The following is a 576,716-nucleotide window of genomic DNA, read 5'->3' as shown; positions in this document are numbered from 1 at the left end:
GAGGGACATGGTGCTGAAGCAGAAATCAGGAAAGGAAGAGAAAGAGGAAAGGGCCCTCGTCTACTCTCGAGAGTAAAGGATAAAGCCAACTGTTTCCCTCTTCTTCTCTATGCCTTATACTAGGGACAGAGAAGTGAGATTTGACCCAGAAGAGAGATCAGCATGTGTGTGTGAGCCAGGGGAGCAGGTGGCAGGGAGAGACAGCAGGAAAGCACCTCAAGGAGAAAATTGAGTATGCAGACCTGGAATTAAGACTCCATTTTTTATAGGAGGAATGTAGCAGGTAGGTGGAGTAGAGAGAGGCATATAGCCTAGGGCACGTGTCTATTGAGACACAGGAAAAATATTAACCTGCTAACCCTAGTAGGGAAACCCTGGTGGCATAGTGGTTACATGCTACGGCTGCTAACCAAAAGGTCAGCAGTTGGAATCCAACGGGCAGTCCTTGGAAACCCTAGGGGGCAGTTCCACTCTGCTCTATAGGGTAGTTAAGAGTCAGGATTGACGTGACAGCAATGGGTTTAACCCTAGTAGGGCGGTGGCAGTGTATAGGGAGAGGTAGCAAGCCCATTACCTTGCAATAGAACGCCTGTCACGGGGGGTAGAGTTGCTGTGCCATTGGGCCTGGGAGGCGGAGCTGAAGCCCAGGGCCTCCACCCAGAATCCAGACAGCATGACCAACACCCAGAGTCTGGTGGGTGGAGCCGTTGCACAGATGGTCTCAAAAAACAGAGGATTATTTTCAAGAGAGCTGATATAATTTGTTCTACTGAGTTTTGAACTTGCTTGGTGTCTGTTATTCTTTCTTTCCCTCCAGTTTCTCCCATTCACAATGGAAATGCCTAACTTGTGCCTGTTCCATCATTCTACTGTGGAAACAGGCAACCTGTAGCTTAGATTTCACAGTCTGACAGATGAAGAGGTATGTTGTCTCAGGATGGAATCACCCGTATTTGATTTACACGATTCAGAAGATGAGATTTTAGAGTTGATTTAAGACTTTGGGGATGACACGATGGGGTGAATGTGGTTTGCATGTGGCAATGATATGAATTTGGGGGGCTTAAAGAGTAGAACGTTATAGATTGAATTGTGGCCCCCCAAAATATATGTTGTAAATCCTAGCCTCTGGGGTTACAATCCTATTTGGGAATGTGTTGTCTTTGTTATGTGAATGAGGCAGGATTAGTGCAGGGTGTGTCTTGAGTCTATCTCTTTTGAGTATCAAAGAGATTAAACAAGCAAGTAAGAGAAGCAGAGATGGGTGAAGAGAGATGCCAAGCCACATGAAGTTCACTCACTGTGCATCTGTGTACAGCAGAGATTGGCAAACTATAGCCCCCAGGCCAAATCCAGGCAATGGACTGTTTTTGTATGGCCAATGAGCTAAGAATGATTTTTATTTATTTAAATAGAAGTTTTAAAAAATAAACCAGAGGCGGAGCCAAGATGGCGGACTAGGCAGACGCTAACTCGGATCCCTCTTACAACAAAGACACGGAAAAACAAGTGAATCGATCACATACATAACAATCTACGAACCCTGAACAACAAACACAGATTTAGAGACGGAGAACGAACTAATACGGGGAAGCAGCGATTGTTTTCAGAGCCTGGAGCCAGCGTACCAGTCAGGTACGGCACAAGCACAGAGAGCGGCTCCACACCCCTGAACTTACCCCGGGAGGGGGACCAGCCGGTTCCACGGGCGGCGTGGGACGCAGCTGGTAGGAGAAGTCCCTGGGAGGCAGTGACTGGTCTTGGAGCAGAAAGAGCAGTATCCGAGCCGGGGAACCGTCCCGCAAGGATTTGGACTGGACGCAGGTATGGCATAAACACGGAGAGTTGCTCCACCCCCCTGAACTAACCCTGGGAAGGGGACCAGCCGGGTCGCGCGGGCGGCGTGGAACGCAGCTGGTAGGAGAAGTCCCTGGGAGGCAGCGACTGGTATTGGAGCGGGGAGAACAGCGTCCCAGCCAGAACACTCGGTCATGGCACAAGCATGGGGACCTGCTCCACCCATCTGAACTAACCCGGGGAGGAGGCCCAACTGGTTCTCGGAGGCGGTACGACCACGTGGCTGGAGGGATGAGAAGTCCCCAGGAGGCAGCGACTGATTTTGGAGTCGAGAGTGCACCATCCCAGTAGGCGAGCCTTGACGCTGGGCGTGGGGCTGGAAGCGGAGGATCTGACCGTGACTCCAGCGGGCCAGACCCTGCCCGGGCAATCTCCACACCACCCATCTGAACTAACCCGGGGAGGAGGCCCAACTGGTTCTCGGAGGCGGCACGACCACGTGGCTGGAGGGACGAGAAGTCCCCGGGAGGCAGCGACTGATTTTGGAGTCGAGAGTGCACCGTCCCAGTAGGCGAGCCTTGATGCTGGGCGTGGGGCTGGAAGCGGAGGATCTGACCGTGACTCCAGCGGGCCAGACCCCCCCCGGGCAATCTCCACACAGCCAGCACACATAGGCGACGCGCCCCGCGGGAGTCTCAGATATAATAGTCATTCCAAGCAAGACAAGCAACTCTGGCTATATTCTGAGGTGTTACTCTCCTATCTCTCTCTTGCCTCCCCCACCCTCCCCAGGCGGCTTCATTAACATCTGAATAGCCTGAGCCAGAGGGAGAACTCTGATAGGGATCTGACTGCATTTTTTTTTAGTGGATTTTCTGGAAAAAGTTTCCCAGTGATGGCTCGGAGACAACAATCCATATCAAACCACTTAAAGAAGCAGACCATGACAGCTTCTCCAACCCCCCAAACAAAAGAATCAAAATCTTTCCCAAATGAAGATACAATCTTGGAATTATCAGATACAGAATATAAAAAACTAATTTACAGAATGCTTAATGATATCACAAATGAAATTAGGATAACTGCAGAAAAAGCCAAGGAACACACTGACAAAACTGTTGAAGAACTCAAAAAGATTATTCAAGAACATATTGGAAAAATTAATAAGTTGCAAGAATCCATAGAGAGACAACATGTAGAAATCCAAAAGATTAACAATAAAATAACAGAATTAGACAACGCACTAGGAAGTCAGAGGAGCAGACTCGAGCAATTAGAATGCAGACTGGGACATCTGGAGGACCAGGGAATCAACACCAACATAGCTGAAAAAAAATCAGAGAAAAGAATTAAAAAAAATGAAGAAACCCTAAGAATTATGTGGGACTCTATCAAGAACGATAACCTGTGGGTGATTGGAGTCCCAGAACAGGGAGGGGGGACAGAAAACACAGAGAAAATAGTTGAAGAACTCCTGACAGAAAACTTCCCTGACATTATGAAAGACGAAAGGATATCTATCCAAGATGCTCATCGAACCCCATTTAAGATTGATCCAAAAAGAAAAACACCAAGACATATTATCATCAAACTCACCAAAACCAAAGATAAACAGAAAATTTTAAAAGCAGCCAGGGAGAAAAGAAAGGTTTCCTTCAAGGGAGAATCAGTAAGAATATGTTCTGACTACTCAGCAGAAACCATGCAGGCAAGAAGGGAATGGGACCACATATACAGAACACTGAAGGAGAAAAACTGCCAGCCAAGGATCATATATCCAGCAAAACTCTCTCTGAAATATGAAGGCGAAATTAAGATATTTACAGACAAATACAAGTTTAGAGAATTTGCAAAAACCAAACCAAAGCTACAAGAAATACTAAAGGATATTGTTTGGTCAGAGGACCAATAATGTCAGATATCAGCACAACACAAGGTCACAAAACAGAACGTCCTGATATCAACTCAAATAGGGAAATCACAAAAACAAATTAAGATTAATTAAAAAAAAAATACACATAACAGGGAATCATGGAAGTCAATAGGTAAAAGATCACAATAATCAAAAAGAGGGACTAAATACAGGAGGCATTGAACTGCCATATGGAGAGTGATACAAGGCGATATAGAACAATACAAGTTAGGTTTTTACTTAGAAAAATAGGGGTAAATAATAAGGTAACCACAAAAAGGTATAACAACTCTATAACTCAAGATAAAAACCAAGAAAAACGTAACGACTCAACTAACATAAAGTCAAGCACTATGAAAATGAGGATCTCACAATTTACTAAGAAAAACGCCTCAGCACAAAAAAGTATGTGGAAAAATGAAATTGTCAACAACACACACAAAAAGGCATCAAAATGACAGCACTAAAAACTTATTTATCTATAATTACCCTGAATGTAAATGGACTAAATGCACCAATAAAGAGACAGAGAGTCACAGACTGGATAAAGAAACACGATCCATCTATATGCTGCCTACAAGAGACACACCTTAGACTTAGAGACACAAACAAACTAAAACTCAAAGGATGGAAAAAAATATATCAAGCAAACAATAAGCAAAAAAGAAGAGGAGTAGCAATATTAATTTCTGACAAAATAGACTTTAGACTTAAATCCACCACAAAGGATAAAGAAGGACACTATATAATGATAAAAGGGACAATTGATCAGGAAGACATAACCATATTAAATATTTATGCACCCAATGACAGGGCTGCAAGATACATAAATCAAATTTTAACAGAATTGAAAAGCGAGATAGATACCTCCACAATTATAGTAGGAGACTTCAACACACCACTTTCGGAGAAGGACAGGACATCCAGTAAGAAGCTCAACAGAGACACGGAAGATCTAATTACAACAATCAACCAACTTGACCTCATTGACTTATACAGAACTCTCCACCCAACTGCTGCAAAGTATACTTTTTTTTCTAGCGCACATGGAACATTCTCTAGAATAGACCACATATTAGGTCATAAAACAAACCTTTGCAGAGTCCAAAACATCGAAATATTACAAAGCATCTTCTCAGATCACAAGGCAATAAAACTAGAGATCAATAACAGAAAAACTAGGGAAAAGAAATCAAATACTTGGAAAATGAACAACACCCTTCTGAAAAAAGACTGGGTTATAGAAGACATCAAGGAGGGAATAAGGAAATTCATAGAAAGCAACGAGAATGAAAATACTTCCTATCAAAACCTCTGGGACACAGCAAAAGCAGTGCTCAGAGGCCAATTTATATCGATAAATGCACACATACAAAAAGAAGAAAGAGCCAAAATCAGAGAACTGTCCCTACAACTTGAACAAATAGAATCTGAGCAACAAAAGAATCCATCAGGCACCAGAAGAAAACAAATAATAAAAATTAAAGCTGAACTAAATGAATTAGAGAACAGAAAAACAATTGAAAGAATTAACAAAGCCAAAAGCTGGTTCTTTGAAAAAATTAACAAAATTGATAAACCCTTGGCTAGACTGACTAAAGAAATACAGGAAAGGAAACAAATAACCCGAATAAGAAACGAGAAGGACCATATCACAACAGAACCAAATGAAATTAAAAGAATCATTTCAGATTATTATGAAAAATTGTACTCTAACAAATTTGAAAACCTAGAAGAAACGGATGAATTCCTGGAAAAACACTACCTACCTAAACTAACACATTCAGAAGTAGAACAACTAAATAGACCCATAACAAAAAAAGAGATTGAAACGGTAATCAAAAAACTCCCAACAAAAAAAAGCCCTGGCCCGGACGGCTTCACTGCAGAGTTCTACCAAACTTTTAGAGAAGAGTTAACACCACTACTACTAAAGGTATTTCAAAGCATAGAAAATGACGGAATACTACCCAACTCATTCTATGAAGCCACCATCTCCCTGATACCAAAACCAGGTAAAGACATTACAAAAAAAGAAAATTATAGACCTATATCCCTCATGAACATTGATGCAAAAATCCTCAACAAAATTCTAGCCAATAGAATCCAACAACACATCAAAAAAATAATTCACCCTGATCAAGTGGGATTTATACCAGGTATGCAAGGCTGGTTTAATATCAGAAAAACCATTAATGTAATCCATCACATAAATAAAACAAAAGACAAAAACCACATGATCTTATCAATTGATGCAGAAAAGGCATTTGACAAAGTCCAACACCCATTCATGATAAAAACTCTTACCAAAATAGGAATTGAAGGAAAATTCCTCAACATAATAAAGGGCATCTATGAAAAGCCAACAGCCAATATCACTCTAAATGGAGAGAACCTGAAAGCATTTCCCTTGAGAACGGGAACCAGACAAGGATGCCCTTTATCACCGCTCTTATTCAACATCGTGTTGGAAGACTTAGCCAGGGCAATTAGGCTAGACAAAGAAATAAAAGGTATCCGGATTGGCAAGGAAGAAGTAAAGTTATCACTATTTGCAGATGACATGATTATATACACAGAAAACCCTAAGGAATCCTCCAGAAAACTACTGAAACTAATAGAAGAGTTTGGCAGAGTCTCAGGTTATAAAATAAACACACAAAAATCACTTGGATTCCTCTACATCAACAAAAAGAACACCGAAGAGGAAATAACCAAATCAATACCATTCACAGTAGCCCCCAAGAAGATAAGATACTTAGGAATAAATCTTACCAAAGATGTAAAAGACCTATACAAAGAAAACTACAAAGCTCTACTACAAGAAATTCAAAAGGACATAATTAAGTGGAAAAACATACCCTGCTCATGGATAGGAAGACTTAACATAGTAAAAATGTCTATTCTACCAAAAGCCATCTATACATTTAACGCACTTCCGATCCAAATTCCAATGTCATATTTTAAGGGGATAGAGAAACAAATCACCAATTTCATATGGAAGGGAAAGAAGCCCCGGATAAGCAAAGCACTACTGAAAAATAAGAAGAAAGTGGGAGGCCTCACCTTACCTGACTTCAGAACCTATTATACAGCCACAGTAGTCAAAACAGCCTGGTATTGGTACAACAACAGACACATAGACCAATGGAACAGAATTGAGAACCCAGACATAGATCCATCCACGTATGAGCAGCTGATATTTGACAAAGGACCAGTGTCAATTAACTGGGGAAAAGATAGCCTTTTTAACAAATGGTGCTGGCATAACTGGATATCCCTTTGCAAAAAAATGAAACAGGACCCATACCTCACACCATGCACAAAAACTAACTCCAAGTGGATCAAAGACCTAAACATAAAGACTAAAACGATAAGGATCATGGAAGAAAAAATTGGGAGAACCCTAGGAGCCCTAATACAAGGCATAAACAGAATACAAAACATTACCAAAAATGATGAAGAGAAACCCGATAACTGGGAGCTCCTAAAAATCAAACACCTATGCTCATCTAAAGACTTCTCCAAAAGAGTAAAAAGACCACCTACAGACTGGGAAAGAATTTTCAGCTATGACATCTCCGACCAGCGCCTGATCTCTAAAATCTACATGATTCTGTCAAAACTCAACCACAAAAAGACAAACAACCCAATCAAGAAGTGGGCAAAGGATATGAACACACATTTCACTAAGGAAGATATTCAGGCAGCCAACAGATACATGAGAAAATGCTCTCGATCATTAGCCATTAGAGAAATGCAAATTAAAACTACGATGAGATTCCATCTCACACCAGCAAGGCTGGCATTAATCCAAAAAACACAAAATAATAAATGTTGGAGAGGCTGCGGAGAGATTGGAACTCTTATACACTGCTGGTGGGAATGTAAAATGGTACAACCACTTTGGAAATCTATCTGGCGTTATCTTAAACAGTTAGAAATAGAACTACCATACAACCCAGAAATCCCACTCCTAGGAATATACCCTAGAGATACAAGAGCCTTCATACAAACAGATACATGCACACTCACGTTTATTGCAGCTCTGTTTACAATAGCAAAAAGTTGGAAGCACCCAAGGTGTCCATCAACGGATGAATGGGTAAATAAATTGTGGTATATTCACACAATGGAATACTATGCATCGATAAAGAACAGTGACGAATCTCTGAAACATTTCATAACATGGAGGAACCTGGAAGGCATTATGCTGAGCGAAATGAGTCAGAGGCAAAAGGACAAATATTGTATAAGACCACTATTATAAGATCTTGAGAAATAGTAAACCTGAGAAGAACACATACTTTTGTGGTTACGAGGGGGGGAGGGAGGGAGGGTGGGAGAGGGTTTTTTATTGATTAATCAGTAGATAAGAACTGCTTTAGGTGAAGGGAAAGACAACACTCGATACATGGAAGGTCAGCTCAATTGGACTGGACCAAAAGCAAGGAAGTTTCCGGGATAAAATGAATGCTTCAAAGGTCAGCGGAGCAAGGGCGGGGGTCTGAGGAACATGGTTTGCAGGGACTTCTAAGTCAATTGGCAAAATAATTCTATTATGAAATCATTCTGCATCCCACTTTGAAATGTGGCATCTGGGGTCTTAAATGCTAACAAGAGGCCATCTAAGATGCAACAATTGGTCTCAACCCACCTGGAGCAAAGGAAAATGAAGAACACCAAGGCCACACGACAACTAAGAGCCCAAGAGACAGAAAGGGCCACATGAACCAGAGACCTACATCATCCTGAGACCAGAAGAACTAGTTGGTGCCCGGCCACAATTGATGACTGCCCTGACAGGGAGCACAGCAGAGGACCCCTGAGGGAGCAGGAGATCAGTGGGATGCAGACCCCAAATTCTCATAAAAAGACCAAACTTAATGGTCTGACTGAGACTGGAGGAACCCCAGCGGCCATGCTCCCCAGACCTTCAGTTGACACAGGACAGGAACCATCCCCGAAGACAACTCATCAGACATGAAAGGGACTGGTCAGCGGGTGGGAGAGAGACGCTGATGAAGAGTGAGCTAATTATATCAGGTGGACACTTGAGATTGTGTTGGCAACTCTTGTCTGGAGGGGGGATGTGAGGATAGAGAGAGAGGGAAGCCGGCAAAAGTGTCAAGAAAGGAGAGACTGAAAGGGCTGACTCAAGAGGGGGAGAGCAAGTGGGAGTAGGGAGTGAGATGTATGTAAACTTATATGTGACAGACTGATTGGATTTGTAAACGTTCACTTGAAGCTTAATAAAAGTTATTTAAAAAAATAAATAAATAAAAAAAATAAATAAACCAACGACAAAGAAGAATATGTGACAAAGATCATATATGGTCCCTAAAAAAAACCCAAACCAGTTATCATCGAGTCCATTCCAACCCACGTTGACCTCATGTGTTTCAGAGTAGAACTGGGCTCCATCAGGCTTTCAGTGGCTGATTTTTCAGAAGTTCAGAAGTAGATCGCCAACCCTTTCTTCTGAGGTGCCTCCGGGTGGATTCAAACCACCAACCTTTCATTAGTAGCCAAGCCCTTAACTGTTTGCACTAACCAAGGATTCCTATGTGGTTCTTAAAAAGCCTAAAATATTTATTTTCTGGCCCTTACAGAAAAAGTTTGCTAAGCTCTGGTCCCTAGAGAACCAGGCTGTCTGGGTAGCTACAGAAGAGTATTAGGTTGGTTATCACATTGAGGGGTATTTCCATTTATGAAACTGTCTTGACGGCTTTGAGCAAAATTTCCCTCAAGGCTCAGGAAGGACCAGGCCCTCGCCTCTTAAGTTGTAGGGGCAGATCCCATTCCCTGGGAATCTGCTTCTCAGCATGGCCCTCCTGGGAACTTAAAAGTTATTCTGCTGTTCAATATTGGCCTTATAAATACCGTAGATACTCAGGGGATTTTTAAAAATTAAACTGTACTTTTAAGTTGAAAGACTAATATGTGCATGTGATTTTTTTTTTTTAAAGGATGAAGTTGAACAATGAAGAGAGTCTTCCTTCTACTTGAGACTCCCAATTCAAAAGGTTTTCTATCAAGAGTTCCTTGTGCACCAATGCCTGTGTTTGTGTGCGTGCCAAGTTTTATCACTGTTCTGCTTCTTGCTTTTATTTTTATTTTTAACTTAGTAATATAATAAGAAGATCTTTCCATACCAGCAAATATAAATCTGGATTATTTTTAATAACATCGTATTATTCCATTGACTGAATATACCACTTTGGAATTAACTATTGCCTTTTAAATAAAAGTTGTCTCCAGTGTTTGTCTATTACAAAACAGTACTGAATTGCTCATCCTTATATCTCTATATAAGTGAATGAAAGTACCTGGAGGATACATTCCTAGATGTGGAATTACAGAATTAAAGGGTACATGCATTTTATATTTTGAAACATATGGACAAATGGCCCTCCAAAAAAGTGTTGCACCAATTTATATTCTTCCAACAGTAAATGGGTGATCCTTTGCCCCCATATCCTGCTTAATATTGATGCTTATCTTTTTAAGTTTTTTTAAAAATAAATTTGGTAGGTAAAAGTGACCCATCCTTTTTGTTTAACTTGAAGATAAAATTATAAATGAAATCAAGCATCTTTTCATGTATCGTCAGCTACTGAGAGCTGGTTTAACCTAATGATTAAAGAGTGTGCGTTCTGGAGGCAGGCCACCTGGGCTCAAACCCTACGGCTATTACTTCCTAGCTGTGTTATTTGAGGCAATTTATTTAACTTTTCCATTCTTCAATCTCCAAGTTTTTAAGTGAGGATGAAGACAATAGTGTTTATCTCATAAAATTATTTGAATTGAGGTGCATAAAGCCCTTAGAACAGAAATATGAACTATTATCTTCTGTATTTATTTTTCTGGGATCTGCCAGTTCATGCTTTTGTCCATTGAGATACCAGAGATTTCCTTTCTATCACCAACTCATGTGTCATACACACACACTTTAGAATACAGGATCCGTAAGAAGAGGGGCTTTCTCTGTCTTGTATTCCTGCTGTATCTACAGAACAATGCCTGCAACTGTGTCTGATATATACCAAAACAAAACAAAACCTGCTGATGTCGAGTCAATTCTGACTCATATTTGCCAACGGAATGAACAATTCATTAGATCATTAAATATTAAGAAAGACCCTTTTACTATCAATATGTACTGCAAATATTTTTTCCTCACTGTGTCATATTTTTTTGTTTTGTTATTACTATTATTTTGCTATGTAAAAGTTCATATCATGTCTCCATGGTGAAGGATATCATACTTTAATTCATTTAAAATTTATTTTCCTATTTGGTATGAACGTGTCTGTCAGTTTCTCGTACTGTCGGGGCTTGTGTGTTGCTGTGATGCTGGAAGCTATGCCACCAGTATTCAGATACCAGCAGGGTCACCCATGGAGGACAGGTTTCGGCTGAGCTTCCAGACTAAGACAGACTGGGAAGAAGGGCATGGCAGTCTACTTAAAAAATTAGGCAGTGAAAACCTTATGAATAGCAGTGGAACATTGTCTGAATAGTGCTGGAAGATGAGCCCCCCCAGGCTGAAAGGCACTTAAAAGAAGACTGGGGAAGAGCTGCCTCCTCAAAGTAGAGTCAACCTTAATAGCGTGGATGGAGTAAAGCTTTGAGAACCTTCATTTGCTGATGTGGCATGACTCAAAATGAGAAGAAACAGCTGCAAACATCCATTAATAATCGGGACCTGGAATGTATGAAATATGAATCTAGGAAAATTGGAAATCATCAAAAATGAAATGGAACACATAAACATCGATATCCTAAGCATTAGTGAGCTGAAATGGACTGGTATTGGCCATTTTGAATCAGACAATCATATAGTCTACTATGCTGGGAATGACGACTCGAAGAGAAATGATGTTGCATTCATCGTCAAAAAGAACGTTTCAAGATCTATCCTGAGTTCAATGCTGTTGATGATAGAATAATATCCATACGCCTACAAGGAAGACCAGTTAATACGACTACTTTTCCAATTTACACACCAACCACTAGGGCCAAAGATGAAGAAATAGAAGATTTTTATCAGCTCCTGCAGTCTGAAATTGATGAAACATACAATCAAGATGCATTGATAATTACTGGTGATTAGAATGCGAAAGTTGGAAACAAAGAAGAAAGATCGGTAGTTGGAAAATATGGCCTTGGTGACAGGAACAATGCCGGAGATCGAATGATAGAATTTTTCAAGACCAACAACTTCTTCATTGCAAATACCTCCTTTCACCAACATAAACGGCAACGATACGTGTGGACTTCGCCAGATGGAACACACAGAAATCAAATTGACTACATCTGTGGAAAAAGATGATGGAAAAACTCAATATCATCAGGCAGAACAAGGCCAGGGGCCAACTGTGGAACAGACCATCAATTGCTCATATGCAAGTTCAAGCTGAAACTAAAGAAAATCAGAGCAAGGCCACGAGAGCCAAAATATGACCTTGAGCATATCCCACCTGAATTTAGAGACCATCTCAAGAAGAGATTTGATGCACTGAACACTAGTGACCGAAGACCAGACAAGTTATGGAATGACATCAAGGATATCATACATGAAGAAAGCAAGAGGTCATTGAAAAGACAGAAAAGAAAGAAAAGACCACGATGGATGTCAGAGGAGACTCCAAAACTTGCTCTTGAGCGTCGAGCAGCTAAAGCAAAAGGAAGAATTGATGAGGGAAAAGAACTGAACAGAAGATTTCAAAGGGCCTCTCGAGAAGACAAAGTATTATAATGACATGTGCAAAGAGTTGGAGATGGAAAACCAAAACGGAAGAACACTCTTGGCTTTTCTCAAGCTGAAAGAACTGAAGAAAAAATTCAAGCCTCAAGTTGTAGTAGTGAAGGATTCCATGGGGAAAATATTAAACGACACAGGAAGCATCAAAAGAAGATGGATGGAATACACAGAGTCATTATACCAAAAAGAATTAGTTGATATTCAACCATTTCAAGAGGTGGCATATGATCAGGAACCGATGGTACTGAAGGAAGAAGTCCAAGCTGCTCTGAAGGCATTGGCGAAAAACAAGGCTCCAGGAATTGATGGAATATCAATTGAGATGTTTCAACAAACAGATGCAGCGCTGGATGTGCTCACTCATCTATGCCAAGAAATATGGAAGACAGCTTCCTGGCCAACCAATTGGAAGAGATCCATATTTATGCCTATTCCCAAGAAGGGTGATCCAACCGGATGTGGAAATTATAGAACAATATCATTAATATCACATGCAAGCAAAATTCTGCTGAAGATCATACAAAAACGACTGCAGCAGTATATCGACAGGGAACTGCCGGAAATTCAGGCCGATTTCAGAAGAGGACGTGGAACCAGGGATACCATTGCTGATGTCAGATGGATCCTGGCTGAAAGCAGAGAATACCAGAAGGATGTTTACCTGTATTTTATTGACTATGCAAAGCCATTCGACTGTGTGGATCATAACAAACTATGGATAACACTGCGAAGAATGGGAATTCCAGAACACTTAATTGTGCTCCTGGGGAACCTTCACATAGGTCAAGAGGCAGTTGTTCGGACAGAACAAGGGGATACTGATTGGTTTAAAGTCAGGAAAGGCACATGTCAGGGTTGTATTCTTTCACCATACCTATTCAATCTGTATGCTGAACAGATAATATGAGAAACTGGACTATATGAAGAAGAACGGGGTATCAGGATTGGAGGAAGACTCATTAGCAACCTGCATTTGTAGATGACACAACCTTGCTTGCTGAAAGTGAAGAGAACTTGAAGCACTTACTAATGAAGATCAAAAGGCCACGGCCTTCAGTATGGATTACACCTCAACATAAAGAAAACAAAAATCCTCATAACTGGACTAATGAGCAACATCATGATAAACGGAGAAAAGATTGAAGTTGTCAAGGATTTCATTTTACTTGGCTCCACAATCAACAGCCATGGAAGCAGCAGTCAAGAAATCAAAAGACGCATTGTGTTGGGTAAATCTGCCACAAAGGACCTCTTCAAAGTGTCGAAGAGCAAAGATATCACCCTGAAGACTAAGGCGTGCCTGACCCAAGCCATGGTATTTTCAATCACATCATATTCATGTGAAAGCTGGACAATGAATAAGGAAAACCAAAGAAGAGTTGACGCCTTTGAATTGTGGTGTTGGCGAAGAATATTGAATATACCACAGACTGCCAAAAGAATGAACAAATCTGTCTTGGACGAAGTACGGCCAAAGTGCTCCTTAGAGGCAAGGATGGCGAGACTGCGTCTTACATACTTTGGACATGTTGTCAGGAGGGATGAGTCCCTGGAGAAGGACATCATGCTTGGCAGAGTACAGGGTCAGCGGAAAAGAGAAAGCCCCTCAACGAGGTGGATTGACACAGTGGCTGCAACAATGAGCTCAAGCATAACAACGATTTTAAGGATGGCGCAGGACCAGGCAGTGTTTCATTCTGTTGTGCGTAGGGCCGTTATGAGTCAGAACCAACTCGACGGCACCTAACAACAACAACAGTATGATATGAGGTAGGGATCCAAATGAGTTTTTCTGCCTTGGTTTGGGTTTAGGGACACCTGAATGCTGACTGGCACATGAAATTCCGCTATAAGCACGTTATGTCTTTATCTCATGGCTCTGGTCTATATTCCTGAAAGGTGGAGTGTCTTAATATTATGTGCTCTTGTACTTTGATATGAACACATTCATAAGCTATTCCTAAAGTAGATTTTTAAAAAATTGTGGAATAAAGGAAAAATTATGACCAAACTGGTGGGTATAGAGAGAGAAGACTCCATTAGAGAGCCAAATGTGCAGAAATAGAAAATTGGAAATTCTAAGAACCCATTTTATTTTGCAGTAATTGTATAACTGGTAATCAGGGCACACAGATTTAAGATACGCCCAATTTTGTTTTTCTTACGTAACACAGAGATGTCAGTTTTGGGCCTCTCTTCCCGTTGAGATATAAGGAAGATTGGACAGTCCAAAGCCCATCCAAATATTTTGGAGAATTCCTGGGAAGCCTTAAGTTCTTCTGTTTCCTCTGCCTCTTTGACTCCAGCTTGCCTGCTAATTGTCTGTGGGATGCCTTACATGAACTCCAGTGTAAACATAGCTCCCTTTTACTGTCACCACCCAATCACTAACAAAAATCCCTCACATCAAATATCTGTGGGCTTAGTGAAGTCTTTGGGGGGAAACTTTCTAGCACGCTGATGGCACCCTCTTTTTCTCCATTATAAACCCTAATATCCCTGCTCCTAAACCCTCTAATAGTTTGCAATTTTTCTCCTTCTGTTATGACAAACAGCACCCATCTCACCCCTCACCTCTGAAGACTTGCCCACCCAGCAGAGGAGAGAGGAGGGTTGTTTGTAACCCCACATAGAAGTTTTCCTAACAAAGACAATTTTCTTCACAAGTAGAAGTCTGTTTCCAGTTTTTAAGATCATAAAATATTCCCTACCTTGTTGCCTTTACATTACATTTTAACAGGTCTATTATTTCTCTCATCATCATACTAACTACCACCAAACACAGCTGTCCACAAGCATGCACTTCTCCATTTCTCCCTTATCTGTTATCAAACAACTAACAATCAATATTAAAACCAAGTATATTAAAATGAAGGTCCTTAGGTAGCACAAATTATTTGTGCTCAACTGCTAATGGTTTGAACCCACCCAGCAGCACTTTAGAAGAAGTTCTGGTGATCTGCGTCCACAAAGATTACAGCCAAGAAAACACCATGGAGCAGTTCTACTCTGTAATACATGGGCTCACCATGGGTTGGAATTGACTCAATGGCAGTGAGTTTGTTTTGGGGCAGGCTTTTGGTTTCCTTGGCAAATTCTCCTCAGAGGGCTCAGATACTGAGATCCTAAGAATTCAGCCTTTATTTTATTTCTTTGGAAGCTCTAATTTTTTGGGGGGGTGGGGGGGCAAGATCACTAAACGCCAACCTTCACCCAAGCCCAAGCTCTGAAAAGTCAGCATAGGTGTTTAAAATCTGAAAACTGAAAGTTTCTAACTGGTTACCATTATTATATTTATTTCTGATTGGCTCTTAACTGTGAAAACAAGGACGATCAAAAAAGAAAAGAAAAGAAAACTGCAGTGAACTCAAAGCTTTTTTTTTTTAAGAAATATAATCAGTTGGTTTCATTTTGTGCCCTCTGAGCAGAACCAGAGCTGCGGGCCCTGACAGAGGGAGAAAGTCATTAAGAAGCTAAGCATAATTAACCATTAGAATTCATTAGTGAAAACTATCAGGACGCTTTGCTAATTTTGCAGATTTAAAATTAGGCTTAATTTCTAGAAATAGGCACAGAGGGGAGGTTTCTGCTGGTAAGGCAGTTAGGGACATAGAAAAACTTCCCTGTGCTCTGTAGGACGATGATCAGGTCCTGGTTTGTTCTTCGCAAACCTTACTTGCTCCACAACTGTGAGGGGACCCATATTTCTCTCTATGGCATATAGTGCTCTTTGGAGAAAGAAGCTTGGGAAATAAGAGATGATCAACATTTAAGAGTTCATTTGTTCATTCATTCACTCATTTTTTCATACAGCAAATACTTACTGAGCACCTGCTAAGTGCCCAGGACTATTGTTGGTGTTGGGAATAGAGATGTGGGCAAGATAGACAAAAATCTCTATTTTCAGGAACTCAGTTCTACAGCAGAGGTCAGCAAAGTTTTTCTGTAAAGGGCCAGATAGTAAACATTTTAGGCTCTGCAGGCCAGACGGTGTCTGTCCCAACCACCCCATTCTGCTGTTGTAGTGAGAAAGTAGCCATAGAATATATATATATGTACGTGAATAGGTGTGGCTGCGTTCCAATAAAACTTTATTTATTTATACATTTCTGTTGTTTTAAGCCATCGAGTTTGTGGCAATTTCTTTTCTTTTAATTTTATTTTGTTGTTGTTGAGAATATGCACAGCAAAACATACACCAATACAACAGTTTCTACACGTACGATTCAGTGACATTGATTACATTCTTCGAGCTGCACAACAATTCTCACCCTCTTTTTTTTTTTTCTGAGTTGTTCCTCCCCCATTAACATAAACTCATTGCCCTCTGAGGTTCCTATTTAATCTTTCAGTTTTGTTGTCACTTTGATCCCACATATATAAAAAAAGATAGTTCTTAAAAGGCATAATGCTCAAGGCAGACTTTTTTTCACTACTTAAGCTAAACTATTGCTTTGTTTTAAGATGACTTACAGGATATTCTTGTTTTAAGTTTTAAAGATTATCTCAGCGCAATAGTTTCAGGGGTTCATCCAGCCCTGTTGACTCCAGAAAGTCTGGAGTCCGTGAGAATTTGAAATTCTGCTCTGCATTTTCTCCCTTGTGGTCAGGATTCTTCTATAGAATCTTAGATCAAAATGTCCAGTAATGGTAGCCAGGCACCATCCAGTTCTTCTGGTCTCATGGCAAAGGAGGCAGTTGTTCACATAGGCAATTAGCCATATATTCCATTTCCTCTTCCTACACCTGATTCTTCTTCTTCCTCTGTTGCTTCAGGAGAATAGAGACCAGTTGTTGTGCCTTGGGTAGCTGCTTGCAAGCTTTTAAGACCCCAGGTACTATGCAATGAACTAGGTGGTGGAACTGAAGCACTAAAGACATCATTAGGCCACTTGACTAGGATGTCCCATGAAACTGTGACCCTGAACCTCTAGACCAAGGAACCAAATCCCATGAGGTTTTTGGTTGTACAAAGCAGCCTCAGCTACTACTCATTTTTTTTTTTTTTTTAGTCATCGTTGTAAGTATACCTATCACACAAATTTTTCCAGTTCAAAGTTTTACAGGTGTACAACTGATTGATAGCAATTACAATAATCGGCTGCTCAACCTTAACCCTAATCAATGTGATTTCTCCATTACCATTAAACCTCCCTTCCCACCTGCCTCCTGACCCTGGTGACCACTAGTAAACTTTAGTCCATACATTTGCCTTTTCTGGTGTTTTTATATAAGTGAGGTCATATAATATTTATCTTTTTGTGACTGACTTATTTGACTCAGCATAATGTCTGCAGCCCCATTCATATTGTAGCATGTATCAAGACTTTGTTTCTTCTACTGGCTGAGTAGTATTCCATTGTATGTATGTACCACATTTTCTTTATCCATTCATCTGTGGTGGGCATTTAGGTTGTTTCCACCTTTTAACTATTGTGAATAGTGCTGCATTGAACATCGGTTTACAACTCTCTTTTTAAGTCTCTGCTTTCAAGTCTTTTGGGTATGTACCTAGGAGTGGAATTGCTGGGTCATATGGTAGGTCTATTATTAGTTTTTTGAGGAACTGTACACCGTTTTCCACAATGGCTGTACCAGTTTGCATTCCCACCGGGAATGGATAAGAGTTCCAGTTTCTCCACATCTTCACCAACGTTTGTTGTTTTCTGTGTTTATTTCTTATTTTATTTTATTTTTAATCTTAGTCATCCTAGTGGGAGTGAGGTAGTGTCTCATTGCGGTTTTAATTTGCATCTCTCTGATGGGTGATGACCCTGAGCAACATTTCATGTGTCTGGTGGCCATTTGAATGTCCTCTTTTGTGCAATGTCTATTCAAGCCCTTTGCCCATTTCATGATTCAGTTATTTGTCTTTTTGTTGCTAAATTGTCAAAGTTTTATGTATATTTTGGTTATTAGATTCTTATTGGATATATGGTTTCCAAACATATTCTCCCTGTCAGTAGCTTGTCTTTTCACTTTTTTGGTGAAGTCTTTTGATAAACAAAATTTTTTAATTTTTATGAGGTTCCAGTTATTTATTTGTCTTTTGCTGTTTGTGCTTTTGTTATTATATTAGATAATCCATTGTTAAAAGCTAGGCCCAACAACATTGTCCCTGCATTTTCTTCTAAGTGTTGTCTGGCTTTAGTTTGCACAGCAGGTCCTTAACCCATTTTGAATTTGTTTTTGTGTCTGGTGTGAGGCATGAATCCCGTTTAATTTTTCTGCATGTTGAAATCCAGTTTTCCCTACACCATTTATTGAAGAGATCCTTCTTTCCCCATCAAATGGACTTAGCAGCCTTGTCAAAAATCAGTTGACCTTAAATGTGTGAGTTTATTTATGAATTCTCAATTCTATGCCATTGGTCTATGTGTCTATTGTTGTACCAGTGCCAGGCTGTTTTGATTACTGTTGTTGTATAATACGTTTTAAAATCAGTAAATGTGAGTCTCCTACTTTGTTCTTCTCTTTCAACAATGTTTTAGCTATTCAGAGCCTCTCACCGTTCCACATAAAGTTGAGGATTGGTTTTTCCATTTTTATAAAGAAGGCTGTTGGAAATTTGATGGGTATTGCATTGCATCTAGAGACCACTTTGGGTAGTACTGACATCTTAACAGTATTAAGTCTTCCACTCCAAGAACACAGAACATCTATTTATTGCAGCTTTCTTTAATCTCTTTCAGCAGTGTTTATGATAAAATTTTATTTACAGAAATAGGTGGCTTGTTGAACAGGCCCATGGGCCATAGTTTGCTAAAACTTTTCTGGAGGTCCATGATCAAGTTGACCTTCCCTTTGCTTCCCCCGCCCCCGCCATTTTCTGAGTGCAGGTGTTAGTAGCATGCTGCACACCTACCTATTTATTTATTTATTTTTAGCCTCCTTCACTCTGCTTTTAGGGGCAAGAGTTCCTCCCGTTGGCAGTCCCTACTTCTCCCCATCAGATTTTATCGAGACTCACCCACTCGTGGTTTAGATACCCAAGTACCTATTAAGTGAGAACACCAGATGAATCCACCCATGTGTGACTAGCTGCTGGATCCCTTTCATCAGCCTCTGCCCATCTGTCAGAACATTCTAGGAGTGAGGCTATGGAGACTCCCCAGTGCTAGAGGAACTATTAGACCTTTTATCTGTTGCCTTTTGTCTACCAATCTGGACTTTCTCCAAGGACCTTGTCATGGATTGAATTGTGTCCCCCCAAAATATCTGTCAACTTGGTTAGGTCATGATTTCCAGTATTGTATGATTGCCTACCATTTTGTCATCTGATGTGATTTCCCTATGTGTTGTAAATCCTATCACTATGATGTAATGACATGGGTTAGTGGCAGTTATATTGATGAGATCTACAAGATTAGATAGTGTCTTAAGCCAATCTCTTTTGAGATATAAAAGACAGAAGCAAGCAGAGAGACATGGGGACCTCATACCACCAAGAAAGCAGGGCTGGGAGCAAAGCATGTCCTCTGGACCAGAGGTTCCTGCGCTGAGATGCTCCCAGACCAAGGGAAGACTAATGCATCATAAGGACCTTCCTTCAGAGCCAACAGAAAGAGAAAGCCTTCCCCCGGAGCCAGAGCCCTGAATTTGGACTTCTAGCATACCGGACTGTGAGAGAATAAATTTCTCTTTGTTAAAGCCATTCACTTGTGGTATTTCCATTAGAGCAGTACTAGGTGACTAAGACAGGCCTCAAATTGTTAAGGGACCACTAAGGGTTTGCTCCACCTAATGAGCAGTTCTAGGTTCTGGACCTAGTTTATATATCATTTGTCTAATTTGTTGCACTGCAATGAACCAGGAAAAAAATCAGCCATGTCCCAAAGAACATCAATAATTTTAACACAACTAAACCCGTTGTTGTTGAGTCAATTCTGACTCATGGCAACCTCATGTGTGTCAGAGTAGGACTCCTCCATGAAGATTTCTTGACTGTTATCTTTACAGAAGCAGGTCACCAAGGCTTTCTTCTGTGGTGCTGCTGGATGGGTTCACACTGCCAACTTTTCAGTTAGTAGTAGAGCACAAACTGACAGCGACCCTATAGAACAGAGTAGAACTGCCCCATAGAGTTCCCAAGGAGTGCCTTGTGGATTCAAACAGCCAATTTTTGGTTAGCAGCTATAGCACTTAACCACTATGCCACCAGCGTTTCCTTGCATTACCTAGGGACCTTTATTTTAATATACCTGGCTTTAACATTGATTGTTTTGTTGCTTTATAATAGATAAGGGAGAAAGAAAGAAGTATGTGCTTGTGGATGATCGTGTGTGGTAGCAATTGGAGTGGTGATGAGAGGAAATAATAATAGACAACAAGGAGGAGAACATTCAATGATCTTAGCAGTTGGCACCAGATTTCCACTTGAGCAGAAAATTGTCTATATTAGAAAAATTCCATATGCAATTAAAGGTGACCATTCTCTCTCCCCTTCCATGTGGGAAAAGTTTCAGAAGTAAGATGGGAGATGGGTGCTGCTTGTCATAGCAGAAGGAGAAAAATTGCAAACTCTTAGGTCGATCTAGTGAGAGGTGGTTTTTATCATTGTTGTTAGGTGCCATCCAGTTGGTTCCAACTCTTAGGGACCCCATATACAACAGAATGAAACCCTGTCTTTGATCTTCATCAGTAAATGTTTCAAGTTCTCTTCGCTTTCAACAAGCGAGGTTGTGTTATCTGCACATAGCAGGTTGTTAAGGAGTCTTCCTTCAATGCTGATGCCACATTCTTCTTCATATAGTCCAGCTTCTCAGATTATTTGCTCAGCAAACAAATTGAGTATGTATGCCAACTCGACGGCACATAACAACAACAACAACCACCTCTCACTAGATGGACCTAAGAGTTTGCAATTTTTCTCCTTCTTACTATGACAAGCAGCACCCATATCACCCCCCATCTCTGAAGCTTTTTTCTACCTAGAAGGGGAGAGAGGAGGGTCACATTTAACTGCGTGTAGAATTTTCCTAACGTAGATAATTTTCTACCCTAATGAAAATCTGGTGCCAACTGCTAATATCATGCCTCTTTTAGTCAATCTAGTGAGAGGTGGTTAGGGTTTAGGATTGAGTCTCTGCCTACAAGGAAGACCAATTAAAATGATTGTTATGAATTGAATTGTCCCCCCCCCCCAAAAAAAAATGTATGTTAACTTGGCTAGGCCATGATTCCCAGCATTGCGTGGTTGTCCACAATTTTGTGATGTGATTGTCTTGTGTGTTATAAATCCTAACCTCTATGATGCTAATGAGGCAGGATTAGAGGCAGTCATGTTAATGAGGCAGGGGTCAATCTACAGGATTAGGTTGTATCTTGAGTTAGTATTTTTTGAGATACAAAAGAGAGAATGAAGCAGAAGGAAGAGGAACCTTATGAGACCAAGGAAGAAGCATCGGGAGGGGAATGTGTCCTTTAGGCCAGGGGTCCCTGCACCAAAAATCTCCTAGACCAGGGCAAGATTAATGACAAGAACCTTCCCCCTAGAACTGACACAGACAGAAAACCTTCCACAGAAGCTGCCCACCTGAATTCAGACTTCTAGCCTCCTAGACTATGAGAGAATACGTTTCTGTATCTTAAAGCCATCCACTTGTGGTATTTCTGTTATAGCAGCATTAGATAGCTAAGACACATGACGTACTTTGAAAAGCCAGAAAACTCTGACAGTGAAACCAGAACAAACCAAACCTGTTGCCCTCGAGTTGGTTCTGACTCATAGGGACCCTCCCTATAAGACAGAGTAGGACTGTCTCATAGGGTTCAAGGAGTGGCTGGTAGATTCAAACTGCTGAACTTTTGGTTAACAGCCGTAGTGTGGAACCACTGTGCCACCAGGGCTCTGGTGACAGTAAAGCGGGTTATAGTTGCAGTGGGGTTTACATGAGGCACCCCACAGACAATGAGTGGACAAGCTGGAGATGAAGAGGCAGAGAAGTCCCTAAAACTGTTTGGGCCACCCAGGGACCTAAAACCTGCCCGACCTGTTGCCGTCAAGTCAATTCTGACTGTAGCAACCCTATATAGGACAGAGTAGAACTACCCATAGGATTTCTAAGCCTGTAAAAAAAAAAAAAAAAAAAAAATTTTTTTTTTAAATCTTTAAGGAAGCAGACGGCAACATCTTTCTCCTGAGGAGCGGCTGGTGCACTCAGAACCCTGGCCTTTTGGTTAGCAGCTAAGCGCTTTAACCACTGCACTACCAGGGCTCCCAAGGTACCAAAATTTCTAAAAACAAAAGGTATTCCACTCTTTCAAGCCTCCTGGTTGAGAGTGCATTGAAGGACTTTGTGATCCTTTCATTGGTCATTTCCCTCGGGTATTTCTTTCTTAAGGAAGGAGAGGCTGTGCTATGACTTACAATGCTTCCAGCTCTATAAGTGTGGTCACCTCTCCTTCCCTGAAAGCACTAGAAGTAAAAGAAAAGCACGCTTCCTGCCTCCCTGGATACTTGTAAATACACTGGTTTACATCATCTGGGGTGTTTAGTGAGAAGGTACAGGATGTTGGTTCCACTCATCATACAACCACTGTCCTCAACTTTGCATTTAATGTACAGTTTTTAAAATATATACTAAAGTGGACAATTAGGAGCCATGGTTGTGGTTGTTGTTAGGTTCTGTCAAGTAAGTTCCAACTCACAGCGACCCTACCTACAAAGCAATGAAACGCTGCCCAGTCCTGCGCCATCCTCACAGTCATTGCTATGTGTGAGCCAGTTGTTGCAGCCACCGTGTCAATTCATCTCATTGAGAGTCCTTCTTTTTTTCTCTGGCCCTCCACTTTACCAGTCATGATGTCCTTTTTCAGGGACTGGTCCCTCCTGATAACATGCACAAAGTACATGAAGCGAAGTCTTGCCATCCTCACTTCTAAGGAGCATTCTGGCTGTACTTCTTTCGAGACACATTTGTTCGTTTTTCTGTCAGTCCATGGTATATTCAGTATTCTTCACCAACATCATAATTCAAAGGCATAAATTTTTCTTTGTTCTTCCTTATTCATTGTCCAGCTTTCTCATGAATATGAGGCAATTGAAAATGCCACAGCTTGGGTCAGGCACATCTTAGTCCTCAAAGTGACATCTTTGCTTTTCAACACTATAAAGAGGTCTTTTGCAGCAGATTTGCCCAATACAATACATTGTTTGATTTCTTGACTGCTGCTTCCAAGGGTGTTGATTGTAGATCCTAGTAAAATGCAATCTTTGACTTCAATCTTTTCCCCACTTATTATGATGTTGCTTATTGGTCAAGTGTGAGGATTTTTGTTTTATGTTGAGGTGTAATCCATACAGAAGGTTGTAGTCTTTGATCTTCGTCAGTAAATGTTTCAAGTCCTCTTCATTTCAGCAAGCAAGGTTGTGTCATCTGCACATCGCAGTTTGTTAACAAGTCTTCCTCCAATCCTGATGTCACGTTCTTTTTCATATAGTCAGTTTCTCAGATTATTTGCTCAAAATACAAATTGAATAAGAGGATACAACCCTGGTACACACCTTTTACGATTTTAAGCTACTCAGTATCCTCTTTTCCTGTTCATATGACTGCCTCTTGGTCTACGTACAGGTTCCTCAGGAGCACAATTAAGTGTTCTTGAATTCCCATTCTTTCCAATGTTATCCATAATTTATTATGATCCACACAGTTGAATGGCTTTGCATAGTCAATAAAACACAGGTAAACATCTTTCTGGTATTCTCTGCTTTCAACCAGGATCCATCTGACATCAGCAATGATACCCCTCCTTCCAGGCTCTCTTCTGAATCTGGCTTGAATTTCTGGCAGTTCCTATGGATGTACTGGTACAAATGCTTTTGAATGATCTTCAGCAAAATTTTACTTGCGTGTGATATTAATGATATTGTTTGACAATTTCTTCATTCTATTAGATCACTTTTCTTTGGAATGGGCACAAATGTGGATCTCTTCCAGTGGGTTGGCCAGGTAGCTGTCTTCCAAATTCCTTGGCATAGATGAGTGAGCACTTCCAGTGTTGCCTCTGTTTGTTGAATGAAATGTCTCAATTGGTATTCTGTCAATTCCTGGAGCCCTGTTTTTCACCAATGCCTTCAGTGCAGCTGGGACTTCTTTCAGTACCATCGGTTCTTGATCATATGCTGCCTCTCAAAATGGTTGAACATTGACCAATTCTTTTTGGTACATTGACTCTGTGTATTTCTTTCATCTTCTTCTGATGCTTTCTGTTTCATTCAATAGTTTGCCCATAAAAACCCACTGCCATCGAGTTGATTCCAACTCATAGAGTACTTCAATATTGCAACTCGAGGCATGAATTCTTTCTTCATTTAATTCAGCTTAAGCAATACTGAGCGTGTTCTTCCCTTTTGGTTTTCTAGCTCCAGGTCTTTGCACATTTCATTATAATACTTCACTTTGTCTTCTCAAGCCACCCTTTGAAATCTTCTGTTCAGCTCTTTTATGTGATCATTTTTTCCATTCACTTTAGTCTACTTTCAAGACCAAGTTTCAGAGTTTCTTCTGACATCCATTTTGGTCTTTTCTCTCTTTCCTGTCTTTTCAATGACTTCTTGCTTTCTTCATGTATGATGTCCTTCATGTCATCCCACAATTCATCTGGTCTTTGTTCATTAGTGTTCAATCCATCAAATTTATTCCAAGATGGTCTGTTTGGATCTCATGGGCTTCTTTTAATTTTCATCAGCTTCAACTTGAACTTGCCTATGAGCAATTGGTTGTCTGTTCTGCAGTCTTTTTCTGATATTGAGCTTCTCCATCGTCTTTTCCCACAGATGCAGTCAATTTGATTCCCATGTATTCCATCTGGCGAGGTCCACGTATATAGTCACCCTTTGTGTTGTTGAGAAGAGGTATTTGCAGTGAAGAAGTTGTTGGTCTTGCAAAATTCTATCATGTGATCTCCAGCATTGTTCTATCACCAAGGCCATATTTTTCAACTACTGATCCTTCTTTGTTTCCAGCTTTTGCATTGCAGTCACCAGTAATTATCAGCGCATCTTGACTGCACGTTTGATCAATTTCAGACTGCAGAAGTTGGTAAAAGCCTTCAATTTTTTCATCCTTGGCATCAGTGGCTAGTGCATAAATTTGGATAGTAGTTATATTAACTGGTCTTCCTTGTACGCATATGGACAGGATTTATACTTATCAGAAACCAATTGTGAAATTGGGGAAAAGAAGGATACGACATTGGACTAAGAAAGAGATCTGCAATCTGTTCATTTTTTCGTCTATTTGAGGATTATATTTTGGCACATTCAATACTAGTGCAATATGAAATTAGAGCAACTCAGTCAGTGACTTTTCACGAATCACCAGGTTGGAAGGGGCACAAAGACTCTATGCTTTTACCGCTCCTAAAGAGCAAGGATTCCCTGGGTGGTACAAATGGTTAACACACCCACCCAGGTGCCAATCAAAAGGTAGGAGTTTCAAGAGGCATCTTGAAAGAAAGGCTTGGGTATTACTTCTGAAAAATCAGTCACTGAAAACCCTATGGAGTACAATTCTACTCTGGCACGCATGAGGTCGCTCTGAGTCAGGATCGACTCAATGGTAACTTGTTGGTAAAAAGTTAGCAAAGAAGGTAATACTTTAATTTCACCTGGTAGTGTCCTGGCAGAGTTTTTGTAACTGTTCTACTCCCCCAGTTTGCCTCTATGACAATATATATGTTAATTACCAATATCCTTAGGTATTCAGGACTGTACAACTTAAGCCCCTTTTAACACATGGGAGTGATGAGCCACACTGAAGCTATTGCAGCACTGCTGAAAAGTAAAGTTTAAAGAGTAAAACCACCTTTTGAGGTTAAGGTGTGCTTGAGATAGGCATTAATATATGCAAAAAGAGTGGTACCCTGGAAGGTATATAAAAATGTTCCCTAGTAGGGCCTGGTACACAGCAGGTGCTTAATAAATGTGTTTTTATTACTGCTACATTGTCAAAAATGAATTAGTATAGCTTTTAATCTTTTCCAAAGAGAAACATTATCATCAATGCCCACTGAAAATCTATCACAAATCCTACAGTAGATTTTTCATGCTGTCACAGCTAATTTCCCTACGTGCAAAACCCTCTTACACCATAGTTCCAATGAGCTGTTATTCTAGGTGACACTTTATTATTCCTTAATTTATTCTTTCAATTATTCATTAACACATATTTAGAAAGTTCCTGTTGTGTCTTAATCTCTGAGTACCCTATGGGGTCCTTAGTATACACTAAAAAAGGTTACCTATGTAAGACAATAGGAGCTTGGGTGGCTCTGTGGAAGAAAGGCCTGGCAAGCTGCTTTCTCAAAGATTACAGCCAAAAAATCCTATGTAGCTGTTCTACTCTGTAACACGTGGGGGGTTCTCTGTGAGTTGGGAGTTGACTTGATGGAAACTAACAACAGTATCAAACAATATCATTAATATCACATGTAAGTAAACTTTTGCTGAAGATCATTCAAAAGCAGCTACAGCAGTATGTCAACAGGGAGCTGCCAGAGATTCAGGCCGGATTCAGAAGAGGACATGGAAGTAGGAATATCATTGCTGACGTCAGATGGATCCGGGCTGAAAGCAGAGAACACCAGAAGTAGGCTTACCTGTGTTTTATTGACTATGCAAAGGCATTCAACTGTGTGGATCATAACAAATTATGGATGATATTTCAAAGAATGGGAATTCCAGAACACTTAATTGTGCTCGTGAGGAACCTGTACATAGATCAAGAGGGAGTCGTTCAAACAGAACAAGAGGATACTGCATGGTTTAAAATCAGGAAAAGTGTGTGTCTGGGTTGTATCCTTTCCCCATACTTATTCGATCTGTATGCTGAGAAAATAATCTGAGAAGCTGGGCTATAGGAAAAAGAATGGGGCACCAGGATTGAAGGAAGACTCATTAACAACCCGCATTTGCAGATGGCACAATCTTGCTGAAAGTGAAGAGGACTTGAAGCAGTTACTCATGCAGATCAAAGACCACAACCTTCAGTGTGGATTGGATTACACCTCTGTATAAAGAAAACAAAAATCCTCACAACTGGACCAATAAGCCAATGATAAACGGAGAAAAGATTGAAGTTGTCAAAGATTTCATTTTACTTGGATCCACAATCAACAGCCATGGAAGCAGAAGTCAAGAAATCAAAAGACACATTGCATTGGGCAAATCTGCTGCAAAAGACCTCTTCAAAATGTTGAAAAGGAAAGATGTCACCTTGAAGATGAAGGTGCACATGACCCAAGCCTTGGTATTTTCAATCACATCATATGCATATGAAAGCTGGACAGTGAATAAGGAAGACCGAAGAAGAATAGATGCCTTCAAATTGTGGTGCTAGCGAAGAATATTGAATATACTGTGGACTGCCAAAAGAACGAACAAATCTGTCTTGGACGAAGTACAACCAGAATGCTCCTTAGAAGCAAGGATGGTGAGATGGCGTCTTACATACTTTGGACATGTTATCAGGAGGGGTCAGTCACTGGAGAAGGGCATCATGCTTGGTAAAGTACAGGGTCAGTGGAAAAGAGGAAGACTCTCAACAAGATGGACTGACACAGTGGCTGCAGCGATGGCTCAAGCATAATGATTGTAAGAATGGTGCAGGTCCAGGCCGTGTTTTGTTCTGTGGTAGGTAGGGTCGCTATGGGTCTGAAACAACCTGATTTGACCTAACAGCAACAATAAAACAACAATATGTATAGACCGAAAAAAAAAAAATTGAATAGAAAGATTAGGATTAAGAATATTAAATAGAATATAGCTCTGTTTCATGTAAATTTGTATTATTAATTATGATACATCCACCTAGCTCTTTGCAGTCTATAGTATTGATTGATGACTATGTTTTAGGCATTTGAGCTATTGTTTTAATACATAATATCATTCTCAAAATACCTTGAGACTTATACTTATGGTCCCATTTTACACCTGAAGAAACTGAGGGAAGAAAAGAAGGCAATCAAAGGAAGACTATGAGGGGGTGGGGTGAGAAGACTGTGAGGGGCAGCAGAAGGGGAATAGAGGGGGTGAAAAGAAGAGGAAGGGCAAGAAGGAGAAAAGAGATGAAATGAACAGCCTAAAATATCTCCCTGCTGAAATGACAAAAGTCCGTGGCTGGATTTTTTCTACTTCACATTCAAAGAAAAATGTAAATTATCCTTCATTAATTTTCTATTTAGGGCATATTTACCATATTCCACATGAAAAGTATCATTCTGAGCAACAGCCTAACAACAGTGTCATTGTTTTGTGTCACTGAGTTGATTCTTGACTCATAGCGACCCTGTGTGACAGAGAAGAACTGCCCCATAGAGTTTTCTAGGCTCCAATCTTTACAGAAGCAGATCATCAGTTCTTTTTCCTGTGAGTCCACCGTGTCGGTTCGAACTGCCAACATTTTAGTTAGCGGTCAAGTGTTTAATTATTACAGGAACCTGGAATATTGACAAGCGCTCTAGAAAGAAAAAAAAAAAACTCTTTAGAAACTGATTTCTTAGAGAATTTACTTTCCTTATTGAGCTTGACTACTAATTGAAACTTTGGCAGTTTGAATCCACTCAGTGGCATCACGGAAGAAGGGCCTGGAGATCTGCTCCTATAAAGATTACAGCCAAGAAAACCCTATGGAGCACAGTTCTACTCTGTAACACATGGCATTGCCATGAATTGTAATCAATGGTGATGAATTTGTTTTGCTTTAATATGGTTTTAATACAACGCAGCATTTTGACCAGGGGTTTAGAACATATAATTTTGAGGAGAGATATAAAATCATTGTACAATGTGGACTTCATAACAACATTCAGTTCTCTGAGCAGATATGGGGAGCTGTGTGAACCGCAGTTTGCCATCTCCATGAGAGGCAGGATGGGATGGAAAGGATTTGAATTGCACGGAGAGGGGTTTTGTTTGTGTGTTAGGAGAGATTCCTGGCCATATGATGAAAGGTCACAGGGGAAACAGTTCAAGACTTAGAGACTTCTGTGTCCAAATCCTTGCCTCTAATTTTAGAGAAAAAAGAAGCCGAGATCTAGAGAGGTTAAGTCAGGTGTTAATATTTTTCTCCGGGGTTTGTCAAGAAAGCAGGTAGTAGGTCACCTTTGATGGTGCTGATTTGTATAAAGCTCCTTCAGGAGACAAGAGGAGTGACTGGAAGGGGCCTTGAGGATACTTGGTCCACTGGTCCACATGTGGGATTTTGAGATTCCTTCTGTGAATTAACCTCTTTATCTCTCCTAGGCTAGTTACTGATGGTGAACAAGAAGAGGGGAAAAAGGTGGGAGAAGAGAAGGGGAAAGAAGAACTAGAATTGATTATATTATTGAGCACTTATTAGAAGTGCAGGACTTTGATAAACAAAAGGTCCCTGGGCGACACAAGTGGCTTGCACTCAACTACTAACTGAAAGTTTGGAGGTTCAAACCCACCCAGCTCTGGGTAGAAGAAAGGCGTGGCGACCTACTTCTGTAAGGATTACCAAAAAAAACCAAACCTGTTGCTGTCAAGTTGATTTCTGACTCATAGGAAAACCCAACGGAACAGTTCTACTCTGTAACAATTGAGGTCGCCGTGAGTCAGAATTGACTTGATACAACAGGTGTGCTTTTTTGTTTTACTCTGATAAAAACTTTACGAGGACCATCTCTCTTAATCCTTATAACCACCAGTGAGGTAGATATGATAGTTGCCACCTACTGACAAGGAAGCAGAGACAGAGAAGTCAAGAAACTTACCCAAGTTCACACAACTGAGAAGTAGCAGAGCTGAGATTCAAACCCAGGCAGTCTAGTTCCAGAGCTTAAACACTAAAGAGAGAAAGAGAAATAAGGAGAGGGAGGAGAGATGGAGAATAGAGGAAAGGGAAAGACAGACTGAGTCATGGGAAGGGGAGGGAAAGGAAAGGAGAAAAACAGTAAGAGAGAAAGTGAAAGAAGAAAGAAAAAGAGAGAAACATTGGAGAGAAAAAGAGAGGAAACCAAGAGGGCTTCTGAGTGGTTGTAGTATAAGAGAAAGGCAGTCAGTTCTTAATCTCCTAACCTTTTGAGTGTCCTGACCAAGGCCTCATGTGTCGGTGGCTTGTCAGAGCCAAGACCAGTCTGTTTACAACTGGAAGCCTCCCAGCCTTGCTGGTGAAATTGCAATACTCATCTCCCTAGTGGAGCGGCATTATTAGACGCATGTCTATGAAAGGCTTCTGCGAGAGACTGGTATTTAATGCTGTGAAAGTCTAGAATTTAATGCATAAATTTAAATCCCCACCTTGCTCCCAGATTTTCATAAGCCATTGAATATCTCAGACTGGACAAGGTCATTATGTAGCTTCGTTTAAGAGCAGCCCTGTCTCACTGAAAGACACTCTATAGGGAATATGCTGCGGTCAGTGATGGAGAAGCCATAACTCCTTATGAAAATTCTTACAGAAGGCAGGTTTGAATTTGGATGGGATTCTGCTACTTTACTTAATAATTTTTTTTAATTCCATTGTGTCATTTATTTTCAAGCCTTTGGACGTATTGTTCACTCTCTGAGAACTCTTTTACTCCCTCAATTTCTGTTCATCTTTCCCTAGAGAAACTTTCCAGGGACCTGATCACCTTCTTCATTCTCCCAGACTTTGTGTTTTCCAAAATTATGGTAGCTAGGAGCACCTAAGTCATTGATGAATTATACAATGTCTGACAAGTCAATCTTCCAAACTTGACCATAATTTTTTTTAAGCTCTGACAGTGCCTATCAATCCAGGAACTAGACTGGCACAGATATACAGATAGAAGGTATAGTTTATTAATAATCTATTGGAAACTGGAATTGGGTTCCTTGTATTTGAAGTTCGAGGGGTAGAAATGGTTAATTGGATTTAGGATGTATGTTTTCCATCCTATTTTAACAGCAGCTGGGTCATGAAATGACTGCTGCCTAGAGCCATACTCTGCCTGGGGCAGCTCTAGGAAGGGCCATGCACAGGGACTTCATCTCAGTGGCAACCCAAGCCTGAGCAGAGCACAACTTACACACCGTAGTGGCAGCCGCGGAGAAGGACCTGCTTGGTTCAGTGGTAGCATTCTCACTTTGCATGTGGGAGACCTGGGTTCTATTCCCAGCCAATGCACCTTACGCATAGCTACCACCCATCTGCCAGTGGAGGCTTGTGTGTCGCTATGACGCTGAACATGTTTCAGCAGAGTTTCCGGACTAAGACAGACTGGGAAGAAAGGCCTGCAGGTCTACTTCTGCAAATGAGCCAATAAAACCCTGTGGATCACAATGGTCCAAGCCCCAACTAATCATGGGGGTGGTGCAGGACCAGGCAGCATTTCATTCCCTTGTGCATGGGGTTGCCATAAGTTGGAGCCAATTTGATGGCAGCTAACAAGAACAACAATAACAATATGCCAGACATGCGTATACTTCATCCCTAATCCGCATAACAACTCTTCAAAGTAGAAATAAACATACACAGTGAGAAATCTCAGATTCAAACCAAGGCTTGTCTCACCCCAAACCCATGCTCTTCTCATATATGGCAATGGCCACCATTTACTGAGGGCTTACTATAGGCAGGGAACTTCTCTAACAGCTTTACCTCCAATGCCTCATAGAGTCTCCCAATAGCATGGTGAAAGAGTGGGCATCAGCCAGGGTTCCAGGGAAAGAGAAACACTGGCCACACACATTTGCTACAGAGATCTTTCCTGGTGCAGTAGTGGAGCTGGCTGTGTGCACTAAGCAGTTTCTGTGTGACTGTTGTCTTTGTCTGACGCTGGCGCTTGAAGTCCACAGGGTAGGCGGGCAGGTGGGAAGAGAAGAGTGATGTACAGTGGGGGAGCAAAGGGACAAGCAGGGACCCACAAGCATGAGCTGGAGCCTTGGGTAATCCACAAGAATGGACTGGAATCAGTGTCAGTTCTCATTGCTTTTGTCCTTGATGGTATGTGTGTTCTTCAGAAGCCAGAAGTCTTCATCACCTCACCCAGGAGTCAGAGAAGCTGAAGGAGGATTCAGGTAAAGAAGGAACAGTTGCATGTTGTAAAACAGCGTGGGGACAGTGTCTGACCTCTTCCAACCCCACAAGAGGGAAGGAGAACAAAGATCAACAGCCCAAGGCTGATTCCTATGAGGCGGCAGTCAGACATGCCTACTCTTTCTGCCATCTTTACCAATTCTGACACCAATCATTCCTTCCACCGCACTCTCTACTTCTGTACTGTGTTCGATAATTCATTGCGATGGCCGTACTGAACTCACAGACCATACTCACTATTACGGTATTTATTAGGGAAGTAACAGTTACAATTTAGGCTCAGGGACACTCAAGATGTAGTTCTTCCATCAGGACAATCTCTTCCCAACCATGCTCGCAGGCACACCTCTCCCTGGCCCTAGGCCTCTGCCCAAAGGCACTTAGCTCTCTCTCTCTGTGGGCCTGGAAACCTACCTCAAAGTCTCCTGCAGCCAGGTCTCTGCTGCCAGGTCTTTCCTGCCACCTCATCGTCTTCAGGGTCACAGCTTGCTCTTTCTCTCTCTCTCTCTTGATCTCCTGTGTCCAGGAGCTTCTCAGCACAGGGATCCTGGGTCCAAAGGAGGTGCTGCTTTCTGCTCCTGGTTGTTCTTCCTTGGTGGTGGTAGAATCCTCCTCTCTGCTCTGAAATTGCCTCTCTTTTAAGGCAAAACTGACCAATCCCCTCGATGGACCACAATTACCCTATCACAAAGCCCTGCCCAATCATCTGGGTGGGAGTTACAAGATCTTAGCTAAAAAAGGCCACACAAAAGTAATGAGTTGCACCGCAAATGCCCAGCTGTGGTCTCGTGCCATTAAGGAAGCCTGTAGATAAGCAACAATGTGGGTGAGTTACAACATGGCAGCTGCAGCTACGGCCCTGCAATTTCTCACCCTAACAGGAAACAGAGAAGGATATTCTGGCCAGCTTGACACTTTACAGAGTCACCACCCAAACCCAGTGCCGTCGAGTCAATTTCAACTCATAGCAACCCTATGGGACGGAGTAGAACTGCCCCCGTAGAGTTTCCAAGGAACACCTGGTGGATTCAAACTGCCGACCCTTTGGTTAGCAGCAGTAGCACTTAACCACTATGCCACCAGGGTTTCCAGAGTCACCACAAGAGGGTTATTATTGTTTTCTTTCTATAACAGATAAGAAAATGGAGGCACAGATGGGTTAAGCAACACACCCAAGGTCACAGAGTTAGTACATCATTTAGTTAGGCCTTGGTGAAACAACTATATTGGCACCAAGAGGGTGTCTCTAGACCCTGGAGTGGTACCAGCACACATCTGAATGTCTCCCATGCCCTGGAAGACTGGAGCAGGTGGGTGTTGGTGAGAGACAGCTTGAGGGCCTGAGAGTCTTAATAAGTCGATTAAGGAGTCCAGAGTGTCTGTGGACCTGACAACTCCAGGCCACAGAGGCATCTTGGTGGCCTCTGATGATGCAGAGAGGCAGGGTGGGTCCCAAGACAAAGTGGAAGGGCAAGCAACTCCTCCGTTAGAAAGCCTCTGAGAACCGAAGATTTCCAGTCTGGATGCTGCAGACTTCTAGCTGAAGCTATTCCTTGGGAGGTGCAAATGGTTAACGTGCTTGGCTGCTAACCAAAAGGTCGGAAGTTTGAGTCTAGCCAGAGGCACTTCGAAGAAAACTCCTGGTAATGTACTTCCAAAAAGTCATCCATTGAAAACCCTATCGGGCACAGTTCTATTCTAACATACATGGGGCCACCATGAGGCAGAATTGACACATGAAGCAACTGGTTGGTTTTAATCTCAGATGTCACTCTAGGAGAAGTAAGGAGAGGAGAGGGTTCTGCATTGACTGGGTGTGTACTGAAACAGTCCCAACAAACGCATTGCCGTCGAATCAATTCCAATTCATAGTGGCCCTACAGGACAGAGTAGAACTACCCCATATGGTTTCCAAGGAGCACCTGATGGATTCAAACTGCTGACCTTTTGGTTAGCAGCCATAGCTCTTAACCAGTATACCACCAGGGTTTCCAAAAGAGACCCAGGGAACCTATAAGTTATGAATTTAAGCCACTAGTGTCAAGGCTAATTTCTTAGCAGAAATAATAGCATTAGCAGGAATAAAGACTGGGAGCTACTTTACCTTTCCTTATAGAGAAATACAGTTCTATTTGTGCACCACTGAGCTATGCAGTCTGTGTCTGAGAAAAAAGAGAGCTGCCCCAGTAAGTGGTTAAGAGCAGGGGCTATGGATAGAGGCGGACTGGTTCCATTTTCCCACACCTCTCACCCTTACTAACTGCAGGGCATGGGGCAAGCCATTCATTCCTTCTGTGCCTCCGGTTCATACTTAGGGAAATCAGGATAAAAATAGAACCTCTCTTGTTACAGTGAGAATTAAATGGAACATCCGTGTAAAGCACTTGGCACCATCAGGGAAAGCTGCTGCATTGCCCAGTGCTGGGAGGCTTGTTTCCACCATATTCTAGATGAGCTCTGCTCCCCAGGGAGTCCTCACACAGGGGCTGACAGATAGCCTCAAATAATGTCGACTATTATTATTATTTTTACAAGAATTATTACTCAGTTCAAGTTTGTCACTTCCTCGAGAAAGCTTTCCCTGATATACCACACAGCCTAGTTAAGGGCTTGTGAGCATCTGTGAGGCTCCCAGACCCTGCACCTTGTTTCTCTCAGCACATATTGCTTAGTGACTTGATTTGGTCTCACCCACTAAATTGTGAGTTCCTCAAAGGCAAAGTCTCTGATTTACTTGTCCTTACTGTGAGTGAATACAGCAGTTACATGAAGAGTGGGCAGATGAGGCCAGGGCTTCTGACTCTAGATCTAGTGACTTTTTAACCACACACTTCTGGGTTTTGAGAATGGTCAAGAAGTGGGCGCTGAGGCAGGCAGCCAGCTGGGACAAGGACCAAGAGCAGGGAGTACGTTAGTTTCCTATGGCTGCTGTTGAGAAATTACGTGTCAAATTACCACCACAAACTGGGCGGCTTAAAACAACAGAAATTTTTTCTCTCGCAGTTCTGGAAACTCCAAAATGAGTATCACTGGGGTGAAATCAAGGTGTTGGCAGGGCTGTGCTTCCTCTAGAGGCCCTAGGGGAGAAGACGCTCCTTGACTCTCCAGCTTCTGGCGGCTGCCGGCATCCCTGATCCTCATAACATACGGTCTTGGCTTGTGGTCATATCACTCCAGTCTTCAAGGCCAGCATCTTCAAATCTGTCTCTGCTGTCTTCACGTTGCCTTCTCTGTGTGTGCCAGATCTCCTCTGCCTCTCTCTTATAAGGACGCTCGTGCTTGTATTTAGAGCCCATCTAGATAATACAGGATATTTTCCCTAACCAAAGAGCTTTAATTTAATCATGTCTACAGAGACCGTTTTCCCAAATAATGTACCATTTATTGCAGGTTCCAAGGATTAGGGCCTGATATCTTCGGGGCCATTTTCTGTACAATGACATATACTTATTTTTTCTTTCCAATTTCCGTAGTTGGAGGAAGAGGTAGTAGCCCAATACACAGGACGTTTCTGGTATTATGGCGCCCTGGGCTCCTGGACAGAAAGACGGTGACTGTGGCTTTCCTCCCTGAGAAGCAGAGCTGTTTAATTCCAGTCAATCAAGCAACAGTCATTTACTGTGTATCTTTCATGTATGTGACTTCACTTGGATGTGTGCTGGAGATATGGAGATGAGTATAACAGGGTCCCCATCTTGAGAAAAAGTAGAAGATAAAACTCAGGCATACACATAGCTTCTATTCAGCAAGTACTTCATTAAATTCCCATGATTACCTTAAAGTCCAACCAAAAAGGAATTGAATCGAAAAAATGAAACCGGTACCAGGCAGCATTTCATTCTTTTGTACATAACGTCACTATGAGTTGGAACCATCTCGATGGTACTTAACAACAACCACCACCATTACAGATGCCACCAAAATGTCCCATTCCTCACAGGGAGGCTTGTGACCACTCTTGACAAGCCACTCAATGCAGTTTTTGACAATCTTTTGCAAGAAATGCAGGTGACAGTCCTCAGCTCTCCTTGGCTTTTTTTTTTTTTTTTTTTCTAAAATAGCTCTCAAAATAGTGCCTGCATAAGCCTGTGGGGACACGTCAATGCCTGGGTATTTCTGGGTCGATACTGAGTTAGAAAAGAGTAATAATTGATTTGGGGGTGAGTATTTCTATTATTTCAGTGTCCCGTTTGTAGCAGTCTCTATTATTTTCCTGTATGCTATTTTCCAAGTGAATTTAGAATTATATTGGAAAGTTCTTGGTGCATGTTAAAACCATTCTAGCATAGGTTTTACAGGTTGCATAGAACCCCATACGATGATGACTATTGCATGTAGATTTCAAACACCAAAGCACACTCCCAAATAAGCCCTTAATAGTATTCACTACGGAAGAGATTTTAGTATCGGTTGGGTGTGTTTTGGACTTAATCACAGGATTTTAGTTTCTAAAAATAACTTAATATGCCACAGTCCCTTATTACCTAACGTTGTCATTCCATTCCTGCTTCTCTTCCCTGAATTTCACCATTCAAGCTCTGCTGTCTATCAGAAGCTATACTAATTTGTACTCTCTCCTCTCTTACTCAACAACATTCTCCGATAAAGTCACCATGTTGAAGCAGGAGAATGCAGCTGTGCATTTTTAACATGAAAAGTCTGCCTGATAAATCTTACATGGATTAGTAAACAACTATCCATTGTGTGAGAACATTTTTCATTTTGGAGTTTGAAGCAACCAAATGGTATTTGTGAAGGTGAATGTCAAAACTTAAGATGCTGCTTGGAGACGAGTAGGACAGTTTTCCCCAGCCTCCCTGGCACAAAGAACAACCAGTGACAAAGACACTCTGATAGGCTTGGAAGTGGAAGGTGTCCAGCATATGATGTTCAACTTGTATTCTGTTAAAAAAAATCATCCAAAACTTAGGTATAAGGCAAAAGACGCTTATGTACCCTTTCAATGTCATGTTGAAGCACTGCCCGGCAAGTCTGTGGAAGGACCACTTGACTTTAAAGGGGCATGGAAGTTAGTTTGCACAATTATTTAGGGTCCAGACATTTTGAAATGCTGGGAAACTGATAGAGTATAATGATATTGTTTTCTGACTCAGAGACAAGATCACCGAAAGGTTATGGTTTTATTGCCTTGCGACACATTTACCAGTTAGTATCTAATTTAACAATCTTATTTTAGGACCCATTTATTTCCCTTCAACTATAAAAAAATCCCAATTTTTCAGGAGGAGATTTTTGCTTAGGGAACATTGGGCTTACGTTAAAGGTGGTGGAATCATTTGGAAAAATATAAAGGGAATGGTTGCACAACTTAAAGAATGTAATCAATATCATTGAATCGTACATGTAGAAATTGTTGAGTTGGCGTGTGTTTTGATATGTATATTTTCACCACAATTAAAAAAGGAAAAAAATTCCAATTGTTCATATTCCTCTCAACTGGATTTTGTCATCCTTCTGTTCCCTCATTAATGAGTCAAATAAAACTTCGACCCATGTTCACTATATGTTGTATGAAATTGTTTTTAACATTTTTGTATATTTTATTTTCATGCCTGTAACTACACTACTTATACTGAACTACGACTTGATAATGAAATCTGACACTGTTGTGAAAAGCTCAATCACATGGCATGTGTGTTTGTTAAGAACATTAATTATGTTCAATGTAAACACATAGACCATTGCCCTTCGGTCAGTTTGTTATAGTGTGTTGGCTTGTGTGTTGTTGTGATACTGGAAGCTACGCCAGCAGTATTTCAAATACCAGTAGAGTCACCCACGGTGGACAGGTTTCAGTGGAGCTTCCAGGCTAAGACAGACTAAGAAGAAAGGCCTGATAACCTACTTCTGAAAATCAGCATGTGAAAACGTTATGGATCACCACAGAATATTATACAATCTGCTTACTTTGAACATGTCATCAGGAGGGATCAGTCGCTGGAGGAGGACACTATGTTTGGTGAAACAGAGGGCCAGTGAAGGCGAGGAAGACCCTCATTGAGATGGATTGGCACGATTGCCACAACGGTAAATTCAAACACACTGGTGATCATGAGGATGACACAGGGCAAGACGACATTTTCTTCTGTTGTACATAAGGTCTCCTTGAGTCGGAGCTGACTTGAAGGCAACGATGTATTTAAGTGTCTAAACATTTAAAAGATGGCACATTTTTTGTATATCTGTTTTGGCATTTCTTTATTTTTAATGTATCAGGAGTCTCAAACAATGAAAGAGGGTGGCACTGGCTTCTTGAGTTCTGAGAACCCCTGGTTGATGATCATTTTCTGAAATATGTAAGCAAGCCAGTCCCTGTTGTTAAATTCTCAATGACATTTTGAAGAGTACTGAGCACTGAGAAACATTGTATGCTCCGCTCCCTTCTTTCCTGAAATAAGAAGGATTTCTCAAGGGGAAAGAAACCCTTCCCTTTGATTTTTTATGTCTCTCTTAAATTCCGGGTACAATTAACACCTGACATCAAAGTCACAGGCCCAAAGCATAACCTTCCTCAAAGAAATTTTAGAGAAAAATTACCTTTCAAAAATGCCCAGCTGCGGCCATGAAATTTTGGGAAGCTGGACAAAGGGAGAGGAGATCTGAAGCCCTGCCTTCCAGGGCAGCCCTTGAAGATATCTAACTGCGTGCCCTTGGCAGGAGCCCCTGGGTTTGTGCAGCGCACCACCCGTGGATCTGGGGCTCACAAGAATCACAAATTCAACATGTCCGAAGCTGAGCTCATGAGGTTCTCTTTCCTGTCTCCCCATCTGAACCAATTGGGCCTATTTTCTCATGACAAACCTTGGAGTCAGTCTAAAAGTATCCTCCTCTCCTACTGCAGTCTAATCAAGCTCCAATGATTCTCCCACACAGTATCTCTAGATTTCATCCCCACCTCCCCATCTCCATTGCCACCAGCCCAAAGTAAGACAGCATCATTGTTCTCCTGAATGGCTGCCATGGTTTCCTAACTGATCTCCTCACAACTCATAGGGTGCGGCACGCACAAATTTAGAACTTTTCATCAGCTCATTGTTGCCCTCAGAGTGAAGCCAGTCTGTAACTCGACCTATAAGGTCCTGAGTAAGTTGTGCCCACTTGTCTCTACAAGGTCATCCACCATTCTTTCCACCCTTTGTTCTCTTACCTCCAGCTGCAATGGCCATCTTTGACTACTCAGCCTGGTACTGCCCCAGGGCCTTTTCAAATGCTGTTTCCTCTGTTGAGAACACTCTCTTCTTTCTTTTCCCTGGTAGGGATGACTTCCCTGACCCTTAGGCTTGGTCAGAACCCCTTGTTACAAGTTCTCATTTCGTTCCACATTTCTGTCTCATACCACTTACCACGCTGGAATTGTAGTAGGATTTTATTATTTAAATATGCAATATACCATTAATATGTAAAAATATGTTGTTTTTATTCCCTTTCTTCCCCTTTGTGTGTATTTCTTGTGAACAAAAAAGAGTCATTTTAGTCCATCCATGATGCAGGAGTGACTCTTCCCAGGTCACAGCGATGATTCCCCTCCTCCTCCTCTCTACTCTTTTCCACAGCTTGCAATTATTCTAAAGACCAAGTACATCCTACACCTGGGAAAGGGGAACCATGTTTTCTATTAGAACTGGTGTGGTAGTGAAGCTAATAGGGGCTCAAACTTTTCCCGATAGGCCATGTTCTGTTGGAAGAGACATAGGGGTTTTGAGCTGAAAGATTAAAAGAATGAGGGCAGGAACTTAGGAAATATAGGGGCGGAATCAGGTTGATAAGAAAGAGAGGGTTCTGGACCTGAGGACTGATGAGTGGGATCCGATCCACAATAGTTGTCTGTGGGTGGACCTGTTGCCTAGGAGATACCTTCCAAGTGGACTAAGAGAATGGTCCCTGTGACAGCAGCATGTCAGCTAGGCAAGTGGTGATTCCACATCACCCACACTTAGACCACTCTCCATTCGCTCAGGAGGAGAGCTCCGAGGCATTTACAAACCTAAGGGAATCTCTGGAATCGGAACTGTGGGTTGAGAGGAGTTAGATTTCTTTAGAGAATCCCTGGCTTATCTGGAGGAATTGGTTCCTGGGTGGTGCAAACCATTAACGTGCTTGGCACATAACTGAAAGGTTGGACTTTGGAGTCCACCAAGAGGCACCTCAGAAGAAAGTCCTGAAGATCTACTTCTGAAAAATAAGCCATTGAAAACCCTATGGAGTGCAGGTCTACTCTGACACACATGGGGTTGCCATGAATTGGAATTGACTCAAGGCAACTGCAAATTGTATAATTTATTAATGATGCATTCAATACGTCTATGCCTTCCACTTTGACCCTAGTGGAATATAAGCTCCAAGAGAGCTAGGACTTACCTGTCCTGCTTACTACTATATCCACAGACTTCACACAGCATCTGGCATACCATGCTTATTGAATGTTCAAATGATACTCAGCTCATCACATGGAAAATGGGAACATTGGATCACTTCAGTGGTCCTTATGGTTCTTTTAGCCTCAGAAGCACCCCTGATTTTAAAAGAATGTAACTTTGAACCCCAATATGTACATCCATTAAAAAGGAGGGTGCTTTGGCTGAGTCAAGAGTGGGAATTTGGTTCTCAGCACTTCCCCTGACTTCCCTGCTCCATCCTGGAGGCATCCCCAGCTGGGCTCATTGGAGCATCACTCAAGAGCCCCTGGGCTGGATCATCTTCTATTAATGAACTTGCTCTTTAGTTGCACAAAGCATTCCAGTTTACAACATGGTTTCCCATGCATTATTTTCACTAAATAGCTGGCCTCAGAAGGCGTCCTGTACTTAAACTCTGAAATTAGTGTGGTTTGAAAAGTAAGTGAAGGACAATCATAAACTGTAATAGTCTTAAGGATGAGATTATCTCCTTGCTGCCTGAGGTCGGATTTACTGGCCTGGGAAACAGTACCTCAGCACCACGGGCTGAGCTCATGCTGACGTTACAAACAAGCTGGGAAAGCTTGTCCGTGGCTGGGGCCTGTCTGATGCCCTCCAGGTAGTCAGAGAAGTTTCACCTAGTCGATCCGTCCTTTTTTTTGGACAGGGATGCCTTCCCGGCTTCTTTGCTGAGCTAGTTAGTGCTTTAGGTGCCTTGCTTCATCTTACCTTCCTGGTCCTCTCTTATTTACGTCTCAAGAGTGAGTGTGGAAACCTCGTCCTGCCTGGTCTGGGCTCCATCTACGTCCTTCCTCACTGCATTAGTCAAGCCCACTGTCTGCCACGAGTGTATGTACCCCAGGCAAACATCCCCCTGCTCCACCAAGACCTGTCACCACTAGGCTCTCCTCTTCTTTCACTTACTAGTAATCACTGGCTTTCAGCAGTAGGGGAGTATCCCAGCTGAGTCTAGATGTCATTGTTTGTACCCCATTTCCTAACATCCTGGGGCCAGATTTTCAGCCTAATGCCAGCCCCAGGTGACAGACATGCAAGTTAGCTTAGATCTGCCGGCCTATGATCTGTAAGAAGTTAAGGGGGATTACAGCTAATCACTTGTTGCAGGAGAACAAGATCAGTGTTGAAAATATCACTCATAGCTTTCTGGTGGGCAATCTGGCCAACACTTTCTCCCCAAAACATAGCTGATGGAGAGTGATGCCTGGATGCCTCCATAGATGCGAAGAAGAGCCCCAAATTTCCCCTACTACAAGAGAAACCAGCATCCATGTCTTCATAGGAAAGATCATGGGTGTGACTTTAGATCTCAATTTAATATATGATGGAATCTTGAAAAATATCACCTGTGATTTCTTTTTAATGAAAAACAATTATGCTGCTCTATAGCTGTGCCAAGGAGCCTGGGGATTGCAACTGGTTTGTGATCAACTAACCTAAAGGTTAGTGGTTTGAACTCACCCAGTGGCTCCTCAGAAGAAAGGCTGGGCAATTTGATTCCTTAAAGATTACAGCCAAGAAAACCCTATGGAGCAGTTCTGCCCTGTCATACGCGGGGTCACCATGAGTCCAGGGCTTACTCGATAACAGATAACAGCAAAAACACAGCTGTGCCCTTGAAAATATCTCTGCCTGACAAAATATATAATTTGATTGAGCTTCATAAGAACAACATCTAAAGACCTTAATTCTTCTCACTGCAAACTATGACTTCTGGATTTTTTAAGCAAAGGGTACACTCTCTTCCCTACTGTTGCCTTTTCTTTAGTTGATGAGATAGGTTTCATTACTCCATTACATGAGTGGGGAAATTGAGGCTTGTGGCTGCTAAGTTGTGATGTCAAAAATTGAACTCAGATTTGCCAGTTTCCAAAGCACATGCTTTTTGCAATGTGTTAGAATAGACCACCTATAAAATCCTTTCTCTGCCAAGGTTCTATCAGGTTCTTTTTTTTTTCCCTCTCCCCTTATTTAAGTCCATGTACCTACTTCCCAACCCTCTCCCTACAAAACTTCCATATTAAACCACCATTTGTTTTCTCCTCCCATTCCTATGTTTATAGAGCCAACAACTGGCACGGAAAAAGGAAAATTGATTAGAGAGATGGTTGGGATGTAAACACAACAGTCCTTTTCTCCACAATTGTACTAGATATTAGAGGATCCCATGACGTTTTCAAACAAGCACCCTCATCTAAATTTGTTAGTTATAAAAACGATTTCCTCATTTCCTGAGGGAACATTACTCTTTTTGGAACTAATACTCTGTGGTAGGTTTCTTGTATCCTAATATCTCATTAAATTTGACACAAATGATTGAGAAAGTGCTATATTGCCTCTGCATTGGGAGACATGAACTTTTTAGTATCTATGAAGAACTGATAAGCTAAGCAAGTACCGGTGTAAACAGGGGACTTGCTTGACCTACTTTAAGGAACAAGTATTTAAAGAACTGCGGTATACGAGAGTTTATGTGTTAACACAGTGCTTCCCCACACATCTGTCATTCATATAACACGATCACAATTTTGCCATAACTGGAAACACATATACTGCTTCTGTTAATAGCTTTCTTTGAATCTCCTTTCTCAGTTTTTTACATAAATGAACGTATTTCTAAAGGAAACTTCTTAGTGCCAGATAAATGGAACACAAGTCTCAACGCACAAGTAACAGATTCCAGTAAACGTTAACTCAAAGAAAACTGCACAAGGTTATCCACCTCTGGTTAGACATTGGCTGCTGAAGGCTCCCAGCCTGAGACCTGCTTTCCTCTTTTATGTATTTATTCTTTTAGCAAGGGTTAGAAAAGTGTTAATCAAATAATAGCCCTGCACTGAGTTTTCCTCCTTTAGGGAATCAGAATGTATGAAGTGAATTGCAAATGGAACGACTTCCTTGCTACGTAATTCAATATTATTTAATCCGCTGTGCCCTTTTAACCCCAAATCGTCCTTCATACCACTGGCAGCACAAACCCCCTGAGCCTCACTCGTTCCCTTATTTACCCCCATTCTCATGAATTCTTCTCTTTGTATTTTATTTCTAGTGAATTTCCAAACTCTGGAGTCAAAAAACATCATCCCCTTAAAATATCCCACAATTCAGATTCCCACTGCTTTGCCTTGACCCTCAGAGACTTGCCCTCTCTTTCTAATCAGCCCAGCCTGTTTGACTACAAACAGCCTGAAGCCAAAGAAATTTACAAGCTTTGGTAGCTTTCCTGACACAATTCTGAATCCTGCTGCCCGTTTAGACATAAAGCAGGTTAATTCTCCACGCAACTGCCCTGCACTCCCACTCAGGAAAGAAATCCTTACCCGGTGGCATAATTACAATAATACCCAAAATCTCCAGAATGATTCTTTCCCTTGGGAAAGCTCTCTTATTTGTCTTAAAGGAGCTTGAGACCCTTCCAGGAGCCCTGGTGGCACAGTGGTTAAGAGCTTGGCTGCTAACCCAAAGGTTAGCAGTTCAAATCCACAAGCTGCTCTTTAGAAACCCTATGCGGCAGTTCAACTCTTATAGGGCTGCTATGAGTCAGAAGTGACTCGATGGCAATGAATTTTTGGTTTTTGGGACCCTTCCAAGGTCCTAGGTAGTGCAAATGGTTAGAGCTTGGCTGCTAAATGAAAGACTGGTGGTTCAAGCCACCCAACAACGCCACGGAAAAAAGGCCGGGAGTTCCTCTTCCGTAAAGATTATGGCCAAGACAAGCTATGGAGCTCATTTCCACTCTGACACACATGGTATCATATGAGTTGGAATTGACTTGACAGCAACCGGCTTGATTTGGTTTGGGGCCCCTCCTACCTGTGATGTCAGATTTCCCTCACACCCACTTGGACTTCAAATGAAGAACATAGCAGGAGCTCGTTGCTGGGCAGATCCCCGGGGGCGATATGGAGAGCAATGAATGATGATTTGGAGAGTGATGTATACGGATAGGTACAAAACAAGAATAAAAATAAGCATGCACATGCATGTGAAATTTTAATTTTTGCTACTCAGATGTGCTTCCTTATTTTCTGTAGCTATCTACTTTTTTTCTGAACCCCCAAATGTTGAGAAAGTAGGAAACTCAAACCTACCAATTAATGGATTTTTGATACCCCAGTCTCTTGCTGTGTATAAAGCTTCCACTCTCCCCTCCCAACCCCATTTAAGATTGTCTGTTTGGAGTAACTAGATCGTAGATTCCAAGTTTAACTCTCCCCTCCCTATTGTCTGGTGAAGGTATGACCAGAGCTCTGCCTGACAATAGGACAATGGAGAAGGTGTCCTGACCAGGAGGACAATGGGACAATGAAGAAGGTGGCCTGACCATGTGGACAATGGGACAATGGGGAAGGTGGCCTGACCAGGTAGACAATGGCACAATGGGGAAGGTGGCCTGACCAGGCAGACAATGGGACAACAGAGAAGATGGCCTGACCAGGTGGACAATGGGACAATGGGGGAGGTGGCCTGACCAGGTGGACAATGAGTCCATGGGGAAGGTGCCCTGACCAGGTGGACAATGGGACAATGGGGAAGGGTCCCAACCAGGTGCTGGATTTCTCCACTGGGCTCTGGGCGAGAAGGCTTGCGTCACTTATATCTCCACATGGGCTTGGTCCCTGGTATAGTCTCTGCTCAGAAGGGAGCTCCATGAGGACAGGAATTTGTGTCTGTTGGGCTCACTTCCTCGACACCTCTAACCATGACTGGCAAACAATCTGTAAGAACCATTTCTCAAATGAATGAATAGGTGTTATTCGTTCCTCCAGTTTTTTTGTCCTGCTGACCCTAGAGCCAGCACTGTCTTACACTAAGGTTCCAGCCTTAGCACCATACCAGCAGGCCTCTAGGTATCTCCCAATGTCTTGGGGATCCACACAAAAATTTTCCTCTTCCTCGCAAACTCTAACCTGGAACCATGTAGAAAAAAGGATTTTGGAGAACATATTTATTCTTTTCTCTTCTGTAATGCATAGCAGTGATGCCAAGTTGATGAGAGACGGCCCAGCTTTCATAGCTTAATAACTTAGGAAGCCTTTTGTTTCTTGGCCAAGACTTGTCTTTCTGCAGATTCAAAGATATGCAGATATGTGTTGAGGCCATCGATGATTCAGTAGTAGGATTTTTGCTTTCCATGTGGGAGACCCAGGTTAGATTCCCAGCCAACACACCTGAGGCACAGCCACCTCAGCCTGTCCGTGGAGGCTTGTATGTTACTATGATGATGAACAGGTTCCATTGGAGCTTCCATACTAAGACAGACTAGGAGGAGAGGCCTGATGGTCCCTTTGAAGGCTTTCATGTTGGTGGTGGTGGTTAAAAAATCCTATAGACCACAATGGTCTGATCCCCAGCCAATCATGGGGATGGGCCAGAATTTTGTAGCATTTTGTTCTGGTGTGTGTGGGGTCGCCATGAGTCAGGGGCCACCTCGATGGCAGCTGACAACAACAACTTTTGTATGCCAGAAGGAGAATATTGATCTTGACTTTCTAAGAGCCAGAATTATGTCTTCTTGCCCTCCCCAAGGCAAACATATGCCTCTAGCAGAACAGAATGTTGCATGTTGAAGGCAATGCAAGAAAGAAAAACATTATGTTTCAAAATGTGTTAACCAAAGACAAATCCATATATCTGGGTATACAATTTTCATGAACATAGAAACCAGTTTGGTTACCAAAGACTGGAGAGAGGAGGGCTGAGAGGGGCAGGACGATGTTTTTACTTTATTGTTATGTCTACTTTTATAGTTTGAATGGTTACACTGATCGCCGTTACTTCCAAAGTTAAACTATCAATACGGTGGAAAAGTTTTATTAGAGTAAAACTAATAAGATACACTGCTTGAGTCTTCTTTGGAGTTTTATGTGTCTATATGTTTAGGTGTTTGCTCTAAAGCAGTACATGTAGCCCTTATGTGCATCAGAATCACCGAAAAACTAAACCCATTGCCGTTGAGTTGATTTTGACTCATAGGAACCCTATAGGACAAAGCAGAACTGCTCCATAGGGTTTCCAAAGCTGTAAATCTTTACAGAAGTAGACTGTCATATCATTCCTCCACGGAGCAGCTGGTGGGTTTGAACCATTGACCTTTTGGTTAGCAGCTGAGTGCTTAACCACTGTACCACCAGGGCTCCTTATCAGAATCACCAGGGAACTTTAAAACACACCGATGCCAGGGCCCCACCCCAGACAAATTGAAAATGTTCCCTTGGGGTGGGCTTGGGCACCTGTAGATTTCCTAGTCCCCAGGTGGCCCTCATGCTCAGTGAGAAGCAAGAAGTCTGAATGTCAGTCATGGTGATGCACTGCCAAGAAACCCTCTTATGGGGCAAACCCTAGGGAAAAACCCTGAGATTGATCCCTGTGACTCATCTGTCCCTCCACATTTACCCTAAAAGCAGGGCAACAGGCACAGACTGGGGATCAAAATGTTGCCAGGATTGCTCAAGTACAATGAAAGTCATTAACTCTACAAACGTTTATTAAATACTTACTCTGTGTATTGGGGATGCACCCATGTTGAGGGTTCCTGTCCGAATCTAAGCTCAGGCAGTTTTGAGGATGTGGGCCTGTGTCTTGAGGTCTGATGCTTTGAAGAAGCTGGAGTCAGTTTGCAAGAGGTACCAAGGAGTCTTCTGGGAAGAGTTTTGAGGCACACAGATTTGGAGTGTGGGCTAGAGAGTTGGAGTGATTACACCACAATTCTGTCACTCCCCTTGTTCTTCAGCCCAACTGACGGTATGCAATAAAAATTGAGCCAAAAAATCCAAGAGAACAAACAAATCTGTAGTGGAAGAAGTACAACCAGAATGCTCCTTAGAAGCAAGGGTGGGGAGATTTCTTCTCACATACGTTGGACATGTTATCAGGAGAGATCAGTTACTGGAGAAGGACATTATGCTTGGTAAAGTAGAGGGTCAGCAAAAAAGAGGAAGACCCTCAACAAGATGCATTGACACAGTGGCTCCAACAATGGGCTCAAGCATAACGATTGTGAGGATGGCACAGGACCTGGCAGTTTTTCCTTCTGTTGTACATACAGTTGCTATGAGTCAGAACCAACTTGACGGCACCTAACAACAACAAGGAGTGGGATTGCTGGATTATATGGTATTACTATATCTAGCTTTTTAAGGAAGCACCATATCATTTTCCAAAATGGTTGTACCATTTTGCATTCCCGTCAGCAGTGCATAAGAGTTTCAGTCTCCCCACAGCCCCTCCAACATTTGTTAGTTTCTGTTTTTTTGATTCATGCCAGTAATGTTGGGGTGAGATAATATCTTATTATAGTTTTGATTTACATTTCTCTAATGGCTAGTATCATATCATCTGCAAATAGGGATAGTTTTTCTTCTTCCTTACCAATTTGGACGCGCTTTATCTCTTTTTCTTGCCTTCTTGCTCTAGCTAGAACTTCCAGCACAATGTTAAATAGGAGTGGTCATAAAGGGCATCCTTGTCTTGTACCTGTTCTCAGGGGGAATGTTATCAGCCTCTCTCCATTGAGAATGATGTTCCCTGTCAGTTTTGTATAGATGCCCTTTATTAGACTGAGGAATTTCCCTTCTATTCCTATTTTATTGAGAGTTTTTATCAGGATTGGGCGGTGGACTTTATCCAGTGCCTTTTCTGCATCAATTGAGATGATCATGTGGTTCTTTTATTTATGTGGTGGATTATGTTGATTAATTTTCTAATGTCGAACTATCCTTGTATACCTGGTAGGAATCCCACTTGATAGTGCTGTATTATTTTTTTTTATATGATACTGAATTTTGTTGAGAATTTTTGCATTTATATTCATGACTGATATTGGTCTATAATTTCCTTTTTTTTGTGGTGTCTTTGCTGGGTTTTGATATCAGGGTTATGCTGGCTTCATAGAATGAATTTGGAAGTATCCCTTCATTTTCTATGTTCTGAAATAGCTTGAGTAGTACTGATGTGAGCTCTTCTCTGAATGTTTTGTAGAATTCTCCAGTGAAGCCATCTGGGCCAGGACTTTTTTTTTTTTTAGTTTTTATTGTGCTTTAAGTGAAAGTTTACAAATTGAGTCAGTCTCTCATACAAAAATTTATATACACTTTGTTATATACTCCTAATTACTCTCCCCCTAATGAGACAGCACACTCCTTCTCTCCACTCTCTTTTCGTGTCCATTTGGCCAGCTTCTGACCCGCTCTGCTCTCTCATCGAAGCTCACTCTTCACCAGTATCATTTTGTATCCCATAGTCCAGTCCAATGGGTTAGGACTTTTTTTGTTCAGGATTTTTTTTTATTACCTTTTTAACCTCTTCTCTGGTTGTGGGTCTGTTCAGATTTTCAACATCATTTTGTGTTAGTTTGGGTAGGTAATGTGTTTCTAGAAATTTTTCCATTTCCTCTAGGTTTTCAAATTTGTTGGAGTGTAGTTTTTCATAGAACTCTGTTTTGATCCTTTTTTATTTCAGTTGGGTCTGTGGTAATGTCCCCCATTTCATTTCTTATTTGAGTTATTTGTGTCCTCTCTTGTTTTTCTTTTGTCAGTTTGGTCAATGGTTTGTTGATTTTGTTGATCCTTTCAAAGAACCAACTTTTGGTTTTGTTGATTCTTTTGCTTTTCTATTCTCTATTTCATTTATTTTTGCTAGACCTTTATTATTTCCTTTCTTCCAGTGGCTGTGGGCTTCTTTTGCTGCTCCCTTTCTATTTGTTAGTGTGTATAGATAACATTTTGACTTTGCCGCTTTCTTTTTTGATGTGCACATTTATTGCTATAAATTGACCTCTGAGCACTGCCTTCGCTGTGTCCCAAATGTTTTGGTATGATCTGCATCATCATTGTTATTGTCACTCTGCTTCCACAGACTCCAGTACATCCCAGTGACAGAAGACATGGGCATGCTAACTTGTAGCCACAGAGCACATATGAGACACTCCCTGGAAACATTCCAGAGATAAGCCCAACAAGCCAAGCCCATCTGTCAGGAATTTGAGGTGAGAGCAGAGGTAGAAAAATACTGTTAATTTTATCATTAGTGATTCAGTCTTGGACCAAAAAAAAAGGCACAAAATCCAATTGCATTCAGTCTAGTGAAGGAGACAGAAGTGTAACAGCACAGTGATATTCAAAGGGCTAAAACAGAGATAAATTAAGGACCTCTGGGAAAACAGGACTGACAGGCTGAGAATGTGAGGAAGGGCTTCACCGAGGAGATGATATGGAGTTGGCCCCTAGATAGGCCCACACTGATACGGAGTTTTGGTGGAAATTTTTTTGTCTCTGTCATAAGCCACTCTTCCCCAGGGATATCATGGAATCTTCAGACAGGGCCTGATGCCTTACAAGTTCATTGAATTGGTATATACCTCTGCATGCCCCTTGGTACTTTGGGGAATTCCTGCTTAGTGTGTTGTCTGAAAGCATATTTGTGATTTCATCTGAGAAAGACTTCCAGATACCAACTTGTACCAACAAGAAAAGAATTTGTCACCAACTACACTCTGAACATGAAATTCAAAGCCCAAATAATTTATGGAAGAAAACCGATGTTTCTTCTATCTTGTTTTTTTTTTTTTTTTTCATCCCCCAATGCTGCTGTGCCATTTCCTTCGGGGCGAGTATTTTCTGTTAGCAAGCCCGGGCCAATTTATGGGGCTTATGTTGTATTTTCTTCTGTGATGTTGAAAAGCAAATGAAGTAAATGAGATTGTGGTCAGAAAACCAGAGTCATTCCACTGTCTCATTTTTGTGAGCTCTGTAATCTTATATTTTATCTCCTTTGAAGGAAATTTCAGAACTAAAAGGAAAAACACAAAAATGTAACTAGTTACTTTTTGCCTCTCCTTTAGCATGTTCCGTGATTCTTATAACTAAAAAGAAACCAGAGCCCCTTTTGACAAGAAATATGTTTAAAATGTAGATCAATTTCAATAAAATTTAAGTATAGTTGAAACATATAAAGTATATATTTTTAAAGTATATTTAAAAGTGAATAAGTAGTAAAACAGGTTTATAAAATTTGAATTGTATTTTAAATGTTACATGTAACAAATAAGAGTTTTAATGTGATAGCAATGAAATTGTGCTCTTCATAAAAAAACTTTTAAGAATTTTAAAAAATATTAATTTATTGCATGAGATATATTTTACATAATTTGCTGTACTTAATTTATTGTATGAAAACAGAATGTGGTCTGAGAACAAGACATCAGATCAGAGTTGTATGACATCTCCTTTCACTCGTTTCTGTGTTTTTTGGTGAGTGTTTGCATAAACTCATCTGGGGTTAAAACAAAAGCTGAGCCTCTTATGGAAGCGGGATTCTATCCAAATGGCCTTTCTGGTCTCCAATGTAGGTCTTACTCCTGGTTTTCCCAGTCTTTCTCTGTTCTTAGGACAAGTTCTTGGGCAGTTGGAGATGACTGAGAGAGCAGACCTAAATGCTTTTTACTCACCTTGCTTCCTTTTCTTAGAAAGGCTTTGGTGTAGCTGGACTCTGGGTTCTGCCATGAGGCCAGAGGCTCTGCTTTCACTATTTCATTCCTCTTCCTGCAGGGCCCAGGGGACATCACTTGGGCTCTTCCGGTTCACAGACTTTCTCTCATCGTCCCTCATACCACATCACACTCTTTCCCTCAAGAATCTACGGATAGATCAATCAATCGATCGATCGGTAGATAGCTGCTGTCGAGTTAACTCTGACTCATGGCAACCTTATCTATAACAGAATGAAACACTGCCTGATCTTTGTCATCTTCGTCATCGCTGGCATGCTTGAGTCCATCGTTGCAGCTGTTGTGCTAATACATCTCAACAAGGTTCTCCCTGGCCCCCTCTGACCCTCTGCTTCACCAAACATGATATCCTCCTCTAGCAATTGATCCCTCCTCATGACATGTCCAAAGCAAGCAAGCTGGACGTTGTTTTGTGGTGATCCAAAGGGTTTTTCTTTGGCTAATTTTTAGAAGTAGATCATCACCAGGCCTTTCTTCCTAGCCTGTCTTAGTCTGGAAGCTCCTCTGAAACCTGCCCACCATGGGTGACCCTGTTGATATTTGACATACTGATGGCAGAGCTTCCACCATCACAGCAACAGGCAAACCACCACAGTATGACAAACTGACAGATGGGTGGTGGCAAGAATCTATAAGAAATGGTTAAAGGAAAGGAAAACACATAAATGGCATTAAAAAGGATAGGTTAGCTGGGCCCTCAGCCTAAAAGAAACAAGGGTGTGGGAATTTGCACCTAAGATTGAAAAATAGCCCCCATCATTTCTTCCAGTACTAGCTCATCAGACGAAGGCCTGCAGAAGCACTTGAAGGTGTGATAACATTTTTGCAGCTTGGTGGACCTGTCTGTGGGCTGACAAGTAGACTTAGTAATCACACTCCACTACTGAAATTTTTTGAGCAAAATTCTAACAGAAATGAATCTTTTTTAGAAAAGTCTTCTGAGGAAGCTCCAACATGGACAAGGAGGAAATTGAAAAGAGAGACAAAAAGAAATCCAATTTTAAATAATAGTTTTTTTTAATCAGAAGAGTGTGATGTGAGGAAAAATAAAAGCAGGTGAGGTCAGGTGCTCCTGGGTCTTGGGTTGAATTCTCACCTGCTTAAAGGAGGGAGCAGAGGTGCGGGGCCAGGTCAGAAGGTAGCCATTCTGATCTGCTGTGACATAGTATTGGATGACAGAACAGCAGTTATATGACTCACGGATTAGGGAGGTGGGTGGAGAAGGTTCCCAAGAGAAGTGATGATTAGTTCAGTAGGGAAGCCTCAAACTTTTCCTGTCTCATGCAGTCAAGTTACTCTTTGCCTCTAGAGTAAACATGGAACAGAAAAGTGTGAGTTAAAAACTTTGGGTCATAAAACCAGAAAGGTCTCTGAACACATGAAAGGAGGAACAGGCATTAATACTCCTGTGTACTTATCATCGGTAACAAAGCAAATTCAACTTACAAGATCCATATTGAAACTTACTGAGATGAAGTACTTAGAAGAGTACAGTGGAATTCGTTGCACAGTGTTCATTATTACTGTTATAAAATATGTAAAGCGACACTGATTTTACCTTTATTTAGTGTGTCATTTTCATTTTATTTCGTATACATGAAATAATACACACGGGGCTTCATTTGTGTTTCATAAACTTTTTGCCATCGTGCTGGTATTTCCATAGAATCATGAAATCTTCATCTATGAATTCTTTTACCTTGAGAGTTTCAAAGACACAAACCTTTAAAATTCCCTACAAGTCAGAATAAGGACAGTGGTGGTTCATTGGTAAAATTCTTGCCTCCCATGAGAGATACCCTGGTTCAATTCCCAGCCAGTGTACATCATGCATAGCCACCATCTCTGTCTGTCGGTGGAGGCTTGAGTGTTGCTATGATGCTGAACAGGTTTCAGTGGAATTTCCAGACTAAGATGCACTAGGAAGAAAGGCCTGGTGATCTAGTTCCAAAAATCAGCCAATGAAAAGCCTGTGGATCACAATGGCTCAATCCTGGAGTGCATGGGGTCTACACGAGTCAAGGGGCCTACTCTATGACAGCTAACAACAACAAGCCTGAAAGTCTTGATAGTGAAACCCAGATGTGCCACCTTCAGTCCTAGTTTTCTGGAGCTCAAGAGTGAAAATGCAAGCAAATCCAAGATAATCTCCTCTATGAATGCCCGACAGTCTCTCTAAGCAGAAAAAGCAAAGCCTATGGAGAAACTTCTTAAACAATTAATCAAGAACATTATGCCTGCTCTGGTCACTGAGACCCTTCTCTACACCCCCTATGTGGCTCACCTGCAATGCTTCTGAAGCTTCCTGGTGCTCCTGCTTGTGGGTATGTTCAGTTTTCTTCCTATAAGAAGGAAAAAGGAATCAACCAAATACAATTGAAAAGAGCAATGCAAAAAACTTTGGTCCTCGATCTTTAAATCTGGATACTAATCTCAGCCCTCCCACCTTATGACTGTGCACCCTTAGGAGAATTTCTTCATTTTCCTGTGCCTTAGGTTGTTTATCTTTAGAATGGAGAGGTGGGGCCAGTTCTATAGGATCCCCCCCTTACATGAAAAGGTTCTTTTAAAATATACATTTTCGTATTCTAGGATAGATGAAAAGAATGCATAGCTAACACACTTAGACTCACCACCTTTATAAAACAGCACATTACCAATACCCCCCAAGTCAAATTCCCCCATATTCTCTCTTATTTCAACCCACCCCTCCCCCTTGACAAGAAAAAAAAAATTATTTATTTTTTTAACCGCTATTCTGAACATAGTCGTTCCTTTTACTTTATGGTGTCTCTGCTGGCTTTGGTATCAGGGCCATTATGCTGGCTTCACAGAATGAATTTAGGAGTATTCCTTCTTTTTTCTGCTCTGAAATAGTTTGAGTAGTACTGCTGTGAGCTGTTATCTGAATGCTTGGTAGAAGTCTCCAGAGAAGCAATTCAGGCCAGAGTTTTTTTGGTTGGGAATTTTTTTTATTACCTTTCCAATTTCTTCTCTTGTTATGGGTCTGTTCAGATAGTCTACCTCAGTTTGTGTTAGTTAAGGTAAGGTAGTGTGTTTTCAGAAATTTGTCCATTTCCTCTAGGTTTTCAAATTTGTTGGAATTTTCTATTATGATTCTTTTTATTTCAGTTGGATCTGTTGTAATGTCCCCCATCTCATTTCTTATTTGGGTTGTTTGCTTCCTCTCCTGTTTTTCTTTTGTCAATTTGGCCAATGGTTTGTTGATTTTGTTGGTCTTTTCAAAGAACCAAGTGTTGGTTTTGTTGACTCTTTCTACTGGTTTTCTGTTACCTATTTCATTTATTTCTGCTCTGATCTTTGTTATTTTCTTTCTACTGGTGGGCTTCTTTCCGTATTCTCTTTCTATTTCTGTGAGTTGTATGCCTAACGATTTGATTTTGGCCCTTTCTTTTTTTGTGTGCTAGTGCCTTTATTGCTATAATTGACCCCTGAGCACTGCCTTTGCTGTGCCCCAAAGGTTTTGGTATGATGTGTTTTCATTCTCGTTTGGTTCTAGGAATTTTTTGATTCCCTCTTTGATTTCTTCTATTACCCTGTTGTTTTTAAGCAAGGCATTATTCAGTTTCGATGTATTTGATTTTTTTTTTTTCCCTTACTATGCCTGATATTGATTTCTATTTTCACAGCATTGTGATTGGAGAGAATGCTTTGTATTATTTCTATGTTTTGGATTTTATTAGGGTCCGGTTGTGGCCTAAAATGCGGTCTATTTGGAGAATGTTCCATGGATGTTGAAAAGAGCGTATACTTTGTTGCCGTTGGGTGGAGTGTTCCGTATATGTCCATGAGGTCAAGCTGGTTGATTGTGGCCTTTAGATCTTCTCTACCCTTGTTGAGTTTCTTTCTAGATATTCTGTCTTTTACTGAGAATGGTATGTTGAAGTCTCCTACTATTATTGTGGAATTATTTCTCTTTTTAGTGCTACTAGAGTTTGTTTTATGCATTTTTGAGCTGTGTCATTGGGTGAGTAGACATTTATTAATGTTACGTCTTCTTCGGGGGTTGTCTCTTTAATCATTATATAATGTCCTTCTTTGTCTTTTATGGTTGTTTTTGCCTTGAAGTCTATCTTATCTGAGATTAGTATTGTTACTCTTGTTCTTTTTTGGTCGCTGATTTCTGGATATATTTTTTCCATCCTTTAATTTTTAATATATTTATGTCTTTGTACCTAGCTGTGTCTCTCATAGACAGCATATTGATGGGTCTTGTTTTTTATCCATTCTCCAACTCTTTTTCTCTTTATAGGCCCATTTAAGCCATTTACATTTAGTGTGATTATCAATAGATAAGAGTTTATCACTGTCATTTTGTCACTTTTTTTTTGTGTGGTGCTGATGTTTCCTTTGTTCCTCTTACTTTCCTGTGCTGAACTCCTTTCCTTTGTGGATTTTTTTTTTTTCTTTTCTCTCATTATTGTAGATTTCATATTCACTAAATCCTGAGTTGTCCATTTCTGAAATTTTGTTGTTTATATTTCGGATTTCTAGTTGCTGTTTTTGTATGTTTTCTAATTGTTTATTTATTTTGGTGTCTTGTTCTTGTATTATTTTTCCTGAATCCTTCTATTGCTTTGTCTGCATTTTTCTTGATTTTGGCTATGTTTTTGTAGGTTTTGTTGGTGTCTTCCATGATTTTGCCTATTTTTTTCCCTTGGTTTTGACCGTGTTTTCCTTTATCTCTTTCCTAATCTTCTGGCAAGCCCTAAATATTAGTCTTTTGAATTCCATACCAGGTAGCTTCACTGACTTTTCTTCTACCAGAAGGTTATCTGATTCTTTATTTTGATCACCTGCTGGAGCCATCTTGTCCTGCTTTTTTTTTTTTTTTTTTTTTTACATATTTTGATATTGTTTGCTGTCTCTGAGACATTAAAGTATTATTTTCTTTATTTGTTGATTGTATGTTCATGTTTCTCATCCTGCTTTTTTGTTCTGTTTTGATGTCAAGTGGGTGGGTTGGGCATGTTTTGCTGCTTGCTCATCTGTGGGTATGGTAGCTTTCACCGCCTTGTCTGGGTGGGCAGGGCAGCAGCAGGCAAGGTGAGCCCACTTTGCTATACACTGGTTTGGAGAGACGGCTGATGGCAGACTGGGTGAGCACTATTGCCTCCTGCTGTTAGTCCAGCTGTGTGGGAGTGTTCACAGCCCCTTTCCAGGTAAGTGGTGGTGTTTAATGGGGAGCGTATGGGCTCGCTTCTTACCATTCATCAACTGGTCATGTGGTGGGAGGGGAGGGGTGTTGCTGGCTCGGTACAGTGGAAATCCTGAGAGCTGGGGATGAATAGCCACAGTGGCACAATGAGACCTGGCCGAAAGTGGGGAAAGGTGGTGTACGGGGCTAGGTGGGATGGAGGAAGAAAAGAAAAGAAAAGAGAGAAACAAAAAAAAGACAGTAGCTGGTGGCAGGGTAGGGCAGACCCAGGGGCCAATGGGAAGTGGGTGAAAGTGGAATACAGAGCTAGGTGAGAGGAAGAAAGGAAAGAAAGAAAGAAAGAAATAGGAAAAATTTAAATAAATCGTGGCATGGTGAGGACCAGTGGGTAGGGACAGGGTGGGTGTGAGGCAGTAATGGGCTGGTGGCTCTCTAGCCACAGTGGCATGGTTGGTGCCAATGGGAACGGGAGGAAAGTGATGTATGGAGCTAGGTAGGAGAAAGAAAGTAAAGGAAGAAAGAGAAAAGAAAAGAAAAGAAAAAAAAAAACACATGGCAGGAGGAGGCAGGGCAGGCCTGATGGGGGCAACAGGGGCGTTGTATTGTGGACCTGGGTGGTGGGGGCTGCCAGGATGGGGGAAGTTTGCTTCTATTCACCAGAAGTGTGAGGGATGGGGAAGTGTATTTCTCTGGTTACTGGGTGCTCTGTCTCCTGTTAGGAGCTCCGTGAAGTTGCCTTCACATACTCCCTGTCCAGGGTCTTTGCTGGCTGTATTTCAAAATGGCATGCTGTGTTAGTTGGCAAAGGACCTCCACTCGGTATCTCGCCTTGTTCTCTGTTTTCCATCAGTGTCTTCTTCCATTTGGTGTTTGATCCAGTTCTTTATTCCTTCATTTGATGCTATGGTTTCAGGGTTGATGTTTGTATCTGTTTTACTTAGTTTTTTCAGGTCTTTGTTGCAGAGGGATGGCATGGTGTTTCTGTCTAGGGCACCACATTGGAGCCACCTCCTCATTTTGTTTTACCTTTAATTATATATATATATATTTTTTATATATAATGAGAAAGCATTGGTATGATTCATCTAGTCCACAAATGTATACATTTGTAACCTTAAGCAGTATATAGTGCTGTTTTGTACATTTTAAACTATATGTATATAATCACAGTCAAGTCTATTTAACAAATGGCTTTTTTTTTGGTCAAAATTACATATGTGAGCCATATATACTGCAATCTACAGTTCTGTTTTAGTTGTTTTCTTTGTTGTAAAGGATCATATGAAGAATATACAAATTATATTTATTCTCCAGTTGCTTGACATTTAGATTGTTTTCCATTGCTTGCTATTACAAATATGAATTTTTTTTTTTTTATATATGACCATTTTACAAAGTTTTATTCTTAGGGGTGTTTACTTAGGAACAAAATTGCTGGGTTCCTTAGTTATCTAGTGCTGCTATAATAGAAATACCACAAGTGGATGGCTTTACCAAACAGAAATTTATTATCTCATAGTCTAGGAGGCTAGAAGTCTAAATTCAGGGTATCAGCTTTAGGGGAAGTCTTTCTCTCTTTTTTGGCTCTGGAAGAAGGTCTTTGTCATCAAACTTCCCCTAATCTAGGAGCTTCTCAGCATTGGGACCCTGGGTCCAAAGGACACGGTCTTCTCCTGCACTACTTTCTTAATGGTACGAGGTCCCCCTGTCGCTCTGCTCGCTTCTGTCTTTTATATCTCAAAAGAGATTGACTTATGACACAACCTAATCTTGTAGATTGAGTCCTGCCTCATTAACGTAACTCCCTTTAACTCTCATTACCTTCACAGAGGTAAGGTTTACAACACATAGGAAAATCACATCAGATCACAAAAAGATGGACAGCCACATATTACTGGGAATCATGGCCTAGCCTAGTTGACACACAATTTTAAAGGACACAATTCAATCCATAACACTGGGTGTCAAGTTGTATGTATGCTCAGATTTACTAGACTTGTTTTTCCAAAGTGGTGTGTCAATGTCTACTCCCACCAACAGAGCATAAGATTACATGAAATTAGACATTCAGACTGTGCTATGGCTTCTCCTGATAAGGCAAACGTAGACCTTCTTTGATATGATGACTGTGATGGAGATGAGAAAGAATTGATTGGTATGATTCATCTAGTCCACAAATATTTTTGAGTACCTACTACATGCCTAAGGAGTCCTGGTGGCACAATGACTAAGCACTTGGCTCCTAACTGAAAAGTCAGTGGTTCAAATCCACCAGCCATTCTGTGAGAGAAAAGACCTGGCATTCTGCTTTCATAAAGATTACAGCCTAGGAAACTATGGGGCAGCTCTACTCTGTCCTATAGGGTATCTATGAGTTGGAGTCAACTTGACAGCACACAACAACAACTACTTGCCTGGCACTGTGGAAAGTGCTGGTGATCACAATAGTCCTGCCCTCATGGAGCTTACCATGCATGTATTTATTAAACACCTCCTTTGTGCAGGAAGTTTAATGCCCATTATTCTCATTTAGTGATCACAAGAGCCACTTAAGTAGATATTGCCATCACCATTTTACTAGTGAGGAAACTGAGGCTCAGAGCAAGAGTCAGGAACCCAGATGGGACTGCAAATGTCCTGTCCAGTCCCCTATTTGCTCCTTCTGCCCTGGTCACCCGAATGCCTCTGTGCAGGCCAAGAGGGCCCGTCTACATGTTTGACTCACGCTGGGATCCAGCATGAAAAGAAACACAAAATCATGCCTGCCTTTCTGTTTCAGAAGCCTGGAAATCCCCAAGGAGGAAATTATTCTTTGTAGCTCTCATCTCTGGAAATATTTCGAAGCTCTTGGGAAGAGTTCTTATGTTGTCTCCCCCTGCTTTATTTCTGTATCTTTCAGGAGAACTCATGTTTATGGATTGAGGCGATGCCTGGGTCATGGTCTCTGAGTAACAATAGATACTCCTACCCCACGGAGGTATGAAACTATGCAGGTGCTGACTAATATTTGTTTCTAAAGAGATGGAGTCTTGAGGATTATTTTCCCCCACAACATCTTGAAAGTATTTTCCTCGTGTCAATTTCATATTCAAATTCTAAAAGAAAGATCTCGATATTTGGAATATACAGTGTGCCTTTTTTTCCCCCCTCAACAATGTGCACAATTAATTCCTTATGTTCTCAAATAAAATGGTGGAGCAGAAAGTAGCTCTAGGTTCCCCAGATCTTCCAGGCACACAATAAAAATCTAATCTTTTCAGTTTCAGGAGTAATCACAGCACACCTCTGCCTATAGAATGAGTAAAAAAAAAAAAAAAAAAGTAGCTGAGACTTTTTTCAATTATTTTCCCAAAGACAGAGTAACTGAAGTCATCAAACCATCTGGCCAACCTTCAGCACTTACCATATCTATGAGTAAACTGTAATAACAACTAAAGAGCTGGACACAGGAATAAGAATCCTGGGAAAAGTGTAAATGATCAAATGTTAAGACTTATAAAATGAGGGGACAGAAAAAGAAATACAGTCCCCTTATAGCTCATACCACACTCCTACCAGTGTTTAGGCCATCTTTCTTGACATCGTTGCTCTAACTTCTGACTCCGCGTGGTTACAGGTAGTTTTCATACTTGCCCACCTGGAGGGAAGGGGCAAAGATGGAACTGAATTCTTGGGTAATGCCCTTTCTGTAAGAGGCAGGCTTCTGCCTCTTAGTAGCTAAGTTGCCACCACACATCCATTTTGGGGAGGTGGTTGGAATTCAAAACATAGGGCTTCCTGGCTCCTAAATTTTTATGGTCACCCCCACCCCTGCTAACCCCCACCATAGAGACCTAGTCTGCTTAATTGAAAACAAAGATCTTTATCCAATTGGAGCTGGATGCACAAAACAAACTCCATTAACTCGTGGGACCTGTGTGTGTAAATTTTTGCAGCAGAATTGAGCTAGAGTAAAATCGCTCCTTCCCAACATTTTCCAACTCCTCTGAAGGTTTTTTTTTTTTCTGAAGGTAGACAGTGTCCACATCTTCCAAAGACACCTTAATGTAGGCTACTAGAGAAGAGTTGAGTCTTATCTGGGATTAACCAGTACCATAGAACAGCTGGATGTGAATATGAAGTAGGAGGGATACCTGCAGAGTCTACCTTATCTTGCTTGGCTAGATGGTTTCAAGAAATAAATCTTAACTCCCACTCTCCCTACCCCAGGCCCTGGTGGGAGAAGGAGGGCACTTCGTCTTATCCCTTTGGGTTGCTCTTGAGGATGCTTTTAAAATAGATTTTGGGAATCTTTTAATTTGGCTATTAACTTGTTTTTTAAGCTTCTTTTCCTAGGGGAAATAGCCTTTAGTATATGGACTTTGGGTGAGAGTCTATTATATTTCATTAACACATGAATTAATTTTTATAATTTCTCAAACTTCTACTTTCCTAGACTGTGGGAAGAGAGAGCAATGGATGGAATTTAATATTTCAATTGGGATAGAGATTCTGAGGCACAAAACTTCTCTGGGCCGCTCAGAACATGGAAGAGACTACCTAATTTTTTGTATGTATGTATGACTGACCCTGGTTTCTACAGTTTTTCAGAATAACAGCCTATTTTGTCAACTGCCCAGGATTTACCAGTATGTCAAGTAGGAAGCTGTATTAGGCTGAATAATGCACTCCTTTGGCTCTAATCTCTGAAACCTGTGAATATTACCTTGTATGGCAAAAGAGACTTTGCAGATGTGATTAGGTTAAGTATCTTGAGATGGAATAATTATCCTAAATTATCTGAGTGGGCCCTAAATGCAAACACTAATGCCCTTAGAGAGAGGCAGAGGGATATTTGACTACAGGAGAGGAAGAAGCAATGTGACCATGGAAGCATAGATTATTATGATGTGGTCACAAGCCAAGCCACCAGAAACTGGAAGAGGCAAGAAACAGATTCTTCCCCAGAGCCACTGTAAGGAACTAGCCCTGTCGACACCTTGAGTTTGGCCCCCTTAAGACTCGTTTTGGACTTCTGGTCTCTACAACTGTAACAGAATAAATATGGGGTGTTTTAAGCCATTAATCATGTGATAATTTGTTACAGCAACAATAGAAAACTGATACAGAGGTATATATATTTCTTATAATCGCATGTAAAGGAAATTTTTTTTTTTTTTTTTTTTTTTTAAAGGAAGGGGGAAAGAAATCAAATCATCAATCCTTGTGATGGACACTGTGATACATTGCCCAAGTTCCTTTTCAATGAAAGAACTTTTGCCCTGGCTGCTGGGAGCACTGTTGGCAGACAGCCTTTAGCCAACAGCATTTCGGGGAATGATTCACTTGCAGAGAGCCCCAGGCTCAGAGTCACACCCCTTCCTGGGCAGCCCACATCCATTGTCTGATGAGTGTGCGATATAAAAGCTTGGCCATCTCAGCCCAACTCAGGACAACTCTGATGGGTATTCCAGCTTCAGAATTTCTATGGGGTTTGTTCAAGCTGTTAATGGACTATAGGTTGCTTGACCTTTCCCTCTGGCCAATTTTGCTTCCTTGCTCTGCCTCCCCCAGGTCTTGACCCCAAAAACATACCCTAATAAGTATTCTGCATGCTTATCTATATGACAGTTGTACTAAGAGTGATCTAGGAAACAGATGATAAGATGAGATTTTGGAGCTAGATCACTCTCTTTCTTACTAGCAATGAAGGCCCCATCACTAGTGGTAGGAGATATTCACATAACTATTGTTTTTTTTTATTATTATTGTTATAAGGAGGCCATCAAATTCTTAAAATTTTCACCAATGGTGCATTTGGATGGCATGTGGTAGAAGAGAATGTATTCGCTGGTGATATGTATGAGGACTTTGAGAAAATGAGGGAAGTATTAACTCTAAGAACAAGTAACTTGTTGGCTATTGCCAAGCTAGAGCTCTGCATAAAGGTAAGGAAAAGACTCCACCCGCAAACTACCACGAGAGGCACCAGCATCACTAAGAAGTTCAGTGGTGGCTCTCCTTTGTGGGCTAGGGCTCATTGTAGGAGAGGCCATTACAGAATAAGTTCACTGATAGCAATGAGAATGATATGACCCTTAAAAAGAGGGAATATTTAACCATTAGAACCCAGAGAACACTATTGTCATAACAAGTGGCAAGGTTGGAGGGACAGCAGCGGGAGTGGGGGGAACCTAACCTGCAGGGAGTTATTGAACTCAACATGCACGTGGTGCAAAATAGATGGGCAGCAAACAAGGACATCACTCAATTTGTACCATTAAAAAATAAACACTGTCAACATGATTAAAGGTACCTATGAACAGCAAGCATTATACTCAGTGCGGAAAGACAGAGCCTTCCCCTTGAGAACGAGAACAAGACAAGGACATCTCCTGTCACCACTTCCATTTAATATTGCACTGGAAGTTTTATCCACAGCAATTAGGCAAGAAAAAAGAAAGTATACAAATTTGAAAGGAAGAAATAAAACCATATTTGCAGATTACATTATCCTATATATAGAAAATCCCAAAGAATCCACAAGAAAGCTTCTAGAACTCATAGAAGAATTCCCCAAAGTTTCAGGATACAAGATTAACACAAAAAAATCAGTTGGTTTTTATACACCAGCAAGAAGAAATTTGAAAAGGAAATCAAGAAAAAAATTCCATTTACAGTAGCACCTAAAAGAATAAAATACCTAAGAATAAACCTAACCAGATATCTAAAAGATCTATACAATAAAAACTAAAAAATAGTTCTGCAAGAGACTAAATCAGACCTATATAAATGGAAAGACAGCTTGTGCTCATGGATAGGCAGACAATATTGTGAAAATGTTAGTACTACCCAAAGTGATCTATAGATTCAATATAATCCCAATAAAAATTCTACCAGCATTTTTTGCAAAAATGTAAAAACTTTTTCTCAACTTTTATGGAAAGACAAGAGGCCACAAATAGCCAATACAATTTTGAAGAACAAAGTAGGAGACCTCATGCTTTCTGATCTCAAACTGTATTATACATCTACAGCACTCAAAACAGCCTGGTCTGGTTCAACTAAAGACATTTAAACCAGTAGAACAGAATTGAAACCCCAGAAATAAACCCATATACCTATAGTCAACTGATCTTCAACAAGGGTGCTAAGCCCATTAAAAGGGGAAGGAATAGTCTGCAATAAATGGTGCTGGGAAAATTGGATTTTCATATGCAGAAAAATGAAGCAGAATCCATACCTCACACCATATACATAAACTAATTCAAAATGGATTAAAGAGCTAAATATTAAATATAAAACCATAAAATTATTGGAAGAAAATGTAAGAGCAAAGCTTTGGGACCTAATATTTTTTTAAGGATAGGCTATCAAATACAACAAATGTTTGCACAGCAAAAAACATAATAGACAATTGGGACCTCCTGAAAATTAAATACCTATGTTCATCAAAAGTCTTTATCAAAAGAGTAAAAAGACAACATATAGACTGGGAAAAAAATATTTGGGAAGCATCTATCCAGTAAAGGTCTAATATCCAAAATATATATAAAACTTCTACAACTTAATAACAAAAAGACATGAATAGACACTTCACCAAGGAGAGTATCCAAGCAGCCAACAAATACATAAAAAGAAATTCATCATCATTAGCCATTACAGAGATTCAAATCAAAACTACAATGAGATACCATCTCACTCCCACTAGATTGGCAATGATAAAAAACAAAAAATAACAAATGCTGGCAAAGAGGTAGAGAAATCAAAACCCTTATCAATTGCTGGTGGGAATGTAAATGGTGCAACTATTGTGGAAAGTGGTATGGTGATTGCTCAAAAAATTAAAAATAGTACTACCATGTGACCCAGTAATTCCAATCCTAGGCATATACCCTAGGGAGTTAAAAGCAGTGACGTGAACTGACATGTACACCTATGTTCACTTCAGCATTATTCACGACAGCAAAAAGTTATGAATGAATAAACAAAATGCGGTACATACATTTAACGGAATACTATTCACTTGAAGGAAACCCTAGTGGCATAGTGGTTAAGTGCTATGGCTGCTAACCAAAAGGTCAGCAGTTCAAATCCACGAGGCACTCCTTGGAAACTCTATGGGGCAGTACTACTCTGTCCTATAGGGTCACTATGAGTTGGAATAGACTCGATGGCATTGGGTTTGGTTTTGGTTTTGGGTTTACTCACTCGTAAAGGAAAATGACGTCCCAATACATGCTGCAACATGGTTGAACCTCAAGGACATCATACTGAGTGAAATAAGTCAATCACAAAAGGACAAGTACTGTATGGTCTCACTTTCATGAAAAAACATGAATAGGTAAACATACACAGACCAGTTCCTATTGGTGGTGGGAGGTGGGGGAGAGGGGAAATCATTCTCTGGGTAACAGTGACTTTTCATTTATGGTGATTGGAAAAGTGGCTGAATGGGGTAAAGGTTAAACAACTTATAAATGATATCACTACACTGTGCATAAGAAAAACAATGAATTGGCAAAAGTTATGTTATACGTAATCTTATAACAACTGCATGGCGGGGGGAGGGGGGAGAAGAATTTACAGCTGCTGATACCACTTAGATACAATCAAACACCTCACAGGATTAGTTTTCTTGGTTCAAAGGTGTAGGGCCATAGATTCAAGGGGCAATCCAATCAACTGGCATAGTACTAGTTTCAGAGTCTCTGTCCCACCTCCTAATTCAATGAGTAGTGCCTGGGGTCTTAAAAGCTTGCTAACGGCCATTCATGATACAGTTGGTCTGTATTCACTGGAAGCAACAGAAGAAGAAAATCCAGGAATCAGGGGAGATGAACTATAGGACTAATTGCATCCATTAACTTACTGCCTCCTCTGTCAGGAGAACAGGAGAACTGAATGGTGTCTGGCTACCATTACCAAGTATTTTGATCACGGCTGAGATACACAAATCCTGATCAGAAGGGAGAAAAAATGTGGAATCGAACTTCAAATTCTTAAAGATCCCAGACTTACTGTACCCCCTGAAACTGGGGGAACCCATGAAACTATTGCCCTTGAGATATTCTTTAAACTTTTAACCCAAACTGTTCCCTGAAGTCATCTTTAGACTAAACAACAGTTTAGTTCAATTAGTAAAGAATGATGTCTTGAGTATTGCTCTCTCTTAAAAGATTACATACATGAGACCAAACTGACAACTAAATCTACAGTAAAGATGAGAAGACTAGGGGGGTATTGAGTCTAAAGATGAGTTAAAGGTGATGAAAGAATTTAAGTAGAAATAGATTGCTGACAGAAAACAAAGAATGTAACCAATGTCACTGAACTGTACGTGAAGAAATTGTTGAATGCATGCATGTTTTTCTTTGTGTATTTTTACCAAAAATAATTTTTTTTTAAAAAAGACAAAGAACAGATGATTATAAGATTGATGGTAATCTCCATAAAAAAAAATCATAAGCCATTGACTAATTTCTGGGCAAGAGGCAGTTTTCAGATTCAGAGCCCATCGACCAAAGAAGAGTCTGGGTCTCCAGGAGAAAGGACCTGCAAATGGTGATAATGACTTCCCCAATCCTCCTCAAAGAGGACCCTAGTCCTTCTTAACAGGGACTAGAGCTGCCATTTACTCAGGTAACTACATTGGGAAAGGTAAATACCCCAATATTTAGAAAACTGTTGGATAGACATCAGTACCCATAGTGAGAGTGGAGCATAGAGACCAGGTAACAAAAAGCCTGATATCATAGTGTGTCCACTGGGTCAATGGTCACACCCAGGAGTCATTTCCCTAATCCCTGAATTAATGATTGCAATATACAAGCTTGGTAGTCGGCAAGGCTTCCACATTGAGTCCTCGGCCTGTGGCTATGATTGCAGCGAACGCCAAGAGGGAGTCTCTGAAACTGCCCTCCAATCTTCTGCCAAAATAGTAAATCAAAAGCAATACAACATTCAAGGGGGTGGGGCCAATGGTAGAAATGGGTGTCACTCAAAGATCTGAAAGGATGAACGGGTAGTGGTTTCTATCATACCTTCATTTAATTCACATACCAGATGGACCCTGGAGAATAACAGTAACTACTGCAAGCTTAACAAAGTAGTAGGCCCAAATTGCTGCAACTATTTCAGATGTGATATCTTTGCTAGCAGAATAACGTGGAATCAGGTACATGGTATACAGCCATCAGTTTGGCAAATGTGCTCTTTTCCACCCTGTAAGAAACAAGGATCAAAAAAAGTTTATATTCACTCGGGGAAGTCAACAGTAAACATTTACAGTTTTTCCCCTTAAATCATCTTTAGACTAAACAACATTTAGCTCAATTAGTAAGGAATGCATGCCTTAAGTATTGTGCTCTCTTAAAATATGTTCTTAAAATATATCTTAGTATTAAATATGTTCTGAAGAGATCTGGACTGTCAGGACATCCTGAAGAATGTCACTTTTTGGCCAACCATATGGATGACATCACATAATCATATTAGGTTAGCAAGAAGTGACTGGCGTTTTGGGACCCTTGGTAATACACGTGCTCTTCAGAGGATGAGAGATAAATCCAACCAAGATTTAAAAACTTTCCATATTGATAAAAATCTTACAGCTCCAATAGTCAGGGAAATGCAGACATACCCCAAAGTAAAAGATCAATGATTACATCTGTACTCCCCACAATGAAGAATGAGGCACAACCCTTAGACCTCTTTGGGTTCTGGAAGCAGCATATTCCACTCATACGGATACTCCTCCCATACACATACTGACTGTATTAGCTCTTTTTTTTTTTTTTTTTAATTATTGCTGTGTAATAAATTATCACAATCTTATCAGGATAAAATAATATCCACTTATCTCACAGTTTCTGTGGGTCAGGAATTCAGGCATGGCTTAGCCGAGTCTTCCAAATGAGGTGTTTACCAGGCTGCAATCTCATTTGTGGGTTTGACTGAAGAAGAATCTGTTTCCAAGCTCACTCAAACTTTTGGTAAAATTCATTTCCTTGCAGTTGGCTTTTTGCTGGCTGTTATTTGGGGGCTGCCCTTAGGTCCGAGAGGCCACCCACAGTTCCAACAGTTTGCCCTCAGTTGCTTACCACATGGGTTTCCTCAACATGGCGGTTTACTTCACCAAATCAGCAAGGAGAATCATTCTGATGCATGCTCAAGAAAGAGATATATGGCAAAATCAAGAGATTGCCAAAATCAAGAGATGTGTTGTCTTAGATATCTAGTGCTGCTATAACAGAAATACCAAAAGCGGATGGCTTTAACAAAGAGAAATTTATTCTCTCACAGTCTAGTAGGCTGGAAATCCAAATTCAGGGTGCCAGTTCCAGGGGAAGGGTTTCTCTCTCTGTTGGTTCTGGAGGAAGGTCCTTGTCATCAACCTTTCCTTGGTCTAGGAGCTTCTCCACAGGGAACCTCAGGTCCAAAGGACACAACTCTGCTCTCAGAGTTGCTTTCTTGGTGTATGAGGCCCCCTGTCTCTCTTTTTTGCTTCTCACTTTTATATCTCAAAAGAGGTTGGCTTAAGACACAATCTAATCTCGTAGGTTGAGTCCTGGCTCATTAACATAACTGACACTAATCCCATCTCATCACATCATAGAAACAGGATTTACAACACCTAGGAAAATCACATCAGATGACACAATGGCGGACAGTTCATACAATTCACATGATACTGGGAATCATGGCCTAGCCAAGTTGACAGATATTTTTGGGAGACACAATTTAATCCATGACATGTGCCAAAGTGCATTTAAAGGTACTATAATATAAAGATTTTAAATTTATTACTTATACAATATAAACGGGTTAGTAGTGACTTAAGAATAAAAAGATAAACTTATAAATTGCAATCATATATATATACACACACACTCTTGGTTGCAACATACACCTCAACACAAAGCAAACAAACTCCTCACAACTGAACCAATAAGCAACAGCATGATAAATGGAGAAAATTTTGAAGTTGTCAAGAATTTCATTTTACTTGGATCCGGAATCAAAGCCTGTGGAAGCAGCAGTCAAGAAATCAAACGATATATTGCATTAGGCAAATCTGCTGCAAAAGACTTCTTTAAAGTGTTGAAGAACAAAGATGTCACTTTGAAGACTAAGGTACACCTACCCATGCCATGGTATTTTCAATTGCCTTATATGCATGTGAAAGCTGGACAGTGAATCACGAAGACCAAAGAAAAACTGATGACTTTGAATTATGATGTTGGTGAAGAATATTGAATATACCAGAAGAACAAACAAATCTGTCTTAGAAGAACTACAGCCAGAATGCTCCTTAGAAGCGAGCATTATGAGACTTTGTCTCATGTACTTTGGACATGTTATCTGGAGGAACCAGTCTCTGGATAAAGACATCATGCTTGGGAAAGTAGAGCATCAGCAAAAGCGAGGAAGACCCTCGACAAGATGGGTTGATACAGTGGCTACAACAAGCATAGCAATGATTGCAAGGATGGTGCAGGACCAGACAGTGTTTCTTTCTGTTGTGCGTAGGGTTGATATGAGTCAGAACAAACTTGAGGGACCAAACAACAACAAATATATGTAGTATGACAGTATGTCATGGGAGAGGCATCCTATCACATTTGCCACATTCTTTTGGTTAGAAGCAAGTCATAGGTTCTGCCCATTCTCAAGGGAAGGGGATTATACAGGGTGTGAACATGGGAGTCACCTTAGGGTCTGTGTGCCTCACTGGGTGACATGAAAGGCTGCCAGCTTTACGTACCCATAGCAAGAAAGTGCTTCGCAGCAGGTCTATGCTGTAGTGCAAACAGCCCTGCTATTTGGGTCATAAGTCTTGACAAACCCTATGGTGTTCGAGGTAAAGTGGTGGGGAGAGATGGCAAATTATGTTTACAGCAAATCCCAGTGGAAGAATCACAACACAAACACCTAGATTCCAGTGAAAGGTCATACCATCTGCAAAAGAGAATCATATGGCTTCTGAAAAACAACTCTTGGCATGTTACTGGGCCCTAGCAAAGGTAGAGAACCTGTCTGCAGGGCATTAAATGACCATGTTTCTGGAACTGCCTATTAGGAGCTGAGCTCTGTCCAACCCACTAAGTCATAACGTGAAGGAGGCCTGGCAACATTCCATTATAAGATGGAGGTGGTACATCCTGGATTGAGCATGACCAGGATCAGGAGGCACAGTAAGCTATCTAAGCAGGTAGTTCTCTAACTCCATTTCACCAATCACTACTGCACCAGCACCTCTCCCTCAGCTCACACCTCTGGCCATCTGAGGGATTCTTTACAACCAGCTGATGGAGGGATAAAAAGACTGAGCTTACTTCAAGACTGGGTAAGTTCAGTCTGTGCATACAAGTCAAGAAAATAGACAGCAAGTGAGCCATAGTGTCACTTGAAGGGTTACTTCAAAAACAGTGGTAAGGGAAATCATCTCCGGGGCAAGAGCTAGTCATTCACTTCGTGTGGAAGGATAAAGTTTCTCAAAATTAGAATAAATACAGGCTAATAACCAAAACGAGTTGCCATCAGGTTGACTTCAACTCATGGTGATCCCATGTGCTTCAGAGTAGAACTGTGCTCCATATGGTTTTCAATGGCTGATTTTTCAGAAGTAGATAGCCAGACCTTTCTTTTGAGATACTTCTGGGTGGACTCAAATCTCAAATCTTTCCGTTAGCAGCCAAATGTGATAACCATATGCAATAAGGACTCATAAGAAGTGGCAAATGCCTAAGCCAGCTAATAAAAGGTCTGAAAGGAGAAATGCTGGAAGATTGGGGATGAAGAGGTCTAGGGCAGAGGCATATGAATGGACTTTCAGGAGTGACCATAAAGTGTGATGGTCTTAGTGTCACATGTGTATCATTCAGGGTCCAGTGTGGAAATAGAAACCACATACTAATTTGAACATCCTCATACATCTGTCAGTTTGTCATAGTGTGGTGGCTTGCATGTTGCTGTGATGCTGGAAGCTATGCCGCTGGTATTTCAAATACCAAGAGTGCCACCACGACAAGTTCACCTGAGCTTCCAGACTAAAACAGACCAGAAGGAGGATCTAGCGGTCTACTTCTGAAAATGTTAGCCAGTGAAAACCTTATGAATAAGAGTGGAACGTTGTCTGATATAATACCAGAAGATGAGCCCCTCAGGTTGAAAGGCACTCAAAATACAACTGGGGAAGAGCTGCCTCCTCAAGCAGAATCAACCTTAATGAGGTGGATAGTCAAGCTGAGCAAATAATCAGAGAAGCTGGACTATATGAAGAACACAACATCAGGACTGGAGGAAGGCTTATTAACAATCTGCGATATGCGGATGAAACAACATTGCTTGCTGAAAGTGAAGAGGAGAGGACTTGAAGCACTAATTGATGAAGATCAAAGACTAGAAAGCCTTCAGTATGGATTGTACCTCAACATAAAGAAAACAAAAATCCTCACAACTGGACCAATAAGCAACATCATGACAAATGAAGAAAAAATTGAAGTTGTTAAGGATTTCATTTTACTTGAACCCACAATCAATGCCCATGGAAGCATCAGTCAAGAAATCAAATGACACATTGCATTGGGCAAATCTGTCACAAAAGATCACTTCAAAATGTTAAAAGCAAAGATGTCACTTTAAGGACTAAGGTGTGCCTGACTCAAGCCATGATGTTTTCTATCACCTAGCATGCAAGCAAAAGCTGTGCAATGAATAAGGAAGACTGAAGAAGAATTGATGCCTTTGAACATGGTGTTGGCAAAGAATATTGACAATACCATGGGCTTCCAGAAGAACAAACAAATCTGTCTTGGAAAAAGTACAGCCAGAATGTGCCTTAGAAGCAAGGATGGCAAAACTTCATCTCACATATTTTGGACATGTTATCAGGAGGAACCAATCCCTGGAGAAGGACATCATGCTTGGTAAAGTACAGGGTCAGCAGAAAAGAGGAAGACCTTCAACGAGATGGACTGACACAGTGGCTGCAACAACGGGCTCAAGCATAAGAATGATTGTGAAGATGATGCAGAACCGGGCAATGTTTTGTTCTGTTGTACACAGGGTTGCTACGAGCCAGAGCCGGCTCAATGGCACCTGACAACAAGATGCTGAACAAGGGAAGTTTAATATAAAGAATTATTAACTAGCAACAGGGAATTGACTACTAAGAGGTAGAGAGAACTCTAAGAAAATAGAGGAATAGTACATATAAGGAGCAATCAATAGCTCTAGTCTTGAGGCAGAGTGATGAAAGGAAAAAAAAAAAAAAAAGGAACAAATTTGGAAGGGGATCCCCTTCAGACCTAATAGAAAGGTGCATGGTTGTGGCCCCTGGATAGGGAAAATGTTCTCTGAGGGGCTGGAGACCAGAACTGAGAATCAGGAAACTGCCTGCTGAGAAAAAAAAAAAAAAAAATGAGATGCTGATGAAAATCTTTGGAAAGCCACCTGTGGGGTGCTGGTAAGCAGAGCTGGCCATATAATTTGTGGAGTCCAGTGCAAAACATTCTAACAGCAAGAATAAAAGTGCACATAAAGGTACCACAATGTAAATATTTTTAATTTATTACTTATACCACCTATCTGTTAGTCATACTGTAGTAGCTTGCACACTGCTATGATGCTGGAAGCTATGTCACTGGTATTTCAAATACCAGTAGGGTCACCAGTGGTGGACAGGTTTCGGTGGAGCTTCCAGACTAAAATAGACTAGGAAAAAGACTTGGTGATCTACTTCCCAAAATTAGCCAGTGAAAGCCTCATGGATCATAGAAAATAGTCTGGGACTTTGATTCTTTCACTTTGGATACATCATCGAGAAGAAAAGATTGCTGGAGAAGGACATGATGTTTGGTATAATGGACGGCCATCAAGAGTGAGAGAAATCTTCAATAGGATGAACGAGCACGATAACCACAACAGTGGACTCAAACGTATCAACGATCGTGAGGATGGTGTAGGGCTCGACAGCAACTAGGAGCAACAACAATATAAAAGGAGTGTAGTGATATACAACAACATTAACTTAAATATTACACAAAAGAAATATTTTGGTATCATTGTTTTATATAATACAGTAAATAATAATACTTCCTTAATGTTATTTTTTACTTGATCATGAGGTTTTCCGCAAATTAATTTCTTATGTCATCAAAACACAGCAACTTCATTTTCAATTGATTTAACTGAAAGCAATGCCAGTTACTTTTGGCAAATGTAAGATCACAAATAATTTTTAATTTTAAGAAGAACCTTTCTGCTGATCGACTGTTCCTGGACCTGTTAAGAGTATGTTATAGGTTGTGGCAACATTGGGATAAATTTCTGATACATTATTTTAATATATGTTGGCATGTCTAGAGCATGGTTCTAAATCTTTTCTTCTAAAAAGATTTAACTCTTTATACGTACCATTTTTATTTAAGTCTGAATTTAAATTTAAATGTAAACCTATGCAATGGCATTTTAATGCTTCCTCTGACATTTCCTGTAACATGTGGTGTTCATACAAGAAACCAAAAGTGACTCCATGATTTTTTTTATAATTCAAAACACCTGTTATGTATTCTATTGCTGTATCTTCAATTACAAGAAAGCATCAATTTTAAAATTGTCCTCCTTGTTAATAATTGATTCATCTGAAAGTTCATATGAAAATACTGTCCTTTTCCATTAAATGTGGTGATATTTAAATTTAATTTCTGTTTCTAAGCCTGTGGGTATTTTCTTCCCAATTTTATAATGGTTTTCAAAATCAGAGATTTAAAACACTTTGAAGAATGGTAACAACTCCCTGATATACTTTATTGCTATGTCCATGGGTACACTTTTATTTAATAATAATTTACTGAAAATGTTTCCTGGCCGAGCACTGGCAATTCTTGTCCTGGTGCTCAGGCTGGAGAGTTAATATTTGCATAGATGCCACAGGGACAGGCTCTTGTGATGGGAGGCAAGTTGGACTTCCACTATAGGTCCCTCTTCTCTTCCAGGGTTGCAGCTGCCATTGCTGTTGCTGTTGCTGCTGCTGCTGCCAGTCTGGGACCAGGCTTCATCCCAGGCCACCCCCTTGAGGCATGTGGAGCCCAGGACTGCCCTATGTGTGTCCATGTATACTGTGCAACCAAGCCAATGCTCAGCACACATGTGTTAAGCTGTACACCTGACTGGTCCATGTGTGTGTACACACTGTCACCTGGTGTATCTCCTTTGCTTGCATGAATGTTCCGCAGGCCCATTGAGCTTCACTTAAAAGACACAAGTTTAGAGATAAAATTCTTAAGAATTTCAAGATGTCAACAGAGCATTAAACCAAGCATGGCGCACCTTCTGAGAGTGAGGTGTTGCATGACTGCACTGGTTGCATGATCATGAAGCTAGCCCTTTTGGAAGAACTCTCTGGGAAGGTGAATGTCACTGACTGACCTACACACTGTCATAGGAGTGAGCTGGGAAAAGCACATCAGAACCAGGAAAAGAAGCCTGCCATGGATTGAATTATGTTTCCCCAAAGTATGTGTCAACTTGTCTAGGCCATGATTCCCAGTATTGTGTGGCTGTTCTCTGTTCTCTGATGTAATTAGCCTCCACTTTATGTGTTGTAAATCCTGACCTCTATGTGACAATGAGGCAGGATTAGATTATGTTAATGAGGATCAGGTTATGTTTGTTATGTTAATGAGGCAGGATTAGGGTGGTGTGTACCATGAGTGGCATCACCCTTACTTAAGTCACCACCCTTACTTGAGTCACACCTTTTATCTTACAAAAGATAAAAGGAGAGAGGTGTGAGCAGAGAAGAGAGGGACCTCCTGCCATGAAGAAAGAGTTGGGAGCGATGCTTGTCCTTTGGACCTGGGATCCCTGTGCTGAAAACCTCCTAGACCCAGGGGAAGATCGGTGCCAAGACACATGGAGGTCTCCAAGGAATGCCAGTCCCAAAGGTGTTGAAAGATGACAAGGACTTTCCCTAGAGCTGATAGACAGGGAAATCCTTCCCCTAGAGCTGGCACCCTAAATTCAGACTTCTAGCCTCCTAAACAATGAGAGAATAAACTTCTGTTTGTTAAAGCCATCCACTTGTGGTATTTCTGTTACAGCAGCACTAGATGACTAAGACAAAGCTCCTCCCTCTTCCAGCGTCCCTCTAGTGTCCCATTAATGCTATCTACTCAAAGCTTAATAGCATGCCAGGAGGCAAAAGGGAAAATGTTTATAGAGTTTGGCTCCAGTAAAAAAAAAAAAAAAATTCTTTTTTTATCACAGAACAGGATAAAGAAGAATAAACTTGGAAGAATAAGGCACTGACCTTTGTAAATGAGTGGAATCTGTAAGACTAAAGGCAGAAGGAGCTATACATAAGAGCTGTACTCTAGTTGATAAAGTTGTTTTCATGAAGATATGGGTTAATAAGTCTGAAACCATTATACAAGTATACCCGAATTGAACGATTAAGTAAATGGATGGTGGATGGTAGGAGCTACGGTTCTTCTTCTTTGAGTGGGAAGTTAAAGATAAGCAAGGGCGGAGGTTTGAATGAGCCATGTGGCAATGGATTAGAGTTGGAGACATTGTTTGGCTTAGTATACATACAGATGGTTACATATAAAGATAATTATAGAAGAGTGTATATGTGTATATACATGGGTTAGTATACACACATGTATCTCCTTGATCTGTCAGCTGAGAAGCTTAGAAGTAATGACACCTTAGCTGCAACAAGCACACCTCACACTAAGATCTTGATTTCTAATACCATTCTCCCATAAAAGAAACCAGGGATCCTTAGAGAAATGACTGATTCTAGCCTGGAGGCAGGAAATACTCAAGATGAGCCTGGAGCATCCTGTAGTGCCAGAAAGTAAAAAGACACTAATAATAATAAAACAAAAACACAGAAACAAAAAACAAAACACCAAACTCAAAAAAACTCCAATGTTGGGGTATATAAAAGGGATATAGATGCCAGCAGCAAGAGCTCTCAATGAGCAGAACTGGAATGATTTTAAGTAACAAACTAAATAAAGTAGTATTAGATTATGACACAAAATATAAAATAAATATCTATGAGTCCATAATGATATAAATAAAAGATTGAATAAATTAATAAATGGGAGAGAACAGACAAATCTCCTGTACAGAGAAATCCCAAATCAGTTGCTCAGGTACTCCAATCTCAAGGAGGGGGAGCATGTAAAAAAGAAAGAAAAGAGTAACTTCATAGGAAACACCTGGCAAACACTATTTCAAGCCAGGTAATCAAAGTTAACATCAACAATGATAAGTCATATTGATAGTCGTTGTTGTTGTCAGGTGCTGTTGACTCAGTTCTGACGTATAATGACCCTATGTGCGTCATCCTCATAACGGTTGCTGTGCCTGAGCCCATTGTTGCAGCCACTGTGTCAATCCATCTCTTTGAGGGTCTTCCTCTTTTTGCTGATCCTCTACTTTACCAAGTATGATGTCCTTCTCCAGGGATTAGTCCTTTCTGATAACATGTCCAAAGTATGTGAGACAAAGTGTCGCCATCCTTGCTTCTAATAAGCATTCTAGCTGTACTTCCTCCTAGACAGATTTGTTCGTTCTTCTGGCAGTCCATGGTATATTCAATATTCTTCACCATCATTCAAAGGCATCAATTCTTTGGTCTTCTTTATTCACTCTCTAGCTTTCTCATGCATATGAGGTGATTGAAAATACCATGGCTTGAGTCAGGCACAACTTAATCCTTAAAGTGGAGTCTTTGCTTTTCAACACTTTAAAGAGATCTTTTGCAGCAGATTTGCCCAATGCCATGTGTCATTTGTTTTCTACACTGCTGTTTCCATGGGCATTGACTGCGGATCCAAGTAAAATGAAATCCTTGACAACTTCAAACTTTTCTCTGCTTATCGTGATGTTGCTTGTTGGTCCAGTTGTGAGGATTTTTGTTTTCTTTATGTTAAGGCGTAATCCCTACTGAAGGCTGTGGTCTTTGATCTTTATCAGTAAAAGCTTCAAGTCCTCTTCACTTTCAGCAAACAAGGTTGTGTTATCTGCGTATCGCAGGTTGTTAGTGAGTATTCCTCCAGTCCTGATGCTTTGTTCTCCTTCCTATAGTCCAGCTTCTTGGATTATTTGCTCAGCAGACAGATTGAATAAGTATGGTGAAAGGATACAACACTGATGCATACTTTTCTTGGCTTTAAACCATGCAGTATCCCCTTGTTCTGTTTGAATAACCATCTCTTGGTTTAAGTACAGTTTCCCATGAGCACAATTAAGTGTTCTGTAACTCCCATTCTTTGCAACCTTATGTGTTGTTATGATCCACACAGTTGAATGTTTTTGCATAGTCGATAAAATACAGGTAAACATCTTTCTGGTATTCTCTGCTTTCAGCCAGGATATATCTGACATCAGCAATGATATCCATGGTTCCACATCCTCTTCTGAATCCAGCTTGAATTTCTGGCAGCTCCCTGTCAGTGTACTGTTGCAACTTCTTTTGAATAATCTTCAGCAAAATTTTACTTGTTTGTGATATTGTTTGTGACATTGTCTGATAATTTCAGCACTCTGTTGGATCACCTTTCTTTTTAATGCATACAAATGTGGATCTCTTCCAATCGATTGGCCAGGTAGCTGTCTTCTAAAGTGAGCACTTCTAGTGCTGCATCCATTTGTCTGAAACATCTCAGTTGGTATTCATCAAATCCCGGAGCCTTGTTTTCACCAATGCCTTCAGTACAAGTTGGACTTCTTCCTTCAGTACCATCGGTTCTTGATCATATGCTACCTCCTGAAATGGTTGAACATCAACCAATTCTTTTTAGTACAGTGACTCTATATATTCCTTCCATCTTCTTTTGGTGCTTCCTGCATCATTAATATTTTTCCTGCAGAGTCCTTCATTGAATAGTAAAATGCTGATAGTATGAATCCTTAATATGATGGGATGAGAATGGGCCTTTAACTTTGTGGTTTTCCTCCCAAAAACACATCACCCCAGTCTAATCATGATAAAACTTCAAACAAATCGCAACTGAGGAAAATTATACACGGTACCTAACCAGCACTCCTCAAAGCTGTCAAAGAAAGTAAAATTAATAAAAGTCTGAGAAACTGTCACGACCAAGAAGAGCCTAAGAATACACGTCTACTAAAGGAAATTTGTGTCTTGAAGGGGATCCTGGAACAGAAAAGGACATTTGGGGAAAAAATCAACAAAATTTGAATAAAGTGTGTACTTCAGTTAATAATACTGGTACCAGTTGCCATCAAGTTGATTCTGACTCATGGCGACCCCATTTGTGTCAGAGTAGTACATGGTGCTCCACAGGGTTTTTGATGGCTGGTTTTTTGGAAGCAGATTACCAGGCCCTTCTTCCAAGACACCTCTGAGTGGGCTCAAAGTGCCACCCTTTTTAATTAGCAGCAAATGCTTTAATCATTTGCATAGACCATGGACACTTAGTTCATTAATCGTGGCAAATATATCAATGTAATGAAAAATGTAAGATGTTAATAATAGCGAAAACCAAATGCGGGGTATATGGAAATTCTTTGTATTGCCTTTGCTATGATTCTGTAAATCCAAAACTTTCTAAAATAAAAAGTTTATTTTAAAAAATAGAATTGGAGCTAAAAGGCAATAACTTGGTAAGTAACACAGCATATTAATGTCCATCAGGGAGGCACTAAATTACCAAGTAGACAAAATGCCTTAGTCCTCGACCTCAACCAGCCTTTGTCATCAGCCACCTCAGTGCACATAGGGCACTTAAGTAAAATGGCTGCGGTACCAAGGATGAAGGGTGCACATGGACCCACTAGCATGCACTCCACCTTAGCAAACTTGACCTAGCTATCTGTGGTGCTGAATGTCCAACTTTCCAGTCACAGAGCGCAGAATGAGTCCTTGATATGGTACCATCCGTCTAGAACACAAAATGGCTAGCTGGTGTCAGGTCGACATCATTGGACCCCTTCCACCCTGAAAGGGGCAGCAATTCATTCTGTTATGATTAGTTACATCTCCCTGATATGAGTTTTTTTTTGTTGTTTTTTTTTTTTTGCCTCAGGCCTTCAGCCACCAGCACTATCTAAAAATATACAGAGTCTTTGATCCACCAGTTCAGGATCCCAAGTGACATTGCATGCAAGGGACCCACTTATACCAAAGGAAATATGGAAGTGAGCCCATAACCATAAGATCCATTCATCATTATTACGTAACACCCAGAGCATTCAGCCTGATAGTATTGGAATTGCCCAGTTAAGGCACAGCTAATACCAGAAATACTTTACAAGATTGGGTTGCCATCCTACAGGATGTGATATATACTTTAATTCAAAGAACTTTACATGGTGATATGTCTGCAAAAAGAAGAACGCATGAGTCTGGGGACCAAGCAAAGGGAAAAAGAGTGGCTGTTATTGCCAACAAAACCAGTGACCCAGTTTGGTAATTTTTGGTTTCTATCACTTGCAATGTTAGACTGTGTAGGTTTAGAGCTTCTATTTCCCTAAAGGTGAACGCTTTGACCAGGGAAACACAAGAGTCCCATTAAATTATAAGCTGAAGCTACTACCTGGAAAGTTCACTTTGGGCTACTTGCGCTAAGCTGAAAAGAAGAGGAGCTAGCATCTTGATCATGATGAGGAGGTGGGCTGTTCTTAGACAATGGGGCAGGGAGGAATTTGATTAGTACCCAGGAGATCTTGGGTGCTTCATGATATTTCCTTGTCCAATTTTTATTGTAAGTGAACGAGTACAGTCTGAGAAGGGCATAGTATCAGGTGCTCAGGTATGAGGTTCTAGGTCACTCCAAGAGGTAAACTACTGAAATGGGCAAAAGTAATAACTGAGGACATTCTAGAGTAGATAATGGAGAAGGAAGATAATGAGTCTCATTCTGTCCCTGAGACCACCTACAGTGGTGGAGACTCTATTTGTCTCACTAATCTTCCTTTCCTGGGTTTCTCTCAGGAAAAGATGCCCACTGGAATCCTGACAAGCTGTTCTCTGAATGTATATGGAAGTAGTGACTCTGAGTGGTACAAGGGGTGGACTGTGTCAGACATAGAGACATATCCTACAGATCCCCCTTCACTGTAGGACTAGTCACTCCAGTTGCTTAGAGTACTCTTGTCAGACGCCTTACAGTGGTCAGTGCCTTCAGGGACAGATTTAGCTGCAGAGAACTACCTTTCCCAAGGTCATTCCCCATCTTAGTTATTCTTAGTTATTAAAAGTAAGTGACTCTTAATGCTCCAACTCAGTTATTCCTCATAACACTCTGTGATATGTGTTTGGTGACTCCCATTTCTAAAAGCTGGGATGGGCAACCTCAGAGATTCATTAACTTGCCCAGATTTCCATTACTTTTAGATATGACTGACTACGAAGGCCATATCTGTGCAGTCTACCATGATAATGATAACTACAGATATTGTACGATAAAAGAAAACCAGCTCCTACCATAGGTGTTGGTGGCACAGTGCTTAAGAGCTCAGCTCATAACTAAAAGGTTGTCAGCAGTTCTAATCCCCCAGCCACTCCTTGGAAACTCTATGGGGCAGTTCTACCCTGTTCTATAGGGTTGCTATGAGTAGGAATCGACTCTATGGTAATGGATTTGGTCTTTTTTTTTTTTTTTTTTAATTCTTAGCTCAGACTTTACCAGTACCTCAAACTAAACCAAGCTCTAAGATTGGTTGCAAGAGAGAATGTCTCGGAGTGATTCCCTGAATGACCCTGGCTTTAATGCATTAACTTTCCTGGAGTAAATTCAACCACAATTCTGGCCTCTTAATCACACAGCAACTCGAGTTCCACTCGGGTACAAACACTGCGCATTTCCGATTTGTGGAATTGTTTTCCCTTAATTAAATGAAGGGGGGAGGTGTAGTTTATTTTCAACTCTCTGCACAAATTACTACCCTGTAGAAAGTGAATAATGTATTGTAAGTAGTACTTATTCTGTTTATTGTACCATCTATTGATGTGTGTTGGACTTGTTCTATTTTGGAGGCACTGCCATGGTAACTGGGCTCCTGACGAAGGCCAGTGTCACAGCAGAACTTGAACATGCAGAGCTTCAGGTAAGTGATGACATAAAGCATCAACCTCACAGGCTCAGAAATAATTTGGTAGATCATGCTTTGCTCCTAGGTGAATTTCTCTATGAAGTTGTGAAGTCCTGAGAGGCAGTTCATGGAATTTACTGGAGATAAAACAGGTTCTGAGCAAAATGGTGAAAGAAAGCCTATTTTCATGGCCCCCGGGTCCTCCTCTGATCAATATCTGTGGCCCTGCTTCTCATTCCACTGAGGCCTTTGGGTTAGGCTCACAGCTTTAGGCAGAAAGCCCAAGCTGGTTTCCAGCCTTCAGACAGCCAGGGTGGCTTTATAGGAATTGTGTTGAGTCCACGGACCTAAGATATAGTCTTGCCTCTGCCCTTAACCTTGCTGGTGGACTACCCCCAATTGGTACTCTCTTTCCCAGTTATACACTTGGATGACCTTGGAGGGCCCCTGAGCTCTGACTTTGTTGCTGGTGCTGACAGGGAGACAAAGAGGAATTCTGTTCATTTCATCTATGTCTTTAGAACTAGCGGATCCCACTGTTGCCCTGGGAGTAGGCATCTGAACTATGTTGGCTTTCTGTAGTCCATGTCTGTAGGGACTGAAGACGCTAGAAGGAAGCTTGCAAGAGCAAAACTCCTTTCCTGTAGGAGTTCCCTTTGGATTTTGCTTAGAGAGTCTCATCATTTCTATCCAATTCTCACTTCTGGAGAGTAGCAGATAAGCACAAGCAATGGTCAGGACCTGCAGAGGGGTCACTCTGCCTTTTTCTTCTCTCTCCCTGCCCTCTCCCTTAACTCCAAATCTCTCATTCTATTGGTCTAGGCTTGGTTTAGTGTCCGAGTCAGGCCCAGGATCAGAAAGGAGCGCATGTGCCCAAGAGTGGCTATCAGCCCCTCGATAGAACTTGTCCTCATATTCAGAGTCAGGGTGAGAATTTTCTTTCTTCTCCTCATCTCCCAATATTTTAGCTATAGCTCATGGCATCATGAGCTAAACTGATCAGGCTTGAATTGTATCTAGAACCAAGATGGAAGGACTAGGAACGGCCTGGCAGGGCTCTGTGTGGTCAGCCATGAACTCCAGAGATGAAGCTGATGGACATGGTATCATCTGTGCAAACCAGGGCACAGACAGGCAGAAGAGGAAAATTAGAGGAATATCCCTATTTATGAGACAAACAGCCTTTTACTTGGTTGAAATAAAATTTGGAAGGTTACCTAGAAATCTCCTCTTAGCCACTCTTTCTTAATCACCTCTCAGTATTTGAGAGATGCCTTTAAACTTAGTACATGAAGGGCAAACTTAGTGGTCTTCTCTGGTCCTTGCAATCAATGCTCCTGCAACAAAGTGCTCCAGCCTGCCTACTGATCCTGGGCACCCTTCCCCAGCCCACAAAGGCATTTCAGTCCCTGGCCTTCCTACATGCTCTCCCTTACTCCCAAGCCTTAGCCAGAGAGTTTCCAAATTTGAGGGGCCTCTGGGTCAGAAATAACAGATGTGGGTCCTGGATTTAGAGCAAGTCTGCTCTCCTCCCCTCGCCCATTTCAGCTTCTGGTATCGATAATGGAAATCCCACATCTCTCTAATCCTACCTCTATTTCTCTTCCCCAAATATCCCTGTCCCATAAACTACAGAAATAACTGCCTTTCCACTCAATGGCCTTCTCCCTTGGAATTCTGGGTATTTCCAGTGAGGCGAAAGAGTTATCTGGCTAACTCACACCTTCCTCCCTCATTTCATCAATTCTTATTCCAGTTTGTCAAATTTTCTCTTTGCCAATGGCACATTTGGTGCCGGGGGAGGGTGGAGTGGAGTCGAAGATCATGGAGGCATTGGGACAACAGGTGTGGAATTATGCTACATATAGCAAAGGAGTCTTTTTCGGTGAAAATACAAACTGAATAAGAAGTCCAGGGACTGCACTCTTCAATTTTCTGGAGGGCAGAGTTCACTATTTGGATGAAACAAGAAAAAAAGAAAGGAAAGCTGTGCTTGAATGTTCACATCTGGGGTGAATATGTGTAAAGGCGAGAGGACATGAAGGAAGTAGGGGCCTGAGCAAATTCCAAATCACCCACAGGAGGAAGACCAAGATGGGGCTCTGTATTTTTAGGGGTGACGGAACACTTCCGGCCTCTGAAGGCTTGAGATGCTAAATATAGTACCTGTGGATGTCACCAGAGATCTTTTAATATAATAACTTAAGTTCCTAAAATCCCCCAAAGAATACAGAACCCGTTTTAGAAATGGCCGTCAAAGACAACAAAAGAGAAATGCGCAAATGCTTTCCACGCTGGGTGGTGCTGGGCAACCGGCTCCGTTTCCAGCCTACCCCCACGCTGTTGCTAGGCGACCGGAGGACTATACTTCCATCATCTCCATACTTACTGGGAGATTGAGTAATTGGTCTCTGGATGTGCGTGCGCTGCTTCCCAAAATATCACTTTAAAAAGACGCGAGAGGGGTGCGGAGCCAGTAGGTAGGATGGTGGAGGGCAGACCACATGTCCCCAAAGGGCAGCCGACTCCAGGAGCCCAGACTGGAGCTGAGAAGGGCATGCAGCCTCAAGGCCGACAAAGGAATGGGCAGCTGCTTACAGCTTTCCCCCAGATCCTTTCCCACCCTCAGCCTTGTTATTTGGGGCTCATCTCCCAAGTGGAATCCGGGACTTTGTGGGAACAGAGAAAATGTAGGGAGCAGTGCAGTTTGGTTTTTCATTCTGACTGTTGAGACACAAGGCCAGGAGAAATACTTTAATTTCATTTTTGGATATTTAAAATGTAAATGCATATCCGGTGAAGTGCTTGATTATAGGTGCAGAACACTCTTTTATGGGTAAGGGCAGGGTGAAGGTGGAAATAGGACCCACATGTGGACACACATACATACATGCCCCACACATACACACACCACACACATACACACACCACACACACACAGAAACCACAGACCCCACACACACAACACCATACACACACACAGAAACCACAGACCACACACACACACACAGAAACCACAGACCACACACTCCACACACCATACACACACACACACACACCCCACTACCCCACACACCACCCACACACACACACCAAAATGATGAAAATGGCTGTTCTGCTGTGGAGAGATAGCGAAATACAGAATTGGGGACCACAGCATTACGGGGGACCACAGCATTACGGTCCTTGGAAGTTAGAAAGCCTGGCAGTGAGATCCAGCTCTGTCTCTAATAGCTACATGACCCTTCGTGATCCTTCTACACCTCAGCTTCCTCACCTGTATCCTGAGCTAGTCCATCCCAAGGTACACTCCAAATCTCCATTTTCTCTGAGTCTGGCATCTAGCCCTACCTTCTCGCCATACCCAACAGGCAGTGTCAGATTACTTTTGTGTGGTGGTATTTGCGTCTCTCCTTTAGTTATTGAGGAAAATCCAGTCAACTACTGCATTTTACAATTTTTCAAATATCTGGTCAAATGCTCATTGCTGGAAGCCTCGAATAGTAGATTTAGAAATGGAATAAGTGACTTTTAAAATTCTGTTATTTTTCTTTTTGTCACACTTGCCATACCATATCTAACAAGTTCAAAAATCCAATTTTTTACAACATCAGTTTTTCTTTTAACCAAAGAAGGAGGGTGGCAAGAGGCAAGGAGTTGTAGACATATTGAAGCTATATCCTAATATTATAAATAAGAACTAAGAATCCAGGAGTTTCCCTTAAAGGCAGTGCATACACGTAGAATATTCTAGAATTCTACCAGGAATTTGGAATCTCATGTTCTAGATCCGAGTCTGCTATCTGTAAAATGGGGGGTGGGGGGAAACCCTGTGCTCCAGTCCTCATAGGAACGTTATGAAGCAAAATACCATAAATATCTGTAAATGCACTTTGGAATTTTGAGCAGGCCACAGAATGTACGGCGTTCTTCTCACTGCATGCCTGAGGAATTTATTCATTTATTCGGCAAGCATTTTCTGAGATGCTCTGCCACCAGAGCCTTGTTGGCATTTACTCACATGGCATACACAAGGCCAGTGTGGCTCATCAGGCCCATAGTTCTGAGGAAAAGGACCCCCACTTCTAAAGACGACTGAATCCTCAAGGACTGCATCCCCTGAACACTAGAACTTCTCCTAGACTGAACCTGTGCGCAGTGTGAAAAATGCTCTTCAGTCACTCCCACGAGTGTCTGTCTTATTTTGTTCTCGAACACTCCCAGTGACACAAACCTCAGACACTTTACTTCCTGTGTTAATGAATGCCTGTGCCTAATCATTGTATGAGCAGATGTTCCTTAGGAAAAACAAATAAAATTAAGGCTATCTTTAGGTTAGCAAACAACCTCCACCCCCCGTCACTCCTTAGCTGAGCAGGGAAATAAGCAATGACTTTCACCTTTTATTTTTCTCATTCGAGATGCCAAAGCTCTTTAGAAATACACTATCCCGTGGATATCTGACCAGTTGTTGTGGAGTCGATTCCAATTCCTGATGACCCATATGTGTTGGAGTAGAACTCTCCTCTGTAGGGTTTTCAATGGCTGAAGTTTTAGAAGTAGATCACCAAGCTTTTCTTCTGAGGCACCTCTGGGTGGTCTCAAACCTCCAACCTTTCAGTAAGCAGCAGAGCACTTTTTGTACCACTCAGGGACCCCATGGATATGAACTCCTTCATTTTGCTTGTCCTTACCAGCACCCAGGAATATTCTGGATGGACCTCGAATAGAAGGGCTGTGAGGAGTTCCATTGAATATGTTGATTCCATGGATAGAGGTTATTTTTCCTGGAGAAGAGGAGACACGTCTCCCTTTTAATATCTCTGGTCCCTTAAAAAGTTATTTTCCCCTTGTGCTAAGAGTGAGAGTAAGCCTGAAAAACAGGTGAGGAAATATGGGTGGCTGCCCTGAAAAATAACCGGGGAATTGTGTGCTGGGCAGTGGCTCCACCAGGCAGAGCCTGGCTCTTTGGCCTTTCTCCTGGCTATTTGGAATGAATTCCAGAGTTTTCTGCAGGAAGGATGGATGGGGGAGGAAATGCACAAAGGAGCCACCAAGGACTGCCAAGTTAAGAGATGAATTAGTGTTATTCTGTGTACTCTGGGGATTGGGCTCGTGGACAGTAGTTCTAAGGAGGTAGATGTTGGTTCAGCACCAGGAAGTCCCTGCTCACAAAGAGTTCCCAAATGCAGATGGGTGTGGAGAAGGGGAATTGTATGTGCGCTCAAATAAATTCCCTCTCCCGAGGGATGGACCCCTTGCGAGGATATTGCAGGGTTGCCTTCTAAGGTCTTCCAACCCTACAATTCTGTAATCTTAAAGGAGTTCCCAGGGAGCCATTCTGATCCACATTTATCCTGCCTCCAAACCACTATTTGTCTCCAAAAAAGTTCTCTTCCCTAACTAAGGAAGCCTGACCTAGCTTTGCAAACTGCTTTTTGGATGTCCACTATAGAAAAGTCCCCTGGTCTAGCTGAATTGAACACTATTATGCACATCATCTTAAAGATGCCATCAAATTATTTTTATGTGTTTTCATTTGCCCCATTTCCAGCAAGTGTGGAGGGAGGGTGCTCTCCAAGGGACCCTTAATCTCTTAATCTGAAGATATGAATTCTCTTTTAACAGGAAGCTGCCATGGCAACTTAATTGTCCACTTGGAAATAAAAACTTAGCCCTTTATATTCTCACTCCTGGTAATCTCGCATTTTCCGGAGTTTTGCCTGGGATCCCCAGAAGAAGTCAGGAGGAAAAATGGCTCTGCTTGCACTTGGGGCCATTTGAAGTCATTTATTACTAAGAATTTACTTTATGGTTTCCAGCATGGATTAGCTCATTCGAACTTGGGGGGAGGAGCTCTACCAGGTAGTTTATAAGTGAGGGATTTAATGCTTAAGAGGGTTAGAATGACTTGCTTAAGCTCACACCCCTCTTAGATCTATTTCTAAACTCATTCAATGCCTCAGAATACTGAAGGCATCATTTGACTGTAACTACCAGCCTTGTTTCCTGACCTTTTATCTCAAGTTCCTTAGCAGTCACCTATCCGTTCATTCAAGCATTCACTCATTCATTCAAAAATTACTGAGCACCAGCTATGTATCAGGAGTACCCTGGATGGTGCAGTCAATGCACTTAGCTGCTAATTGAAATGTTGGCGGTTTGAGTCTACCCAGAGGCACCTTGGAAAAAAGGCCTGGTGATCTACTTCTGAAAAATCAGCCACTGAAAACCCCGTGGAACACAGTTCTATTCTGACATGCGCTTACCTTGCTTACTAGACCAGCTGTAGTGAACACACTTTTTTGCCACATCAAAGAGTCTGCTGCTAGGTATGGCTGGCATCTGTCTCTCCTTCCGACAGAGTCAAAACATCTTTCAAAATTTACAGTTCTTGACAGGAGCAAGGCAGCATGGGCTTACTTGTGTTTACTGACTAATCTGTCGTGTACAATCTCACATGTGCAATTGTTCCCTACGGATGATCTGGTAAGTCACTACAGGTGATCTGAGAAGCAAGGTAAGCACTAAGGCTTGCCTCGCTTATTGGATAATCCACCCCTGCCCAAATCCTAAATTCTGAAATCTATGAATATCATTTTGTATGGCAAAAGATGTGATTAAGTCAAGGATTTTGAGAAGGAGAATTTATCCTGGATATCTACAGAAAGCCCAACTAGCTGCCGTTGAATGGATTCTGACTCATGGCAACTCCATGTGTGTCAGAGTAGAATTGCTGCTCCATAGACCTTTCAATGTCTGTGACTTTTTGGAAGCAGGTGGCCAGGCCTTTCTCCTGAGGTGCCTCTGGGTCGGTTCAAACAGCCAATCTTTTTGTTAATAGCTGAGTGGTTAACCATTTGCACTACCCAGGGACTCTTTGGGTAATCTTAAAAAAAAAAAAAAAACATTGCCTTTGAATCGATTCCAACTCATAGTGACCCTATAGGACAGACCCTATAGGACACCCTATAGAACTGCCCCATAGGGTTTCCAAGGAGTGGCTGGTAAAATTAAACTGCCGACCTTTTGATCGGCAGCCGAGCTCTTAATCACTGTGCCACCAGGGCTCTTTGGATAATCTAGGTGGGCCCTAAATGCAATCACATGTATGCCTACATGAGACACACAGAGTAGAAGGCACATGGAAAAGAGGAGGAGGCAATGAGAACGTGGAGGCAGAGACTGGAGTGATGAGGCTACAAGCCAAGGGATGCCTGGAGCCACCAAAGGCTGGAACAGGCAAGGAGCAGATTCTCCCCACTAGAACTTTTGGAGGGAACTCAGACCTATGGACATCTTGGTTTCAAACTTATGGCTGCCAAAACTGTGAGAGAATAAATTTATGTTGTTTTAAGCCCTGCAGTCTGTGGTAATTTATTATGGCAGCAATAGAAAATGTATACACAGACATAACATCCTAGCACATATTAAGCATTTATTAGTCAATTTATCCTATAGGTAGATACGCCCATTTTAATGAGGTTATTAATAACAATACTTTAGAAGTATTGTTCCCATCCAAGAAATTAGGCATCCCTAAGGGTACATGGAAAACTCCAGTGCTTGGTGATTAAGAGCTACGGCTGCTAACCAAAAGAGCAGCAGTTCAAATCCATGAGGCGCTCCTTGGAAACTCTATGAGGCAGTTCGACTCTGTCCTATAGGGTCGCTATGAGTCAGAAATCAACTTGATGGCAACGGGTTTGGTTTTTTTGGTTTAAGGGTATATGAAAAGGGTAATTATCAGGGGGAACGCTATATGGGTTACACTGGGAAGCAGGCTAGGACCTTGTAAAACTTGACTTTGGGTGTGGATTTTAAATTGATACCATTGTAATAGCACCAGTAATAGAAATATAAAAATGTAATATGGTAAAAGTTAGGATCTTTAATAGACCAAATTGGGTTATGGCTGACCAAGGCACTAGTGGTTAAACTCTGCCCCTTTAATCCACCATTTCTTTGAGTGGGACATGCACTTTGATCCCAAAGAGACATATTCTATTTGGATTTTGGGGGCAAACTGTTTTCTCCCCTTGTATAGCTTTAAATTACCCAGAGGCCTGCTGAGTTTTAACTTGGTTGTATTTTTTTTAACTCCAGGAAAATATATCCATACCACCGAGATGGGGTTCTCTGAGGCCATGTTCTGGAGGAGTTTTATTTTAGGACAGTCCTGAAACCTTCACAGGAATGTTGCCCTGATGCTTGAGGTGCCTCTCAGAGAGGGTCGAGGAGAAGAGAGAAGGGGCTGGACACTGGGACTGTGAAATTCTGAGGAATCAAAGTGAGGGGGACCTCTCTGATGGCAGAGAAGAGACGGGCTACAAGACTCTGTGAAACCACCCCCACTCGTGTCCTCCCCCAATGTTTGTGATATAAGAAATACTGGTTAACACAGAAGCCAAGAGAGCAAGGCATTCTGCATGTACTTACTCCCACCCCTTGGTCATCTGACCCTCAAAGCTGCCTCAACCCAAGGATGTGACAATACACAACATGTCTCTTGGTAGGTGGCTTAGGTCTGCTCTCTTAGAAACCACAGTGATTCTGTCTCCTCACTCTGCGCTGTCCAACATGGTACCACTAGCTCATGTAGCTATTTAAATTTAAATAAAATTTAAAATTTAGTTCCTCAAGCACATTGGCCACATTTCAAGTCCCCAATAGGCCACGTGTGGCTGGTGGGTACCATATTGCACAGGGCAGATAGACTGTTTCCATCACTGCAGAAGGTTCTATTGAACACTGATGTTCTAGCTATACATGATCTAAGTTGAAGTATTGGATTTACGGTAGGGTTAGGCCACTGACTTTCACTATCTTTGACTAACGAACACAGTGGAGACCCTCAGTGGTACAAATGGTTAATGTGCTTGGCTGCTAACTGAAAGATTGGAGTTTGGAGTCCACCCAGAGTTGCCTTGGAAGAAAGGGCTGACAATCTACTTCTGAAAAAACCAGCCATTGAAAGGCCTATGGAGTACAGTTCTACTCTGACACACACAGGTGGCCGTGAGTCGGAATCAACAGGAATGGCAGGAATGAACACCGCAGGCATCTGGAGTGACCCATCTAACAATACACACATACATTCATACATAAACAACAACAACAAAAACAAGCCCATTGTGGTCAAGTCGATTCCAACTCATGGCTACCCCGTGTGCTGCAGACTAGAACCACTCCATAGGGTTTTCTTGGCTGTAATCTTCATGGAAGTAGATCATCAGGCCTTTGTCCCGTGGAACCCCTGGGTGGATTCAAACCGCCAACCTTTGGGTCAGTATCTTAGTGTGAAGAGTTTGCTCCACCCAACAAACCCCATACACGCATACGGGGAAAAAAGATCACACCATGTCTTGTGAAAACTCTATAAGTTTTTTTAAAAGTAATCACCACGTCACTCTTAGTCTCTCTTTTGGAGGATGTTATTTTATTGTAAGACATCATTTTTATTAAATACACTGTAGTACAAGAGACTTTCCATGTCAGGTTGAGAGAAGCTGGTCACATGATTTACAAACAAAACTTTTTTTTTTTTTAAACACTGATTTTCAGGTGTCACTTTGAAATCAGCCAAGATGCAGTGGGTCGTATAAAGCAATGGGCCTCAAAAGAGATTGCAAAACAGGAGCCGGTAAGTATCGGCACAGAGACGTCACATTAAAAGGAAAAGAAACCAAAACAAAAGAGTTCCAAATACCAGGTCACAGTTGAAGGGGAGCTGTATCTGCAGAGAGAGATTGAAATGTGTGTGTCTACGGCCCGGATATATACAAACATCTCTCCATATACAGAAGCGAATGTAGAGAGTGCCCACATCTCGAGGCAGATTTGTAACTCATAGGTAGGGATCAAGGAAGGCAGGGAGCAATATTTCACCAGAATTTGATCGTTGGTCAAGGGGTTACATATTTAAAATCCACATTTAACTCGAAGACCTTGTATTGAAAATGTTTCCGTGTGTTTTATACATTTGTTAAGCAATAGAAAGATATACAAGCTGCAAGATGTAGGCCTTTTACATTTCATTCTATTTTCTCCAATTTTTTTTTTTTTCTCCTGTTCAAACACTTGGCTATTAGCAGCTTTTATTATGTTTGCTCTAGCATGTTAAGCATTCAGCCAACCTTCGTTCGGAATCATTTTTTATTAATGCACAAAAATTAAATCCACACGGACCTGGCCTAGAATGCATAGACTGTAAAAATGACATCCCCACCTTTCCCCATGTCGTCTCCTGAGACGTGTGTTAAGATGGCAAAAGAGTTGCTTGGTTGCGGTTGTGAAATTCACAGTGTTTTTGCCTGCAACACATATACATATTTATTTGTTTATTTATTTTTTTTTGCTTTGCTTTGTGTTTGTGATGAATGGAGCAAAAAATATATATATAAACATGTGTGTATAAATAAATAAATAAATAAATAAAGGTAAGAAGAATGCAAAAACTAAGAATATTCAAGAACCTCTGACTTGAGCAGCAGTGATGCATTCCAGCCCTGACAACAAGAAAACACGCTTCCCTGTGCTATCATATATAACTGTAAGTCCCTCCCACCCTTAAGTCTTTAGAGTAACACGGGAAATTCAAGTACAAGCTGTCATAACCTCAGAGTCTCTGCATTCCAGTGAAGCATTGTGAAGAAACGGATTTAACTGCTAACTTAGCCATTTGGGGAGGCAGGTCACACTACCCCGTCCTCTCGCGAGATTTTCCCTAACACTGATACATGGTCGAACCAAAGCTCAAGATTGAAACTAAAAATTCTCAGAGGGGAGGGATAAAAAAACAAAAAACGGGAGAGCAAGCGAATTGTGTGTGTGTGCGCGCGCGCGCAGTCATTTATTTAATTAGATACAATTTAATGCTACTGGCATTATAGAGTGTCCAATTTACAAAAAGAAAAAAGCCCATTCTTGACCAGGGGATCCTGTAGTCATGGCTCTTTACAAAGGACAGCGTTCTCCTCTGCTGGGCATTGCATTCAGATGCCCATGTGGGAATTCCTAAGAGTTGCGCATCTCACTATGGGGCCTTGGACGTCTCGCCATTGGTCTCGAAGACCCTGGGCTCCCAACATTCCAATTCTTTTCTGGAATGTTTGGACGCTGAACCGAAGTGTAAAGGGGTCACCATGGGACAATGTGAGCGTAAACAAATGAGCAAAAAGAGAGGGGGAAAAAAATCACTTCTCCTTTCCTGGACCTTTACATAAGGAGATGTGTTTCGGTCTGTGTTTTCCCTTGCAAGGAGCCTGAGAGAGGACCGGATGGAGGGGGACGGCTTTGACTGAGCTGTGTTGAGAAGCACATTATCTGAAGTATGTCTTCCACCTATGCAGAACTGCACAGGGTTAGAGACTACAACGTAATCCTACCAATTGGGGGGAATGGAAGCACTAACAGCAAAATGACATAAGAAAGTTTTGGTTATTTAGCAGATTTTACGCAAATTATTCATACTGCACCCTACTTATAATTATTTCTATTACTGTGTGCCTATAAATTTATACACCAACACACAAACACACTATGCGTGTGTGTTCGTATATGTATAAATTGAGTATTTATAACACGTATATAAATACACAAACATACCACAGGTAGCGCCGATGTGAACACATACGTATAATATGAATTCTGATATACTCCTTTATAGCATATTTCAAAATGTTTTCTAAGTAAGCCTGATTGTGACATTGGTTCAGTGTACAAGGATTTAGCAGAAGCCATGAGCAGGATTATATGTCACGATGTCTCAAGCTGTTTGTCATCTCACGTATTGCATGTTCTTCGAACTTCATATCCTGCTCCACGAATTTATGTAAATGGACTTTCTTTCCTGAACTGCTTCTTTGTAGAGTCTGCTGCATCAGACCGCTCAAGGGAAGCATGATCTAGCGGTCAAAATCATGAACGTCTGAGTCGGAACACTTGGATGAAGTCCCAGTGGGGCCTGTAGTTACCCTGGAGACTTGTAGCATGCCACTTAGCTTTTCTGAGCCTCAATTTCCTCACCTTTAAAATGGGAATAATTCCTGCCTTATCAGGATTAAAGATGCTAACGTATACAAAAAACGTTTGGAAAACGATGAAACAATATAAATGGAAATAATGGCTCAACTGGGTTTAGGCTACAGAATTTGGTTTGTTGCTGCTACTCCCGTCTTTTTTTTCTGTATCTGATGGCAGACCACATCCGGCCATCACTGCATTTTAGAAGGGGGAAGAGCATGAGAAGGAGAGGTGGTGAAGGAAGAGTGGTGAATATTTTCAGATATGCTGTGGCTCGTTCTGCTACTTTAAGAGCAATCTGGGGTTCTTTCAATGTGAGACGTCTCTGAAATCACACGTAGTCTTGAGACAACAGAGAAAATAATGATAATAATAATAATAAACAGCAGTATAAATAACTATAAAACTTTGCACTTGCATAGAACCTTTCAGTTCAAGGCCTTGAGGGACTTGTCAGAAGGTAAGTTTTTTTTTTGCTTTTTTCCTCCAGAGGAAAACACAAAACTCTAATGGAATGGAATGCTCCCTTCTCATTTGCCTTAAATCCTTGCTCTAAAACTGCACGGCCCTCCTTGAATTTGATACCTTCAGATATTACCTCTTTTGCTCTCTGTTAAAACAAAACAAAGAACTTGCAGCTTCTTCCCCCCAGAGCAGCTGGCCGGTCACACAGAATGACGAACTTGTGTAGGTTTTCAGGTCATTGCTGATGGAATCTAGAAAAGTTGTGTACAAATCTGCCTCTTCCTTACTGCTTGACAGAGCTCCACAGTGTTTTCCCAGTACCATGGTTCCTTAGTATGACGTGTACGTGCACAAATATATCATGGAGATATGGCTTTCGTTATATTATTATGTGCGTTCTGGAGGGTTTTGTTTTTCCACTGATGAAGAGATCCAATAGCTGAACTTCCACCTCTCATAGACCGTCACAGAACTTAAAAGGACCGTAGGGTTCATCTTGTCCAATCCCCTTCCTCGACCCCAGATGTGCCTGGATTTCCTTTTGTTCTCTGTGAATTTACACTTTTGAATTTTTGAGAGCTGGCTTTCAAAGCCTATAATGGAAAACAAGATGCCCCGGTAATTAATGGGTGCCAGCAAAATCTAAACGGAGCTACTGCACCTTCAGAAACAAGTATGAAATCAAATCAGCTAAGGGGAATTAAAAATCACTCCTTTCCAATCTGGCTCATATTATAAAGATGTCAAGTTAGCAAAATTCCCCTCACAGAGGGTAGCAAGTTTTCTTGAGGAACAGAAAGAATTTTCTTCCTTGGTATAACTGACCATCCAAATATCTGTAAATTTCTATTCGAATGTACACCCTCTTTTTGCAAAACCAATGACTACACCCAGAAGCACACCTCCGACACTGGGTCTGGGCACAGCCTCTCATTAGCATGTTGCGCCTAATTTTTTATTTTTTAATGCAGTGAAGACAACAAAACAACATACTGACAATGGAGGACAACTGGAATGAAAACACTCTCCCAACCAGAGCCCAGAGCAAGGCCTTGGCCTGTGTACACTGAACATCAGTACATGTGGTATCCCGGGGTGAGGTCTCCTTGCCCTCGGGGATTGGTTCTGCGCTTCCCACAGACCCGTGGGTTCGATTGAATGAGGACATCCAGGCCTCAGGGTCCACATGAGCTGAAGCCCATCACCACCATACAACGCAGAGACACATAAACTCTGCTAATGAACTCCATTAGCTTCCCCTAATTATATACGTTATACCTTTTATAGGTCTGCTCTACGTATAGGGGGCACGACACCTGGAGCGGTAGTTCCTGCACACAAGGTAGTAATCGACGAAGACCATGCACAATTTTGCTTGCACAGGTGAAAGGATGGGTGGGTTAGAAGGTAGGGGAGGGAGGGAGGTGCTTTCTGAAAAGTTCAGTAGAAGAGAAGCTTGCCTCCACATTTATAGCGTGTCTCATCTCTTCCAAGTCCTTGGCCTTCACATCTGACCCTGAAATTATCTCTGGACAAGAATTCACCTATTTTCAGCCTAGTGTGCCAAAGGCTGGGTGGATAACACTTGAAAAACAAGCCAGCGCTATCACCATGACCTACAGATGCTCGACTGCATATGAACGTATGAGGCACCATCTTGTGCCTCACAGATGCCATCTTTTCTCTTTCCCACACTAGAGTGCTTCTGGTGATAGGAAAAGAATAGTGCTGTGGCACAGAGTTCAACAGTCTTTTTACTCCTCAGAAAAGTCCTCGGGGGAAGGTGCTGAATATATTCCTTCTGGCTAACAGTTGCTGGGTTTTTCCTAAATTGGGATTGATGCCAGCTGATCCCAATGCTCGACTTTGTTCTTCCCATAGTGCAGTTAATAATAAATCTTCTTTCTCTCTGTTTTCAGTCTCCCATAGATAAAGGCTTCCCAGATTGAACACAAGTTTTCCTTTTTCATACACAGGCTTAAGCCATCCAAAAACAATAAGAACAGTAATAATAATAAATAAATAGAAGTGAATCCATAGAAACTCCCGGTGTCTGTACAGCAGAAGTGACAAAGTTTGAGTCAGATATTTGTTTTCCCTTTTTTTCATCCACATCAAAGGCAGGAATACAACAAGGCATTGTTAGTTGTGGTGGGCAAACTGGAGTGTCTGCTGATATAACAAATTAGGTTTGTTAAGGCCTTTGTCTATGCAGAGTTAATAGTAATGCAGAAGCCAGATTGAGTAAAAAGAAAGGGTAAGGACTGAGAAGCAAGGAAGACAAAATAATAACAATAATAAAACAAAAAGTGGGGAATGAACCAAGGGAGATGGAAAGAGAGAAGAGATAATGCCAAAAAGAAGTCAAGACCGTGTCTACAGATGGAGAAGTACACATTGCTTCCCACTGAAAGCGTCTCGTTGTCTTTGTTAATACTGTCGGAGTTAAGAACAGCGTTTTGATGGCATCCAGCAGCAGTTAAAAGACGTTCGTTCTCTCGCCGTCTGAGGAGGTGCACTGGGAAGGATCGGTCTGGGAGAAAGTGCCCTAGCCTAGAATATCCAGGTAGACCGGAGATGCCTTGGCCAAGTTCTGGAGGAGGGTATGGATGCCCTTGATGTTCTTCCGCATATGGGGTTCTCGCTGCCAGCACCCCAGCATCAGCTCATATACCTCCTGGGGGCATGTTCGAGGTCGCTGCAGGACTCGGCCCTGAGTAATGCATTCAATCACCTGGATGGGGATCAAAGACAGGATCAGACAAGAGAGAAAGGAATGTAGATAAAATAAATGGCAGGGCACAGAGGGCCAGAAGAGAGGGCTGTTTTCAAGAAGCCCACTTCATTATTATTACTGTTTGTTTAAAAAGAGCAATGATAATAGGTTGGTTTATACCATAGTTAATTTGACTGTTTTTTCTCCATTACTTAAGCCACTTTGATTTCACAAAACTAGTGGAGAAACAATGGGGCCCTTGGTGGTTCAGTGGTAGAATTCTTGCCTTCCAGGCAGGAGACCAGGTTCAATTCCTAGCCAATGCACCTCATGTGTAGCTACCATTGGTCTGTCAGTGGAGGCTTGGGTGTTGGATTTCACAGCAAAAGTCATTCCTCAGTCCTATCACCAGAGAATCATAGACATATCAGCAAACACAGTGCTTTTCTATCTCTAAAACTCTTACAGGATGACTATACTTTGGCCATGACATTTAGGGACAGAGAAGGCAATTTGGGGGGCATTGCCTCCAGCAAACCTGAAAGACCCTCAGCTGACAGAAGCACTCAGTTCTCTCAGGGGTCTCAGGCCCTGGCCCAGTGCTCACCTCGTTATTTGATAGCTGGTACCAGGGCTGCTTGCCGTATGTGAAGATCTCCCACAACACGACCCCCAGGCTCCAGACGTCACTCTCTGTGGTGAACTTCCTGTACATGATGCTCTCCGGAGGCATCCAGCGAATGGGCAACATTGTATGGCCACCGACCTACACAAAAGGGGCAGATAGGAAGGCATCTGTCAACCCGGAAACCAAGTTTCCACCATCAGGGGAAAAAGGGTGGGGGGGGGTATGGGGAGACATTTTTTCTTTCTCATATTTGCCTTTATTAGTCTTATTTGTTTATAAACTTGTAAGAAAACTATGGTTTCTTTATACAGGTAGCCCCCAACTTATGACATATTGGAGTTACGATGAACCGTACTTATGGCCATTCTTTTTTTTTTTTTTTTGGTACATCTTATCATTGTAATATGTACTACATACAGTGTTGCAGCACCTAATTTGCTGATTGTTATCATTCTCACACCAACCCTCAAAGACAAATACAGATCAAATTTATAGACACTAATAATAAAGCAAATAACAATGAAAACTAAAAACAAAACACAAGGTATCGACTTAGTCAGAACCGACTTAAAATGGAGTCATCAGAATGTAAGTTAGGGATGACCTGTACCCTCAAGCAATAGAGACTGAGGGCAAAGATGATTAAAATGTATATTTTATATTATTTGCAATTCTCTCTGTCTCCAAACTAGATAAGAATAGTGATACAGTGGGGTGGATAAAAAACATGCACTCATACTTTCTGTATGAGGATAACTTCATCTTCTAATTAACAAGATGATCTTGACCAGGATAATAACTCCTGTTGCTGTCAAATCAATTTCGACGCATCATGACCCTACAGGACAGAGTAGAGCTTCCCCATAGGGTTTCCAAGGAGTGCCTGGTGGATTCAAACTGCTGACTTTTTGGTTGGCAGTCATAGCTGTTAACCACTATACCACCAGGGGAGTAATAACTAGGCGGGTGAGGTGCAAACAAATTATTAACATGCTTGGACGTTAACCAAAACGTTGGAGATGCGTATCCATCCAGCGGCACCCTGGAAGAAAGGCCTGGCTACCTACTTCCAAAAAATCAGTCATTGAAAACCCTATGGAACACAGTCCTATTCTGAAACACATGGGGTCACCATGAATTGGAGTTGACTTGATAACAACTGGTTAGGTTTTTTTTAACTAGCATTCAAAATGGCCTACCCAATGACTTTACTTCCTTAGCAAGGGCAGGATTTCCTTCCCCTGTAAGGTGCTCCTTGTGTGTACTGCTGATTCGAACATCATCACCACAAGCCAGTGGTGGGCCAGGCAGAAATTATTATCTCCACTTTACAGATGAGGCAACCGAGGTTCAGGTTGCTTAAAAGACACAAAGAGCCCAGGTCTTTGGACTCCAAGCTCAGTACTTTCCTCTGCTACAAGACACTGCAATTTAGTTTATTATTTACTGAGGAAAAAAAAAAGCAAGTTTCTCAAAAAGTTCATTTTAGTGAAAACACCGAGGCTAGGGCGTCCAGTGGGAGTGGCCTTTGCATAGTCAAAGAGAACTTGTTTTGTAGCGAAGACTTCTTTATGATTTTCTACCACATGGAGAAGAGTTAGGAACCCTGGTGGTGCAGTGGTTAAGAGCTCAGCTGCTATCCAAAAGGTTGGCAGTTCAAATCTACCAGCCACTCCTTGGGAATTCTATGGGGCATTTCTACTCTGTCCTATAGCGTCAGTATGAGTCAGGATCAACTCGATGGCAATGAGTTGGAGAAGAGTTTGGCATTTCATTTTCAGTTGTGTAGTCCTGTAGGGCTGTCTAATTTTAAAGCAATGAGAGACTTTTGAATAGCAGCCCTGTGAAGAGGCTGGTAGGTCCCCTTCTTCATGCTGGTAAAATGCCAGCACTCCCACAGGCTGGACGTGGCATGCCTGACGCCCAGCACAGCAAGTGGCTTGTATTTCACCAAGAATTACACCTGTTACAACTCTTGGCCCCTCAGTTTCTAGACTAACACCACATAGAGTTTCTGCCCAATTATAATTCCTAACATCGAATTCTGACTCATTAAAGGAGCCATGCCTTAAATTGGATTTCCAGTGCCTGAAAAATGATCCTCAACCCCCAAGAGCTGACAGTGTCAGAAACATCTGCTATGCTTGACCACCTCAAATGATGCCCTTAGCACCAAAGCAAGCACAGAAGTGTGAAAAGAGGAGGATGTTTTTCTTTTTCTTTATTCCCCCCTGTTCTTCTCTGTACAATGACTCCAGATCTGACAAGTAGGGACACAACTTGCTGGCTCAGGGTTAAGATGTCCCCATATCTTCACTACTCAGTTTTCAATAAACCAAAAGCTACAACCAATTATGGGGACGGTGCAGGACCGGGCAGGGTTTTGTTCTGTTGTGCATGGAGTCGCCATGCGTTGGGAGCCACCTTGACAGCAGCAAACAACAAGGTTGTCAAGAAGTCAATACTCAAGCAGATAATTGTGCAAATCAGTGCATTATAAATTTGATGCACTAAACATTCTCAAGGTGTTCCCTCCTTGTCTATAACCTTTCCCATCTTATTTCCTCAATAGGAAATAACCATTTTGGATACATTAATGAGAAGGTCAAGCCATAGGACTCCCCCATCCTTCTCACAGGGCCCCTTTAATTGTTCCTCTCCTTTCTCAGGTTGTCTGCACTGCTGATGGCCAGGAGTTCAGGCCAAAGCAAAAAGCTCTTATTTCCTTTAAAGGAGATGGGGGAGAAAAGATTCAAATTGTGATTTACATGTTTTCCTATCCGGTCATTTATTTTATGCCTGCAATCTCTCTGGGGCAGATTTTTCACTTTAATTCTTTCACAAATCCCTAGTGGGATTTCACACATGCTGTTATAAATAACGCTTTCCTTGTTCTGATGTCAAACGGGTGAGTGGTGGGAGAATCTAATAAAAGTTCAGACAGGGTTCACAAGTTTTCTAAACTCGCTCAGAACATTTCTGAACATTTCTTTTGGAGACCTTTCTCAGGATTTGGGGGGCAAGTCACAAAAGTAGACAAAAAAAAGGAAAAAAAGTCACCTTTGTTACAAATTACTGTCACATTCCAATCACAGTGAATCGATGGTTTTTGGACCTCACAAAACCCCATACTGAGCTGCCACAAACACAATGAGACATTTGTTTTTTATTGTGTGACTTGGCAGCTCGCCCTCACACCCTTGCTTAAATATTTGTGAGATGGAATGTGATCCAAAGGGTTCAAGAATGACATTGGAGTCAGAATTTCTGCTCTTGACTGCCCAACAGCTATGGTTCTAGAAGAGATGCTCCAATTATCCAGATGGGTCAGGCAACATGCCCTTCACTATACTCACCAGATTGAACCTGATGCAAGATGAGAAAATACAGCTATCTGGGGGGCTAACTTGGACTTGAAATTTTTATTTTCTTCAAACCAAGACTCCCAGGGTTATAGTTCCTTCTGTGCTATTAACTAGCGTGGAGAAGTTGCCTTAGCTCTGGCTTATCTCTTTATTGGTAAGATGTGAAGGGTTGGACTGGCTTTTAGTTACTTCTGCTGCCATCATAGTCATCTGTTATAGATTGAATTGAGTTCCCCAGAAATATGTATTGAAGTCCTGGCCCTTGTACCTGTGAATGTGATCCTGTTTGAAAATAAGGGTTCTCTTCTGTTATGTTATTGCAGTTATAACAGTATATGGCGGGTTCTAAACCTAATTATTTCTGAGTTATACAAAGAGCAAAATAGACACAGAGACACACAACGGAGTGATAGATGCCAAGGAATGCCAAAGAACTCCTAGAATTCCCAACAAGAAAGGACCTGCCCCAAGAGCCATGCCTTGAATTGGATTTCTACCCTCCTGAACCATGGGAAAATAAATTTCTATTCTTTAAAGTCACCCATTTGTGGTATTTTTTTTTTGTTACAACAGCACTAGGTAAGACATCATCCATCATATACATAATACCTCACCATTTACAAAGAATCTTCACACAATTACCTTATTTGAACCCAGCATTTACTCTCTGGGATAGATATTGGCTCACTGGGATATTACAAATAATGACCAAAAGTTCAAAGAGTTTAAGTAGCTTACCTTAAGCCACACACACAACTCCACCCCACTGGACATCTTGTATTTAATATTCCGATAGCTCACTCTGTGTTTCCAGCTTCTTTTGCTCCCTGAGTCCGGCCAGCAAGCCTAGTGTGGTGTCTCAGGCAGAACTTACCCATTGCTCTTGGAAAACCTGATGTCCTTTCCTTTCTATCTGTTTTTCAAAGGTCTCCTAAAAGGCAAACTCAAGTTCCACCATTTCCAGGAACTTTCCTTTCCTGCTCAGTGGCTGTTCTAAGCACCAGGAAGCCCAGTAACCTTAGCACCCGCTGCCGTGGAGTCAGTTTTGACTTATGGTAACCCCAACTGTGTCAGAATAGAACTCTGATCTACAGGGTTCGTGATGGTGGTTTATCAGAAGTAGATCATCAGGCCTTTCTCCCAAGGATCCTTGAGGAGCACTCAATCCACCAACCTTTCAATTAGCAGCCAAGTGCCTTAACTGCACAATCCAAGGACACTAGTGCCCTTAGAACAGCTCTGGTAACACCAAAGACACTCTCTTCTTTTGATAATGGACCACACATGCTTTGAGAGAGATGGATGTTAATCAGTTATGCCTGGCAGGGGCTGAGGGGGCCAGCAGTAAACCTACCACGTCTCTGAATTGAGCTTCTTGTCAGAGCTGATATTTGGGGATGAATTCTCAATTGTGTTCTTTCAGAGAGATCAGTGTTCCCAATTTTCCAATCCATTTCCCAATAACTTCTTTAAACTCTTGATACGGCCAAGGCTTAGAATAGATGAATGCAAACCATCTTGACTATTTGATACTACAAATAAGAATGACATAATGAAATGTAACCAAAAAATATGGGCTCCACAGAGAGTATAAGAGAACTCTAAGTTGTATAAAATTACAGCAGACTAGGAAGAAAGGCCTGGTCATCTTCTTGTAAAAATTAGCCAATGAAAATCTATGTATCACAACATAAATGTCATCTGATATAAAGCTGGAAGATAAGCCCACTAGGTTGGAAAGCACTGAAACAGCCACAACAACAGGCTCAAACATCCTGGTGATCATGAAGATGGTGTGGGATAGGGCAACGATTCGTTGTGTCGTACACGGGGTCACCATTACTCAGAACTACTTGAGGGAAACTAATAACAACAGCAGGAAAGTTGTATAAGGAATCCCATTCCTCAGTTTTCCGTCCATACTGTAAATGAGGGGAGTGTCCATGGTGCAGACCTGGAGTTATTCAAACTGTGAGGACATCTAGGAAGACTTCTAATTCATAATATAAGGGAGTGTGACTAGTGTCCTATATCCACAGGGACTGCAGAAAAAGGGAATAGACAAAAGGAGGAAGTTAAAATATGAAAATAAACAAAAAAAAAACCTTGGAGGACCACGAGGAGTGCTAATCATTACAACTTAGCTAAATGAGCAAAGCTAATTAGAACAATGCCTGAAGCCCAGGACCAAAAGAAATTCCATGGCACCTAAATAAATCAAGTTACCGAAAATAATTGTTTCTGTGTTTAAAACATATGCAAGGGGAGAAAGAACCCCCAAACTCTTTAGCTCTTAATGTTTATTTCCAAGCACAAACACCCAGTGCCGTCGAGTCGATTCTGACTCATAGCGACCCCATGACACCTCATAATTTTGACAGTGATATGTATAGGTAAAAAAATGTATAGGAGGCTCTGTTAAAAAAAAAAAACCAACAAACAAAAAAAAACAACTTTATTCTAGTTAAAATACCTGGGGCCTGATCATCCTTTAAATCTACTTGTTTGGAAGGTATTTCAGGGCAATAATTCCTGGGAAAAATACTAAAAGATCTTTGATGAAACTGTCTAGAATTCCAAATCAATGATTTTATCATTTTTAAATAAAAGCGGACAAATATAAACAGTATTTATTTATTTCTTTGTTACCCACCCCCCCCCCAAATTCAAAGTGCACGTTCTTTCATCATTAGGTTATGAATTGTGAAAATTTCTCCCATGGCTTAACAAGCATTACAATTTGTTTCTCTAACACTGGAAAACTAGGACTTAGGCAAGTTAAGGAACTTGCTGAACAAGTTTAAATACGACTGGTAACCTATTCATGCTGAGAGTCTAGGTTCTTTCTCTTATTTTTCAAATGTACAAATCATCTTTATTCCTGGTACAAATCAATGAGGAATCCACAAGTCACTTTCCAGGTTTACTGGGAGATAAACAAGGAGGTAATGAGTTTAGACCTCCTCCTTCTGTTGAGCTTCTAATAAAATGCACCTACCATCTCCTCCTCATCTTCTCTTTTTTTCTCCCTGTATCCATTCCTCTCTGTGTTCCCCTTCCGAGCCCATTCCTACCTACTTCCCTTTTCAAATCTTCTCTCAAATTCCGCCTGTTCAGTTCCGTATCGAATACCAATGATGTATTTGGTCTTGCTTGATTCTTCTCTTATTTCCTCAAATGATTATGCCTACTGCTGCAAAAGACCTCTTTAAAGTTTTAAAAGCAAAGATGTCACTGTGATGACCAAGGTTTGCCTGGACCAAGCCATGTTTTTTTCAGTCACTTCACAGGCATGCAAAAGACAGAAAAAGGAAAACAGAAGAATTGATGCATTCCAATTGTGATGTTGGCAAAGAATACCGACTATACCAAGAACTGCCAGAAGAACAAACAAATTAGTCTCAGAAGAAATACAACCAGGATGTTCCTTAGAAGCAAGGATTGCAAGACTTTAGCTTGATTAGTCTGGACACGTCATCAGGAAAGTCTAGCAGTTAGAAAATGTCATCATGTTTGGTAAAGCAGAGGGTCACTGAAAAAGAGGGAGATCTTCAGTGAGATGGATTGACATAACAGCCACAACGATGGACTCGAGATACCAAGGATCATGAAGATAACATAGGACTGGGCCATGTTTCACTCTATTATGCATTCAGTCATCATGAGTTGGAGCTGACTCAAAGGCAACTAGGAACAACAGCAATCCCCATTCCCACCGTGGCTCACTCTCCCTCCATGGTGATACCCAGTCTCCTTCCCATGGAGCGGCGCAATGACAGGCAGAGGTCTTTCTATATATGCAAAGCAAATGCCTAGCTGGCTTTGAAACCCCTGGTGATTTTAAGGCAAATAATGCTAATGGCAACCTTCTAAACTCCATCAGCAAAGACCAGTGATGCCTGGGAGGCCACTTTCAGCTTGTGGTTTTTACTCATTGAGTGAGTGATAACTTGCTTGGAAGCTAAGCATTTTACTCCCTTAGAAACATGCAGGCCAAAGGGCAAACCCCATTAAGAGATGATTAGTTGTGACAGGCTTTTGGCCACGTTAAATATTGACAGGGCTTCTAGGCCTCCTTATCACACCCCCGTGCACCATTCCTTTGCTTCAGCCGTTTCTCCTGATCCATTCCTTAAAAATTCATGAAAGCTGTAAACTTTAAGGAATGGTTGGACCTTATTTACTTATTTATTGTGTGTTGCATCTATAATACGAGGTTAAAAAAGACAGACAATTTATATAAAACCTTCCCCTTGGAAAACCTGGAACCCTTGTGGTCAGGCTGTGGGCGGCTTTATGGCCACATCCAGGAAGATCAGGATTTGTTCATTATCAAGAGTGATGGGCGCTTCAGTGGCTTGTGGCTACTGAACCAGGGGGACACTTCATGGGAAGAAATTCAGCCCTTCCTGCGTGCCTCACACTACTAAATGAGCGCAGCTGTGACTGAGTCAGGAGAGGAGCTAGTATCAGCCTGGTCATCCTCTCTCTCACAGTGGGAAGTCATCATTGCTACACCATGAACTATGAGGCATTGGTGGTTCAGGGGTAGAATTCTTGCCTTCCATTCAAGAGGCCCAGTTCGAATCCTGGCAAACGCATCTCATACGTAGCCACAATTCATCTGTCAGTGGAGGCACGTGTATTGCAGAGGCTTGTATGTGTTGCTATGATGTTGAACAGGTTTCATGGAGCTTCCAGACTAAGATGGGCTAGCAAGAAAAGCCTAGTAAAGTAGAGGGTCTACTTCCGAAAATCAGTCAACAAAAACCCTGTAGATCACAATGGTCCAAGGCGCAATCAATCATGTTGATGGCACAGGACTGAGCAGCATTTCAACACTGCCACCGTGAACCAGCTGTTATTTGCAGCACAAAAACTCCTTCATTGTCTTTTAACATTTACAGACAATCTGGTCATTGTCATTAGGGTTGAATCTTAGAAACTTTAAGGCCAAGTATGTTTGGACCAATCAAAGGAAGGGTGTGCTGCACTTACTGCAAACAGTAATTTTGCAAGCACCTTTTTTTCATAATTCAATCTCTGTGCTGCCAGGACGAGGTGATTGATCACCTGTGTTGAAGGGGAAAGTCACAGAGGTCTCATCGCTATCTCCCTGCACTTGGATTCTAGGTGAGCAGACAAGGCAGACTTAAGACAAAATTTCCATTGAAAATTCACTTTGCCCTTATTGTACCATGAAATAATAATATAAATAATGATGGTGATGACGACAATCAGCTCTCATGTTTATATAGCAATTTTTGCTTTTTTCCATAGCATTTCCACATCTATTCACTCTATAATAAGAATAACAAAACTAAAACCTATTGCGGCTGAGTCGTTCCGACTCATAGCGATCCTATAGGACAGAGTAGAACTGCCCCATAGGGTTTCCAAGGAGCGGCTGGCGCATTGAACTGCTGACCCTTTGGTTAGCAGCCGAGCTCTTAGCCATTGCACCATAGTAACAGTACCTACCTCAAAAGATGGCTGTGTGGATTAAATGAGATGATGTAAGGACAACTCTTAGAATGAAGCCAGACTCCAAAGTCTTATGTGATGCCATCATGTGACACCATTCATATGACATTTTTGAAAAGGTGAAACTGTACACTAAAAAGAGTGAATTTTACAATAGGTATTTTTTTTATATTATACCTCAATCCACCTGACTTTAAAATAAACACAGTTCTGAGAACCATGCCTGGCACATAGGAAATGTGTGATAAACATCAGCTATTGTTGTTATTCTAAGTATCTGATGTTCTAACAATCTTGTGGGGTGGGTGGGGATACTCTTTTGTCCCAAGTTAAGAGATAAGCTTCTCCAGTCCTTGGACCTACAGTGACTTGCCTGAAACCACAGGGCCAGGAAGTGGTAGACTGCTTCAGGGTCTAGCTCTCCCAATGCTTGGCACGCCTTTCATTTGACCTTAAGTGTGACACGTAGTCAGAGTCAAGGATGGGAGAGGCTTTTCTTGCCTATTTTGTTATTTCTTGACATTCTGGTTCCAGTGTATGCCAAGGGAGCAAAAGCGGTTCTGAACATGAGAAGGTGAGCGTCTCTGGTCTAGTATGTGGGCTCCAGTCAGAATCTCCATGCCCCCATGTGCAGACCTGGCCCCGCCAGTCCCTTCCCTCCCCTGGTAACTCTGGATGACTTTCCTATGGTCAGCTAACTCTAGAGCACAGCAAATGGCTTAAACTTGCCATTATTCCACAGCAGTGTTCCCACCTCCCAGATTCAGTTTATTTCCAACACAAATCTTAGTGCAATCTCTGTCCCCACCTCCCACCCCACCCCGATTACCCTGGGGACAACTAAAGGAGAGTGAGGAGATGCTGGAACTCCCTGGAGATGTGTAGGTAAAGGAAGAATGGCTTCCTGGACTGCATGCTGCCTCAGGTGACGTCCTCCCCAGGGCTCACTGTCCCATGACATAGGGACCATGCTCATGTGCACTCTATACGGTGAAAAAAGCCAAAGACCCCAGTCTTAGAAGTGATAGTAGGTTCACCTTATTTTACATTTGGCTCTAATTAGGTGCATAAAAACCATCTTCAGTAAACCATAAAACTCCAATCATACTGACGTTTGAGAATCACATTTGCATCTAGAAACAAGAATACTTCATTTTAAGAATAAAGTATAAATTAGACACTAAATTGGCATGTTCTCCCATCTCTCTGATTCCCCAGCCCTCAATAACTCTTATCAATATTAATAGAGAATTTCCCAAGCGGATCAATGGAAGGGTAAAACCTTTGGAAAGCACTAATGCAACACGCTGTCTGCATGCGATTATTGTGCTTATACATCGCTTAACAATGGGACCTTGTACATCCCAAGGGTATACCTTTCATCAAGCTGCCTGTTCTTAATGTTCAATGTTACTGAGCTTTTTATGGCCCCCTGAGCATTATGGTTTTCAACCCAAGAGAACTATCTGACTCCATAGCATTTGAGACCCAAGCATTGCCCCCTTTCATGATAAAAAGTTACAGGGGCTGGCAGGGTGCCGAGAAAAGGCAACCAGGACAGCAGAAGCAGTATCTATCTGTGCCATTGTCTGTGTTAAGGTGATTGCATTTTGTTGGCTTAGTACCCGAATTCTGATATGAAATTGTTCCTCTGGAAACACAGGCAGTTTCCGGGTTATGAAAGTCTGACTTATGGACAAATCATGTTTGCCCTTTAATGCTATGTAAATCCGCCTTCACTTTGAAATGATTGAACCAACCCCTACTCTGAAGGAATTCTTCATCACAATTACCTTCTCTTGCTGCATGTGCAGCTTTTAAATCACTGAAAAGGTTTCCAGCCTTTTCTGGCACTAAAATAAGACTAAATAATCATGTGCACCTGTTCCGATTTACCTACAAATTCGACCTACGGACTTAAAGACACAGTTAGGAGCAGATCTAGTTTGTAACCCGGGGACTGCTTGTAGCTTAGGGAGGTTGATAGTTCTGCTAGATTAAAAAAAAAAAAAAAACACTGCCATTGAGTCGATTCTGACTGATAGCGACCCTATAGGACAGAGCAGAGCTTCTCCTTAGGGTTTCCAAGGAGCTCCTGGTGGATTTGAACTCCCGACCTTTTGGTTAGCAGCTATAGCACTTAACCACTACACCACCAGAGTTTCCCGCTAGATTTTAGAAGAGGAAGAAATCAGTGATTCGTCAACAGTGTAAGGGGGAAAAGAAGCTCCTTTGTATTGGAAACCACACTCTCCATGCAAGCTGTGGCTGCTGCTATTACTGCTACCCCGGGTGCATTATGTCCAGTAAGTGAGGGATCGGGTTTCTGGATGGTACCACATCCCTGTCCCACCATTAACCCCAGCTTGTTAGTTAACACTGAAGACCCGGGCAGAATCTACATTCCACCATTAACCTGAGCTTAGGACTTAATGTACCGGAGCCAGTGAAAAATGAATAAGGTCCTGTTTACTCCCAGCTGCACAAGCCCATCCTGATACAGAAACGGATGTCTGTGTCCACGTGAATGTGACAGTAATGGGGAAGCCTCTTTCTCCAGGGAGCACTAATGCCCACTTTCTACCATTATGGTCCTTTTCTGCTGTCTCTATAACATGTGTCATATATGATTGGGACATTGGTTACAAAGGGCCTTATGATTTCTTATTGTGATGGTAAGAGTTAAGAAATGATACAATAAAATCAGCTCTCAGTGACTGAGCACCCGCTTCGTATGCCATGCTCTGTGCTATAAACATTACCTACATTTAAAAATCATTTTGTTCATACCTCTCTAGATATAAGTGCAGATAAAACATACCTTCAGAAAGTACACATATCATAAGAAGAGACTGTTTTGCAGTTTTGAACCTGGAGCTCAGTTTCTGCCCAGTGGGCTTTTGAGCCCTGGTAGCGCTGTGGTTAAGCGTTCGGCTGCTAACCAAAAGGTTGGCAGTTTGAATCTACCAGCCACTCCTTGGGAACCCTATGGGGCAGTTCGACTCTGTTCTATAGTGTCGCTATGAGCCGGAATTGACTTGATAGCAATGGGTTTGGTTTTGGGGGTGGTTCCAGCTCAGCGTCATGGAAAACCCGTGTAGTGTAGCCCTGTGCTTTTCAAGCTTTTCCACCAAAGCACCCCAAAGAACGAAAAGGACAGGATGTTGTTGTTGTTACATGCTGTCGAGTTGATTCCGACTCATAGAGATCCCCTATGACAGAGTAGAGCTGCCCTATAGGGTTTTCTAGGCTGTAATTTTTATGGAAGAGGATTGACAGGTCTTTTCTCCTGTGGAGCAGCTGGTGGATTTGAACCACTGACCTTTCCTTTAGCAGCCGAGTGCTTAATCATTGCACCACCAGGCCTCCTGAGGACAAGGTGAAGGGGGACAATTGGGACCATGTCCGGGGATCTAGCCCAAGATGCTTATAACAGGAAAAACCAGTTGACCTCATGTGTGTCAGAGTAGGACCTCTATAGGGTTTTCAATGGCTGAGTTTTTAGAAGTAGATCATCCATCGGGCCTTTCTTCCAAGGCACCTCTTAGTGGATTGAAATCTCCAACCCTTTGGTTAGTGGTGTAGTATGTAAACCATTTGCACCACTCAGGGACTACATAGTAAATATAGAATTTCTTTAAAGTCTTATATTTAATCTTGTACATCCATATAATGGTTCCATTAGACTCCATCTGTGTTACGAAAGATAATCTTTTGTCCTCAAATTATTTATCAAAATCAATGCTTTGGAAACATGTGCCATGTTTATCTTGCTGCTTAAAGAGTCTTGGGTCCAGCACAGCCTCTTATGTCAATAGCTCCCTGGGCAGCTGTTTGAGAAGCACAGGTGCCATAAAGTACATGGGTTTTGAGTCCTCAGACTTGGTTCTCTATCCCAGCTCAGCCACTACTAACCACGTGAACTTAAATAAATTATCTAATGCCTTAGAGTCTCTCTTTTTCATCCAAATAGGAATAAACCTATGAGCCTCAATTAAGCCTATAAACTTCCCTAAAAAGCTAAATTCTGGAAGAGGTGGTCCTTGTCTTGGAGAACAGCCCTAGGGCCAGGACTTAGAAAAACAGAAAAGGAGCATCTGGCCCATAGCCTTGGAATAACAGCAAAAACTCTGCACCAGAATTCAAAACAGTTCTGCCCATTGCACAATTCTGAAGGGCACCATTCACATTGTATTCCATGCAAATGGCTCTCCCTGGAATTGTGCAATATGGCAGCAGTCTAGATTCTAGTTCTAGTGCTTATACCTCATCGTCTCCTTGTAAGCCACAAGCTTTTCCTTTATAGGATGGGAACAATAATACTTATTGTGTTTTACCTGTGAGCCTCAAGCAAGGTAGCCAACGATAAGTATGACTTAAGTGGTAACACCCAATCCATTTGCAAGACACCATTTATCTTGCTTCTTTTCATGTACCTTTATTTCAGTAAATTTCAACAAACTTGTATCTAGTTTGTGCTATGTGCGCTGTGAGGAAACAACGTAAAATGAGATATGGTCCTCACTCTCAGGAGCTTGTTCTATAACCATAATGCAAGGCAGAGATTCAATGCTATAATGGAAATGTGAACAAATGACCTTGGATCATGATATTCCCACCGATTATAAGGTTGGCCCATCCTTTCATCTAAGACAACTCTGGGCTTCCTTCCACTAAGAGGTCGATATTAGGGGTCCAAACATTTGCCAGTATGTCCAGTGGATCACATGGATGGTGACTGTGGAAGCTGGCTCTTGGGAAAGAGCAGGAGGGAAAGTTTTCCAAGAAAGATATTCTCCATCCATTGCCCTGAGGTCCTAATTTCTCTCTCAAATTTCTTAAGAAGGAGGAGTTGGCCCCAATGCCCAAGCAGAGCTTGCAATGGCTGAGGGTGCTCTCATGGCCAGTGTTATTGATTTGAATTGTATCACCCCAAAAGATATGTTGAAGTCCTAGCCCCTGGTACCAGTGAATATGAATAGGGAGTCTGAAGATGTTATCAGTTAACATGAGATCATACTGGAGTAGGGTGCTTCCTAATCCAATCTGAGTCTTGTTCTCATAATAGAGAAGAGATAGAGAAACACGAGGAAAAATGGTCATGTGATGACAGAGTTATGCTGTAGCTGCCAGCCAAGGAATGCCTGGGGCTGCCAGAGGCTGAGAGATAAGAAAGAACCTTCCCCTAGAATCACTGGGGAGAACATGGCATTGCCAACATCCTGAATTTGGACTTTTAGCCTCCAGAACTGTGAGACAATAAACTTCTGTTGTTTAAAATCACCCAATTTGTGGTATTTTGTTATGGCAGCCTTAGCAAAAGAATAAACTCAGTTTGTGTTTACCTTTATGGCTGATATTTAAAATCTAAACCGGTCCAGTTGTCATTGAGTTGATTCCAATTCATGGCAACTCCATGCGTGTTAGAATAGAACTGTGCTCCGTAGAGTTTTCAATGGCCAATTTTTTCGGGAGTAGATTGCCAGGTTTTTCTCCCAAGGTACCACTGGGTGGCCTCAAACCACCAATCTTTTGCTTAGCAGCTGAACACGTTAACCATCTGCACCACCCAGGGACCCACCATGTGCTAGGCACAACCAGAAACTTTACATATATTATTTTATTCAACCTCATTGAATCACAAGCTGAGCCAATGTAGAGTGAACAGAGTATATCAGTTAGGGATTACCATTAGCTACCTGGGGCTTTATTTCTCTCATGTACTAGAAACCCTGAAATGCGCAGTCAAGGGCTGGTGTGACACTCCAAGAAGTCCTTCCAAGGACATCCTTCAAAAGACATCTCAAATCTGTCCTTGACTTTCCACCCCCATTTTGATCTCCCCAGCCGAGTTCTTCTTCATCTCCCTTCTGGGCTACCGCAATGGCCTCCTAACTTGCCTTTTTCTAATCCTTTGTCCATACGGTAGCCACAGCAATGATCTTAAAATATTAATTGCATCATATCCAGCTCATTTTTCTGCTACAAATTCCTCAATGGCTTCTCATTGCCCTTAGGACAAAATGAAAACTTGTTAAAATGGCTGTTCATATCCTGCATAATGAACATATGGGACCTGACCCATTCCTCTCGCATTCGCTTTTATGCTTTTCTCTCCCCTTGCTTGCAGTGCTGCTGCCACTCCGATCTTCTGTCTGTTTCTTAGATGACCTTAGCTCTCTCTTGCCTTAGGTTCTTCAAACATGCCATCCTGTATGTTTACCTCGTTAACTTTTAGTATTAGGGCTTATACTAAATACCTATTCTAAGACATCAAAATCAGGTTCCCCTGCTGGGCTACCCCCTCAGTAGGTAACACGACTCACTGGCCCCTCATAGCACCAATCACAGTTATGATGACATGTGTATTTGTGTGGTTACATGCTTGGTCCCTGGGTGGCACTAACAGTTTGCTCTCGACTACTAAACTAAAGGTTGGCAGTTCAAACTCAGCGATGTCACAGAAGGAAGCCCTATTGATCTGCTTCTGTAAACATCAACAGCCAAGAAAACCCTATGGAGCCCAGTCCTACTCTGACACACATGGGGTCACCACGAGTCAGAATTGACTCGATGGCAACGGGTTTTTGTTGTTGTTGTTGTTGTTTACTTTCCTGCTATTTTCCTCTGCCACTAGACTACAAGCGTCCTGAGAAAAAGCACTACCCAATAAGTCTTGAATGTTCAACAGATATCTGTCAATAAACAGATAGCTTTTGGCTGCCTTAGGGAGCCTCTGAAAATTAGAATGTGCATGGTCTCTGGGTGAATAGATAATACAGTATGAAGTCAGTATGGAAGGACAAGAGGCTAAAGCCAAAAAGGCAGCGTCCTGCAAGCTCAAAGTGGTGCTGCTGTTAGCACGGACCCCTTAGAGAGGAGACGGGTATCAGAGGGGGGAAGAAAAAACCTGACAGTAGCTGATTTGTTTCAGTGAGTGACACCCATTTCTAATTTAAACTGTAAATAACAAATGGAAACAGATGTTTGTTGTATACGGGGTAAAGAACATATGGGATAGCTTACCACGAAAAGCTGTTAAAGTCAAAGATTAATGAGCTGGAGTGACACCAGTAGAGGAGAGGATTTGAGGGTACTGGGAGAAGTTGGGGCGAGAATGGAACTGCTGGGCTCCCTGCCCCAGGGGCTCCCTTCCTTTGTTCCTGTTGTGGTTGGCCCCATTGGCCAACCCCAATGAAGCTGTCCCACTTATGGAAGCCTTCTGCTGTAGCCCCATTGGAATTGCCTGTGGGAGGGGCTCAGGATGGCAGTCCGGCTTGGAGGTGGGTGAGACCAGTCTTGAAGCTTCCTTGGCATGGGTCTTAGTTGCAATGACTGGAGAAGTAAAGGAGGGCAGCAGAGATTAAGGAGAGGGGGACTAAAGACCCCCAAACCACCCATCATCATTGCCACTGCCTCCTGCATAAGTTACTCCAGTGCTCTCACCTACCACCATAGATTGACAACCTTACATCATGACCAAAGTGGGGCAGAGTGACTCAAGGCTGAAGTTAAACTGAAAGCCAAATCACCTATTTCTCAAAGGACTATCCATTCCCATCACAATAGATAACATTAAGAAAAACAGTTATAGTATTTTGAGGATTATCAACCCCTCCTTGCACAGAGGGTATACTGATTTTTTTTTTTTTAATCAGTGAGTTGATAATCATTTTTGTCTTGGTATTACTCATTCAGTAAAAATATATTTAACACCTACTGGGTGCTGGGCATTGTCCTAGGCACTGGGGACACAGATGTGAATAAGTTCCATACCTTCATGAAACTCTCATTTTAGTGAAAGACACAGACCATACATAAAAAAATATGTGTGCAAGAAAAAAATCATGTGGCAACAAATACTATAAAGAAAAATAAAGTAGAATAAGTGGGTGAAAAGGATAGAGAGCAGGGCTATTTTAGATAGGGTAATTAGCAAAGACTTTTCTCTGTAGGTGATACCCAACAACAGATCTGAATAAAGTGGAAGAACAAGACAGACAAATAACTGGAAGAAGTGCATTCCAGTCACTGGGATTAGCAGGGGCAAAGGTCCTGAGGCAGGAACAAGCTTAAAGTGTTTGAAGGTCAGCAAAGAAGCCAGTGTGCCAGGAGTGACTGGAGCAAGGGGGTGAGTAGTAGGAAGGAAGTAGGGTCTTACCCAAGGGCCATCATGGATGGGGATCAATGGCATAGCTGCACAAAAATGTTTGTGTCTATGTATTCATGTATTCATATTCATATCTATATTTATATCATACTTATATTTATGATTTATATCATATCTTTACCTATATATCTAAGCAAATATGCTACATCCAGATAGTATTTTTGATGTTTGAAGCTATGGTACCAGTACTTCAAATACCAGCAGGGTTACCCATGGCAGATAAGTTTCAGTGGAGTTTCCAGAGTAAGACAGACTAGGAAGAAAGGCCTGGAGATCTACTTTTGAAAACTAACCAGTGAAAACCCTATGGATCACAACAGAACACTGTCCTATATACTGTTGAAAGATGAGGCCCCTAGGTTGGAAGACACTAAATATATAGTGGCTGCAACAATGGACTCAAACATACTAACCATTTTGAAGATGGCACAGAGCAAGACAACGTTTTGCTCTGTTATACATGTTCTCACCAAGAGTTGGAGCCAGCAACAATGGACTCAAGCATACTAACCATCTTGAAGATGGCACAGGACAAGGCAAAGTTTTGTTCTGCTGTGCATGGGGTCACCATGAGTTGGAGCCAACTTGACGGCAACTAACAGCAACAACATTTAATATTATGGGGTTTTCTAACAACACATAGTCTATAACCTATCATTATTAGTTAATAAGTACGGAAACTAAGACATAGAAACCTAAGATCAACAGTCAGAATCAGGGCCCAAGATGGCAATGGAACACAGATGTTTCAAATCCACTAATCTTGCCTCTTTTTCCTTGATATTTTGACTGTCATATTGCACCACTTCCCCAAATCCAACTGGTGGCATGACCAGGTATGCAAGGCAGCTAAAATAATCAGCAACCACTTTCTGTTAACCCTGTTCAGTAGGAAATCCCTGCTTCCCTGATCCAGAGACTTTGACAACATCATCGTTGCACCACATTACTATCCATAGGTTACTTCTGCAGAATGTGACTCTAGTAATCAAAGTTGGTCTGACTGCATGGTGCCCCCCAATGGAAGAGAGGAAGGGGCGGTAGAGGGATCCTATTGTGAGCAGTCCTTTCACTCACACAGATGCATTTCATGCTCCTCAGAGTTCCAAATCCCTAGAGTGCTAGTTATAGTCCCCTTGGTACTTTAAGATTCAGAATTTATGCTGATTTCTTCGTGCTTCTTTCTATTGGTACACCAGTAGGAGACCCCACATTACCTTGTTTTTTCTGATTATTTTCCCAATCTTCCATCAAATGTATGATCACATCACTGCTGAGGTCACCCTTTGACTCCTAAAGCAATTTAAGCTTTCTTTGAGGAAGAAGGGATGCCCTTATGGTATCCCAGAGGAAAAGACAGAAGATTCTGTAACCCTGAGATCCTCACTGATAGCATCCTAACTTTGTCCATCTTCCTTTCTGCCCCTCAATTCCTTAAGATCATTTTGTTTTTATCTCCTGCAATCATACTTTGTTTATACCAAAACATCTATTTACGTAGAGATAATTGACAGGATATTATATTTATTGGCTAGTATCTACTTGAACCCATTTATGAAAATAGCTTTCATGAAAAAGATAAAGGGCTTTAAGCACTACTATCAATTCTATGAACATAGACTCAGGGATAACAATTCACTTAAGCCTTGAATTTGTCTTAGAAATGAAGACAAGAACACTCCAGAATGAAAAAGATACTGAAACTTGGATGAAAACTGTAGAGAAAAGCAGAGATGAGAAAGTAGGTAAAGGCAATCCCTAATGTAAGAACATTGGACTTCTGAATAATCAGCCTCCTTTTCCAATAGAGGTCTGTTCTTAACTTAATCAAAGATTAAGTGCCCTCAAATTCCCTTCTCCTCTTGAATCTCTGCTCCTCTCCCAGTCTTCCTCCTCCTCTTAAATACCACCATCATCACTACTAACCACCGCCATTTTTGTTCAAGCTCAAAACCTAGGATTCATCATTGATTCCTTACTTCCCCTTATCTTCCATATCCAAAGCATCATCAGGTTCTTTTGGCTCCATCTGCAAAACAAATCTTGGGTGCATCCACTTCCCTCCAGAAATTCTAGTATTGCTACCACCCTAACTAAAGCCATTGTCATCTTTCATGTAGACTATGGCAGTAGCCTCCTAAATGGTATCCCTGATTTCACTCTTGCTTCCTATAATACATTCTCAACACAATAGCTAACATGTTTATTTAAAAATGCAGATTGGATCTTGTCATTCCTCTGCTTACAGTTCTTCAATAGGTTCCCATTGTATTTCAAATAAAATCCGAAATCCAGGACACCTAGGTTTCTACCTGCACAGGTGCTCAGCACTGGGTCCCCACCTTCTACCACTCTCCCCCTTGCTCACTAAGCTCCAGCCACACTGCCTCTGTTGTTTGTTCTTTATTGTGTTTATTCATTGCCGTCAAGTCGATTCTGACTCATAGTGACCCTATAGGACAGAGTAGAACCGCCCCACAGTGTTTCCGAGGCTGAAAATCTTTACAAGAGCAGACTGCCACATTTTCCTCCTGCAGAGCAGCTGGTGGGTTCAAACTGCCAACCTTTCTGTTAGCAGCCAAGAGCGCTTAACCACTACACCACCAGGGCTCCGTATCACATTTAGGATTAGATAAAATTATTCTATCAATGTGTTTGTCTTTTGTTATATGATTTTGATTATCTTGTGTACAGCTATATCTCCAGTATTTAGCATACTGCCTAGTCAAATCATTGTTAAAATGGATGAATGGATGATTTTTTTTTTTCTTCCAATAAGCTAAGTCCCTCTAGGGAAAATAACCTCTGGAAGATCCCCCATTACTACAGTCCCCATCTTTTCTTTCCTTTCACTGGTACGCACAACCTCCTGAAAGTTACCAGAAACTGCCCTGCCCTGTCCACAGTCTACCCAGATCCTGCTCCTGTCCTCAGCAGGCATGAACCAGTGTGGAGTGTGCTGAGTAAGAGGTCTGTTATTGCGCTCCAGCTAGGGGATATGTGCTCCTGGGATCCTGTTTCACAACATGAGACACTTTAATTTGCAAAATAATGTTATCAAAGGAGGATAGGTTAACACATGTGTATATTACATACAAATGTGTTATATATACATAAAACCAAACCCACCGCCATCAAGCTGATTCTAACTCACAGCAACCCTACAGGACAGGATAGAACTGCCCCATAGGGTTTCCAAGGCTGTAATCTTTATGTAATCTTTCTCCAAGGGAGCAGCAGGTGGGTTTGAACTGCAGAACTTCTGGTTAGCAGCTGAGCGCTTTACCCACTGGGCACCAGTGCTCATATATATATATATGTAAAACAAAAAAAGCCCCACTGCCATCTAGTCAACTCTGACTCATAGTGACCCCATAGGGTTTCCAAGGCTGTAAATCTCTATTGAAGCAGACTGCCACATCTTTCTCCCTCGGAGCCAATGGTTAGCAGTCATATACATATATATATATATATGACCTTGTACTTGGCCTAGTCATGACATTTATCACACTATATCACTGCCTCTCTTGTCTGCATTCTCTGTAAGTTCTAATAGGAAAGACTATGCTTTGAGTTCTCTTGCATCTCCATGCCTGGTACATAGTAGGCCCTCAATAAATGTCTGTTAAATGAACGAGCATACAAATGAACTAGTGCTAATAATGAAGTGCCATGATCTTATGGCTTAATCTTTTATGATCTGACTTGGGTCTCTCTTTAAAAGGTTGTTTCTAAGTTTCAAATGAATGACAAACAAATGGACTTTTGGAATATAAATCATTTGTCAGCAAAAAGAGAGAGCAAGAAAGGAGGGAGGAAGGAGAGAGTTAGGTGAGGAAGGGAATGAAAATAAATAAATAAAGGAAAGAGCTTCCCTCAAACAAAGTAAATCCAGAACTTCCAAGTTTATCACCAGGTGCAAACTCCTGGGTGGGGTGTGGGCTGCACCCTCAGCTGCCTTACAAGAGGCCCCCAGCCCTTTCTCCTTCTGTGCGCTGTTCTCTCACTTTAGTCATGGCGCTTCTTCTGTGCTGGCCCTAAGCGTGCACCGCATCCCCTTGAATGCTCTCAGAAAGACAGCGTTTCTTGCTTCACCTTAGCACAGCTCAGGGTGAGCTGGGAGGCTTTATTAAAGGAAAACCACAGGGGACTAAATACTGATAACACAACAGACACAGGAACAATCAATGTCCACAGCCCAGCCTTCTGATCCCTTTCTTGCTGACTGGCTCCCAGTAAGGTCCTCTGAGCGATCTCAGCCCATCCTCAAAGCACTGCACCAACTGCAACCTACCTGAGCCCCTCTCTTCCTAGCCTGGCCCAGCCTGATGTTGAGGGCATCATTTTAAGACAACCTTACCCCACCCTCAGAAACGCCTTCCTAGATGTCTTGAAACCTTCATGACCAAGGGAACAAGGTCAGATTCCTTACTCTGCACCTGCTGTTTCTTCCCCCAACAGTCGACTTGCTGAATCACCTCACCTCAGTCTCAGTTAAGACTCTATCCTTTGGGCTCCCAGGGTCAGGCTTCCCATCAGTGTAACCAGGCTTGAGTAAAATATAATACTGGGACGGCCCAAGAGCAGGAGCTATATACTCAGGTCAGGGGCATGGTAGTTCAAAAGCAGAGTTCTCACCTCCCATGTGGGAGACCCAAGTTCGATTCCCAGACAATGCACCTTATATGCAGCAACCACCCATCTGTCAGGTTGCAGTAGAGCTCCCAGACTAAGATTGACTAGGAAGAAAGGCCTGGCAATCTACTTCCAGAAATCAACCAATGAAAGCCCTATGAATCCCAGCAGTCCAACTTCCAACCGATCATGAGGATGGCACAGGACAGGAAGTGTTTCATTTTGTTGTGCATGGGGTTGCTGCCAGTTGGGGGCCAAGTCAATAATAGTTGACCACAATAGCAACATGTATTCAAGTAGTTCATTCTTTACAGTCGGTATTTGGGAAACCTTTCAGAATATGGGAGTGTTGATTCTTTGAGGAATTTGTGAAAGGCTTTGATCCATTTGCAAAACACTATAGTGGTCACTCCGTCGCCTCTCTAAATTAAATCACTGAAGGTGTACCAGTACTTTTAACTATTTACAAAAATTAGCCAATGAAAATCTTATGGAACACAACAGAAGCTCTGGGTCCCCATATTTTAGAGAAGGCCTCAATAGAAGTCAGGGCCCAGCACAGTCTCTAACAGCTGGATCAGACTCCTGCCCCAGTAAAAAGGGGCCCGACAACAATCACTCACCCCCTAGATCCCTCTCCTCTCTGTCTATGTGGAGAGAGAACTGGAAGGGGAGTGAGCAAAAGTAATGGGGCCCTGGTGGTGTAGTGGTTAAGTGCTACAGCTGCTAACCAAAGGGTGGGCAGTTCGAATCTTCCAGGCGCTCCTTGGAAACTCTATGGGGCAGTTCTACTCTGTCCTACAGGGTCGCTATGAGTCAGAATCGACTCGACGGCACTGGGTTTGGTTTTTTGGGTTTGGACTCGGGCGGTGGGGGGGGATTAGGTTTAGCAGGAGAGGAACTCAAAGTGAGCTTTATAAAGGAAAACGCCACGGAAAGAACAGCAACTGATATAGCATCAGGAAGCTCCACACGTCCAGCCTCTGAGGCTCACACCAGATGTGAACCATCAGACTTCATGGGTCAGGCTCCTAATGATCATAGCTAATGAAAACTCACCCAATCAGAACTGCCCTCACTCTGAGAGTTATTCTCTTGGGTTCTTCAGAAATTATGACCAGGCTTGCTTTATATTTACATAACCCACATTCCTCTGGGGGAAACCTGGGAGTTGGGCTGTAGGGAGTAAGGGCTTATTTAGCTGGAGAGAAACGGGTTAGGTGTATCCTAAAAACCATCTGCCAAGTGACGAAGTGGTGTCATCAGGAGAATAATGGCTACTCATCACCACCTGTCTGTCTGTTTGTCATACTATGTGGCTTTTGTGTTACTGTGTTGCTAGAAGCTATTACACTGTTATTTCAAATACCAGCAGGGTCATCCATGGTGGACAGGTTTCAACAGAGCTTCCAGAACTAAGGCACACCCCAAAGAAAGGCCTGACAATCTACTTACAAAAATTAGCCAATGAAAATCTTATGGAACAGAACAGAAGCTCTGGGTCCCCATATTTTAGAGAAGGCCTCTATAGAAGTCAGGGCCCAGCACTGTCTCTAACAGCTGGATCAGACTCCTGCCCCAGTAAAAAGGGGCCTGACAACAATCACTCACCCCCTAGGTCCCTCTCCTCTCTGTCTATGTGGGGAGGGAACTGGAAGGGGAGTGAGCAAAAGTAATGGGGCTATCTGTGTTTTGGTGGAGTGCTCCCAAAGAGAGGTCATTTCCCTAAGCCAAAAGCAAAGAAGTTCCCTGAATAAACTGAATGCTTCGAAGGCCAGTGTAGCAGGGTCAGGGTCTGGGGATCATGGTTTCAGGGGACATCTAAGTCAATTGGCATAATAAAATCTATTAAGAAAACATTCTGCATCCCACTTTGAAGAGTGGCGTCTGGGGTCTTAAACGCTAGCAAGCAGCCATCTAAGATGCATCAATTGGTCTCAACCCACCTGGATCAAAGGAGAATGAAGAACACCAAGGACACAAGGTGATTACGAGCCCAAGAGACAGAAAGGGCCACATGAACCAGAGACTACATCATCCTGAGACCAGAATAACTAGATGGTCCCCGGCTACAACCGATGACTGCCCTGACAGGGAACACAACAAAGAACCCCAGAGGGAGCAGGAGAGCAGTGGGATGCAGACCCCAAATTCTCATAAGACCAGACTTAATGGTCTGACTGAGACAGGAAGGACCCCAGTGGTCATGGGCCCCAGACCTTCTATTGCCCCAGGACAGGAACCATTCCTGAAGCCAACTCCTCAGACATGGATTGGACTGGACAATGGGTTGGAGAGGGATGCTGGTGCGGAGTGAGCTTCTTGGATCAGGTGGACACTTGAGACTATGTTGGCATCTCCTGCCTGGAGGGGAGATGAGAGGGTGGAGGGGGTTAGAAGCTGGCGAAATGGGCATGAAAAGAGAGAGTGGAGGGAGAGAGAGGGCTGTCTCATTAGGGGGAGAGTAATTGGGAGTGTGTAGCAAGGTGTATATGGGTTTTTGTGTGAGAGACTGACTTGATTTGTAAACTTTCAGTTAAAGCACAATAAAAATCATATAAAAAAAAGAGAGGTCATTTCCTTCCCTTCTTCTCTTTGTTCCCACCCCATCCCCAACCTGAAACCAAATAAGGGGCTGCAAGAAACTCCCTCATGAGGATTGGAGGTGCTGTAAGAAGGGGAGACCAGGTGAATTTAGAGTTCTGTGTAGGCAGCAGACTTGTATGTGCTGAATAGGAAAATGGAACTGGATAGAGAAAGATGCTACCGTCTAAGAGCTAAGAGGGCAGCAGTAGGAGAGCCTGTGTGCTCATCATTTGGAAGGCAAAGATGACTGAGTATTTCATGAATAAGTAGATATGGGGGAGAGTCTAAGTCTGGGCCTTATTATCTGTACCCTGGCTGCCAATGGGTGACGCCTGACTCACAGAGGTATTAGCAGAGAAATAGTGACAACCAAGGATCACAGCTGAGAAATAAAGAGATGTTTACCTTCCCTCCCACCCCCAACTATTCCCCCAGCCCCTAACATCTCGGGAACTACAGCCATAACAGGGAGAGGTGGGGAGTCCAGGCTGCCGGGCTGAAAGGGAAACCTCTGACTCTATTTCCTGAGAAACTAGATTCAACTGGTTTCTATAAGTGAAGATGAACGGAAAGTTTTGAAGTCTTTCTAAGATGCATTAAATGGTGGAGATACTGGCCTCAAAAGTGTTGCAATGAGGATATACCCTATGGCAGTGGCTGAGGCTCTGTTGCTCAGGGTCCTCTCTTGGAATGCAAGACAGTTTCTAACTTACGCCTTCTAAAAAATTCAGGAAAGGAGTGGGGGCATCCCTGACCTGTCCTCACTGTGTGACTGCAGTCAGGCACTAGGCTGTGAAGGCTGTTTTTGGTGGTAACTGAGAGCCTGAGAAGCGAACATGAGAGTGTGGCGTAGGGGGAACCGACAGAGAAACCACAGTGGGTGATGGCTAGCATGGTCTGTGTGGCTAGAAGTCAACTCTCCACAGAAACAGGAAGCTGTGTTGCTCAGGAGTCTCAGAAATGGGGACATATGGAGGTTTGGGAAAGAGATCAAGAGAATTTGGGGCAGAACTATTCTTACCAAGATGACATTAATTTTTACCATGGAGCATACATAGAGCATACACACAATTTCTTCCCACACAGGATTTTTTTAATTGACTTTTTCTAGTTTAAATTTTGAGAACTTGAAAGCCAAACTTGCCAAAGAGGATTACAAGGATATTGGGGATATCAGTATAGGAACCGTGCTGATCTAAAATAAATGAAGACATGGCACAATTGAAGGATATCAGTGAGGAATGTCTTTAAGTATAACGACGTGTGTCTTAATGACCCAAAATGTTGGTAGCATCATAGTTAAAGATATTAGAATATGTTCTTCAATCAAAACAGTTCTCCTTTCAAGATATTAGACTCTGAAAACACAGTACAAAAAGGGAGTGGCTTTTATAATGGACTGATGGAAAGGACTCACAGTTGAGAAAAGTGAGAGTCTCATGGGGAATATCACCAGTCTGGGCTGTAGTGAAAGAGTAGACTTCAATCTCAGGCTACTGAAAGGGTGTTCAGTGGGAAAGGGGTAAAACAAGTGGCTGAAATGGGCTTCTTGGGATGGCTCGGCACTTACCCTTGTCCCCTCACACATGCTAGTGGGTTCTAGCATATAAACCAAGGAAACAGACCCTGAGAAGCACAAAAGAGTGTGCAGAAGATGGACTGAGAACCTTAAGGTCAGAAGGCAACAGGGAGGAGTTATCCTGGCAGAGAGAGTGAGTACAGGCTACACTGGGAATTGCAAAGAAGAGATTGACAACCTCACTACAGATGAGGGTCCACTGGGAGCAAACTTTCCCACACTGGAGCTTCACTAAAATGAAATCATCTGAATCTGGCTTGCAGAACCATGTCATGGGTGACACTGTATCATTTATAAATGAGGTCCTTCCAGTAGCAAATTTCTTTTTCTTTCCTTAATGGATTCACCTCTATCAAATTCTAGGCAATGCGAGTGGTGGCAGATGGGAGAATTTCTCCTGTAAGTAGAACCTGGAGCCAAGGCTTATCTGCTACTAGTTCATTAGGAGTGCAATGCCAGGAGGCAAGAGTGACGGATAAGGAGAGTGGGGGAGGGAAGTAGGGAGAGGCGATAAGAAGAGGTGGTACTACAAAAATGGCCACCATTGGGTATTAGCGTGACTAGTTGCTGTCTCACGGCTTCTTCCGGGAGGCTGTGGAAAATATTGGGTCTCAGGGGAGTCTGTTTGAGGGAACCAATGGGAAAATAATTTATCTACGGGCTCCTGTCTCCTATTGCTCAGAGCTTCCAGCACTGGGTGCTGGCTGCCCTGCACTTCCAGGTTGTACATGCATGGAAATCAGAGTGAATCCATGAAGTGTCATACCTCAGCATCAAAAGGGAAGCCCCGCAGGCTGGGAGGTGAGAGGTACACAATGTGGGGGAGACTCAAGCGGTTGAGTAGCAAGTTGGGGAACCCATAACAAACTGGTCATTGCAGCAGTGGTTGGAGCAGAATATAATGGCCAATGGCCCCAAGGTCAGGCAAAGCCAAAAAGATCCAGACAGTGCATGACAGGTACAAGACTCCTCTATCTCTTCCTTCTTCTGCCATCCCACCACAGCTGGACTCACCTTCCTCTCCAGGTTTTCAGACCATTCCTTATTTAATCGGCCTCAGCTTAGCTCTCCTCCTTTCCAAATTTGTTTAGCTGAATAGAGTCCGCCTTCATACTGAGCTGACTTTGTGCCCTCTGCTGACCACCCCACGCCCACCTAATGCCTGGAATCACTCCTCTTCTTCACCTGCCTGAAGGATGGAAAGTTTCTGTGCTGACCACCAAGTACCCTTAGATCATGGCTCAACATTAACAGCTCAGGATTTTCTCCGGGCAATCCCTTTGCTGGTAAAGGGATTCTGTTTGGTCTCCATTTCAGTTATCACTCCAGTAACCTAACCAGTTCCTCAGGCTTTCAAAGACACCTGGATCCATGCTTCTAAACACAAGCTCAGTACCTGGGTCCCCATTCCCCAGGAAATATTCTTGAAAGCCAACTCCTGCCTGGACAGGATTTTGAAGTATCTGTGCCTGAGACTCCTCATCTCTAGGTCCATTCACTCCAAGGGACACTTAGCTTCTAAACCACTAGCCCGGTCTAGAGATTATATTCGATCTCAGGCACCAAGTTTGCCCCTGGACCAGTCCCATACCACTAAGTGGACCTGCCCATCATAGTGCCCAGTCTAAAAACCAGCACCTGTCCTGCCCTAAGCCTACCTTGTGTGGCTGCCACAGCTCCTCAACGAATCCTATGCTATGAAAACAAGAGCAAATCAGGAGTTGATAGAGACTTTATTCTTAGAGGTTTCCTGCATAGTTCTGCAAGCCTCTCACTGGGTAAAAAGTGCACATGCTCACCCCTATGGCCAGGTAGAGACAAGACTGCAGGCACACGCTACTCATCATAGAGCTAGATGTGAGCAAAGCCCAAGTGACTCTGTACATGGGCAAAACTGGTCTCACTGACCTCAAAGCAGCCACAGAGAAGAAGGATGTTAATCAATGAGGAACTAGAAAATTCTGCTTTGTTTATTGTAGAGCACCTGCTGTGAGGTTTGGCACATGCCTGAAGTAGGCGACTGGCTCTGGTCTTTTTCTCTTTTCTCTCTCTCTTTCTCTCTATCTACCTATCTCTCTTCTAGTTTTCTTTTCATTTTATCTTTACTATAATATCATGATATAGGTATTTAAAGACCTTCCCAAGGCCATCAGCTTCCTGTTTACAGACCTAGAACAGAGCCCTAGCTCTCTAACCCTGAACCCATGGCTCTCTAGCTGGCATCTCATGGTTTCCTGGCACCAGTCTGGCTCTGTCCTCTCTCAGCAATCACACAGTGAAAGTAGACTCTGAGGCCCTGGATTTCTCTCTTCCACACAGGTGTTAGGAGACATAGCTATAGCAAGCAGGAAGTAGCGCCATTTTGAATCTGCAGAGGTGAGCTTTAAATGACTTTCCCCTCAGCATCTCTGCTCTGCCCACTAGCCAGAGTTGATACCTGGGTCAGCGCCAGAGACAGTCTTGCTGTAGTGCATGAGATATCTTAATGCTTTCTTTTATAAGCTTGGCCAAGGGAAACAATGAGTAAGAAATGATGGAAGTCATGGCCAAGCCTTATCACTGCAAAGTCTTTCATGCAGCACTAATACATCTCAGCATGTTTAATCTAATGGGAAGGGGGTGCAATCTTTAGAAATGCTTTTTCCCGAGGTCAATATTTCATGCCAATATATTCACTCTTTTGACATTTTTAGGACCTGTGTACAGCAGTCACATGTGTTCACAATCATATTCAAATTGAAAGAATATGAAGATCACTCCACAATATGAAAAGTACTCTTTGTTAAGTCGATTTTGAGCATCTTGTAACATCTGGGACTTGTGTCCAATCAGATATGTTCTTTTAAAGATCTGCCTCCCTTCTTTTCCCAGGACTGTAATATTTGGAAAGGCTAGAAAGAGATGGTTGAGTTATCTGAGGATCTCAAGTGTCCATGTGTTTTTTTGTTCCCTCTTAAAGCTAATTACTTTTAGACAAGCAAATGCGACCTGTTGAATTGAAAACTTTAAGACTCTGGAATTGTTACCCCAAATTTGGATTTGATCTCAAATTAATGTTTAGTTGTCCAGGAAAAAAGGTGGTACTGTTTCATTGTTGGGAAAATAGCCAGTACGTGTTCCAGGCCATATGCCAGGTTCTCTATGCACATTAGTTTATTTAGTTCTTGTAACAAGCCAGGAGGCTAAGCATTATGATGTCTAATTCTCAGATAAAGAAATGGGTTCAGAGAGGATAAATGACTCCAAGTGGGTGGAGGACCAGTTAAGCAGAACTTGGCTCCCAGCCAGAGTCTGCTCCAATTTGCTGGAATGACCACGATGCTTTAGATTTAGTTCAGAACCTAACAAAGTCATACGTTCTCTTTGCTTGGGCAACTGCGATTCCATGGTGTCTTAGTTATCTAGTGTTGCTATAACAGAAATACCACAAGAGGGTGGCTTTACTGAACAGAATTTTATTTTCTCACAGTTTAGGAGGCTAGAAGTCCTAATTCAGAGCACCAGTTCTGGGGAAGGCTCTCTCTCTGTCAGCTCTTGGAGGGGAGATCCTTCTCTCTGCTTCTCTAGCCCCAGTGTTCCTTGGTTCCTTGGCAATCTCCACATGACATCTATCTTTCCTCCATTGGTGCTTGCTTCTCTGTGCCTAATCTGCTCCTTTTGTATCTCAAAAGTGATTAGATTTAAGACACACCCTGTACTGATACGGCCTCATTACTATAACAAAGAAAACCCTATTCCCAAATGGGATTACATCTATAGATACAGAGGTTAAGATTCCAAGACCTATTTTAGGCCTGGCGGAACACAATTCAATCCACAACACATGGGAACTGATCGGACCCAGGGAGATTCAATCTACCCCATGCATAAAAAGAAGAGTCAGAAACAAAGAGGGTTTTTTCCTTAAATTCTACCAATATTATAATTGTTCTGAGGGGAAAAGGTATGCACTCATTATTTTTAGGAATGTAGTCATTTAAAATGGGATGCTTCCTGAAAGCCACTGGACTTTTATGTGCATGACTGGCAGGAGACACAGGGCTGCCTGTGGCTTAGTAGGAATCAATAGACTCTTAGTGAAAACCCTGCAAGGAAAAACAATACAATTTTTCCAGTTTTCTAGGAGCCCTGGTGGCACAGTGGTTAAGAGCTCAGCTGCTAACCAAAAACTCAGCAATCCAAATCCACCAGCCACTCCTTGGAAACCCTACGGGGCAGTTTTTCTCTGTCATAGTGTTGCTCTGAGCACCAAAAGACTCCCTGACAACGGGTTTGGTTTGGTTTTTTTTTTTTTTTTCTGTTTCTAAGGATTCACATGGAATTTATGCATCACTTGGCTATTTTTAAATGGTCTAGGGGTTACCTCTCAGTCCTGACCACGACATCCCCTTTCTCAAGGAAAATTCCCTCCTCCAATTGGAGCATGTTTTATGCATTGCACTCAGGGGCTCACCAGATCAGTCCTTCCTGCAAATTAGTGGCTTGTCTGGGCCTAATTTAGATCACCACACACATCAAGCAGGAACTCTTTAATTCTGTGTTCACTTCGTTGTTCAGCAGGTTTTGTTCACTCAGCAAATGTTAAACACCAGTAATAACTAACACCTTCTCCTTTTAAATAAAGCGCTATTTGGAGATAGCATATACAAAGCCATCCTGATTTTATCTTTTATTTAGAAAATGGGAGAAAGTCACACACAGATTCTGTCAGCAATACTTGCATTTCAAAGTCTTAAACTGTGTCATGGGGACAGGATGAGGATTCTCAAGAGTCTGGGGGAGCAGGAATGATCCGAGGCTAGGGGATAATTAAAAGTATCTTCTGCAAGTCTTCACGGATGGAGTATAGAGAGGACCCTGGATGGGAATCTGGAGCCCTGAGTCGCCATCTGGGCTCTGTCCCTTCCTTCTCCTACGTTCCCTTTAGCTAGTTGCTTCATCTTCTTGGTACTCAGCAGTCAAGTTGAGTGATATCTGAGAAAGGTCCACACATGCACTTAAGTTATTCATTTATTCTATACGTACTTATTGAGTACTTATCCTGTGTTGGAGCCCCTGAGTGGTGCAAATGGTCAACATACTCAGCTGCTAGCTGAAATGTTGGAAGTTCGAGTCCACCCAGAGATGCCTCGGAAGAAAGACCTGGTGGTCTGCTTCAGAAAAATCAGCCATTGAGAACCCTATGAGCACAGTTCTGCTCTGCCACACTTGGGGTTGCCATGAGGCGGAATCGACTCAACGGCAGCCATGTTAGATATTTGGGATTATAATAGTGAACGTGGTCCTCGCCCTCATAGAACTTACCGTGGGCAGATATTATTCAAATAATCTCAGAATAGAATAGATTACAAGTTCAATAAATGCAGTAGAGGAGAGGTACCTATTGCATAAGAACAGGAGAGAGATTCAAAATATTTAGCAGGTGCAGACTAACCAGAACCTATATAGATCTTAGCCTCCATGTTGTGACTGTGGTAGCCCTGTAGTGGCCGAAGTCAGTGGACTCAGGCTATTGGCCAAAATATTTCCATTTTTGCAACTGATGTTCTGCTGAACATCTGCTTTGCATAAGGGCTTGTAATAAAAGGATTTGCTCTTGTTTGGAGGGCTGGTAAAAGGCTTCGTGCAGAGGTAACATTTGAGCCAGGACCTGAAGAATAAGGATTAACTAAGTGAAGAAAGGAGGGAAATTATTCCAGGCATAGGGAGCACAGCACAGAGAGTATGGCCCTGTGGCAGGAGAGAGCAAAACATGTCTGAGGGGCTTAGAGAAGTCCAGCGTGGCTAGAGTGCGTTAAGCCATGGGAGCATAAAAAGGGGAACTGGATATGAGCCGGACCACACGGGATCTTGCAGGCCAGTGGAAGGATTTCAATTTTTTTCCCTAAAAGCAATGGGAAGCCATTAAAGATTTTAAGCCGAGGGTAGCATGGTCGGATTTGCGTGTTACTGAGAATACTCCAGCTGTTGTGCAGAGCATGGATTGCAGTGGGGTGGGAGTAGGAGCAATCGGAAGGCTGTCACGGTCATCTGGGGGAGATGATGGCAGCTCACACTCGGATACTGGCAGTAAAGGTGGGTAGTGTATATAGTTCCCTGCTTGCTGAACTTGGTAGATGAAGGTCATTCACTGAGATGAGAAATACTCAGAGAACCCTTGGACATGCTGGTGGTGGGAGCTCGGGGAGAGGCTATGGGGAGAGGCTATTGGAAGAGGCTACTGAAAGAAGTAGGGGTGGCCATGTGGAGACAGAGGTGCCTTTGCAGTAACCAAGATGAAACCTGGCTACATGGGAGTGGTCTGGACTGGGGGTGTGCATTTGTGACTCATCTTTGTAGCAGTGGTCATGATGCCAGGACTGTGGACACAATGGCCTCAGGAAGAGCAGTGGGACTAGCAGGGGCCTTGACAAAGGGCTGGGCCTTTATCTGTGAAGGAGACTAAGAAAGTGTGACTAGAGTGGTCGTGACTAGAGTTGTTGGAGAAAAACAGGGGGTGTGGTATGAAGGAAGCCAAGGAAAGGGAACATTTCAATAAAATGGGAGTGGACAAGAATTATCAAATGAGATGAGAACTAAAAATACCCACTGGCTTGACCATAAGATGTTTCACTGAGGGTGTAATGAGAGGTAGTATGAACTAGTTATAGACCCACAGGTAGTTGTAAGTATAGTACAGAGTTCTCATTTACCTATCACCCAGCCTCCCTCAATGGTAACATCTTCTTCCATGACTATAGTACAATATCAAAACTAGGAAACTGACATTACCCAAACCCAGTGCTGTCAAGTCGATTCTGACTCATAGCTACCCTAGAGGACAGAGTAGAACGCCCCGTAGAGTTTCCAAGGAGCACCTGGCGGATTTGAACTGCTGACCCTTTGGTTAGCAGCTGTAGCACTTAACCACTATGCCACCAGAGTTTCCGAGAATACAATTAACTTGACTAAAGACCTTAATCAGATTACAGTATATTTTGCTTTGATGGAAAGCATTTGATGGGCCAGAACTCAAAGTGAAGTGGACTGGGCAGTGAGTGGAAGGAGAAGAAATGGAGGCAGCAGATAGCAAATATTTATTGTATTTTGCTCTACGCCGACACAATGGCAGACCCACGCATAGTGTGGTGTCCTGGTGGAAGCCTTCATAGCCACAGAATCTGAACAGTCAGGGAGAAGGGAAACTGAGGGTAAAGATCTACCTTCTGGTGACAGGCACCAGCATCAGAGGCCACAGGGCTGAGGACCAGGAACACTAGCAGTCCAGTCATTGAGAGCATTCTCTTGATCCCTGGCAGTGGCAGAGAAAAATACTCACACAGTGGCATAAGCATCAAGACTCTTCCTTCAGGACAGACTTTCTGGGGAGTTTGTCATCCTGGTGCTTCTCAGATTTTATCAGCCATAAGAGCCAATAACCTTCCCGAAGTGGAGCCCAAAACCTTTTACAGCTACCACATTTTCTAGTTGGACTTTAGAAGGAGGTCTAGCTCATGAGGTGGTGTAAGATATTCCTATCAAGCCAATTTCACAGATGAAGGCGCTGAACTCCAAGCTCCAGGGGAACTCACATGGCTAGCCATATTGCAATGTCTCCCACGCGCCTCGAAATTAGGACTTGCTGACCCTCGTGTTGCCTCTTAGAGGTTCCTACTTCCCGGGCTGCCCCGGATCTCAAAAAGCAGATTCTACTGGGCTGCGTAATAGGAGATAAAAGTCATTGCTTCCTATGAAAGCATGGTCATTTTCTTCTTTCCAGTGTCATCCAGGCTGGCTGCCCTCCACGTCTCAAAGGGCCAATGATATAATCACCAGTGGCTGCTGAGTCGATTCTCACTTCTGGTGATCCCGTGTGTTTCAGAGTGAAACTGTACGCCATCGAGTTTTCACTGCCTGTAATCTTTCATAAGAAGATTGCCAGGCCTTTCTTCTGAGGTGCCTCTGGGTGGATTCAAACTGCCAACCTTTTGGTTAGGAGCTGAGTGCTTAACAATTTGTGTCACCTATCCGAAAGAAAAAAATCATTGCCCTCAAGTCACTTCCAACTCATGGCGCCCCATGTGTCAGAGTAGCACTGCTCCATAGGATTTTCTCAGCTATAGATCACCAGGCCTTTCTTCTGTGGTTCCACTGGCTGGGTTCAAACCACCAATCTTTAGGTTAGCGACTGAGAGCAAACTCTCTGCGCCACCTAGGGACCTTTGCACCACCTGTAAGACATACTTTATACTTGACTCTCATTCCAACCGGTGAATGGCCAAAAACCGTCCTTGAAGAATGGATATTTCTGCAACTCCACATTCCAACTCCTCCTCCACTGGGGTCGTTCTCTGAAGCCTTGTTTTCAAGATGGAGCCGGGCAAAGGAGAGGAAGTCAGAGGAGGAAGAGGCACAGGTGGGAGGGGGCAGCAGGAGTCTGAGGGTGCTCCCTGGGCTGGGGCTGGGCCAGGCTTCATCTGGGCAGGTTGGCTTAGAGGTTTGCCTCTCCCACTTCATTCCTTCTCAGAGGGGCTGGGATTTAAAGAGCACTGGCTGCTCTTTCTTGTGAGAGACGCTGTAACAGCAGCTCTGGTACTGCATGCTAATGATTGGCCAACTTTAATGACTTTTCATCCTCTCCCTCCGACCGCAACAATCCCCTCTTCCGAAATCGCCTGCTCCTAGCAGAGGAGGCTCACTGCCATGGCAACCAAGCCTTCCAATGCAGGCAGGACTCACCACAGAGATGCTGGAGAGAAAAATTCCACTGTTGAATTTCCAAAGAAGGACTCCAAGAGGCGGAGAGGGAGGAAAATGTTTTGGGAAGAATGTGGCTGGAGATGGGGAGCTTCCCTGGTGAAGTGCCTGCCCCTGGGACAGACAATACAAACGCTCCCCCCTCAACAGATCAGCCCGCATAGATAAAGTGGGGCCAGCCAAGTCAGAGCCTGGAACTGAAAGGCTCTATTTGCGTATGCTAATGATCACATCGTCTCATAAGCAAGGTGTCCCTCCCGGAAGGATTGGGAGTAGAGACATGTCTGCAATGCCCTTGTCTTGTTAATAAAATGCGACTCATGTACTCGGTCAAAATATATTAAAAAGATTGATGATGCTCTGATCAAAATGCAAACTTTGTCACTCAGGGCTTTTGTTATTGTTTTGCTCTGCTGGAAAATCATACTTGAAACTCAATTATACCTCCTTTGAAAAGAGAGGCAATGTATTCAATATATCCTCTGTGCTTCCTTACTGACTGGTGCCAGGAGAGGGGAAAATCCATCTAGGTATATTAGCTGGTCAATCTGCCTCCATGAAACTGTCTTCCACCGAAAGTGACCCAAGACTTTTTGATGTTGCTATGGGGGAAGACCACCACCCATCTGTCACTTTGTTGTACTCTGATGGCTCACATATTGCTGTGATGCTGGAAGCTATGCCACCAGTATTTCAAATAACAGCAGGGTCACCCATGGTGGACAGGTTTTAGCAGAGCTTGCAGACTCAGAAAGACTAGGAAGAAAGGCCTGGCAATCTAGTTCCAATGAAAACCGTATGGATCACAATAGAATACTGTCTGATATAGTGCTGGAAGATGAGCCCCGTAGGTTGGAAGGCACTACACAATAGCCGCAGCAATGAACTCAAACATACCGGTGATCACAAAGATGGTAAGGACCAGGCAATGTTTTGTTCTGTTGTACATGGAGGTTGCCGTGAGTCAGAGCCAACTCCACAGCAACAAGCAACAACAGCATGGGGGATGACCAGGGCAACGATGCTCAGAGGCTCTGGATTCTCGGTAATAGGACAAAAAAGGCAACAGGCAGCAGCAGTCGGTGATCCCTCCGAGCTCTGGGCTGTCCCTTACTATTGTCGGAGCTTTGTCCTTTCTGAAATACTTTAGTTTATCCCCCTTTAAAGCTCCCTTGCAGATCTCTTTTCTACCTGTTTCTAAAGCAAGCCAGTGCCTTGGGTCACGTGCCCACAGCATCATTTCTGAAGTACCCCTACGTTAAGGAGCTGGCACACGTAATGTCAAAAGCGGTGTTTAGTTCTCCAAATCAAAGCGAACACACACACAAATGTTCTCTTCGGGACCAACGTGGGAGAGAGTTTCTAAAGGCCGGCTGCAGCTGATTGTGCTTCTGACGGGCCCCCTCTCTCAAAGCAATGGACAAACCCCCCCATGCCCTTCTCTATGCCTGACAACTTGCAGAAACAAGCCAGGGCTAGCAGCTCACTTAAGATCCAACTCAGCAAACCCTGGGAGCTGGAAAGTGCTCGGGTTTGGAGAAGGAAGCACTAAAAACCACACAAAAACAAGACACAACTGGTTTTCAGATGGACCGAACGGTGCAGAGAAAGGCCTTATGCGGTCGTATTAAATACAATGCACAACAATGATACATCCACCTTTTACTCCCTCAGATATAACTTTTGGCACCAAAGACTGTGACATGCTTGACTCCCAAGCCCTGGCTTTCAATATAAGTGACAAGTCTTTCATTCATTTCTTTCAACAGATATTTGAATAAACTCTGCTAAGTGCCCAAGAGACAAAGATGAATATTCCACCTGGCCTTCCTTTAAAGACTACAGCAATCTCTTTCATTTGCAGACAACTTCCAGTTTGCAAGGTGCTTTCACACACATCATCTAATTTCATCCCTGGGACCAGCCAGCCTGGCCGTGTGTAGATAAAGCCTGTGCTGTCTGCATAAGGAATAAGAGGCAGAAAGCACTCAGACAAAAGATGCCACCGATGCTGTGGGCATTGTCCTTGATGTTGCCACCCCACTTCGCACCTAGAAAACATGGGTGCACAAACTGTATGTTCTCTGGGTACAACAGCAGGGACCGCCTGGGTTTGAGGTTTGAGCAACCTCTCCAGAGATTAAATAAATTAGCCTTCAAAAAAATATGTGAAAGTGAGGATGCTCTATTCAGAAAGAAAATTGGCTTTACTTTCAAAGAAGCTGCAAAAAAGGTAATTTCAAAGCAGAGGCTTGAAGAGATAGAAAGACCACTAGAGAAGGAATTGGGGTTTATAGCCTGGTCCTGCTCAGTGGCCTCTCCAAAATTAGGAAATTGGGCCAGATTATTTCTAAACTGCGGTCAATAGCTTTGCATGACCCCGGATGCTACTCACCAAAGTAGGGTGAGGAACATTTTCTTTATAAACTATGTCATGCCAATTGAGCTACATGCCATGGGGTTGGCAACCAATGTCACAAAACAATACGTATATTAATTGTTTAGTGAGAAACTAATTTGCTCTGTAAACCTTCATAAAACTACAATAAAAAATGAAAAAAAATTGCATTAGTTATCAGGAAGGTTTGAAATTATATATGTTGTTCAGCAGTTCCTGAAATGGCAGTTTTAGAAATTATGCAATTGAACCTATAGGTGTATTTATTTAACTGCCAAGACTGGTTGAATGTCAGGAGTGAAATAGTATTTTCCAGGCTTCTTCATTTCGAGTTATTCTCTCACATGTACCATGGGAATGGTGAGGGACAGAAATAATAAATACTTAGGACAAAATAGACATTCCATTAATATTTGCTGAATAAATAAAAGAAGACATGGAAGAATGAATGACTGAGAGAATGAAGAACAGATGACATTAGGGAGCAAGGAACAGGTATTTCAGTGGTGATAAACTGGAGGCTGGAAAGTGTAATAAAGTGTCTGGTGCTAAAAACAGGTCATAACCAAAACCCAACATAGTTCTATGATGCTAAACAGGTTTTAGTGGAGCTTCCACACTAAGATGGCGTAGGAAGAAAGGCTTGGTGATCTACTTTCAAAAATCAGCCAATGATAACCATATGGATCACAACGGTACGATCTGCAATTGAGCATGGGGATGGTGCAGGACTGGGCAGTGTTTCGTTCCATTGTGCATGGGGTCACCATGAGTGAGGGGTCAACCTGATGGCACCTAACAACAACAACAGCAAAATTTGCGGGGATGGGGAGAGACGAAGTTTTAATTTTACTTTTTAATCCTACTGTTAAGGTTAGTTTGGTGATTTGCTGCTAAGTAGCTGAGGAACCTTGGCAGAGCCATGTGTGTTCTCCGTGCATTCGGAAAACGAGGTTGCCTCTTTCCAGCTCCAAGATGGCAGATCCACGGGTCAACATACCACGGAGCTGAGGGCACCAGAAGTGGCTTATCTGACTGCATAAACTAACACAAAAGCAGAAATGACTTTGGTATGAGCTGGAGTTCTGGATGTGAAGCTCTTGATCTGAGGGCTGGTACAGTGACAGTGCCCAAGACCAGAACTTCCCCACTAGTTATTCCAGCCCTGCCTGTTGCATGGATGCACAAAGACACCAGCTGACTCCACCTCCCTGGTTTGTATCACCTGTCATCAGGTGATCTAAGTAAAGTGGTTTCACCCCCCTGATAACCCAGGCTCCCCATTCAAGGAGCTCAGGCTCATTGCGGACACAAAGTTGACCCTTTAAATGTTCTCACAGTTACACAGTTGATCTTATCCCTGAGTCTGTCCTCTCTGCATCCAGTTGCAAAGCTGTCTGTGATTCCCTACCACAATGGTTCTCAACCATTATGGGTGAATTTCATCAAAGTCTCCAGGAAGGGGTGTGTGTGTGTGTGTGTGTGTGTGTGTGTGTGTGTGTGTGAATGAGATTCGGTTTGCAGATTAAGTTCCCAGGGTGTTCCTGATTCACACTCTCTCACCTCTCACCCCTTAAGAGCCCTGGCTTACATGATACCCCCCTTAATTCCTTAGACAATTATTCAAGGACTTCATACCTTCTCTCACCAAAAAAGACTTTGGCTCCAGCCATCCAGCTACAGAGGTGTGAGGTGAAATGGTGCTCGCTGTGGCTATGCTTCCTGGTGAAATTTGCTTCTATCTCGTCTGAATCTTGTTAACTCCCAGCCATCCTTGATGATGTAGCTCAAGTTTCTTGGTAGCACTCTAGGAAACCCCTGACCCCCAAGGTCATCTAGGACATACTCTCTCTGTTAAGACTTTTTTATCAGGTAAGACTCTCTGATGTTATCACTTTGTGCATAAACTTTATCTTTCCAGCTAGATTAAAAACTTCTGGAGAATAGGATGTGAATCATATTTGGTGTCAATCTACCCCCCGCCACCCCCACCAAGTGCCTTTTTATCAGTTGCCATCCAGTCAACTCCAACTCATGGTGACCCTATGTGTGTCAGAGTAGAACTGTGTTCCATAAGGTTTTCAATAGCTGATTTTTCATAAGTAGATCACCAGCCTTTTCTTCTGAGGCACCCCTGGGTAGACTTAAACCTCTGACCTTTTGGTTATCAGCCAGGGGCTCCCTACAGTGCCTTGTTGTTATTAGGTGTCATCAAGTCGATTCAGACTCATAGCGACCCTATGTACAACAGAACAAAACATTGCCCAGTCCTGCACCATCCTCACAATTGTCACTAAGTTTGAGACCATTGTCGCAGCCAGTGTATCAATCCATTTTATTGAGAATCTTTTTTTTTTGTTGATTCTCTACTTTACTAAGCATAATGTCCTTCACTAGGGACTAGTCTCTCCCGATAACATGCTCAAAGTATGTGCGATGAAGTCTCACCATCCTCCCTTCTGAGGAACACTCTGGCTGTGCTTCTTCCGGGACAGATTTGTTTGTTCTTCTAGCAGTCTGTGGTATATTCAATATCCTTCACCAATACCATAATTCAAAGGCATCAATTCTTCTTTAGTTTTCTTTATTCATTGTCCAGCTTTCACATGCATATGAACCGACTGAAAACACCACGGCTTGGGTCAAGTGCACTTACCTTAGTCCTCAATGTGACATCTTTGCTTTTTAACACTTTAAAGAGGTCTTTTGCAGCAGATTTGCCCAATACAATATGTCCTTTGATTTCTTGGCTGCTGCTTCCATGACCGATGATTGTGGAGCCAAGTAAAATGAAATCTTTGACAACTTCAATATTTTCTCTGTTTATCATGATGTTACTTATTGGTCCAGATATAAGGATTTTGTTTTCTTTACCTTGAGGTGTAATTGATACTGAAGGCTGTAGTCTTTGGTCTGCATCAGCAAATGTTTCAAGTCCTGTTTGCTTTAACCAGCAAAGTTGTGTCATCTGCATATCACAGGGTGTTAATAATTATTCCTCCAATCCCGATGCCCTGTTCTTCTTCATATAGTCCAGCTTCTCTGGTTATGTGCTCAGCATACACGTTGAACGTATGGTGAAAGGATACAACTTTGATGCACATTTCTTATGATTTTAAACCACTCGGTATCCCCTTGTTGTGTTTGAATAACTGCCTCTTGGTCTATGTACAGGTTCTCCATGACTACAATTAAGTGTTCTGGAATTCCCAGTCTTCACAATGTTATCCATAATTTGTTATGATCCACACAGTCGAATGCCTTTGCATAGTCAATAAAACACAGGTAAACATGTTTCTGGTATTCTCTGCTTTCAGCTAAGATCCGTCTGACATCAGCAGTGATATCCCCTGTTTCACGCCCTCTTCTGAATCTGGTTTGAATTTCTGGTAGCTCCCTGTCAATGTACTGTGGAAACCATTTTTGAATTATTTTCAGCAAAATTTTACTTGCATGTGATATTAATGATATTGTTCAATAGTTTCTGCATTCTGTTGGATCACCTGTCTTTGGAATGGACACAAATATGAATCTCTTCTAGTCAGCTGGCCACGTAGCTGTCTTCCAAATTTCTTGGCATACATGACTGAGTGCTTCCAGTGTTGCATTCGTTTGTTGAAACATCTCAATTGGTATTCCATCAATTCCTGGTGCCTTGTTTTTCGCCAATTCCTTCAGTGCAGCTTGGACTTCTTCCTTTAATACCATCAGCTTTAAGGAGTTGAATTACAAGTTCATAGTTTTGAAGTATAGGCAAATATTTAACATTAATTATACACAGAACAAAAATTGTGAAGAAAATGCAATAAAAGTTTAGAAGTTTCACCTTTAAAATTCTTATTGTAAAAATAAATTAGAATTTTGTATTTCTTTCCTCATAAGCATACTTCAGTAGTTGTAAGTTACTCAATCAAGGCAAAAATTACTGGAAGCAAAAATCTCGGGAGCAGTTTTCTTTCCCTCACATGCACCAATGCTTCTGCTTGGAAAAAAATAACTGAAACTGTTCAGCTTGGTGTTACTGATTTTTTTATCCTGAATACTTGGTTATCCTTTGATTCCTCCCGAATGAATCATTAAGCCTTGAAATTTTGTGAGGCCGGGGGAAGGAGATATAAACAAAAAGGAAAAGACAGTGAGGAAGTTTAAGTGATAGAGTAAAGAAAATATATATTCTTTGCTTTCTTCAAGAATTGGTGTTCCCTTCTATTCCTCTGTACCAAGTGAAAAATGCAACTTGCATTTTCCTAACTTGAAAAGAAAATAGGGGTGGGGTTTACAATTCTTTTCATTTTATAAAACTGTATCAGGGTCTGTATGGCTAAGTCATCTAAATGTAGCCATCAATTGTTTCTTTATCCTTCACTCAAACAAATTCTTGTCCATGTTCATGAGAGCTCAACCAATTTACACCCTGGTGCTCAATTAACATAAAACTGCAATAATGCTTTTTTACTGGGGTACTAGGCAAAAAGGCTGAGCTTCCTAACAGGTTCCATTCTTCCTGTACTGCAAAAATGGGTCCGTTCACTTCTAAAATGCTCACTTTGTCAAATCAAGATGTATCCCAGATATGATGCCATTTACAGGATACAGTGTGATTTTTTCCCACCCTCACCCTCATCAGAAACAGCCCCAGTTAGCTGAGTTGACATTTCCTTAATGAAATCGCCTGCATGTAAGCCCAATTAGAAGATGAGCTGTTCTAATCTGAAGGATGCTTTTACACACTTTGGGATGTATCTCAGAAAGTCTTAAGTGAATCAGATAGATTAAAAGCCGCTTTCTGGACTTAAACACAGTGAAGGAAATGGTGGGGTCCCCAATTATGGACACAAAGTATCTCTGTCTTTCTTTTTCTCTCTCTCTCCCTCTGTCCCACAATTTAACAAATAGTTTTGCTAGAAAAATATAAAAGACCTTAAGTCTACCAACAAATGAGACACTGAAACAACCATGAAACTTTGTTACAAATGGAAGAAGTTTTGAGGGTGGCAGAAATGGTTTCACTGGTTAGCAATACGCTCTAAAGAATCACTACCGAGTCTGAAGTGGGGAGGGCTCGAGGCTTTAAAATTTGAATCCGTTTGGGGGCTGTTTATCAAAGGGTAGTCATCTTTGGCCTCCAAATAGCGCCCAGATAATAACTATAATTTAACCTGCCTGTGCCTTGTTTGTGACTTGCAGGCAGCAGCCACCTTTTAGACTCTGGGGGGTTATTCTACAAAGAACACCGAGAGCATCTCTGTGTAATTAAAACCCCAGCTGCAAATTTTTTTTTTTTTTTTTTTTTGCACGGAGCTGCTAATCAGAAACGCAAAGAGTCCTGGGGACCAGTCCCTCGTCTGTTTCCTCACCCCCTTCACATCCACTCCTTCCTTCCTCCTCTTTCCCGCCCTTCCTGGCTTTATAATCCATCTTTGAAACTACAGCAGAGAAACAGCAATTCCTAATAGCCCTGCTTCTTAATTAAACTGTGTTCCCCTTGAAGGCATGTCTTATTTGTCTTAACACAGAGTCTGGCCTAGAACAGAATCTTAATAAATGTTGGATGAATTAATGGAAGTTCCCTTTGTGCTACTGAGGCTTGTGAGAGCATTGCTTCTATGAAAATGATTCTTAAAGTCTTAAATTGTATTCAAACTATGTTCAACTAATTCAAGAACGGTGGATTTCATTCTTCAGGAAAATACCATGAAAACATTTACCCATATGCACACCAGCAAGGCACCACCCTCTGTCAGTCGGTCATACTGTGGTGGCTCGTGTTTTGCTTTGATGCTGGAAGCTATGCCACTGGTATTTCATAAACCAGCAGGTTGCTCATTGTTGGTATGTCATCCATGATGGATATGTTTCAGTGGAGCTTCCAGACTAAGACAGATTAGGAAGAAAGGCCTAGTGAGCTACTTCCAAAAATTAGCCAGTGAAAATCCTATGAATCACGACAGAACATTGTCCAATATAAAGCTGGAAGATGAGCCCCCTAGGTTGGAAGGCACTCCAAATCCACAGAGGATGTAACAATGGACTTGAGCATGCCAACAATTATGAAGATGGCACAGGACCGGGCAACGTTTTGTTCTGTTGTTCACGAGATCGTCATGAGTCAGAACCAGCTTGACAGAAACTAACAACAACAACATACCAACAATGAGCAAAACCATTAATTAGTCAGTTGGCTTTTAATCAGTCAATTGCATGGCTGAAATGGCATGCTACTGACAGCCAGTGTTTTGACAGAGAAATGGTTAAGACTTTAGGCTGTGATGTGAGTACTATGTTCATATCTTGGCTTTCAACTTTTATTAATGGAGTGAATGTAGGCAGAGCTTCTTTACCTTTATACTGGAGCCCAGTGCTAGCACTGCACTCACTCATGGGGTCCTTGGGTAGATTTCAGAAGCGAACACCTATGAAGTATACAGAGGGGTTTACCTTCAGTGAGGCTCAATAATTGTTAGTTGACCAGCTGATGATAGCTGTTTCAGATAGAGATACAAATCGCAGGGTTTCAGAAAGAGTAATATCACTTCGTTTCCATCACAGACAAGGGACACTAAAATAATGTCAAGAGAATGGTTTATATCTGACTACCTATTCCAGAAAGGGACCCTGGTGGCGCAACTGTTAAGCACTAGGTTAAGCACTCAGCTGCTAGCTGAAAGGTTGGGGGTTCAAACCCTCTCAGCAGCTCCGCTGGAGAAAGACTTGGTGATCTGCTTCTGTAAAGAAAATCCTATGAGGCAGTTCTATGAGTTGAAATCAACTGAAAGGCACCCAACAACAGCAACAACGATTGTTCCAACACCTTTGCAAGATAAATAGGTGATTTGTATCTTTATTTCCTAAGAAGACATAGTCTTGTATCCGTAGCTTAGTCAGAGGCATTTCTGCATGCTCATAGGCAATATCTTAGTTCTCCAGTGCTGCTTTAACAGAAATATCAAAAGTGGAGGGTTTTAACAAACAAATTTATTCTATCACTGTCTAGGAGGCTAAAAGTCTGAATTCAGGGCACCAGCTCCCGAGGAAGGTTTTCCTTCTCTGCCAGTTCTCAGGGAAGGTTCTTGTCATCAATCGTTTTGTGGTCTAGGAGTTTCTCAGCACAGGGACCCCAGGTCCAAAGGATGCACTCCAGTCAAGGCACTTCTTTCTTGGTGGCATGGGGTCTTTCTCCTCTCTGATTGCTTCTCTTTTTTATATCTCTAAAGACATTGACTTAAGATGCAGCTTAATCCTGTAGATTGTGTCCTGCTTCATTAACATAATTGCCTCTAATTCTGCCTCATTAACATCATAAAGATTGGGATTTACAACACATAAGAAAATCACATCAGATCACAAAATAGTGGACAACCACACAATACTGGGACCCATGGCGTAGCCAAGTTAACATGCATTTTGGGGGGACAAAATTCAATCCATAACAGTTAATAATAATAGCAGCAACTCTACTCTTTCAGTGTTTAATATACTAATACTGCTTGAAGCTTTTCTTAGATTATGTACTTTTACTTGAACTCCACAACAACCTTCTAAGATACATGAGGAAGGCATGAAACACTGAAATGAAGAGGCATTAAATGGCTTTTCTTTGGCAACACAATGACTTAGTAGCAAAGATAAGACTGGAATTTAGGAATCTGGACTCCCAACACCAAGTTTTTTTTTTTTTTTTTTAAGTTCACACATTGTTCTTAATGAACTACTCTAATTTTTAAAAATTTGAGTATGCACTTAAACATTGTTTATATATATCCTGTTATTACATTGTTTATCATATAGCAGTGGTTCTCAATGTGTGGTCCCCAGACAAGCAGCATCTACCTCCCCTGGGAGCTTGTAAGAAATGCAAATTCTTGGGCCCTACCCCAAGCCTGGTATCACTGAGTAGTGCAAACAGTTAATATGCTTGACTGCTGACTGAAAGGTTGGAGGTTTGAGTCCACCTAGAGGTTCTTCCAAAGAAGAGCCTGCCTGATGATCTACTTCAGAAAAATCAGCCCCAAAAAACCCTGTGGAGCACAGTTCTACTCTGATACTCATGGGGTTGCCATGGGTTGGAATCAACTCCATGGTAACTAATTTACCCCAAGTCTACTGAATCAGAAACTCTGTGGGGTGGGTCCAGCAATCTGATTTCACAAGACTACAGGTAACTCTGATGCAGGCCAGAGTTTGAGAGCCACTGGCCCAGAAATCTTAGAAAAAAAAGGCAAATAATAATTAACATTCACATGCAGAGTTCATGAGTTATCTCCTTTAATCCTCACAAAAACTCCAAGATAAGTAAATATTGTCACTATTTCACTTATGAGGAAGCCAAGGCTCAAAAAGAACAGTCAACATTTCTGATGTCCTATAGTCATTAAAAGAAAATAGGCCTGGGGACCATAGTTTCAGGGGCCATCTAGGTCAACTGACTTAACATTGTTTATTAAGAAAATGTTCCACATCCCATTTTGGTGAGTGGCGTCTGGGGTCTTAAAAGCTTGTGAGCAGCCATCTAAGATACATCTATTGGTCCCATCCCACTTGGAGCAAAAGAGAATGAAAAAAAAAAACAAAAACAAAAAAACAAAGACATAAGGAAAATATTAGCCCAAAGGACTAAATGAACCAGAGACTCCACCAAACTGAGACCAGAAGAACTAGATGGTGCCTGGCCACCACCAATGACCTCCCTGAGAGTCCTGGACAGAGTAGGAGAAAAATGGAGAACAAAACTCAAACTCACATTAAAAGACCAGACTCAGTGGTCTGACAGAGACTGGAGGAACCCCCAAAACTACGGCCTCTGGACACACTGTCAATCCAGAACTGAAACCATCCCAGATGCCCACTCTTTAGACAAAAATTAGGCGGGACTATAAAACAAAAATAATATGTGTGAGGAATGTGCTTCTTAGTTCAATCAGATATATGCAACCAAATGGGCAGCTCTTGTCCAAAAGCAGGATGAGAAAGCAAGAAGGGACAGGAACTGGTCGAACGGACACAGGGAAGTCAGGATAGAAAGGAGGAGTGTGCTGTCACATTGTGGGGATTGCAAAAAGAGAGAGAGAGAGAAAACGGACTCCAAAGGCCAAACGCTGATGTTTCACTGCCTCCATAAAAAAAACAAAAAAACAAGTACAACTGTTAGAGTTGAGGCCCACCTCCCCATATTTCAACCCAAATAAGCCCATTTCTTTCCTTTACAATAAAACCAGCGGCCTTTAAGTTGACTCCAACTCATGGCAATCCCATGTGTGTCAGAGTAGAACTGTGCTCTGTAGGGTTTTCAATTGCTGATTTTCTCAAAATATATCACCAGACCCTTCTTCCAGGCACCTCCGGGTAGATTGGAACCTCCAACATTTTGAATAACAGCCGGACATGTTAACCATTAGCGCTACCCGGGGACTCCTTCACAATAGATCTTCACATTTAAAATGATGGCTATCACATCTCTCCAACCCCATCATCTAATTTGAGGAATTGGGGGGCTTGGTAAAAAATAACCAGTTTTTTGCACTTGACAGTGGAAATTTGAACCTTTATAGTGAACAATCATATAAATACCCAATTTCACTGAGATCTACGTTCCTGTTGCCTAGGTCACTTTTTACATCACCCCAAATTTCGAACTGGGGAGAACTTGTGATCACTGAACTCTTCAAATGGTTGGCACTTATTTTCTAAGTGGTCCTAGGGAAATAAAAATGTAATTGATCTCAATTTCCATAACGAGAACAAGTTCATGGGTTCAAAGAGAGCTGTTTATAGTCAGTAGAAAAGAGTTAAAATAATTGCGAAGGCCTGAATTAGCAGAGAAAACCCCTGATGGGAGTCTTGACAGTTGACTTTCAAGATAGTTTTCCAAGTATTAACCAGTGCTCCGTAGTTTTGTCCTGGAGTCTGGTGATGTTGATCACAGGACAGAGCCTGTATTTAAGTGGTTGCATATTTCACCTTATGTTAACCTCTTCCTCCCTCAAGCTTACCTCGAGGCCATTGGGTTTTCTGGGGAAAATGGGAACAGTACTGATTATAAACTTAAAGGACAGCAATTTGATACAAGATGCTCTTAAAGGGCAAGTAGGCAGTAATTTTTAAGACTAGAATTGAGGTCACTTAAGTGGCCTTTTTTCCTAAGCTCATGAGTCTGCAAAATGACCTCACTATCAAGACATAATTCAGAGCAGTCAGGATATTAAGAATCCTTTCCCACTTCCCTATCCTTGCTTTACCCAGCAAAAGTAGGGTGGAAGAAGAATGAGATAGGAGAGGGAAAGAATACACCATAGCTCTAAGAAAGAAGACCCATATAATCTGGTCAGCCACAATGTTGCCCATTCTCTTTGAAAAATAATCATGTGTTGTTATACTTTGTCTACATATCTTCATGGAATGGAGATTAATTTAGGATATGTCATCATCTTCATGAGCATGACATTAAAGGAGAGATCTTTGAGACTATTTTTAAGTCAGAGCATATATTTATTTCCTTTAAACCAAACGGTCATGTGAATGTCAAACAGCAGCTATCTGTTATACTGGAGAAGTGTCAGCTACCCTGTATTTTTATATTCTGTGGCATGTGCACGAAAGTGTAATTTTGTCCTAACAGATTGGATTACAGGTAAGAGGTGAGAGGGGGGTAAAAATAAACCTAAGTAAAGAGGTTGAGAGGAAGGGAGTAACATGGACCTTAGAAAAGCATAAAGGATTTTTGTGATGATGGAGTTTGCAGACAGAAGACAGAGGCACTTAGCTGCCATGTGCATTTAGGGTGGATGCCGCCTGTTGATCACAGAGGCCACTAGGAATCTAGGAACGGTCTCTGGACCACAACTCCTGATGACACAGGTGAGCTAGCAGATCTGTTTCTCTAAATGAACCACTATCCATTTAGATCATTTAGAGTTGGAGGACGTGCTAGGAAAGCATCCTACCTAATTACACTTTGCTGCTGCTGTCGCTCTTGTCAGCTGCCGTTGAGTCAGCCCCTGACTCATGGCAACCCCATGCACAACGGGATCAGACTGTTGTGATCCATAGGGTTTTCCTTGGATGATTTTTCAGAAGTAGATCTCCAGGCCTTTCTCCCTAGTCCATCTTAGTTTGGAAGCTCTGCTGAAACCTGTCCTGCATCATAAAACCTACTGCCACTGAGTAGATTCCAACTCATAGCCACCCTATAGGACAGATTAGAATCGCCCCATAGGGTTTCCAAGGAGCAGCTGGTGGATTCAGACTGCTGACCTTTTGGTTAGCAGCCTGAGCTCTTAACCACTGCACCACCCACAAACCTCCACTGACAGATGGGTGGTGGCTGTGCATGGGGTGCCCTGGCCAGAATCAAATCTGGTCTCCCGCATGGAAGATGAGAATTATACCACTGAACTACTAGTGCCCCCTGTAAATCCTCAGCAAAGGAGCAAAAACAGTCAGTAAGAACCACCCAGATAACCTCACACCTGTCCCCTCGATGTGCCTATGGCCACATGCCAGGATGGATTTCCTGAAAGCAGTCCTGGCTAAAGGCTATCGAACCCTACTTCCCTTCCTAAAGCTAAAGGGACATCAAATCTAAAGAGACATGCGGTGTACAATTCATGATTCAACCCAATAAAAACGCAAAATGAGATTACATGTAAGCAACAAGAAACTGCAGAACATTCTTAAATAGTTTATATTTTAGTTAATCAGGATTCCTACGCAATAACAAAGGTGCTGGATAAAAACCCAGAAATTAAATCCCTTGGTTAGTTATTCCACACGACACCAATCAATCACCTGGATTGAGATGCTCCCCCTCACCGAATTAACTAATTTCTCGGCCAAGACGATTTAATTATTTTGACCGCATAGATTTCTCTTCAGACTCATCAATAAAAAACCCAGAAACTATCATGTTAAAGGTCAAACTGCTAAGTGATGCAAAGCACAGGCATTTCGAAACAATTTCTGTCTCCAAAATTCCTTTCTTTTAATCCCGTGGACAAAGTGGCTGATATAAAATTTTATTTTTTAAAAATACAATTCTCCTGCTTATAGAGAAAAAGGACATTGTGGTATTATGCTTTCTCCACTGATTTAAAAAGACAATGGAAAAATCCCCAGGTTCCAATTAGTATAAAATTTAAACTATCTTTTAAATAAGCTGTATTTTGTTTTCAAAATAAAATGGAAAACAATGGATTATGAAGAATATTTGCTTAACATATGACAGCTAGTGCATATATAGGTGTAGGGATTATTCACTTAAAAGAATAAAAAAATCAAGACCTTGAAACTTAGATGTTTAAAGCACACAGAAAAAAGTTGATGCAAGAGAAACAAGAGTGAGTTATACAAATTGGGAAATGGTTGATTTTACCATTTGTCTTCTCCAACCCTTTAGACAGATCTGCCCTGCCAAAGGGTCGCTATGAGTCAGAATCGACTCGATGGCACTGGGTCCTGGGTTGCCCTGCCAATGAAGGCATCATCTCAATTTGTTTAAAAACCTGTTGTGGGTATCTGGAGAATTTAATGCAGACTATCTTCTATCTAGCTCCCTAGGTGGTGCAAGTGGTTTGTGATCAGCTGCTAACTAAAGGTTGGCAGTTCGAACCCACCCAGAGGTTCTGTTGGAGAAAGTCCCGGTGATCTGTTTCCTTAAAGATTACAGCCTAGGAAACCCTATGAGGCAAGGGGTCGCCGTGAGTTGGGATTGACTCCATGGCAATGAGTTTACTTGCTATCTTGTACAGTTTTGCCCATTAAACCTTGTTTTCGTCTTCCAGGCTCTTTGTTTATTTCTACTCTGAGGCTCATGTCCAGCATCCCAAGCTTTGATGCCCCATTTTTAAGAAGCTACCTGCTACGGACTGAATCGTATACCCAAAATATGTGATGAAAGCCTAACCCCTGTACCTGTAACTAAGACCCTGTTTGTAATTAGGGGGTTTTCTTCAGTTATGTGGATGAGGTCACACCAGTGTAGGGTGGCCCCTACACCTAATCAGTTCTGAGTTCTAAGAGCAGCATAAATACACAGACACAGACAGGGGAAAGACAGACGCCAAGAAACAGGAAGGAATGCCAAGGATTGCCAGCAGACACCAGAAACTAGGAGAAATACAGAAGGAATCAACATGCTAGAGACCCCTGATTGTGACTTTACGCCTCCAGAACCGTGAGAAAATAAGTCTTTGTTCTTTTAAGCTACTCACTTGAGGTATTTCTGCTATGGCAGCACTAGAGAACTAAGGCACTACCCAAGCTCAACCTGGCATGCTGTGTTTCAGATGTGATGGTCATAGTCAGGCTCTGGCCCTTGTACTGGGATGGTGAGTAAGAGACCTCCTTGTCTGTTGACTTCCTGCCTCGATCCCAAAGGAACTAAGCAACTGTCCACCTTCCTATCAAGAAGACAGAGATCATACACCATTAACCAAAGGAATCCAGATTCATACTCACAGGACAATGTTTTATTTAAGAACATGCAAAAAAATTTAATTTTATCACCAGTCTTCTCAGGGTTGGATGCAACCAAGACCCCCAGGGATTGGTGGTCAGCAGTGTTCATAAGTTAGTGTATCCCGTACAATTGTATGAGAGTCCCAGTGGCACAGTGGCTAACGAGCTCGCTGCTAACCCAAAGGCCAGTGGTTCAAACCCGTCAGCCGCTCCATGGGAGAAAGATATGGCAGTCTGTTTCTGTAAAGATTACAGCCTTGGAAACCCTATGGGGCAGTTCTACTCTGTCCTATAGGGTTGCTATGAGTCAGAATCAACTCCACGGCAGTGGGTTTTATATATTCATGTATACACATGAACTACAAAAGAATGGTGTGTATGAATACACAAATGTGCAATCAGTATAGTTTTGGTTTTCCTCTTAAAATTTCAAGAATGTTTTTATAACATTGCTTTTACCATGAAAATATTTAAAATGGACAAAAGCCAAAGACATCCTACTGATAGATAACAGAGTTCGCCCATCATGTGTATAGTTCTTTTGGAATCCGTGGCCTTAATACCTCTGTCAAACAAAGCGGGTCAGCCAGCATGTGTCCTTCATGCTAGCTCTCTGGATGAGTCACCTGATCTCGCTATGTTTGAGTTGGCTCTACTAGGAAGTAAGGGTAGCATCAGGCCTGCACGAATGTATGAACTAAAATCTTGCAAGAAGTTTCCTGCAGCGATGTTCTGATACTCTCAGGTCTCTAACATTGCTGTCTTTCCAAGTATCCACTCTAAACTGTACTTGGGTGTAGATGTCTTGCCTTCTGGCCTCCCTCTGGGTTCAGAGAACAGGATGTTGGATGTTTAGCCCCCTGGCTATCTCCGTGGGATGCCATCACAGGCTGGCTGCATCCTTCTGCCAGAGGTCACAGCTCCTGTCAAGTGGCCCTCTCCCGTTAGCTGCCCTTCCTGGGTTCAGGCAACCACTCCCTCCCCTTGTCCCTTCAGACCAAAGACTGATAGGATCCTACAGTGATTTCCCTAAAACCAGTTGCCATTGAGTCAGTTCTGACTCATGGTGACCCAATGTGTGTCAGAGCAGAATGGCACACCATAGGACATAGGGTCACTATGAGTCGGAAGCGACTCTATGGCACCTAACAACAACAGGGTTTTCAATGGCTATGTCCTTTCAGAAGTAGATTCCAGGCCTTTCTTCCAAGGTGCTTCTGGGTGGATGTGAACCTCCAACCTTTTGGTTAGTAGCTGAGCACATAACTGTTCGTACCACCCAGGGACTCCAAAAGCTACCTACACCTTTGTAAATAGGCCTTTTACTGCAGCCTGTTTATAATACTCGACATCAGCGTGCCGTGTATTTCCTGCCAACACCAGAGAGATACCACAGGATCTAACAAAACATAAGAATTGGTAAAAAGATTATTGAACAAAATATGATGATAATTCAAAATACTGTTTCACTGATAGGCTGAGACCCAAGAGCTCTTAATACTTATTAACCGGTAATGGCGTCACATTGTCAGGGTCACCCAAGTCCTTAGGGGTGGAACCCACACAGGACAGTGGCTGCACTCCCTGCACCACTTGGCTTGTGACAACAAAGAAATGCCAACGTTACTGTTAGCTGCTGTCCAGTCAGCCCCGACTCATGGGGACCTCGTGCACAACAGAACAAAACGCTGCCCGGGCCTGCAGCACTGGTCCTGCGCCTTAGGGTTTTCACTGGCTGATTTTCAGAAGCAGATCGCAGGCTTTTCTTCCCAGTCTGTTTTAGTCTGGAAGCTGTGCTGAAACCTGTTCGGCATTACAGCAACACAGGAGCCTCCACTGACAGGCGGCTGGTAGCCATTCATAAGGTGTGTTGGTCGGGAATCAAACCCAGGTCCCCTGTATGGAAAGCGAGAATTCTAACACTGAATCACCAACGACTCCCAAAGCCAACAGAGTGGGTAAGACAGGAAACCTCCAGCTGGTCTGCCGAGAGAAATATACATCACATGTACATTGCAGTTTCCTCCCATACTCTTTGAACCAGGCCTTCCATAATCTCTGATTCCATTTTTATTTTTGCCATGTCCTTTTCTCCATCTTGGTTCCATTTGCTGAAAAGTCTCCATTGTTCTAGGGGTCAGGAAAAGGGGTCAGGGGGAGTGCTTGTTTAGGAGGGATTGCCTAGCAACCCATCTTCCTTAATCCAAGGACACAGGCTATTTGCATTTTGGGAAAAAAAGCTCCACTTCTCATGAGTTCTCTGGTGAGAAAGTATCGCTAACCACTTCTCTAAGGAGCCTTCCTTCCTCTGAGAACTCCCCCTGGGTGGCCTTTCTCTGCCTCAGCTGCTTGGAGGACGGTGCCGCCTTTCCAAGGTGCACCCAGAGCTGCCCAGGGCAATGAATGTGTCTTGGCACTGCCAGGAGGCAGCCCCGGGGCAGCACCAGGACAGAGCTCAGAACATCCCGGTCTTATTCAAGTGAGGATTTCTTTCCCACACTGTTCTTTCCTTTTGCAGCTTTCTTTCCTGGAAACATGCCACGCCCAGGGGATGTCCAGCCTGCTCTTAACCCCCAAATTGCCAGTGAGTTCCTCGATCCTGCTCGGGGAAAGCAGAAGCCAACGGGGACGTAGAAAAAGGAGAATTAAACCTCTACTCCGAAGTTCTTGGAGTCCCTGGATGGTGCAAAGGGTTAACACACGTAGATCCTCAATGAAAGGTTGGTGGATGGAGTTCCCCCAGAGGTGCCTTGGAAGAAAGGTCTGGTGATCTATTTCTGAAAAGTCAGCTATTGAAAACCCTGTAGAACACAGTTCTGCTCTGATATACGTGGGGCACCACGAGTTAGAGCGGACTCAACAGCAACTGGCTATTCTTTTTCTGCAGTTCTTAGCGAATCTCCAGACGCACTTACTGTTTGCTAAAATGGCTGCCGATTCTTGTCCCATAAAGCAGGAGGCAGGAACCAAAGGAAGAGAGAATGTTCTCTGCATCATTTGAGAAACTGAACTCGGTTGGTAAATAAAAAAGTTACTATGGGTAGGGAATTTTCCAAACCAGGGACCGCTGACCAAAAGGACCTTATCATTCATCCTGCTAACAGTCCGCACTAAAAGAATAAAGGATGGTTCTCTTGCAAATGGAGTCCCTGGGTGGTGCAAATGGTTAACATGCTTGACTGCCAGCCAAAGGTTAGAGGTTCAAGTCCATCCAGGGGCACCTCAGAAGAAAGGCCTAGCAAAAAACTAAACCAAAACCAAACCCAGTGCAGTCGAGTTGATTCCAACTCAGAGCGACCCTACAGGACAGAGTAGAACTGCCCCATAGAGTTTCCAAGGAGCGCCTGGTGGATTCGAACTGCTGACCCTTTGGTTAGCAGCTGTAGCACTTAACCACTACGCCATCAGGGTTTCAAAAAAACTTGCCATTGAAAACCCTATGGAGCACAGTTCTACCCTGACACATGCAGAGCCAGGGTTGACCCCATGGCAGCTGGTCGCTCTCTTGCACACGAGTTGTGGAGAGTGTTAAGATTATAGTCCTTCCTGCTTTATGCCTTAAGGAGGTGAAGAAAACTCATGGGCTAGCTGGCTCCAAGTTGGGCAAGACCTTTAATCTTCTGCAGATCTAAATTGCCATCTATAAAACTGAGACTCGCATTGACAATGGTTAGCAATGTTTAACTTGCTTTGAACGCCGCCAAGTACTGCTAGGCATTACGCATGGGTGTGTTATTTAATAAAGACCATCTTATGATTGTGTTTCCACTGCTTCACTTGCCTTCTCTTTATCATGCTAAGATACTTGTCGTGAGCACAGGCCCTGGCTAACCACACGTAACACTGATCTGCAATGTGATAGCAGATATATCTGTCATTAAAGTGACGTTATCAGGTTTTATATACTTTTGCATTCCTTTGCCATTTTATGCATTTCTAGCACACAGACACTCAGGACAAGAAAGCACGGAAGGTTGCATGTGCCTAATAGATAAATTAACTTCTTTGACCAATACAGAGATGCTCCTCTGAGAGAGAAAAAGTGAAAGAAGATAATACCTCCTAACTATCTTATCTACAAGGATTGGAGATAAAATGCATCCAGAACAAAAGTCAAACTCACAAAAAATGACTGGACTTACTGGCCTGACAGAGACTGGAGAAACCCGAGAGTATGGCCCCCGGATACCCTTTTAACTCAGTAATGAAGTCACTCCTGAGGTTCACCCTTCAGCCAAAATTAGGCCTATAAAACAAACAGTAATACATGTAGGTCAACCATGTATACGAGACTAAAGGGGTGCACCAGCTCAGGCGCAAGGACAAGATGGCAGGAGAGAACAGGCAAGCTGATAATGGGAAACCCAAGGTCAAGAAGGCATGGGACTGATAACCAATGTCACAAAAGAATATGTGTATTAATTGTTTAATGAGAAAGTGAATTTGCTCTGTAAACCTTCATCTAAAGCATGATGAAAAAAAAAATGCATCCAGAAGAAAACACTAAATGATTCATGGGAGTTGAGAATGAGAATAAGAGACAATTTTTTTTTTTTTAATATCACTAAGAAAAACTATTGAAGAAAATAACTGCAGCTTTCTTACCTTCTTTTTTTTTTTTTTTTTGCCAGTTTTCTAAATTCTCTAAGAATTGCTCTTAAGTTTCTCTATGTAGAAAATATTTTTATTTAATTCAGTGGGACTGAGAACCGAGGTTAACATTACAGTGCTGAAAGGGCTTTTGAGGTTATCTGACCCAAATATTGTCCCCATTTTACAGTTGAGGAGACTGAGGCCCAGGGAGGGTCAGGTTTGCTGGAGACGCCATGCACACTGCGTGGTGGCATTTGTTGCACAGAAATAATTATTTACCACATTTTGGGTTCTTTATAATTTATAAATTGTAAATACCCAAAAACCCATTGCTGTCGAGTTGAGTCCGACTCATAGTGACCCTATAGGACAGAGTAGAACTGCCCCATATAGTTTCCAAGGAGCTCCTGGTATATTCGAACTGCCAACCTTTTAGTTAACACCTGTAGCACTTAACCACTACGCCACCAGGGTTTCCAAATGATAAATGGGAGTACTATATTTGTTAGTGGATCAATTTTGTTTCTCACTTGAGATATAAAGGTTTTGAGGTACACACTTTTGGGAATGAGGAGCACAGAATATAAAGCAAGAGGCTGAAATAGATGGTGATATTCCTATTCATTCCTCACTCATTCCAGCAGGAGTATTTGAGGACACACCGGGTGCTTCTGGTATCAATGTGACCTTGGGTTAATGTTCTTTCCACTGCAAAGTTGGTGAGCTTTGCTGGGAGTCTGGAGAACGGTGAACCAGTCATCTGGTAAGAAGTTGAATTGAACATTCTCTGGCTTTCCTTGATCTGCTTACCGTTTCTCCTTTTCTCTTAACTACTGCCACTTCACTATCCACAGTCAGCTGTATTTCAAAGCCATAAAGGGTTGGACATTCTCTTCTGTTACATAGAGAAACTGTTGGTCATGCTCCTTAAGCTATTTAAATAATTACGTCATGAATATAATGAGACCCCAAGCTTCAGGCTTTTTAGAGTAGTCCATGCACATATAATCGATGCCTTTGAAAGAGCAGATGAAGTCTGGCAAGTTTGAAAGAAGCAAGGAGAGCGTAGAATGAGAGCTTATTAGAGAGTGTAGGGTGAGTTGGAACTATAGTTGATTCTGGAAGCAGAATGTTTCACAAAGTTCTCTCTGTGCACACGAGACCTTAAAACCAAAACCGTTGCCATCGAATTGATTCAGACTCATAGTGATCCTACAGGACAGAGTAGAACTGCCCCCACAGGTTTCCAAAGAGCAGCTAGTAGATTCAAACTGCTGACCTTTTAGTTATCAGCCGAATGCTTAACCACGGCACCATCAGGGCTCCAACACCTGGTCATATCCTTTTTCTTTGGGCTACCACAAATTCATAGAAATGAGAATAGGGCAGCTTGTTTTAATTAGTTGGAGCCCTGGTGGCACAGTGGCTAAGAACTATGGCTCCTAACTAAAATATCGGCAGCTCAAGTCCACCAGCCACTCCTTGGAAACCCTGTGGGGCAGTTCTACTCTGTCGTATAGGGTTGCTATGCATCGGAATTGTCTTGACAGCAATGAGTTTTTTTTTTGTTGTTGTTTTTTAATTGGCAGAATAACCATGATGGGATCTTTGAGTTACAAGGATCTTTAGAAGTGACCTAAATCACACCAAATTTTCAAACATGATCCTTAAAACTAAAGCAAATAAAAAGACAATGTAACAGTATGAATTTATTTCTAAAACTTGAAATAAACAACACTTAGGTATTTTAAAGCCAAACCGTACAAACATACCAATGAGGCGCTGTTATCCAATGTGATAAAATTGTATATAAAACCCATTCTAGCATGTTGGTTTCCACTGGTTTTTATTAATAGTTAGATTATACTTAACCGTTATATTCGTGGTTTAGTATAGGTAAAAGATGAAATTTAAACCAACTGTTTAAAGAACCAATCACTGAAGCCCCTCTACACAGTCCCTGGGTTCCACAAAGTACAATTTATACAACAGTGAGCTCTTTCCACAAATCGTGGGAGATGGAAAGGCTGTGCTTGGACACATCCCTCCACTGGCAAAGACCTCATCTGGCATGCAAGCCCACATCCCTGCTAGGCAGCTGTCCTTCTTAGGCAGTTCTTGTGCCAAAAACAGCAACATGGCTCTTCCACACAACAGGCTCAGTTCTGGCCTCTGGAGCCCTGTCCTCGTCTGTGTGGCAGAAGCCAGCTACTACATCTACTCTAGGAAAAGTCTCTATAGCACACTTACAGCACACTTATGCGCTTCTTGATCACCCTCCTTGGAGTGTTCTCTTGCCTGTTAGAAGCTCCTTGGAAATGCGTTGTTGCTGTTAGGTCCTATGGTGGATTAATTACTTTTGTGTGTGGCCTTTCTAGCCGTGGTCTTGTAACTCCCACCCAGGTGATTGAGTGGGACTGTGTGATAGGGCAACTGTGGCCTACCAAGGGCACTGATGAGTTTTGCCTTAAAGGAGAGCCAACTCTAGAGCAGACAGGAGGATCTTACTACCACCAAGGAAGACCAGCAGGAGAGACCCAGTAGCAGGAGACAGTGTGGTGGGCTTCCCAGCCCACGGAGAGAGAAAGCTGTGTGCCTTTGGGCAGAGTCTGAGGGCCAGGGAGAGGCGTGCCTGTGAGCACAGATGGAAAGAAGCGACCCTGATGGAAGAACTGTAACCTGAGTGTTCCTGAGCCTGAAATGTAACTGTTACTTTCTTAATAAACCCCGTAATTGTGAGTATGGTCTGTAGTTCTGTGTGGCCATTACAATGAATTATCAAATCCAGTAGAGTGCTGTGGGAGGGACAGTTGATGTCAGAATTGGTAAAGATGGCTGAGAGAGGAGACACGTCTGATCCTAGCTCATAGGAATCAGGTTTGGGCTATTATTCTTGGTTTTCCTTCCCCCTTGTGAAGTTAGAGGTCAGACACTGTCCCCAAGCCATTTTTACAGGTGCCATTGAAAATTTTTTTTTTTTTTTATTGAGTTGGCCCCTGACTTTTGCTGGCTCCATGCACAATAGAACGAAATACCACCCAGTTCTGTGCCATCCCCATGATCGGTTGTTGACCGGATCATTGTGTTCCATAGGGTTTTCATTTTCATTGGCTGATTTTCAGAAGTAGATGGCCAGGCCATTCTTCCTAGTCTGCCTTAGTCTAGAAGCTCCACTGAAACCTGTTCAGCATCAGAGCAACACACAATCCTCCATCAACAGATGAGTGGTGCTTGTGCACGAGGTGCATTGGCCAGGAATCAAACCCAGGTCCCGCACGTGAAAGGTGAGAATTCTACCAGTGAACCACTACTGCCTCACCCTTTGAAATATACATGTCTTGACATCACCTCAAACTCAACATGTATAAAACAGAACTCCTGATCCCCAACCTGCCCCAGCCCATCCTGAAACCCGGTCAGTGAACGAGGCCACAGTCTGTCAGTTACGCAGGTCAGAAACCTGTTCCACATGCTTGACATCTTCCTCTGTTTTGCCTTTTCCATACCCAATCCACCTCCAGGTACTACAATTTTACCTCCTGAATAGGTCAGAAATCTATTCACTTGGCTGTGTCTCCACTGGGATCACCCTGGCCCACCACACCATCTCTCCTCTGGACTTCTGCAAAAGCCCCTAACCAATCTGCTCACCTCCACTCTGACTCCTCTCAATCTGTTGTCTTCCCAGCAGCCAGAATGATTTTTGCAAAACTCCACATCTTGCTTAAAACTCTTAGTAGCTTCCCATTGCTTTCGTGATAATGAAAAATCCTCAGCATGGCTGGTAAGGCTACGTGTGACTCAGAGCCTCTCTGCTTTTTGAGCTGGACTTTGCGCTTCAGTCTCGTTGCTCAGACACACTGGCCTTCTTTCTGCCCTTTCTCCAGGCCCTGATTTTCCTGCCATTGGGATTCCAACCCTTTATCCCTCTGCCTGGAGTGTACTTTCCTCCTCTTTGATTCAGTTAACCCAACAGGCAAGTCTCAGCTCAAACATTCCTTCCTCAAGGAAGTCTTCTCCCAGCCCTTACACCTGGTCAGGTGCTACCATTATAGGTTCTCAGGACTACTGCTCCATGACACTTGTCACAGTTCTTATTTTACATATATTTGTGGGATGATTTGATAAGCGCCAGAAGAATGAACAAATCAGTCTTAGAAGAAATGCAACCAGAATGCTCTTTAGAATCAAGAATGGTGAGACTTTGGCTTGCTTACTTCAGGCATGTCATCAGGAAAGACCAATCACTAGAAAAGGACATCATGTTTGGTAAAGCAGAGGGTCACTGAAAATGAGGGAAACCCTCAATGAGATGCATTGACACAATGGCCACGACAATGGACTCAAACATATCAACAATCACGAAGATGGCAAAGGCTGGGCAACACTTCACTCTCTTAGACATAATGACAGAGACAGCTCGACAGCAATTAACAAATCCAGCTGGGCCTCTGCTTCACCAGGCTAAGATAGTCTATTTCTGCTCACTCCTTCCCCCGACACTGCTGAGCACATAAGATGCTCAAAAATATTTGCTGAGTGAATTAGCTACGCAATTCCTATTTGATTCACTCCGTTCCATCAAAGAAGATGATCTTAAATTGAGAAAAGACGGAATAGAATATATTTAAGAGGAATGTGAAATCAAGAAAGATGAGATAAATGGAGAGGTCAGAGTTGTTTTTAAAAGAATGCATGTCCCATGTATAGCTAAATAACAATGACAAGGTAAGCTTGACATTCATGATGGCAGCAGGAGCAAGAGAAAAGGAAGATGCAACAGAAGCCTGGAGATAGCCGAAGTTTGGTATAGTTTTCAAGAGAGGGTGAAGAAATGGGATTCCAGAAACAAGTGATAACTAAACTTGACCCTTGTCCCAGGCTGAATTCTAACACAGATTATTTAAGGATGGTTTGACAGCACTTAGAAAAGAAGCAGCGACGGCCAGGCACAAGCATGAATTCATCAAGATTAAGACAGAGCAAGTGGCCATCCAAATCCTTTCAGGTAAACCTGCTGGATGAGTGATGGGGATTGCCATGGACACAAAGTATATTGATTTCAGCCAGGCTCTTGGCAAAGTCCCTGGCCATATCCTTAGAGGTGGAGAAATGTGGGCTGAACTCACAGCTACTCAACACCAGTGTGTGCATGCCCTACTGAACAATGCCTTGCCTGGTGCTGATTCACTCTCCTGCTATTTGTTTATTCTGAGATATTCTCTTTGAATGTTGCATGTCCCCCGGTGTAGCTAAATAACAATGACAAGGTAAGCTCGACATTCATGACAGCAGCAGGAGTAAAGGGAGAGGCAGATGTAACAGAAGCCTGGAGATGGATGAAGCCTGGCATAATTTTCCAAAGATATATCATCATATAATTATAATCATGACAGCTGACATATAAAGTGCCCACTAGGAAATGGGCACTGTTTCAACTGCACTTAATCCTCACAACAACTCTTGGAGATATAGATAGGGCTGTTATTGCTACTTAACAGATGAAGAAATAGAGGCTGGAAAGGTTAAATAACTTGTTCAAGGTCATACAATTTGTAAGAGGTGGAGCTAAAATTTGAACCCAGGAAGCCTGGCACCAGAGTCCATGCCATGGAGTGGATTTCGACTCGTGGCAACCACATGTGAGTAGAACTGTGCTCCATAAGGTTTTTAATAGCTGATTTTTCGGAAGTAGATCGCCAGATCTTTCTTTTGTTGCACTGTGGGTGTATTCGAACCACCAACCTTTCGGTTACTACCCAAACAAACCATTTGCACCACTCAGGGAACAATGCTACCCCTAGTCTACCCCCACCTCCATGCTTCAGATTTCAGAAGCCCTAGAATGCTCTCAGCCAGCAGCACTTTATTGCACCTGACTAATGAGCAGTTTTTGAAACCCTGGTGGCACAGTGGTTAAGGGCTACAGCTGTTAACCAAACGGTTGGCAGTTCAAATCCACCAGGTGCTCCTTGGAAACCCTATGGGGCAGTTCTACTCTGTCCTGTAGGGTCGTTATGAGTCAGATTCGACTCTATGGCAATGGGTTAATGAGCATTTGCACACCATTCTGTAGTGTTCTAAAGCAGTTTCCCCTGCCTGCCTTGAGGCTATTATCTTTTTTTTTTAGATGAAGGTTTACAGAGCAAACTAGTTTCTCATTAAACAACTAATACACATATTGTTTTGTGATATTGATTGCCAAGCCACGACATGTCAACACTGTGCCTTCTTGAGCTTGGGTTCCCCATTACCAGCTTTCCTGTCCCGTCCTGCTTCTCGTCCTTGCTCCTGGGCTGGCGTGCCCTTCAGTCCCATTTTGTTTTATGGGCCTGTCTGATCTTTGGCTGAAGGGTGAACCTCAGGAGTGACTTCATTACTGAGCTATAAGGGTGTCCAGGGGCCACACTCTCGGGGTTTCTCCAGTCTCTGTCAGACCAACAAGTCTGGTCTTCTTTTGTGAATTAGAATTTTGTTCTACATTCTTATCCAGCTCTTTTCAGGACCCTCTATTGTGATCCCTGTCAGAACAGTCAGTGGAGGTAGCTGGACTGGACTCAACCTGGTGGAGGCTGTGGTAGTTGTGGTCCGTTAGTCCTCAAAAGGTCAGCAGTTCAAATCCACCAGGCGCTCCTTGGAAACTCTATGGGGCAGTTCTACTCTGTCCTATAGGGTCGCGATGAGTCAGAATCGACTCGATGGCACTGGGTTGGGTTTAGTCCTTTGGTCTAATCTTTCCCTTGTGTCTTTGGTTTTCTTCATTCTCCCTTTAAAGCAGGAATTCTTTACCTGTAATCCACAGACCCTCAAGTGGATCAATGGTCAGAATTCAGAGGGTCTCATGAACTTGAATTACATCTTCACTTTCACTAATCTCTAACAAAAATTTAGCATTTCCTTCAATTACAAATGTAAGCCACAAACTATAGTAGGATCAGCATATTCTGCGATGTTATCACCAACAGAAGTCAGATATTTTCATATTGCATTGTTATTGCTGTAGATATCTCATTTATGTTCATCACTTTGAAATGATGGTGGCTTTTGGACCTGTTATCAGGTCTCATTATTAAATGTTTTAACCAACACACATTCATTATTAGATCACATTTTTAACATTTTATAACAGTATTGCAATATAATTGCATTCCTTTGTAGCACTATGTATTTTATTTTATACCTTTAGAAACCATCTTTTGGGAAGGAGTCCATCAGCTTCCCAAAACTGCCAAAGGGCAGAGCCTCATCTATTCTCTCCCAGTTGAGTTTGTCTGCAATGTGTATGGTTTATGGAATGATGACTTTGCTTTATATTTCATGCTCAGGCAAATAGTAATGACTCATAATGGCTAACAAAAGGTAGGCAAGCAGATAGTTCTAGATCAACCACCAAAAGATTAATGAAGCATATCACACAGAATAGGAGAATGTACTTCTTATAGTAGCAGCTGAAGTTGGCTTTAAGGACACAGTGGGAGAAGCACAAGATACAGATCAGCAGGCAGTTAGAGTTTGGGGGAATTCCTCTGACACTCCCAAAGACCTCATAAACATCAATCGCCTGGAAGAGTTGCCCAACAGTGCATGAGGAGTGGCTATAAAGCACAGGTAGGAGGCATGTCATCAATTCAGGAGAATGAAGAGAAGGAAAGCGTGAAGGCCACACTCTTGGCCCATTCCATAAAGATCTGAGCTAGCACTCACTTCCCTAAGAACCCATCCCTGGATTCAGGGACGTTTACCTAGGACAGGATTCCTTCAAACATGGAAGGTAGAGCCCAGGTATAGACACAGGATTCTGCTTTGTTCCTGTTCACCGATGATAATAATCATATTGATAAGAATTTACATACATATATTTTCGACCACCCATCTATCAGTTTGTTGTATTGTGGTAGCTTATGTGTTGCTGTGATACTGGAAGCTATGCCACCAGTATTTCAAATAACAGCAGGGCCACTCATGGTAGACAGGTTTCAGTGGAGCTTCCTGATTAAGACAGACTAGGAAGAAAGACCTGGCAATCTACTTCTGAAAATTAGCCGTTCAAACCTTACAGATTACAACACAGCATTGGCCAACTTGCTTGCTTTGGACATGTCATCAGGAGGGACCAATCGATAGAGGAGGGCATCATGTTAGGTTAAGTAGAGGGCCAGCAAGGGCTAGGGAGACCCTTGGTGAGATTGATTAGCACAACAGCCACAACAATGGGCTTGAACATGCTGGTAATTGTAAGGATGATGCAGGACCATGCAACATTTTGTTGTGTTGTACATAAGGTCACCATGAGTTGGAGTCAATTCAATGGCAACTGGCAACAACAACATATACTTTATACTTCTTGTGGCAGCACCGAGCAGCAGGTAGAATAAACCTCTTTCCATGTCAGTAAGATCGAAACTATGTCCCAAAGAGTTAAATGAGTTGTTTAAAGTCATGCTAGACATACATATCGAAGGTGGGAATAGACCCTGATCTGCTGTGTGCTGGTTCCATGTGCCTTGGAACAGTAGTTGGATTTGGAAATGACTTAGCAATGGAGAGCTAGCAGGTTGGACAAGGAAATCCAGGTTCTCACCTTAAAACAGGAGGGTCAGGTTGGATATTTCTGAAGCCCTTTCCCAGTCTCAAAGGTTATGATTTCTGAAATCTGAAGTAGTCCTTTTCTTCCTCCAACCAGCAGAGCACTAGGACTTTGTCCAGCACAGTGGGTCACCATCCCAGGGGAGTCTTTAATGACCAGTAAGGGCGGAGCTCTGAGGATACACCAGGTAGCCCCTCTGCACCTCCCAGGGTAAAGACCAGAGGAGCTGGGGTTGTGCTGAGACATTCAAAAGCTTCAAAGTGAGAAGAGCATGGTCCTTTCCCTAGGGAACAGAACTTGAGGTGCAAGCTCTGCCATATGTACAAGCTACGGAACCTCAAGAAAGCGACTTCAGATCTGAATATCATTTTCACCTTTAGTATTAGATGGTTGAAAGGGTTACATGCCAAACTTAGATATTATCATGGATTGAACTGTGTTCCTCCAAAATATCTGTCAACTTAGCTAGGTCACGATTCCCTTGTATGAGCGTACGATTGTCTGCCATTTTACCATCTGATGTGATTTCCCTATGTGTTGTTTAAATCCTATCACTATGATGTAATAAGGTAGATTAGCAGCAGTTATACTGATTAGATCTACAAGATCAGATAGAGTCTTAAGCCAGTCTCTTTTGAGATATAAAAGAGAAGTGAGCAGAGAGACAGAGGGACTTCATGCCATCAAGAAAGCAGTACCAGGAGCAGAGTGCATCCTTTGAACCTGAGGCTCCTGTGCTGAGATGCTCCCAGACCAAGGGAAGACTGATGATGAGGACTTTCCTCCAGAGTCGACAGAGAGAGAAAGCCTTCCCCTGGAGCCAGTGCCCCGAATTGAGACTTCTAGCTTACACTGGACTGTGAGTGAATAAACTTCTCTTTGTTAAAGCCATCCACTTGGGGCATTTCCGTCATAGCAGCACTAGATGACTAGGACAGATATAAAAGGAAGTCAATAAGTGTTGCTGTCAGCTGCAGTTGAGTTGGCCCCCAACTCATGGCGACCCTGTGCATAATGGAATGAAATTCCGCCCAGTCCTGCACCATCCCCGTGATCAGTTGCAGATTGGATCATTATGATCCATAGGGTTTCCACTGGCTATTTTCAGAAGTAGATCACCAGGCCCTTCTTCCTAGCCTGTCTTAGTCTGGAAGCTCCACTGAACCTGTTCAGCATCAGAGCAACATGCAAGTCTCGATGACAAATGGCCAGTGACTGCACGTGAGATGCATTGGCCAGAAATCTAAGCTGGGCCTCCTGCATGGAAGGTGAGCATTCTACCACTGAATCACCACTGCCTTCCCATAAATGTTAGTAACCCTGATCGCAACACTCTAACACTCTGAGAGCAGGTTATGAGGGTCACGATTGTTCACTACAATGAACCCCAGCGTGTTTCTCAGGAGAAACCCACTACTTACCCTAGGAGAGGTGGTAAGAGTTCCAGCACCTGGGGCAGCCCAAGAGAGCATATTGCTGTTGGATTTAACTCACCCTGCAATTTCGTCTCTGGGTAACTGTTCTCTCTATGCCCGTAAAATTGGGCAGCAAGACTTCCATGCCCTTGAAAAACCCAGGAAGATCCCCGTGCTGTGTGCAAAGGCAAGGTATGAGCCGGGAATCCTGACAGCCTCTGCTGCCGTATCCCTATCATCAACAACATGTGAATGAAGCAAATTATCTCTAGGGCTGAGGGCGTGGGCCACACAGCCAGGCTCCACCGTCAGAGAAGGCCTGCGTCATGTCCTCCACCCCCTTATGAGATGGCAGTGCTGTCGTAGGGCCGTGCAGGAGGAAGCCAGCCTGGAAATTCCATGTAGGGAAGAAATTGTTCCATTTCAGTGTTAGTATTCTAAAATAGCTGTTAATAAAAAGCCTTCACACTGTGACACTTCAATACAGACACCCACAAGGATACCTTGACAAGCTGTTTGACTCCTCACAAGCCTTTTCTAGCTGTTCCTGTGCAGGGGCCCCCACCAGGCTCCCACACAGATACACAACCATGCAGTGATAGGGAAGGCCAGCAGGGGTCTGCGCAGCCTGCCCAAGCAGGCTGGGGAGCTCTTGATCCTTACAGGAGAAGTTACAGCTGTGATGAAGGCCTGTCCAGGAGCATGTCACATCACTTAAAATCTGCTGCTTATTCTCTATCTCTATCCTCATGATTTCTTTGACAATGACTTACTTGTAGAGAACGAGCAAGGCTCACCTCTCAGGATGAGTGGAGGGGAACTCTTTCCATAATATTTCATTTACAAATTCAGCCCAAAGAATAGAGTTTGGGCTCATTCAGAAATATCTTGGTCTAATTAACCTGGGCATTAATGGAAAGGGGATTTGAGTATGGTGGTATGATAGTAATTAAAAATTCAAAAAGTCTTCTCCATTGAATATTGTTGTTGTTGTCAGTGGCCAGCAAGTCAATTCCATCTCACAGCGACCCCATGTGTACAGAGTAGAACTGCTTTTTATGGTTTTCAAGGCTGTGACCTTTCAGAAGCAGAACACCAGGCCTGTCGTCCAAGGTGTCTGTGGGTGGGTTCAAATCACCAACCTTTTGGCTAGTGGTCGAGCACTTAACCTTCTGTGCCATCCAGGGACTCCACTGAATATTGCTAAGTCCTATACATCCATTAGTTATTGCAGTATCATCTCTGTCAGGAAAATAGGAGCCCTGTCAGTGTAGTGGTTAAGAGCTATGGCTGCTAACCAAATGGTCAGCAGATCGAATCCATCTGCTGCTCCTTGGAAATTCTATGGGACAGTCCTATAGAGTTGCTCTGAGTCGGAATCAACTTGACGGCAATGGGTATCAGGAAAATAAAAGACCGTGTTTGGGATTTTTTTTTTTAATGTGGGAAACATACATGTAACAAATTATTTGCATTTTCAACATTCTTCACATGTACCACTCAGTGGCATTAGTTATGCTTATCGTGTTCACCCATCACCATTATCCATTTCCGAATTTTCCCATCACCCTTAACACAAGCTTAGGTCCTCTTAGCAGCGAGTGCCCCTTTTCTACTTTCTCCCACCCAGATCTGGTAACCAATAATAAACTTCGGTCTCTAGACCTATCTTAAGTATTTCATATAAGCGGATTCATACAATATTTGTCTCTTTGTGACTGGAGGTGTTTGAGAGACTTCTGCAACTTGAACGTTAACATCTAGTATAACTCTGGTACAACATCATCAGAACCCCTGAGTGGCACAAACAGTTCAGCGCTCAACTACTAACCAAAAGGCTGATGGCCTGCACCTAACCAAAGGCCCGGTGATCCCCTTCTGAAAGGTCACGGCCATTGAAAGCCCTGTGGAGCACAGTTCTACTCTGACACGCATGGGGTCACTATGAATAGGAATTGACTCGACAGCAACTAACAACAACAGTAACAACATAACATTACCATTTGATTCTTAGCATAGGTGAGATCATATCATGCCCTTTAGCTATTTTCTGTAAATGCTTAGCTGAGGACTAATATACCAAACCAAACCCACCGTCGTCATGTCGATTCCGACTCACAGCAACCCCGCAGGGTTTCCAAGGCTGTAAATATCTACGGAAGCAGACTACCACATCTTTCTCCTGAAAAGCCACTGGGGGTTTCAAACCACTGACCTTTCAGTCAGCAGTCCAGCCCTTTAACCACTACACCACCAGCGCTCCTTGAAGGCTAATATAATGGTTCTTAAACTTGGCTGCACATCAGACTCACCTGAGAGGTTTGCCAACAGCATAAATTCTCAAGTCTCATGCCCCCAGAAATGCTGAATCATTATGTCTAAGGAGAGACCCCGGAATCAAGGTTTTTGAAAAACACACTCTGTGTAATTCAGAGATGTAGTCAAGCTTGGAAGCCTATTAGGTGGGGCATTTTACAGTACTGGATAAAATCATATTGCTGTACCTCCACAGGTGTTGAAAAAAATTGAGACATTTTCTCGATGACAGATATTATAAGCATCTTTTTATTTGATAATTCCTTAGTGGGGCCCAATCGAGGATGTATTTTATCTGGTAAGTAGAATTTCTGAGGTTATATCCCTGCACTACATTCTTATACCACCAACGGGATGATCACCAAGGGTAGCTGGTACGTCCCTACAGAGAGATAAATTCTGGTGTTTTTAATGTTTTCATGCATATCCAGGAGCACTGCCTGGTGGTGCAGTGGTTAAGTGCTCTGTTGCTAACTGAAAATTTGGCAGTTCAAACCCACCAGGCACTCTGCAGGAGAAAGTTGTGGCAGTCTGCTTCTGCAAAGATTTACAGCCTTAGAAACCCTACGGGGCAGTTCTACTCTGTCCTACAGAGTCTCTATGAGCCAGAATCAACTCAATAGCTTGGTCTGGTTTTCATATTTACCAAATATTAAAAAAAAAAATTAGGTTAGGTTATTCTAGCAATCTCTTAGAATTTTATAGTTTTTCATATGCAGACATGCATACCAAGCAGAAATTTGAAATAACTACCTGAGAACAGAATTTTAAGTGAGAGTTTAATGGAGAGTTGAAAGGTGAAGTCATGTCATGCTTGCACTTAGGCTAAGTCTCCATCTAGAAGACTCATTAAGCTAGAGAACATCTTTACCTTCAAAGACGTCCAAGAAGAATATTACACAGCCTTCCTTGGAAGATCCTTTTAGGCAATTGTCATAATCTGTAAGATCCTAGCAAGTGCCTAGGACCGTGTGAGGTATGATGGAGTTCAAAAGTAGAACATATATAGTCTGCCCGTAAAGCTCTCAGAATCAGTCATCTACTCTTGTTTATAACTTAAGTGATGTGCAAAATCTTCAAGTTTTAAAACACTTCCACCGGACATTCTTCTTTTAAGGTCCATGTCAATTTACATTTCTTGCAAAGAACTTTCCAGATTTCATCCCAGATGCCAATAAAAATCAATTTATCTTCATCCTTCACAACATGTATTATACTGTCCAGTATTAGAGTGATTCATTTATATTTTCCTCAAGAGATTTTGTGATTTTCTTTAGGGAACACAACATGTCTCACATGTTGAAGAGGCATGGTTAAGAACTATACATTCAATACCATCTTCGACTAATCTAGTCATTCATCTAACCAAGATGTTCTGTCCCTATCCAGAGGACAAAGACTGTGGGAGACGGTAAAGAAATGTGGAACATTATTAATATTTGCCCACACATTTTTTTTTCCAAAGCCTCCTTGAACCAATTCATATTTTGAGCCCGGGGAACCTCTCTGATGTAACAAGTAGGCTAAGACAATTTTCTCTTGCTCAATACTCACTGGAGATGGAGCAAATCAACTCTCTTGTTTAAGTAGTAACTCTGTGTAGCAGGAAAACTTTAACTGTAGAAGAAGTATTACGCAAATGCAAATTATTTACATAAAAAAATTTTTTTTCAGGAAGTAGGTGTTTTAAAGAGATGGAAGAATTTGTTTTCTTTACTGCAGCTTATAAGTGGTTTACTGATAGATTTTTGAAATGTCATATTCATCATCAAGAGAGATGACAACTGGCTTCTACTTCTGGGCAAGAAGGAGTAACAAGAAAGAGATTTACCTCCTCACCTAAAACAACCAAAAAATGGCTTAAATATATGAAACAACTGTTTTCAAGACACTAAATAGCAGGCAGTGAAGGACGGTGATCCCTGAGCAACGAGGAACACAGGTGATGAGTCCTATCATTGACTAAACTTAATTCATTGGGAGTGACAGAGGGAGGATCCCAAGTGGAGGCCAGGAAGCTCCCTAAGTTGAAGAGATGAAGCTGAAAATCTGGAGAGATCAAGGCAACTAGAATTTAAATGATAGAATACCAGAGAATAGAGAGCTGCACACAGAGAGAACTCTAAAGAGCTGCAGAAGGTCCCTCTCAAGTATTCAGCTGAGTACTGAACAGTGCATGCGCGTGAGAAAATGTTCCAAGTCTGGGGGAGGAACTACGCAAAAGGATTTGAGAAACAGTATCCATTGCTCGCACAGGGCCAGGAATAGTGCTGCTTCTCATAAAGCCGAGGCATTTGGTAGAGTGCTGAGGTAACTGGGTTCTTATCTTAGCAGTGGAGGATTGAATTATAAGCCCTAAAGTGAGCAATTCTGTCGTCTCACCTAATACTTTTTTAAAGTAAGACGTAAAAGGATCAAACTGTTTCCATGCAAGAAAACTGCACCCTAAAACAAAGCACAAGAACTTATATAAGGACACAAAAATATCCAGCATCCAACAAGGTAAAATTCACTATGTTTGGCACTCAATCTGAAACTACCAGGCATGCAAAAAAGCAGGAGAATATGACCCATAATGAGGAAAAAAATAAACAATTGAAATCGATCCAGAACTGACATAAAAAAAAAAAAAATGTTAGAATTACAGGCAAATACATCAAAACATTTATTATGACTGTATTCTATATGCTTAAAAAGTTAACTAGCGACATGTACATATAGATATATACATAAATAGATATATGTGCACATACATATTACCCACCACGTGTCTGTCTGTTTGTCTTACTATGGGGGCTTCTGTGTGGCTGTGATACTGAAAGCTTTGCCACAGGTATTTCAAATATCAGCAGGGTCACCCTTAGTGGACAGGTTTCAGTGAAGCTTAGAAACTAAGACAGACTAGGAAGAAGGACCTGGCAGTCTACTTCTGAAAAATTGGCTAGTGAAAACCTTATGAATAGAAAAGAACATTGATATTGTGCCAGAAGATGAGCCCCTCAGGTTGAAAGACACTCAAAAGACGACTGGGGAAGAGCTGCTTCCTCAAAGTAGAGTTGACCTTAATGATGTGGAGAGAGTCAATATTTCGGGGTCTTCATTTGCTGATGTGGCACAACTCAAGGTAAGAAAAAAAACAGCTGCAAACATCCATTAATAATCAGAATACGGAATGTACGAAGTATGAATCCAGGAAAATTAGAAGTCTTCAGAAATGAAATGGAACACATAAACATCAATATCCTAGGCACTAGTGAGCTGAAATGGACTTGTATCGGCCATTTTGAATCAGAGAGTCATATGGTCTATGCTGGAAATGACAAATTGAAGAGGAATGGAGTTGTGTTTATCATCAAAAAGAACATTTCAAGATCTATCCTAAAGTACAAACCTGTCAGTGATAGGATAATATCCATACACTTACAAGGAAGACCAGTTAGTACGACTATTATTCAGATTTACACACCAACCACTAAGGCCAAAGATGAAGACATTGAAAATTTTTACCAACTTCTGAAGTCTGAAATTGACCAAATATGCAATCAAGATGCATTGATAATTACTGGCAATTGGAATGCAAAAGTTGGAAACAGAATAAGGGTTGGTAGTTGACAAATATGGCCTTGGTGATAGAAACAATGCCAGAGAGTACATGACAGAATTTTGCAAAACCAATAACTTCCTCATCGCAAATACTCTTTTCAACAACGTAAATAGTGACAATACATGTGGACTTCACCAGATGGCATACATAGGAATCAAATTGACTACATTTGTGGAAAGAGACGATGGAAAAGTTCAATATCATCAGTCAGAACAAGGCAAGGGGCTGACTATGGGACAGATCATCAATTGTTCATATGCAAGTTCAAGTGCAAGTTGAAGAAAATTAGAACAAGTCTGTGAGAACCAAAGTATGACATTGTGTATGTTCCACCTGAATTTAGAGACCATCTCAATAATAGCTTTAATGAAACTCCCTGAGGGGCTGAATTACTGGGCTGAGGGTTGTGGGAACCATGGTCTCGGGGAACATCTAGCTCAACTGGCATAACATAGTTTATAAAGAAAATGTTCTACATTCTACTTTGGTGAGTAGCATCTGGGGTCTGAAAGCTTACGAATGGCCATCTAAGATACTCCACTGGCCTCACCCCATCTGAGCAAGGGAGAATGAGGAAAAGAAAAGATTAGTCCAAAGGACTAATGGACCACAACTACCACAGCCTCCACCAGACTGAGTCAGCACAACTAGATGGTACCTGGCTACCACCACCGACTGCTCTGACAGGGATCACAATAGAGGGCCCTGAACAGAGCTGGAGAAAAGTGTAAAACAAAATTCTAACTCACAAAAAAAGACCAGGCTTTCTGGTCTGACAGAGACTGGAGAAACCCCAAGAGTATGGCCCCTGGGCACCCTTACAGCTCAGTAATAAAGTCACTCCTGAGGTTCACCCTTCAGCCATAAAACAAAATGAGATTAAAGGGGTACATCAGCCCAGGTGCAAGAACTAGAAGGCAAGAGGGGACAGGAAAGCTGGTAATAGGAAACCAAAGGTTGAGAAGGGAGAGTACGGACATGTCTTGGGGTTGGTAACCAAAGTCACCAGACAATATGTGTACTAACTGTTTAATGAGAAATTAGTTCTGTAAACTTTCATCTGAAGTACAGTAAAAAACAAAAGAATAGATTTGATGCATTGAACATTAATGACCAAAGACTAGAGGAGTTGTGGAATGACATAAAGGACATCAGACATGAAGAAGACAAGAGGTTATTAAAAGGACAGGAAAGAAAGAAAAAAGACCAAAATGAATGTCAGAAGAGACTCTGAAAGCTGTTCTTGAACGCAGAGTAGCTAAAGGGAAAGGAAGAAATGATGAAGTAAGAGAGCTGAACAGAAAATTTCAAAAGGTGGCTCAGAAGACTAGTTAAAGTCCTATAACAAAGTGTGCAAACACCTGGAGACAGAAAACCAAAAAGGAAGAATATGTTCAGCATTTCTTCAGCTGAAAGAACTGAAGAAAAATTCAAGCCTCAAGTTGCAATACCAAAGGGTTCTATGGGGAAAATATTAAACAACACGGGAAGCATCAAAAGAAGGTGGAAGGAATACATACAGTCACTGTACCAAAAAGAATTGGTTGACTTTCATTTCTGGAGGTAGCATATGATCAAGAACCAATGGTACCGAAGGAAGAGGACCAAACTGAACTGAGGGGACTTATGAAAAACAAGGCTCCGGGAACTGATGGAGTACTAATTGAGATGTTTCAACAAAGGGATGCAACACTGGAAGTGCTCACTCATCTATGCCAAAAAATTTGGAAGAGAGCTAGCTGGCCAATTGACTGGAAAAGATTCATACTTGTACACATTCCAAAGAAAGATAACTCAACAGAATGTGGAAATTAGGAAACAGTATCATTAATCTCACATGCAAGTAAAATTTTGCTGAAGATCATTCAAAAGTGGTTACAACAGTACATTGACAGGGAACTGCCAGAAATTCAGAAAAGGACACAGAACAAGAGATGTCACTGCTGATGTCAGATGGATCCTGGCTGAAAGCAGAGAATACCAGAAAGATGTTTACCTGTATTTTATTGACTCTGCAAAGGCATTTGACTATGTGGATCATAACAAATTATGTATCACATTGGAAAGAATAAGAATTCCAGAATACTTAATTGTGCTCCTGAGAAATCAGTACTTAGACCAAGAGGTAGTAGTTCAAACAGAACAAGGAGATACTGTGTGGTTTAAAGTCAGGAAAGGTGTGCATCAGGGTTGTGTCCTTTCACCATACTTATTCAATCTGTCTGCTGGGCAAATAATCCAAGAAGAACAAGGCATCAGGACTGGAGGAAGGCTCATTAACAACCTGCGATACTCAGATGTCACAACATTGTTTGCTGAAAGTGAAGAGGACTTGAAGCACTTACTGATAAAGATCAAAGACCACAACCTTCAGTATGGATTACACCTTAACATAAAGAAAACAAAAACCCTCACAACTGGACCAACAGGTAACATCATGATAAACAGAGAAAAGATCGAAGTTGTCAAGGATTTCATTTTGCTTGGATCCACAAAGCCCATGGAAGCAATAGTCAAGATACCAGATGGTGCACTGCATGGGGCAAATCTGCTGCAAGAGATCTCTTTAAAAAAGTGTTAAAAAGCAAAGATGTCACTTTAAGGACTAAAGTGTGCCCGACCCAAGCCGTGGTGCTTTCAATCACCTCACATTAATGTCAAAGCTGGGCAATGAATAAGGAAGACCAAACGAAAATTGATTCCTTTGAATTAAGGTGTTGACAAAAAATATTGAAAACATCAGGGACTGCCAGAAGAACAAACAAATCTGTCTTGGAAGAATTACAGCCAGAATGCTTATTAGAAGCAAGGATGGCGAGACTCCATCTCACATGTTGGACATGTTATCAGGAGGGACCAGTCCCTGGAGAAGGACATTATGCTTGGTAAAATAGAGGGTCAGCTAAATCGAGGAAGACCAAAAAGATGGATTGACACAGAGGTTGAAACCATGGGCTGAAACATAGCAATGATTGTGAGGATGGCACAGGACCAGGCAGTGTTTCAGTCTGTTATACATGGGGTCACTATCAGTCAGAATCAATTTGATAGCAACTAACAACAATACATATTATAGACATACATTTATGAGAAAGATATATATATATACACACATACGTATATATATTATATATGTATTTTGAGAGTTGTACTGAACCTCTAAGGGTGAGAACTACAATGTGTGAGGTGAAAGATACACTGGATGGGATTAGTGGCGAATTTGGCATTATAGAAGAAAAGGTTACTGAACTTGAAGACACAGCAATAGTAGCTATTCAAAATGAAACACGCACTGAAAGGAGAATCCAAAAACATGAAAAGTGTTCAGTGAACCATAAAACAACTTCAAGTGGCCTAATATATGTGAAATTGGACTTCCTATGGTGTGGATAATGAAGGAGAACAGAAGAAATATATGAATATATAATGGCCAAATTTTTTCCAAATTTATAAAAACTATAAACCCACGGATCAAGAAATACAATGAACTAAAGCACAAGAAGTAGAAAGAAAATTATAGCAAGGGACATTATAATCAAATTGCTCAAGATCAGAAATAAAGAGATAATCTTCAAAGTAGCCAGAGAAGCAGACTTCTCATCAGAAATGGAGCAAGTGAGAATATGTAAAGCAGCATTAGCCAACATAGAATTCCACACTCAGCAAAAACATACTTCTTAAATGATGGTGAAGTAAAAAGGCTACTTCAGAGATACAAAAGCTGAAAGAATCCATCACCATAGTACATCACATTGTAAGTAAAGGTAAATGAAGTCCTTCAAGCACAAAAGAAATACTAGACATAATTATGGATCTATACACAGAAATTACGGATGCCACAAAAAGGTCACTACATTGATAGATATATAAGGTATTTTACTTATTATTTAATATTTTTTTAATACAATTGACTGTTTAAGCCAAAATAACAAGTATTGTACGTAACAATTTAACACGAAAATAAAAGTCGACAATAGCACTAAGGTTAAACAACAGTTGGACAGAAATGGAAATATACTATTGCAAGGTTCTTATACTGTATGTTAAGTGGTGTAATATCACTTGACAATATATATGGTAGGTTAAAGATGTATGCTTTAAACCCTAAAACAGCCACTAAATAACGAAATAAAGAGTTATAGCTAATACACCAACAAAGGAGATAAAACTGAATCATGAAAATACTCAGTTGGCCCAAAAAAAAAAAAAAGAGCAGAAAGAGGAACAAAGAGCAGATGGGATAAATAGAAAAGAAATAAGATGATAAATTTACACCAAATTATATCAATAATCACATTAAATATGAATTGTCCTAATTACTCCAGTTAAAAGGCAGAGTTTGTCAAATTAGATATCTTTTAGAAAGCAAGACCTTTTGTTCCCCCAAATTAAATGCACTTTTATTATACAGAAAAACAGGTTAAAAGTAAAATATGGCGGTGGAGCCAACACGGTGCTATAGATAGAAGTACCATGCCATCCCTCCACAGCAAGGACCCGAAAAATTAAGTAAAACAGAGACAAAGATCAGTCATGCAACCTTAAGTGTCAAATGAAGAGATAAAGAACTCAATCAAGCACAGAATGGAATAAGAAACTGACAGAGAACAGAGAGCAAGGAGAGATATGAAGTGGAGGTCCTCTATCAGCTAACGCACCTGGTAACCAGTGATATGGCTTTTCCATTCCCCACCCTTCTTCCCCCTGCTGGGCCTTCACTGCTTCCCAGTGGGCCAAGGCCTCTTGGTTGGTGAGGTGTCGGCTCCATGCTGCTTGGATTCACCCCTCTTACACCGGCTGGCACCTTCAATGCCATTTTTCTTATGTTGTTGTTCCTTTTTTTGATTTCTTCTCTCCTTCTCACATTTTTCCCTTGCTTTCTCTCAAACACCTGGCTCCATGTGCCATCTCTGCTTCTTCTTGACAAGCCGTGAAGTGCCACTTGGCTTCCTTGGTCCATGCCACCATGCCAGTGGGACCCCTAGAGGCATATTTTTTCTCTTTTTCTTTTTGTTTTTCTTCATTTCTCTGTTTCTTGTCTTTCTCTGTTTCTTGTCTCTCTCTACTTTCCTTCTTTTCCTGTCTCCTGAATACCTGGTGCTGTGTACCATGTCTGATCCTTCTAGATGGGCTGTGTAGTGCCACACAGTGGGGGAGGCATTTCCCCAGTCTGCACCACCACACCAGTCTGCCTCTCTTGGGGCATCATTTTTGTTTGTTCATTTGGTTTTTTCTTTCTCTCTTCTTTTCTTGTCTCAATTTCTTGTCTCCCTCTACATTCCTTCCTTACCCTTCTCCTGAACACCCGATGACACGTGCCATCTCTGCTCCCTCTTGACAGGCTGTGCAGTGCCACTTGGCTGCGAATGAGTTTCTGGTGGACTTCTTTGGGGCTTTTCTGTTTTTTTTTTTTTTCTCAGTTTCTTGTCTCTCTCTAACTTCCTTTCTTACACTTCTCCTGAACACCTGGATCTGTGTGCCATCTCTGCTCCTTCTTGATGGGCTGTGCAGTGTCACACATCTGGGGAACTGCTTCTGGTGGGCTCCCTTGGGGCATTTTTCTTTTCTGTCTCCCTTTTTTTTTTTCCTTGATTTCTTGTCTCTCTCTGCCTCCCTTCCTTACTCTTCTCCTGAACACCTGGAGCTGTGTGCCATCTCCACTTCACCTGGATGGGCCGTGCAGCACTGCTTGGCTGGGGACTTGGCTGACTCCCTTGGGGCATTTTTTTTCCCCTTTGTTCTTTCTTCTTTTTTTCTTTTTCAGTTTCTTGTATGTCTCTACTTCCATTCCTTTCCTTCCTCCCAGCCACCTGGCATCTTTTATTATTATTTACTTTTTTTTTCCCTCTGGGTTTCTCGTCTCTCTCTACATTCCTACATTCCTTTCTCCCAACCACACAGCCATGTTTGCCTTTCTCTTTCCTTTTTTTTTAAGCCTAGTTTCTTGTCTCTCCCTCCTTTCCTTCCCTTCCTTTCTCCTGCCCATCTAGCTGTGTGTGCTGTATCTGTCCCTTCTTGATGAGCTGTGCCTCACTGCCTGGCTAGAAAGCCACTGGCACATGGCTTCTCTGATCTGCACCACCCCAATGGCAGGCTCCCTCAGTGCTTTTTTTTTTGGGCTCCTGTTTCTCTCTCCTTTCTCTTTTTTCCCACACTCACATTGCTGTACACATCACAATCCCCTCCCCCAAGCCTATCCACACCATGCACTGAACACTGCATCCTTGAGCAACACAGGCATAGTCTACCAGAACATGTCCTGCATTGACCCTCGGCCCCACCCTGCTGACCCCAGTACGTGCCACAAACAACCCATCTCAGCCCCACTCCTTCCACTGAACCTGCCATGATGCACCATAGCTGAGCGACTGGTCCTGCCCACTGGAAAAGGTGGTGAGAAGTATCGTGCCCACAGACGAGCAAACAACAAAGAAAGTACAGGCCACCTGCTCAGACATAACCGAAAAAAACAAAAAAAGCAAGATGAAACAAACAAATCTACAACCAATAAATAAAGCAAATAACTACTGAATGTCCTGAAGACAGCAGACAATATCAAAACATATATTTCAAAAAAAAAAAAAATCAGGACAGGATGACAGGATGATTCCAGTATGCATCCAAAATAAAACAGCAGATGATCTTCCAGCAGAAGAAAAGACACTGGAACTACCTGATAGGGAATTCAAATCTTCCATAGTCAGAGCTAACCAAGAGTTGAAGGAAAAAGCAGACAAAAATGAAAAAATAGACAAAAATCATGGAAAAGGCAGACAAAATCAAGGAAAAGACAGACAAAACAATGGAATGGAAGAATTCAGGACAATAATAAGGAACAAAATGTCAAAATAAATTCATAACTAGAAATCATACAAAAGCAACAATTAGAAATCCAAAAGATAAACAACAAGATTTCAGAAATGGACAGTATCATAGAAGGTTCAAGGAGCAGGTTTGAAGCAATGGAAGACGGGATCAGCAAAACTGAAGACAAATAACACGCATACCACTTTGTATGAGGAAAAATCAGAGAAGAAAAATGAAGAAATCCTGAGAATGATATGGGATACAATCAAAGCAAAAATTTCTGAGTGATTGAAGATCCAGGACAGGAGGAGAAAAAGGGAAACACAGAGAGGATCATTGAAGAATTGCTGACAGACAACTTCCCTAACATCATGAAAGACGAAAAGCTGATCATCCAAAAAACTCAATGAACCCCATATAGGAACCCAGAACCCAATGCTGTCGAGTCGATTCCAACTCATAGCAACCCTGTAGGACAGAGTAGAACTGCCCCATAGAGTTAGGATAGACCACAATAGAAAATCACCAAGTTATATCATAATCATACTTGATAAAACCAAAGACAAAGAAAGAATCCTAGAAGCAACTCAAGAAAAATGAAAAGTCATATACAGAAGGAAAACAATAAGACTAAGCTCTGATTACTTGGCTGAAACCATGCAGACTAGAAGGCAATGGGCTGACATACATAAAACATTGAAAAGAAAAATCACCAACCAAGAATAATATATCCTGCAAAACTCTTGCGCAAATATGATGATGAAATTAAAAAAAAAAAATTAGGACATAGAAATAGATAAATAGAAATTAAGGGAATATGTAAAAACCAAACCAAACTTAAAAGAAGTATTAAAGGAAGTCCTTCAGTTTGAGAACAAACAACATCAGATGACAGCCTGAATCTAGGATGCAAGATCGCATCAGGCAGATACCAACCTAAGTGATGAACTCTCAAGGATTAATCAAAACTAAAAAATTACAACAAGGAACAAGAGAGGTTAATCTGTAAATGACAACATCAGAAAAATAAAAAAGGGAATAAATGATGTAGGTACAGAACGTTCAAAAGGAGAGGAAGGCAAGATGATACCAAGTAATAAAAGACTGGTTCAAACTTAGGAAGATAAGGGTAAATTTCAAGGTAACCACAAAGAAAGTTAAAAAAACATACTCACCAAATTAAAGAAGAAAAACATAAAGTCTCAGTAAACACAAAATTTACAAAAAAAGAAAAAATAATCCACAAACAAATGAAATTAAGCACAGGAGAGTAAGGGAAACAAAGAAAACATCAGCACCACACTCATACACACAAAAAGCATTACAAAATGACAGCAATAAGCTCACACCCACCAATAATTACACTGAATGTAAATGGCCTAAACACACCCATAAAGAGACAGGGAGTGACAGAATGGATAAAAAAAAAAAAAAAGGATCCATCAACATGCTGTCGACAAGAGACACACCTTAGAAACAAAGACACATTTACTAAAAATCAAAGGGTGGAAAAAAATATATCAAGCAAACAGCTACCAAAAAACAGTAGAAATGGCAATAATAATCTCAGACAAAATAGACTTTAAAACAAAATACACCACAAAAGATGATTAAAGGGAAGACCCATCATGAAGACATAACCATAATAAATATCTACACAACAATTGACAGGGCTCCAAAATACGTAAAACAAACTCTAACAAAACTGAAAAGAGAACCTGACAGTTCCACAATAACAGAGAGACTTCAACACAACACTCTTGGTAAAGGACAGAACATCTAGAAAGAAACTCAACAAAGATACAAAAGATCTAAAGGGCACAATCAGCCAACTTGACCTCAGAGACATATATAGAACGCTCCAAAAGTACACTTTCTTTTCCAATGCACATGGAACATTCTCCACGATAGACCATATCGTAGGCCACAAAGCAACCCTCAACAAAATCCAAAACACTGAGATAATACAAAGTATCTTCTCTGATCACAATGCCATCAAAGTAGAAATTAACAACAGGAAGAGCAAGGAAAAAAACCAAATACAAGGAAACTGAATAACAACCTGCTTAAAAACCACTGCATAAAAAAAAAATAAATCAAAGATGGGATAAAAAAAAAAAAAAGCTCCTAGAATCAAACAAGAATGAAAACACATCATACCAAAACCTTTGAGACACAGCAAAAACAGTGCTCAGAGGTCAATTTATAGCAATACATGCATATATCAAAAAAGAACAAAGGGACAAAATCAAAACATTAGCTATACAATTTGAACAAATAGAAAGAGAGCAGCAAAAGAAACCCACAGCCGCCAGAAGAAGGGAAATGATAAAGATCAGGGCGAAAATAAATGAAATAGAGAATAGAAAAACAATAGAAAGAATCAACAAAACCAAAAGTTGGTTCTTTGAAAGGATCAACAAAATCAACAACCACTGGCCAAACTGATCGTAGAAAAACAGGAGAGGAAGCAAATAACCCAAATAAGAAATGAAATGGGGGACATTATAACAGATCCAACTGAAATAAAAAGTATCATAACAGCATACTATGAAAAACTGTACTCCAACAAATTTGAAAACCTAGAGGAAATGGACAAATTTCTAGAAACACATTATCTAACCAAACTTACACAAATTGATGCTGAAAATCTGAACAGACCCATAACAAGAGAAGAGATTGAAAAGGTAAAAAAAAAAAAATTCCCAACAAAAAAAGCCCTAGCCCACATGACTTCACTGGAGAATTCTACCAAACTTTCAGAGAAGAGCTTACTCCAGTACTACTCAAACTATTTCAGAACATAGAAACCAGCATAACCCGGATACCAAAACCAGGCAAAGACCCACAAAAAAAGAAAATTACAGACCAATATCTCTCATGAATATAGATGCAAAAATTCTCAACAAAATTCTAGCAGATAGAATTCAGTATCATATCAAAAAATAACACGCCACAATCCAGGGGGATTCATACCAGGTATGCAAGGATGGTTCACCATTAGATAATAAATCAACATAATCCACCACATAAGTAAAATAAAAGAATCACATGATCATCTCAATCGATGCAGAAAAGGCATTCGACAAAGTCCAACACCCATTCCTGATAAACTCTCAATAAAATAGGTTGTTGTTGTTGTTGTTGTTAGGTGCTGTAAAGTCGGTTCTGACTCACAGCGACTCTATGCACAACAGAATGAAATACTACCCCGTCCTGCGGCATCCTTACAATTGTTGTTATGCTTGAGTTCATTGTTGCAGCCACTGTGTCAATCCACCCTGTTGAGGGTCTTCCTCTTTTCCGCTGACCCTGTACTCTGCCAAGCATGATGTCCTTCTCCAGGGACTGATCCCTCCTGACAACATGTCCAAAGTATGTAAGATGCAGTCTCATCATCCTTGCCTCTAAGGAGCATTTTGGCCGCACTTCTTCCAAAACAGATTTATTCCTTCTTTTGGCAGTCCATGGTATATTCAATATTCTTCACCAACACCCCAATTCAAAGGCGTCAACTCTTCTTCGGTCTTCCTTATTCATTGTCCAGCTTTCACATACATAGGATGTGATTGAAAATACCATGCTTGGATCAGGTGCACCTTATTCTTCAGGGTGATATCCTTGCTCTTCAACACTTTGAAGAGGTCCTTTGCAGCAGATTTGCCCAAGGCAATGCGTCTTTTGATTTCTTGACTGCTGTTTCCATGGCTGTTGATTGTGGATCCAAGTAAAATGAAATTCTTGACAACTTCAATCTTTTCTCCATTTATCATGATGTTGCTCATTGGTCCAGTTGTGAGGGTTTCCGTTTTCTTTATGTTGAGGTGTAATCCTTACTGAAGGCTGTGGTCTTTGAGCTTCATTAGTAAGTGCTTCAAGTCCTCTTCACTTTCAGGAAGCAAGGCTCTGCCATCTGCATAACGCAGATTGTTAATGAGTCTTCCTCCAATCCTGATGCCCCGTTCTTCTTCATATAGTCCAGCTTCTCGTAGTATTTGTTCAGCGTACAGATTAAATAGGTATGGTGAAAGAGTACAACCCTGACACATACCTTTCATGACTTTAAACCAATCAGTAAAATAGGTATAGAAGGGAAATGCCTTAACATAAAAAAGGGCATATATACAAAGCCAACAGCCAAAATCATTCTTAATGGAGAGAGGCTGAAAACATTTCTACTGAGAACAAGATCAAGACAAGGATGCCCTTTATCAGCACTCCTAAACATTGTGCTGGAAGTCCTAGATAGAGCAGTAAGGCATGAAAAATAAATAAAGGGCATCCAAATTGGTCATGAAGAAGTAAAATTGTCCCTATTTGTGGATGATATAATACCATGCATTGAAAACCCAAAAGATTCCACAAGAAGACTACTGGGATTCAGCAGTGTAGGAGGATACAAAATAAACTTAGAAAAATTGGTTGGATTCCTATACACCAATAAAGAGAACAATGAATGGAAATCAGGAAAACAGTACCTTTTATAATAGCCCCTAAAATAATAAAAGCCTTCTGAATAAATCTAACCAGGGATGTAAAAGACCTATACAAAGAAAACTCCAAAACACTACTGCAAGAAATCAACAGAGCTCTACATAAATGGAAAAATAAACGTGTTCATGAACAGGTAGACTCAACATTGTGAAAATGTCAATTCTATCCAAAGCAATCTATAATTACAGTGCAATCCCAATCCAAATACCAACAGCATTCTTTAAAGAGATGGAAAAATCTAATCCCTAACTTTATATGGAAAGGGAAGAGGGTCTGGATAAGTAAAGCACTATTGAAGAAGAAGAATAAAGTAGGAGGACTCGCACTACCTGACCTTAGAACTTTCTATATAGCTATGGTAGTCAAAACAGCCTAGTACTGGTACAATGACAGACACATTGACCAGTGGAACAGAATTTAGAACTCAGATGTAAATCCATCCACCTATAGTCACCTGATCTTCAAAAAGGGACCAAAGTCCATCAGATGGGGAAAAGACAGTCTTTTCAACAAATGGTGCTGGCAAAACTGGATGTCCCTCTGCAAAAAAATGAAACAGAACCAATACCTCACACCATAGACAAGAACTAATTAAAATGGATAGAAGACCTAAGTATAAAACCAAAACCTATAAAGATCATAGAAGAAAAAATGGGATCAATGCTAGAGGCCCTAATACATGGCATTAACAGGATACAAACCATAACTAACAACACACAAACTCCAAAAGATAACTGGGATCTTCCAAAAATTAAACACTTAAGCTCATCAAAATACTTCCCCAACTTCTAAGTCAATTGGTGAAATAAATTATATTATGAAAACATTCTGCATCCCACTTTGAAGTGTGGCGTCTCGGGTCTTAAATGCTAACAAGCGGCCATCTAAGATGCATCAATTGGTCTCAACCCACCTGGATCAAAGGAGAATGAAGAACACCAAGGTCACACGATAACTATGAGCCCAAGAGATAGAAAGGGCCACATGAACTAGAGATCTTACATCATCCTGAGATCAGAAGAACTAGATGGTGTTCGTCCACAACTGATGACTGCCCTGACAGAGAGCACAACAGAGAACCCCAGAGGGAGCAGGAGAACAGTGGGATGCAGACCCTAAATTCTCATAAAAAGACCAGACTTAATGGTCTGACTGAGACTAGAAGAATCCCGGCGGTCATGGTCCCCAAACCTTCTGTTGGCCCAGGACAAGAACCATTCCCGAAGACAACTCATCAGACATGGAAGGGACTGGACAATGGGTTGGAGAGAGATGCTGATGAAGAGTGAGCTACTTGTATCAGGTGGACACTTGAGGCTGTGTTGGCATCTCCTGTCTGGAGGGGAGATGGGAGGGTAGAGAGGGTTAGAAACTGGCAAAATGGTCACGAAAGGAGAGACTAGAGGGAGGGAGCGGGCTGGCTTATTAGGGGGAGAGTAAATGGGAGTATGTAGTAAGGTGTATATAGGCTTATGTGTGACGGACTGACTTGATATGTAAACTTTCACTTAAAGCACAATAAAAATTATTTAAAAACAAACAAACAAAAAATACTTCCCCAAACAACTAAAAAGAGAACTTAGAGACTGGGAAAGAATTTTTGGCTATGACAAATGTGACAAAGGCCTAATTTCTAATATCTACAGGAAAATCCAACACTTCTACAACAAAAAGACAAATAATCCAATTAAAAAATGGGCAAAGGTAATGAACAGACACTTCACCAAAGAAGGCATTCAAGCGGCTAACAGACACATGCGGAAATGACTAGCCATTAGAGAAATGCAAATCAAAACCACAATGAGATACTATTTCACCCCTACATTATTGGCAAGAATCGAAAAACCAAAATAACAAATGTTGGAGAGCCTGCAGGGACCTTGGAACTCTTATGCACTGCTGGTGGGAACGCAAAATGGCACAACCATTTTGGAAAATGATATGGGACTTCCCTAGAAAGCTAGAAATAAAAGTGTGATATGGTCTAGCAATCCCACTCCTAAGAATATATCCTAGAGAAATAAATGCTGTCACACATACAGACATATGCACGCCCATGTTCATTGCAGCATTGTTCACAATAGCAAAGACGGAAATAACTTAGATGCCCATCAACAGATGAATGGATAAACAAACTATGGTACATACACACAATGGAGTATTACGCAACAGTAAAGAACAATGATGAATCTGTAAGCATCTCATAACATGAATGAATCTGGAGGGCGTTATGCTGAGTGAAATAAGTCAATCACAAAAGGACAAATATTGTATGAGACCACTACCATAAAAACTCATGAAAAGGTTTATACACAAAAAGAAACAATCACTGATGGTTATGAGGGAGGGCAGGGGTGGGGAATGAAAAACACCAAATAGACAATAGGTAAGTGGTAACTTTGGTGAAGGGTAAGAGAGTACACAATACTGGGGAAGCCAAAACAACTTGTCCAAGGCAAGGTCACGGGGGCTCCATGGACACATCTAAACTCCCTGAGGGACTGAATTGCTGGGCTGAGGCCTGGGAACCTGGTCTTGGGGAACATCTAGCTCAAATGGCATAACATTGTTTATAAAGAAAATGCTCTACATTCTACTTTGGTGAGTAGTGTCTGGGGTCTTAAAAACTTGTACGCAGCCATCTAAGATATTCCACTGGTCACACCCCATAGGGAGCACGGGAGAATGAAGAAAACCAAAGAAACAAGGGAAAGATTAGTCCCAAGGACTAATGGACCATAACAACCACACCCTTCACCAGACTGAGTCCAGCACAACTAGATGGTGCCCAGGTACCACCACTGACTGTTCTGACAAGGATCACAACAGAGAGTCTCGGACAGAGCTGGAGAAAAATGTAGAAAAAAATTCTAACTCACAAAAGAAGACCATGCTTACTGACCTGACAGACACTGGAGAAACACTGAGAGTATGGCCCCTGGATACCTTTTTAGCTCAGTAATGAAGTCACTCCTGAGGTCCACCCTTCAGCCAAAGATTAGACAGTCCATAAAACAAAATGAGACTAACGGGGCATACCATCCCAGGGGCAAGTACTAAAAGGCAGGAGGGAACAGAAAAGCTGGTGATTGGGTACCAAAGGGTGAGAAGGGAGAGTGTTGACATGTGGTGGGGTTGGTAACCAATGTCACAAAACAATATGTGTACTAATTGTTTAATTTTTTCTGTAAACATTCATCTAAAGTACAATTTTAAAAAAAGGAAATAGAAGTATGAAAATAAAATAAATCACTAGGAAAAAAATAATAAAAGATGCCAAAATCTAAACCATATTAATACTAATTAAAAGAAAGCTGGTGCAGCTATTCTAAAATCAGACAAAATAGATTTCATAGCAAAGAACATTACCAGAGATAAAGAAGTTCATTTCATAATGATAAAGTTCATTAAGAGAACATAAAAATAATAATGATACATGCACCCAATCACTCAGCTTAAAATACAGAGATAAAACTAAGAGACCTACAATGAAAAATAGGAAAACTCAGTTACAGAGAATTTAATGTCCCTTTGTCAATAATTGATAGAACAAATAGATATATTTTTTTAATGATATAGAAGACTTGAACATCATATCAACCAACCTGACTGACCTAATTGACATTTATAGGACACTCTTCCCAAAACAGCAGTTGTTGTTGTTGTTAGGTTCGGTCGAGTTGGTTCTGACTCATAGCGACCCTATACACAACAGAAGGAAACACTGCCCGGTCCTGTGCCATCCTTATAATCATTGTTATGCTTGAGCTCATTGTTGCAGCCACTGTGTCAATCCGCCACGTTAAGGGTCTTCCTCTTTTCCGCTGACCCTGTACTCTGCCAAGCATGATGTCCTTCTCCAGGGACTGATCCCTCCTGACAACATGTCCAAAGTATGTAAGACGCAGTCTCGCCATCCTTGCCTCTAAGGAGCATTTTGGCCACACTTCTTCCAAGACAGATTTATTCCTTCTTTTGGCAGTTCATGGTATATTCAACATTCTTCACCAATACCCCAATTCAAAGGCATCAACTCTTCTTCGGTCTTCCTTATTCATTGTCCAGCTTTCACATGCATATAATGCGATTGAAAATACCATGGCTTAGGTCAGGTGCACCTTAGTCTTCGGGGTGACATCTTTGCTCTTCAACACTTTGAAGAGGTCCTTTGCAGCAGATTTGCCCAAGGCAATGTGTCTTTTGATTTCTTGACTGCTGCTTCCATGGCTGTTGATTGTGGATCCAAGTAAAATGAAATTCTTGACAACTTCAATCTTTTCTCTGTTTATCATGATGTTGCTTATTGGTCCGGTTGTGAGGATTTTTGTTTTCTTTATGTTGAGGTGTAATCCACCCTGAAGACTGTGGTCTTTGATCTTCTTTAGTAAGTGCCTCAAGTCCTCTTCACTTTCAGCAAGCAAGGTTGTGTCATCTGCATAACGCAGGTTGTTAATGAGTCTTCCTCCAATCCTGATGTCCCGTTCTTCTTCATATAGTCCAGCTTCTGGTAGTATTTGTTCAGCATACAGATTAGATAGGTATGGTGAAAGAATACAACCCTGACGCACACTTTTCCTGACTTTAAACCGATCAGTATCCCCTTGTTCTGTCTGAACAACTGCCTCCTGATCCATGTAAAGGTTCCTCATGAGCACAATTAAGTGTTCTGGAATTCCCATTCTTCACAGTGTTATCCATAGTTTGTTATGATCCACACAGTCAAATGCCTTTACATAGTTAATAAAACACAGGTAAACATCCTTCTGGTATTTTCTGCTTTCAGCCAGGATCCATCTGACATCAGCAATGATATCCTTGGTTCCACATCCTCTTCTGAAACCAGCCTGAATTTCTGGCAGTTCCCTGTTGATATACTGCTGCAGCCGTTTTTGAATGATCTTTAGCAAAATTTTGCTTGCGTGTGATATTAACAATATTGTTCTATAATTTCCACATTCGGTTGGATCATCTTTCTTGGGAATAGGTGTAAATATGGATCTCTTCCAGTCAGTTGGCCAGGAAACTATCTTCCATACTTCTTGGCATAGACAAGCAAGCACCTCCAGCGCTGCAACTGTTTGTTGAAACATCTCAATTGATATTCCATCAATTCCTGGAGCCTTGTTTTTCGCCAATGCCTTCAGAGCAGCTTGGACTTTTTCCTTCAGTACCATCGGTTCCTGATCATATGCCACCTCTTGAAATGGTTGAATATCGACTAATTCTTTTTGGTATAATGACTCTGTGTATTCCATCCATCTTCTTTTGATGCTTCCTGTGTCGTTTAATATTTTCCCCCATGGAATCCTTCACTATTGCAACTCTAGGCTTGGATTTTTTCTTCAGTTCTCTCAGCTTGAGAAAGGCCGAGCGTGTTCTTCCCTTTTGGTTTTCCATCTCCAGCTCTTTGCACATGTCATTATAATACTTTGTCTTCTCAAAAGGCCTTTTGAAATCTTCTGTTCAGTTCTTTTCCTTCATCAATTCTTCCTTTTGCTTTAGCTGCTCGATGCTCAAGAGCAAGTTTCAGAGTCTCCTCTGACATCCATCTTGGTCTTTTCTTTCTTTCCTGTCTTTTCAGTGACTTCTTGCTTTCTTCATGGATGATGTCCTTGATGTCATTCCACAACTCATCTGGTCTGTAGTCACCAGTGTTCAATGTGTCAAATCTATTCTTGAGATGGTCTTTAAATTCAGGTGGGATATAGTCAAGGTCATATTTTGGCTCTTGTGGACTTGCTCTGATTTTCTTCAGTTTCAGCTTGAACTTGCATATGAGCAATTGATGGTCTGTTCCACAGTCGGCCCCTGGCCTTGTTCTGACTGATGATATTGAGCTTTTCCATCATCTCTTTCCATAGATGTAGTCAATTTGATTTCTGTGTGTTCCATCTGGCGAGGTCCGTGTGTATAGTTGCCATTTATGTTGGTGAAAGAAAGTATTTGCAATGAAGAAGTCGTTGGTCTTGTAAAATTCTATCATTCAATCTCCAGCATTATTTCTATCACTAAGGCCATATTTTCCAACTACTGATCCTTCTTCTTTGTTTCCAACTTTTGCATTCCAATCGCCAATAATTATCAATGCATCTTGATTGCATGTTCTCTCAACTTCAGACTGCAGCAGCTGATAAAAATCTTCTATTTCTTCATCTTTGGCCCTAGTGGTTGGTGCATAAATTTGAATAATAGCCATATTAACTTGTCTTCCTTGTAGGCGTATGGATACTATCCTATCACTGACAGCACTGTACTTGAGGATAGATCTTGAAACGTTCTTTTTGACAGCAGAATACACATTTATTCCAAGTCCACAGGAAAATTTATCAAGACAAACTATATTCTAGGACATAAAGCAAATCTCAGTGAATTTAATAGGATTCACATAATATATAGTATGTTTTCTGACCACAAGAGAATTAAATTTAAAATCTATAACAAAAACATCTCTAGAAAATCCTCAAATATTTATAAACTAAAAAACACACTTCTAAATTACCCATCAGTCAAAAAAGAAATCAAAAGAAAAATTTGAACATATTCAGAACGGAGTGAAAATGAAAACACAACATATGAAATTTTGTAGGATGCTGCCAAAGCAGTTCTCAGGGAAAATTTATAGCACTAAACAACTACATTAGGATCAGAAGATCTTAAGTCAACATCCTGAGGTTCCACCTAAAAAAACTAGAAAAAAGAAGAAATTAAATCCAGAATAAGCAGAAGACAAAAATAATCACAGCAGAAATCAGTGAGATAGAAAACAATAACAATTAGAAAAATAAAATCAATGAAACCAAAATCTGGTTAATGGAGAAGATGAATAAAATTGGTAAAACTCTAGCCAGACTTAACAGGAAAAAAGGAAAGAAGAAGCAAATATCCAATATCAGGAATGACAGAGGTGACATCACTACAGATTCTACAGATAATCAAGAATAATAAGGTATATTATGAACAACCTAATGCCAATGAATTTATAACCTATGTGAAATGGGAAAATTCCTTGAGATATTTGATTTGATTTGGTATTTAAAAATCAATTGATGTAATTCACTAAATTGACCACCTAAAAAAGAAAAAACCATGTGATCATTTCACACATGCCAAAAAAAAAAAAAAAAAAGACAAAATCCAATATGCATTCCTGATCAAAATTCTCTACAAACTATGAATAGAAGGAAACTTTCTCAATATGATAAAGAACATGTACTACATACCTGTAAGCCAACTTAGTAAATGATGAAAGATTAAATGGGATAGGAGGGAGGCATTACAAAAGGCTGTAAAGAAACTTTTGGAGGTGATGAATATGTTCATAACATTGATCATGGTGATTTTTTCCACAGATGTATATATATCAAAACTTATCCAACTGTATACTTTAAAGATGTGTAGCTTATTATATGTCCATTATTCCTCAGTGATGTTGTTTTTTAAAACACAGAGATGGCAACCTATTTTGCTATTTTTTTTTTGTTTAGTTTTCTTATTTCAGTGACATAGGTAATGAAGAAAGTCTTAGTTCTTCTACCAAAATATTTTAGAAGCAGAAAATGCTTTTGAAAGAGGAGGAGAAGGAGGAGGCAGAGAGCAGAATAAGTCAGAGGCTGAAAAATCTAGAACTTAGAACAACACGAAGATATACATGGACATAATCATTCATTATTTGTTCATTCAACAAAACGCATACCCTTATATACACCAGTCATGACGTCAGGCACTGAGGTAAAAATGTGAAAAAGACAGCCTTTGGCAAGAGGATGTTCACGGTTCAGAAGCGTAAACATTATCACAACAGTAGGTGCCAAGTGCATCTTGGAGAGATACACAAAACGTTATGTCAGGGAAGGGGTCTACCTGCCTTGAGGGAGTTGGAGAAAGATTCTAAAGTCTAAAATCTTAAAAGCTCATAAAAGCTCTTTTATTGAGCTAAAAAGTAATGATGTTATTGTTTATTGGTTTTTTAATGCTAGAGGGAGTCAGTAGCATGTTGCTGTTTTTGGGTGCTGTTGAGTTGATGCTGACTCTGTGATCCCATGTCACAGAGCAGACCTGCCCCATAGGGTTTTTCTTAGCAGCAATCTTTATGGAAAGGGGGCCTGGTGGCACAGTGGTTAAGTAGCTCGGCTGCTGATTGAAAGGTTGGTGGTTTGAACCCACTCAGCGCCTCTGCTGGAGAAAGACCTGGTTACCTGCTTTCTCAAAAATTACTGCCAAGAAAACTCTATACAGCAGTCACATAGGATTGTTATGAGTCAGAATTGAGTCAATGGCACCCAACAGCAACAACAATAATCTTTACGGAAGCATATCACCAGGTTTTTCTCGTGGAGCCACTGCATGGTTTCAAATGGCCAACCTTCTAGTTAGCAGCCAAGTGCTTAACCATTGTGCCACCAGGGCTCCGTCGGTAGCATAGAGGTCAAAACATCATCTGTCTATCAAGTCCTTACTGTCACATGGTGTCTGAGTTTAGAAGCCCAGTTTCTTTGTTTGAAGTGAGTAAGGTCACGAATGATCTAAAGCTGCTCTTCACTTTTTAAAAGGTTACAAGGCACATTAATAGATTGAAGGCTCTGAGGAAGTCCGCAGTAAGTACAATTATTGTTACCTTAGGGATCAGAGATCCCTTTTACTGAAGAGCACCTACTGACAGTTCATGGACGCAGTTTGAGAAATACTGCTCTAGGCAAATCCAAGTCGTACAGGGTGGAGAAGTTAGGATCTGTAGGGTACATCTATTTCTGTAAGTTGACAGAATGTAATCCGATATGTCTTTTTCCGTGTAAAAACTTTCAACGGCTCCCTACTACAAAAGGATCAAGTCTAAAATCTTTTAACAGAACAACAGGCCCCTATGAAATCTGATAATTGCCTAAACAGCTTTCATTAGCTTCAGACTGTGTGGCAAAGGAGTCCCATTCCCTGGCCACACGCCATGATAGCTACACTGCCGTCTTTCTTCCTATGCCTCCCTCCCCAACCTGGCCCACTGCCATCATGCCAATAGAAAAATTGGGGGTTCATCTCTTAAAATAATCTGCTCAAATGTCATATCTTTGTGAACCCTCCTCTGACTTCCCAAAGTAGGTTGGCAGTGTCCTCTTTTGGGTTCCCAGGATACATCTCTGTTGCAGCATGTAACACATTGCTACGAAATGTCCAAGAACTCCTTCAAGCCATGTGTCTTTTTATCTTGATTCCTTCAGTATCTAGTAGAGCAACTAGCACACAGTAGGTGCTTCATAAACGTGTATTGAACAAATGAATGAATGAACACCCATTCTGTTGCAAGTCCAGACATATGTAACAGGCTCTTAGGAAGGCTTGAATACACATTTAGAATCCTGAATCAATTTATGTAAATCCAGCTTAATATAGAATTCGTCTGAACTCAATGTTCTGATTTCTCCCCTGCAGCCAGGTTCCTCTAAACTGTGTTCTGTAAGTGTTGTAAGAGGCAGAAATTGAAGATGATTTCATAAATTAAACAACCTCTATATTTCTGGGGCCTCTTTAATCAAAAGAGCTCAAACGGAAAAGGTTATAATACTTCCTATAAAAATTAATAGTTACTGTGTTAGTATTACATATTGATGGGGGAATAAGGCAATGATACATGAAAAAGAGCATTAATGACATAGAGGACACCCCTCTTGCAGAAAGGAGTTGAGTTGTCCCTTAAAATGACCATGTGCCTAGTTTAAAGGATTCCAGGCATAGTACAAGGAGCCCTGGGATGCGATGCAATGATTAAGCATTTGGCTGCTAACAGAAAGGTTGGCAGTTCAAACCCACCCAGTTGCTCTACTGTGAGAGAAAGACCTGGCAAATCTGCTTCCATAGAGATTACAGCCAAGAAAACCCTACCGGGTAGTTCTTCTACTCTGTCACAAGGGGTTGTTACGAGTCGGCATCAACTTGATGGCACCCAACAGCAACAACAACAGGAGTAGTATATCAGGGGAAACTGTTACAGTGATAAACAGAAATAAGTTTTAGCTATGAAATAAGAAACAATAAACTCTACTGAAAAGCAATTGTCTGGGACAGTGATGTCCCCACATCCCTAGCTTGACTTCCTGAAGTCATTGCTTCTTGCCTCAGAGCCAGGCCCATCTGCAAACCTGAGTATTTTCTGTGTTCATCTACAAGGCTAAAAAGACAAACTCATAAAGGCTTTTCCTTATGTGTATCCTGCTAACAAATATTTACTAACCACCTAGGTTCTGCAGATGCAAAGATAAGACCTGTCCTCTACTTACTAACATATTAGTGAGGGAGACAAGTATATGAACAAGTTTTCACGATTCAGTGGGCTCCACGGGGTAATGTGGAGTTGTGAAGTATTGAGAGAACACTTATAATTCTGCTTGTAGGAAGTCAGGAAAGAGGTGAAGCTGGAATTGCCTCTTAAAAATTAGCAGGCATCACCAGGTAGATGCCATTTTTCATAGATGTAACAGCACTGGCCCTTCCAACAACAAAACGCTAACACTTGTGGAATGAGTCAAGATCTATCTATCTACCTACCTACCTCCCTGTCTATGCATCCATACATCCGTCTATCTATACATGTTCACATTATATGAAAATATTCCTTAAAAAAAAAAACTCTGTGCAAAGACCAAGGTATGCAAATTAACCTGGATTATTTCTTATCTGCTTGCACAGTTCTTAAATTATCTTAGCCTTCTCCTCCTTTCTGTGGCTCAGGGCTTTATTTTCTAGTTCATCAACAACCCTCTTATTCCAGGGTGGGCAGGATAAAGGAAAAGGTGCTGATGTTTTAATCAGTTCATTTTGCTGCTTGTTATATCAACCCAAACCCACTGCTGTCAAGTTGATTTCAACTCATAACGACCCTATAAGACAGAGTAGAACTGCTCCATAGAGTTTCCAGGGAGCACCTGGTGGATTCAAACTGCCGGCCTTTTGGTTAGCAGTCATAGCACTTAACCACTACGCCCCCAGGGTTTTCTGTTATATCAGCAGGTCTTAATAAAACACATCTTCTTTTTTTCCTTGCACTTAACAAACTGGTATTGAGCACCCAAAGATGATTTCTTAGACCTGCTGCTGCTATCATTTTTATTCTTTAGGATTTTGATCATGGCCTTGATTAGCCAAGTTCTATTTCTTTGCTTCTTTAAATTTCCACTGAAAATCATTTTGCCTATTCTTTTCTTCCTAAATGGAAGATGAATTTTAAGAACACGATTTCTTACGACCCCAACATAAAGCTAAAGCCTGAGGGAGAGATAGATTACAAGTCAGGATTTCAGAAGTTTTAAGCACACGTTAAACCCAAATGGTGGAAACTACTAAAGCACACATTAAGACAATCTCAGTGGATCCACTGTGGCACTGTAATGACCAAGTAAGGTGAGATCCCAGGTCTCGGACTGGCAGAATGTGACAAAAATCTGGTTCAGGTGTTTCCTAAATGCCAGGTTTTGCCAGTAGAGAGAAGGAATAAAAAAAAAAAACAAAAAAATGAAATAAAAGATTGGTACTGCGGAGCTGCTAATTAAAACAATTCAGAGAATAGAAATGCTAGAGTAATTTTAGACCCGCCATAGAAGGCTGGTTTCAATGCAAATGCGGTGTTCAGATTTCTCCCTTCTCTGGGAAAGTATAATTAACTCAGCTGCAACAGGGTGGAAGTCCTGAGGCAGCTGTTTCCTGGTGCTGCCAGCTCCCCTATGATGAAGGAACAGCTGCCATCCAGCCCCTTCTGCCACTGGTGGCTTAGACCTGTGACCACCCCACAAGGCTGCTCACAGCCACCATGAGCAGATGGTTCAGACTTCAGTGGGATCAGCTCTTGCTTAAAGATAAGGGACATGTTAACCCTCAGCCTAGTTGATTCCATGCCCAATAACCATCCTTCCATATAAGATAGCCTTGGCTAATACAAAAATCTTCCCCCACCCCCCATTTACTGTATATGGTGGAAAAGATTTTTGACTTTGGTGATGTCAGCCCATGTCAGTGACGACAGCTTCTTGCCTTGAAGTTTGAGGGAGGCTACTGGAGAGAATAGGAAGACAAAAAGGTAGAAAAACTTACTTAAAATGCTGGCAAATGAGAACACCCGAAGTACTGGGAGAACACATTACTCCAGCTGCTTTGTTAGATAGGATCAAGAGACACCGTTATGGACTGAACTCTCAGCTTATCAATGATCCAGCAGGTAGATAATTAATGGGAAAGCAAGAGTATTGGGAGAAACAGGCACTGCAAGGTACATTGGTGTTCACACACATAAACAGCAACAACTTTTGCTTGTCCATTGGGCAAATTCAACAGAATGGACCCCACTGATACGTTATTTTAAGAAGCAAAAGTATTCTAAGACTGAGCTCTGTGATGATAAATACAGACTTATACCAGACCTATACAAGAACCATCATCATGAAATTTTAGAGAAGACAAAATTGAATTCATATTGTTTTGTTTTCCTACATTGCTATCAAATTGTCAGCCTTATGGTCATCTTCCGCTTCCCCACGGTCTCCTGTTCTTTCATACCTATTAAAAAAAAAAACAAAACCCACTGCTATCAAGTCAATTCAAACTTATAGCAACCCTGTAAGACAGAGTAGACCAGGCCCATAAGGTTTCCAAGGCTATAAATCTTTGCGGAAGCAGACTGCCACATCCGTGTCTCATGGAGTGGCTGGCGGGTTTGAACCACCAACCTTTTGGTTCATAGTTGAGCACTTTAACTACTGTGCCACCTGGGCTCCTATCCCTACCTATTATGGAGGCCATTTTAAGGCTGGTTCTTTTTCCTCACCCTGAATGGGAAAAACAAACAAACCAACAAACATACAAACCCTACAACCGCAACTCAGTAGTGACCAAACCCGGTGCCGTCGAGTCGATTCCGACTCATAACAACCCTATAGGACAGAGTAGAACTGCCCCATAGAGTCTCCAAGGAGTGCCTGGCAGATTCGAACTGCTGACCCTTTGATTAGCAGCCATAGCACTTAACCAACAGGGTTTCCAACTATGCCACCAGGGTTTCCAAGGAGGGGAGGAATTAAATAAATGTGGAATCTGAAGCCCATCTCTCAGTGACTGGGAGAGTTCCAAGAGCATTTAACAAATAAAGGCACTGGGAATCCTGATTTCTCCAGAAAGTAATTCAAAAGAAAGTAAGATCTTATCACTTAAGTAGAAAGATTTTCTTTCTAACAAATGATAATAAAATGATAAATGGCAGATGCCCGGGTTTTTATAATGTGTAAATGACAAAGATTAACTTCTTATGTGCATAGCAATGGTCACTATTCTGCTAGCATTTTTCTTTTCAGGCTTTTAGTTTATTGGGTATAATTCACATGCCGCAAAAATTACCCTTTTAAAGTATACAATTAGTGGTTTTTAGTATATTCACAATGCTATTCAAATGTCACCACTATAGAATTCTAGAACTTTCTCTTCACCCCAAAAAGAAATCGTATATCCATTAGCAGTCTCTCCCCCATTGCTCCCTTTCTTCCAGCCCCTGGCAACCACTAATCTACTTCCTGTGTCTGTGAATTTGCCTATTCTGAACATTTGCTATAAATGGAATCGTATATTATGTGGTCTTTTGTGTCTGGTTTCTTTCACTCAGCATAATATTGTCAAGGTTCACCCATGTTGTAGCATCCATCAGTACTTCATTCTTTTTATTGTGAAATAATATTCCGTTTTATGGATATGCCACATTTTGTTTATCCAGTCATCAACTGATGGTCATTTGGTTGTTTCCACTTTTTTGAGCTATTATGAACAATACTGCCTTGAACCTTTGTGTACATATTTTTGTATGAACATATGTTTCAATTCTCTTGAGTATATACCTAGGAATGGAATTGCAGGGTTATATGCTAACTCTGTGCTTAACATTTTTGAAGAACTGTCAAATTGTTTTCCAAAGTGGCTGCACCATTTTACATTCTCACCAGCAATGTATAAGGGTTCTAATTTCTCCACATTCTTGCCAACACTTGTGATTGTCTTTTTATCACAGCCATCTGTAATGGTTAATGCTATGCGTCATCTTGGCTAGGCTATGATTACCGGTGGTTTGGCAGACATTGGACTGATCGTTTTCCATAATGTAATATAGTGTGATCACCTCCATGATGTGATCTGATTTGATCAGCCAATCATTTGAATGGGGAGTTTCCTTGGGAGTGTGGCCTGCCTCGAGTATATAAATGGATGTTCTTGCAAGGTTCACTCTCTCTTAACCCTGCACTCTTCTTGTTGCCTGACCTCTGGTTCTTGGGACATAGGCCTGCAGAAGTCTTCAACCTGTCACCTGACCTAAAGATTTTGGATTCATCAGCCCCTGTAACCATGTGGGAGCCCTGGTGGCGTAGTGGTTAAATGTTTGGCTGCTAACCAAAAGGTCGGCAATTCAAATCCACTAGCTGCTCTTTGGAAACCCTATGGGGCAGTTCCAACCTGTTCTATAGGGTTGCTATGAGTCAGAATTGACTTGATGGCAATGGGTTTTTTGGTGTTTTGCAAACATGTGAACCAGTAGAAGCCACCAGCCTGCTGCCTGGCCCACAGATTTGGGACTTGTCAACCCCCACAATAGCATGAGTAGTTTCCTCACAATTGTGTGAGGCATTTCCTTGATGTAAATATCTCTCTATGTATTTATATATATGCTTCATTGGTTTCGCTTCTCTAGAAAACCCAGACAAAGACACCATTCTAGGAGGGGTGAAGTAGTATATAATTGTGGCTTTCATTTGCACTTTCCTAACAGCTAATGATGTTAGGCATCTTTTCACGGGCTTATTATCCATATCTTCTTTGGAGAAACGCCTATGCAAACACTCTGGCCATTTTTTAATTTGGTTATTTGTCTTTTTTATTGTTGAGCTTTTCAGACTTTTCTCCCTAAATCATTTTTCTAGAGATTGCCCTAAGGGATGATGTTGAATCCCACCCTAGTCCAGTCCTGGCTTTGGAGGTGAAGTGTAATTTTGTAGGTATAAGAATAAGATTGAAAACATTTATTGTGTGGAGGTTACTTCGAAACTTTTACTAACTTACTGCTAAAGAGAAAGCTGGAGACTTGGTGGCGCAGCGTTTAGACGTTTGTCTGGTAACCAAAAAGTTGGGCAGTTGGAATCCACCAGCTGCTCTTTGGAAACCCTGTGAGGCAGTTCAACTCGACAACAACGAGTTTTAAAGAGAGAGCTGCTCCTTGGGCCACAGGCTTCTCCTTCAGTTGTCCATCAAGATCTGCAAAGCTTTGCCTCAGAGAAGTACCTGCACGTTTCTTTTCTCCTGAGACAGGGAGACACTCACATCCCACCTCCTACCAGGGAAGCAGGAGCCAATAGAGGACAGCCATCCATTGGTAGAAGAAGTCCACCCCGCCCCTCATGCTTTAGTTATCTAGAACATACTAGTCAGTTGACTAGTCAGTTGACTACTCAGGGCTTGGAACACTTGAAGACTGTGCCCACAGTTTCTGTAAACACACCCAGGAGAATTCAATTTGAGCTCTATTCCTTCTTGCCAAACACAATGTGGACAACTTATCAAGGTGGGAAAGGAAGAGACACCACAGAGCAATTTAAAATAGAATATGCGGCAAGATGGTGGATTTATTTCCTTAGGCCAATTTGGAGCTCAGCTAAAATACAGAATTACTGGAGGTAAGTGAGGGGCCATAGGGATGTAGGAAAAAAAACAAGAAGCCTCCCTTCTCAAAAATAAATAATAATAGGAAGAGGCAACAATGAGAAATGGCTTTTCTTCACCAGTCTAGCCCTATAGCTTTCATGGCTCTAAATACATCAAACACAAACATTATGAAAATAAATCAAGTTATATGTCTTATCTTCTTCAGCCAGTTCAAGCTGACTTTAAAGTCTCTTAGTACAGCATATTCATTCCTTTTTCTTCCTAGCTCCTTCCCCTCGAAAAGCAAACATAGCAAATAAGAAAAGCAAACAAAACAAACAAGAAAACCAAACTGAGGGCTCTGAGGTGGTGGAATACCACATCATGACTTCAAGGCTCCAGAAATATCCTTTTTCTCTCATACCCAAGGTCCAAGGTTTCAGCTGCAAACAAAACATAGCAGCGGGCCAATTCCAGACAATCAGTGGGCTTTAATGATTGTCTATAAAGCCACACCTCAGTGAGTCTAAGGGAACCCCCAGGCAGATAGGGTGGGAACTATCCAGAAGCAGGCAGGACAAAACCTTTTACGTCTGACCAAGAAAGCCAACAGCTCAACCACTTTCAACCAAGAAGGTTCTGTGAGAGGACTTCCAACATCTAGTGTATAGTTATTATGCAAACATGTTCACTTTAGTTCAAACCTCACACAAAAGCCCCTAGCATCCTTTCACGGAATGAAACCAAAACCTCAAAATCCTTCCACCTGGAGCCCACCAGGAATTCCCCCAGTCCCTCGGCTCCTCCCCTCTGAGGATGCTCACGGGGAGGACTTTTCTCTCTGAGACGCCACCCACAGCTGTGGGGAGCCCTGTAGAGAGCAGGATGGTGGGGAGGGAGTCCCCACTGTTGCCTCCCAATAAAGAGGTCCTTGGGTCTCCTCCCCTGTGGAACAGCAGCCACTCACCCTGTAGTAGTCGGTGCTGTACACATCCCGGGACATGCCGAAGTCCCCGATTTTCACCAGGAGGTTCTCCCCGACCAGACAGTTCCGCGTGGCCAGGTCCCGGTGCACGAAGTGCTGGGAGGCCAGGTAGACCATGCCCGCCGCTATCTGCTGGGCGATGTGCAGCATCTGCGATTGCGTCAGCTCCGTCGGTGGGTTGCCTTCGGCCATCAGCACCGCGTCCGGCCCGTGTGCCCTGGGGGAGGATACAGAGGAGTTGCTGGAGCCCAGCTCTCTGACTCTAGGGGACCTCCACCCCCATCAGCTGCTGGTGTTAAAAGAAGCTGCCTGAATCAGTATAAAGACGACAGGAGGATGCTTCATCCCCATTTTGCCTCTACAGCCCTGAGAGCACTGAGAGCACACAGGCTTCATGTCCCAGAGTCTAGAGAATTTCCAGCGCCACGTCAAAGCTGCCGACCACCAACACACAGGGCTCTGGCTCTATGCTGGGGTTCAGGCGCTGGCCCGGACACCTGACCCTGCAAAAGCGAAAGGAGGCTGAAGCAAAAGCGTAATACACTGGGGGAGAGGTCGGTTCTCCCAGGGGAACAGGTCAGCACCCCATGAGGTCCCCATACCTGCCCTTCCAGCCGCATCCTACATAAGAACCCCCCTCCCCAGTCTCTTCAGAGTGCCGCCACCAGAGCTACAGGTGGCAGATTCTGGTTTCCCCTACGCCACCTGGTCTGTAGCCAGGCATGGCTTCCAAACTGCCCTTGTTCTAGTCCAGTTCAGCAGGGGCCCCAATCTTCTCAGCTTCCACATGCATTCCCAAGGAAAATTAACATCTCCTTTTTTCTGCCCACCCCTTGCCCCGACCTCCAGCTCAGCACAATGACTGGTCACCACATTTGAGAGCTATTTTTGAATCACAGCACATTTATTCTCTTACTGGGGAAAGTTTTATTCTTTATTTTTTGGTGTGGGGCGTTATGGTATTTTTTATCTTCTTTTCCTTCTGTCTTATATATTTGGACTTTTCCCAGCTGTGTGACGACTTAAGGCATCTTAAAACCGGCATGTGCCTCCAGGATGGGAGGGTCCCGGCTTTAGGATGCCGCTGTCAGCAGCCGAGTCCACACAGAAACCCTTGCCCTGAGCCGAGGTTGGCAGCACTTCCTCGTAATGACCTGAGGGGGCGCTGCAGGGCAAGAAATCAAGGCAGTGAGCTGAACTCTGGGCTGGTTAAAGGGCTTCTCCCTCGCCAAGGCAAATCAGAGAGAAGATCGCCTGCAAGACATTTTGAAGCACTTGAAATAAAAGATTTTAAATAAACTTGGAAGTGGGTGATCCCACCTGCTGGGTTCCAGAACTGTCTGAGTATTGGGAAACGAGAGAGCCAGAATCCTCTGAGAACACGTGCCACGTTTGCCCCTCCCCCCAGCTCCTCGCCTTAGAAGGAAAATCTCAAGCTAGTCTTATCTCACTCTTAGTCCATCACAGCACCAGCATACGGCCACTCCCCTTTCCCCGATTTCCAAAGCAGCTGTCAGCAGACGTTTCATTCTCGTATTCCCAGGGAAGGAGCACTGGACAGGAAGCTGGGGAGCCTCCCAGTCACACACAGTATCCAGTACCATGACCCGGGGCAAGCCTTTTAGCGTCCCCAGGTCTGCCGCATCCCCATTAGTCAAAAATGCAAAGGAATATTATGCTAGGTGATCTTTTAGGCTCCTTTTATCTCTAAGTATCTGGATTTCACCATTCCATAGGGAGGAGCCTCCTGTGTCTACACAATGCAAGTCCTAACACATTTCACCTGCATTCAAACTACACCCTCCAACTGCCTCCTTGCAGCTTGAGAAACATTACTGGGAAAGTGTTTTGAGAGGCTTTCTTCAGCTCAAAATTTCTCACTGAGGGTAACAGGTCTTGAAGTACAGTGGCCAAGGCTTTGGAGCATCAGACCTTAATTTGAACCCTGGGCTAACACACTAGCTATGTGGCCTTGAGTAGGTTGCACAACCTCTCTGGGCCTGTTTCCTCATTCTGTAAAATGGGGATAATAACTGCACTTTCTTAAGGGCATTGATGTGAGGAGTAATTACACGTTGCCTGTGTAGTGCTTCACGTGGGAGAGAGACATGGCCGTCTGCTTCTGCAAAGATTTATAGCCTTGGAAGCCCCATAGGGTGGTTCTACTCTGTCCTACAGGGTTGCTAGGAGTCGGAATTGACTTGATGGCAGTTTTTTTTTTTTTTTTTGTATAGTGTTTCATGGCCTTTCATAGTAAAGTCAGAAAGAAGGCTTCACAAACAAAGTTCTCAAAAAAATATAATGGAGACATGAGATGCAAATACAAGTTATCCTCTGCACATTTCTTTTTGCAGCTGGCCTGTAACACAGCTTGTAGGGATACCTTTCTACCTCACTGAAAATTTAATCCAGTCTAAACCTTTCTGGGACTAAGAAGGCAGGGGAAATAAGCATGTTTTCACTCATTACAGGAGGCAAAACTCCTACCCTGATGCCAACACCAGGAGAAAGCTCTAGGGGTGCACATACACCAAGGGAAAACCTGAAATAAAGGCCCTGAGAATCCAGGCTGGAATTAAATCTCCAAATATTTTTTAAAAAGTAAAATAAGTTGTAGAGTTGCAAGTCTTATGTCAGCTCCCCACCCCCCAAACTAGTCTAAGAATCTGTTAGAAGCAAAGACTCTAGGAAAGAAGAAAAGTTAGAACCTGGAGCAAAAGTCCTCTTCTGTGTGAAACCCCGTCCTCCAGATTATGCTCCAAAACACCAGAAATCTGGAAGCCCCAGTATCTTATGTACTCTGTACTAGCATGTGTAGGTTGGGGAAGGTGCCTGTGTTTTTAGGTAGTTGTTCCCCCTGCTTGCTTCTGGGTATTTAAGCGAGGTTCCTTTTAACAGGAAAAGACTCCAGGTGCTTTCCTTGAGCAGAAAGTCCACTGTAAAAAGAGGGCAGGTGAGTCTTCTAGACAAATTCTTAGGAAGAGCAGAAATAAAGTTAACCCTCTGCTTTCTCTCCCCAGGTTATCTTGCAGTTCTTGAAAATAAAAATATGGTTCACTACTTCCAGGCAAACATTCTTCAAGAGTAAAGAAAGTACCACTCAGCAACCTGGCATGGGGAATGGTAACAGGTTCAGAGAGCTTCTGACAGGAAGGCCAATTAGCCTTTCTGGTTCTGCTCTCTCCCAGTTTGGATTACCATCGGTACTTAACCTCAATCTTCTGCCTCCAGAAATCTATAGCACACACCTTTCTTCCTGGTTTTTTATCCATCACCTCAAGAGGAAGGATTGTACAGTGGTTAAGATTATATATGGACTTTGAATCCCAGCTCTGTCACTCGCTAGCTGTAAACTATAAAAAGGGAATGATGGTGATAACACTTTAAGTTTATACAAATTAAATATTTAAAATGCTTAGAAAGGCTCAATAAATATTAGCTCTTATTTCTCAGAAAATCCTCTTGTATCTTCCCTTCATTAGAAGAGAATTCTGGAGAGATTCTAAGAGGAAAACTATAGTCTCCTTGAAGGCACGGACTGTGTTTGACTCCTCACTTCTCCAGCCGATCCAGCGTTCAGCCCATCCACGTTCAGTGCTCGATGCATGGTTTTGGGATGAATTTAAAAGGGTGGGAATATTTTTAAAAAAGACACCTGCCTTTTATATGGCAATGCCAGAGAAACTTAGGGACCCTTTCATAGCCACCTTGTGCCAGGTCTCCTTCCAGAAAGAGAAGACAGATTGGATTCACAGGACGTTATCACACACGAGAACCTGTTTCCTGGCTCCTGTTCCCAGAGTTTGGCGGATTCTGAAACTGAGCAGAGGAGCTTTCCAAATGCTCCATGCCCTGTGAAGGATGCCTAGGGAGAATCAGGTGCCTGCTCCTCCCGGAAGGTTGGAATGCAAGCTGGGGAGATGCTGCCTGACCTCAAAGTGAAAGAACGAAGTTACATACACACATATACATAGTATGAGGTCACAGAGCATTTAATCTCAACCAGATGAATACACTGGATTTACTATGCTACAGTTTTTGGAAAGTATGATTTTTAATTAGGGAAGGAGCCTGGGGCATAGGAACAAGGAAAACATATTTCTTCTCTGAGACCTCAGCTGAATTCAGCTTCTTCTCCTCCCTTCACAGTAGATCTGACAGGACAGTGTGCAAAAGCTATCATCATCCTCTGCCCTACCACCTATGAACAAGAAAAACTTTGCTGACACAGGACGACACATGAGAGTGATTGCCTCTGAATACCGTGGATTCACTCCCATGTTCCTGATCTCACCTAGCGCTCTCTCACCTGGCATTCTCTCACCCACACAATCACAGGAAAAGCAGAGAATGTGGGTCAATCCTGGCAAAGGAGAACTAAGTCACACGTGTATCCACAGGATAGAGACAGTAAAAATGATCCAGACGGTATAAACCATGTGATAACATTGCTAAAAACAGCAGTACGCTCTCCCCCTTCCACTGTTCCCTCGGTGATTGACTTATTACTTAAACTGCACAGTTTTGGAATCTTCCAGTGGATGAGTGAAGCTACTGAAGCTCGTTTCTGTGGCTACCCCCTTTTCAAGGCCCCTGGAAACTGGGGAGGGGCCGAGAGGTCTATTTGAACCATAACACAAAAGGAGTAACTTCCCCAGGATTCATACCACAATACAAAGGCAAATGTGGCAGAGAACACAATACAAAGGCAAATGTGGCAGAGAACACAATACAAAGGCAAATGTGGCAGAGAGCAAGGGCAGTGGGGGCAACATTCATGGAGCACCTCCCACCACAACAGTCCTCACACTAGACCTCAAATTAGATGTTATTATACCCCTTTCACAGGTGAGGAAACTGAGGTCAGTGAGGCAGGTGATTTACTCAGACTATGCTGCTGGAAAGAAATGGAGCTGGGATTTAAATCAAGCATGGGCAGCCTCCAACATCTTTCCTCTTCCCCCTAAATTACTCTACTTCCCAACACACTGCAGACAACACAGTTGGTAATCTCTCAAAGATGAAAGATAGCTGTATTGTAAAGATAATAGCATGTTAGAGCCAAAAGAGGCTGAGGGAGGATCTAGAAAAGGGGTGACTGAGGTGAAGTAGGCTAAGACCTGCCGTAGGGGCCCAAGTATGTAGTTGATGCAGGTTAAGGCAAAGAGCCAGGTGTCTTGGCTCTTCTCAGTGTTGGGACCTTTCTACCTTTGGTTCATAGCCTTAAAAGGGCACTTCCACACGCGCTCCTGCTTAGTGCAAACACGAAGGATCACTTGGTTTCCTTCGCCAGGGAGTATCTAGCTCAGTGTTTTCTTCTCTCCCTTGGTCGGTATAGGATGAGAACTCTCATTCAGGGCCCATCAGGCTGACCACTGATTTTCTCCATCCAATCAGCTGTCCTTGTGATTTCTCTATTGAAGTGGCCAATATACTCAGAGAAATCATTATTAGCAGAATTCAGGCTTCCGTTTACTAAATATTTCCTATTCACTCCCACATTAAAAGTTTCCTATATTACTCTTATTCAGTCCTCACAACCACCCTCCCAGCTCAAGATGATTATCAGAGCAGCCAAGAGACTTGCCACGTTCATTGGGCTAAGGACTACAGAGCTGGGATCGCCTTCAGCTCTGTCTGGAGGTCTAAAACACTGCTTGTTCCATTATACCACATTGCCTCCTCAGTAACATCTAATACAAGCACTTATCTTCACTATTTCAATACAGCTTCGCTTTTCCTCCTATGCTATGCTCTCTCTACATTCTCTCTCACTTGTTCTATCTTGTGGCGCCTCCCAGTCCCTGTAGCCACCATCTGAGAGAGGGGCTTCCCGAGACGCCACCACTGAGCCGAAACCCAATTAGGCCAATGCTAGAAATCCAAGTGACATGAATCCCATGTAATAACCCAAAGACTCCCTTTTATAATCAACATTTTCTCTTCCTTGCCTTGGCTGAGAGTTTGCTTTCTTCTAATGATGCTGCTAGCTACAGACCCTGCAAGTTGAAGCTGTCTCTTTTTCCATGACCTTAAACCTCCCCTTGACCCTGAATCTAACTGGTACTATTACTCTCCCCTTTCTGTGTTAATCCTGAGTCCTCAGGGGTCCTGTCAAATGTTGTTTACCTCCTTCCTTTTAAAGATTTGCTCTTGAGACTCCATTCTTTTCACAGAGATCTTCTGACCTGTTGACCCTCAGGTTATTCTTTCTATCCTCAAATAAGTCCAAATGCCTTGCCCTGACCTTTAAGGTCCTCATGTATTGGCCCCCAGCCACCTCTCTCATCTTCTCCTACAACTCTCTCTCCCCCTTGCTTATTTCTTTCCAGCCACACAGACCCACCCTGTAGTCTTCGCTTTTACCATCTCCTCTGCATGGTACCCTGACTCCAGGTAACTACATGATTAGCAACCTCATTACATCCAGGTCTCTGCTTAATGTCACCTCATCAGAGAGACCTTCACGGCCACCCTATCATAAACAGTCCCCTCATTGCCTACCTCTTCTCCTTGCTGTATTTTTCTTTATTGCAGCAATAGCTATCCCACATTACATTACTGATCTCTGTATTCATTTATTGTGTATATTCTTCTACTAGAATGAAACCTGCATGACGGCAGGCAACAAGGCTGCTTCAGTTCCTGCAGTATCCCCACTGCTTGGTAAACATCAGGTATTCTGTACATATTTGTCAAGTGAATTGATAAATGCATGAATGCATAAATCCGGGGCTTGGAGACCTGGTAGAAGGGAGAGAGAGGGCTTCTTCTCCCTAATTTTTGGCATTCATCCTAAGGGACTTCACAGACCCCTGAAATCTTTGGCTCTAACCTTCACTTCCATGTCATCCCCATTAACATGCTCAGAACTGTTATATTCACCACAGCCGACACCAAAAATAAATAAATCGGTTGCCATTCAGTCAATTCCAACTCAGCGACCCTATAGGACAGCGTAGAATTGCCCCATAGGGTTTCCAAGGAGTGGTGGGTGGATTCGAATTGCCAACCTTTTGGTTAGCAACCTGAGCTCTTAACCACTGCACTTCTAGGGTTCCAAAATAAGTCAAATGTCTTTCTTCTAGTCTCCTGTTCATGGGACCCTGAATATTCTCGTAAAGTGTCGCAAAATCCTGCTCATTGGAACAATGCAAAATTTATGAGATTCACCTCTGATGGGCCCCCAGTATTGCTAAAAAGTATTTCGACTAAATATCTAGCTATTCTTTTTCATATTCTTTAGCAGCTATTCCCAACTTTAACCATGCTTCTGAAACCCTCTACTACATGCTTCTTCATCTCATGGTCAACACATCATTTAGTCTCCTCCTTTTTCTAGAAAACATGTCTTTATCCACTTTTTCTTCCTGTTTCTGAGCCAGAGTTTCCACTTTTTCAAAGATTGGACCCTTCACCTGTGATCTGGATCCTGCCTTCAAGAGCTTTTCAATTAATATCCAATTGCTTCGATTTTTCAGTATCTCCTTCTACAGTTGCTCCTGTAAACTGAACTCTCCATCCTAAGAAGAAAACCTTCTCTTGACCCTGAATCTATTGTAGTATTCGCTATCTCCTTTTTGTGCCGATATTCTTGAAAGAGTAGTTTTTAGTCCTTGTCTCCACTTCCTCAACTCCCACTCACTCCCCAGCCAACCCCAGTCTGCCTCTCTTTCTCATCACTTCACTAAATCCACACTGGTCTTTGTTGTTTCATGTACAGGATAGTATTACTCTTCAAAAGATGATAACCACCCTCTCTTTCTTGAAACTTATGCACTTGGTTACTCTGAATTGTTCTGCCTCTGGGGATATTCTTTCTCTTTCCTGTGTTTCAGCCTCTGCTTACCCATTAGATGTTGATATTCCTCAAGGTTCTCTCCTTGGTCTTCTTTTCCTCTCATTCTATTCTTCCTAAGCACCCTCTCCCTTTCCTCCTGAATCAACCATCACCCCCCAAACCTATAACTGACCACTCCTCTCAAGTCTGTAAAATGGCCTAATTCCAGCTGCTTCTGAGCTCCAGACTCATACTCTCACTTCTTCACTGAATATCTCCATCAGATTTTCCTATAAGGTACCACAAACTCTACCTGCTTGACACAGAACTTGGTTTTTCCTCTCCTAAATATGCTGCTCCTTTTAGATCCCCCATTTTAATAAATACCATCACCATCCACGAAAACATCCACATCCGAGATTGAAAGTTATCATTAAGTAACCCTTTCACCATCCCATTCAATTCCATCTCTCCCCGAGTCCTGACCTCTCTGCTTTCACATATTTTTTGTCTACCTCCTTGTCTCCACCCCCTTTCACACTGATATCTCCCAGGCCCTCTTCTAGGCTGACATATTTCAAGAACCTTCCATGTGGTCCTCTTTTTTCAGCATCTCTACCTGTGATCCCTTCTCCATGCCTTTCCTGGAACTACCATTTCATAACGTATGTCTGACCTGTTGCTTCTTTGCTTGTGAGACTCCACAGAATATTCTTTGCCCACAGAATGAAATATAAACATATAACCCACTTAACTGACCATGGCTCACCTTTTCAGCCTCTCCTTCTCCCCAGCTACTTGCCCACTTCCCCTCCTCCTGTCCACTCCATAGTCTGGTAACTCCAGACTCCTTACTTTCACCTGACCAGACCTTTTCCTGTGACCCCTTGGTACCTTAGCTCTTGCTCTTCCCTTTGACTTGAATAACACCCATCCTTCTCTTATCTACTTGGCCAACCCCTACAGATCCTCTACGGCCCATCTCAAATGCACTTGCCACATGTCACTTAGTACTTAGACTTCTTCACGTTATCACTTTATTCCTTAAGTTGCTTTTTTTCTTCTTTTTTTAAATGACTGTCCACTCCATCTCTAACCCTGACAAGACTGTGATAGCCTCAAGGGAGCCCTGCGTGTCATAGTTCTCTGAATCCCAGTAACAAGTACTTAATAAATGCAGGTTAAATCAAGTCAGATCATTAGCATCACATTATATTGAGTCAGTTGATTAAGAAAAATGAGCATTGCTGTGGCCTAAATTCCTTTCTCTATGACATATGTTGGTGTCGTCACCAGGAGAGGCTGCACCAGGGAAGGGTCCAGGGGCCCCTTTGTCCTTCCCAGGAATTCCCCATCTTCACCCTCAGGCTGCCTGAGCTGTGAAGGCCTGGTCACCTCCCACCTACCCCTGTACCTGAGGAACTTGTTGAGGTCCCCGTGCTTCATGTACTCGAAGACCATAATGAGTGGGTCACCCTCCACGCAGACGCCATAGAACTTGACAATGTGCTCATGCTGGAGGTTGGTCAGCAGCTCGGCCTCGCGGTGGAAGTCCTTGCGTGCATTGTCGCTGGCATCCTTCAGGGTCTGGGGAGGAGGAGCAGAGAGGGCAAAAAACCACACACCTTAAACCAAGCTCTTCAAAAGGAAGGTTGCATCAAGAAGGAATTACTTCAGTGGGCCTTAGGGTTCCTAATGGGAAGGAGTCCTAGCTTTTTTTTTTTTTTTTACACAAAAAGATTGGAAAATGGCCTAATTCCTGAGGAAAGGCTGTTTGTATTAATAATGGAGGAATACTCCCTTATGGGTATATGGAGATTTACAGTTTATGAACCCCTTTCACAGATGTTCTCTCATTAAGTTACACCATTAACTCTTTTTATGGGCTTCATCCGTTTTAACCTTTCTCTGGACCTAACTTCCCTGGGTGGTGCAAACAGTTAATTTATTAGCTGCTAAACTTTTTTTTTTTTTTAATTGAAAGATTGGAGACTCAAGTCTACCCAGAGATGGCTCAGAAGAAAGGCTTGGCAACCTACTGAAAATTTTGCCATTAAAACCCCCCTGAGCACAGTTCTACATTGTCACACATGGGTCTCCATGAATTAGAATCGACTCAATAGCAATTGGTTTTTGGTTCTGCCAAAAAGAGTTATTGTCATGAACTTCTCTCCCTGCTGGTGCCTGTTCTACTTTCTATGATGCTATGGGCATCTCACTTCTGCTCATCTAAGATTTTTCATACTTTATATTATGGATATATTCAGTAGAAAGAAGAGTATAAGGAACCCTCATGTACCTTTCTTCCAGCCTCAACCGTGATCCTTTTGTCTATTTTTTTTGTAACACTTTAAAAACCTGTCTCCATCTTTTGCCCACACCCACTGCTAGCTCAGAAAACATCCCTGCTCAGTGAGCTGCAAGAAGCCAGCCAAACTGCCAAGACAGAGATGCCCGGGATCATGGTGGCTGGTCTCTGGCCCCTTTAATTCATTGCTTAAGCCACTCTGCCACCATGGTGTCACAGGCAGGGCAAAGCTGGCAGTTGTGGGTGGTGCATGCTGAATACGTGCCCTGTGCCAGTTACTGTGCCTGAGCTGTGATGGCATCCAAGAAGAAGCCAACCCAGATCCTGGCCTCAGGTGAACACAGGCAAATACTATAGAGACATAAGCCACATGTAAACAACTATAATCCAAGCTCAAAAATGCAACGCTCTGAGTGATCCAGCTTCCTTGCATTCCTCTCCAGCTTGATCTCTTGACACTTTTCTCTCAAAACCTGTGCTTCCACCTTGTGAAATATCCACCGCTACCCAAATGGTATGGGGCCATGCCTCCCTGGCTTTGCACGTGCCCTTCCCTCTGCCTGCAATGTTGTCCAGGAATGGCCACCTGGTGTGGTAGGCTGGATAATGGCCCCCACAGGTGTCCACATCCTAATTCCCAGAACCTGTAAGTATGTTACCTGACATGGCAAAAAGGACTTTGCAGATGTGGTTAAGTTAAGGATCTTGAGATGGGGAAATTGCCCTGGAGTATCCTGGATTACTCAGGTGGGTCCAAGGTAATTACAGGGGCTCTTTTTTTTTTTTTTTTATAAGAAGGAGGTAGGATTTTCAGAGTTACAGACAGTAGATATAAAGACAGGAAACAAAACAAAACAAAACAAAACAAAACCCACTGCCATTGAGTTGATTCCAACTCATAGCGACCCTATAGGACAGAGCAGAACTGCATCTTAGAGTTTCCAAGGAGCGCCTGTGGATCTGAACTGCCCATCTTTTGGTTAGCAGCTGTAGCTCTTAGCTACTATGCCACCAGGGTTTCCAAGACAGGATCAGAGGTCAAAAAAGGAGAAGATGTTATGATGCTGGTTTTGAAGATTGAAGAAGGGATCACGAGCCATGGAATGTCGGAATGGCAAGGAAATGGATTCTCTATTTCCTCTAGAAGTTGGAAATGGCAAGGAAATGCAGCCTCCAGAAGGAAATAGCCCTGTTGACACCTTGACATTGTTGTTTGTTGCTGTCGAGTCCACCCCCAACTCATGGTGACCCCATGCACAATAGAACAAAAAGCTGTCCTGTCCCATTCCCATGCTCCGTTGCAGATCAGATGATTGTGGTCCATAGGGCTTTCACTGACTGAGTTTTAGAAGTAGATCATCAGTCCTTTCTTTCTAATCTATTTTAGTCTGGAAGCTCCATTGAAATCTGTTCAGCATTAGAGCTGAACAGATTTCAGTGGACAGGTGGTGGCTAAGTATGCAGTGCACTAGCTGGGAATAAAAACCTGGGTCTTCCACGTGGAAGATGAGCACCGCTGACCCACCACCTATTAATTAGCCGTTGGATACTATTCACCCCAAGAAGGGATGGTGACCTTGAGGGGAATTGCTGAGCCTTCTTGAGGGCAGGCAGCATTTCCAGGAACTGGAGAAGTAAGTACTTCATTCCTGCTGGGCATCTGGGGACTCGCTGCCGAGTCCACCACAGGACGAGCTGTCATTAAGCAGTTCGCCATGCCCAGAGCTGCTCTGTACACAGGCATGCACTGATGGACAGGCAGAGGCTGCACTGGGGGAGCAACAAGAAAATATTAAGACGGTGGAGGCAGTAGCAAGATCACAAAGCATTTCCTGCTACAATCTCCAGAGGATCTAGCATGTTCACTAACCGCCTTTAGCAGGACTGAAAACTCTCTCCTCACTCATGACCAGACCCAAAGTAACAGAAATTATGGGTGATTTTTGTTAGGCCAGAGGCAATATCTTCTTATGCCAAATTTTGGATATAACATTAAAAAAAAAAAAAAAGTCTGGTGATGGGGTTCACCAATTGCACTCTAGGCACCAGTTGCCATTGACTTGTCTCCAACTCATGTGATCCCATGCATGTCAGAGCAGAATTGTGCTCCATAGGGTTTTCACTGGATGATTTTTCAGAAGTAGATCACTAGGGCTTTCTTTCAACGCATCCCTGGGTGGGCTTGAACCTCTAACCTTCCTGTTAGAGGCATTAACCATTTGTACCACCCATGGACAGAAGTGTTCCTAAAAGCACTACCAGTTTGCTTTAAAAAGTGAACAGACTTGGGTCAGCAAGTGCTCAGAGAGGCTATTAAGCTTCAAAAGGGCCATTGTCATGGAGAGCACACATTTCTTCATTTATAACCAAGGACCAGTGGCTGAGGATCTGGGGGTGTAGGTCTCTGTGCCCTTGAAGCTAAGGAAACTGTTGTTGTACTCATCAAAATTAAACTCATTTGCTTCCCTGTTGCACAGGGCCAAGGAATGTGCTTATCTTGATGATCTGTTTAGGTTGGCTTTATTCATGGGTGTGCTTTTAGCTGAGGTCACTGGTGACAGGACCATGAGTAGGGGGCCAATTCTACGGCAGCTAACGACAACAACAATGCTTTTAGCTATTTTTTTATGCAACAACTGCTTGTTTTGCTGAACTTCTGGGTAGAAAAATAAGGTGAGGCAAGGAGATGTACATGGAGGAGATGGAAGTAGTCATTTTCCTTTCAAATTGGCTGGGTCCTTCCCATAGGCCCAGGGATCAACATATACACATCAGAGCACTTCTCAGACTTGGACTTCCATATGATTTTGGGACGTCTGTGTCCACTACCACCCTTGACACCAGGAAGTGTATCATGCTCACCTTTTTAATCACTGGCTGCCTAGCTTAATGTCAGGCCACTTAAAGAACCCCTGATAGATGAAGTTTGTGCAAAGTAGAGACAAAAGAGTGTGAAAAAGGAACGAAAAGTGAATGTTCACCTGGAAAGGCAGAATGAGAACATGAGCCCAAATAAGGAATGGAAATGAATGAAGGACCTGGAAAAGAAAGCAAGTGGAAGTATGCAAGGTTTGCAGGAAGGACCACCCCAGGCGCTCTTTCCTGGAGAGCTGGCCCTCTGCTATTGTGTTCTTCCATTCAAACAGCAAAACCTTACGCTGGTGGCGGTCAAACAGAAGGCGTTCTAGCTCAGACACAAAAGATCTGGGTTCAAATTCTGGCTCTGCTCTGGACCTCTCTGGACTCCGTTTTTTCTTCTGTAAAATGAAAATAACAATAGCATCCACTTCACAAAGTCACTGGGAGGATACTGTGAGATAGTGTAAGTTGGCATCTGTCATGGATTGAATTGTGTCCCCCCAAAATGTGTCAACTTGGTTAGGCCATGATTCCCAATATTGTGTGGTTATCCTCCATTTTGTGATTGTAATTTTATGTTAAAGGGGATTAGGGTGGGATTGTAACACCTTTACGCAGGTCACATCCATGATCCAGTGTCAAGGGAGTTACCCTTGGGTGTGACCTGCACCTAAGCCTTCCCCTGGAGCTGACGCCCTGAATTTGGACTTCTAGCCTACTAGACTATGACAGAATAAACTTCTGTTTGTTAAAGCCATCCACCTGTGGTATTTCTGTTATGGCAATACTAGATGGCTAAAACAGCAGCTAACTAAAAAGTTGGCAGTTCAAATCCACCAGCTGCTCATCAGAAACTCTACGGAGCAGTTCTACTTTGTCCTATAGAGTCACTATGAGTCAGCATCAACTCAATGGCACTGGGTTTGGTTTGGTTTTGGTATGATGTTAGAAGCTATGTCACCAGTATTTTAAATACCAGCGTGGTTACCCATGGTGATCAGGTTTCAGAGGAGCTTCCAGACTAAGACAGACTAGGAAGAAAGGCCTCATAATCTACTTGTGAAAATTAGCCAGTGAAAACCAATTGGATCACAACAGAATATTGTCCAATACAGTGCTGGAAGATGAGCCTCCTAGGCTGGAAGGCACCCAAAATACTGTGGCCATAACAATGGACTTGCCTGTGGACATGAGGTAGCAGCCTCCCTCATTAACAATTCCCTCCACTTAAGTTTCATTTTGACAAGCATATTTTTCCCATCATTGAGCATTGCTATTTTCTTATTCCCACTGTCTGCTTTGTAGCTTCATACTAATGATTGTGAAGATGGTGTAGGACTGGGCAATGTTTCGTTCTGTTGTACGTGGGGGTTGCCATCAGTTGGATTCAACCCGATGGAACTAACAAAAAAGATTTTGTGTGTGTGTGTGTGTGTGTGTGTGTGTGTGTGTGTGAGAAAGAGAGAAAGAGACAGAGACAGAGAATGACAGGCAGCTGGGTAGAGAGTTAGAGTGGGAGAGAGAACAGGGGTTTTCTTTTCAGGGCACCAGCCTGAGAGAGTTAACAAGCATTGAATATTTCCACTTCCCAAAATACTATGGAAAGAGAGCAGACTCTTAATGCAGTGTCAAAATTAAGTGTTGTTGGATTTAAGAGTAGAGATTTCACTAGCCATGGCGTAATGGCATCTCACAACTGCATCTCAGAAACCTGGCCTCATCTTATGTGCCCATCCATTTTCACATTTGGGTCTTCTTTTCTAAATTATGATTCAACTCCATTTTAAGAGATTCAGAAAATACAGTGAGAATGAGTTGGGCAAAATCATCTTTTGAATTTGGCACTCTAAAGATTGGGTTTCTAAGGGTGGAACCATAGCCAGACAGCAATCAGAAGCTGGAAAATCCTGCTATCAACACTGATTTATAAAAATCATCTCTGTTCTAGTACCATGACTAATTGTCATTTCCTCAGTTAAGCAAGCTTTGGCTGGCCCCTGAGTCTTCTTGGCAATGTACTGTGGCCATGGACATGAGGTGGCAGCCTCCCTCACTAACAATTACCCCCACTTAAGTTTCATTTTGATAGACATATTTGCCCCATCATTGAGCATTGCTATTATCTTATTCCTACTGTCTGCTTTGCAGCTTCATTTCTTCTTACTCCTGGTGAACTTCCTGACACTCTGAAGCTGTCGTCCTTTCTGAAGCCATTCTCAAGCCATTCTCTGGATGGTAGGTCTCATCCAGAGCTACCAAGACTCTGCCTGGAATGCACATTGATTCCGAGGTGGAAGAATGGAGTGGCATGAAATAAATTTCAGCATAGAACCAAGAAACTAGTGAAGGTGAAATACAAGTAAGGAAAAATAAAAAAGGAAAATCAATGTTCATGTGAAATGCTTCACCAAAATATTAACACTAGAGGCGGAGCCAACATGGCACTATAGATAGAAGCACCATGCCATCCTTCTGCAGCAAAGACCTGAAAAACTAAGTAAAACAGATAGAATTGCCAATCTTGAAACCCTAAGCATCAAATGAAGGGATAAAGAATTTGATCAAGCATTGAATAGAATAAGAAAGTGACAGAGAACAGAGAACAAGGAGAGCTAATGTGGCATGGCTTCACCATCTTGGCGCACAGCCACCAACAACCCTAGACAGGGAGTATGAGAAGTAAACTTCATGAAGTTACCAATAGGAGACATAGCACTTGGTAACCAGCAATACATGCTTTCCCACCCTTACTCTTCTGCCCTGTATGATGCCTCCACTGCTTTCCAGTGGGCCATGGTTGCTCAGTTGGAGAGACACCAGCTCACTGCCACCCCGAGTGTGCCTGCCCCACCAGCAGCACCATATTTTTTATTTTTCTTTCCCTTTCCCTTTCTCCCTTTTACTTCTCCCTCCCACCTAGGCCCTGAGCTGTCCCCACCCCTTCCTGGTGGGCTGTGCTCCCACCCAGAGAGAGAGGCTCCAGTTCACCACCACCCTGGTTCTGCCCTGATTCCAGCAGTCAGGTCCCTCAGTGTCACTTTTTGTTTTTGTGGGGTTTTTTTGTTTCTTCACTCTCTCTCCCTTCCATTCCTTTCTCCTACCCACCTAGCCCCATATGCCACTTCTGCCCCTTCTCAATGGGCCCTGCCTCACTGCTTGGCTAGAGAGCCACCAGCACCTGGCCTCCTGGGGTTGTCCTACCCACACCTGCCGGCTCCCAACATACTGCCTTTTTTTTTCCTTTCTTTTGCTTCTCTTTCTTCTTTCTCTCTCCCACCTACCTCTGCAAATCACATCCTTTCCTTTCCCTCCTGCCTCTCTGCATCACCTGCTGAGTGCCATGCCTTCGAGCAGCACCTGCTCAGGCCTCCAGCCCCAGATCTCACTCTGCAACACCCTCCAGCCCCACCCAACTGAGTCCTGTGCCCCCAAGCAGCACCAGCATGGACCTCCAGGCCCGTGGATCCTGCCCCATGCTGCCCCTTGGTCCCACCCCACTGAGAGCTACACCCCTGAGTGGCACTAGTGTGAACCTCCAGACCAGTGGACCCCACACTGCAGCACCAGCACCAGACCTGCCCCACTGACCACAATTCATGCCACAGACAAATGGCAAAAGACACATCCCCACCCCTACTCCCCCTGCTGGACCTGCCCTGCTGCACCATAGCTGAGCAATTGGCCATGCCCATCTGAACAAATTGGTAAGAACTATCATGCCCACAGATGAGCAAGCAACAAAACATCCCCACCTGCCTGCCCAGACATAATCAAATAAAACAAAAAAGCAGGACAAAACAAACAAATCAACAATCAGTAAATGAAGAAAATAATTCCTGAATGTCTCGGAGATAGGAGACAATATCAAAACATAAAAAAAAAAAAAGACAGGATGGCTCCAGTAACTGACCAAAATAAAACACCAGAAACTTTCAGTAGAAGAGAAGGCACTGGAACTACCTGACAGGGAATTCAAAAGTCTAAAATTCAGGGCTCTTCAAGAGATTAGGGAAGAGATCAAGGAAAATACATACAAAACTAAGGAAAAAATAAACAAAATCATGGAAAATATAGACAAAACCAGGGAAACCACAAAGTAATGGAAAAATTCAGGAAAATAACACAAGACCAAAATGTCAAAATAGATAAGCAATCAGAAATCCAACAGGTAAACAACAAAATTTCAAAAATGGACAAATGCAGTAGAAGGTTTTAGGAGCAAATTTGAAACAACAGAAAACAGGATTAGCAAAACTGAAGACAAAACCCTAGGTACCACTTTGAGGAAAAATTAGAGAAAAGACTAGAGAAAAATGAAGAAACCTAAGAACTATGTGGGATGCAGTTAAGAACAAAAGTTTGTGTGTGATTAGAATTCCAGAGCAGGGGGACAAAATGGAAAACATAGACAAGGTTAATGAAGATTTGCTGACAGAAAACTTCCCTAATATCATGAAAGATGAAAAGCTGACCATCCAAGAAGTTCAATGAACCCAATAATGTCAGATAACAACCTGAACATGGGACACAGACAGTATCAGCCAGATGAGGAAATGCTCACGATCACTAGCCATTAGAGAAATGCAAATCAAAACTACAATGAGATACCGTCTCATCCCAACATTACCAGCACAAATCAAAAAAACAGAAAATGACAAATGTTGGAGAGGCTGAGGGGAGATTGGAACTCTTATGCATTGCTGGTGGGACTGCAAAATGGTACAGCCATTTTGGAAAATGGTATGGTGCTTCCTTAAAAAGCTAGATATAGAAATACTATAAAAAAAGAAATACTATATGATTCAGCAATTCCACTCCTGGGAATATATCCTAGAGCAATAAGAGCCATCACGCAAGTAGGCATATACACACCAATGTTCATTACAGCATTATTCACAATCGCAAAAAGATGGAAACAACCTAAGTGTCCATCAACAGATGAATAGATAAACAAACTATGGTACATACACACAATAGAATACTGCACAACAATAAAGAACAATGATGAACCTGCGAAACATATCACAACGTGGATGAATCTGGAAGGCATTATGCTGAGTGAAATAAGCCAATCATAAAAGGACAAATGCTGTATGAGACCATTATTATAAAAACTCATGAAAAGGTTTACACACAGAAATAATCTTTGATGGTTACGAGGGAGGGGAAGTGCAGGGAAGGAAAAACACTAAATAGACAACAGATAAGTGGTAACTTTGGTGAAGGGTAAGACAGTACACAATACTGGGGAGGTCAGCACAACTTGACCAAGGCAAAATCATAGAAGTTTCATAGGCACATCCAAACTCCCTGAAGGACTGAGCTAGTGGGCTGAAGCCTGGGGACCACGGTCTCAGAGGACATCCAGCTCAAATGGCATAACGTAATTTATAAAGAAAATGTTTTACATCCTACTTTGGTGAGTAGCATCTAGGATCTTAAAAACTTGTGAACAGAAATCTAAGATATACTCTACTAGTCTCCCATCTGGAGCAAGTGAGAATAAAGAACCCAAGAACACAAGGGAAAGTTTAGTTCAAAGGATTACTGGACCACAACTACCACAGCCTCTATCAGACTGAGTCCAGCACAACTACATGATGCCCAGCTACCACCACCGGCTGTTCTGACAGGGATCACAACAGAGGGTCCCAGGCAAAGTGGGAGAAAAATGTAGAGCAAACTTCAAACTCAAAAAAAGACCAGACTTACTGGTCTGACAGGGACTGGAGACAGCCCAAGGATATAGCCCCAGATACACTTTTAACTCAGTTACTGAAGTCACTCTCAAGTTCACCCTTCAGCCAAAGATTAAACAGGTCTATAGATTTTTTTATAGAACAAATAATAACACACGTAGTCCAACAATGTGTACTAGGCTAAATGGGAACACCAGCCCAAATGCAAAGACAAGAAGGCAGGAAGGGGCAGGAAAGTGGGACGAACGGAAATGGGGAACCCAAGGTAGAGAATGGGAGAGTGCTGACACATCACGGGGTTGGCAACCAATGTCACAAAGCAGTATGTGTATTAATTATTTAATGAGAAACTAATTTGTTCTATAAACTTTCACCTAAAGCATGATTAAAAACAAAAAACTTTATTATCGCAAATCTCTAGGATACGGCCTCACCTTCCCAAACCCCAAATACACGTAGAAACACTCTAGCATTCTTCAAAGAAATACATGTAGATAACTCCGAGGAATAATTCACCTACCCACTCATGACTTACACACAAACCAGTATATCCTCTCAACTCACAACACACAAAAATATATGTACATATTAAGGCTAATGGGGAACTAGTAGGAGAGACAAGAGGTTTTATTTGAATCACCTCTTGGTATGATTGTAGAACTGGACAAACGACCATGCATTTCAAAATATGGGTGGTTTAGGAGAGACAAGGTAAAACACAGGTTGTGTCCTTTTTTATGCTGATCTCACATGTTTTAAGAGATCATAGAAACAGTGTCTTTGTTAAAGCAAAAAACAAAACATAGAAAAGATTACCATGGCAAGACCTCACTATGCCCAATGCCCACCACAGTGCTTAAAGCATAGAAGTCAACGAATAAACTCCCCTACCACAATGCCTGAGAATGTTTGGTTACCATGCTTTAAGTTCCCCTGGGTCAGGATCATTGGGGTAAGATCTGTTGTTAATGGAGAACCTTTACTCTTGTGCTGTCATGCACTGTCCAGTATGTCATCCACCAGCCACAGGTGACTATTGACTAGTCCGAACTGAGATGTGCTGTAAGTATAGCATACACACTAGATTTTGAAACTTGGTGTCAGTAAAATAACATAAAATGTCTCATTAATATTTTTATGTCGATGATATGTTGGAATGATAATATTTTAGATATGCTGAATTAATACATATTAGTAAAATATATATTTTTACTTTTCTAATGTGCTTACTAGAAAATTTTAAATTACACATGGGTCTTGCATTTGTGGCTCACTCGTTCTTCGGCATGTTGGAAAATATTTCTAAAATACAAAATTGAAATAGAATTAAAGTAGACATCCTTCTTCTAAGGTGCTCCCAGGAAATAATTAGCCAATTATTTAGAGTAAGCCTTAGTCACAATGCTACACGATTCTTCTAACACACAGGGTCTTCCCTACAGAAAGGTAGAGGAAGCTTCTATTAAACTCTTATAAAAGTGAAATTGGGAGGCATGCATTTCAATAAATTCAGTGATAGGAAGAGCTTGATAGAAATAAAATCTTAGAAACTAATGAGCGTGCAATAGGTGGCTCCCCAACTTTCATATAAATGTAAAAATTAAAGAATCGTATGACAATAATAATGTCCTCAAACACTCAGATAGTGTTCATTGACCAGAAACTGACACTCTGTATGTATCAACTCACTTAATTGTATGTGACCAGCCTTTGAAAAGACTTTAATTATCTACCAAGTGACAGGCTCAAATACGAGATATCATAGCCAGGGTGTTGACTGATGCTATCTTTATTTTCACAGGTGTGCTGATTCTTAATGCTCAGAATCTAACAAGTAAACCATCCAAAGGGAAACACAAGGTTAATTTCTAATTCTCATACTTCAAAATACTTGTGATAATCTTGGTGATAAAGTTGATGATTTATGCTAGCATATTATATCAAGTTGAGTACAGATGCTAATTCTTTGGAAGACAGGAACATAATTCATTGTAACAGGCATATTAAAGAAATATTGAACAAATAGGGTGAATCAGAAGTTGATACCCATGATGGACAACTGCAATGTGTTTATAAACTTTAAACACACAAGCATTAAGTTGTCTGAGACCAATTTCCTTAGACATAAAAGTGCTGGTAAGGTCATGGACAATATTCTGTTGTGATCTATAAGGTTTTCATTGGCTAATTTCTGGAAGTAGATCACCAAGCCATCTTAGTCAGGAAGCTCTGCTGAAACCTGTCCGTCATGGGTGACGCTGCTGGTATTTGAAACACACTGGCATAGCACCATACAAACCACAACAAAAACAAGGGAAATCCTCAATGAGATGGACTGACACAACGGTCACAACAATGGGCTCAACCGTAACAATGATCATGAAGATGGCGGAGAACCTGGTGATGTTTCTTTCTGTTGTACGTGGGGTTGCCATAAGTGGGAGCCAACTGTATAGCAAATAATAACAATGGGATCACAGTGGACTTGATTGTGAGTGGGCTGTCAAGTTAAAGTAAATAAAAGAGCAACACAACTACTGCAATATATTATGTTTCAGAGATACAAAGGTGGGGAAAGAATTCTTATCAGCCCTGTGGGGCAGTTCTACTCTGTCCTATAGGGTCGTTATGAATCGGAATCGACATGACGGCAGTGGGTTTGGCTTATGTTTTGTATCAGATGAGTCTTTGTTAGAGTGAAATATTCTGTTTTGGTTTTAACTTTTCTGAAAAGATGTAGATAAACTGAAGATATAAGCCAGGAAATAAGGTCATTAAAATGATTAACAAGACAAAAAACAGATCCCTGACTGAAGGTTAAAAGTTGAAGTTACTTGGGAAAGGGATATTGATTAAGCAACTTAATAAGGGACTTACCTAACTCAAGGCCATCAGGGATAATTACCAAAAAAAATGTTCCTCTCCAGCCCACAGCACACGCACACGCACGCGCGCGCACACACACACACACACACAGGGCAGAAAAGAATGCGCTTACACTAAAGAACAATAGAAATCTATTAAACATAAGCAATAATGTCTAGACAATAAATGGCTCTTAAGCCTTTTAACAAGTCACTATTAAAAGTTCTAGGATTTCTGTCCCTAGAGATTTGTAAAGATAGAGCTCATAATCAGTGTTTTCTGCAACATTGTGTTCTATTAAGATATGGATATCATTTATTTTTTTAGGGCAACATTGGCAAATGTCCCCTTAAATGCACTAACCTTGTCATCATTAATTTCCATTTTGCTGGGACAAGAAATTGGGGAGGACACACAGGAAGAGGGAGGAGTGGGAGAAGGACCTGACAATTAATCAATGTGAGCACTGATATGCCCACTGTCATAAAAAAAAGAAAGGAAGAAAGAAAATAGTCATCTATTCTAGAAACAAACTTGCCTGGGTAAAGCACCTGAGTTGATGAATACTTGGTACTCTTTCTCATAATTTTTTTTCCCGTTGTTTCAGAACTGGAGAGAATGAGCTTGCCTTTTTGAGTACTTATACCTTCCTTATAAACCCTGGTGGCGTAGTGGTTAAGTGCTACAGCTGCTAACCTAAGGGTCGGCAGTTCAAATCCACCAGGCACTCCTTTGGAAACTCTACAGGGCAGTTCTACTCTGTCCTATAGGGTTGCTAGAAGTCGGAATGGACTTGATGGCACTGGGTCTCACTTTCCTTATACATATCTGAGAGAAGTGGCCCTAGTTGGTTCCTTTCTCATAAGTGGCATTACCTGTGCCACGTGACCACCCTGGATGACCAGACCACAGACAGGTACCTGACCTGGGATGGCCAATTGATGTGCTGGCTCTAGCTGTAAATAGCCTCCCATGAAGACTGTGCAACATTGCAGATGACTACTTGGAATAATTGGATGCATAATATACTCCTTCGTGAGGAATCTGAATGTAAGTAATAGAGACAGCGTGAGCCATAGTTGGTATGGAAGCAGAACCCAAATATTATGGAGGAGCTGAGACATCTGCACTATATCAGCAAGGAAGCCTAGAGGAGAACTCCTGAAGTCTCCTGCTGAGATAATGAAGAAGGGATAGTCATAAGGGTGATATCAGATCATGAGTAAAATTTTGGATCTCAATTATTCCAGTCTCAGTGAGGCCCAGAGATACTACAGTTTCCATTTGAATTGGTCATCTTTCATTTTTGCCTTCAAGATAGATCACTTCCCCTTTTCTTTTGGCTATAGCGTCTCTAATACTCTTTGGGGAATCAATACTTCCTCAACTTTAGCCCATGTGATTTGGGTATAGTTGACCCCATCTTCCATTTCTAGGGGTATGTGACCCAGGCCTGGATAATTGGAATATTCCATACCTCTGGCCAGAGTGCCTAGTGACACAACCCAAGACAAGCCAATAAGAGACAGTCTTTAGACATTTGGGACTATTGGGAAAGAGGAGCTCTCCCTCCCTCTCTCTATCTTTTTTTTTTTTTTGGCTTGTCTAAGCCCTGAACCATTGCTGCCAATTCTCTACCACAACGTGGGGAGAACCTGCCTGAGAATGAAGCCAATATAGAGGAAAGAGGAGCCAAGAGATGAAGAGTGGGAGACAGAAAAGAAGAGAACAGAATAGGAGAGAGGGAAGGAGAGGAGGGGGGGAGACAGAGAAAGGGAGAGGAGAGAAGAGGGGAGGGAAGCGGAGAGGGGAGGAGAGGGAAGAAGGAGAGGAGAGGAGAGAGAGGAAGGAGAATTGTTGATTCCCTAGATCCAGCTATGCCTGAAGCTATTACACTCTTGTTTTCCAGTAACGTGAGCTAATAAATTTTCTTTTGCTTAAACCACCTTGAGTTGGGTTTCCAAGGAACATCACATTGTTCTTCTTGTGAAAGTTGATTATGATGTATTACTTATATTCTCCTGTGGCCAAAACGTTCACTCAGGGTTCCAGTTTTTCTTATTTCCATCTTTTGCATTAAATTTCTTCTTGGGGAAATATGAAAGTGTTTTTTCATCCTTGCATACGTATGAGCTTAACTAGCCCACTCCTCTGTATTACCTGATAGGAGCCTTGGTATTACAGTGGCTAAAGTCCTCGGCTGCTAACTGTATAAAAAAAACTGTATAGTGATTCAATAATTTCTACAATGAATTCTCATTAGATTACATTATTCAATATATATCATCTTTACAGTTCCTTTCAGCTATAAAATTCTATGACTATCAATAGGTCATCAAATCATTTCCTTTCTAGCAATACCAACTGCCAACACTTTATTGAGAGAGTTAGTCTCTCCAGCCATTCATCCATCTCTCCAACCACCAGCCACCCATCCTTATATCCCTTCATTCACTCAACAAGCATTTACTACCTTACTACATATTTAAAAAAAAAAAAATTTTTTTTTTTTCTTTACTACATATTTAGGTGAGCCCTCGTGGTGCAAATAGTTAAGCATCTGGTGCTAACTGAAAGGTTGGTGGTTTGAACCCACCCAGCAACTCCACAAGAGAAACATCTAGTGATCTGCTCCTGTAAATATTACAGCCAAGAAAGATCTATGGGGCAGCTCTACTCCGTCACATGGGGTCACTATACATTGAAAATCGACTTGACAGCACCTAACAATGACTACATAATTGGGAGCAGTGGTGGGTCAGTGGTAGAATATTTGCCTTCCAGTGGGGGACTTGGGTTCAAATCCCAGCTAATATATCTCATGTACAGTCACCACCAATCTGTAAGTGGAGGCTTGCTTTCTGCTATGATGTTGAACTGGTTTCAATGGAACTTCCAGACTAAGATGGACTAGAAAGAAAGGCCTGGCGATCTACTTCTGAAAATCAGCCAGTGAAAACCCTATGGCTCACAGCAATTTGATCCACAACCATTTCTTGGTGTTATGCATGGGGTTGCCATGAGTCTGGAGCTAAAAACAACTACGTATTTGGCAACGTGGTAAAAGTTATGGCTCCCACCCTCAAGAATATGCCATGCTAACAGAGGAGACAGACATTCACATAATTCATTAAAGAGGCCTCATAATACGCATATAATTAAAAAAAAATGACAAATGCTATGAAGGACAAATGCAGATGCCTTTTTTTTTTTTTAATAGTATATAATGGGGAGAGCTGATCTACATGGGGCAGAATAAAGGGGGAAGTCTTCCCAAAAGGGGCAGCTTAACAAAAGCTGGAGGACAACGAGCAGTACCTGGTGTCATAGATTGAATTGTCTCCCCCCAAAATGTGTGTCAGCTTGGCTAGTGCATGATTCCCAGTATTGTGTGGTTGTCCACCATTCTGACATCTGATGTGATTTTCCTGTATGCGGTAAATCCTGCCTCTATGATGTTAATGAGGCAGGATTAGAGGCATTTATGTCAATGAGGCAGAACTCAATCTACAAGACTAGGTTTTATCTTAAGTCAATCTCTTTTGAGATATAAAAGAGAGTATTGAGCAGCGAGGAGAGGGACCTCACACCACTAAGAAACAAGCTCCAGGAGAATTGTAGATCCTTTGGTTCTGGGGTCCCTGCGCTAAGAAACCCCTCGACTGGGAAAGATTGATGACAGGGACCTTCCCCCAGAGCCGACACAGAGAGAAAGCCTTCCTCTAGAGCTGCCACGCTAAATTTGGACTTCTAGCCTCCTAGACTGTGAGAGAATAAATTTCTCTGTGTTAAAGCCATCCGCTTATGGTGTTTCCGTTATAGCAGCACTAGATAACTCAGACACCCGGATAAAGGATCTGGGCTGGGGCCATTCCAGGCCCAGGAGTGTCAACAGTGTGTTGGATGGTACTTTGGGGCTGCCTCATGTCAGGTGTCAGAGGATTTATCAGTTAGTTAACTTTTCCAATACCCTTGGTGTAGATTCGTAATCATTTCTTCTGTTGACAAGAAAGAATTCAGAAACATGACAAACAAAAATTCTAAATTGGATCCTGAAGAAAAAGGGCCTGGCTGAACTCAGATTTCATCAGTTCTTATTTCACCAAATCTTCTTCCTGTACAGCCCTTTGACTCCGTTTTAACTCACACCTCCAGGAAGTCATTCAACTCACTGGGCCTCGCTTTTCTCATCTATAAAACATGAAGCCTGAACTATATTTACAACTTCTTAGGTCTCTTAGGTCTTTTTAGGAAGAAATGCCTGGCGATCTACTTCTGAAAATCAGCCACTGAAAACTCTAGGGACCACAGCAGTCCGATCCACAACCTGATCCTGGGGATGGTGCAAGACCGGGCAGCGTTTTGTTCCGCTGTGCACGGGGTCACCATAAGTCAGGGGCCAATTCGAATACAAGCCAACAACAGCAAAGAGGTGTTTTTAGTACTTGAATTTATGCTTCTAGAAATCCATTTGAGTTACTGGGTGTGGGTTGGGGGTGGGGGATGGGGCAGCCGTGAATCCTGCAAAGAACACTTGTGGTTATATTTAAGAAAACAAAAATCCGCATGCATTCATAGTACAAGGAAGTGTAGGAGGAACTGTTGCTACTGAAATGCAGCTTGGATGGAGCCAAAAATAGCTAATGCATCCAGGGCTAAGGCAGGGAAACTGCGATGAAGCGTTTCCTTGGCAATTGAGTTACTTAAAGGTAAAGCAACTCAGTTCGATCAAAGACTGGTTTCTCTCTTCTCATCCTCGCTAGAGGTTCTTCAATTGTAATGCTCTGTAAAGGGGGAAAAAATGGTTGACAAATCCATTTTACTAAAAAAACAAAGGTCATCAAAAATATCAAGAAAAGGTCAATCTAGTTGGATCAAAACAAGCAGATACACCAGCGGGAGAGGCACACACAACCCCACATGTGCCCTGCACGTGCCTCAGGATGGACTCCAGCCCAAGCCAGTTCCTGTGAGCCCCTGGAGCCCTTATACCACTGGGGGCAGCGACATCAGAATTTCCAGGAACCTGACATCTGTCACTGTGAACGTCAAGTCTTGGATTTCAAACCCGAGTCAGCTACTTCTGGAGAAGGAAAAAGGACAATAGCTGCCATTTCTTAGCATGCATAATCCATGCTGCAGGGGTTGCTAGGCAACGAGCAGAGGCTGTCAAACATCCCTGGTGCCGCCAATGGGAGTGTCCCTGGAAGCAGTGTTCAGATGGTTTCATTCCTAAAGGGTCCTTTCATTGTGGTCAGGGGTGCGCTGTAGACATTTTCCCCCAAGGCTCATTTAGATGGTCTTTGAATACATTTCCCATTGGTCAGTGGCCCTATGAAAAGTCAGGTCCAGCTGGCAAGAGAAAGCTCTAAGCAAAGGCCTGGGTGTCATTCTGACCCCCTCCAGCCCTTATGTGACTGCAGCTTCTGGTCCCAGAAAGTTAAAATGGGGATCCTCTCGGAAGCTTGACATCTATCTAGCACATAAGCAAAACCTCTGATTTCAACAAAAATTCACATTCAAGGTCATTGAGATGAGGATTCATGGGTCTCTGACCATGAAGTTAGGATGAACTTTTAGGCTACAGGCACTTTGTCCTCATTATTTAATATAATGCTTTTACTTGCATTTTAACAAGGGTACTGACGAAGAGTCAGATTCTGTTTATTTATTTATTTTTTAGCCATGCTGATTAAAAGGCAAACACTCATCGTAGATAATTAAATTGCAAACATTTATTTGGCAAAGGAGTCTCTGGGTGGTGTAAACGGTTAATAAGCTCAGCTGCTAACTGAAAGTTTGGAGGTTCCAGCAGATCCAGTCCAACTAGAGGCATTTTGGAAGAAAGGCCTGATGATTCACTTCCAGAAAATCAGCCACTGAAAAGCCTAAGGAGCACAATTTTACTCTGACACACATGGGGTCAACATGAGTCAGAGTCAACTTGATGGCAACAGGTTTCCGGTTTGGGTATTTGGCAAAGCCATGTGTCCTCGGTCCAGTTCAGAGGTTGGATTAGGGCAATGACTGGGATTTAAACCAGAGGGGTGCCCCATCAACAACGGTGAGGGATGCACTCAGACAGAAGGGCACCGAGGGCAGGGCCGCTGGAACGGGGTGCGTTCTCTTCCACGGCCAGTCCTGTGACCAGCAGCTAAACACTGCTGTCTGCCTGCTAAGCCTTCAGGATTGCTAGTATTGTTTTAGCCCTGAAGTCCTCCTTTAGCACATGATTGGAAGGAAATGTAATATATGGGTTGAGGGTGTCCCAGATTTAGCTATGCCCTTTCCTTAGGGCATTGAAGAAGTATAGTGAAGTAGGCACAGAATAAGGAATGGTATTAAAATAAACCACCACCCGTCTGTCAGTTTCTCATACTGTGGTGGCTTATGTGTTGCTACGATGCTGGAAGCTATGCTCCCAGTATTTCAAGTACCAGTAGAGTCACCCATGGTGGACAGGTTTTAGCAGAGCTTTCAGACTAAGACAGACTAGGAAGAAAGACCTGGTGATCTGCTTCCAAAATTAACCAACAAAAACCCTATGGATCACAACAGAGTACTGTCCAATATAGTGCTGGAAGTTGAGTCTCCTAGGTTGGAAGGTACTCAAAATACACAGAGGCCACAGCAATGAACTCACACATACAATGGTCACGAAGATGGCACAAGACGGGGCAACATTTTGTTCTGTTGTCCATGAGGTCAGCACGAGTCGGAGCTGACTCAACAGCCACTACAACGACAGTAAGATGAAAGGCTGTATCCACTGAGAAATATTTTTGAATCTATCTCTGTATCTGGCTGAGTTCTCTCTGCCACTTCTATGCTGTCACCTGGGATTCCCTAATGTCCCAGGAGGTTCCCCTTTCGAAGTCTTCCACCTTGGAGCAACATGAAGTGAATTCAGAGCCTGAAGGCCGGACTCGTTGGGTGGCCCCCAAGTAGCAGTGGTAAGCAGGGGCCTAGAACGTAAATCCATGGCCTTTAGGCTATGTTAGGACTAGAGTCCCCGGATGGTATAAATGGTCAGTGCTTGAGTGCTAACTGAGAGGTTGAAGGTTTAAATCCACCCCGTGGCACCTGAGAAGAAAGGCCTGGTGAGCTCCTTCTCAACAATCAGCCACCGAAAACCCCTGGAGCACAGTTCTACTCCGACATACACTGGTGGCCATGAGTCGGAGACGGCTCGAGGGCAGCTGGTTAGGTTAGAATTCCCTAAGAAGCTCCCAGTTCTATCATTTTATCAGTTTATGGATCTATAAATAAACAGGCACCTTTTGGTCTCATTTATCCAAAAAGAGAGAGAGAAGAAGCAAAAAGCAAAGACTTCAGACATAACGCTGCCAGTGTCTGAACATTTTGTGCTAAAAAAAAAAATGTCTTTTTGAGTAAATTAAAACAGAAGCAATAGCAGCAGCAGGCATTAGACATGCCCAGAATCTCTGCGGAATCCATAATTTCCATACTTAAAATCCATCCACAGCCATGTCTACTCCGCTCGACCCTGATCCTTGCGTCTCCTTGGGCTCCTCTCTTCTGTCTCACTCTCCCCGCTCCATTTGCCCATCTTGGTGAGAGTATGTTTATTTGATAGACCTTCTGTTTAGGTCTGTTCTTTAGTCACCTCAAAGTGCAGGCTTCATGAAGCTTGAGAGTCTAAGGGTGTCTCTGGCACCCAGGTTAGCTACTTTTGATGAAAAGGAGAGCAAGTGCACAATTTTTCTATTCGGACAAACATGACAGAAACTGTTTAGTCTACGGGATGGGTACATTCGAGGATAATTGTATTTCTCTCCTCAGTTACCCGCTACACACATCATGAAGGATTTTAGCAAAATGTACAACAGTAACATAATATATACGTGATTTTAAAAAAAAATGAAAAGTTGTCCTGGTAGTAACAAATGTCACACATACAAATATTGTGTGCTTGACAGAAACAAAACAAAACTCAAATTCATAATCATCTTAATAGCCAAGAAGTTATATCTTATCACAATTTAAGGATAGCCATGTTCATATTCATTTTACACTCCATTCAGTTTATAAATGTATGCCTCTTTTAAGTGTTTTACATGTATTATCTCATACTCTGATGTTTTTTTTTTTATCTTGACAATGTATTTTAAAACATTTATTGAAATCTTTTGTGCTATTTTTGTTAATTCTTATGTTTTTAGAAGGCTCAGTGGAAATTTTATCCCTTTTAGTAATGTTTATTTCAAATGAAGACCGGGTTTCCTTTTTGAGTTTAGAGAGAATTGACTATGATGGACTTTCAGATGTCTTTTATTTAATAAGAATATTGTGTCTCCTAGGGATGGTGAGGAGTCCTTGGTGGTGTAAACAGTTAATGTGCTCAGCTGCTAACCTAAAGGTTGAAGGTTCGAGTCCACCCAGAGGCACCTTGGAATATAGGCCTGGTGATCTACTTTTCAAAAATCAGCCATTGAAAACCCCATGGAGCTTATCTACTCTGACACACGTGCAGTTACCATGAGTTGGAATCGACTTGATGGCAACTAGTTACTTAGGGATGATGGCATAAAAGACACCACCCAACCTGGGTCTGCCCTGGCTTTTGCTGAAGTCATGTTTAGATGTATAAAATCCTGGGACCTTGGACACATTTGGGGGGAACAAATGTGTAAGGTGTAAGAGAAGGCCTCAGTGGAACAGAAGCTTAGAGGAGAAGTGACATTCACAGTTCTCCCTTTCAGAACCTTGACACGAGATCCGCTCCAGCTGAGTTTGGCACAAACCTCCCGGAAGCAACCAAGAAATCTGAGGAGACAAGGTTGAGTCTCCAGAACTCAGCTGCTTAGCTGGTTGGATTCTGTTTGACCTCACTGACCTCCCTACAACAATTTACTCAGCATTGACTTGGAGGAGTTGCTCAGAGCTTTTCACCACCTGCAGGTGGGTAACTTGCCCCTAATAGTTGGATGTGCCCCTCATATCCTTCTGACTGTCCATTTAGTTAAAGGAATCTGAACACATGCGCCAGAGAAGACATCATTTGCTCCCGAATTGGCCACTAAAAAAGAAAGAAATAAATAAAACTTCCACACATTAGAGTGGCCATGAATAATGAGACATTCTGGAGTTTTCTCTTACCTTCACTGCCACCAAGATCTTATCCTGCTCAGGACAGAGGTTATAGCATTCAGCTAGGAAAACTTTTCCAAAGGCTCCTTCGCCTAGCTCCCTTTTCAGAACAATATTATGGCGCTTGATGTGCTGAACAACTGTAAAACAAAGCAGAACGGAAGTTGGAATTGAAGCACGCAGAGGCCAAGGCAGAGGATGGGGAGTCGGCGACCTACATCCTGAGCTTATGGGCCCAAGATTCTCTCCTCTGCACAATGAGCCTAAGGAGATGCTGAGTGTCCATCCTCACAGTCCATACCAAACGGCCAGAAGGATGTTTCATTAACTTGCCCTAAGAGCACAATTATTTTTGATGGAACGAAAGCAGAGGCCCAGTAAAATATCTGTTGGCTGTAAAATATCGTTAATGAGCTTTACAGACTAGGAAACAGGAGTAGTGAGAAGAGAATTAACATTAATGGCAGGCCTTTTGCAGGCCAGGAGCTTCGCATATATTTGTTAGTCATGTGTCTAATGGAGAGAGACAGAGTCATAGCCAGGAATGTCTAATTCTTTGTTGAGACACCTCAGACTCCCAGTGGAGATAGACTCAGAGGACACACAGGGAAAATACAGTATTTGTTCATTGCTAATTATAGATTTGGCTTCACCCCAATTGTAGCCTCTTCAGTAGGTGGGCTAGACCATAGTTGAGCCCCAGTGACTTATTTTGTTCAGACTAGAAAGTTCTAGACTGTCTGTGCTAATAGCTGACATTCTTTACCCCTTTCTAAGACCGTGTCCTGCTCTTGGCTCACCAAAGCCAAAAAGAGACAAGAATAATCGAGACTGTGGAAAAGACAATATTTCTCCCTATGGTCTAGAGAAGAGCTGGTCCAATTCACCCTACCAGATGCCTTCCTGGGCCAGTCAAAGATCCTTCAAAGCCCACAAGCTACCAGGTGGATACCAGAGAGAGACAACGCACAGAAGGACGGAGCCAATGGAGAAAGCCCGAAAGGAGACTCTGGAGAGGACAAAATGGCAATGCAAGCTTGTGTCTCTTCACCTAGCACATCCAGTGTTGTGTTGAATCCCTTCCCATGGGGGTCCCAGTGGGTCTTGGCCACCACCTTTTCTGAAGCCTCACCCCTGAACAGTAGTATCGAAATGAGATTGTGACACCTTCAAGAGTTTGGAATATGAGGCCAACAAAACTCTCTCATTTCCTTCTCACAACCCTTCTCTGCTTTGTAAAAATGGGGATACTGAGTCTGCATGACTTTCAGTGATTCACAGCATGTGAATGGTGGAGTTGGGATTTGAACCTAGGTCTGTCTGAATTAAGATTTCATGTTTTTTCATCTACACCACAAAGTATCTTTTCAGCTGTAAAGTTTTAAATATGACAAGTCATAATGTATACAAGAAATAGAGAAGAGTAAAATGTAAAAATTACCTCCAGCTTCCTCCCTCCTTTGTTCACCCTTCAAAGCCCAGCTCAAATTCTCACTTTCTCAGAATGAGAACTGCTTTGATCACCTATGACCTCCTGGCCCTCTGAAGCCACATTACAACAAGGCTTGTGCTCAGTTGTATTCTGACTCATCCCCCAATCATTTCACTCCTTAAGCTCCCTGCAGCAAGCCCTATAGATCTCATGCTACCCTGTGCATCGCCTCGAGTGCAAATGCTAAGCACATAAAACCAAAAACCCAAATCAGTTGCCATTGAGTCCCAGGGTAGTAAACATGGTTAAGCACTTGACTATTAACCAAGAGGCTGGTGGTTCAAACTTACCCAGAAGCACCGCGGAAGAAAGTCCTTGCAATCTGCCTCCAAAAGGTCACAACCTTGAAAACCCTATGGAGCACAGTTCTACCCTGCGACACGTGGGGTCATCACGCTAAGCACATAAAACCAAAAAACCGAATCCACTCCTGTGGAGTTGATTCCGACTCATAGCGACCCAATAGGGATTTAATACTGAGGTTCAATTTGATTATTTTTCTTTAGAAGTTTTTTTCTTCATTGTAAATTGCATTATAAAAACAAAAGAATATGTAAAATGTATCTATGTGTTTTAAATAGTAATAAGATAAATGAACCCACCTTCCCGTTTAAGAAATAAAACATGAGTATCTTCAGAGTCCGTGAGTGGTGCAAATGTGCTCTGCTGTTAACCGAAAGGTTGGTGATCCAAGTGTACCCAGAGGTACCTCAGAAGAACGACCTGGTGATCTACTTCCACCATTGAACACTGTATGGAGCATAGTTCCATGCTGACACACACGCGGTTGCCAGGAGTCAGTATCCACTCTACTGGTTAGTGCCTTAGAAGCCCGCAGTGTTCTTTTTTGATTGTATCCACTTCCCTGCTCACCTCTCAGGGATACCCATTATCTTGAATTTTGTGTTAATCATTTCCTGTATAGGTTTGCTACCAATGCTGCATGCCTGAGCCGAGATTGTTCAGCTTCGCATTTCTGAACCTATGTAAATGGAATTATACTGTATGTATTTTTCCATATTTTGCATCTTTCATTCGGCGATGTTTTGGGGATTGAATCAAATTGTGTGTGGAGCTGTAATTCTTTCAGTTTTACTGCTTTATAATATTCTGTTGAAGGGTTATACCACTATTTATTTATCCATTCTATGTTGATAGATGTTCCATACAATTTCTTTTTAGATACAGCTTTATATAAAAGCAAGTGGTAATTAAGGTTTTCCTTTAATGGGATTTTTTTTTTTCCCTGATAATTCATGTGGCTTGGAGCTTTGAATGCCTTCATGAGCCTCTGGGAACTCAGGGTGATAAAAATCAAAAAGTCTTTTTATGAGCGACAATATTAATGAATATAGGAACACATTAATTTCTCATGCCATAGTAGCATCGCCTGAATTTAAGAGGAGAAAAATGTGTTCATTAGGTAGAGAGCCCATATAAAGAACATGAACGTAATTCTTGCAGAGAAGTAGCTGCCTTATTTAAATCTAATATTTAACTCCCTGGTTGTCACATGTTCATTGGGAATTAAAGTGCCACTTGATTTACTTCACACTATAACCAGATCAAGGCAAGTTTTTAACTTTGTATTCTTTTTTTGCATTTGATTTAATTTCTTTTTTAGTATTCCGAGAAGGGTGGAAAGTTGGTAAAAAATAATAATAATAATAAGTTTTTAAAGCTATGGATGTTGTAGTTAGGTGCCATCAGTTCAGTTCTGACTCATAGCGACCCCATGGACAACAGAATGAAACACTGCCTGGTCCTGCATCATCCTCACAATCATTGCTATGCTTGAGCCCATTGTTACAGCCACTTGAGGGTTTTCCTCTTTTTCACTGATCCTCCACTTTACCAAGCATGATGTCCTTCTCCAGGGACTGAACCCTCTTGATAATACATCCAAAGTATGTGAGATGTAGTCTTGCCATCCTTGGTTCTAAGGAGCATTCTGTTTGTACTTCTTCTAAGACAGATTTGTTCGTTCTTTTGGCAGTCCATGATATATTAATATTCTCCACCAACACAAAAATTCAAAGGCATCAGTTCTTCTTCAGTCTTCCTTATTCACTGTCCAGCTTTCACATGCCTATGAGGTGATTGAAAACGCTATGGCTTGGGTTAGGTGCACCTTAGTCTTCAAGGTGACCTCTTTGCTTTTCAACACTTTAAAGAGGTTTTTTGCAGCAGATTTGCCCAATGCAATGGGCCTTTTGATTCCTTGACTGCTGCTTCCACAAGCATTGATTGTGGATCCAAGGAAAATGAAAAGCTATGGATAAAGCTACAATTTCAGCATCTTCAAAACGAAAGCTCATTAGACTAGTTTTCTCACGCTGACCTTGAAATTGGTACATGCACCTTTTCTTTAGGAAATGGATTATTTTGCATTTATTTGCTTTGTTGTGGTTTGGGGCCTAATAAATTATGTGGATAGTGGCTTTTGCTAATATATTTCCCCTAAACAGAACGAATTTCTCTTTTCTAAGACTGGAAGCTACTTAGGGGAAGGGGTAATAATTTAAGCATCTATGGAGCCCTGGTGGCTAATGGTTAAGGGCATGGCTGCTAACCAAAAAAAAAAAAAGGTTGGCAGTTTGAATTCACCAGCCCCTCCTTGGAAACCCTATGGGGCAGTTCTACTCTGTCCTATGGGGTCACTATGAATTGGAATCAACTCAATGGCAACTGGTTTGTTTTTTTTTTTTTGGTTTTAGTTATTGCTGACAAGGCCTCATGGTGCTTTGCATACAGTTGGGGCTATGTAAATAATTAACAAAAAAAAGTGTTGAATAATAATAATAACCACTGTAAAGTGTTGACACTGCTTAATTATACTATCTCAGTTAGCTAACACAACAGCCCTACCGAGTATAAAGGCAATCAAGCAGCCCCATGATCTGGGCTGTCAGGACTGGGGAGAACATCCAATCTGAAGCTACCATATCATCCAACTAAGAATTTGCCCCCATTCTCCTCAAGAGAGCATGAGGGCTTGGCCCAACCTTCCTCACTTCCTGTATCCCTCAGTCACCGCTGGAGGCCCATGGCACCCTCTTGGGGCATGCTTTACTACCTGGCCTTTCCCTTCAACATTTCTCAAACATGTCCCAGCCTGAGCCATTGCTCAACCCTCCACCTCCTCATAAACTCTTCCATGGCACCTTCTGGGTTTGCTGCCAGTCATCCACAAGCTCCCCATATCCCCAACCCCTTGTTAAACTACCTTTTGCCTCCTTGACTCAAAATCCGGCAGTGTCCCAAGGACCTACAGGCCTTTCCCTGCAGTCCTCTCAAGTAGAAGCTGTCACCACTCTTTATGCTCAGGTATATCAGGTCTGTCATGTCTAATGTCTGACCATTACTCCCTCCTTGTAGAGCCCCCAATAACCTAAAGCATAGCCTATACCACCTCTAGGTCCCTCGGTGGTACAAACAGTTTGAACTCAACTAACCAAAAGGTTGATGGTTTGAATCCACTCAGCGGCACTACAGAACAAAGTCTTGGCGATCTGCTTTATGGAGCTCAATTCTAGTCTGTAACACATGGAGGTGCTATGAGTTGGAATCAGCTCAAAGGGTTCTTTATTTTCTCATTTATTTTTGTTTATATCACTGTTACCCTCCTTGTTGCTGACATCTTGGTTACTCCCTCTCACACTCTGAGTTCCTACCTCATAATCTGCCTCTCCACTCTTGTGCCATTGTTCCAGGCCTGAGGCACAGAGAGGCTCAGTAAGCTGCCCGAGCTGTAGAAATACTGGACTGTCCATTCATCCCCTCTCCTGTACACAGTGCAGATAAGAGAAGGTGAAAGGAGCTTTGGCTTGGCCATTTGTATGGCATTAAGCTGAATCATGGCTCACAGGTTTCCTCACACTTTATCATTCCACGTTCAGTTTAGTATGGATTCCTGAGCACAGAGGCTCAGAGGCCCCGCTCTGCTGAGAACACATCGAACTTCTCTCCCAAGATGTGTGTTTGAGTTGTGCTGAAGTTCCGGAAAGAGTATGAGTTTAAGTACGTGGTCACCAGTCCCCAAACGCTAGCAGAGACCTTGCTACAAGATCGGCATTCTTCATCTTTGCATGCACGGGAAGGAGGTGGGCCTAGTTCTCTGTGGTAAGTCTTAGGCTATTTGGCAAAGGGTGGTCTGACTCAGGTGCCCACCATGCAGGTATACCCAGTGGCAGTAGAGGATGTACTTAGAAGAAGACAGTATTTTTTTCACCATAGCCAAGCCCTTCCTGTCTTCTCAGATAAAGACATGGGCCAGGCAACAAAAACTTGCTAACTGGTCCGTACAATGTAAAGCCTTCAGTTATGGGGAGAGCAACGGTACGGGGGAAGAGAATTTTCTACTGTACTTTCATCATGAAAAACATTTAAAAAAATTTCATTCTAATGCTATGTGCTTGGCTAACTTTTTTTTTTTTTTCTCAAGTCTGCAGGCTCAGTTCTGTATACAGAGTTTTGCAAGGTTCTAATGCAGATGATGGGGCCCTCATGGTGCAGTGGTTAAGAGCTTGGCTTAAGAGCTCAGCCACTAACCAAAAGGTCAGAAGTTTGAATCCACTAGCTGCTACTTGGAAACCCTATGGGGCAGTTCTACTCTGTCCTGTAGTGTCAGTGGAAACCCTGGTGGCGTAGTGGTTAAGAGCTACCTCCGCTAACCAAAAAGCTGGCAGTTTGAATCCACCGGGTGCTCCTTGGAAACTCTATGGAACAGTTCTACTCTGCCCTATAGGGTCACTATGAGTCAGAATAGACTTAACGGCAACAGGTTTGGTTTGGTTTAATGCAGATGATAAGGAGCCCTGGTGACAAAAAGGTTAAGCAGTCGGCTGCTAATCCAAAGGTCAGGGGGGTTCAAACCTACCAACTGCTCTGTGGGAGAAAGATGTGGCAGTTTGTTTCTGTAAAGATTTACAGTCTTGCAAATCCTGTGGGGCAGTTCTACTGTGTATTGTAGGGTCACTATGAGTAGGAATCTACTGGACAGCACCACATTTTTAATGCTGATGACGGAGGCTCTGGGTGGTGCCCATGGTTAACACGTTCAGCTGCTAACCAGAAGGTTTGAGTCCACTCACAGGCACCTCAAAAGAAAATCCTGGTGATCTACTTCCAAAAAATCAGTCATTGAAAACCCTGTGGAGCTCAGTTCTACTTTGACACACATGGGGTTGTCATGAGTCTGAATTGCCACGACAGCAGTTACTTAAGGGAGGTGATAGACGGAAGGATGGATTACTCTCTGAGTTCTTATGACAAACATCTTAAATTGTTTCTCTCAGAGCAATGCTACGCAAAACATGAGGCTAGTTTCAAAACTGTTTCTTACTAGTAACTTGCACTGGAAGGTAAAGCAGCTACGCCTCTAAGTACGCTATTAAGTTTGACTGACTTTTTGAGGAGTAAGACTTTCCTAATGAAGGAACCAATGCACTGATTTACATTCTGGATAAGCTCCTTACCTTGTTGTCCACTAGCACTTTGAACATCACTGTCTTAAAGGGCCGTGTGGACATCTGGATTCATTTTGTACAAAATATTTTGAGTGAAGTGAGACTAAGCAATCCATGATAAATAAGCTATCAGGTAAGTATGTAAAATTCTTAAATGCTTCCTTTCTCTGAGATCCGTTGATTCTCTGCTCTGGACTTGAGGGACTTGAATGAAATCACTTTAAAGCCCAATATGAATACCTCTAAGGAGAAAACTTAAAAAAGAACCTGAGTTCCACCATAATAGCTTCCTAGATTTGGAAAAAAAACTCAAAATAGTAGTTGATTTAAAACAAACAAAAAAAAAACTTTACAGAAAAAGTTTTTTTTCTTTTTTTTTTTAAAATTCAACATGCAAAAATATAAGAGTATATCAAGAAGAGGTGCCCCAAACTCATGTGCTCAGCACGCTGACATGTATATATGTGCTGATGTAGTCAAAACATAGCACGTGGGTAGATTATTGAGCAAATCAATCGACACTACAGAATCAGGGAGAAATTGATGGCCAGAAATTGTAATTGAGATGAGTGGCTGAGAATGTCTGGACATCTTAGTCATTAATGGATTTTTCCAGAGTGCAGATTTGGTGCCCTTGGCAGTTTGCTTCATGAGTACCAGAACTGAGCAGATTTCCACTTCTGTATTAGTATCACATGACAGCCACTGAAAAATGTATTTTGTCACAAAGTCACTTTAGTAGTTTATGGAGAGGCTTGCAAGCCTCAAATGGCATACATGAAATTCCTAGTATAGGAAGTAAACATTCTATATTTACACACAGGCTATTGGTAAGGTATGAATCCATGTCTATATCCATTACGCCTAAATCTAAAAATAAGAAATATAACCCTGCCTGCTTAAGGTCTGAAATAGGAAATGGGTCCTTTCCATTTCCTCAATAACAGGGTTTCATAGAAGCCCTTGGCCCAGTGGATATATTCTGCTCAGAATATGGACCTTTAATTGAACCATTTATTTAGGTGTCTAATATATGCCAAGTACCAAGTGATCAGCTGTTAAAAGGACAGATATTTTAAAGTTTTGAGCAGGAGGATAAAAAGCAATATACCCTGGAAGACAAGGTCCTCTTACAAGCTTCTGAGATATTCCTTCTCTTTTCAAATAGGCCTAATTGTAGGGTCTGCCATCTCAGTTCCATCTCAAAGGACCTAATGTTGGGATGAGAAGACAACTTAAACATCATCTGGGCCTATCTCCCTGTGTTTAACAAAACAATGAGTGAGGCTCGGAGGGGTGAAGTGACTTCCTCAAGACCATGCAGCTGAACAGTGACAGAGCTAGGACTCAGGTCCCCTGCATCTCAGAGGAGTGATCTTTGGACTTTGTAACCAGACAAACAAATGAGTTGCCATAGACTCCAACTGATGGTGACCCACGTGTGTCAGAGTAGAACTGCGCTCCACCGGGTTTTCAATGGATGATTTTTTGGAAGGAGATCTCCAGGCCTTTCTTCCAAGGCACCTCTGGGTAGACTCAAACCACCAGTGTTTTGGTTAGCAGTGTAGAACATTAACTCCGCACCATCAAGGAACTTTGTAACACAGATTCCTAATTCAGACCAAAAGCAGTGGTAGTTTCCTGATATTAAACTGAAAACAGGTATTTCACTTTAGTTAATATCATCTCTACTAGAAACTCTTGATGAAACATCCCTGTTTATTCTCTGAAAGGGACCAAACATTTCACAATGAAGAATGTTATTAGAAAACTGTCAATAAACATTAAATATGTGTAGCTCAGTACTTAAGAGCTCAGCTGCTGACCAAAAGGTCAGCATTTCAAATCCACCAGCCACTCCTCGGAAACCCTACGTGGCAGGTCTACTCTGTCCTATAAGATCTCTACGAGCTGGAATCGACTCTACGGCAAAGGATTTTTTATTTTTTAATGAGTATGAAAAGCAGGATGTAAATATTAAATACTCCAAAACACACTTGATCTTGATTTTAAATACAATTAAAAAATTATTTACTAAATGTCTTGGTGCATATTTCAAGGGCAGAATATTGAAACAGGTAACGCCAAGCACCTTGTAAAAATAAATTTAGATCAAAGACAGGAACTATGCTTTTGAATTTCATCTCCATTTTTATTAAGACACAGTCTGGTACTAAACTGAAAATAAATGCAATTTAGAGTGCAGACATAAAACACACCAGGGCAAGAATGGGCTAAATATTCATAAATAATACTAATGATGAAATAGAGCATGTAACAATATTGAGCCATTTTTAAGCACTTTTCAGTAAAAATCCCAATGTGCATTACCATCAATTAATTTTCACATCCCTGTGAATGAGGTCAATAGTCACATTTATTTTACAGATGACACTGCAATTAATTGACTTACTCATGGTCATAGAGCAATCCACTTTCTTATCCTTTTCCAAGTGCTACTTCCAATGAAACGAGGAAATAAGGGCAGAAGAAGGGAAGCTAACATGTGCTGATTGCTATTATGGGCCAGAAACTGTGTTGAGAGATTTATAAGGATCGTCAATCTTTACAGCAATCCACTGGGGTATTCTCATTTCCATTTTCAGATTAAAGAAAAAAAATAAGAGGATCAGATAGATTAAATAATTTATCCAGGGTGTACAGTTAGTAATGGGCAGTGTTTGAATTCTTCCCACTACAGTGCCCTGCCTTTCCTTGGCTGTCTTCATGAGTGAGAAAATGTATGAGACCAACTTTGCCTACTTAAGAAGTCATGGGTCTACTTCGATCAATTTAGTTCAATGACCCTTTCTTGAGCAACTACTATAGTCTGGGCATTTTTGTAGGACCTATAAATAAGGATAAGTAAGATAATCCTAGCCCTCAAGGAATCACAACCTAAAGGGACAGAAAAACATGTATACATATATTTATTGTCATGGATTGTGTTATGTCCTCGCAAAATATGTATCGCCTTGACTGGGCCATGGTTCCCAGTATTATGTGGTTGTCCTCCATTTGTGATCTGATATAATTTTCCTATGTGTTGTAAATCCTAATTTCTGCCTGTGGTTAATGAGACAAGATTAGGTTATATTAAAGAGTATTAAGGTGGGATGCAACACCCTTACTCAGGTCACAGTCCTGATCCAATGTAAGGGGAGTTTCCCTGGGGTGTGGCCTGCATCACCTTTTTTCTTACAAGAGACAAAAGGAGAGAAGTCAGCAGAGAGACAGGGACCTCATGCCACCAAGAAAGAAGCACTGGGAGCAGAGTGCGTCCTTTGGACCCAAGGTCCTTATACTGAGAAGCTCCAAGACAAACAGAAAATTGATCCTTCTCTCAGAACTGACAGAAAGACTTTTCCTGGAGTTGGCACTCTGAATTTGCACTTCTAGCCTCCTAGACCATGAGAGAATAAATTTCTGCTTGTCAAGGCCATCCACTTGTGGTATTTCTGTTATAGCAGCACTAAGTAACTAAGACATCTGTCATGCAATTTATTAACACCTTCATCTCATAAAAGATTTTAGGTACTTTATAGGAATATGCAAGGAAAACAAAAACTCAAATAAGAACTCAAGTCAGGGAAAATGGAATGAAAGCTAAAACTAGGCATCAAGTAAAACAGCAAATGTGTAGATACTAGGGTCCCATATAACTATTAAAATTAAGCCATAATTTGACTCTGAGCATCCTAGAAGCAAAAGCCAAAAGAGAAACATAATAATTTACAAACATTTTACCATCCATGAGTAGAAATGCAGCAATTCCTTATGAAAAATTCTTTACAGAACTTAATTTTCAAAGGAATATCTCAAGTGGGATTTTACATAGGGATAAGGAAGACTCATTAACAACCTGCATTATGCAGATGTTATAACCGTGCTTGCTTAAAGTCAAGAGGATTTGAAGCACTTACTGATGAAGATCAGACTACAGTTTTCAGTACTGATTACACCCCAACATAAAGAAAACAAAAATCCTCACAACTGGACCAATAAGCAACATCATGATAAATGGGGAAAATATTGAGATTGTCAAGGATTTCTTCTTACTTGGATCCACAATCAACACCCATGGAAGCAGAAGTCAAGAAATCAAACAATGTATTGCACTGAGCAAATCTGCTACAAAAGACCTCTTCAAAGTGTTCAAAAGCAAAGACATCACTTTAAAGACTAAGGTGCACCTGACCCAAGCCATGGTGTTTTCAATCACCTCATATGCCTGAAAAAGCTGGGCAATGAATAAGGAAGGCTGAAGAAGAATTGATGCCTTTGAATTATGGTTTTGGGAAAGAATATTGAATATACCATGGACTTCCAAAAGAACGAACAAATCTGTCTTGGAAAAAGTACAGCCAGAATGCTACTTAGAAGTGAGGATGGTGAGATTTCGTCTCACATACATTGGACAAGTTATCAGGAGGGTTCAGTCTCTGCAGGAGGACATCATGCTTGGTAAGGTAGAGGGTCAGCAAAAAAGAGGAAGATACTAAATGAGATGGATTGACACAGTGGCTGCAACAATGCGCTCAAACACGAGGATGGTGAAGGATGGGACGGTATTTAGTTTTGTTGTACATAGAGTTGCCATGATTTGGAACGGACTTGACAGCATCTAACAACGACAACTAAATGGCATAATGATCAATGTCCTCAACAATGTTCCTAAAGTAAATAATGAATTTCCTAAGGATATATCTCATGGCAGAGAGATGAGGAAGGTGAAAGATGAACATATGACACAAAAGCCACCCTCTGCCAAAGCATTGCACAGTGAGATCACAGTTCTTATAATAATTGTATAAAATAAACACCTATGGGCATACGCAAAACGCTTTTGGGATGAGATTGAAGAATAGGTATACTTTCCCAGTACTCACTTCTGTACCTAAAAAAAAAAAAAAATTGCCACTTCTGTACCTAGAACATACTAAAAAAAAAATTTTTTTTTTTTAAATAATAGCATGAATTTGTGAAAATAGATGAGCGATTTAACAAGAGATAAGAATAGTAAGAAAGAGGGCATTTAAGGTAGTGGAACAGCAATAGCAAGAATTAAGAGGAGGAAAAATCCAAAGTATTTAGAAATAGTGACTTATCTTGGTTGTTCCTGAAGAGGAGCAGTAGGCAATATTCTGTGAAAGGAGAAAGGCATTGAATATCTCACTAAGTAGTTAGACAAGGTCAGCACTAATAAATACAAACTCTTGAACAAATCACTTCTCTGCTTCTTTGCCTCCACTTCCTAATCTTTAAATGAAGGAGTTTGGCTAAATGGCATCTCAGGTCTGCACTAGCACACACATTTCCCATTCTCTGAGTCCATGACTTTATAAGTCTTGTGGAGCTTCTGAAGGTGTTTGCTCATGGGAGAGACGTGATAAGGAAAAAATCATTGGAAAGATTATTTCTGGTAGTGCGTGTGAGATAAATGGGAAGCCTGGAGGCAGGAAAGCCAGTCAAGGTATAGCCAAGGATTAATCCTCAGAGAGCTCTTACATTTTGGGAGAAAAAGAGTAAAAGGAGCCATGGAACAACTTCAAGTGGACAAATCAGAAGTGGGAGAGAAGATCATGGATGACCCTCAGGAGAGCAGAAGCCAGGTTGCTGTGGGTGAAGAATTGGGTGGGAAGTGAGGAAGTGGAGACAGTGAATGAGGAAGACACCTGTGGGAGGTCAGGTGAGCAACAGGAGTTGGGGAGAGGCAGACAGATCAGTCAAGAGATAGAATGGTGACCCTAGAGAAAGAAGGCTAGAGGGGGGATTTGGAAGAGTTAGAAGTCTGAGTGTGTTTGTAAATTAAAAGGAGTAGTAAAGCATAAGAAATTAACTAAGAAAAGGATAGACAGATAGATGGATAGATAGATGACAGATGACAGACAGAGAGAGAGAGAGAGAGAGAGACAGATAGATAGATAGATAGATAGATAGATAGATAGATAGATAGATAGATAGATAGATAGATAGATAGATAGATAGATAGATAGATAGATAGATAGATAGATAGATAGATAGACTGACAGACAGATAGGGAGAAGGTCCTTGTCATCAATCTTCCTTGGTCTGGGAACTTCTCAGCACAGGGACCCCAGGTCCAAATGACACACTATTTTCCTGACTCTTGTTTTTTGGTAGTATGAGGTCCCTGTGTCTCTCTGCTTGCTTCTGTCTTTCATATCTCAAGAGAGATTGGCTTAAGACACAATCTGATCTTGTAGATTGAGTCCTACCTCATTAACATAACTGCCTCTAATCCTGCCTTATTAACATCATAGAGGCAGGATTTACAACACATAGGAAAATCACATCAGATAATAAAATGGTGGACAATCACATGATACTGGGAATCATGGACTAGCCAGATTGACACACATTTTTGTGGGATACAATTCATTTCATGAAAGGTAGGTAGGTAGGTAGATTGGTAGGTAGGTAGGTAGATAGGAGCTAAGTGTGGGAGAGATTTCTAGGGAAGACACTAAGAGTACAATAGGGTGGGAGATGCAGAAAAATTTCAAAACAGACAGGAGAGGTGTTTTTTTTTTTTTTCATCTTCTGAGGGCCAACCTTGATGCTCTTCTCAGGATTGGACCACTGAACGAGAAAGCGGACTTTTAAGAACTCCCAAGAGGCCCATTAATCCCAAGCCATCCTAAGATAGGCCTGTACAGGGTGACTTTTCATTCCTGAAAGGGCACCAGGTACCTTTTGGAAGTCTCCATGTAACATCCAATGGAGGTCAACGGCACTTTCATCACTAAACCAAATTAACAGCCCCATGTTGAAACACAGAAACTGGCTGTGGGCGCAAGAGGGAGTAGGGCTTATTTTAACCTGAATGTTACAGCAGATAAAAGCAATCAAGTTATCTCAAGTTAAATTCTCAAAACTTCTTGTAGAAAACAGCCCAGAGGGGTGGGATCCCTAGAAATCTTTCAAACAGCTAGACTGAAAGGAGCTCCACACTTCAAAATACACACGCAGCACATCCTTCACTTTGACATCCCCTAGCAGCCAAAATTACATCTGTTCTGCACACCAGCATGCCGTAGAGTTGGATTGATTTGCCCTGACAGCCCTCCCTGCTGGAACAATACTTGTCAGTCAGCCCTGCAATGTTTGTGTTTTCAAGAATCATTATGCAGAGTGGTTCTTCAAAATCCTGGCAGGTGGGCCAGACTGTCTTACCTGCCTACTCCTACCACCCTGAGCCCAGAAGGTCTTCCTGCTTCTGAGGCCGGAAAACATCCTATTAGCCCTCCTGTTTACCCACTGTTACGGATTGAATTATGTCCCACTCCCCCAAAAAATGTTGCAATCCTAACCTCTTAGGCTACCGGTAGATGTAATCCCATTTGGAAATAGGGTTTTCTTTGTTACGTTAATGAGGCCATATCAGTGTAGGGTGTGCCCTAAACCTAATCACTTTTGAGCTATAAGAAGCAGCACAAACAGGAAGCACATCAAGAGAAGATAGGTGCCACACGAAGATCACCAAGGATCCAGGGAATACTGGGGGTATAGGAACTGAAAGAGACAAGGGTCTTCCCCTAGAGCTGACAGAAAAAGAGAGCCTTCCCCTATAGCCAGTGCCCTGAATTCAAACTTCTAGACTCCTAAATTGTGAGAAAATATTTTTTTGTTCTTTAAAGCCACCCATTTGTGGTCTCTGTGTTACAGTAACACTAGATAACTAAGACACCCACCTCCCAAGATATGTGCATACACCTCGATTTGAGCATTGTATATGGTTATCTGTTCTATCATTTGGGGTCCTCTACACCTGTGCCCTCCCCGTGGAAGCTTCCCTTTCTTCAACAATTTAAACTGGTAGCCATTAAGGTTTCCTAATTGACTTCTTCAGGTTAGTTGCCTTAACGAGTGTACTTCTAAGTGAGCCTTCCCATTGTAGACGAAGTCTTGTGTTTTTGGTGGAAATAGTCAGGAACCATACCAATAGGCATTCAGTGTCTTTTCTCACCTGTGTCTTGATTTTGAATAGTTTAATCTAACATAAACATATTGAGTATCTATTCTCTGCACATACTCTGTTGAGGGGGCAGGAATAGGTAAGAGAAATACATACATAACAATAATGCAATTTGTTGAAGATGAGAGGGACAAGGAATGTGATGAATGGGGATGAGAGGGACAAGCAATGTGCTACGTAAAGGGGCAACTCAGGAAAGGCTCCTTGGAGTCATTGGAGCCAACTTTAGAAAAGCAGGCTGGAGTCTATGAGGAGGCTCTGAACACAAGAGGAAGGGGATACGCTTGGTCTGACAAGCAATGGGAAGCCAAGCGGGCATTTTATGAGTTTAAGAATTCCATGCTAGTCTCCCTGCTGCCTCCTCGGCTGTAGACTCTGCCCCTATTCCATAGAAAGACCAATGCTCCGTAGAGCTCATAACCAATGACTTATGGCCAAGGTCTGAAATATGAAGGGCCACAGACAAGATTTTTGGGTTCAACTCAGATGTTTTCTACCTCTGGATAGCTTTCTTTCCAATTCATACGTAAAGCAGAATCACGTGATATTTCCTCTTTAACATGCTTATTTGAGAATTCATATTTTAAAAGATAATGTTCGTATTTATTTCCTTAAAGGATTTTACAATACTTGAAGCATCTTTCAAACCAAGGCAAATTTTTCTTTTCCACCACCTAACCATCTATGTGAAAAGAACTCTCTGGTGCTTTTTGGTGGTATTGGTGGAAGATTCAAGGATAAGTAAAGGGAAGGAGACGTAAATGGTCATTAATTTCCCACCTGTTGTATGTTAGGATTTGTGATGAACACTGTTCATACATTCTCTTACTTAGACATCCTGGCAGGCCCAGAAAGAGATGTCACTGTCTCTGTTTCGGGGATGTGGTAACTGAGTCTTGGAGATGTTAAGTAATTTGCCCGAAAGCCACACAGCTGGAAATTGGGCAAAGTAGGCTAGGATTAACTCCAGAATGAAATGCTCCCCAGTCTTGCATCATTTCCATGATCGGTCCTGAATCAGACCACTGTGATCTGTTAGGGTTTTCACGGGTTGATTTTTGGGAGTAGATCTCCAGGCTTTTCTTTCTTGTCCATCTTAGTCTGAAAGCTCCACTGAAACCTATGCAGCATCATAGCAATGCAAAAGCCTCCACTGGCAGACAGGTGGTGGCTAACCATGAGGTACATCAGCCAGGAATCGAACCTGGGTCTCCCATATGGAAGGTGAGAATTTTACCACTGCACCAGAATCTATGTAGCCTCTCCCAATACAAGGTGATTTGTCTGACAGGGAGGTGAGACAAGTACACAAATAATGGTTGTAAGAGGAAGAAAGTGTTAATTGCCATGATAAAAAATATAGAGTAAGGGTGTTTAGAAGAAAAAGCAAATTCTTTTGGCTATAAGAGTTTGGGGTTGGAGGACATTGCATTTGAATTTAGACTTGTAAGTTGAGCAGGGCTTGAAATGTAGGTTGGAGAGAAGGACATTGTTGGATGTAACGAGTGATGACATTTCCAGAATGCCAAGATGTCACCTAACTTAATTATATACTGGACCTTTATGTTAAGACATGTCCATATTAAAATCCAAGATCTGAAAACTAGGTTGAAGTAAATTTTTTTGGAGATCAAAATGTACAAATATTGACTACTTCATATGGCTCAGCCTAATTTATCTCTAGGTCATATCTTGGCAAATAATCACTGATTTTTAGAAAATAATCACATCTTTTTTTTTAACTTAAAAAAAAAGAAATTAGGAAAATAGTACACGCACATATTAACAAACCCAGTAGTACTGAAGAGCATCGTGTGGAAAGAAACAGTATCCTTCCACCTTCTTCCCTGTTCCCAGTCCTATTCTCCCAGCACAACCACTTTGAGCCAATTGGAATTTTAGTTTCCGGGGGGTTACCTCCATAACTCTCATTCACATGCTATACCTCCAGTTGTTGTTTCCCCAATTTAAAACATGTATTGATTCCTTACTATGCAAAAAGGGAGATTCAGCTCACACTATCTCCCGCCTCTTCCCAATTTTTGACAGTTGTATTATTTTAGTTCATCTATTGGGTATCTATCATACCCATATCTCTATTTCAGCCGGTATCCTGACACCCTTCTATATATTACTAGCATATTAGCAAACTTGTTGCCACTGAGTTGATTCAGACTCACAGCAACCCTATAGGACAGAGTACGACTGCTCCATAGGGTTTCCAAGGAGCAGCTGGTGGATTTGAACTGCCAGCCTTTTGGTTAGCAGCCATAGGTTTTATCCACTGCACCACCAGTGCTCCCATGAGCATATTGTTGTTGTTAGGTGCTGTCAAGTGGATTCCCCTTATTCACCGTCCAGCTTTCATATGCAGGTGAGGTGATTGAAACAACCATGGCTTGGGTCACATGCACCTTAGTCCTCAAGGTGACATCTTTGCTTTTCAACACTTTAAAGAGGTCTTTTGCAGCAGATTCGCCTAATGCAATGTGTCGTGTGATTTCTTGATTGCCGCTTTCATGGGTGTTGATTGTGGAGCCAAGTAAAATGAAATCCTTGACAACTTCAATCTTTTCTCTGTTTATCAGGATGTTGCTTATTGGTCCAGTTGTGAGGATTTTTGTTTTCTTTATGTTGAAGTGTAATCCACATTGAAGGCTGTAGTCTTTGTTCTTCCTCAGTAAGTGCTTCAAGTGCTCTTCACTTTCAACAAGCAAGGTTGTGTCATCTGCTTAACATAGGTAGTTAATGAGTCTTCCTCCAATTCTGATGCCGAATTCTTCTTCATAAGTCCAGTATATTAGTTCTCCTAAATTCTCTCAACCCCAGTCACTTCCCACACTCTCTTATCTTTACTTTTACTGTAAAACTGTAAAGATGGTTAACATTTACATCCAATTCCCAATATGATAAAATGTAGTCTTATGCCTCTAAAAATTGAATAAACCAAATCATGTTAATATGACCAGCTTAATACCAGTCATTACAAGGCCAAGTATGGAGCCATGACTGCATTTTTCTCTCTGCATATCAAACGTCATGCGGAGAAGCTCTGGGCCACATAGGATGGAGGATGTTCCTAGACCAAGTTCAAATGGTTTTTCTTTCCTAACATCTAATTCAAGTGGATATGTTTTCTCATTTATCCTCCTGACACTTAGTGGGCATCTCATTTTGAGGTCTAGGTGCTCCTTTAACTCTGGAAAACTGTCTTCTGTTTTTTTTTTCTCTGATAATTTGCTCTCTATCATTCTTCTCTGTTCTCACTATCTAGAAATCTTCATAATCATGTGTCTGCTCTTATGAATTGGTTCTCTATTTCTCTTACCTTTTCTTCTCCAGCATTCTCTATCTCTGTCTTTTTGTTCTTTATCCCGGGAAATTTTCTTGACTTTTTTTTTTTTTTTTATCTTTTGGACCTACACCTGAAATTTTTATGTCATCCATCATATTTTTAATTGTTAAGAGTTTCTTCTTGTTTTCTTATAGTTTCTTTTTAATAGCATCCTATCTTTGCTTTATGTATATAAATCTCAAATCAAAGAACACTTGATTTTTTTTTTTTGTTTGTCTCTTGTAAGTTTTCTTCTGCTTCCTGAGTTACTTCTACTTCCTCCAAGGTCAGTTTTTCTCTTTGGGTATTTTCTTTCAGGTGTTTACTGTCTTCATATGTATGATGGGTCTTGAATCTTATTTATATTTAAGAATGAAAGATTGGGTAGCTAATATGGGGTTCTTATGCTCTATGCTAGTAATTCTATTTCCAGATAGGGCTTCCCTTGTGTGGGGAATCTGGTTAGGAATTATGTCATTGATAGATCACATAGATAGGTGAGCCTAGTTTTAGGTGAGTAGGCAGAGAGTGAGCCATTAAGCTGGAGCATAAACAAGCCAGAATAAAAAGAGTATTATTCTGGGGCTCCAACAAGGATACTATTAGCCCTCATCCTCTCAGGCAATTTCTGCAGAGGATAGGTTTGGACTTTTTTTGTTTGTGTTTTTGTTTTGCCTGAGGATAAGTAATAAATGGGTTGTCTGATACTATTGCAAATTGGAAGAAGGGGGTACGTGCCTATCACTAATACAATTGCCTCTTTCCTAAGTTTAACTGCCTTCCCACTCCTTCTTGCTGTTGTACTTGCTGACCTCAAGCCTGGAGTCATTCCAGGTTTCACCAGATGAACTGGGTCCCACCTTCCTGAATGCTATCCCCCTCTCCCACCCACCCATACCATATTCTGAGCTGAAGAGTGCTCCACTATACTTCATACATCAGCAAGGCAGGCATGCACCATTTCCCTTCCAGAAATCTGTTGAAAAATCTCATCCATTAAGGACTTCCATCTCTCCTTCACTTCATCACTATGGGTAAGAGGCACACAGAAATGCTCTTCCTGCCAATCTGAACTGGACATCTTCCATACCTTTCTGAGGAAGTGCTGCTTGTAGTCTACACCGCATGTGGAAAATTCTTCAAGAACCCAAACAGGGTGCCTGAAGACCTTAAACAGCCTCCTCATTTTATAACTGAGGACAACACACAGTAAAAGTGCTAACTTCCCAGTGCAGACTTTCCCAGCTAGCAACAAACACCCATTCACTGGACCTCAAATCCAAAACCATTTCATTATACCCTGCTCCTTCTCGATATAGGCATTTATGAACAAAACACAACATGTAGCCCAAACGTGTAAGAACAGAGGAAGGCAAGGAAGATGAAGGTGGCATGAAGTCAGTAGAACATTGCTATAACCTGTCCCAGAAGCTGAATCTCCCTTTCTCTGCAGCTACCAGATTTATCTCTTTTTCTGCCTGCCTATCTATACCCTCCATATTTGATGAGCTGCAAAACCTTGAGTGTGAGCATATGTCAAGAAGCAGTGGTGCTGAGGGCAGTTATGAGCTGAAAGCAGATTTATAATGTGAGATTCATGGTGTTTGGGTCCCTTTCCTCCCTGTCTTACGATAAGAACGTGTTTTGTGTGCTTCTGTCAGCTGGAAGACTTCCAAACTTTGCAGTCAATGCTACAAACTCATCTTTTAGAGAACAATTATTCAAAGTGTACAAGTAAGTCACATTTTTCTAATCAAATGGCTTTAGAAAGGATAGAATGTTCACATCCATTGAGCTTCGGGGTCCTACTGGGAATACTGTACATGGTCAGACAAATCTACCCCCAATACTGTCCCCCAGTCCCCAGGTTCTATAATTAAGTCCTTCATAGAAATTGCTTCTTGGGAGATTTCCAATGACATTGTTACAAAGGGAACCACTTACCTTTGGTAATTAAAAATTCTGTTCATATATGCTAATGTAACCATTTACATCTCGTTGTGGTTTTGATTTGCATCTCCCTGATGGCTAATGATGTTGAGCATCTTTTCATGTACTTGTTGGCCATTTGTAGATCCTCTTTTGTAAACCGTCTTTTCAAGTCCTTCGTCCATTTTTCGATGGGTTGTATGTATTTTTCTTGTCAAGTTAAAGGAGTATTTTATATATTCTGGATATTAGACCTTTGTATGATACATAGTTCCACAAAATTTTCTCAGTCTGTAGGTTGTCTCTTCACTTTGTTGGGAAAGTCCTTTGATGTACAGAAGTCCTTAATTTTGATGAGATCCCATTTATCTATTTGAACTTTTATTGCCCGTGCCTTTGGTGTCATTTCTAAGAATTGTTGAGGACTAGGTCTCTGAGCAATACTCCAGCGTTTTCTTCTAAGAGTTTTATAGTTTTAGGAATTACATTTAGGTCTTTGATCCACTTGAACTAGTTTTTGTATATGTAGTGAGGTATGGTTCTATGCTCATTCTTTTGCATGTGGCAATCCAGTTGTCCCAGCACTATTTATAAAAGAGACTGTTCCCCCCCGCCCCCCCCATCAGGACCTTCATCCACTGCTGCTGGGTATACCAAATGGTACAGCCATTGTGGAAAATGGTTTGGCTGTTCCTCAAAAACTTAAAAATTGAGTTACAATATGACGCGGCAATACCACTCTCATATCTGCACCCAAGAGACTTGAAAGCAGCAACATTAACAAACACATGTATTCCAGTGTTCATTGCAGCATTATTCACAATAGCCAAAAGGTGGAAACAACCCAAAAGCCCATTCACGAATTAGTGGATAAACAAAATGTAATGTAGACACACAATGAGATATTATTCTTCCATAAAGAGATATGAAGTCCAGATACATGCTACCACAAGAATGAGCCTTGAAAACATTATGCTGACTGAAATAAGTCAATCACAAAAAGACAAATATTGTATGATTTCATTAATATAAAACACTTAGAATAGACAAATGTATATAAAGCAGAGTTTAACAGTGATTACCGGGGTAGGAAGGAAGAGGAAAAGAGGGAAATCTATGTTTAGCTAGCACTGAATTTCTGTTTATAGAGATGGAAAATATGGCAATGAATGTGGGTGTTGGTTGCCTGACATGATTAATATAATTGATATCACCAAATTGTACAAGTGAAAAATGTTGAATTGGCAAATTTTGTGTTACCTATACTTTTACAGGAGTCCTGGTGGCACAGTGGTTAAGAACTCAGTTGCTAACCAAAAGGTAGGCAGTTTGAATCCACCAGCTGCTCCTTGGGAACCCTATGGGGCAGTTCTACTGGGCCTCTATGAGTCACAATTAACTCAATGGCAACAGGTTTGGTTTGTCTTTTTTTTTATATATATATACTTTTACAACAATAAAAAAGAGAGAGAAAAAAAGTTCAATAAAATAAATTATATGGTAGGCTGAAACTGAGGAAGTAATTCTGTCGTCCATGTCAGCTGATGACAGTTTGTCGCTTTAGGTTTGGCTAAAAGATGTCCAGCCCTGCCTAGTAGCCCCACCTAGGGCCTGAGTGGGCATCCCTGCAGACAGAACCGATTTCTCGGGAGGGTCGAGCTGTCTGCAGAGATAGTAAAGATCTAACATCGGATAATGAGGTCACTTCTCTGACCTAAGCTCTTCTGCCTAAAATACTTCAGTGAACCAACGGTATCTTATACATTGTCACCCCACCTTATGAATGTGCCCATGGTTATAATGAAATGACATCCTTGGGACCCAAGATGAAACCACCCCTAGCTACACAAGAACCAACGAAGACCAAGGAGGAAAACACCTACTGTCATGGATTGAATTGTGTCCCCCCAGAATATGCATCAACTTGGTTAGGCCATGATTCTCATATTGAGTGGTCGTCCTCCATTTTGTGATTGAAGTAATTTTCCTATGTGTTGTAAATCCTAATCTCTGCCTGTGGTTAACGAGGCAAGATTAGATTATGTTAAAGAGGATTAGGGTGGGATGTAACACCTTTACTCAGGCCATGTCACTGATCTAATATAAAGGGAGTTTCCCTGGGGTGTGGCCTGCATCACCTTTTGTCTTACAAAATATAAAAGGAAAGGGAAGTGAGCAGGGAGTCGGGGACCTCATACCGCCAAGCAAGCAGTGCTGGGAGTTGAGCGCATCCTTTGGACCCTTGGTTCCTACACAGAGAAGCTCCTAGTCCAGGGTAAGATTGATGACAAGGACCTTCCTCCAGAGCAGACAGAGAAAGCCTTCCCCTGGAGCTGACACCTTGAATTTGAACTTCTAGCCTCCTAGACTGTGAAGGAATAAACTTCTGTTTGTTAAAGGCATACACTTGTGGTACTTCTGTTTTAGCAGCACTAAACAACTAAGACACCCACCAAGGAGAAAAGGTGAAAAATAAGAAGTGTACTATGGGCAGGGTGGTGAAGGGGGAAGCGATGAATGAAAATGACCATTGTTGTTGTTATATGCCATCAAGTAGATTCTGCCTTATAGCGTCCTTATCGGACACAGTAGAACTGCCTCCATAGGGTTTCCAAAGAACAGCTGGTGGATTCGATCTGCTGACCTTTTGGTTAGCAGCCAAGTTCTTAACCATTGTGCCACCAGTGAAAATGACCACAGTGTGCAGGAAAGGAGAAGAGAATGGGAGCCTCAGTTCAATTGTTCCCATCAGCTAACTACATGACTCACAGAAAATCACTTAATGTATTTGTCCCCTTCAGTTTCTGTCCTCTAGCTGTAGAATGGGAATAAAAATATCTGACCCCCGCAACCTCACAGTATGTTAGCAAGAACAAAATGGTGTTCTAAATAAAAAGCACTCAGACAAATAAAATGTACTATAAATGTTACATGGTATGAACACCGCTATTTAGCAATTTAGCACTCAGTATTGCACAGAACCTCACAGATACCTTTTATTGGTTCGATTTAACGTTAAATATTACAGACAAACTACAATAACAATGAGACCTTCTGTCCTCAGAGCACTTTAAGGCTCATAAAGTGTGTTCATGTGCTATTTTATTTGAGCATTAAAACAACTTTGTAAAGTACACCATAAAAATACACTTAGTTCCATTTCACAGCTGATGAAACTGAGGCTCGGAGAGGTCAAGGGGCTCAGCCAAGGCTACACAGCTTGTCAGTTATAGAGTTGGGCCTCAAACCTGGTCTTTTGAGTCAAAGTCAATTTTCTTTACATTAGAATAGCATTCTAGGCATTTTGAATAATAATGATCAAGAAGGAAAAGTTCATTCTGGAGAGGAAACTTGCAGAAAGGACACTAAGATAAATGCAAGATGGGTTAAAAGCTAGTGCTAAAATAGTGCCAAACGTTTGCCAGATACAGCGATAGGAACTCAAGAAAGGCAATGTGGATGGAAAGTGCCTGAAAGGCTTCACAGTTAAAAAAGGATCTGGGTTGAGACTTGAAGAATGAATTTATTTGAATAGATGAAGGCAAAGAGGAACTTTGAAAAAAGGGGAAGCAGCAAAGGCATGGGAATAAGATTGCTGTGGTTGATCAGGTGTGTCATGAGAGATGGCGGGATATAGGTTTGGATAGGTAAATGGGACCAGGCCATAGAGATCCTGAAAGTTAGATGAAAAACCAATCTTGCTGATCCTGACTTATGGCAACCCCATATGTGTCAGAGTAGGACTGTGCTCCATTGGGCTTTCAATGGCTGATTTTTTGAAAGTAGGTCACCAAGGTTTCTTCTCAGACGCTTCTGGGTGGACTCAGACTGCCAACCTCTTGGTTAGCATGACCCATTTGCACCGTCCTGAAACTCTTGAATGTTAGAGGAGGGCTCTAGATTTGGAAGCTATTTTAAGTTCTTGAATAAGACAGTGTCATATAAGTAGAAGGAGCCCTGGTGGCACAGCAGTTAAGTGCTTGGCTACTAACTAAAAGGTGGGCAGTTAGAACCCACCAGCCACTCCCACAGGAGGAAGAGGTGGCAGTTTGCTTCCATAAAGGTTTACAGCCTTGGAAACCCTATGCAGCATTTCTCCTCTGTCTTATAGGGTCCCTGTGAGTTGGAATTGACTCCATGGCAATGGGTGATTACGTAAGTAGCATTTCTTCTATGCACAATGTATTAAATGAAAGCTCCCAGAAGCAGAGAGAGTAGCTAGCAGCTTGTTGCATTAATAAAAGCATAGTCATGGAATTTTGGATTACAGTGGTGGCAATGAAAATAAAAGGAAAGATATAAATCCTAATAGTTAATTGATAATTAAAACGAAAGAATTATAAACTCAGCTATGATACTCCACGTGACACAAATAACTTTATCATGTTTCCTCTTAATCATGCTGCCAAATTAACGGATCCAGTGTTGCCAAAGAACTCATTAAAAAATGGCATAAATTTGTCAAAAAGTTCCTTTATTTCATCCATTGGCTCTCTTTCCAAGAAGACTTCTCAGAACGAAAAAGAAGCTTGTACACACATATCTACAACACTCGGATGATGGTCAGGGCTTCCCAGCGCAGATACCTTTGGGGTCACATTGCATGAACCCTTGCATAGTGTCAGAAGATGTTGTCAAGAAGCACCTTTTGTGGGTCTCACATCAGCTCAGTGAAGATGGGGAGCAGATGCACATGTAGAGGAGCCCCAGGAATGGAGGAGAGGAGGGGGAAGAGAAGGTTCAGGAGGACATGCACATGGGTGGCAGTGGAGGAGGGAGAGCTTGGGTCCCAAAGGCTTGAGTGCTTCACCCAGCTGGAGACTGATTCTGCCTCCACCTTCCTGGCACATGTTATCTGAAGCCCTGCTCTGATAACTGAAATCAGTCCCCTTAATTTGCTTAGCATGTGGGTTCATAGACATGGTCAAATTTGAGCACAGATGGTATTGTTGTCTACTGCTGTCAAGTCGCCCCGGCTCATGGTGACCCGATGCAGAACGGAACAAAACACCTCCAGTCCTGCACCACCCTTATGACTGGTTGTGGATCAGATTGCTGTCACCTGTAAGGTGTCAACCATTTAGAAATTAGATCACCAGGCCTTTCTTCCTAGTTCACCTTAGTTTAGACGTTCCACTGAAACCTGCTCAGCATCCTAGCGACACATAAGCCTTCACTAGTGGCTAAACATGAGGCGCATCGATCAGGAATTGAACCCAGATCTCTTGCATGGAAGGTAAGAATTCTAACTCTGAATCTCCACCATCTTCCCCCTACCCAAACATAGCTACTGCCTCCATTTTCATGAGTTTCAATTAAGACACTCCCTTTCGTCTCTAACAGCAGAGTCATGCCTTCCACTCCTCTCGATTTCCGTGTGTGGGCATCACACACGTATGCACACCCAGACACCCCAGACGCTGCTGTGACAGTGATTGCCAGTCAATGAAGTCATGTTACTACAGCATGGATGTGTGTGAAATAAGCTGACTACCAAGGGGTGGGCAGAGCGCTGCATGGTGCAATCAATGCAAACTGGATTTTTCTCACCCACACACCTGACTGTCTTGTTGGCTTATCGAGCAGAGGAGTGAGCAAGCTTCATTGGGTGCAGAACTGTGCTTATGAAAAGGCGTTTCTTTTTATTGCCATTATATGTGATAATAATTGCATGCAACTGTCACCCTCAGCTTCACGCTGGTTTGACAAAGCAGGCTAACTGCTCCTGGAAAAATCTGATAGAATTGACCTGCTTTTAGCATGAAAATGTCAACAGCCGTTATGCAACCAGCACTTTCCGAGCAGGGGTGCCAGAGTCAGATCCCCTCCGAGGGTCGCAGACAAGCTCAATCACTGTCATCGTATCTTCAGCATCTCACAGCATCTCGCTTCCAGCCGATAATTACAATGCTCCCTGCCAGGCAGCTGTCACCACCACAAAGGAGCTGCCCGGCCCAGGCCCTCCTCCCTGTGCTCACATGTTTACGGGCTCTCATTCCACCAGAATGACCTCCATCCCTGACGCCAGCAACCCAGAAAGGATGGCCACAGACAAGTCCTGGTGAGCTTGACTGTATCATTTCGTGGGAACTCAGTACGCAGTGAAATGAAGAACTTCTGACATAAGGATGCTCATTTTGGGTTAGATTTCTGGCCAATGCAACTTGCATGCAGCCACTCCCCATCTGTTAGTGATGGCTTGCGTGTTGCTGTGATGCTGAACAGGTTTCAGTAGAGCTACCAGACTAAGATGGACTAGGAAGAAAAGCCTGGCTATCTGCTTCCAAAAATCAGCCAATGAAAACCCTACGGATCACAACGGTCCAATCTGCAGCTGATCATGGTGATGGTGCAAGAACGGGAAGCATTTCATTCTCCTGTGCATGGGGTCACCTTGAGTAGGGGGTCGATTTGGTGGGAGCTACCAACAATAGCTTTGGGTCAAATGCACTTACATAATGCCTGATGGTGTATGAAAAGAGGTTTGTCTTGCCTGGATTTATTAGACTACCCACGAGGACGTCTCTGACCGGAAAAGCAAACCTCTATCCAAAGCCAGAAAACAGGCTTGATTGTTTAAATAAGAAATACACAGTGGGCGGAAAGTTACAGGACACAGGGATAGTCTGAGGCTCTGGAAGGCTAATTAACAGGACTCAGAGAAGGGAGTGTGACAGTCTATCACACAAAAGTGAGCTGGCAGCCCCATCTAATTAGCAACAATTAATTTTACGGTAGGAGCAAGAACACATGTATTATGTTCTATAAAAGCTTAATAGATGTCACTATAAATCACTCCCATCTCACCCCTGAAATTCAACTTGCAGGCAGACTGCCTTGAAATTTTCAGTTTCCTGAGCAGCATTTTAGCTCTCTTCTGAATTCAGAACCTCACCGGGAAGCCTACCCTAGCCGTTCTAGGCCATTCTTCAAATGGCTGCACTTCACTTCTCACCCTCCCAGGCCCTTGGTGGGACCCTGCTCTGAAAGGTGAGCTGTAACTAGGAGTTCTCAACTATTTCATTCTACTTGGATCAATAATTAACACTCATAAAAGCACCAGTCAAGAATTCAAACCGAGGGTGTGGGGGGCGGGCACAGACCACACCAGGTGGCTCTGTCAGAGGGGGTGACGCCAAAACGACTGACTATAAAAATTCTATGCAATGTTTTAGCAGAAATGTATTACTTTTTATAAAAATATCCTGTAGTTGTAACAACAAAAACATTTTCGTAAGCCCAGCTTACATGTATCAATACACCTACGAGGTTGGAACTCTATGCTAATTTACTTTTTGAACTTTGTAATGTGCTGTGGCATAGTGGTGAAGAGCTACGGCTGCTAACCAAAAGGTCAGCAGTTTGATCTACCAGGTGCTCCTTGGAAACCCTATGGGGCAGTTCTACTTTGTCCTATAGGGTCACTATGAGTTGGAATCGACTTGACTGCAATGGGTTTGGTTTGGGTTTTTTGTTTTAATGTGCTCCAGTCAGAGCTGCCATTATTATGCCATTACAGTGATGTTTCGAACTATGTGGGTTCATCCACACACACTACGAGCTCACACTGTTGTTTTTATTGCTGCTGGTGTTTTTATAGTCATTGATTTTTTTCTAATTTTCTGGTGTTTTCACTACAATATTGTGGTGACTAGCATGGGTGGGTGACGTCACTGAACAACATATTGCATTAGGCAAATCTGCTGCAAAAGATCTCTTTAAGTTTTAAAAAGGAAAGATGTCTCTTTGATGACTAAGGTGTGCCTGGCCCAAGTCATGAGCTTTTAAATTGCCTCATCTGCTTGAGAAAACTGGACAATGAAAAAGGAAGGCAGAAGAATTGATACATTCGAATTGTGGTGCTGGCAAAGAATATTGAATATACCTTGCACGTCCAGGAGAACAAACAAGTCAGTCTTAGAAGAAATCCAACAAGAATGCTCCTGAGAAGCAAGGAAGGTGAGACTGAAGCTTGCTTACTTTGGACACATCATCAGGAAAAATCAATAGATAGAAAAGGACATCATGTTTTATAAAGCCGAAGGTCAGCAAAGATGAGGAAACCCTCAATGAGACAGATTGACACAATAGTCACAACAATGGACTTGAGCATACCAACAGTCACCAAGATGGGGCAGGACAGGGCAACGTTTCATTCTGTTATACGTAAAGTCGCCATGAGTCAGAGCCCATTTGACAGCAACCCTCACCAACAGGACTCTGCTGCTCTCTAAACCATTCCTGCTGCTGCAGACCACCCACTAGACTGGACCTCCAGGGAATGGAGGCAGACCTGACCCACTCTTTGGAGCACTGTACATTGCTTAGTTCTGGACTGATAGCTTTCAGAGGCCAGATTTTAGCCAGGTTTGTTACATTGATCCTGAACTTACTATTCTTTGGCCCCTTTAAATCTAAGCTCGTGTGCCCACCCAGTTACTTCAGATGCCTCCTTCATAACCTTCTCATTCATGACACATCCCCAGGGGTTTGGGAAAAACAGAGTTTGGAGTCACAAAACACATATATACCAAGTGTGTTCTTATGTTCTACATTTGAGTAATTTTTTAATCTTCCAGAAAGTTCAACATTTTGATGTTCCCTTGGGAGAATGTGGGTAAACTGTACCTGGAAATCTCTCTGTATGATTTCTTACAACCCCATGTGAACTGACAATGATCTCAAAATAAAAAGTTTAATTTATGAAATGTAAGAGATGAGCCTATGCTATTGGATACATTTTTGAAATGGATAACGCACGTTGTTTGTGAGGGATAGTTTGTCACTAAAAGCTACCATTCGTTATTCACAATTATGGTTTGGATCCCATCTGCATCATAAGTGAGCTTCTTGAAGGATAGACTTATATATTATTTATCCATAAATTACCCACAGTGCACAGCACCCTGCTATGTAGTAAGTGCTCAATAAACGTTTGTTGACTTAATATTTTTATCAGAAGAGTAATGCATTGAATATGTGAGTAGGGGTATTGAGCACTGTTAAAACATTACTCACTGCAAATGAGGAAAGTACTAAAAAAAGTCTTCAAGTAAATTAACGCCATCCTAAAGAAAGCAATTAGATCTGACTTTTTTTTTTTTTTTTTAACTTAGTCTTCGGTTAATTTTCTTTTTCCTTTGTTTTGGTCTGATTGCAAAAGTAATAGATCTTCCCTGCAGAAAGATGCTGAAGTGTAGAAAGGCATAAAGGAGTAGAAGATTTTCATTTTTCCTATTGTAATGACTCGATGAATCACTTCTAATTTAACATGGTATGCTTCCAAAATACTTGACCATAGTTTCCTTGTTCATTGAGTCATTCATTCATCGGATGCAGGTTGGGGGCCTGCCAAAGTGGCCATTGGGATCCAGAGATAACGTAGTTCCCCACATTCTCTTACAAATGAAATGGACTTGCCTGTTTGGAGGGGTCAGTCAGAGGGAGACTTTTTCTCTTTTCTGGTAAACCAAAAGGAGGAAAAAAGCAGCCGCCATCAAGTCGATCCTGACTCTTGGTGACCCCAGGTGTGCAGGCTAGAGCTGCACCATAAGGTTTTCAAGGCTGTGATCTTTCACAACCAGATCACCAGGCTTTTCTTCTGATACATCTATGGGTAGGTTCAAACCACCAACCTTTTTGTTGATAAATCGAGCACTTAACTGGCTACACCACCCAGGGACTTCTCTTTTCTGGTAGCCAGTATCAAAGTAACTTCAGCTTCCTGTGCATGGACATCTTACAAGAACAGTGCTCCCTGGTCAATGATAATCAGCAGACTATCTCCCCAGCAGTAAGGTTTCCAGGGGACATCTGCAGGGAGGTCTCCAGCTCTGGCACCACAAGCAAGAGAGAAGGTAAGAATAAACTTACACAAGACTTTGAATTTATTCAAATGCATTCCAAAACAGAACAAAGCAAAAAGCAACGTAGGACTAGACTTCAGAGTCCACGACCACCTTATATTTATATATCAAATTCATATTCTTGGAGAAAAAAACTAGGAAAAACAAAGCAAATATTATTCTAAAAAACAAACAACAAAAAAGCAATGCCTCCAAAGACAAACAGGCAAATATCTGTTACTTTATTATTAAAAAAAAAAAAAGCATTATTTTCATTCCCTGATATTTGTTACCAGTATAAATTTTATCCACCAGCCTGAGTAGAATTAAGCAAAGCTTTTGGGATTTTTGCCAGACAGGGATAAAAATATGTGTGCTATTCTTTGTTTCACATTTTGGAAGAGAAATAAATTAACTCAGAGAGCATGCTTCTGTTTATTTATTGTTGCTGTTCATGATAACAGGAACCAAAGAATTTAAACTTTTACTAAAATGCCAAGTGGTATTCTAAATGCAACATGTTTTACAGTTCATTTTCTGAAAATGCTCTGTTGCTATGGAAATGCCTTAAGCAACTTATCCAAATGAAACCCATTCTTCACAGGTGAGGACCTTCTAACTGGGTTCATCATATTTCCTTGTCTTTCATATATAGTGATTGGCAGAACCTGCATTAGAAACAGTTCTGACAGCTATGAACAAAGTTGAAAGTGTCAAAGTTGAAGGTGTCAAGTTTATATTTATCACCACTTCATATGAGTGGTAAAAAAAAAAAAAAAGTGATGAAAATACATTTTTAGTGCTTCAAGCGAATTCACATGTTTCAATTCAACAAATATTCATACTAACTTCAGAACTGCTACAAATACCTAGTCCCCATTGTGCCTTAAATGAATACTTTGAATTTCCAAAAAGCACACTGGATTTCTCGAGTCACATAATTGACTAAAGTTTTCCTTAAAAACAAACAAAAAAAAACTCACTTAGAAAAAAAAATTAATGAAAAATGTAAAGAATAATTCTGAGACCTTGCTTAAAAACTACTGGGTGGTAGAAGAAATCAAGGAGAGAATAAAAAAAATTAAAAATTCACATAATCAAATGAGAATGAAAACATATCTTACCAAAATCTTTGGGACACAGCAAAAGCATGCTTAGAGGTCAATTTATAGCAATAAAAGCACATATCAAAAAATAAGAAATGGCTGAAGTCAAAACTCAGAGAGCAGAAAAAGAAGCCCAGAAGCACTAGAAGAAGGAAAAATAATGATCAGAGCAGAAATAAATGAAATAGAGAACAGAAAAACAATTGAAAGAATCAACAAGACCAAAAGTTGGTTGGCTGAAAAGATCAATAAAATCGACAAACCCACTGGCCAAACTGATAAAAGAAAAACAGGAAAGGAAGCAAATAGCCAGAATAAGGAATGAGACAGGTGATATCACAACAGACACAACTGAAATAAAAAGGATAAAAACAGAATACTACGAAAAATTGCACTCCAACAAATTTGAAAACCTAGAGGAAATGGACTAATTTATAGAAATGTCCTACCTACCTAAACTAACACAAACTGAGGTAGACAAACTAAACAGGCCCATAACAAAAGAAGAGATTGAAGAGGTAATAAAAAACTCCCAACAATAACAAAAAAAGCCCTGGCCCTGATGGCCTAAAGAATTTTACCAAACTTTCAGAGACGAGCTCACAACAACACTACTCAAACTACTTCAGAGCATAGACAAGAGAGGAATACTCCCGAATTTATTCAATGAAGCCAACATAACGCTGATACCAAAGCCAGACAGAGACATCAAAAAAAAAAAATTACAGATTAATATCCCTCATGAACATTGACACAAAAATCCTCAACAAAATTCTAGCCAATAGAATTCAATAGCATATCAAAAGAATAATGCATCATGACCAATTGGGATTTATATGCAAGAATGGTTCAACATTAGAAAATCAATCAATGTAATCCACCACATAAACAAAACAAAAGAATTATGTGATAATCTCAAGAGATGCAGAAAAAGCATTTGACAAAGTCCAACACCCGTTCTTGATAAAAACTCTCAGCAAAATAGGGATAGAAGGGAAATTCCTCCACATAATAAAGGGCATTTATAGAAAGCCAACAGCCAACATCATTCTCAATGGAGAGAGACTGAAATCATTCCTCCTTGAGTATGGGATCCAGACAAGGATGCCCTTTATTACCACTCTTATTCAACATCATGATGGAAGTCCTAGCTAGAGCAATAAGACGAGAAAAAGAAATAAAGGACATCTGAATTGATATGGAAGAGATAAAACTACCCCTATTCACAGGTGATATGATCTTAAAAAAAAAAAAAAAATTTATACACAGAAAATCTCAAAGAGTTCACAACAAAGCTACTGGAACTAACAGAAGATTTTAACAAAAGAGCAGGATACAAGATTAACATACAAAAATCAGTTGGATTTCTCTACGACAATAAAGAGAGCTACAAAAAAGAAATCAAATCAATACCACTTACAATAGCCACCAAGTAGATAAAACACCTAGGAATTAATCTAATCAGGGATGTAAAAGACCTATACAAAGAAAACTACAAAATACCCCTGCAAGAAACCAAAAGACACCTACATAAGTAGAAAAACATACCAGTCAATTCTACCCAAAGCAATCTACAGATATAATGCAATCCTGATCTAAATTCCAACAGCATTCTTTTATAAGATGGAAAAACAAATCACCAACTTTATATGGAAAGAGAAGAGGCCCTGAATAAGTAAGCATTACTGAAGAAGAACAAAGTGGGAGGCCTCACACTACCTGATCTCAGAACCTATTATACAGCCACATTAGTCAAAACAGCCTGGTAACAGTACAACAACAGACACACAAACCAATGGAACAGAATTGAGAACCCGGACAAAAAACAGTCCACCTATGAGCAGCTGATATTTGACAAAGGGCCAAAATCCATTAAATGGGGAAAAGAGAGTCTCTTTAACAAATGGTGCTGGCAGAACTGTATGTTCGTCAGTAAAAAAAAATGAACAAGATCCATACCTCACACCATACACAAAAACTAACTCAAAATGGATAAAAGACTTAAATATAAGATCTAAAATGATAAAGATCATGGAAAAAAAAAAGGGAACAACACTAGAGATCCTAATACACGGCATGAATACTATACAAAACCATGACTAACGATGCACATACACTGGAAGAGAAACTAGATAACTGGAAGCTCCTAAAAATTAAACACATTTATCAAAAAACTTTGCCAAAAGAGTAAAAACTGGGGAAAATTATGGGGCTACGACATATCTGACAAAGGCCTAATCTCTAAAATCTACAAACTACTTCAACACCTCAATAACAAAAAGACAAATAACCCAGTTAAAAAATGAGCAAAAGATATGAACAGACAGTTCACCAAAGAAGACATTCAGGCAGCTAACAGATACATGAGGAAATGTGATTACCAGCCATTAGAGAAATGCAAATCAAAACTACAGTGAGATGCTATCTCACCCCAGCATTACCGGCACGAATCAAAAACACAGAAAATAACAAATGTTGGAGAGGCTTCAGGCAGATTGAACTCTTATGCACTGCTGGTGGGAATGTAAAATGGTACAACAATTTTGGAAAATGATAAGGTTCTTCCTTAAAAAGCTAGAAATAGAAATATCATACGATCCAGCAACCTCAATCCTAGGAATATATCCTAGAGAAATAAGAGCCATCACAGGAATAGAGATATGCACACCCATGTTCAATGTAGCATTATTCACAAGAGCAAAAATATGGAAACAACCTAAGTACCCAACAACAGATGAATGGATAAACAAATTATTGTGCATACACACAGTGGAATACTGAACAACGATAAAGAACAATGGTGAATCTGCAAAACACCTCACAACATGGATGAATCTGGAGGGCATTACGCTGAGTGAAATAAGTCAATCACAAAAGAACAAATAGTGTATGAGACCACTAATAAATATTCATGAAAAGGTTTATACACAGAAAGAAACAATCTTTGATGGTTATGAGGGACAGGAGGGGTGGGAAGGGAAAAACACTAACTGGACTTTAGATAAGTGGTAACTTTGGTGAAGGGTAAGACAGTACACAATACTGAGAAGTCAGCACAACTTGATGAAGGCAAAGTCATATAAACTTCATAGGCACATCCAAACTCGCTGAGGGACGAAGTTACTGGGCTGAATGCTGGGGACCGGGGTCTCGGGGAACATCTAGTTCAATTGGCATAACATAGATTATAAAGAAAATATTCTACATCCTACTTTGATGAGTAGTGTCTGGGGACTTAAAAGCTTGTGAGTGGCCATCTAAGATGCTCCACTGGTCCACATTTGGAGCAATGGAGAGTAAAGAAAACCAAAGACACAAGGAAAAGATTAGTCCAAAGGACTACTGGACCACAACTACCATGCTGAGTCCAGCACACCTAGATGGTGCCCAGCTACCACCACTGACTGCTCTGATAAGAATCACAAGAGGGATAGAGCTAGAGCAAAACATTGAACAAAATTCTAACTCACACACACACACACAAAAGACCAGACTTACTGGTCTGACAGAGGCCAGAGAAACCCCGAAAGTATGCCTCCTGGACATCCTTTTAACTCAGTACTGAAGTCACTCCTGTGGTTCACCCTTCATCCAAAGATTAGACAGGCCTATTTTATAAAACAAACAATAATACATGTAGTTCAACCATGTATATGAGACTAAAATGGGTACACCAGCCCAGAAGCAAGGATGAGAAGGCAGGAGGGGTTAGGAAAGCTGGTAACAAGAAACCCAAGGTCAAGAAGAGGAGAGTGTTGACATTTTGTGGGGGTGGCAACCAATGTCACAAAACAATATGTGTTAATTGTTTAATAAGAAACTAATTTGCTCTGTAAACCTTCACCTAAAGCACAATAAAAAAAAAACTATAATGAGATACCATCCGTCTTAGTTATCTCGTGCAGCTGTAACAGAAATACCACAAGTGAATGGCTTTAACAAAGAGTCTTTTATTCTTTCACAGTATAGTAGGCTAGAAGTCCAAATTCAGGGTGCCAGCTCCATGGGAAGTCTTTCTCTCCTGGTAGGCTCTGGAGGAAGTTCCTTGGCATCAATCTCCCCAGGGTCTAAGAGCTTCTCTGTACAGGAACCTTGGGTCCAAAGGACACACTCTGCTCCCGGCATTGCTTTCTTGGTGGTATGAAGTTCCCCTGTTTCCCTGCTTGCTTCTCTCTTTTATATCTCAAAAGAGATCAGCTTTAGACAAAATCTAATCTTATAGATTGAGTACTGTCTCATTAACATAACTGCTGCTAATTCCACCACATTAACATCATAGAGGTAGGATTTACAACACAATAGGAAAATTGGATCAGATGACAAAATGGTGCACAATCACACCATACTGGGAATCATGGTCTGGCCAAATTGATACACAATTTTTTAGGAGGACACAATTCAATCCATAACAGTATCTACCCCAAAAACACTAGCACTGATTGAAAGAAACAGAAAATAATAAATGTTGGAGAGGTTGCTAGGAGATTAGAATTCTTATGCTCTGCTGGCGGGAATGTAAAATGGTACGACGACTTTGAAAAACGATATGGCGTTTCCTTAAAAAGTTGGAAATGGAAATACCTTAAGATCCAGCAATTCCACTCCTAGGAATATATCCCAGAGAAATGAAAGCTGTCACCTGAATAGATATATGCACAGCCACGTTCATTGCAACACTATTCACAATACCGAAAAGATGGAAACAATCTAAGTGCTCATAAGGATGAATGGATAAACAAACTGTGGTACATATACACAATGGAATAATACTACAGAAAGAGAAAGAACAATGATGAATCCACGAAACATCTCAGAACATGGATGAATATGGAGGGCATTATGCTGAGTGAAATAAGTCAATCACAAAAGGACAAATATATGAGGCTACTATTACAAGAACTCGAGAAAAGTTTTTTGCACAGAAAATAAAATTATTTGATGGTTACGAGGGTGGAGATGGAAGGAGAGGGGAAATCACGAACTAGATAGTAGGCAAGTGTTAACTTTGATGAAGGGAAAGACAACACACAATATAAGCGGCAATCAGCACAACTTGACCAAGGCAAAGGCATAGAAGTTTCCTAAATACATCCAAACATCTTGACGGACCATGTTGCTGGGGCTGAGAGCTGGAGACCATAGTCTCGGGACATCTAGATCAATTGGCATAACACAGCTCATAAAGAAAATGTTCTACATCCTACTTCGATGAGTAGCGTCTAGGGTCTTAAAAGCTTGTGAGTGGCCATCTAAGATACATCTATTGGTCCCACACACACTCATAGATGGAGCAGAAGATAAACTTAGAAAAAAAAATTCAAATTCATGAAAAAAGACCAGACTTACTGATCTAACAGAGACTGGAGGAACCCCCGAGAGTATGACCCCTGGACACTCTGCTAACTCAGAACTGAAACCTCTCCTGAAGCCCACTTTTCAGAAAAGGATTAGACAGGGCTTTAAAACAAACAATAACATGTGAGGAACATGCTTCTTAGTTCAATCAAATCTTACGAGACCAAATGGGCAACTACTGCCTGAAAGCAAGGCGGAAAAGCAGGATGGGACAGGAAAACCGGACAAATGGACAAGGAGAACCTGAGGTGGAAAGGGGGGAGAGTGCTGTCACATTGTGAGGATTGCAACCAATGTCACAAAACAATTTGTCTATAAATTTTTGAATGAGAAACTAATTTGCTAACCAAAAAAAGGTTGGCAGTTCAAATCCACCAGCCATTCCTTGGAAACCCTATGAGGCAGTTCTCTGTCCTATAGGGTCGCTACGAGTCGAAATTGACTCGACAGCACACAACAACAAGGCATCACACAGACCATACATATCATATCTGGATTCACGTCTTTTGATTGCAATGCAAATTAAGAAATACTTATTAAGGTTGGATAGGAAACTTTGGGGTCAGTGAGTTTATGTTAAAGGGGGAAGAACAACTTGGAAAAGGAGGACAAGGAAGGTTGCACAACTTGAAGAATGTAATCAATGTCACTGAATTGTACATGTAGAAATTGTTGAATTAGTGTATGTTCTGCTGTGTGTATTCTCAACAACAGCAACAAAAACAAAATAAATTATACAAAGGAAAAGCAAAGAATGTCACCTTGAGTACTGTGCTCTTTTAAAAAATTATCTATGTGTGACCAAATGGTCAACAGTTACTCTAACACATGGATGAGAATGCTGAGGGATGGTGAGACTAAGTGAGTGGGAATAGAACAATTAGAACAGAAATAATGAGAATGTTCACACAATGTAAACAGTGTAACCAATGTCACTGAACAATACCTATAGGAAGTATTGAATGAGGACCTGTTTTGCTGTATATAATTATGCCAAACCTATAATAAAATATTTTGTAATTATAAAACGAAATACTTTTTACATTGCAACCAAGTACACTTAACCCAACCTACACCTAGAATTTCATAAAGCATATCTACCCTCAATAAGGGTAGATATGCTTGTTTTTTATTCCAGCTAATTGGAGCCTATTTTAATTTATTTAAAAAAAATGGCTGGCTGTGACCCACTGAATTGCAACATACAGTTGGAAAAGCATAATTTGGCAGAAACTTATTTTCCTATCTCATCTCCTGTGACTGTCCTCTTCTACCCTTCAGATAAAGCAGAACATTTCATCATTCTTTAATTATGCCCAGTATTTTTACAGACCTGCTCTATGTTCACCTCATAATTGGGAGCATTCTTCATTTCTCTCATGCTCAAACACACACAATCTAAAACTCTCATACAAGCCCACAGAGTAGGTCTGGGTATAATGGTGTCACCTGGTGGGCTGCTTGAGAAAACGTTTCTCCCTGCAACATTTCCACAACTTTCTTTCTTCCCCTTCAGAAGGATCTTTTGACACACTCTCCTTTCCTTTTCTGTTTGTATTTTATCTTCCAGAGTAAAGATAATTCTACCCTAGCAAATATTTTCTCATGCTTGCATGCATCATCTCAAACCCCTCTGTGTCTTCGTCTCTCATCTCATTCTAACCCAGTCACATCAGCACCATTTCACTATCCATCTTTCTGTGCTCCTTTTATTAAAGGGAAAAAAAATAAATATTTAATGCCCTTTACGGTTGACAGGAACCCTGGTTGTGCAGTGATGAAGCACTCGGCTGCTAACAGAAAGGTCAGCGGGAGAAAGATGTGGCAGTCTGCCTCAGTAAAGATTACAACCTTGGAAACCCCATGGGGGCAGTTCTGCTCTGTCCGGCAGGGTCTCTATGAGTCGGAATCAACTTGACAGCAAGGGGTTTAGTCTTTGGTTTTATGGTTGACACACAGAATAAAGACCAGGAAAACGTAGGAAAGGAAAAGCCTGAGTTTTATAAAATAAATTGGAGATGCTATTTTATTTAAATACTTGGATTATAACGGCATGACTTTTCACTATTTTTCGTTGCAAAACTAGAAATTTCACTTTGAGTGAAATTGACTTGTGTGGGCTAGTCTTAGACTCTAACCACCATTTATTTATAAGATTGATCCTGCAGGGCTGATATATTCTGAGTTTCAAAAAACTCAGTCAACAAAGGTATGTAACGTGAGAGAAATATCTCATATCGCCTCATGTAATATCTTAATATTTGAAGGGATACCACTATATTTTTTATCTGCCATCAGCAGAGAAACAGAGCTTGAACAAAAAAAAATCCTGAATTCGCAGAAAATTCAGAGGCCCTTTTTAGCAATTGGCTTCCACTTTCTCAACTAATTTTTTTCAAAACTACAGTTGTTTTATGTTGGTGGATTATGGCAGAAAAAGTCACCAATAGTGACGGAATGGAGAGGAGAGGAAGCAGACTGTGAAGGAATCACAAATTAAAGAGCCATGCTTGAAGAATTAACAGTTGTCTTGCTAAGAACCGACTTATTAAAATGCAAAGGTATTTATAAAGATTAAAAATTAAGGTCGCCTGGAGTTATACAGCTAGGCGAGTTCTCTGCAAATTCCATTAATAATTAAACCTTTTACAGCATCCTACGAGACTCCTAGAGGAGAGCAATAAAGACATGGTGTGTCCTCTGCCCAAGGTTAGGCAAGACACCAATTCAATGATGAGGATTAGAATTCATGAATTCTCAGTTCAGAACACCGTGTGCCCAGCATACTGGGTAAGAAAATAATCTATAATAACTTCTGATTATAAAAGAGAGGTCACAGAAGAAGGTGTTTAGAAGCAAGGAAATTTCCATATTTAAACTGGTCTGCAGCATCTATCCAACTTTTTTCTCACTTCCTCGTTTAGGCATTATAGGTACTCTTCATTTAGAATGACTAATTTTGGACTGTCTGAAGGAGCTACTCAGTAGTAGTCGAAATATCTGCCTAGTAAAATACTCCTGGGAGGAAGTTTACATGTTCAGTGATGAGATACCCCCCTCCCTCACCTCCCCACCCCATTCCCCCACCCCGCTTTTCAGTAAAAAGTCAACTGCTCCCCGGCCATGTAAATGTCTTCAGTACAATATTGGAAAGAGACAGAGACAGGAATGAAAGAGAAGACAAGAAAGGAAAGGGGATGGAAAGAAGGGAAGGGGGGGAATGAAGGGAAGGGGGGAATGAAGGGAAGGGGGGAATGAAGGGAAGGGAAAGGAGGAGGAAGGGGAAGGGGGAGAGAAGAAGAAAAGAAAGAACAAATGGTGTCAGGGGAGAGGAGGAAAGATCTTCCTCCTGCCAAGTATACACTGCTCCTCCTACCTGGTCATCTTTCCCATCAAAAAACAAGGTGCATTGAGATCAATGACTTTGTCGAATTTAAGAAAGAGTTAATAAATATTTTAGCTCTGGCATGATCAGAACATGAGAATTGGGAGAGAGATAGAAGACAACGAAATTACGATTACCTGTAAAATATCTCCAAATGATCAGCTCTCAATTAGGGTCTCACTCCATCCTCACGGCTTCCATCCTCCAAGTTCCTTTATGGTTGCAACATGGACCCTGAAGTGCCAGCTGCTTTTCAGGGAACCTTCTGTTTACATCTAATTGACCCAAACTCTCCCATATCCATAGATAGCTGCAAGGGAGTCAGTAGCGCTGCCCAACAGAACTTTCTGCAATGATGGAACTGCTCTATCTAATGCACCCCGGTGAGCAGAATGGTTAAGTGCTCAGCTGCTAACAAAAATGTCAGTGGTTTGAACCCCCTAGCAGCTCCATGGGAGTAAAGACCTGGTGGTAGACTTCTATAACGATTACACCCTGGGAACCCCTTTGGGGCAGTTCTACTCTTCTGTGAGTCGGAATTGACTGGATGGTGCAAAACAACAATGTTATCCTATCCGATAGCCCGGGGCACATGCAGCTATTGAAGACTCGAGATGATGAAGTAAATCTTTAATTATATTTAATTTTAATTAATTTAAATTTAATTGCCACAGCTGGGCAGTACAGTAGAATCAGAAACTTCTCTATCGCTTAGTTAAAAGGTGACTGTCATGAAGCTGTGGGGGGGTGGCAGAAAGGAATTAATACTTAATGAGATCCTACGAACATGTGAAGCACCATGCCAGTGACTTGACAAATATTGCACTTAGACTCAAAATTATTGCATTTAGACCTCACCCATTTTACAAATGAAATAACTAAGGCTCAGTTTAAGTAACCTGGTGTCATGGATTGAATTATGTCCCTCCTAAAATGTGTGTATTAACTTGGTTATGCCATGATTCCCAGGATTCTGTGGCTGTCCTCCATTTTGTGATTGTAATTTTATGTTAAAGAGGATTAGGGTGGGATTGTAACACCCTTACCAGCTCACCTCCCTGATGCAACATAAAGGGAGATTCCTTGGGGCATGGCCTGCACCACCTTTTATCTCTCAAGAGTTAAAAGGAAAGGGAGCTAAGCAGAAAGTTGGGGACCTCATACCACCAAGAAAGCAGCACCTAGAGTAGAACATGTCCTTTGGACCTGAGGTTCCTGCACTGAGATGCTCCCAGACCAAGGGAAGAATGATGACAAGGACCTTCCTCCAAAGCCGACAGAGAAAAAAGGCCTTCCCCTGGAGCCAACAACCTGAATTCAGACTTCTACCCTACTGGACTGTGAGAGAATACTCTCTTTGTTAAAGCCATCCACTTGTATTTCTGTTATAGCAGCACTAGATGACTAAGACATTTGGCTAAAGTCATAGAGTTAGTAGTAGTTTTGAACTTGGGGATCTCTGACATCAGAGCCTTCTCCACAATCACAGAGACAGGTGTAGAACCACAATAAGGAAGAGCTAGGATTCCCTGCAAAAGCACCAGAAGGTTGAAGGGAGAGAGTTAGTTAGATGATGTATTTTAAATGCAGTGACTTTTTGTGTTCCCTATCTTTTCTACCCCTGTTGTCATTGTTGTTAGCTCCCATTGAGTCAATTCCAACTCATGACAACCCCTTGCGTGTCGAAGCAGAACTGCTTTATAGGGTTTTGAAGGCTAGGGTCTTCCAGAAGCAAATCGCCAGGTCTGTCTTCTGAAGTGCCTCTGAGTGGTTCTATTATAACTGCCACCGGCTACTAGTCGAGCTTCTAAACATTTATACCACCCAGGGACTCCTTTTCTACCCCTGCTCCTGTGGATTAGTTTCCCTGCTTCCCATCACTCTATCATAACTTGGAATTTAAAAACAGATATATATTTTTGCAAAACCAATTTATACTCACTGTTTCCAAAAACTCAAGCATCCCCCAAAAGTACCAAATAAAGAAAAGTATCCCAAATCCCATCACCAGTCCTAAAGCTTTTCATCCCACCTCTCTTTCCCGTGAACTGCTGTGCAACAGAAAAGAGATTCACACATTTGTCCCAGTTCCCACATCCCTAAATCGGACACCTGGACCCCTGGAGCTATTCAGAGAACACACAAGAACTTAGAAAGGTTTCCTTCCTTCTCACTGGTAACAAAAAGACAAAGATCCTCAAAGTCATAAACTCTCAGTGGTACTGATGGCAGTCTTTAGATTCAGCTATGACTGAAGTAACATTACGAAGGTAACATCCATCTATATTTCAAAGGAAAAGTGGATCGAGGGCAGTTTCTGGGCATTTGGAGCAGTGGGGGGTTGTGATTTAGAGATGGGGTGGAGTGGAAAGAAAGGGGCTTAACACCCAGAGGTTAGCTGCCTTCTCTACCTCCCTCCCAGACCCACTACCATTATTGTACTTTAGACACATCTGTATTGTTTTAGAAGAAGCAAGGCTATAAATAAAGAGACCGACAAAATAAAATATACTCTTCATAATAATTTAGGGTTTCGTGTGTAAGTGTGATGGCGCATGTCTATTTAATATGACTTAGGACATTGTTTACACTTTTAAAATTATAACAGAGCTTACAGTAATTTACATGTATGTCTTCATTTGGGGGTCTCCTATCTGTGAGTTCTTGTTGAAAAAAAAAAATGAAACATGCAACCTATAATTGCATATTTCCTTTTAAAAAATGGCATTCTATTTACCATACTCCCCTTTGTCATTCTATCTGTCAGTTAGGATGTGAGCTGACTTATAAAAACAGTTAATAAACACAACCAGCTCTTTAACTTCTTCTCCCTACTCACCCCACTTGTGATCAATATGCTGATTTCTAGTGCTTGCAAAAAAGAAAAAGAGGTTTTGTATTAAAACTTGGTAGATTTTTTAGCTGTTGAAAACTTCTTAGTTGAAGACTTAGGGAAAGAAATTTTAAATGAGTCAATAAAATGAAGCCACAAAGATTGTATTTCAGCCAGGCTATCCCCTGTCATTTCAGAAGAGCCTAGGGACTTGCTTCCCTACTTAATGATTAGAAAGGATGGTATTAACGATCCAGTCACCAAAAAACTTGGCAATTTTCATTTAGACTCACAAGTCCAGATATTTTTTAAATAGCCAGTGTCTAACTTTCCTGAAGGAGTCCCTGGGTGGTACAAACAGTTAACACACTTGGTTGCTGACCACAAGGTTGGAGGTTCTTCCTACAGACTGGGAAAAAATTTTTGGCTATGACAAATCCGACAAAGGTCTAATTTCTAAAATCTACAGGAAAATCCAACACGTCAGCAACAAAAAGACAAATAATCCAATTAAAAAACAGGCAAAGGATATGAACAGACACTTCACCAAAGAAGACATTCAGGTGACTAACAGACACATGAGGAAAGGCTCACAATCACTAACGATTAGAGAAATGCAAATCAAAACCACAATGAGATACCATCTCACCCTGACATGACTGACACAAATCAAAAACACAGAAAATAGCAAATGTTGGAGAGGCTGAAGGGAGACTGGAACTCTTATGCACTGCTGCTGGGACTGCAAAATGGTACAACCATTTTGGAAAACAGTATGGTGTTTCTTTAAAAATCTAGAAATAGAAATATCATATGATCCAGCAATCCCACTCCTAGAAACATATCCTAGAGAAATAAGAGCCATCACATGAATAGACATATGCACACCCATGTTCACTGCAGCATTATTCACAATAGCAAAAAGACAGGAACAGCCTAATTGCCCATCAACAGATGAATGGATAAACAAACTATGGTACAGACACATACTGGAGTACCACGCAAAGATAAAGACCTATGATGAATCTGAGAAACATCTCACAATATGGTTGAATCTGGAGGATGGAGGGTGTTATGCTGAGTGAAATAAGTCAATTACAAAGGGACAAACATTGTATGAGACCACTATTATAAAAATTCATGAAAAGGTTTACACACAAAAAGAAATAATCTTTGATACTTATGAGGGAAGGGAGGGTTGGTGAGGGAAAAACACTAAACAGACAAGGGATAAGTTGTAACTTTGGTAAAGGGTAAGACTTGGGGAAGCCAGCACAACTTAACCAAGGCAAGGTCAGGGAAGCTCCATAGGCACATCCAAACTCCCTGAGGGACCAGATTACAGGGCTGAGGGCTGGGGACCATGGTCTCTGGGAACATTGAGCTTAATTGGCCTAACATAGTTTATAAAAAAAAAATGTTCTACATCCTACTTTGGTGAGTAGCGTTTGGGGTCTTAAAAGCTTGCAAGCGGCATCTAAGATATTCCACTGGTCTCATCCTATCTGGAGCAAGAGAATGAAGAAAACCAAAGACACAACAGAAAGATTAGTCCAAAGGACTAATGGGCCACAACTACCACGGCTTCCACCAGGCAGTCCAGCACAACTAGATGGTGCCCGGCTACCACCACCAACTGCTCTGACAGGGATCATAATAGAGGGTCCCAGACAGAGGTGGAGAAAAATATAGAAGAAAATTCAAACTCACAAAAAGAGACCAGACTTACTGGTCTAAAAGACAGTGGAGAAACTCCGAGAATATGGCCCCCAGACATCCTTTAAACTCAGTAATGAAGTCACCCCTGAGGTTCACCCTTCAGCTAAAGATAAGACAGGCTCGTAAAACAAAATAAGACTAAATGGGCACACAAGCCCCGGGGTAAGGACGAGAAGGCAGGATGGGACAGGAAAGCTGTTACAGGGAACCCAAGGTTGAGAAGGGTAGGGTGTTGACATGTCGTGGAGGTGACAACCAATGTCACAAAACAGTATATCTATTAATTGTTTAATGAGACACGAATTTGCTCTGTAAACTTTCATTTAGAATACAATTTAAAACACACACTAAAAGAAAAGAAAAAAAAGGTTGGAGGTTCTAGTCTACCCAGAGGTGCCTTGGAAGAAAGGCCTGGAGATTTACTTCTGAAAGGTCACAAGCATTGAAAACCCTACGGAGTGCAAGCCTACTCTGACACACACGGGTTGTCATGAGTTGGAATCGACTCAAAAGCACCTGCTAGCCCCCCAAAGTGTGCCTCTGAAATGTGGCCTGCTTTGGTTCTCGTTAGCATTGCGGTCGTTGTGATACCCCGAGAGATATGGATACCCCTGGACAGAGGAAAAAGAAAATGATGGAAGCCAGCCCGTCAACGTGCCCACAGTATTCTTAGGATTTTTGTTGGGGTTTCCAGAGTTAAGGATGAAAATGTTACGGATATGTTTTCACAAACACACAGAGAAACGCCCAAAATCCTTTACACGGCCTGAGTGTGATGTGGAAGGGGAAGAGTTCCACAGCGGAACCAGGTAAACGGGCTGCTAGTACCATTTCTGCTATTTCTTAGCTACAAGACCTTGAACCAGTCACTTACTCTTTGAATAGTTTTCTCAGCTTTTAAATGAAGAAGCAGAATGAGGTGATCTCTAAGGCCCAGACTAACACTAACATTCTGAAGGCGGCCCGGGCAATAAGCAAATGATCACGTTCTTTCCTCAGCACCATCAACACTGGTCTAATTTCAACAAGAGAATGAATCCACTTGATGCCATGCCCTAGAGGGGAAGATGGGGCTATGAGATGTTCGCTTTGCTTGTGGTGCCCATAAAGTAAGTTGCTCACTTAACACGAGCACTGCTTAACTACACTTAACATGTTACACTACTGTGACAATACCAGTTGTCACCAAGTCAACTCTGGCTCACGGTGACCCCATATGTGTCAGAGTAAAACCGCGCTCCATAGGGTTTTCAATAGCTGATTTTTCAGGAGGAGATCACCAGGCCTTTCTCCTGAGGTACCTCTGGGTGAACTCGAACCACCAACCTTTTGGTTAGCAGCCAAGCAAGGTAACCATTTGCACCAGGCAATAATTCCTGAAATCTCCTCCACCCAGCGAGACTCCTTTATGATACAAGGTACCCCGCTGTAGCAGTGGGGTGGGAGAAGACAGCAAACCCCGGTAGAGGCGAGCCATAAGAGCTTTGTGTTCCCTTCTTTGCAGCACTCCATTGATTTGCTCACACTCCCCAAAGATCCGAAACATTTTATAATCGTGACCATAATTGAATGCCATCAGGAGTTCAAGGGGACTTCCCTCTTTAACATTTAAAGAGACAATGAGCACCGGTTTAAAAGCCATTAAACCGTATCAAGAAGCCAAGGAAACTTCACAGAGTTGGTCCTGCCTTCCTGACCTCCATTTTCTTCACTGTGGCTGTGGGTACTTGGCCACTAGCTCCAGAGAAACCCAGGGAAAATTCCTCTCCTCTTCCCTTCCCTAGGATTCCTTTATCTGGCTGCCAGGATGAAAGACTGGAGAAGAGACGGAGAGCTTCTTGCAGAGAATTACTCCAGGGAAAAGCAATTAAAAATGCCTTTTCATCAAAGCCCGCTGCTATGACCAAGACTGCTAATGGATCAAAACTTCCAGAAATTTCCAAACCTGTACATTCCTATAAAATGCATCCAGGTATCATCTCCCAATTCCGAGAAAGTGGAAGTCTCTGTATTCAATGTCATTGTTGTAAAATATGTCTTTAGTTAGAAAGACATTTAAGGAGTAGAAAGACCTGCTCTTTTGTTGTTCTTACTGTCGATATGGAAACCCTGGTGGCATAGTAGTTAAGTGCTACGGCTGCTAACCAAAGGGTCGGCAGTTTGAATCTGCCAGGCGCTCCTTGAGAACTCTATGGGGCCGTTCTACCCTGTCCTATAGGGTCGCTACGAGTCAGAATCGACTCGGCACTGGGTTTGGTTTTTTGGTTTTGTATTGTCAAAATCCTGCTTTCTCCCACCCTTCACTTCCTTCTCTTTGTCCTGAATGTGGTAAGTTGTGTAGGTCATTGTCTCAGGTGGCCCTATTATCTGAAGGTTTTTTATTTTTTCCATTATTGCTTGGATCAGCTTGAATCAGAGACTATATATTTTCCTGCGATTCTATTCTGGTTGAGCTAAGTTGCATGTGCCTTATCTACTCTGATGCCCGTCCAGTTTCCCCCCATCTATTAAGCTTTGTCTGTAACTAATTAAAGGAAAAGGCTTATGAATTGTGACCCCAATCTTATACGCTTTCTTTGAAGTCATCATAGACAATATTAGAGGTGATTGATAGTATCTGTTGTTTTGAGATGCACATGACAATTGATTCATTGGAGGTCTGTCATCACTCATGTGCAGATATTTTTGTAAATTAGGTTTCACGGTGAGACTTTTATAGATGAACTATTGCTTGGATGACAATTTTACATGACCACAAGCCATCTTTTCCCCTATCAACCCCAGGTCCCAGGATCTAGCCCAGGCTGGGGAAAGGGCCGGGGCCAGGTCTAGCTACAACATCTTTTCTGAATGGCCACAGCTGTTGGGCAACTCCACCATACACCTCCCAGGCTGGAAAACTCAAAGAAGTCTCTTGCTATTGCCCAGCCGCAAGCAAGGCAAGGTCAAGTTCAAATAGGCCATGTAGGTAGAGTTGGGAGGGGTGGGAATCTTCCTGTTGTTTGCTGAGTAGTATCCAACTGGTCCATGTAATGAGAAAGAACAGAAAGTTGGGATGGCTGAACTGCAATAAGCCAAAAAAAAAAAAAAAAATTGCTCAACTTTGCCTTAGCTCAGCGGCCAATGACCCATTAACTTACAAAGCTAAATAAAATAATCTGTTAGTGGAGATAAGCATGATTGCTGCTGGTCTGATTATACAAACTGTGTCCCATTAAATTAAGCATGTGAGATGCAAAACAAAGACATCCAGCTCACAGTTGGAATGCATTCAAGTAGTCTGAGCAGCAGCTTTCTTAGATTAATGTGAGTGTGCAACGCAGGCTATTAAAGCCCCTGCAAGCATGGAGTTTGACCAGCGCATACATGCAACTCCCGGGCACCTGTTAGACTTTGCATTTATCAGAATTACGCTGAGTGGCTCAACCTGGGAACGTACTCACTGCACAGTCCAGCCATCTGGACTGAGCAGCGTAATGAGATCTCCTTGCCACCCTTGGTTTGAGAGGCCTCGTGGGAAGCGTTTCATCCATGTTGCCCTCTCTCTGTTGCTGAATTACCACATCTGTCCTGGAATGCAGAGTGACCTGTTTCTTGCCCACAGAGCCTGTCTGTGGGTTTGAGAGGGCCTCTCAAAGATTACTTCAGCTCTCACTTCTGCTTCTCTTTCTATACCGGAGACAGAACTGGCAGCGTCTGCCTGGTTGGCCAAGAATCTTCATCCTGTTCAGGGACACACGCCATTCTCCCCCTTCAATCACGCTGCATGCATTGAGGCCAACCATTTCCTCCTTTGTCTTGTGAAACAATCAGAATAAAATTAATAGGACAGAGTCCGATTCACAAACACAGAGGCAGAGCCGCTCATAAACAAAGCAGTGTCTGGAAGTCGCAGGTATCGCATGGGTGTGCCACTCCTTCCGATTCTCTGTCACGCGCTGGGCCTCACGTCCACACACACGTCCATCAGTGAAGAGACACCACAGCTACAGGCTTTTAAGGATGCTGCAACAAGGGCACAGGGCTGACTGCTCCAAGGTTGCTCCTGGAGCCACAATCCTTGCTGCTGGCAGTCAGCAAGAGGAATAGAGGCTCATGCGGTAGCTGCCTCTGGATCATAGCACAGAGAAGTACACTCCCAAGGCTTTAAATTTTTAAAAATTCATTTAATTTTTTTTGCGATTTATTAGAAAAATGTATCACACAAAGAGTACATGCTGTAGGGTTCCATTTACATGGCATTCTAGAACAAGCAAATGAATCTATGAATTAAAAAAAAAATTCAGAACAGTGATTGCTTCCGACGGAGGGTAAGTGGAGGGGATTGACTGGAAAGTCATATAAGGAAGCTCACGGGGTGACAACCATGTCCTTCATCTTTACAAGGGTTTGGCTTACACAGAAATATGCATTTGCCAAAGTTCACCGAATATCAATGCATGTAACTTTTGCCTAAAAAAGAAAGAACACAAACAAATATTGAACTCTAGCTTATGCTCGCTGAGGTATGTAGGGTGAAGTGTCCTGTCTGCAGCTCACTTTGAAATGCTTCTAAAAATAGATGGATTGATGAATGGATTTGTTGTTATTCTAAGTCGCTGTCTAGCTAGCTCCAAGGCTCTAATTCTGCCCTGGTGGCACAATGGTTAAGCGTTTGGCTGCTAACCAAAAGGTTGGCGGTTTGAATCCACCGGCCACTCCTTGGAAACCCTGTGGGTGCGGTTCTGCTCTGTCTTGTAGGGTCACTATGAGTCAGAATCAACTTGATGGCAATGGGTTTTACGTATAAAAGAGCGAAACACTGCACCATCTTCATGGGATGTTTGAGTCCATTGTTGCGGCTATTGTATTGTGTCAGTCCATCGCACTGAGGATTGCCCTCCTTTTCCACGATCCTGCACTGTACCCACCATGTTGCCCTTTTCTAGAGTGCTATCAATTACAGAATCCAGGTGGGAACATAGTAGTTCACCGAACAACTCAACTTTTCTGTATGTTTGAAACTTTTTCTTAATAAAAATTTGGGGATGGTAGAAAAAAAAAATCCAACTCTGTTTTTTAGAACTAAGGTTTTGGGGTTGATGCCGTTAGCTTTGGGGACGTGCCAGATGGAATCTCTCACACAGGAAGTTTAAGGTGTGAGGGGCAGAACCACAGGAGTGCATACAGCTCTTTCTGCCCTTTGCCTTTTGTGGATTCTACTGCTGGGGCCTCTCTCCCTGGGCTCTACAAAACTGTAATATACAATCCTGTTCGGCAGCAGAGCTCAGACAACTTAAGCAAGAAAAAATGTCCTTTGGACAATTTGCAGACTTTGACCTGAAACAAGGGCAGATGCATTTAGATATATGATTTGCTTTCTGGCTGCTGTGCTATTTCAAAGTATCCTTGTTACTGCTCCTGGTGAAAAACTCCCCTACCATCAGGGAAATGAATCAGACTGGGTTACTGAAACCCTACCCTACAACTCTCCCTGCCTATATCCATCTTGCTATCATAGTGGCCTAACTTCACCTTTAAAAAAAAAAGGTTTAATGAGACGCATATGAACAAAGTGCTCTTTTTTTTTTTTTCTTTTTTAGGCAGAATATATTGACTGGGCCAAAGACATTAAGTTACATCCTTGGACATCTTAATAAAATAGGGTCCTTTTTATATTTCTGTAGGTACTAATTTTTAACTCTGAATTCTGTAGGCTAAAGGATGAAAGCATAGACATGGGCACCAATAAAAATGATTTGTGTTTGGCTTTGGGATTCAGTCATAGATGCATACTAAGTGAGATAAATGCATGAATTAACCATTTTGGACAGCAAGATTACATCTCACATACTTTGGACATGTTATCAGGAAGGACTAGTCCCTGGAGAAGGACATCATGCTTGGTAAAGCAGAGGGTTGGTGAAAAAGGAAGACCCTCGACAAAATGGGTTGACACAGTGGCTGCAGCAAAGGGCTCAAGCATAATAAGGACTATGAAGATGGCGCAGAATCGCGCAGTGTTTCATTCTGTTGTACATAGGTCACCATAAGTCTGAACAGACTCGACGGCACCTAACAATGACAACAATAACCATCTTGGCTATATCCCACTCTTCTCCCAGATCAACCCTACTAGGTCCCAAGACCCAACCGGACAGCTGAGAAAAGAAGAAAAGCCTGGAACACACTTCTGAATTGGTATAACCATGGTAGTGTGCCAGGGTTGAGCAAAACCATGGAATAAATATTGCTGTAACTTCACTGAGAGTTCATTTTACTTGAATATATGGAAGAAAACATTTTACACTAAAATGGAACATATGTATTCTGGAATAGTGTGTGAAATTCCCGTGTTGTAGTGGACTGTTATTTTGGTGGCCTCCAATAAACAACGGATGGCCCTATGACCTGCTTTTTCTAACAAAATGCAGTGGAAGTGAGATGGTACCAGTTCCAGACCCTAAGCCTAAAGAAGGCTTGGCAGCTTTCACTGTTATGCTTTTTTGTAATGAGTCTGAATCCTTGAATCCTCCATGATTGAGAAAGCACAAGCAGCCATGTGGAGCAGTCCATATAGAGGAGAACCGAGGCCCTCAGCTGACAATTTCTGTTGAATTTCTAGCCAGCAGGCATCAACTATCCACCACGTGCATGAAGCTGTTTTGGGCCCTTCTAGTGTGTCCAGCCGTCATGCTTGGACGTGCCTTCATGCATAGCTATCACCCATGTGTCAGTGGAGGCTTGTGTGTTGCTGTGATGTTTAACAGGGTTCAGCGGAGCTTCCAGACTATGGGAAGAAAAGCCTGGTGATCTACTTCTGAAATTCAGTCAATGAAAGCCCTTGGATCACTGCGGTCTGATCCACAACCGATCATGGGGAGGGTGCAGGACTGGGTAGCGTTTCATTCTGTCGTGCATGAGTTAGGACCAACTTGATAGCAACTAACAAGTGTTCAAGCCAAGGCCATATGAAGTAGAAAACTGCCTGGTCAACTCACAGAATTGTGAGAATTAGTAAACTGTTCTTGTTTTAAGCCACGAAGTTTTGGGGTGGCTCGTTACACAAAATTAGATGACTAAAATATATATTGAAAATAAAATCTGTGGTTTTAAAGTTATTTTACACTTGAAGAAAGCATCTTAGAGTTAGGCCTTCATACCGCTCTCTACCAGCTAGGGTATTTCAACAGAAATGATTGAGAACATATATTTAGACTGTATTTCACACAAAAAAATAATCCCTCAGGTTCAGGTACATTTCCTAGTTGTCTCATGATCAAGAGGAACCTCATGTACTAAGCTTTTGTTAAATGACCAGAGAGTAGCACTTTTTTATCATGCATATTCATACCAGGACAATTGCTAATGAGAGTACTTTAAGACATTACGAAGTATAGGTACATCATTTTTATCTGACATCCTTCTTGTGATCCTTAATTTTCTTTCTCTCAAATTCCTGCTCCTGTAACTAAGAGACTCTATCCATATGGCCAGATGTAACTGATTCTAAACCAAAAACCAACCAAACCCACGGCCGTCCCATCGGTTTGAACTCATAGAGACCCCATGGAGTTTCCAAGGCTACAAATCTCTGCAGAAGCAGACAGCCACATCTTTCTCCCAAGGAGCCACTGGTGGTTTCAAACAGCTGACCTTTCAGTTAGCAGTCAATCGCCTTAACCCCTGTGCCACCAGGGCTCCTTAACAGATCCTAAACCAAAAAAAGAAAAAAAAGAAACCCATTGCCATCGGGTCAATTCCGGCCCATAGCAACCCTACAGGACAGAGTAGAACTGTCCCACAGGGTTCCCAAGGAGCAGCTGGTGAATTCGAGCTGATGACCTTTTGGTTAGCAGCTAAGCTCTTCACCACTGTACCACCAGGACTCCTAACTGATCCTAGACAGTGAGAAAAGATAGTAAAATATGGTCTATGTCTGCTCCACCAAGTCAGATAACCTAAAGCTAAGCAATGGACCCTCACTCCAGCAGTTCATCAAATGGCCCTTTCATAGCAAGACCACCAGGACTTACTGCCAGGTTGTGGCCCGGCTCGGTACCTGTCCCATGAGTATGACAACTGTCACAGTCATTAGCACTGACCTCTCCCATCCACAGACCCACTGTCACCCAGTATCACCCCTTCTCATTGAATAATTGAATATGAAGAACTGAGTGATTGGTGACCTAATATGACCTAAGGTAAGGAGAAGAAGGAAGAGGAGAGATAGGGCAATGGGACAAATATTTATTGACCACAACGTGCCAGGCATTATGCTACGTGCTTTACGTGCATTCGAAATCACTGAAGATGCAGAAGAACCAGAGCAGGTGAGTATTATTGCCCATGTTTCAAATACACCGCGACAGTGTAGACAAAGTGCTCACCACCACGGCGGCTCTTAATGAGTTCCCCAAATAGCAGCCGTTAGTATTTCTTATAGTGTTAATATCATTGAACAGACCAGAAACTGAGGCTCATTTAGGTTAAATGACTCACTCAAGGCAACACGAGAGTAAAAGATGTGGAGTCAGGATTAAAACTCAGGTCTGTCTGATTCTAGTGTCTCCGTATTAGTACTAATGTTGATACTGTAATGACAATTTTTTTTTTCCCCTAACAGACTGAACCATGGTGGTGGTTGAAAAAGTCATACCCTGAGAGTAAACCACCAATGATATGTTAAAGCAATATTTGCATTTAAAACATAAAAATATTTGGGGTCCCACTCAAAGCATAGAGGGTATTTTAGAATTACAGGAAGGAAAAAGAAATGCTTTAAAAGAGCCCCTTTAAAAAGTCACTGCTGTCAGTAATGATTGCAAAAGTTCACAGATGAGGTAATTAGCCAACTGATGGAGATTGGGCTTCTCAAGAATATAAACCAAAGAAGATTTTACAACCTGTGGGTTATCCGTATAATGGACTCAATCCTTCTGCTATTGTGAGTTGAAGTGAGCGTCTGGGGTCAGGTTAGCTTCATAGTCTGTGGGGAACTCTAAGGACTGGGCTCAACACATTAGCGATTTCCATAGGGTTGGTGGCTAGGTGCCTAGCTATGAAGGGTGGAAACAGAAATCCTTGGGTGGCTTTGAGGCCAAAGAATGTGGATTCTGCCACTTTATACCTGGATTGTGAACCTGTTACTTAAACTCTCCAAGTCTCAACCAGAAGAAACTGCCTGAATGGTGTGAAGATTAGAGGAGATAACATATGTAAAAATACTTAAAAAAAAAAAAAAAAGAAAGTTGATTCCAACTGATGGCAACCCCAGGTATATCAGAGTAGAACTGTGCTCCATGGGGTCTTCAATGGACTTTTCAGTTAGCAGCTGGGTGTTAACCACCTTGCACCACCCAAGGACTCCATGAAAACACTTAGCACAGGGTAAGTCTTAAACTGTTTCCTTTCCCCTTCCCTTGCCATCACTGGTGAAGTTCTGTCAAAGCTCATCTCTTAACATCTGAACCCAAGAATAACATTTTCTTCTGCTCCCTTTGTCCTGGCTGCGTTTGGTTTACATTATTAACTACTTGGAAGGTGATGAGGCTGGATTTGTTTTGTTTTCTGTTCTACTCTGTGGTTTGTCAAGAAGCTGTGTACCTTAAAAAGAATTTTTTTTTTGTTGTTTCTTGTAAAATATGTTGGAATCTTAAGCTAACAGGACATAAAACTAGATCATATGACCCTTTTGTCCCCATAACATCAAGAAAGTAATTTGTAACCTCAGGTAACACTAACAAATAATCTTTCCCCAAAGGAAGAAAAAAGTGATCCCGGCCTTTCTATAGCTTCCGAGGTTACAAGATTTTTCCACTGGGGTCCAAGCCAGAAAGTTGAAATCCATGTAATAAAGCAAAGCCGAGAACCGATGGCACCGTCTTGTAGGAGATTGTCATCTAAAGTCCCTGGAGGCAGTTACTGGTCAGGGATGGTCAGAAAGAGGAATAGCACTTAAGCTTACTATTGATATGTTTGATCTTGCTGAGTGATGAACACTTAGTACAGCTTATAAGTCAAGCCCCAACAAAGCTGCAATTTTAGCTTTTGGATACCAAATAATTTTTTTTTTTTGGACCCCATATCATTTGGGTCCAAGGAATCCCTCCTTTATGTTGTTGTTGTTAGATGCTGTCGAGTGAGTTCCAACTCATAGCAACCCTATGTACAACAGAATGAAACACTGCCTGGTCCCATGCTGTCTTCACAATCATTATTATGCTCTTTTTTTCTTTTTTTATTGTGCTTTAAGTGAAAGTTTACAATTCAAGTCAGTTTTCTCATACAAAAACTTATACACATGTTGTTATGTGACCCTAGTTGCTCTCCCTATAATGTGACAGCACCCTCCTCCTCTCCACCCTGTATTTCCTGTGTCTGTTCAACCAGTTCCTGTGCCCTTCTGCCTTCTCATCTCGCCTCCAGACAGGAAATGCCCACATAGTCTCATGTGTCTACTTGGCCTAAGAAGCACACTCCTCACCAGTATCATTTAGGTTTTATAGTCCAGTCTAATCTTTGTCTGAACAGCTGGCTCCAGGAATGGTTTTAGTTTCGGGCTAACAGAGAGTCCAAGGGCCTTGTCCTCTGGGGTCCCTCCAGTTTCAGTCAGACCATTAAGTCTGGTTTTTTACTAGAATTTGAGTTGTGCACCCTACTTTGCTGCTCCATCAAGGATTTGCCGTTGTGTTCCCTGTTAGGGGAGCCATTGTGGTAGCCCAGCACCATCTAGTTCATCCATTCTCAGGCTGATGGAGCCTCTGGTTTATGTGGCCCTTTCTTTCTCTTGGGCTCATATTTTCCTTGTGTCTTTGGTGTTCTTCATTCTCCTTTGCTCGAGGTGGGTTGAGACCAATTGATGCATCTTAGATGGCCGCTTTCTAGCTTTCAAGAACATTTTCTTAATAAATTTTGTTATGCCAATTGACCTAGATGTCCCCTGAAACTATGGTCCCCAGACCCTCGCCCCTGTTACTCTGTCCCTCAAAGTGTTTGGTTGTATTCAGGAAACTTCTTGGTGTTTGGTTTAGTCCAGTTGTGCTGACTCTCCCTATATCGTGTGTTGTCCTTCCCTTCACCTAAGGTAATTCTTATATACTAAAGTGGGTTTTTTTTTTTATCTAGTTAGTGAATACTCCTCCCCCTCCCTCCCCTTCCTCGTAACCCTCAAAGAAGGTTTTCTTCTGTGTTTAAATCTTTTCTTGAGTTCTTAAAATAGTGGTCTCATACAATTTTTTTCCTTTTGCGACTGACTAGTTTCACTCAGCACGACGTCTTTGTTATGCTTTATAACTACGAGTAAGCCAGTTGCCGTCAAGTCAATTCCCACTCATTATGATCCCATGAGTGTCAGAGCAGAGTTGTGCTCCATAAGGTTTTCAATGGTTACTTTTTCAGAAGTAGATTGCCAGGCCTTTCTTCTGGGTGGACTCAAACTACCAACTTTTTCGTTAGCAGCCAAGCCCATTAACTAAATTATGCTAGAATGTTGTTTTGGAATTCCTTGAATAGCAGGAAAACTTCCCCTCCAGGGGGTGCTTAGTTTCTTGCTAGTGACTTGGAAGTGAATAAGTCTGGTGGCCTTAGGCAGCTGTTTGCCAGATTCAAGCCACGAGGGGAAGGTGTAGCATGATGGCAGATAACCTCGAGTCAATCCTAACGATTCCTCGACCCTGAGAGCTGACCTGGGAAGTGCCTGGTTTACGGGGTGAGATAGGGAAGAAAACGAGCAACGCGCTCACACTAACCCATTACCGACAAGTCCATTCTGCCACATGGTGACCCCATGTGTGACACAGTAAAACCACTCCTTAGGGTTTTCTTGGCTGTAATCTTTATGGAGGAGCATTGGTGATGCAGTGGTAAGCGATACGACTCCTAACCAAAAGGTCGGCAGTTCAAATCCACCAGCCGCTCCTTGGAAACCCTATGGGGCAGTTCTACTCTGTCCTGTAGGGCCACTATGAGTTGGAATCAACTTGATGGCAATGGGCTTCTTTTTTGTTTGTCTGTTTTGTTTTTTTCATTGTTATGGAAGCAGTTCACCAGGTTTTTCTCCCATTGTGCCACTGGGTGTGTTTGAACTGCCAACCTTTAGATTAGCAGCTGAGGGCAAACTGCTTGCACCACTCAGGGACCTACTCTCACACTAGCTTACTAAATACTAGTTTTGGCCTTTGCAAGAACCCCTTGCATTCTTGAAATATTAATAAATTCTCCTGAAATCAAATGCATGAAGGAATGCCACGAGTCATTGATTTTTTTTTTTTTTTTTTTTTTGGATGAACCACATACATTCCGCCCAAGCAAAACTTATTCTCAGGAACAGAGTCCAAGCCCACGCTGAATCTTCATCTTTTGTTCAAACCCCACACTTGTTTTACCCTCAGCAAGTTGGGACAGCAACTGATAGCTAATGCTTTTCATTAAGCCAGGCAAGAAAAATTGCTTACCAGGTTTTACTCCTTCATCAGCCTGACTAATTACACCCATTCACTGCTCCTTTCATACAGAGATTTCAGTCCCAGCTCTCACAGACACACACCACCCAGGAGACATCTGCTTCCTGGCTCACTCTGTCTCCTTTTTTATATCACTCAGTGAAAAAATCCACGGTGGCCCAGAACACACAAGCTAAGCAGAATCTAGATGTGAGAACCCCTTTGAAGCTGGTGACGAGTCAGGGCAAGGAGAATGTGTTGACATAAAGGTGATAGGGAACAGTGGGGTAGGAAGATGGAAAAGGACCTTCTCATTCAACACATTCAGGGAACTTAAAGCCTCTAGTGGCAAGCCTCAGATGCCTCTATTTAACAGAACAACAACAACAACAACAAATAGCATGTGGACTCCTTACCAAGGGAAAAGAAGGCCTATAATAGGTTGAGGCACCAAGTCAGAGCTGGAGATCCAGAGAGTAGGTGTGGCTTTATATTCGTTTCTGTTGTTAGTTGCTGTCGAGTTGATTCCAACTCATGGTGACCCCATGTGTGCAGTGTAGAACAGCTCCACAGGGTTTTCAAGACTGCGACCTTTCAGAAGCAGATCTGGGGAGCCTCTAGATGGGTTTGAACTACCCACCTTTCAGCTAGTAGTCAAGCACTTAACCACTTGTACCACCCAGGGACCCCTGGTATTACTTGGTGGTATAAATTAAGGCTTAACCTGAACACCAGAGACAGAGCAGTACGTGGGTGGTAATTACATTTTGCTGAACCATCAAATGTTGGACCTTAAGGAGGTTAGGTGACCAGCTCTTCCATTAGCTTTGGAAGAAACTTCCCATAGATTCATAGTATGAAAAAAAAAAAAAAATCATTGCTGTCAAGTCAATTCCAGCTCATAGTGATTTATGATACAAACCAAAATTTCCCCATCAAAGGAAAACATGAAGCTACAACTTCAACCTCATAAACTGTTACAGCTATAAATTTATCTCTGTGGAAATTTCTTTGGGTGAACTAGTTTAACTGAGTTCATGGCAAAATCTTAGAAGCAGTCATATATCTACGAAAGCTCAACAGCTGCCATCGAGTCAACTCCAACTCATGGTGACCCCATGTGTGTCAGAGTAGAACTGCTCCATAGGGCTTCCAATGGTTGATTTTTTGGAAGTAGGTCACCAGGCCTTTCTTCTCAGGTGCCTCTGGGTAGACTTGAACAGACAGCCTTCTGGTTAGTAGCTGAGCACGTTAATCATTTGCACCACCCGGAGGCTCCTCCAAAGCACACAGTCTTGATCTAGAGAGCTAAAATCCCATTTCACACCTACAATACGTTCTGACCTCTCTGAAGTTCTCTTCTTTCTGGGTAGTTCACCTGTTGGTAGAAAGTTTACAGTAATACCGCATAGAAGTCTTCAAGATGGCTAAAGGAGAATCATTTTAAATACCAGATTTAAATCAATCTCATAGGAAATAGTTCATCCAGACACTTTTTCTTCTAAAGTTGCCCAGGCTAAGTCGCGTACTGTTTCAGGTGAGGGCTCTCACACGTGCCTGGCACAGTGCTTCTCAGAATTATGAAGAGTCAAAAGAGAGGACGGCCTCTATTCTGCTATAAGTTCATATGGCATCTTTGATTTCTTACAGCATAGAAGACCAGGTGTGGTTCACATTTAAATCATGTCTTTAATATAAAGCTCTAGGGCTGCTGAAACCATGCATATGCAATGGCCATTCTCTGCCAGCTGTTTAATAGTCAGAGACCATGTTTCAGGGTCTTGACCTCTGTATTTAACACTCTATTCCCTCTCAGTGGTTTGTCACTTGAACCTCATTTTCAAGGGATCATCAGAAAATGAGCTTCTGGTCTTTTAGGTTTCTGGTTGGTGAAGCCATATTTAAAGCACTAAATAATTTCTGATAGAGATAATTTAATGCGATCACAGATTGTAGAGCTGAGCTGGAAGGAACCTCAGTGATCATCTCCACCCTGGCTGTCTTCGTCCTCTAGTGCTGCTATATCTGAAATAGTACAAGTGGATGGCTTAACAAACAGAAATTTGTTCTCTCACAGTCAAGGAGGCTAGAAGTCTGAATTCAGGGTGCCTGTTCCAGGGGAAGTCTTTCTCTCTCTGTCAGCTCTGGGGGAAGGTCCTTGTCTTCAATCTCTCCCTGGATCTAGGAGCTTCTCAGTGCAGGACCCCGGGTCCAAAGGACACACTCCGCTCCTAGTGCTTCTTTCTTCTTGGCATGAGGTCCCTCTCCTCTCTGCTTGCTTCTCTCTTTTATATCACAAAAGAGATTGACTCAAGATACAATCTAATCCTATACCTTGAGTCCTGCCTCATTGACATAACTGCCTCTAATCTTCCTTCATTAACATCCTAGAGGTTAGGAGTCACAACACATAGGATAAATATGTCAGATCAAAAAATGGAGGGCAACCACACAAATACTGAGGATCATGGCCTATCCAAATTGACACACATTTTTGGGGGACACAATTTAAACCATGATACCAGCTTTCCTTCAGAGAGTTATGAAGTGCTAGTTAGTCCATGGGAGCCCCGTAGCACAGTGGTGAAGAGCTACATCTGCTAACCAAAAGGTCAGGAGTTCAAATCCACCTTGGAAACCCTATGGGAAGTTCCTCTGTCCTGTAGGGTTGCTATGAGTTGGAATCGACTCAAACAGCCACGGGTTTGGTTTTAGTTAGTCCACGAGACACACTTCAGACCAGTCAAGGCAGTGCCTTCTTTCCACTGTCCAAGGCAAACTATGGAGTCCCTGGGTGGTGCAAAAGGATAAGGTGCTCGGCTGCTAACCAAAAGGTTGGAGGTTCTAGGAAGCAAGGAGACTGACTTTTACCATCAGCTGCATTGCCCCACGACAACATGCAGTATATATTTTACACGTTGTACATTTAACTTAGTGGTCTTATTTTTTATATTTAATGTTCAAGAAGACACATCAATTCTGAGAAATATAAATAACAGTGCAGTTACGAAACACCATGTTTGCCCTGACGTATATTAAATAAAGGGAATATTTTAAATCACCCTTACTGGCACTATATAGAGTATAATTAGTGTTAAGCATCTATGATACATAGTGCCTAACAAATAGTTCAGGCATCATAAGCATTATGAGAAGACCACAGTTTTATTAAACACTGAAAATTGCCTTTTTCCCAGTGGCTGTATCGCAAGATAATGAACTCTCTGCAAGTGGCGGCCGGGATGCAAATTCAATTTTGCCCAAGACTCACAAACGCCGTGATGTATTATGTTGGTAGAGACACAGACTTCGTCTAGACCAAACGGAAAAATTTCCTCGCATTCTGCAAATGTGTGTAATTGGACAATATGAAGAACATCTAATCATCAGCATTACATGTGTGCCTGGGTCTCTGATCTTATTTAAAAAGCCTAGTTGAAAGTTGAGCTTTGTTCTTCTCCATCTCCAGTTTCAGTTTTCAAAAGGGCTACAGGCAGTTCCTGGATTAGGAACAAGTTCCATCCCTAAATCTGTCTTTCAGTCGAATTGGTACATAAATTGGAACAGTTGCATATGGTTCGCATGTAACATCAGTTAGTCAAATGTTTGCCTCAGTATGTAGTATATAGCGTACCTTTCTACGCATAGAAAACATTATAGAAGCAGTTCCAGATACACTAAAACACCTTTAACATGCTAATATAGCAATGATAATAATCATGTTTTGATGTGGGGAGCAAAGTAGCACCCGTTTATTATTACAAACCATGTGGGTACCTGGAATTTTTAATATAATAGGCTTTACAGGGGTTGGTTCGTAACTACCGGTTGGACATTCGTTACCCAGGGACTGCCTGTATTGATATTTGTGGGCTAAAACTCACCTTAATCAGGCTTTATTATTTACTGACTCTTGCTTGATTAGCTTTCAACTGAGTAGCATGGCAGGGTTTTAATTTAGAAGAGCAGGTTTTATTACACGAATAAAGCAGACACTGTCTGAGGGGCAAAATTGAAGCAGCTCCGACGGTTTTATTCATTTATTTGATTTACTTCTGGTTTCTCTTACCCAATCTTATTTATGTCAGAGTCAGTTGAAGCAGAATTCATTATGTAGTGAAATGCAATTTGAACACTTTTTATTGGAATATGGTGATTCAGCCATCACTCTCCTTAAGCCTCATTGTCTCCTCTTACGTTACTTTGTACAGATCAAATCACATATAATGAAATTCCAAAGGAAATTTAAGAATTTGTGGAGAGGGATGAAATAATATTCCAATAATAGCATCCACTACGAATACTAAGTTATACGACAATTAACATTCCAATCACTTTGCCTTAGGATAGCATGTTTTCTCTAAGGAAAATCAACTGAGTTATCAAACTTGACTTTCTTGAGTACACTTGATGGACCAGCAGTTTCTAGTCACTCCAATACAGAATTATTGGAAGTGCTGAGCCTCTTCTGACCCAGTCTGGGAATTTCTGCATTTTGTTGAGTAGGTGGATAACAATATTTACTCAGTTTTCAGGGGACCTCTTCCTTTTCAAATGGGGTTTAGGAGTTTTTGCATTCTAGTAACTTTATGAAGTGTTTCTGAAAAAATAAATAAAGTTTTCTCTATCTACTGTGTGTTTAGCTGCTTCCCTGTGTCCATTTTATTGTGTTAGTACATAGGCAATCCTCAACTCATTTTTTTCCAGTCGCCATACAGCCGTCTCCAACTTATGGCAAGCCCATGTGTGTCAGTGTAGAACTGTGTTCCACAGGGTTTTCAATAGCTGATTTTTCAGAAGTAGATCACCAGGCCTTTTTTCTGAGGTACCTCTGGGTGAATTTGAACCTTCAACCTTTTGGTTAGCAGCCGATTGCATTAACTGTTTATACCACCCACCAGTGACTCAACTCATACCAAAAAACCAAGCCAGTCACTGTTGAGTCGATTCTGACTCACAGGGACCCTATAGCAACCCTATAGGACAGAGTAGAACTGCTCCATAGGGTTTTCAAGGAGCGAAGCTCTTCAACCACTGCATCACCTCAACTCATAAGTGGGTCTAAATTATCAAAGTCCATTTTCTTGTTGATTGTTTAGAAAGGGAACTATTTCCTCATGGAAACCTTGCACTTGGTCTTTAGAATGATAAGATTGTCCTTAAATGTCTGTTAAACCCCTGTGCTACTCTACCCTCCTAATCATAATTCCCAAGTCCTGACCCACCATGAATGAAATATTTCTGTGTTTAGAAACCTTTAATAGCTATATGAGGTGCTGGCAAACCAAACAGGGCAGCCAAAATATCAGTAAAGAAGGGGCAGCCAGCAAAACCTCAGCAGTAACTAAGGTACAAGCCTTCCCTAGAGAACTTGCTGCCTCATCTCACCCAGCTTCATGCCCTTCCAGATGGAACCTTCCACGGTGGGTCTGGCTGGAGCAGTGATCTCCAGACTCTAACATGACTCAAATTCCCTGAGGCTTCTTGAGGCAGAATCTCTGACCTCACGTCTAGCAATTCAAATTTGATAGGTCTTGCCTGAGATGCAAGGATTTGGCTCTTAGAAAGCATCTCCAGCGATTATTGCCAAAAATAAAAAACTAAAACAAAACCCACAGACAACACAGTGAGGAGCAAAGATCGAAAGGCCTTTGCTTGCTGATGACTGCTAACAGCTGGCTGGCTGGCTAGAAGCGGAAGGGTCAAAGGTGAATAGATATAGGTCTCCTCTCTCAGTCGTGTCCTCCAGCTAAGTTGGTATTTGAGAAGAAACAGGCTGGAAAACGCCTCTGACAAAGGCCACTGGGTGACTTTCTAATTCTCCTCCCAAAGCAATGAAGCTATCAGTGGGTGGCTCCCCATCAAAAATGAGGGCCTTGAGACACTGGCCTTCACCCTTTGGAATCATTCTCCTCCATGTTGTCTTCAAGAAACATGTGCTGCTCCGGTTGTTTAGAGTGAAAAAGGTACTTTGATAGAGTGGGAAGGGATTTGGGCATTTAAATTACAGGCAAAATGAGAAAGTTGCAGATGTACCGTCTGTCATGGATCGAATTATGTCCCCCCAAAAAGGTGTGTATCAACTTGGTTAGGCCATGATTCCCAGTATTCTGTGGCGGTCCCCCATTTTGTGATTGTAGTTTTATGTTAGGAGGCTTAGGGTGGGTAAACCACCCTTACCCAGGTCACATCCCTAATCCAACGTAAAGGGAATTTCCCTGGGATGTGGCCTACACCACCTTTTATCTCTCAAGAGATAAAAGGAAAGGGAAGCAAGCAGAGAGTTGGTGACCTCATACCACCAGGAAAGCAGCACTAGGAGCAGAGCGTGTCCTTTGGACCAGGGTCCCTGTGCCTGAGAAGCTCCTTGACCAGGGGAAGATTGAGGACAAGGACCTTCCTCCAGAGCCAACAGAGACAGAAAACCTTTCCCTGGAGCCGATGCCCTGAATTTGGACTTGTAACCTACTAGACTGTGAGAAAATAAATTTCTCTTTGTTAAAGCCATGCATTTGTGGTATCTCTGTTATGGCAGCACTAGATGATTAAGACACCATCTCTAGTTAAATTCACTAAATTTTCATTATAAACTGCCCCCAAGTCGGTCTCTCTCTCTCTCTGTGTGTGTTTGTGTGTGTGCGTGTGTATATGTGTGCTGGGGGGAGCAGGGAAGAACATGGGCAAAATGGCTAGACAAAGACAGAGAAATGGGTGCTGGTATAGTATGTGCATAGGAAAACGGTCTGAGTCAGACGGCCCGGATTTAGATCTTCACTGTTTTTCTTATTAGCAGAGTGTTCTGGGGCAAGTTGCTTCTCTGTTCCTTAATTTTTTCATCTGCAGGATTAAAACAACAATAGTACCTATTGCATTGGGGTATTGTGTAAATTAAATGAGACAAATCTGTATAAAATACATTGAGCAGTAGTTGGCATGTATTGACTGAATAATAAATACTGTTATTATTGTGTCAGTGATAAAATTAAACCTTGGTTGATAACATTCACTAATCAAGTTCTTAGCTTCCTGGTCCAGTTTATACAGCGAGCACAGATTTTGGGGACCTAGGCCTCGGTTCATGGGGCAGTGGTTGTTCAGTGGTAGAATTCGTGCCTTCCATGGGGAAGACCTAGGTTCTGTTCCCAGCCAATGCACTTCACGTGCAGCCACCACCCATCTGTCAGCTGAGGCTTGTGTGTTGCTATGACACTGCACAGATTCCAGCGGAGCTTCCAGACTAACACAGACTAGGAAGAAAGGCCTGGTGATTTATTTCTGACAATCAGCCATTGAAAATTCTATAGATCACAACAGTCCAATACACAAGCGATCATGTGGATGGCGCAGGACCAGGCAGTGTTTTGCTTGTTGTGCGTGGGGTCACCATGAATCAGGGCCAACTGGACAGCAGCTAACAACAACAAATGGCCTTGATTCACTCAAATTCCTCATATTAGTCCCAGGAAGCCGCCATCTGACACACCTCCCTGCCCCTTACGCAGAACCTTCTGAGTTTTTGACAACAAAGCTTCCCACTCATCTTCTCCAGCATACCTTCTTGGTCTCTGAGTCTCAGATCTTTCCAAAAGCCATTGCTTTCACTCACTGAGGGTGCACTCTGTTCTACTTTTTCCAAAATTGCATGGCTTTTAGACTTCACATCCCTCCTTTTTTCTGGTCTCCTTCTAGAAGCCTCTACATGCCTCCCTTGTTGCCAATTCTTCTTCAAACAAAAGTCACCACTGGAACCTCAAAATTAGGCTTGTCCTATAGGCTTCCTGAGGAATGACTCTCTCAAAGTACAGAACATAAAACATTAGCATACCTGAAACCCAATTTACAAAACCAGACAGAAGAATTCTCAGAATACAAATGACTTGGGAGATGGAAAGAGAAAGAACAGGGTGAAAAAACTTTAACTCCGACAGTGAACAGACATGGCCATGCCGTGAGGGTAGACATTGCACAATTCAAATGAAAAGGTGCTCGAACTTATGCTCCTAAGAGAATTAGAGGAAAATGTAACTTATTAGCCGTGCATGAATCTCAGTGGTGCAGAGATGTATTTTCTCCCTAAAGCTATGAGTGGATCATTCATTCACTTGTTCATTCATTTGTTGCACACATATTTATTATGTACCTACAATGTCCTAGGAGCTCTGGTGGCACAGTGATTAAGAGCTCTGCTGCTAACCAAAAGGTTGGCAGTTTGAATCCACCAGTTGATCCTTGGAAACTCTAAGGGGCAGTTCTACTCTGTCCTATAGGGTCGCTCTGAGTTGGAATCAACTCGATGGCAACAGATTTTGGTTTTTTGGACAACGTCCTAGGCACTGTCCTAGGAGCTGGAGATACCAAAACACTTTTTATCCATTGAATAGTCCATGATTAGCAACTTAGAAAGTTGTCAATAAGGATTATTTTCACCTGCGATTTCCTGTATCATTTAATGACTACCACTGAATTTATTATGCATTCATCATGTGACAGAGACATATGATTATAAACCTGAATTTTTGTTCCCAGCCCTTCTGTCCCCACATTGCTAAGGGTTGCAGATAGTCTTATGAGTCAGAGATTTGTTTTATTTCATTTCATTGGAAACATTTTCCGGATTGGTGAATATGCCCTCTTACGTGCAAACACACACACACACCATGACTTCCTCAGGGGTGGTGAAAAGGCTCATCAGATTCTCTCTTTGAAAACATTTCAATCTCTTTTCTCTAGTCTCATTCTAATGAGTCTCTCAAAGCCATTCTTGGGCTACTCTTCCACAAAGCCCAAAAAACTGTCTGAGCTCAGCAGCTTTGTACTAATGTATTCATGTGGGTTCAGGGGGCTGGAAAACCTTTAGAAAACAATATCTTGATTACATTATTTATTGAGATGGACTTTGAACTGCAATTGAATAATTCATAACCCAATTCTGGTCTTTTCTAAATTATCGAGAAAATTAAGAGGGTAAACACGGGGTTAGGAAACCAGTGTTCGCTTTGGCCAACCTCATCATTCTAATTCATCTGCCATTAGTGAGCCCAGTGAAGACTTGTGACACAACATCTTCAGAGAGCATGTATTCCTGGTGGCACAGTGGTTAAGAGTTGTGGCTGCTAACCAAAAGACTGGCAGTTCGAATCCACCAGCTACTCCTTGAAAATCCTCTGAGGCAGTTCAATTCTGTCCTGTTGAACTGTTATCAGTAGGAACTGACTCGACAGCAACGGGTTTTTATTAAATGACTAATATGAGATATTAGCCACATATACAAATCTGTGTAAGCCTAGGTAAAAAAATGGATGCTCAAAAATATGAATTCATAATACCGCCCTGGCCTTATAAATCTCCTAGGTGCGTATTCCTCCCATGGAAGAATTGCCATTTATCGACACCAACTTATGTTTTTAAAAAGACCCACTAAAGGCTAAAGAGCTATAATCATTCTGACTCCTTCCAACGAGCCAGTTTGAAAGCATGGACTTTTATACTGACAACTCAAAACCTTATCACAGAGGGCGAGCCGGAGGAGTGTCTTGTCTGTCCTACAAGCGGCTCACAGACTGACGACAAGGTTGGCTCTGCAGAATGGCTGCTGAGAGGCTTGTGTCGCCTTGGTCTCCCTGGGACAGGATGACCTGGGCAGGTGCTGCAGGAACCCCAAAGCTCACAGCCATGCCTAGGGAAACTTGATAAACCCGTGAACTTCCATTTGCTCATGAGAGAACTTCTCTCTCGTTGAACTCCCTCTTTCGGCAAGACGGACATCAAGTTCACCTAGGAAATGTAATGTGCTGCTTTCAGAGAAGTCAAGACATTCAAAAAAGAGTCCAAAGATTACGGTATAGGATGCTTTCAGTAGGGTTTTCTGACATACAACAGAAAAAGGCAAACTTGGAAGACAAGGTTTGGCAAAAGAAAAAAAGTGGGATTTTATGTGCCTTCAATTAGCAAAAAATAAAATAAGGGATTATTATTCATGATTGGATGCGTGGTGAAGCAGTGGTTAAGAGCTCGGTTGCTAACCAAAAGGTCAGCAGTTCAAATCCACAGCCAGTCCTTGGAAACCCTAGGGGGCAGTTCTACTCTGTCCCATCGGGTTGTTATGAGGCAGAATCGACTTGATGGCAAAGGGTTTGGTGTTTTTATTTATTTATTTTAATTCATGATTGCTTATTATTTCTGGTAATTACTCTGCTGGGAGAAGAAACAGCTTTACTGCCCCAATGAACACAGTGTCACCATCATCACACAACAGAATGGGCACTGTATTCTGCCCGCTAGCTGGCTCCTCCCTTCTCAAATACTAAGATCACTACCTGCCACCTGGGCATCCCCTGGCCTTCATTTTTGAAGGTTAATATATTCCAGTATACCTTGAGAAACTCACATAAAAGAAAGGTGCAATACCAATACCACGATTCGTCTCGCCAAATTAAAAACTTGGTAGATGTTGTTTATGGAAAAGAACACCATTGGCACTAGGCCAGGAAGAGCCCAAGACCTCAGGAGGCAGATTTGAATATTCTCTCACGCGCTGGATGTGTAAATTAGGTTAGTTATTTTTCCTGCTGAGACCCTAGGCGATACAAAGGGTTAACAGGGTTAGCTGCTAACCAAAAGGTTGGAGGTTCCAGTCCACTCACAGGCACCTTGGGAGAGAGGTCTGGCAATCTACTTCTGAAAAACTTATCCATCAAAAACCCTGTGGAACACAGTTCTACTCTGACACACGTGGGGTTGCCATAAATCAGAATCAATTTAATGTTAACTGTTTTTTTTTTTTTTTTCCTCCTAATCTCCCTGAGCGTCAGTTTTCTCATCTGTAGAACAGGGTGATAATACATATCCTGCAGCATTGTTTTGGGGATTTTTTTTTTTTTTCTTAATGTGAAAACACAATCCCTAGGACCTAGTACATAAAAGCAGTCCACGCTGGTTGTTTAATAATAAAGATTGCAACATGACATTATGCATGTGTCAAAACTCATATGACCGTACAACGCAGAGCCACCCCAATGTAAACTAGGAACTTTACTTAATAACAATGTATCAGTATTGGTTCATCAATTATAACAAATATGCAAGATGTTGATAACGGAAACAACACGTAGAGGAGAGGGGAAGAATGTGGGAATTCTCTTACTTTCTCCACAATTTTTCTGTAAACCTAAAACTGCTCTAAAAAATAAAGCTCATTTTAAAAATCAGAGAATGCAGACATTATGAAAGGGGTTTCTGACATTAAGGACAGGCTAAGTGAAAATGGAGCATTTAAGTCTCAAATATTGTACAGATATTTTAGCAAATGCAGTGCAACAACTCCCGACGTGGAGAAATAAATAGCTAATACAGCTTCAAAAAAGAATTTCATTTTTTTTTTTTTTAATGTCATCCAATTTTTTTCCCCTAGATTATTTTTCAGATTTGCTAGGAAGGTCCCCCAACCCTCTTATCCTTTTCAAAAGAATCTCTTCTTTTTGGGGGGCAGCCACCTTCAACTTGCTCACTCTGGAATCCCACATACAAAAAGGAAAAAAAAAAAAATGCCGGGAGGATACAGAAGCACAGGTCTGCGCAGATATCTCAGGAGACAACGCAGGATGGTTAATGCTGGAGGTGCTGAGACTGACCCAGCAAAAAGGGAGTCAGGGACTCGTACCTCCTGGAGCAGACAGGGTGGGGATGAGGAAGGACAATTAGGCCAGGAATGCAGGAATGCAGTAAGGGAGAGAAGACTGAAAGATAATCAGCTCAGCAGTTCATGTATACAAAACTGAGCTTTGCCAAGGCCAGAGGTTTACACAAGATCCAGGCTACAACGAGCCCTGAGTCCAGGCCTGAGCTCGGGTGAGGCCAGTGAGACTCCCACCTTGCACATGAAATTTAAGGGAATGCCAAAAGCTCAGGAATCAAGATAAATAGTATTTTAATGCAACACTTTAAAAAAGAAAACTGAATCCCAAAATGCATGATGAAAAAATACCAAAATTTTAAGTAAATTGGTGAGTAGCGTCTGGGGTCTTAAAAGCCTGTGAGCAGCCATCTAGGATACTCCACTGGTCTTATCCCTTTGGAAGCAAGGAAGAAGGAAGAAAACTAAAGAGACAAGGGAAAGATTAGTCCAAAGGACTAATGGACCACCTCTACCACGGCCTCCACCAGACTGAGTGCAGAACAACTAGATGGTGCCCAGCTACCACCACTGACTGCTCTGACAGGGATCACAGTAGAAGGTCCCGGACAGAGCTAGAGAAAACTATAAAACAAAATTCTAACTCAAAAAGAAAGACCAGACTTGCTGGCCTGACAGAGACTGGAGAAACCCTGAGAGTATGGCCCCTGGACACCCTTTCAGCTCAGTAATGAAGTCACTCCTGAGGTTTACCCTTCAGCCAAATATTGGACAGGCCCATAAAACAAAATGATACTAAAGGAGCACACCAGCCCAGGGGCAAGTACTAGAAGGCAGGAGGGGACACGAAAGCTGGTAGTAGGGAACTCAGGGTTGAGAAAGGAGAGTTTTGACATGTCGTGGAGTTGTTAGCCAATGTCATAGAACAATGTGTGTACTGACTGTTAAATGAGAAACTAGTTTGTTCTGTAAACCTTCATCTAAAACAAAATAAAAAGTTAAAAAAAATAATTTTAAGTAAAGACAAGGTCTGAACCTGCACTTGAACAAATCACCTCATTCGCCTCACCCTAACCCTGACCCTACAGATCCACTTTCATTTAAAATTTTGATATTTTCCTCATAGATTTGTTTGCATTGTTTTTAATTTTTATTTTTTTTGTAAATATTGGATTAAAATATTATCTACCCTGATTACTGAGATTTTTTGGTGTCCCCTTAGATTTGGGCCTGGAGGAGCGCGCTCAGTAGCCTTATCCCTGTCTTGCGCCTGCCTGAGTGAAGTCCAAGCTAGGAGAAAGGAGAAAGCCTAGAGGTGCTGCTTGGGAGCTAAATGATAGCAAATGGTGACAGCTTCTACAGGGGCTATATGTAGCGCTTTTAGGAATCCCAACACTGAATTATGTTGTTAAGTCTACGTAAGAACAATTATTCATAGGTGACAAAAGTAGGCAAGACCACAGATCTGACACTCTTGTCTTTATTAGTATACTTGTTTGGCTCTGAATGATCAACTACATCACAAATTCCAATACAACAGATCTCATTTTCATGAAAATGTCAATATAATAAAGAATTCCAAGCTCTATTGATTAGTCGCACATATGTACAGGCAACCCCTTGAGTTTTTGAACATAGAAACCAAGTCATGCTTTACGTCCACTCTCTTGCATCAATATGAGAGATAGAAATCAAGTTCAGCAACCTCTTTGCCATCCACAGACCCCCGCCCCATCCCACCTCAGCAGAAAGTGGCACAGAAACTGAGAGCTGAAGTGCTGAGACCAGCCCTACAAGGCACCCAGGGAGGGGGCGGGGGGAACCCAGGCAGGAAGAGGCTCAATACCCAGCAGGGAAGCAGGGAGATCTCAGAGGGAGAATCACAGCCAACGCCCAGAGGCTGGACCCATTAGCAGAACAGCCTTAGGAATCATCAACCCATATGTACCCACACAAAGTCCCCTTTCTCCAAAAGGAGGCAGAGGATATGGGGACCATATGAATCAAGCCCCCAGCCCAACTGAACCCCTCCAGAGCCCTGCCCACACACGGAAGCCCTTTCCCATGCTGGACAGGAGAAGGGGCAAAGATCCTCAATAACGTGGACCTTCTCAAAGAAAAAAAGAGAGGAGCTCTGGGATTTTAACACCAAGAACTGTGCTGACATGCCAGCAATGAGACCCAAATCTGGCTAAGATTCGCTTTAATTAAAAACTTGGGATATCATTTGTAGGGAACAGCAGAGTATACGTAAAAGTCCAAAGCAAAAACCTGAGGATGTGAGTGACAGTCTTATTCCTTTTGCTACTTGGCCATGGTCATCTTCTCCATTGCTCAGGATTTCAGAAATCTGATGCTAATAAAAGGTTGGCAGTCTAAACCCACCAGCCATTCCAAGGGAGAAAGATGTGGCAGTCTGCCTCCATAGAGCCTTCCATAATGCCTTGGGTCCTATAGGGTCACTATGGGTGGGAATCAACTCTGCAGTAACAGATTTTTTTTTTTTTTTCTTGGTTTAAGACATAGCTACCCACCATCAGGAAATCCTGGTGGTGTAGTGGTTAAGAGCTACAGCTGCTGACCAAAAGGTCAGCAGTTCGAATCAACTAGGTACTCCTCGGAAACCCTATGGGGCAGTTCTAGTCTGTCTTATAGGGTCACTATGAGTCGGAATTAACTCAAAAGTAACGGGTACCCATCATCAATATCTTACTCATAAAATTAATGTTATCCAAGCCAATGTTGATAAACATTTAAGTAGGAGTCAAAGAAAACCAAACCCTGCATTTAAATAGAAGAATTTTTTCATTACCTCAAAGCAAAGGCTCTTAAAAAGGAGAGGGGCACCCAAAATTGCACCTTCAGACAGAGAATTTGGCTCTTGAGAAAGAAAAGACAACCCTCTCTATACAACGCTTAAACAGCTATAGATATTCATAATTGTTCCCACGGATATCAGGAAATGGCATTAATGGAACTAGGAAGAAATGCAATCTTCATTAGCATCATGATAGCGAAACTCCAGTATACAGAGTAATGGATGGAGCAAAACAGGCAAAGGAATGAATACTGTACTTATGGGCCAGGGAAACTGAGCCCAGCATAGAAAGAATGTCTCAGCAGTTAGTTCTGCTGGCTGAGTACTCCATTTCAAAAAAAAAAAAAAAAAAGTTGCCATTAAGGAGATTTCAACTCATAGTTAGTGAACCTATTGGACAGAGTAGAACTAACTCACAGGGTTTCCAAAGCTGTAAATCATTATGGAAGCAGACTGCCACATCCTTCTCCTGCAGAGCAGCTGGTGGGTTTGAACACTTTGATTAGTAGCCAAGGGCCCCTACTCTATTAACAGCCCCCCCCCACAAAAAAAAACCGATTGTCATCAAGTTCATTTCGACTCATAGTGAACCTATAGGACAGGACAGAACTGCCCCATATCATTTCCAAGGAGCAGCTGGTGGATTCAAACTGCCAACCTTTTGGTTAGCAGCCAAGCTCTTAACCACTGGGCTACCAGGGATCCTGCTGTATTAATAGAAGGTAAGAATATAAGTTCTGTCCCTGGGTAGACTAGTAAAGTGTCCCTCTGTTCCTTAAAACCAGACTGCAGGTCAACTTACCTGCAAAAGTAAACTTTTTTTGGCAGGTGCGGGGTAGAATATTGGGCTTCAAAATATAAATGGATCTGAAATCCATAATTTCTGTAGAAAAACAACTCAGATGGTTGGTCAGTGGTGCCTTCCTTGCTTACTTTATAAGCAGACATATCATGTCATCTCCTCTAGTGAAGATATTCCCTGAAGTGGAGAATTGCTCTTTTGATATAATTGGATCATGTAGGATTTTAGCCTGTCCCTTCTATATCAACCACTTTATTGGAACATTAGGAATATGGCACTCAGTCTAAATGCCATCATTATCTGATAATGAGCTTGTGTTCCACTCTAATGCACCCAGAAGGTCAATGGCATGGTTAAAGAGATATGCTAAATAATAGCAACGGATATAAAAAATGTTGCTATCTACCCATATTCATAGCACAGACAGTAACTAATGAGAATAATATAGAAACTAGACATTAGATTATTGTTTTCTTTCTAAAATTTCCCTCCCTCTTTGGTTCAAAATCACACCACTTGAATCTTTTACAAATTACAGATGGTGCAAAGGGTTTGCACTCAACTACTAACCTAAAGGTGCTGCAGAAAAAGAGTCCTGGAAATCTGCTTCTATTAAGATTACAGCTGAGAAAGCCCTATGGAGCAGTTCTACTCTGTAACACATGGGATTGCCAGGAGTCAGAATCAACTGGTCTGTGGGCTTTTTTTTGTTGTTGTTGTTCTGGACTTGTTTTTATAATCTGCAGATCTTAACATTACTGTGCAAAATACCAACACTGACATACTATTGTATGTCATACAATGCTAGAAGTCCCCTTGCCAGGTCCCCGGTCTAGGTCTAGATGCCTGAGACATCAGGAGAGGAAGCCTTTTATGATGAAAAATCTAGGAGGTCTCTAGAAAGCTGACTACACCAAGTTTAGGTAAGGCTGAATGCGCAAAGGAAGCTCCAGCTCATCAGGGACACTTCCACAGCCCAGGGATCCTGGGTGCGAAAAAGCACTCCTAAATATTGGGAAATGTATCGAATGTAACTAAAACCCATTGCCGTTGAGTCAATTCCAACTCATAGTGACCCTATGGGACAGAGTAGAACTGTCCCATAGGGTTTCAAAGGAGCAGCTGGTGGATTTGAACTGCTGACCATTTGGTTAGCAGCCGAGCTCTTAACCACTACTCCATCAGGGCTCCCAAATGTAACTAGCCTGGCCCTAAATCCAGCATACCAGCAACCTGAAAGGAGCTGTCTAGCTAGGATGAAGCACTAGGAGATAAGAACCGATCATCTCTATCTGCTTCAGGTGAGCAACAAGCTACATACATTTGGAGTCATCTGGAGTGTTGGCCCTACACTAGAGCTCTCAGCCTGCCATGACAGAAAAAGGGAGCCTCTTACTTCCTGAGTCTTTCTAGCCCACAATACTGGCCTCGTCTCCTCAGTAACACTCATCACATGACAGCTGAGCTTCTCTGGAGCTTAAGATCCTCACGGACTGGACAGGGGATGGCTAACCATATCCAGTCCCCCAGCTCTGTCTTAAGCCCTGCACACCACCAAGCAAATATGCAGCTGACGATAATATACCAAACGTGTTTCCTACAGAAGTTTGGGCACAATCCACCAAAGGCGAACCATTACTATAGTAGTATGAATAAGGCCCAATAGAAACAAAGACAAGGGCACAAACAGATAGACTTTCTAGCATAAGAGATCCATTCACAAAAGAATGGCAGGTCATATATCCAAATAAGAGTATCAGTAATTATCTCCAGCTGGTGGAATTACAGGATAATCTTTTCTTTCGTCTTTGTCGCTTATGTTTTCCAAATTCTCTACAATAACCTATTTTTTTGTTTGTTTGTTTTAAATGTCTCATTTTAAGGCACCTGAAGGCATTTTGGAGCTCTGGCTGTACAGTGGTTAAGAGCTTGGCTGCTAACCAAAATGTTGGCAGTTCAAATCTACCAACCGCTTCTGTGGGACAGTTCAACTCTGTCCTGTTGGGTCACTATGAGTGGGAATCTACTCGACAGCAACAGGTTTATCTTCTTTTTTTTTTTTTTCCTGAAGGCATTTTGGGTTAAGTAAGACTTAATTCTGCCTTGCAAGCAAAAATCATCAGGTTTGTACCACCAAGGGAGAGCAACTGATTGTCGTTTGACCAGGGCTGGCCTGGTTTGAAAAGGGAATGTTCTGCATCTTGGGAACCTCCTCGGTCCTAGGCAAACCCGGACAGTTGGCCATCCTAATGCTGACACGACTATTTCCTTTGGGCCACATGTATTGCCTTCTTGATTATCCCCTCCCTGAGGGAAGTCAAGCATTCACCACCAGCAGAAGCATTCTCTCACCAAGAGGAAGCAAACCCAGATGAGCAACATTCCGTTGCCCTTTTGGGCCACTGTCCCATTCCTCAGAGGCAGCTCCACTCCGTTTAGGGGCTGAGCCTGTGGAGCACGATTGCCCTCACACATGGCTACCAGGTTAAACTAAGTAGTTTCACCTCAGTTCTTTTCTGTCCATGGTCTAGAGCAAGTTCTCCTTATCTGCCTTCAAAGAGCATTAACAACTAATAAGAAAAAAGAGGCGGTAGTGGTAGTTCAGTGGTAGACTTCTCATCTTCCATGCAGAAGACCCAGGTTCGATTCCCAGCCAATGTGCCTCATGCATGGCCACCACCTATCTGTCTGTGGAAGCTCATGTGTTGCTATGAAGCTGACCAGGTTTCAGTGGAGCGTCCAGACTCAGATGGAGTAGGAAGAAAAGCCTGGAGATCTATTTCCGAAAATCAGCCAACGAAAACCTCATGGATCACAAAAGCCTGATCTGCAACCAGTCATGGGGATGGCACAGGATTGGGCGGCATTTCATTCTATTGGACATGGAGTCTACATGAATTAGGGACCTAATCAAAGGCAGTTAACAACAAGAAGAAGAAAAAGGAAAGCAAAAACAAGAGCTCTACAACATTCAGTGAGCATGAAGGGCTGCACGGGTATGCCTCACTGAGGGGAGCTGGCATGATGAGTAACCTAAGAAGAGGCTCAGCCGTGACGGGCTACCAGCTTGAGCTGCCAGAACAGTAAAGACACAGAAAATCTGCATGTCTAGGGAGAAAATCTACACTGTGTTAGAATAGCTGCCTTAAAGAATTGAGCATCACATCTAAGAAAAGCTCCAATGTTGCCAACTCTACCTAATCACAGGGAGCACCCAATTGTTCAAAGCATCTGGGTAGCAGGAGCTCCTTAGCAGCATGAGAAGTTCCTCTGCCTTTGTGTTTGTTGAGCTGGTCCTGGTCCACAATCTGCCAGCACATGCAAGAGTGGTCAACCCAAAGCCAGAATGGAGGTGCAGCTCGACTGGATTAATTGGAGACTGCTGAACACTCTCCAGTTGGGGTGGGCCTTGGGAAATGTCTAGAACAAACGCAGTAGGATCCTGCATCTGCTCGGGTGCTCCCAGCACATCACCGACGATTTGGTGAAATTTACTGAAATGTCTGAAGCATGTGACGTCATAATTCCATCTTGGATGGCTGATGTGGCTGATGATATGGAAGTACAAACAGTCTTCAGTCCATCACTTCGATTGGCTCCCCATCCTAAATTCACAGCCAATTTCCTTTTCAGCTGTCAAGTGTAGGGCTGGAGTATTTTCTCCAGCAGTCTATATATTCTATAAAAACTAGTTGTCATCAAGTCGATGTTGACTCACGGCAACCCTCGCATGTCAGAGTAGAACTGTGCTCCACAGGGTTTTCATGGCTGATTTTTCTGAAGTAAATCACCAGGCTTTTCTTCTGAGGCACCTCTGGGTAGATTTGAAACTTCAACCTTTTGGTTAGCAGCCAAGCACATTAACCATTTGCACAACCCAGGGATGCCATGTATCCTGTAATCAGGTGGTATTTCTTTTTGATAACAAGTAGTAACACCCAGTGATCAAATGCTAATAAAATAATTTCTCTTATTTTTCATAGTTGTGAATATACTTGAAGATGGTTTTTTTTAGCAAATCTTCATCTCAGTGAAGTTTGTAACATGACTTACATTTTAAATGTAATTATGCAGCATGTATTCACTTCCTTTCTTCTGAGAAACTCAAGTTGCTTTTTAAAGCATTATTTGATAGCTTCCTACCATCTCCTCTGGAGATAAAAAGGGAATATAATATCATACTGTTGTAGCTCAAGATGGGAGACTATGGCACCAAAAGGAGAAAGAATTGGACAAGTACCTGCAGAATGCCAGCAACGTGCCATGAGGATCCCCACAGGACAAGTCATCAACCCAGTGTGCCGTAAAGCGATAGCTAAGTGTCCTAAAATATCTGTATTCTCTCTGTCCTAACGCTCACGCTGGGCAGAATTGGCTTTGCTTATTTCTAAAGTGCAGACCAAAGGGATACAGTTTCCAAAACAGCTATTAGTTGGCCTATTAAATGTTTAGAACAAAGTATACTTTTGAAAGACCAATTAATTGGCAAAGGAGAGAGGAAAGTGCTAAGGCAATAATTTCTACCTATTTATAAATCTCATTCCTGACCATCAACATACACCATAGCCATACAATTGCACTTAAGCTTGAACATAACCTCGGGTAACTCTCCAGGCCCTCATCTTTTCTCTAATGCACCCCTGGATCCTGGATGCAATTCAGAATTTTTGCTAATGTGGACTCAAAATAATGTTGCGAATATGTTCAAAAATCTCTGCAGTTCTATGAAAAATATCACCTTCGTTCCCTCCCCTTGTTGGTTGTACAATGACAATGTGGATGTGGTAGTTGAAGGAAGCAAGATCAGGGCCCTGTGTGATATATTCAACTACTACTAAAATACTCCCTCCCTTTATAACATCTTATTTTCTTAGCTCTAGCTGGTCTATGAATCTGTGGTTATCTACCTAATTGCCTAGTAAACACATGGGATCTATGAGAAAACACACACACATACATACACAGAGACAAACATACACGTGAACTATAATACCTGGAGAAGTATGGCACATTCTGAAGGAATTCCCTAAATACCCATCTCATTGGAAATGGAGTCAAAGTGGAAATGAGTTAGAATTCTTTGTATGTATCTGCCACAAGGAATCACTAGCCCTAGGTACACATGGAGGGCATGCTGCAAAAGGGTGAACATACACAGGTACGTATTCAGAGACAACTCTAATTCAGGCCCTAGCTCTAGGACTCTAGCTAATTTACAAGGCTGCTCCAGGAAAGACACAATCTTACGGACAACGTTAAGTCTATGGCATTTGCTTTCCTGCAGAAGAAGATATAACACATTCCCACCATTCAAGAGGACCCAAAATTGATGGTCCGGGTGTTTTGCTGGTTAGTTTTGTTCTTTATTTCAACCCAGAAGGTATGTTTCCATCGGACCCTGCCAGAAACTTTCTCAGCAGTCAAGGAAATGATTGCAGCACAGCTGCCCTTGAACCATGTTTGTAAATCCTACTGGGAAACCACCCCGAGATGTCAGATGGCGTGGTTTTTCAGACACGTCTAAACAGACTAGTTGAATTAAAGACCAACTCCAGATTGGATGTTGCTGAGTCATCAGCTCCATCTTGCCATCCTGATTGATCGAGGAGATGGGTCTATAGTTAAAGTGGCATGGCACTTGGAGGGGTTAGTCATTAGAGCGCACAGCTTTGTCTTTGGAAGGCAACTTCTTGCTTGGCTAGGTTATGGAAGCTAAGGAGTGACGTCAAGATGTTGTCGGGCCAGAATTTGCAGATAACCATAGAACTCTTCTCCATCAGGCATGGGTTTAGCCTCCTTTAGTTCCTGCAGTGACACAGGAGCCTCCAAATACCAAATTATTATCAGGCGGTCTTGGGGGAACCTCTGGGCCCTGCAATAAAGTAGACAAACTTGCTATTGGAAAGTGCTCGGGAGCAATTCAACCTTGATCAGATTGCTCTAAAACCCTGCAAACCACCTAAGGACTTTGTCTATGAAAGTCTCACTTAGTTTCTGATGGTGAGAAATGCTTCAGAGGACAAAATTTATCATCGTCCCTCATTTAGCTCCCCTTCTTGCGCATCATTTAAAGAACTCTGATTTGATGGTGGTTTGGGGGTTGTTTTGTTTGTTATTTTGTTTTTAAAGCAAAGCTGTGCGATTATCGAGGCTCCATCACTTTGGACTACCCACCTCTGAGCCCTGTCCATAAAACAAGGTATTTACATTAAATGACCTGTAAGGTCTAAGTCGGGGATCACAAGGAGATGAAGTCTATGGATCAAACCTGACTCAAGCTGATGTTTTTTATTTATCCCACCCAAAGTTTTAAAACTTGGGGAATTCACATAATAATACCAGGTCCACTTTCCAGCATGGCCTTCACTCTCCGTATTGTTTTTCTGATCCAGCCCTTTTTATATCTTGACCCACTGAGCCCTGAAGATAAACAAGGTTTAGGATCCTTGCTTTTGTCTATCCTTTCAGAGTACCTATACCATTGTTTTGTGAGTATATAGTGATATGTCTGTCGGCCTCCCCAACAAGATTCATCATCAATTAATCTTCTGTTCCTCAAATTGTAGGAATACTGTAGGTAATCAGTAAATATTTATTGAATTGAACTTTATATATTAGATTCGTACAGTTCAGTGAAATGAGACTGGGACCACTTTTTGTACAATTGCACATATTTTCTGAAGCTAACATCTTTGGACAGCATGCAGCTTCAGGAGATAGAAGTGGAGATACTAGTCCATGGCTCAAGCCTCTGATGTATCCAGAAGAATGGCGTGTAGTGTGCATGTGATATTTTGCTTTAAGCAAGTAGGAGAAGCTCTAAACTCTCTCTGAGATCTTCTTACATTTATTTCTCAGATGTAACCTACCGAACTTCTTGCAAGAACACTCCTTTTGTTATTTCATAAAAATATTCAATGGGAATTCCTTACCTGAAAGCTAAGCTCCCAGACTTACATGGGCCTACACAACAGGCCTATATATTCTGAAATATTTTAATTTCTGGATGACTACAACCAGGATGTTGAAATAAAGGATTTGTTGTTTTAAATGTATTTCTGTTGAAATTTTTATCTAAATGCTGTTTAAATTGGCTAACCCATTGTCCAAAATATGTTTAGTAAATAAACTCATATGTTGGCAAGTTTGATAGGAAAAAAGCAAATGAAAACTTCTATGACTCATCTTTACTTCTTGCAAGTCTGGTGGTGATTAATATTTCAGGAATATAGAACCACATTTGGTTGGCATCTGGCTAACATCCAAGGTACCTCACACCCCACACTATGGAGAAATAGTTCAACAGATACAGTCCTTGCCCTCTAGGAGCTTACAATCTAACTTAAACAAGACTGTAGAAACACACATACAAGAGTGGTCATACTACTGAACAGAAGGCAACAGAGACATTGAAGATAAAGGAAAAAAAATTGTGGGACAAAGAATGACATTTAAGAAAGGATAAAAAGGAGAGAAGTAAATTGCTGCTTCACTCCCATTTCTTTAAGATTCACGGAAGGTGTGTGACTTTAAGTGTTCTTACAATTGCGAAAGAGTATAGGGTTTGATGCCTGGGAGAAAGAAAATATCGCATGGTGTGGAATTTCTCCATATGACTGAGCACACGGAGCCGGAGCCACGTAAGGATGATTGCGTGAAGGGCCCAGCCAGACTTTATAGGGAAAGAAAAAAGAACGGCCAAATTTTGAAATGATGGTTTGGAGCCCTTGCGTAGAGGCCAGAGATTCAGGGCAGGCTCTGAGTCTTCTCCACTCTCTTCCATTCTTTCCAAGCAGGTTGGCACAAAGCCAAGGCTCCTCCAAAAATACTCTAAATGTCTAATCCAAGACCTTGGCAAAAATCTCTGTGGACTCTAGATTGAGGAGACAACTTTTGGAAACTCTCTTTTAGGATTTTTAATGGAAGAAAGCACTCCCAAATAAAACCAGACTCAACAGCCATCTATCCCACTTCTTCTAAAGAATCTCATTCGGTTTTTGTTTAATTCGCTTTCTTACTCATTTGTTTGTTTTCTCTCATTGGTCATATTGGGCTGATGATGTCTACTTGATTATTCAGCTTTATTTTTCCTCCATCCACAAAGGAAAACAAGTCTCAGTCTTACTAAAAGTACATCATATGGCCCAAAAGTACCAGTGACAAGGTATCAAAGTATCCTGCTCCTAGTGAGAGTAATTAAAATAATGACAGAGTCCCCAACACGGTGTTCTATTTTGCCTTATTTAATGTTCACCTGTTATCCAATGCATACAAGGCATTTCAAAGAATTCTGGAGGATGCTTACCTCATCAAAGGATGCACAATTTAAGCAATGACTCCACTCATCTCATTCACATCATAAAGACAATATTAGGATCAGCAATAGCTTGATTTCAAATAAGACCTTTTACTTCAAGAAGCTCATTATTCTTCACATGTTATTTATCTCATATTACGTATTCACCTGAAAGCTATGTGGGATCCTGTCTCACACGTTACAATCTTTAATACTGTTTTTCATATTAAAAAGGAGCCATGTTGGTGCAATGGTTAAGTGCTTGTCTGCTAACTGAAAGGTCAGTGGTTTGAGCCCACCAGCCGTTCTGCTGATGTGGCAGTCTGCTTCTGTGAGGATTATAGCCTTGGAAACTTTATGGGGCAGTTCCGCTCTGTCCTATAGAGTCACTGTGAGTTGGAATCAACTTGACGACAGTGAATTTTTTCCTACTAAGCTCAAATCCACCCTTAAACATATTTTGGGGTAAATTTGAACAAATAGGTGGGAATCGCAGGTGTTTCTTAATATATGAACAGATCCTATACTCATTGCTGAGTCCCTTATCCCATGGGAGTTCTCAACGGAAAGTCAGTCCCCAACAATCTAGCCTTGCAGTAGTCCTACAAAATCCCTGAAATGGGTCCGGAACACAGTATTTATGTCTGGGTAAGAACATGCAAATAGGTAGAAGATACTCATCAGTGCCAGGGACCCCTGCCATCTGGGCCACCTTCTGTGCTATCCCTCAGGGCCCTTTTTCACATGTCAGGAAAGTCATGGAGTTTCAATGGCATCAGCTTGTTCATCCATTGTGATTTTATTTCTTGTTGAAGCTGTGCTCCATTTTTAATATTTGAGCAGTGGCTCAAAAGACAGATTAAAAAGGCTCAGAGAAAAATCCCAAGCTTCTAAAATCAGTGATTCCCAACAGAAGTGAGAGGGTTAATTTGTTTCTGCAAATTATGCCAGCCCACTTAACATGCACGTCACCTGTTACCATGTCTCTTTGTCATTGTGGCGTCAACACAAGGTCTCATGCTGGGAACTCGAACTGAACAAAGACAACTGAACTACCCCAACCTGATACTGCCTGTGTACAACAGATCACCTTCTATCTATCATGCATATTTTATTACTTTCAACAAGCCAAATTTAAGTTGTCTTCTATCACTGCTCTATGTGCATTCTACCGATATTTCTGGTTTCTGTCTCTTTTTCAAGATAAGCAAGCGTTGACTCCAACTTCATGTTGACAAATGGTTTTGGAAAATGGACCTCAGGAGAAGTCAGTATCTACCCACAGTTCCAATCCCAGCAGGCAACATGCCCTGAGAATTCTATAAGCAACAAACTAAAGGATCTACTCCTTGGGCCAAAAGTCCCAAGAATCCTCAGACATTTCACCCCCTTTCCAGTCATGCTTATCAGGGACTCTGATAAACACATTGGTTGATACAGCTATGCAGCAAACAGGCCAATAAGTATAAACTTAGCTGTACTTACATGTGTCTGGCTTGAGCTGACTGTTGGTGATGCCAAAGTACTGGGGATTTTCAATGACTGGGATCTTGGTCATTCCAATAATGACGGCGTCAGGGCCGCCCTCTGAAGAAGATGGAGTGTTACTCCCATTGGAGATGTGGTGGAGTGGGCTGGCAGAGTCATCATCATTGCTAATAACTGAAGCTGGGCCTGGAGTTGGAAAAAATACATATTCTCCTGTAATTTTTAGACACTTTTATTGAGCTATAATTCACACATATAAAATTCACCCACCTGATGGGTTTTGGTATATTCAGAGTTGTGCAAAAACCACCTCAATCTAGGTTTAGAACATTTTCCTCACCCCAATTAGCAGTCACTTCCCTTTCCCCACCCCTAGTCCTAAGCACTCATGATCTATGTTCTGCCTCTATGCATTTGTTTCTTTGGACATTTCATATTAATGGAATCATGCACTATGTGGTCTTTTGTGACTGGCTTCTTTCACTTAGTCTAATGCTTTCAAGGTTCATCCATGTAATAACGTGTAAGTATTTTATTTCTTTACATTGCCAAATAATTTTTCATTGTATGAATATACAGGTAGTCCCTGACTTACAACGGGGTTCCATTCCAACCGCTCTGTCATAAGTTGGTTCTGACGTAAGTCAAATACCTCATTTTTTTCTTTTTTTTAGTTTCATTATTATTGTCTTTTATTATCAGTGTCTTTATAAATCATAACATTGAACATCTGCAAGTGGACATATGAGAATGATAACATCAGCAAATTATGTGATGCAATATTATAAAAAAAAAATATGTAGTACATATTGCCAACAATAAGATGGAGATGTATGGAAAAAACACAGTCCTAAGTGTGGTTTGTCTTAACTCAAGTACTTCCTAAGTCGGAGACTGCCTGTACCACCTTTTGTTTCTCTGTTCATCAGTTAATGAGCATTTGGGCTCTGTCCACTTTTTGGCTATTATGAATAGTACTGCTAGGAAGATAGGAGCCCTGGTGGTACAGTGGTTAAAGTTGTAGGCTGCTAACTAAGACGTTGGTGGTTCAAACCCATCAGCCTCTCTGCAAGAAAGATAGGCAGTCTGCTTCCTTGAAAGGATTTCAGCCTTGGAAACTCTATGGGGCAGGTCTCCTCTGTCCTACAGGGTTGCTATGAGTCGGGATTGACTCGATGACAATGGGTACAGGCTAGGAACATTTGTGTACAAATTTTTGTGTAGACATGAAATTTTCATTTCTCCTGAGTGGAATTCCTGGGGCATATGGTAGCTCTACATATAATATGTTGAGGACCTGCCAATTGTTTTCCAAAGGGCTGCATCGTTTTATATTCCCACCAGCAATGTATTAGGGGTTTGTCTACATCCTTCTCCTGTAATGTTATATCCAGCCTTCCTCTCTGCTCTCTGAATGCCTTTAGAACACTCTGTCATTGAAACTCACAGCATGACCCCAGGATTCCTGTTTCACACATACTGAGAGATGTACTAGAAATCTGAAGACCTGAGTTATTTTCCCCACTCCTCGGACAACACACTTACGTTCTTTGGACTTCTACATCCACTTTTGTTGTAAAATGTGCAAAATAATGTCTGCTTGTTATTTTATGAGATGGAAATGAGGCTACTGATATTAAAATGTATTACCAATTTGAACCTGCTTTTTGAGTATGAATTATTACCAGGTATAGTTCACTGGACTATCTCATTACTATGTCCCTCTTACTCTATGTTCTCTGAGTAGCTACATCACTTTCGCCTACAAAGTATTTTCATAACAATAGTGGAATGAAAACTCAATCCAATGGCAAAATTACCTGCTTTGCCTTCAGCAGGTAGCTGTACTGTCACCTGCAGGATTGCTACATGGATGTCTTTATACTAAAGTAATAACCATACTGTTTTTCATACAGCGCTTAAACTTTCTAGTTCAGATTCTCAGAATGTACATGCCTATACAAATGGTTTACTGTGTCTCATCTAAACAGTTCATCCATTAAACACTAAACTCATACTGTTTGCAACCAAACATGGACCCAAAAAATAAAGATTTATGTGATGTCTCAAGACAGTTAAGATCTTGACAGCTCATGGTAGGCACTCCATACATGGGAGGTAGATAAAGCTCCCTAAATAGATCTCACACACATTTCTGAAGTGTAGTGAATGGATCCAAGGTCCCACTGAAGCAGACCCCTGTCCACAGGCACTGAAGAAGCCAAGAGGAAGACAGAGAGAGAAAGGACAAAGAGGGAAAGACAAAGGAGAGACGGTGAGCAGGCAGAACCAAAATCCCAGGCAAGCCAAATGCATACTAGGAAAGACAAAGTCTGAATTTCTAGTTTCTGGGCAAAGGAATGGGTTTTCTTCCAACCCGTGAGGATACATGTTTCGGCACCTTCTTCCATACCCTACCTTTACGCTCACACTTCATCAATTCTAAAAACAAAATTGTCGTGTCATACATTTTTGAAGCAACGAAGAAATATAATGGTTGCCCTTCTCTCAATCCCCAAGATCCATTTCTCCCTTCATATGGGAACTATGGAGTCCCTGGGTGGTGCAAACGGTTAACAATCTCCACCATTAACTGAAAGGTTGGAGATTCATTCAAGTCCACCCAGAGGCACCTCAGAAGAAAGGCCTGGAAATTTACTTCTGAAAAATCAGCCACTGAAAACCCCGTGGAGCACAGTTTTATTCTGACACACATGGGATCATCATGAGTCAGAATCACCTTGATGGCAACTGTTTTTATGGGGATCATCACAGTTTGCAGTGATATCAATTGGATATTCCCCTGCTCTCTGTGTCTTAGACAAATGACGCAGAAGGCAGTCAAGTGCTTTTACAGGTAATTTTAAGACGCATTCTCTCAAGAGGATGTGCATTTCAGTTGCCTTTAATGATATACTCCGGCTTCATTCTGCAAACGAGTCCTCACACAGTCAATTTCGAAGCCACAGTGCACACAAAGTGAAGGCAAGCCCACCAATTGGATGCTAGCTCACCTGTGTCAGTAAAGAGATGAACTCCTGCCAAGAAGAGCTACAAAGACATGTGCTCTCTAAAGCCCTCACCATCTCTGGTTTATGATTTGCTTCCTGGTAGGCTTAAATCACCCAGAGTTTAAACCTAGGTCTGGCCAGCGTTGGAAAACAGAAATGTGTTATGCTAAGGTTTGGGATCTTGTCATTAAAATTTTCCCACCACTGGGAAGCTGTTCCCTCATGCGAGGTGACTAAAGCAGGCTACTGCCTGAGCTCCTCCTGGTGGGGTGCAATCACAGCCACACATTTCTTAGCAGACTCCAAGACTGCACCTTCCACCCGCTCCCCACAAAATGCCAAAAGCTGTTATTTCAAATACTCCCCATGCTGCCATAAGGCCAGCGAGTGCTAGCTCCTCCTGGGACCCTTGCAATGATTGGAAACGCACAGAATCCAGCTGCTCTCTTCTCTGATCCTCCTCTGGCCCAGGTCAGGCTATCAACATCAAGCAGCATTCCATCATTTTTGAGGATGTTGATACCTAGAAGACAATCTTGAAATTCTCCGAGGAATTCAGTCTTGAAACCATCAACCATCTATACAGTTGAACCCTGTCTTGAAGAGTTCAACCAAGGAACTTATTCTCTGCTTCAGCTCTTCCTTCAAAGCAAAACCCTTTCCTCCCTTGGCCTCTCCAGTTAAAACCCCCAACTCTGATGCATCAGATCACAGGTGATTGGGTTCACTGTTTAGAGAAGAAAATGTTGACGCAGAGAAGCAGTAGAAAGAACCAGAGGTAATTTTTCAAAACCCTTTTCACTTTGCCAGAAAGCTTTTGTTGATAAATCGGAACAACACATAAACCTGGACAATTTATCAAGCAGAATATTAATATGAGTGCTGTTGCCCACATTATTAATGTTCCAAATCCTAGAAGATTGATAAGGCTGGCAAAGTGGCAGGGATTAAGCCCATTTTTCTATGAGCATTTTGATATAATGAAGTATAGAGCACAGGAAAGTTGGGAAGGAGGAAACGCTCTCAGCCGGGACAATGGATGTCTATATAATTTGACAGCAGCCTGTCTGTGCCTATCATGGGAGCGTCTTTGTGTGTCTGTGCACGCATTCGAGCAGACACACGAACATGACAGACAGAAGAAGAGTCAGGGGTACATCCCAGTGTGTTATGAGAAATTCATAAGAGGACTTGAAAAACTACATTATAATATTAATAAAAAGTTTTAAATTGCCGGGGTGTACACACCTGCCGAGTATGGGGTTGATACTTCCAATCACAGAACTGACAAATAGGAGTTATGCCTGGAAACATTTTCAGCCCATTTTCATTTCACTATGTCTCTGAAGCAAAGAGGCATTTTTCTTTCATCAAGAGGTACTTGGTATCCTGTACATATGCAGACATTTCTAAGCCTAACGGAGACCCATCCCCCTGTGCTAAGAATCAGTGAAGATCATCTGGTAAAGGGGTATTCCCTCGAAGGGGAGAGAAGTGAGTATTCCTGAGAAGCCTCCCAGATGCATTGGAGCTGGAGGTATAATTCTGAAGGAAAACTTTGCTGCAGCCTCAAAGGGTGCAACCATATTTTGAAGCTTTCCAGGAAAAAGTTTCCCTCTGCAGCACAAACTGGCTTGGAAAACTATTTAGGTGGTAACAGCAAATTACTGTTTGGTGGAGGGAAGACCCCTATCTCCCACTGTCCATGGGAGAGTTGGTCACCTTCTGCCCCTCACCATATACAAAGCTTTAATTAAAACCTGGCACCATTATGACTGCCCCGGCAGGACAATCCCTCAGGTAGCTTGGCAAAGTATCTGAAATTTGCCTCTGGGGAGCTGCCTAGGAGAAAAACAAGCTGGTTGAACTTGATATTCCACCTTTTCCACATCTCCACTTCCCCTTTGCTGGTTTGGAGACTTTACCTCGGAATTCACAGGGATAGTTCAAGGTCAAGATGGCTTTTCTCCTTTCGGACCCTTCCTAACTCAGTCTGCCACAGACTGCTACCCCTGTGCTCAGCCAGCTTGTCGTTTCTGGATCCCTGAACAGATCCAAACATCCCTGGGTGGTGCAAATGGTTAACCTGCTCGGCTACTACCTGGAAGGTTGGAGGTACCTCAGAAGAAAGACCTGGAGATCTACTTCTGAAAAATCAGCCATTGAAAACCTTGTAGAGGTTCTACTCTGACACATGTAGGGTTGCCATGAGTCAGAGTACACTCAACAGCAACTGGTTGGTTGGAACAGACATTGATAGGGGCTACCCCACAAGAAAGGGCCTGATGTCAGGAAACAGGGCTTCTTGTATGAATGGAGAGGATGGGATGTACCAGTATGTGGTGGGTGGTTCAGAACTGTACGTAGAGAATGGATAGACAAGTATGGGGTGCGTGGTTCAGAACCAGAAACTCTATGATGCTGATACACGTCCCGACTTTGAAATCTCACCTCTAACCAACCTTGCTATAGAAATAAATACTAACCAGCAGATGCCCAGATGGTCAGAAGTTGGCAAAGCATATGAAAGATGTAAGACAGCCTGTCTTTTCATGCTTTCTAAGCAATTCTTGTTCATTGTCTCTGAGTCCATAAAAAATACTGAACAAATTAGAGGTCCTGGGAGATCACACCTGATTTCAATCCTAGTGACGAGAGACATCATCTGCGCTCACTTGGTGAGCTACAAAGGCTGCTTTTCAGTTGTCAGCACACAGTCTGAATGCAAGGAGTAGAATGCAATCAGGCACAAATCACAGCGTCTGGATGTGGGAGTCTGTTTTGAAAGTTGGTGAAATGGTCATAAATGAAGAGCTGATTTACCACGTCAGAAATCTATTACACCGCATCTTGGCCAGTGGAAGAAAGTTAAGATCCAAACTTGCTCAGGCATGAATATTCGGCCAACTACGCGTTGGATGTGTCATTGTAATGGACTTACATTCTAGTTCTATAACCCTCTTAAAAGACTCATCACAATCTAGAATAGGAGGACAGTTGACACTTACCCTAGGATAGTAACAAGTCAAATTCAAAAATGCGAAACAATTTACTGAACTTAATTAAAAAAATGGAATGCCTTTTTTCTGGAAACTTCTAGGCCTCCTTTTTCAACAAATCGGAAACGAGGAACACAGAAAATGAATCCAAGGCCAATGGATATAGACAGGGTCTAAGCAGTTTCATCTGAATTAAACAACATGAACTCAGGATTTAGCCAAAAAAAGAGTAACTACTTACCAACACCTTGTCTTGATTTAACTTTCCCAAATCCAAACCATGAGAAATCTGAAAACCACAACAAAACATAAAATAAACTTCGAACCACAAGAGTAAACCAGAGGCAGTCAGCACTATCCTTAGTGAAATAACTCAACGAACTTCCATGAAAAACTCTACTGGGGGCCAAAGTTTCCTCTTAAACACCTGGAAACTAACCCTTGGATTTTTATGTCAAGATTTATTTCCGAGCTTGAGAACGTGGAGGTTCAAATCAGATAAGAGATAACAGGCTGTCTTCAAGAAAAATGGCCACAACCCAGGGTGGACAGCTCGGAGCATCTTGCTTTCTTTCCTACTGTTTCTCTTCACCCTAGGAGGAAAGACCATTGCTTCGTATTGAATCAAGGAGCTGGAAAACAGCAGGGACGAAAACCCACAATGCATTTGACAAACGTACTGTGATCCTGAACTGCAGCAATGTGGGCAAAAAAAATAATAAGAGAAAACAATCTTTTCTGAAGCTGAGACAGGAATTAAAAAAAAAGAAAAAAGCACAAAATCCCATGGGAGATCTGACGCTTTGGGTGGATGGGGATTCAGGAAGGAGAGGGGGATCTTAACTGACCACGGATTCCCACCACTGACTTGCTGGGTGGCTGTGGGCAGCTCCCTGGAGCTCTGGGTCTCTTAGAGCTCAGTTTCCCCGAGGTACATATAAGAAAACATCTGACAAATCCTTTAAGGCTCTTCATTAAATAAAGCCACAGTGAAATGTTTGTTTCTGGGCCTGCCTATTCCCTTCTAGGTAGTTTCCACTGGGTTCAAAGTGAATTCTGCACAGGGAGAAATCCTTAGCTGAGGCAGATAAAGGTCCCTGAGTTACACAAATGTTTTTGCTCTGCTATAACTGAAAGGTTGGCAGTTCGAATCTATCCACCTCAGCATTTCTATTTCTATTTTACAGAGAACTCATGAAAGGAAAATACCATCACAATCGCTCACTGATCACACGTTTCAGATTATTTTCACTCTTTATAATAAACACAACTGCAATGAACATCTTTGCACATCATAAGTGCTTCTCCTCCTATTTTCGTAAGTAATTCTCTTAGAAAGAACCCTAGAAGTGAAAATACTGGGTCAAAAGGGATGACCATGGTTAAAGTTCTCAACACGTGTTACCAAATCGCATTCCAACTATAACAGGTCTCACTTTCACCAACAGTGTGTGTGCGTGAGCGGATAGGAGGGAAGGTTGGGGCCCCACCCAGTGGAAAAGCTAAGGGTGAACCACCTCCCTACTTTTATTCTGCCATTTGCATAACCTTACCTAACTGAGAGACCTGGCAAACACTCCCACTCCCATCTGTGCCACATGACCCACTGATGATGATGATGATGACAACAATTAATGCCATTGAGTTGATTCCGACTCATAGCGACCCTCTAGGACATAGTAGAACTGCCCCATATGCTTTCCAAGGAGCTCTTGGTGGATTTGGACTGCCAACCTTTTAGTTAGCACTGGAACGCTTAACCACTGTGCCACTAGGGCTCCATGAACCCATTAATGTCCCACATCTCTAAGGCTGCTGTTCTGCAAATGTTCAACAAGGGAAACTGCAGGTGTGAACAGAGTAACAGCCCTTCTAATTTATGTAGTCATTACAGTTCACCAAGTGCCTCCATCCACCCCCAGACTCTTCTCCCTTGGTCCTCAGCCAAACCTTGTGAGTGACATATTATCCTTTGTTTATTGACACAGAACTGAGACTCGGAGAGGCTGGTAGACTTAGCAAAGGTCACAATTCGTAAGTGATGGAGCAGGGACTCAGCCTTCTCATGCTAAATCCAGGTTTTTGTTTTTTTTTCTTTCAATCACAGTTGCCTTTCTAATGTTCCGAAACACTTAGCCAAAGTAGTCAAATTTTACAACATTATAATTTTACAGATAGAAAAACACTGTAAGTATTCATTCATTTTCATTTATTCATAGTAGAGAAACCATAAAAAATAAGCTGCAGAGCCTGTCCTCAAGGAGCTTACAGTTGTAGATAAAGTACCCTGGAAGCATACCCAGGGTGCTATGGGAACTCAGAGGAGAAGCATCTATTTCAGTATGGCGGGTTAAGTCAAGAGAGAGTTCTGTGAATTTTGGACAACAAATTAGAATTGGCCAATGAGAAAAGCAGAAAGAGCAATACTTATGTAAATAGTTCCAGTAAACTATTGAGTCGATTCCAACTCATGGTGATGCGGATTTCAATTGCTGGCTTTTCCAAAGTATAACTCCAGGTCTTTCTTTCAAGACACATCGGGGTGGACTCAAACCTCCAATCTTTCAGTTAGCAGCCAAGTGTGTTAACTGCACCACTCAAGGAATCTTTTTTAAGTAGATCAGTCATGGCTAAAGTGGGGAGCTAAAGAGTGTTGTTGCATGTGTCAAGAAGCTGATACAGCTGGAAAGGGGAAAAGCTAGAAAGGTAAGCAAGGATCTAGTTAAGGGTTTGGATTTTATTGTGAAAATTGTGGGTAGGTACTAAAAAGGTATCTCAGGTCAGGAAGTAACATGATCAAGATTAATTTTAGAAAAAATCATTTTGGTTACATGGTAGAAACTGGATTATGCAAGGGAAAGGCCGAGGGCAAGAGAATGGTTAAGGAGGCTTTTAGAGAAATGAAGGCATGAGAAAATGGTGATCTGAACTGGGTATTGAGGAGGTGGGAAGGTGAAGATAAGGGGGCATGTTTGTCAGTTCTGTTTAGGGGAATCAACAGAACTTGATAACTGATTGCAAGTTAAGGAGAATACGGAGAAGGAACAAAGGAGGTTTGGGGTTTGAGCTATGAGGTATAAGATGATGCTACCCATAGAGTCTCCAAGGAACTTAGAAGGGGAGCAGGTGTAGGGGACGAACTGAGAGCATTGGCTTGGGACACAAGCCCCAGATAAGATGTCCATGCAGAGAAAACGTAAGAGGAAAGTTGGCAAGACGGTCTTGAGCCCAGGAAACAGGTCTAACACCAAGATTGGGTTCGCCCAAGGTCTAGAGTCCACAGTTTGGCTGGAGGGCCAAAGCTAGGTGCTGTACTTAGGACAAAGTTCTTGTTTCAACAGATGCGACACTCTTCTGCAGGCGCAAAAGGAGGGCACTCAACTGAGGCCAACTTTTGACCAACTTATTCCTAAATCTCTAAAATATTTCTAAGTCCTCTTGAACAGTGACACAGCCACTATGTAGCAGAGAATACGGTCTTCTTGACCACACTGGAGAGTACTTGGAAAATGTAACAGACCAGGAATAGAAAGGTCAAATTGATACCTCTCCCTGTGAAGTCCTTCCTTGCTCAACAGCTCTTTCTTGATGGATTTAAGCAGTAGTCTTCAAAGCTTCATGTTAAATTTCACCAGCAAAATTTTCCCACAAGGCCAAAAAAGAAACAGTTTCTCAATTTCCTGTGATGTTTCACCCACTGGGAGTCGAGTCCTGCCAAACATTCTTTTTTCTTTTCTGCCTAATAAGAGACACTTTATTCACAGCAAAAGAAAGGGCTCCTTCTAGTTGTGGTGAGCTTAAAGGAACCCCTCCTTCTGGAATCTTGACTGACAAAGACCGTAAATTATAAACTTAATTAATTAATTAAATCCATCTCCTTCTGAGGAAAGCTCAACCTTCCCTGACCAGCGAGGGAGGACTCAGAGCCAAATAACACATTAACACGTTAGCAACTCTAAGATGGAACTCAAACTAAATAAAATAAACGGCAATAAGGATTACTTTCCAAACGTCTTTCAAAGGAAACAGCTAAAACCTAGGGGGCTGCGCGGGTGATATTTATGCTACAAGAAAGAGATTTAGAGAAAGGAGCCAGAAATGGAGGCAAAATGGAAGAAACCAAATCTTCCCTGTGGGTGATAAGCTGTAGAAACACAGAAGTCATTGTTTGAAGGGTTCTGAGCTCAAGAGAGGGGTTTCTGGATTTTATTCTTAAGTTTCAGAAAATTCACTTAGATTTTTAGTATGTTAAGACCAAAGGCAGCTTTTCTCTCCTTTTAATCCTGGAGAAATTCAAATTTGCTGTTTTCAAATGTGATTTCTTGATATCTTAAGGGAACGCTCACCATCCTCAACCCCCAAGAAAAGCATCTCTCACATCGTAACGGAAGCACGTAGGAAAATATGGTTCACTCCCAGAACGTACTTCACCTCCAATTTCTTACAGCCACACCCACTCCCTAAAATATTCATGACAGAGAAAGCTCTGGGTTGCTTTGCTGGAGGAAAGGCAAGGACCAAACAGTGGAGAGCCCAGGGTAGATGCTCAACAAGTGCTTGACTGAGGAACTGATAGACTGTTACTTCAAACAAAGACCAAGATTACTGGTCACTGGAGTGAAGGGGAAATGCATAGAAAGGATCGCTTTGTTGGCAACATAATTGTCTCCCTTTCCTACTGATATATAATTGGAGTGAGTAATAGTTTGCTTCAAATTCATTCCAGTTCCTCAGGGCACAGAACAGTATGATTTGGGGCCAAGTTTCCACTTCAACTTAATCTTTTATTTAAGGATAAAACCTTTATTCAAGAAAGACCCATCTCCACAGCCTAGGAAGGGGGCTTGCTTTGAGTTAAACTGGTTCTGGGAACCGGTTCCGGGAACCGTGAAGCAAAGGATATTGGTATCCTCCTGACTAACCTTCTTTTGGCTTCATCCCTTTGCTTCTCTTGAACTTCCAATGTCACTTATTTCCATTGTCCTCTAAGAAAAGTAACACCAAGCATACCCTTTGTAACTAATATGAAGAAAAATATATGCATTGTGGCTGAAGCTGTTAGTCGCCCTCTGAAACCTGTTCAGCATCATAGCAACATGCAAGCCACCCTTAACAGACAGGTGGTAGCTGCACATGAGATGCTTTGGCCAGGAATCAAACCCGGGTCTACCATGCAGGAGGTAAGAAGTCTACCACTGAACCACTGATGTCTCACAGTTAACACATGTAGATAAAGAAAAAGCACACGCAGTTGAGGTGTTATTAACTGATTCTGTGACTTCCCAGCCCCCCACCACAAATTCAAAACTGTGTGTCATACGATGCACATTTTTCTGGAAGGTCCATAGATTTCATCAGATTTCCAAAGCGTTCTTCACTCCAAACACTGAGAACCACTGACATGCGCAGAAATAGTTATAGAGACCAGGAGATAAGTGCAGCCGTACTATGCCTTTGTGTTTAATTACATTCCCTGCAGCAGTCCGTCTGGGTGTTGACAGCCCTCCATCATCTCTTGCCTAGATTTCTGCAGAACCTCTAGTTTGTCTCCTGCTTCATTCCTGTCTCCCCCAGTCTCCTCATGGAGCTGCCAGAGTATTCATTTTCAAATATAATCATATTACATCATTCGCCTGCCTAAAATTGTGTAAAGCTTTCTCACCACATTTAGTCCAAACTTTTTGGTCATCACTATAGAGCCTTGCATAACATGAGTGGCTTCATTCAACCTACCCAGCCCCTCCGTACAACCCATTTCCTAGGAAACAGCCACTGTGGCCTCTGTTCTGTTCCTCCTTTGCATGTCTCTTGCCTCTGCTCACAACCCTGTTTTCAGGCTCTTTCCAAGTCTGACTGCTTCTCATCCTTCAGGTTTTAGGTCAAATATCACATGCTGAACAGGGCCCAGCCTCACTGTCCCAGCTCCTTTCTAGTCACTCTCTATTATATACCAATAAATGTATTTATTGTTGTTATGTATTTAAGTTGTTGTGTATTATCTGTCTCCTTCACTAGAAGTGAGCTCCAAGAAGCCAATCACTGTCTTAGACTAGGACCCCCAGAAACAGACTCTGACTCAAGGATCCGAGTGCAGGTAGCTTTATTGGGAAGGAGTCCCAAGAAGCACCAGTGCTGGAATGAGGAAGTGAGACAGGGCAGGAAAGAAATCCTGTAATCAATACATTATTTAATGGGTTATACAGTGGACAAAAGAGCTGCTGTTGAGTTCACTCCAGTTCATGATGACCCCGTGTGTGCCAGAATAGAGCTAGGTTTCGTAGGGTTTTTCAGTGACCTTTTGAAAGCAGATCTCCAGGTCTTTCTTCTGATGTGCCTCTAGGTGAACTCAAACTCCCAACCTTTCAGTTAGCAGCCAAGCACATTAACTGTTTGCACCATCCAGGGTCTCCACGTGGTGGACAACTGGTGTCAAATCCCTGGGGAATTTGGGGAGACAGGGTGTAGAATGTACCTCAGAATTCTCCCTTCCAAAAGGTGAGGCAGGTGGGTCAGGTACCCTCTAACCGTCATCTGTCAATAGGCCTTTGCATGTACCCAGCAGGTCTGGGCTGGTGAGACTGAAAGGATATGGGTGGGACACCAACAGCATCTCCTACAGGGACCTGGTTTATGTAGCCCACCACCAGCTCCAGTCCCTATAACAGACCCTCCATTCATACTTCAGAAAGTATGAATGAATAAATGAATGCAAACAACAATTTTAAAAAAGTACAATATGAAGTACATCGAGGGTAATAAAAGTACCAATATGCAAATGATACACCTGATGTACAAACCACTACGTTGTACAAATGTATCTGTTACCCTCCTGATTCATGCGTGGCCCTCCATTTGAACCTCACCAAAGACAGTATTTAAAGGTGAGCAATACCTAAAAAGAAGTCCCTGGGAGGTGCAAACAGTTAACGCATTTGGCTGCTTATCAAAAGTTTGAAGGTTTGAGTTCACCCAGAGGCACCTTGGAAGAAAGGCCTGGTGATCTACTTCTGAAAACCCAGCCATTGAAAACCCTATGGAGCACAGCCCTGCTCTGACACACATGGGGTTGCCATGAGTCAGGATCAACTGGACAGCAACTGATTTTCTGGTTTAAATACTTAGAATGCAGCACTCCAGGCAGCAGGGTGGAATAAAAATGGTCGACTACATGTCAGAAGGTGTGAGTTCTCTGTAGAAGTTCTTTGGGAGAAAAGAACTACATGGCATTGGTTGAGTCACTTCCCTCTAGTAACCTCCTCCTACTCCATGAAGACAGGTGGAGAAATGGCATCTAAGGCCCATTTAAGCTCTAACATTTTATGGTACTAATCCTTAGGCACTGTGACAGGGGACAGTTGTCACATGGCCTTATATAGTTTTTTTTTAGCGTGATTATTTTGGGATTGTGAGATCATGTATAATTTAAGGAAAAGCACTTCGTCAACTGGCCTAGATTTTCTCCTGCTAAATAATACTTGGATGCTTTTTGGTCACTATACCCTCATCTTAAGAGAAGGGCCAGTGCTCTGCAAAAAGAATTTTAGAAATTAGTATACACTGACTACTTGTTACATGCCAGGAACCTTACTAAACCCGTTGCCATCGAGTCGATTCCAACTCATACTGACCCTATAGGACAGAGTAGAACTGCCCCCATAGGGTTTCCAAGGAGTGCCTTGCAGATTTGAACTGCCGACCTTTAGGTTAGCAGCCATAGCACTTAACCACTTCGTCACCAGGGTTTCCGGAACCCTACTAGAGATCATATATTACTTTTAATTGCCAACCAAACCTACTACTGTTGAGTCGATTCCAACGCATAGCGACCCCATAGGGTTTCCAAGGCTGTAAATCTCTACAGAAGCAGACTGCAGAGCCACGGGTGGTTTTGAACCACCAAACTTCCGGTTAGCAGTTGATCGCTTTAACTTTAATTAGATCAAATTAATCGGCTTCTATAGTAGTCTTAATTCACTATGCGTCGGAATCGACTCGAGGGCACTGGGTTTGGTTTTACAGTAGTCCTGGGGAAAAAAAAAAGCAGGCTAAAGGCCTTAAACCCCTTAGACTTAAAGTTCAGAATTCTAAAGTAAGGATAGGCAAAACTGGACTTGGGGAAAGATGTCCTGATCTCATATGACAAACATTTAACTTTGAGGGAAAAACAAACGCCTACCACTTCTCTCTTTCACTTTGAATGTGTGGACCATTTCAAAGAAAATTCAGTTGGTCTACATCTCAGTCATTCACAATAAAACAATACAAAGCGTTGGAGTTTTTTGTTTGTTTTTTATTGTGCTTTAGGTGGAAGTTTACAGCTCAATTTCTCATACAAAATTTAATACACAAATTGTTATGTGACACTAACTGCAATCCCTATAATGTGACAGAACACTCCCCTTTCTGCCCCGGAGTTTCCCGTGTCCCTCCAACCAGCTCCTGTCCCTTCCTGCCTTCTCGTTTTGCCCCCGGACAGCGGCCGCCTTTTTGGTCTCCTGTATCTACTTGAACTAAGAAGCACGTTCTTCGTGAGTATTACTTTATGTTTTACGGTCCAGTCTAACCTTTGTCTGAAGAGTGGCCTTTGGGAATGGTTTTAGCTCTGAGTTAATAGAGCGCCCGGGGGGCCATGTCTTCTGAGATTCCTCTAGTCTCAGTCAGACCATCAAGTCTGGTCTTTTCATGTGAACTTGAGTTCTGCACCACACTTTTCTCCCGCTACATCAGGAACTCTCTTGTGTTTTCCATCAGAGCAGTCATTGGTGGTAGCCGGGCTGGTCTCAGGCTGATGGAGTCTCTGGTTTATATGCCCCCTTTTGTCTCTTGAGCTAATATTTTCCTTGTGTCTTTGTTGTTCTTCATTCTCCTTTGCTCCAGGTGGGTTGGGACCAATTCATGTATCTTAGATGGCCTCTCACAAGCTTTTAAGACCACAGACACCGCTCACCAAAGTGGGATGCAGAACACTTTCTTAATAAACTTTGTTACGCCAATTGACCTAGAAAAAAACCCACTGCCATCAAGTCAAAGATGTCCCCTGAAACCATGGTCACCAGACCCCAGCCCCTGCTGTTCTGTCCCTCGAAGTGTTTGGTTGTATTCAGGAAACTTCTTAGCTTTTGGTGTAGTTCAGTTCTGCTGGCTTCCCCTGTATTGTGTGTTGTCCTTCCCTTCACCTAAGATGATTCTTATCTACTATCTAGTTAGTGAATTCCCCTCCCCCACCCTCCCTGTTGGTTTGTTTTAATCTATTGTAAATTCCAAAAGGCTTTTTCTCTCAAAGGCAGTCACCATATTGCCTGGGTGGATGAGAGAGGGAACCTGGAATTCCTTGTAATTAGCTTCCAAGCTTGGAACTTGGAGAAAGTCAGGACAACTTCTAGTTAACAATAATATCTGGCAGAGATGAAAGAGTCCTATCAAAACTTCTCCTTTCTACCATACCACCCTTTTGATAACTCCAAACCCTTTATTAATATTTTCTCAGCTGTCAAAAGCTCCCTACAAGGAAGGCAGATGAAGTCTGTTTCTGAGAGCACGCGCACATACACACACACACATACACACACATTTCCCCGTTAACATTGTCTTAAGGTGGCATGAGGCGTGCTCCAAATTTCCCTCTCTGCAGGAGAATGTTGGTTACCACTCAAAGCTAGTCTTTGTGAAGGAAATTGGCTGATTCTTGGAGAATCATCTTAGAAGCGATGTAAGTGGCCCTTAAAGAGAGTGACAAGCCCACAGGGTCTGGCAAAGACTTTAAGTCAGATTCCCGTGAGCTCTTGTTCCCATGGAAAACCTAAACAATAACTCAGACACGGGGATGGTGCCAAGTCACCTAGCGAGGCCAATGGAGAGGACACTGTGCTCTGCAGGCTTCCTTGTTCAGGGTTTGTTGGTACATTAAATGTATTTGGAAATGCCTTTGCAATTTCTGCTATATATTTATAGTTACATTAGTATTTATGCCATATATACGTATACATAATGCAAATTCTTTTTTGGTTCCTCTAAACCAACAATAGGGGTGGTGCAACAGTTAACATGTTCAGCTGCTAACTGAAAGGTTGGAGGTTCGAGTCCACTCAAAGGCACCTTGGAAGAAAGTCTGGATGATCTACTTCTGAAAAATCAGCCATTCAAAACCATATGGAGCACCGTCCTACTCTGACACACACGGGGTCATCATGAGTCAGAAGCTACTTAAAAGCAACTGTTTTTATACCAACGTGTCTTCTAGCTAATGAGAAGCACCAGGTAGAATATTTTTTTGTGTTTATATCGGGGAGATTTTGGAGGAGAAAAGGAGGGTCATAGGGTATCCAGCCATGCTTCTCGTTACAGGATATTTTCAATTTTCAACCGTATTCAAATTCTACCCTCCAGTCTGGGAAGAGAGTGACCACCTTCATGTCATCTGCAGCACTTTTGTCTCTGTCTTCAGGGACCCCTTGTTTCAGTTCCCACCCACCAGCCATCCTCCAGACTTGAATCCAGCCAAGGTCAGGAAACGTGTGAGTCCGCTACAATAGCCGAGATGTTCATTTGATTCTGTTACTGTGTGTTTTTCTATTAAGAAGTTCCCATAATGAAATAGAACACGATAGGATTTTATATACACTTATAAAGCTGGGTGGTGAATAAAAATAATTCAATGAAATGACCACAAATAGAGCAAAATGAAAACCCGTTATTTAAAATGTTGTACTGGCCAACTGATTTAACTATTAGCCACCCTGCTTAAAATCACTTCAGGTCTTTACACATTAGCAATGGAAAAAACTCAAACCCGTAAGATGAAATTGCATTTTCTTTCCCTAGTGTTTGCCCAGTAAATATCCATGTGCTCTTTAAGGTCCACTGCTTTTCTGGAAATTAATCAAAATTGATTCCCTAGGTCATTGGTTCTCAGAGGGGGTCGTTCTGCCTCCCAGGCGCCTTTGGGCAAAGTCTGGAGACATTTTGGGTTGTCACAATGGCAGGAGGGGACGCTACTGGCATCTAATGGATAGAGGCCAGGGATGCTGCTAAATATGCAACAATGCACCCGACGGGACAGTCCCACACAGGAAAGAATTTACAGCCAAAATATCAGTAGTGCCCCAAAACCAAACCCATTGCTGTTGAGTCAATTCTGACTCATAGTGACCCTATAGGACAGAGTAGAACTGCCCGATAAGGTTTCCAAGGCTGTGATCTTTACAGAAGCAGACTGCCACATTTTTCTCCCACAGAGCAGCTGGTAGATTGGAAGCACCGACCCTTTTGGTTAGCAGCCGAGTGCTTTTAACCACTGTCAATAGTACGGAGGTTCAGAAAACTTAGCCTAGGCCATAGGATAGCAGGAGTAGAATTTACCCTTGAACCTTTTATGCCTATTAAAAAGAAACCCTGACCAGACTATTCCCCTGTCACCACTGGATTTTAGCCTCCTTCAAGTTATTCCAGTGTCGCTGCTACTGGTCTCCTGGCTGCCAGTCACACTCTCTCTGTTTATCTCACGCCTCCCAGGAAACAGCTCTGATTATTTCTGCTGCTTTTTTAATAGAGGGGCAATGCAGTTCAAAGAAGGAGAACTGGACTTGGACTCAGCGAGTAGGGTTTGAGCCTTGGACCCACTATTTCCTGGCAGACACCCCACAATGACTTAGTCTCTCTCTGAGTACCTCCTCTGTTGATGGGAACAATAATTACTGTCCTGCCCAACTGACAGGGCTGTTGTATGGATCATGTGAGCTGATGTACCTGTCAGACCTTTGTAAAAGCTCAGGTATTATACAAATATAGAAAATTCAATATATAAACATGTAGTTGTTGTTAGGCGCCGTCGAGTCAGTTCCTACTCATAGTGACCCTATGTACAACAGAACGAAACACTGCCTGGTCCTGCGCCATCCTCATAATCGTTGTTATGCTTGAGCCCATTATTGCAGCCACTGTGTCAGTCTATCCTGTTGAAGGTCTTCCTCTTTCCCGCTGACCCTGTACTTTACCAAGCATGATGATCTCGTCTAGACACTGATCCCCCCTTACAACATGTCCAAAGTTATGCGAGACGTAGTCTCGCCACCCTTACTTCTAAGGAGCATTCTGGTTGTACTTCTTCCAAGGCAGATTTGTTCATTCTTTTGGCAGTCCATGGTATATTCAATATTCTTCACGAACACCACAATTCAAAGGTGTCAATTCTTCTGTAGGGTTGCTATGAGTCAGAATTAACTCAACGACAATGGTTTAATGGTTTAATTTATAAACAAAACCAAAAGAAAAAACAAAACCCGTTGCCATCGAGTTGATTCCGACTCACAGTGACCCTACAGGACAGAGTAGAACTGCCCCATAGGGTTTCCAAGGAGTAGCTAGTGGATTCAAACTGCTGGCCTTTTGGTTAGCAGCCAGGGCTCCTAATTTATAAACATAAGGAATAATAAAGTCCAAGACCCTCAATGACATTAAAATCTCCCATTACCTAGCTTCAGTTTTATCACCCAGGACTCACCTTAAATAACCCCAGATTCCAGGTAAATTGTTAGCTTGCATTCCTCAACTGAATGTGCCTCAATCTTCCCTATTAATTCATTAAAAAACTATGAAAAGGGGGTGTGTGCTGTCACATTATAGGGATAGCAGCTAGGGTCACATAACAATGTGGGTATAAATTTTTGTATGAAAAACTAACTTGAGCTGCAAATTTTCACCTAAAGGACAATAAAAAAACAAAACAACAACAATGAAAACTACCCATTGACCGCCTGGTAGGTGCAAGACAGCATGATAGTGCTGGGAAGTAATGAAGGGTAGAACAAGAGAATTGCAGCCACTCCATACTGAGTTCCCAAAATTCGTGTCTTTGAACCTGCTGTTTTTACTACCTAAATTATATCCCTCAAGCCCATCTTTGATCATTTCTTGTTATTAGCTGCTGTCAGGTTGATCCTGACTCGTGATGACCCCATGTGTTGCAGAGTAGAACTGCTCCATAGGGTTTTCAAGGCTGTGACTTTTGGAAGCAGATCTCCAGGCCAATCTTCTAAGGCTTCTCTGGGCGGGTTTCAACCACCCAAATTTCAGCTAGTAGTCAAGTGCTTAACCGTTTCACCACCCTGGGATTCCTCTTTGACCATTAAATTCTACTTATTCAACAAAATCCACCTGAAACTCACTTCATCATGAAGCATGTCTACATTTCCTGACTCGGAAATACCCACATTGACGCTTGGGCTGTTTGTCTCTTATGATAAGTATACCACTTCTCCACTGTATGATTTATATAATCTTGGCTCCCCTATTAGATTTTAATCACTCTCAGTTGAGAAAAGGTTATTCATCTGTGTACCGTCTTCAATAACCTTCATAACAGTTGTAATAGCATCAAGCAAGGTACATTACATATGGTAATATATGGTAGGTATTCAACAAATGTCTCTTTGATTGTTGATTGAGCCCAATTGGAAAGTTTTTAAAATACGGCACGAGATGCCCACAAAGACAGCAGAGACTGAGTTGTAAAGCACAGAGACTTATGTTAGCAGGAAAAGCCATTACTGCCGTCTACAGTTCTCTGTGTTTCCAGGGCACCTGTTCTTTCTCTGCTATCGTACTTCTCACCCTGGATTTTAATTATCTTTATTTACTTGGGGGTTTGATTTACTTGTTGTAACCTCCCCCAAACTGTAAGTCCTTTATGGGCAGCAAACTTTCTATCTTGTCACTCCATTGTACTTCTAGCATTGAGTGCAGCGCCTAGTACATTTTAGGTGCTCAGTAAAGATTTGTTGGATGAGTGAATGAATGAGCACCAACTTGTCACGTTTGCATTCTTTGGTGAACAGCCACACGGGATCACGGCTGTAGTAGAACATTATGCTGATCACCTCTCCTTCTTGGTCCAGCAGAAGGCTAGGCTCCCCCATCTATCAACCCATGTCACTTGCTTTTGTCCATAAAATCTGACCAGAAATGATAGGCATCACTTCTAGGCAGAAGATTTAAGAGGCAGTCTTGGGTCTCCTACTTTCTCTTCATCCCACCACAACAAGCCATGAAGCTTCATGTTCAGATGGTGGCATATAAGGTTCTGGGTTCCTGAGGGGCTGTGATGAATAGAGTCCTCCTGAGGTCACTGACTGGCACAAATGGCTTATACTCGAGACTTAGTGGTGCAGTGGTTAAGAGCTACACCGAGCTACAGCTGCTAGCTGCAGTTTGAATCCACCAGCCATTCCCTGGAAACACTATGCGGCAGTTGTACTCAGTCCTACAGGATTGTTATGAGCCAGAATCAACTCGATAGCAGCAGGTTTAGGTTTTTGTTTTTTTGTTTGTTTGCTATGGAATAGAACTCCTCCACAGGATTTTCATGGCTGCAATCTTTATGGAAGCAAATCACCAGACCTTTCTTCCAAGGTGCCCCTGGGTGTGCTTGAACTGTGTTAGAAGCTCTTAAAGACCTGTTTGAGAAACCACCTAAGCACATTTATTCTTCAGACACCATTAAAACAATTGACTCCTGGTGAATAAAATCCCACCTAAAACAGGGTTAGGAGTCTCTAAGTGCTGCATACTGTTAAACACTGGATTACCAGCCCAAAGACTGGCAGTTCAAACCCATGCAGAGGTGCCTCAGAAGAAAAACCTGGCAAACTGATTGCAAAAGGTCACAGTCTTGAAAACCCTACGGAGCAGTTCCACTCTGACATACATGGGTTTGCAGTGAGTCGGCATCAACTAACAACAACAACAACAAAATAGGATTAATTAGAGACACTAGCTGGGGATGATTGGTTTCCTTTTGTCCTTTTGTGTTTTGTTGTAGTTGCTGTTCCCTTGCCACCCAGTATCTACTGCCTCCTCCTTTAGAAGAAATTATTTCCATTTGATTACCCACCCCACCCCCAGAGTGTCAATGTTATTCAAGGTGGGGCCCATAGCTCAGTCCTAAATAAATGCCCACAGTGGATGGTTCAAGAGTAGATGTGTGATTAAAGTCGGTCTGATCAAAACGAAGCCTAGGATTTGTGTACAAAGCTTGATGCTCTTTTCTCCTGCTGGATGGATGCCTGGAATGATGTAGTATCAGGAGTAGATAGAAGTCATCCCTCCTGTGATCATGAGAGAAAAGCTTATTCCAAGTTGAGCCAGCCCAAGGGAAGAGAGCCAAAAGATGGATATGGTCACATTGTTCAGACCTTGGATGGAGCTACATTCAAAGCTTGGTGTTTACTCCTTGATAGTACATTTACATGAAACAATAAGTCTTCATTATTGGTCAAACCATTTGTAATGGAAAGATGCCAAACTAATTCAGGGATGGGGCCACCATGGTCTCATTCAACCGTCTGTCCAGCATCACCAGAGGCAGGAATGTATGGGTACCATATTCTGGAGTCTTCTGTGCACCAAAGTTTTATTACCACTAATGTTGAAAATGGAAACCCTGGTGGCGTAATGGTTAAGGGCTGCAGCTGCTAACCCAAAGGTCAGCAGTTCAAATCCACCAGATGCTCCCTAGAAACTCTGTGGGGGCAGCCCTACTCTATTCTATAGGGTCTCTATGAGTCAGAATTGACTTGATGGCAACAGGTTTTTGTTTTTGTTTATTAACGTTGAAAAATCAGCCCTTTGGAAACCCTGTGGAGCACAGCTCCACTCTGACACACATGCGGTCGCCATGCGGCAGCTCCACAGCAACCAGTTAATGTTGAATTGGCCTGTTACTCACTAGTCAGCCCGGCATCACAGAGGCAGGAGTGAATGGGTGATATATTCTGGAGTCCTTCCTGCACCAAAGTTTGATTACCACTAATGCTGAATTGGCCTCTTATGGAGATGTAAATGTCCTGCTCTTCAAAGGCGTGTTTGACAGGATGAAAGCCTTTCGGATTTCAGCGACTTTGACTCCTCTGGAGCTGGGACGACAGATTATTTTAGCAATTTCCATGGGAATGAATAGACACCTACTTTAGCTATTCAAATATTTAACAAGCACCATTGTGGTTGTTTTGAATCCCAAGGAGCCACAGCTGCCTGTTTGTGTCTGTTGTGCCTTGAAGGGGCTTGCTGATTCAGGAGGATCTCTTGAATGCATTCATTAGCCTTCTCTCCTGTTCCCAGCCCAGGCCTAGGAGGAAATGAGCGTTTGCAGCTCCAGTCGCTGGGAACGATGTGAGTGCTGAGGGTACTTGATAAATGGAGGCTCCAGGATGCCTGCTTTTTGATGGGCAGTTTGATGCTGGCAGCGGCCTGCGTGGCAAGGCCTGTGTGGCTGCCTGATTAATTTACTGGCTATCGCTCTGGGCAGGCAAATGAAACCCAGACCCTGGATTAAAGTGTAACAGGGCAGATAGGGCATTAACCAGCCCAGGTACAAGAGTCAGGAGAAGGTAAGGATCCAGAGATAATACAGTGTCGTGGAAGGCTGGAAATGATTTCTCCTTTTAATATGTATCATCTAAGCTGGCTCTTTCTAACTGCTTGTGGCCTACAAGTTGTAGGCCTCCGTGTTATGAAGACTTGGGCAATAAAACACTCCTTCCTTAAAACATCAAGGTGAAAGATGCTGGTGGGGAAAATAAAAAATCATGAAGAATGAACTGACTGTAAGAGAAAAAAATTAAATTCTCCGCTTAGAGTGAAATTTCTAGTTGTTTCTTTTTAAATGATTTAGAAATACAGGTTTTGCTTGGGGAAATCGCATTTGAGTGATCAGATGAAGAAGAAGATGAAAGATCCGCCCATGAGGGCCAGTTTCTCAGGTTATTTTTGAACTTATGATAATATGAGATAATGTGCTTTTCAAATAGTAAGGGTTTGTAGCTGGTTTGTTGGTCCAAACAACTGAATTACTGCTAAATAAGAATCCTTGAGCTCAGAAGCTTGGCTCTACACATTTAAGCACTTTCAAATTTGAAAGTTAGTAGGAATAAAGTCTAGAGATGAAGCTGGAAATTTTATGAAACGGGACATTTCCCCCCTCTAGAGTTTACTATTCCTCCTTGGGTTTGTTCAACCCGAGATGTTATAAGAACATTTTTCAGGAAGCCTTGGTAGTTCAAACCCACCCAGCAATGCCACGGAAGAAAGGCCTGGCAATCTGATTCCATACAAATTATAGCCAAGAAAACCCTATGGAACAGTTCTGCTCTGTAACACATGGCGTCGCCATGAGTTGGAACCGACTGCACAGCAATGGGTTCGTTTGGTTTTTGGTTTCCCTCTCTTAACGGACAGAAACAAATAACAGGCCCGTCTTTAGCGTCCCATAGCCCTTTTAGCTTCTAACGGTAACTGTTTTATTCAGTCCTCCTTCAGAAATGCCAGGTGGGGCAGAAAAGGACCAAGGACTCAAACCAACCGCCCAGAAACCTTGAGAACTGTGATTAGAGAAGAATATTGGGAGGTCATTCGTTCTCTTCCTCATTTCACTCCTTTTATAAGAGTTCTCTGACTTATTCTCAATCTGGGAGGAGTCTATGATATGTTTCTAAACATAAACCAAAAAAAAAAAAAAAAAAAACCCATTGCCATCAAGCCGATTCCAACTCATAGTGACCCTATAGGACAGAGTAGAACTGCCCCCTAGAGTTTCCAAGGAGCGCCTGGCGGATTCGAACTGCCTACCTTTTGGTTAGCAGCTGTAGCACTTAACCACAGTGCCACCAGGGTAGAGCCCATTATTTTTGTCTAATCTATGGCTGGCTGATGCTGGCTGAAAAGGCAGTGGCCACTGGTCTGGCCCAGGCCTCTCTGGCTCTCACGACAGCTGCTACAGCAGTCTCCTCTTGCCTCCTGTCCCCTCTTGCCCTTCTCCTGCTCAACCTCCATGCTGCAGCTGGAGAGAACCTTCTAAAACGCCACTCAGGTCCTCTCCCTCCCTCCACCCGTAGTGAACGTGGAGCAGTGGCCCCTTATGGCTGCCCTAGACCTGGAGCCCAAAATCCTCATCTAAGTCTCGTACCAACTTCCTTTCCAGGCTCTTCTTTTCCAATTCCCTATCTCCCATCTTACACCCTAGCAACTACAGCAGGGATTAGTAGTTCTATGCTCATATTATACCACGTCTGCCTCTGTTATCTTTGCCAATGCCAATCCTTTTCCCAGTTTTTCCTATTTATTCTTTACTACTTAAGGTCACTTCCTTCAAGATGCCTCCACTGACCACTTCACACTGGACTAAATATTTCTCCTCTCTGCCCACATAAAGCCCTTTGCAGAGCTCAATTATAGCCGCACATTACAATTATTTGTTTGCTTATCTATATCCTCAACTAGGTTATAAACTCCTTAAGGAGAAGCTACCGGCATTTCAACTTCATATCTTCACACAGTGCACAGGGCAGAGGCTCCACCAGCCTTCGTTGCGCTACAGCCTGAATGGAGCCCCCTGAGGCTGCACAACTCAGGGAAGGGCCAGGCTACCTGTGGCCCACCATTGGAGACCCACATCTTTGAGCCCTACAGCTCTGACTTCAAAAATCTCCAGGGAAAATGCAACTGTCTGTGGCAAAGGGAACATATCAAACTATCATAGCCATTAAGACCAAGCCACTGGCCAAGCTATCAGTAGGGTACTGGGAATGAAGGAAAAAGAACAGCCACCTTGAAGTGAAGGAAAGCGAGGGCAAGAAAGTCCTGCAGCCCAGGGGACCTCCCAGGAGCTGGTGGAATACTGCACTGGAAGAGAAGGGTGGGGGTATAGGCTCCATGCCTTACCTATTTCAGAAGCCTTCCTGAGCACCCCCAGGTATAATAACCACGCATCCATTGTAGACCCAGTGATCAATTCATCAGCACTTTCAGGTTGAAAACCAACTGAGTACAATATTGTAGGAAGAACTAGCATTTACAGATTTCTTACTATGTGCCAGGCATCTTTTATTAGATTATCATGATCACGCCATCACGTAGACACTGTGACCTCCATTTCTAAGGGAGGGAACCAAGTCTCAGAGGTAATCAGCAACCTTGGGGTCACACAGGCAGTTAACGGAGCAAAGTGAATGAGGAGTTAGGTGCCACTCTTTAGATGCCAAAAATTAGTCAGAAAGCCTCATTTAGGAGTCATCCAGGCACATACCTCTTTCATACCCCTGAGTCCCTTCTGGGTCCCTATTTTAGTTATCTACTGCTACTGTAACAGAAACACCACAGGTAGGTGGCTTTAACGAACAGAAATCTATTTTCTCATAGCTGTTGTAGTTAGGTGCCATCGAGTCAATTCTGACTCACAGTGACCCTATGTACAACAGAACAAAACAACGCTGAGTCCTGCGTCATCCTCACAAATCTTGTTATGTTTGAGCCCATTGTTGCAGCCACTGTTTTAATCCACCTCGTTGAGGGTCTTCCTTGTTTTCACTGAACCTCAGAGTTAGGAGGCTATAAGTCCAAATTCAGGGCACCAGCTCAAGAGGAAGGCTTTCTCTGACTCTGGCTATGAAAGAAGGTGCTTATCTCTTCTCAGCTTCTGTTCTTCAGTTCTTCGGTGACCTTCATGTGGCATCTATCTTCCCTCGTCCGTCCTTACTTGCTTCTGCGTCTAATCTGCTCTTTTTATGTCTCAAAAGCGATTAGGTTTAGGGCATACCGTAGGCTGATATGTTCTCATTAACATCACAAAGAAACCCTATTCCCAAATGGGATTACATTCACAGGTATAGGTTTTAGGATTCTAACACACATTACTGGGGTACACAATTCAATCCATAACAGTCCCCATTGAGACACTCATGGTCTTTCATAAACTTCTGGAAAACTGGGTGTTCAGGGTCTAAGGTCTTCATAAGGCCTTTGCATTGGCTCTCGTAGTGGGTCTGGAACTCAGCCTCTCAGCTGTTCTCACAGATGTTCATCAAAGTCTAGCTCTCCCCCAAATTTAGCCCAAGGAACTGGGGGTTCTAGTGAGTGCTACCAGGGAGTGGTGCCAGTCTGCAGATGAGGTGGGGCTCCAATGCTCTCACAGAGCAAAGCCCCGACCTTCACTGAAATCAGGGGCCCAGGGAAAGGGGAGCTCCCATGGGCATGTGCGTCCCACCACATGCTCCCCAAGGTGACCAGTGGTCAGGGAAACCTACCTCTGGGGGTGAGTAGGAAGGGAGAAGAAGAGATCAAAACCAGAGCCCAAGCCCTGGAAGCTCAGTCAGATCCTGGTAGGACTGGAGTGAAGGTGAAATCCTGAGGCAAATCAACAACTTTGGCCAAGGATCTTCCTCTGGCCTCAGAGCTGATTTTATTAGGCCATCCAGAGCTAAGATGGAGTTCACACACAGTGTCTTAAAAACAGCGCTTGCCCTCTGAACATGTAAACGTGTTTTCTAAAGATAGCCCTGGCAGTCACAAAGACAATGATTTGCAGAAGGGCAAGACTTGCATCAAGAGGTTGATAGGTTAAGAGGCCACCGCTGCTGGAGGGTCAAGAGCCTTTCACATGGAACATAGCTATGTCCCAACGTACACACAGCACCCAGACAATGATTTGTCTTTTCCTGCACTTAAGATGGGTAATGGCATGCCAGACTAGCTGGGAATGAAAGCAGGGGATTAGGAGGGATTCCAGAGTCATCCACATTAGTGTGTCATCAAATTTCTAGAGAAAGGAAAAATAATTCTGCCTATTACTTCAACGTTTCATCTATGGGGCTCAATATAATCTGCACATGTAGAAATAGCTAGGCCACTAACATTTTCATGTTTTAGTGGAATGCTTCTCATCACATAGCCATGGACTTGCTATGCCCACACATCAACCTGGGACATTCATTCTTTCACTCAAATAAAACATTTTAAGAGAAGTGAAGAAAATGAATGAAAAAGCCTGCCATCAATGCATTTTGTGGGGGGAGCAGATGACAAGCAATAACCACAACCAAAAGGAAATGTACTGCATTTCTGGTAGTGACAAGTTCTTTGGGGATAAGTAAGTCGTGAAAAGGGATGGGGAAGACCAAGTAGTGGTAAGGACAGCAATTTGAAAAACATGGTCAAGAAAGGCCTCACAGAGAAGGTGATGTGGAACAAAGAAAGACCTGAAGGAGAAGAGAAGAACGTTCCAGGGAGAGAGAACAGCATTACATAGGCCATGGGGGAGATTTCTCTGCAGGTGGGCTCTGAGGAGCAAGGGGCCAGAGTGGCCAGATAATCTAGGAGAGAGAGTAGGCAGCTTAGCTCAGGTTAGTAGCTGTGAGGTGGAGCGAAGCAAGTGGGCTCTAGATGTATTTTGAAGGTATAGTTGCATGGTTTGATAAAGGCTTTGGGCAAGGGGTGTGAGTAAAAGAGAGGAGTCCTGGTGGCTCTCAGAGCTTGGCCTGAATATCGTTTTATTAAGACGGGTGAGACTACAGGAGAGAACACGGTACATGTAAAGTGGAGTCCCTGGGTGGGTGCAAAGGGTTACGTGCTCAGCTGCTAACTGAAAGGTTGGAAGTTTGAGTCTTCCCCAAGGCACCTTGGAAGAAGAACCTGGCGGTCTATTTCCAAAAAATAAGCCACTGAAAACTCTACGGAGTACAGTTCTACTCTGACATACATGAAATTGCCATGAGTCGAAGTTGACCTGATGGCAACTGATAAGTGTAAGATGCCTACTAGGCATTTGGATGAAGCTGCTGAGCAGGCATTTGCATATCCAAGTCGGGAGTTCCAGAGAGGTCTTGGCTGCAGATAAAAATTTTGGCAACAACAGCATTTTAAAAAGTCATGAGACAGGATAAAATTACCAGAAGGGGAAGTGTAGCTAGAGAAGAGAGGGGCTCAGACACTGAGCTGTGGGCTTGGCTACCATTATAGTTGGTAGATGAGAAGGAGTGACTACTGAGATGGGAGGAAACCCGGAGAATGGGGCACCCTGGAGGTCAAGTGGAGAAAGTAAGGAAGAATCGAGAAGTTGTGCCAGATGCTTCTGACGTGTCAAGTAGGATAAGAACATGAATGAGCACGGGACTTGGGAATGTGGAGAGCTTGTAAGGGCAGTTCTGGTGCAGTGACTGGAATGAGAGCCTGACTGGCATGAACTAAAAACAGATGAGAAGAGGAATTATAGGGAGAAAGAAAAACACTTTCCAAGAGATTGCTATAGGAGGTAAAGGAGAAAGGAGCCATAGATGGTGATGGTGGTTTGTGGGGTCAATGGTGGGTCAGCGGTAGAATTCTCACCTTCCATGTGGGAGACCAAGGTTCCATTCCTGTCCAATGCGTCTCATGTACAGCCATCACCTGTCTGTCATGGGAGGCTTGCATGTTGCTATAATGCTCAACAGGTTTCAGTGGAGTTTCCAGACTAAGATGAACTAGGAAAAAAGGCCAAACAGTCTACTTCCAAAAATCAGCCAATGAAAACCCTATGGATCACAATGGCCAATCATGGGAATGGGGTAGGACTGGGCAGCATTTCCTTCTGTTGTCCATGGGGTCACCATGAGTGGGAGGCTGACTTGACAACAGCTAAAGCAACAATAGTGGTGCATGAGGCTTAAAGAAGTTTGTTTTTTAAAGTAGGAGAACTAGCAGCACGTTTGTAAGCTGATGGGAACGCTCCAGGACAGAAGAAAATGTGACAATGCAGGGGAGAGCGGTATAATTGCTGGAGCAATGACCTCCTACAGGTAAAAGGAGGCAGCACCAGTGCACAGGTGGAGGGGCTGTCCTCAAGAAGAAACAGCCTATCAGGATGGAAAGCAAAGCAGAGGTAACTCATGCGGGGGGGGGCGGGGGGTGGGTCATGGTGCTGGGAGTTGAGAGTGGTATCTTCTGACAACTTCAATTTTCTCAGGGTTATGGAAAGTAAGGTGGGGAGAGGAGAGTGAATTAATGGAAGGAGGAGGTGGAAGTATGAGGAGAAAAGGAAGGTGTGAAGCCTTTCTTTAGGAGAGAGGGGACAGTGAAGACACTGGCAAATTACCATAGAGGGGTGATGGAGTGAACCAGGCTTATTGTTTTGCCAAGAGAATGGCAAGGCCACTGGCAGGTGGGGAAGGGAGTGATTATAACAAGTGACCATTGAATCAAACCTGGCCAGACTGGGGGCAGGAAGGAGTTGAGAAATAGTGGGGGGGAAAGAAAAGGTCAAGGAATGTTGGTGTCAGGAAACCAGAGTGAGCTGAAGAGATAGGACGAGGCTGTCAAAGAGAGGGATTCTTGGCAATGATGGAGAGATTGGTAATGACAAGGTCAAGGATTTGTCTGTCCACAGGAGACAGTGACTGAGGCGGGGCTGAAGGTATGTCCCTGGAAAAGGACTAAACTTAATGAGAACGGGTTGGGTATCTTTGCTATGCAGTGAGAATAATCAATAAAGAGATCTTATTTTAATTCTAAGACCATTCTGAAGGAAGGGAGAAAGAGAAGGAGGGAGGGAGGAGAGAGGGAGGGATGTTGGCAATGAAATGCACCATGTAATAATCACATTTCTGAAAGTAGAGCCTGAGATAAAGTAACCAAGAAACCCAAAACCCTCTGATTTCAAAGCTCCCAAAGTCCTCCATCCACACCTCTAATGAAGAGCAGCAATTTGTCTGCATTTTGCAGACACACTTGATGTGCTGGCAGCCTCACACCCGCCTGTTTGCAGGGATTAGGGAGAATGGTGAAGCATAACTCTCGGGCAGCAAAGCGGAGAAAACCCATATGCATGCCAGGGCCTGGCCCTTCAGAACAAGCAATTTGCTTCATGTCCACTAAAGGCTTGGAGATCAGCTCCACATCATGAAAAATAACCCTCGCCAAATTCAGCACAAGAGCAAGCACTCCATAAATACGTGGTGCTGACCAAGTGAAGAAAACCATCACAGCTGTGCCTCCATAGGGGCAGGAGGGAACCCGGGGTCAGCCAGCCTTCATGAGAAAATGGAAATGTGGTGAGATCCTATGGGTGACAACGTTTCACAGCGAGAGGAAACTGTGGGCCAAGAGTTTGAAGTCCCGGGCCTTTTAGTCTCTTTCCACTCCGTCCACAAGCATTTAATGAACCATTAGATTCTTCTTCTTCTTTTTTTTAATTGTGCTCTAGGTGAAAGTTTACAGAACAAATTAGTTTCCCGTTCAATAGTCTGTACATAAATTGTTCCATGATATTGGTTGCATTCCCCTCAGTGTGTCAGCACGCTCCCCATTTCCCTCCTAATTCCCCCATTTCCTTTCATCTGGATTTTCTACCCCTTCCTGCCTTCTCATCTATGCTTTGGGCAAATGTTGTCCTTTTGATCTCATAAAATTGATTGTTCTCAGGTACACGTTCCTCTCAAATGTTTATTTTATGGGCCTGTCTATTGTTTGGCTGAACAGTATCCTTTGAAAATGGGTTCAGTTCCAGGTAAAAAGGCTGTCTTAGGGCTACAGTCTTGGGGATTCCTTCAGTCTCTGTCTGACCAGTAAGTCTGGTCTTTTTTGTGAATTTGAGCTTTTGTTCTACACTTTTCTCCTGCTCTGTCCAGGACCCGCTGTTGTGATCCTAGTCAGAGTGGTCGGTAGTGGTAGCCAGGCACCATCTAGCTCTTCTGGTCTCAGGGTCATGTAGGCTGTGGTTCATGTGGTACCCTTAGTCCTTTGGACTAACTGCTCCCTCAAGTCTTTGGTATTCTTCATTCTCTTTTGTTCCAGATGAGAAGAGATCAATAGCTGTATCTCAGATGGCTGCGCGCAAGCTTTTAAGACCCCAGATGCTACTCAGCAAAGTAGGATGCAGCAGGTTGTCTTTATGAGCTATGTTGTACCAATTAATGTACATGTCCCCCGTGTCTATCGTCCTTTGCCTTCTAGTCTAGCAGTTTCATCCTTCGAGGTATTTGATTACGTCTAAGAAGTTTCCACGACTGTGCCCCTTGTGTGCTTTGTTGTCTACATTAATATACATGCAGCACCTACAATTATGTATGTAGAAATATCCACAACCAAACCTCTATCTGGAGATGGGTGTGATCCTTTACACCCTTCCACACTTCTTTATCATACCTATCTATCTATGTATCAATTCTAGATTATTGTTTCTTGATATTATTGTTGCAGGATTATCTATGTTATAGTATACCATATTTGCCCTTTATTCTTGTGTTCCTCGCAGTGTCTTCCCTTGCCTTGGTCATGTTGTGTTGACTTTCCCCGTATGGTATATTATCTTTCTCTCCACCAACATTAACACATGTCTTCTATCTAGTTGGTAATTTTCCCTCCCTCCCCCTCCCATCCCTGGTAACCATCAAAGAATTTTTTTTCCTGCATGTAAACCTTTTCTTGATTTTTTTTATAATAGTAGTCTGATATAATATTTGTCCTTTTGTGATTGACTTATTTCACTCAGCATAATGTCCTCCAAATTCACCCATGTTGTGAGATGTTTCGAGGACTCATCACTTTTCTTTATTATTGTGTAGTATTTCATTGTATGTATGTACCACAGTTTGCTTACCCATTCATTGGTTGATGGGCACTTAGGTGGTTTCCATCTTTCTGCTATTGTGAACAATGCTGCAAGGAACATGGGTGTGCATATGTCTATTTTTGTCATGGCTCTTATTTCTTTAGGGTATATACCTAGGAGAGGGATTGCTGGATCATATGGTATTTCTATTTTGAGCTTTTTAAGGAAGTGCTATGCTGTTTCCCGTAATGGTTGCACCACTTTACATTCCCTTCAGCAGTGTATAAGAGTTCCAGTCTCCCCACAACCTCATTAACATTTGTTATTTTCTGTTTTTTTGATTACTGCCATTATTGTCCGGGGAGATGGTGTCCCATTATAGTTTCGATTTGCTTTTGGGTTGGTTCCCCTCTAATGGCTAATGACCACAGGCATTTCTTCCTGTGTTTGTTAGCCACCTGAACGTCTTCTTTGGTGAAGTGTCTGTTCATATCATTTGCCCATTTTTTAATTGGATTGTCTTTTTGTTGTTGAGATATTGAAGTTTTCTATGCATTTAAGAGATTAGACCCCTGTCAGAGATGTCATATGAACAACCATTAGATTCTAAACTTTGTGCAATGCACTGGTGGGGCTCGTACCCAATGGGTGAATATTACATATTTACCGAAGTGAGAGGCACTTCAGAAGAAAGGCCTGGCAATCTACTTCAGAAAAATCAGCCATTGAAAACCCTGTGGAGCATGGTTCTCCTCTGACACATAAGGTCACCATAAGTCAGAATCAATTAGATGGCAACTAGGTTTTGGCTTCAAAATGCTAAAGTCTGATGTCTGGACTGGAGGTCACTGAGGACTAAAGGAAGAAGTAGGAATTTCTAACTTCTATTTTAGTTTTAATAGTCATTTTCAATTACTATGGAGTCCCTGAGTGGTGCAAAAGATTAACATGCTTGGCTGCTAACTAAAAGGTTGGAGTGCACTCAGAGGTGCCTCAGAAGAAAGGCCTGGCAATCTACTTCTGAAAATTCAGCCTCTGAAAACCCTATGGAGCACAGTTCTAGTCTGCTACACACGGGATCACCAGGAGTCAGAGTCTCCCCCATGGCAACTGGTAACCAAAGTGACTAGGGTACGACAGATGCTGATTAAAAGTCAGAATTAAAATTTGTATCCACCTGTAGTCTACGTCGTTTTGGGTTCTTTAAAAGTATACTTTGACTATTCTCGTAAGAAAGTATTAAAAGAGCAGATGAGAGCAACTTCAGTGTTTCACACACAGGCAAAGTGTGACAGAGATACCCATTAGGTTGACCACCGAACCACAGATGGATGGTAATAAATAATGCATAGCATGGTTCGGAACCAGATGAATGTGTGTGTTAATTAGTACAGTCAAAAAGGGAGTGAGGTCACTTATTTTTCAAAGAATTAATGAAATGGGTGCTTCACCTTTCAGGGTCTTTGTGTACGTCTTAGCACTTCCTTCATTCCAGAAACTGAATCTAAACCTTACAGCTAGGCTTCAGGGGGAGGGGGAGAATTCGTTGTCTTCTGTACAGAATTTTAATTATTTTTAACCAATGAACCAGAGGCTAGAAAGCGCTGTTCTATATTTTAAAGCCTAGAATGTTCTGTTTTGAGTAAACTATGGTAGCTTTAAATTATATTATATACTGAATTTATTTACTATTTTGTACTTTATGCTTAATATTATATTGTGAGCATCCATTTTATTGTCTCTGCAATTTTACCACTACCCGTTTAATCATTCTCATATTACTGAGCACTTAGGTTTTTCCTCTTTTTTTTTTTTTTGGTATTATAAATTATGTTCAGAGTAACAATCTTGAACACATAGCTTCCTGTCATCTCTGCCCTTTTTTCCTTCTGATGTCCTGTAGCTATTATCACTATTGTTGTTTTTCTATTCTGAATGAGATTTTTTATCATTATATTGTCTAACATCACGGCTAACACATGGGCAGGCTACTAAATGGTGTCCATCTACCTGGTATCCGGTCAGACTATAGAACCTCAGACTTGTTATCTGGTTTGTAAGTTCTCCACAGTTTTCTAAGCAATAATATCTACAAATATTAATATGTTTGACTTTCCCATAGACACCAAACCAAACCTGCTTTTAAGGAATAGATTCTGACTCACAGTGACCCTATAAGACAGAATAGAGCTGCCCCATAGGGTTTCTGAGGATCGCCTGGTGGATTCGAACTGCTGACCTTTTGGTTAGCAGGCCAGCTCTTAACCACTGCACCACCTATCCATTCCATGTCTTTTTCCATAAGCTGTAACTTCCCGAACATGACCAAACACTAGTGATGACGTAGGCATTGTAGTCATCCTTGTGCTACTTCAGTCACAGTGGTGACTGTTGGTATAAACTGTACCATCTTTATCATCTTCTATTCTTAGTCTACTATTTTTTTAAATCAAAGAAGTCACTCAATTTTATTAACTCCTAAATCAAATAAAAACCAAAAACAAATCCATTGCCATCGAGTCAATTTCGACCCACAGCGATCCTATAGGACAGAGTAGAACTGCCCCATAGGGTTTCCGAGGCTATAAATCTTTACAGAAGCAGACTGCCACGTCTTTCTCCCTTGGAGCAGCTGGTGGGTTCTGACTTATGGTTAGCACCCAAGTGCTTAGCCATTGTGCCACCAGGACTCCTTGGCATAGAATAAAAAAAAAAAAAAAAAAAAATTTAGATACTCATAAAATGACAGTGAACTTTTATTATTATTACTTTTATTATTTACTTGACAACTATTTATTGACTATCTGCTTTGTACCAGGCATTGTTCTGGGTATTTAGGAAACATTACTGTGTATTTGGAGAAAGACAATAACTCACCAAACTTCCATTATAGTACACACCAAAATAATTTTCGATTACATTGTACCGTATCATACTCTACTACAAGCTCTCAATCCATTATCTGTATTCCTGAAACCCAAAACATACTGAAAACCCAAAGCTTAACTTATTTGGCATCAAAACCCATTTGAGCTGCTGTGAGGTTGTTTATAAATGTTACGTATTCCAGTTAGTGTGAATAGCTTTGAGTTTCACTGCAGAAATATCAATGAATATGATTACAATGTGATACTCCAGGCCTCACTGGGGGTGGTAGTGGTATTCGTTGTACAAACCATATTGCATTTCTAAAATCCAAAATATTCCTAAATCCAAACCATCTGGTTCCAAAAATTTTGGATAAGAGAGTGTGGGTTTGTATAATATATGATCGTATTAGATGATGCTAGAAAGTAATAACATTGCATTGTAGTATAATCTAATAGTGTAATAAAGGCGTTCTCTCAATTAGAACACAAATTTCTTGAAGGCACTGGCTTTTCTTGCCCATCACAAGGTCCTCCACAGCACCTCACACACTCCCAAGTACCTGGTGAAAACTCATTGCCATCAAGTCAATTCTGACTCATAACCACCCTACAGGACAAAGTAGACCTGCCCCATAGGGTTTCCAAGGAGCAGCTGGTGGATTTGAACTATCAGCTTCTTGGTTGGCAGCCAAGCTCTTAACCACTGCACCACGAGGGCTCCAAACACCTGATGGATTCTAGGTAATCATTCCACTCAAGTTAATCTAGTTCCAGAGCATTCTTCTGGGTCCAAGAGATTTCAGATGCCCTCAGTGCTATTTCTTTCATATAAAAATATCCTCAACATGACCATCAATTTCTAACACACTGTGGGGAAAGGGACAGGGCAGCTTACAGGCAAACTTGGCCTTGACTTGCATTTCTATATACCTAGAAATGATTTTCTACCTCATACCAATATGTTTGGCCTTAAAAGATCTGAAAAGTACCACATTTATTAAGAATAAATATTCAAAATGTGCCGGCACATTTTAACTATTTCACTTTCACCATAAGCCTAACTCAACACATTTTTGCAAAGTAAAAGACTAGGGGGTTTGTTCAAATGCAATGAGGTCCAGCATACTGCCTGGGCACAAGTCATGAGCCATGCTAGTAAGTCCTTTATTATACTTAAACCACAAAGGCCTCCTTTTATTTCTGGAGCTGTTTCGTCTTGTAGACTGTTTTGAGTCTTAACATTAGATTAGGATTTGCTGGCATTGCCGGGGAAATGGCGACATTGCCTCTGGCAGCCATAAATAAGAAGAACAATAGTTTACATTACTTTCCTACGTTATGTTTTTCAAAATACTTTCACACGTGTTATTCCAGGGCAGATTCCCATCAGGAGGCTTCTCTGGGTCAGCCTTATGTTGCCATTACGCACGTGGCTACCTTCAGCGATGATTTAGGGGGCCAAGAGCACAATTTTACAACACAACTACTACAAAGGGGGAGGGGGGCTTTGATTTTCAGCCAATTCAATGAGCATCTTTGGATATTTGTGTTTTGTTTTGTTTTTTCTATCTCTGCCTAAGTCTCATAGTGGCGGATGCCAGAAAAATTACCTGTGGCTCTAGCACCTGATGGGCAGACCTTTCTTTGATATGGAAGAACTCTCTGCCCCAAAGGCAGCAATGGCTGCCTTTCAGAGGCAGTGCTGGTTTCATCAACAGAATATTGGTTAGCACACACCATCTTCCAGCACTGGGCCACGCCCAGATGGGCGCTAAATACATCTAACGTGGTGACTGATGATGATGGTGGGGCAAGTGATCAAAGGTGCCTTGCTCAGGGCCAGGTGCTCAATAATTGCTAACTGATGAATGAGGACAGTTACTAAATGCCACCCCAAAAGACAGCTACACTTGAAGAAATATGCAGACTGATTTACGCTCCCAGAGAAAATGCCTGGATATGCACTGTGAAAGTCTTTGTGAAGGCAGGCGTGGGAAGAAAGGCACAAGAGTTGTTACGAGTCTTCCCTGACAAAGGAACACCCTTACCCAAGGGAGAAGACTAGAGACGTACCCACTCCAGAGAATGTAAGTTACTGCCTATACAAGAAGGCCACTGCTTTTAGTCTATTATGCATATGTTTTTAATATGAGCAGGATCAGCTACATAATTTGCAGAGCCCACTGCAAAGTGAAAATGCAGGGACCCTTGTTCATAAATCATTAAGAATTTCAAAAAGTTGACAGCAGAGCACTAAACCAAGTGTGAGACCCTTCTAAGCATGTGGCCCTGAGTGATGGCACAGGTCGCACACCCACAAAGCCAGCCCTGGGTATGAGAGAAATGGTTTGAATGTGATGTCACTGCTGCCCTTCTTTTTACTTGTCACTGCTGAGCTCTCAGAGTCCCAGGAGGCTCAAAAGGTGGGCAGAGCTTATCGCCTGAGCCAGGGAAGATGAGATCAATGGTAAAAGTGGCTTAACATGAGACACGTCCCTCAGACTTGAAACTGAAAGTGATTAGGACAACCCAAGGGGTCCCTAGAAGCTTGAGACTAAGTTTTGACCTTGGCCATCAAAACAAAAATGTGATTAGAGATCACTTGCATGTGGTGGGATATATCAGGTTGTTCCCTCCTTGAAGCACAGGCTCAGTGATGAGGTTCTAAATCTCTGGGTTCAGGTCTAATTGTCTGAGGGACCAGCTCCAAGTCAAAACCAGGCCTGCAGGTCTGGAGATCTAGTATCAACTGCAGAATCAGGAACCTGCCATATTTAACTAATTTTGACTTGGTTTTCCCTCCTTTATGGGTAGCGTTGTCAGAAAAAATAGAGGATACCCAGTTGAATTTCTGATAAGCAAAGAATAATTTTTCATATAAATATGTCCTAAATATTACAGGCAACATCATTGATTTTTTTAAGAAATCATTTGTTTTATACCTGAAATTCAAATTTAACTGGACATCCAGTATTTTTATTTGCTAACTCTAGCAACATTATTGAGAGATTCTCTCTTTATGTTATGTAAAAATCTACATGAAAATGTCAGCCTCTCCCAGCTGAACTAGAATTTTAGGGAGGCGGGAGTATACCCCCAGAAACAGAAGTGGCCATGGCAATTGTAGGAAGCTGCATTAAACATTTGTACCATCCAGGGACTCCTTTAACAACGAAAGCTACTCCATAACACAGCCCTAAAAGCCAAGGGTAAAAATGGACTATACAATCACTTTAATATCTACGTACTATCTAATACTTCCTTTTTATTTGTTTTTTATGGAAGGCACCAAAAGCAATAGTTTAGTCTTATCCAATATGAGTTGTTCTCAAACCTGGCTGTACATTAGAATTACGTGGGAGGATATTAAAAAGATACTGATGCCTAAGCCCTATCCCCAAATATTCTTATTTAATTAACCTAGTGTGGGTTCCAGGCATGTGCATTTTACAAATCTATCCAGGCAATTCTAAGTATAGCCAAAGCTGAGAGCCACTCCATAGCACAAAAACCAAAACCAAACCTGTTGCCATTGAGTTGATTCTGACTCAGAGCGACCCTATAGGACAGAGTAGAACTGCCCCATAGGGTTTTCAAGGAGCAGCTGGTGGATTTGAACTGCCAACCTTCTGATCAGCAGCCAAGTGCCTAATCATTACATCACCGGGGCTCCTTCATAGCACAGTAGCTCTCAAACATCAGAATTTCACAGAAGCCTTTGCAAAAACGCGGATTTCTGGTTTCCCTACCTGGCATCTACACCTTTAACAAGCTGATTCCCACTCAGACACTCTTGGAGAAAGCTGCTCAGGCTGTGGGCTCCTCTTTGCAGGAGTTCTGCCTCAACCAGCTTTGCCTGCCTAGGTCACGACAAAGACATGATGGTGGACCTGAACACACACTCTTCTGGTGCTGGAGCTGTCACTGATGCTACCTTATGGCCCAACCAAGAAAACCAAGGATTCGGGCCAATTCCCTCTTCTCCTTTCCCCCTTCCAAATGCGTTGTCGTGACAGTCTAGGACTGCTTCTTTGAAAACCGACCTTTGCTGAAGTGGGCTGTAGCAAATCATGAGAAGACATTTAAAAACACTGACATAAAGTAGAGGGAAGGCCCTCTTTACATTCCTGGAGCTGGTTCATTATGGCAAGTATTTGGAGTTTTCTGTCTTGGTTAAGGATTGGGTAGGACATGGCCAGTGCCATGGGCATTAAGGTGGTCCGTGCAGGAATAATGCATCGTCAGATGACCGTAACTGGGGTTTTGCTGCTTCCACATCTTCCTCAACCTGATTCTTCCACCCAGCTTGTCCCTTAACTTCATCTTTGCTCCTCTACCTTTTACCTATCCTTCCCAAGCTGGTGGAGCCCCTGGGTGATATAAATGATTAACACTCTCAGCTGCAAAAAGTTGGAGGTTGGAGTCCAGCCAGCAAGAAAGGCCTGGTGGTCTATTACTGGAAAGTCAGCCATTGAACACTGTGCAGCACAGTCCTACTCTTACACACATGAGGTTGCCATGAGTTGGAATTGATGGCAACTGCTTTCTTACCAGGTCAGCAGAAATACCAGCTTCCCTGTGAATTCTTCTCTCCAGGACAAGAAATAACTAACTCTTTTATCTCTCTTAACTATAATCCCATGGTTGTTTAAAACTCTTTAATGTATTTATCTTACTCTACCTTGTTATATTCTTTTGTAAACTTGTTTTAAATTTCCTGTGAGAATTTAAGCTTCTCAAACGTAGGCCCCATATCCGGGGCGGATTATCCAATAAGCAAGGTAAACATGGGCTTACTTGTGCTTACTTACTAATCTGTAGTGAACAATTACACATTTTTTCATTACATCAAAGATTCTTCTTCTAGGTATGGCTGGCATCTGTCTCTCTCCCAATCCCACACCGTCTTCCTACAGAATCAAAGCCTCTTTTCAAATTTATAATCCCTGACAGAGGTGGATGACTCAGTAAGCAAAGTAAGCATGGGCTTGCTTATGCTTACTAACTAATCTGTAGTGAACAATTTCACGTGGATTTCGCTTTGATGTGGCATGGTGAAACCCATGTGAAATTGTTTAGTACAGATTTAGTAAGTAAGCACAAGTAAGTCTGAGCTCACCTTGCTGATTGGATGTATCTCTACCTATATCTCTGATCCCTTTAAAATGCCCAGCATCTTTGTATTGGTGTCAAAACATTTGTGCATTAATTTGTGATATCTCTAGTCTATAACTTATTAAAAATCAGTGAAACCCACTGTGTTTTAAGTTAAAGAGAAAGCAACGAAGGTAACAAGATAAAATGTGTATTCAGGTTCATTGAGTTCCATGCTTTGAAGGTGAGCATGGGAGGAAAATGCCTAATGCCTCTTTCTATTTTGAAAACAACTGTGTTTTCTGGCCACAGCAACAAATACAATTTCTGAATTCTTTTGGAATTGATCGGGTCCTACCACAAAAAATAGTTTGCAAATTTTATTTTCTGGTACTATGAAAGAACTTCTGGAACTGTAAGAGAACTTTGAGCTAATATATCTTGCCTTTTTAGAGGATCACCTTGCTTTGAATCAGAGACCCAACCCTACTCACCCATTCCCCGAGACGGGAGAACGGTGAGGCTCTCTTAAGTAAGTCATCTCATATGCATGTGAAAGCTGGACCTTGAATAAGGAAGACCGAAGAATTGATGCCTTTTAATTATGGTGTTGGCAGAGTTGCATGGACTGCCAGAAGAATGAATAAATCTGTCTTGGAAGAAGTACAGTTAGAACGCTCCTTAGGATCGAGGATTCGAGACCTTGTCTCACATACTTCAGACATGTTATCAGGAGGGACCAGTCCCTAGAGAAGGACATCATGCTTAGTAAATTAGGGGGTCAGTGAAAAAGAGGAAGACTGTCAGTGAGGTAGATTGACACAGTGGCTGCAACGATGGGCTCAAATATAGCAACGATTGTGAGGATGGCACAGGACCAGGGAGCGTTTCCTTCTATTGTGCATAAGGTCACTCTGAGTCGGAAGCAACTCGATGTACCCAACAACAACAACAACAACATGATCACCTACGCTGACCACACAATCTGTTTGTTTGTTAATTCTTCATGTGGCCTAAGCCCTGAAGTCACCAATCACTGCTTTCCCCTAACAGTAGCAGAAACTCTCCAGGAGTTGTGAAGCTAGTAGACTCTGGAGCCAGGGAGCCCAGTATGAATTCTAGCTATGACAGTTATTAACTCTATGACCTCAGGAAAGTCACCTAGCCTTCTTGGGCCTCAGCTTCCTTCTCTGAAATAGGGGAAAAAATAATAGTATCTACCTCATAGGACCCTAAAGGACAGGGTAGAACTGCCCCATAGAGTTTCCAAGGAGAGCCTGGTAGATTCAAACTGCCAACCTTTTGGTTAGCAGCCATAGCTTTTAACCACTATGCCACCAGGGTTTCCCACAGGATCATAGTAAGAATTAAATGAATCTGCATACGCAAACCAGTTAAAGTACCGCCTGATAAGTAGGAGGTAAGTCTCTCCTGGGAAACCTTTAATGGACTTTAGCCCTAGGAGAAGACTTGGAGTCCCTGGGTGGTGCAGCTGGTTCACATGCTGTACCAGTAACCGAAAGGCCTGGAGATCTACTCCTGAAGATCTGAAACCCATCATGGCGATGGCACAGGACCGAGACAAACTGGGCAGCAGCTAAAAACAACCTGACACCAGGTGTTAGCACATCTACTCCATAACCTGGCTTATTTATAACATATTCTTTCTCTCTTTTAAGAGAGAAAGGTCAGCACTTCAAATCCCCCAGCCACTCCTTGGAAACCCTATGGGGCAGCTCTACTCTGTTCTACAGTGTTGTTATGAGTGGAAATCAACTTGATGGCAATGGTTTGGTTTTGGTTTTTGGTTTCCTTTCTCTCTTACAGACTAGAACAGTTCATGGAAAGATTTAAGAAAACCAAAAAAAAGATAAAAAACCTTCAAAAATGAAAGTAACAATGTCCTACCTTAGGCCAACTTCTAAGAGCTACTTATTTTGGGTATGGTTTCTATCACAATTCTAACCCATATTGCTAAAGTATGAACATTTGTAAGACTTAGTAAAACCGTCCCTGGGTTTAAGCAAGATGAGATGGTGTAGAAGCATTCCAGGCAGAGGAAGCTGGAGAGCATGGAGGTAACAGGGACTGACCAGGATGCTTAGTAAGGTGAAGCTTTGGTATGCCAAAGGAATCATGGGAGTTGAGTTGCGAAAGATCAGCTCAGGGAGGGTCCAAATGGCACAAAGCATCTTCTATCCTGCTCCTATTGCCAGGGTCACTGTGAAGCTGCAAAGTTTGGCATAATTCCACACGAATCCCAAAATTTCCTAAATCTAGTTGCAAGCCAGCCAGGTGATAGACATGTACTGTGGGGTTCATGTTTCCTAAACCAACCACACCCATTCTGGAGCAGTGGCAGCCACAGGGCAGCTTGCCCGCAGATGTTTTTGATGGTATAGTCTCAAGAATCACCAGTTTTCCCTTTACTGATACATGAGAAACTACACTTTCAAATCCAGTGGCGGGGGAAAAAAATCCTTTCTCTCTGTTGTGGAAAGAACACAGCCACCCAGGAATTCCCTTTTCAAAAGAAAAATATGGAGCTCGGTGAAGAGGATTAAGCTATCCCATCCATCAGAGACAAAAAGTGAGCATCATAAATCCAGGAACAATTCCAGAAGGCGCCTGATGGACCCCTGCCATCTATCTCGGTGTGTCAGAGAGGAGTGTGTGGAGGATCCTGAGACTAGCCCTGCTCCAGAGCTTTCTCTCACATCTAGTCTGAAACCCCGAAGCTACTAAATGACACAAAGCTTAGAATGTCACCTCCAGTGATGCCAACATAAAAATACTGAGAAAATCAGGTCCTCAAAAGAACTGGAGAGAGAAATAATGGATGTAGTCACTTAATTTAGAGAAAACAAAGCCATTCTAAATTGTTGCATAGCAGCATTTGGGGTACACACTGCATCGGGGAGTCCATGGCAGGAACCTGACTTCAGCTATGATTTGTTTGTCTATTAACATTTGTTAAGAAACGTTTTTACATTACCTGCCAACAATTTAATAGCAAGACATTTTATATAAAAATATCAATTTCTGGCTTCTCCTAAAAAACAACAACAAAAAAACCCCGAAACAGACAAGCATACAGAATAGGGACCACATTTGGGCATGGTGTCAGAAGTGACCGAGGCAGAAACTGAGAAGTGACTCCTTTTTAGACAGAGCGTGCAGCTCCCCACTCAGCACAGGCCCCTGGGGCCTGCTGAACTAATTTATACCTGTGCCTTATCCCTATAGTACGCACTGAGTTTGCAACCCCAGAATCAGAGATCACACAAGTAATTATATAACAACAGATTTCACTTTTCTATATCTTTAAAAGAGGTTTGCAGCCAATTTCTTGCTTCTTTGAACTTTAATTATTAGTAAAAAGAGAAAAAATTCATTTCAATTTTTTTTTTAAAGAAACACAAATTATTAAGACAGGTATTAAACCAAACCAAACCAGCTGCCATGGAGTTGATCCCAATGCACGGCAACCCCATGTGTGTCAGAGTAGAACTGTGTCCCATGATCCCAATGCACGGCAACCCCATGTGTGTCAGAGTAGAACTGTGTCCCATGATCCCAATGCACGGCAACCCCATGTGTGTCAGAGTAGAACTGTGTCCCATGATCCCAATGCACGGCAACCCCGCGTGTGTCAGAGTAGAACTGTGTCCCATGATCCCAATGCACGGCAACCCCGCGTGTGTCAGAATAGAACTGTGTCCCACAGTGTTTTCTTTTTGAAAGTAGATCATCAGGCCTTTCTCCAAGGTGCCTCTGGGTGGACTTGAATCTCCAACCTTTGGGTTACCAGCCAAGCACGTTAACTGTTTGCACTACCTGGTGACTCTTAATTAAAAACACATAGGGGAAATACCATAATTTTTTTTGAGCGGGGGAGTGCGAATTGAGTCAATTTGAGTTCTTTTTTGGAACAGATAAGAGAATTTATCTCTCCATAGGGTGGGGAGCTGGAGGTGGAAGGTTTGCTTATTCTCCAGAAAAAAAACTTCACCTGAAGGCCAGATGTCCCCAAAGACAAGCAGAATTAGGGAGAAGAAGCGTACCTATGGAAATGCAAAATTTCCCTGTCATGAAAAAAAAATCCTAAAAGACAAATTTTTAGCTTCAACATAGAATGAAGTTAGAGCTCTTTGACAAATGATGTTCTGTGTTGTCATGACAACCGGGCCTTTTAGAAGGTACATGAAGAGGCTTGCCCATAAATCAGGACGTTTTAGGAAGGGGTTAAAACAAACATTTCCAGACTGTTCCCAAGATGTAGTACCAAAAATTTAATTATAGACATTTGTATCAGTCTGCCATAAAGCATGACAGCTCCGATTTTACAAAATGTTAATTAAAAAAATCTATTAAATCCACGGCCCTCTGAGAGAAATTAATATCACACCTAAGGTTCAGAGTCAATGCAACTCAGAGGCTGTGAAAATTGGGATGGCAAAGTCAGACAGTAAGGTTGATAGCAGGCTCAAATCTCTAAGCAGTTTAGTTAAGAGTTTGGGATAGGTTCTGACCCTCAAGAGGAGAAATGCTGAGGGGCAGATGGCCTTTCTGGATGCTTGAGAGAGCAAGAAAAGGAAAACAAAAGTGTGGAGGTGGAATTGGAAAGCAAAAGCTGATAGACTGAAGTTACCAAAAACACCAGTTGCCGTGAAGTTAGTTCCGACTCATGGTAACACCATGTGGGTCAGAGGAGAACTGTGCTCCATAGGGTTTTCAATGGCTGATTTTTTTAAAGTAGATTGCCAGGCCTTTTTTCCAAGGTGCCTCTGGGTGGACTCAAACCACCAAACTTTTGTTAGCAGCCAAGCACATTCACTGTTTGTACTACCCAGAGTCTCTAGACTGAAGCTAGCTAACCTGAAAATACATGGTTGAAACATCTAAGAATCTTTAGATCCATGAAGATGCAGAAAACAAACAGTAACCATTAGCAGATTTCAATTAAGGTCAGGAAAAATGAGAATGAGCTTAAAATTAGACATTGGAAAAATATTTCTTAAGGTAAAGGTCATGAGATTCTACCCTAGGAGGTCCCAAATTGGCAGCCTGCAGGCCAGATGGAGTCGGGAAACAAGTTTTGTCTGGCCTGCAGGGTGTTCTTTTAAAAATGTGAATCGTTTGCCAACATTTAAAAATCAGAGTTCATATAAAATTCTGGCTTCATCTCCTTAGAGCTAGGATGATTTATTTGGCAGCAATAGGCCTGAATTCCCATGTGGCAACTGGAGCTGGAGTTGGGCTCAGGGAACGTAAGCTCCATGAGGTCAGGGCTTTGCCTTGTTCCCCTTGTGGGCTCAGCACTTCGGACAAGGCAGGACAGGGAGAATGAGCTCAGTACGTGGTTGGATGAACGAATAAGCAGCAGCTGCCTTCTTTAAATAACCATATGCCTTAGAGTCAGCTCCGACTCATGGCGACCCCATGTGCCTCAGAGTAGAACTGGGCTCCATAGGGTTTTCAACGGCTGATTTGGGGGAATGAGATCATCAGGACTTTCTTTGGGTGGACTTTGCCTCTGGGTGGACTCAAACTGCCAACCTTTCTGTTAGCAGCAGGGAACATTAACTGTGCCCCCCAGGTGCTCTGCCTTCTTAAATAGGACACACATACTCTCCCTGTGGCTCTCCACCCAGAATGCCTCCCTCCTGTTACCTGCCTGGCCCCTAAAGGCATTTGAGTTGGCACTTTGCTCTATGCTCCGAGTTTCCCTTTAGTTGGGACACTCCATGAAGGAGGGATTGCCCGTTGATAGGAATTCCCCTTAGAACTCATTTTAATGGCCACATAGGCAAGCCACTGAAGCAAAATGACAGTGCAATAGTATTCTTTAAGGATTTTTTAAGAATAGCCCAAAAAAGTGAGCTTCCCGTAAAGGTTTGGCATCATCATGTATCCTGCAGGCAGGAAGCTGTATAAAAAGAATTGCCAAAGCCTTTTTCAGGGCTTGGAACAAGCAAGTCCTTCTTATAGGCTTCAGACCTAATCATTGCTTGTTTATTTATTCAACGAATCCTGAATCCCTCGCAAGTGCTGGCATGACTAAGGTCCATGTGATATGCCTTTTTTGCCTTGATGTCCAGAGATTTAAATGTTTATTAAATGAACAAATCAGTGATGGGAAGAGCCATAGGCAAGAACTATATTATGAATCTACTATGTACAAGATATATACATTCTTAACTAATCTTCACAATTTACGTGGTAGAAATGATTATTCCTTACTTTACAGAAAAAAAAATTTTTATTTTATTTTTTTTTTACAGAAAAGGATACTGAGGTTCAGAGAGGTGAAGGAATGGGTGCACAGCATTGGCCAAACAGGGATTTGAACTTAGATCTGCTTGGCTCCATCGTGCTACCAACCTCTCAGCTAAACTCTACCCCCATGTACTGGGTTGGAGAGTGGACCCCCAGAACCTGTGAAGGTGATCTTATTTGGAAAAAGACTTTTTGAATAGTACTTAGGTTAGGGAGATCCCTGGTGGCCCAGTGGTTATGAGCTCGGCTGCTAATCAAAAAGTTGGCAGTTCGAAGCTACCAGCCACTCCTTGGAAACCCTATGGGGCAGTTCTATTCTGTTCTATAGGGTCCCTATGAGTCAGAATCGATGGCAATGGGTTTTCGGTTAGGGGTCTCAAGATCAGATCATCCTGGACTTAGGGTGGGTCCTAATGTAAAAATGTTTTTTAACACTGTAATAGTCAAACAAAGCATAGCTGAGGTCGGGTTCCTGCCACAGGCTCCCCCATGGGGTGTCTACCCCAAATGATGCTACACAACAATTTAGAATGGCTTCGTTTTTTCTAAATTAAATGACTACATCCATTATTTTGCTCTCCAGTTCTTCTGAGGACCAGATTTGCTCAGTATTTTTATGCTGGCATCACTGGAGGTGATGCCACAAAGACACAGAAAGAAGGCAATCTGAAGGTGGAGGCAGAGATTGGAGTAATTTACAAGGCAAGGAACACTGTGGATTTTTGGCAACCACCAGGAGCCAGGAGAGAGGCATGGAACAGATTCTCCCTCAGCGCCTCCAGGAGGAACTAACTATGCTGACCCCTTGACTTTGGACTTCTGGCTTCCACAACTGTGAAAGAATAAATGTTTGTTGTTTTAAAACACTAAGTTTGTGGTAATTTGTTATGGCAGCCCTAGGCAAATAATACACCAAGATATTCCTGGTCCACATACTGAAGAAGCTCCCCAGAAAACTTCACCTACACTGTCCATGGGGAGGATCAGGATTCACTTAGGATCCTAAAAATTTACTGTTCTTGCTTCCCTCAGAGGTTCCCTATTGCTGACTCAGCCTTTCAGCTTGAGGTCTCACACACACAGCCTTATCCAGAACCATTCTCCTATTCCCAAAAAAAGTGAACTCAACTAATAGTTGCATATATTTCATTGGCTCTTTTGAAAGTACAGTGAGTACCTCTAAAAGGAATGAAATGCAGCCCCATGCTTTGGAACAATTCAATTTAGTGCAGAAATAAAGGCCCCGGGCTCTGCTCAGCAGATGACAAAACATGGCGAGTTATTAACATGAGAGTATAGGAAAGAAGGAGTCCATTCTGTGTGAGGATTTCTTGGAAAGCTTGTAGGAAAAAGGTGAGCACTAAACTGGGCCTTGAAAGACAGATAGAAATGACGATAATCATGGTTATGGTCACTGCTACCATTTACTGAGCACTTAGAACATGTCGCACACTGACCTAGGCACTTGCCATACTTTTCCTCATTTAATTCCTACAGAGAAGGAATCTGAGACTTAGAAAGTTAAGAGTCAAGTCCAAGGCCACACAATCAATAAGCGACAGGACTCAGACGAATATACAAGATGGTGGGAGGGAGAGGGTGAAACCAGGTGGCGTGATTAGCTCGGACAAGTGGAACAGAAGTGGTGGGTGGGCAAGGCTTGGCTAAAAAGACAAGTCAGAGGGAAGATGTCCTGGATTTGGGATGCCATTTGGAGGAGCTTGAGTTGTCAAAGTTTTGTGAATACAGGACTGACTAGCACTAGTCTGTAATTAGGGAAGATAATGTTGGCCTCACTGGGTGGAAGTATGAAGAGAAGTATGGCCAGAAGACCAGTTCACTTCTCTAAAATACAGAGGCCACAAAGAAAGTCAGAGGTGGTAGGAGTTAAAAAAATGGGACAGATTTGAAAGACATTGGTGAGGAAGACTTCGCTTGATTTAAGATGTGAGGGAGAGGGAGCTATCCTGGCCATCTCAGAGATGTGGAAGGATGAACACACCATTAACCACAGCAGAGGACACAGGAGAAAAGGGCAAAGTACTGAAGTGGTGAGTTCATCTTAATACGTTATATAATCATATTTGCCTCTGGGACCCTCATGCCTCAGAGATACCCAGGGAGCAGATGGTGCTGTAGCTTCTGCCTTCTCTCTCTGACTCTGATGGATTTCCTTCAAGGGAAGTGGTTGGAATTTAGAGGGTATATCTTTAAGTTGGAGTCCCTGGTGGAGCAAATGGTTTAGTACTTGACCACTAACCAAAAGGTTGGCTATTCAAACCCTCCAGAGGTGCCTTAAAAGAAAGGCCTGCCAATCTGCTTTCAAAAGGTCACAGCCATGAACACCCTACAGAGCTCAGTTCTATTCTGACATACATGGGGCTGTCATGAGTAGGAATCAACGCCATTGCAACTGATTGGTTTTTGTTTTATCTTTAAATTAAAATACATGAATAGTTTTAAACTCTCTGAAAGAAAAAGTACACTATAGGTTTGGATCATGCAAGATATACCAGCTGCTGGCCTATTTCCTTGAAAGGTCTACCTCACTGTGTCAGGACAGCCATGTCCAATAGGCCCAGAAATGATGTCTTGGGTATGAAATCGCTAAACATAATGAAAAGGACTTAGACCTGAGAGCTGCCACAGGCTATCTTGGGAGCATCCATTCAAGGCTGCCTGTGGTGTTTCTGGCTCTAGAACCCCTTTCTAGTGCCTATCTACCTATCCCAGTTTTCTTCAAGTAGCTCCTTCTCTATGCAATCCTAGAGGAAAAGGAGAGCCAGTCATCTGGGCCAACGTACCAGTAGACAAGGTCTAACATTATCTGAATTCCACACACTGGTCTCATTAAGAAGCAGCTTGAAATAGTGTTAATCAGCACATAGAGCTGAAAGGTTAGGGATCAAATTCTGGCTCCGCCTTTGGTTCTAGTACCTGTGGGACATTGGGGAAGTCACAGATCTCTGTGAGGACTAAACTGGTGCTCTGCCAGGTCTTCTCTGTCACTGCTGTTGTGTGCACCACCCAGAGCCACAGCCAGCACCCGTGTCTCTTTTATGGCAAGACTGTGCTGGAGTCCATTGTTGCCTGCTTGTGACCTATCGCTAATGATGATGGGTACAGGAAGTATGAAAACACAGGTCCCAAACCTCAGGACTACTCTGAGGGGCAAATTACACTCTGGAGTCCCTGGGTGGTACAAACGGTAAACGCACTTGACTGCCATCCCAAAGGTTGGCAGTTCGAGTCCACCCAGAGGCACCTCAGAAGAGTGCTCTGGTAAGCTACTTCCAAAAAACCCACCATTGAAAACCCTATGGGACATAGTTCTACTTTGACACACATGGGGCCGTTTTTGACATACATGGGGCCGTCATGAGTCAGAGACGACTCCATGGCAACAGGTTAACTGATTGCTCTAAAGGACGGAGCCGCGGCTACCCCCACAGGTTTGGCTGCTGCCACACTCCCGCTTCCTTCCCTGGCCTGCCTCCCCCACTCCCTTCCCAGGCTCCCCAAGAGCATATCCGTAATAAATCACTTGCACATGAGTCTTCGTTGCAGAGTCCGCTTCTGGGAAGCCCAACTCAAGACCAATATCCAGCTAAGGCTGCTGTGAAACAACCACGTCTGAAAGCAACGAGCAGAAAGTTCAGCACAAGGGTCACAGCAGGCAAAATCTGGCACAAGGACATGTTTTGTTTGGCTTGCAGAGACTTTAAAAAATGTTGAGGGCCTTGCCAGCATTTAAAAACTGGGTTATATCACACAAAAACTCAAAACTTGCCTTATCCTGAAAAATCAGGAGATTTGGTAACTCGAAGCCTGAATTCCTGCCAAGCAAGGATAGGCTGGAGTTGGGAGCAGCTATGCCTGCTATGCCTCTTTCCAGGACCCGTCTTGTCTCTGTGGTCATTTGAGCTGGTAGCCTATGGTCTGGAGACAGACAGGCATCTGCCATCAGGTCAACTCTGATCATAGCGACCTTATTATGTACATCAAAATGAAATGTTGCACAGTCCTGCATCATCCTCATGATTGCTGGCATGTTCGAGTCCCTTGTCATGGCTATTGTGCCAATCCATGTCACTGAGGGTCTCTTTCACTCTCATCGGCCCTTTACTGCACCAAACATGATGTCCTCTTCCAGTGACTGATCCCTGGATACATGTCCAAAGGAAGCAAGTTGGACAGTGTTCTGTTGTGATCCATAAGGTTTTCATTGGCTAATTTTCAGAAGTAGTTTACCACTAGGCCTTTCTACATAGTCTTAGTCTGAAACCTGTCTACCATGGGTGACCCTGCTTGTGGCATAGCTTCCAGTATCATAGCATTACATAAGCCACCACAATATGTCAAACTGACAGTCGGGTGTTGGAATCTACGGCCTCGCACATAGAAGTACTTGATGAAGCTTGCTGAATCTGAGTAAGGCATCATTTTTCTTGAAAACAGTTCAACTCAGAGACTGCTGGAGAGCAAGGGTGAATAATTGTGTAAGAGGACGCTCTGCTGTATTCTACTCCAGCTCTTTCCTCACGCCTGGCAAGGTATCCCTGTGCCCTTCCATAAACACTCTTCTGAAAGAATATGAATCAATAATGGGATCCGCCATGATAGGAAATCTGTTTGATGGGGAACACAAAATGAAATGAAATAAAATCACTTGTGGTTTGAGTGTGGAGGCGAGAAAAACAAAAACAGGTCTTAGTTTCAGGTGTTGTTCTATGTCGCCATAAATAAACGGATGGCTCCAGCTCAAAAAATGACATTTTAAACATTTCAAAATGTTGACTTGCCCAGTCTGTGTGTCTGTATGTGTGTTTTAAAGAACAATTATAGTCAAAGCCCTCCTAACCAGTGCAAATGGTAGCTGGTCACTTAACAAGGCAGAAGTTGCCTTGAGCACTAGCACCCAGCCGTCCAGGCAGGGGTGCTCAGGACACTGTGCGGATGGCCTGGTATGTTCTACAGACAATGGGGACCAGCAATTAGCCCGCACATCAGTTAAGTGGAGGTCAGGTAAAACAGCTTCGACCGTGTGAGAGCCACAAGAAGGCAGCTTGCCAACCTCCAGTGACCGAGAGCATAACTGACCAGCGTGCCAGCTCTGAATCCCATCGTGTCATTTGTGCTTATCATGAGCTGCCCCCAGCGCCAGTGACTGAGAATGTTGGAATGCTAAAACAGACCCATCCTGGGAGATAAGGAGTGCTGCTGATGGCCGACTATGGCTCAAAGCCTCTCCAGTAGATTTGCCCACACTTCCTTAGAGGAAATGGCAGTCTAGGATGCTTGCACCCAGCTCTCCCTTCTTCTCTCATTCTCTCAGGGTCCACTTGCATTGTAGTCTGATTGCTCATGCAGCCTTCTCCAGCTCCCTCCCACAAGCATTTATCCTGATGAAATCTTTGCACCTTTAAATCCCAACTTAGCATGTGCTTCTCAGAGGACATATTCTGTATTTGATAATTCCTACTGCCTATACTGAAGCCCTGGTGGCCCAGTGGTTAAGAGCTTGGCTGCTAACCAAAAGGTTGGCAGTTCAAATCCACCAGCTGCTCCTTGGAAACCCTATGGGGCAGTTCTACTCTGTCCTATAGAGTCACTATGAGTTAGAATCCACTTGATGGCAAAGGATGTATTTGGCAAAATTTGTCTACTCTATGCCAAAAATTGAGGTTCACAATTTCTGTGTGGTCCCATGAGCCCAAAGAGAAAAAGGCAGTGGCAAAAAGAATTTAAAATGAGCAATTTTTTAAAAATTGAGTATGGAGTTAAGAGGAAGAGGAGAAGGAGGTGGAAGGGGCGGGGGCGGAGGGGGGGGAAGAAAACAACCCCCTCAGCAGTTCCTCCTTTTTGACAATTTTCTATTAGGAAAATGGACATAGAAATCCCCTGAAACACCACCTATCCACACCCGACAGGTAAACACAGAAATAGTCTGTATACTTTAAGAAATCTCTCTGAGACTTTCTGGGTTATTTCGCTTGCTCCGGAATCCCAATTGTTAAATTTCCATTTCGGAAGGAGATTTACAGCCCCTTTGAGGACCGCTGTCTAAAAGATCCTTTGTGACCACAATGGCAACCACAAGGTTATCATTCTCTACCCCCAAAGCCTCAACATTCCAGGTTTCATTTTTTGAAAGGAAGAGTGCTGCCTGTATGATTGTGGAAAATTCACCTCATAACCAAGAAAGGGAAGAACACCATAATTCTCTCTCTCTTTCTGTCTCTCTCTCTCTCTCTCTCACACACACACACACACACACACACACACACACACACATTCTCTCACTCTGCTAAGAGGGTTAACGTTAAAAGGAAACCTTCAGGTGAGTTACTTCATAATTCAGAGTAACACAGAAAAGGGAGAACAAAATCAGCAGGACCGTTTCTAAGCCGTAGAAAATGGAACTTTCCAAACTGTCATAAATAAGAAGAGAAGCATTTGCCAAGTCACAAATTTTGCCAAGTTTGAAATCCACTCAGTCCTTACATCTTGGAGTTCACAACAGAACACGAACCTTTTGGGATTTGTAATCATTTCTTCTCAGCAAAATTTTCTTGCTATTTATAAGAAGTAAAAACACAAAGCAAGAAAAAGACAACAGGGAAAGTTTTTAAAGAGGAACTGGTAGGCTGTGAAGCACAGGGAGCGCTGAGGAGGTGATAATGATATGGACAAGGATTAAATCCCCCATTTAATCCAATAGGGTTTAAACTATTAAATATTCTTATTCTCTGTCTGTGTGGACTACGTGCTCTTTCCTTCTTGCTGGTACTTCTGCCTCTCTGTGTGTGCGTGTCTCTCTCTGTCTCTCACACACACACGTACAGATACACCCACACATATAATCTCCTAAGCACATACTCCATCCAACCGATTTTTACTTTTTCAATGGCTAAAGGAGCCCTAGTGGCGCAACAGTTAAGCACTCGGCTGCTAACTGAAAGGCTGGAAGTTCAAACCCACCCAGCAGCTCCGCAGGAAAAAGGTCTGGTGGTCTGCTCTCAAAAAGACCGAAGGTCAGGAAACCTATGGGGCAGCTCTACCCTGTCATAAGGGGTTGCTATGAGTCGAAAATTGACTGGACAGCACCCAACAAGAACCACAAATATTAAGAAAGGAAGAAGTATGTTGGTTTGTGTTGAGTAGAGGGAGAGCTAAAGGAAAATGAGAGGGGGAAAAAAGACACAGGTAAAAGGGAAAGAGAAAACAGGTAACCAGGGCAGGGATACGTATCCCTCTGTATCTGCAGTTCTGCAGGACACCACCTCCTCCATGGTTCCAGCTTTCACTGGGCTCCAATAATACAGTTTTCCCCACCTGTCCCTTCAGCCCTGGTAAAGGCTCCCCACCATTGTCAGTCTCTGAGTGCTCGCATCTCTTCTTTATCTCTTTAATCCTGCCCACACCTCTGTAAGTATTCCTATTCTTTTTCCTTGATAGAACCCTAACTGAAACACATTTTAAATCCTTTAATATATTTTCTCATTTTATCTTTATGTCAGGTCTATTCAAAATCCAGTAGATATTTACTAAATGTCAATTATACTCACAGACAGTGGGCCAAGCACCGTGGAATACCACGAGAAACAAATCAGACACCATCTTTGGCTTCATAGGCTATGGTTTAATGATCCAATGGTAGTATCTACAGTGTTGGCTGACCATCCGTCTGTCAGTTTGTCATACTCTGGTAGCATGCATGTTGCTAGAATGGTTGAAGCTATTCTACCAGTGTTTCAAAGAACTAGCAGAGTCACCCACCGTGAACAGGTTTCAATGGAGCTCCCAAATTAAGACAGACTAGGAAGAAAGGCCTGATGATCTACTTCCTAAAATCAGCCAATGAAAACCTTATGGATCACAACAGAATATTGTCCAGTACAGTGCTGGAAGATGAGCCCCCTGGGTCGGCAAGGAGTCAGAATACACAGTGGCCACAGAACAGACTCGAGCACACCAGCAGTCCTGAAGGTGGTGCAGGACTGGGCAACGTTTAATTCTCTGTACACAGAGTTGCCATGAGTCAGGACCTGCTCAATGGCAACTAACAACAACATAATATTGGAACTATTATTGCCCATACTTGATACATCAGAAACCAAGGACATGGAAAGTTAAGTAGCTGGTCGCAGGTCACACAAGCCAGAGCCGTCTGACTGTGGAATCCAGGTTTCTGGCCCTGCTTCCCTGAGGTGAGATTTTCTCCTTTGCCCCTTGGGTGTCGCCATGGCTGAAAGTCAGAGAAAGCCATTAGACCTCTGGTCTGCATTTTGGTGCCTGTAATTCTTCTTGATCCGGTTAATCCCAGTGGGAGTCAGCATTACCTGTGCCCAAATTCAACTTAAGAGTGTTTAGAGAAGGAAAGGTGGAGGTGTAGTTGTTGTTGTTGGGGTGTCACCATCAAGTCGGTTCCAACTCATAGTGACCCCATGTGACAGAGTAGAACTGCCCTGTAGGGTTTTCTAAGGAGCCCTGAGGGTTTTCTAGGCTGTAATCTTTATGGGGGCAGATCTCCGGGTCTTTCTCCAGGGAAGCCGCTGTGTGGGTTCAAAGTACCAATCTTTTGTTTCACAGCTGAGCACTTAACCGTGGCACCACCAGGGCTCCTTGGAGATATAATTGGCCATCCCCAAATCCTGGTAAATGCAAAGGGGGCAAGCCATCAAGGGAGTAATCTCTGAAAAGCCAGATGTACCCTAATAGGCCATGTCCTACCTCATGTAAAAACTGAGAACACCCCAAAATGTAACACAGTGCTGCCAACTGTGTACCTCCCCACCCAACTCAAGGGGCTTTAGGAGAAATTGTGTGAATTTACCTGAAGCTGAATCCTAATCCTTAGGACAAGCAGTCCTTGCCTAATCGTTAAAATTTTCATTTAATGTTTCAGCAAGACTGATTACAATGTGACAGGAATTATTAAAAAGAGAAGCAAGGGTAGTAAATAAACAGGAACAAAGTTTCTCCTTTCCTCTTTTGAAACAGAATAAACATGACAGAGAGAGAGAGAGAGAATTTACTGTCCATTAGTTTATGGTCTGGCAGAGATTCTAATTTAGTAAGCACAGACCCAGGGGCCTTGTGGTGTGTGAGATGGGACTTGACCAAATGACTGGAAAATTAGCATGTGCCCTTGGCAGTCTCTTTCAATCACCAACTGTCAGACGGGTCATTCGGGACAGGGACAGGAGTGTCCATGTGACTGAGCTGCTCAGATGCACGTCTGCCACTTGGTGTTTCCGAGGCAAGGAGCCGTGCCGGCATTTTCAGCCGCCTTGCTCCGATGTCTGGGTTCTCTTCAGGGGGGTGGAGGGTGTGTCTGCAAATGCACGCTCTCCCCAACCCCCCCGCCCCCGCCAGCCCCACCGAGGTGATTTCCCTCCAGATCACTCATCAGGGAGTCAGGCCTGATGCCAAATGAGCAGGAAGTACTAAAGTCCAAGATGGATGAGAAAATTCACTTTAGAACCATCAGAAACAACAAATCCACCTTCAGTTACCATGGACAAATCAAACATGTTCTGGGGTTTTCACTAGCTAATTAGCACTGAATGCATACTTCAGGCAACTGCTCCATTTCATAAGAAAAAAATTTAAAAAGCATGTGCCAAGTTCATTACCGTGCCACACACTTGCAAGTCAAGATCTGCAAGGGCTTTGTCAGTGGCACAAAAAACTGAGGGCTCACTGGGACCCGCGGGCGCCTCCCCGGTGATCTAAGTTCACCTTACATATCTGCTTTGCCACAAGGATCATCTCTGCTCAACTGCTAGTGCAGGCAGGCGTGACCACTGGGCATTTGCACAACCTGATTGCAAGCATCTCCTTACAGATTGCACCCTCAGCAACTTGCTTGCTTCACCCTAGTCCCAGCCAGTCTGTATAGGGCAGTGTTAAGAGCACAGCTCTAGAGCCAGTCTGCCTGAATTCAAATCCTGGTGTTTACCACTTGTGGGCTGGGTAACTTGGGGCAAGTCCCTTGATAAATCTGTACCTTAGCTTCCTAATCTTTAAAATGTAGGCAATATTCTTATCAGCCTTGTGGGGTTGTTGGGAGGATTGCAAGTGAATGCAAGAAGTACTTAAGTCAGTGCTCGGCATACAGTGAGGATTCTGTAAAAAAAACCGTTGCCGTCAAGTCTGTTCTGACTCATGGCAGCCCCATGTGTGTCAGAGTAGAACTGCGCTCCATAGGGTTTTCAGCGGCTAATTTTTCAGTTCATAGCCAGAGCCTTCTTGCTACGCACCGCTAGGTGGACTCAAACCTCCAACCTTTTGGTCAGCAACCGAGCGTGTTAACATTTTGTACCACCCAGGGCCTCCGAGAGCACAGAACGTGTTATTATTACCTCCTAGACCCTGTGACAGATTTTGCTTTCAAATTGTGTTAGAAAAGATTGTAATGGTAAAAGGGCTTTAAATTAAGTACAAGTAAAACATCAATGCCACTAATTTAAAATGGTTCAACAACAACAACAAAAAGCCCCAAATTACAAAACATTCTTTAAGAAATGAAATTTTATTACTTCAAACACAAAGTATTTCCAATGAGGCCAACTCTGTGTTACCTACTAGAGTTATAAGAGAAATTACCTCAGTAAGCAGACAAACATAATCTAGCTAACTAAAACTCCTTGTTTGTAAACAGTTATTTCTAAGGCTTGAAACAACTCTTTTCTTTTAAACAATTGCTCAGCAAACTGGATTGTTGTTTATATTCTTAGCCAAAGATGATTAAATAGATAATTGAAAATATAATATTCAGTCAAATGATCAAAACTTCTGAACCAATCAAATGAGAATAAGAGAGGCCAGTCATATCTGGGATAAGACATTCAATGCTATTTCTTTGAGAATTCTCAAATCACAGCGCATCGTTCAAACTCATAATATCGACCCAAACCAACCGAAGCCCCTTATCCTACCAAAATCGAATTTGAGAAAGAATCAACGTAGAAAATTTGCCCAGGCAGAGAGAAGGATCCATGAAGAGAATGGTGATAATTCCAGAGAAAGGTCTCCGTGGCCTTCTCAGTCTGGGCCATGTCCAGGATGACCCAATGAGTGGAGTTACCTTTCACGTGGGCTCCATTCTTGGCAGGCACACAGTCCACACACGATCAATAGATGCACAGGACTCTGGTTTGTGGACGTGTACTGAGGCGTAACTGAAGATCCTCCTAAGTATTATTATTAGCAACACTGAGTGTCCCCCAGGCAATGTGCTAAGGGCTTTACATGCACCATCTCATTGACCTCTCACGAGAGCCCACTGGGCTAGGTGCTGCTGCTGTGATCATTTTCTCACTTTGCAAAGGAGGAAACTGAGGTCATACAGCATGCGGATGTCACTGGAATTCAGATCTGCATCCTCTGGGTCCAGCACCTACTGCCCCCAACACTCTGTTACACAACCTCCAAATGCAGACAAAACTTGTTCTCAGCTCAACAAATTTAGAAGGGCATGTAAAAGAAGCACAGGCCCCCAGATGTAAGCACGAGGCTCTTATAAAGGGTCAGTGTACTTGGCGTGACAATACATTAGGTCACATCGGATTGTTTTAATCAATCCCTAAATTTTCATTTTCTATTAAAACCCCTTATCTTAGCTACCCAGTGCTGCCATAACAAAAATACCCCAAGTGGGTGGCTTTAAATAACAGAGATTTATTTTGTCCCAGTTCTTCTGGAGGCTAAAAGTCTAAATCAGGGTGTCAGCCATGTTGATTCCTCCTATGGATCTCTCTCCCTGTTTCTGGTGGCTGTCAGCAATCCTTTGCTTGGAAACAGGCCCTCATTTGTCATCTGTCATCCCCATGTGTGTTTGTTTCTGTGACTATTCTGTACTTTTTATAGCTCAGAAGTGATTAGGTTTAGGACCCATGCTACAATGGTATGGCCTCATTAACATACAAAAAGAAAAACCCTATTTCTAAACAGGATCATATTTATAGGGACAGGGTTAAGACTTCAACACATACTTTGAGGGGGACACGATTCAATTCATAACAACACTTCAAGGTTATAAGAAGGTGAAAGCAGGCTCCAACAAATCAAAGCCGGGGTTCTCCAAAACTTATTTTAGGTTCTAAGCCTAAAGGAGAAAAAATGGGAAAAGGACAGTGTGATAGGCCTAGGGATAAGACCAAGGGGAAGTGAAGTTTTGGCTTCATGTTAACAATTATGGTTCCATATTACCTTACCGATATGTCTGCTTGTCTTCTGTTCTCTTTCCCTTCTATGAAAGTACAAGCCATCACGTTCATTTGACCACAAACTCACGTAGCACTTAGTAAAACCTCTTGATGGGACCTCAGTCATTCCAAGTTTTTGGAATACTACCGGACTTTCCTATGGAAGGTATTTGTTTTGTTTTGTTTTAATCCCCTTAAACTTTTTTTTTTTTTCCTTTTTAACATTGTCTTTTAGTCAATAAAAATATTTCGAAAGTAAAAATCAGAAAACAATAAATGTATAATTCACATTGACAGAAACTTTAAAAGTTCTTTTTGGGGGGTGATTTATTCTAGAATCTATAGTGGGTTTGGGACTCCCCAAAGCTCTCAGTCAGGTTTCTCACACCTTTCTTCTAACCCCCATAAGTCTTGACCAGCAGCAATGACACGCAGGTGATGGTATGTGTTCGAGGAAGTGGTGGGGGTGGGGTGGTACAAGGATCCACAGAGAGTGCAAGACACATGGAAATGAATTATAAAACTTTATTGGCTTGTTAAAAAAAAGAATGATTTTAGCAAGTACATTTATGGTCTATCCACATTGTTAAAACAGCACTTAAAAATAAAATAAAAAATGATTATCCATTATTTACAGGAAACATGAAAAAATGGCTTTAAAACCTGGAAAATTATGGGGGGAAAAACGGCATGAGAATGATTCACAGGCAGCCTATGGATTACAGCAAATGGCTTTGAACACAAAATGGGTGAAACTCAAGGCTTTGTCTTTCTTGGGAATCTCTGACTACTTTATATGCATTTATGCCCAGCGTATAAATGGACTGCCTTGAAAAAAAAGTGATGGGAGATCTCTGTTCTTTCTTTGCTTCGTCCACATTTGTTGTGTAAAAACCAAGACTCTAGACACAGACAGTGGCTTGGGGGAGGGGTGAGGATGTCACCATCTTGTGGGGCTCACCAATGACCGTTCTGTCTGCACTGCAGACTGAATTACACTCCAATTGATCTCACTGTCAAAGTCAGATTGTTGGGAGGTTCCAATGTCCGTGAAGACCAAAACAAGGAAGTGGGAGGAGGTAAGTGAAAACTACATTGTGTGACAGCTGTTTGCATGCAACTTTGTGGGGTGGGGAGTCTGTTGAGATAATTCAGTTTGGCAGCACCCTGCAAGTTGGGAGAGTCATTAACCTTCCCAGGTGCCCCAGTATAAACCTCACATAGTCTGCAGGTGCTAGAGGCATGTGAAGGAGTCCCTGAGCATTGGAAAAAGTTAATGTGCTCAGCTGCTAACTGAAAGGTTGGGGGTTCAAGTCCACGCAGAGGCACCTCAGAAAAAAGGCCTGGAAATCAACTTCTGAAAAATCAATCATTGAAAACTCTATGGAGCACAGTTCTACTCTGACACAACTAGGGTTGCTATGATTCAGAATCCAATTGACAACAACTGGTTTTCTTTTTTAGTGTAAACAGAGCAGAACACACTCATTAGAATGGCTACTTCTGACCTATTGTCTTTGGATTCAAGTTGACTGAGTTGCACCACTGACCTAGACTAGAAGTGAATGGTAACCCTGGAGTCAGGTATAGCCCAGGTGGCTGGGTGCAGCAACCCCATGACAGCCCTGTATTACATGGAATCACTTCTCTTAGTTGCCCTCCCTCTGTTTAGATTCTAGACAAAACAAGATGAAACAAGATTCCCTCATAGTGCAGGGGAAGCTGATTAGAACCAAGAAAGCAGGTCTAGATAGAAACCACCAAAGCTGATGGAAATGTAAGCCACCCATTCTACTACAGAGCGGGAGGAGATTTGGCGAGGTCTTATCGGAATCCACTCGACGGTAGTGGTTTATCTAGTACTTTGACACCATTTTTGCAATGAAGGGAAAGAAAGGAAAAAAAAAACACATGTGTTAGAGTTATGCAAAGCTACAAAAAATAAATAAATAAAACATAAACTACCGGTTTGCTACCAAGTCAACTTAGGATATAAGAAGAAACAAAAAAGTCAGGGGTTTTAAGAGAATAAAGAGAAAAGAAAGGAAAGAGAGAACGCAGGAACCCCTCCATCACACAGGCCCTCACACCCGGCAGAGAGACTGAATTCCTGCCCTGTACTCCTTAGACTGTGGGGGCAGTGACAGTTCAGTGGTAAAAGCCTCAGCTTCCATGTGGGAGGCCCGGGTTGCACTTCAGCCAATGTACCTCACGCGGCACTTGTTCCCATTGTGCATGGGGTTGACATGAATTGGGAGCTGACTCAATCTCAGCTAACAACAATTCCTTAAGCTTGGAGCCCTGGTGGCACAGTGCTTAAGAGGTCAGGCTGCTAACCAAAAGGTCGGCAGTTCAAATCCAGCAGCCACTCCTTGGAAACCCTATGGGGCAATTCTACTCTGTCCCATAGGGTCGCTATGAGTCAGAATCAACTCGTCTGCAAAGGGTTTTTCAATGCGTATTTACTCCTCAAATCGCTGGTAATTACGACCTCTGCTCTGTCTGAGGAGGCGCTGCAAGCATTAAGCACTCTGGATGTAATTCAGGATTGCTTGGAGAGTTAGGAGCCAAAGGCAAACTTCCTCTGTTATCTACTTAGCTTTGTCGTTGTGCTCTGTGCTGTGCGGGCTGGGATTGTCTGTTATAATCCTTGCTGCATATTTCCGGAAAGAAAACTCAATGGGTCAAAAATGAATTCAGGCCCTGCTGGGAGATCAGGACAGAAAACCTCAGAATCAATTTTCTCTTCAGTATGTTGGGATTCATTTTTACTGTTGAGAGAAGAACCTTCTTAAGCCTCATGTTGTTTGCTGTTGTTAAAGGCAGAGGCCATGTACGGCGTGGTGATGGTGGGTGCTCTAGTCTATCTCAGCTGCCATAGACGGTCTCCATGGGATGGGACCCAAGGGTGGTTAAACAAGGCAATGAACCTGAACCACACCTCTTGAAGATCACACTCCTGTTTTCCATTTACCAGTGTCCACACTGATATATTAAGGACACTTGTGAACATGGGGGAGCCCTGGTGTCCCAGTGGTTAAGAGCTTGGCTTCTAATCAAAAGGTGGGCAGTTCGAATCCATCAGCCGCTCCTTGGAAACCCTATGGGGCAGTTCTAGTTTGTCCTGTAGGGTCGCTATGAGTTGGAATGGACTGGATAGCGATAGGTTTTTTTTTTTTTGGTTGGTGAACTTGGAGCTGTGTGTTTTCCCTACCTAAACCTGGCTGACCCTGAGTGGGCCAGGATAAATGGTCACTAGTGAAAAGAAATTCATGTCAGACAAGGCAGGAGGAAGAGCTTACTAGAATGCTCTGGGCCCTCGGAAGTCAGGCTTATCAGGAAGTAGTGTGAAGATATTGTGCTAAGATAGTTCTCATGTAGTCGGACACTCCAAGGCTCACCAGCTGGGAGGAAGTCGTAGGAGAGGTGCAAAGGTAAGTGAGATGCTGGGCTGTGAACTCAGTTCCCTAAGCTTGTTGAAATCAAGCTCTCAACGTCAATGGCAGGGAGAAAGAAACACGAGTTTACACACACACATACACACACACACAAAGACATGGGATGCAGTAAGAGAACAATGACAGTCTTAAGACAACAGTAACAAGCTGGCAGCCCACATACATGTTTGGTTGGCCTACATAATGTTTTAAAAATAACTAAGCCAACTTTTTAAAAATAGGAATGCTTCACATAAAAATTCAGGTCTTGGGTCTCTCTTAAAGAGTCTGAATATCTGGGAGCCTGGGCTCACATTCCTGTGAGGCACAAGTTGGCAGAGGTTGGGTGGCGGCTGACCCTCTGGGGGAGCAGGCGCTTACCCACCAGCCCACTCCATTCATTTAGGATACCTGCCCCAGTGCCAATGTTTGAGATCCTTGTCTTAGGATGACAGACCTGATTTCAGCAAAAAGTCTGCCTGTCTGCCCTTAATGCTGCAAAAACACATGATGCGAGCCATTAGGCAGTGCTAAACAGATTTTTCATAGGAGATGTACAAAAACAAAGAAGGAAAGAGGGTGGTCTAGAGAACAGAAATGAGAAGCTGTGTTACTGATCATGGTCTTTCGGGATTAAAAAAATGGAAAGCAAAGAACACAAGAACCATATGAAACAATTTTCTAATCGCCTGCTGTTTCTCAACGTTTCCTAGGAAATGTCAACTGCTCTTTGATATATTGAAATTGCCTTATCTGTCCATTCCTCACCATTTTAAAACAAAAATCTACCCTGAAACCCTTCTAGCTATTGAGAACATTTTTCCCCCCTTTTTGGGTCTGGGAAACTTACAAGATAGTCCTTAAACGATTCACCACCTTTTTATGGCTCATGGAATAAAAGAGAAACTTAAAAAAAAAAAAAGATTTGTACCAAATGGCTGATACTTAAGAACCTTTGCTGTATTGACAAGCCCTCCCTAGCTCAGTTCGAATTTCATTTTTCTTTCAGGGGTCAGGATTTCTGCAATTAGCTGGCCTCTTTGTAAACCAACACCTTTGGGAAAGATCAGAATCTAAGTCGTGATGGGAACTGTCATTTGGCAGCAAGCAAGAAAATGGGGACTCAGAGAATATTCAGACCTTCCCACTCTGAGGGCCACTCAAATATCTTTTTGGAAAGGAAACTTCTGAGAACGGGCAGCCTGTTTAAGTATGGGAGAAACTGCCCCTCTTTGTGGCATGAGTATGGAGTAGCCAAGTTCGATGCTGTAATCCATAGGTCTCTGTGACATGTCTACATCCAGCAGTAACGTATTTAGTGGTTAATGTAGAAGACAATATAAAACATTCATCATGTATACTCTTTTCATATCAAGTGATGCCTAAATCGATCCTGGTTTATTAAGATTAATGCCTTGGTTACACAGGATTGAGAATAATGTTTCCAAACATGTTGGACTAGTTAAAAAGCTATAAATCCTTAAAGCTGAACTGCAAAACTTGAACAACTATTTCCAGGAAAAAAAAAAAAAAAAGGCATTTTTTTAAAAAACCTCAGTAAGTTTCCAATTCAGCCATGGTGTATGTGTGCAATGTTTAGCAGTCGGAGCTGCTTGTGTTTTTAAGGGAAATTCTCCAAGCCTGGTTCTGGGGTCCTCTAACAAGGAAGTGGTAAGGTGGGGAGGGGTGGGATGGGGGCAGCCAAACCTCTCTTCAGAACAGGGCCACTGAATGCCACTGTCCGCACAGACTGAACAAAGCTTAGCAAGGTCACCGTCCTGGTGAAGTGGGTGGAACAGGTGTCCACAGGTAAGACCAAGGGTATGCAGGCATCTGTAGCTCCAAGGCTGCCCTCTCTGCAATGGAGCTGGACGTTATAAAGGACATATTCATTAGCGTCCTGCCACCTCTCTGCTGCTGGGGTCAGGAAGAGCTTTCCTGCCCTTGCAAACCCAGCAGTAGGGCAGTATGTTGTATGGGGACTACCCTTCTTAGAACCTACCCTCCTGCTCACAGCAGGCCAGCCATTCCGCTCACAGGCCTTTGCAGAGCAGAAAAGCTGTAGCTCTGTAAAGGAAACAGCGTGGGATGCTGCGGCCTTCTCACCGGGCAAACTTCTGAAAGGCAGGTGGGTCACAGAGGGCAAATAAAAAGGGACCAGGTTGTCATTTCACCATATGCATATGTTTCACACTTTAGTTTTTCTGAAACTGACTTTGACTAAGCTAACCAATCTATATAAAAAAATAGCCTAGCTTATTCTTCCTTTTCTTCTCACTTAAAAAAAAAAAATTTTTTTTTTTTTTTTTGCCTGCTGATTCATTTTAAGGAAATTATTATAATTTCATGGCTCTGAACTCTAAGGCAAAAGTGTGGACCTTTATTGCCAGTAAAGGAAAGAACCTTTCAGTAATATCTAAGGAGATGATGTATATACTGTGGGTAGATGGAAAAGCCAAACCCTTTGAATTCAGTATAGATGCAAGAACAGAAAATGATGTTGAAATGTGTGTTAACGTAGGTTAAATTGTTTAGTATGTACTTAACACCTGTCACTAAATTTAGATTTTTTTTTTTTAACTTTGCAGTTCACCTTTAATAAACAGAAGCAATAACAATCAGTACATTTCCAGCATGGTCACACAGCACAACTTTCAGAAGAGAAGCACAATCCAATGGAATTTCATTTTGATTTCGTGTTTGAATCATTGTCAGAACAGAGGAGAAGCGTTAAGGTAAGACGTTTAGTTGAGTTGCTGCTTAGCTGCCTGTGCCTTGGTGGGACCCAAAGAGCTCACCATACATGCAGGCTTCACGCTGTCTGTCCTTCAAACACCACCCACAGCTAACAGAAAACCCCAGACAAGCAGCACTTTGGGGATAAGCCAACGCCACTCCCGAGAGTCCAGCTTAGAGGACAGCATCAACCAACAAGCACCACAGTCCCTTTCTCTGTCTTTTTCCTTTATTTCAGTTACCCATCCAGTGGGATCTTATGAAACAAAACAAAACCTAAAAGAAACACAAAATAAAACATAAGTCATGCTCAAAAGAAAAACCAATGGAAATTAACATACAAGTATAATCACTTTCAAAAGAACATAATAAATAAACATCAAAAATAAGACACCAACATGGAATACACTTTAAAACATAACACAATATATATATATATATATATATATAAAAAAAAAACAGAAATCAGGAGGAAAGGTGCATCTCATTGAGCAACTTAAACTTGAAACTGGCTGTTTTTATGGTGCATGAAACCTGGGGAGGGGAAAACTGCAAAGGATTTCTGCAGGCAGCTCCATTCACAACTGGAACAAATGTTAACATCTTAATTTAAAGAGATGTTACAATATAGATGACCCTGGAAGAATTTTCATATAATTTGGCTATATAAGGGAAAAAGATTAAATTCAGCAACAAACATCAACCCAAGCCCTGATTATCTTTTCCTGCCTAATTTTACCAAATTATCTCTGCGATAGCTGATTGATGGCTTAGCAAGAGGACAAGAAATCTGGCCACCCTTGACTAGTGAAATAGCGGATCATACAAAGATTTAGATGGTTTTTCAGGAATCCCGATACTAAATAATTAATTGATTGCCTAAAGTTAACTAACCACTATACCAAATATACAACAAATACACACCTCCAGGTAATACCTATTATGTACCATATATAGCAGACAGCATGCAGTATATTGTATATTGCACATCATATGTGTATATATTATATATAAATATATCTTATATGTACATATTATATATATATATATATATACACAAAACAAATAATATATTAAACCTAATATTAATTGAGGAAACCCTGGTAGCATAGTGGTTAAGAGCTATGTCTGCTAACCAAAAGATTGGCAGTTCAAATCCACCAGGCGCTCCTTGGAAACTCTATAAGGCAGTTCTACTCTGTCCTATAAGGTTACTATGAGTTGGAATTGACTCAATGGCAATGGGTTTAATATTAATTGATCCTGAAAACATTTATTGTACACTGACCAAAGAGTGGACACTGTAAGACGTGATATAAAAATAGAGAAAATGGAGCTTTTTGATCTCAAATGCCTCATTGTCTACCAGATGGAGAAAGACGGTAAGTAATTTGCACAAATAAGCAGCTAATTTACTTTGTGCCAGGCCCTCTTCTCAGCTCTTTGCCCAAATCATCCCTTTCAGTTTCACGATAACCCTATGACATATGTTCTATTATGGCTCCCTCTTCACTGGAGAGGAAGCCGAGCCCTGAGTGGTTTGCCCCAGGTCCACAGCTAGTACATATGGAGTCCAGGTTGCGACCCAAGATTTGTGATTCTTTAACCTCCCTGCTGGAGCCCTGGTAATGCAGTGGCTAAGAACTTGGCTGCTAACCAAGAGGTCGGCAGTTCAAGTCCACTGGCCGCTCCTTGGAAACCCTATGGGGCAGTCCTATAGGGCTGCTATAAATTGGAATCTAGAGGATGGCCACAGGTTTTTTTTCTTTTTTTTTTTTTTTAAACCACCTGCCAGGTTGCTGTGCAGGGTTGAGGTGGGGGCGAGGGCATGAGAAAAGTACCCCCAGAGTACAAAGGAGGGCACAACTAGCTCTCCAAACTTGCCTACGGAAACATCAGGAAGGGGAAGAATTCTGTTACATAAAATCACGTGCGGAATTTTCAATGGCTCTTTATCAAATTCATAAATGACAAAATAGATGACGAAGTAGAAACCCCCAAGACATTTTCATGTTCAGCTTTGGAAGACACTTCTAAACCGAACTCTCTAGACTCTCCATCTTCCTCAACCTGGTGTCTGGTCTGCCAAGTGCTGGTGTCATCTGCCTCCTGAGCAGTAATTACCACCACCAATCTGTACCATCATTCACAATAACACTCCCAGAGTCTACGAGCTCAGTTCCCGTGGCATTTCTCTCTCCTGCCCTTCCAATTCTCTGAGAAAAAGAACTCAGTACGGACACCAAACATCCTTCATGAGTTTATTCACCCACAAAGCACGGTGAATTTAGGAAGCGGCACTGATTAACTGTCCTTCGTGTCTTTCTCTAGTCTCTTTGTAAATGTTTAGCCTCCAGGCAAACGTAAGCAGCACTAGGTTAAGAGTGCTCTGTGGCAAAAAGGACACACAGGCCAAGTCAACAAACCAAACACCTTAGTTACTCCTCAGGGTTTTAAGAGGGTGGAACCTAAATTCTTTCCCTCTGAAACAAGATTAATCTTAGGATGTCAAGTCTGCCAATAAAAACAGGAGAAATTTGGTGATACAAACAGAAGACATCACTTCCAAAACAACAAAAAAAAGATTTATTGATTCAATATAGTAGTTTCTCAGCCCATTTCATTTTGAAGGGCATTTGATTTTAGAAAATAACACAACAGATTAAACTGCTAGCACAAGCCTTATTACCAGTGGGTTTACAGCTCAGAAATTCTAAGGGTTTACAGATGCCAGAGCGTCCACAGCAAGAACCAGGTCACTCTTTGCCTCCGTTTGCCCTTTTCCTCCTCCAGACCCCTCCAGGCTCTGTAACTATTACAACTGGGAAACGCCATTTGCTCTGTTAGATGCAAACTCTTGGATTGCCATTCTCCCAGGCAGCAACTGCATTTGCCCATATTTAAACGGATGTCACCGCCACTCGTCTGTCAGTTTGTTGTACTGTGGTGGCTTGCATGTTGCAATAATGCTGGAAACTATGCCACCAGTATTTCAAATACCAGCAGGGTTATCCATGGTGGGCTGGCTAAGACAGACTAGGAAGAAAAACCTAGCAATCTACTTCCAAAAGATCGGCCAATGAAAACCCTATGAGTCACAACAGAATATTGTCCAATATAGTGCTGGAAGACGACCCCTCTAGGTTGCAAGGCACTCAAAACATACAGCGGCTGCAACCGTGGACTTGAGCATGCCGACGATCATGAAGCTGACACAGGATCGGGCAGCATTGTGTTGTTGCACATGGGGTCACCACGAGCTGGAGCCAGCTCCATGACAGATAACGACAAGAACAACAGCCAGATGTCCAGTGACTCTCTGCAGCATCCTTCTGCTTGGCTTTCATGACACATCTGCCGGGACACCCAAGCCGTAAAAACAAGTGAAGCCACCGTAAAAACCCAAGCGACATCTTCGTTGTGAGGAAAAGCCAGCTTATTACAATCTTAAGCGATAGGTAGTGTCTGTATTCACACTGTCACCACCACCACCCCACCCTGAAGGGAGGCAAGTCAGCCTTCTCTTTGATATCCTTGATCTTCACACACCGTTCAGACATTAAAGAAATCCTATCGCACGTTGAAAAATTAGTTCTAAAAATCGACCCTTTTATAAGAAGGGGTCCTGGTTTAGTGCAGTGGTTAAGAGCTCAGCTGCTAACCAGAATGTCAGCAGTTCGAATCCACCAGCCATTCCTTGGAAACCCTATGGGGCAGTTCTAGTCTGCCCTATAGGGTCGCTACGAGTCAGAATCAACTCAACGGCAACGAGTTTTTATAAGAAAACGTAGCCGGAGCTTCACAGTAAAATTCAATCAGGGCCCCAATTTACCTCATGACTTTTGCCCTCTCAGGTTACAAGAGTCTCGAGAGAGGACCACAAAATGATATCAAACAATAGACGATTATTTTCTCCTAGTGAGCAGAAAAGTTTTTAGACCACAACAAATGGCTGAACATCTTGTGCGTTTAGCAGCCAAACGAGCTGTCTAGCTTATGAGCCTGAAATACGGATATTTTGACAATGTGACATTCTGAAGCATTTGCGGCATTCCGATGGTGCACGCGCAGGAGCAAAAGTTACCGTGAGACTAGTTCCTTTATCAGAAATGACTTTCAGGAAACTTTGCCTTCGCTACCGACAACTAGCTGAGCTAAGGAGGAATAAAGGGGAAGCAGGTGCTTCTGGAAGATGGGACGTAAAGTTGAAAGCAGAGCAGGAAAGAACAGATGTGGCCTAAAACTCAATCTCTGCTAAATGCTAGTTTAGGATCTGGAAGGGAAAGAATGGGGGTGGGGTGGGGGTGGGAAGGGAGCCTTGAAGGTCAGTGAAGCCCTGAGCTTTCTTTACCATTGGCTCCCAACCCATTGAGATTTATTTACATTCAAAAGTGCCCACATTTCCCTCCTATTACTCAGAAGCAATCAGCCATAAAATGGCAGGGGCCCCGCCGTACATTTAAATTAACAGCAATTTATCCGGAGCAAAAAGGAAAACTGCTGAGTTGAAAGGAAGAGACAGGAACGGAAGAAAGATGCAGCTGCTATCTAAAAAAGCAAATCTTATCACATTTGTCATTTGGAGAGTTCAAGCGGAAAACTGCCAGCTTTGGAGTCTGCAGGGCACAGAGCCACTTCACAAACAGTGGAGGCCAGGGTACCCATGCAGCTACTCACCTTCATTTGAAGGCAATGTGGATGCTTCCTGAGCCTTCTGGAAAATGTTTACTAGGTAAAATGGAAAAATGAACTCCCGCATTCTCATAACATGAGATGCTAGAAAAGAGTGGGTTTAAGAATATTCCCATCACAAAATCACATTTGATCTAGGTTTCACTTTTGCGTTATTTCAGCACCTGGGCTTAATTAAACACCAAGTGTCCTCAGTTGGGAAACCCTGGTGGTGTAGTGGTTAGGCGTTGGATTGCTAACCAAAAGGTCAGCAGTTCCAATCCACTAGGCGCTTCTTGGAAACCCTATGGGGCAGTTCTATTCTACCCTATAGGGTCGCTATGAGTCGGAATCAACTCAACAGCAATGGGTTTGGTTTTTGGGGGTCCTAAATTGACATTTGTGGAGCACTTAGTATCTGCTGGGTGTTGTGCTAACTGTCCCTTGCTGTTTGCTGCTTTTCCTATCTTATAGGCTTTTTCCCCTGGTCCACATGGCAGCCCTGATGCATCCAAGGTCACCAAGAATGGCGCAAGAGGGTAGAAATCAAAACCCAGAACCTCTGGACTGTCAGCCTATCCTTTATAAAGGTGTCACCTGCACCTGTAGCAGAAACTTCCCACTACATAAGTTCAGGTCCTGTTGCTTTCTTCTCTGAGCTCAATCAAAAAGCTGTTTAACCACCCCCTCCACTGCCAGCAGACCTTCCTTTGGCTTCCAAGAATGTTCTTTGTCCATACACATTACCTGTTCCTGAGGTCTCCTTCCACAGGAGCCAGGTACACTTATAGAAAGAAGCCTTGGCCATTCTTTAAGGTCCAGGGCAAGGGACTTCTCCTGCAAATATTCAGTTCACCCTCCTCTGAACTTCTCCAACATCATCTTCTACTCATGAGACCTTCTTTTGTACCTTTTCTACACTTGTATTTCCTTTCTCTGTGCTTCCCCAGGCCCCAGACTGCAAGCTACTGGAAGGCAGAGAGAGCATGCTAGCACATCTTCCCTGCCCAGTGCTGTCTCACATGGTACCAGAGACTGAATATATTTTCAGATTCACAATAAAAACAAAACAAAACGGAAAACTCAATGTTGTCATTGAGGCAATTCCAAACTCATGGTGACCCCATGTGTTACAGAGTAGAACTGAGCCCCACTGGGTTTTCTTGGCTGTCATCTTCACATGAACAGATCGTCATGGCTTTTCTTCCATGGCGCCTCTGGGTGGGTTCAAACTGCCAACCTCTAGGTTAGCAGTTGAGTGCAAACTGTTTGTGGCACCCAGGGATGTCTAAATTTTGAGTTGTATTGGAGAACTTTGATGTACTCAACAACAGAACAAAAATGGGGGGGGGGAGCATACGACACAATGCAGGATCTATTGTTTCTCGTCGGTAACTAAGTAAACCGAGTCACTCCAAAGCTTCCTGAGCAAAATCACATATTTACTCAGAAGTATACTGAAGTCTACCGAGTTAGACATATGGACACCCAGTGAGTGCATCCTGAAGCATTTTAAGCTCCTGGAGGAAAGGTGCTAGACTTGCTTTAGTCTAATTCTCACTATTATCAACATTACAGTGGGCGTGGGAGTGGGACAAAGGAAATTACTCTCCATTTATTAGCTGGAGGTGAAAATCTAATAATAAGTGGCTGACGGTGCTCAGCTGTCAAGGATTCTAAAGGAAAAGCTCCATTTTTACTTTGCAATATGAAGTTTAGTTGTGATCTGAAAACTAAAGGAGGAAACACAAAGTTCTTGGCAATCCTAGACTATGTAAGGAAAGCCAAAGTTATTGCACAATTAAAATTCAATAATTCTAAGAAGGATGTGTTCTGACCATCAGGGCGTGATGACAAGTATCCAAGGACTCAATAATGACTATTCTGGAGATTTCAAACAGGACAGGGAGCAGATCCAAACACTGACGCCATTGTCTCTATCCAGGGATCACCTAAAAACACTTTCAGTGAAATAGAAAGAAAAGATGGAGTTTGTAGTATGAGAGGCATTGAGGTGCTCAGAGACTTTCACTACAACCACACTGAGACACCCAAATCAATCTGCTGTTCTCCTGTAGTGTCTGCCTAGCCTCTGGGTCACTTCAATTAACACAAATTACAAAATCTATAGGGTAGTTCTGTGTAGAGGAAATAACATCTTCTTAAAGATATTCTGAGTCCAGAGAAGCTGACCAGTGACTCAAATATTCAGCATGACAATGTACATATATTCCATTATACAAGAATATACATCTTCTGCTGCCACCATAGATTTTGTGCCTAAATTTATTTTTGCCAAAATATTGTAGCCAGTGGCTCTTCATGGTATATGATGCCAGGACGCTGAACCTACAGTGTCCAAATGGGATGTAAATGGCATGAATATTATTACTCAACCAATGTGTAACTACCTAAAACTTGCAAAAAACCTAAGACATGCACAATGGGAGTTGCTTGACTCTGCCCAATTATGGCTGAAACTGTGGGCCACAGACCAACATAGATCTGGGAATAAATTTCTAGAAAAGTAAATGATGTACAAAACAAGTAAGGGAAAAGACATGGCCATGGATGAGTCAGTGTCTGTCTGATGATGATCAGGATTACGATGAAGAGGAAAAGCAAGAGATGGAAGGAAGAGGAGCAGGAAGAGGAGTAAAAGAAGCAGGAGTTTCTGTTGATGTACTTCACGGAGGCCTCAAGCATGTAAGCAGAGTGCCCACAGTTACTGAAGAGTAAAAATAGTGATAAGAAGGCTCCCAAGCAGGGATATAAGTCCAGCCCCATATTAAACTGGTCCTAGGACAAAGAGAGTAGGTAAACATAAAATCTGTCCTGGAGTAACACTTTTTCATTGGGCACCCTAACCAACGCTTCAAAAACAGTTTGAAAATCTTTAGCAATTTAGATCTTCTCTAAGAAAGCAATTATCGGGGGACTTCTTTGTGCAGTGTCCCTGCCTGCTGTTGCAAAATCTAGAAGTCAGATACACAAGTGGTTCCAATTAAGCAGGAAGCAGGTCAAACAAATTACCCTCACTTGAACAGAGGCACCTTATAAATTCTATCTCCATTTTAATTAATCAGTTCGAAGTCGTTGCCTTTGAGTCAGTTCTGACTCATAGCAACTCTATAGGACAGAGTAGAACTGCCCCATAAGGTTTCCAAGACTGTAAATCTTTACAGAAGCAGACTGCCACATCTTTCTCCCATGGAGCCACTCGGTGGGTTTGAAATGCCAACCTTTCAACCTTTCTGTTAGCAGCCCAGCGCTTAACCCTTGTGTCACCAGGGCTCCCAAATAGGTGACTAACAAAAAAAAAAAAAAACCTTTGCCATTAAGTCTATTCCAACTCATAGGGACCCTACAGGACAGAGTAGAACTGCCCCATAGGGTTTCCAAGGCTGTAATCTTTATGGAAGCAGACTGCCACCCACATCTTTCTCCCATAGAGCGGCTGGTGGGTTAGCAGCCAAGTGCTTAACCACTGCACCACCAGGGCTCCTCCACTTTAATTAGCTAAGTGCAAAAGATAATGAAACCTCAGCCAAGAATCAAGTATTCCAAAATGCGAAACAAAGATAGGTGATGTTGATAATCCCCAGGAACTGGCTACAATAAGCCTGAATTATTTGAATATTCAAGATAAAACACAAGATCTTTATTCTGTCTGGCAATGAACATTTTGGAAGTATGCTGCCATCTATGATCAGCAGTGGGCAAGGTGAGACTGCCAAAGTCAGTGCTCTCAAGACTAAATTAAGGCTTTTCAAGGAGTTTAGCCCATGGTGGGGAGGGGGGAAGCCACAGAGGTACAGTGGTTAAGAGCTTGGCTGCTACCCAAAAGGCCTGCAGTTCAAATCCATCAACCACTCCTTAAAAACACTATGGGGCAGTTCTATGAGGTCAACCTGACTAGACAGCAAAGGGTTTGTTTGTTTGGTTGGTTGGTTTAGCCCATGGGGGATGGAGTGGTAAACATCTGGCCTTCCATGCGGGAGATACAGGTTCAGTTCCCAGCCAATATACCTCCTGCGCAGCCACCACTCATCTGTCATTGGAGGGCTGCATGTTGTTATGATGCTGAAAAAGTTTCAGTGGAGCTTCTGGACTAAAACAAACAGTCTGATCCACAACCAATCTGTTGGGCATGGGGTTGCCATGCTAGTCGGCAGCTAACAGCAAAGTCCATGTGGTGACTCCAGAGCCCTAAGGTGGTTTCCCCTCCCCATGTGTTGCTATTGCATTGCCTCCTCACTGTCCAGCCTTCACTACCAAGGACATTAACCACCCGCTGCCCAGGTGTTTTGCTCAAAGACCAAAGTGGTGGGGCCGCAGCTCCACTTCCATGGCTCTGCAGACACACGTCTATGCCCACACAGGCAGAGGACGCTCCAGTCTTCAAAGATTCTCCCCCGGCCTCAGCCTTATATCTAGACATGTGGATGTGTCCAAACTCAGACACAGGTGGAGAATATGGGGAGGGGAGGAGGAACTTCACCCAAACATGTCCTTTTTCTCTGGTGTTATTTTCCCCAGAACAACTGCTAGCAGAAGACCAGACATTACCTCCAGATGTGAGCTAGCTAGACCAAGAATTAAAACTAGGAAGAGACTTGCATCTTCTCCACAGTACCTGAGAGGAGAATGGGATATTTGGCAGGGTAGCTGTGGATGGATTTCGCATTCCTGGTATCTACGGATGTTGGTTTGGAATCGTGATCATCCTGGCCTTGGTAAGTCTACCTGGGCATTACTTGACACTTCTCCGTAAAGAGAAATAAGAAGTCCCTGATCTGTCCCTTTGGCAGCATATCCAACTTAAACTCCAATGATCATCTCTTCTCCTAGTGCTATAGACTGAATTGTGCCTGCCAAAAAGAATATAAAAGAGGAGAAGCACAGGGAGACAGAGAGAGGGAAAACAACTGTGTGACAACTGAGGCAGATACAGCTGCAAGCCAAGGAATGCCAAAGACCTCCAGTCATCAACATAAACTGGGAGAGAGGCATGGGGGATGCTCTCCTTCAGAGTCCTCAGAAGGAATCCACATGGTCAATACCCTAATTTTTGGACTTCTGGCCTCCAGAACTGTGAGACAATATACTTCTGACCCCAGCTTGTGATACTTCGTTGTTGATATATCAGGTTGGGCAAAAGCGCTGCAAAAGACTTCTTTAAAGTGTTGAAAAGCAAGGATGTCACTTTGAAAACTAAGGTGTGCCTGACCCAAGCCATGGTATTTTCAATTGCCTCATATGCATGTGAAAGCTGGACGATGAATAAGGAAGACCGAAGAAGAACTGATAACTTTGAATTATGATACTGGTGAAGAATATTGAATATATCACGGACTACCAGAAGAAAGAACAAATCTGTCTTGGAAGGAGTACAGCCAGAATGTACCTTAGAAGCAAGAATGGCAAGACTTCATCTCACGTATTTTTGGACATGTTATCAGCAGGGACATGTCCCTGGAGAAGGACATCATGCTTGGTAAAGTAGAGCATCAGCAGAAAAGAGGAAGACCCTCAATGAGATGGATTGACACAAAGGCTGCAACAATGGGCTCAAGCATAGCAAAGATTGTGAGAATGGTACAGAATTGGGCAGTGGCTCGTTCTATTGTACACAGGGTCGCTATGGGCCAGACCTGACTAGACTAACAACTGACTAGACTAATAAGAACAACAGGAAACTAATGCATCTAGCAAGGTGTATAGGGGCATATCCCAGAATTGCTCATCAGTCTGAAAGAGTACTCATTCATACATGTCACCAAACAGGACCCACACACCTAAAGTGCTTCCGCACCAGGTAGAACTCTAGGATTCTGGCAGAACTGACAAATCGCAGTGCAGGCTCTGAACACTTGGTAGGTGACCCATCTTGAAAAGCCTCATAAAACGGTAAATCTGAGTGCAGATTCTCAACAGGAAACTTTAAAAGAGTAAAGCCTGGTCCAGGGCCACAGTCTTACACGCATTCAGACTGAGGCAGCCAACAGAACCCCAGACTTGACTTACATTCTCCCCACAGTTGTAGAAGCCTCTGTGGTTACTGACATTTTTATTCAATCAAAGAGCTGATTTTGGAAAAGGCCCAAGCTGCCATGAGATTCCACCCCACTGTCCTAACACATCAGCAAGGTCTTACAAAAGCTGGAAGTGTGCCAATCTCAGTGGTTTTACACAACAATGCCCCTTTCTGAAAGGAAGATTCTACTTTTGATTCCTTCATGTCAGAATACAACAAGTCTCTTCATCATTCTTTGGTTCATGTGCGATTTTAAACATGAAGAAAACTCTGCATTTTAAAGAGCTTGCATTTTTTGCATACACACACAGCAGGTTTCACACTATTTTCCTCTTTAAATAAGGTATGAATATCAATTTAATAGCTGCCGTTGAGTAGGCCCTAGCTGATAGTGACTCCAGGTACAATGGAATAAAATACTGCATAGTCCCAACTATGGTGCACCCAATATAACCGCTTTATTAAGAATTATCGCAGCCACCCAAAGAATCAATCAGAACCAAGACACTGGAAAAACAATGTACTCTAGACATTTTTTAATGAAATTTTAGTCTCTCTAAACATCCGACATTATTTTAAGGATTGTTTTCCAAAACTTAGAGGAAGCTCTTTGCTAAGTCAAAGTGATTAAAAGGGAAAGGCTGTTTACCTTGTAAGACTACACACCCTACCAGTTTAAAGCAGGAATCACCATCTGCATAAAGCCCAGAGAGGTATTCCAAGACAGACGTGATGAGGCATATGCACTGCCTTACATGAAAACAGTAAAAATTAAAAAAGTCACACAGATGAAAGGACAGAGTGTAATTCCATGTGCCCGGAAGGAGTGGCTGGATTATTAATGAGTTTTTCTTTTGTTCTTCACAATTATAGCCATTTATCAGCCATCATTTAACTATACATGATTCTAGAACTTTGCTTACAGCAGCCATTGAAATCAGAATTTTACTAGGTACGATCTCCCCACAAGTTTATCTTCCTTGACGGTTTTATGCTAAAGGGTTCATTTCCACAGCCGTGCCTAATAGGAAACCTCCTGCTGGCTGGCTGGCTGCCTGGCTGGTTCCACAGCAAGAAGCAGCCAGAAGCCAGACAGGCCTGAGTTTAGGCCCTGCCTCTGTTGCACGTGAGCAGTGTAACCCTCGCCAAGTCCAGAATCTCTCAGAACCTCAGTTACCCAACTCAAAAGTAGAGATGAAAAAAATCTAACATGTAGGGTTGTTGTGAAGCCTAGAACTAATATAAATACCTAACAGTGTCCATGGAGTCCCTGGGTGGTGCAAACGCTTAACTCACTTGGCAGCTAACCAAAACGTTGGAGGCTCAAGTCCCCAGGGTGCCTCAGATAAAAGGCCTAATGACCTACTTCCAAAAAATCAGTCATTGAAAACCCTGTGCAGCACAGTTCTACTCTGACACACATGGGGTCCCCATGAGTCAGAATCAAGTCCACAGCAACTAGACGTTACGTACAAGTTCCTCAGCACGGGGTGGTTGCTGGTGGTGGTGCTTCCATTTTACATATGCAAACATAAAGATAGATGACCACGTTTTGTTTAACTTAATTTCATGTTTCACTCATGAATTACACAGTCATGCAGAAATACCACAAGTGGATGGCTTTAACGAACAAAAATTTATTCTCTCACAGTCTAGGAGGCTACCCAGTGCCACTGAGTTGATTCTGACTCATAGCGACCCTATAGAACAGCGTAGAACTGCCCCAGAGAGTTTCCAAGGAGTGCCTGGCGGATTCAAACTGCTGACCCTTTGCTTAGCAGCCTTACACTTAACCACTAGGCCACCAGGGTTTCTAGTCTAGGAGGCTAGAAGTCCAAATTCAGGGTGCCAGCTCCAGGGGAAGGCTTTCTCTGTCAGCTCTGGGGGAAGGTCCTTGTCATCAACCTCCCCTGATCTAGGATCTTCTCAGCACAGGGATCCTGGGTCCAATGGATGTGCTCCCCTCCTGATTCTTCATTCGTGGTGGCATGAGGTCTCCCTCCCCTCTGCTCGATATTCTCTATTATATCTCAAAAGAGATTGATGCAACATACAACCTAATCTTGTAGATTGAGTTCTGCCTCATCAGCATAACTGCCTCTAATCCTGCCTAATTAACATCACAGAGGTAGGATTTACAACACATAGGAAAATCACATCAGATCACAAAATGGTGGACAACCACACAATACTAGGAATCATGGCCTAGCTAAGTTGATACACATTTTGGGGGGACACAATTAAATCATAACATCCCCTCACACTTTAATTATGTTGTCATTGTTATTAAGTGCCATTGAGTCAATTTTGACTCAGAGTGACCCCATGTGATGGAGTAGAATTGTCCCACAGGGCTTTCTAGTCTGTAATCTAACGTGTCTTTTAAAACCATTTTGTATAATTCAGCTGTAGGGCAAAAATTCTCAAGCTTCCTTTCCCAAGCAAAGACTTCTGTTGATTCACCTAGAATAAGTACTTCAAGAACCAAGATGACTTCAGAGGATATGAATCCTCGTTCCACCAACCCCTGATCCATTGCCAGGATACTCTTGTGCTACTTACTAGAATAAAAACAAAAACCAAAAAAACCTAGTTGAGTTGCTGTCAAGTTTATTTCAATTTATGGTGACCTCATGTGAATCAGAGTAGATCTGCGCTTCATAGGATTTTCAATGGCTGATTTTTAGATCACCAGGTCTTTCTACCAAGGAGCCTCTAGGTAGACTCGAACATCCAACCTTTCAGTTAGCAGCCGAGCATGTTAACCATTCAAACCACCCAGGGTCTTCTACTTACTAGAATAACTGTGCCTTATTGCTTTCCAGATTTCCATTCCAGTCATGAACAGTGAAATCCCACCATATCCACAGCGTGCTCAGTGGTCACTGTAAATGATTACTTCCAACTGCATTTTTAAATCATAGATCTAAGTAGATTCTTTGTCGTGGGCTATGAAGTAAAAAGTCACGGAAAGAAACTTTCTTAAACATTCCAACTTCACACTCTTGTAAAAGTGTGTTCCAAACTGAGAAAATCCCGGGGACGCTGGTGGAGAGCTGCATGGAATCTCAGCTATCAGCTGGATGGGGTGGCCACGTCTCTCTTTGAACCACTCTCACCGTGTAAGGCGCCTTTCCCAACCAAAATGATGGCTGCTCGCTGGTGGTATCACTCTAAGTGTGAATGCTGGCAAATCCTAAGGATTTCATATCCATGGTGGAAAATGTCCGAGAACCAATCTATGGTTTCAGTTCCAATTCCGGTATCACAAATACATTTTTTGCAAAAGAATTTTGCTTTCATTCACACATACTAAGTGTTATGGATTGACTTGTGTCCCAGTGTTGTAAATCCTAACCCCTATGCCTGTGGTTAGAATCCCATTTGGGAATGACTTGTCTTTGTTATGTTAATGAGGCAGGAATAGTATAGGGTGTATCTTGAGTCAATCTCTTTTGAGATATAAAAGAGATTAAATGCGAGCTAGCAAGGAGAGACTGGGGAAGACAGACGCCAAGCCACATGAAGACTGCCCAGGAGCAGAAGCTCAAAAGAGAAAAGGACTTTCCTCCAGAGTCAACAGAGAGAGAAAGCCTTCCCCTAGAGCTGGCATTCTCAATTAGACTTCTAGCTTCCCAAACTGTGAGAAAATAAATTTCTGTTTGTTAAAGCCATCCACTTGTGGTATTTCTGTTATTGCAGCACTAGATGACTAAGATGCTAAGACTCCACAGTTTCATAACTAAGGAATATGCACAGATAGTAATTACCTGCTAGTCTTTCAGATATCTTAATATCTAAATACCTTGATATATTTCCTGCTTCCAATTGTACAAGAGGCCTGTGCTATGCGCTCCAAGTCCAGAGGAGAGCCTTTGGTCACACAGTCTCTTCATATCCAAAGGAGCTTCCAAGACATAGCACGTTTCCTCCTGTCTAGAACCTTCTAGCAGCAGCTAAATGAACCAAATTCTAACTAAATTTAACTGGCTAATTGCACCTAAATTACAGTCACAAAGCCCCTTCAGAAGATTCAGTCAATTTCTTGAGGGAGAAAGTAAATGTTTTACTATATAATTATAAACTTAATTAACACAAAATAAATTAATTCAGGACTTGGGCTGGTAACGAACGCTATGGTTTAACTGTGCATTGCTGTATTTACCAGGGGAAGCTATGGGGATGTCAAACCTTGAGAAGAAGGCTAACTTGTTCTTAAAGTCTAAATTTCATCTCATCTCTCCCACTCTAAGTTCCCAATCTCAAGTGAACTGTCACATTTCTTGTTTCTACTCACTACCATGGCACTTGGACTCCAAGTATGGATTCCTCTATGCCAGGAATCACTCTCAAAGCCAAAAACTTTATAGAAAGAAAATCTCCCCCTAAAACTGAACCTCTAATATTTCACACAGATTTCAAGTGGAAACAGTTTATATGCTGTTCTCTAGGAAAATAAAATAAAAATCACTGCCCTGAACCATCATAGGTATAATAATTCCTAGCTGGCACTTTGCTGAGATAACAGATGATTACCCAAAGCAAGAGTTTCCACGTCCCAGAATGTCACAACAAAGACTCACCTAGAGCTGAAATAACCATCTGCCACAGACAGTTCCACAACATTGGGTTGCTTCTTTATTTTTTAATTCTCAGAAAGGATTCAAAAATCATATTGGCAAAGAACGGTGATTTCATAAAAATGGCCCAGGTTCCCAGACATATCACTCAAACTATCATCCTAAATTTTTTTTTTATCTTACTTGGGGTGGGGGGGTTCTGAGCTATGGGTCCTCTAAAGGATGATCCGGACTGCACAGGACAGGCACCAAGGCTTTTGATAACTGAAAAAGCCTTATTCTCAATGTCCGTAACTTCTAGCAAGTCCAACTTACATCTCTTCTCCTTCTCCTCCTCCTAATTGCTGTGAAAATGAAGAAGAGCTTCTGTGTGAAGAAGTCTGAGGTTCTAGGAGGTAGAGAGAAGGGTGGTTGTTGGCATGGGCTGTGAAGCTCAAACCCGCAACAACTGTATGGCTTTGCGCATATTGCCTCAGTTTCCTCATGTGTAGAATGAAGCTAATGACATTACTTAAGTCATGGGGTTGCTGTGAAGATTATTATTAATACATATAAAGTGCTTAGAGGAGGGTCTGGCATGCAATAGGTGGTCAATAAATATTAGCTCTTTCTATTATCTAGGTGATACAGTTAACCCATTTGGCTGCTAACCAAAAAGCTGGAGGTTCGAGTCCACCCAGGGGTGCCTTGGAAGAAAGGCCTGGGGATCTACTTCTGAAAAATCAGCCATTAAAAACCCTATGGAGGAGGCGGAGCCAAGATGGCGGACTAGGCAGACGCTACCTCGGATCCCTCTTACAACAAAGACACGGAAAAACAAGTGAATCAATCACATACATAACAATCTACAAACCCTGAACAACAAACACAGATTTAGAGACGGAGAACGAACTAATATGGGGAAGCAGCGATTGTTTTCAGAGCCTGGAGCCAGTGCACCAGTCAGGTACCGCACAAGCACAGAGAGCTGCTCCACCCCCCTGAACTAACCCAGGGAGGGGGACCAGCCGGTTCCGCGGGCGGCGTGGGACGCAGCCGGTAGGAGAAGTCCCCGGGAAGCAGTGACTGGTCTTGGAACGGGGAGAGCAGCGTCCCAGCCGGGGAACCATCCCGCCGGGATTTGGACTGGACTCAGCGGATTTTCTGGAAAAACTAGTTTCCCAGTGATGGCTCGGAGACAACAATGCATATCAAACCACTTAAAGAAGCAGACCATGACAGCTTCTCCAACCCCCCAAACAAAAGAATCAAAATCTTTCCCAAATGAAGATACAATCCTGGAATTATCAGATACAGAATATAAAAAACTAATTTACAGAATGCTTAAAGATATCACAAATGAAATAAGGCAAACTGCAGAAAAAGCCAAGGAACACACTGATAAAACTGTTGAAGAACTCAAAAAGATTATTCAAGAACATAGTGGAAAAATTAATAAGTTGCAAGAATCCATAGAGAGACAGCATGTAGAAACCCAAAAGATTAACAATAAAATTACAGAATTAGACAACACAATAGGAAGTCAGAGGAGCAGACTCGAGCAATTAGAATGCAGACTGGGACATCTGGAGGACCAGGGAATCGACACCAACTTAGCTGAAAAAAAATCAGATAAAAGAATTTAAAAAAATGAAGAAACCCTAAGAATCATTTGGGACTCTATCAAGAAGGATAACCTGCGGGTGATTGGAGTCCCAGAACAGGGAGGGGGGACAGAAAACACAGAGAAAATAGTTGAAGAACTCCTGACACAAAACTTCCCTGACATCATGAAAGACGAAAGGATATCTATCCAAGATGCTCATCAAACTCCATTTAAGATTGATCCAAAAAGAAAAACACCAAGACATATTATCATCAAACTCACCAAAACCAAAGATAAAGAGAAAATTTTAAAAGCAGCCAGGGAGAAAAGAAAGGTTTCCTTCAAGGGAGAATCAATAAGAATAAGTTCAGATTACTCAGCAGAAACCATGCAGGCAAGAAGGGAATAGGACGACATATACAGAACACTGAAGGTGAAAAACTGCCAGCCAAGGATCATATATCCAGCAAAACTCTCTCTGAAATATGAAGGCGAAATTAAGATATTTACAGATAAACACAAGTTTAGAGAATTTGCAAAAACCAAACCAAAGCTACAAGAAATACTAAAGGATATGGTTTGGTCAGAAAACCAATAATATCAGATATCAGCACAACACAAGGTCACAAAACAGAACGTCCTGATATCAACTCAAATAGGGAAATCACAAAAACAAACAAATTAAGATCAATTAAAAAAAAAATACATGTAACAGGGAATCGTGGAAGTCAATAGGTAAAAGATCACAATAATCAAAAAGAGGGACTAAATACAGGAGGCATTGAACTGCCAGATGGAGAGTGATACAAGGCGATATAGAACAATACAAGTTAGGTTTTTATTTAGAAAAATAGGGGTAAATAATAAGGTAACCACAAAAAGGTATAACAACTCTATAACTCAAGATAAAAGCCAAGAAAAACGTAACGACTCAACTACCATAAAGTCAAACACTATGAAAATGAGGATCTCACAATTTACTAAGTTAAACGCCTCAGCACAAAAAGGTATGTGGAAAAATGAAATTGTCAACAACACACATAAAAAGGCATCAAAATGACAGCACTAAAAACTTATTTATCTATAATTACCCTGAATGTAAATGGACTAAATGCACCAATAAAGAGACAGAGAGTCACAGACTGGATAAAGAAACACGATCCATCTATATGCTGCCTACAAGAGACACACCTTAGACTTAGAGACACAAACAAACTAAAACTCAAAGGATGGAAAAAAATATATCAAGCAAACAATAAGCAAAAAAGAAGAGGAGTAGCAATATTAATTTCTGACAAAATAGACTTTAGACTTAAATCCACCACAAAGGATAAAGAAGGACACTATATAATGATAAAAGGGACAATTGATCAGGAAGACATAACCATATTAAATATTTATGCACCCAGTGACAGGGCTGCAAGATACATAAATCAAATTTTAACAGAATTGAAAAGTGAGATAGATACCTCCACAATTATAGTAGGAGACTTCAACACACCACTTTCGGAGAAGGACAGGACATCCAGTAAGAAGCTCAATAGAGACACGGAAGATCTAATTACAACAATCAACCAACTTGACCTCATTGACTTATACAGAACTCTCCACCCAACTGCTGCAAAGTATACTTTTTTTTCTAGCGCACATGGAACATTCTCTAGAATAGACCACATATTAGGTCATAAAACAAACCTTTGCAGAGTCCAAAACATCGAAATATTACAAAGCATCTTCTCAGACCACAAGGCAATAAAACTAGAGATCAATAACAGAAAACTAGGTAAAAGAAATCAAATACTTGGAAAATGAACAATATCCTCCTGAAAAAAGACTGAGTTATAGAAGACACCAAGGAGGGAATAAGGAAATTCATAGAAAGCAACGAGAATGAAAATACTTCCTATCAAAACCTCTGGGACACAGCAAAAGCAGTGCTCAGAGGCCAATTTATATCGATAAATACACACATACAAAAAGAAGAAAGAGCCAAAATCAGAGAACTGTCACTACAACTTGAACAAATAGAAACTGAGCAACAAAAGAATCCATCAGGCACCAGAAGAAAACAAATAATAAAAATTAGAGCGGAACTAAATGAATTAGAGAACAGAAAAACCATTGAAAGAATTAACAAAGCCAAAAGCTGGTTCTCTGAAAAAATTAACAAAATTGATAAACCATTGGCGAGACTGACTAAAGAAATACAGGAAAGGAAACAAATAACCCGAATAAGAAATGAGAAGGAACACATCACAACAGAACCAAATGAAATTAAAAGAATCATTTCAGATTATTATGAAAAATTGTACTCTAACAAATTTGAAAACCTAGAAGAAATGGATGAATTCCTGGAAAAACACTACCTACCTAAACTAACACATTCAGAAGTAAAACAACTAAATAGACCCATAACAAAAAAAGAGATTGAAACGGTAATCAAAAAACTCCCAACAAAAAAAAGCCCTGGCCCGGACGGCTTCACTGCAGAGTTCTACCAAACTTTCAGAGAAGAGTTAACACCACTACTTCTGAAGGTATTCCAAAGCATAGAAAATGACGGAATACTACCCAACTCATTCTATGAAGCCACCATCTCCCTGATACCAAAACCAGGTAAAGATATTACAAAAAAAGAAAATTATACACCTATATCCCTCATGAACATAGATGCAAAAATCCTCAACAAAATTCTAGCCAATAGAATCCAACAACACATCAAAAAAATAATTCACCCTGATCAAGTGGGATTTATACCAGGTATGCAAGGCTGGTTTAATATCAGAAAAACCATTAATGTAATCCATCACATAAATAAAACAAAAGACAAAAACCACATGATCTTACCAATAGATGCAGAAAAGGCATTTGACAAAGTCCAACACCCATTTATGATAAAAACTCTTACCAAAATAGGAGTTGAAGGAAAATTCCTCAACATAATAAAGGGCATCTATGCAAAGCCAACAGCCAATATCACTCTAAATGGAGAGAACCTGAAAGCATTTCCCTTGAGAACGGGAACCAGACAAGGATGCCCTTTATCACCGCTCTTATTCAACATCCTGCTGGAAGTACTAGCCAGGGCAATTAGGCTAGACAAAGAAATAAAAGGTATGCAGATTGGTAAGGAAGAAGTAAAGTTATCACTATTTGCAGATGACATGATTATATACACAGAAAACCCTAAGGAATCCTCCAGAAAACTACTGAAACTAATAGAAGAGTTTGGCAGAGTCTCAGGTTATAAAATAAACATACAAAAATCACTTGGATTCCTCTACATTAACAAAAAGAACACCGAAGAGGAAATAACCAAATCAATACCATTCACAGTAGCCCCCAAGAAGATAAGATACTTAGGAATAAATCTTACCAAGGATGTAAAAGACCTATACAAAGAAAACTACAAAGCTCTACTACAAGAAATTCAAAAGGACATACTTAAGTGGAAAAACATACCTTGCTCATGGATAGGAAGACTTAACATAGTAAAAATGTCTATTCTACCAAAAGCCATCTATACATTTAATGCACTTCCGATCCAAATTCCAAAGTCATATTTTAAGGGGATAGAGAAACAAATCACCAATTTCATATGGAAGGGAAAGAAGCCCCGGATAAGCAAAGCACTACTGAAAAAGAAGAAGAAAGTGGGAGGCCTCACTCTACCTGATTTCAGAACCTATTATACAGCCACAGTAGTCAAAACAGCCTGGTATTGGTACAACAACAGGCACATAGACCAATGGAACAGAATTGAGAACCCAGACAAAGATCCATCCACGTATGAGCAGCTGATATTTGACAAAGGACCAGTGTCAATTAATTGGGGAAAAGAAAGCCTTTTTAACAAATGGTGCTCGCATAACTGGATATCCATTTGCAAAAAAATGAAACAGGACCCATACCTTACACCATGCACAAAAACTAACTCCAAGTGGATCAAAGACCTAAACATAAAGACTAAAACGATAAGGATCATGGAAGAAAAAATTGGGACAACCCTAGGAGCCCTAATACAAGGCATAAACAGAATACAAAACATTACCAAAAATGATGAAGAGAAACCCGATAACTGGGAGCTTCTAAAAATGAAACACCTATGCTCATCTAAAGACTTCACCAAAAGAGTAAAAAGACCACCTACAGACTGGGAAAGAATTTTCAGCTATGACATCTCCGACCAGCGCCTGATCTCTAAAATCTACATGATTCTGTCAAAACTCAACCACAAAAAGACAAACAACCCAATCAAAAAGTGGGCAAAGGATATGAACACACACTTCACTAAAGAAGATATTCAGGCAGCTAACAGATATATGAGAAAATGCTCTCGATCATTAGCCATTAGAGAAATGCAAATTAAAACTACGATGAGGTTCCATCTCACACCAGCAAGGCTGGCATTAATCCAAAAAACACAAAATAATAAATGTTGGAGAGGCCGCGGAGAGATTGGAACTCTTATACACTGCTGGTGGGAATGTAAAATGGTACAACCACTTTGGAAATCTATCTGGCATTATCTTAAACAGTTAGAAATACAACTACCATACAACCCAGAAATCCCACTCCTGGGAATATACCCTAGAGATACAAGAGCCTTCATACAAACAGATATATGCACACCCATGTTTATTGCAGCTCTGTTTACAATAGCAAAAAGCTGGAAGCAACCAAGGTGTCCATCAACGGATGAATGGGTAAATAAATTGTGGTATATTCACACAATGGAATACTACGCATCGATAAAGAACAGTGACGAATCTGTGAAACATTTCATAACATGGAGGAACCTGGAAGGCATTATGCTGAGTGAAATCAGTCAGAGGCAAAAGGACAAATATTGTATAAGACCACTATTATAAGATCTTGAGTAATAGTAAACCTGAGAAGAACACATACTTTTGTGGTTACGAGGGGGGTAGGGAGGGAAGGTGGGAGAGGGTTTTTTATTGATTAATCAGTAGATAAGAACTGTTTTAGGTGAAGGGGGAAGGACAACACTCAATACATGGAAGGTCAGCTCAATTGGACTGGACCAAAAGCAAAGAAGTTTCCGGGATAAAATGAATGCTTCAAAGGTCAGCGGAGCAAGGGCGGGGGTCTGGGGAACATGGTTTGTGGGGACTTCTAAGTCAATTGGCAAAATAATTCTATTATGAAATCATTCTGCATCCCACTTTGAAATGTGGTGTCTGGGGTCTTAAATGCTAACAAGCGGCCATCTAAGATGCATCAATTGGTCTCAACCCACCTGGAGCAAAGGAAAATGAAGAACACCAAGGCCACATGACAACTAAGAGCCCAAGAGACAGAAAGGGCCACATGAACCAGAGACCTACATCATCAGAAGAACTAGTTGGTGCCCGGCCACAATCGATGACTGCCCTGACAGGGAGCACAGCAGAGGACCCCTGAGGGAGCAGGAGATCAGTGGGATACAGACCCCAAATTCTCATAAAAAGACCAAACTTAATGGTCTGACTGAGACTAGAGGAATCCCGGTGGCCATGGTCCCCAGACCTTCTGTTGGCACAGGACAGGAACCATCCCCGAAGACAACTCATCAGACATGAAAGGGACTGGTCAGCGGGTGGGAGAGAGACGCTGATGAAGAGTGAGCTAATTATATCAAGTGGACACTTGAGATTGTGTTGGCAACTCTTGTCTGGAGGGGGGATGGGAGGATAGAGAGAGAGAGAAGCCGGCAAAATTGTCGCGAAAGGAGAGACTGAAAGGGCTGACTCAAGAGGGGGAGAGCAAGTGGGAGTAGGGAGTGAGATGTATGTAAACTTATATGTGACAGACTGATTGGATTTGTAAATGTTCACTTGAAGCTTAATAAAAGTTAATAAAAAAAAATAAAAATAAAAATCCCTATGGAGCACAGCTCTACTGTGACACACATGGTGGCGCCATGAGTGGGAATCAACTCTGTGACAACTGGTAAAAAAGGCACTGGGGTGGGGGGGCAGATTTGCACCAAATATGATTCCCACACCATCCTCTAGAAGTTTTTAATCTAGCTGGAAAGATAAAGTTTATACATAAAGTGATAACATCAGAGAGTCTTATCTGATAAGTAGTTTTATCAGAGAGAGTAAATCCTAGATGACTTTGTGGGTCAGAGGTTGGTTTTGTTTTTTTATTATTATTATTATTTTATTACTGGCAGACTCTAGATCTCAGCTTCTCTCCTTTTGAAAATAAAAAAAAGAAAATAGCTACTGTTTTATGTCCAAAAAGAGTTGCAAACGACTAATGATATAGGTCAAATTTGTCAGACACTCTGGTCCACATATGCACCAAAAAAAAAAAAAAAACCCAAACCCACTGCCATCAAGTCAATTCCAACTCATATAGAAAAGACCATCCAGGGCTGCGATTGTGAATACTGTAAAGGAATCCTCTTGTCTCTGGTAATAAGTGAGCTGTCTGGTCAGTGAGTCAGACAACTCTAGTTAAGAGAGGAAACTTAGAGACCCTATAGCCATGCACTCCAGCCAGTCTCCACCTCTTCTTTCAGAAATGAGATAGTAAGTTTAGGAGAGTCTGAGTAACTTGCTCGAGGGCACAGAGCCAGCAAGGGGCAGACTCAGAGGGCCTTGTTCTGTCAGCTACAGTGCTAGAATGAAATGTAAACCTGGTGACTGCACCTCTCGTGACAAGCTAAAGTCAGACAGAAACAGAGCCTGTTGTTATTGACATGAAAATAAACATCCCAATGGCTCTGATCTGGGAGTTCTGAATGCCCCGCAGCTAAGTTACCCCATACTTCATTTTATTTTTACTTAAACATTAAATTGATTTTCTTATGGATGGGAAGAGAAATCCAGTCACTTGTTCAGTTCTCGTGGAATCACTTTACAGAAAAAACTTTTTTCTGTTAAGGTCCAAATAGTAAACATTTTCAGCTTTGTGGCCCAATAAGGTCTCTGTCACAACTACTCAACTCCGCCATTATAGCACAAAAGCAGTGATAGACGATATGTAAATGAATGAGTTGGCTGTGTTACAATAAGCCTTTATTTACAAAACAAACGGCAGGTCAGATTGGCCTGTGGCCCTAACTGGCCAGTCTCTGATGACTGCAATCATCTGCCTGATGCTGATTTTCCTTTATTTCCTTTACCTTTTCCCACCTTAAGCTTCCTCCTTAAGTGAAGGTTCATACTGTTTCAACGTTCTTATCAAGATATAATAATCAATATGCAGTGGAACCTAATTTGTTTTATACTCAAAAGAGAACCCAGTATGAATTTATGAAAGCTCTAAATTATGAAATATGCTTAAAGAAATGCAGCTTTATTACTTTCATACACATATAGGAATCAAAATTAAGCCAATAAAACATCTCCAGCAGGTTTTGGCAAGTAGGGGGTAATTCAGTCTTACCCAAAAGAAAAGAAGAACAGCTTAAAATTATACAACTCATCAATTGTTTTCGTGAGAGTTCTAACGTGCTTAAAAAGTTTGTTTCCTAAGACAGTTAAATATGATTCCTACCATCGTCATCTTGTCTTCACTAGTAACCGATATGGCCATTCCTTTGTTCATAGAAGGTGCCCAAATATTCCACAAACCAATCTCTCACTACACTGATGGTGTGAATCACTAAAAGTTTTTGAACTTTTGGAAAAACTAAATAAATTGTCACCCTATGACATCAAAGATTAATACTATCTTTTGAAACAGCTTTACTGCTCTCTCTCTAAAGACCTCTGTTTGACATTTTGGCAGACACTGGCCACTCAAAACCCATTCACAGTCCCCCTCTCCCTTGCCTTCCCTTACTCTTGAGGGTGAAAGGCCCACATACTTGATTTCCCAGCATTCCTTGAATCTAAGAGTAGGCATGTGACACAATTCTGGCCATGGAGATGTAGCTAGAAATGCAGAGGGCGGGGTCTTTTCCTTCTTGAATTAAAAAGCAAAGTGTCATCAGAAGAAAGCCTTACTGCCCTTCTTCCTATGTGCAATGTAGAGTTGAGGCCTGGAGGCAAAGCAGCCATCTTCAGACCACATGGCCTTGATCATGAAGAAGAGGACTACCTGCTATGGATAGTAGAAAGGAAAGGTAGAGAGAGCCAGAGTGTCCTTGATGGCACTATTAAGCCACCATAGTTGCCCTGGGTCCCAGAATTCTTGTTATGTGAAACAAATAAATCCCTGTCTAAGTGATTGTGTGGAACCCTGGTGGTACAGTGGTTAAGCATCGGGCTGCTAACCAAAAAGTTGGCAGTTCGAATCTACCAACTGCTCCTTGGAAACCGTATGGGGCAGTTCTACTCTGTCCTATAGGGTTACTATGAGTCAGAATAGACTCAATGGCAATGGGTTTGGTTTGGTTTAAGTGGTTGTGTTTGGTTGTTTGGTTGTTGTTGCAGCTAATGCAACACTAACGGACAATTGACAGAGGCCTTGGGCTTAGTTCTGTTATTCTGAGATAGAAAGGCTGGCTCTCAACTAAAGAACCTAAGCTACTACCAGAGAAAAGTAGTCAGCTTTCAAGTCACTGTGGCATCTGTGTGGTACCTGGAACTCTCTGTAAGAGCCCATCTACAGTGTATGGGGCTGGGTGGGCAGCCAGGGCAGAAATGCCCAAAGGACAGCTCCACTAGTTGCCTCTCTAACCCAGAGAGCCACAGGAGGGCAGCCAAGCCTCCCCCAGGCCACTGAAGGGGTCACACTGGTGGCTGGGAAAGGGAAGGAGCACCCAGTCGCATAACCCTTTCAATTATTTTTGGCACTGAATTTTTTGTACATACCATGTATTTTCATTAATGGGGTGCAAACTGAATCACTGAGTCATGTCTGAATTTTTGGTAGGCACTATGGATTTTTTTTTTTTTTCTTGCCTGATCCCACCAACCCTACCCTCAGAGTCTAAAAAAACCTAGAGGGACATATATGTCCCAAAAAACTTTTTATCAAAATCCATATTTGCATCCCAAAAGTATTGATTCAGTACCACCTGAATTTTACAATAGCCTGTAAAAACAGTAATTTGTGGCATATGCTCATTTTTTCCATTTCAAACTGTCATACAGGTCTCTGACTGCTGGTGGCATGCACTGTCAATAGGAAAGCAACTTCCCAATAAGCCCCAAGGGTGGAAAATATAAGTGGGCAATATATATCCCACGGGTCACGAATGGGGTATAAGCAAGGAGATAAAGAAACTAGGGGCCCAGGAGAGAAGAACTGAGCAGGGGAAAAAGGGAGTTAGATGTTGAGGAAGAGACTCTACAACTGACCCAAATGCCTCAGGCTGAATCCTAGGGTTGGTAAGAAACAACAGAACCCCTGGACACCTGAGGATTCCAGAGCTGAGTGCAGCTCCTTTGTTTCAAGACCTCTAGGAAGCAGCAACCACACATAGGTGGCCTCTTCTCAGCACCAAAGACGGAAGTAAAACAGCGCTGTGCTTGGTTTGCACACAAGGGAGCAACGAGGGTTTTCCAAGAGCCACAAGGGGTTAGGGAGAGCATCTAGGAGTGCCTGTGTGCCCAAGTAGGGCACAGAAGTGGCCAAGGCTGTCGTTGGGCTTTGGACAAGGAGGATGCTGAATGACCTGAGTGGAGGACTGGCAGGCTTGAGGATGGCAGCAGTGGAGGCCAGTCCCCAAACCTAGCAGGATGGTAGATTACATTTCAGCAAAAGCAGAGGGAGATGCCAACTGGGAGACCCCAGCCACCCTCCCCAGGCTTGACTTTCCAAGCCCCTCCAAGGTGAAATGGGGAGGTGCAGCACACCCCTGAACAGGCCTGTGCTTCAAGTCTGAGTACAATTTTGACTGAGTTTACCTGGAAATTAGTAAATTAAATGCTCAGTAATAGGCCTATAGTGTCGCTATGAGTTGGAATCGACTCGACAGCACTGGGTTTTTTTTTAATAGGCACAGCTAAGACCTCAAGGTAGAAACTGAGTTCAGATAAAGGAAAATAAAGACCATAGATGTTTCCAAATCCCGGACTAGAGAGTTTTCTCCATACACAAATTTCACAAGATTTTACTTCCGATATTGGCTTACTGAGATTTTATCTTCTCACCATCTATGGTGAATGGAAACTTGTTCATAAAAGGGGAGATCAAGGCATGGAGGAAGGAATCTTGCCTACTTAGTATTAGAATCAACCTTTGCCTCAGATCTTCAAAACCAAAAGAACCAAACACATTGCCATTGAGTCGACTCCATTCATGGCGACCCCATGTGTTACAGAGTAGAACTGCTCCATAGGGTTTTCTTGACTGTCGTCATTAACGAAGCAGCGGGCCAGGCATTTTTCCCATAGTGCCGCTGGGTGGGTTCAAACCACCAACCTTCCAGTTAGCAGTCAAATGCAAACTGTTTGTGCCCCCCAGGGGCCTAGATTTTCAAAGTCCCTTTATATTCAAGAACTCTCCCTTCTTTGACCATCCTCAACTCTGACACAAGGAAAAAGTTCTGTGCGAGAAAGACAGAAGATGGTGCCTAACTATATTCTAGGCATTGTATAAGATGCTTTTACACATTGCCTCATTTAAAGTGTATTTTAACCCCTTTTATCATTTTAGCGATGAGAAAACTTAGAAGATGAGCAACTTATTCTATCTCACACCGCCAATAAAACTTCCGCTCTATCCGTTTTGCTTAACTGTGCCATGATGTTCATCCACCTGAACTGTCTTTTTAACTTGCCTGTTTTCTTTCCCAGAAAGAAAAATAAAGAGAAACCAGGAGCCTTCACCTCTGCCCACTTTTGCTGAGCAAATGAACGAATGGGGATGCACAAGCTGCCCATTTTGACCTGATATGTCAGTTCCATTTTTAGCCAAATTTCTCCCTCGTCTCCTGTGCAATTTGATATTTTCATAGATAAAATGCTCTCTCTCTCTGAATATGTGGTTTTTATCTAATGCCAAATGTTGCAGGTGAAGGCTAAAGTATTCCTGGATGCAGACATGTTCGGCCTCCTGATGGACACACAAGTCAGCACTTGAGACCCCTGAACCGCCTTGCCAAACTTTCATTGTTAGACACAAGAGAGGGCGGCTTGAGCTTGTATGGAGTAAACCTGGTTGCCTAAAGCCATCCCAGGTTCCAAAGCAGGGGTCAGCACAGTTTTCCTGTAAAGGACCGGATAGTATTTCCAGCTTTGTCATCTCTACGGTCTCTGTCACAACTACTCAGCTCTGCTGTTGTGGCTCAAAAGCAGCCCTTCACAATATGTAAACAAATGGACACGGCTACATTCCAATAAAACTTTATTGATGAAAGCAGATTTGTCCCACAGGCTGTAGTTTGCTGACCCTTATTCTATACTCATTTCTGTGAGCTACAACACAGCGGTGAGTTGTTCTTCCCACCCTCTGAAACAGAACAAAATGAAAATTCTTCATTCCTCCCCATTGAAATATCTCACTCTGTGCAGTATTGTTGGCATTGCTGGTATTGTTAGCTGCCGTCAAGTCAGCTCCCTACTCATGGCGACCCCATGCACAACAGAATGAAGTGCTGCCCACAGTAGGCTGCTGATTGGACCACTGCGATCCATAGGGTTTTTAATGGACAATTTATAAGCTAACATATATGCTGCACATTAAAGCTCTTCTGGAAAATAAGACATTCAAAACTGTCACCTATATTGCTCACTGGGGAAATGAACACATAGTGTGCAGGCAAATGGGCCTGAAACACCTGGGTATTTGTGCGACACAGCTAGGAAAAGACTCCTGGTGTTCACGCTCACCATCTCCAACTTTACCATATGAAAAATGCAGCCTCTCTATTAGTAGCTCAGAAGTAGTAGTGCTTCCATTATGAGTCACATTCTGCAATTTAGGTCATGCCTACAGTAATCAATAAAATCCTCTACTTAGATTCTCCATGGCTAATTTGGTCCCCCCGGCCCCAACCTGGAGCCCTGGTGGTGCAGTGGTTAAAAGCTTGGCTGCTAACCAAAAGGTTGGCAGTTTGAACCCACCAACTGGTCCTTGGAAACCCTATGGGGCAGTTTTACCCTGTCCTATAAGGTCGCTATACGTCGAAATCAACTCCACAGCAACGGGTTTTGGATTGCCCCCAACCCAGGTAATTTTTTGATTGTTTTCAATTAAGCCAACTTGTCACAGACATCTCTATTTTCACCCAATTCCTCTCCTATTTTTAAAATTGCAAAGTGGGTAAAATGCTTGTGCTAGTGTTAGGGGCAGAGCACTCTAGTTTGTGCAAGGTGTGGTTATGAGGAGTGAGAGGCCCCTCATCGATCACTCACGCACACATGCAGCAGTTGCATTCCTTTATTGTCTCACTGCTTACATTCCGATGAAAATGATGGCGACAGTGACAGTGATGAGAGTAATAACACTATACATTATTGAGCTACACATATAATGCCTGTTAGACACCATGGGGAGCACTTAGCATGTGTCATCTCGAATCTTCATGACATGTCTGCTCTCCCCACTTACAGAAGAAATTGAGGCTCAGGGGAGTTACATAACATCTATTTTACAGGGAATATTAATCAGGGAAGACCCATCACTATAAAAGAACATCATGTTTGGTCAAGTGGAGGGTCAGCAAAAATGAAGGAAACCGTCAATGAGATGGATTGACACAAGGGCCACAACAATGGACTCAAACATACCGACGATCATGGGATGGCGTAGGATCGGGCAATGTTTTATTCTGTTACACAAAAGGTTATCATGAGTTGGAGCCAACTCAATGGGAACTAACAACAACATCTTACAGAGAGGCTACAGAGGTCATAAAATAGCTCAGAGTTTAAATCTCTCTCTTACTAGTGTGTGACTTTGGACAACTCCCTTAACCTTGTGCAAGGCTAAATGTTCTCATCTGTAGATGGTGATAATTATATCTTCCTGACAACTGTGCTGAAAGAATCAAATGAGATAATATCTATTAAAGCTCTTGGTATGACGCCTCAGCACATGTATTAGGCTGAGCCATGTGAAATTGCCAGTATCTGACAACTCTTGGCCTAGAAAATGGCAATTTCATATGGTTTAAACTAATCATTACTCAGTAGATTGTATTGTTAGCATTATCATTGTTATTGTCATTGCTCAATCACAACAGAAGCTGTCAGAGCGGGAATTTTAACCCGAATTTGACGGATGGTGAAGACCAGTGCCTTTTCGTCTAGTTTAATGACCTTCAAAGAAATCCAGTGATTTTTTTTTTTTTTCACTGACAATTCCCTTAATAAACTGAAACTGACATCAGGGAGCTAGTGAATGAAAAGAAGAATATTAATACTTTTTATTTTATAGGAGCATTTTATGAACAGCACAAAGTGCGTTCCATAATCTGCTCAGTCTATCTAAAACTTGCTTCCAACATATTAACCAAATGTCAGTGGAATAAGAATGTGAACTGTCTTTCTGCTTTAACACATTAAGGGTCGTGATCTACCGAAAATTGGGATCTGCCTCATTAAACAGTTATAATTAACTCTGCTCATAATATTCCACAGTGGAATTGGTGCCATGGCTCCTGCTTAAAACCAGGAGGATAATTTAGCAGCGCTCCATGAAAGAACAATCTGATTTTTCTCTTGCACATTCTATGATGGGAACTGAGAGTAAAAAAAAAAAAACTTTCTCTTCCCAGGCTAGGGAATTGTATGGTTAAAGGGACTTTCCCTCAAATGCCTGCCTGCCCACTGAGAAGCTGAAAAGGAATAAATTCCCATCTGAAACCAAACCATTTCTTGTTGTTTTACCATGTTGCCCGTGGCTACGTCTGTTCAAAAGGTCTAGACATTTTTCAAGCTTGAGTTGCATTTTAGACAGTGTCTTTCAAGCACAGGGATACTTCTAAAAAAGTTTTGCTCTGTAAAATATGAAATTCTAATCTCCAGGGTGTTGCCTCAGAGGACTGTAAAATCCAATCAGAAGGAGGAATTTCTCTGTTTGCTTTTTTCCTAAATAAATAACCAAGCATCATTCTACAGGCAATGTATATAGAAGAAACAGTGTGGTCAAGAAAATATTTGCATGGTATTTTGACTGGAAACCTTATGTGTTTTCTAGAGCTCTTCAGGGTGTCTCACTCCTGACAAAGTTACATCCAGGAGAACTCTTTGCAGGTGAACTTTTTCAAATGGTTGTTATCTCTGTGGGGCTCTATCAGCCTCTGAGTCTGCATGAACCAACGTTTGCTTTGGAACGCTGCAGAAAGTCTAGTTGGTCCTTTGCTGAATTTTTTTTTTTTTTTCCTTTCTGGTTGATTCAGATATAGTATAAATATTAGGGCAAAGCATTTAACTCCAAGAGGTCATCTAGATATTCTTGTCAAAATCTTCAAATAATGAGATGACCAAAAGAAACAAACCTTCTAGGGGATAGGGGTCATGGGATAGGCCCCCTTTCACCTCTTGGGTACCATTTTGAATGCTGGGCTTGCAACCTTCAAAGCCTTTTTTTATAAAATGCCAAGAGAACATTACACTCATTTTAGTCAGTATAAGTGGTAAGAAGCTCACATTTCCCTGACATTAGTAAGTTAGAAAGCTATTCTAGAAAGCTCAGTTTAGTCAATAAATAGAAAGAAATGAACAATATGACAATACTAGACAAGTCCCAAGGAGGCAAAGTCGCATTTGAAAGAGATAACTAAAATATGACATAGAAATAACTGAAGAGGAAACACATTGATTAATGTTCTTTAAAAACCACATTACAACCAGGGTTCATTTTGGTAAGAATTACCTTATCAGGGCAGATTGGCAATCAGAAGAGGGTTTCTTTCTTGATTCCCTAGATACTATCTTGAACTGAATTAGTTTGTTCAACTCTTTGAAACTTTGCTATAGTTTCAGATCCTTACCACGTACACCTTCGTAGGTTCCCTCCTTCAACGTCACATTGGCTCCACACCCAAAACCATACCTACCAGCACTCAATCTAAGCAAACCTATCAAGACAGATGCATGGGATTGTTTTGAAAACTCTAAAAAAGACTAGCTGACATAGCAAACATCAACAGTGACCTTGAGAGTATTGATCAAGCTCTTTCTCTGGTACAGAAGGAGGGAAATTAAGCAGTCTTCTAAATCATTAATGGATTCCTTTTATGTTCTTCTATTCAACTCCCTTGTCCCTCATCCAAGACAGAAATTTGCTCAGCATCCTTATATCTTGGCAGGAAACAGCAAAATTTCTCCTGTCAAAATGTACAAGAAAAAGGAACAATTTTCTTTCTCTCACTCACTGATTAGAATGCCAACCAACCCGTTGTCATTGAATCAATTCCAACTCATGACAACAGCATGTTGTCCATAGGGTTTTTTTCAGCTGTAATCTTTACAGAAGCAGACAGCCAGGCCTTTCTTCCACAGCTTTGCTGAGTATGTTCAACTCATCAACTTTTAGGTTAATAGTCAAGTGCAAACCATTTGTGCCACCCAAAGACAGCCAGGAAAAAGATTCAGCCACAATGAACTGAGTAATTGCCTTGAAAATATGTATGATTTATGCTCCATTTGTGGGGCTGATAGTCTCCCTCAGAAATTTATTAAAAAGACAATGAGGAAGAGCAGACTTTAGGCACTTCATTTTTCCAGCAAAAAGTTTGCCTGACTTCATTTTGCTAACTAAAAATTTTCTCCTGAGATGGGCATATAGACCATTTCGATTTAAAGAGAGAGTGGACTCAATACGTACTGATGAGTGATAGCAATATGAAGCGTTCTGGCTGTATTTTTTCCAAAACAGGTTTGTTCATTCTTCTGGCAGTCCATGGTATAGTCACTATTCTGCGCCAACACCATTATTGCAAGATGTCAGCTCTTCTCTCTTCTTTATTTACTGCCAGCTTTCACATGCATGTGAGGTGATTGAAAATACCATTGCTTGGGTCAGGCGCGCCTTAGTCCTCAAAGTGATACCTTTGCTTTTTGACACTTTAAAGAGGTCTTTTGCAGCAGATTTGTCCAATGCAGTACGTTTTTTAATTTCTTAACTGCTGCTTCCATGGGCGTTGATTGTGGATTGTAAAATGAAATCTTTGGCAATTTCAATCTTTTCTTAGTTTACCATGATGTTGCTTATTGGTCCAGTTGTGAGGGTTTTTGTTTTTATGTTGAGATGTAATCCATAATGAAGGCTATAGTCTTTGATCTTTATCAGTAAGTGCTTCAAGTCCTCTTCACTTTCAGCAAGCAAGGTTGTGTCATCTGCACAATGCAGGTTGTTAATGAGTCTTCATCCAATCCTGAAACCAGTTTTCTCAAGGCTCAAGGTGCAAAAGAAGATCTCAGAGCCTAGGTGAGCCACCCCAACTCCATGGACCTCAGAAATCTGGATTCCAGAAGAATTAAAACTGCTTCTTAGTACCCAATAACAACAAGTTTACCAATCACCTACCCAGGCCCTATGAAAAGAGTACAAAGTGCCGTTTTGGGTAGGACGAGAGAAAAAGCTTAGGAAAGCTCAGGGATAGGATGGCCTTGACTGACAGCCTGAGGGCAGGAAAGGACAGACTGTACAAGAGAAAAAGAGGAGGGAGAAGAGGGGACACGTGCGGTGGAATATGTGCAGGGTCAGGAAAATATAGTCCTTCTGGATTTAGGTAGGCCACTGACTCCAGGCCACAAGTCCAAGGATCATTCTGGGCCTCAGTCTCCCCAAGGAAGCTGTACTGTCTTTGACCCCTGTCATGCATTGAATTGTGTACCCCCAAAATATCTGTCACCTTGGCTAGGTCACGATTCCCTTGCATGATTGTATGATTGTCTACCATCTTATCATCTGATGTGATTTCCCTGAGTGTGGTAAATCCCATCACTATGATGTAAAAAGATGGATTAGCGGCAGTTATATTGATGAGGTCTACAAGATTAGATAGTGTCTCAAGCCAATCTTTTGTGAGACATAAAAGAGAGAAGCAAGCAGAGAGACGTGGGGACCTCATATCACCAAGAAAGCAGTGCTGGGAGCAGAGCACGTCCTTTGGACCTGAGGTTCCTGTGCTGAGATGCTCCCAGACCAAGGGAAGACTGATGACAAGGGCCTTCCTCCAGAGCCAACAGAGAGAAAAAGCCTTCCCCTGGAGCCAGTGCTCTGAATTCAGACTTGTAGCCTACTGGACTGTGAGAGAATAAATTTCTCCTTGTTAGAGCCATCTGCTTGTGGTATTTCTGTTATAGCAGCACTAGATGACTAAGACAACCCACGCCCCTTCCAGGTCTAACACCCAGAGGTTGTATAATCATGGTCCAAACTTATCTTTCTTTGCTATCTCTCAACCAGACTCTGAATCTCAGCATTTTATATTGGCAAGTATGCAGGTAGCCACCTGAAGGCCAGATCAGCAAAGCACTCTGCTCTAGGCTATCAAGATCTGGCACAGATGAAATTAATTCAGTTCACCTCATTGAGACTTCTGCCTGTCTCCCAACAGCTCAGCAAGTTTACAGCCTGCTTGGGTTGGAGCTAGCCGGCCCAGTGGTTCTTTCTTCCGGCCATACTCTGTATCCCTATCAGCCTCACTGCTCTTCTCTCCCCTTCATGAGGTGGAAGGAGAAGCCAGTACCTCAGCAACTGCTACATCAGAATCTAATCTTTCTTCAACTTCCTTGTCTTTGGTGGCCCTTCCGTTCTGTCAGTCCTCTGAAATTCCTCCTTGGTATTCACCACAAAGGCCTTATAAACAATTCCTCAATGGCCTTTCCTCCTGACCAGCTGACCAAGTTGAGGCCTTTGGCTCTGCTGAGCACACTCTATGTCCAAAAAATATCTGCTTCCTTGATTTCCCTGGCCCCGTATTCAGGCCTATCTTCTGATAGAGATAGGTGGAGGTGGATTCCTCTGCCTCTTCATTCATACTTTTGGTTATCCCCAGGGCTCTCCGTTCCTTGGTCCCTGTCAGCTCATCCATGCTTCAGGCTCTCACTTATAGGCTGTTGTTGTTGTTAGCTGCCATCCAGTCAGCCCCCGACACGTGATGACTCCATGTCAGGTCCTACACCATCCCCACGATTGGTTGTGGATTAGACCATTGTACTCCACAGGGCTTTCATCAGCTAATTTTTAGAAGTAGATTGCCAGGCCTTTCTTCCCAATCCATCTAGGTCTGGAAGCTCTGCTGAAACCTGTTCAGCATCACAGAACACACACAAACCTCCACCGACAGAGGGGTAGTAGCCATACATGATGTACATTGGCCAGGAATCAAACCCAGGTCTCCCGCATGGAAGGATGGCAAGAATTCTACCACTGAACCACCACTAAGCCATGCCCCCCACCCCACAGCCTCTTGGCTGTTGTTGCTGTTGATAGGTGCCTTTGAGTCCATTCCAACTCATGGCGACCCTATGTACAATAGAACTAAACACTGCCCAGTCCTGTGTCATCCTCATGATCATTGTTATGCTTGAGCCCATTGTTCCAGTCACCGTGTCAATCCATCTCATTGAGGGCCTTCCTCTTTTTTGCTGAACCTCTACTTTACCAACCATGATGTCCTTCCTCAGGGACTGATCCTTCCTGATAACATGTCCAAAGTATGTGAGCTATAGCCTTGCCATCCTTGCTTCCAAGGAGCATTCTGGTTGTACTTATTTCAAAACAGATTTGTTCATTTTTTCTGGCAGTCCATGGTAGTCCTCTCGGCTAGTGGCTTCCATGTGTGCTCTAAATCCCTATTTCTCACCACCTAGGAAATTGTTGGAAACACTGGTGGCATTGTGGTTAAGAGCTACAGCTGCTAACAAAAAGGTCGGCGGTTTGAATCTAACAGACACTCCTTGGAACACCGGCTCTGGGGAGGACCTGAGCCCTACATTCAGCTCTTGGTAGCTCACTAAGTTGACAATCCCTCTCCACCATAAAATCCCCTTCAGGATTCATACAGATACAAGGCGATCCCAGGCCAGCCCCACCTCCCTCTGCACTCTGTCTTCTGTCCCACCCCTCATGCATCTCTCTGAGTCTCAAGTCACACAAGACACTATTCCTGCAGAACACCTCATTCTGACCTCATCCCACACCATCAGACCTCTGCACAGGACTCCCCTTCCCACACCCCTGCCTGGAGGACCTCTTACCTTCAACAGCCAAGCTCAAGCACTGTCTCCCTCATAATGCCCACTCTGGTTCTCTGAGGCTGGAGTAGAAGGCCCCCTCTGAGCCCCCAGAGCAGATGACAATGACAGAACATCTCACCTTGCTCTATATTATTTGCTTTTCAGCAGATACACTGGACAATTCTCCAGGTGATGTTTCCCTCCCTAAAACCCCAGCACCTAACACAGTGCATGAAATGCACACTCAACCAAGCGCCTGAAAAATGATACTGACTCAATGAATGGATGAATCTCGTCTGCATCTGCCAAACTACTCTTTTGTTCAGTTCATTTTCCTATTAAGTATGTTACCACCGGTTTCTATAAAATATTCGTTTTTAGATCCTCAGATATATATGTACGTATTCATTATATATATTTAATAATATATTATTGACATGGTATTATTGATATAATAATAATAATAAGACAAAACCTATTAAATATTGTTATTCCTACACTTATTATGTACAGTAATAGTAGCTAATACACAGTGCTAACCATATGCCAAACACTCTTCTAAGTGCGTTATGTGAATTAATCCATGTAATCCTCTTAACAGCCTATAAGTAGTATTATGATTAATCCCTTTTAGAGGTGAGGAAACTGAGCCACAGGAAGATTAAAATAATGTACCCAAAGTCACAGAGCTAGTAAGTGCCAGAGCTAGGGTTCAAACACAAGTAAGCCTGGCTCCACAGTCCTACTCTTCGCTGGTAAGCTGGACCACCTGCCTCTCTGTGCCACCCACCATCCTCAGGATTTTAAAGATAGTCTCTTATTTAATCCTCATGACAACTCTATAAAGTAGGGGCTATTATTATCACCCAGGAGTCCTGGTGGAAAAGCGGTTAAGCACTCAGCTGCTAAATGAAAAGGTCAGCAGTTCGAACCCACCAGCCATTCTGCAAAAGAAAGATGTCTGCTTCTGTAAAGATCATAGCCTTGGAAACTCTATGTGCCAGCTCTACCCTGTCCTACAGGGTTAATATGAGTCAAAATGAACTCAACAGCAGTGGGTTTTATTATCACCATTTTTTTTTTTCTCAATTAAGAAAACAGAAGCTTTGAGAGGTTAAGAAATTCACCAAAGATCACACAGCTAATAAGGGGTGACCCTTGGAATTAAAACCCAGTGCTCTGCCAAATTTCTCACATTTGAGAAGATGAGATGAGGAGAGACAATGCCAGTTCATTAAGACACATCCATTGTACACTCTGTCTTGGTTATCTAGTGCTGCTTTAACAGAAATACCAGAAATAGATGGCTTTAACAAATGGAAATTTATTTCCTCACAGTAAAGTAGACTAAACGTCCAAATTCAAGACATCAGCTCCAGAGGAAGGCCTTCTTTCTGTTGGCTCTAGAGGAAGGTCCTTGTCCTCAATCTTCCCCTGGTCGAGGAGCTTCTCAGGTACAGGGATCCCGGGTCCAAAGGACATGCTGTGCTCCTGGCACTGTTTTCTTGGTGGTATGAGGTCCCCGCTCTCTGGTAGCTTCCCTTCCCTTTTATCTCTTGAGAGATAAAAGGAGGTGCAGGCCATACCCCAAGGAAACTGCCTTTATATTGGATCAGGGATGTGACTTGGGTAAGGATGTTAAATCCCACCCTAATCATCTTTAACATAAAATTACAATCACAAAATGGAGGATAACCACAGAATACTGGGAATCGTGGCCTAACCCAGTTGATACATACATTTTGGGGGGACATAATTCAATCCACGACACACTGATTACTGATTATGCAGCAGCATTTGACCATGGCCTAGTACCCCAATTAACGGAGAGATCAGTTCACATCATCCCGGTTCTACAGATGAGTAAAGAGCCAGAGACTCCCTCAGTCAAGGTCCCCTGTCCTCCAGGTCCTGAGTCCCCTGAGCTGACCTTGCTCAGTTGCCTCCGTTATTATCCATGAGATCATTTCGCGCCTAACCATTTTTAACACGCACTGTCTTTAGTGACATCATCTCAAGCTTCCAGAAATCTAAACACATTTAAACTTCCAGAAATCTGACCAACATGAAAATACAACTGCTTCTCTCTTGGTTCAAAGACAATGAAATGTCAATAAAAACAATTAAAATTGTGAATGGACTTTAGGTGTGTTTGTTTTTCAAGAGCACTTGGCAGTAATTCTTTGTGACAGAGCTGCCACCTCCACTCTTACATGGTCACATTTTCCTAAGGCAAGTGCCGGGCTTGCAATAACATACCTATAGTGATTACTGGGAGCTGGAAGCCCACAATTCAGGTGCAAACAACGAAGTCTTTCTCAAAGACAAGATTATCCCTCGTTGTTCCTCTTTTAAAGTTAATGCCTCTCTTTCAAAAGAATTTTCATTTTTTCTGGTGAAATATTACTAGGCTAAAAAGATTAAAAGATTAGCCTATAAAGAAAAAAAAAAAATCCTACTTTGGAGAAAAACAGAAGAAGGAACCAGAAGCAGAGATAGAAAAATCAAAATAACATAAATAATAAGATAGATAGACAGATAGACAGATAGATAGACAGATACAGATAGACAGATAGATAAAAGGGAATGAAGAGGAAAGAACTGCTAAGAGAGATAATCCTGAACGTCACTGAAGATTTTTAACTGATACCTGCCCAGATTTGGATCTTGTTTTCATTAGTTACTATCTACATATATATGATTCCAAGCAAGTGACTTCACCTCTTTGTGTCTCAGTTTCCCCATCTATAAACAATTCCTAACTCATGAGGTTGTTGAGGGTATTAAATGAAAAAACACACATAAAGTACTTGGAAAAGGGCTTAGAACAAAGCAAATGATCAATAAACGATTGCCATCATTGTTGTAGGTCCCTGGGTGGCACAAACGTTTTGTGCTCTGGTGGTGCAATGGTTAAGAAGTCGGATACTAACCGAAAGGTCAGTGGTTCGAAACCACCAGTGGCTGCTTGAGAGAAGAAGACTTGAGGACCTGCTCCTGTACAGTGCAGCCTAAGAAACCCTATGGGGCTGTTCTACCTTGTCGCTGTGAGTCAGAATCAACTCGACGGCACACAAACAACAACAAGTAACCTGAGGCTGGCGGTTTGAACACACCCAGTGGCACTGAAGAAGTAAGGCCTGAAATAACTTCCATAAGGATTGTTGTTGTTTGCCATCAAGTCATTGCTGACTCATTGTGACCTTATGGGACAGAGCAGAACTGCCAGGGTTTCCCAGGCTATAATCTTCACAGGAGTAGATCATCAAGTCTTTTCTCCCACGAAGCCGATGGTGGATTCAATCTGCTGACATTTCTATTAGCAGCTGAGCACTTAACCATTGGGCCACCAGGGCTCCTTCTGTAAAGATTACAGCCAAAAAAAAACCCCAAAAACCCCTGTGGAGCAGTTCTACTCGGTAACACATGGAATCAACTTGATGCAACTGGATATTATTGTGGTGGTGATTTTAAGGGACACATACATTTTGCCAATAAATCCCTGGGGGCTCTGAGACTGTGAGGCTCTGAGACTCACGATCTGGTGTGTAAGATTCATGGGAAGGACTGCAGGTTCACACCAGCTGAGCAGGCTCTGGTTTCCCGGGTTGGTACAAAGACTTGTGCGGCTTTTGGAATGCCCAGGTGGCGTTTCTGTACAGTTCCTCAGTTCTTTTCACCCCAGGGTGCACGCTGCACTGGGGGAGACTCTGACAGCCTGGTATTTGTGTGCATCACCAACTTAGGCAGGAATGAAAGTCACCTCAGTACAACCCTTTGTCCCTAACTTCGCCTCGACAGCACTGGGGTTTTTTTTTTTTTAACTCTCAAAATTGATGTTGCAAGAACAGCTAGACCAATGACAGGTGCCTTCCATGGACATTTTCCTAACGTAGTTCAAGGGGTTAAAGAAGGAACAAAAATCTCATAGGAAAAAATTAGGCAGGGTACACAATTAAAACTCATATGCCATGAACACCGTGTGGTTTAAGATCTCTCAAACTGGAAGGTTGTACAGGCCAGTATTTTGGAAGCCCAGCTGGAAACCAGCTCTTCTTTGAAAGCAACTTGATAGTATCATTCAGAAGTAATCTTTCCCTCTGAACCCCCATGGCAACATATCTGCCGTTCTTCTAGAAAATGAGTTATGTGGCCCTTGAGTCTTACGGGCTTACCACTTACTTAGTCCTTCCACCACACTTCTTTCTTGACATACACACATAGCAGGTCTTTCACAAATATTTAATGAATTGGTAAATAGTATTTTTTTTATCAGAACCAGTTACCTTTCAGCTGACTCTGGCCAATGGCGACCCCATGTGTGTCAGAGCAAAACTGTGCTCCACAGGGTTTTCAGTGGCTGATTTTTCAGAAGTAGATCACCAGGCCTCTCTCCCATGGTACCCATGGGAGGACTTCAACCTCCAGTTTTGGTTAGCAGCCAGGAGTGTTATCCATTTGCAATACTCAGGGACTCCAACAGGTAAATACACTCATTATATTCAGAACACAGATCCTCAGCTTTCTAACCAGCATGACCGATACAGATAGCTGGACTGGTATAGACAACCTACTCCAAGAAATGGTTGGTTTTAATCTGTGGAGCATAATTTCATTTTGGATTTACTGTTCCTGTTGTTTAAGGGGAGGGAAAGAAGTGAGAACAAGCCTCTACAGAACTTCTGTGATTCAGTTTGCATTTTTAAATCGCTGCTAACATCATCTGTTTATAGGTCTCAGGGGAAGATACGATGAGCGGATAAAGGAAGAGGCCTTCTCTCATGAAATGCATGAACTTGAATTAAATAGGATTTATGACTCTCTGGCTCCTCTCTGTATTTCTCAAACTACCTAGAGAAAATGGATTCTAGTTTATAAATGGGTTCACCCAACACATTTTATAAATGTTCGGTCCTCAAAGTAAACTGTGAGACAGAAAAAATACCCATGGCAGAAATGAATAAACCCCCAAAGGGCTTATTTTTCCCAATAGATTTAAATTAAAAACATGAATAGCTCAGATAGATGGCTTTCTAGTGTTTTGATTTACACTCGATATTAGACAATCTTGTCGTCTAATGTGGACACCAATTAGTTGGCCAATATTAATGATAAACCATCTCTGCCCCACCACCTCAGAAGTCCCTAAAAGGAACGTAGTTCTTAGCCTGGCAACTCACACATGGCTAGTATAGTATAAAAAGGAATAATTTTAAATAAGCACACAGAAAATACGTATTTGAATGAATTTCTCTCTCTCTTCGTATACATATGCATGTGTGCACGCTTGCACACACACACACACACACAGTCATTCACTCACACTCGCCCATACTCACATACCTTCAGAAAGTACTGAACTCTAGGCAACTGTAGTAGGGTGAATGGCATTCCCTAAAAAGATACGTTCAAATCCTAACTCCTGTCCCCAAAATCAAAACCTAACCAGTTTCCGTCGAGTCAATTCCAACTCATAGCAACTCCATGTGTTACAAAGTAGAACTGCTCCATAGGGTTTTCTTGGCGGTAGTCTTTATGGAAGCAGATTGCCAGGCCTTGCTTCCACAGTGCTGCTGGGTGGGTTCCAACCACTGGCTTTCAGGTCAGTAGTCCAGTGCAAAACAGTTGTGCCACTCAGGGATATTTTCTCAAGTCCCAGAAACTGGGCAAGTGAACTTATTTGGAAAAAGGGTGTTAGTGGATTAATTAAAGATCTCCAGATGAGATTACCCTGGATTATCCAGGTGGGTTCTAAATCCAATGACAAGCGTCCTCAAAAGAGACAGAAGAGCGGAAACGCAGAGGAAGAAGAGAAGGTCATGTGAAGACAGAGGCAGAGACTGGGGTGAATGAGGCCACAGACCAAGGAGGCCCAGAGCCACCCGAAGCTGGAAGAGGCGAGGAAAGATTCTTCCCTAGAGCCTTCGGAGGGAATGTGGCCTTGCCAACACCCTGATTTTGGACTTTCAGCCTCCAGACCTTCGATAGACTAAATTTCTGTTGTTTTCATCCCCTAAATTTGTAGTAATTTGTCCAGCAGCCACAGGAAAACTAACACAGCATTTAAATATATAATCTCATTTGATCTACACGACAACACAATGAAGAAGTCGTGCCACTCCCACTGCCCAGAAAAGAAAAGCTGGCTAAGAGAGGTTAGGCAACTACCTGAGGTCACACAGGTAGCAACTGGCAGTGCTAGGATTAGAACCCAGATCTGCCAGACTCTGTTATGTCTTTCCAAAGGGCCATGCCGCTTCCTTCAACCTCTGCTCACAACAGTTTTAGAACTCATTTGTAAATCTCATCTTCAGAACCAGCTAATATTAGTTTGAATTATTTGAAACTTGCTCAATCCTGTTGGTCACTGCTTACATTCCCTAGCCCTCCAATCTGCTCTCCTCCTTGCCATCAAGTGTTCTTTCTAAATCATACATTTAATTAGGATGTTTCTTAGTCAAAGCCCTTTGGGATAAATTCTATACATAAGGTATCCTGGGGCCTCCAACACCGACTCTTTAACCCCTCCAGTCTCTCCTCCCAACCCTCCACCTACTCTCTGCTCCGGCCACGCCAAACACCTAGGGAATGCTTGAAAGTCACAAGTTTTCTCATACTTTCATGTCTTCAGACATAAAATTCTTACCCGGAATCCTCTGCCCCTCCCTTTCCCTTCCCTTCCTGCAGCCCTCACCTACTGGAAGCTCCAAAGCCCCCACAGTGCTCATCTTTTTAGGAGTATTTTCTAAGCTACATAGATATTCCTCTTCTGGGCTCCCACAGTAACCTGGTCTTAAACCAAACCAAACCTGTTGTTGTCAAGTCAATTCTGACTCATGAGACTCCACATGTGTCAGAGCAGAAATGCTCTTGGCTGTAATTTCTAGGCCCTTCTTCCACAGTAGCCCCGCAAGCCAACATTTAGATTAGTGGAAGAGCACAAATTGTTCGCGCCACTCAGGACCCTAACCTGAACTTGCCCTCCCACAAAGCACATTTCGAACTATATTTAAAGAATGTGCTGACTCTGCATTTTCCCTCTAAAGTATATGCCCGTGGAAGACAAGAACCATGGAACCCAATGCCTAATATAGACGCGTGTTTGTCAATGAATGAATGTAAGTAGGAAGGCAAGACAGTAAACCCTCAGCCTTCAGGCTGAATATGACTCAGGGAAATAGTTGAGAGTTATTCAGAGTCAAGAGGAATAAATAATGTGTGAAATCAAGCTGCATAACACTGTTCAGGATCCAAAATCAATTTAACCAAAATACACTGTGAAAAGGACCTCTGTCAGGGTGGGGGAATCCATGGCTGAGCACACACACTGTGCCTCCAGAGGCAGCCCAACCGTCCTAACTAAACACCCGTGTGAGGAAACGTCATCGAGAGCGTTTATTACATTTTACTTTAGTGGTGGGCGGGTCAGAGGATGCTCTCAGTTAAGGGAATAGCCAGGTATTCTTTATCTGAGAAACAAGTTCTTGAAGATCTACCAAAAGCTGCAGGAAGCCTCAATGCTCTCTCTGGCTCTCTCATTTGTGATCCACCTTGGCACACTTGGGGACATCAAGTCCCTATTCTTACTCACGTCAAGACACAGGCCAATGGATTAAGTAAGATTAAGCATCGCAGCTTAATCCAAGACACTGATTTACGAAGAATAATTTCTAAAGAACTCAATTCCCACCAAGCCATTAACGCATCTCTAAGTATTTCTTAGTCCCTGGGTGGTACAAATGGTTAACAAGTTCAACACTAACCAAAAGGTTGATGGTTTGGGTTCACCCAGAGGGGCCTCTGAAGAAAGACCTAGCAACATACTTCCAAGAAATCGCCACTGAAAACCTTATGGAGCACAGTTCTACTCTGACACATGTGAGGTGGCCATGAGTCGGAATCTACTTGATGGCAACTGGTTTAAGTACGCGCTAGTTAATAGAGAACTTCAGGCTGGCTTGCTATATACTCCAGAGCATAACTTCTTACAAATGCTGAATTAAAGAAACGTCATTGCCTCGGGAAATGTGACATTTGGTGATATGATAATACAATGTATTTATCATCCATACCCACAGCCTAATGGCCATGAGCCATATCTGAAAGGGGAAAGGGTAACTCAGCCCATTAAGTGTGCAGAGCAACATTTTTCAATACAAGGTGGTCCTTGATAGCTTTTCTTTTTTTCCAAATCCAAAGGCTCAGTCCAAGTGAGAAAAATGCAAAAGCAGTAAAAACTATAGCATTTCTATTTGAGCTATGGTCACAGCAAAACTAGATCATGTTACTGGGCAGAGGGGAACTCAGCAGATATGCAACCAACCTCTGCGCTCTTCACCATTCTCTTCCCTATAGACTGGGCCACCACCCACATTTAACTCTGGCTTTTTCTTTTCTCTCTGCTTCCTTATAAATTGTTTTCTGAGAGACAGGCTTCAAGTATGTTCAGATTAGGAATTTCCCAAAGAAAGCTTTCTATAAAAACAGGAGTTCTGGCAAGCCCTCATCTCTGATGTGGTAAGAATCCCCTATTGAATCGAAGATGAAATGTCTGGCAGTTAATGAGAAGAACAACATGAAGTTGTCATTTGGTGAAGCTTAAATCCCAAACCCTACTTTTCTCTCCCACCGACTTTTTCTTCTAGGAGGCTTTCTTATAATCCTTTAAGTGATTCTCTTTTATTTAACTATTTAGTTTTAAAACACCCTCCAAGGTATTAAAAAAACATTACAAATGGCCCAGCTATAAACGACTTTACTAGCTAACAGACTCCCAAGTTAAAGTCAAAGGCGCTAGACGAATTGTCACAATAAGGGCTTAGTTAGTTAGTTCCTTGTTGAATCTTTTGATTTCAGCTCATATAAAAGACTCACAGTTTGGTATTACTCTATTTACTGCATTTAAATAAAACATATGCTTAAAAAAAAAATAGCTCTCTGAGCTACATCAATTATATTCTTACATTGTCCCCAGATCATACTTGCTATATTTGTACCAGTTGTTCAGTTATATTCTTATATTTTCCCAAGATTATACTTGATATATTTGTACCAGTTGCTGTCCCAAAACCCAAACCAAACCCGTTGCCGCTGAGTCAATTCCAACTCATAGCGACCTTACGGGACTGAGTAGAATTGCCCCATAGGGTTTCCAAGGAGCACCTAGTGGATTTGAACTGCCAACCTTTTGGTTAGCAGCTGTAGCTCTTAACCACTGTGCCACCAGGGTTTCCACTTGTTGTACAAAGACCTCCAAATCAGTGCAAATATTTGCTATTGCTTTCACCAGGGGACATTCATCTCATTAAAGATATTTTTTAAATCTGTTTGGCTAAATTTAGGGTACAAGAGAAAGAATGTTATGTTGAAATGACTAAAATATTTATTTTATTTATTCATCTGGAAATTTGCGTGTTCAGTGGGAGACAAAAAAGGCTAAGTCTTTAGCAGGTAGTTCTTGAATCAGATGCTTTGTATACACGAAAAGATATTACATGAGTATGAAAAAAATATTCTCTCGATTATATTCTAAAGGTTAGGATACACTGGAGAATGTCATGAGCCCGTGAGAAGTGGCAACAACAAATACATGGAAAGAACACACAGCTATAATTAGAGATTAGTTTCAAGGGTGGTAGGTGGGAGCTGGAGTCCCTGACTGGTACAAATGGTGTTCAGCTGCTAACTGAAAGGTTATAGGTTCGAGCCCACCCAGAGGCACTTCAAAAGAAAGGCCTGGTGATCAAAATTCCAAAAAATCAGCTATTGAAAACCCTATGGAACACAGTTCTATGAGGTCACCACACTTCGGGGTCAACTCTACTGGGACTAGAAAGGGGGCAGCTGGTATTCTCCAAAAGTTCTTCTTGGTCCTAAAAGTATTTGGTAACAAATGATGTCCCATTATTAAATAAAAGGAAAATCAAGTATAGATTCCAGACTCCCCACAAAAGTAACAATTGTCCTTTTGAAAATGCCTGCTTCTCAAAGATCTTATCACCTTTCTCCCAACTGAGCTACACAGTTACTCTGCAGACGGAAGGTTTGTAAACTGGCAGATAGAAACAGGGCCGGCTTTCCTTGGAAATGTTATGAAGAGAGGAAGAAAAGGCAATGGAATACGCAAAGACCATACATTTATCATCCTACACCGGGAAGCCTGATAATCTTTTATAAAAAATAAAATCAGTGGAAGCTATAACAAACACTACAAAAAGGACTCAGAGAACTTCTAAAAGAATCCATTTAAGATCTGTACCCTTGAATACCTACCAAGAACATATCACACACAGTCTGCACATCCCTAAAAATACCACCAATCCATTTAAAACAGGGAAATTTCTCAAGTTTTTTTTTTCTTTCCAGAAAAGATAGAAGAAAAAATATCCCAAGTATGATAGCTTATATTGCTATCTATAACCATCTGACACACTCACTCTCAACTAAAAATCAATAGATCAAAAAAGACTATCGATCAGTGAGGTTGAGCGCCACCTCCCCAACCCTGATGGCAGCTTTCAATCTGTCTCTCTTTCTCCAGGGTCCCCTATATTTAGTATCTAAAACAGAAGTGCCCACAGAAAGAATCTCAGACTCTCAGGGTAAAGTTGCAACATGGTGTTGAACCTTGGTATTCTCTTAAGCTAGGACTTCTTTTTGCTCCCATCTGACTGTGTATGCATCTGCCTACATTGGTTTGGGGATCAGTCTATCTGAAAGACAGAAACTAAAAAAAGGAAAGATCTCTGTCTCAGTGACCTGTTACAAAACATGCAGGGGTCTGAATGATCAGTTGTTATTTCCTTTGTTAAATATTTTGTTTGCTTATTCTTTTGGGACAGAAGTCAGCGAACCTTTTCTGTAAACCCAAAACCTGTAAATCAAACCCATTGTACCAAGTCAATTCCGACTCCTAGCAACCCTACAGGACAGAGTAAAACATCCCCATGGGGTTTCCATGGAGTAACTGGTGGATTTGAACTGCCAACCTTTTGATTAGCAGCCTTGCTCTTAAACCCCTGTGCCTATAAAGGACAAGATAATAAACATTTTAGACTTAGTGGGCCATATGGTCTCTGTCACAACTACTAAATTCTGCTGTTATAGTGTGAAAACAGCCATAGTGAATACGTAAACAAATGAGCAGGGCTGTGTTCCAATAAAACTTTATTTACAAAAACAAATGGTGGGTCAGATTGGGCCTGTGGGCTGAAATTTGCCATTTCTAAGGGAATTGCTCAAGCTTGTTTTTTCTCCTCCTCTACTGGTGAAATTCTGACATGTAGCTCAGCTTACAGGTTCCCTAATGGCAAGCCTATTAATCACAACTAGATTTTTAAGGTAAAAAAATAACATACGGTCCCATCTACAATTATTTATTTTCTATTTGCAAAGGCTAGCAGCTAGAGCTGCTCCTTAGACCCACTAATAGCATGGAGTGTTAATACAAAGTGGCAGTGATTTCAGGAGTGCCTTGGTTTCTTCCTGGCACTTCTGGCACTTGATTTATCAGTAGTGGATTAACATAGAGAAGGAGGCTTCTCCAGAGAGGAAGCCCAACACGGCATTAGGATTTCAGATCCAACACACTTTTGAAAAGTTTCTCAAACTAGACAGCTTCCTGTTCTTGAATGTTTGAGGAGCAAGTAATGTTATCAGTACCTAGCTGAGTCTTTAAACAACCCACTGCTCCTGTGCTCTTCCCATGACAGCTGAAAAAGGAAGGGACATATGCCATGGCCTGCCATGCCCTGTCCAATGCCCCTCTTCACAGAATCTGGACAATGCCTGAAGCTAACCTGTCTCAGAGTGCGTAGACAAAAGTTAGGGACAGACAATGCAAAACCCTCTCTTAAAATGCACTTCTAGTTTTGCCTTTACTGTAAAGGGGAATATGAGAGTGAGGGGCGGGTGGAAATTGACCTCTAGAACATTGCATATGAGTTGTTTTATCAGTTTGGCCTCAGCCTAAACAGCAAATCTATGTGTTCCATCTCTTTGCTTGTTAATGAATGCATTTGCTTCACGTGCGAGAACAAACTCCCCCTTGGAAATGGGTGCATTTTAAAAATAGAAAAAAATCAAGGTGTAATGGAAGCTCTGAATCAATGTCGCCAGACTTCCAATGGCGTGGACGTAGAGCCTTGCACATAGGCACCTAGGATTGGTAGATTTTTTTATTGTTATTATTACTCATTAATGTTTTTACTCTTGACCAAGTGCCCAGAGACCTTGGTGAGAGAAGCATTTTATAAAGCTGATAAATAAATAATTGAAGTCTCTTGATCAATATCACCCAAGAGAGCGGGAAGGAGGGGAAGGAGGTATTCAAATCTGCATTGACATTAAGGTCCTCCCTTCTGATAGATGCTGGGAGAGTAGACGATAGCCCTGCCAAAGCCAGAGGCCACTGAAAGCACATCTCGATGAGGTGGGCTCGAACGCAGCAAGCTTGTTACTTCTCCTTAGCTCTCAACACATGAGAGAGGAGGTGAGGTCATGGAGGGAAAATCAGTCCATTAAATTATGGACTGCATGATGGGGGCAGATAGGCCGCAAGATGGAAACGTTACACGGGTGCTTTGGAAGGCAAAGGCCACCAAACATGAGCTGGGTGTTTCATGCAAGAGGCCACCTTGCTCACACGTGAGCTTTATTATAACTGCAGTGTCTGGGCTAACACTTAACTTCTCAGGGAAAATGTTTCTGTCAACGCAGCAATAGAAAGCTCCAGAGAGGGACTTCACGGATCTCTGCAGTTAAACTGCACCCAAGGGAAATTCTAGGATAAGCCTCCTGAAGAGCCACAAAGCCTCATTAGTGTAAAGAGGATTTACCAGGCTCCTGGTCAGACTCCCAGTGAAGGTGCCTTGGTCCCAAATTTGCGATTTATTATGATTCTACAGATCACCCAATTATAAGGAATTATCACTGGTTGGTGGATGCCTGAACAGCCTCCCATTCTTCTATAACTATCAGTGGCAATCAGGCTGCACCTACAAGCCTTTCCAGAGAAAAGAAATATGCTGAGTTTGCATTTGGTACATTTAAAGGGTGCAAATAGCTAGTCTGGTTATATCCACAATGTAAACAGAGATATTTAAAAAAAAAAAAAAAATCCTCTTGAAATGAACTTCAAAAGATAATTTAGGCCGTTCTAGATTAACTTGTCAGGGATGTTTGTACAGGCAGCAGCTCTAGAAGATAGAAATAATGTCTCAAAACCAAAGGGCAGGTATGTTTACTGACCATTTAAAGAAGTCTAAATTCTCTAACCACCACTCATCTGTCAGTTTGTCATACTGTGCGGGCTTGCATGTCACTGTGATGCCAGAAGCTATGCTACCGTATTTCAAATATCACTAGGGTCACCCATGGTGGATAGGTTTCAGTGAAGCTTCCAGACTAAGACAGGCTAGGAAGAAGCACCTGTCGATCTATTGCTAAAAAAATTGGCCAGTGAAAACTTTATAAGTAGCAGCAAAACACTGTTTAGTATAGTGCTGGCAGATGAGCCCCTCAGGTTGGAAGGCACTCAAAATACGCCTGGGGAAGAGCTGCCTCCTCAAAGTAGTCAGCCTTAATGACGTGGATACAGTCAAGCTTTAGGGATCTTCATTTGCTGATGTAGCACGACTCAAAAAGAGAGAAAACAACTGCAAACATCCATTAATAATCAGAATGTATGAAGTATGAATCTAGGAAAGCTGGAAGTTGTCAAAAATGAAATGGAACGCTGAAGATAGATACAGTAGGCATTAGTGAGCTGAAGTGGACAGGTATTGGCCATTTTGAGTCAGACAATCAAATGGTCTACTATCGCAGGAATGTCAAAAAGAATATTTCAAGATCTATCCTAAGGGAAAATGCTATCAATGATAGGATAATATTTATATGCCTACAATGATAACCAGTTAAAATGACTGTAATTCATGTTTACACACCAACCACTAATCCCAAAGATGAAGATACTGAAGATTTTTACCAACTTCTGTAGTCTGAAATTGGTCAAACATGCAATCAAGACGCAATGATAATAAACGGTGATTGGAATGCCAAAGTTGGAAACAAAGAAGGATCAGTAGTTGGAAAATATGACCTTGGTGAAAGAAAGAACGCCAGAGATTGTATGATAAGAATTTTGCAAGACCAACACCTTATTCACTGTAAGTACTTTCTTTCAACGACATAAACAGCAACTATACCCTTGGACCTTGCCAGATGGAATACACAGGAATCAAATCACCTACATCTGCAGAAAAAGACTATGGAGAAATTCAATATCATCAGTGAGAACAAGGCCAGCAGCTGACCGCAGAATAAAATATCAATTGGTCATATGCAGTTCATGCTGAAGGTGAAGAAAATTAAAACAAGTTCATGAAAGCCAAAGTATGATCCTGAGTATATCCCATCTGAATTTAGAGACCATCTCAAGAACAGATTTTATACATCGAACATTAGTGACCGAAGACCAGATGAGTTGTGGGATGACATCAAGGACATCATAAATGAGGAAAGCAAAAGATCATCAAAAAGACAGGACAGAAAGAAAAGACCAAAATGGATGTCAGAAGAGACTTTGAAACCTGCTTTTGAATGTAGACTAGCTAAAGCAAATGGAAGAAATGATGAAGTAAGAGAGCTGAACAGAAGATTTCAAAAGGCACCTCGAGAAGACAAAAGTAAAGTATCATAATGACATGTGCAAAGAGCTGGAGATAGAAAACCCAAAGAGAAGAGCGTGCTTGACATTTCTCAAGCTGAAAGAACTGAAGAAAAAATTCAAGCCTTGAGTTGCAATACTGAAGGATTCTATGGCCAAAATATTGAATGACACAGGAAGCACCAAAGAAGATGGAAGGAATACACAGGCACACTGTAACAGAAAGAATTGGTCAATGTTCAGCCATTTCAGGAGGTAGCATACCTTCAAACTGATGGTATTGAAGGAAGAAGTCCAAGCTGCACTGACGGCACTGGCAAAAAACAAGGCTCCAGGAATTGACAGAATACCTTTTGAGATGTTTCAACCAATGGATGCAGTGCTAGAGGTACTCACTAGTTTATGCCAAGAAATTTGGAAGACAGCTACCTGGCCAAATGACTGGAAGAGATTCACATTTGTGCCCATTCCAAAGAAAGGTGATCCAACAGAATGTGGACATTATCAAACAATATCATTGATATCACACGCAAGCCCTTTGTCTCTGACCCAGGAGTCACATGTCTTCTGCCAGCCTCTAAGAAATTGTGGAAAGCTACTTTTTTAGTTCACAAGTGGGGTAAAATCTCAGATCCTTCAAAGTTCTTGACACCAGTAAAGACCAACTGTGTGCCTCAGAGATGCTTTATAGCTATCTTGGGCAATAATTTATAAGACAGCTCACAGTGAAGATATGAGGATTAAAATTGTCATTCTGTTGTACTCTATTACAAGCATAAATGTAAAATTGGGCAAAATGGGCATGAACAAAAGGAGGAGGTTGACCTTAATGTTTTTGTGTGCTCTAGATTAGTGTGTCTCAGACTTTAAGGAATATATAAATCAGCTGGGGAGCTCATTAAAATGCAGATCCAAATTCAGTAGATCTGGGATAGAGCCCAGGATTTTGCTTTTTTAACAAGTTTCTAAATGATACTGATGATGCTGGTCCAAAGACCAGACTTTGATAAAAAGGCACTAAGAATAAGGCTCTAAGGTAAATTTTGTACATATTACCACTCTAGTATTTAGTATTTGCAGAAACTAAAATGTTTAATAAAAATATCTACAACAGCTTGGGACAGCCATATAAAATCAGAAAACTACAACAGATTTAGTCGTCGTTGTTAGCTGCCATTGAGTCGGCACGTGGATCTGACCATTGTGATCCGGAGGGTTCTTACCAGCTGATTTTCGGAAATAGATCACTAGGCCTTTCTTCCAAGTCCATCTTAATCTGGAAGCTCTGCTGAAACCTGCTCAGCATCATAGGAACACACAAGCCTCCAGTGACGGACAAGTAGTGGCTGCAGATGAGGTGCATTGGCTGGGAATTGAACCCAGGTCTTCCACATGGAAGGTGAGATTTCTACCACTGAACCACCACTGCCCAAATCCCTGGCTTAGGAGAGAACATTAAAAAAGTTCTTGAATATCTGATTATGAGTGCCTGCATGCTTATATACACATATGAGGAAAAGAGCAGTATTTGTTGTAAATTATTCTTTATTCCAAATTATATATTCATTCTATTCAAAAAGCCAGGGAGCAAAGGAACTATGCAAGAGAAGCCCTTCCTAGGTTATGCAGAAAGAGATTGTAAACTGGCAAGCATATAATAAACGGGAAATTACTACTCTTATGGTTTATTGGCCAGTAATTATATCTCTGGCTAAGCTAATACAGATGGGCTAAGCATGGCAGGGAAAATGAAAATAATATGTGGACATAAAACTGACCCTGAAAATAATAAATGTCCTGCGAGGAAACGCACGCTGGGCAGAGAATCCAGGGGCCTGAGTCTCTGTCCCCCCACTCCACCATTCCCTGCCTTTTGGACGGGGTGGATTATCCAATAAGCAAGGTAAGCACAGGCTTACTTGTGCTCACTTACTAACCTATACCAAGCAATCTTTGATGTGGTGAAACCATGTGAAGTTGCTCACTACAGATTAGTAAGTAAGCACAATTAAGCCTGTGCTTACCTTGCTTACTGGGTAATTCACCCCTGTCACGGATTATAAATTTGAAAAGAGGCTCTGATTGTGTAGGAAGGTGCTGTGGGGTTGGGAGAGACACAGATGCCAGCCATACTTAGAAGCAGAGTCTTTGATGTGGTTAAAAAAAAAAAAGTGAAACTGTTCACCACAGATGATCTGGTAAGCAAGGCAAGCACTGTGCTTACCTTGTCTGGTGGATAACCTGCCCCTGCTCTGGGAACTGAGGGAAGCCAGGTGACCAGCTCTGTGAAGCAGGAGCAGGTGTCGCCAAAGCCGAGGCACCACGCCACTTCTCAACCCTCACGTTCTTAGTGCAAGGCCTCAGTCGCCACCAGACAGCCCCTCTCAACCTCCTGGGTCATTTTTTAAGATGCTCATCAGCCCAAAGAAATGAATCTTTCCATCACATCTCACTCACTTGGGGGAAATTTGTATGCCAGTTTGAAAAGTATCAGAGAGAAAGGGCTCAGAAACAAAAGACGGAAAAAAAAAGGTGGGAAAGGTATTTTAGAGTTTTTTTTAAGGAAATACTCAGCAGTGCCTTTATTCCTATTCCTTTGTCCATTCTCTCCTTCTTTTCTTCCTTTTGTCTTCTTTCCTCCTTCTAGGAAGAAAGGAGCTTCTGTCTGGAAGAGATGCCTGGTGGTGTACTTCTGAAAATCAGCCAATGAAAACCCAGAGAATCACAGCAGCACACTGTCTCAGTTACAGTCTATCACAGAGATAGAGCAGGACTGGGCAGCATTTCATCCCATTGTACACGGGGTTGCCATGAATGGGGGCAACTCCACGGCAGTCAACACCAATGATCTTCTCTCTCTATCTCTCTCCACCAAAAAGAAGACTTTTGAGTCAACAAGGTGTATTTTAGCATTCCACATCCTAGTTCCTCATGATGTTAATGACCTGTGCTTTTAAAACAATTTCTGTGGTAAACCTTAATGAATCCTCAAGAAAATGACTAAAACTAATAGAAGAGTTCAGCAGAGTATCAGGATACAAGATAAACATACAAAAATCAGTTGGATTCCTCTCCTCCAACAAAAAGAACATTGAAGAGGAAATCACCAAATCAATACCATTTACAGTAGCCCCCAAGAAGATAAAATACTTAGGAATAAATCTTACCAGAGATGTAAAAGACTTATACAAAGAAAACTACTAGACACTTCTGCAAGAAACCAAGAGACCTACATAGGTGGAAAAACATACCCTGCTCATGGATAGGAAGACTTACCACTGTAAAAATGTCTATTCTACCAAAAGCAATCTATACATTTAATGCAATTCTGATCCAAACTCCAATGGCATTTTTTAATGAGATGGAGAAACAAATCGCCAACTTCCTATGGAAGAGAAAAAGGCCCCAGATAAGTAAAGCATTACTGAAAAAGAAGAACAAAGTGGGAGGCCTCACTCTACCTGATTTTAGAACCCATTACACCACCACAGTAGTCAAAACAGCCTGGTATTGGTACAACAGATACATAGATGCATGGAATAGAATTGAGAATCCAGACATAAATCCATCCACATATGAGCAGTTGATATTTGACAAAGGCCCCAAATCAGTTAAGTGGGGAAAGGACAGTCTTTTTAGCAAATGGTGCTGGCATAACTGGATATCCATCTCCAAGAATTGAAAGAAGACCCATACCTCACACCATGCACAAAAACGAACTCAACATGGATCAAAGACCTACATATGAAATCCGAAACAAAAAAGATCATGGAAGAAAAAATAGGAACAACATTAGGAGCCCTAAAACATGGCATAAGCAGTATACTAAACATTACTAACAATGCAGAAGAAAAACTAGATAACTGGGACCTCCTAAAAATCAAACACCTATGCTCATCCAAAGACTTCACCAAAAGAGTAAAAAGATTACCTACGGGCTGGGAAAAAGTTTTTAGCTCTGACATTTCCGATCAGCACCTGATCTCTAAAATCTACATGATACTGCAAAAACTCAACTGCAAAAAGACAGATAACCCATTTAAAAAATAGGCAAAAGATATGAACAGACACTTCACTAAAGAAGACATTCAGGGAGCTAACAGATACATGAGGAAGTGCTCACAATCATTAGCCATTAGAGAAATACAAATCAAAACTACAATGAGATTCCATCTCACTCCAACAGCACTGGCATTAATCCAAAAAACGCAAAATAATAAACGTTGGAGAGGTTGTGGAGAGACCAGAACACTTATGCACTGCTGGTGGAAATGTCAAATGGTACAACCACTTTGGAAATTGATTTGGAGCTTCCTTAAAAAGCTAGAAATAGAACTACCATGGGATCCCGCAATCCCACTACTTGGCATATATCCTAGAGAAATAAGAGTCTTTACATGAACAGATATATGCACACCCATGTCTATTGCAGTACTGTTTACAATAGCAAAAAGATGGAAGAAACCAAGGTGCCCATCAACAGATGAATGGATAAATAAATTATGGTATATTCACACAATGGAATACTACACATTGATAAAGAAGAGTGATGAATCTGTGAAACATTTCATAACATGGAGGAATCTGGAAGGCATCATGCTTAGTGAAATCAGTCAGCTGCAAAAGGACAAATATTGTATAAGACCACTATTATAAGCACTCAAGAAATACTTTAAATAGAGAAGAAAATATTCTTTGATGGTTATGAGAGGGGGGAGGGAGAGAGGGAGGGACAGGTGCATCCACTAACTAGGTAGTATATAAGAACTACTTTAGGTGAAGGGAAAGACAACACACAATACAGGGGAGGTCAGCACAACTGGACTAAACCAAAAGCAAAGAAGTTTCTGGAATAAACTGAATTCTTCGAAGACCAGTGTAGCAGGGGCGGGGGTTTGGGGACCAGGGTTTCAGGGGATATCAAAGTCAATTGGCATAATAAAATCTATTAAGAAAACATTCTGCATCCCACTTTGGAGAGAGGTGTCTGAGATCTTAAACACTAGCAAGCGGCCATCTAAGATGCATCAATTGGTCTCAACCCACCTGGACCAAAGGAGAATGAAGAACACCAAGGACACAAGGTAATTATGAGCCCAAGAGACAGAAAGGCCCACATAAACCACAGACTACATCATCCTGAGACTAGAAGAACTAGATGGTGCCCTGCTACAACTGATGACTGTCCTGACAGGAACACAATAGAGAACCCCTGAGGGAGCAGGAGAGCAGTGGGATGCAGACCCCAAATTCTCATAAAAAGGCCAGATTTAATGGTGTGGCTGAGACTAGAAGGACCCCAGTGGTCATGGCCCCCAGACCTTCTGTTGGCCCCGGGACAGGAACCATTCCCAAAGCCAACTCTTCAGACAGGGATTAGACTGGACAATGGGATAGGAAAAGATGCTGGTGAAGAATGAGCTTCTTGGATCAGGTAGACACTTGAGACTATGTTGGCATCTCCTCCCTGGAGGGGAGATGAGATGGCAGAGGGGTGAGAAGCTGGCAGAATGAACACGAAAAGAGAGAGTGGAAGGAAGGACCAGGCTGTCTCATTAGGGGGAGAGCAATTAGGAGCACATAGCAAGGTATATATGAATTTTTGTATGAGAGACTGACTTGATTTGTAAATTTTTACTTAAAGCACAACGAAAATAAAAAAATGATATTTGTGGTGAAATACGATTAGGAAATCCAGGGTTAAGCAGAGTAAGGGGTTTCTTTACTGTGAACCATCTCAAAGCTTTAATAAGCTCATGTACAATGTGACTCTCCCAGAGGAGTTATGGGGCGTTGCATGTTCTATAAAAACTGCAGATGCCACCTCTCCTCCCTGCTAGTCTTCTAAGGAATTAGTTTCGAGAACAAAGACAGTCCTGGTAAGATTTTGGATTCTGCTGTCAAGTCGTAAATCAGGTCCACTTGGAACAAGCCTGTGCCCTCGGGCAAGCCCTCTCCAAGCCTCCATTTCTCCTGAGCAGAAGGGGTCAGTGACATCTACCAAATGAAGCCATTGATAGGACTAAGTGAGACAGCATACACAAAGCCCCAGGCACAGAGACCCCTCTCCAGCCTGGCCTTTCAGACTCAGAGGTGAGCCTGAGCCACATCCCCTGAAGGCTGGCTGGGAAAGCATCTATCTCACCGAGCACTGCTCCTGGGGATGAGGCCACTGCCCTCTTTCCTGACTTTGTCCAAGTTTCAGAGCTTAGTCCTGTTCCCTCAAACCTATATCTTCCCTTCCCGAGGGCTGCCCCCAGGCTGTGTATGTTTGTGGTCAGTCCCAAAAGATGACCAACACCAAATGAATGAGAGAGAGAAAGGAAATACTGAATAAACTAAGAGAGAAATGAGGCCAGGCCAGAGAGCGGACAGGAACGCAGCATGTTAGGGACACAACTGTCCTAAGTCAGATCCAGCTTCACCTCTTAGGAGGGACTTGACCTTGGACAGGTGACAACCTCCCTGAGTTCCAGAGGCTCAGTGTCTCTGCTTAACAGATAAAGATAACAATGCCTACCCCACGAAGCTCTGTTGAGGAGTTGAGAGAGATTATATAAGTGAAGCTCTAAGCACACATCCTGGCACAGGGTTGTTGTTGCTGTTAGCTGCTGTCCAGTTGACCCCCCACTCATGACAACCCCGTGCACAATGGAGTGAGAGACTGCCTAGTCCTATGCCATCCCCACGATCATCTGAGGATTACACTTTTGTGATCCCCAGGATTTTCACTGGCTGACTTTTGGAAGTAGATCATCAGGTCTTTCTTCCTACTGCATTTTAGTCTGGAAAGTCTGCTGAAACCTGTTCAGCATCATAGCAACACACAAGCCTCCAACAACAGACAGTGGTGGCTGCGCAAGAGGTCCATTGGCCGAGAATCGAAGATGGGTTTCCCGCATGAAAGGTGGGAATTCTACCACTGAAGCACCACTGACCCTTGGCATAGGGTAGGCACTCAATAAGAGAAATAAAGGAGCTAAGGGTTCTTTTTGAAGCTAAAGGAGGGAAATGGATGCTATTATTCTTAAATCCGATTGTTCTGCTTTCTAGATTGGAAACTGGATATCATAACCTTCCGAAGCGATGCCCAGCAAAGGAGTATACCCAAGACACAGAATTACCTTCACAACTGACTTCAGCTATGCCCAGTGCATGGTGGTAGATGTGGTTTTCATGCTGCCATTCCATTTTTTAAAAATATTAATTGAGCACCTACTATCTACTGGTCTCCAAGAAGATTAAAGTCCACAAAGAAAGAACAAGATTTCGAATACCCTAAATAGAGACCCCTGCCCTGGTCCCTCCTCGCCTCCTTAGTGAGAACTCCCCTTACCTCCCCCACCCCACTACTATGTTCTTCCCACCCCACAATTTTGCAGCCGTTACATATTTAGGAGTCTGTTGTCAGTCTCCCCCATTATAGCAGAAGCTCCATGAGACAGGGCCTCTGTCTATGTCACTCTCCACTCTGTCCACAACAGGCTGGCTCAGAGCAGGCACTCAGGAAATATGTGTTGATGGAATGAGTGGATCCCGCAGTAGTTCTTTAATGAGCATGACCGCTCAAGCATTTACAGTCTATTAGAACAATATGGCATCCCTGGGACCAGAATGTTTTAAAAATTAGTAATGTTATTATAACTCAAATCAGCAACTGTATTAATCACTTCCAACTTTAATAGCAAATCAAGAAAGAAAGGCTTGGTGGGAGTTAAGAATCAACATAAACACAAACACTCTTCACATTTAGAGGCTATAACCCTGCCTTTCACCTTATTTCCCTATCAATCCCTAAATTCAGTGGTTCCACTGTGCCTTCAGGATAAATTTCAAACTTTCTAGCCTGGCAGGAAAGGCCCTTTGTGCTCTGGCTCTTGCCTATCACACTACCATCATTTCCTGTGACTGCCCCCCTTTTTATACTCCAGCAATACCCAAAGTAACCCCCAACACTAGCCTCCATGCTTTACATGTAACAGACTTTCTTCTCTACATTATCTGTGTGGTGGACTCCTACTCAACCTTCTAGACCCCACTTGAGGATCGACTCCTCCATGAAGCAGTGTCTGATTCCTCTAGACAGAATCCATCATTCCCCTCTTTTGTGCAGCTTTCTACATTTCTTACTGCCAGACTAAGTTGTACCTGACCCAAGCCATGGTCTTATGGTGTTTTCATTTGCCTCATGTGCACGCAAAAGCTGGACAATGAAAAAGGAAGGCAGAAGCTGATTCATTCAAATTGTGGTGTTGGCGAAGAAAATTGAATAGACCATGGAATGTCAGAAGAACAAACGAATCAGTCTTAGAAGATATACAACCAGAATGCTTCCTAGAAGTGAGGATGATAAGACTTCATCTTGCTTACCTTGGACATGTCATCAGGAAAGACCAATCACTAGAACAGGAGATCATGTTTGGTAAAGTAGAGGGCCAGTGAAAATGAAGGAGACCCTCAATAAGATGGACCGACACAATAGCTGCAACAATGGGCTCAAACCTATCAGTGATCATAAGGATGGTGCAGCACTGAGCAACGTTTCATTCTCTTATACACACGGTCATCATAAGTCTGAGCTGACTCAACGGCAGCTAGCAACAGCTGCGTAGATGTCTGTCCTCCTCTGGACTGTACACTTTTTGAAGAGAGGTAGTGATGTACACATATTTATTCCCTGTTCCTGGCATATTGTATTCCCTCAAGAAATGTTTATTTGAAAAACAAATAAATGGATGCATTTACAAACTTTCTATTCCCCCATCACTAACTCTACTGAGGCCCTCACAACCCAAGACAAGAGACCACAAGAATAGGTTCTGAGGTAAACCAGTGCATTACGGAACACCTAGTATTTGCTGAGCATTACACTACCATATTAATCTTTAGGTTATCCTCAGAAATCTTTTCTGAAGTCGGTGTCCATTCTACAGATAAAGGAAATGAGACTCAGAGGTGGAGTAAGAGAAGTAAAGCATAGCAAAGCTTGAAGTCAAGTCTCAGTCCATGTTCCCTCCACAGATCCTTTCATTTGATTCTTCATCATTTCATAAAATTTTCTCTTCCCAATCCTCTTGCATTATAATTCTCACCTCTTAAAGTATGCCCCAGTGACCTCAGATGGCCTCTGTCTACCAAATTTCTCCCAGGCTACTGGATATAACCCAGGTTCTTCTCTCATTCAGATTTCCTTGCCCCAAAAGCCTGACCAAGTGCCCCCACTGCATCTCCAGTTTCTCAGCATTTCTTCTGCCCAAGTCAAGTGAGCGACTTTAAAATAATTTACAAGGATCAATAACATATAGCAAAAAGACAGGGAGTCTTCCTCTGTCCTCATAGTTCAGTTCAATTCAATACGCAATCGTTGAGAGTTAACTCTGTGCCTCGCACCATGCCAAGTACTGGAGACACAGAGATAAACAGCAGGAACTGTTGACCTTGGGGAGCTTTTAGGTTAGAGAGAGGATTAACAGGTAAGCATATTCTTTCAATATGAGGGGCTTAGCATTTTTCTGGATTATTCACAGTAATATAAATCCACTAAAAAAGGGACTTCATCCATCCTATGGGCATCAGGGAAGGCTTCTGGAGGAGGTGATACCTGAGCTTCATCTTAAAGAGATATGTAAGAAAAAATCAGGCAAAGGGATGGGGAAGAGCACTCAAGAGAGAACAGCTATGGCTTGTAATAAGTGTTGACTTCATCATACAGAAACTTTAAAGGCAGCTGGTATGGTTTTTGTGTATTCTTGAGGAAATTTTCACATGTATAGAGCTTGGGTCAGTAATGAACAATTCAAACAAGACCCAGTGGAGATGCTAGATGGCAGCACTTTTAGATGGCCATGTCGTCACTGCCATTATGCCTTCATTCCTTTTCTTTAAGGATTTCTCTGTGGAACTGACTGGGAACTCCTGTGAGATGAGTTAGAGCTTTTAGAACACTGTACTCCATTTAGGCCTGGAAAAGCCATTTTCTAAACAGCATCTCGGTACAGTGCAACCACAGGACTGAGCCACAAGACTGAGCATGACCACCCCAAAGGAAGAGCCGAGAGAAACATCCATCCCTGTTCCTAAGGCTCAGTCCTGTTTCCACCTTCTCAGTAATTTTGTGTTTCTATGAACTATGCAGATTTTACCAAAAAATGGACAAGGCTCTCTCTGTATGCAACAAATTGATACCACCCAACTCAATTGCTTATTAGAAATTATTTCCATTCATTGACATTCTGGGAAATGAATGTTGGTGTTTTATAACGTATTTTGTTATCTACCGATAAGGAGACAATCTCCTCCAATTTTAGTTAACTCATAGACTTTGATGTTGAAATGCCTTTTTGATAGCACCTGGTAACAGATGTTTTAATGCCCTGAGAATGAAAGAGTTTCAGCAGGACAACAGTGGAACGAGCTAAAGCTTTAAAATCAGAAAGACCTGGATTTGAGTTGTGGCTCTACCACTTAGTAACTCTATGACTTGGACACACTAATAAATTTCTCTGGACTCCAACTAACTTAACCTTAAACTGAAGTATTTTTACGAAAATTAGAGAGAATGTGGCAAGGGCCTGGCACACAGTGGCCCCTCAGTAAATGGTAACTATATAAATATATATATAAAACAAAACAAAACAAAAAAAACTATATACCTCGGTTAATTTTTTTTTTTTTTAACTTCTCAGATCACCCACTTACACGTATGTTGCCCAAATTAGAAAACAGGAGATAAAAACAGTTTTTAAGATACTGATAAAAAGCATCAAATGACATTTAATATCTTAGAGCTCCTACAGAAAATGTTAATTTTCTTAGGTCAGTTCCTTAGAAGTAGACCCAGGGAGGTGTGTAAACTGCAAAGGGTTGATTAAGGAAGAACCCCCGGGTAAGGAATGAGAGGCTCAGGAAAGGGAAGAGGAAGAAGCCAAGGCAAGCTGCAATTTCAGTCTCAGCCTGATCCTGCAGGGAGCTCTGGCATAGAAGTCATACCACAGGTCTTGCAGGGGTCTTGTGAACTACACTGCAGAGTTTTCCCAGGCTTAAGGCAATGGAGTAGGCTGTCATACTCCTGCACCAGTCAGTCCTGGTAAAGAGGTGGGCAAAGAGGGTGGAGGGTGGTTGTCTTCCAATCACTTAGAGCTGTGTGTGTGTCCATGTGTGCATGTGTGTGTGTGTGTATGTGTGTGTGTGGTGTTCTAAGGGTGGGTGAGGAGCTCCAGTGACTCAAGACTAGCCCTCTGAAGAAAGCTCCCAGTGCTCGCCCTTAGGAACTAGAGGTGAGTGCACAGAACCAATAGAGGGTCTTGGAGGGTAGCCAGGTGGAACACGGACAACATCTGCTACATTAATCAAGAAAATTTCAGGGAAACACATCTGTGTAGACTCTTCTTTCAGATCATTGGAGTTTGTTCATCACCAAATACTTTAATCGTAAATAAATTAATTCCTTTTTCTTTGGTAATTTCGAAAGAACTAAGTTTGAAGTAAATATTTCCTAGGGAGTATAAAATTCAATTTTGAAAGCTCACCTTCAGGCACCAAAAAATGAGCTCCATGATCTATTATGGTGGTGGTTTTCTGCTGAGGAAAGTTGTGCCAGTCACTAATAGAGGGCACAGACCTTGCTCAGATCAGTACAGCTGGGAAAAGGCCATGGCCAACTTCTCAAATACCAAGAGAAAAACTGGCAGTAGCAAGCCCTTAGTTCTTTCGCATATGCATATTCATTTAACCACGCATATCGCTCAGAGTTTCTGGGATGCTATTTAAATCGAGTTGTAAAATTTATGCATCTGGTTAACACAGTTCTATAGTACAGAGATTCAAGACTCTGCTTTATTTCAATAAATTCTCATAATTTTAAAAATATAATTTCATAGCTCTATGCATGTATCTGTAAAAAGAAGAATGTTGACTTTAAGACTTCAGGTAATAGGTCCTCGATGGAAACAGCCAACTGGGTAGGTAGTCTGGGTCCCAAGGTCACTTGAGGATTAACTACTACTATAAATGACTACAGAAACATCAAATATCAAAGTAATTTTTAATTAACACATGCAACTGATGTATTAGGGTCATAAATGGTTCCACACACACCCCATTTTAATATTTCCAATAATGCTTATAATTTGGACAACGAATAACCTTGTTAAGGCAATTACATCAGGACATCTGGAAGACCAGAGCTGGAACAAGAGAGTATATTCAGGAAAAGCTGTTTAACTAGGTAGAGTAAAATAAGAGCCATGAAAAATTTCTGAGAGGCCCAACAGAGAGAGAAAATTGATGATTAATGGGCCCCTCAAGTTTTTGAACCTAGATATGAGTTCCAATTTTAGATAAATAAATAATGAACAACCACAAGGGCTGCCACCAAGGGGCAGGGGCTGTTTTCACTTTCAGAGACTCTCAGAACACTGCAGGAGCTCAGGAGATGAATGGAAAACAGGATATGGGCGTGCGCGTGGGGGGAGGGATTTAGCCTGAGAATGGCTGATTATCTTCCTCAAACAAAATTCTCAACAATTACTACAGTTACAAAATGTCTGGGATAAATTATTATTTCAAGGTGAAACACTGGCTAAACTCAGTGCTAAGAATGGTAGGACGAAGTTACTCATACTTGGCGGACCCTACTCTTGGCTTTTTTTGAATTCTGAGAACTTGGAGTCTCATTATCGTTCTTCTCTGCTTTCCCATCCATTGCTTTGAAACTGAAAACTTCGGGAAATAATAACAATTTCATATGTATAAGATGCTAAATAAAAGGAGAACTGAGAAGGCCTATCAAAATTAATATTGTTGATTTTCAAGAATCCATACCAGTGAGTGGGATTACCCAAAACCGATCATTGTTTTCCAGTTTTAGATTTCCTTATGCAGGTCTGGACATGGCAGATCTTCTCAAAAAAAAATTTTTTTTTTTTTTGCTGGTAATATCTGAGTTTATTTGAATATGCTAACTCATAAGCATATTACTACGGGATGTGTGAGAAAACAGACTAGAATAAATATGTATTACTGGGCAGTTCATAAAGAGGAAGATTTAGATAACAATAATGAAGACTTAGAAAGAACTCAATACCCAGGTCTTACAGGGGATGGGTGCAGAGAATTCAGCTTCACCCCAGCCAGGTCCAGAGGAGAAAAGGAAGTAGTATCGGGAAAGAAGGGAGAAGAAGATAGCAGCCTCCTAAAGGTGAGAGTCAATCAGATATTTTCTGAAACAGAACGTAAGAAGAGGGGTAAAGGAGGGGGCTAGAAATAGGGAGAGCTGGTCAGAGAATAATTAAATTCCTTCCCTCCCCTCCTCCAAAGGTGATTCAAGAAAGAAGACTAATCCAGACCACAAGATGGCAAAATGCTATTAGTGATTTGTTGGGAGGATAATAAGCAGGGAAATCAAAATGTGTTCTCTTCCTCTCTGGAAATGAAAAAAAAAAAAAAAATGAAGGGCCTTGAAAATCTTCCAGCCTGACCTGAAGTCTCAGCCTTCTCTTTCAAGCCAAAAGGGACACCATGAAAAGAACACAGCTTCTAGTTAATGTGTAATCATCATGACAAGGAAAAATAGAATTCCCATGACGTTTTTGCTCACTCTAAAACAAATCCTTTAAATCTTCAAACAGTGGCACTTTTCTCTCAAGAGCAACTGAGATCTCAAGAAGAGAGAATTTGACTCAAATTATATCGGCCATGAAATAAACTATAGTGTAAAAGACAGACCCAGACGTTGAAGTGAACTAGGCTGGATGAACGGAATCAGACCGAAGACCAGAAAGGATTATCAGAAAACTCAAGACATAGCTGAAAGCCTGGGTCCTACCATTCTTAGGACTCAAGTGGCCCTGGACACGCAGAGAGTATAATGACAGCATTCTATGACTGTACAAAGCGAACGACTAAAAAACTTTGAAAACCACCATTTGGTGTGTGTGTCTATGTGTGCATGTGGTGTGCATGTATTTTGTATGATGTGTTTATGTGTGTGCTATGTGTGCTACATGTGGTTAATGTGTGTGTGTGTGTGCTGTGTGTGGTGTGTGCATGTTGTATTGTATATGTTGTGTGTATGGTGTGTGTGTTGGGGGGATGTGATGTGTGTGTGCACCAGGGTTTCAAAGTAAGAATTTGCATTTATAACAAGTTCCCTGCTGAGAATTTGCATTTCTAGCCCAGATACACTGAATCAGAATCTAATTTTTAACAAGATCCCTAGGTGATTCCTATGTATAACTTCCTGGGAACTTGTTAGAAATGCTAACTCTCAGCAGGGGTTCAAACCAGAACAAACTGGCTTTAAACCCTGGTGAGTACACACATGTGTTTGTGTATGGATGGTGGGAGCAGGAGGGATGGGAGGGGACTGACCATACTTGTAAACCTGATGTGCAATTTTCTGCAGACGCTTGTATCATGAACTTGTCTTACCCTGCCCCCCAGAGATTTTTTTCCTCCCATCATCCTTCATTACCTGAAACTAATTTAATACAAGTTTTGCCCACATTGGGGTCCTTTACATGTTGTTGTTAGTTGCTGTTGAGTTGATTCCAACTCATGGTGACCCTGAGGGGCACAAATGGTTAAGCGCTGGACTACTTAGCTGAAAGGGTGGTGGTTCAAACCTACCCAGAGGCCCCTAGGAAGACAAGCCTGGGCATCTACTTCTGAAAGCCTTGAAAACCCTATGGAGCAGTTCTACTCTGCACACATGGAGTTACCGTGTCTTTTAATACACTTTCCAAATTTCTACCTTATCTATTGACCTTCTGTATTACTACCCCTCACTCAGATAAAGAGCCTGCAAGTCCCCACATTGCAGCTGCCTCTCTGCCTCCTCTCTGATCTCTTCTCTGCTGCTCTCCCCCAGCTCATGCTGCTCCAGCCTCACTGGTGTCCTTGAAGTTTTTTGAGCACATGGGGCATACTCCTCCCCTCTGACCCTGTCTTGGCCATTTCCTCTACCAGAACGTTTGTCTCTCAGGTATCAGTATGCTCAGACCCTCGTCTCGTTCAGCTCTGGACTCAAATGCCATCTTACTAGAGAGGCCTTTCTACCTATGCAGATCTGGTTTCTAGGGGTGCCATAGCAAAGTACCACAAAGTGGGTAGCGTATGAGAACTGAAACGTATTGTTTCACAGGTTTGGAGGCTAACAGTCCAAATCAGGGCATCGGCTGTGTTGATTCTCTCCTAGAGTCTGACGGTTACCAGAAATCCTTGGCATTCTTTGGTTTGTAGATGCATGTCAGCATGGCCATCTTTCCTCTGTCTGTCTCTGTCTGTTCTACTCTTTAATAAAGACACCACTCAGCTGGGATTAGAACACAGCCCACTCTGGTAATGACTTCATGCTAACTGATAACATCTACAAAGACTCCATTTCCAAACGAGGTTAAGTTCACAGGTACTGAGGGTTGAGACTTCAAAGTATCTTTTGGGGGGACACCATTTAATCCACAACACTATTTAAAAGAGCAAAATCCCTATGCCTCCCTTCTCACTCTACCCAAAACCAAATCCATTGCCATCAAGTCAATTCCAACTCATAGTGACCCAAAAGGACAGAGTAGCACTGCCCCATAGGGTTTATAGGGAGTGGCTGGTAGATTCGAACTGCTAATCTTTTGATTAACAACCGAGTTCTTAACCACTGTGCCACCACTTCACTTTTTAGTCATAGCATTTGCCATCACCAGAAGATTGCATATATATTTTTTCTCTGTTCTTTGTCTCTTTGCCTCCACTAGAGTTTAACCCCATGAGGCAGAGACTTTGTTCTGTTCAGTATTAAATTTCTAGTGTCACTATGAGTCAGAATTGACTCGCTGACAACAGTTTTTTTTTTTAGGATAGTCCTACACAAATAATCTTTTTTTTTTTTTAACATCTAAATTGACATGAGAGTATTTCTCACTATTTTTCCTCATGATAATTTTTTTAACTTAGCCTTATCCTAAACAAAAGGCTCGTAGGTGGTGCAGTTTGTGCTCAACTACTAGCCTAAAAGTTGGTGGTTCGAACCCAACCAGTGGCACCATGGAAGAAAGGACTGGTGATCTATTTCCGTAAAGATCACAGTGAAGAAAATGCTATGGGGCAGTTCTACTTCGGATCACCGTAAGTCTGAGTCAACTCGATGGTAACAGGTTAGCCTAAACGATATTAAACCATGAGTACGATGTGCCAAGTATATTTTTTCTCAATAAACATTGAAATAAATATATAATTATTAAAATAAAAAAATGTAGTCCTTGGGTATCACCTAAAACCATCCTGTGTACCACTCATGGTATGTGTCCCTGGCTTTGGGAAATAGTATCATCCAATGACAATAAAACTAGTGACGTGTTATACAACCGAAGCAGAGTATCTGGCATGAAATAGATTTATTGTGGGATTTTCTTATAATATCCCTTAGTCTTGCAACAGAAAACGTTTAGAGCCAAAGTCATGAGGCCTGGCTTCTGGCTCTAGGTCTGCCATAAACCAGCTATGTAACCTTAGGCAAGTCATTTAAGCTCTCCTGGCCCCGAAGTTCTCATCTATGTAATAAAGGGATTTGAATGACTCCAAAGCTTTTTTTTTTTTTAAAGCTTGCTGCCAGCTCTCACTATCTTTGATTCTACCGACAACCACAAAAACAAAGCATGAAATTCTAAAAGCAATTAGGGTTATTATACTCTTATAATGATATATTATTTTTTATATTTTAACAGTTCTTTTTTATATCCCCATGATCTTCCCAGTGTAGGCAGCTGGATATCAGGCATCTATTGCCTCAAGGAATGGTTGTCAAGGCATAACTAGAATAAAAGAGTTGAAATCTCTGGCCAAGGTTGGAACGAAGAAGGCCAGTATGTGGAAGGCATGAATGAATTAGAAAAAAACACCATTCTACATCCCTTGGAAATGAACTGCTTCAGAAAATGATCAGAATGATGCAAAAACCATTAGGTTCAAGTTTTTTGGAAGAGAGTATTTGCTGGATGCCAAAGTATCACCCTAGAAATTATCTACCAATTGCAAAGGGAAGAACTTACATCTACTGGTGGTCACCATCTTTAAGTAGTGTTGCAACATGGCATCACAAACAGTGAACAACCTGACATCACGTGCTTCCAGATCAACACAATAGAAGTACAGAGTGTCTTCTGAGATGCTCTTCATCCAAAAACCATTTCAGCTGAATCTAATCAAGCCTCTGGAACTAAGTTTCAGATTACATGAAATACAGAGGATAAAGAGACAAGTTAAGGATACCATACGGAAACAATCAGACAGGGCAAGAATGAGAGGCGTTATACAGGACAAGTGCCTAGTCTCTTCAAAACAGAAGTGTCATGAAAAAAATTAATATATAACTAGAACTGGCATTCTAGACTAAAAGAGAATTAAAAAACAAAACAAAACAAAACAAAATGCAATTCATGAACTCTGAGTTGATCCGGGTTTGAAACGAAGACAGCTATAAAAGGTGTTTTTTTCAGTAACGGGAGAAATTTGAAGATGGAGTACAAAATATCTGTTATTAGAGTGTCGTTTTCATTTTCCTGGGTGCAATGATAATGATATTGTGGTTGTGCTTTTAGGAGACATCGTGTCCTTATTTTTAGGAAAAAATATGCTGGAGAATTTAGGATTGAAATGACACGTGGGCTACTTATTTTCAAATAGTAAAATATTAACAGCTGTTGAATCTAGGTGTTGAGTATACAATGTTCACTGTAATATTTTTTCAACTTTTCTTTGTATTGAAACTATCAGCAGATAGTGGTGATGGTTGCAGGATGTGATAAACATAATTAATGTCACTGAACTGTACATGTAAGAATGTTGAGATGAAAAATACTCTGTTGTATAAATACACATACCTTCCACAATGTCAAAAAGTTGGAGAAAACAAGATCCACATGTATGACAAAAATTATTTGGAAGCAGATGAAATCAGGCAAAACCCCTTTTTCATACTGTTTCTGTCCCCATGGGCAATAGGAGAGAGTCGGTAGTGGGGGGAGGGTACAAAAGGTTAGATACAGGCAGGAAGAGCCCTATAAGCAGTCCCCTCATCAAGTATGGGGGTTGGGGAACCACAGACCCTCTGGTCAGGTTTGAAATCCAAAAGAATAAGAATCCTGAGCACACCTTTCTGGGAGGACCCGGAAAGGTGACCAAGAAGGGCAATCTCAAGTCTCCAATGGCATGAGTGATAAAGTAGGGACATCTTCATTATGTGTGAGCTAGCCAGTCTCATAGCATTTTGTGGGTCCCCAAAGCTTCAAGGACACCCTTGCAGACAGGCATGTGAAAGTGGTTGAACTTGGTTTGAAACTCAAGTGACCAAGCACAAGCAGGAAGATGGACAACTCATGGAGAAATGACCACCAGTGGCCACAGATCTGGCCCCTCCTCATGCGGTGGCACTTCATAACCTCTGACATACACACTCCATCACCACCTAGAAACTGAAATACAACCTGAGGAAATGGAGAGAAAAGTGAGCAACTCAGATGGACCCAATGTTGAATCTTCTGTGATTTTCCAGTTGTTTGGGATTACCTAGAATGGTAAGAGATTAGATTTCTGCTACCCAGTGGAAAAAGAGCTTAAACTAGATATTTTATTGGTGACAAAGTGGTAAAAGTGCTCAGCTGCTAACCAAAAGGTCAGTGGTTCCAACCAGCCACTCTGTGGGAGAAAGATGTGGCAATCTGCTTCCGTAAAGATTACAGCCTTGGAAATCCTATGGGGCAGTTCTATTCTGTCCTATAGGGCCACTATCAGTCAGAATTGACTCGACGACAGTGTTTTTCTTTTTTTTTTTTTTTTTGGTTTTATAAAAAATAAAGTCATGTATTTCACAGTTTGTGCCTGAGATATGTGCATGCTCCAGTCTCAATCCAATCCTAGATCTTTCCACTATTCCTCCACCCATTGCCAAGGATTCACAGAAGAATTAATTTCTGATGCAGGGAACAAATAATTTTGGGATACACATATAAATATATATTAAAATCACCTTGCAACTGTCTGCATTCAGAAGACAAACTACATGTAGATAATACAGAAATTATTTCTTCTGGATTATGGAATGTCTGGTGTTTCAATATGGATAAATCTCATGTTGCAAGGATTTACTTCAAACGAAATAACAAAGCAACGCAGTGAAGTCTGACTCAGAAAAATTGGGAAACAGCCCAGCTGTTGAACTGTTCACTCCCTAATACCCACACCACCACTCCAAGAAGGGATAGTTCCAGCAAAGCTGCCTCTCTCTGCTCTCAAGCTCAGATTTCAAATGAGGCCCTGCAAATTAACAGTAGACAGAGTCATTGGGGATATCCACTAAATAAAAAACGGCTTCTGTTTATAACTTAGAGACAATATTTTCTTGAGATGAACACAGTTCGAAAATGCATTCAGAGTTAGTGCTGACCTGACAGACATAATATCCTATATGTTAATAGTAAGGATATCTTGGTTCCTCCATGGAGAGAGTAAGACTGTATCATTACACACCAATACAGGAAAACCCCAGAAGTGCGTGGCAGATTTTGTTTAGTGAGCGTGCAATTGTATAGAATGGCTTTTTTTAACAGGATGGTAGAAGTTAAAGCTGGAAGGGACCCTCCAATGATCTTTTTGATTCTGTTCTCTTATTTCTGCTCCTTGAAAATTTTTATTTTACAGATGATCAAGAAAGTAAGAGTGGTTGGACAGTTGACTCTACTCAAGTCTTGCCAAAACTACAAAGTTGAGAACTACAAGTGTAAATAAAAACACCTCCTCATTCCCAACATCCTCCCCTCCCACACCACTCTGACCCCCTGAACTCAAATCCCCTTCCTTCCTTACACAGCTACTGTTTGAGCTGAGAAAACTCTTCTGCCTTCAACTCAGAAATATTAAGCTCTTTAAAGACTTAAACCACCACCCATCTGTCAGTCTGTCCTGCTGTGCTGACTTGCTTGCTGCTATGATGCTGGAAGCTATGCCATCAGTATTTGAAAATACCAGCAGGGTTACCATGGTGGACAGGTTTCAGCAGCTTCCAGATTAAGATGGACTAGGAAGAATGGCCTGGTGATGAACTTTTAAGAGTCAGCCAATGAAAACCTCATGGATCACAACAGAATACTGTCCTACATGGTGCTAGAAGATGAGCCCCCTAGGTGGGAAGGCACTACGCAATAGCCGCAACAATGAACTCAAACATACCAACGACCATGAAGATGGCGCAGGACCAGCAAAGTTTCATTCTGTTATACATAAGGTCACCATGTGTCGGGAGGGCAGCTTACAACAACAACCAAGACTTAAAGGCTTAGAATGGAGATCAGAATCTATCTCTTGCTCTCTTTCTCTCTCTCTCTCTTTCCCTCCGCCTGCCACTACAACTCCCAGAAGATCACAGAAGAAGCCACTGTGTTTCTACTTTTGCCGATGCCTTGATGAAAACAAAGGTCCCCTGTCACCATCCCCTGTTTAAGTCTTGGCTTCGGTCACAGGAAATGCAGGGCCTCAGCCTTTGGTTATAATAATATGGATGACAATCTATTGCATAAGGAAGAATTTTGTTTCTCCAGAATCCCCTTCTTCTCCTCAAACAGGCTAAAAAGACATAAAAAGTTAAAGCTTATTTTTGTATAAATCATTTTAGTAGTTGCCATACCCTCTGTGCAAAAGGGAAACACATCAGACCAGGAGGCTTCATGAGCTCACGTTTCTAGATTTAAGTTAATGGTCTTGTGGAGGTGGGGGAGGGCTTCCCCCAGGCCTGCCCTTTCCACCCTTTTCCTTTAGTAAATGGATGTCCCAAAAGAACCTGGTAAAACCCAGAGGACTAATCCATAAGCAAATAAAACAGGTTTCTCAGAAACCCCAACTCAATTTAAACAGGCAAATTATTTAAAGGACATAAAATTAGGAACTGGCAATAATTCATACATAGAAACTTTCACTTTATTGGCTGAAAGGCTTAAAATAAACACACGCTTCAGCAATTTTACATTCATATTACATGTCCATAAAGTAGAGACACACTGTAAATTGCTTGTTTTCTATGAACTGAACTAATAAACCTTGAAGCACTAATATACACTATAAAGTTGTGACATTTTTCTGCCATTCAGCTTCAGTCTAAATTCAGAAAGGACCCTCCCATACTCTTTTCCTCAAGAACAACTGTGAGGATGGTGCCGGACCAGGTAGCACTTTATTCTGTTGTACACGGAGTCACTATGAGTTAGAACTGACTCAGTGGCACCTACAAACAATAATGGTTAGCAGGCGGGACATCTGGGATTTGAGCCCAAATTTCTCTGATTCATAGTCTCCGACACTATATTCCTATATATTCCCAGGGATGAAGGCTTAAGAATTAACAGCTTATAAACACGAGGGCTATGCATTATTGAAACAGGCTGTATTCTGAAGTGCATCACATGACAACTCTGTAGACTTAGGGCTAAATTTATTCCCATAGTCATTCAGTATTTCTTGCCCAAAATAACATAAGATATAATCAAAGTATATGTTAAAATGTATGCCAAGTTATTATCTGCCTTCTTCAAAAAATTCTGAGAAGCTTGCCTACCACACTGAGACAGGAATGAGGAGGAAGAAAATGACCAGAGAGGGCAGAACATAAAATCAGAAAGCACAGAGATATAGGACAAAATGGCAGGAAGAATAAAAGGTAAGAGAGGAATATAGGGAGAAAAGAAGAAGGAAAGAGAGTTTCAGATATTGAAATTCCCCATGTCATGATCTGTTGTGAGGAGGTCAAAACGAATTAATTCACCACACGAATGTTGTTGTTGTTAGTTGACGTAGACTCCATTCCGACTCATAGTGACAACACGTGTGCAGCATAGAACTGCTCCAAAGTGTTTTCAAGGCTGTGACCTTTTGGAAGCAGCCTGCCTGTCTTCCAATGTTCCTTGGAGTGAGTTCAGACCATCAACTTTTCAGCTAGCAGTCGAGCGCATAACTGTTTTTGCAACCCACCACAGGGTTACCCTTTAAAGATCAGTGGGGCACACAGTATCCCACCCACTTTTTATGCCTCTGGAGTTCTTTGGAAAGGGGGTAGCCTGATTTTAACACATTTAGCCTCAAGGTGGGAGCCATTTGAAACGTGTGAAACTCACAAATCCTGGGTGGGAGCCTCATTTTTGGGTAGATTGAGCATTGTTTTGGGGGATGCCTCTTGTGTGTGTGAATTTTCTAAACTTTTGACAAGTTTGTCTTTATTTCTGTGAGATAAGCCTCCTCACTCTTTCCCAGTTACTATGTCCTCATGAGAATAAGCTATTGCCAGTCTTCATTCAGTGGCCATTTTCTCCTTTATGCCATTCATTGTTTCCCGGTGTTACTGGCTCCCTTCTTTTCTAGCTTCTGAACAGTAAATAATGCCTTTCCAATACAATACCTGCACTGCAGTGCTACTTTCCAAGAAATTGGAACTCCTGTAAGTTATTCTTACCCTGCCTTCAATCTTAGGGCCCAATCATTGCTTCCATGTGTAACAGGTGAAGGAAGCCCTGGTGGTGTTGTGGTTAAGAGCTATAGCTGCTAACCAAAAGGTTCGCAGTTCGAATCCACCAGGCGCTTCTTGGAAACTCCATGGGGCAGTTCTACTCTGTCCTACAGGGTCACTATGAGTCGGAATCAAGTCAATGGCAGTGTTTTTTGTTTTTTTTTTGTAGCAGGTGGAATGCATGCTGTGAGCAGTTCTGTGGTATTCCAGGGCAGCTGCTTCTGCTTCTTAGCTGTTAGTACTGCTTTTGTTATAAAGAAAAACACATACTAGTGGTCATTTTCCTGAGATTAAAAAATCCCCTGGTGTTATTTATTTGGGCTGTAATTACTACTTTTGCAATAAGAAAGAACGTATTGCACCGTGTTTTGAAAAGTTTTGTGAAAAATAATAAAAAGGCTGAGAAGAAGGAGATTACAATAAAATGTATGTGCAGTCATTGCCAAGTGCCTTCATGTTTTACCTTACATTTTGCAAAATTTCAAGAAATGAAATAAAATTTAAAAAATGATTTTATCATTGACTTACGTCAGCAGGATTTATATCATCTACAGTCCGCTGGGACAAATGTGATCCCAGATAATGGATATCAAAATCCATAACTCATTATAAAAATTGTGAATTGATCCTTTAATCAGCATGCCTTCATTAGTGAAAACACACAGCATCATCAAAAAACTCAGAGGAGAAAATAACTGGGTCATGAAAGGGTTTAAGGAGAGCAAAGAAGTGGTAACAATTTTTTCAAGATTTTTGGTTGAGAACAAAATCTAATTTCTTAGAGGAGCCTTTTACCTTTTAGTAAACTAGAGTAGAAAGCCCCTCAATAATACTGCATATACTTTAACGTTAGGCACAAAAAACTTTCCCCTGAATCATAATGGGCTTATGGGATCGTCCAGGTGAGCTAGTCAATGAAAAGTTAAAGTGCTCTTATAAGGCTAAGGAGAGAAAAGCTGATTCCTCTTCTCCTGTCTTGCCTATTCTGGTGAATTCTTAATAGTTCTACACATTTTCAATATGTTGCAAAGAAAAAAACATGTTCCGCTCTCATGCATACATAACGCAAATGTTGGCAGTAAAAGAAGTGAAAGGCTTTGGGGAGGGGGGACTTCACCTCATTAACATAGTGGAAAAAGCTTTTTATAACTTCCCCAAATGACAGGAGAGAAACTTTTGGGTTAATTTTTATCTTGAGATATACATATTTTTCAATTTGTTGAATGACTCAATGACTGAACTAAATGTCTATTTCCATCGACTGCCTTTTCTGAGATTTCTGAGCACTTGACTGGCACGGACAAATTTTCTACTAAGATACATTTTGAGCTCAATTTGAAGGTGGCAGAGGGCAGTGAAAAAAAGCTTCTATCAAAATTTAATTACTCTGATAGTATTTTGTGAGGTTTACATTCCCCTATAAGAAGGAGCCAAAAAAAACTGTTACATACTTTACAAAAAAGAATTGATCACTAATTTCTTCAAACTTTTATTTATTGTCTATCTTATTCCAGAATGTTAATATAATAACATTGGTCTCTCTTTCTCTGAAACTGTTACAGTAAAATTGACTGAAATATCTTTATTCCATATATCTCTGAAAAAGAAAGGACAATTTCACACAATTTTTTTTTTAAAGAATAGTAAAAGGATTAAAGAGCTAGGTTTTTTTTTTTTTTTTTTTAAATCATAGAGTTAAACTAACGGAAGAAACTATTCTAAAAGTAGATTTATCATCTTAGAGCAGTAACCAAAAACTCAAACCAAACCCAGTGCCGTCAAGTCGATTTCGACCCATAGTGACTCTATAGGACAGAGTAGAACTTCCCCATGGAGTTTCCAAGGAATGCCTGGTGGTCTTGAACTGCCGACCCTTTGGTTAGCAGCCACGGCACTTAACCACTACACCACCAGGGTTTCCTAAGGTCTCCCTAAGTAAGACACAAAACCTAGATGGAAAAAAAAGGACAAATTTGCTTATATAAAAAGGTGAATCTTCTGTTTAACAAGGACACCATAAAAAAATCAAAGGACTAGAACAAAATGTAAATAACACATATAGCCAATAAAAGGTTAATATATGTAATTTATAAAGTAAGTCTATAAGTTAAAAAGTAAAAAAAAAAAAATAATAATTTCTTCTTCATAGAAGAACTATAAATGGCCAACAATCCCATGATGAAGATGTTTAGCTTTATTAGTAATCAAATATCATTTTAACACAAATCAGCAAAAATGTAAAAGATTGATAAAATCCAGCATGAGTGGGGTGGGAATATCAACAAATGGGCGCCCTCATTTAGTGTTGGCGGGAGTGTAATTGGCTAAGCTTTTGTGGAGGGCAATTTGGCAGAACCTATCAAGCCTGAAAACACGCACATCTTTTCAGTCAGTGATCAATTTCCAAATATCCATCTTTATATACAAAGTATTATTCAAAACAATTTTCTGAAAACTTGGTAACAGCTTAAATGTCCATTAAAAGTAGAAGAGTTCAATAATCACAATTTATCCATAATAATAACACTAATAATAGTAGTAGTATAAAAAAAAATTATATACCAAAACAAAATCCATTACTGTCGAGTCGATTCCAACTCACAGTGACCTCATAGGGCAGAGCAGAACTGCCCTAAGGGTTTCCAAGGAGAGGCTGGTAGATTCCAGCTACCAATCTTTTGGTTAGCAGCCAAGCTCTTAACCACTTCACCATCAGGGCTCCAATATTTATATAAAAAAAATAAATGCCAGGAACTTTTCCAAGTGCTTCAAATATAAATTCAGTTTTTCTGAGTTTGTCTGAGTAACAACCCTACAAAGTAGATACTATTATTGCCCCATTACAGATGAGAACACTGAGGCAAGAGAGGAGGAGAAACTTGCTCCATGTCCCCCAGCTTGTAAGGGGCATAGCCTGGTGCCAAGCTACTCCGAAATACTATTAAACAAAATGCAGTAGAGACTGAGGTACTGATACAGAAAGGTTGACAGGACAAATTGTTACCTTTAAAAACATGCCGACAAGATTGGTGTTACAGATAGACTTATGAGCTCCAAAGAGAAATGTGGAAGTCCCAACCCCTACACCTATGGATGGAATCCTGTTCGGAAATAGGAGTTTTTGTTTGTTATGTTAATGAGGTCATACCAGTATAGGGTGGGTCCTAAACCTAATTCCTTCTGAGTTATAAAAAAAGCAGAATAGACACAAGACACACATGGTGGGGAGCAGGTTCCAGACACCATGTAAGGAACTGTCCATAAGCCAAGGGACCCCAACAAGGAAGGGCCCTGTCCTAGAGCCAATGCTTTGATTAGGGCCTGCAGCCTCCAAAAATGCAAGACTAGAAATTTTTGTTCTTTAAAGCTACCCACTTTAGCATTTTTTATTACAGCAGCACTAGGTAACTGAGACAATTGGTAACCAAAAATGAAGTTGTGTATTTGATTATCTACATAGTAAATAAAGCTATATATTTTACTATGTACATGATATATGCGTCCCAAGTGGTTTCAGAAGGTTATCTTTAGGAGTGGAAATGCTAGTGGGAACAGAGGGTGAAGGGAAACTGCTGCATTGAACTCTGTATATTTCTTACCTGTTTGAATTTTGGAAGCAAGAATGCACTCATCTACTACTGTTATGATTTTTTATGCTTTTTCTCCTTTTCTTTTTTTTTTTTTTTTAAGGCATATGGAAAACAGTTTGTGCAGATGTTGCTACAACTGTGTTTCTGGCTTTCAGTCACATTTTTTTCTCTTTTAAAAGTTGATCCAAATATCTATTAAACTCAACCTCCTCAACTTTCCGAAATTGTTTTCGGCTCATATAAAAGGCTTTGCCCTTCAGCCTCTTCAGCTTTGGTCCCACAATGTTTATGATTGGTTTTAAATAACCACATTTTTGGTTGTTGTTGAAAGACATTTAGAAGGCTGTTTAAAAGAGGAGAAACAAATTGCGGGCCTTGAGTCTGGGGTTAAGAAAGCCTGTATCTGCTTTTTCAGGCTGTGTAGTTTTTCCGCCAGTTACTAATAGGCCATATCTAAAGCTCAAATACCAGCATGAATACATATGGGGCAATTTTTGTGCACAGATAAGAGGCCACTGAGGAAATCTGGCTCTTGGAGGCCATCCATGCTGAATAAGAGAAAAGGCTTCCTCTCCTAGTTTATTCTCCAGGGATTTCTTAGGATCACTTAGATATTTTATTCTAGAAGGACGAAGAATGCGTCAATGGTTAGGGAATAAGTATCATATGTGGACTTACATTAGAGAATGCAAGTAACACAAAGCTGATAGCAGAAACTATTTTTTACCAGTGTGATGAATGCCAAGCCCCCTCTTTCCTTCTGGCTCCTTGATATTTTTTTCCATCCCTGTACACCATGAATACCATCAGGCAAGGCTCCCAATGTGAGTACTCTTTGAAGGCTTGGCAGGACTAGTGCCCCTAGATGCTTCCATTTCCCCTTCATATGGACTGCTCCATCTTCAATGAAGAAAGGGAGCCAGGAAGCAATGTGAGAGCTAAACACAAGGCTTGGTTGCAACACAAGTGTGAGCATTCAAAAGCCTGGTTGCCTATTCCTTTGGCAATGAAGCTGTTCTGGAAAATTCTTTGAGCTCCCATCGACAAAAGCCCTTTTTCAGTGAAGATAAAAATTTAAATAAGAGGCAGACCTTAGAAGAAAAGGAATAAAATTCTGCCTTTAAGTATAGGGTTATTGACAGATTTGTTATACATTTTTGCATCCATATTAAGCACACATATGAATAATCCCTAAATAGCTGGCCAAGTACTAACAGAGCGGCTTTATTCAGGGCTTCTGTAATTATGGTAACTCGCTGTTCTTCAACCAAAGACCAGTAGGAAGGTATAAAGACACAGAAATGAACATGGAAAAATTGACTGAGATAAATTCTACCTCTTGACAACTTTATAGAAACAGGGCAGGTAGTCTACAGAACACTAGCAACAAGAAGCTTAAAATTAATTAATTAAAAAAAAAAGTTGCCATCAAATTGACTTCAGCTCATGACCCCAAGTCACGGCAACCCTGTGCATCAGGATAGAACTGTGGTCCATTGAGTTTTCAATGGCTTATTTTTCAGATATAGATCACCAGGTCTTCTTTCCAAGGCATCCCTGGGTGAACTTGAACCACCAACTTTTTGGTTAGCAGGAGAGCATTTTAACTGTTTGTACCGCCCAGGGACTCCAAAACGTGTATCAACAGATACTGAAAAATAAATCCTAGGCTAACAGCTAGGGGTAAACTGGCTTCGGCACTGGACAAAGACACATTCTGAGGCTGTATGTGTCCTAGATGCCCCAAGACAAGACCTGGACAAACCAGTCTCCTATCTAGGGCCATTACTTATGTGAAATAATTGAGAAAAAGCAGGGGAAAGGTCTCCTTTAGAAATGAAGAAAAGTCCCAGGGTCTCTCTTTAACCATTCATGTGTTAACTGTCCTCCAAATACTGTTTTCCAATTAACATCCTAAAGTGGATAAAGTTGCAAATTCTCTCTGATCATTCTTCAGTTGATTAATATTTATTGAGTGCCAACTCTGGGCTAGACATTGGAAAAGTAATGGCGGGCAAGCAAAAACAAATGCTGTCATCCTGAAGATCGCTGTCCTACCTATTCTGGATTGTACCATCAGCATTTCATTTACGGTGAATTGACAGAACAGAGAAAATAAGCCTTTTTGAAGCTAACGATCATATAGACCCACCTCCAACGAATACACCATGACTCAGTGGTTGAGTTCTAAAATTAGGTTTAGCTCACTAGTTTGGGGTTCACAGATCATCTTCCCACAGAAGCAATGCCATAAATAATGTTTGGGCTCTCAGGTCAATCCATAAAGCTTGAGTTGCCCTGAACTTAGCTTCTGTGTGATTTTAAGAGGTTTCTGGTTGGTTTATCTTACCGTGGGTCCTTCATATTAACAGTATTAAACTGTAGTTTATAACCTGAGGCTGCTCCCACAGATGGAAATGGTCGACACTGAAGACTGGACTGTGATGCAATTCTTTCCCCTACCCCTCCCCAGGTGCCAGAGTAGACTCCAACTCATGATGACCCCATGTATGTCAGAGTAGAACTGTGCTCCACAGGGTTTGCAATGGCTGATTTTCCACCAGTAGATTGTCAGGTCTTTCTTCCAAGGCACCTCTGGGTAGACTCAAGCCTCCAAACTTTTAGCTAGCAGCCGAGCCATTAACTGTTTGCACCACCGAGGTACTCTGATGTGATGCCAGGGTTGGGCAAAAAGCAACAAGCACCAAAAGGTAGACTAGCAGCCACCTTTCAGTCTCAATCTGTCTCCAGGATAAGAGAATAAGGACGGAGGTAGAATCTCCCCAAAGATACTTATGAGGACAAAAATTACATTTGGAATGGTATATTCGCATACCAGCCACTGGTCCCTCCTAGTGTCTAGAGCTCTATACAAGGCTATGTAAATTTCATAGTATTGTTACTCAGAAACAACCACCAACATATTTCCTGGTTACCTTTGGAAGTATAGTAGCATTTTTACATATTCTTCCCTTCTTAAGACCTGTTTTTCAGCAATATTCCCAGAGGTTATACACAGCAAAACATACACCAGTTCAACGGTTTCTCTGTGTACAATTTAGTGACATTGATTATATTTTTCCAGTTGTGCAGCCATTCTCACCTTTCTTTTCTGAGTTGTTCCTCCCCATTAACATAAACTCACTGCCCCCTAAGTTTCCCATCTAATCTTTCTAGTTGCTGTTGTCAATTTGATCCCATATAGCTAGTTCTTAGAAGAGCATAATGTTCAAGGCAGAGCTTTTTTTACCAGCTAAGCCAAATTATTGTTCAGCTTTAAGATAACCTCAGAGGATATATTTGGTTTAAGGCTTAAAGATTATCTCAGGGCAATAATTTCAGGGGTTCAGCCACCCTCCATGGCTCCAGAAAGTCTAGAGCCCATGAAAAGCTGAACTTCAGTTCTGCATTTTCCCCCTTTTGATCAAGATTCTTCTAACTTACAAACACCTCTTTTTATCCAGTTTCATTTGCACTCATTGCAGGAGCCTCATCTTAATTTCTAGATCCCCAAAGATTATCAACTCAGCATCTGACTTGTAAACTCATAACCTCAACTCAGCTGCATTTTGCTCAAACCATGCCACAGATAGACTTGTAGCTAAAAATAGAAAAATTAGCTATTCCAAACAAGAACATTAGTCTCTGAGACAAAATTTCTAAAAACTTTTATTTATGTTTAGGAATAAGGGAAGAAAACATTGAATATCTTAGTTACGGTCTGATGGAAGTCATTTACTGGCTTTGTTACAAGGTTAAGTAAAACCCTTCTTATAAATAAGAACACCCTTAGGCTATATTGAAAAATGTATGTGCTATAAAAAAAAAAAATTTTTTTATATTGGTAATCTCAAATTATCCAAATAAAGTATTGTTTCAGTCTTAATGCCAGGAGTCTCAATATGAAATAGAATCATCTCTGAGACAAAATATCTACCTTCCGTTACCCCCATCATTGCATTATAATGAGTATGTGAACATTTACAGATAATTCTGCCAGTCCTTCTCCTAAGCTAGGAGCAGGAAAAAAAAAATCAAACCCCTTGCCATCAACTCAATTCTGACTCATAGTGACACTGTAGGATAGAGTAGAACTGCCCCATAGGGTTCCCAAAGAAAGCCTGGTGGATTCGAACTGTCAACCTTTTGGTTAGCAGCCGTAGCTCTTAACCACTACACCACCAGGGTTTCTAAGAGTAGGAAAGGTCTCCCAAATTTTGTTCCAAGGATTCCCAAAGCTTTTGCTGAGCACCCAGAAGGATCTGGATACATCCTTTCCTGGAAGATACCATGGGATAAAAGAGCTAAACCTTTCAAGAAAGGAAATTTATATTGTTAGGGCCTGGCTCTCTCTGGTAGAATCTATGTTTAGGAATGTCCACTCCAAGTACCTTTAAGGGAAGAAAGCACCCGATAAGGATGAGAAAAACAAGGCGTGGAAAGGATCTGGTTGCATAGAGAGCAGCAGCCTGGTCCATATCTGGGTACCAATTAAGCCTCAGGACCTAGAAAGGCCTCCGAAGCAGATGGTGTAATTGATTTGCAATGCCACCCCTCGATACCTTTGTCACTTTCGGAAAGAGACTGGGTTGCCCATCTTGACCCACAGAACAGTGATTCTCATAGAAAGCTTGGGTAACAGCGACATCTTCTAGAAACTATTAGAAATGCAAATTCTCAGGCCCACCCCAGACCTACTAAACCAGAAATTTTATGGGTGGGCCCAGCAATGTGTTTTAACATGCCCACCAGAAGTTTTAATGCACAGTCAAGTTTGAGAATCACTGTGGTAGAATGAAATTAAACTCATTGCACAATAGTCCTTCTCCCAAGCCTTAATTATAATTGGCTTCTTCTTCCTAAAGGGATGTCAAAGATCAGCAGGCCAAAGCGCGTCAAGAGGAGCTCTGAGGGCATTTTAAGCCCTAATTGACCGCTACTTCTCCCTGTTCATTTCTGGTTTAGGATCTCGGCCACAGGCGAGGAGGAGAGTAGACCTGATCTACCCAGTGTATGTCAGGCAACTTACTGCTCTTTAAACACTCCCTTCCAAGTAAACAATCAACATTCATAGTAATTAAAATAGACCACACAGATAAAGATAACGCGCCAGACCTGATGTCTAACACAGGTAATAAAAGATACCACTAAACTTCTTCACAGCCTTCCTTGGCTACTTAAGAGACCACACACAAAATACAAGAACAACATATTAGCCAATACACAAGTTTAAACTCCAAAGCAAATGCTTTTAAGTCATTGAAACGCTCAGCTATATATTTTGCAAGAACATCTATACGCATATTTTCTCCTAAAATTCATTTTCAGTCCTCTAAAAGAGACCAGTTATCTATTCTTGGACAACATAGTCCCTCATTTTTAATCCAGAACTGAGAAATTTTCCACTAAAGAAAAAAAAAAAAGCCACCCATTCACAAAGTCTCAAGGTGCTACTAATGACTGGTCATATTTTTCATTCCAAACTCTGTTGTTTAAATTTCAAACGATGAGAATCCAGAAAAGCAGTAGCAACAACCCAAAGCATCCCACTGAAGCCTGGGAAGTCAAATTTCAGCAGAAAGAACCTTTCTGCACAAAGTACCTGTGTCCATAACTATCCCCGCCTGCTTTTTGCAACAAACGAAAACTCAAACCCAATTTCCCTCTCTCATTATTAGTCACTTGACTCTCAAGAAACCCGTTCTGTGTCTTCTGGGACAACTGTCCCCATTGGAAAGTGGGTAGTGCTGAGCAATCAACATTATTTTGCTCTGTCTTGATTTGTAGCATCATATCCTTGCTGCTATTTTTTCAGCCTTAAAACCTAATCATCGTCAATTTAGCTGCTTCCTTCTTTACTGGTAATTAGCATGAGTCATAAGCCAAAAATGCTTCCACAGGAGTAAAATAAACATAACCCTTCTTACCTTTCATGCCAAACTTGGAGTGTCTTGCCAACTTAAGAAGGAACAGCATCACCAGCAGACAGAACCCCACCACAGATGCGATTACCACCACAGCGTAGACCTGCGGAGAGAAAGAGAGCGGACGTCATGGCCTGGCTCATTAGCTCCCTACCTTCATTCGGTGACCATGATGATGATAACGGTAACAGTTCACATATACTCAGTGTTTACTGTGTGCTCGTCTAAGAACTTTATACATATTAATTTAATACTCAACGACTGTACTATGAACTACATAGGCCTTATTATTTTTATTACATGATCCATTATTAATTATCTTAATATCATATTATTATAATCCAGGAGTCTCTGGGTGATGCAAATGGTTAATGAGCTCAGCTGCTAATTGAAAGGCTGGGGTTTTCTGTGCACCCAGAGGTGTCTCAGAAGAAAGGGCTTCTAAAAAATCAGCCGTGGAAAATCCTATGGAGCAGAGTTCTACCCAACACATAATGGGGCCGCCATGAGTCGGAATCAATTCCATGGCAACTGATTCTATTATTAGTCCTACTTTACAAATATGGAAGCACAAGTTAAAGCTTATGGGTGGGCATACAATTAACGTTTTTAAGAGAAGAAAGAATAAAGCACAAATGGCAAAATATTGATAAGGTTTGAAGCTGGCGAAGCACACAGTGGGATTGATGACACCTTCCTCTCTACTGTGGTGTATCTTCAAAATTTTTTCACAATAATTCAATTTGTTTTTAAGTTAGTAGCTATTATCGCTTTTAGAAGTCAGGGTGCCCTTGGAGTGATGAGTTGGAGGAAACCAGTGTCCAGGGACGTCTAGGGTGGGTTCGGCTTGGGAGAGCTGATAGGGCTGTCCACTTATGGTATGTGCATTCGCCTGTATGTACACCACAGGTCAACAAAAAGTCATTTTAAGTGTAAAATCTAATGACAAGGAGTGGTGATCCAAGTGGAGACAGGAGATGCAGAACTATGTGAATCTAGAGATCACAGAGGTACAAGTAGAAAACATGGATCACACTTCTATTGTCGCTGATTAAGCCAAAATGCTACATTAAGTTGTTGTTGTTAGTTGCCATTGAGTCAGCCCCCAATGCACGATGACCCCAAGCACAACAGAAGAAACATTGCCCAGTCTTGTGTGATCCCCATGATGGATCACAGATTGGACTGTTGTGACCCATAGGGTTTTCTTGACTAATTTTCAGAAGTAGATTGCCAGGCCTTTCTTCCTACTCTGTCTTACTTAGTCTGGAAGCTTCTCTGAAGCCCATTCAGCATCGTAGCAACACGCAAGCCTCCAGGGACAGGCAGCTGTTGGTTGCACAGGAGGTGCATTGGCTGGCAATCGAATCCAGGTCTTCTGCATGGAAGGCGAGAATTCTACCACTGAACCACCAGGGCCCCCACGCTACACTAAATGCATATTGACATTTTAGAAACAAGGATATAAGTAAGACTATGTCTCTCTTTCCATCCCGATTTCTCAGGCCAAGGTCTTGTCTCCAAAAAAGTTGGATTCCCTAACCCAGGAATTGCCAACCCTTAGCTCAGACTATGACTATAGCCGTGGAGAAGGAGAGACATGGATGGGTTTGGAATTTAGATAGAGCCAGAGCTTACAGGACATGCTGATTGTCTGGATGTGAGATGTGAGGGAGACAAAAGAATCAAGGAAGCCTCCTGGGTTTTGACCTGAGCTACTGACATACCACTGCTGCCACAGATCCCTGGTCATGTGACTCCATTGCCCAAACACTCCTCCTTGGATGGCTCCTGACTGCACAATAAATAAACACCTTGGACTGTGTTTCAAAGCTTAAGGACCTGCCACAACCTACTTTCCAACCTTGCCTTCTACTGCTGCCCTTCACACACCTTAACCTCCAACCAGGCAAGCACCCAAATGCCCTTTCTTCCCATTTCTGTAGGCCCAAGTCCCAACCATCCTGCTCAGGCCATTTAAAATGCCACCTGCCCACAAAGGCTTCGCAGCTGGAAGGAGTGGAACACCTGTGCCTCTGTTTCTCTCCCTCTCATTACATCATATAGCTCACCTCCTATTTGTATTTCAGGTACGAGTAATCACATCTTCTGTGCCCATCTGTCAGTTTGTCCTACTGTGGTGGCTTGTGTGTTGCTCTCATACTGTAAGCTATATCACTGGTACTTCAAATACCAGTAGGGTCACCCATGATGGGTAGCTTTCAGGGGAGCTTTATGACAGACTAGGAAGAAAGGCCTGGAGATCTACTTCCCAAAACCAGCCAATGAAAACCTTACGGATGATAATAGAACATTGCCCAACATAGTGCTGAAGATGAGTCCCCTAGGTTGGCAAGCACTACACAGCGGCTACAGCAATGGACTCAAACATATCCATGACAGTGAAGATGGTGCAAGGCCAGGCAACATTTGGTTGTTATGCATCGGCTCACCATGAGTCACAGCCAACTCCACAACAGCTAGTAACAAAAGCCGTAGCTCATAAGCTCCTAAAGTGTGGGTTGAGTTTCATTTATATTTTTATATCTGCCCCTTCCAGACCCTGATGGATTCGTTATATTTAATAGACACTCAAAACTTTTATTAAAAATTTTAAGGAGACAAGTATGAAGGTATACAAAATGGGAATAATTATATATGGCCTCAAACAAGAAAACTGATTTCTTGTCTTCTCATGGTAACCTTTTAAAGGACACATGTTTGAAATAGGAACCATTTACAATTACAGTGACCCATGAAAGGAAAAGCAAGTAAGTCAGAGGCTAGATATATATACATATATCACCTTGGATCACTTTTCTTTAACATTTCCATTAATTCCTCCCATCTTTAATGGGCTGTTTACATCTGAACACTAAAAATGTCTGCTGAAGGGCACACACTGCAGCAGCCACATCCTTCCAACATTTAAGCAGCCAATCTGCTGAGAACCAAGCTGGGAAACATGTACTTATCACACTCACCGAGAGACGTTCCCGACCAGCCTTGTCAGCCACATCTGTGGAAGGGATTTCATTACTCCTATTTGTGGTGTCCCCGATGTCATTGGCTGCAGTCCCATAATCTTGTGTTGAAGAAAGGGAAACAGAAGAAGCCATGATGTTGTTGTTGGGTTCCCAACAAACACAAATCTATAGGACAAGTCTGCAGAACCACAGCAAAACCCAGAACAAAGCAAGACAAATCTCAAAGATTCCAATCCACTGAGGCCTGGTTGTGCAAGACCACAGTTTGGTTGCCCAAGTTAAATCCATTGTAGTGGTGGGATTGCACAAAGCTGAGCATTTTATTCAACGGAGATCTTTACATTAGTGTTCTACTGGTCAAATTCTAAACCAAACATTATTGGAGTTTTTCCTTTGTACGTAACAGTATACATCTTTTTCTGATTGTTCACTTAAAATAAATACTAAAGGGAATCGGCCATCTAAGAGTCATAGATTTATAAACCTGGAAGGGTCTTTAGAGATGGTCAAGTCAAGCCAGTTTTACAGATGAAGAATGTCATTCTGGGAAAGTTAAATGATTAGCCAAAGGTCACACAACAAAAGGGTGACAGAAACTAGACATGAAACCAGACATGAAATCGGCAATCCTGGTTCCCTGGAAAGGTGTTTCTAAATTGGGTAAGAGGCAGATGCTCAAACTGGAGTGTGGAATCAGAATCCGTATGGAACTCAGGTATACATATGAACTTTTGAGTAGTTCCGAATCGACAGTACTGTTTTTGCTGGCAGCCAAACTTTTACTAGTAATATTATCCACAAAAAGTCACACAAAATTCTTGGTAAACACTGCAGACAATGATGACGTTTACATATATTTTCTAAATAGGGAAGGTGCCTTCACTTTCAATCCTTAACATGCTACCTCATTAACTTGGCAGCATCTAAACTTCCCTAGATGGAATTCCGAGGTTGGCCTTGGGGCAACTAATAGAAATTGCTTTTTTCTTAGTGGAGTGTTCCTTTGAGTGTGAATAATAATAATTGAAAAAGCACCGATTTTCTACCTATTTGCTGTTTCATCCTTAACCCCCAAACCACATTGTCACCATTTTCATTCTGAATATCTTAAAATATATTAATTTCAGTCAAATACTAACAGGTATCATTTATTTGTTTATTCTCCTCTTTTCTCATTATATCCAGCCACTCATGCGAAATTGAAATAATTAAAGTATCTTTTTTTTTTTTTTGGTTATAGTTTAAAATAATGGCATTTTGGCCCAAAGGTCCAAAATCAGATCCGAAGTCACTAGGAGTCCAAAACATAATTTTAAAATGTAAAATCACAATTCAAGCTGATTTCCCTCCTATGATACAAGTTGAGATATTCCTCCTCCAAATTATATCAAGACAAATAGAATAAAAAATACAAAAATCACCTGCAGAGAACCATCCAAACCACATCTTGGAAGAAACGTGACTTTCGCATGCATGAAGCAGGTAAACACATTATAATTTCCCAACTAAAATTAGCTTGAGTTAAATATACACATATATAATAAAAATAAAATAATTTTATAGAAAAAATAAAATATAAATATTCACTTATAATTTTATAAATAAAGTAGAGATATTTTATAGAACATATATCTTGATGAACTTAACTTTTAACCAATTTTAAATGTCAAAGTATGTCTGAAAATTTAGCCTCCTACTTCCCTAAACAGTGACCGCCTGGTCATGGAGATAGCTTGGAAATCTGTTAATGATGGGTTTTCACACCAGTAAGATATTCCTGGCATTCCATTAAAATGGCAAAGTAAAGATTAGAGATCTAGTATGAAGCTAAGGCAGTGGACCTCTTGGGACCATGTTCCTAAGGACAATCCCATTTTGTTCAAGTCTTACTCCTCCCCCAGGGAGGCCATGCACTTCAGGGGAAGCTGAGCTCACCTCCAGGAGTGGGTCAAATTAGTCAAGGGTTAACCCACCCCTCTTATCAGTAATGAAGATGAGAATGGACCTTGGCTCAACTGGGTCTTCACTCAGATACAAAGAGGGCTTGGTGGGGGTCCCTAGGAAAGGCCTCTTTCTTCTGGAACACCTTTCAGAAGTTCTTCCCTTTCTCTCATCAATCTGAATGGTAGTAGCCCCTCTGCTGACATCACCTTATAACCGTAAGAGAAACCAGCCTTCCCTGAGACCGACACAACAGGCAGTAGAGCGGAGAGATGAAGGAAACGTGGGTTCCTAATGAGGTGGTAGAGCGCCGATTTTTTTAGAGTTAGTTCCTGTATGTGAGTCAGACTTCCTTGCTACACAAGAAAGAGTCTTGGATTAGGTTTACTATCATAGTGAGAAACATTCTAACTGATACAACTCCTTTCTCTTCCTAGTCATGGTTTTTAGTTCCCAGTTATGGAAACAAAATATCTGTTACAGCAGAATGGATTTACTACTTCCAAGAACATAGCAGTAGAGAGAGAGAAAGTGCTATTTACAGGCACTGTGAATATCAAGGGAAAATGACCATCAATAGCCAATGATTTTTTTGAAATATGATTTTGGCACATGTACTGCTTGAAGTGTATATTTAACTGAGCTTAATGGTCCTCTTTTAGTGGATTTATTTCATTTTAGACATTTTGAAAAAAATACAAAATAAAGAAAACACAATAGCTACCTTCATAAATCACATCAGGATAATTTGGGTTTGCACCTAGGAAGCAAAACAAAGCAAAGATTCATAAGTATACATTTTGGAGTTTAAAAATTGCTAACTTAGACTAACTAAAATGAGTTAAATATACTTTAAAGGCTTTATAATTAAATACACTGTTTTACAGGACAGATAAAATCTGAAATTATTGATTTGCTTCATGTTGACTCTTTCCCTCCATCCGCTCCAGTTCCCCAGCATCCACCCCTCCAAACAAGGAAGAGAAAAAAGAAAAAGAAATCATGAATTACTTTGACTGGAAAATTTTAGCCATCAATAATTATGATCAATATTTTTGTCCTGTTTCCATTGTACAGTTGGCCATTTTAATTAACTGCCATTTTGATACTTTCATTTCACAAGAAAAATGTTGTTCTCTAGTGAAATTGCTTATGTATAAGTGATTATAAATACATGCTATCTCAGAGAGAAATGCGAAAGTATACCAACTTCACTTGGGGGGTTACCCTGCAATCATCAAGATGATCAGAATATCCTGTTTGATGGTATTCTCATGAGAATTGACAAAAACATTTAAAAAAAAATGAATCAGCATCAACAAGAATTGGTGACAAAAAAAAAAAAAATCTGATACTTATTCTCCAATCAGAACTAGCTGAGTCTTTATACGAAAGCTTATTTGGAAATAAAATTAAATTTTGATATAACGCTTAAGTGACTGGAAGATGAATTTCCGAAGCTACTCCCTATGTTTTCAGTCCTCACTTATCATGTGAAAAAGTAAAACTTGTGAACTGCAAAGTTTACCCAGTTTTCATTTCACTTCTAAATCCTTAGTAAAACATACCATTTAAAATAAAGCGAAATTTTACCAGTTTTCTGGTCTTGCATTCCTCAGTGGATAATCAAGGTCAGTCTAAATGAAGAACCAAATAAAAGTGGCCCCAGTGTTCAAATTAGAATTTTAACACACTTCAGCTAGAAGAATAACTATTTTAGCAGGAAAACAATTAGGTGGATGGCTGTGCACTTTGGTAGACGGGTGCCGCCTACTGCTGGGCAGTTTATGCTTTGCACAACTCCAGGGGGTGCCATTCATATTGTGGTCTATGTGAATGGTACCATGTGAAATTGTGCAGTGCACAACCTGTACAACCATATGTGATGGGGCTGCATTAACTGATGCAAAGTCACGGATTTCAGCAAATGTCAATTGTATTTTGATGAATTTCATTATCCCAAACACCATTTCAGAGTAGGTTGAGTTCTACCACATCAACACGCATTGTCGGAATTATTTGTGACTGAAGTGACATCCTCAGAAGGGATTTGAAGGCTACCTTGCAGTTTGAGGGGTAATTCAGTGAATAAAGCAGCACAAAAGCCCAGGGACAGCCCTCAGGATATCATCTGCAGGTCACCCCGCAGCCTCTGAAATGCTTTCTGCCTTTGCAAAGTGCCCAGGACTGGGACTTTCAGTGCTAAAACCAGGAATGTGTCTGGTAAACAGGGACAAGTTGGTCATTGATTTGTGCTCATGCCCTGGACTCTGTATTATGGGAAAAGCCAGCCTGCAGTCACTGTTCACTTTTACACATACAATCCCACAAGAAAGTAAAAGGACTCAGGATTCAGAGGCAGACTATCTGTCACACATTTAAATGGCCTCAGTGAATATCAGTAACATAGAGATTTAACCAGCCTCCTCACAGAAAAGGATTACACATTACCCACACAAAGCCCCAGGAAGACCCGAGAACTTTGGATTAATCCAATGTATCAAGGGATCAGGTATGAAAAAATAGAACTCGAGGCAGGATAAAAAGTCAATACGTCAGCCCATAATCTAGTAAACAGCTCACACTACAGACTTGGGAACTAAATCGATGCGTGCCTTTCCTACCAAGTTCACCAGCAAAACTAACAGGCTACATCTAAACTTTGTGAAAAGCACTAGATTTTCCTGGCTATACAAGAAGTATTGTCCTTTTACTTTCATTGTCAGTCATAGCCAAATTTAGCACGAGATTATGAAACTCGCAGAAAGACAATGTGAGAAAAACAATAATAGTTTTATTTTGTTCTCCTTCTCTCTTCTGTCTAGCATACTGTACTTTGTCTGACGAGGATATACTCACCCCAATAAAGAAATGCCTCTTCGTGTATAAATGTCTGAGAAGCTTGGAACTTGGGAGGAAGAACAGACCCAGAGTTTATGAAAAATAAGGGTTACATTACTCCAGCTGATCCCAGCTCATCAAGAACAGTATTTTGCTTCTAGCAACTTCTCAGTCAAGCAAAACCTCCCATGATGTTTATACACCAATAGGGAGATAGTTATTAACATAATTTTGAAAGCAGGCACAGGAAAAACTACCCCTTCCTTTTTAGACTTCTGGCAATGGTCTAGTTTTGAAAATAACCTACCGTTTTTAAGTCTAATTTCTAGCTCTTTCCTTTTACTTGGTTTAAATACATTCATTGTATACAGTAGTTTTTACTGCTGTTGTTGCTGCTAGCTGCTGCTGAGTCGGCTCCAACTCATGGAGATCTTCTGTGTAACAGAAGGAAACGCTGCCCGGTCCTGTGCCATCTTCTTGATCGTTGGTATGTTTGAGTCCATTGTTGTGGCTTTCTACTGTTACTGACTGCTAAAGTTAGGAGCCCCTGTTTGAGATATGCAGGACTAAGAGGTAAATGAGGAATACAAACCCTGGCTATGAGGGAAATGGTACAATGAAAAGAGAATGAATGAAAAACTCTTATGGACTGAATTCTGTCCCTCTCAAAAGATATGTTGAAGCCCTAACCCCCATACCTATGAATGTGAGCCTGTTTGGAAGTAGAGTCTTTGAAGGTGTTCTTAGTTAAGTCAATGTGAAGTCATATTGGAGTAGGGTAGGTCCTAATCCTATATGACGTGAGTTCTTAGAAAAGAAGGTACACAGAGACCAGGAGGAGGAGGAAAGATGCCATTTGATCCTGCAGCTGTAAGCCAAGGAACGCCTGAAGCTACCAGAAGCCAGGAGAGAGGCAGCCAACACATGCTCCCTCAAAGCCTCCGCAAGAATCAACACAGCCAACAGTCTGATCTCAGACTCTCAGCCTTCAGAACTGTAAGACAATAAATTTCTGTTGTTTAAAGCCACCCAGCTTGTGCTATTTTGTCATGACAGCCCTAGGAAACCAATACAAAGGCAAATGAGCAGCATCCACTTAGAGTAATGTGCTTGTAGAGGGAATGTGAAAAGGGTGATGCTTCCTTGAATAGTATCCTAATAGCTCTCATCAAGTAAGAAATCTCAGATGTAGGCAGCAGGAGGTGGCATTCAGCCCTAAAGCCTCGTGTTGAGAATCTCTGGAATAAATATGGAAATCTGGGAACTCCATTGAACCCACTGAAATCTACACTTCCACGTCGCATTCAAGTGCGGACGCTACAACTCACAACAACCCAAAGATGATCGGGGTCAAGTACAAATACCTGCTTGACTGATGTTCAAATTCTATTTCTGAAGAATTTGTTGAACAATTTGAATGGCTACATTCACTTTTACTTTGTTCTTGACCTAACGAATGTAGTTAAGAAATATGGGAAGCAGGCCACCAGGTCCAGGACATAACCTGAAGCTCTCCAAGTGAAAAGAACAATAGGTACAGATGCACTCCTGGAAAAGCTCCTTACTAAACTTGTGATGTCTGCACTTCCAAGAGACAGACCTTTAAGGCATTTAGGCTTCTAAACACAGATAATAAAACCATCTTTTTCCCAACATCATCCAACCAAAGCACTTTACCATCATCTCAATTCCATGCTAAACAACCTAAAGTCAGGGTCTTTTTATTCCCACCTTCTAATCTTAGTTATATCTCATGAGTAAATCTATTCAAGACATTACACATAAAGGAAGAATATATTTGTAGGGGAAATAAAAAACTCATGGAAGGAGAGGTAGCCTGATAAAAAGGGGTTTATTTTCCATTCAGCTGCTCAGATGAAAATAATGGTGGAGACCAGGAAGACACATCAGCTTCCTTCCTTTAAGCTTTTAGTCTCCCTCTAGCGCCCTAAGGGGGTTCTATCAATTATGTTTACAGACTCTGTTTAGTGTGATCTTGAAAAATATTTCAAAGAATTCCACATGAGAAAGCAATAGCAAAAGATCTGTTCTTTCCAAATAAACTGTCCTTGCTTTGCCAACTGTGTTTTCTAACTTATGGCAGTGAGATTTTTAATGCCCAAGTCCCTCTCTTCTTCCCTTTCTGAACTTCAGGCTGAACTCAGAGGGAAAACATTGGGGGTTCAGATGTCAGGGTTTCATTTCTGGCTGAAATACTAATTTGCTAGGCAGCATTGGGAGTTTTCACTTTTTCCTGTAACAAAGGAGTCTTCCATAAGATAGGAAAGGATAATAGCATTCAATTTGGCAACTCCTCAGGAGCTTTGGGAAGTATAATTAATTAACATTAGTACTCCGGAGATCTAAAGAGCTATTTAAGTATAAATCTTAATTATCATGATTATTGTAAGTCTATGGCCAAGATTTTTTACCAACTTCTGCAGTCTAAAATTGATCAAACATGCAATCAAGATGCACTGATAATTACTGGTGACTGAAATGTGAAAGTTGGAAACAAAGAAGAATCAGTAGTTGGAAAATATGACCTTGGTGATAGAAATGATGCAGGAGATTGCATGACAGAATTTTGCAAGACCAACGACCTATTCATTGGAAATACCTTTTTTTCAACAACATAAACAGCGACTCTACACAGGGACCTTACCAGGTGGAATACAAGGGAATCAAATACGCTACATCTGTGGAAAAAGACCATGGAGAAGCTCAATATCATCAGTCTTCAGAACAAGGCCAGGGGCCGACTGCAGAACAGACCATGAATTGCTCAAATTTAAGTTCAAACTGAAGTTGAAGAAAATTAAAACAAGTCCGTGAAAGCTGAAATATAACCTTGAGTATATCCCACCTGAATCTGGAGACCACTTCAAGAATAGATTTGATGCATTGAACACTAATGATCAAAGACCAGATGAGTTGTGGGATGACATCAAGGACATCATATATGAAGAAGGCAAAAGGTCATTAAAAAGGCAGGAAAGAAAGAAAAGACCAAAATAGATGTCAGAGGAGATTCTGAAATTTGTTCTTGAACACAGAGTAGCTAAAGTAAATGGAAGAAATGATGAAGTAAAAGAGATGAACGGAAGATTTCAAAGGACCACTCAAGAAGACACAGTAAAGTATTATAATGAAATGTGCAAAGACCTGGAGTTAGTAAACCCAAAGGGAAGGAAACACTTGGCATTTCTCAAGCTGAAAGAACTGAATAAAAAATTCAAGTCCCAAGTTACAATTTTGAAGAAGTCTATGGGCAAAATATTGAATGACGTGAGAAGCATCAAAAGAAGATGGAAGGAACACACAGTCATTCTACCAAAAAGAATTGACCAATGTTCAGCCATTTCAGGAGGTAGCGTAAGATCAAGAACTGATGATACTGAAAGACGAAATTCAAGCTGCACTGAAGGCACTGGTGAAAAACAAGGCTCCAGGAACTGACGGAATACCAATTGAGATGTTTCAACCAATGGGTGGAGTGCTGGAGGTACTCGTTAGTTTATGCCAAGAAAATTGGAAGACAGCTACCTGGTCAACTGACTGGGAAAGATCCATATTTGTGCCCATTCCAAAGAAAGGTGATCCAACAGAATGCAGAAATTATCAAACAATATCACATGCAAGTAAAATTTGGCTGAAGATAATCCAAAGGCGGTTGCAGCAGTACGACAGGGAACTCGGGAACTCAAGCTGGATTCAGAAGAGGATGTGAAACAAGGGACATCATTGCTGATGTCAGGTGGATTTTGGATAAAAGCAGAGAATACCAGAAGGATGTTTACCTGTGTTTTATTGACTATGCAAATGCATTCGCCTGTCTGGATCATAACAAATTATGGATCACGTTGCGAAGGATGGGAATTCCAGAACACTTAATTGTGCTCATGCAGGACCTGTATATAGACCAAGAGGAAGTCGTTTGAACAGAACAAGGGGATACTGCATGTTTTAAAATCAGAACAGGTACATGTCGGGGTTTTATTCTCTAACCATACTTATTCAATCTGTATGTTGAGCAAATAATACAAGAAGTTGGACTATATGGAGAAAAATATGACATCAGGATTGCAGGAAGACTCATTAACAACCTGCGATATGCAGATGACACAACTTTGCTTGCTGAAAGCCAAGACGACTTGAAGTACTTACTGATAAAGATCAAAGACCACAGCATTCAGTATGGATTATACCTCAACATAAAAAGAAAACAAAAATCCTCACAATTGGGCCAATAAGCAATATCATGATAAATGAGGAAATACTGAAGTTGTCAGGGATTTCATTTTACTTGGATCCACAATCTATGCCCATGGAAGCAGCAGTCAAGAAATCAAAGGACATATTGCCTTGGACAAATCTACTGCAAGAGGCCTCTTTAAAGCATTGAAAAGCAAAGGACTTTGAGGACTAAGGTGCTCCTGACTCAAGCCATGGTATTTTCAAGTGCCTCATATGCATGCGAAAGCTGGACAATGAAGAAGACCAAAGAAGAATTGATGCCTTTGAATTATGATGTTGGTGAAGAATATCGAATATACCATGGACTACTAAAAACGAACAAGTCTGTCTTGGAAGACATACAACAACATTGCTCCTTGGAAACAAGGATGGCTAGACTTTGTCTCAGGTACTTTGGACATATTATCAGGAGGGACCAGTCCCTGGAGAAGGACATCATGCTCGGCAAGGTAGACAGTCAGCAACGAAAGTAAGACCCTCGATGGGATGGATTGACACAGCAGCTGCAAGAATGGGCTCAAACATAGCAAAGATTGCAAAGATGGTGGCGCAGGACTGGGCAGTGTTTCATTCTGTTGTACATAGGGTCGCTAGGAGTTGAAACCAACTCAGTGGCACCTACCAACAACAACATGGCCAAATGATGCTCTTCTTGGTTATTTGGGGCAGAAAAATAGGGAGAACTTTCTTCACTGTCACCACCAGGACAAGAAATGGATCCCAGAAAATGGCCTGAGGACCAGGCAGGGAGAGGTTTTACCTGTACCAGTCGCTGTCAGGTTGGTTCTGACTCACGGCAACTGCACGTGCTTCAAAGTAGAACCACTGCATAGAGTTTTCATGGCTGTAACCTTTTCAGAGTAGATTGCCAGACCATTCTTCCAAGACACCTCTGGATGGGTCTGACCTTCCACCTTTCAGTTGGCCGCCGAGAGCTTACCATTTGCGCCTTCCAGGCTTTTATAGTCAGGCACTTTAGATAACTCTTAAGTTATAACACTTGGAGAAATTTCCTCTCCCTAAATTCTCTGGCCTAAGTACCCAGTAACCCAGGCCTAAGTGTACTCAATCTAAATCTGCCAGTTTGGGGTGGTTCTAAATGGTTCACAGAACTCTAGTGCATCCAGATATCGGAATCTTCTGATAAAGCAGCATGAAGTGAGAAGCTGCGGGGGAAACTCTTCCAATATTTAGAGTTTGTTCCTGACTTGCATTTTGCATAGGAAACTCCCGAATTAGGAAGCATCAGTCAGTAACTACCACTGCCTGTGTGAGCGAGCATTCTCGAGCTGTGACATTCCTCCTGAATGAATGGGCCACAGAGACACGCCTGATGCATTGCCTAAAGAATGTGAAGCTTTGCACCAAGGGTACTCACTTTATCATCTCCTGCCCTGACTAAGCTCTTTCCAAACCTAAGGCAAAAAATCATCTGGATAATGATTCAGACAAGAGAATCTACACTTAAACGATCAACACGGCCGTGTTTATAGGAATACCTGTAACTTGTGTTCTCTATTCAGAAGATGCTACCAAAGACTCCAAGGCTCTTCCTTATGACAATCCCAGGAAATCTCAATGTGATGGCCCCTCTCTGCCATAAATGTCTGCTTAACATTCTGCTCAAAAAGACAGCCTCATCACTTCTAATCTCCACTCAGTCTCCGTATGTGCATATATAGACGCACTTTTCTATAAGAGGGATCGCATTCCAATGACAGGCACATGGTGGATCAAGTTCATCTTGGACAAGTCCTTATTTTTGGCCCATAAGCTAAATAGGATACAGGAGGATCTTTGGAGAATTCTCAGATAACCCTGTGCCTTGTATGTGTGGGCCTACAACTGCTTTCTCTACTTATCATTCCTCTCCCGAGGCTTCTTAAGCCACATATTGAATCCATCCCACCTTTTTTTTTCTCCTGAACTCAATTACAGCTCATCTCTGTGCACCATCTATTCTGTATTTTTATGGTTATAACTATTTGATATGCTCAGCAACAGGCAGCGAGACAATCTTGATGCAGGCCTGACCCATTCTTTCCGTGGCTCTCCCAGGTTTTGCAGTCTTAACAGAGTCAAGTACCCTCGCTACTCAAAATGTGGTTCAAGGACTAGCTGCATCTGTGTCATCTGGGAGCTTGCTAGGAGTACAGAATCTTAGAACCTTCTGTGGAGTCCCTCAGTGGTGTGAATGATTAATGCCCTTAGCTGCTGACGGAAAGACTGGACATTTCAGTCCACCTGAGGCACCTCGGGAGAAAGGCTTGGAGATCCACTTCAAAGAATCAGCCATTGAAAACCCAGTGGAGCCCAGTTCTATTCTGACACACATGAGGTCGCCATGAGTCAGAATTGACTCCATGGCAACTTGTTAGGCCCTTCTCCAGGCTCACTGAATCAGACTCTACATTCTAACAGGATGCTCAGGTGATTCCTTCGTACATTAAAGTTTGAGAAGTGCTGGTTACGGCTCACTGAGAAATTTTACCAGAGTCAAAGGCCCCAGTGGGCATAAAGGATGACGATTTTTCAATGAAACATAAAGAAAATCCGAAAATAGCTAGGTACTCAAACATCTGACCATGGCTGCAAAAAGCTCTAGGGGTAAGGGTGGGAGCTAGGTTTGTTCCCAATGGCATACCTCTGGCCCCAAATCAGGTGGGGACAGGAAAGGGGAAGGATAGCTGACATTTACCCACTCCCTTTAGGAACCAAACTTTGGCTTAAAATTTTCTCTTTAGGGGCCAAGCCTAAGCAAAGTAAAACGGCATAGTCCTGAGGCCCTCTTCTCTGGGCAAGCTCTAGCTTTTAGATAAAAAACCAAAAACCAAACCAGTTGTCAGAGTTGATTCAGTCTCCAGCTCATGGCAACCCCGTGTGTGTCAAAGTAGAACTGTGCTCCATAGGGTTTTCAATGGCTGATTTTTGGGAAGTAGACTGACAGGCCTTTCTTCCACAGCACTTCTGGGGAGACTTGAACCTCCAACCTCTTGGTAAGCAGATGAGCACATTAACCTTTTGCACCATCCAGGGACTACAGCTTATGGATAAGGGTGGATAAAGTCAAGGCTGAGATAAAAGCCCTGGACAAAAGTTTCTCCCTAATGACTGTGGTTGTTCTTAGGTGCCATCGAGTCAATTTCGACTCGTGGCAACCCTGTGTGTTGCATGCAGAGTAGAACTGTGCTCTGTAAGGTTTTCAAGGCTCTGACCTTTAGGAAGCAGATCACCAGAACTGTCTTCCAAGGTGCCTCTGGGTGGGTTCAAACTGCCCACCTTTTTTGGCTAATAGCTGAGCACTTAACCATTTGTGCTGCTCAGGGAAGTCCTACAGAGCATTAACAAAGGGGAAGTGAGAAATGTGCACCCTCTGTATTATATTCTCAGCATCTACCTAGGAAGGGGAGAGCATTGACTCAGTATCTGCCCACCATGTGTCAGGCACTGTATTAGGCACTTTCAGATATGCTCATCTTTCCAATGACCTTTTAAGAGATATTAGAATTGTACTCTCCATAGGGAAGAAAAGCCAGGTACAGAGATGTTAAGAAAATGTCTTAAGGTCACACAGTAAGTGGAGGATGGAACTCATGTTTGAATCAGACCTGACTCCACAACACAAAACTTTTCCATGATGCTAAAGCTTCCCTTTGAACAATATGGACAGTTGGGGCTAGCTATGCTAAAAATTCCAAGTTCACCAGCTCTGCATAAGTCACTTGTACCAACAAGTGATGGCAGTTTATCTCATTAATGGTAAAATCTAAGAGGTTCCACCTATTCTGCTTAATATTCTCCATTTAGCGGGTTTCCATGAAAAAATATTCAAAGAGGTGCCTTTATTCTTCATTGCCAACATTTCCATGTATCTTCAGCTAAATGGTGTTCCTTCCTTCCCTGGGTGGAAGGACTCGACACAGCCAAGACCCTGACTTAGACTTCCCAGAACTGTGAGACAAGGAATTTCTGTCCTTCAAAGCCACCTGCTGTGTGGTATTTCTCTATGGCAGCCCTGGGAGACTAGGACACGCTCTGAGAACATGAACCATGTCTTCTGCAGGTAGAAGGCTTAGAGGGCAAGGGAAAGAGGGCAGCAGATGCAGGTGGTAATTGTCCAGAGGTGTCAGGACAAGGGACCATGAGTGTTTCCTGAGGACCAGATGCAGGCAGCACAGAGAAAGTCCGGGTGGGGTGGGGGTGGGAGAAACCTGGAGGGGCAGAGCGACCCCAACAGCACAAAGCTGCATCCTGAGGTACTGAGCAAGCCACCAGCTGGAGTAGAGATGCATTCGCTCAAGTCATGGGGACAGCAGGAGAGAGAACCCAGAATGAGGAATCTCCGAAGAACCCACAAAGGTATTTTTAAATGTCCAAACACAAGCCATACATTTTGGCTAATCTCACTATAACCTCAGACATTTTCCCAGAGCTGTTTTCAAAGCTGTGCCAAATTTATGCCAAGTGTCCTGAGTCAAGTCAGAGCTGGCGTCCTAGGTAGAGTCAGCCCTCTCTAAAGAGAGCATACCCGCAGACTTTGGAAAGCGCCCATTAAGACGAAAGAGCCTAGTTTATACAAGTTGGACTGTTCAAAGTCCTCTGACCCAGCCATCTGACGCCAACCAATCATAATGAATCCAGCATCTCATGGTAACCAATCAGTTATCTTTCTCTGCTCTTAAAATCTCTCCCCCAAATTACAGACTTTTTGCTTAACCAATCACTCAGGACTTCTTTGTTAAAGTTTCCTTCACTGTCCTGAAAGACTTTCCCTCCACTTCCCAAAAATTAAGCTTCATGCCAGTTAAGTCCAAACATTCATCAACTAGCAAATTAATCACTCAATAAACCTTAAAAGAGCTTTTTTATCTCAATTTGACAGTATCCAGGACAGAAAGTCCACATATCAGCATTGAACATCCCCAGATCCCAAGAGCACAACCCCACTCCCCTACAAACACGCACCCCCTTCCACCTGGGTAGCAAACGAGCTATAACTTCAATATCAAGCCCCTACTCACTCACTATCTGCCTGAGCTGGAGAGGGGAGGAGATTTGCCATTAAATCTTAAGTCCAGAGTTTTAATTTCTCTCTCAGATAAGGCATGCTATATTTCAGTTGAGATTGTGACTGCAACCTAAAGTGACCACAGAATTGTCTCTTATTCAACTCTGAGGACAGAATTATGGGCCAGTCACAGTATTCATCTACAGCAGTCACCTCTGACCCTTGGTTGCATATTAGAATAACCTAGGCAGTTTAAGAAAAAAAAAAAAAATGCCAAACACCAGTCTCATTCAAGAGCAGCTGAATCAGAATGATCAAAGGTAGGCACCAATATTATGTTAGAAATATATATATAATAATAGTAACTCCTTTGTTGTTGTTAGGTACTATTGAGTCAGTTCCAACTCATAGTGACCCTATATACAACAAAATGAAACACTGCTGGGTCCTGAGCCATCCTCACAAGTTTTGCTATGTTTGAGCCTGTTGTTGGAGCCATTGTGTCAGTCCATCTCGTTGAGGGTCTTCCTATTTTTCAATGACCCTCTACCAAGCATGATATCCTTCCCCAGGGACTGATACCTCCTGATAACATGTCCAAAATAAGTAAGACGAGGTTTCGCCATCTTCACTTCCAAGGAGCCCTCTGGCTGTACTTCTTCCAAGACAGATTTGTTCATTCTTCTGGCAGTCCATGGTATATTCAATATTCTTTGCCAACACCATAATTCAAAGGCATCAATTCTTCTTCGATCTTCCTTATTCATTGTCTAGCTTTCCCACGCATACGAGGTGACTGAAATCACCATTGTGTGGGTCAAGCACACTTTAGTCTTTTGCAGCAGATCTGTCCAACACAATACCTGGTTTGATTTCTTGATTGCTGCTTCCATGGGCGTTGGTTGTGGATCCAAGGAAAATAAAATCCTTGACAAATTCAGTACTTTCTCCATTTATCATGATGTTGCTTATTAGTCCAGTTGTGAGGATTTTTGTTTTCTTTATTTTGAGGTGTAATCCATACTGAAAGCTGCAGTCTTTGATCTTCATCAGTAAGTGCTTTAAGTCCTCTTGGCTTTCAGCAAGCAAGGTTCTGTCATCATCCGCATATCGCAAGTTGTTAATGAGTCTTCCTGATGCCATGTTTTCTTTCATATAGTCCAGCTTCTCGGATTACGTGCTCAGCATAGAGTTTGATTAACTAGGATAAGAGAATACAACCCTGATGCACACCTTTCCTGATTTTAAACCATGCAGCATCCCCTTGTTCTGTTCAAATGATTGTCTCTTGGTTTGTGTACAAGTTGCATGAGCACAATGAAGTTTCCTGGAATTCCCATCCTTCACAATATTATCCTTAATTTGTTATGATCTGCACAGTCGAATGCCTATCCACAGTCAATAATACACAGGTAAACATCCTTCTGGTATTCCCTGCTTCCAGCCAAGATCCATCTGACATCTGCAATGATATCTCTTGTTCTCTGTCCTCTTTTGAATCCAGCTTGAATTTCTGGCAGCTCCTGTCAATTTACAACTGCAAACACCTTGAGATTATCTTCAGCAGAGTTATAATTGATATTAATGATATTGTTTGATAATTTCTGTATTCTGTTGGATCACCTTCCTTTGAAATGGGTCCAGATACAGATCTCTTTCAGTTGGCTGGTCAGCTAGCTGTCTTCCAAATTTATTGGCATAGATGAGTGAGTGTTTCCAATGTTGCATCCATTTGTTGAAATGTCTCACTTGGTATTCCGTCAATTCCTGAAGCCTTGTTTTTCCCCAAAGTCTTTAGTGCAACTTGGACTTCTTCTTTCAATACCATCAGTTCTTGATCATAAGCTATCTCCTGAAATGGTTGAACATCAACCAATTCTTTTTGATACAGTGGCTCCATGACGCCCATTTTCTTTTGATGCTTCCTGCGACATTCAATATTTTCCCGATAGAATCCCTCAAAATTGCAACTCGGGGCTTGAATTTTTTCTTCAGTTCTTTCAGCTTGAGAAATGTCGAGCATGTTCTTCCCTTTTGGTTTTCTAACTCTAGGTCCTTGCGCGTTTCATTATAGTACTTTTCTTTGTCTTCTTGAGCTCTCCTTTGAAATCTTCGTTTTGGTTCTTTTACTTCATCATTTTCTTCTGTTAGCTTTAGCTACTCTACATTCAAAAGTAAGTTTCAGAGTCTCTTCTGACATCAGTTTTGGTCTTTTCTTTTTTTTCCTGTCTTTTTAATGATCTTTTGCTTTCTTCTCATATGATGTTCTTAATGTCATCTCATAACTTGTCTAGTCTTTGATCATTAGTATTCAGTGCATCAAATCTATTCTTGAGATGTTCTCTACCTTCAGGTGGGATATACTAAAGGTTGCATTTAGCTCTCTTGGACTTGTAATTTTCTTCAGCTTCAACATGAACTTGCATACAAGCAATTGATAGTCTGTACCACAGTTGGCCCCTAGCCTTGTTCTGACTGATGATGTTGAGCTTCTCCATGGTCTCTTTCCACAGATTTGATTCCTGTGTATTCCATCTGGTGAGGTCCACTGTATAGTTGCCATTTACGTTGTTGGAAAAAAGTATTGCCAATGAAGAAGTCATTGGTCTTGCAAAATTCTTATGGGATCTTCTGCTTCATTTCTATCACCAAGGCTATATTTTCCAACTACTGATCCTTCTTTGTTTCCAACTTTTGCATTTCAATCAGTAATTATCACTGCATCTTGATTGCATGTTTGATCAATTTCAAACTTCAGACATTGGTAAAAATCTTCAATTTCTTATCTTTGGCATTAGTGGTTGATGTGTAAATTTGAATTACACTCGTATTAACTGGTCTTCCTTGTAGGCATATGGATATTATCCTATTACTGACAGCTCTGTACTTTAGGATAGATTTTGAAATCTTCATTTTAACAATGAATGTGACATTGCTTCTCTTCAATTTGCCATTCCCAGCATGGTAAGCTACATGATTGTCTGATTCAAAATGGCCAATATCAGTCCATTTCAGCTCACCAGTGCCTAGGATATCTACAAGTATTCCATTTCATTTTTGACAACTTCCAATTTTCCTAGATTCACACTTTGTACATTCCATCTTCCAATTATTAATGGATGTTCGCAGCTGTTCCTTCTCATTTTGAATCATGCCACATCAGCTGATGAAGGTCCCGAAAGCTTTACTCCATCCATGTCGTTAAGGTCAACTCCACTTTGAGGAGGCAGCTCTTCCCTAGTTGTATTTTGGGTGCCTTTCAACCTGAGGGGCTCATCTTTTGGCACTATATCAGACAACGTTCTGCTACTATTCATAAGGTTTACACTGACCAATTTTTTCAGAAGTAGACTGCCAAGTCATTCTTCCTAATTTGTCTTAGTCTGGAAAATCCATGCAAAGCTGTCCACCATGGGTAACCCTGCTTGTATTTGAAGTACTGGAGGCATAACTTCCAGCATCACAGCAACACACAAGCCACCACAGTACAACACACTGACAGAGGAGTGGTGGAATAATTCCCAAGTTGATTCTAACGTTCAACAAAGGCCAGGAAGCTACTGTGCTAGGAGTCTGGCAAGATTGCCCTTACTGAGTACATTTTCAAAAGACAATGGAAAACAAAACCGAAACAAAATTACAGTTTGTCACAAGTTGTGCTCTTCAGTTCTCTAGATTTTAATCTGAACCGGAAAGTTGCATTTTGTGCTTTCAACATAACCCAAAGCTAGCCAGAGCTGAGTTTGGTTCTAAACACGGGATCTGAAATGATCAACCTGGTGTTTGAAGTGTGGAAAAGAATTTTCTCCCATTCTCAGCACTAACCACGTGCCCAGTGATTCACAGATGGGGAAAAAGCATGGGCTTAATATCTGGGGTCCTTCTCACATCTACCAGAACCAGAAAACCAAACCAGATGCTGTCGAGTCATCTCCAACTCATGGCAAACCCATATGAACAGAACTGTGCTCCATGGGATTTTCAATGGCTAATTTTTCAGAAGTAGATTGCCAGGCCTTTCTTCCAAGACACCTCTGGGTGGGCTCAAACTTCCAACCTTTATGTTAGCAGCAAAGCATGTTAACTTAGGGACCCCGCTGATATCTAATTGATCGTTCCTGTCCTTTCACATCAGCACTCTTGCTGGGTCTGTTTGCACAGTTATCCCATTGCTGTTGAGTTGATTTCAACTCGTAGTGACCTTATAGGACAGAGTAGTGCTGACCCAATGCTGTAAATCTTTATAGAAGCTGATTGCCACATGTTTCTCCCATAGAGCAGCTGGTAGGTTTGAACTGCCAACCTTTCAGTTAGCACCTGAGCACTTAACCACTGCACCACGGGTTCCTTACATAATCATAGAACTCTTAAAAAGCATTACATGGGTATCTCGGTTTGTCAGGCTGTCCTGTTAGTGGTCCTGCCTCTGGACATCCGCACACCCTGTGAATAGTACCCTCTTGGTCTGAGCGGATACTGGCTAGAGGTCTACTTGCCCCATTTCCTCAGAGTGGAAGGCAGAGTGTCTGTCCCCAAGTCCAGTGTTTCCACACCACACTCTACTAAAGCCAACTGGCACAGTAATTGTGTTCAATCAGTCTGTCTCTTCATGGTCACCATTTTCTGTGTTAGGGACTTTTTTCTTTGTTTGTTTTTTGTTTTCATTTCTTTCAAAACTCTTCTTTCTCTGGCTCCAGGCGTGAGTTCCTCAGCAATGTGGTCATCCCATGAAAACCTCCATTCCAAGCTGAATGAGGATCTCACACTCTCAGAGACAACAGATCTGACGTTTTCATTCCTCTGGCTAGCCCTTGTACAGCCTAGAAACTCACAGCATAAAAAAACAGGATCGCATCGAAGCAACGGAACATAGAAAGAACAGCCAAACCTTCACAGCATAAAAAGATTTGTCGGAGCTGAACTTCTCCATCAGTGACTATATGATGACAGCAAAAATATTGAAAAGAATATGAAGCCAAACTTGACCTATTGTTCTTAACTTGGAATGTACCTTTAAAACAGCAGTGAAATGGTTTTTTTGTTTGTTTGTTTTAAAGTGGAGTAAGAAGGAGTCCCTGGATAGTACAGACGTTAATAACGTGCTTGGCTGCCACCCGAAAGGCTGGAGGTTCCACCCAGAAGCACCACAGAAGAAAGACCTGGCAATCTACTTCCAAAAAATCAGGCACTGAAAACCATATAGAGCACAGTTCTACTCTGACACACAGGGGATCACCATGAGTTGGGATCGACTCAATAACAACTAGTTTGCTTTCATTTTTTAAGAGGGAAAGAAAGCAATCCTAAGAAAAGTCATTATCTGCTTGCTATGGCTACAAATCTCATACATACCCAGAAAGATTCTAGCAAGACAAGCCAAGTGAGTCAATCTCTAATTGGCCACACTAGTTTATGGCCTACTAGGGCCATTTATAACCACTATCACCCTGGATCAAGTCTCTTTCATTTTTACCTTCATTTAGCTCTCCTTCATAACTGGTCCTTGAGTAAATACTTAAAAAAAAAAAAAAATTCAGTCTTTCCTAAAAGCAGATATTTTATATTGAAGACCTAACAACAACAACAAAAAAAGACCAAGTAAAAACAAATGACTGGTCGAACAAGAAGAAAGCAGAGAATATCTTTATAAAATTTAGCTTAATTTTTAATTTTGAGAGGGTAAATAACTCATTATTTATTTTAAAGGGAATATCGGAGAGACTCCCAGTTCTTTTTTATGTCAGAAAACTATTTCTTCCCATTGTGAGGTAAATTAAAATTCACAGAAATGATCAATACAAATGAGGCCCCACGGGTTAGGGAAGTTCAGCTCTACCAAATATTGGCACCACAGAGAAATGTTCAAAAGAAAGCTACAACAGAATTTTATTCTAAAATAGAAGCTACTGGTTCTCTGCTGACAGTCCGGTGCATATATCAAAGGACCCAGGCTGTTTCTGATGGCTTTTACACTCCAGACCTTTGCTCTGAATCCAGTTTCACTCCCAACAGTTTCAAAGGCCATTGTTGGCGAAATTCATATAAAGCCTGGAGTTTAGGTAATTGTAATGTAGCAATGTCAGGTTCATAGTTTTGAGAAATGTATCAAGGTCATGTAAGATGCTAACAATGGGGAAAACTGAGTGAGGGGCATGTGGGAAATCTCATCATATTTTTGCAACTTTGCAATAAGTCTAAAATTATTCCTACTTCTGCCAATTTGTCGTGGTGGCCTGTGTGTTGCTATGATGCTGGAAGCTGGTGTTTCCAGACTGAGACAAAGAAGACAGGCTTGGTGATCTACTTCCAAAAATTAGCCAATGAAAATCTTATGGCTCACAACTGAACATTGTCCAATATAGTGTGGAAAGATGAGTCCTCTAGGTTGGAAGGCACTATACAGCGACAACAATGGACTCAAACATACCAGTGATCATGAGGATGGTGCAGAACCAGGCAACGTTCAGTTTTGTTATACATAAAGGTCTCCATGACATTATGACATAATCGTATGCACCCTTAAGATCTTATGTCAACTAATAACAAAATTATCCCAAAATAGTCTATTTAAAAACAGAAGGCAGTTGTCCCAAACCCAGAGTCCCCCGGATTTAACTATAAAGCTGTTATCCCCCAAACACACAGGAAGAAACACAGTATTCTAGAAATTACTACAGCAAATGTAGCCATGCAGCTAAACTCTCAATTAAGAGGAAGATTTAATGGGAAAGACAGCAACTACCAGGGGTGTCTGGGTAATGCACCCAAACATAGCTTACTTTATGTGCTCCTGAATGGCTGTTTCTAAATCAAATTACATAATTTAAATCACACTTTGAACACGCTAAGGAAGCTTGTGCTTTTAAAAAGCTGTTTAATAAATACCAGGGTAATAGAAGAATTATTTATGTAATGAGAATTACTGCATTCTCATTTACCTGTTTGACGAAGTGGCTTTGCAGGTATTATATTTGTCCATAGTGTTGCCCTGGGTATAAACTGCCCAGACAGCTGCTGCCTCATGGGCCACTGCGTTTCTATTTTGCCTTCCCTCTGCCAAGCAAACCTTGTGTGACTTTGACTAACGCAGAGCTATTATGCTGAGGATTTCCATTCATGTACAGGTCCCAACAGCCAAACACAAGCCTCGGCCTCCACTATGGCAGCAAGTGTCATGGCAACATGATTGAGCGGGTAAGAATGCTCCACTGCACAGCAGTGTCTCAAGCAGTTGAAGGCAAGAGAGTTGTTCCTGCTATTCCTGGGACTCAAGTTGAAATTCCCCTGTTCCCCACAGAGTGGACCCTTGAAACGAGCCATCCTCTTCCCAATCCAAACCATTGGTCAGGTGGGAACTACTACTACTCCTGAAAAATCAGTTAAGGATCTAATAAAAGGACAATTCAACTCAGTCAACCCAAGTAAGCAAAACATTCCAGGATACTGACTTCTTATTCAGGGATGAGAAAGCAGGAGTCTGCATTCCAGATGGATAAGGGACTAGAAAATAAAACGTAGTGTTTCATGGACCAACCAAACACCATTCATCTGCTCATGGTTTTGCATGGATTTTGCCCTTGCAGGTACAAAATATCATTAAACACTTGAGATGCCATCATCATCTTCATTTTTCTCTCATAAACTACCCAAATGCATTAATACTCTAATAATCTGAGTGAGATTATTGATCAAAAAATATTCACTCCTCCATCACCTACTTGGGAACAGTAGAAGCCACTCTCCCTGGACTTGGCTTTGGCCGTATGACTTGCTTTGGCCAATGGAATATCGACAAAAGAAACAGTTTGCCAGTCCTGAGCCTAAGCCCTCTAGAGTCTGTGTGTTTCCACTTGCTCTCTTTCACTCTGCATTCTCCAGAAGAAGCAGATCTCCTGTCTAGCTATTCTTCTTCAGCCTGCACCCCAGAATAAACGCATGTGGAACAAAACCACCCCTCCTGACCTGCAGACCCCTGAACAAGAATAAATCAGGTGTTTTAAGCCCCTGGGTTTGGGGATGGTTTATTACGCACATTACTTTGTCAACAGTCAACTGATACACCCTATATTCTCTCTAGATGCAAGAGCATCAAGTACTCACCATCATCGATGCCAGGCCAGCCCATGAAGTGAGCAGAAATCTGTTTTTCATCCTTCCCATACTCATTCTTGGCAATTAGAGTGTAGTCCCCATTGTTCATGTGGGTAGGATTATCCAGCTGGAGGCAGCCGTGGTATTCCGTGTGATTGGTAACATGTATTTTAGTACAGATGTATTTGGACTCATTCAATATTGCCCCATTATAGAACCACTGAAGCGTTGGTTTGGGGTTGCCTTTCACAGTGAATGGAATGCACCAGTGGTGGTCTGAGGTTGGAGATTCGAGAAATGTGATAGTTGGTGCAACTAAATTGAAAAAGAGAGAGTTAATAGCATCAGAAAGCTCAGAATTCTCCCCATCTCCAGAGTTCTGTGTCATCGATAGGGGATTTTACTCAACCAGTGATTGGTTTAAGAAAGCACATGGCCAGCAACTCTGGAGTCCAGCAATATTTTGCATCATCATCTAGGTTGATCTAACTCCCTAAAGAGAATTTCAGGGTGACTCTTTCCCTGCTCAACTTCAGACCCACGTGTCACAGTCATTTTTCAAATCTATTCAGTATAAGTGAGAACCAACTTCACGAAGATCCAAGAGATTTCTGACAGTGAGAAGGGTCTGTTGAAGTTGACTTTGGTTGCTGATGTATACACCTTGATATTATGTGGACTCATCACCAAAACAATTAGGGACACTATTTTGTAGTAAAAAAAAAAAAAAAAAAAAAATGCTACTAATAACAGCAAAAACGACTTTGAAAACCTTGCCTAAACCCCCGATATAACCTTTCTAGAACCGGTCAATGCAAGACATGTTGCTACTGATGCTGATTGTGATAAGGCATGATAATTTGTTATTTTTCAATGATTGTCAATAGTAAATGCTCTTTAAAAGCATGACATTTCATTCTAGTAAGGTCCATTTGTGCTAGGATTCTAGACGCAAAAGGTCAATGTTTTGATCCTTTAAGTGTCTGGGGTCCTATCAAAACCTGGACAAACTAGAGATTATTTCAACTTTAAGCATAAAATATTTTATGCTTTGGGGAAACCAACATTATCAAGTTGCATATTTAAACAGAGTACTTAACCTGAGTGAAGGTATTTAAAATCCCTAATGGTTGTTCATTTTAATGTAGTCTTACTTGGATAATTATAGAACCAAGAACTGGAAAAGACCTTCAAGGTCTGATAGCATCGATTTGTCAGATGAAGAAATCAAAGCACAGTGAAGTTGAGTGACTTGGTCAGGGTTACTGAGTGGGCAGACCTGGTACTAAGAACCCAGGTCTCCTGATGCCTCTCACTCACTGCCTCACTGGACTTCGGTTTCTTTATCTGATATATTCATCACACAAGGGGGAAAACATTTAAGCCATGGTAGCCTAGTAACATGCACACACTTCTGAGTGGGGTCCCTGCAGTGGTTATCTCAGTTGTTAATATTCCTTATCATGTATTCCCTCTACTCTTTATCTAAACCTTGATAGATAAAGGTCCATGCCTGAGACTATTGCAACCACATAGATATTAACCTAAACTGAGAATAAACTCAAGTTTGAATGTCCTTATTAGAAAGTGGGTAATCTGACAGTGCTCGGGTAAATCCTCCCAGAATATTACCAAAGAAGAGGCAAAGCTGATAAAAGAGCCTAATTCACTTTCATCAGCTACAGAAAGATTTCCAGTAATCAGTAAAGCACAATTGCGGGGGCTCTATACCCATGACACAAAATAAAATCCATGTGTAGATACACATACTTGTAGGTCTGGGTACAAACCAGCCATGACAAAGATCACGGTAGGATAAAGACCACACTTACCTTCCTCCCACCAGCCCAGCCAGACCCCTGCACCCAGAGCCCACTTGTTCCTACCACCATGCTGAAAAGGTCCCAAGCTTTTGGTGAGGTAGGGCTCTAAGGACATAAAGTTGGAAGTTGGTTGTGTATGTTTGGGGATAGCATTGACTTCAGGCTTCTGGGTATGTCAGTATGATCAGAATTGAAGAGTTCAATACTCACTGGGCAAAGTGGTGATGTAGAGAGCAACAAAGGATTGTGGTTGGTGATTTTAGTCGTTCACTTCAACAATCACACAGTGAGTATCTGCTATGAGTTATGCTAGCCAGTACCTTGACACCGGCTATGATCATATGTCTACACATGTATAATTTATAGACACACTTGTACACATACACACTCACATTTTTCTCATCCAACTCCTAATCCGAACAGAGAAAAACCTCATTAATTTATACCACGCCAGTTCAGAATTCGCAATGGCGTGAAGAGCATATGTGATTTTTACTGAGCACGAGTTCACACAAAATGCAACAATCTGGGATTTTAATACATAGGATGCATTATTTATAGGACTGGAGAGCAATGCACATATGCTTAATTCCAAAGCATTCATATTTTATACCTTTGCTTCAATGTACAGAGAGATTAAAAATAATAATAGTAATAAAATTTTCTGCAGGTGATCCAAAATAATTTGCGTTCACTTAAGTGGAACTTCTACCTACCCATAGAAGCTTGATGCTAAACTAATGAGGTTTTATCACTTCAATAGTGTAATCAGGTGTTTGTGAACAGCCAAGAAAGTCTTCAGGTTTCACAACATTCAAGCTTCACATGGCTTATATAGAGCAAAAACTTTTTAGAAATGGGTTGAATCGGGATTTAAATGAAAATGTATTAACAAAATGAGAACAGTCAGTTCAAAATGTGTTCTATCAGAAAAAGACAGAGGACAAGCTTAAGGTGGAAAAAGAAGCTTCAAAGAAAAAGGCAATATGTGAGCAAGAGAGGTTAAGTGGAAATAGACCGAGTGAAAGAAGCTGATAAATATTTCTTAGTTAAGTGTGCAACGAAACACTGCAGATACTTTTTTTTTTAAACAAAGGTAAGCAGCACCCAGCGTGCCCAACGCCAGATGGGGGTTTGTCTGCGATCATTTGCTATTAAAAACACATGCCAGTCGATTACGTACAATGCACAGTGAGGTTGACAGAATCTTGATCTTCTCCTACAATATTTTCTGCCACACAAGAGATCTGCTTTCCACTGTCATCGGATGAAATGTTAGTTATCCTTAAGGAGCCCTGTGTGTGGCTTGTTTCATTCTACAAATGAATTAACAGACAAAAATAAGCTATTAGGATTGATCCCAAAGTGACAAGATCAGGGGCTTCTTCTAACTAGAGAAAAAAAGATCTATGTATACATAAAATCAGAAAAGCGTCCCTGCCTGAACTGGGCTCAGAATCAGAAGTTACTCTATTTCTTTGGGTTTCACCTCCTTAATGGCTAAGGTCGATTGAATCTTTGAATTCCTATGCACCTTCTTCCAAGGGAAAAGACCCCAGCTACAGTCACTCACCTGGCTCATGACATCACAAAGAAATCCCTAAGGATACAGAGACTCTCCAATCTCTGGGCGGCACATACTAAGACGCAAACTTGCATCCGTCTTTGTTTATAAGAATACACAGAGAATAAACGCAAATCAAAAACTCATCTTCAATTTCTATATGTGCCCTGATAAATACCAAATGATCGTCAACTAGGTTCAATACAATCTCCAGTTCTGGTACACCCTTATTGTCTCTCTTTTAACACGGAGCCAAACCCAAGCCTTACCAGATGTTTGGAAACCAGATTACCGACATCCCAATACATATTAGGAACTGGATCACCTGCCACGCTGCAAGATAGCGTGATAGACTTTCCCTCCTCCACAGTAAGGTTAGGTGCAGCCAAATTTGCCGACGGCAAACCTGTGGATCAAGAAACATAAATGGAGACGTGCAAATAGTTAAACGCAGCATCAAAATAACAGCAGTAAATTGAAAACTTAATGGTGTCAGGTTTTAAAATCAATCATTATTTCCTTTCTAAGGATGATTTATGTTGAAATGAAAAAGCTCCAGGTTGACAAGTTTTACAGAGTTAATGTGAGCCAAAAATCTTTGGTAATAAGATGTAAAAACAAATTTCACACATTTCTTGAAATCATTATTGCAGAATAACCCTTTCATGGAAAAAAAAAAAAACACTATTTTACAGAATTCTGTCTTCTACCTTGTTTTCTGTTCTACAACTTCTATTCCAGTTTTGGGCACACAAATAGGCACTATCTCTGTGGGTTGACTTCTTACCTTATTTATTTCCTCCTCCCTCCCCACTCCACTTTTTTATAATCAAGAACATATCATCGTGTTTGGTGAAGCAGAGGGCTAACAAGGGTGAGGGAGACCCTCAGTGAGGTGGATTGGCACATTAGCCTCAATGATGGACTCAAACATGCCAGTTATCATGACGATGGTGCAGGATGAGAAAACATTTCGTTCTATTGTATACAAGGTCTACCACCAGAGTTGATTCGGCAGTAGCTAACAACAACAATATGACCATTTACTGGGAATTGACAAGACCAGATAGGCTTGCCTAGTGCTTTAAGTTATTATTTTATTTAATCCATACAACCAATCTTAAATCTAAGTATTTTGTTCTCATTTAATTAAAGAAGAATATGAGTTTTGGAGAAGTCCAATACATCTTCTTAAGTTGCCTCCATATATATAGACCTGGGATTTGAACCCAAAGCTTAGGGTCTTCACCACTACACTATTGTACCTCCTCAGGTTGTACATATCTATTTTAGCACAGCCCATAAACACCATGGCATACCCATGATCTAGGAACTGGTCCATTTAAAAAATAATTACGTGTCTATTTATGAGAGAAGAATGAGTCGCCTTTATTTATAGTGAAATTGTATCACCCTGTCATAGCAATTTCCAAAGGAATCTTTGTAAAATTGGCCAAGTCTAGATCCTTTAAATGTAAAGTCTTCCACAAATGAGTAAGCATCTGACTCACATTAATTCTACAGCATTAATATGCTAGCCAAAGATTCAATAATGGAAAAAACAATCTGTACTTGAAATATCACTTGAGGTTTAATTAGCACAATAAAAATGAATTGGGAAGCATGAATAGCCAAGGCAGGATAAACCATTTGCCAGGCACTACTTCCTGGCTTAATAAGATTTCAAATCAGAGAAAATGCCCCAGTGATACTTCTGAGAGATTCTAGCACTGCCGTAACAGGTTCCTACTCTAAGCACCGTAGCTGTCTTCCTTTGCACTCTGGGAAACCACACTGGAGGTAAGAGATGATCAACTTCCCAGACAGACGGACACCTCCTTGTCAGCATCTCTTGTCTTGGATTTGTTCAGGAAAGGCATATTATCTTGTAGGCCTCAGCAGAAAACTGCCAATCATCCAGTGAAAACACTGAAGTCTTCAGACCAGGGCTTCCCAAACGTACGTGTGAATCACCAGGAGACCTTGTTGATAAGAAGCCTTGGTGGCACAGTGGTTAAGCGTTCGGCTATTAACCAAGAGGTCGGCAGTTGGAATCCACCAGCCACTCCTTAGAAACCCTATAGGGCAGCTCTACTCTGTCCTACAGGGTCGCTATGAGTCGGAATCAACTCAACAGCAACAGGTTTGGGTTTTTTGGGGGGTGGGAGGGGCAGGGCCTGAGAGTCTGCATTTTTAACAACTCCCAAGAGGTGCTGACGCTGCTGTTCTACAGACCACACTTTCAGTCGCAGTGGTTTAGGGCACAGGTGTTGGGCAATTGCTCACTAAGCTCTTGTTTCTACAACTGTTATTCTTCAACTTGACAGGGGCATAAGCAGTTATCTAGTCCTAACTTTCCCCAAACTGTGTTCTGTGGAGCTCTAATTCCTTGAAATGTTAGGGACAAAAAAAAAAAAAAAAAAAGATCCAAGATAAAAAAAATCTATAATAAATGCTGTAACTCTTGGGCATTCACAATTCGCGTTGCCATGTTAAAAGCTCTGAGAAGTCCTGAAGTAAAGAACGCATTTAACCACCACTGAGCTGACATTTCCCAAGATTACTTAAGCACAGGACCATTTCTTTGAGTTCTCATGTCTTGTTACCACTTTGTTATTTTCATTTAATTTGCCAAAATATAAGATATACACATATTTTAGTTCAGATATAAAATATATTTAAAGCTAAATATTCATAGTGATGATAGTAGCAACACTGATAGCTACTATTGATTGAGTACTTAATATGTGTTAACCCCATCTTAAATCATTCCCATATATTATCTTCTTAGTCAGCCTAACAATCCTAGGAAGTAGGTGTCATTAGTATTCTAATTTCCAGATGAAGAAATTAAAGTTTATCAAGTATCACAACTAAACAGCTAGTAAGTGGGGGCTGCCCCTGACTCATATCTATCTGCCCATAGCCTTAACCAATACATTTATTGGTAATCTTTGTTGGAGGCCTCTGCCCCCATCCATTAGAGTACGCTCCTCAAGAACTGACCATGTAGACTGGCTCCTTTCCTCACTTTCTAAGTATTGGGAAAAAGTAACTGCTCATCATTTTGTACTATTAACTCAGCTTTGTGACACATTAGGTCGGTCATGTTTGGGTTTCATATTTGAATATTCATCAGTAAGTCTGAATTGTGTTCTTTTTTTATCTGGCTTCACTAATTTTGAGCCCTGTTCACTTCATCTTAAGCTCCCTGGGTGGTGTAATTTGGGCTCAACTACTAACATAAAGGTTGGCGGTTCAAACCCACCAAACGGCATAGTGGAAGAAAGGCCTGGTGATCTGCTTCCATGAAGGTTACAGCCAAGAAAACCCTATGGAGCAGTTCTACTCTATAGCACATGAGGTCACTGTAAGTCAGAATCAACTCGACAGAAATGGGTTTGGGTTTTGTTTGTTTGTTTGTTTGCTTGTTTGTTTTCACTTCATGTTGGGCCATCTTCCCCTGTGTACAAAATTGTTCCAGGAAATTATGACTTTGTCTGCTCTCTGTCTCCTCTCTTTCACTTCTATTTGTGCACGCATAAAGAGCTTAGAACAAACAAATACCTGACCTAGCCATTCATTCTCTTTCAACAGATCATTAAAAGTCCACAACCTTCCCCTCTACTCTTCTATCTTTTTGGCATATCCTCCCAAGTCTTTATCTCCTAAAGAGATATATCCCGCAACCAGGAATGAAGCCAGAAGGAGCCTGACCTATTTAGAAGTAGCTACTTTACACCTGGTTGCAAAAATGACAGAAAACTAGCAAAATAGCTTTCCAAGTTCAAATTGGAAATTGTGCTTCTAAGCTCATATAAACCATGTCATGCCAATGACAGCAGCCATGTAACTCCTAAACATAGAAATCTAAACAGCAGCTAGCAGATTAGAAAAAATGACTCCATGTGGCATTGCAAAAAGATAAAGAAAAGCAAAACTGTGTCTTGACTCATATTAGCAGATAAAACCTGATCTCTAATAAAATTAAAGAAAAGCAGTTATTAAAGCAGGCTTTGCATAACTTTTTCAGGAAAACTAAAATTGATACAGATAACAGACTAAGAAAATAATGCTTTATACCAATCTGACTTTCACAGAGAATTCATATGACATTTCCTTTTAATTTTCTGTGAATGCCAACAAAGTAGAATTGGTATCAGTCTGTTTCCCTGGTTTAAAATAAACAAGAGAAGAGGTATGTATGGATACGCTAAACAGACGTGTGTACTACAAACCATGGTTGAAACCAAAAGCAAATGGTAAAAACAAATCATTAAAATCAACTCAAGAAACTCAAGGTGCCCTCCTGTGCGCCTGATAACTGATACGCTACACTACAAGTTCAAAGGTTAGAAAAGCGGAAGATTGAAATTGTTGCTATAAATAATAAGGAAACCAAAGACAGGTCTGATTTCAGTCCATGGACCATTAAGGCTTTTATACAGTGATTACACGGTGCTTCAACCAAAACTAAATTACCACCTCGTATGCGCTGTGGGACTACCAGTCTGTGTGGTAACTAGCTACCAGTAAAATGCCGTGAGGGATGGTTTTGATGTGGCCCAGAGGAGTGCTGCCTTTCTTAAACATATCTGTCAGGTCTACTTAGAACAGGGCATTTTGTCCACTATTAATACTTCCTGAAGAAGCCCTCTTCCAGTTGAGATTTAAAGCATAATTCAGTATGAAAAAATTAAAATATAAAGTACATTGTTCTTTAATAATCCCATTCAGCCAAGAGAAATGACTGAAAGGCTTATACTGCAAGATGAACTGCTGAAGGTCTATCAAATGTATAGGATTTGAGTGCAAAATTTTTTAAACACTATGTGATAAACAATTTCATTAAAAAAACACTAAAAAAGTAGCAGGGACATTTTTACATGGAATGATAAATCAGCACAACCTGGCAAAGTAACCTTTCTTTATCTTCACGTGGGTGATTCTGTTCCAGTCTTCAGAACCAGTGTTCATAGCACCACATCAGTCCAATTAATGTGGAAATCTGCTATGAGTATGTTTTGTTACCTGGAAATTTAAATAAAGTTTTTCTAAGGTTGCAGGCCTGGTGGCGCAGTGGTTAAGAGCTCATTTGCTAACCGAGAGGTCAGCAGTTCGAATCCACCAGCCACTCCTTGGAAACCCTATGGAACTGTTCTATCCTGTCCTGTAGGGTCGCTATGAGTCAAAATCAACTCCATGGTAATGAGTTTGGTTTTTGTGGAAAAACAGACCACAACATGTTTCACGGCTTGAAAAAATTTATAGGAATTCACAGCAGGAGTGATTGTTAAAAAAATATTGTGAGGCATTCTGTCTGGAAATGGCACAGTTAAACTTCCCAGTCCCTTCTACCACACTTGCATGATCCCAGAAGGTAAAAGGAGAAACAAGACGCTCACAAAATGCAATGATGACAGAAATTGCAAAGGGAGTTGCAAAACGCTAGAACATGGAATGATTTGGTTAGACTAGTATAGATATTTAAGTCGTTTTTGCTTAATTGAAATACCTGCACCACTACATTTAAAACCTGGTTCAATTTGATCATTAATATAATTTGGTTGACGCATTCATTAATTGATCAATTCAGCAAACGTTCATCAACTGCTAATACAGTAGTTCGAGGGGTATATTAGGCACCAAGAGGATGCGTATTTGCATACGAAATGTAAAGAACTTATTCTTCGTATAATACCTGAATGAGGAAATACAGTTGATCCTCATTATTCATGGATTCCATATCTGTGAATTCACCTACTCACTAAAATTTATTTGTAACCCCCAAATCAACATTCATGTGCTTTTGCAGTCATTGATAGACATGTGCGGAGTGGCAAAAAATTTGAGTGGCCTGACATGCACCTTCCCGGCTGAAAATGAACAAGGCAATGCTCTGCTTTCTTGTTTCAGCTCTCATACTAAAACAAGTGTCCTTTTCACAGTATATTTAGTGCCACTTTTGTTCCATTTTTGTGCTTCTTTTGGTGATTTCACTGTTCAAAATGGCCCCCAAGCATAGCGCTGAAATGCTGTCCTAAGTACAAGAAGGCTACGACGTGCCTTACAGAGAAAACGTATGTGTTACCAAAACCCAAACCCAAACCAAACCCACTCGTGTTGAGTCAATTCTGACCGTGAGTTATACTGCTGCTGGCCATGAGTTCAATGTTATTGAACTGACCATATATACTAAATAAGGTGTCATTAGGCAGAAACACACATGAATAAAAGGTTATGTATTGATCGACTGACAAAAATGTTGTGACCAGAGGCTTACAAGAACCTAATCTGTATCTCCCCTAGTTGCTCAATATTCGCTAATTCAGTGTCTGAGGTGACTCTACGGAACATACCTACTGCAAATGAGAGTTTACTGCACTAAAAAGGAGCCCTGCTGGCACAATGATTAAGTGCTTGGCTGCTAACGGAAAGGTCAGCAGTTCTAACTCACCAGAAGCTCCACAGAAGAAGAGACCTAACAATCTGCTTCCTAGGAAACTCTACGGGGCAATTCTACGCTGTCATATAGGGTTGATACAAGTTGGAATCAACTCCAAGGCACACAACAACAACAACAACTGCACAAAAGGCAAAGCTTTTAAAGAAAACCCACCTTAAAAAGGAATAAAAATTCACTAGCTCTTTTTTTACTGGAATGAAAATATAAGTTGTGAACTAAATCCAATGACTGCAATCGTGGGTAAACTGATGAAACATGTAAGACCATACTCAGCCCATTCAGAATTATTTAGCTAAAAAGTTTCTACCAAAAAAAAGAAAGTATGGAAATAAGAAGAACTCAAGGAATATGTGACTCAATTAAATACAACAGATACATTTTAAAAATTTACAAAGGGTTAGATCTAAAAGAAAAGTCAATAACCTTGAATCCATTCTTTAAATAAGACATCTAACTAGAAGACGCTGTACGTTAGCATCTGATGTCTTTAACATGGGATTTCATAGAATAAAATTTAAACACAACACACTAGCATTATTTACTACTCAATTTGTCTAACTTCTCTTTAAAAAAAAAAAGTTGGGAAGCCATCATGAAGACCTAAACTGAAGCCTCTGCCTGTCATCCCAAATCTCTAGAAATGATATAAAATATTTTTTTAAATCCAGAATTGCTTTGGAAAATGAGAAGGCATACTGTTGGTGGATAAAGAAACTGTAAGGAACCCTAAGCAAGAGAAAACAAGGGTATGCGATTAAAGAAACACCAAAACCAATCCCGTTGCCATCGAGTTGACTCCAACTCATAGCAAACCTGTAGGACAGAGTAGAACTGCCCCATAGGGTTTCCAAGGGGTGGCTAGTGGATTTAAACTGCAGGCCTTGTGGTTAGCAGCAGCCAAGCTCTTAACCACTTTGCCACCAGTGCTCCTAAAAAACACAACATAGTCGAAAACAAACACACAAGTATGTGTTCCCAAAACAGAGTCTGCAGGCTGGCCCAGAATTGCAGGGGTGGACTGCAGAATGGGTAGGACCCCACCTAGATCATGCCACAGGGTACCTGGTTAACAAAAAGAGTCAAAACAGCAAGGGGAACAACCTTTCCATGTCCCTGCCCCTACCTTCCCATGGTGAGCACAGCATCCAACAACTGCAGCTCCCTCCAAGTAGAGGCAGTAAGAGCGGTAACTTTATGGAAGAAGAACAGCCATTCTAGAGTACTGGTGACACCCTAGAGATATGGTGAAGCTTAATATGGAAAAGGGCATTTCAGTCATAAAAACAAATGAATCGCTAGAGGCTGTAAATTAAAACTTGATTATTGGAAGGAAAAACATCAATAGCTGGAGTGGATAGCCAAACAGCAAATTCCTGAGTAAACCACCTCTCCCACAATGTAGCACAAGAGGACAGAAAAAAGGTATTAAAGGAAAGTTTGGAGGACTAGCGGGGAGAGTTAGAAGTGTAAACGTCCATCTAATGAGAATTCTTGAATGAGAGAATAAACGGGAAAAAGGCACAAAGCAAATAAAAACTTTCCAGCATTGAAGCATGAACCCTCATACTGAAAGGGCACACTGCTTGCCAAGGAGAATAAATATTCTGAGATAACAACAAAAATTAAAAACATATATATAAATAAATACACACTCACACACACACACACCCCTAGTTACACTGTGGTGAAATTTAAAAACAACATTGATAAGCATCTAGAGGGAATAAAATAAAATAAAAGCATAGATATCCCAGCAAGAGGCAAGCATCAGACTGCCATCAGGCTTCTCGTCCACAGCACTGGATGCGAGAAGAATGTGGTAGAATTTCCTCAAAGTTCTAAGAGGAACCTATTTTGAGTCTAGGATTTTATACTCAGCCAATTCCAATGAGAAGAAAAAATACAGGTTTTTCTCACCAGTCAAAGACTTGGAGACTTTTTTTTTTTTTTTATTTTCTCTGAAAGAAATATTAGAGGCTATACCCCAGAAAAAAGAAGAACCAATCCAGGAGGCAGTCACAGGATTCAAGAGTCAACGATATACAAAGAAATAACGAATCTTAAAAAAAAATTAACTATCTAATAGTAAAACCCCAGATGATAACAATCTGAGAGATGAGAGAAGGAACTGAAGGAATCTTTCCTTGTCTTATTGGGGGTGGTGGAGATACTTATGGGTTATCTCTAGATGCTTATAGAAAATATATGTCTAAATATGTATGGTAAATATTTTGTAATTATATATTTTTTAAAAAGAAATATAACTTTCAAACAATTGAGGAAAAATAAAACAAAGAACACTATCCATGGGAAAAAAGGTAACACCCAATAGAAAAATGGATGAAAGATCTAAGTAGACAATTCACTGAAGAATAAACACAAATCTTCAATAAACATATAAGAAGGTATTCAACAGTTTAAGGAAAATGCAAACCGAAAAGTAATGACATACCTTTCTTAAGAGAAACAAAAAATAAGAAGTTTGCTAACATCATGGTATACCTTTGCTATTGTGGCTATAAATTGCTATGGCCATTTTTTAATATGCAAATCTTATAAACCCAAAATTCCGCTTCCTACTGCGTACTCTTGAGATGCCTTTGCATATGTACATTTGTACAAAATGCAAGTATAAGAAGGCTAATTGAAACTTTTTTGAGGTAAAGAAAAATGGGAAATAAACTAAATGTCCATGAGTATGCAACTTTAAATACTTTGAAAGAAAAGAAAAACTAGTGAGGAAAAAACAAAACAGTTTAAGAACACTAAAATGATAGAAAATTCAATCTGTTCATTTACTAGCACACTGTTTTATATTTTGTTGTTGTTCTGTGCCATCGAGACAGTTCTGACTCACAGTGACCCTATAGGACAGAAGAGAACTGTCCCATAGGGTTCCCAAGGAGTGGCTGGTGGATTGGAACTGCCAACTTTTTGGTTAGCTGCCGAGCTCTTCACCACTGCTCCACCAGGGCTCCATTTTATATGTTACCCTTTGAAAATCATCACTTATATTGAAATTAATTGTGAGTGCTTGCATGTGTAACCATTCTTTCCTAACTGATCAACCACTCGCTCTCAGAGATGCAATTCATAATTTGTAAGAAATAGAAAAAAATATTTAAAACTGACAAATTTATTAGGAAAAACTAGGACCAGTTCGCTTCCAACCATCCCCTACGCAATCACAATGGTCTATTAACAACACTTAAACCCCCGCCCCCCAAAAAAACCCATTGCCATTGAGTAGATTCTGACTCATAGCAACCCTATATAGGACAGAGTAAAACTGTCCCATAGAGTTTCCAAGGAGTGCCTGGTGGATTCGAAGTGCCAACTTTTTGGGTAGCAGCCATAGCCCTTACCACTACGCCACCAGGGTTTCCTAACAACACTTAGGGTGGGGTATATTACCTATTCAGAGTAAGAATCAAACACTTAGCTTACTTTTATTACATTCTTCATTAAGACTAAGCAGCAGCTATATTTTTCTTAAATAAAAATTGACCTCAAACAATAGAGCCTTTTGAAAACAAAGAGTGGAATGTTTATGGTTAATATATAAGTTCCTTGGAGACAGGAACCAGCGTTTTTCAGGGCTTTCTCACTAGGCCAGAGAAGCAAGCATAATTGTTCATGAACTGGTTAACTGGTTAATTAACTAATTAAAATTTCAAGGGAGGAATAATATGTACACAAGGGTATTGTAAAGGTGTGTCACAGAAGCCTATAATAGAAAAATCCAAACCAGGACACTCTGATTTTCCTGCCTTGTAAATACACTGGCCCTCACATAGAGCTGTGATTTTGTCATATGGCATCCATTTAAACTCTGGAGGTGAAATGCTGAGGAAAAGGAGTGGGGGACACCAGTTAAGTCCAGACATGGGAACAGCATCAGGAAGGGCTGCCTTAGGGCCCCCATCAGAGGACACAGTCATCAGGCTGTAAGGTAATTGTAAAGGGATGTGCTAGATTGAGTTGTTTTTGCTTCTGCTACCTGGACACTTTTATCACCCAGGGATCCTTCCCTCTCCATGGCCTGAGTGCCAACCAAGTGTATATGTGGCCAGTGAAGTACTGCACTTAGCAAATACTTTTTGGTTGGATGGATGAACCAATAAACAAGCAAAATAGTCAACAGTACCCTTTTTTCTCTATGCACTTTAAAATCATCCACTGAGAACCGATATTCTAGTAGCAAAGAATATTTGGTAAAGTTGTTCCCAGCTGATTTCTCTACATTGCACACACATGTTGCCTTATTCGCTGCAGAGTTACAGTATACTACATAAAATCTGGATGGTGGTGACTTTCCCACATTCTCTACCACACCACAGTGACTAAAATAATTAATAGCAACCAGAACTCATTGATTTAAAAGTAAATTACCACAATTAGGGATCTGCAGGTTTGCCAGGGGAATATATTTGCTGTTTTCATTTAAACAGTACAAATCCTGAGTTTCTGGACTGGATTTAGTCTCCTGGAGAGTCTTGATCCACATAATGTCACAGGAGCATGTAAATGGATTGCCCACCAGAATTCTACAGGGAACAAAAATGAAACTCAATCAGTATCTTTTCTTCATTTCAACCACACTCGTGTTTATGAAACACTACAATGTTATGAAGTCTTTCAAGACAGTAACCCTTGGAAGTCACACCCACTTTCATAGTATGACAGTACTTATTATTCATTCATTTATCCAATACTTACTGAGTTTCTCTTATGTGCAAACACAGGCTAAAGGATGCAAAATTATGTAAGAATTTATAGAATAATATTCAAAACAAGACAGGAACACAAATAGCTGTAATATAGGATTAAAAAAAAAAACAGTTGCCATCCAGGCAATTTCAACCCATGGCGACCACATGTGTGTCACAGGAGAACTGTGCTCCTCACAGTTCTCAGTGTTTGATTTTTTAGTAGTAGATTGCAGGCCTTTCTTCCAAGGTGTCTCCGGACGGATTCTAACTGGCAATCTTTCTGTTAGCAGCCAAGTGCTTAACACTTTGCGCCACCCAGGGCCTCCAGGATACAAAAAGATGTCTCATAAGAAAGGGAAAAATAAGGCACCATAACAAATTGTTCGTGGTTATATAATTGGTAAGGTATTGGTGAAGATGCCAAAGATAAGTTTTCAGGAACTCTAATAGGTGCATTGCACTGGGCAAATCTGCTGCAAAAGACCTCTTTAAAGTGTTAAAAGGCAAAGATGTCACTTTGAGGACTAAGATGTACCTCACCCAAGCCATGGTATTTTCAGTCACCTCACATGCACTCAAAAACTGGGCAATGAATAAGGAAGGCCAAAGAAGAATTGATGCCTTTGAATTATGGTGCTGGTGAAAAATATTGAGTATACCATGGACTGCCAGAAGAACAAACAAACATGTCCTGCAAGTAGTATAGCCAGAACGCTCCTTAAAAGCACGGATGGTGAGACTTCATCTCACGTACGTTAGATATGTTATCAGGAGGGACCAGTCCCTGGAGAAGGACCTCATGCTTGGTAAAGTAGACGGTCAGCAAAAAAGAAGACCCTCAACAAGATGGACTGATACAGGGGCTGCAACAAAGGGCTCAAACATCCTCACCATTGTGAGGAAGGCACAGGACCAGGCAGTGTTTCATTCTGTTGTATGTAGGATCACTATGAGTCAGAAACAACTCGAGGGCAGCTAACTACAACAACAACATACTTATTTCTGACCAACTGTTATCATTTAATAAGCTCAAACTTCAGCGGGGGCAGAACAACCTCATCATAATTAGAAATGCAATTGTAAATACAATCTAATAATAAAGCATAGGGGCCAAAGTTGGGCACTCCCATCCTTCTGCATTAGGCAACCATAGTTCAGTTTCATTGACAGAAGAAAGTTGAAGCCAATGTTGGAGCGAGAACCTGGGAGGCAGCTATTAGACACCTTTCATACACAACAGGCTCAGGGTTTCTGAGAGCAGCGACAACTGAGCTCTCTTTCCATCGTGCTGCTTAACCCGTCCTGGAAGGGTCTGCAAAGAGAAAGCTGCTGCTCAGATCTCAGCAGAGCTGCCTGGACGCCCTGAGATTGGTGAAAGAGGAAGGAGTCAAGGGGAAAACACAAACCACAAGGAAAAAAAAAATCTTTAAATGCTTATTTATAATACTCAGTGGCCTATTTAACGTGAACTCTATTCATGGTAATGAGCCTTTAAATGAGGCCATTTAAAATCTTTACATAGGCTCTGTCTGGCACTAACCACAATACTTAAGATTTCCGTGAGGACTGGACCTGGGCTTCACAGCATCATTTACTCCTGTGGTTTTCTGGTCGGGTTCTAAGAATCGCAGGGATCCCTGGAGACTTTTCCAGGAGTTTCTTTGAGGAAAATGCAATCATGGCAGACCAGTTCAATGTGTGTCAGTCTGATCACCTCCAAGCATCTCTCCAACACCAAAACAGGACTTAGTACTACTAGATATTCCGTATATGCTGCAGAAGAGACGCGCAACCAGTTTAATTCCACTAATTCAAGATGTTTCCTTGCTTTCTGAGCACGTAAGAAAGAGTCTCTTTTAAAAGAAGTATAATTGATTCAGATCTAAGGAGCCCGGGTGGCACAGTGATTAAGAACTCAGCTGCTAACCAGAAGGTCAGCAGTTCGAATCCACCAGCTGCTCCTCAGAAACCCTGTGGGGCAGTTCTACTCTACTCGCCATGAGTCAGAATCAAATAGATGGCAATGGGTTTGGTTTGGTTTGGTTTTGTCCCTTTAATAGTTGATTCAAGAGAAGGGATTAAGAAACGAAGGGATCTTTCAACCAGAAGTGTAGTACAGCAAACTCATGTACCACTTCACTAGTGAGAGCTTCAGAGACCTTGGGTGGTGCAAACAGTTGATGCTCTTGGTTGCTAACCCAAAGATTGGGGGTTCAAGTTCCCCAAAGGCACCTCAGAAGAAAAGCCTGAAAATCTACATCTGAAAAATCAGGCATGGAAAACTCTATAGAGCACAGTTCCACTCTGACACATATGGGGTTGCCATGATTCACAACGAACTCAATAGCAACATTTTTTTTTTTAATTCCTGTGTTAGAAACACCAATGTTACACCAAAGTTCTGAATTCAGTTCATTCCAAATAACTGCCAAATGCTAAGACTTTTGCCATGTTACCCCCATTGCTACCTATTAACTGATCATTGCCTCTCCACTAATGGCATCTTCTAATTTGGACAACTGTTTGTGAAAAAGGATGGACTTTCGTAAAAACATGCTCCAAGTCAATTCAGGCGACATGCAGTTTAAGCAAAAGCCACTGCCTAATATTCAAAGACCATGTCCATCTGGGTCCAACCTCCACCATCACAGACCCTCTGCTTCAGGGTTCATTTGGGAATGATAACAGATCATCCTTGCTTCATGATGATGACACAAAGAATTGAGCACACTAGAAAATGGTGGCTGTGAGTCATCAATACATTTCAGTATTTATCCTATCATTTTACAGCAGAGAAAATTAGGACATAAGCATAAATATTGGACACAGAGGCAGGTTAGAAGAAAACCTCACAAAGACAGTTGGGTAGGGAGAAGGAATCTACTTCTGAAAATTAGCCAGTGAATACTGTATGGATCACAACAAAACACTGTCCAAATTTCTTGCTTTGGACACACCAGGAGGGATGTCTCACTGGAGGAGGACATCATGTTTGGTGATGTAAAGGGCCAGTGAGGGCGTCTGAAGCCCTTGGTGAGACGGATTGGCACAAAGCCACAACAATGGATTTGAGCATGCCTGGGGTCATGAGGATGACCAGGACTGGGCAACATCTTGTTTCGTTATACATAAGGTATCCATGAGTCAGAATCGACTGGATGGGAGTTGTCCTTTTACCTAACAACCACGATGTACAAGCTGGCACTGCAGTTAGTGGACAAAACCTGGAAGAGTTTTTTTTGTTTTTGTTTTTTTTAATGTTTTGAACCAATTTCTCTTGAGTTTTTTTTTTTTTTTTGAATTTTTATTGTGCTTTAAGTGAAAGTTTACAAATAAAGTCAGTCTCTCACACAAAAACTTATATACACCTTGCTACACACTCCCAATTACTTTCCCCCTAATGAGACAGCCCACTCCCTCCCTCCACTCTCTCTTGTCGTATCCATTTTGCCAGCTTCTAACCCCCTCTACCCTCTCATCTCCCTTCCAGAGAGGAGATGCCAACATAGTCTCAAGTGTCCACCTGATCCAAGAAGCTCACTCCTCACCAGTATCCCTCTCCAACCCATTGTCCAGTCCAATCCATGTCTGAAGAGTTGGCTTTGGGAATGGTTCCCGTCCTGGGGCAACAGAAGGTCTGGGGGCCATCACCACTGGGGTCCTTCTAGTCTCAGTCAGACCATTAAGTCTGGTCTTTTTATGAGAATTTGGGGTCTGCATCTCACTGCTCTCCTGCTCCCTCAGTGGTTCTCTGTTGTGTTCCCTGTCAGGGCAGTCATCGGTTATAGCCAGCACCATCTAGTTCTTCTGGTCTCAGGATGATGTAAGTCTCTGGTTCATGTGCCCTTTTCTGTCTCTCGGGCTTGTAATTACCTTGTGTCTTTGGTGTTCTTCATTCTCCTTTGATCCAGGTGGGTTGAGACCAATTGATGCATCTTAGATGGTTGCTTGCCAGCATTTAAGACCCCAGACGCCACTCTTCAAAGTGGGATGCAAAATGTTTTCTTAATAGATTTTATTATGCCAATTGATTTAGATGTCCCCTGAAATCATGGTCCCCAAACCCCTGCCCTTGCTACACTGGCCTTCGAAGCATTCAGTTTATTCAGGAAATCTTTGCTTTTGGTTTAGTCCAATTGTGCTGACCTCCCCTGTATTGTGTGTTGTCTTTCCCTTCACCTAAAGTAGCTCTTATCTACCAACCCTCCCTCCTCTCGTAACCACAAAAGAGTGTTTTCTTCTCAGTTTAAACTATCTCTTAAGTTCTTATAATAGTGGTCTTATACAATATTTGTCCTTTTGCAGCTGACTAATTTCACTCAGCATAATGCCTTCCAGGGTTCTCCATGTTATGAAATGTTTCACAGATTCCTCACTGTTCTTTATCCATGTGTAGTATTCCATTGTGTGAATATAACATAATTTATTCATCTATTCATCCATTCATCCATTGATGGGCACCTTGTTTGCTTCCATCTTTTTGCTATTGTAAACAGTGCTGCAATGAACATGGGTGTGCATATATCTGTTCGTGTAAAGGCTCTTATTTCTCTAGGACATATTCCGAGGAGTGGGATTGCTGGATCCTACGGTAGTTCTATTTCTAGCTTTTTAAGGAAGCGCCAAATCAATTTCCAAAGTGGTTGTACCATTTGACATTCCCACCAGCAGTGTAGAAGTATTCCAAAAGACCTGGAAGAGTTTTTCCCATTGTTATTTTCCCCTTGAGTAAGCTGGCTTTACTTAAGCCTGGACAGAGCAGGAACCAATCAGGCAACATTAAGATGTGCAGCCACTTGAACACAAACGCCGCCCCCCCACTTTTTTTCTCTTTTCTCTTCCACTAGAGAGCAAATCATTCATCTAAAAAAACATTTAAACTCATCACAAGTGATACACTAATATGGATACTTTTCTATTTTCATTATTACTGAATCATATTTTCATGAGGGAATAAAACAAACCACCAAATAATTTCTACAAAAAGGAGCCAAATCTTGAGAAAGCATTTTTTTTCAAGAGTTTTGATATTAAAAATAGGTCAGCAAAATCACTCATTTAAAAAACAAAGAAAAAGCTACCCTTTCCTTTGAAAATTTTCCCCCAGATGCCACACAAAATCATTACTTACAGCTCAGACAAGTCAAGGTGACGAAAATGTTTCCTGGACAAGTGTGTCAGTTTATTTCGGGTGAAATTGCTGTAAGGAATAAAACACATTAAATGTGGGTTTAAAATGTTACATTTCAGGATAGATGTATTCAAATAGAGTATATTTAAAAACATAATCTAGTTTGATCATTTTAAATGCCTTTCTTAGATCCCATATTCTCTTTCACTTGGAGTGACAGCTTAATTGTTTTTCTCTAGCCACACCTAGCATCTGATTTATGTGGGGTGGCGGAGGAGCCCTGTTATGAATTGAATTTTATTCCCCCAAAATATCTGTCAACTTGGCTAGGTCCTGATTCCCAGTATTGTAGGATTGTCTACAATTTTGTCATCTGATGCAATTTCCCTGTGTATTGTGAATCCCAGCACTATGATATAATGAGACGGATTAGCGGCAGTTATAGTGATCAGATCTATGTGATTAGATTAGTGTCTTAAACCAATCTCTTTTGAGATATAAAAGAGAAAAACTATCAGAGAGATATGGGGACCTTATACCACCAAGAAAGTAGCACTGGGAGCAGAGTGCATCCTTTGGACCCAGGGTCCCTGCACCTGAGAAACTTCTCGACCAGGGGAAGATTGATGACAAGGACCTTCCTTCAGAGCCAACAGAGAGCCTTCCCTGGAGCTGACACACTGAATTCGTACTTCTAACCTGCTAGGCTGTGAGAGAATAAACTTCTGTTTGTTAAAGCCATCCACTTGTGATATTTCTGTTACAGTAGCACTAGAGACCCAAGACAAGCACATTTTATATATTGTCTAGGTTTAATCTCTATTTTCTATGTTTAATCTCTATTTTCTCCAAAAGTATATTTTCTGTATGTTGATTCAAAACCAAGTTATATGCCTCACTGAGATCTCTGAACTTTGAAACAGTAAATAGGAAATATGTAAAAGGCTGTAAACTCAATAGAGAAGAAAAGATTCTTTATATCCAAAGAGCATTGTCAAGGTTTTGAAGCCAAGTGGCACATAAAATTCTCTGAACACTGACTGAATTTAACATGTCTGTATAGGAAAGAACGCACTTATTGGTTGATAGATTCTGCTGAGATTGTTTATAGCTGAATTCTAGGTAACTGGATAATTCCCTGATGAAAGCAAAAAAAAAAAAAAATCGGATAACCAGGAATATGTCCATTTTTATCATGAATTATTCTAGTAACATACCATCTTCAGATTTGAAACAACTAGACAATGAAACCAAAAAAAAAAAAACCAAACCCACTGTCGTCGAGTCAATTCAGACTCATAGCGACCCTGTAGGACAAAGTAGAACTGCCCCACTGGGTTTCCAAGGAGCGCCGGGTAGATTCGAACTGCTGACCTTTCGGTTAGCAGCCGTAGCTCTTAACCACTACGCCACCAGGGTTTCCAGACAATGAAAAGATGGTATATTTGTGATTCAAAAAAAAAAAGGAAAGAAATGAATTTACTGACATGTTCCAGATGGGAAATTCAGAGCCATAATCCTGGCAACTGACTCGGTCTATGAATTTGTTGACTCTGAATTTATTTAAAAAATGTCCAATGTTTCAGCCTGTAGGCATGTGTTTAATAATCAGTAACATGGATGTAAAACAAACATTAACTTTTATTAAAACAGCCAGGATCCCAACAAACAAGGACAAGCCAATGAATGTTTCAGCGTGTGTTTCCTGCTCAGGAAAAGGAACGCTGAGCTAAGAGGGGTCTGAGGGTGGCAATTCTGCCAATTACCTGAGGCTAATCTGCTGCATCGGTCCAATGAAACCATCCATAAAGTATGCTGCTATGTCTGATCAGTCATCTTTAGAGGGGGGCTACATTTTTACAACCTAGGAGTTAATGCATGAGCCGACCACCTGTCTGCCAGTTTGTTATACTCTTATGTGCATAAGAGTATAACAAACTTATGTGGCTTATGTGTTGCTATGAAACTGGAAGCTATGCCACCAGTATTTCTAATAACAGCAGAGTCATCCATGATGGACAGGTTTCAGCAAAGATTCTAGACTAAGAAAGACCAAGAAGAAAGGCCTGACAATCCAATTCTGAAAATTAGCCAGTGAAAACCCTATGGATCACAACAGACTACTGTCCAATATAGCACTGGAAGATTGAGCCACCTAAGCTGTAAGGCACTCAAAACACCCAGTGGTTGCAACGATAAGCTTGAGCATATCATCGATCATGAAGATGGCACAAGACCAAGTAAGATTTCATCATTGTATGTGGGGTTGCCTTGAGCTGGAACTGACTCAACGACAACTAACAACAAATGCATAAGCTAAGGCTAGTCAGTTGGTAAAGAAAATGCCAGTTTTAGCATGTCATAATTCAAGAGTGTGTATGTCCACTCCCAGCTTAATTCCACATTGAGAATTCTTTTCACTCATCCAAAACCCTACCTACACAAGACTACCATCCTTCCTTCTACACTTTCGTCTTCTCTGTTCACATTGCGTGTAAAGTGCTCACCCACATGAAAAAAATAATCTACTGGGAAGTTGTAAAATGTGCCCACATATATCCTTTCTTTTGGAACATGAATGAAGAACGGCTTGCACTGGAGTATAATAAATTGAGAAGTCAATGTCACGGTCTTTGGAGCACAGATGTTTTCATTTTCATCAGAACTTCCCATCTTTCTGAAAAAAAGCCTGCTCTCCCTCCCCAGGAAGAAGGAGGAGAGGGGAGGCAAAGAAAAAGGAAACTTATTTGAAAGGTTCCCCCATCAGCTCACTCACTGCCGGCCCTGGGTGCAGCTGCCTCTGTTTAGCTGCCAGCAGCCAGCGCAGAGCAGGGTTATGGGCCGAAGAACAAGATGAGTTTTATGAACCATGCTTATTATTGTGGCCAACAGCCAAGAAGGAGGAAGGGAGGAAAAAAATCAACAATCCTCTTACTGTCTGATTATAGAACCTTGCTAAGGAGCTAATTAGCACCTCTGCAAAGTCTCTGGAAAATGCAAGAACTGCTTTTTCTCACAGTTGGGTTCTTAGGGGCTGGGCACCAAGAAATAAATTCAGTGACCAATCACAGGGGCTCTGGGGACCCACCATGAGATGTTAAATATGGACAGAGTCCTTGGATAGCGCAAATAGTTAATGTGCTCAGCTGTTAACCAAAAGGTTGGAGGTTTGAGTCTACCCAGAAGACCTCGGAAGAAAGGTCTGGCCATCTACTTCTGAGAAATCAGCCACTGAAAACCCCACCAAACGCAGCTCTACTCTGACACACATGGGGTCACCATGAGAGGGAACGGACTCAAAGGCAGCTGGTACTGGTAGGGGGTAAGAGTGTTGAAAGAGAGTTTCATTTTGAATTTCCCTAACACCTGATATGAAATAGACTGTTCTTGTGCACACCCTTATATTGTTGGGGAAACTCAGAGAGATGATCAGAAGACCCCAAAGGTAGAGAGAAACAGCTTCTGTACACATTTCTTTACCAGCTCCTTGCACTCCACTTTGTTGATATAGGAGGTAAGAGTACAATTTACATGTGGGAGATCAGGGATAACCAAGCCATTCCCTGGCTTTCTCACTATTAATCAGAGGCCGAGACTAAGATCATGAAAGACAGACACAGGACTTGATTCTCTCCTCTCTCCCTGCCATCTTCAAGGCAAGCTACTTAATTTAATTTCATATTTTGGTAATTAGGAGACTTTTCCATCATGTGATGCTTAGTGAGATTTTACTACTTCTTCGCAGCTGTCTGAATATTTGCTAATTCCATTTGATCTTACTGTTTAACAATGACTATAAAAAAACATCAGGCTCAAGTCCACCCAGAGGGGCCGCTAAAGAAAGTCGTAGTGATCTGCTTCTGAAAATCAGCCACTGAAAACCCTACAGAGCACAGTTCTACTCTGACACACACGTGGTCACCCTGAGTTGAAATCAACGTGGTGGTAATTGGTTTGGTTTTCTGGTATGATAGGCATCAACACTTTTTTGCATTTGGTCAATAATTGGCTTTTTGCCTTTTAAGGAAGCTGTATAGAACATGCCCATCTCTTTTGTTTCCTATTTTGAAATAAGTCTTTGGGACACAGGGGCAAAGATTTGGCTATATGTAAGTTGTGTATAGCCATAAAACCCGTTGCCATTGAGTCAATTCTGACTCATAGGAACCCTATAGGACAGAGCAGAACTGCCCCATAGGGTTTCCAAGGCTGTAAATCTTTATGGAAGTAACCTGTCACATCTTCCTCCTGCAAAAGGGCTGATGAATTCAAACCATCGACCTTTCGGTTAGCAGCCAAGTGCTTAACCACTGTGCCACCAGGCACAGAATGCCATTAAAATTATTCTACCATAAAGAATGAAGAAAACTAAACGTACAAGGGAAAGATTAGTCCAAAGGACTAACGGACCACAGCTACCACGGCCTCCGCCAGACCAAGTCCAGTACAACTAGATGGTGCCCAGCCACCACCACTGACTGCTCTGACAGGGATCACAATAGACGGTCCTGGACAGAGCTGGAGAAAAATGTAGAACAAAATTCTAACTCAAAAAGAAAGACCAGACTTGCTGGCTTGACAGAGACTGGAGAAACCCTGAGAGTATGGCCCCTGGACACCTTTTCACCTCAGTAATGAGGTCACTCCTGAGGTTCACCCTTCGGCCAAAGATTGAACAGGCCCATGGAAGAAAACAAGACTAAAGGGGTGCACCAGCCCTGGGGCAAGGACTGGAAGGCAGGAGGGAACAGGAAAGCTGGTAATAGGGAACCCAGGGTTGAGAAGGGAGAGTGTTGACATGTCATGGGGCTGTTAACCAATGTCATACAACAATGTGTGTACTATTAATGAGAAAGTAGTTTGCTCTGTAAACCTTTATCCAAAGTACAATAAAAAAAGGAAATAAAGAAAATTATTCTACCATAGATTGCCATAAAAAAAATACACTTTAGTATTCATATAAATGTCATGCAACAAGGAAAATGGAAAAAATATAAGAAGTATGGTAAAAATAATAAGTCGCTTAATAAAACTACAGTTAGCCACAGTCCACTCTACAAATCACAACATTAAAAAAATGGTGTGGTAAAACAGCCAGCAAAATGTGGTTGTTGAGTAATTTAGGTCTAAGGTCAGCCGTAATGAAAATACCAGAACTTAACCATTGAGGTCATTAATTACATTTAAGTGATTGCATTACAACATTTCGCCTTTTTTTTCTGTCCAACTTCTCTGTTGTTTATGCTATCAAAGCCTACGCAGACATCAGATTTGTGCAGGCAAACCAATTATAGAGAGGATGCCAAAAGCATTTAAATGAAATGTGCTAATAAAGTCCCTCGGAGTTGTATCACATTTGTACCACATATTTCATAGCTTAATTCCTCAGACTTTTATTTTTAAAGTAACTTCAACTTTAATGCCACTTGCACAGTATGAAGTCATGCTACTGGCTTTATGAAATTAAGGTGTTCTGCAATATCAACAAATCTCCATATAGTGTCCAGGGGGTCTGCTCTAGGAGATGGAAGTCAGTTGGGGAAACTGCTGTCCCCAAGAAAAGAAAGAGGACAAATGCTACTGTCTAATTATCTGGGCTGATTGCCTCATTGTACAAGACAAATTTCATTTCCTATGCTTTTCTTCTAAGAACATGGCCGAGGAGTGAGCTCTGGAATCGTAATTCTGCCATTTGCCATCTGTAAACCTGAGCAAGTCTTAAGGACTTTGCAGCCTATTTCGATGTCTACGAAATGGGAATAAAAAATATCTCCCTACCTAATGTGAAAAAAATCAAGTGTGGTAATGCAGATGTGAAAATGACATGTAAACTGTGGACTGTGAAACACGAAAGGTATCTCTGCAAAGTGGATTGGCAAAAAGGCCCAGGAATGCAGGTGTCTCGGTGGCACAAATGGTTATTCTTGACTACTAGAATAAAAGGTTGGTGGTCCAAGCCCACTCAGGTGCCTAAGAAGACAGGCCTGGCGATCTGCTTCTGAAAGAGCACAGCCTTGAAAACCCTATGGAGCAGTTCTACTCTGCACACATGGGGTCACCATGAGCTGGAATCAACTCGACAGCAACTAACCACAATCTTCCTGCAGAAAATCACACAAAAAATGTGGGGGGAAGGGGACACCAATCTGACCATGAACAAAACCAAAACCAAACTCATTGCCGTCAGGTTGATTCTGACGCATAGTGATGGTACAGAACAGAGTAGAAGTGCCCCATAGGGTTTCCAAGGAGTGGCTGGTGTATTTAAACTGCTGGCCTTTTGGTTAGCAGTGGATCTCTTAACCACTGTGCCATCTTAGAGGTGCCTAAACGTTCTACATTCAAGTGATCTTCTGTTTAGCAATGAAATCTCTCAGGAAGGCTATACCTTATTGGCTAAATGGCATCATCTAACATGATTTAGCAGCAAACAACATAAAACCCCCATTTTCCATATTTCCCCCTTACTTTAGTCAACATTGGAAGCCCTAGTGGTGCAGTGGTTAAGATTTCAGCTGCTAACCAAAAGGTCGGCAGTTCGAATCCACCAGGGACTCCTTGGAAACCCTCTGAGGCAGTTATACTCTGTCCTATAGGGTCGCTATGAGTTGGAATTGACTCGATGGCAATGGGTTTGGTTTGGTTTTTTTAGTCGACAGCAAATCAACATGACTGGGGGGAAGCATTTCACATTATTAACAATTGCCTGCATCTTTGGTGTGCCCCGTAATTGATTTTTCTCCACTTTTATCAATCCATGATAGATAGCTTTGGGAAAATTAAGGTTCAGAGGGTGTCTACTGTGAGGGGGAAGAATTTAGTAATTTTTAGTTTCCCAAAAAGGCCAAGGCCAACTCAGTTTCTTTCAATCCCATTAGTTTGATGTCTTCCAGGGAACATGTCATGATTCTAAGGGAAAGAATCAAGGACGCTGTACCAGGACATAGTTTTCACATCAGACTCCTTGCCGTTGGCCTTTTGCTTTGTCCAAGATGGAAACAGCCCAGAAATTCATGAAAGAGAATAAACAGGCTGTTCTAAGTGCCCCTCTGAAGCTATTCAGAAATCTAACAAAATCAAAGCTAATGTTTCTTAGCTATTAGCACAGCTATACTAACTTTTAAAAAGGGGGATTTAGACCAAAAAAAAGAAGAAGGAAAATAAACAGAGGAAAGAAAAATACTGAATAAACCGGGTCCTGGGAAGCAAAAGGATCAACTTTTACTCACATGTGCTGCAGGTTGCTGTTTTTCAGAAATGCTTTATAAGCCACAAATTTTAACCCAGAATCCACAATGGTCCTATGAAAACACATAGTTGCATGCATATTAGAACTAACCAGTGATGCCCACCTGATCATAATTATGAAAAAAAAAAAAAAAAACCCGTTGCCCTCAAGTCGATTCCGACTCATAGCAACCCCATAGGACAGAGTAGAACTGCCCCATAGAGTTTCTAAGGAGCGCCTGGTGGATTTGAACTGCCGACCTTTTGGTTAGCAGCCGTAGCTCTTAACCACTATACCACCAGGGTTTCCAATCATAACAGAGCATAAGAAAAATCTCTGAAATAAAGTACGCAAGTCCCGGGTACTCACAGATTTTTCAGACCCACGTAAGCTTCAACATCATCTTCGTTGATGACTTCTAATCTTTTCTGATTTGCAATGTAACTGTAAAAAAGAAAAATCAGAAAGTGAAAACCAGTGACTCAGAAAGTAGGTAATAATATGGCAGAGTGGGTAACTTCCATCCAACCTCATCACGGTGCCCAAGGTGATCCTTCCACACCCACCCTGGCCTCACCATCTTTTTGCTTTTTTTTTTAATACAACAAGGGGAGCAAAATTGAGTATGACTGAGAAGAACCCATGATTGACCAGGGAGACAGGTTCACCAGGTTTCCTCTTTTCCTAATCTTTTACTGCTCTTTCAACTAACAATTTCAGTTTGCCTTCCTTTTCAAGGTATCACCTGTGTACAGAGGTGAAAATGACTTGAAAATGCATTTACTACCTCTCTAAAGGTGCCTCACTTTTGTGACAGACACATCACTACACAAGAAAAATCCCATCTTTCCTCACATTCCAAGATAAACAATCACTTCCTCCTTTGACCTCCTGGGGCACTGAAGTGGATTTTCTTTCTTCCTTCCTTCTCTTCTTCCTCGTCTTTTCTTGGCCCAGCATCCCCTCCTATGCCTTTGTCAAGTAACAATGCCAATTATTCCTTTCAGGAAGCACTTTTCACAAACCCCACAATGCCCTAGTGCACTGTCTGTTGGCATCTATCTCTTCCCAACCCCTCCCCAATCCTTCAAATATAGGAGTGGACTGGTGCCTCTGGCTGGACAGAGAACTCTACCCCCTTGGCCATGACGACTGGCTTTGAAATGCGCATGTGACCTGAGCTATACCAATGAAAATCCGTATGATTAAAGAGATGGATGCTGGGAGAGTGAGGGCTCTCTCTTTCTCTGGGATCATAGCTGAAGGATGACACAGGCCTGGGGCTGTCCACAAATGAAGTCAAAAGGAAAGAGAGCTAAGAAATGTAAAGAGAGACAGAATCTAAAAAGGCCACTTGAGCCCTTGGATCCAGCTAGCTCTGAGGCTAGATGTCACTAACCTAAGCTAGTTTGATCTGGGTTTATGTCACTTGCAACCAATAGAGTCTCTAGAAGTACAAACACTAAACTATTCAAAATATCATCATGGTTAGTAATCTGCTTTAAGCACTGTGCTCTTTCAAAGAATTACCTATGTGAGATCAAACTGCCAGTGGCAGCTTGAAAGGGTGGATGGAAAGTTTAGGGGGCAGTGAGTTTAAGGTAACAGTAGTGGAATAATTCGGAAAAGCACAGTGGGAATGGCAGCACAACTTGAAGAATGGAATCAATGTCGCTGAGTTGTACATGTAGACAGTGTTGAAATGGTGTCATATTTGCCTGGAAGGATTTGTTCCCTTCTTTCCTTCCACCACCCACAAAGAAAGAAACATTTGAAGACCTAAGCCTGATGCTCAAAATAAAATATAAAATTAAAAAAATAAAATTAACTATTGACTCGATAGCAATTTTTTTTTTGCTTGATTTATCATTACATTATGGAATTTCCTATACTCCAACTTGTGCTACATTTATTTCTATTCAATTTTCTTAGATCACAACCTCTCTGAAGACACTTAGACACTGTTTTATAATTCCAAATATGAACCACAGCACGTAGCACAGTCCCTTGCAGAAGGTAGGTACTCAAAGGATGAAGGATGGATGGATGGACGGACGGACGGACGGATGGTGGATGGGTGGTGGATGGATGGATGGATGGATGGGTGGGTGGATGGATGGATGGACGGACGGACGGACGGACGGACGGACGGACGGATGGATGGATGGATGGATGGATGGTTGGACAACACTTAGAGTTACAAAGGTATTCCAGAAAGTTGTCCCAGAATTAATTTTCTTTTTGAAAGAAATCAAGATATTAAATTTAACATATTTATGAGTCACAAATTTTAATTCACAATGGTCCCATGAAAACTCTAACTGCATATACATTAGAACTAAGCAGTGATACCCACCTGACCACAATAGAGGATAAGAAAAACCTCTGAAATAATATCCATAAGTCCTGAGTACTCACAGATTTTCCTACATAGTATATATAATATCTATTACTGTATTTTTAACAAATTCCAATTAAGACATTAAAAACAAGTATGTAGTCCTGCTGTTACCAACATGAGCTTGAAATGAAGCAAATACTAATCAATTGGGCAGAAGATAGAGCATCTATTGGTCCCTTCAATCCACTTTAAAAAAAAAAAATGATGACAAGATACATGGAAGAAGAATTTAGGTAGCCCTTTTTTAAAAAACAATTTTAAAAATAAAATAAATGTTCTAAGGAAAACAAAATTAAACCTAAGAGAAATAGTTTAAGAGAGATTCACATACATATTATTGCCTGTTACATTTGAAAGCCACCTCCAAGATGGAAGGTGTCTTCCTCTGGCAGATCCCATTATTCTATCTCCTGGGGCCTGGCACTCAGTAGACATGCAGGAAAGATTTGTTCCCTCCCCTCCTTCCACCACACACAGAGAAGGAAACATTTTAAGACCTAAGCCCGAAGCTCAAAAACAACAATTTTCAATATCGAGTTTTTTACGAAATGTTCCAAAATTATCACACTTTAGATACATTTTTCCAAGGCCCATTCTACTAACATTTTCAATAGAGACCACAGTGACCTCACCCTTCTAAATTATCTCACAATAAGAGCTGCCTTCAGAGAGCCCTATATCTTAATGTTTTTTTAATGCATCTGGCAGCAAAAAGAGAAGATAATATGGGCAAGGTAGCCTTCGGGGTCATAGTCACAGCTTCCAGGAGACCCTGTCCACTCATTACGGCTGAGCTAACATAGGGCTGTCACTGTTCTGAAGTCTCCTGAGGGTTCTTCAGCTCTTTGTGGCGTGTCTGGATCATTCCTGTCACCCCCACGTGTAGGACAAACGCCTGACACTCAATAGGTACTTAATCAATGTCTGTGGCCCAAATAATTGTTTTTAACTTTCAGTTATTTATGCCTTTTATTTTTCTTTAATTTTCATCATGCATTTAATTTATATACATCCCAGATGGATTCAATAAAATACAATGAGTTAAATAAAAATGGAAGACACAGAGCAAAGAAAAGCAAAGCAAAGGTTGAGACATCAATAGAGCTAGGAATTAAGCTTAAAAATGCATATTCTAGTGGGTGGTGCAAACAATTAATGCGCTAGGCTGCTAACCGGGAGGCTGGAGGTTAAGTCTTTGGAAGAAAGGCCTGGAGATCGATTTCAAAAAAATCAGCTATTGGAAACCCAGTGGAGCACAGCTCTCTTCTGACACACATGGGGTCATCATGAGTCAGAATTAACTTGGCAGCAACCGGTTTGGTTCATGACCTACATACTTCCTAGGAAGGGTTACAGCTTCGTAAGCTGCCGTCTGTAGAGATGCCCAAAACATTGTTGCTAGCTACAAATCATTCCTGAAATCTGCCTCCTAAGCAACTCTCTTTAAAAAAAAAAAAAAAGAAAAGAAACTCTCTTTAGCTACCATTAAGTGAGGAATCATAGGGTTAGAAAGGAAGCCAATAAAGTTAATAACAGGCAGCTCGTAGAAGGGGAACCCCCAATGTCCAAGAAACACACAAAATGTTGCTCATCCCACGAGAGATCTGGAAATGCAAACTAAAACAACAATGACGTACAACAGTTGTCCAGAGTGGCAAAAAAATTTTTAAGGTCCGACAATATATGCAGGGAATCTCTTTCGTATGTTGCTGGAGAAAGCGTAAATTGGCATAGCCACTTTGAAGAGCAATTTGCCAGTGCTCTGGGAAATTATAAATGGGCACACTTTATGGGCCAGAATTCCACTTCTAGCTATTCATCCAAGAGAAATTTTCACACATACACACATGTAGACAAGAATATTCACTGTCATACTGTAAAAGTCAAAAGTTGGAAACAACTTAAGTGTCCATACACACAAAAACGGAAAAAATAAGATGTGGTAAATACGTAAGTTGGAATGAATCAGATCTATACACTGAAACAGAAAGAGACCCCCATGTTAAGTAAGAAAATAAGCAAAATTGCACAGATACACACACACACACCAATTTATGTGAACTATTAAAAATACACAGAAAACAGTAAGATATAGTGTTCACAGTCAAGTATATATGTTAAGTATAAAAAAGAGGCTTGCAAGGAAGGTCACCTCAAAAAGAGGGTGATGGGTCTTGGAATAAAGAATCTTACACTAATAAACTACTTCCTTTGTTAAAAAAAAAAAAGAATATATGATAACAAATAAGACAAAAACGTTAAAGCATCAGTTCTGAATATAAGTACATGAAATCGTTTTGTTATTATACTTTTTCTGAAATTTTGAAATTTATGAAGTAAAAAAAGAAACAAATATGAGAGAAAGAAAAATGGAAGGGAGAAAAATTAAAAAGGAAGGAATGAAGGAACAAGAGAGGGAGAGAAAGAAAAGAAAAAAGAGAAGGAAAGAGGAGAAGAGAGAAAAGAATAGAATAGAAAAGAAAAGGAGGCCAAGTGAAATGCCTGTGGAGAAGCTGGACCCCGGGGCTTCTCAGCTCAAGTTCTTGGTTCCCAGGACCACCCAAATGACAGTGTGAGCCTCTGTTCCCTGTCCTGAGCCTCAGGCAAGAATCGGAAAGCTTAGGTGCATGCTGGCCTGCCCCCTACTGGTGATTTCCCTGTGCCTCCACAAGAATCTTGGCAATACCAGTCTTTCAGGCTCCCTCATCTGATTGCCACTGGAGAGAAGAGCAGCAGCTGCAGGAACTAACCAGGGTTAGGAGGGAGAGAAGCAGAGCCAGGTCAGGGCAGATAACTGGAAGATTCCCTCAACAGGCCATGCAGCCAGGCTCCCCCCCAGGAGACCAAGTACAAAGGCAAATACTGTGAAACTTGGTGGGTTCTACACTGAGCCAAAACAAACAAACAAACTCATGGGTGTCGAGTCGATTGCAACTCATAATGACCCCATAGAACAGAGTGGAACTACCCCATAGGGTTTCCAAGGAGCAGCTGGTGGATTCGAACTACTGACCTTTCGGTTAGCAGCCAAACACTTAACCACTGCACCACATTGAGCCAAGGCTTACTTAAGAACACAATTCTCCAAGAAGCGTTTCTCTCCCCAGCAGAGCAGTGAGAAGCCATGGCATTCTGTCACAAGACTCTTTCATGAGCTTTCTCTCTGACAGCCTCAACTCTTCCGGCCTATGCCCACTGTTCTAGAAGGTGTAGGCCCAGGGGTTTTAACGCATAACTCTACAACATCCTCCCCACCAAAGAGCCCATATCGCAAAGCCCGTCACATAGAAGACTTCATACGAAATCAGCAGAGCATTGGCCCTTCATGGAAAACCAACCCTCTTCTTCGCTAACCTGCTGAGGTTGCCTTCCTTCTCTGTACGGCACATCAGCAGCCTTTAATAATGGCAGAGAGATTGCATAGATTTCCATTTTTAAACTTGATAACTCTTCGGAATTTTTCTCACTCACCTCCTTGGCCTGCAGTCCCTCTGGCCTTTCCCCTCCATCAGTAATCTGTGTGGAATCACCACAGGTCTCCAACCATCCTGTTTTGCCCAGAATATGCCTTCCTCCTTTCTCAAATTCGTATATAGCACTCTTGCATATTATGAGGGTTACACCCCTGTTAAGAGGCCCTGGTGGCACAGTGGTTAAAGCGACCGATCGACTGCTAACCGACAGGTCGGTGGTTCAAAACCACCAACGGTTCCAAGGGAGAAAGATGTGGCAGTTTGCTTCCAGAGAGACTTACTGCTTCCATAGAGATTTACAGGCTTGGAAACCTAAGGTGTCACTATGAGTTGGAATCAACTCCACAGCAGAGGGTTTTTTACAACTCTGTTGTTTTTCACACTTTTATTAGATCCCGAGACCATCATATACCCCTTAAAAGTCAGATCCCATATTTAGGGTTTTCTCAATGAATTCACTAGATCTGGGGACCCTACAATACCTGGAATACTGTTTGAACGATTTGTGGGCAGCACCGAAAATGCTTTAGCTAATCGGAACCTTCTCCCATCAGTTGGTAGGCATTTTTTAGCATTTACTGTCTAACTGTACTCAAGAATTAGAGGGATGGGAGTATTTTCCTATAAACCTATCTGACTCGCCAACTGAAGAGTTAATTCCCCAAACATAGGGTGTCTTAGTCAGCTCCCTGCATCCCCATTTCCTGGTAACAGAGCCAGTTCTCAAGGAATGTCTACTGACTTGAAAGCAATTGAACAGATATACTGATTCGCCATCTGGAATGTTTATAACCCCACTGGAAAGACCAGCCAAATACACACACACAGGTACAAAAGAGACACAATATATACTGGATGAAACAAACTAAAACAGAACCAAGCCAGTTGCCATCAAGTTGATTCCAACACATGGCAACCCCCCGTGTATCAGAGCAGAACTGTGTGCCATACAGTTTTTAATCGCAGATTTTTTGGGAACTGATCACCAAGCCTTTTTTCCAAGGCACCTCCGCATGGACTTGAGCCTCCAGCCTCTCAGTTAGCAGCCAGGCAAGTTAACCATTGCACCACCCAGGGGCTCCCCATACTGCATGAGGATGGTGACCATATAAAATAACCTCATTTATCATGCCGAAACTAAGGAAACAAAGACAACAGAGGAAAATGGAGAGACAATTTTGGAGGCAAGTTTTGTCTGCCCAATCTAGAAAGGACTTTAGATTATAAGCATACTACATATTCAAACCAACTGCTTATTTATATTTTAAGTAATAAAAACTAATTGCCCTTGGCAGATGAGTATTCAGCAGCCACTGATACCATCCATCTCAAGAATGTAAGACGAGAAATGGCCTCCTCAACTTTTGGCCTAATGATTCTTAATCTTGAGAGCAGTGACATTCTCAGGAGGAAGAGTGCTCAGTGTCCCAGAATTTATGAGCAGAGAAAAAAAAAAAAAGTTCTAAGCAGCAGTACAAACACCTGAACTGTAAGGGCCCAGTGGAAGGAACCACAAATACAGCTGGGAGTATCAGTGAAGGCCAAATGGAGAAAAGACACTGAGGTCAGGCCTTGAAAGGTGACCAGAAAGTCGATAGAGAATTCAAGTATAAGCGAAGTCCGTACTATTTGTCATCTTGTTCTATATTGTCACCAAAGCTTTCCCAGTTTCAACTTGACAATTCAGGAACTTTACTAAGATGTTTTCTTTAGTGTAAAGAATTTCCTCTCCTTTAGGCTTAACGAAAAACTTACAGGTGATTTTTGGGGAAAGAAGAGAGAGGAGCTAATTTTACATACATTCACAGAAACATTTTTGAATTGTGGCTTCCTGCAAAGCAGGATACTGATAAGATTTTAAAAGATTTCTCATTTGCTTTAACAATCTATCAAATCATTCCTCTAGGCAATCGTCCCAAGTAACAAAGAATGGTTTCTAATGCATCTTTTCCTTGTACTAGCTCACCAGCAGTATTACTCAAAAGTAAAATTTCCCTTCAGCATAGGCTTTATTACCTGAACTGTACTTTGGCAATGCATCAAAAAGGAATGGAAATAGTAGTAAATATTTCGAATGGTGACTCTTCAAAATGCAATCACTTTCTGGTACCCTGTCCACACGCCCATAAATAAATAGGTAGATAGATGATAGAGATAGCTAGATGATAAATAGCTAGATGATAGCTAGATAGACAGAAGTCAGTTAGATGCATACATACATAAAGTTGACAAAAGTTAATAGAGCTCAAACTCCATTCCTTACAACCAAGGGGGCGAGACATTTCAACTCTGCTAGAGTTCTCCCTGCCATAAGATTCCTTTCATAGGGAATGTAATAATCCTTAAAAAAAGAAAGAAAGAAATTTGCCACAGCCCCTGGGTCCACAGCTAGGGGACCTGTCTTATTTTCCTCAAAAAAGATGCTGAGAAAGAGTTTGGAAGATCAGTCCATGAACAGGAGCTGATGACACTGTCACAGGCCATAGAGGACTCCAGATATAACCCTCTTCATCTGCAGCCCTATTCTGGAGAGAGGATGGATATCCACCCCAGCCATGAGGACATGAATGGAAAGGACACCCAAGTAAGCACGTTCAAACCTGGATCTGGGCAGCCTAGCAGAACAGTCTGTACACCAGTAGCACTTCCAGCTTCCTTTTGACCATTGAGGTAGAAGTAAACCAAAACAAAACAAAACAAAAAAAAACCAAACCCACTGCCATGGAGTCAATTCCAACTTATAGCAACCATATAGGACAGAGTAGAACTGCCCCCCAGAGGGTTTCCAAGGCCATAAATCTTTTCAGAGACTGCCACTGCCACATCTTTCTCCAGTGAAGCAGCTGGTGGGTTTGAACCACCAACCCTGCTGTTAGCAGCCCAGTGCTTAACCACTGCACCACAAGGGCTCCCAGAGGTAGAAGTAGCACCAGTAATTCCCTTTGAAGGAGTGTTAACTATATGCTAGGCACTGGGTACTCTGGGATTGTCTCAGTAACGCAACAGTGCTACCGGGAGAGCGTTACTATTGTCTCCATTTTCAGAAGCAGAAGCGAAGGCTCAGCCAGGCCAGGTCACTTCCTCGCGGTCACACAGCTACTAAAACAGGATTCAAACCCAGATCTCCCTGCCTCCAAATTCTGAGCTTGTACCCACTGTGCCACATTGCCAGGACTGTGGACTTGTAAATTCAGCATCTTTGATAAAGAATAACATCTAAACTTTCTGCATCATGGATGTTCACAAATGGCCAGGGCCTCAAAACAATAGTCAATGAACAGGAGCAAGGACTGGTTACAGGGAGCTCTAACAAAAAAAAAAAAAAAAAAAAACAGTGCTATCAAGTCGATTCCAACTCAGAGCTCTAACAGGAGATGATAAAGAATCTTCTCCAGATTCTTACACAATGCCAAGCTCTGGGAACGGCACTTTCCTAGAACACCCCAAACACCCTGGGAATTGAAGAATCCAAGTGCCTGGAAAATAAGAAGTGGTGGAATGTCAGAGATAAAAATATTCCACCAGCTTTACCTCTTACTTGTACTTCACTCACTGTGCCTCAGTTGCCTTTTCTGTAAAATGGAGTAACAACAGTAACTGCTTCATGGGCTGTTGGGAAAATTGGAAAACTTTACTAACACATAAGAGGAACTCAATTAATGTTAGTCCCTGGGTGGTACAAATGGTTAAGCACTCATCTACTAGCCAAAAGATTGGTGGTTCGAAACCACCTAGAGACACCTTAAACACAGATCTGGTGTCCTGCTTCTGAAAGATCACAGCCTTCAAAACCTATGAAGCAGTTCTACTCGGCACACGTGCGGTCACCATGAGCCAGAATCGACTTGATGGCAACTAACAACAATAACAATGAGCAGGAGGCTGGGAATCAAGGCCTGTCTTGGTCACGGACTAGCTGGTGAGTTTAACCTTGCCCCATCTCCAGTTGCCCACATCTGTGAAAGAGGAAATTTGGGCTTGCTAATGTATCAGTTCTCTTCAGCACACACATGTTATAAGAAAATCTCCACAAAATATTATGAAGAAAATGATTAGCACTTACCAGAGGCTGGTGGGATGGCAGGGTGAATGGGAGTTATTGCTGAAGGGATACTGAGATTCTGTATGAACCCAGTGCCGTTGAGTCAATTCCGACTCATACCGACCCTATAGGACAGGGTAGAACTGCCCCATAGAGTTTCCAAGGAGTGCCTGGTGGATTCGAACTGCTGACCCTTTGGTTAGCAGCCGTACCACTTAACCACTACACCACCGGGGTTTCCGAGGTTCTGTATGGGATGATGTAAAACATTTGGAAATGGATAGTGGTGATGCTAGCACAGCATGGTGAATGGAATTAACCCACTGAATTATACATTTAAAAACACTTAAAATGACAAGCTTTTTGTTATATATATTTTACCACAATAAATTTTTTAAAAACTGTTTACAAACACTATGAACAATGGAATTACACTCTGGATTTCTCTGTAAGTGTTGATACAGCATTTTTCTTATCAGTCCCTATCACGGGTTTCCGAACAGGAACACCACAATTTATGACCAGAAAATTTAGTTATGGGAAAAAAAACCCAACAACTTAAGGTTGGCTTTCTACATAAAACACATCAGTTTCTACCAGGAAAATGCATTACCCCTCATGCTGACTAGCACTGGGCCCCAGCTCACAAATAATGTGACATGTGAAGTGATGTGCAAACTTTAAAATCAGGGGTCACAAAGGAGGAGGAGTGATGGGATCTGGTCGACACAGAGTTCTTTGTTTTCTTTTTGTTGCTGTTGTTAATTTTCATATTAATCACTAACATTTCAAACATGGAAGATTTCACATCTTAAAAATCTGAATTTCCACATTCTCTTGAAAAAAGTAGAAGGTCTGCCAACCTGGACCAACCTTTCCTCCAGGCAACAGTCACTGGGAGCTGAGCAGTGGCTGCCCTGCAGGTTTGGAGCATATTCCCTGACCTTGGTTATTTCCCTGGCTCATAAAATATTTTGTGACACTTGATTTCATTCTTGTTTGTAATTGCCTCTGAGACTTCAACAATCCAAACATCCACCTATATTGATATGTTATCTTCACGCACACCAGTTGCCATCAAGTTGATTCTAACACATGGCAACCCTATGTGTGTCAGAGTAGAACTCTGCTCCACAGTTTTCAGTGACTGGTTTTTCAGAAAGCAATAACCAGGGCTTTCTTCTAAGGCATCTCTGGGTGGAATCAAACCTCCAACTTTCCAGAAAGAGCTAAGTGTGTTAACCATTTGCACTGCTCAGGGACAACATCTTCATGCAAGCTCTTAACTACTTGGTCACCAGGGTACCACCTCTTCATGCATGTTGTTGTTTGTTAGGTGCCATCGAGTCAATTCTGACTCATAGCGACCCTATAGGACAGAGTAGAACTTCCCCACAGGGTTTCCAAGGAGCGCCTGGTGAATGTGAACTGCTGACCTTTTGGTTAGCATCTGATCGCTTAACTACTGTGCTACCAGGGCTCCTTTTCATGCATTAAAAAAAAACTCCTTTGCCATCAAGTCGATTCCAACTCGTAATGACTCTATAGGACAGGGTGGAACTGCCTCATAGGGTTTCCAAGGAGCACCTGGTGGATTTGAACTGCTGACCTTTTGGTTAGCAGCCTTAGCTCTTAACCACTACGCCACCAGGGTTTCCCTCTTCATGCATAGAGACCCCTAAAATGAGTGTCATCCAACAAAATGACAACTCACTTCTTTTTTTTTTCAAAGTTACTTCTATCTGAACCTTTGGAAGCTTTTAGAACATTTAGAAACTTCCTCTGCTTTTAAAAAAGAGCTAAAATGACACAGACATAGCCAAGGATAGTTTTATACTCAGTACAGAGTAAATGCAATCCCAGGGAGGAGCAAGGGATGTGGCTTTCCCTGAAGTAAAAAAAAAAAAAATTTTTTCCTTCCAACTAATGTACTTAGTATCATTACATATTTTACACTAGGTCTCACCAACCTGTCACAGCAAATGGGGAGACAAGTAGCTTCACACATACCATGACTTGGCTTTACCCTATTCAACTAGGAAGAGCTCCAGGACAAAAATAGTCCTAATACTGAACTATTATCAAGAAAGAGGCTTAAGTTGATGTTTAAGTGAAAATTTTTCTTTTGGGCAGATATACTCGAACGCTGGTCAATACAGAACAAGCAGAAACCCGCGTCCACTAGCTCAGCGACTTGGGTCGGTGCACACTAAAGCTAATTCATCCTGGCAGGCCCTTGGTGGGGGGCATAACTCTCAGAGGTGGAGGCACCGTGGGGGCCTGAGGAGGCCTTTTCTATGCCAGGAAGCAGTCTGGTCACACCTGCTCCTAACAGCTTCTAGGCCAAAACCATCTACGCGGAGCTCTACGGGCTGGAACTCTGGAGTCTCAAGCATTTGTCCAAGTTCTAGGCAGGCATAGGGCTGCTTCCCTTGCAGGCTTGGGTCTGTCTGAGGGTGCCTGTGCCTCCTCCTCTTAGGATGGTGGTTTTCACCTGGACCAACATGCAGGCCAGTCTGCTTGGTCTTTGTAAAAGGATGTCAATCCCACCATCTGCTTGTCTGGTTTCCAAAGAGCAAGGGTCTGGCATTAACCAGCAACAGAGAATAAAATTTTCCAGGCTCTGGTCAGAGAGGACAGCCTCACATCATCTGCAGGCAAGCTTCTTTCAAAGCCTGGCTCAACCAAGGGTATTTCAGGATGGATGTCTCAGAGAAATGCTTTCCTTCTCCTTTCTCAAAAGCCCTGAGTTGGATGGGTTTTATAACCGCAGCACCAGAAACTTAAATTCTTGGACCACTTTTGCCTTCTTCCAGAACTGTGGCCTCATCCTTTCCCCCAACCTTCACTGGCTTTCTCAGGAAGAAAAAATAAAATGAAATCTACTTCTGCAGTTTGCATAAAAGCCGCGCATTCCGTCACTCATTGTCCCTGAGGAAGAAATTCCTGTCAGAACTTCATGCCAGACAAAGCTGTGTTCCTGTGGAATTAGTGGGCATTCTCCTTCTCAATAAGTTTCTCTTTCCACTGCCAGGAAACTGAGGACAAATGTTATGCTCAGTTACAGCAACTATGTTAACCACTAGAGTTAGTCAGAGTTCTTGGCCCTTCTTTTTTTTTTTTTAATTCTTTATTCTCTCATTTTTGCCTTTTTAACTTTATTGTATAAAATACTAGTTATTCAAACACTGATGATAAACTGATTGCTTGTGACATTTCTAATATTCATTCTACACAAATTAAGTGGCCATTATGTACAAAATACTAATGCTCTAGAATTATAGATGTTTTCAAGAAATGAATTAGCAAGTAATTTCATCTACAATTAGTTTTATTTTTCATGGTGAATGTTCATAAAAAAGTAAAATCTTTTTGAAACTCTGATCCAACACATAATTTTTTTTTTTTTTTTTTTTTTAGTGCCTTTTCTGTCTTTGCCCGTTATTTCAAGCCAATCAACGTTCCATTTTTGACTAGGAGGAAGACCCTCCAATGATTAGTCAGGACCTTCAGAATCCTAAGACGTATTCAGGTCAGAGCTCATGATAGCAGGACCCAACTTGGAAAGCTCTTGGCCTCTGGTCAGACCGAATCGTTCCGTATGAAGACGATTTTTTGGAACTAATATTTCTGCTCCAGCTTCAGGACAGATCAAGCATGGCACACAGAAAAAGAAACATCAGGCATCACCACAAGAAAAGAGAATTATTCGCGTGGTAAATTTTTAGGACGTCTGTAAAAATCTGTTTTGATTTGGGCACAATTTTTCAGCCAATATTTAGAGGCCATGGGAATAAGGAGAGAGAATGTAATGGGCATTTCCAATTTTATCTTCACTGTTTTTACTTCTCATTGTAACCTGTAACTACTTTTATAGACCGTTAGAGATTACTTTATTTGAAGTTAAACTACCAAAGATGTTGGGAAGGAGACATGTAAGACTACAGTAAAGAGAAATGATTTTGCAGAAAGCAACAGTTAGTGTGCCTCAAAGTCCTAAACAAATCACTTGTTAATTAAATCAAGGGATACATGATTGATCAAAAAAAAAAAAAGATATATTTTTTAAAGACCTTGCAGTTAGAAAGAGTGAAAAAGACAGGAAAAAAAAAAAAAAGAGGAAATGGAGTACAAACTGACTGGTCCAAAAAAAACCAAAACAGAACCTGTTACCATCAAGTCGATTCTGGCTCATAGGGACCCCCTGTGTGTGAGAATAGAACTGTGCCCCATAGGGTTTTCAATCCTGATATTCTGAAGTAAATCCCCAGGCCTTTCTTCCATGGCACTTCTGGGTGGGTTCAAACTGCTAGCCTTTTGATTATAGCTGAGTGCTTAACTGTTTATGCCACCCAGGGGCTCCCAGAGTCCAGAGTCCGGGGGAACACCTATAAGCAATTTAATAAATCAGATGAATCAGGACTATCTAATGACGCTAAGTCACAAAAAAGAAGACCATAGCTTGCATAATAGTGGCTAAATCTGACCCATGATTTCTCAGCACACAAATGGTCAACAGCCCCATCAGCTGAGAACACCAGGTCCTACAAAATGAGAGTAATATGTAAACTAGCAAAAGGGCAGGCAACAGTTGCAATGAAGGGAACGCCCTTCTACATCCATCCTCTTAACCACAGCGACTGGGCAGCACCGGGCAGTGCTATGCCCAAGGCAGATCCTTCTGCTTTTCAGTCCTCCCCCATGCCTACAGAGTCCACCAAAAAAAAAAAAACAGTTGCCATCAAGTCGATTCCGACCCTCTAGTAGAACTGCCCCATAAGGTCTCCAAGGAACAGCTGGTAGATTCAAACTGCCAACCTTTTGGTTAGCAGCTGAGCTCTTAACCAATGTGTCACCGCCAAATCACAGTTGAGATAATCACACAACCTAACAACTAACCACAGAGTTTCTCAGTGTGTGTTAGGCATTGTTATAAGCATTTTACTAGCAACAGCTCGTTTAAACCTCACAGAAACCTTATGTCTCAGTTATCTACTGCTGCTGTAACACAAATACCACAAGTAGGTGGCTTTAAAGAACAGAAGTTTGTTTTCTCACAGCTCTGGAGGCTAAATGTCCACATCAAGGTCTTGGCTGTGCCCATTCCTTCCCGGCCAGTAGCCTCAGGCATTCCTGGTTCTTGAAGATCTTCCCAAGTCATCTGTCTCCCCCCCAGTATGTGCCAAATCTTAGTCTGTGTCTAATCTGTTCTTTTTATAACTCAGAAGTGATTAGGTTTAGGATATACCCTACATTGGCATGGCCTCATTAACATGACAAGGAAATCCTATTTCCAAACAGGATTACATCTACAAGAATAAAAACCAAAAATCAAACCCGTTGCCATGGAGTTGATTCCAACTCATAGCGACTGTATAGGACAGAGTAGAACTGCCCTATAGGGTTTCCAAGGAGCATATGGTAGATTCCAGCTGCCAAATTTTGATTAGCAGCTGAGCTCTTAACCACTGCGCCACAAAAATAGAGGTTAGGATTCCAACACATACTTTGGAGGACACAATTCAATTCACAACACCCTATGAGGAGGGTTCTATTATTGCTCCCGTTTTTACATATGGGTAAACTGAGGCACAGAAAGTTTTAATAAGCAGTCCAAAGTAGCAGAAACAGGCCAGCTTCACAGTGAGGCTTTTAACCCAGCAAGCAATCCTGCCTCACAACATACATCATCACTCCCCTACACAAACTCCCAAAGAAAATGAAAATTCAATTTTTCAATCCACTTACGCACCTCAATTGATATATTCTGTGATTTTTCAATTTGGGAAAAAAAAAGTAGCAGGGAAAGGAACTCTTTTGGCAGCTCTCAATCCCAGGGTCTTCCCAGGATGCCAGTGAAAAAAACTATTCAGCCATAGTGAGCTGATTCTGGAAACATTACATTTATAGCCAAACCTTCTAGAAAAAAAAAAAAAAAACATCGCCATAGAGTATATTCCATCTCATAGCGACCCTATGGGACAGAGTAGAACTGCCCCATAGGGTTTCTGGATTCAAACTGCTGACTTTTTTGTTAGTAGCTCTAGCTCTTAACCAGTGCACCACCAGGGCTCCAAACCTTCTAGAGCCAGCATGAAAGTCTGTATAGAGAAGAGGGAAAGGTAAAAGCTGGTAGCTAATAATGTTTAACAGTCCCCCTTAACTTGTGTGGACAGGTCTATGCTTTGCTGGTGATTTGTCTGTGTCCATGATAACATCACAAAGCTTGCTATAATACCAATCAGAAGAGGAATCCGGCACGTGCTGACCTGGTTGGAAACATGCAACCCATGCTTGAGAAGTCACCCTGCAGACAGGGCCCAGCAATGGAGGAGCAGGCTGAACAGCCCAGCTACTGAACTCTCCCACACATTCTGCTGGCTCTTCTGTTCCAGAGCGCCGCCAAGGCTCAGAACTATGAAGAAGCGAAGCCCGGATCCTGAGCAGAGGCAGTCTGCCTTGTTGGCAGTGCTCTCAGCCCTGGGCTTTAGAGGGTCTCACTCTGGTCTGCCTCCACATGGAGCCAAAGTCCACAGGGACAAAAGGAGGCTCCCACGGGACATCACAATCCTCTTTCTTGACCTGCCCCAGAATTCCCTGCACAAAGTGCCCTGAGTCAGCTCATCTAACTTCCTGAGGGTGTACCTGGTCATGAAGTGTACACCCCCAGGCACAGGGTAGGGGTGGGGTTGGGGGTACAGGGTGGCTGTCTGTGGTGGTGTGGCTGAGCTTGGATGTGCAGGCTGGGTTGTCCACGAACATGCTGAGAGGTCCTCTGAGTTGTTGGCAGAAAGTAAAGTGAGGGCAATCCGACTGGACATCTCCCTCTGTCACCTTGCACATAAATGGTAGGGGCTGGCCTAAGTCTTGTTACCAAGACCCAGAAAAGTGCCTAGTGTGAGGACATTTTTGCTGACTGACTGAATGAATCAATCAACAAATATATGCATGTATAAGGAATCCATTGCTTCCTTCCATTTCAGCTACCCCTGGGGAACAATAACTTTGTCAACAGAATATCTATTGCCCTATGAACTACAGAAGAGAGTTCTATAGAAGATACACCATGCAATAAAAGAACAGTAATGGAGGAGTAGATTCTATGATAGGCTGGGGTAAGTAAAATCCTCAATAGCACCCTCAAGGCACCACACAGCTATGTTCCAGAAGACACTTTTTATTGGTAAGAGAACAATTCCCAATGACTCAACCAAAAATAAGATTTTTCTCATCAGAATTAAAGATTATCATTTGCTCCATAATGCCCATCCCTTTATAAAATTTCACTTTCAAAATACACATGACGTCTACTTTTGTTTATATGTACATTATAAGCGTACTGCATGGTGTAAACATAAATAAATAGATGCACTTTATCGCAAGGGAGAGTTATCTTTTTGGATTACTCAACACGACCTGTTCAATCTATAGGCTTCCTCATTCGGTTTTAAAAAGTCTTCCAATCGTATACATCTATCAGTTACTTTCTGATCATTTTTGCAAATAACCATCAAACTTTCTCAGAGCCTGATATCGTTAATTACTACAAAGCTAAAGGGAGCCTCATGAAGCATTCCTGGGATCAGCCCAATGCATTTTGATTGCAAACGCACAAAAGCATATGTATCAGATGGTATGTTAAAGTGGACCCGACACACTATCGTTTTATACCCGTGATGTCTGCAGTTCTTCGAGAAAAATGAACAGCCTCTGCCATCCACACTGTAAGAAGGATAAATCACATCTGAAATCTCACACCAGAATCTCTTACTAAGTGAAGCGCCATAAATGCTGTCGCAGGGAAAAGTGCAATGGATCCAGAGAGATATCCATTATTAGCGATTACATGACAAAAGAGGACAAATCTTTCTCATTAGACCTATTTGCTGGCGATCAGATGTCCCTGAAATGATTCTTTTCCCCTGGATTTATCTCTGTTGCTTAGCTTGCCTATTGCTCACATCTTCCGCCATCTGCTTGTCCTCACCCACCACCCCACTCTTCCCTGCCTCTTCTTCCCATTGGGTACGCAACCAGCCTGCCGCATCAGAGCTTTGCCACACCTTTCTCCCTTTCCAGCTATGCTACGTCTCTACAATAAATTGATTTCTTACTGCATGTGAACTAACATGGTGCTATTTAATTCCATAAAGGTGATTTATCTAAACAAACAACTTGAGGACTTTAGGAAAGTCACATCTAGAGATTTATGTATTGAAGGAATTTTAAAGAATGGATTTTGAGATGCACGTGTGGTGTGTGTGCACATATGTGTGTGTGTATCTGTGCGTGTATTTATAATGCAGAGCAGTAGGACACTGTGCTAGGGAAGAACAGTAAAGAAGATCCATATGGTTCCTCCCCTCATGGAATTTATATTCAAGTGAGCGTACAGATAGCTACGCAGGCAAGCCTTTATGATACTATGTGCTGTGTGCTATGATTAAGAAACATGGGAGCTATAAGAGCCCATAGCTAGTTGACTAGTTGCTGTAAGTCAATTCTGACTCATGGTGACCCCATGTGTGTCAGACTAGAATGTCGCTCTGTAGAGTTTTCAATGGCTCGTTTTTCAGAAGCAGATTGTCAGGACTTTCTTGTGATGTATCTCTGGATGGATTCAATCCACTAACCTTTCTGTTAGTAGCCAAGCATTTAACCATTTGCACCACCTAAGGACTCCATAAGAGCCCACGGAGGGCAAACAACCCAGATATGAGAGACAGAAGAGTGTGCATGAGAGCTGAGGTCTAATGGATAAGCAAAATTTGGTAGCCAAGGGTAGAAGACAGAAAAAAGGGGTTTAGGCAGAGGGGACAGCCAGTGTGAGGGCTGGGAGGTATTCGAGAGTAGGGCTCTAGAGAATTAAAAGCTCAGAGTGAGTATGTCATGGAACTGAAGAAAGGGATAGCCAAAAGATGACACTAGAGAAATGGGTTAGAATCTGAGGACGACACAGGGCTTGTAGACTTGTTAAGAAATTGTGAGTCACGGTATCTCAATAAAAACCTTAATATAATACGGAGGGACCTAAGCAAGCAAGCGGTTCCTAAAATTCTCAAAGGAAAGTTATCACAAATGACCAGTCCTAAAAAAATGAATAGCCCTAGAGATTCTGAAAGAAAAGCCTGATGCATAAGAGTATACACCAAGTAGAAAAAGATTATGTTATCAAGTTTTGCAGCATAAAAGTTTGATGTTGGCACGTAAATAAACTGATTAATGGAATAGGGAAGATCCCAAAATAGTCCCTAATGCAAAGGTGTTCTTCATATACAACTAAATTGTTATTTGTAGGAAAGATACCAAAAAACAAAAACCAAACCCATTGCCGTCAAGTTGATTCCGATTCATAGGGACCCTATAGGACAGAGTAGAACCGCCTCATAGAGTTTCCAAGGAGCACGTAGTGGATATGAACTGCCGACCTTTTGGTTAGCAGTCGTAGCATTTAACCACTACACCATGAGGGTTTCCATGGGGAAGTTAGAATTCTATAATAAACAGTGTTGAGAGGCCTGATTGGCTGACTGGCTATCTTGAAAAAATAATAAAACAAACACTACCTCACTCCTTATATTTAAAAAACTCAGATGGAGCAGATGTTTAAATATAAAAACATGAAATAATAAAAGCAGTAGAAGAAAACATAAACTTGTTTTATAATCTTGGAAAGAAGTCTTTTCTGAGCCACGTTTAGAGCATAGACACCATGAAGAATGCAATTAATAAATTTGACTCCAAATGTCTTTAATTCTGCTATACTAAGAAAAAAAAGATACTGCATAATCAACATCAAAATACAAGCAAAAGTTTAGGCAAAAATATGTATAAAATATATGACATCCACAGGTCCAATATTCTTATTAAAAAGCTTTTATGAGTTAGTTTTTTTTTTTTTAAAGTCCACAGACCCAACAGGAAAAAACAAAAGGGTAAGGTATGTGGTAATGTAGTTCAATGACAAAGAAATATAAATGACTTACCTACAGATGAAAAGACCCTCAAACTCCAGATCAGAATTACAGAACAGCAAATAAAACAATGGTGAGGTACTATTTCCCAGGTACCTGATTAACAAAAACCAAAGGATTTGGTAACAAATAGTATTTATTGGCTTAGCTGTGGGAAAAGAGGCATTCTCAGTTTTGGTGGGAGAATAAAATGATATGGTCTCTTTGCAAGACAACTTGGTAGTTATCTACCAAAGTCACAAATACCTGCAAATGTCCCTGCAATTCAAATTCTAGGGATTTTTCCTACGGATAAATCACTCATATGTGTAAAAACCTATACAGAAAGTTGTACAATAGGAGGCGGGTTAAATGAAGCATGGTCTCGTCATACAATGGAAACTCTGGTGGTGTAGTGGTTAAGAGCTACGGCTGCTGACCAAAAGGTCGGCAATTTGAATCCACCAGGTGCTCCTTGGAAATACTGTGGGCCAGTTCTCCTCTGTCCTGTAGGGTCGCTATGAGTTGGAATCGATTAGACGGCAATGGTTTTAGTCATACAATGGCTTACTATATCCGCACAAAAAAAAAAAAAGAAAAAGAAAAAATTCGTTGGTCTAAATGTGCTGATGTAGAAACATTACTTAAAATGCCCTGTTAAGTGAAAGCCGCCCAGGTGCAGAACATAGGCATAGCATGCTCTCAATGTGCACAAAAAGAAAAAAAAAAAAAATGCATACATACCTACTCACATATGTGAGTAGACTATTTCTGGAAGGAGACGCACAAACTAATAGCAATCGTTGCTAAAGGAGAGGGAGACAGAGATTGGAGGACTGAGGTCCATGGTGGAAGAAAGACTAGCTTTTCATGATAAAAAACCCGTTGCCGACGAGTCAATTCCAACTCATAGCAATCCTATAGGACAGAGTAGAACTGCACCATAGGGTTTCCAAGGAGCGGCTGGTGGATTCAAATGGCTAACAAGGGGAGTCAGCACAACTAGACCAAACCAAAAGCTAAGAAGTTTCCTGAATACAACCAGACACTTGTAGGGACAGAGTAGCAGGGGCAGGGATCTGGGGGCCATGGTTTCCGGGGACTTCCAGGTCAATTGGCATAACACAGTTTAAGAAAGTGTTCTGCATCTCACTTTGGTGAGTGGCTCCTGGGGTCTTAAAAGCTTTCAAGTGACCATCTAAGATGCATCAATTTGGTCCCAACCCATCTGGAGCAAAGAAGAATGAAGAACACCAAAAGACACAAGGAAAGTATTAGCCCAAGAGACAAAGGGCCACATAAACCAGAGGCTCCATCAGCCTGAGACCAGAAGAACTAGATGGAGCCCGGCTACCACCAATGACCGCCCTGACAAGGAACACAACGGAGAGTCCCTGACGGAGCAGAAGAAAAGTGTGGTGCAGAGCTCAAATTCACATAAAAAGACCAGACTTAACGGTCTAACTGAGACTAGAGGAACCTCAGAGGACATGTCCCCCGGATGTTCTGTTAACCCAGAACTAAAACCATTCCCGAAGCCCACTCCTCAGAGAAAGATTAGACTTTACTATAAAACATAAAATAATACTCGTGAAGACTGTGCTTCTTAGTTCAAGGAGATACACGAGACTAAATGGGCAGCTCTCGTCCGAAGGCGGGAGAAGGCAGGAAGGGATAGGAGCTGGTTGAATGGACACAGGAAACCCAGGGTGGAAAGGGGGAGTGTGGTGTCACATTATACAGGTAGCAACTAGGGTCCCATAACAATATGTGTACAAATGTTTGCATGAGAAATTAACTTGAGCTGTAAACTTTCACCTAAAGCACAATTTAAAAAAAAAAAAAAGGCAATCTTTTTGGTTAGCAGCTGAACTCTTAACCACCGCATCACCAGGGCACTAGCTTTTCATGATACGTCCCTTTATACTGTATGCATTTCTTACCAGATTCAAATATTAAAAAAAAAAAAAAAAAATTACTTACCAAAAAAAGCTATTTACTAATAAAATCCCATATTAAAAGCAATCCAATTCACAGGAAAGATATGCAAAATCACTTTGAAGGGTCTGAAAGGCTCCCAGGCTTGAGCAAGACTTGGCTGAAGACACTAACCTTTGCAAAGAAAGAATGTGTCAGTCAGAATTGGTGCTGGGCAGCAAAAGAAGGCGAGAAAAAAAAGAGTGTCCATGCAGGGGACACGGGCCTGGGCCAAAGTACTCCAAGTTCTGCATTCCCTTTGTGAAGGCGCTCCCATTATGGAGATGGATGCCTCAGGCAAGCTTAGCTTAAAGCCATTTAACATTTTAAATGCAGAATTAAGTGCCCTTGCTCTATTTCCAAGATCCCCAAGCAAGCTTCCAGTTATAATTTGTTCTCCTTTATAGATCTGTTGGTGTAGATAGCAACTGTTGTGCTGAGCTGTGTATTCTGGTCCACGTGATGGTTATATGTCTCATTATATAGCAATATGTTGACAATCCAGTTTTATTTTTTAAAAAATTAAAAAATCTTTGGACTTTCTCTTAAGACACATGGGGAGTCACAGGGCAATTATCAGTAGTGATATGATAAGACGAGCATTTTAGAAAGACCCTCCTACTTGTGGTGTGCATATGGGTAGAAAGGGGGCAAGACTCCAGGAGGGGATACCAAGCAGGGAACTGTTTTAGACAGAAGATGATGGAGGCATGAACTCAATTATATTTAAGTGAGTACTTGTACAGAGTCCCTTGATAGCACAAACTAGTTAACATGCTCAGCTGCTAACCGAAAAGTTGGAGGTTCGATTCCACCCAGAGGTGCCTCAGAAGAAAGGCCTAGCAATCTACTTCTGAAAAAAAATCCGCTGAAAACCCTATGGAGCATGGTTCTACTCTGACACACATGGGGTCACACATGAGTCAGAATTGACGGAACAGCAACTGGTTAAGTACTTGTATACACGCACATTTGTACAACAAGCACGTACACTACGATATATCCAAGAGAGGACCTTCCATAGGTAGTTGGGTATGAGCCCAGTGGTCATCACTGATATAAGATAGGGACAAAGGCTAAGACATCATCAGCACACAGAAGGCAACTGACGTCATGGATAAGGTGACACAGCCCAGGGACAGCCCAGGAGCAGAAGCAGCCCTCCAAGAGAAGCCCGAGAGACGTTGCCTTTTAGGGGAGGTGCAGAGAAAAGGAACAAGTAAGACTAAGAAGCAGCAGCCAGAGAGGTAGCGGGGGGAAACAAGTGAGCTATAGGGACACAGGGGGCAAAGGAAAAGAATGTTCCAAGGAGGGGGAATAAGCAATGAGGTCAAGTTCTGCTAAGAAGCCCAGTAAGAAAAGATGCAGAGAAATATGCCTTGGCTTTAGCCATATAAAGGTCACTGGGGACTGTGATGAGTCTGAGTTCAATGAAGCAGTGCGGCAAGACCGGATTAGGAGGTGAGGAAAGAGACATAATACATACAGACTAGTAGTCTAGGATCTGGCTTTAAAGGGGAGAGAGGAAAGGGCAGGAACTACGGAAGGACAGGAAGAGCAGGGGTGGGAGAGTGTGAAAGGAAAACTTCTTCAAGGTGGAAGAGACCTGGTCCTGCTAAGTTCTCATGTTCAAATGTCAAATGAAATGAAGAGGCTGAAAACAGGTGAGAGCGGGAAAGTCACAGACAGAGAAAAGTTTAGGTTAGAAGATGGGATCCAAGAGGTAGAGTGACCAAAGCCCATGGCCAGTCGAGTCAATTCCGACTCATAGCAACCCTCCAGGACAGAGTAGAACTACCCCACAGAGTTTCCAAGGAGCACCTGGTGGATTCGAACAGCCAACCTTTTGGTTAGCAGCTGTAGCACTTAGCCACTGCACCACCACGGTTTCTGTGGAATGACCGGCTTCAGCTAAAAGGTGCTCATTGCTTCCATCATAACCAAAGGGAAAGCAGAAAGGGCAGCTTCGGATGCAGCAGCTAACTGTAATGCAAAACAACTTAGGAAGCCACCAGGGCATCAAAATTCTTTGGTGGAGAGAAAATAATAAAGCTCAGTTGAGTTACTGCCACCATTGGAAGTAGGGATGGGGGATTTCTTACATCCGGTATACACATCTATGCCTTCCGCTGTTTAACAGTGAAAACTACACGCATACGTTCTGGAAGAAGCATCCTTTGCAAATTGTTCCATGTTTGGCTGAGGCCAAAACAATCACCGTGTAACCGTCACGTGCTCTGACTGTCTTTATCATATTTTAGTAAAATGAGGTACTTATGCATGTTTCTCCCATTAGACGGAAGCTATCCAGAGGCTTCTTGACCCAATATGAATTGTCGTCAATACCAGGGGCTTCTTGCCCTCAGTTATGATTCATGGCAGCCCCATGTGTGTCACAGTAGAACTGTGTTTTTCAGTGGCTGATTTTTCAGAAGTAGATCACCAGGCCTTTCTTCTGAGGCACTGCTGGGTAGAGTTGACCCTCCAACCTTTCAGTTAGCAGCCAATCACATTAACCATTTGCACTACCCAAGAACTCCTTTCCCTTAATACAGGTCCTTCTCCCACCTCAAGCAAGGATCTCTAGTGTACATGAAAGAGAAAAAACTTTTGTAACGAAGATTAGCGTTCTTAAGATCCTATCTCTCTAAGTTACACTATATTTCAGAGGATGCAAACCAAAAATCTAATTTCTTTTGATTTAAATTACATTGTAGAAGTGTTCAAAAATGCCTCACTGATAATATGGTTTTTCTGTTTCCGTTGAGAACTGATCAAAGAATCAGAAAATAAACACTGTTGGTCTCTGAGCGGCCAGGTTGGCTAACCCACAACTAATGCACTAATGCTCAGGTGCTTCACTCAGAAGACCACCCAACAGGTCCTCGCCCAGAACAATCTAGAATAGTTAAAACAAAATTAAAAGCCTGAATGACCTAGAGAACTAAACTCTCAATTATTAGCAAAATTTTACAATTCATCGTAACTAAATCTGAAACCACTATCCATCTATCAGTTTGTTGCACTGTGGTGGCTTGAGTGTTGCTGTGATGCTGGAAGCTATGTCATTGGTATTTCAAATACCAGCAGGGTTACCCATGGTGGACAGACTTCAGCAGAGTTTTCAGTCTAAGACAGACTAGGAAGAAAGGCCTGGCAGTCTACTTCTGAAAATGAGCCAGTGAAAACCCTATGGGTCACAATGGAAGATTATCCTATATAGTGCTGGAAGATAAGCCCCCCAGGCTGGAAGGTAACAGTGGGCTCAAGCATGTCAGTGATCACGAAGATGGCATGAGACCCAGCAGTGTTCAGTTCTATTATACATAAGGTAGCCATGAGTTGGAGCCAACTCAATGGCAACTAATAACCAGAAAAATTGCTCCTTGACTGAGGGTCTCTGCCACACCCATCTGTCAGTCTGTTGTACTATGACAGCTTGGGTGTTGCTAGGATGCTGGAAGTCTCCAAACTAAGACAGACTAGGAAGAAAGACCTGGTGATTAACTTCTGAAAATTAGCCAATGAAAACCCTACAGATCACAACAGAACATTGCCTGATATAATGCTGGGCTATGAGCCCTCTAGGTTGGAAAGCACTAAAAATATACAACGGTCACAACAAGGGCCTCAAACATATCAACAATTGTGAAAACGGAGCAAGACCAAGCAATGTTTTGTTCTGTTATACATAAGGTCACCATGAGTCACAACTGACTGTACGGTAACTAACAACAATAAAGTCTGAAAGGATTCCGCGTAGTGCAGCTGTATATGTATATGTATATATTCATAGGCACGTCGTACATACCCGAATACATTTCAGGTGTGTCCGGGAGGGTCCAGAGAATTGCTGGGATATGAATGACAGGAAGGCGCAGGGTAATAGATACCAATGGGTCCTTAGTTGCAATAAAAAAGGGAAACTCTAAGTACTGTGTGATTATTAACATATTTTTTCTATACTTTAATCCCCAAACATGCCTATTACCAAAGGCCTACAAATCATTTATCTCCTAACTACACAACAGATCACAAAAGAGATGAACAGAAAGGGGCCAGGATGATGGATGGGAGATGAAGCTCTGAGCCATCCTGGTCACACTGTCATGCTGTTTATTTAGCTTGTAAACATTTCTTTAAATCTCTGCACCCCTCCTAGAATTGCCTGGGATCTTGAGGTCAAAGGTGGGCAACTGTGGGTGAACAGACAGAGCCCAAAGCGAGACATTACACAGGGTTCTATACCTAATTATGCCATGCTTGACCAGCAAGCCCCAGGCAAAGCAATTAACCTGACAGTCCCTCAGAGGCTGTCAAACCCTTCCCACCTCCTTCAGAGTGAGGCTTTAAACCTGAATAACCCAATGACTGCATAGGCCTTTCAGGACTCTGGGGAGAAGCCTGGTATGAAACCAGGGATATGTCTCAGAAGTGTGTTCTTACTAGAAAAGGCTGGGGGAAGACCATGGACAGCATACAAAATGGTATCCAAATGATTGGAGTCCACAATCTTTTAGTTTGCTCGCTGGCTCAGCCACTAACCTCTGTCATCAATCTCAAGGCATTGAGATGTCAAGGGGAAAAAAGAAGTCGGGAAAGAATAAGTACTGTCTGGCCACAGGTCCTCCGTGGGAGGTACGCAGACTTCGTATAAAGGGCGGTGGAGTCCTTCACTTAGGTGAGCACTCCCGACTGTGGCGAAGGCTCCAGGGGCACGGTCTTCAACTCACTGTGCTCTGTCAGTCCTGCCCTCACTGTAGCTGCCCAAGGTAATACGGTAGGCACAGGTCGTTGTTGTTTGTTGCTGTTGAGTCAGCCCCCGACTCATGGCAACCCCGTGGGCAACGGGGTCGGGCTGGTATGATCCATTGGGTTTTCACTGGCTGACTTTTCAGAAGTAGATCACCAGGCCTTTCTTCCAAGGTGCCCCTGAGTGGACTTGGACCGCCAACCTTTCAGTTAGTAGCCAGTTGCTTTGGGATCAGTAGCTTATGCCCTTTTAAGTTACTGTGTCTCTAGACAGATGCCCCGGTGGTGCAGCGGTTAAGACCTGTGGCTACTAACCAAAAGGTGAACAGTTCGAATCCACCAGTCACTTCTTGAGGGCAGTTCTACTCTGTCCTATTGGGTCGCTATGAGTCGGAATCTACTCGACAGCAATGGGTTAATAGAGATGGGTTTGCACAAAATGATGAGCTGAGTTTAGGCACTCAGTCTGAGAACACAGAACAGAGAGGAAGTCCCCTAACCTAAAGGCAAGGCGTTCCATTTGGATGAAAAGTCTTCTAGCCACCGCAGTGCTCTAATGAGCCAGGGCCTCAGGCAACTGGCTTCACTGCTCTAAATAAACAAACAAAAAAAACCCATTTTCAAAATGGAGTTGATTCCGACTCATAGAGACCCTGTAGGACACAGCAGAACTGCCCCAGAGGGTGGCGGATTCAAAGTGCCAACCTTTTGGTTAGCAGCCAAGCTCTTAACCACTGAGCCACTAGGATACTGCTCTAAGTTTGTACAAAGAGGGGGCTGGAATGGATCATTTCTAAGGTCTTTTCTCCTTCTATGATCCTGAGTCTAAGTGACCCTGGTAAAAACTGACCCTGTGACTCATTAGCCCAGCACTAACAGGGGCCACCAGCCTTAGTAGCAGCTCACATTGAAAAAAGCTGGGGGAGTTCAGGGCAGACACCAAAGACATGGCACACATGACACCATGATTCGAAGCACCCTGCCCCACCCACTTACTTCCTCGCTGATGTATTAAAAAAAAAAAAAAAAAAAAACTAAACTCACTGCTGTTGAGTCGATTCCAACTCATAGCGACCCTATAAACCGCATTAATGCCGGAACTGAAGCTTCATGGAACTTAGAAGCAAGAAGAAATTTGAGCATCAAATTCCAAGCCCTCACTTTACATCTGACAAGCTGAAGCCCAGAGACATGTAGGGGCTTCCTCAAGATCCTGGGTGGTGCAAACAATTAAAGAGCTTGGCTGCTAACTGAAAGGTTGGAGGTTCATGTCCACCCAGAGGTGCCTCAGAAGAACGGCCTGGAGATCAACTGCTGAAAAGTCAGCCATTGAAAATCTTATGGAGCACAGTTCTACTCTGACGCACACAGGGTCGCCATGAGTCAGAACTGACTGCGTGGCAACTGGTTTAATCAGTTAGTAGCAACATTGGGACTTACTCTCAGGTCTCTGGAACCCAGTTGTCCATAACGTACTTTTATTTTCAAGCATGTAAGGAAAGAATTTAGTATCTATGTACTACTTTTCTTCCCGGGGTTTATAACGTCCACAGCATTCACTCATTCATCTCTCAGATCAATATTTACAACTTCCCAGCCCTTTGGACACCCCAGAGAGCAAAGTAAGTGGTAAGAAGGCAGCGTGATTATGTGGGATCTTTGCCTTTTTTATGGCGATCGATCAGCAATCAAATGTAGAGCTAAAGTTATCCAGCCACTGCAGGCCTCCCTCCGCTCTCTGCCATTTGGAGGGGTAGGGGTAGGATGTGTGTTTTAAAATAGCTCAACCAAGTAGATTATGAAAATGATCAATCAACTATTAATAATCCAAGGTTCAGGGTTTCCCCCCCCCACACACATGTTATGCAAGCACAAAGTTTACCATCCCTAAATAATCTCTCCCAAAAATCCTCTATTGATTTACAGGCACCAAGAGGGGCCAGAAATTGGTATTGTTCCAAGAGGCAGCCACATTGTACCCTATAGCGTTTGAGCCTACAAGAAGCTCTCTAGAGAAGTGGTAAAGAGTAAAGTTAGCTTAAGAGATAAAGTAATGTCAGTGTATAAAAGCAAAGCCAGACCCACTGTTGTGCAGTCAATTCTGACTCACAGTAACCCTATAGGACGTGTAGAACTGCCCTATAGTGTTCCCAAGGCTGTAAATCTTTACGGAAGCAGACTGCCACAGCGTTCTCCTGTGGTGGGGCTGGTGGATTCGAGCCACCAACCTCCTAGTTCACAGCTGAGCGCTTTAACCACTGAGCCATCAGGGCTCTTGTATCAGTGTCTAGTTATCAATGATGGTTCAGTAATGTTTCAGTCCCTAACAGACAAGATCAGCAATGAGTTAAAACTGGAAGCGCTTGCTTAGTATCCATGGCCAAAAAAAAAAAAAGGAAAGAGAAGGAAAAAAAGAAATTCAATTCCCCTTCCGTAGCTAAACAAAAACTCTAGGCTTTATACTGCTACGACCTAGATATAGTCAAAGAGATCATACAGAATGTTCCTAGGCAGAAAGGGACCTCGACTTTTCAGCCAACTTTTCAGCTTACAAAATATCTTTACAAGGGAATATTGAAACAGACACAGCAGAGGCTTATGGGAGAGAAATGGTGAAAGGCCTTAAACAGACCTAGACTCAGGGCTGAGGAGCTGTGACCACATTGTCTCAACTTCCCATTACTTTCTGGTAATAACATAACCCAGGCTCTTCTCTTTAACTCTAGCGCTTTGAATTCCCATAAGGAAATATCACTTTTCAGAGGGAAAAAAAAAAAAAATCAAACACATTTTCCTGTATAGTCAATGATGGGTGATGGAGAGGGGTGGGTGGAAGAAAAGAGGGTCAGAAAGGTCACAGGGCTTCTCAATTGTTTTAACCAATGTAATACAAATCTCCTTATTGCTGATTCTGGAGACATGAAATGAAAAAGAATCCAAATGGTTGTGCTGAGCTGAATTCAGTAAACAACTTCACTATGAAGATAACTGTTTTCAATCCCAGCTTGCAAGTTGTATTAAATAATGAAGGATGTAAATTAGATGCCTTATTTATTACCAAGTCCAAGGTGGCTTATATAACCACATTCACAATTTACTCTGTGGTTCTTAAATGCGTGTGAAACACAATCCAAAGTTCTCAGACCTCCAATGGAGGAGCTGAAAAGTATCAGAGTAAGCAAAACTGAGGCCTTTCACTGAAGGCTTGTGGATTTTTTTTTTTTTTTTGTACAATTATTTGCAACAGCAAAGCTTACCAAAGTGAGAGGGCCAAAATCAATGTATTAACAACATACTATTACAGCTGTTTGACCAGGCCAGCAATAAATTCACACACAAGCTTTGACAATAGAACAATTAAGTCTTATTTATGTTGTGCTAAGAGGTAAAATACTAGACTGGTCTCCAAATATTATCCCCCAAATCAGAGAATACCATACCACCCAAGAAATTCAGAAAAAGATCACTATTGGTCTTTACAAAACCTGTGCAGTAAAAAAAAGGCATGACCTATTTTGACCATGCCTTTAACCACATGGGTGAGACAGAACTCGTCTTTGCCATACACTTTGGCACTTGATACAAGCGGGGCTAAAATGGCCAGTGACATAATTCCAACCACAGGCTTCTCTTGAATTCCTCTTATATGTGACAATGGTATTGTTTGAAAATTTAACCTAGCACTGCTCTGATATAACCACAGAAGCTGCCACTTATCAGCAGTGTGACACTGGGCAGGTGTGATATGTATCTATAGAGAGGTAGAGCTCTAAGTACACACCCGTGGGTAGAAACTATGAAACAGATACGATGATAGCAAGACTTTTAATAAGTTCAAACAACGACTCTGGAAAAAAATGTTAACTTAGTTTAAAATATGCATGTAGAAATAAAGATCTGTACATGTATTTGGAAACCCTGGTGGCATAGTGGTTAAGTGCTACGTCTGCTAACCAAAAGGTCAGCAGTTCAAATCCACCAGGCGCTCATTGGAAACTCTATGGGGCAGTTCTACTCTGTCCTATAGGGTCACTACGAGTCGAAATCAACTAGACGGCCATGGGTTTGGTTTTTTGGTTTTTATACACGTACTCTGAAAATGTTGCGCCAATGTCTCTCTCTGAACCCTAAAGGGCACAGCGGTTGCACTTTTTCTCCCATACGTAGGTACTAAAAGATAAAACTAAAAAAAAAAAAACAAACAAAAACCTACTGCCGTCGAGTAGATTCCGACTCCTAGCGACCCTATAGGACAGAGTAGAACTGCCCCATAGAGCTTCCAAGGAGCACCTGGCAGATTCGAACTGCTGACCTCTTGGTTAGCAGCCGTAGCACTTAACTGCTACGCCACCAGGGTTTCCATTAAGAGATAGTCTGTATTTAAATGATGGGGTAAACTGTTGATTCAGCAAGTTCTCATCACGTTTGATTTGCGTACGTTATTCCTATTAAAAAAAAAAAAAAACAGAAACCTGTAATTTCAGCTAAATATCATTAAACTAAAGCTTTAAAACAAGTTATTTGGGGAATACCACTGGATCTAATAACAAAGGGGAAAAAATGTGTCACTTGGTTCCAAATGTAGCTGGTAGCAACTGGCCAAGAATTTAAAAGCCGTTCAAGCAAGTATTAATACGTAAGAAGAGAGCCCAGATGGTGTCATACGAGGGTGGGAGTTGAAACAAGTCCCATCCACTAATGCCATTTTGATATCAAAAAAGCAGAATCCAAGATAATTATAGGATGTGCTTTCCAAACAAGTGTTGTGATATGTTTTCCAGATAAAGAGTCTGGGGCATAAGCTGCCTGAGCTCACATAAAACAGAGGGGCAGACCAGAGAAATGTACTTTTCCTCAGAGCTCACGTCTACCGCACCTGACGAATGTCACTAAGCTAATTCCCTGCCTGAACACATATCCCAACACACTCCTCAATTCCCTCAGTCTCAATAAAACTTCCAAATCAAAGGGGGGGGGGCGGGAAGAGAGGGGGCAAAAATTAGGAGGGCCATTACGGAACGAGTAACTGTGACAAGTCCTTTAGTAAATATTTTAAAATATTTAAAAATCAATCTTAAAAAGCCTTAAAATAGAACCTGCCATCAGACATAAATGAAACAGCAACAACCATTGCGAGGACTGGTATAAGAAACCTCTGCATAAATCTATTGATTTCCTATAGATCAGGCAGCTAAGACCACTAAGGTTTAAAGTAATAATTTAAAAATAGTTTTATTCTCTTTTTCCCAGATTATGACCTTAAAAATATTAAAGTGAAAATAGTCAGCTTTATCTCATTGCCTCCTCCAGTATACATCTATCATACAACACAGAATTTAAAAACAAAACATAACACCTAACTGCGTAAAGGCACACCCCGTGGTCTCAAAATAGCCTGAAGGGTTCTGAATTCCATCTGGCTTCCTCCATCTGATACTGACACCCCATCTTGTGAAAATGACACAGATCCTGAAAAAAGCCACAGACACCTTGGACCAGCCTGACCAGCCTCAACCAGGCCAGACCAAGGCCAGCATAGTTAGGACCCTCCTGCCCCTTCTTCCCCAGCCCTGCCTGCGGCTCTCAGTGCCAAAAAGATTGAGATTCTGCCTCCTAGAGCAGCCCGACAGTTGGTGGCTCCGGCATATCTCAGCTATGCTAGGCCTGCACATTCCTCTCTGTTCTCTTGTCATTTCCTTCTGCCTGTGTCTTATAACGTGAGCATCACCAGCAGAACCACAGTGGAGACTAGAAAGATCTCTTACTTACATTAAAAAACAGGTTATCTTGGTCAACTACGTTGGAAGAAACAGGCCTGTGCGTTTTCTGTGGGAAAAAAATACATGCGCACTTGCCAACCGGAAGGCCACAGCCCAAGCCCTACTTTCAGCTCTGCCTATTTCAGTATCAAGCACCGTAAGGAAAACTGGGAGAAACTTTGTCTTACAACCTTCTGCAGGGATGAACAAAATCTCATGTTAATAAAATGTCTGAAATGACAAAGTCCCTAAAACACAATGACACCTCTGATAGAGGTGACAGAGAAATGCTGAGGAAAGGATTGGTGAGTTGACGCTTGGTAATTTATTTGTCACAAGGCATCCGAGGAGGAGAAGTAGAAATACACAATTTGGCTTCTCCATCAGACTAGGACAAGCTCAAACATTTCCAGGGGACACAGGGGTCCCGTGCTAAAGACAACTTTCATCAAACTACAACACCCAGCTTTATCATCCAACCTAGTCCCAGAAAATTGTCCAATGGGCAATTAAGATTTATAATCCAAATGGTCTCAAAATTATATCTCTGGGAAATCAGGTCCAAATTAAATCAAAACAGGCTTTTAGGCTTCCAACTATCACATTTTCTCTTCGGAGCGAATGCATTTCGACACTCAGAACTTCTCCTCTTACAGATCATGTCCAAGGCCATCTCTGGCTGCAATCTCCTAAGCAAAATCTGATCTATGAAATCAAAAGGGAAATTGGTTAACACCAAACCTCACAGAAAGATGCTGGTGGAGAGACCTCCTTGGACAGATTTTGGAAAGCTGATTATTTTAACCACCTTTCTATTTAAATCTTGCTGGAACTTCTAACATGACACAAACATAGCATCTTATGGCACAAAAATGTCCAAAGCTAAGTTATTGTATATCATATGGAAAGCCGAAAGCACACTCAGCAGGGCTTTCAAATATAAAGTATATATGGAATTCCTTTCTGTACCGAGTATATATACATACACACATATACATATATATGTATATAAAAGTGTCACACTTCTCCTTGAGCTAGCAGCCCCAAGCCAGGTAAACTGACAGGCGCCCCTTCCCTCCATCTCTTCTCATTTGACTTCTCCCCAGACTTGGGACAGCACTCACGCCCTGAAAGTACCCGCCTGGCAGGCCCGGGCCCTAGTGCTGAGGAGGGAACCTTCGGGCTGAGGAAGAAAGAAAGGAGGAAGAGCATCAGGAACTCACATTTCGGTGATATTCTCAGGCTCTGCACTGTTAGGCTCCAACCTCGGAAATGCCACGATGCCCGGAAAAGGGTCGCTGCACCAGATCCGAGAGGCGCTGCATTTGCAGGATGTGGGGCAGGCGAGCGCAGCCCTCCAGAAGCCCACAACTAGCCAGCAGAAGCCCCAGAACAGCACCATGGCGGGTCCATGCCACCTCGTCCAGGACGACATCCCTAGCCGCCAGTGCCAGTCCGAGTCAGCCCAAGTGCGTGTCCTCGCGCTGCACCGGTCGGCTTCCTCTGCCCGCGCCGAGCGGCCTTCCCCGCGCTCGCCGGTCCTTCGACTAGTCGGTGCTGGTCGCCGGCGTGCAGAGCCGAGCGTCTCCGGGGCTGAGTGTGTCCCGGCTGGCGGCACGGTTCACAGTGCCTGGGGCATTGAGGGCAACCTCACAGGGGGCGCTACCGCCGCTCAGATCTCCGCCGCGGCCGCCGCTGCATGGCCTGGCGCGGTGGGCACCGGCCGGCGGCGCTCCCGGGACTGGCTCCCGCGCAGGCTCCTGGTTAAATGCGCACGGGGATCCGGGACGTACCTCGAGGCTGAAGACAAATAGACACACATGAGCCTGAGCGTGGGACCCCAGACACCGCGAATTGGGGTACTCTCCCTTTGCGCTCCCTTTACCCCCACCCCGACCCCAGCAGGGAAACCATGGATGGATGAGGGCCCCGCTCCGGCCCCTAGAAATCGACTTGCCCCACGATGGCACTGACGCTGCTGGGGCAAACAGTGCGCCCACCCTCTCTCCAAGCCTGAGGTCAGGGAAGGGAAGGTAGGGCAAAAGTCCCCCCCACAGGATTCCATGGCGTAGGCCGGGCGAAGGACCCTCTATAGGGGGACGCTGAGACTGCCGGCGGTGCTGACTCCGCGACGGGGTCCCCGAATGATGCTGCAGAATCCGCCACGGCCGCTGGGCGCTGGGAGCGCGGGCAGGTGGCGCGGCGCGTCCCACCTGGGGAGCCGCTGAGGCCGCCCCAGGGGGGATAGTGAGGGCCGAGGGGACGAAGGGCACTGCCCGCGCTGCTCACCCAGGCTCCGGCGCCTCCCACCCGCCGGCGGCGCCTGGATCCACGTTCCTCCCGCCGCCGGGCACTGAGCCGCGGAGAGCGCAAGAGAAGGAGCGAGCGAGGCTCCTGCTTCAAACCAATTCCGGGAGCCGCCGCCGCCGCCGCCTCTGCTACTGCTGGCGAAGTGACGTGAGGGCTGACGCAGAGCAGGGGCAGAAACTCCAGAAAATTAGTCTGAAATCCAAAAACACACACGCTTATACACACACAAACCCATAACACCCTCCAGACAAAAGCAACAGGGAGGGGAGGAGAATCTGGGGGCGAGAGAGGAGGAGGGAAGTACGGGTGCCACTGGCCAGAAGCAGACAGCAGCAGCATGTGGGAGTTCACACGCGCGCACACACACGCACACATCCTGGCCGTGTAGACGCGCGCGCCAGTGTGTGTGCGTGTGTGCATTTAGATCCAGGTACCTCTGAGATGGACCATTCCTCCACTCAACGCCTCCCCCAGCCCCCAGGTCCCTAATTCTCACCGCAGTCTCTTCTACAATTGCAGTAGAGGCTGTTGCCTTTTTTTGAAATGGAAACCGGGCTCGGTTCAGCTCTGAAAAATGCGCTGATTCTTATTATAGGAATCTTCCCAACCCCTCCCTGCTGCGTTCTCCTTTCCCACCCTGCCGAAAAGGGAGGGCGGGCTATCCTAAAAATAAATAAATATTGTAAATACCAAAAAGTGTTCTGCATTGGCAACCAAAGATCACCACCCCCATTCCGGGCCACCTATCTGGGGATCGGTGGTTTTGGAAGGTCTTCCTGTTGTATTTTTGCAGAGGGAGGGGAGTCTCCAAACGCAACTCTGGGCTCTCTAAGTGGGTCTTTTTTCTGCCGATTTCTGGCATCACACGCTTGGGAAATAGAGCCATGTGAAGGAAAGGGGGCTCGCCTGACCCGTATTGGGTTTCCTAAATGCGCGGAAGCAGCCTTGGCCTGTCCAATGTGTGGCGCCGCGTCATTTTCTCTTTTTCTTTAACCTGGAAGGACGCAGCCGTTCCCAGGTCGTAGCTTTACTCCCCGCGAGACCCACCCCTACTCGGGGCACCCCGAGCCCGTACTCCCCTGCCGTACCTTGTGCGTGTTCGTGTGTGCGCGGGTGTGCGCGAATGCGTGCCCTGTGCCCGCGCTCCCTGGAGCACGACATGCATTCAGCTACCGAGAAGCCCGGCGCGGGCAAAGCCTCAGGGTCTCACTAGGGACAAACGAGGCGATCCGGACGAGTCGAGTGATAAACCGTAACTGCTCTGCAGGCGCAGGTAAATGATGGCTCCGGGGCATTCGCGAGCCTTGTCTTAGAATCCGTCTTCCCATTTGCGGCTCAGAGAGTCTGTTTTTCCGCAGTCATTTAAAAGGGAACTGAGAAAATGCACCGCAGTGCCTGACACTTCCGAGGGCTCTGGTGCCCCCGCGCGGGGAGAAAGCGCCCGGCACGCTCGGGAGCACCAGCCCACCGCCGCGGTTGCGACCCGCGCGGTGTCGGGGGCGCGCTCTGTAGCCAGATGCGCAACCAGCTGCGCCCGACGCGTGCGCACCCGGGTACGCCCGATGCGTGGCCCTTCTGGCCTTGCCCAGCTCCTGCTTCAGAAAAAGGCGGACTGCCCTAGGCGCTAGAGAGGGCGATGGACTGAGGTCTCCTCCAAAAGACAAAAATGGTCATTAATCTGCCCACAGAGGCTAGAGGTGGGAAGAATAGAGAAATCCAAACTTCAAGATGAATGCTCGGATCTCAGTGACGCCTTAAATATTACAAGTGAACCGAAAGCATCCAGTGGGGCTTTTGTGTAGACCCTAGGCGCTGAGTGTACCGTGGGAATGCCCGCGCAGCTACCAAAGTCTCGCTGCTGGCAACGAAGACATGGCCAGTAGATCTGCCTCACCACCTTTACCTGCCTGTGACACGCTGAACAGCCAGGCTGAAGTTCCTGCCTTCTCTGAGCCCCATCCCCTACTTGGGTGAGGACATGCTAAGGAAAGGAAGTTGAGGGCAAAGATGTCTTGGGTCAGGTCACGCAGTAAAATCCCACGTTTCTTACCGGTCTCCTGAAGCAGAGCTGCCCCTTCGGAACATCTGCGATTGAGAGGGGTACATAATTCCTTGCATCTCTTTCATACCCCCACTCTCACCCTATTTTCTTCCAAATGGCCCATTTGCGCCCTAGTGGCTGCTAAGTGACAATGCAGCGTCCAAAGATCTGAGTTTTAGAGTGGATTGTAGACCTGAAGATTCCAATTATGCTCCAGTATTTTTAGCATTTTTTGTAATAGATATATACTACTATTATATTTAGATCCGAAGTTTATCCCCCTGAGTATCTCCCAGGTAAAATTAGAACTGGCTAATCACCCTTTCCCTTGCTCTGCTTTTCTCCCATAGTCCTGATGGCCGTTTAACAGATCATTTACTTACGTATTATATTCATTGTTTATTGTGTTTATCCCAGTAGAATGCAAGCTCCATGAGGCCAGGGATTTTTATCTGCCTGGTTCCTTGACATATCTCAAGGACATTGTAGATGTTAAAATATATCTTTCTATGTGTGTTTAATGAATACATGAAATAAACTAAAACCGTGATTCCTCAAACTGTCCCTGCACACTACCACTTTCTTAATCTCTGACCCTGCAATGAAAAAAAAAAAAATTTTTTTTTTTTTTCCCTGCAATGACTTCTAAATAATTCCTCTAGACATTCTTTCTACCATCTCCACAATCTTCCTGCCAGGTCCACAATCTCCAAGCCTTCCCTGTGCTGTAACTTCTCACAGCACTTCATGAAACCTTACTTCCTGCCTCCTATAGCAGCCAGGTATGCTCCAGTGTGAGGCAGGGAAGGCCTCTCTCTGAGCAGGTGACTCAACCTTATCATCCATGGCGCATGGAACATACTGGGCAATCACTTAATATGTCTTAGCTGATGAAATTGTGGATATATTTCAACTTTAAAATTTTAAGACCTACAAGATGTTTCACAGGCATCATTTCAGGAACTATACAACCTCTATGGCCTACTTCTGGAAAGAATTAGCCAGTGAAAACCTTATGAATAGCAGCAAAGCATTGTCTGATATAGTGTTGGAAGATGAGCCCCTCAGTTTGTAAGGCACTCAAAATTCACCTGGGGAAAAGCTGCCCCCTCCAAGGAAGAGTCTACCCCAATGAGATGGATTGACACAGTGGCTGCAACAATCTGCTCAAACATCATAACGATTGTGAGGATGGCACAGGACCAGGAAGTATTTCATTCTGTTGTTCATTGGGTCGCTATGAGTCGGAACTGACTTGACAGTCCCTAACAACAACAATACGACCCGTATAGCAAATGAACAGAAGCCCTGGTGGTGCAGTGGCTAAAGCACTCAGCTGTTAACGGCAAAGTTGGAGGTTTGAACCCACCAGCCGCTTCTCAGGAGAAAGATGTGGCAGTCTGCTGCCATAAAGATTACAGCCTTGGAAACCCTATGAAGCAGATCTGTTGTGCCCCATAGGGTCACTATGAATCTGACTGGACTTGGCAGTACTGAGTTTGGTTTTTGGTTTTACAGCAAATGAACAAAATGAAATAGATACTTTTCCCAAGATCATGTGAATCTTTCAATGCAGGGATGAAGATGAAGTTTTACAGACTCTTACCCTGTACAGGAAGGCATTGGTGGTTTACTGGCAGAATTCTTACTTTCCATGTGGGGAGACCCAGGTTTGATTCCCAGCAAATGCATCTCATGTACAGCCACCACCCATCTGTCAGTGGAGGCTCACATGTTGCTATGGCGTTGAACAGGTTTCAGCGGAACTTCCAGACTAAGAAGGACTAGGAAGAAAGGCCTGGAGATCTACTTCAGAAAATCAGCCAATGAAAACCCTATGTATCACAAGTGTCTAATCTGCAACTGATTATGCGGAGGGTGCAGGACTAGGCATGGGGTTGCACGTGGGGTCACCATGACTCCACAGCAACTAAGAACATCAACCTGTACTGGACCATGAAGTACCTAGAACAGTGTTTCTCGAATTATTTTGACCATGACCCACAATAAGAAATGCCTTTTACATCACAACCCAGTACCAAAAAAAAAAAAAAAAAACAACCCAAACCCGTTGCCATAGAATCGATTCCAACTCACAGCAACCCTATAGGACAGAGTAGAACTGCCACATAGGGTTTCCAAGGAGCAGTTGATGGATTCCAACTGTCTACCTTTTGGTTAGAAGCCAAGCTCTTAGCCGCTACGCCACCAGGGCTCCAACCCAGTACACACATACATATAACTGAACAAAGTGTAACATAATAAAACTTATTTACCCTTAATACATGCAATGCATATTTTCTTTTCTATTCTACATTATTTTGGGGTTTTTTTTCTTTAATTTTTAAAATAAATTTTATTGTGTTTTTGGTGAAAGTTTGCACAGCAAATTAGGTTCCCATTTGGCAATTTCTACACAAATTGTTCAGTGACATTGGTTCATTTTGTAGTTTTAATAAATTGATTTCAACATCCAATACAGGTTGTAAAAAATAAAGATAATGCCAACTTCTGTTTCTAAGGAGTATTTAGGGAACAGATTTAACTTCCGAGCAAAATAACCAAGCCATCTCTCTTTGATATGTGAGAAGATATCAAAATATATGAAACAACATTTTATAAAACTGAAGCATGGGAAAAAAACAAGGTGAGCCCTACACTTGCCTGAGCCCCCCACCTTCAGATAACCTCAGGCCATGGATCAGGGAGAGGGAACCCAGGCAGAGTCCATAGGGTTCCCTGACTTGAGAAGGCACAGCTGAGAGTCCAGGAAAATCAAGGAGGGAGTAGAAGGAGGCAAGAGTTGCACAGAGAAAGAAATCCAAAGATCTTCAGTATTCAGCGGAGAACTGACTACCACGTGTGGGCGAGGAAAGTACCTGAGACCAGAGAAAAGCCCACTGAAAGGATTGAAGGCAACAGTATCCAGTGCTGAGATGAAGAAGAAGTCAAAAAGAAGTTGAAAACACAGCATATGAAAATTTGGAAGGAAGAGGAGACAACATGGTGCTATAGACTGAAGCACCATGCCATCCCTCCACAGTAAAGACTCAAAAAAACTAAGTAAAATGGAGACAAATGTCAGTCCTGAAACCCTAAGCATCAAATGAAGAGATAAATAACTCAGCCAAGCACCGAATAGACGAAGAAGCTGACAGAGAATGGAGAGCAAAGAAAGATACATGCAGAGGTCCCTTATCAGCTAACACAGCACAGATTCACCATTTTGGACTCCTGTCGGAGATCAGCGGACAGGGAGTAGGAGAAAGCAGCTTCACAGAACTCCCAACAGGACACAGAGCACCTGGTAACTGGCGATATACACTTTCCCACCCCCCATCCTTCTCCCCGCTGCTGAGCATCCATCACTTCTAGTTAGCTGAGCGCTCCATGCAGGTGAAGGCCCCGTGCAGCTTGGATTCACCCCGCCCATGTCAAAGAGCAGTGGACAGGGAGTACAGGAAAGCAGATCCACAGAGCTCCCGGCAGGAGACAGAGCACCTGCTGAACCTGCCCTGCTACACCGTAGCTGAGTGAATGGCCCTGCCCTTTGGACAAGGAGGTGAAGAGTACCGTACCCACAGACAAGCAAATAACAAAGAACGCACAGCCCACCTGCTCAGACATAACCAAATAAAACAAAAAAAAAAAAGCAGGATAAAACAAACAAATCTACGATCAATAAATGAAGAATAGAACTACTGAATGTCCTGAAGACAGCAGACAATATGAAAACATGCTTAAAAAAAAAAGGACAGGTTGGTTCCAGTACCCAAAAAAAGTTCCAGTGGACATCCAAAATAAAACATCAGGTGACTTTCCAGAAGAAGAAAAGTCACTAGAACTACCTGATCATAAAAAAAATATAGGGAATTCAAATCTCTAATATTCAGAGCTATCTAAGAGCTGAAGTAAAAAGCAGACAAAAATGAAGAAAAAAATAGACGAATTCATGGAAAAGGCAGACCAAAAATAATGGAAGAATTCGGGAAAACAATACAGGAATGCCAAAATAAATCCACAACTAGAAATCATACAAAAACAATTGTTGGGTGCAATCGAGTCGGTTACGACTGACAACGACCCTCTGTACGACATAACGAAACACTGCCCAGTCCTGCACCATGCTCACAATTGTTCTTGTGCTTAAGCCCATTGTTGCAGCCACTGTGTCAATCCATCTCACTGGAGATCTTCCTCTTTTTCACTGATCCTCTACTGTCCCTATGGGGCAGTTCTACTCTGTCTTATAGGGTCTCTATGAGTTGGAATCAACTCGACGGCAGTGGGTTTGGTTTTTTTGTTTTTTTGTCTTTGTTTTTTGCAGGTCTAATATGTAAGCCTTTCATGCATCCATTTACATCACCAACAAAAATATTTAACATAACAGGTCCAGACATTCAACTAGAAACTTCATATAAACTGACATTCATTCTTTAACCAATTAATTTATCTATACATTGAGTGTGGTTGTTTAACCAGCTGAGACTCCATCTAACTGAATTCCATAATGACATCTTCCTTGGCCCATGGCCCAAGCCACCCATGCACCACACATCCAATTACATAAAGACCAAGTTGGTATCACCAACTAGTGTTCTTTTGCAATCACCCTGGAACTCATCTTTCACCCTAATGCCAAACTCAGACCCACTCTTATTCTAAACTGCTGTCACACTGAGCCCTGGCTGCACAGTGGTTAAAGCGTTCAACTGCTAACTGAAAGGCCGGTGGTTCAAAACCACCAAGTAGCTCTGCGGGAGAAAGATGTGGCAGTCTGCTTCCATAGAGATTTACAGCCTAGGAAACCCTGTGGGGTCACTATGAGTCAGAATCAACTCCACAGCAGTGGATTTTTTTTTTTTTTTTGGGTGGGGGGTTAGGGGGACTGTCACACTAGCACCCATATTCTGGCTTTTTGACTTATGACTCCATTTCTTCTTTTGATCCATTTTGACTCTTATACTCTTGGTTTCTCCAGTATTTAAATATCAGCTTCTCCAAATGCACTTGGCTTGATTGACCTTCAGCATTTGGTGACCTGGGTTGTCTTATATAGAAATTCCTCCTGCAGAGTTCAGGCTTGTGAAATTCAGCCACAATCCATCTGGGCAGTTTTGCACCCACCTCCCTTTCCCCTGATGAGGAAATATTGAACAAAACAGCTCAGAATGAGGAAGAGTAAACAAGTAGAAGGTGTTATGGGAAAATAGAATGAACAGTAATTTAGGTGAGTTTTGGATCCCACCTTAGCTTCTTTTCAGAAAATTAAGACATTTTCTCTTCTCTTCCATGTGTCATCTTTACCCAAATATTGCCAACAGTGGTTTGTTGGTCACAAATGCAAGCCTAGTAATGACCTTTATCAAGTTTGCAATCATTTAAATAATAGCTCTTATATTGTCTCACTCAACCAAAATGTTAAATTCTTTTTAACCATATTATCTCTACCACTCCCAATATAAAGATTCTTTTCCTCACCAGAGAAGGACACAGAATAGGAGGAGAATAGTTCTGCTTTCTCTTTACCATCTGTTAATGTCTTACCATCTGCCCTGGGCTCTGGGCTTGTCTCTTCTCCTTCTTCTATGCCTGGTTCAAAGAGTCCTGTTTTGTTACTCTTTATATTTTTCTCAAACTTTAATGCATTCTGGACTTTAGACCCACTGTCATTGTTCTCCAAGATTTATGCTGCTCTGTTGTATTCAAAACTTGGCTATGTATCCCTTCTTCCATCTAGTTCCACAATGAAATCTTCTGCCTAGTTACCTGGAGTCTCCTTTCTTCCTCATGGGGATCATTCACGCCTATGTGGTCAGAACTTTATATTGTAGAGCTTCTCTTCCCTCTCAAATCAATATTCTCTTTCAGAGTCAGCCCATCAAAAAAATTTATCTGTTTTTCCTCAAAATTTTGTAATCTGTTTCCTGAAGTCTAGGATATATAGCAGACTTTTTAGCATCCCATATTTAGCCAGTATTATCTGCAGTACCACAGCCAGACTCGTCTTATGGGTTGCCATGTCATAAGTGTTCCTTCCCTCCCCACCTACCAAATCCTATTACCTATAACTGTTTTTGTTAGTTGCCATCAAGTCAGTTCTGACTCCCGGCGATACCATGTAGAACAGAGTGAAATGCTGCCTGGTTCTGCCCTATCTTCATAATTGCTGAGATGCTCAAGTTCACTGTAGCGACCACTGTGTATTTTGAGTGTCTTCTACCCTAGGAGGCTCATCTTCCAGCACTATATTGGACAATATTCAGTTGTGATCCATAGGGTTTTCATTGGCTAATTTTTGGTAATAGATTGACAGGTCTTTCTTCCTAGTCTGTCTTATTCTGAAAGATCCACTGAAACATGACCATCACGGGTGACCATTCTAGTATTTGAAATACTGATGGAATAGCCTCCAGCATCATAGCAACACTCAAACCTCTGAAATATGACAAACTGACAGAATGGTCACCAAGTCCTAGAGACCCTTATAATATCTCAGTGACATTTCCTTGGGGACTGAAAAATGGTATGATTAGTAACTGATATGAAAGAATCCCAAAGCGAAAGAAGACCAAAGGGACAGAATCAGGCTTGACGAGGAGTTGTATGGCACCCCTTTCCCCTCTTTCTGTTGTTCAAACTTTGTTGTTCTGTGCTTTGTTTTAATAAGGGAGGCTGTCCACTCCTGTGCCCACGTGCTGTCTTCCAAAATTGTGACTTGCAACTAAAATAAATGGGAAAAAATGCCTGTGTTAGAAGCCTATGTCCATATATTCTTCCATGTCTTTAATAGTTAGGGTAGTGGCTAAGCCGCTTCAATGAAGAGACCCCTGTCTTAGTTTCATAGTGTTGTTGTAACACAAATACCACACATGAATAGATTTAAAGAACAGAAATTTATTTTCTCACAGTTATGGAGGCAAAAAGTTCAAATCAGGGTCTTGGCCATGTTAATTCCTTCCCTTGGCATTCCTTGGTTCCTTGACATGTAGACGATCCTCACTTGGCATTGTGTTCCCCCATATGTATGCGTCTCTGTGTCTAATCTGCTCTTTCTATAGCTCAGAAGTGATTAGATTTAGAACCCACCCTACTCCAGTATGGTCTAATTAGTATAACAAAGAAAACCATATTTCCAATTGGGATTGCATCCACAGCTAAAAAACAAAAAACCAAACCTATTGCCATCAAGTCAATTCCAACTCATAGTGACCCTGTGGGACAGAGTAGAACTTCCCCAGAGGGTTTCCAAGGAGCACCTGGTGGATTCAAACAGCCAATTTTTGGGTAGCAGCCAATCTTTTGGGTAGCTCTTAACTACTATGCCACCAGGGTTTCCACCCACAGGCACAGTGGTTAGGATTTCAGCACATATTTTGGGGGGCACAATTTAATCCATAACAGCCCCCAAATAAAACAACTCAAATAAGTAGCAATTTCTTTCTCAAGTAAGAGTTTAGAGCAGATATATGTTCTAAGAAGGATACCCAGCTTTGCTCTTTGGAGTTATCTATAAATCCAGGGTTCTTTATCATGTTCCTGGGTCATTTTCTAGGGATTTGTCCTCATGTACATGGTTGAAGATGACTCACGAGCCTGCAGGAAGGAGAGAAAGAAGGAAATAGAGGCCAAAAAAATGTCCTTTTAAGGAGGTATGTGAAAATGGTACGTATCGCTTCCACTTACATTCCCTTGGCAAGAACTTAGTCACATGGCCACATCTTTACTGAAAAGAGGTTGGGAAATAAAGCCATTCACTGGGTATGACCAAGTGTCCTATGAAATTCGAAGTGGGGAGTTCGATTACTCTAGAATTAACAGTATTTGCCATAGTTTCCTAATTAAAAAAAAAAAAAAATCTGCCATCAAGTCAATTCCAACTCATAGAGACCCTACAGGGCAGAGTAGAAGTGCCCCATAGAGTTTCCAAGGAGCACCTGGTGGATTCAAACTGCTGACCCTTTGATTAGCAGCCGTGGCACTTAACCACTACACCACCAAGGTTTCCAGTTTCCTAACTAGAACTCCAAATCCAGTAAGATGCAGTCTAGTTTTTTTCCTGACTGCATCATCTTTTACCCCCTGGTTCACTGTGTAGTGTTTGCAGTCCTAAAAGCTTGGAAATGGCCATCCAAGACACAGTTGGTCTCTGTTTACCTGGAGCAACAGAGGAAGGGGGAGGGTCAGGAATAGAAGGAGGATATGGAATGTGTGGTTAATTGCTTTCATGAACAACAGCTTCTTTTGCCATGAGACCAGAAGAACTGGATTGCCCAGCTACCACTACTGAACATTTTGATCAAAGGTTCTATAGGGGAATTGTGATCAAAAGAGGGAAAATGCAGGAAAAAATTTCAAATTCTCATGGACTCCAGACTTCCTGGAGCCATGGAGGCTGGATGAATCCCCGAAACTTTTGCCGTGAGGTGATCTTTGGACCTTCGACCAAAAATATCCCCTGAAGCCATCTTAAAGCCAAGCAATAATTTAGTTTATCTAGTAAAAATGGTCTGCTTTCAATATTATGTTCTTTTAAGAACTGTCTACATGGGATCAAATTGACAGCAGTAACTTGAAAACTTAGGAACCTTGGGGGACAGTAAGTTTATGTTAACGGAGAAAAACAACTAGGAGGGTGAGGATGAAAATTGTTGCACAACTTGAAGAATGCAATCAATGTCACTGGATCGGGCACGTGGAAACTGTTGAACTGGTGTATGTTTTGCTGCGTCTGTTCTCAATAACAACAAAAAAAGTTTAGATTTAAAAAACAGCATCTAATAGATAATTCAAAGGTGCCACATTGCTTTTTTATCCATGGTGAAAGGTCATTCTGCCCACTCCAGCCAAGTCTTAAATCAGCCTTTTACATGGGACTTTATTAATAAATGTATGCATAATACCGTGAGTTGCAAAACCTCGTGCTTTTATTTCCATCTCTAAAGAGAGCTCTTCATTTTGACTATTATCCTAAAAAAGCTGTTGGGAACAGAACTTGTTTGTTTGTTCTTTCCAGTGGCTTTAGCTAAAGCTTTTGTCTCTCCTAGCCAACAAATAGGAAGGAGGAGGAGGAGGAGAAATAAATTAGAGTGAGAGCTGTTGCACTTGAAACATAGCATTGACCTCCCAAGAACCATCCTCACAATCATTCGTCACCAGAATCATCCTGGCAATATCCTCACCTCTGCTATAGAAATCATTAGGCTTGATTTGAAGTCACAGCTATGGCACTTTATAGTTTGTGTGTTGTCTTTAGGCAAGGCATTTACCTGTCCTGAGCCTCAAATGGACCTATGTGTAAAATGAGAATGGCCGTTTCAAATCATGGTAACAAATTCTTTGACACCATTGACTTTGAAAGGTGGGTTCTGTGGGTCTACTTGAATCTGAGCAGGCTAGTGACTGCCTCAGCCAACATAACATAGCAAAGGTGTCACTATGTCACTTCTGAGAAGAGGTCATAGAAGTAGTAGCAGCTTCTGCCTTGCTCACTGGAACACTCACTCTTGGAGCCTGGAACCATCGCATAAGAAGCCCAGCTACCCTGAGTCTACCATGCTGGAGACGACATTGGCTGACAGCCTCTGCACACCTAAACCTGGGCACCAGGCAGTGAATGAAGCCTCTGCGTTCTCCACACCAGCCTATCCACCAGTTGCATACCACTGAGTGACTTTCATTGATGCGTTCCAGAATGAAAGAATCACCCAGCTGTGCGCCGCCTGCATGCCCGACCCACGGAATCGTGAGGTAGAGTAGAATGGTGGTTGTTTTAAGTCTTGCAATTTTAGGTAGTTCTGTACACAGCAATAGATAAACGAAACAATAAGGGACTAGATAACCTCAAGGTTCTCCTTCAGCCCTGATATTCTTGGACGTTATGAGAGAGAAATGGGGGCCTCTGTTACAGTATAGCTACCTCATTTGCACTGAGCACAAAATCTATTCCATATCTCTTGCATTTCTCTACGCAGATCCTTACCTGTGTTACATGATTAATTAATTAACCCCCAATTACAAAAATATTTGCTTTCCAGCAAAAGGATAACTTCTGTATTTATACAAACACTAACACATGGTTATTGCTTGTGCCATCAATGTTTTCCATAGCCTTAGGACTTTCTCATGGCAAGCTGAGACTACCTTACAACCTGCAGTAGCTCCAAGCCAGTGGAGAGCTGCCAACATCAGCTCTCATACCTGACTTCTAGGGCTGTGTCTGGGGAGGCCTTTAGCCATCAGACCTCCAGTTCTCCTTGTCAGTTGACAGACATTGCTAAGCACTGGGAATATAAATAGGAATGAGCCAAATTCTTATTTTCTAAGAGCTTGCAGTTCTATGGGAATACAGACGCAAAAGTGACAGACCATTTTAATTTACATGACATGCAACCAGAAGCATGGGCTGAGAGCTATGGGAGACAAAGGAGGGGCATTGAGCTCCATCTGGGATTAAGGTAAGGTTTCATGGAGGCAATGACCTTTGAGCTGAGTCTTGAAGAATGCACTAGAATTATCCAGGAGAAATGACCAGGGGGATGGCATGAGTAAATGAAAAGCAGCTGGAAACAGCATAATATGTGGGAAGGACCACATGCTGCATATGGTGGCCACATCCACACCTTTCCACTGTCCTCCCAAGCAAATTAGCATCAACTCTGTAAGCTGACTTCTTGCCCCAGACTAGACTGTAAGGGGACACAGTGACTACTTCCTCGCTGCTTCCTTTTGCTCTGATTGGAGCCACTAGGTGGATTTGGACCCAACACCTTCTGTTTAGCAGCTGAGCTCTTAACCATTGTGCCATCATGGCTCCTTTGCTTGGAAATAGGAATTTCCTTTTGTTATCAGTTACATCAAATAAGGTCATACAGTATAGGGTGGGTCCTAACCCCTTCTGAGCCGTGTCTTATAAAGGGGAAAACAAACAAAGAAACAGAGTGAGACACTAGGGGAAGACAGTATGTGAAGATACATCAATGATCCAAGGAGCTCCAAGAAACACTGGGATATATATAAAGTGCACCTGATCCAAACCATGGTCTTTTTGATCGCCTCATATGCATGTGAAAGTTGGATGATGAATAAGGAAGACCAAAGAAGAATTGATGTCATGGTGTTGGCGGAAAATATTGAATATACCACGGGCTGGCAGAAGAACAAACAAATCTATCTTGGAAGTACAGCCAGAATGCTCTTAGAAATAAGAATGAGACTTCATCTCACGTATTTTGGACATGTTATCAGGAAGGACCAGTCCCTGGAGAATGACATCATGCTTGGTAAAGCAGAGGGTCAGCGAAAGAGAGGAAGACCCTCAATGAGATGGATTGACACAGTGACTGCAACGATGGGCTCAAGCATAGCAATGATTGTGAGGGTGGCACAGGATCGGGCGGGGTTTCATTCTGTTGTACATAGGGTTGCTCTGAGTTGGGACTGACTTGATGGCACCTAACAACAAGAACAAAGTATATTATGACACAGGAAAATGTTTCCTATATATTGCTGAGTGAAGAAAATAAGATAAAAATGACATGTGCCTTTCTTTTGTGGGTTAAAAAGATATATATTTATCTGTGAGTATTTTTTTTTTATATAAACACACTTATATGCATAGACAAATGCTAGGAAGACACACCCAAAATGATTATAGTGTGAAAGAACTAAAGTTTGGTTTCTGTTTTTTGCCTCCAAAAAAAAAAGAAAGAAACACTTGGAGATGCCAGAAGCTGAAAGAGACCAGGATATATCTTCCCCTAGAGCCAACAGAGAGTGTACAACACTGCCAGTGCCCTGAATTCAGACCCCTAGCCTCTAGAACTGTGATAAAATAAATTTCTGTTCTTCAAAGCCACCAATCTCATATATTTGTTATGACAGCACTAGGAAACTAAGACACACAGAAAACACAGCTTTTGCCTTCCCTCTGTGGCCCTCTAGAAGTCTGAATAACTCTTCTCTGCCTACCTGAAACACATCACCTATATCCAGGGTAAGATTTCTTGTGGATTGAGAAAGGAGGTCGTGGAAATGGAAGAAGCTGTCCTGCCCCCCATTTCCTCTTACCTTCGCAAGTGAACTAAGAGGAAAAGAAGACTCCGAGTCCAAAGGATAACTTTTGATTACAGACAAAGCCAATTCTGGAGTTCCTACACTCCAGGATATTTCTAACTACCTTCAAAGAATATCATCAGATCCTCAAAGCACAATCAAAAAAGATGAAAAAATCAATTCTCTTTAACTTACACTGGAAAAAAAATTGTCACTTGGTACTTTTTGGGTTTTGAGATGACATCATGAGTGTCATCCCCAGGAGTGTCACAACTCCAAAGACATTATCAGCCATGGCCTTTGGTTTTGATTCTCAAGTGTAGTTTGAAATCTTTAATTTTTAAATAATTGAAAACAATACGAAAGAAAGATCACAAGATTGTTTATGGAGCAAAAGATTAGAGTAGTTTCGGTTCTCACCTTGCCTTTTTTGGGCCTACAGCTGCACACTTAACAAATGGGAATAATGTAATCACAAATCGTCTATCTTGAAAGTCTCTTGGATGACTAATTAGACATTGCTTTTAAAAATCTGAAACATTAAGCCTGAAACTTTCTTGATGTGAAGAACATTGGTTCCGAAAGTGATTGTATTGCCTTTATTTACCTCATCGTGACAGTTAATGTTGTGTCAACTTGGCTAGGCCAGGATTTTTACTGGTTCAGTAGACATTATGTAACCATCCTCCATTTTGTGATCTAAGTAGCCAATCAGTTGGAAGAGGAGGTTCCTTGGGGGTGTGGCCTGCATCCAATAAATTTTGATGTTCTGGCAATGCTCACACTCTCTCTGGATCCTGCATTTCTCTCATCATCCCCTGAACTCCGATTCTTGGGATGTAAGCCAGAAGACTGCCACCTGACCTGCAGATTTTGCATTTGTCAGCCCCTGCAAACACATAAGTCAGGAGAAGCCTCCAGCCTGACGCACAGATTTGGGACTTACCAGCCTTCACAATTGCATGAGCCATTTCCTTGAAATGATTGTCTATATATTTATACAGACACTTTGCTGGTTTGCGCCTCTAGAAAATCCATCCTAAGACTTTTGGTACCAAGATTGGTTCTAGAGGAACAAAATCTTAAAGATGGGTTTTCTGGATTGGTTCAAAACTCTGGGTAGTCTTAAGAGCACTGGTGATGACTCTGTCTACAGCAGTAAAGATGGCACTTCTAATCCATGGCATAAGGTGTCAATAGAAATACACAAAATATCACAACCGTTGGATCAAATATTTGTGAGAAACAAGGCTCTGGATGATGGCATATTTGATAGTTTTCCGCAATTTTATCAGACTGAGAAGCATAAGGAAGCAGGTTGTTTGGTCCTACTTTCACTAGACAATGCTGTGAAAGAAAGGGATGAGCTCAAGGCCTCAGAGTCACAGCTCAAGTGCCACATAAAAGACCTGAAAGATGCCACTTGTAAACCTAATTGCCAAAGACAAAGTGGGCATGGTTACCATAGTGGACACTGGAGTCAAAGCAGTAGTCAGAATTGTCTGACTTGTATGGACTTATGGCGTTGGCTACTTAGTCATGGTGTCCCTAGGAGTAAAATAGATGAGAGCTCTACTAAATATTCACTTGATCTGTACAAGTGGAAGAATCCTAGTTTAAGTGAATAGCAGTCTCACTTGAATCACCAGAATAGCCATGACCCCTCAATCAATTGCCAGATTTGAGTGAGTTTAGAGACCCACAACCCCTTGAATAAAGGGGAGGTGGGTCCCCTTGAGGAATGACCCCACTATATAGCCAAAAATTTATACTGTTAATCTTTCAGCTTTCCCCAAATGGGTCTATGGCCTTTTACAAGAGTGACTGTACATTGAGAAAAAGAAAATAATTAGACTTTTAGGGGGTTTCTGGACACTGGCTGTGAACTGACACTAATTCCAGGAGACCAGAATGACTGTGGCCCACCAGTCAGAATAGAGGTGTATGGAGGTCAGGTTATTAATGGAGTCTTAGCTCAGGTCTGTCTCACAGTGGGTCCAGTGGGTCCCCAAACCCATCCTGTAATGATTTCCCCAGTTCTAGAATACATAATTGAAATAGACATACTCAGCAACTGGCAGAACCTCACATTGGATACCTGACAGTGGGAAAAACCAAGAGGAAAATTTTAGAACTGCCTCTATCTTGGAAAATAGTAAACAAAAAGCAGTACCACATTCCTGGAGGGATTGCAGCAGTGACATCATTAGGGGGGTGAGGGAGTTGCAAACCACACCACCTGACACTGTCAGAGTTGGTGCCACCGAAATGACACCAGGGCCCATGGAGACAGTGGTGGTGAGCAGGCCAATGCTGCCCAGAGTGGGGCTGCCAAGGCAGTGGCACCACTATCATTGTTGTCGCCTGTCACCTAGTGTGGTAGCTTGTCACCCCTCCACTGCCACATCACCTGCCAGTCAGGATGTAGACAGATGGACCACAGCACCCACCATTGGATGGAGAGGAAGATCTCTGCCTCAGTCAGTGGGAGAGGGAGGAGCTGTGGGGAGTCATAGGCAACAAGACTGGGAGGGGTGGGGCCACACTGCTTGGTGATCAGCCCTGTTTGTGGGCAGGGTGGGTCATTCTGCCCATGAGTGAGGGAGGTGACTCCATGAGTTACCACAATGGGTGACACCAACCATAGTGATGCCCCTGGGTTGCAGATATTAGTGCCACCATCAAGGACTTGAAGGATGTAGGGATGGTGATTCCTACCACACCCCCTTTCAGCTCACCTGTTTGGTCTGTGCAAAACGTAGATGGATCTTGGATAATGACAGTGGATTTTCGAAAACTTAACCAGGTGGTGACTCCAATTGCAGCTTTTGTTCCAGATGTGGTTTCTCTGCTAGAGCAGATTAATACATCTTCTGGTACTTGGTATGCAGCCTTTGATCTGGCCAATGCTTTTTTCTCCATACCTGTTTCGAGGGACCACCAGAAGCAGTGTGCCTTCAGCTGGCAAGGCCAGCAATACACCTTCACTGTCCTACCTCAAAGATATGTCAACTCTCCAGCCCTATGTCATAATTTAGTGAGTAGGGACCTCGATCACCTTTTCCTCCCAGAAGATGTCACACTGGTGCATTATACTGATGACATTATGCTGATTGGACCTAGTAAGGAAGGAATATCAATGACTCTATACTTATTGGTAAGACATTTGCATGCTAGATGGTGGAAAATTAATCTGAAAAAAAATTCAGGCACTTTCCACCTAAATAAAATTTCTAGGGGTACAGTGGTGTGGAGAATGTTGAGGTATTCCTTCTAAAATGAATAATAAATTGTTACATCTGGCCTCTCTTACAAATGAAAAGAATACACAATTCCTGGTGGGCCTCTCTGGATTTTGGAGGCAACATATCCCTCATTTGGGTGTGCTACTCCAGCCTATTTATCAAGTGACTCAAAAAGCTGCTAGTTTTGAGTGGGGCTCAGAACAAGAGAAGGCCTTGCAACAGGTTCAGGCTGACACTCTATGCTTTGTGGGTCTAGAGGTCTGAGTTCTGAAGGGAGAAATGCTCCCACCAGGGGACACAACACTGATTCCATTGAACTGGAAGTTAAGAATGCCACCCAGCCACTTTGGTTTCCTTATGCCTCTAGATCAAAAGGTAAAGAAGGGAGATACCATACTGGCTGCCATGGATGATCCTGATTACTAAGGGGAAATTGGATTGATACTACATAATGGAGGTAAAGAAGAATATGTCTGGAATGAAGGAGATCCCTTGAAATATATCCTAGTTTTTTTTTTACTATCATACCCTGTGATTAAAGTCTATGGAAAGCTACAGCAACTCAATTCTGACATGACTACTAATGGCTCAAACCCCTCAGGAATGAAGGTTTGGGTCACGCCACCAGGAAAAAACTACAACCAGCTGAGGCACTTGCTGAGGGAGAAGGGGGTACAGAATGGGTGGTGGAAGAAGGTAATTCTAGATATCAACTACAACTATGTGGCCAGTTACAGAATCAAGGACTATAACTGTCATGAGCATTTCTTTCTTGTTTCTTTAGGCATGTGCCTACGTAGATATGTATATATAGTAAATATTTTTGTTTTCTTCCCTTTCTTACTCATTATAAAATATAAGATTTAAATGGGGCTAGTGCATTTTTGGTTTTATGCATGTTAGTTGTATCATGTTAAACACAAGTGTGACTTTATAATTGTCTTTATTTAGAAATTATGTACTGTCTAAAGAGATGTGCACAGATGCCAAGTTTATAAGGGGTGGACTATGATGGCCATGATTCTGTGGTTTGGCAGACATTAGGTGATCATCTTCCATTTTGTGATCTGATGTGAGCAGCCAATCAGTTGGAAGAAGGTTTTTTGGGGGGTGTGTGGCCTGCATGCAATATATATAGATGTTCCAGCAAAGCTCACACTCTCTCTCGATCCTGCATTCATCCCATCATACTCTGACCTCCGGTTCTTAGAATGTGAGCCAGAAGCCTATGCCTATCACCTAACCTACAGATTTTGAATTCACCAGCTCTCAACTCCATGAGCCAGCAGCCTTCTGCCAGACCTGCAGATTCTGGGTTTGTCAGCCCCTGCGACCACGTGAGTCAGGAGAAGTCCCCAGCCTGCCACCTGACCCACACATTTGGGCCTTGCCAGCCTCCACAATTGTGTGAGCCATTTCCTTGTAATAAATCACTCTCTATATATTTATATGTATGCTTCACTGGTTTTGCTCCTCTAGAGAACTCAGCCTAAGACACCCATCTTGTAAGTGAAGAACGTCATACAATGACGAAAGTTTCACGGGAGCCCACACTTTCTGGGATGGAAGGAATAGCAATCAGCTGAGAAGCTCCTCTCTGCCTGTAAAAGGCGCTGCCCTGTAACTGGCCATCTTGAGAAGGGGCAGGGCACAGAACAAATCCTCCCCTCAACCAAGACCCACCAGCCTGCTTTGGGCTTTCTCTGCTTTGAGGCTTTTGATACAAACAGTTATAGGGCTGGCTGTAAGGACTGAGTGCTTTCACACTGCCTAGGCTACGTTGGATGTCTCATTAGAGAATGCCACAGAACTTCTTGTTAAGTTAGCCTTTACTCCTTGTCCTTCTGTTCATCTTCTTCTGGGATAAAATAAGAAGTTCTCGTCTTCATTTTGGGTTTCAGTTGCTACCTGTCTTAGTTTCCCAGTGCTGCTGCAACACAAATACCATAAGTGGGTGGTTTTAAAGAGCTGAAATTTATTTCCTCACAGTTCTGGAGGCTAAAAGTCCAAACCCAGGTCTTGGCTTTGTAGATTCCTTCCTTGTCAGTAGCCACAAACATTCCTTGGTTCCTTGGCTTGCAGACATCTGTCTTCCTGTGTGTGTGTGTGTGTGTGTGTGTGTGTGTGTGTGTGTGTGTGTGTCTATTCTGGTCTTCTTATAACTCAGAAGTGATTAGGTTTAGGATTCACCCTACACTGGTATGACCTTATTAACATTACCAAAGAAAAATCTTATTTCCAAACAGGATCACCTCCACAAGTACAAGGGCCAGGAATTCATTACACATTTTTGAGGGCCACAATTCAAACCATAACAGTACCTAAAGAAGAGAGAGACACCCTTTTACTCTCCTTATTAATATCTCCTATGCACTTGCTGGAGTTTGGCATAGGTCTTTGTATAAAGAAGAAAATTTCCCATTTTCTTATTTATATAATAACACTAAAAGAGGTCATTATAGCCTTGCCCAAGACCCCCTCAGTCCAAGAATGTGGACACTTAGCCTGCCTCCCTGCCAACACTTATGGTGTCTACCTCCATTTACATCCCGGTATTTTCCTAGGACCTTTATTCTAGATCTAAGCCTAAACATGCACCTGAGACATAAGCCCGCAAGTATTTAGAGCGGAGATTCAAGACTATGAGTAGAAACAAATTAAAAAAAAAAAAAAAAAAGCCTGGCATTTATTTTTAATTGCTTCGCTTCTCTCACCACCTTCCTGATTACTATTTCTTTCTCAATATTTCTCAGCAACACATCCTCCGTTTCCTATCCCTTTTATACAGATAGCCACGAGGAGTTAAGCAGACATAAGACTGCCATCTTGTGCTCAAGAAGATTATCATTGTTTCTTTTGAAATCAAATGTGATTTGTGGGATCTGAGAGGAGATGGCCTTGGAATCCAGGTCTGATATTCTCTGACCTCAGTTTTCCCAGAAGCTGCTGAAATTTCCCAACCTTTGGCATTGCTCTTTCTTGGCTTTCCCTCTCTATGATGCCATGAGTCATTCCTCAGGTGGAAGCCAATTTTTTTTTTTCTTTTCTTTCAATTGACTCCAAGTGTGACTTAGAATAATTGTAGTTCAGATGCCGCTACCGCTTCCACTGTCTATCCTTTAATGACTGGGCTCAGGGGCCCAACTCTGGGCAACAGGCACTTAGTAACTTAAGGTCAACAAAAAAAACAGTTGCCATCAAATTGACCTCGCTCATGGCAACCCCATGTATGTCAGAGTAGAACTGTGCTCCACAGGGTTTTCAATGATTTTTCAGAAGTGGATCAGCAGACCTTTCTTCTGAGGCATCCCTACTTGGACTCAAATCTTCAAACCTTCAGTTAGCTGCCAACTGTGTTAACCATCTGCACTAACCAGGAACTCCAGGTAGATTAAAAAGATAGCCTAATGGCTATTCTCCACACCCCACCACAACCATAACATTGGAAACCAAGCACTGAAAAATGGGGTGCTGCATGCCAGACCTTCATCTTGGCTGGAGGTCTTGTGGGATGAAGCTTCTACAAGACCTAAGAACGCTCAGTAATAGATTACTTTCCTGTGATATTTTACTGCCAGTCAGAGTTAAAAATGGATGCAAATCAATAACCGGGAAAAGAGAGAAAAGGAGAGAGGCAAGGAAAACAGAAGGAAAGGGAAGAAAGAAATTTGTCAATCTTAGGGAACCACAGACCAGGAAGAGAAACCAAGGAGGTTACAATGCAAAAGTCTAAAGGGACTGCAGAGAGCTCCATAGAGGAACAAGCACTGGACAACTAAAGCAATAATGCAAGAAAAACAATAATGAGGAAAAGCAACAACTGCCAAGGGACCACGGTGCCAGTGAGTCAGCAAGGATCGGTGGAGACCGTAGTAAACTGAAGAGAGCATACCTCATCCAAAGGAACACCTCAGCTCAAGTACATGATTGTCAGGTACATGAAGTCTTCAAATATTTAAAAGTTTGTGCAAATTAAAAGAAAAACAAAACCCTGTGTGGGATAAATATGTCTGCATGGCAGATTTGGTCTCTGGCTGCTTGGTTTAGACTCTCTTCTAATCCCAACACAAAATGTTGATTCCTGGGTACATAGCTACACCTCTGCTCCTGACCTTCTGTCTCTAAGTTTATAAAAACATAAGAAAGGAATCCCATGGACAGCATGGCTAACTCTGTTCTCATTCTGTTTAAAAAGCATTCACATAATTGGATATGCGTAAGTGAAAAAATGAACCTCAACCTAAACCTCACACCTTACACCAAAATTAACTCAAAATGGATCACGGACTTAGACATAAAATGTAAAACCATTTTTTTATTCTTTTTTATTTTGGCTTCAGGAATAAAAATGTGTTTTCTCACAGGTTAGGAGGCGAAAAGTCCAAATTCAGGGCCCTGGGGGAAGGCTCTTTGTGTTTCTCTCTCTCTGTCTGCTCTGGGAAGAGCCTGGTCTCTTTTCGGGTTCTATTCCTAAGCTCCTTGGTGATTGTGTGTTGTGTATCTTCCCTTCTGTTCTGCTTGCTTGCTTGCTTGTTTAATCTGCTCTTTTATTTATTTTTTTTACTGTGCTTTAGGTGAAAGTTTACAGACCAAATGAGTTTCTCATTAAACAGTTAAATACACACATCATTTTGTGACATTGGTTGCCAACCTCACAATGTGTCAACACTCTCACCTTATCCACCCCAGGTTCCCTATTTCCATTTGTCTACTTTCCCCATTGCTTCCTGCCTTCTTGACTTTCCTTTTGGACTGGTGTGCCCATTAGTCTTGTATACATGACTGAACTACGAAGCACATTCCTCACATGTGTTATTGTTGGCCCAAAAGATCTGTCTAATCTTTGGCTGAAGGGTAAACCTCAGGAGTGACTTCAGCACTGAGATAAAAGGGTGTCCAGGGGCTATACTCTCAGGGTTTCTCCAGTCTCTGTCAGACCAGCAAGCCTAGTCTTTGTATGTGTGTGTGTGTGTGTGTGTGTGTGTGTGTGTGTGTGAATTTGAATTTCATTCTATATTTTTCTCCCACTGTCTCCAGGACCCTCTGTTGTGATCCCTGTCAGAGCAGTTAGTGGTGGTAATCCGGCACCATCTAGTTTTTTGGGGGCTCAGCCTGGTGGAGGCTGTGGTAGTTGTGATCCATTAATCCTTTGGACTAATCTTTCCCCTGCGTCTTTGGTTTTCTTCATTCTCTTTTGCTCCAGCCAGGATGGGACAGTAGATGTGTCTTAGATGGCCACTGGCAGGCTTTTAAGGCCCCAGACACTACTCATCACAGTTGGATGTAGAAAATTTTCTTTATAGACTATGTTATGCCAATTAAGCTAGATGTCCCCCAAGACCATGGTCTCCAGCCCTCAGCCCAGTAGCTTAGTCCCTCAGGGCATTTGGACGTGTCTGTGAAGCTTCTGTGACTTTGCCTTGGACAAGCTGTGCTGGCTTCTCCAGTATTGTGTACTGTCTTACACTTTACCAAAGCTACCACTTATCTACTGTCTAGTTAATATAAAACTGTAAAATTTTTAGAACAAAGCCTAGGAGAAAATCTTTGGGACCCAGGACTAGGTGAAAAGTTCCTAGACTTGACACCAAAAGTACAGTCCATAAGTACTATTTGATAACTTGGAGATTATCAAAATTAAAAGTGTTTGTTCTGTAAAAGTTCCTGGTAAATGCATGAAAAGACAAATTACAGAGTGGAAGAAAATATTTGCAAGCCACATATCCAAAAAAAGGAACTTATATCTAGATGATACAAAGAACATTCAAAAACTCAACATGAGAAAAACAAATAACCCAACTAGAAAATGGGTAAAGACATAAGCAGACATTTCACTGAATAAGAAATACAAGTGACAAATAATCACACACACAAAAAAATGTCCAATATCATTAACCTTTAGGGAAATGCACATTAAAACCACAATGAAGATATTATCCAAAGGGCTAAAATTAAAATAAATAAATAAATAGTGATAACACCTGTTGTAGGGGAAAAAATATCACAAAATTTAGTAAAGCAACAAGAAAGTTTTATTTGGCACATATTCAAAAAGCAGGAAGCAGACAAGCATGCTGCCAGAGCTAATATCTGCCCAAATCCAAGGAAATATTATAGAGTAAGCAAGAACGGGAAAACGGACAAGCATGCTGCCACAGCCATGTCTGCCCGAGTCCAGGAAATATTGCACAATAAACAAGAAGGGGAAAACGGACAAGCATGCTGCCACAGCCATGTCTGCCCGAGTCCAGAGAATACTACAGAGTCATCAGTATATATTAACACTCCAAAACGGGCAAAACCATTGAAAGCTTTACCTTTTCACAGATTGGCTAGAAACTGTGATCTTACATTTTGAATTGTCCCTCTCAACGATCATTGGTACAGGTTTCAGTAACGGCAGTCAGGAGGGTCTGCATTGGTCCAACAAATTTCTATTCATTAAATATTAATAGAAAAAGATAAGAGTGGAAAGTCTTTTGTGTTCTGGCTTATGTAAAAAGTTCCCTGAAAGATATTTTCCAAGATTATTCTATCTATTGTCTTTATACCTCAGGGCCCAGTTGATTTGTCTTTGTGAGTCATTCTGGGCCCTTGTGACCCCAGCTCCAGCTGGGTCACATTCTCTATGCTCAAGGACAGGGAATAATGACTCCAAAATGATTTCACACCAAGGCAAGGATGTGGAGAAGCTAAATCACTCATCCATTACTAATAGGGATGGGAAATGGTACAGTCACTCTGGAATATAGTTTGGCAGTTTCTTCTTAAACTAAAAATTCATTTACTATGTCGTTGTTATGTGCCATCAAGTGGGTTCCGACTCATAGCAACCCTATGGACAATAGAATGTAACACTACCAGGTCCTGCACTATCCTCACAATTCACTTACTTACTATACAATCTAGCAATTGCACTATTGGACATTTATCCCAGACAATTTAAAAGCAATATTCACAAGAATGTTCATAGCAGCTTTATTCATAACAGCCAAAAAGTGGAAATAGCCCAGATTTCTTCAACGGGTGAATGGTTAAACAAACTGTGGTTCGTCCATACCATGGAATACTACTCAGCAGTGAAAAAGGGGTGAACTATGGATACACACAACAACTTGATGGACCCCAGGGGACTTCTGCTGAGTGAAATAAGACAATCTCCAAATGTCAAATACCGTTGGAGTTCATCTATATAACATCCTTGAAATAATAAAATCATAGAGACAGGGAACAGAGTAGTGGTTGCCAGGGATCAGGAACTGGCACAGGAAGTGGAAGTAGGTTAGAGTGTAGGCATGGCTATAAAGAGTTAGCATGAGGGAGCCCTATGGTGATGGTACAGTTCTGCATATTGACTATGATTAGAAGTTCACAAAGCTCCACATGTAAACACACACACATACACAGACAACACACAAATGAATGCGTGTATAACTGGTGAAATCTGAATCAGCTCGGTGGATTGTACTAATGTGAATGTGCTAGTTTTGATATGGTTCTATAGTTGGACAAAATATCAAGAAAGGAGAGGCAGAGTAAAAGGTCCACTTTGCAACTTTCTCTGAATCTGTAATTATTTCAAAATAAAATGTCTAAACATTCACAAGCTTCAGCATTATTACTGACAATAAACCATTTATGTTATACCTTACAACAAAGTACAACATGCTATACGTCATTGCACCAGAGTTGAAAACCCAGTCTAGCCCATCTTCTTCCCTCCAAAATAGATTGCCCTTGAACAACCACATATGCTGACTTTCATAATTACTGACTAATCCAGAAGAAACTAAATCAAACATCCTGAGAACAAAGAAGCCTTTGTCATTCCTAAGAATCCTGTAGTTTCAAAACTTTCCCTCTTGTTAACTGAACTGTGAGTCACCTGCCTTAAAGATGAACTGATGAATAATGAGTGCCCTCAAAGACAATGGAGTGAGTAGCTCAGTGTACTAGCCAGGACAAGATAAATGCTGTAAGAAACAACCCCAAATTCCAAGTGGTTCACCAAAATAAATTTATTTCTCTTTATGCAAAGTCCAAAGTAGATATTACTGAGTGGATGAGTCTTGTCCCATGTGACTTAGGGATCCAGGTTCCTTCCCTGCTATGTCTACACTATCTTCAATACAAGTTTTCTCTGGCATCACCTAACTGCAAAGAGGGAGAAACAGAGAGGATATATTAAATGGAACAGATGGCTTGAGGTCAGCCCTGGTACAGCACACATCACTTCCTCCAGCACTAGTGACACAGTTCCATCTGGAAGCAGGTGGGATGGGAAATGTAGTTTAGCTGAGTGCCCTGGAATAGGAAATGGGTTTGGTGATTACACAGGTAGTCTCTGATTTACGGCGTTGTCATGGATTGAACCATGTCCCCCCAAAAATATGTGTATCAACTTGGTTAGGCCATGATTCCCAGTATTGTGTGGTTTCCCTCCATTTTGTGATGGTAATTTTATGTTGAGAGGATTAGTGTGGGATTGTAACACCACCCTTACTCAGGTAACCTCCCTGATCCAAGGTAAAGGGAGTTTCCCTGGGGTGCGGCCTGCACCACCTTTTATCTCTCAAGAGATAAAAGGAAAGGGAAACAAGCAGAGAGTTAGGGACCTCATACCCCTCAAGAAAGCAGCACCAGAAGCAGAGCATGTCCTTTGGACACAGGGTAACTGCGTCTGAGAAGCTAGCTCCTCAACTAGGGGAAGATTGAAGGCAAGGACCTTCCTCCAGAGCCAACAGAGAGAGAAAGACTTCCCCTGGAGCTGACGCTCTGAATTTGGACTTTTAGCCTACTTTACTGTAAGGAAATAAATTTCTCTTTGTTAAAGCCATCCACTTGTGGTATTTCTGTTATAGCAGCACTAGATGACCAAGACAGACGGGGTTCCATTCTGATGACTCTGTTGTAAGCCAGTTCTGACATAAGTCAAATACCTCTTTTTGTTTTCATTATTACTGCCTTTTATTATCAATATCTTTATAGATCCAAATTTTGTTTGTCTTTGGGGATTAGAAACATCACATATAAACTTACAGATACGATGACAGCAGTAAAGTATGTGCTACAACATTGTATGTAGTACATATTACTAACAATAAGCTATACCAAAACAAAAAACAAAGGATGGTCTAAGTGCAGTTCATCATAACTCAAATACGTCATAAGTTGGGGACTCCCTGATAGCAAGTCTCTACCACACTAAGCTTCCTGGAGGCATCCTGAAAGTGGAAGTCAGATTTTAAAGAACAAAGAGGAGATGAGACAGCAACATGAGATTTAAGTAACTGCACTGTAGAACAAAGAAGGTTCCATGCCGAAGCTCTATTTTCAGGACCTACCAGAAAACCATAACTTGTTGGTACTCAGAATAATCCCAAAATCCCTAGAAAACTGAAAATTGCTCTCACAGCAGCTGCGGTGTGATCCCATGTTTTGCTAGTTATTTTTCTTGTTATTTACTCTGATATTGTCCTGATAATTATTCACTGTATGCAATAGATTTTCACTGTAAATTATTTAGACCTCAATTCTTCTATTTCTGAAAAGGAAAATAATTCACTGTATAGAGCCCCAAAAGGAAGAAAACTCTCCAACTAAACTCCTCCTTTATAAGAAGCCAGGGCTGAGTTAGAACAAAGAATGTTCCACAGAGGTCAGGCAACCTTCATAAAAAAAAAAAAAAAAAGCAGAAAATGCAACTTTCTAGTCAGCTTTGCTAGCAGGACAGGAAACTGCCAGAACTTGCAAACAAGGAATTCAGTTACATTGTGAGGTGGTTTATAAAAAGACTTGGCCATTTTAGGACACACTGAATGCAAAGGAAACCCTCTGAACACTTATGACAGATCCTTTTGAAGCCTAAGGTGGGCAACATGGTTTATCTCCATCCACCTTTCCCTCCAAATACTCTAATGAAATGTCCTCCTCTTCTTGACCTTCCCACAAAATCCTTGCATATATCCACAAAGCTCCTCATAAACAAACACTTTCTGCTCCCACCCATCCCTGACATGGGGACTTCTACAGTGGTCTCTTCTGTTTATGGTGTCCCCATGAGTCAGTTGAAATCTGCGTCATTCTTCCACCCTGTTTTCTCTCTCACTAGCATAATGAGATCAACAAGCTACTTGGAAGCAGGTGTAAGCCACTTCTTCAAACCAAGCAGTTGAAATTTCATCAGGAGTGCTTTACTGAAAGCCAAAATAACTACCATTCTTCCTTTTCTAAGTGAAAGAGGAAAATAACAAAAGCTAAGCTTCTATTAGAGATCTAATCACAAAAGCAGCTGCCAACTTGGGTCATTTAGCCCTAATTTTTTCATTGTCTATAGTATCCAACAGTGAAAGCTGACATCACATCAAAGCAATATTCACATATCTTCCATTGGATGTGCTGTCTAGATCAGAAGGTGACCTAATACGAGAGCTTTGATTCAAACCCCCGCTGAGAGTTTGCATTTCTCACAAGTTCCCAGTCAATGCTAATGCTGCTGGTTAGGGACCAATTCTTCGAACCACTAGTAGAGCAATGATTCTCAAAATTTATTATACATAAGAATCACCTGGGGATTTTGTTAAACTGTAGATCTGATTCAGTATATCCACAGTGGAAACGTAAATTCCCAGGAGGAATTTGAACCAAAATGAACCAGTTTGAAGCCTAGCTAGTACACTTTGGAAAGATTTTGGTAACTGTGAATAAAACAGCCAGGATTGTAGTTACCTTGAAGAATTCCCCTTGTATTACTATTAACAGAGCTTTTACTGTAAATTAAAGAAGCTGGTCATTCTGAGGTTCAGGAGCACATTGGGAGGCATTTACCAAGGTGATGTGGTACTAGAAATTTAAGCACGAATGGAGTTAGGAGTTCGATGATATGTTGTGGTATACACTCCCAAGCGATTCCAGATGAAACCAATAAAATAATGGAAAAAATTAAATCAATATTAGTTCAACACCTACTATATGTCAAGTGTTTAGTCTTCACATAAAGACTACCATGGAGCTATTTCTATGTTCCTTTTACAGATAAGGGAATAGAGGTATCAAAAGACTGAGCAACTTGGCCAAAAATTATACAGGCAATCAGGATGGAGCCAAAATTTGATCCTTCAATTCCAAAGCAACACTTGCTCTCTTCACTAGATCACACTGGATGAAAACCCCTCTCCCCAGCCTGTCACTGATTCTCTGAGCCACGTTCCACAAATACATATTTATCTGTAATTTTCAAGGGAAAGAAAATTTTCCCTAACCTAGACATTCAAATCATCTCAAATAGACCTCAACAAATTTGTCTTCTGTCTGGAAATTTTCTGGAAATCCAAACTTTCTCCCTAGAGCTTCTTTCTTATCTCATGCCACAACCTTTTGGTTTCTAGTCATTATGTAAACCACTCCTGTTCACTGGTGAAACTCAAGCTTATTTGGGCATGGAGCACCTTTTAGTACTGAAATGTCCTGAAATGTTCCCCAAATCTCCATCTCAATTACAAAAACCATATTTTTTATTGAAGTTTCCTCCTAACTTACCACTTTGTGTAGATAAAATGAATTAGAGCCACCACTAGGAGGGTGGACAGAGAATATAAGGTTTTCAAAGCAATATTTCTAAATACAGCCTCAGAAGGTACTTACCTAGATGTAGCATCTTAGGAAACAGCAGGCAGACAGGAAATTACATACAGTAAACATAAAAAGGATGGTTCTTTGGAAGGACCTTTTTATACATTGAACTGTGTCCCCCTAAAATATGTGTTATAAATCCTAACACCTTGTCTTAGTTATCCAGTGCTAATATAACAGAAATACCACAAATAGATGGCTTTAACAAATAGAAATTTATTTTCTCACAGTTTAGGAGGCTAGAAGTCCAAGTTCAGTAAGCTGGCTCAAGGGGAAGGCTTTTTCCCTCTGTCGGCTAGAAGGTCCTTGTCTCCTCGGCTTCTACTTTCTGGCTCCTTGGGGATCTTCGTGTGTCTTGGCATCTATCTTACCTCATCTCTCTCTCTCTGCCTGTTTGTTTAATCTCTTTTGTATCTCAAAAGAGATTGACTCAAAGATACATCCTATACTAATCTTGCCTCATTAATTTAAAAAAGACAACCCATTCCCAAATGGGGTTATAACAACAGGCATAGAGATTAGGTTTTACAACACATATTTGGGGGGACATAATTCAATCCACAACACTCCACCCTTTGCCCCCCCCCCGCAAAACTCCTGTCCTTGGCACATGCCAAACACATTCACCATATCCCAGAAGTCTTAAATCAAGCCCAAGTCCAAAATCTCATCTTCTGAATTATCAGAATCAAATATAGGTGAATTTTTTTTTTTTTAGGCATATTCCACCCTTGGGCAAAATTGCTCTTTTTCTGTGAATCTGTGAAATCTAGACTACAAGTTATCTGTTTCCAAAGTTCAAAGGCGAGGCAGGCACAAGGTAGACATTTCCACTACAAATTGGAGAAATTGGGGGGAGGTGGAGCCAAGATGGTGGAGTAGTGAGACTCTTCCAGTGATCCCTCTTACAGCAAAGATCTGAAAAAACAAGTGAAACGATTATATATTTGACAGGCTAGGAGCCCTGAACATCAAAGGCAAAGTTAGGAAATCAGACTGAGTGGCAGGGGGATGGAGAGACGGTTCAGAAGCATCTGTGGTCTTAAAAGTTTCGAGCAGCCATCTAAGATACATCTACTGGTCCCATCCCACCTGGAGCAAAAGAGAATGAACCAAAAAACCAAACCAAACCCAGTGTCTTCGAGTCGATTCCAACTCATAGCAACCCTACAGGATAGAGTAGAACTGCCCCATAGAGTTTCCAAGGAGTGCCTGGTGGATTTGAACTGCCGACCCTTTGGTTAGCAGCCATAGCACTTAACCACTACGCCACCAGGGTTTCCAAAAGAGAATGAAGAACACCAAAAACACAAAGAAAATATTAGTCCAAAGGATTAATGGACCACATGAACCACAATCTTCACCAGCCTCTGCCCAGCTACCACCACCAACAGCTCTGACAAGGATCACAATAGAGGGTTCCAAATGGAGCAGGAGAAAAATGTAGGATAAAATTCAAATTCACACAAAAAAAAGACCAGACAGTGGTCTGACAGAGCCTGGAGGAACCCCCGAGACTATGACCCCCAGACACCCTGCTAACCTAGAAGCGAAGTCACTCCCAAAGTCTACCTTTCAGCCAAAGATTAGACAGGCCTGTAAAGCAAACAATAACACACGTAAGGAATGTGCTTCTTAGTTCAATCATGGATATGAAACTAATGGGCAACACCTGTCCAAAAGCAAAGATGAGAAGGCAGGAAGGGACAGTAAAACTGGACAAATGGACATGAGGAACCTGACTGGAAAGGGGAAGAGTTCTGACACATAGTGGGGATTGCAACCAATGTCACAAAACAATTTGTGTATAAATTTTTGAATGAGAAACTAATTTGCACTGCAAACTTTCAACTAAAGCACAATTAAAAAAAAAACTCTAAGTCAACTGAAGACTATCTTCTTGGCCTCCGTTGGTGCTTTGAGAACATTCACTGAATCCACCTTGTTATTTCTAACGTTTATTATGAGTCTGTGAGAATCCCTGTTAACTTATCATGTGATCCAAAGAACAAATTGGAGAACTTTGGCTAGGGAAAGCACATGGTTTCTCCTTTCTAGAGGAGAGTCTAGAAAATACCATCTTCCTATGTGCCCAGAATAGAGAGGAGAACCAAATTTTGGTGAACACTAGCAATCACTACAAGAGATGGGGATAGTAGATACTACATGTTTTGTATCAATGTCCTTATTTAGCAAAATGAACCAGTGGCAACACTATATTGAAATCTCAAAGTATTGATATTATTCTTTTATTTTATTGGTACATAAATTCAAAACTCTCTCTTGTACCCCAACCTATGAGGTACATCACAGAAAAAAATGTTCAGATTAATGATTTTTGAAATAACTAGACTGTGGCAGATTAGTGGGTAAATACTTTGACTGAAACTTAGAAAAAAGAATGCTTATTTTTTACCCACAAGTTAGTTTTGTGGCAATATTATTAAAACAATAAACACTTAACTAATTTCTACTAAGACTTGTTTCTCATCACACTTTCTACACTAGATCCAATGCATCACAGGCCCTGTGTAAAGAACAGTATACGGTATTCAAAATAGTGGTTTAGTTATTAATAGATCATCACCATTAATAAGTGAATATATAAATCGCCTCTGTTTAGAGTAAAATCATTCTTCAATCCTAAACTCAAAAAATCTATATTTTTAAAACCTATGTATTCAATTTATGGAATTAAAGAGTTGGTGTAATCATTTTCTTACAGTGTCCCTACTCAAAACATCTTAAATAAATTGCATAGTTTATTCAAGATGAGTCATGACCGAAGAGGTGAGGAGAACAATAAAACTTCTATAATCTAAAAGCAAAGCAAAACAAACCAAGCAAAAGCTTGAAGGCTTAACGTTGCAATAGCAATCCTAAAGCATCATTTTGGGGAGCAAGTCTTCGCCTTTGGATTGACTACTAATTTCTGAATTTTAACAGAGATTTCTGGAGTGAACTTCAAAATATTTGATGTGATTGATGAGCAGAAAAAGGAAAAAGCATCCCGTGACTTGCTGCCTGGAAGCGAATATAAACGTTAATTGATGTTTCTCAGATCTGATGGCTTGAGAATTGCCCTGTGATCATCCAGCACTCAAGTTCAGACCAAAAGTAGGTCAAGATGCAAATTATTGAATATTTTAAATAATCTTTCAGAAACAGTATTTGTGAAAATTCTGAAGGCCGAGCACTTTGACAGTACTCTGCAAATCCCCCAAGCCCATTTGGTTTTGATTCCTTATACATATGAGTCATCACAATAGTTTGAGATGATGTCATTTGGGTCCAAAGTGATTTTTTTTAACTATTGTCTTTAGGGCTTGATTTGTTAAAATTCAACAACTCTTACACATCGGTGAGCTAAAATCACTACTGAAAGGGACATATAACCTTCTTACTCAATGAATTTTGAACAGGTCTACTTGGGGGCAGGGCAAAGAAAGAAATTTCCAGTTCCTAGTTTACATATATAGATTTTTTAATAGCAAATCAAAATCCCAATAAATAAAGACCCCATTTGAAACTCTTTAATTTCTCAGATCTTTTAATAAGGAGTTATTTACAAGAACGTTTAATAATGTCCTCCTTTGACATTACCCGTACCCCTTGCCATCTAGTCAATTCCAACTCATAGCAACCCTATAGGGCAAAGTAGAACTGCCCCATAGGGTTTCCAAGGAGTGGCTGGTGGATTTGAACTGCGGACCTTTTGATTAGCAGCTGATCTCTTAACTACTGCATACCAGGGCTCCTACTTTGACATTGCCTACTTTAAATATAATTGGACCACCTGAGAAGGCTAAGGAGAGCCTCTAAGCCCCAGATTTCAATTTCCCAACCAGCTCTGGAACATGAATCTTTCCTAAAATTCAGCACAACCAAAGCTGAACTCATCTTTTCCTCAAAGCTCATTTTCTGTCCAACGGTCCATTCAAAGCACCCAAGCTCAAACTTAAGTCATCTTTGAAGCTTTTGTCCCTTCTCCCACCACATCTAAATACTTGCCAACTCACACTGGTTGTTCCTTTGGAAGAGCTCTTGACTCTGCCTCTTTCTTTCCAGGCCCACTGTCATTGCTCCAGTTCAGGCATTTATTATTTCAAGCCTAAATTACCAATAGAACTTCCTTTCATTTGATTTTTAATATATTTATGTCTTTGTGTGTAAGGTGTGTCTCTTGTACACAGTACATTGATTGGTCTTGTTTTCTAATCTATTCTGCCACTGTCTGTCTCTACAGATGCATTTAAGCCATTTATATTCAGTGTGATTATTGATAGGTATGAGTTTGTTGTTGTTATATTGTCATGCTTTTTTTTTTTTTTTTTTGTGGTTCTGATGTTGTCTTTGTTCCTCTTGCTTTCCTGTGCTGATTTTCTTTTGTTTGTGAATTTTCTTTTCCTTTGTTATTATAGATTTTGTGTTTACTGACCCTTTATGTTTTTCTTCTTTTTTATTTTAATGAGTACATTTGTTAAATTTCTTTGTGGTTACTTTGAAATTTACCCTTATCTTCCTAAGTTTAAACCAGTCTTTTATTACTTGATATCACCTTGACTTCCTCTCCATTTGAAAGTTCTCTACCTACACTATTTATTCCTCCTTTTACTGCTTTGATGTTTTTGTCATTTATAGACTGAAATCTCTGTTTCCCTGTTTTAAGTCTTTTAGTTTTATTATTGAGAGTTCTTTGCCTAGGTTGATATCTGGCTGATGCTGTCCTGTGTCCCAGATTCAGGTTGTTGTCTGATGTTGTTTGTTCTCTAGCTGAAAGACTTCCTTTAATATTTCTTGTAAGTTCAGTCTGGTTTTTACAAATTCCCTTAATTTCTATTTATCTGGAAATGTCCTAATTTCGATATTGTATTTGAGAGAGAGTTTTGCAGGATATATTATTCTTGACTGGTAGTTGTTTTATTGTTGTTGTTGTTCTCTCAGGTTTTATATATGTCATCCCATTGCCTTCTTGCCTGCACAGTTTCTGCCAAGTAATCAGTTTAGTCTTATTGTTTCCCATTTGTATGTGACTTTTCATTTTTCTCAAGCTGCTTTCATGATTCTTTTTTTGTCTTTGGTTATGGCAAGTATAATTACGATATGTGTAGGTGGCTTTCTTTTAGGGTCTATCCTATATGGTGTTTGTTGAGCTTCTTGGATGGTTGGTTTTTAGTCTTTCAAGATATTTGGGAAGTTTTCTCCCAGTAAATGTTCAGCAACCTTCTCTGTGTTTTCCATTTTCTCCCCCTGTTCAGGAATTCCAATCATGCATATATTTTTACTCTTGATTGAGTCCCACATAACTCTTAGTTTTCCTTCATTCTTTTCTCTGATTTTTCCTCATACAAAGTGGTATCCATGGATTTGTGTTCAAAGTCACTAATTTTGCCTTCCATTGTTTCTAATTTGCTAGTAAGGCCTTCTGTTGAGTAGTCCATTTCTGAAATTTTGTTGTTTATCTTTTGGATTTCTAGTTGTTGTATTTGTATGACTTCTAATTGTTTATATATTTTGACATTTTGTTCTTGTATTATTTTCCTGAATTCTTCTATTGTTTTGTCTGTGTTTTCCTTGATTTTGCTTGTTTTTGTTGGTTTTGTCTGTGTATTCCATGATTTAGTGTATTTTTTCCTTGGTTTTGTCTGTGTTTTCCTTGATCTCTTTCTTAATCTCTTGGGGAGCCCTAAATATTAGTCTTTTGAATTCCATACCAGGTATTTCCACTGCCTTTTCTTCTCCCAGAAGTTTATCTAGTTCTTTATTTTGGTCACTTGCTGGAACCATCTTGTCCTGTTTTTTTAATATGTTTTGATATTCTCTGCTGTCTTCAAGACATTAAGATATTATTTTCTTTATTTATTGATTGTATGTTCTTTTTTTTTTCTCCTGCTTTTTAATTTTTGCTTTGATATGTCAGGGCACGAGGGCTGGGCGTAATTTGCTACTTGCTCCTCTGTGGGCATGATAGCTCTCACTGTCTTGTCCAGATGGGCAGGCAGCAGCAGGCAGGGCAAGCCCTCTTTGCTGTACACTAGTTTGACGAGGTGGCTGAGGCCCAACTGGGTGGACGCTGTCTGCCTTCTGGTGCTGGTCCAGCTTTGTGGAAACATTTACAGCTCCTCACTCGATGGTAAGAGTGTCAGACAGGTAGTGGTATGGACTCACGCCCCACCATTCAGTAGTTAGCCGAGTGGTGGGAAGAGAGGGAAGATGCAGGCCCAGTGTGGTAGCAAGTCTGAGTGCCAGGGATGCTCTAACCATGGTGACACAGCAGGGGCCATTGGGAAGGGGGAAGAGGTGGTGTATGGGACTAGGTGGGAGGGAGAAAGAAAAGAAAAGAGAGGTTTTTTTTTAAGGAAAAAAAGGGTAACACAGCAGTAGCTGGCAGGTGGGGATGGGGTGGACCCAGGGCCAGTGGGAAAGGGGAGTTATGATGTACAGGGCTAGAAGACAGGAGAAAGAAAAAGAAAAAAATGTCTG

At 41.9% G+C, this 576,716-nt stretch overlaps 1 protein-coding gene across 8 annotated transcripts; it reads right to left on the bottom strand.

Moving 5' to 3' along the window:
* Positions 1-95,209: 95,209 nt before the first annotated feature.
* On the bottom strand, positions 95,210-542,650 carry NTRK2 (neurotrophic receptor tyrosine kinase 2). 8 transcript variants are annotated; one of them, XM_049895347.1, is made up of 20 exons: positions 542,351-542,650; positions 541,242-541,454; positions 540,176-540,752; positions 506,965-507,039; positions 506,597-506,668; positions 499,368-499,436; positions 493,917-494,071; positions 483,328-483,464; positions 482,678-482,810; positions 479,681-479,986; positions 460,199-460,234; positions 457,531-457,631; positions 454,550-454,649; positions 314,177-314,224; positions 307,923-308,111; positions 226,012-226,142; positions 204,575-204,747; positions 195,363-195,597; positions 96,500-96,658; positions 95,210-95,910 (listed from the first exon to the last, which is right to left on the bottom strand). In XM_049895347.1, exons 3-20 carry the CDS (start codon positions 540,385-540,387, stop codon positions 95,725-95,727), a joined length of 2,517 nt encoding a protein of 838 aa, XP_049751304.1. In that variant the 5' UTR covers positions 540,388-540,752; positions 541,242-541,454; positions 542,351-542,650; the 3' UTR covers positions 95,210-95,724. The 8 variants fall into 8 exon arrangements, with proteins under 8 accessions (XP_049751304.1, XP_049751306.1, XP_049751305.1 ...); XM_049895349.1 differs by lacking the exon at positions 542,351-542,650 and adding an exon at positions 541,759-541,843; XM_049895348.1 differs by lacking the exon at positions 542,351-542,650 and having other exon boundaries at positions 541,242-541,602.
* Between the last annotated feature and the right edge of the window lie 34,066 nt (positions 542,651-576,716).

This window comes from Elephas maximus, chromosome 9, assembly GCF_024166365.1.
Source record: "Elephas maximus indicus isolate mEleMax1 chromosome 9, mEleMax1 primary haplotype, whole genome shotgun sequence".
Lineage (NCBI taxonomy): Eukaryota > Metazoa > Chordata > Mammalia > Proboscidea > Elephantidae > Elephas > Elephas maximus.
This window is presented reverse-complemented; position numbering and strand designations above follow the sequence as displayed.

Bases quoted from the DNA above. Each gene is read 5' to 3' on its own strand.
- NTRK2 (XM_049895347.1), bottom strand. From the start codon at position 540,387: ATGTCGTCCTGGACGAGGTGGCATGGACCCGCCATGGTGCTGTTCTGG. The intron at 479,987-482,677 runs GTACGTAATCGA...TTTTCAATTTAG, and splicing joins TGTCAACCTCACTGTGCATT to TTGCACCAACTATCACATTT. The intron at 308,112-314,176 runs GTAAGTAGTTAC...TTCCAACTCCAG, and splicing joins TAAATCAAGACAAGGTGTTG to GCCCAGCTTCAGTTATTAGC.